At 39.6% G+C, this 500,883-nt stretch overlaps 2 protein-coding genes and 1 long non-coding RNA gene across 5 annotated transcripts; all 3 read left to right on the forward strand.

Annotated features, from left to right (window-relative positions):
* The first annotated feature begins 36,192 nt into the window (after positions 1-36,192).
* LOC149142308 (chromatin modification-related protein EAF1 B-like) lies at positions 36,193-221,545 on the forward strand. 2 transcript variants are annotated; one of them, XM_089448635.1, is made up of 22 exons: positions 36,193-36,441; positions 75,644-76,157; positions 76,256-76,310; positions 76,431-76,528; positions 76,708-78,151; positions 78,293-78,415; positions 78,579-78,866; positions 85,379-85,567; positions 85,802-85,885; positions 86,049-86,777; positions 86,895-86,948; positions 130,826-130,892; positions 130,995-131,233; positions 131,517-131,570; positions 131,705-131,785; positions 131,971-132,105; positions 187,585-187,701; positions 217,225-217,325; positions 217,452-217,682; positions 217,773-218,184; positions 218,934-220,841; positions 221,043-221,545. In XM_089448635.1, the coding sequence occupies exons 2-22, from the start codon at positions 76,069-76,071 to the stop codon at positions 221,223-221,225; spliced, it is 6,681 nt and encodes a 2,226-aa protein (XP_089304761.1). In that variant the 5' UTR covers positions 36,193-36,441; positions 75,644-76,068; the 3' UTR covers positions 221,226-221,545. The 2 variants fall into 2 exon arrangements, with proteins under 2 accessions (XP_089304761.1, XP_089304762.1); XM_089448636.1 differs by having other exon boundaries at positions 75,983-76,157.
* A 1,010-nt stretch (positions 221,546-222,555) lies between these two features.
* Positions 222,556-462,313, forward strand: LOC149142309 (uncharacterized). Of its 2 annotated transcripts, XR_016264604.1 has the most exons (6): positions 222,556-222,746; positions 456,179-457,193; positions 457,356-457,486; positions 457,705-457,785; positions 458,086-458,401; positions 461,653-462,313. It is a non-coding gene; the product is annotated as an uncharacterized LOC149142309 (long non-coding RNA). The 2 variants fall into 2 exon arrangements; XR_016264603.1 differs by lacking the exons at positions 222,556-222,746; positions 456,179-457,193; positions 457,356-457,486 and having other exon boundaries at positions 457,558-457,785; positions 461,653-462,296.
* On the forward strand, positions 354,254-356,473 carry LOC149142310 (uncharacterized). The gene is made up of 2 exons (XM_089447505.1): positions 354,254-356,046; positions 356,171-356,473. Exons 1-2 carry the CDS (start codon positions 354,271-354,273, stop codon positions 356,363-356,365), a joined length of 1,971 nt encoding a protein of 656 aa, XP_089303631.1. The 5' UTR covers positions 354,254-354,270; the 3' UTR covers positions 356,366-356,473.
* Positions 462,314-500,883: the final 38,570 nt, after the last annotated feature.

Below are 500,883 nucleotides of genomic sequence, written 5' to 3' on the forward strand. Positions count from 1 at the left end.
TAATGTTTACATTTATGCAAATAGGATTAACATTTACATTCATGCAAAGTAGAATAGTCTTTCCTTTCTGCAAAAGTAACTAGGATTTCCTCTTTGCAAAAGTAGTTAAGTTTCCTTTCTGCAAATAGAGTAACATTTCCATTTCTGCAATTAGTTTAGGCTTGGATTTCATGGAATTCACTTCATTGCATAAGATCAACGAAAGAAGGACACATTGCATGTTGCACATATAGTGCCGACACCTCTTAAGTTTGTATGAACCTCGGGTTGATAACTTAATTTTGTAGCCTTGGGAGTTGCAACATTCTTGTTGCAATATTGAGGCTCATCACTTAGGATGGTGATTGATGATGATGTGGGGGGAGGTGAAAATGTTGTGATTGAATAATTGTTTCTGAAACATGTACTAGAAAAAGCTTCCTAGAGAATATGTAGATACAATGGATGGACACAATGTTTATGTTTTGCAAGTACAAGATGAAAATTGAAGAAGATTCACGATGGCGAATGAAGAAAACCAAAGATGTGTAAGAGATAAAATGATGAAAACAAAATACTAATGGATGAAGATCATGGAAGATAGAAATGAAGACAAAGAGCATCAAAGGTAAGAAGCATAGAAGATGAAGAAGAAAAAGGGAATAATTCAAAATAGATTTGAAGAGGTCGAGGATGGTGTTAAGTATTGAGACTAGTAGTACTAGTTAAGGGGGAAGCATGAAGGATTATATCCTACTCTTGAATAAATAATAATCTCTAAATTGTATGATGAATTATGTAGAAGTCTAGGATTTATTTTTATTTTTATTTTTAAACCATGACAAGAAATTTATATTTATAAAAATATGCATTGTGGATGCAACAATTACAACAAAGGAGGGGCCATTCTGACATGCCAAATAACACATATGTTGTCCTTGGAATGCCCACCGAATAAAAAATTATGGCTTCTTTGATATGTAAACTATTATGTATATATGTGTGAATACGCCAAAAGGCTTGCAAAATTTGACAAAATTTACAACACATACTCATTGATAAGAGGCGGGATTACATCTTTGACCCCTCTACATAAAATAATACAAAAGCATAGCAGAATCAAGAATTAGTCAAAAGGAAACCCTAATAAACCAAAGGAGTTTAGATTTTGCCAGGGGTTGGAATTTCTTTCTTTTTTATCTTCCCACCTCTTGTCAAAGGAGGGGAGGGACGTGACTTTTTCATTAACACTTATTGAAAGGATGGAGAGGAGGGGGCTCGATCACCTTCAACCATTTTTGTAAGTGCAATATCACCTTCCTTCTCTTTCTCCTTTTTTGCAGGTGTGTTTTCTTTTTTTATCATCAAGGCCTTGTCTTAAGAAGTTACTAGAGAACCTTGAATGGGAATTGTATCAACTTTTCAAGAATTCTCTCTAATTGGACATGAACTACTGATGGCTCGAGATCATGATCATCTTCAACTTCCTCTTGAGACTGTAGAGCTTCCAATCTATTATTCGGGTGAGATTATAGCTTATAGGGAGGCTGAAGCTTGAAGGTACACCAATACCCCCTTGGAACCTGATTCTTTATTTTTTTAAACTTGCTTAAAGCCTTGCTCATCCTTATTTTGGGGACTTGGATTCGTCTTATAAACTTTTGAAAAATATTTGATGATTGGACAAATTTTTTCAAAGTGCCCATACTCATGGCAAGAGTTACATTTAAAAGGAACTTGCTCGTAATCAAGAGATTGAATATGGCTCCATCCCTCCATATCAAGCTAAATCACCTCAAGCAATTCATTGTCATAATTTAGTTCCATGCATGCTCTAACATAAGTGAAAATATTGCCTTTAAGCTTTGTATGGGTTACATAGCGACCTAGGTTGTTTCTGATCGTTGTGAAGATATCCTTACCCCATAATAAAATGGGGAGAGTTGGAAGTCTAAGCTAGTTGAATATATTTCCATGTTCGGATTGAAATCAAGGGTCCAATGTGATAGGAACATTCCCTTGGAGCCCATGAAGTAAGGGCCATGCTTGAATATCATATCCCTAGCTTCTACATTGTCAAAAATAAAAGTAAGAAAATCTTTCCAACAATAAAACATTGCAACAAGATTAAGATCACCCCAATTCATGGTAGTCCATTCAAAAATAGTTTTGGGATGGGGCCAAAGCCTTGTAAATTTACCTACTAACCTTATCTTCTTTAAAATATTGATATTGCAAGGTGCCACATAAGACCCTAAGTCCAGCTTGGGAATTGCATTTGACCATTTGGCACATCTATTATTTTCAGAGATGGGATTGCCCCTAAAAAAGGGATGCCCATTGTGGACTCACAAAAATAATAGAGAAAAACTTTAAATCTATAGTAAGAGACCGAGCAAGAGAAACCTCAAAACATCACCTACGATCTGTGAGATGGCATTGCTTGAGCCTCACATATGTCACAGTGAGATGACGACAGACTATTGCTCTAAACATAAACTAGCAAAAAAAAACATCTTAGGGCATCTTCCAATGGTAGTAACTAGGGCACAACTATAAACCAACATCAAATCATTAACCTCACTAGGATTCAAGCACAAAGGGAGACAATTATGGAATCATTAGTAGTTGAGGGAGCTCATTGAGATTTATCAATTTAACACACTATGTCTTAATATTGTGAAGTATTGATAGATTTAATTTTGACATACTTCAAGAGGAAAAACATGAATAAAGGCTAGAGTTCTTGCCATGAAGTCTACATAAGACTTATATATGAAGAGAAGTGAGATATACAAGAGATGGAAATCACATGAGATATTCATGGGGTGATTATTATGGAGATAATTATATACTTGGTTGATCCGAACTTAAACATGAACACAATAAATTACAAATATAACCATAAATACAGAGATGCAGCATAAGTAATACGTCATTTCATTACTATCAAATACTGAAATATGCTTACAAACATAAATGGAAATAAACTAACTCGGTCAATCATAGCTTATCTCTGAGAAGAGATGTGGCGGTTACATGCCTCTAAACTGTGTTACAATGAGGCTCGAAGGCCTATTTATTATTGAGAAACAATGGAAAACTCTAAACATCTAAAAATATAACCCTAGGAGATGAAGCGCCAAAACAGTGGGCCCTGTTTGGGTAAATTGGTACATCAACTTCTGGGGGTCGTAACTTTGGCATACGATCTTTGTTTGACGTGAAAAATACCTCATTAGAAAGATCTATCTAAGGAATATAACTTTCGAGCGACCAAAACTAGTTAAGGACCATTGTTGGCCCAGGTTTTCCCAAAAAACATTGTTTAGGGCCTCAAAACGACTCCAGAAGTCACGACCCGAAAAACTGCCAAAAATAGAAAATTGTGCTACAATTAAGGAAACTGGAAAATTGAAAGAGATAGTGGTGGGGATCCCAGTGGAATAGGTGGGAGGCCACTAGCATCCACCTAGATCAATCCTCCCTCCTTAGGAAGCAATGGTCCCCATTGCATTGAGTGCCTCCATGAGATGGGGAAACTTCTGTTGAACTTGGTCCTTGGTGAGCCACTTTCCTTAGTGCAGAAGTTGGCCAGCTTTAACAACCCCATATATTTGGATCTTCTGTTGGCGAGTGTTCTTGACCTCTATGTCCATAATTCCGATGAGCTGTGGCTTGTTTCATGCAGTCTGGGTTTAAATTTGTTGGTGTGAGTTATTCTACAATGTTTGGTGTGTCCAACAATGGTGGGAAGTATGGTCGAAGGTGGTCCACATTGAACACTGGGTGTAGGCCAAGGAATGGGGGAATGCTAAGCTCAAAAAAATTGTCTCCCACAACCTTGGTAATGGTGTAAGGACCATAGCAGAGTGGTATGAGCATCTGATGGGCTTTGGTAAGGCATTATTTCTGCAAATGCAACCAAACTTTGTTGCCCACCTGAAACTTGTGTGGCACTCGATGTTGATCATGTAATTGTTTGTACTTGGTATTTTGCATAATAGGGCAGTGATATATCAGCCCATTGGGTTGAGGTGCTCTGAGAGTCAGATCGAACGAATGCTTGACCTAACAGTGCAAGGGTACCCCTATGGGTGAGGAGAAGATGTCCCTGTATTCTTCCATAACCGTATCCACTTGCTTCTGCTGCGTGGAGGAACCCTTCCCGGGGGCCATGGATGTGGCTACGCTCTTCCCCTTACTTTGTGAGCGAATTAGAAAGAAAGAAAATTTCCTAGTCTAAGAGATGATCTTATTGCATTTCTTAGGAGAGATCAAAAAGATGGCGATAAGCAGAGCTACCTCCGATATCATGTATAACGTAGTACCCAAAGAAATAATAACAAAGTGAGGTATCAACTTATATACAATATGTCGCTTCCATAAGTATGGTTATCCTAATAATACATCACAAATGTCAAGAGGAGAAACATCACACAATACCTCATCTGTGAAGGGCTTGATGTTGTAGTTAAGGTAGCACTGTTGGCTGACTCAGAGATATCGTCCTTGGTGATGCCACCCAATGTTGTACGGCTATGGGCGTCGTGTGGTCGATAGGCCCAGCCATTTCACGACCTCTGCTGAAATACAGTTCTTTTGGCTCCCATTGTTGATAATGAATCGCAGCATCAAACCCTTCACCCACATTTGTGAGTGGAATAGATGCTCCCCCTCCTCTGGATCTTCAGGCTCATTCTTCTCGATCTTGGTGGTGGCAACAGTGGCGTTGGGTCCGCATCAATAATCTGCTTCCCTTTATCATTCCTCTTTTTGTGTTTTGACTCAGAGTTGGAACATGCATATAATTCTAAAGCCTTCAACTCAGCCACCAACGACTGCTTGGTCTGACACTCACTTGTGTTGTGAGTGGGGCTCTTATGGAACTCACACCACTTTCCTGTGTCCTTCTTTACTTTGTGGTGTTCTTCTTTTCTTGTGGCTTTGATGGGTTGTCTTAGGTCACCCCGCCTTGGCTTTGTCCTTTATTCTCCGGTTTGGGGGCACCTTTCCCTTGCTTCGGGTTTGCAAATCCAAAGTATCGTTTCTTTCATTTAAACTTCTGCTCAGAAAGTAGGTAATTGTGGTCTTTGAGTACCAAATGCTGCTCATAATCATTGATACCCCGCTTCATACGAAGGGTATTAAAAATATTGGTAAACTCTAGCATGTTTTGGTCCCTTCCCTGCCACAATGTGGTCCACTTTATGTATTTATCTTCATAATCCCCAGCAGGGTAGTACTACTCCTTGATGGCATCCCAGAATGAATTCCAAGTGGGTGCGGTTGAAAATAGTGAGGGTGTACTTTCGTCCTTCTTCTCACAGTAGGTTTCCCACCAGTCCTTGACATGGGGGGTGACTTTGAGAAGTACAAAAGTAATCTTTTCCCAGTTGGAAAAATCATGAACAAAAAAATACCATTCTAGCAGATTTAACCATTTATCTACGATGTCTACATCTATTTGATCCTCAAATATGGGGATGTCAAAGTTAACTTGTACCTTAAAGGGTGTAGCACTTGCAGAGTAGCTGTTGGAAGGAGATGCATCGCCCTTGGGAAAATTTGTCCATTATCGCGTTCCTCTGTTGCTCGAGGACTTCTTCGAGCAAGATTTTGAAAGGATCTCCTGCCCCCTCATCTTTCTTCTCTTCCGCCATGGGAGGCCATCGGGATTTGCGATGTTGGTCTTGCAAAGGTTCGACCAGTTCGAGCCCTAACTCCTTATATCCCGACCTCGTTGGGGACATGCAAAGAAAAACAGAGAAAGAGAAGATCCCTCTAATACCACTGATTTGAAATTAACACAAGAACACAATAAATTACAGAGATGAAACAAAAATAATACTTCATTTCACTATCAAATACTGAAATATGCTTACAAACATAAATGGAAATAAACTATAATAAATAGGCCTCTAAGCCTCATTGTAACACAGTTTAGAGGCATGTAGCTGCCATAACAATGGAAAACCCTAAACATCCAAAAACCTAACCCTAAGAGATGAAGCGCCAAAACTATGGCCTCGTTTGGGTAAATTGGTACATCAACTTCCCTGGGTCGTAAATTTGGCATACGATCTTCGTTTGATACGCACAATACCTCATTAGAAAGATCTATTCGAGGAATATAACCTCCGAGCAGCCAACACTAATTAGTGACTTTTATTGGCTCCAATTTTCCCAAAAACGTCGTTTAGGGCCTCAAAACGGCTCCGGAAGTTCATGTCCCGAAAATTGCCAAAAATAGTAAATTGTGCTACAATTAAGGAAACTGAAAAAACTGAAAGAGACAATGATGGGGATCCCAGTGGAATAGGCGAGTGGCCACCAACATACACTTAGATCATTGGTTCAACTAAACATCCAATTGTGACATAATTATTATGGTCTTCTATTGTTATACAAAGGGACCAACTGTACAATATAAATACACTTGGGAATGGTATGATCTAACATAATTTCCCCTCGAGGGTGTTCTTATGTGTAAATTATCAATATCCCTTGCTTAATAAACGTTTGTATCTATTTGCTACTAGTTATTGAAGCCAAACTATGTCATGTTGATGGGTTGAAATAGGGTTAATAAACCATTATCAACAACAAAATGCCACACAAGGAATTGATGTCCATTAACAACTAGGGTGAGATGGAAGGTGTTGTCCTCTGAGATGATTATAGGTTAGTTAATCATGCCAAAGCATCTAAAACCTTTTGTTTGTTTTTAAAGTTTTTGGATGACGGATGTTATGAACAGTTTGAAAACAGGTGCTTAAACGTTAACAATTGCCAAATAAGTTGAAAGGGTTGTCTATTTGTCTAAAATAGTTAATTGATTTAAAGTGGGTGAATATTAGAGTCTTGATAAAATATAACTTACTAAATATTCAGACAGAATATTTGATTGATTATAAGAAAAGAATACAGGTAAACAATGTTTTTCTGTACAACAAAATATATTTAATCTAATGCAGATGGGTGTGACAATTAATTGATATAGAGGAGTTTATAATAACAGATAGTTTTATAGACTATTCCCTAATTAGTGTTTATAACCTCACAGGGGATTTAAGATTGAATAATACTTAGTATGATCTTACCCAGATTTCTACATAAAGGCTTAAATACATGAAGAAAGACATAATGAAATAAGCACATAAGAAAAAATTACGAGACAAACTATAGGAGGTAAATTCAGAATCCTTTCATTGACTTGAAGCAAATATCCAGCTTGATTAAAACTATGCTTTGAAAGCTCATCCAAGGGTTCAACCCTTAATAACTCGAAGGAGGAGTTATTTATACAAAAATAAAAGTTCTTCTAGATACTTTTAAACAAAAATACAAAAATAGTACAAAACTATAGGAATCTTAAAACTGCTAAGTGCTGGCACTATCTTTCAGGAATTTGTTGATGATCTGGTCCCCAAAAAGTGTTGCCCAGTTATTTTTCAGTTGATGATGAAAGTTACTCGATAGTTTCACATAAGTGATACCATCTGTCTTCAGTTGGTATAGAAAGATTTACCAATTTCTTGTAAACTTTATCAACCTCGGTGTATTTTTAAAAAGTGGGTTTATTTACAAAAATGTGTTTAATCTCATGCTTAATTGTAAAATCAAAAGCTAAAGCCTCTAACATTTGTTTCCCTATGAGATGACCCTTTATACCTGCAAAACTAGCTTTATCAGTTGCAATTGAATATATATTTTGACAATATTCCTCCAAACTAATCAACTTGTCATCTGGTGCCACTAATCCTGGTAGTTCCCTTTGGTTGAGTAAGTTGAACTTGAAATTAAACCTTTGGACAATAGTTTTCAAGGCTTGGCACTTGGTCTCCAACTGAGTCATGAGATTCTTTTTCTACATAACCTTCTTAATATCCAAAATAGTTTCAGTCTTGTCCACAATCTGTATCTACTCCAACTCGACCATGATTTTTGAATTTAAAACTTTAATAATGATTGTGGCTTCACTTGGTTTATCCTTAGGAAGTTATCTAACTTCTTCTATAGTTGTTTGGCACCTAACTATCAACTCTTCCTATTAAAAAATAATCTATATGGAGGGCCAAAATTCAGTTATAGCCCGACTGATATCAACCCAAATACTTTCCTTGGCTTGGGCCAAGGTCTAAGCCATTAATGACTCACTTTCCAACTCTTCTATTATTTTTGTCAATTTATGGGTCTTCCGCATCTCTTCAACATAAAGACTGCCATTTTTAATCTTCTAAGTCTCCAAATTCTTAAATTTCTTATGAAGCCTTTCATTCTCTTGTTTCTGGTGAGTCAGATCATGTAAGACTTTGTTTAAATCTCCTACTATTGATGTAGATTCTGTTGTTGCTAATGTTGATTCCCCTACTATTCTTCACACTGTAATAGGTATAGTTGTAATGGGAGCTATAACTAGTTGAGCAGATTGCTCTTTTTCTTTAAGCAATTTCTCAATTTGCTCTTCCATGGTCTTTATCTGTATATTCTACTCAATGATCAACTTGAGCATTTCTTCCTTGTGTTGTCCACTTAATGCTATCTCCTTAGTTTGTGGATCTATAGAAGATAGTTTGAGCCGCTTCCTTAATGATGTTATGTTTGCATTCTTCCTTTTGATAATTTCCTCTTCAGCTTTAACGTCAGTGGGGTCATACCCAATTTTAATCACCAAATCTTCTAATGATTTGACTCTGTTATCCTTTTCCAAAGAGGATATCTTTTCTATCTTTAATTGTGACTAGAGATTTGAAAGAGTAGTTTTGAGTTTTGATATGCCATAACAGTGTTGGTCATGGTAGAGAAAAGCATCTCATCGAACTGCCTAAGCATATCCATCTTCTTATAATATGAAGAAGCCTTTGGAAAAGGCAATTGGGCTTGAAGGAATCCCATTTGCATCCTGCCTTTCTCACTGTCAAAAGCTGCCAATAACCTGTGTTTCGAAGCTAATGTCTATTTCCAAAACTGAGCATATACATTTGCCTTTAAATATTTATTCTTATGTTTAATCTCAAGGAAATTAGTGAAGACGTTTGGTTCCTCTTGCTGACTTTCTCCTATAGACTGGGTGATCTCCAACAAATTTCGTGAAACTTAAGAGGAAGTTGGAGGAGTGATTACAATTTCTTCTATCCCTGTAGAAACCTGTGAATCATCCAAATTGATGATTATAGGCTCCTTTTGACATTGAGTAGTAGTAGTTCCTTTGGAGCCAGTCCTTGATCTCTTCTGATAATGAATGAATTTTTTTCACCTTTTGTTGGTGATGAAGATTGTTCTCTAGGTCTCTTGTACTTGCCTGCTTTGAGAAGTGGGTGTCTAGAGAGTAGAAGGAGGTAAAATTTGTTCTTCTACTTCTTGAAGTGTATTCTCATCCCACTATTCTTGATTTATGTACTTCTCAATCTCTAGTCTTGGAGCATGAATGTAAGGTGTGGTTTTGAGTTCCACCCTTAAGTTGGAAATAATACTAAATGGGTCATAAGACCAGGTGAAACTTGGCTGGAATCCCATCTGTTTAAGGATTGCATATGCTTCAATACCTGTTGATCTGGTATTACAAATGAATGATCCTACCTGTGACTTGATTTTGAATTGAGACTTCCTCTTCCCTGAAATGAAATGAAGTTCATCCATATTAATCATTTTCCTAATATATTCCAGAGAGAAAATTCTCATTGGAACATATTTGGGCAATTTATATGGAGCCAATTCGCAACCATATGCTCTAATCTTTGTATAATTCTGGTAGAGATACCAGTCTCCTATTCTAGCTTGATCATTGAGGTGCATGATCCTTTTAATTTCTGGACTGATCTTGGGCTCACTCTCGTTGTTGAGAAGTTGTGCAACTGGATGAATAAAACAGTCAATGAAGTCAGAAAAATTGAACTCAGTTGAGTTCCTTCTGATCAATGAAGTCCACTGTGTGACTGCTTGATTCACTTGCTGATCATTCTGCTTGTGTAGAGCTATAGGTAACCTGTCTCCCTGTTGAAAAATAATCATATGCACTAACACAAAGGAATATTTAAACACTCCTTCAATAGTTATTTTCATCAGTTGATCATGCATACTTTCAACCAAAAATTCACTGTAATTATACATGAAAGCAAGTTTGCTTTCTTTAGATAAAATGGATGGATAACCTAGGATAGATTCATCTACCCATTGATTTGTTTGGTAGCCTAACAATAAATAAACTAGGGAAATGATGTGTTTAGCTCTCTTAGGGAACATGGATGCTAGATTGGGAGGATTCTTTTAAGGAAGTTCAACATCTTCTGGGAGAAAGATCTCAAAGATCTGAGCTCTTTGAGGGAAAGTAAGCTTATGACATAGGTCCATCAAAAAACAGTGGAGAAAAAGCTAAGGGAATTATTTTAAGGGATCAAAAGCATCTTATTGATCATTTTTGGAGTGATGGATATCAGAATGTCTCCATTCTGAGCTATCACAGTTCTCTGCAAAGGGTTATACTTAGCTTGGAACCACATTATTAGATCAGGAAAAGAATGGGTTTGAGGAAACCTCTACGGGGGCAAAATGGATTCCCATAGATTGATATCATCTTCAGAGTCAATATAGGTCTGTTTTAGCCAATTGTACAATTCGAACATGTGGAATTCACACTCTGTGTGTGATTTTGAAGAACTGGTCAGCCAATGGAATGTGATCAAGGTCTAAGGCATAAGAGGCTTTTGAGTTTTCCTGTGATGAAGATGAGCTAGCAGATGGTTGATCTTTTCTCTTTGGAACCATAATTTACAAATTTAGGATGAAAGGATACAAAAAATGGGGAGAAAAATACCTCAAGGTGGTGCGTTATGGTGGTAAGTTCAGCGGTGGCCAAGAATAGAAACATGAAGTATCACATGTATCAAACAGTGAATCAAGATATAAGAGAAATTAGGGGAAAATGCGTAACAAAGGTGAGGGAATTATTTATAACCAGGATAAATTTATCGTTACGGGAAGCCCATTGTTGAACAGAAAGATATTCATTAATGGCAGAGGAAGAACAATAGCGGCAAGAAACGGATTACGGATCAGCGACAACGGATAGGGACACGCAGCATATCATAATTAGGAATGGAGGGCGCCATAAGGATATTACCGTCGGCGCGGTATTAGAAGGTGCAGGAAAGGATATGTGGATTTCAAAGGGGGGGTAGTGGTAAGCAGTAATGAGTGAGGGGGTGTAAAGTGCGGAGGAGATGACACGTAGCGAGGGGCCCGCGCGTATGAAACTGATTTTTGGACCCCCCTGCCGTTATCGAATAACGTAGCGAGGGGGTGCGAAATGGCTTCCCCGTCGTTGATTTGGGTGGGGAAGTGGATCACCGTTAAGATTTGTTTGAGATTTAGCGCTTCAGGACAAAACAAATTTGTCGTTTTATGACTTTGACTTAAACTTTGCAATGTTTATTTGCACAAAAATTAATCACTGATTAAAGGTAATTAAATCCTAATCTAATCTTAATCTAACTTTTTGGCGAATTTGGACTAGTAGCTATTATTTTACCTAATTTACTTGTAATCCAAATCTAATACACATTTGGCCAAATTTTGAGCATATTAGGCCATATTTATTCTATCATATCCTATCTAATAATGTTCTACCAAGATTAAATAATTTGGTGAACTTCTTCTCTAATCTAAAACATAAATTTAAATGATTTGATCATGATTAAATTGTATGATTCAAATCAGAAGAAAAGGTTGTGGCATTTAAACAAGCTACACACAAAATCTTGATTTATTACAATGCAATTTATTTATATGAAGTGGCATTTAAACAAGCACACTTATAAAAATTTCCATTTTCTTTGGATGGGGTTTTATTTTATCCCTTTTTTTATCTCTAAAGCTCTAAATGCATAACCCCATTATAAAGGGAGGGTTTTCCCATGTCTCTCTCATATGGGATTTCCTTTGACCTAGCAAACAACATGTGTTATAGACATATTTGGGCACTGCAACCCCAATCACATATGTCCATAAACCAAGGGCTTCTAAACCCCTAAAAGTGTTTTTTCATACCATAAAGGAAGAAGGTCAGCTGATTACATCATTTCCCAAAAATTCTCCCTGAAAAACTACTCAGAACTAGTCAAAACTGAACCATACAGACTGCTCCATGTTGAGGGTGCGATGCATCTCACCTGTTACACATGACAGGTGCGATGCATACTGAAAAGCCCTTCTGTAGGGTGCGATGAGCGAGAGCAAACAAATGGCAGAAGCAGTTTGCTAGGTGGAAACTCAAAGAATCTTCTAGAAACTGCTCATATGACACTTGCCTCTCTGAATTCGCCCAGGGATGAGTAAGAGATCATGAAATATCCAAGTGGAACCAAGAACTATCAGTGAAATGACACTAATCAAAATCCCAGAAGCTGACTCACTCTCCTGCAAACATCTATATATGGATCCCTCATCCTAGAGATCCAAAGGCTGGAATTTTGTAATTTGTAAGGAAGTGTTGTTGATTTCTCCTTGAAAACATTGTATTGTTGGGTGATCTTGCTTTGTATGAGGTGAAGAGGGCTTTCATGCTGGGAGGATGATGCTGGATCAAACAGCTTGGTTGTAATCCTCTCTTCTACTACTTCTATCAATAAAGCTATTTGAGTTTTCCTCCATATATTTGTATATCTCTGAATCTTGTATTTGTATATGCATTTGTATGGTTAATATACATTTGATCCTATATTGTTTATGGTTATAGATGTCTATGCTTTGATGGTATTTTGTTGCCTTGACTCTACAAGTGTTCTTTGAAGCGGGACAAGTGAGAAAGGACTGGCGAAAGCTCTATCAAGGGAGAGAGGAAACAAGCAAGGAGACCAGCGAAAGACTGAGGTTGGTACTCTCTGCTTCTCTCTCATCTATCTCTCATAAAGGAAAAAACAAGTAACTTTAGTTTGTTTGTTTCTAAGATAGCTACCCGTCTTAGTGGAGCGAATAGTTTTTTTGTTTTGTTACTGTTGTTTGCTTTATAAACCACAGACGGAGCCTGAAGTTAAGCCAACTAGCCTTCAAACTGCTTTTGCTATGCAACTGCAAAGTAGATCAACACTGCTTCAGTCAATCTCCAGGTTAGTTTATGAACTGAACATCTGACTTGCAAACATCCTAAATGCCCTGGTGGTAGCTCAAATAACCTCATTAGATCAGCCCCTATACTTTGTGTTTACTGACAATCATTAGCTCAGCCTAAATCCCTGAACTTAGCTGCAAACTGTGAGTGAAAACCAAGCTCAGTCTCGTCCCTGGACCATCGCACTGTCTCTCATTGGCAACCTGGATGCATCGCACCTCCCGTGTGTTGCAGGTGAGATGCATCCCTGTTTCCCTGTGTTACAGGTGCGATGATTGAGTAAGACTGTTTCTGCCTCCAGATTTTGGTTTTTTCCTCATTGTCTTCAGCTTTATTCAGTAGTTTTGTTGTCTATGATCAGTACATCACTGTTGAAACCTTCTTCCTTTGCATTATTCAGCCTCCATTGATAAAGAATTGTCAATGTTTTTTTTTTTTTTTAATGTATTTTTCATCATTTACAGTTCTCCTTTGCAAATTGTAGCTTAATCGAACTGTCGTCTTTTGATTTGAAAGTGTCACAAGTGTTGTTTTCAGTCAAGAAAAAGGGTGTCATAAAGTCTTCCTCTTTTAGATAGTTGATTACACTTTTGCCATTGTATTTGATTTGAATTACTAGTATTTCAAGTGTCGAAAGCAGTTTTAAATTTGAAATCACAAAGTGTCGCCTTAGTCTTCCTTTCGTTTTTTGAAGAGAAAATTGTTAGTACTTTCGCTTTGAAAGAAGATAGTTCAAATATGTACTTAGTTTTATTTTTGTCATTCTCACATTAAGGAAACTGAAAAACAAATACATGCATGTGCATTCGCATTTAGACTACATGCGGTAATTGATTTAGGAAAAATGCATCTAGTGTGTGCTCTCTGCTCTATGTTGAAAGAATTTCATTTCTCTTTCCTTAGTAGCTAGGATTTTCATTGCTAAAAGAAAGTAAACTATTGTTTATCATCTTAGATTGCACATTTAGGAATTGTATATCTACATCATGTGGTGAACCTTAAAGGCAAACTTCTTAAGAAAGATCAACTATAAAATAAACTTCAATGAACATAAAAACGCTTTGGAACCTAACACACAACATCTAGAATTCTAGGCTAGAGACATATTATGGTGTCGTAGAGCCTAGTAACTATCGTTTTCATTGTACGTTGGGTGATTCCTCCTCTTCGATACAACAAGTGCCAGTACGGACTTGTGCTCCCATGTACCGTCAAGTATATATTGGGAGACCACAATAGGCTATATCCTTTATCCTTAGGAAGCCGTGTCTATCACCCTATCGATCGCAATGCACTGAAAACAGCATTCGAGAAGATTGATTGCATACCTTAAAAAGTATTCTGCAGTTTTACGATTGGTTTGGTAATCCCTCTGCCTAGATTTCCAGAGTAGTCACTTTCGTTCCTTTTCAGACTCCTTAAAAGAAAAGGTCCATCTAAGCACTTGTCACTTCAGGCTCATTAAAAACCGAAGGCGACTAGAGTCATCTTTAGCTTTTTCTCGACTCTTAAAAATTGAAAAAGCAAGTTGTGTCAAAGCGTCATAAAATTCATTTAATTTAGAATAACATTTTCCCTTTTTATTTTGAGTTGATCAAGTAATCCGCAATCGTGGAAGAAAGTCAATCAAAACCCCATCGTTCACGGAGACTAGAGGGTCAACCGTCTTTAACCCAGGAAACGAAACCATCCCGGGCAAAGCATTCTCATTTAACTGAGTCCAATTCAACTGATTTATTTGAAACCTGCGTTTCAATATCGTTAGAGACTACAGTTACTCCAATTATCTCTGGTACATCTGCCTTTACAGAAGAAGTTCCGAAGATACGAGAGGACATTAGAACTGATCCTAGTGTAACGGTAGACACCTCTATTCCTGAAGTAGTTCCACCTAAGACTAATCAAGAAACTGAAGTTCACTTACCTGAACATCTAGAAATTGAATTCCAAAATTCGGAAGGTGTCAACCCTCCAGTATCGATTACTGCAGAAGCTACACTTTCTTCGGCCCCAGAAATATTTTACGGACCTGACAGTATAACTCTTCCACTTGGATTGATTGCTATAGAAGTGATAGTGGAGGATCTTCCACGCAGTACTCCGACGCATTTTGGAACTGGGATCCACTTACATACTTCTACTACAGAAGTTAGTTCTTTTTCATCACAAGTTCCTGTCGAATCGCTAGGAAATCTTTTGGATATACTAAACATGTCTGAACAACCATCAACATCTAGGACTTTGTCGACCGACATAGCTACGGCAGAGCTTCCTGCTGCCATTCCTACAATGTTTGCTGGTATACCATCTGTCCCGGCAAGTTATCAACAACAAGCCGGAGTCTAATCAGGGACTGTTTCGACAACATGGTCAGTTCCTATTTCTTCATCCAGATTCTCATATGGTATTTCTTATGTTGAAACTCAACAAGTCGATCCAATATGTCTTCAAAGGCCAGTGTACCCTTTAAGTACCGGATTGCTACCATATGGGGGGCAGTATGCCTTTTCATTGTTCCCTCCAGGAGAACAACATATGAGAGTTTACAACAAGGTTCAGGTCAAACTGGAATTACATATAGTGGTTGGGTACCAATACTGCCTCAACAACCAAGGCTTGTATATTCAATGCAACCAGTCCATATTGGGTCAAATATTCCCACTACACCTGCTATTGTGACTGTATCGCAAGTACAAGCAATACCTATTGTATGTCAACCTCAAGTTTCTCAGGTTGCAATACAACAGCCTCTCGTCTCAGCAATTCAATCACAACCTCAGGATAGTGCCTCCTTATCTGGAGCGACTCGGGCTCAAATAGGTACTATGACTCCTCAACTTGGTCAATCATCCAGTATTGGGCAACAACTGTTATAGATCTAACCCAGAAATATATGATAATATAAATAAACCCAAGAATAACAAGATCAAAATAGATAAAAATGATTCACTTTATTGATTAAACCCTTAAGGTAGGGCAATGCCATACATTCACTCCTTAAGGAAGGAGAACACTCCACAAGCCATATGCTTGTTCATACAATAATCCTTGACACCTATCCATGCGGAGTCTCTAGCCTCTATATAGGCTTCATACATACAATACCATGGGTCATTACCATGGTTCCCTCATACCATCGAACTAATACCATGGGCCCATTACCTTATTACTAACTACTTGTGGTCCCTTACATGATACAGGTTAACCACCTTATTTATTACTATGGCCCATCCCATTATTACATTATTCCCTTGGGTACCTCCCTTTGTACCCCATATTATCCCCCCCTAGGTATATAACATTCCACCCCCCTTAGCATGTTTTGTCCCTGAAACATGGGAAGAACATAAACAATAAGATCTACTCAAAAGAGTAGTCCATTGGTACCATGCACGTGTATCTAGCCATCCAAGAGAAAGGTGAACCCTCGATCTCGCTCGCTTGAGATGGAAGTTGACCGTGGTAGCTCTTCTGTGTTGATGTGTAGTAGGTGGATCTTCGCTCCGCTCTATTTGTCATGCGGGGGTTGTTGTCCTTGTGGCTAATTGGTTGCCATCTTGTTGGTTGTTGTCTTGCGAGGTGATGTGGGTGATGATATGTTGAAGTTTTAACCCACGGTGTCTTTTTCTTTAATTCACCCTTTACTAGAGCCTGATTGTTATCTGGTGCATGTTGGGGTGCTTGCTATGGTGTCTTATCTTCCAATATTACTTCAATCACTGAGCCCTCATTTGATGGATCAACACCTGTAACCTTTTCTGCTTCAGCCTCTGTTTGTGTTTGATTGTCAATCATCACTGGCTCATCATCTGATATGTCAGTCCCTGGAACATCTTCTGCTTTAGCCTCCATGTACTCTACCTGTTTATTGATGGAAATATCCTGTAATGTAATTTTCTTCTTTTTATACTAGAGCTTCAGGAATTTCTTCTGCACATTAATATTGATAGTACCCACATATTTCATCCAAGGATATCCCAAAACAACATCCATATTATCCATCTCTGAAGTATAAAAATCACCATGCAACACATACTTATCCATAGAAACCTTCAAATCCTTATACACTTGAACATCCTCATCATCTACCTGTGTGTTTTCAAAGTGTTTTGCTGGAACTTGCAATTTTTTTGCCAAATTAACATTGATAAAATTATGCTTGCAACTAGGATTTATAGAAACAATGATCTTCTCCTTTTGAATCAATCCATGAACCTGTAATAAGGATATACCAGTAGGAAATAACCCCACATGTTTCCCCTTATCTTGTTTTCTAGCCTAAGACCATTTGTCCATAAGGAGTTTTTCCAATTCTTCATTCAAAAATTTGGACAAGTCTTTGACGCCAAGTGAATTCCACCATATGGCGGCCTCTTCTTTCAAACCAATTGGTACTATAGACTTCCAAAATACCCCATATATGCTCTTTAGTTTTTTTATGAATTCTTCAATAGTAGGGCTATCATATTTTCCTGTAAAATTTTCCATGAAGAGGGTTTGAGAAAAATTCACTTACTTGGAGAAAATTTGAAATGGCCACAATTCCGTCAATATTGCTCAGAATCTCTATTATGACCTATTTTCGGAAATGGAACAACCATTCTGCATTTGCCCATGTGATAGAAATCTTGAGCCAGGCATTAGAATTTCATATCTGCGCTGCAACTCTCTCGTTGTCACCAAAATTTCTAAAAAAAGAGTTGATTTTAAATCAGTGATATCTCCCTCATCTGGACTCTGATTCAACTGTTTTTTTTTTTTTAAATCATGTATTTTTTCACAAAGAATTCAGATCTGCAATTAAATTTTGTATATTTTGCCCCAAAATGTTTAGATCTGCGCTACAAACTCGCTGCCCCGAAAAAATGTTTGCAACACCACTGATTTTTAGGTCCGGACTCCGATTCGGGCGATTTTTTTTTTGAAATCGGGTATTTTTTCGCAAAGAATCTAGATCTGCAATTAGATTTTATAGATTTTGCCCCAAAATGTACAGATTTGATCTGCAAACTCGCCACCCCAAAAATCCTGCAAAAAAAATATAAAATAATAAAATAAAAACAAAAAATAAAAAAATAAAAATAAAAAATAAAAAAAATCTCCACTTTTGCCCAAGAAAGTGCTCTGATACCACTTGTTATAGATCTAACCCAGAAATATATGATAATATAAATAAACCCAAGAATAACAAGATCAAAATAGATAAAAATGATTCACTTTATTGATTAAACCCTTAAGGTAGGGCAACACCATACATTCACTCCTTAAGGAAGGAGAACACTCACAAGCCATATGCCTGTTCATACAATAATCCTTGACACCTCTCCATGTGGAGTCTCTAGCCTCTATATAGGCCTCATACATACAATACCATGGGTCATTACCATGGTTCCCTCATACCATCGAACTAATACCATGGGCCCATTACCTTATTACTAACTACTTGTGATCCCTTACATGATACGGGTTAACCACCTTATTTATTACTATGGCCCATCTCATTATTACATTATTCCCTTGGGTACCTCCCTTTGTACCCCATATTATCCCCCCTAGGTATATAACAACAACAAATGGTCCAGCAACCATGGTTGGTTCAATATCAACAACCGCAATTCAAGCAATCATATCAAGGACCTAAGCAACAAGTCTTTGTAAGTAATGGGCAACCGCATTTCCAAAGCAGTTATCAACAACCATACTATAATGGTTATGCCCATCAACCTTATCAAAGTTACCAGCATCAAATACATTATGCTGGTATGCAAAGACCCACTGCTCAGGCGATTCCATCTTATCCTGGGTATGCTTCGCCTAACCTGAATCAACAGTTGCCCTTTGTAGCAACTCTAGAATTACCAGATCTAAACCGGCTGATGAATGATCCAATTGCTTACGCCCCTTGGTGGCCTGCGATTCCTCATAAACTTCCCTCTGATATTCCTAAATTCAATGGAAATCCAGGTGAAGATCCATCGAATCATGTGATGACATTCCATTTGTGGTGTTCATCCAACACCTTGAATGATGATTCGATCAGGCTTCGCTTTTTTCAGCGAACTTTAACAAGTCTGGCAGCTAAATGGTATATAGAATTGCCTAGAGCTTCGTTTGATAACTTCAGCACCCTTGCCACTACCTTTTTAACCCATTTACAGTTATCCATAAGGTACGAAATAGGGACAAAACTCCTTACCAACTTTAAACAAACGACATCCACTCAGATATCTAATCATATTCATGAGTGGTGGCACCATCGAAGAATGGTAAAGATGTATGTTCCTGATCAACTTTTAGCTGAATGGTTTATGAAGTCATTGTTACCCTCTATTATGGAGGATGTGGCTAAAGGAGGAGTTGTCACCGAAAATCAAGTCATTGTTCATGCGCAATATTTAGATCTGATCTATACTCAGTCTGGCACACTCTATGACAAAATTCCTGACGCTCCTAGACCAGAATTTTCTGTTCCTCCTCCTCCTAAATCAAACAAAGATTCTCATGCCGGCGATGGCGTGATAGGTACGACAAGCACGAAAATCTCAAAGGTTACATCTAAGAAAGCCCGTACGGTTTCTAGTAAAAAAGCAGATGAAGAACCTCTCGCCTCAGAGGTCAATGTCGTGTCAACTGACAAGGGCAAAAATCCAAAGCAACCAGGGGGCAAGAAGAAAGGGAAAAATAATAAGAAGAAACAGGAAAATTCACCTCCTGAAAAATCTTCTGAAAACCCTATTGGGCAAAAGAAACCTCGTTATCCATGTTACATATGCGACAATGAGCATTTCATGAAAGATTGTCCACATAAAGCTAAGGTTATGAAATTTTTAAAAACTTCAAATACCCCAGCGGTGTTGACTAATCCATTTCCGAACCTAGAAATAAACCTGGTTGCTAGTGATCGTGCTTCCCCATCCCAACTGCTTATGTTATCCATCTCAAAATAACAAAATGATGCTTTGATATCAACAAGGAATAAATATTATGGAAATCCACAGTCGTCGAACGGCAAGGCTACAGATCAACCCGGTAGTTTGACAACAACTTCGCCAGAAGTTGTTCCACCAATCATTCCTGAATTAACAATAAAACCACCTAAGGGAGTAGTACATAAATCGATGTTTAATTCTCATGCTTGAGTAGCACAGAATTATAATATAGTGGAGGATCTGGCCCAATTGCCATCCACTATGTCGACACTTGAAGTACTGCAGAATTGCCCCTCCCAAAAGCAGGCTTTGTTATCAGCGATAGGTGGGATTGATCCAGCGGATTCCAATCTAGTGGCCTTTAATCATAAAGGATACGAACCTCAGTTACCGGCCCAGCTCCCTTTCCTCATACAGGTAAAAGCCCTCAACAAAACTGTTCATCGAACAATCATTGATGAGGGGGCATCTACCTGTATTATGTCAATGAGTTGTTGGAAAACTTTAGGCTCTCCACCCTTGTCACGATCATCAACGACATTAAAAATGTCCGATGGAAGAACATACACACCGTATGGGATATTAAGTAACTTGCAAGTCAAACTGGGGGGCAAGACAATAGAAATTGAAGTCGAGGTCATTGATGGAAACCTTGACTACAATATCCTACTAGGTAGGCCCTGGATTTATGCTATGGCTGTTGTTGTGTCAACATATTTTAGAAAGATTGCATTTCTCTTCCAAGGTAAAATTACAATAGTTGACCAACTAACCTTTTTCCCCAATAGTTCACAAGTTACTGGAAGCATTCCATTGATCCATGGAAGTTCTCAATCACTTCAAAATATTGGAGTAGGTCTCCTAAAAGACCCTTCCTTAATGGGTACTTTTACCCTCCCTCCTCCAAGTAATATGGCAGAAGTGGCCACGGTGGAAACCTATCACATGATATCTTCTACATCAACAAAGATGAAGAAGAACTCTGACCATTTTGATAGTGTGGATCATAGTGAGGTATTGCCCCCAAGCCCTACCATACCTACATCATCTGACGATCAATTTAGTGATGTTGTACATTATGTACTGGGGGCATTGGAACCAGATCTTTCCTTCATGACCCCTTATGAGTTGTGATCAAAGGTCGACAGAGGATAGTTCATTGACTGGTGTCAACCTCGTTAAAAAATGAAACCAAGGATCTGAGCAGAATTCCTTGTCTTGTGTCAAGCTCGTTAAAAATGAAACAAGGCTGAGCAAAGTTCCAAGTTAAGTCTTTCACTTGATCTCGTAAAGGAACCTTCATTCCATCCACCTAATTACCGTGAGTAGGTTGGTGAATGTAACGAAGCTTAGGGGGGCATGCACCCTTGTCTATTTTGCGGACAAACCCAGCTGTAGAAATAAGTTTCCCTGTAAGTTATGTGATCGGTTCGAGTGACCTTTCACCTTTGTCTATTTGGCGAACAAAGTGCAGGAAGTGTTTTGTCTAAGTATTGACAGAAAATCTTCCTGCTTAACCACAGTAAGTTTCCATATGGTTACTGAAGTCTTTTTATGCTGGGGACATGCAAACCTTTTTTATACAAGCAAAAACGACCAATTTCATTTTTAGCTTTTTAGCGTTTTAAGCTTTTTAGCTTTATAGTTTGGTTGTTCCTAGCTTACATAAAAAAGGAAACCACGAGCAGTTTTACACGAAGTTCAAGCTCGTTAAAAAATAAACCTAGCGATGAGCACATGTTCCCCCAGAGTTCAAGCTCATTAAAAAATGAACCCACCTTCGATAAATAACCATTGTGATCACATATTTATCAGCATTTGAACCTTGGTCATGTTCTTACCATCACCTCCACTCTTTTTTTGCCGATCATACGCCTCCATTTGATTGTTTACCCTTTTGAGGAACAACTGCGACAAGTGATTCTATTAGCCACCTTCTTTACACCGTCGTGATTGAAAAGTTCCAAAACTTACCTGGAACCAGTTGCTATCCAAAAACATCACTCGTTCCTCAAAAAACGAGTCTCCTTTAAACTCTTTTCATCTAACTCGTAAAATATGAAAAGATTGTCGAGCAATTGGCCTCTCCAACTCGTTAAAGCGATCGGAAGTGCCATCCCTCCTCTAGATTTTAATCTTTTTGGACCTGAGGGACCATTACACAAAAAGATCGAGTGTTTGTCTTGTTCGGCTCGTTAAAACTATCGAAAAGTCATCCCTTTCGTATTATTTTATACTTTTTTGGGCTTAAGGGATTATATTAAAAAAAAGGACTACTAGAGTTGCCTTTCCATCTCTTTTTAGACTCTCTAAAATTGAAAAGGACCAAGTTATCTTTGTCGTTAAACTCGTTAAAACAATAGCGACAAACTTGTCCATGCAGACAAGAACGAGTTTCACTGTCACTAGGCTCATTAAAACATAGCGACGGGTTTCCCCGAAGGGCAAATTATAGAACAAGCATATGTTATCCTCCTCAAGCTTGACAAAAATAAAGAGGTACTAGTCAACAATGACTGGGGAAAAAGGGAAGAAAACTTGAATAACTTCATTGGTAGCAGGTCGCTCTTGAACATAACACTTTCACTCCACCATGATTGAGTCAGGTTGGGTATTCCATTCACTGGTCATATCACCATTGATCCTTCGTACCATCCATCTTAGGGTTAACGCTACCAATCCATTTCAGTGTCACCAATATGTTCAAGAGAAGTCACTCAGAGAATTCACCAACCTAACTAACGCCTCATCCACTGCAATACCTTATCGCTCCATTCTTTCATGACTACCACCCTGAACCTTGTATCATCAAATCAATTTCACCTCCACAAAATCATTTGCTCCGTTTCGTGTCGTAGATGTGGGAATCATTAAGGCCCTCCTACGACGGGTCACTTCTTGTCGACATCAGCTCGTTATCCAAGAAGTTGACCTAGGAACAACCCTTTCAGTACTTTGAAGCTTGCATGCCTCAATGGCAAGTTTCTCACTTCTGGCGACAGGTTTACATCAATGGCCTTCAACCGAAAGATTTTGCGTGGTGTTCGACATCGACTCATGTATTCGCACCACATGAATTGTACTGCAGTACCTTGAGGGTCATTATCATTATTGGTGATTCCTCTCGTGCCTGTTAACAACTTACATCATTGGCTGGTAATCAGGCGATGTCTTTCCATGTTCGACATTAGAACATCTTTTCACATGGATTGACTTGTACTTCGGGCGAAGATTGAACGAGTTTGAAGACCTCGGATCTAGTTTCATCCATCTGGGCTACGATATATTCAGGAAAATAAAGACATCAAATGTACATCATTGCTGCACAGATAATCATCCAAGCTAAGGGACGATGGCTCTACCAGAATCATCAGTCTGCCACACAGACGGTTGTTTGTCCTATGTACATGAAAATGAATTTATAAAGCTGAGCATGGGAATGTCTTCCCTAGTTAGATCATGAAAATGAATTTATAAAGCTGAGCATGGGAATGTCTTCCCTAGTTAGATCATGAAAATATTATGAAGATAATGTATTGTATTGTATCTTATTATAGGCCACCTTCCAGTTCGAAAAACCTCGGATCCTCATGATAAAGCATTTCACCCGACATCAAAAGATTTACGACCTCATGCTTTAGGGGGCAACTGTTAGAGACATATTTGGGCACTGCAACCCCAATCACATATGTCCATAAACCAAGGGCTTCTAAACCCCTAAAAGTGTTGTTTCATACCATAAAGGAACAAGGTTAGTTGAATAATCATTTCCCATAAGTTCTCCCTGAAAAACTACTCAGAACTGGTCAAAACTGAACCATACAGACTGCTCCATGCTAAGGGTGTGATGCATCTCACCTGTTACACACAGGGGGTGCGATGCATATTGAAAAGCCCTTCTGTAGGGTGCTATGAGCGAGAGCAGACAAATGGCAGAAGCAGTTTGCTAGGTGGAAACTCAAAGAATCTTCTAGAAAATGCTCATATGACACTTCCCTCTCTGAATTTGCCCAGGGATGAGTAAGAGATCATGAAATCTCCAAGTGGAACCAAGAATTATCAGTGAAATGACACTAATCAAAATCCCAAAAGCTGACTCACTCTCCTGCAAACATCTATAATGGATCCCTCATCCTAGAGATCCAAAGGCTGGAATTTTGTAATTTGTAAGGAAGTGTTGTTGGTTTCTCTTTGAAGACATTGTATTGTTGGGTGATCTTGCTTTGTATGAGGTGAAGAGAACTTTCATGTTGGGAGGATGATGCTGGATCAGACAGCTTGGTTATAATCCTCTCTTCTACTAATTCTATCAATAAATCTATTTGAGTTTTCCTCCATATATTGTATATCTTTGAATCTTGTATTTGTATATGCATTTGTATGGTTAAAATACATTTGATCCTATATTGTTTATGGTTATAGATCTCTATGCTTTGATGGTATTTTGCTACCTTGACTCTACAGGTGTTCTTTGAACCGGGACAAGTGAGAAAGGAGTGGCAAAAACTCTATCAAGGGAGAGAGGAAATAAGCAAGGAGACCAGCGAAAGACTGATGTTGGTACTCTCTGCTTCTCTCTCATCTATCTCTCATAAAGGAAAACACAAGTAACTTTAGTTTGCTTGTTTCTAAGATAGCTATCCGTCTTAGTGGGACTAGCAGCTCTGAATGGACACTAGTTTTCCGAATAACAACATGTAGCAAATCACATCATATGCAATGATGATGAATCTCTAGGTCTCATCAAGAAATAAGTTGTTGTATTATTGTCCCTCTATGGATACCCAAATGTGGTAACTCTTCATGTGTAGATAATTTATAATTTGGGTTGAACCAAAGAAAACTTTCTGGCCATGGAGAGTCATGATAAGGCTCTCATCAAGTTCTTAGGAGTAGAGGCATAACCTACATCAAGGGGAAACAATTTATCTTATTCTGTGATGTTTTCAATATCATCTACATGATGCATCACCCATTGTCCCTAGTTGCACATAGGCCTATTTGTTAAATTATGGTATGTTCTATGCTTAGAGCAATTTACTTATCTTTCTTATTATTATCCACATATTAGCAATCACATGTACATAAGTAAAGTGCAGATATAACATTAAACGATCAACAGAAAATAAGCCAAGACAAGAGATACAAGATGTGGCGGCTAGCTAGGGACAAACCCCGATATGGGGAAACCCTTTGATCAAATCTTCTTTTATCTTCAATAATTCAGCAGAGAGAAATAGTACAAAATTCTAATTTATATCAGCAGTAACGAACCCTAGATCAATGGCATCGACATCAGCGGCATCAGCGGCATTAGCATCATCGGCATAAGCGACATCAACATCATCGGCATCAGCGGCATTAGCATCATCAACATCAGCATCATCGACATCAAAATCATCAGCATCAACATCATTGGCATCAGCTACTGCAGCTAGGAAATCATCTACTTATCCCAGCGTACTCTTAGTGTCTCTCTCCTTCACCAAAAGCCCAAAGACGTGGAGAGGAGGAGATCACATGAAGAGTGTATGTCCAAAATGACTTCAAGTCCTCTCCTATTTATACTAAAATGTAGATGATGAATAGACATGACTATTGGGCTTCTGAGCCTACACAAGTTGCTGGCCGACTTGACAATTTGTCTTATAGCACAAATAAATTCATAACTCCATGAATACTTGACGGAATCGGATGATCTTTAGATCAATCCTACACCTCTCGATGAGAGGAATCTAGATAAAATATTATCAACCATGAATAAGGTGATCCTCATGGAGTTTAGCCCTATTTTCCAATTTTAACACTCCCTCTCAACTAGGGAGAACTCCATCTGCAATTCATCTGACTGTCGCTACTATTCATCCATCAAATGCACTGCCCTGAATAGCTTGACCCCTGCTCTGCTCTGCTCTATTCTGCTCTGCTCGAACTATGAAGAAGAAGAATAAGTGATCGAGGATGTATCATACCATCCTCCACTGACCCGAAGTCAGTCTCAGAGTGTGTACCACTGATCCCAGACCAGTCCTCTACTGACCCAAAGTCAGTGTCGTAGTGGGTACCACTCTCACTGGTCCCAGACCAGTATCATTGATCCCAGATCAATGACGGTCATCCCAGCATAGGGAGTACGGTAGATATAACGATGTGTCCATCGGTACTACTATGGTCCCTATCCTCATTTCCCTGCTCATTAATAAGATGAGAGGTACTTCCCATGAGTCCCAGACTGCATGGGTAGGATGCCTCGACAGGAGAACTAATCATCCCGTCCACAGGAGAGTGAATCATCTTGTCCCACAAGTGAGCGAATCATCTTGTCCATAGGAGAGCGAATCATCCTGTACATAGGAGAGTGAATCATCCTATTCCACAAGAGAGCAAATCATCTTGTCCACAAGAGAGCGAATCATCCTATCCACAGGAGAGCGAATCATCCTGCCCACAGGAGAGTGAATCATCCTGTCCACAGGAGAGCAAATCATCCTATCCACAAGACAACGAATCATCTTGTCCCACAGGAGAGCGAATCATCCTGTCCACAGGAGAGCGAAACATCTTGTCCACAGGAGAGCGAATAATCCTGTCCCACAAGAGAGCGAATCATCTTGTCCACAAGAGAGTGAATCATCTTGTCCACAGGAGAACTAATCATCCTGTTCCATAGTCGCCATGGAGAACGAATCATTCTGGCCCACAGGAGAACTAATCATCCTATTCCATAGTTGCCAAGAGGTGTTACAGGGGAAGGTTGAACCTTTTACCCTGTACAAAGTGCACCAACAGGGGATGGTGAGTCACCCTGTGGTCATATGTCGCTCTAAGAAGTACCCTGCGCCCCCCTGGAGCTCCCAGAGCTTAGTACATCATACTTGACCCTCATTAGGGAGTCTTTGAACGACACCAAGTCGTTTTTGGAAAGTTAGGAATTTGACCTTTCCTAGGGGCTTTGTCAGAATCTGGTCGACCTATTCATCTGTACCGATATGTTGGAGCCTTATCGCTGCACCATATCTCGAATATAGTGGTACCTGATATCGATATGCTTGGAAAGATCATGAAATACATGATTTTTTGATAAACGGATCCTACTCTGGTTGTCACATAGAATCATGGTGGTATCCAATGTAAATCCAAATAGCTCATTGAAGAGCTTTTGCAACCAGACTGCCTCACAGGAGGCCATGCTAGCAACAATATACTCTGCCTCGGTAGTGCTCAAAGCCACCGACTTCTGCGTCCTGATCATCTAGGATATCTAAGCAGATCCCAAAGAGAAACAACGCCCAGAAGTGCTCTTTCGGTCCACCACACTGCCTGCCCAATTAGCATCAGTATACCCAAGTAGTCTCACATCTTCGACAGTGTATCTTAACCCATAAGTAATTGTGCCACGAAGATATCTCAACTGATTCTTGGCACCAATCCAATGTATGTGGTGAGTTTCAACCATATGTTGACTCAACTTGTTGACTGCAAAGCATATATCTGGATGGGTGTTCAATAAGAACATTAATGTTCCGATGAGTTGACGATACTCAATGGCATTTTGTAAAACAGGTCTAGCAACACTACCGCTTAACTTTTTGAAGTCAAGCTCCATCGGGGTAGTTATAGGCTTGCAATCCACCATACCGAATATTTCTAATATCTTCACCACATATTTTCCTTGAGATAGGAAAATTTCCCCTGGCTTCTGCCCAACTTCAAGTCCTAGGAAATAGTGTATCAGTCCTAGGTCCTTCATTTCAAATTCAGAAGCCAACTCCCTCTTACATTTGTGAATGAGAAGGTCTGCACCTGTTACAAAGAGGTCGTCAACATACAACACCAGTATGAGAGGTTGGTCTTCTTCAACCTTAAAGTAAAGGTTGGGATCGGCTTCACTCCTAGTGAATCCTAGCTTCATCAAGTAGCTAACGATCCTCTCATACCATGCTTGGGGTGCTTGCTTCAGCCCATAGAGGGCCTTCTTCAACCTGCACACATGAGATTTTCGATCATAAATCTCAAATCCTTTGGGTTGCTCCACATAGAACTCTTCTTTGGTCGAACCACGCAAGAACACGGTCTTGACATCCATCTGATGTAGTTTCCATCCTTGTGAAGCCGCAAGGGCTATGATCAAGCGGATATTGGTATATCTGGCAATAGGTGCAAATATCTCGTCATGGTTTATACCTTCCTTCTGGGAGAAGCCACGAGCAACAAAACGAGCCTTATACTTTTCCGTACTTCCATCATCAAGTGTCCCCCTAAGCCATGAAGGTCTCTTCCTAGAGGAGGAAGGCTCAGGTGGAGGAGGATCAATAGGATCCATGGGTTCTTCCACATCGGGCATTGTTTCATCATCTTTTCCTTTTGGTTCCTTGGTGTCAGCTTCTTGAGAGCTCCTCATAGTAGGAAGACTATTCACCTTGCTGAGAGCCATATCTTCGTCAAAGGTGAGATCATGACTAATCACGAATTCCATTTGACCGACTACATAAATTCTATAGCCCTTAGTATTTTCATTATAGCCCACGAAGATTCCTTTCTTTCGAGATGCAACCAATTTATTCCTTTTCTCTTTCGGCACATGAAAATATACAGGGCTTCCAAAAATTCTAAACTGAGATACATCAGGTTTCTTACTGGTAAACATTTCTTCAGGAGTTTTGGAACCCAATGCTTGATGGGGGCATCGGTTTTATACATATACATCGGTGTTTGCAGCTTCAGCCCATAGAAACTTCGGAAGTCTTTAAGCATGAAGCATAGCACAAACAACTTCCATAATCGTATGGTTCTTCCTTTCCGCCACACCATTCTATTCAGGAGTGTATGGTGTAGTAGTCTCCCTCTTAATGCTAGCCTCTTTACAAAAGTCATGAAACTCATTAGATTCATATTCAGTCCCATTATCAGTCCTTAAGATCTTGATCTTCTTTTAGGTTTGATTCTCGATCAAGGCTTTGAAGTGTCGAAACCAAGAGAACACTTCATCCTTCTTTTTCAAGAAGTATATCCAAGTCTTGCGAGAATATTCATTTGTAAGAGTGAGGTAATATGAATATCCTCCCAAGGAGTTCACAGGGATCATACCAGATATGTCCGAGTGAACTAATTGCAATGTATCGGAGGTCTTGCTTTGGCTTGAGGGGAGTGGTCTCCTTTTCAGCTTTCCTTCGGCACATCTGGGACATACACCTTCTTGCTCAATTCTAAACTCGGGCATCCCGGTCACCATTTTTCTTACATCAGGTAGAGCTTTTATAATGAAGGTGAGAAAACCTTCGATGCCATAGTTCGGATTGAAGAGATGTGTCACAAGACATGACACCTAGCGGACTTCCTCCAACCTGCTATAATGAATCAACTCGAAACCCAAGAGTGAAGGCATCTTTAATATTGGTTTTTTCATACACATACCTTGCCATCGCTGAAAGCCACCTTGTAGCCTTTGTCTTCCATTGCCAAAATGGACACCAGGTTCTTTTTGAGATCAGGTACATATAATACATCCAGTCTATCGTAGATTTCCTTGGAGGTGTTTAGTTCAGAAACATAGGCCACCAAACGCTTGTTGATAGAGTCCCAGATGATCTTCTTTGCTTTGAATTCTCTGGATTTCCATTTGTTCCTAGTAGCAACGGATGCATTTGATGGAGGCTCAACAATATTGCCTCTCACATGGTCCAACAACAGTTTACTTATCTTTCTTATTATTATCCACAGATTAGCAATCACATGTACATAAGTAGAGTGCAAATAGAACATTAAACGATTAACAGAAAACAAGCCAAGACAAGAGACACAAGATGTGGCGGCTAGCTAGGGACAAACCCCAATATGGGGAAACCCTTTGATCAAATCTTCTTTTATCTTCAATAATTCAGCAGAGAGAAACAATACAAAATTCTGATTTATATCAGCAGCAGCAAACCCTAGATCAGCGGCATCAGCATCAGCGACATCAGCATCATCGACATCAGCAACATCAATATCTTCAGCATCAACGACATCAACATCATCGGAATCAGCATCATCGACATCAGCGGCATCAACTACTGTGGCTAGGGCATCATCTACTTATCCCAACATACTCTTAGTGTCTCTCTCCTTCGCCAAAAACCTAAAGACGTGGAGAGGAGGAGATCATATGAAGAGTGCGTGTCCAAAATGACTGCAAGTCCTCTCCTATTTATACTAAAACGTAGATGATGAATAGACATGACTATTGGGCTTTTGAGCCTACACAAGTTGCTGGCCGACTTGACAATTTGTCTTATAACACAAATAAATTCATAACTCCATGAATACTTGATGGAATCGGATGATCTTTAGATCAATCCTACACCTCTCAACGAAATATTATTAGCCATGAATAAGGTGATCCTCATGGAGTTTGGCCCTAGTTGCCAATTTTAACACTATTCAAAGAGAGGTATTGGATAATCTCACTGATGAGGATAATGTGCTTTGAGAGGAGGATTTGAAAAATCTCAAATTGCCACTAGCCAAATATCATGGTTGTAGAATATGCTCACTAAGTCTATGAAGAAATATTTGATGCAAAGTGTTTTGCATGATTATCAATTGCATCTAGCTTGTAATTACGAGGAGTGTTATCTTCCCCACCCAAATTCAATTATTATAAGTGACATGTTGAGCTCATAACAAGTAATTATTTATTTATTTATTTTTAACTAGGATGAGCCTAGGTCGGGGCTAGCTTGCTTATTGGTTGGAAGATGATCGATCCACCCACTATGGGATGCTTAACACCAAGATTGTATGTGGATTTGGTCAAGCCTAGACGCCCCTTAGGAAGTTTAATTCCCCCACAATGGCTTCCATTCCTTAGCCCCTCCCCATGAGGTTTGAACTTGTCACCTAGCAGGGACTAAACATCGCGCAAACCAACTTGTCTACGCCTCATCGCTTTTCACGAGTATATTATTATAATGTCCTTAAGCCCCTATCAACATAGCCTCAGGCTTCTATAGAATATAATTTACCTTGGATACCATCTTCACAGTGATGAAAAATGTCCAATGGTTTTTTCAAGTTATGTATTTCATGGAAAATAGAAAGAGAAAACATTTGGCACAATTTCAATATGAGGTAACATTAGGTTATTGTGCATATAGTCCCTATAATTTGATGATGGATGTAATTTTTTAATGAAATGTTTAAATATTAGTTATTCGAAGAAATGCCTACTCATTAAGCAAGGTTTCATGATGATGATGATGATGGTTAACGTCCACTGAGACCAAATTGGTCTATCAGACCTACAATTTTCTTAATTTTTACTTGTCTGGCTCCTCGTCTTTCTTGGCGAGATTGGCGTTGTAGCTTTCTTTCTTTTCTCTACGGTCTTCCAACTTCCTTTGTCTTGCATCTCCTTCATCTCTTCTGGTTCTTGGGACATTGGTGTCTTAGCTTCGCGATCTATTGTGTTCGTTCTTTTGAAAATAGTCGGAGAAGAAGTTTGGTTTAGGAGATCTGCTTTGCTGTTAAATGAAGATTTATTTTCTGCGGTATTCAAATCCTCATAACTGTTGATTTGTTGGGGCAGGCTTTCTCCTTGCTTGTTTTGAGAGTTGTTTCCTTCTTCCTTGATTTCTTGTGACTCAGAGTTTTCTCTAGAATATTCTTCTTTGATGACAGTGTAGTGTTCTTTTTGTGCTCCTTCCCACCATGTAGATCTGTGGTGGTTTTTTCTAGCAAAATTTTTCTCAGAGGCTTTTGGGCAATTTTTAGCTAGATGCCCCATCTCAAAGCACGATCGACATCTGAAGAGGACACTTTCATAATCAAGCTTCTGGTTCCATACATAGTCTTTACTTGTTAGGTTTATTTCAGCTGGGAATCCGGCGCTGAAATCCATTTCCACACAGATGCGTGCATAGGTGGTTCTGGGATATTCCTCTGTTTCTGGGCACCTGCAGTAAAATTTCCCAATTGCATTTCCGATGGCTTTTAGCGAGGAGAGATTCCAGAGATGCAAGGGTAGGCTTGGCAATCTCACCCAAAATGGTGCTGAGGTTATCACTGCTATAGAGGGATCGAATGATGGGTTCCATGGCTTCATGAATAGGCCTGATTTTTCCCAAAACCAAGGGCCGGAATCTAGAATACATTGCCTGCTTTCAGGATTTTCAAAATCTACTATAAAGAAACCTCTAGCACAGGGGTAGATATTAATTTCATCAGAAATGATAGGCTTCCATACCTCCGAGATCCAATTGTGGAGTGCTATCAGTCGCGGCCAAAAACCATTGAACCGACAAATTAGGGCACTTTCAGAGAACTTCAAAGCTTCATCGAGTGAGTCCTGGACCACTTGGATAGTGGGAGCTGGGGCTTCACTCACGATATGGGCAGGAGATTGCCCTCCAGAGGCCGATGAGCCACTAATTATTTTTGCGAAGCTCGGAGCCATATCGCAGATCTGCACCAGATCTATACCGCAGATTCAATTCAATACCGCAGATCTATACCGAAAGCTAAAGAAAGATCTCTTCCCAATCGTGGAGATCTGAAGATACCCTTAGCGAACTACATGCCCGGAACCGCGTATAACTATTTTTGGAACCATAGATCTGAAGAGATACGAAGAGATACCCAACCGCAGATCTGAAGAGATACGAAGAGATACCCAACCGCAGATCTGAAGAGAACCCAACCGCGTCTCTGAACCCAACCGCAGATCTCCGGAACTGTATTTTGGAACCGCGTACAACTATTTTTGGAACCATAGATCTGAAGAGATCTGAAGAGATACCCAACCGCAGATCTGAAGAGATACTCGGTTACCCAACCGCAGATCTGAAGAGAACCCAACCGCGTCTCTGAACCCAACCGCAGATCTCCGGAACTGTATTTTGGAACCGCGTATAACTATTTTGGAACCGCAGATCTGAAGAGATCTGAAGAGATACGAAGAGATACTCGGTTACCCAACCGCAGATTTGAAGAGAACCCAACCGCTACGAAGACACTCTTATCTGCTGTTTTATGGTATGTTTTTAATCAAACATAAATAGGTTAAGTCAATCACATGGAAAACCTTGTTTTTTTTTGTCAAGTTTGGCAATGGTGAGGCTACATTGTGGTCACGTCCAAGAATAACACTCGAAAAGGGCGGGGAATTTAACTGGTGACTTAACATCTAGGAGTGCCTTAATAGCGCACTCAATCACTGTCTATCCAAGGCCTCGTGGACCACATAGAAAACCTTGTTATTGTGGGTTGGACATGAAGCTTCAATTATTTGAAGGAATGCGTACTCATCAAGTAAGGTTTCAAATTAAGGTCAAAGTAATCACCAATATAGATCCATTTGAAGCACGAATATAACATGAGCCGAGAGGGATCAAATTTCTTCAGGTGCAAACTTCTTTTAGCATGCAAAGTACAATGTGCAATTTCTCATTATTTAAATTGTATTTTTGAATGCTATATAAAGTACATAACTTAAATTTGTAAGTCCATAATTTTTTTTAACGTTTTTATTTTTTATTTTTCTATATATAGATATATATGAAGTTGATATCCATATTAGTTAGTTAATACTGATCTTCAAATAGTTTATTTAAACCCTGTGTTGAAATACTTTTGAAAAGTATAAGGTTTAAACATCTTACTCACACATTTTTTTTACTTCTAATTACTATATAGGGAACTATATCACATCATGTGGACCACTAAATAGACATGCATAACATATTTATTTTTGTTTTTTGCTATTATTATTATTATAGCCGACATTGCTTTTTTTTATTTAGAGAATATTTTACTTTTATTTTAAGAGGGACACATGTCAACTCCTTGTTCAACACGAACAAAATTACACATCGCTCTCAAACTGGCTTGTAGAATGAGCCTATCGGCTCAACAAGGAAAACAATGTTACTATAAGTGAGATTAGGGGTTTCTGTGGTAAATATAAAGCTTAAAATGTAGCACATGCAATAGATCCTTGTAGGTTAGTAGTGGCTTTTATTTGTAGGGAAACAAATTGACTACCACTGTAAAGACAACATTTCACATGTAAGGAGATGTAAGGTTTCACATATCTTTACAACCTTATACTTGCGTAGAGGAGTATTGGGCAAAGGGGTGCACTTTCATAAGCTAAGCTCGTTTCTTTCAAGGGTGCAGGAAAGAATAAACCACCCCCTTTAGCTATTATGATCCTCCCCATGCGTAGTGCATATATCATGGATAGATCATAATAGTTGATAAGTTTTGAGGTCTTAGAGTAGGAGCTCACAAATCTCCATTCATTATATGAATCCTTTGCATTTTATATAGATTTAATGAGTATTGGCCTCCTACATCAAATTTATATAATTGGATCCTCTCAACTTGGACATAACATTATGACATATATCTATGTTCTGAAAGTTTTTTTATTGTCATGTTTATAAACCTCATAGATTTAGCTTGAATTCACCTCCAAATTTGCTATTAAATTTTTGAAATAAATTAATTTTTGAAGATACTAAAAATACCTTGTATAGTTTTATAAAAACAAATATTGAAAAGATGAAATTAAATTATGTACACATATTTAAATTTATGTTCTCAATTTTTTAAAAATAAACTCAAGTTTTAAATTATAATAACAACATTTTGATATCTATTCTATAAACAAACATAATATCTTTAAAATACTTGTCCTATTATACAAACTCGTTCCCACACAAAAAATAATCAAAACAAATACAAAATTATAATAAAAACAAAAAAAATAAATAAAACTAATATTTTTTTTATGCAGTTGTCTATAACGCGATTTTTTGAAAGCTTTTTCGGCGGGTTTTTCCAGTCGAAATCCGGCATGAATTTATTGGAATCGCAAGTTTTATAGCTAGTTTGTGCACAATGAAAGCGTCCCAGATGTTTTCGAGGGTGCTGAATCCAAATATGCAGTTAAAAAACCATTTTAACTGCAACAAATCAAGATTTAACCTCAATTTCTTCTGCCAAATTCCGTCAGGGGAATCTCCAAAAAATCACATTATAAACAACTCCTTTTTTTACTATAAAAAATAATAATAATCAAAATGACAAAAAAATTATATAAATACTTTTTAATAATATATATTTTTAATATAAAATATAATAAGCACCTAAAAAAATACAATTCGTTTATTTATACTAATATAAAACGTTAATTTAAAAAAAAAAACATAATACAACACACCACCACGCCTACTCTTTAAAAAACCATTTTATAGTAAATAACAATTAGCCCAATAACAATTAGCCCACCATTAAAACATATTGTAAAAAGAATAGTTACCAACTTTTGTAAAGAAGGCGCACAGTCACTGATTGTCATCCAAGTGCAATAATGGTGTAGTTTTGGAATAGTGGCCAATAACCGAGGTACAATGTCAGCGTCCTTGCTTCAGGGACTCGTCACTTTTTAAACTCAAATATTTACCTATGAAAATTTAATTAGATTTTTTTTTACATATGTGAAAATTTATCATAATTTAGTTGTCAAATTAGCTATGAGGATAATCATTTTTGACTGTTAAAGTGAATGCTGGTTGATTTATCACTATTATTCAAGAAAAACTACGCCACCTAGAATACCCTGTTGGTAGTGAGTAAAGGAACAGGGTTTTACAGGAACGAGATCATCCTGCAAAATGCTTTTAGATCTTCGGTCATTACTTTATTTCCTTGAATCGAAAAAAAAATACTCTTACCCCAACAAAAACAATTTTAAAACATACTTCAATCGGACAAAAAATTAATTTTATTTATACTACCGATAAAACAAATTTGAACAACTATATCTCTAAAACAAATTAATTTAATTTGTATTAGCTATTAAACAATTTTAAGACATACTCTGATGTAATAGAAATTTAATTTAATTTATATTACCTATGGAAAAGAATTTGGACAACTAAATTTCTGAAAATGGAAGCTTAAACATAAAATATTTTGCTCCTCGTTGGCCCTGAAAATCCAACCAGCATAATAATAATAAGAGTTAACGTGGACAAGCAGTGCGAATAACTAAGAGGTAACGTGGACAAACAAGGCTCCAAGGTGGACGGACATCCCAACGAGCATATGATGGGAATCGAGGCTAAGAAAATCCCCCACGATCATATGGTAGAAAGCGACGCTGTGAAAATTCCTCACTTCGAGGACTAACTCGACTTTGTATTTCCTTCTTTCACACGGACAAGAGTATAGTTAAGCTTGCCCAACCTAGGTTTACATACTCGGATTTTCGTTCGCGCGTCCCAAATCCACGCAGAGTATTCGGATTTTTGCTGTGCAGGATCAATTGGCATGGTGAAAGTCGCAGCCGTGGAAGAATTGGGAGCTGCAATCGATTATTAACTTACATTCGAGCTCACATCCAAATGGTTTTTTCGCGTATTCCGGATGACTCCACGTAAGGTATGTCCCTAATGTCCTCAATTGTTCTTTTGTTTTTGTTTTTGGGGGGGTCAAAGCTGTCAGCATAGCTTACTCTTCGCCACTAATTATACTTTCACTCAATAAGGCCACTGCTAGGTTTTATTAGGGGCACTGCCAATCTTCACTAGCTAGCTACCTTAATTTAGGGCAATTTATCGCTCTTTCGATAGTGGTACTGTAGCTATGAGCCTATATGTTTACGTTTCTGCCTTCCATTCGATGGAGCTCCGGGGTGTTCGATCTACATGGTCTTCATGGGCGCCTGCTTACATTAACCAACTCTGCATGGTATGCATTTTCGAATAGCACACAAGCAACGTTGGTATTGCTGAGAATTTTTTTTGCGTGAGTGAACATCATTGGAAATGTTATCAGCTTGCTAGTACAATTCAGAATCACGAATAAAAGGGAAGCGGATAGGCGTAGCTCATTGGGTGAAAAATGCGTTTAATTGTTCGATTCGAATTCTGCATTCTGGTGTATGAGAACCATGAATACGAGCAATTGGTGTTTACAGAGCTTTCTCTAAACTAGAAGAACTAGGCCAATCGCTCTCGTTATTGTCCTGTTTAATGAGTTCGTCTGTTCAAAGATTTGATGTGGAGCAATGACAAATGTTTTACATGCTAATGCCCCTTATGTCTTATTTTTTCAATGTTTCTTTGTCAGGTTTGAAATGTTCCAAACTTCCAGTATTTTCCTCTTCCAGTTCCATGAGTGCTTTCCTTAAATGAATGTTATACTTCTTGGGAACACTTGGAACGCATGTGAAACTTGTTCAAATTGTAGGATTTCCTGTGGGTGCATCCATAACAAAATAATAGACTAACATAAACGGAGAGATTAAAAATGGTCACATATGTGAATGGTGTTGCATCAAGTACATCGAAGGGAGTTTGACATAGATAGACTATTTATAATACATGTGCCACTTGTGTACCGTTCCATATGTTAATACATCATCATGTGGTACCTTAAGTTGGCTATAGTGATTTTTAACGGCCCAACTTCTAACCACATTTTTTACTTTTTTGGTAAATTAGGTACACATCTATTCCTATTCACAGTGAAAATACTAGTCGATTGGGCACAGGGCTGCACAGAGGAAAGAAAGCCTGCCACCCAGTATTCGAAATATATTTATATGTCTTGAGTTACCCAGTGTTTAAGCGGACTTTCTGATTCAGCTAAGTGTCTAAGGTCTTGCATTAACTGAAGTCTAAGTTTGTTAAACCTTAACATAAACAGAGACCCATAAAGGCCACAATTAAAATAGCTATAAAAAACAAATATAACAAGTGCATCATAACAGCATATGTTTGAGGATCCATGCTCGGGTTCTATGCCATATCAACTGGGATTGCTGGAGTGCTTGTCACCTCGTTGGCCTTGGCATCTCCATCTGTTGCTATAGCTTCAACTCCCTCTGCCTTTGCATCACACTCACTTTCTAGTTCATCGAGCTTTTGTAGAACATCATCTCAAGTTTCTCTAGCTTCAATTCTGCATGCAATAAGTTCCTTGATGTGTCAACAGAGATCCATCTTTTGGTATATTTCAATTCTCTACTTCTGGAATAGGCAGTGTCAGGGATAAGTTGCCCTGGTGTTTGCTGCATTTCTTCTTTTTGAGCCTTACCCTGTTCTCCATGGCATCCACTTCTCTTCTCACAACCTCTGATTGATGGATCTAGTAGGAGGAAGTTGGCCTGTGCTGCAGTTACCTTATCGTGTTGATATGACGACCCTTCTACAGCTTGCCTTCTGCCCAGACCCTATTGTGGTCTGCCTTTCCACTTGGCACCAACCGCTCCACTTTTCTCCATATTGGGGGCTTCATATGCCAGTTAAGATTTACTATATTTCATGGTTCTGACCAGAGCCCTTGCTACTTCATTGTAGACCACTAGCACCCCCAATCATCTAGTAGAATGCTAACCGCTAACACATCCAATCTCATATTCATTCTCCATAGACTCATTACATTGAACTAGTTATCATAGTCTCTCTCGCACATCATCGAGGTGAGTGATGGTGTATGTTGGAGGTCTTTCTCCATGGTCTTAGTGATTGTAGGAGTATGTTTTGATTGAACGGATTGTAGAGGATGTAGACGAACATGAAAGATGAATCATACATAACCTAAAACTTCCAGTGTCTCCTTACTATGGTGCATCCTTGTCTTGTCAAGGGGTGTCCACATATCCTCTTGCTTAGGCGGTTGTCGTCACTGTTCTCTCCCCTAACACCCCATTTAGGCGAACTCCTGAGTCCTAACCTATGTGTTACATCGGTCATATGTCACTTATAATGCAACCATATCACACTTGCATATATTTTCTTGTCACAATCTAGCTTTAATTTTTAATGGCTTCTATTTATCTAGGATGTTTTAGATGCTCTTATCAATTTGGAACCTTAATTTTTTTCTTACATGTATCATTTATCTTCTAAGATATAAATGATTAATAACTTTGCAATTTAGTCCCTTGTGTGATTGGATGCATAATTTGGAGATATGCTGTTTATGAGCAATTGATTTCAATGCCCTTTGCCCCCTCTGATTATGTTTTGTATGATTTAGCTATTCAACACACATGCATAGAGGGAGCAACATTGTTTTTGCATATCATAAAATCTGAAGGGGATTTGGATTTAAATATAGCATTTAAGAAGTGTATCTATGTGTGCAAGGGAAAATTTAAGGAGCAATGTTTTTCTTGTAATTGTAGAAATCTTGGCAAAGCTCTATAATCCTAAAAATGTTATATCTATCTACTTATCTATATATGTATATTACTTCCTAGAACAAATAAATACATCATGGAATGGAGAGAATCACAACAAATTAACAACAGGGGTGCTGAAAAATCTTACCTTAAAAAGGCCAAAAAAGCAAGCATATGAACATGCACACTAAGATGAAGGGACTTGATATCTCAATGGAAGAAACTAAGTTGATTCTCACAAGCAAAGCCAAATCCTACTTAAATATTGACAATTCCCTTAAGCGGAAAGGGAGATGGGTCCTCATGAAAGGTGAAGGACTTTTCAATGAGAGTAAGGCAATGAAGGAAGTGAAATTTGGCCAGAAAATATTGGCCAATGGACATCTCCAAAAAACATACTTCATTGTTCGTCCTTGCCACAATGGCATAAGCAACATTTTCTACGCCAACTCTGTGAATTGTGCATTTTGTGATTTCTAAATACGACACCTCCCCAACCAATGTGCTAGAGATCCCTTAATCCCCACCTTTTGTTCAAGCAGGGGACAATGTTAAGTGAGTGCCTTACCAGATCATAAAGGTTCTTTACCACATAAATGTAAAGGGCTTCCCACTTCTCTGCCTCCAATGCCTTTAGAATGAAACTAACCTTTGCTGCTATGTTTTATAAAGACAACCTTCCATAATTGCATGTCACAGGCCTTCTAAAACTGTTAGTGATAATGTGTAGTGCAAGTGAACCTAATGGTAAGAACGTGTGTTTTCTCCTTGGAGGTCATAGGTTTGAATTCAAATGGGGGTAGTCCATGCAACGTTGATAATATCGCCGATATATTGGCGATATTTGAAAATATCGTGATATTTTTGGCAAAACGATATATCGTTGAGTAAATATCGCGATATTTTTGGCAAAACGATATATCGTTGAGTAAATATCGCGATATTTTTCGTTTTGAAAATATTGCGATATTTTCAAAATAACGGCAAAATATCTAAATATCAACTAAATATTGCCATATTTTGAAAATATCAACTATGTTTAAAAATCTGAAAAAAATTTATTTTTTATGTTTGCCAATATTTTCCGATATTTTCGCCGATATTGCCGATAAGATGCTTATAGGACCTTCACTGATATTTTGCCAATACCGATATTTGCAACACTGAGTCCATGTATACCTTTATGTTAGTTTTTGTAGCATCAGATGTGTTCTAACCACGAAATTTTGTGGAGAGGCTAGAATACATGAGATCTCCAAAACCCATAAATCGTTTATGGAAATTCCGCCTAGAAATGACTTAATTAGATTATTAACCAATTTTTAAATATTTCCTAAGTCTAAACTTAGGGAATATGGTTAATTAAGCATAATTAATTAAGTCAAGGCGTGAATGATCTAGAAACTCCAAGATGATCCTAGCCATCGATTATGTTTTAATCTCGGTTGTTAGTGCTCCAACAAAGGATTCTAAGAGGAGGTTGATGTGGTGATGGAGAACACAGTTGAGAGGTTCGATTTCATGAGCAGATCGATTTCCTGAGTAGCAATAGTCAATTACTGGAGAGAGAGCTAGTGAGATCAAAGCAATGAGAGGGGTAGAGACAGTGAAGTCGGAGGAAGGTTTCCAGATCCGGTGAGTGCATTTGCAGAGAGGCAAGAGAGCCACAGAGAGGTTGACGTTGGGGTAACACAGTAGCCTCTAGAGGCAAAGTCGATTTGCTGGGAGAGATTGATGTTTTCAGTTATAGAGGTTGGGAAGGAGCCCCAGAGTGACAGAGAAGCGCCTTTCCAGTCAGCAGAAGGCAAAACGACATCATCAGAATCTAGTCCGAGGCTAGAGGTCCAGCCAGCTACGCAGAGTAGCGCAGAGGTTGATGCAGAGGCTCAGAGGGCCGAAATTTTGAAGGCAAGTGGTGCCGGGAGATTGCCTATGGGATGAGGAAAATTCCTCTCCAGATTTTTGCCATTATTTTTCTGTAGGATTGCCAGCATTCGACATTCAGTTGTACTCGAATTATTTCACTGTTGCTTAATAATAAAATCCTCAGTTGTTGCACTGATTTTCCCAAGTTGGGTTTTTTTGGGGATTTTTGTCCAAGTTATTTTTGTGTGTGCTAGCATTTCTTCTAGCGTTTATTCTTCCACATTCTTTCTTGTGTAGGTTGCAGTGTGATTTATTCAATATTTGCTGTAGCAAACAATAAATAAATTGTTAAATTAAATTAATAATTAGGAGAATAATTTCCAGTTGCTGCAATAGGTTTCTGGTTTGTGGAATTTATCAGAGCGTATTTGATTAGTCGGAGAGCTCAGAAGAGAAAAGAAAGAATTTCGCTGCTCAGTTTGGGTAGCAGGTTGAAATTCCCAAGGGGCAACGGAGTCTTTTTGCCAGGAGGCCGAAGTGCTTGAGGAAGACCGAATTTTCTGAGAGGGGTAGAAAAATTCGATCTCTCCAGATTGGGTGATTCCAGAGGCAGAGGGAGCAACTCAGTGTTTTCATGGAGCAGATCTCTAGCTGGACGCAGTAGTTTTACAACAGTTTGCTAGAGCAGAGCCAACGTCGAGTGGAAGGAAGAAGAGCACACACTGAGGGAAAATTTTCCTTAGGAAACTTCTAGTCTCAAGAAGTTTGATTTTTCCTTGTAGATCAGCGGTCGTTGTCAGCAGACTTCTCACTCTAGAAGGGAGTGCGAATAATTGAGCAACAACTAAGCAGAAGGAAAGAGGAGTTTTTCGACATTTTGTTGAGATGGCCATAGTTGGGTTGAGAGATTAGGATAGGTTGAATGGCTCCTCCAACTATGTCATTTGGAAGGCCAGGATGTTCTTTCCGTTGGATGAATATGGCATGAAGCTCTATATGGACAGCGTTGTGGCAATTCCCCAAGATGTGGATCAGCTGAAAGAGTACAGAAAGGAGATGGCACGGGTGAAGTGGTTGATCCTAGATGGAGTTCGGGACCATATAGTCTCACACATAACTGGCAAGGATACTACCAAAGAGATGTGGGATGCTCTTGCCATGCTATATCAGGGCACTTTCGAGCAGCGAAAGATGTACGTGGAGGAGAAACTTTGATGCATCAAGATGCAGAAGGGGGAAGGCATAGACCCCTTCCTCACCAGGATTCAGGAGGTTTGAGACCAGTTGTCAACTGTTGGGGTAGCGCCTCAACCTATAGAGCTTGTGAGATTGGCACTAAACATTGTCTCTGAGGAGTGGCAAGTTTTTGTCCAAAGTATATTGGGCAAAGACAAGCTGCCAGACTGGGACAGGATGTTGACTGACTTGCAGCAGGAGGAATTGAGGCGAGCTCTTCTAAAGAGCTCCATCAGTGACGACAGCTGCGGATCGAAGCAGGTGAAGGAGGAGGAGAATGTGGCCCTCACATTAAAGGGTCCCAGCCAAGGACATGGGAAGCGAAGGAAGAAAAGGACCTGTCAAAGGTCAAGTGCTTCAGGTGTGGTGAGCTTGGTCACTACAATACCCAGTGTCCTCTTAGGAAGAAGGATAAGGAGAAGCAGGACCAACAGGTAACATCAAAAAAGATTGATAGGCTCTCCTCCAGGCTGGAGGAAGACTTCGCCATGTTTGTTGATATACTTCCAGGAGTGAGGTGAGGAGATTTGGTGCTGTAGCCCAGAGCGCTACAAATGGGCAGGATCCTTGAGGAGTCCACCTCTTGGATCAATTCCTTGCTACGGGGGCCCACAGTATTCAGTAGCAGGATGGATTAGTGACAGTTGATGCAATCAGATGCCAGAGTGGCAGTTGCAGAGACTAGTAGGAGTCAAATGCTGGGGAGCGCAGTGCAGAGTTGGCAGCAGTATGATTGGCACAGTGCAGAGTCAGTAGCAACGCAAATTCTTTAGTGACAATGCAGATACTAGCAGCAGTCAGAGACTCAGGTGACAGATGCATTATACTGATCACAATTGATTTAGTATTTTGGATGTTTTTCAGTTGCAGATGTTGTAATTGCAACAACAACAGATGAGAGGGAGTTGCAATGCAGATGGAGTGTTGGCAACAATAGAACAGAGTCAACAGCAACACAAATGCAACGTATATAAGAGTTGCGCAGTGGTTGGTGGGCAGCAACAACTAGAAATTAGCAACGTGATAGGAGATGTTGCAGAGATAGGGTGTGCAATAGCGCTAGAACACATTCCTCGCTAAGAGGGAGTGTTAGTTTTTGTAGCATCGGATGTGTTCTAGCCACAAAATTTTGTGGAGGGGCTAGAATACTTGAGAGCTCCAAAACCCATAAATTGTTTCTGGAAATTTTGCCTAGAAATGACTGAATTAGATTATTAAGCAGTTTTAAATATTTCTTAAGTTTAAATTTAGGGAATATGGTTAATTAATCAGAATTAATTAAGTGAAGGCGTGAATGATCTAGAAACTCACATAGATCGGCTCCAAGATGATCCTAGCCATCAATTATGTTTTAATCTTGTCTATTGGTTCTCCAATAGAGGATTATAAGAGGAGGTCGATGTGGTGATGGAGAACACACTCGAGAGGTTCGATTTCATGAGTAGATCAATTTCCTGAGTAGCAGCAGTTAGTTGCCGGAGAGAGAGCTAGTGAGATCGAAGTAGTGAGAGAGGGGCAGAGACAGTGAAGCCAGAGGAAGGTTTCCATATCTGGTGAGTGCATTTGTAGAGAGGCAAGAGAGCCACAAAGAGGTTGATGCTGGGGCAACACAGTAGCCTCTAGAGGCAAATTCGATTTGCTTGGAGAGATTGACGTTTTTAGTTACAGAGGCTGGGAAGGAGTCCCAAAGTGCTAGAGAAGTGCCTTTCAAGTCAGTAGAAGGCAAAACGACTTCATTAGAATCCAGTCTGAGGCTAGACGTCCAGCCAGCTATGCAGAGCAGCACAGAGGGCCAAAATTTTGAAGGCAAGTGGTACTAGGAGATGGCCCGTGGGATGAGGAAAATTCCTCTCTAGATTTTTTGCCAGTATTTCTCTGTAAGATTGCCAACATTCGACATCCAATTGTACTCAGATTATTTCACTGCTGCTTAATAATAAAACCCTCTGCGTCTGCACCGATTTTCCGAAGTTGGGTTTTTCAGGGGACTTTTGTGTGCTAGCATTTCTTCCAACGTTTATTCTTCCGCAATCTTATTTGTGTAGGTTACAGTGTGATTTATTTAGTATTTGTTGTAGCAAAGAGTAAATAAATTATTAAATTAAATTAACAATTAGGAGAATAATTTCCAATTGCTGCAATAGGATTCCAATTTGTGGAATTTTCACACTCTATAGTAGTCAAATCATTTCTCAGAGGGGTCCCTTGTCCATAAACAAGGAGGTCGTATATGTCAATTTGGCATCTAGCTTGGATTTGACCTAAAAATAGATTATCTTTTTTTGTTGGTCTAACCCACGGGGATTTGAACTTTGAATCTCATGCTTTACATATTACTTCATAACAAGGCGATCACCAATTGAGCTACACCACGTGGGCTCCAACTACCTTAAAATAGATTATTATTATTATTATTATAATTCCTAATTATTTTGTAATCTTGTCTTGGGATATTGTGTTTCATTTAGTCCTATTTGTTAAAGAAAGAACACAACTTTTTTTCAATAGTTAAGACGAAATTCTATTCTTGTGTCAAGTTCTCATAAGATCCTAAATTTGTGGATTTTGTCAAGTCTCATTTAAGGGGAAGTTGAGAGATTCCCTCCAGATGGTTGGGTTGTTCTATTATTACAATCAGAGAGCTCCTATATAATAAAGTCCTTTTGGATAGAGTCTAGCACAAGAATAAAGCCCCAATTATTGACATTGGATATCTCCTCTACTTGTAGAGGTTTTACTACGATAGATATAGTATTGTTATTTTTGTGTGGTGTGTGAGGACTCTCTACTTTCCTAGGTGTTACCTTGTGCTTGTAATTTCATTGTGGTATCAAAGCTTATGTTATGAGTCTGTTTGCCTGTTGCTCATGCTTTTTCTTTCTATGGAGGTTAAATTAGTTTCTTGAATCTATAAAGGATGTGAAACTCTTATGATCCCTTGAGGATTGGTCCAGAACAATAAGGTCTTGAATTTGACCTTGGTACTAACAAATCTAGCTAGTTACCTATTTATTTATTTTCTAGAAATTATGATATTTATGTATACTTATGTTGTTTCAAAAAATAATTGAAAAAAAGAGATTTACCTCTCCAACACTTTTTTTTTGGTAAATATGATATATTTTTTCTAAATTTCAGTCGGGCACACACATGCACATTTTAAATTTTGATTCTTTATGGAAAATGTCTTTTAGGAAATCTTCTAGGTGCTTACTCTCAATTTGTGAATAACGTCAAATGTAAATGTTGCTAGAACATAACATGTACTCCTCATGTAGATGGACTCTATCGGACTTGAACCCATGACTTCCAATGATCTCTGCCTTCAAAATGTTTGGTTCAAACCATTCGAGCTAATCTCTGCATGCATGATTTGTCATTTTAAATAACATAGAGAAATTGTTTTTTGCATACACTAGAAATTTGTAACAACAACCCTACAAGTAGAAATTTAGATTTGTAGGCAAGAGGCTTTGATCCTTTAGTGGTATGCCTCCATCTCCTTTTCTTAGTATCATAAGTGTGGGTCTTCTCAACAATAGTCCTTCGTGGGTCCAATGTTGTCATCCAACAATGAATCACATGTATTCTAGCAAGGGAGGTAAAGGAGGTTGCTCTTTATAGTTCAACATGCTATGGGATGAGTCTTGATGCCATGAGTTTGGGTTTTATAGTACCATGGGCTTGCTTCTCATTGTCTTGAGAATGCCTTGAGTATGACCTTGCATAGCCCACATCTCCTTCTTGGGTGTGGTCCCTATGTGTTAATGAGGTCGTCTTTAGTTCATGTATGTGTGTGCTCCAATAGCCATCTTACAAAACAATGACCTCCACGATTTTCTTGTTGAATGCTACCTCCCTTAGTATTCTCTCTAACCACCTAGCGATTCCTTGCTTGTAGAAGCCTCGAATATTAAGAATAAATAAGAATATATTCACTCCCTACATGACGTTTTTGAACATTAAATCAAGACTTAAATCAAATTTTGGACACAAGTAGCTTAGTGGAGTGGCAAACTCCCCTAATTACCATTGTTGAGGAGGTTGTGCAAGCCAAACTTAATAAAGAGTGCACAAGGAGAGCCAGTGAGTTGAATTTGAAGGCGAGGGGATTCCTTTCATCCTCAGTATTGCATCTCAATCCCATGCAGACTAGATTCTCCTTCCCTTAGGAGACGTTGGAACTCCCTATTATTAGCACAAACTGAGTTTGTTTTGGTTGAATTTCTACTTTTCTAATCCAATTTATATCATCGAGAGGTCGTCAATGTGTCCTTTAGTAAAATGACAACTTTTCTCCCTTTCTCATAGAATTTCTTAGACAAGGATCTCGCATGATCTCATGTCGCAAAGGTTGAGGGAGCTAGGGAACAAGTGCTAATAGCATGATAGGTGGGGAAAAGGGTAGTCATTTGAGATCTCGAGGTAGTCATGAGGTAGACCTATCCGGGATTCTTGATATGACAAGTTCCCTATGGGAGGGGGAAGGGGGCTTTGGCGATTAGAGTCACATGTTGAAATTGTAATAGGGTCTTTTGGTCTCTTCTCAAAGTAGTTTATGATGCACCCAAACCTTTGGATATTCTCTTCTTTATTGAGACCAATGCAAGCCTTGTTAGGCCTATCTTGGATTTCCTAGGGTACATTGTGAAAATTCCTTGAATTGCAACAATTGAGTATTATTCTCATAATTTTAACAGTGTATTTGTCTTTTGTTAAATTATTAACGACAAATAGCGAATAAACCATATTGCATTTTTTCACAAAAAATTATGCTGCAGAAATAAAATATGTGGAACTAAGAAATAGGTGCACACACAATAAAAATGACACTATTGTTTTTGGACGATAGTCCTCGAAAAAACCCTGAAGGGAAACCGGTGCAACAGATGAGGGTTTTTTTTATTATACAACAATTTGAGAAGATAATTACAACTGGTTGCCTAACTGGAACACCTCCAACAATACACGGGCAAAATATACTAGAGACAACCTTGTCTCCTTTGCAATTAATCTGGCCTCTCATTGGGCAACTCGCACCCCTGTTTGGAATTCGTACTCCCTTTAGAAATGCACACTACTACTCAGAATAATTTCACACTGCCCCGAAACTGTGTTTAACTGAGATGTCTTGCCTTCCTTTGCCTCTGGAATGAATTCGCTCTGCCTTCCGGACACTGATCCGGTGTCTGGCAACTGAATTGATCCTCTTTTGGCAACTCGCACTAGGGTTTTTGGCTATTCACAATAACTATAGCGACCCTCTTTGTAGATAATTCAACCTCCCTTCTCTTGTCTCTCGAACACCGAAAATCACTGGGAATCTCTTCGGAATCTTGCTCTTCCCAAATTTCTCTTGCTTCCTCTCTTTGATGCGCTTTCCCTGGCTCGAATTGCACCCTCATTGAAAACTGCGAACTAGTGGAATTCGATCTGCCTTGCTCACAACTTGTAAATTGTGTCTCCTCCAAGCCCCTTAGACTTGCTCTTATAATCTTTTGTTGGAGCATAAACAACTAAGATCTAATCATGATCAATGGCTCAGATCATCTTAAACTCTTTCAAATCACTTTTCCATAAGTCTCTAGAGCAAAATCAGTTTCCTCAATTAATACCCATTAATTAATCAATTTTCCTAAGTTAGACTTAGACATTTTTAATTATTGATCAATTAATTTAATTGAGGGGTTTCTAAGTGTTTTCTCTCAAAACCTTTTTTGGTTTTGGAGTCCTTGTTTTCCTTAGCCTCTTTGACACTTTAGAGACTACAACACTTGTTTGATGTTACTATATCCATAAAAAACTAATACTCCCTCTTTGTGAGGAAGGTGTTCTCCACTATACCCATCTGTTTCGATGAACAACCTGTAGCTAGACTCACACATTGCTAAAGTCTGACATCTGTTATGCCTCCTTTCTTCACATCTTAATTGATTTGACTCCCTGTCACTGGAAATCACTGTGAAGAAGTCAATATGGTAAACACTATCCATCAACTACTGTGTATACTTTGATTCACCTGAATCGACTGTAGCTAAATCAATTTGATCTCACACTGTTGGTATCCCTGCATTGCTGTAATTGCATTGCCTCTGCGCTGTTGCTACCACTGCAATTGTGTGATCGGACCGCCTTAGAAGCTGGATATCGAGCTTCCATAGGGTTGCTCCCTTTGAAGCTAGACTCCCTCTGAGTCTCAACTCACTTTGATCTACTATGTCACCACAACTGGTTTTACAACTGTCCTTTGAGTCTTTGACTACAACTAGCTCTGCATTGTCCACTGAGCACCTAACTGCGCCCAACTGGCTTTGCAACTGCTTCTCACGTATCTGATTGCAACTAACTTTGCACTGTCCCTCAAGATCTAAGTGCGCCCTGCTAACATCTCAATCCTTCTGCTACTTTGAATGTGGGCTCTTGTAGCAAAGGTATTGATCCATGTGAATAACAACTTGTTCTCATCTAGACTTCTTGTTGCTCTCCCATGGATCCTTCCCATCCTGGTAATCTGAAGCATCATGCTCCTCCTCCATTTGGAGGTATTATTGCTATCAGTGTGAATTCCTTTAATTTGGAGGTTAACTCATTGATTCCTGCTGAAGTTGCTGTGGCTACCCCTTCTTGTCCTTCTTCCTCTTTGGACATTGGGTGATGTAGTAGCCAAACTCACCACATCCGAAGCACTTGACCTTCACCAGGTCATTCTTCTTCTTTTCTTCCTTTGAGTGTTGTCCCTAGGTGGGACCCTTCTTCTCCTTTCCCTTTTTTGCAAGGACTATGTTTTCTTCTTCCTTCTCTACCTTCGATCCCTTGCCATTGTTGCTACGGTACAGTTAGTGAGGCTAAGCCTTAACTACTCTTGAGTGAAGTCACTCCATAGGTGCTCCCAATTTGGTAGCTTATCTCGTCCAGAGATCCCCTGAACGAAGGTTTGCCACTCCTTGGTAAACCCATTTAGAGCTGTGCGCACCAACTCATCATCTGCTAGTTTCTCTCCAACAAATGCAAGTTCATCTCGAACGCTCTGAATTTGTGAGATAGGAAGTTACGCTCTCACCCTTCTGCATCTTTGTTGTCCTCAACTTCTCCTTGAGAATCATTTTACGATTCTCAAATGAATCCTAGTACAACTTTACAACGACATCACACATGTCCTTTGCTGTTCTCTTCTCTGCAATATGTGGGACGATGTGATCCCGAACACCATCTAAGACCATCCTTTTAGCTTTGGCCATCTCCTTCTTTAAGGTTGCCAACTGTAATGCATTTGTTGGCTCTGCCATGACATTTGTCACAAACTCCTTCAAGCCATGCTCGTCCAGCAGGAATTGCATTTTGGCTTTCCAGACGCCAAAATTAGAGGCTTTGTCAAGTCTATCATGGTCTATTAGTCCTGTTGTGGCCATCTTTGCCAAAGTGAGATAAATTGGAGAACAATATGCCAGAAATCTCCTCCTTCCAACAATCTACCTTGGCCACTCAATTGCACTCGCACTCCTTGCTAGAATGCGCAGATCTCCCTCTGTACTTGCCTCTGGTGTCCTTCTTGGAACTCGCATTGTCTGCTGTTCCTCCTCTGGGCAACTCGCTCTACCTTCCAGATGTCATTCTTCGGATTTGACACACTCATTGTTGACCTTGAAATTCACATTGTCTAGATTGGCAAGTCTGCTACGACTTTTTGTTGCTAGAAATTATGGCCTCCTTCCGTCTAGAAGACTGGAAACCCTCTGAGAATAAATTTGGAAATTCCCTCTTGGTGTGCTTTTCTCTTCCTTCCCTGCGCTAATATGCAATTGCAAAACCGTTGTCGCAAAACTATTGCGCTAGATTTGCTCACTACTGCCTGCTACTACAGATCTGAGGCAAATCAAACTTTTCCTTCACTCAATCACCTTGAACTGGAAATCGATTTCTGCCTCTCTATTACTCGCACTGCCTGGCTGGCCTGCATAGATCTGAAAATTCAAAATAGTGCTTTAGATCTCCCTTAGAAACTGCACAATCTCGTTTCCTTCGCTTTTGAGCCTCTAATCTGATTAACTATGCTCTGATCCCGTGTGAAAATTCCTTGAATTGCAACAAATGAGTATTATTTTCCTAACTTCAATAGTTTATTTGTCTTCTGTTAAATTATTAATGACAAATAGCAAATAAACCACACTGCAATTGTTCACAAAAAAATTACACTGCAGAAATAAAATATGCGGAATTGAGAAATAGATGCACACACATTAAAAATGGCACCATTGTTTTGGGACAATAGTCCCTAGAAAAACCCAAAGGGAAAATCGGTGCAACAAATGAGGGTTTATTTTATTATGTAGCAATTTGAGAAAATAATTACAACTGGTTGTCCAATTGGAAAACCCCTAGCAATAAACTGGCAAAATATAATGGAGACAACCTTGTCTCCTTTGCAATTGATCTAGCCTCCCACTAGGCAACTCGCACCCCTGTTTGGAATTCGCGCTCCCTCCATAAATGCTCATTGTTGCTCAAAATAATTTCGCACAACCCTGAAACTACCTCTAACTGAGACGTTTTATCTCCCTCTGCCTTTGGAATGAATTCACTCTACCTTCACTGATCCGGTCTCCGACTACTGAATCAAACCTCTTCCAGCAACTCGCACTAGCTGTAGCGACCCTCTCTGCAAATATTTCAACCTCCCTTCTCCTATCTCCGACACTGGGAAATCACCTGGAATCTCTTCGAAATCTTTCTCTTCCTAAATCTCTGTTGCTTCCTCTCTTTGATGCTCTTTCCTTAGCTCAAACTATGCCTTCACTGAAATTTGCGAACTGGGGAATTTGATTTGCCTTGCTCACAACCAGTAAATTGTGTCTCCTCTGAGCCCCTTCGATTTGCTGTTGTAATCTCTCACTAGAGCATCAACTGCCAAGATCTAATCATGATCGATGGCTTAGATCATCTTAGACTCCATCAAATCACTTTTACGGAAGTCTCTAGAGCAAAATCGATTTCCTCAACTAGTACCCATTAATTAATCAAAATTTTTAAGTTAGACTTACGCATTTTTTAATTATTGATCAATTAATTTAATTGAGGGGTTTCTAAGTGTTTTCTCTTGAAACCTTTTATGGGTTTTGGAGTCCTTGTTTTCCTTAGCCTCTCTGACACCTTAGAGACTAGAACACTTGTCTGATGCTACCATATGGATAAAAAACTAACTTACATTTACTTATCTTTCTATGAATAAGAGACTTGGGGTTTCAGAGGCGTCTGAGGATCTAGATGTTGTGGTTTGCCTTTACTGGGACCTCCTATAGGGTAAAGTTTCAATGATCAACTTAAATAAGTCTACGACTTTCATGTGGGTTCAAGTTAGTGACATGTAGCATATTTCTTGGGACATATATTTTGTGGTTTGTTATATCCCACCCAATTCTTTAGATTTTATGCTTGATAAAGATTTTGATGTGGATCTATTCTAAACATTTATGTTGGCATCATGTAGTACCCAACTGTAGGGGAGGTTATTATTCAGGGAGATTTAAATTCCTATACCAGGACTCTATAAATTCCCCTACAAGATAGACCAGAGGATGTTCTTTGCATTTAGGAGATTGAGCCAGTTGCTAGACTTACTTAGTTTACACATGTTTTTAGATGATGCCATGGCCCATGAGACCCCTCTTAGCTTATGGTAGACACCTCCATCTCGATGAATTACACAACTTTTTGATCTTGAATGATATCCCTTGTTTCTCTAGACTCCATTATATCCAACCCAGATATGCATTGCCCCATCCCCAAAACTTCGTTACTCACATCCTTATTGTCAACCGTTCCCTCCTCTTCGTTTCCCTTTGTGCCAACCCTTGCCACTTCTATGCCCACACCCCCAAGTCCATACAGACTGCCACTCTCTTTGAGGAGGGAATTGGAAGACCTACACTACCTCCGTTAATGAGCTACTTCCAATCTTAATGATTTCTCATCCTTGAATTTTGCTACCTCCAAATATGATTGTCTTAAGTGCGATTTGAGAACTCTTACCCTTACACCACTAAACCTTCTTGCCACCCCTCAAAAACCAAATTTAGTCCCATGAAAAAGTGTTATGATGATGAGTGTAAAGCTTATAAAAAACATCATTATGTCCTGTCATAAACCCACCTCCCACTTGTTGATGCAAAAATCTTATCAATAGTGTCTTTGTTGCAAGGAACACCTCTTCATCTCACAAAGGAGGTGTGTTGTGTGCCCCACTCCACCATTCTCCTAAAATGATTCAATTTGGATATTTTTCCTCCATCTCTCTATTCTGCTTGTCGATCTCGATATGTGGTGAAAGCTTACCCATACTAATGCAATTTACCATGTCCTTGGACATCCACCCATCCTAGTTATCTCCCCTAACCTCCTTGTCACATGTTCCTCTATACACATGTTAGGTAGACAAATTAGGAGATGAACATGAGCAAAGCCACAAATGATGAGGGGTTCCAAACAAAGCTCTTCTAGCATGGTATACATTCAATAGTACATCACTTCCTTCACTTATTTAATCATGTTGTATGCTTATGGCTTCCACTGGCCTAGTCCCACAATATTATGCACTCATTTCTTAAATTGGGTCCTGGTACTAATTGAAACAATTATAGAACTATTATGGTGGCACAAACTTTCTCAAGGATCTATGCTATGACCCTTCACTTGTTATTTGAGGAGTTGAAGAGGAGAGACCTATGGGGTTACAGGCAAGGGATAGACATGCGTTAGATATAGGAATCAAACTACGGACCATATCCTCACCTTGTGAGCAATTATTTAAGAGGCGAGGGATTGTTCTTTGAAAGTTTTTTGCTACTTTGTAGACTTTTAGAAAGCTTTTGCTTGGTCTCGAGGGAGGTCCTCTTAGTGAGGCAATGCTTTTAACATTGTTTCCCAAACATTTCATCCAAATTGGACCTCATGGATTCCATCACTAGACCCATGGTTTTGTATGGTTTAGGGGTGTGGTGTTTTATTTTTATTGAGTCAGATTGGACTCGGGCTAATAGAGACTAGACCCTCTTGCTTCATTGCATCATCGAATGCAAGAGGATGGTTCCTTAGCACATCATTTAAGTAGTGTTGAATAGAGACCATTTTTCAGTTTAGTTGAGTTGTTGCACCACCTCCAAAGTTTTGTGGCCTCAATTGTCGAAGGGCACAATATCCATATCTTATCCTTAATTTTTTGGAGGTTATCTCTAGATTCACACCCCATTGAGGAGAGTATATTGTTGATTTTAAGATCTTTCATTTTTCCTTCAATCAGTCGTCATATCAATGGATTACCTTCTCTTGTTTAGGTGCACTCCTTAGATGCCCTTGGTCACCTCTTATCTACGAGGTAGGATATCCCCAAGATTATCAAGGAGGATATCTATAGGTGATATATTCAAGTCACTTGGATTACATCCATAAGGATGTTGAAGCCCAATATGGCCTTTTATGCAAAGCACTTCATGGAGATAAGGGTCAACCTCATTGTTAGCTCCCTCCTTATATGTTCTAAAATTGGATGCACAACTTAGCATCCCCTTAATCAAGTTCTACGTGGGTTCTCATTAGCATTGGGTGGAAGTTGAACACCAAATTCTAAGGGAAGCAATCCATGTCTTCTTTGCCCTATACAAGAGTTTGAGATCGAGGAGCATTTTGGATGTAGACGTCCTGGTTCTATGAGGTACGTAGGCGGTTCTTTTGTTTGTTCGTAGTTGCACAACTCCCTCTTTGTAGTCTTCCAGTACTGATAACAAAGGTGCTTGGCCTTAGATATGGGAGAGGCCCAAATACTTACATCTCTCATTCTTTAGTCACGCCCTAGGTTGGATACTAACCAAAGGATCATATCTTTGTTTCCATTGCTCCTAGTTGATATGGGCACCAAGAGGTAGTAATAGAGTAGTGACATTCTAGCTCCTAGATTTGTTAGACCTTGAGGGGATATTTCACACTTGCTATCTAAACCCCTTTCAACTTAGATTTCGTCACAGTTCATGCTAGACAAATAGTTAGTCCACTCCCTCTTGATCCCAGTAGTGTGCCATCTCCTCTAGATAGAGGGGCAATTCTTAGATTGGTTCTTGCTCGTTTAGCCAATCATCTTTTCAGATTTTCTTCATTGTGGCTTCATATGGTAGGAAAGTTGCTTCAAAGGTGGACAACCTCCCCTCTCCTTCTCTAGGTGACATGTAGTTGGAGCCTCGAGGCTCTTTTATCTTGTGCCCTCTCTTTCCTCTTTGGTTTGAAGCCATTATAGTTAAATATTACATATTAGCTTTACTTTTGCTTTTATAGCAGTGTCCTTAGTACTCTTGCTTTGTATCGATACTATTGTATTGTGGTCCCACTGATCTAGTTTTGGTCATCATTGGACATTACTAAACTTATCTTATCTAGCACTGATAATATCAATCCTTGAAACAAGGACAGTCTTACTTGAGGCATGTTGCCATGGCATTGGATAAGGTGAGAATACTACAAAACAAGTTTGTCATGTTGCGGTACAATTCTTTCCATTCACATTCCAAATACATTCAACTAACATTAATCTCTTGCACAATATCTATAACAATAAGGACATATCCATTCATTAATCATAAGCATCATCCGAATACATGACAAATTGTAAGATACTCCTAATAGGTGTGTTTCCACTAAGCTCAATAACAACCACTACATACATAATTTCCCATACATAATACTAGCTGCAACATAAACAAATCTCTACTAATAAGCAACACCCTAAGTTGCATGAAACGGGGAAACGGGTACGAGTTTCCGAAACGGGAAGCGATACGAAACGCGACCTCCCCAAATTTTGGAAACGGGGAAACGCGAATATATATATATATATATTAGGACATTTAAGAAATATGTGCAATCATAAAGCATATATGATACATTCTAATTTATTACATTATGATAAAATTGTCAATTGTCAATGCATAAACTATAAGTCTCTAAATTTACATCACATTTACTCATGAATGATCACATAATGAAAATAGAAATATCCAAAATCAACCATGAGAAATTTCTAATTTCTTGTCTCGTGCTTGATTGGGAGTCTCCTCCTACATAGTCAAATGACCTTAGTGCTCTTGATTAAATACAAGTTTCATACCCTAGTACCCTACATGCTCTTCATTATTGGGAGTCTCCCCTGCATAGAGGGCTTGGTTCTCTTGATTAAATACAAGTTCCATACCCTAGTACATGATAAAATCCAGTGGAAACATTGCAATCCCCCTAATCCTGAAATCCTGAAAAACAAATAAGTCTGCTGGATTTTGAGTGAGATCTAAAATTCTACTTTCTCCATATGAAATCCAATGAGGGCGAAACCACTCTCAAACATCCTGAGTCATTTCATGGTAATGTTAAAAATTTAAGTAAAATGATGAAAATGAAAAATAAAAGAGAATATCACTTTTACTTTAAGAATTTAACATTACCATGAATTGCATATCAACACTAGGGCAAAAGTTCACTTTTATAACTTTAGACAGGCATCTAGAAGCAACTAGAAGTCACTAGGATAACCTAAAAATAAATTAGAAAACAAACTAAATTTAAAACAAAAAAAAACACAAGTAAAACGCTGAAACGTGAGTCCTACGGCCCTGAAACGCGTTTCAAGGCCGCACCAAACGCGTTTCAGCGTTTCGTACCCGTTTTCGTACGGAAATGCCCCCCTGCCCTACGTTTCCTGCAACATAGGCAACACCTAATCAACCCTTTCTCCTAGCCCATATAATGATATTTATACAATTGCAGTGTTTAGGCAACTTGAGATGGTCAAAAACCTTTGCAAACTCAAATGATTACATAAATAGAATTCATAATGTTCAAGCATTGCTTAGTCATGGTTGTTCTGAAAGCTGCAGATTCCATCCTAGGTATCTGTTGCTTCTATAGGTTGACTAGTGCAATTGCTTATCATGCATGGCACCACATTGATTATGCACTTATTGTGTTGGTGACACATTAACAAGTGATCAAACAACAAGAACGAATGTGCCAAAAAGCCTTGACCACTCTGGTTGACTCATTGAGGCGACTTTGATCCATCCCTTGCTCTAGTTCTCTCTTCTTGGCACTTGGCCTTGCATCTTGTAGTTTTTCTTCAAATGAAGACACCATCTTGTGAACAACTTATAACAATTTTAGCTTTGAAATATTGAAATGCGTTGAGCTCTTGCAACCATGTTAAATTTTGAGATAACATGTTCTTTTCTTAGGACAACTAAGTCAATATTCCATATACGCCCATTCATTAATCCATTAGCAAACTCAAGAATTATTATCATATTGACAATAACTGAAGAAAGAACATATACCACAAATGCAGAAGACAAGTCAAGGTAAGAGGACACAATGATATGGCTCAAGCCAGGGAAAAACCCCAAGATGGGGAAATCCCTTGATCAATTCTTCTTATTATCGATATTAAATGTTCAGCAGAGGGAGAATACAATATATAAAAGTCAAAATGACTTGCCAGTGAGAAGATCCCGAGTCACTGTCCTTAGATACATTGCTGTTCCCAAAAGGCAGTTCTGAAAAGGGAAAACACTGATGGTGGAGCTTGTGCGATCTGATGTTCTAGTGAGGGTTTGATAGCAAACTGTTATAACCCCTTTTCATAGCTCCTGGATCCCTTTCTTGATTGTGGCCTTCCTTACCTGAGCTGATTTATACACATACGAGCATCCTCAAGAGCTGGTACAAGAATGATCACTGGTTAGGGATGATGGCAAACCTCCCACACCTCTTTCTGAGCAGCGGCCTCTCTCCAAACGTCTCTGTCCTAATTTGCAGCTGGACTGAGCCACAAAATGAATGACATAGTTTCTCGTCCAAGAGGTCAAAGCCTCCTGGCAGACTTTCGGCTCTCTGCCCAAGGATGTCAAGATTTTCAGTTTGCTTGGTGCACACAGCTAGGGCTGCAGCTTGTTGTAGGAGAGATAGAAACTTGATCGTAATGAGCCTAGACATCATACAAACTCCCTCTTAAGTGCAATTTCTCCTCTGCTGCAATTCGACCCTAGTGGAGACACAAAATTACCCACAAAACAAACCCAACAAATTCGTCCTCCTCTTCTCAAGCTCGGCTATCTCAGAGTCAAATTTCATTGAGATGAATGCTCTTGGATATCAAATGAGATTGCAGGGCACTTCCTTTTATAGGAGATGGAGAGGGGTTTAACTTGGTTAGTTAACCCTAGGCCGACTTTGATGAGTTACCCATGGATGTTTTATAAATTCAAAAACACATTTCTCCTTATCCAAATAAGAGGTTACCAAAGGCAGAGAGAGACGCAGTGTTTTTCCTTGCAAGAGCAGATCTTCAGTTGGGACGCAACTATTTTGCAGCAGTTTGCTAGTGCAAAATAATGTTAGGAGGAAGGAAGAACGCACACTGAGGGAATTCTTTCCTCAGGGGACTTCTAGCCAAGAAGTTCGAATTTTCCTAGCAGAGCAGCAGTAGCTGTGAGCAAATTTGACCACGGCAGTTGGGAGTGCGAAAAGCCAGTCAGCGGTTGCGCAGAGGAGGAATTCAACATTTTTGTAGAGATGGCATCAGCAGGGCTGAGAGATCAGGATCGGTTGCACGAAACCTCCAACTACGTGATCTGGAAGGCAAGAATTTCCTGTCTTCTGGATGAGTACGATCTCAAAGCTTATATCAATGGAGTGGTAGCTGTATCTGCAGATGCAGATCCGCTTAAAGTCTACAAGAAGGAGATGGCGAAGGCAAAGAGGCTGATTCTCGATGGGGTTCGAGATCACGTGGTATCTCACATAGCTAGCAAAGATATTGCCCGACAGATATGGGAAGCACTTGCTACGCTATACGAGGGATCATCGAGCAGTGGAAGATGTATCTTGAGGAGAAGCTGAGATGCACGAGGATGCAAAAATGGGAGCACATAGACCCATTCCTTACTAAGCTTCATGATATCCCAGATCAACTGTCTGCAGTAGGGTCAGCGCCTCAGCCTACTGAGTTGGTGCAATTTGCTCTAAACAATGTTTTTGAAGAGTGGCAAGTCTTCGTCCAAAGTATTCTGGGCAGAGAAAAGTTGCCAGATTGGGATCGTATGTGGGTTGATCTGCAGCAGGAAGAGATGAGGCGAGATTTGGTGAAGACCACCATCACTGGCAAGAGTAGCAGCAGTAGGGCGAAGCAAGTAAAGGAAGAGGAGGATGTGGCCCTTGCATCAAAGGGGCAACAAGAGCAGCGTAGGAGGAAGAAGGACATCTCCAAGGTGAAATGCTTCCGATGTGGTGAGCTTGGCCACTATAACACTCAATGTCCTCTCCGAAAGAAGGACAAGGAGGAGAAGCAAGACCAACAGGCTGCATCCGCGAAGATTGACAGGCTGTACTCCAGATTGGAGGAAGAGTTTGCCATGATCACCGAGATACCTCCAGGAGTGAGGTGGGGTGATTTGGTTTTGTAACCCTAGAGAGCTACAGGTTGGGAAGGATTCTTAAGGACGTCCACCTCATGAATCAATACCTTGCTACGAGAGCCCATAACATGCAGTAATAGGATGGATCAGTGGCAGTTGATGCAGTCAAGTGCCAGAGTGACAGATGCAATAACTAGTAGCAGGTCAGATACTAGGCAACGCATTGCAGAGTTGGTAGCAGTGCAGAGTCAGCAGCAGCACAAAGGCTTCAGTGACAGCGCAAAGTCTAGCAGCAGTCACGACTCAAGTGACAAATACATCATAATGATCATAGTTGATTCAGTATTTTGGATGCTTTTCAGTTGCAGTTGCAGCAGTAGCAAATGGAGAGGGAGTTGCAATGTAGATGTAGTGTTGGCAGTAGTTCAACAGCAACATAGATGCAACGTATATCAGAGTTGCGCAGTAGTTGGTGGGCAACAACAGTCAGACATCGACAGCTTGACAGTTGCTAATGTAGAGACAGGGTGTTGCTTCAGTGGGTTGCAACACTACAACACATTCCTCGCTAAGAGGGAGTGCTAGTTTTTGTACCATCGAATGTGTTCTAGCCACGAAATATGGTGGAGAGGCTAGAATACATGTATTCTCCAAAAGCCAGAATCAATTTTGGAAATTCCACCTAGAGACGACTTAATTAAAATAATTAATCTTTTTTTTAATGGTCTTGTTAGGACTCTGGACACCACATATCTCCACAATGGTATGATATTGTCCACTTTGGGCCTAAGCCCTCATGGATTTGTTTTTGGGCTTTACCCCAAAAGGCCTCATACCAATGGAGATATTTGTCCATCCTTATATATCCATGATCCTCCCCACTTCTAGTCAATGTGGGACTTTGGTCGTATACCCAACAATCCTCCCCTCGAACAAAGGACCATCGAGCCTCCCCTCAAACGATTATCCATCCGTCCACTCTCTACAACCCAGGATTGTCCGCTCCAATGCGTTGGAAGCACACGCCTTACATGGAAGCACCACCTGCCTCGAGAGCTTGCTCTATCCCAGGTCAACTCCTCTTCACCACCGCCTGTCTAACCGAGCTCATCCACGGATCCCATCGTGATATTACCGGGGCCCACCACCTTCATTCAGCATTCCGAGGATTCATCCACTTGGCTAACTTCGGGGCATGGCTCTGATACCACTTGTTAGGACTCTGGACACCACATATCTCCACAATGGTATGATATTGTCCACTTTGGGCCTAAGCCCTCATGGATTTGTTTTTGGGCTTTACCCCAAAAGGCCTCATACCAATGGAGATATTTGTCCATCCTTATATATCCATGATCCTCCCCACTTCTAGTCAATGTGGGACTTTGGTCGTATACCCAACAAATGGTTCCTAAGTCTAAACTTAGGAAAATTGATTAATTAAAGGGTATTAATTAAGTCATGGTGAGAATCTTCTAGAAGAAGACATGGATCGAGTTCTAGATAATCTTAGCGATCGATTATGTTTTAATCTTGGTTGTTGATGTCTCAACGAGAGATTATAAGAATAAATTCGATGGGGGTTGGAGAACACACTTGGAACCTCCAGATATTCAATGTTGCAGGGAAATTGATTTCCAGAGTAGCAACTGTGTGTTGCCGGAAGTGATTCAGTGAAATCAAAGCAGTGAGAGAGGGACAGGGATAGTAAGACTGGAAGGAAGTTTCTCCAGTCCAGTGAGTTCATAGCAGAAAGGCAATGAGTGCCACAGAGAGGTAGCTCGAGTGGGAGCTCGAAATTCAGTGCCAGAAGCCGGAATGGGAGCTCGACGGCCAGGATGATCAATTTTCCAGGGAGTCGCTGATGAGTTAGCGAGAGAGACGCTGGTCTGAGCTCGGTGACACAGATCTGCGTAGGCTGATGCAGAAGTAACAAGGGGCAACTCATCTTGAGCCAAGGTCAGTGTTGGATCATCGATGGGAGTGAGATTTTTCTCACTAGATCTCCTGTCAGTTATTTCTCTGTATGGAAAGCTAGATTTGAGCTTCCATAGATTCGTTCTCAGATTTACTACTCTATAATAATAAAACCTTCAGCTGCTGCACTGATTTTCCCAAGTTGGGTTTTTCTGGGGACGTCCAAAAATAACGGTGTATTATTGTGTGTGCATCTATTCTTGCAGTATTTATTTTGTGAAGGCTGCAGTGTATTAGTTTCAATATTCGCTGTAGAATGCAGTAAATAATTTGTTCAGTTAATTTAACAAATAGAAGAAACTTAATCAGTTGCTGCAGTAGGATTTGGGGTTTTCGAATTTTCACACCACTGACAAAAGTCAGTCCACATAATCAAGACTTGATCCCAAGTGATCAAGTTGAAGAAACATCATTCATCCTAGACATAGGAAGTAAGGTAGTAGATGATGTGTTCATTGGTAGTGCTATGGTTCCTATCCACTTTTTCCAACTCATTGGCTAGATGAGAGGTACTTCTCATGTGTCCCAAACTACATAGGTAGGATGATGCAAGAACATCAACAGGGAAAGAGTATATCACATTCTGCTCACAAAGGAGAAACCACATCCTACAAACACGTCATAAGCACATGTAGGGAAAGGATGAACCACATCCTACAAACACATATCACAATCATTGTAGGGAAAGGACAAAACCACATCCTACGCGCATGCAAATCACCGAGTGATCTAGGTCCGAGTGTGAAGAAGGACCCTTCCAAGACCTTTTACTTTCGTGATATGTTAAATTGCATTTGAAAAGAACATTAATGAATACATCTGCATGTGGAAAAGAAGAGGAACATAACAATCATCAACACATGAAAACATAAGCCGTTGATAACGGAGTTCGTCCAGGAGGGACTGTCTCCGAGCCTCGATTTCAAGATGGTGTAGGCCGCTGCATTAAGTGCTGTCAATAATGGTGATGTACACAAGAGATGATGTTGCGATCATACAAGGAAAAATGCCCTCACGCAGGAGTGGCTCTAAGAGATGTTCCACAACTAGAACTCTCGATCAAAAGACTCCTATCAATATGACACAAAAACATGCATGATGAACATCCTGTCAACATGGCATAAAAGGGATTTCAAAACAAAACATGCATGACGACAACAAGAGTATCCCAACAACATACAACAAGGGATCTCAAAGCATAACATGAAGAGTTATGACAACAAGTACATCATATAGAAGATTCCGCATCAAAACAAGCAAGGAATCATGACAATATATCATAAATAAGATCTTGCCTCAATATCAATCAAGGATCCATGCAGCATAATGTACAAAGAAGAAATAAATGAACAAATCATATACTTCACACCACGGGCCATCTGAAGAAGTGGATGTTCATATCTTTAGCGAAAACCATCCATGGTGAATACATTGTTCACAATTTCGATGCGCAGGCAGGGGTCATTACCAATCTGGACTTCGACTCCCCTTGCATCGATCATTTTCTGGCTTATCACAATTCGGGCATCTGAAACAGCTGCTGTCAAAGCGCTGAAGCTTGCGGAACCATCAATCTCACATTATCGATCGCAAGAAGAAGACTACTTTAGTCTCTCTGTAACATAGCTCTCTGGCTAGTCAGTTCTGTAGCGCCTTTGGCTATGCCACTGCAGCTCTGTGGCTTTGCCTGGCCTTCTGGTTCTTTGGTCCACCTTCTCGCCCTGCCATCGATCACGCTCTGTGGCTCTGCGGCGCTCTGGCTGTCAAGTGCTCTGAGTAACTCGCGGGCATTGTCTAAACATCTCTGTCTTAGTCTGGCCCTCTCGTTCTGCGGCTCTCCGTCGGGCACAGCCTCCTCATTGGGATGATTTTGGCATTCAGGTTCTTTGTCCTCTCTAGCACAGGCTGTCGGGCTCTCGGGCACTCTCTGGCACGTAGGCTCTCGGGCACTCTCTAGCACGTAGGCTCTGGGGCTCTCTCCCCCTCGACTCTCTGCAAAACACGTTTGGGACAAGGCCGCTTAGAAATCGGAGGTCTGTTGTTTAGGAAAAGAAGCCGTTTGAACGGAAGGTTTGGCCGGCGCAACAAAACCATAGAAATGCCTTTTTTCTGTTAAAACAGACAAATACATGCGGAAACACAAAATACACAGAAAACATTGAAAAATATGAGAATAGCTATAAAGCTGGACTTCAAAATATATTAAATCGGGTCCATAAACCCATTGGGTCCGCGCTATATCGCAATCACATATCGCTGATGTCAATGGCCCTGTATATTGGGGGATCGCTGATACATCGATCCGCCGATTGCCGATACGCTGCTCCGCTGACTGCCGATACACCGATTAGATCTGGACCGTTGATATGTTCCTTGATTGGACAGTCCAGATTGCATCGCGTCGCTGATCGTTATCACATATCGCATCATTGTGGCTCGGGGTTCTTCGCCGATCGACGATGCCGATCCGATCACTCCTTTGATCGTTGATACCGATCGCCGATATTGCAATCGCAAGTCGGCGCTACTCAGGTCTCGATATCGCGTGCCTGTCTATCTCCGACCCGATATATCGGAGATCGCCGGTCGGGGGTTCTAAAGGCGCGATATCGCACATCGCATGCCCCCGACTTCGATTAATCGAAGATCACTAATCGAGGGTTCTAAAGTCCCAGCCTTAAGTCCGCCCTTTGAACTCCTTCCAATGCGATTTGCCATATAAGGCTTTAAACCCATTTTTACGAGAAAAAGTCTCATTTTTTCAAAGGAACCAAGGCAACTATTTTTGCGATAACTTCATCATCCAGACTCGGATTGAAGTGTTGTACGCACCTCCATGATCAGGACGACGAGATCTACGCTCTGGTCCTGGTTCGAAGTCATTCTCAATCCTCTGTCTTGTGTGTCTTTTTGGAGCCACCTGGATCAATCCTCCCCAACTAAGGAGCTTTTGGTCCTCCAAAAGCATGAAAAATAATCTGCACTCTCTCTGTACCCTGTTCGTATCACGAGTGTCTTGAAAAGGTCTCGCTTCCATCTCCTTTACCTTTGTTCTTCTGAGCCTTAAGCGACGAGCCAACACCTGCTACTTTTTCAACCTGTAGTACATTATTTGCAAATTACATGCTTGAATGACATGACCAACTAAGACCCAAACGTCCCACATTTGCCACGAGTTTATAACATATACTCGGTGGTCAAGTTTACAACAAAATGGACGTAATATCCCAGTTATGACAACAAGGCCAACCTATCATGGTTGCTTCAAAAAGTGATGGAAAACTCGTCATCACTGCAACACATGACTTACATACATAAGGCCATGTGTCGACAAGTGATGGAAACATAACATCACTTTCAGAGTGTAAAATACGACTCAAAACATTACCAGACATCATTGTTGCTGACCAAGTGATGGAAACACATCATCATGTTTACATTTTAAAATGCAACAAGTGATTTACAAAAGAATGACCATGAAACAACAACATGTCTAGAAACCATTTCTCACTTATCAATGTGAATGGGTCGCCTCCTTGTGGCGATTTTGCTTGTCGAACAATTGCTTTACCTGGTTCACACACCGGCGCTTTGTCTTAAGGTGCTGTTCTGGATGGAGCCTCCAACAAGTGGCTCTTTGATGGCCATTTCTGTCGCAATGACTGTAGTAGGTTTTCTTCCTCCATATCTGCTTAACCTGTTTCTTTTCATGCTGTTGAGAGGGTCTTTCACGCCTCATGAGTGCTGCCATTCTTTTCCAACACTTAGAAAAGGTATGGTTAGGTAAACCACAAAAGGTACATGTTTTTCGATGCTTGGATCTTCGTTCATTATTAACAACATGATCATAATCAAAATGAACATTCGAAGATCGAAAATGGTTATACCTTCCCTTGCTGTTTCTGATGTCAGTATGGCGATGAGAGCTTGCCTCAGCTCTCTCCCTGCAATGGAAACTGCCATGGGATGATGGGGATGTTTTCCCATCATTCTCTTTCCTCGATGATGTCTCGAACGAATCTAACACCTTCGAGCACTCTCCTTTAGTGTATCTCGAGCCTGCAAATGGATGTTCGTGCACAACCTCCAAAGGTGGAGTTATGCCTTGGTTATTAACACCAATTTCTTCTTTCTCCTCGTGTCTCATCCTTGTAAGGAGTCTCATGTTTGTCCTTGTAATCGGGGTCTCCAAATCTCCAACAGACATCACACTATGAGAAGATGAAATCGTAAGGAAATCAACATCTTTTACCTCTTTTTTTGATTTGGAAAGAACTGATGAGGGCTGCTCATCATCCATTGTTGGTGGTTCACTAACTGTCTCAACGCATTCCCTAACTTCTTTTCTGACATACATAAGTCCTGCTTGACGGGGTAATTCTTCTACTTTGATGGGGTTGACAATGCCTTGGCCATTAACGCCCAAGCCTTTTCCTTCATACCCAATCTCTTCAACAATTTGGAGCCAATTCCCATGGTGTGATTTTTCAAACACAACGAAATCATCATCAGGAAACATACATGAAGATGGAGAACTATTTTTTACCTCACATGGGTCACGCTGCAGCTTTTCCAAGGCCTTGTACTTTGCTTGCAGCTGTTGTAACAAACTTTGTTTTTCCTCTTTCTCTCCATGTAGGCGCATCTTCAATTTATCATTTTCTGTTTGAAGATTATGTCTGTTATGCTTCAATTCCTCCATGGCCACTTTTGTGGCTTTCAACTGAAGCTGTAATCGCTCCTTTTTCTCTGTCTCTTTCTTTAGAGTTTCATACACAATTTCCACTTTCTTGGAAATGTTGAGCATGGTCTCGTACATTGCTTTTTCATCCTCTGTCATTGTTCACACTGCAATTCACATCAACGCAAAGATCACTCCAATACCACTGCATCCAGGTCTGGGTGTGAAGAAGGACCCTTCCAAGACCTTTTAGTTTCGTGATGTGTTAAATTGCATTTTAAAAGAACATTAATGAATACATCTGCATGCGGAAAATAAGAGGAACATAACAATCATCAGCACATGAAAACATAAGCCATTGATAACGGAGTTTGTCCAGGAGGGACTACGTCTCTAGGCTCCGATGTCAAGATGGTGTAGGCCGTTGCATTAAGTGTTGTCAATAATGGTGATATACACAAGAGATGATGTCGCGATCATACAAGGAAAAATGCCCTCATGCAGGTCTGGCTCGAAGAGATGTTCCATAACTAGAACTCTCAATCAAAAGATTCCTATTAATACGACACAAAAACATGCATGATGAACATCCCGCCAACATGGCATAAAAGGGATTTCAAAACAAAACATGCATGGCGACAACAAGAGTATCCCAACAACATACAACAAGGGATCTCAAAGCATAACATGAAGAGTTATGACAACAAGTACATCATATAGAAGATTCCGCATCAAAACAAGCAAGGAATCATGACAACATATCATAAATAAGATCCTGCCTCAATATCAATCAAGGATCTGTGCAACATAATGTATAAAGAATAAATACATGAACGAATCATATACCTCACACCATGGGCCATCTGAAGAAGTGGATGTTCATATCTTTAGCGAAAACCATCCACGATGAATACATTGTTCACATTGTCGATGCGTAGGCAGGGGTCATTACCAATCTTGACTTCGGCTCCCCTTGCATTGATCGTTTTCTGGCTTATCACAATTCGGGCATCTGAAACAACTGCTGTCCAAGCGCTGAAGCTTGCGGAACCATCGATCTCACAGTATCGATCGCAAGAAGAAGACTGCTCTGGTCTCTCTGCAACGTAGCTCTCTGGCTAGCTGGTTCTGTAGCGCTTTGGCTACTTTGCGGCTCTGCCTGGCCTTCTGGTACTTTGGTCCACCTTCTCGCGCTGCCATCGATCATGCTCTGTGGCTCTGCGACGCTCTAGGTGTCAATCGCTCTGAGTAACTCGCGGGCATTGTCTAAACATCTCTGTCTTAGTCTGGCCCTCTTGTTCTGCAGCCCTCCGTCGGGCACAACCTCCTCATTTGGATGATTTTGGCATTCAGGCTCTCCGTCCTCTCTAGCACAGGATCTCAGGCTCTCGGGCACTCTTTGGCATGCAGGCTCTTAGGCTCTCGGGCACTCTTTGGCATGCAGGCTCTTAGGCTCTCGGGCACTCTCTGGCATGCAGGCTCTCGGGCTCTCTCCTCTTCAGCTCTCTGCACCCATCGTGTTTTATAACACGTTTGGGACAAGGCCGCTTAAAAATTGGAGGTCTGTTGTTTAGGAAGAGAAGCCGTTTGAATGGAAGGTTCGACCAACGCAACAAAACCACAAAATGCCTTGTTGTTGTTGTTGTTGTTTGTTTTTTTTTTTGTTTTTTTGTTTTGTTTTTAATTGTGTGGTTTTTGTTTATTTCTTCTTCTGCTAAAACAGACAAATACACGCGGAAACACAAAATACACAGAAAACATTGAAAAATTTGAGAATAGCTGTAAAGCCGGACTTCAAAATATATTAAATCGAGTCCATAAACCCATAGGGTTTGCGCTATATCGCAATCGCATATAACTGATGTCAATGGCCCTGTATATCGGGTGATCGCCGATCCGCCGATTAGATCTGGACCATTAATCTGTTCCTTGATCAGACAGTCCAGATTGCATCGCGTCGCTGATCGCTATTGCATATCACATAGCTGCGGCTCGGGGTTCTTCGCCGATCACCGATGCCGATCCAATCGCTCCTTCAATTGCTGATACCGATCGCCGATATCGCAATCGCAAGTCGGCGCTACCCGGGTCCCGATATCGCACTCTTGTCTTCCTTTGACCCGATATATTGCGCGCCTGTCTTTCTCCGACCCGATATATCAGAGATCACCGATCGGGGGTTCTAAAGGCCCGATATTGCACATCGCATGCCCCTGACTCCGATTAATCGGAGATTGCTGATCGGGGGTTCTAAAGTCCCCGCCTTAAGTCCGCCCTTTGGACTCCTTCTGATGTGATTTGCCTTATAAGTCTTTAAACCCATTTTTATGAGAAAAAGCCTCATTTTTTCAAAGGAACCAAGGCAACTCTTTTCCTGATAACTTCATCATCCGGACTCGGATTGAAGTGTCGTTCGCGCCTCCACGATCAGGACGACGAGATCTACGCTCTGGTCCTAGTTCGAAGTCATTCTGAGCACTTTGATTTTTTGAGCGTTCATAAATCCTCTGTCCTGTGTGTCTTTCTAGAGCCACCTGGATCACCGAGAGTAGGGAAAGGATGAACCACTTCCTACATGCATGCTAACCAATCAGTTGTAGGAAGGATTCTACTTGTGGGGAAAGGATGAACCGCGTCCCACCGACATGTCAACCATCGATCAAAGGGAATGAGCATCCTACATGTGGGGAAAGGATGTACCATGTCCCACCGACATGTCAACAGATGCCTATATTCATCTCTCACTGGGGTACCCGCAGTAGAAGGTGAACCACTCATCCTGCTCATATGCCATAGGAGAAGGTGAACCACTCATATTATGCATATGTCATCAATAGTAGGGGAAGGTGAACCACTCACCCTACACAAATGTGTCATCAATCGTAAGGGAAGGTGAAGCACTCACCCTACACACATGTCATCCGTCATAAGGGAAGGTGAACCACTCACCCTGTACACTGTGCACCTATAGGGGAAGGTGAACAACTCACCCTGTGGTCACTCATAGCTCAAGAGGTACCCCAACCCCCCAGGGGCTCCCAGAGCTCAAGGCTCAATCTTAACGAAAGATCCCTTCATATAGGGAATTGTGCCAAGCTGTTTTCTGAAAATCAAGACTAGATCAACAGCATATAGATGTATTCACAGCAGAGATCATAGCAGCACTTAGCAATCCTCTGCTTTGATCTTATTCTCAAACCTAAACTTGTCTTTCCAGAGTGCAAAGTGTCCATCAAGCAACCTGTTCATCATGAGATCCATCCACTTAAACACGACATCAGGAATGTCCTTTGCTGTACCATATAAAGTGGTATTTGGTGTCAACATGTGAAACACTGGATTCTCAGAATCCTATTCTGCAATATACAACAATGGTGAATACCAGCATGAGCACAAATAGCTGTTAAAAGAGATTCCATAGATGGCTTCATAACAAGTCATATTGCAGTTTTATACATTCTGCTTTATTGAAACTTTCAGAGCAACTGACTTCAATCTTTGATTTAAGAAATAATGGTGGTCCTCAAGAGATACAGAACATAGATGTGCTTGGACCAGCAACTCAGTTATATACTCAGGTCTATATTATTTGACTGAATAGGTCTGCTCACATTATATCAGATTCTGATGAATATTGATGACACAGCAGATTCAACAATAGGTAAAAGTTTAAAACCCTAGCAATACAATTCAAATCGAGGTTCAATATGTTGGAATAAGGTACTGTAATCCTGGCAAACTGAAGCCCATACATCATCAAGATGTATCCTGACTGTCATACATAATCATAACGGATTCTGACTTCCCAGGATAAAATATCCCTGTCAAATAAACTGCTTTAATATTGGAAGCTCTGCTTAATCTATCAAGCAAGTCCTTGAACAAGTCGCCCATCTTTAACTTTCGGCCACATGCATCAGCTGTACAGAATTTTGGCAAATCCTGTTCAAGGTCAAACCCTAGGAAGTGCCAAGTATCTCGGTTCTCAACTTGTTATGCATTCTACTATCCTGCAGTCATCGTTAGTAGTACTGGTTCTTGTACAGTGATACATCTCAATGTCACGACTCAGTAAAACACCTTTATTTCAATGAATTGTCAATAGAATATCTGGAGATGTAATTAATGTGATCTTTCGAGCTATTGCAACCAGAGACAGTGACTTGATATTCCAACCTTCAGAAGGGATATAGCAAGTAAGTTACTGATAATAATGGATGACCAATTGAACAAGGTAACCATCACATTGTTAAAAAAAAAACTGTTGTCAAACTTTTCTTAGCTTATATTCTTCACCCCAGAGATATTTCAACTAATAAGAAAAGTTGTTATAACTTATAACACCTCTGTCATTTATCTTCATTCTCAGAATGGTGCCATTTAATCATATATCGGCAGCTGCAGGGTTTACTGTGCTAGAGACTCAACCTTGTCAACAATACTTTTATGCAAGGTGCTGGACAACTTACAACCCAGGTGTATGAGATATATAACTGCTACAGATTTTAAGTCACTGTGATAAGGTCGTATTACAGGAGATAGCTGCCCCTGGCTAGAGTATATCTGCTTCATGAGTCTGCCATATAGGACTATAAAAACTAAGATCACTAGGAACCCAAATCAGAAAGTCATATGAGATCATGCTGATGTGAAAATCTAGACAATTATGATCTGAGATCCGAGCTCACCATAATAACAGGTCTGAACTTGTTTAGCTCTAAGTCACTGATATCTGCGATGTGTTATACCATGAGGTTACAACAATACATATTGGACAAAGTGATATCTCTCGTTCATCATAACATGGTTGATATAGGTCACTGGGATGAAGACCATATAACTTGAGGTACAGAACATTGCCATTCATTTTAGATAAGGCATAGCTTTAATTTGTACCATAAAGAGTGTGAGTCTCCAGGACAGCAAAAGGATCGAATCATGGAGATTGTGTAGACATAATGAGTGAATGTCACGCCATTAGAGTGAACCATGATGATAATAGTATCATGTTACCGTGGACTGGAGGATAACAAGGCATTAAAGAAATATAGCGTTGACTGAAGCTAGATATTTATAGACAGAGATGCAATACCCATAATCATACTCAGATTCATGTTGCGGGAAAAAGGTCTAGATATACTGATGCTGTAGTGTCAAGAGCGGAACATGAATGTATATATATATATATATATATGTTGAGCATCAATTTTCCTGCAGGGGTGAGCGATATCATGTGGCATATCATAGAACCCTAAGACAGATTGAAAATGAACTGCAGCATGAAGCGATACTGAAGTCAACGTCCTGTAGCCAGTTTAAATGCAAATCATAGAAACAGTGCAAGACAAGGATCTTAGGGGGGCAGAAATACTTTGTAATGTTGTGCCGAGACTATTTGATGAGTCATAACTATTATGGAACATGAACTTCGAGAAACTATATTTATGGTGAGGAGATGAAGCAATATACCAGAATCACTGTATATATGATGCTGAGATTGCCCATATATAATAGAGCCAGAATTATACTTGCCAAGATGAAGCCTTATAGAGACCATAATTCTATAACACAGATATCCGAGACAGAGAATGGTCCTGAAAGTAGTCCATACATGTTTGGATCACGCTGAGATTTGCTAGGAGTTGCAAAATCGAGCCATCATCTTAGAGCGAGATGTGCCTCAAGGCCTCTTTAAATCAAACCTTTTTCTTCCAGGGAATGCGTTTTCTGATGCAGGTGCGAGATCTCATCCAATGTGAGACCCATATCTGAGAGCAAGAGTATGGTCATAAGAACGAGAGATTCCTAAAGCGAGAGACTTGTAGCCAATAGCAAGTAGTATATATCTGGAACAGATTGACGAAGATCTCAGGAAATGCGAAGTCACAGAGAGAGGTCCAAGTCATCGTGCCACAGAGCAAGATCGTATCTTTGTGATGATCTTTTACGGAAATCCCATCTGATCTGCGAACCACAGAACCATTACCACAGGCCATAGAAGAGCCATAGAATGACATTATATGCATCGTCCTGAAGCGAGAGGGTAATGTTGAGTGAGAGTACTGAAGTGTCAGAGTCTCGAATCATAAAGTACGAGCTCCAGGAGGAATGCCACAAAACTACTCCAAAATAGATGCAAACGACCTTAGAGGAATACGAGCCAAAACAAAACCACAGAGCTTGATCTTTTTCGTAGTGATCCCCACTTTTCTTTGCAAGGGCCAACAGGAAGAAGGCCACACAAAATGTCAATAAAACCCTTTTGAGATTGCCCTTTTACTCTTTCTTGAGCTTGACTTCTCCAGAGCTCTGATACCATGTTAAAAAATGAGATAACATGTTCTTTGCTTAGGACGGCTACTTCAATATTCCATATAAACCCATTCATTAATCCATTAGCAAACTAAAGAATTATTATCATATTGACAGTAACTGGTTACTGAAGAAAGAACATATACAACAAATGCAGAAGAGAAGTCAAGATAAGAGGACACAATGATATAGCTCAAGCCAGGGAGAAACCCCAAGATGGGGAAAACCCTTGATCAATTCTTCTTATTATGAATATCAAATGTTCAGCAGAGGGAGAATGCAATATATAAAAATCAAAATGACTTGTCAATGAGAAGATCCCTAGTCACTGTCCTTAGATACATTGCTGTTCCAAAAAGGCAGTTCTGAAAAGGGCAAATACTGATGGTGGAGCTTGTGCCATCTGATGTTCTGGTGAGAGTTTGATAGCAAACTGTTACAGCCCCTTTTTCTTGACTGCGGCCTTCCTTACCCGAGCTGATTTATACACATACGAGCATCCTCAAGAGCTGGTGCAAGAATGTCCACTGGTTAGGGCTGATGGAAAACTTCCCACACCTCTTTCTGAGCAGCGGCCTCTCTCCAAACATATCTGTCCTAATTTGCAGCTGACTGAGCCACAAAATGAATCACAGTTTCTTGTCCAAGAGGTCAAACTTCAAAGCTTCCTGCCAGACTTGCAGCTCTATGTCCAAGGATGTCAAGGCCTGTGGTTTGCTTGGTGCACACAGCTAGGGCTGCAGCCTGTTGTAGGAGAGATAGAAACTTGATCATAATGAGCCCAGACATCATACAAACTCCCTCTTAAGTGCAGCTTCTCCTCTGCTGCTATTCGGCCCTAATGGAGACACAAAACTACCCACAAAACAGACCCAAACAAATTCGTCCACTTCTTCTCAAGCTCGGCTATCTCAGAGTCAAATTTCATATGAGATGAATGCTCTTGGATATCAAATGAGATTGGCAGGGCACTTCCTTTTATAGGAGATGGAGAGGGGTTTAACTTGGTTAGTTAACCCCAGGCCAACCTTGATGAGTTACCCATGGATGTTTTATAAATTCAAAAACACATTTCTCCTTATCCAAATTTGATGATCTATGAGTCGATTTTGGTCCTCTCGAAAAGAGGAATTTAATGCAATCATTATCTCCATCAAATGCGCTGACTCAAGGTGGAATATGGCCCTAGTTGCCAATTTTAACAAACCACTTAAACAGAATTGTGAACTTTGCAATAAAAAATTGATCTTGCCACTTGGTGTGCATGAGGGGCTGAAGGTCACATATCTAAGGTTGCTTGCCATTTAGTGTTTGCTAATAAGTAAATCTATAAGCAGCGAGCTTGCATTGGAGGTCGCGACTCGCAACCCATGTAACACAACTTTATCTACCAAAAAAGTCATATGTGGTGCATCTAATTCATCATCGTCTTGTTTGATCTCTTCAAGTTTGACTTGTCGTTGGATAAGATTAATCAGAGTATGGGCTTTCACTGACATCTCTGGAGTTCAAACACTCAACTCCCCAGTGGGCATGGGAAAGGACCTGGTGGAGTATGAACAACCTCCCTCTCACTAAGATGGACTTTTACAGACGGTGCACTGTAGAGATTCCTAGCCTACCTTGGCCTTAGTCAGTACTTATATTTGCTAAGTTAAGGATGTTGTTTGTGTCTGGAACTGAGCCAGTTTTGGTGTAAAGCTAAATGCAATTGTGGGAGTGTGACCATGGTATGCTGTGATTAATTCAATTGAAAACGATGATCAAATCTTGAAATCTAGGAAAGGAGTCTTACTACCAGTTTCCACTAGGGAGTGGACAAGAAAACCTTGGTATTCTAGTGAAGTTCAGTGGAGAATACCTCGCCGCCAACCTATTTGATTTTTCCATTGGCCCATGTGATCAGATCCCTCAAATTGGAGTTCCAATAAGAGACTTAGAATCTTCTCCATACGTATGCCTTCTCTTTCATAATGTATCCTGCCATACACCACATGCAGCAAGAGCTAATTGCACTCGACGAACAGGGCTTCGCTTCCCAGCAATGGCACCAAAAATGTTATCACCCAGAATGGTTCCTTAAGGAAATCGGGTCTGAGAACATCTAGATTTGCTGTCCCTCTTGTCGATAACAAATTTCTCTCTTTGGAGATGGTGCATGCTAATCCCAGCGTGGCATCTCTAGTCAAATTCTTCAAATCTGCAAACAGATATATCGAATCAACTGTTCAAAACTGTCAAAAAGGTTTATCAATTACACGTCAGTGACCAGTGCAAACACAAATTGGGGGATGGATAAAATTGAATAGCCAAAGAGCCAGAAGGAAATTCGAAATTTGATCTTGCTAATTGAAAGATCCCAACTCTGGACTCTGTATGATTAAAGCATAGAAAACATTATGCTTTGAATGAATTCTTAATGATCAAACATCTACATAAACAGGGTAAACTTTCTTCCATTAATCAGAGATGTCAAAGTATATATATTTGATACAATTTCAAATCAAGTTTACCCCAAGGAAACAAAGGGGACTTAGTTGAAGTTTCTCAGCTCCAGACAGATCCAGACTAGGGCAACTCCTGCCTGTCAGACTACATACCAGTGCCCTAGGAGCAGCCAGGGATCCATCCGGAGTTTTTTTCTTTGGACCTTGGGTGCTAGGAGTATCCCTGGCTCATACATTCCCCCCAGGATCATACTGCCGGACCCCCCTGCTTGCTCCGGAGGACTCTGACAGGAAGCCACTGCCCAGGTCATTCTCATTGCCTTCGGCCATCAGACTCAGGTGACCTTGATGCCTTTGGCTTTGTTGTTAGATCTCTCTCTGTTACTCTCTCTATCTGGACTGGCCCTTGAGTTGTCCACTTTTCCAGTCTTGGACAAACTCACTTAGTATTTTGTATCACTGTACCCATCTCATGGTTTTATACATGTGTTCTGAGGCTGCATCAATATAGGTTTCTTTCTTTATATTATTTTCAGCATTTTCCAGGAGATGCACTTGCTCTCCCACATTGTGCTCTTACTGGCTGTATTATTCAGTCTTATTGACCTACTTTTGTGGTCATTTGTTGGATATTAATAAAATTATCTTATCTTATCTACTCAAAACTTTGCTGACCTATGAGGATGCTTAACAATGGCCTTAGGCTCAGAAATTCAATGCAGAAAGAAGATAAGAGAAAGCTTGAGGAAGATGTAGGACATTGAGCACTAATAGATTGAACTGCTTCCTTGCTCTTCTTTCTATCCAAAGTTTGTTTTGCTTCAAATATGATATTCTTTTAAAAAAAATAGATGACTTTTTTTTTCCAAAATATCAGCATCTAAAAAAATCAGTGCTTTGCTTTTCTAACCATATAAATCTTCATTCAATAATAGTTTTCTTCAAAATATCCAAAATGCTTTTCTGAAAATAGGAAGCTTGCTTTAGAAAAAGAGCAAAAACACCCTCTCCAAAATTAGCAGCATGTTTTTTTAAATATAGCACCCTCCATATGTAGCACCATTCTAGTGCAAAATAGCACACAATAAACATTAAAAAGCTTTCAGATTGGTGTTCCCTCCTTAGCTAAGAATAGCAAAAGATACCCATGAAAATAGTTGTCACGTGAGTTGCCCTTTCTTAGTGAAGAATAGCAGAAGATACTCATTGAAATAGTTCTCACATAAGTGCTTCCTCCTGTTGGTTAAACTTAACATGAAATTAGATGAAAATCAACCTGCCATTGAGAGAAAACTTCTCCAAAATAGTGCCCTTATTCTGGTTTGTTTGTTTTACTCTATTTTGAATATCATGTTGTTGCATTCAGGAAAAGGTATTTCCTTTATTTTTCTTGATTGATTGGTCTATAATGCTCATTTCTCTTTCTGATTTGCTTATGTAAATAGAGTTACATTTCATGACTTTAAGGTGATCACTTTCTGTGTTTTCACAGGTTATAGAGTTAGGAAATTAAATAGTGCATGGATTAGAAAGTCAGTGCACCTGTACAAATATCATATTTGGCTGGTAGAGTCCAGACCTCTCTTTGAATATGAAAAGCTGCTATAGTGCCCCTTTTACTAAAATGTCAACAATATGGTGGACTGGTGGGATGCAAGGGAAGTAATATTCCATATATTAAATTTGATAGGTTCCCTTTGTGGTAACCCTTCTTTTGAAGCTACAATATTCGATCGTTTATTAAGGTGATGAAATTTAGTTGTACTTATTTGATGGTTATTATGGTCTCTGACTGGTGGTCTAGTTTGCCGATACAATTATGTCTTTCAAGGCCACAGGAATCTAAAGTGTACTAGAAAGGAACGCCCTGGACTTGACCCAGGGTTTAATTTCTCAGTCAATGCAGAGCAAGGTTCCATGGGCAGAGGTGTGAATGCTGGAGTGGTTATTGACAAGGAACCTTCTCCACGCCGTGCAGCCATTGAAAAAGCCCAAGCTGAGCTCAGGTAGCAATCATTTGATTCCTGCACTATTCTTAGAACTTAGAATGTTTTGGTAAGAATTTGGTGATCTTGTTTCTAATCTGGGGGAGTTATTAACTCAGGCAGGAAGTTGTTGTCCGTGAAGATCGGAGAAGGGAGCTGGAATTTCTGGAGAAGGTAATAAAGAGAAGTATTTAATAGTGTTGCCTCTACAATGCATCCACAGGTACCAAAATCATTTCAATAATTATGACATTTATTGATTCTACAATGGATTATTTTTATTTACCCATGCAGGGTGGCAATCCCTTAGATTTTACACTTGGTGACACTTCTGCTATTGGTATTCATTTTCTCTCACCAACGGATCCATTGGCTGAGCATATTTTTACAAGGTTTAAATCCATGATTACAATCATAGTTTTTTTATTTATTTATTTTTTCATGTGTTATTCTTTTGTACAGTTATTTGAATGCTCTTTACTAGTTATTATAGGAGATCTCTCTCTCCAAAGTTCCAAACATGTGTTGATGATCCCAAAGGTTGAGAGTCTGTTTAATGATGCCTTGATAGTGAAGCTAAAGGCAGGATTGGTACAACTGCCTTGCCAAATGGAAAATCTGGAGATGATTGTGGAAGGGTTGGGTCTTTTTTGGGCAGGGGATCAAACTCAGGAGGTAGTCTGCTACTTGTGGCAGGGGATACTGAAACTTTGGGGAGTGAATGCAGTCAAATGGGACAGGCACCGCAGGTGGATGGAAATCAGGTTGACCCTCATAGAATATCAGAGGACTCCAATGTTGTTCGTATAGGAATGAAAAATCAAGCTTATGCGAGAAGAAACAGGTCAAGATCAACACATATCAATGCACAAACATCTTTAAGAGAGACAGATAAATTTGGAACTGTGGATGGATCTTCAACTGTTTCTACAGGTATGAAGGGGCTGGTAGATGTCAAAGAGGCAGAGTCAGTTACTCTTGCTGATAGGAATCACAATATTTCATTGATAACCATTGCAAAAGCCATATCCCTTTATAGAACTGGAATGCCAAAAGCATCTTCATGCAAAGAACATTTGGCATCTGATTCTGTTGAGTTGCACAGGCAGGTTGGCTTTCAAGATTTGGGGAAGACCAATGCTGAAGAAAACTTCTCTTTCATCAAGGATGATGTAAAATATGAGCAAACTCAAAAAAAAGAATGTCATGCAGAGGACCCTGTTGTGACTCCAAGGATTTTAGAAGCAGCAGTGGGAACTGGGAATGTGGACAATCAAGCTCTGGGCCTGGTTGATGGTAGTGTGGCTACAGATAAATCTAAAGGGACCACTGACCATGATCTGAATGAAGGGTATTCTGGTGGCAGAAATGAAGGTGAGAAATCGTCACTGGTTGACACCAAAGGCAGTAACCCAAGTTCTAATAATACAAGAGATTCTGTTGGCAATTTAATTGTTTCAAATGCTAATTCGGCTGATGTGAAGGGCAGACATGGCATGGATGAAAGTTTTAACATTATGAGGAAATCACTCTCTGACCAAACTCCAGGAAGCACAAAATTGGATGGTAAGAAAGAAATAACACCGACGAGCAGTGCTCATTTGAATGGTTGCAGGAGGGCAGATTCAATTCCCAAAGACAATAGCTTGGGGGCCACCGATGTCAAGGTCAAGATTGAACACGTTTTTCCTGGAAAAGGAGTGGCTATGCAATCTGAAGGAGAAATGATTACTAGTGCCCATGATGCGAGAGTAAAGGATGTGTCAGCTTCAACTCAGGAACAAATGATTGACAGTCAATCAGGTGGAATTAATACTGCACAGAAGGGAGCTGCACTCTCGGCAGTTAGACTTTTCAACTCATTTGGTGCTCCAAGTAGTAAAACTTCAGGAGTTAGTATTCCTTTGGAGAAAGATACAGTTGTTGTTGAGGCTGAAAAACACAGGGCAGATCTGTCAGCAGCTGCAAAGAAGGCTCATGAGGATATCATTCTGGAAGAGGCTGAAGCAAAGAAGGTGGGTATGGAGGCATATGAAGAAGTTGTTCAACTTCACTTCTTTACTATTTCATCTTCGTGGGGCAAGTATTGCCATTATAACTTGATTGTCTGTCTACCAGTTATTCTGATTAAGCTGTACTTTGTTGACAACATGCAGGCTGTACTGAAGCGATATGCAGAGTTGGCTAGGAGGCGGCCTTTTCTGGAGCCACCACGGAGGAAATCTCATTGGGATTTTGTCCTTGAGGAAATGGCTTGGATGGCAAATGATTTCATGCAGGTATGTATTTTGTAATATACCTTTTATGTATCCTGTATTTGCTTGTATCTCATTTATCTTCAGCCTTTTTTTGCTTCTATTGGCAATTAGCTAATGGTAAAGCTTGTAAATAGTTTCTATCAAACTGTCATCTCAATTTGATTTCTTTCGGATACTTGAACAGGAGCGGTTATGGAAGACGACAGCTGCTGCACAGTTATGCCGTTGGGTAGCTCAGGAGATTGGACAGCCAGATTTTCAGGTAAAGGAGCTGCAGCAAAAGCAAAAAAGGGTTTCCCACATGTTATCGATAGCTGTCATGAAGTTTTGGCAGTCTGTAGAAGAACTTATTTGCAGGGATAAGCATGTAGCCGATTTACAGCCAGAGAGTAGCATACCATCCAGAGCAGAGAAGAACCGAAGTGACAGTGAAGCAGTTCCGATGGAGATTGATCAATCCATAATCATAGAGGTGTTTAACACTTTAAAGTTTAATATTTAGTATAAGGAATTTCTCTTTATTGCTTCTTTGGTATTAACATTTCATTACATTGCGTAAAACATACTAGTGTGTGTCACTGGCAACCAAATATGGTTCAGAGAAACATTATACATAAGTACTTGGAAAACTTCTCATCAATACTTGTTGCTTCAGAGACAGAATTATGCTTGGGATTTTGAATGACAGTCTAGCTCCTTTATCCTTAATTTTACTGGAAGATTGGCACTGTTGATTGGGAGTTGTTGAAATAGAAGCCATTTGTCATAATTGACCAAATGTATACCATTTTAGAGGATTTAAGTTTCAAAACCACTGACCAATGTCATATTCAAGTTTATCATTTATTTATTATAAAATCTGATTTTGCATACCAATAAAAAACTGTTATCTAAATGTCACCAGATGATAGCTAGAGAATAGTGACCTGGAAAGAAACGGTTCCTTCTTTTGATACAAAAGCGTAGGATAGGCTACACTCCAGCATTTACAACTTTTATACCATAGATATGGCATATTTTCAACCTTCATAATGCCACCTGAATTTAGCATGTGTCTGTGTTGATTTGGTCCTACTGGCAATAATGGTTGTATGCCACTTAACAGTCATTGGTGGCTGTTTAAAGATTTTGCAGAGGAAGCAAGCATAAGGAAATTAATATATAGACCTGCTTAAAAATGGTTGAAGGTTCTAAGCACAAACATGTTTCCAGGGACAACTGACACAGCAATAATCGGGTAACCTGTCTCTTGAGTTTTGCCAGGGCTACCTTGTCCATGAGTTTAGCATTAGTTAACCTCTGTCAGTATGTATTGAAATTGACAACAAACAGCAGCACTGTTTTACTAAGTAGTTACACTGCTCAAGAATATGGTGTAAATGGTTTTGGTCCTAAGTTACCAGGATTCGGATCCGGATCCGGATCCGGATGCGGATACGGATCCGGATCCGTCAGATTTTTTAAAAGCCAGGATCCGGATACGGCGGGGAAACGACATGTATATTATATAATATGGAAAAGGCTACAATATTCATGGTTACTGGTCTAACCTCTGTTGATACAATCTGAATATCTCAGCATGCAGCTACATCATTATGTGTAGACAAAATTGGCCATCTAAAATTAACTTGTATGTGGTATGTAATAGGGGCAACTTCCACCCTCACAAGATACTTTTAGGCCTTGAGCCATTAATATGTTTCCTTACTTTCAAAGAAGATAAACATTAGCAATTATAATTTGTAAAAATACAAAATTTTAAATATATAATTATATTTTATGCGATATTTAATAATAAATATATATTTTCAATATATGATATAATAAACTAATATATTTGATTTAATAGATATATATAAATTTTAATATTTCTATTTATAGTGCAATATATAAAATATAATATAAATATAGAACTTAATTCTAAATTATAATTTATTTAAAATCTAAGTTTGAATCTTATATATATAATTTTAATTTAGAAATTAAAATATAAATATAAAACTTAACTTTAAAATACCAAATTTTAAAATTTAATTAATATATATGAGCTTACAATATTATAAATTTTAATTTGTATAATATATCTGTATTATTATTATTATATGTTATAAATTACATAGTTGTTAATATTAATAAGTTATAAGCTGAGTTCATTAATATATGAGCTTACAATATTCTAAATTTAAATTTTTATAGTATTATCTCTATTATTATTATTATAATATGTTATAAATTATATAGTTATTAATCTTAATAAGTTACTAGTTGAGCTCCGACATCTGAACGTGAATAATCTCTAGAACATTAATAAATTTTCCGTAAGTGTCTCCAAATGTCCCCATGTTCCAACGAATGGTTAGCCCTTGGTTTCCGATACCATAGTATTTCTAACATCACTGATATGTTCCACTGGTGATGGGATGACCCAGGGAGGGTGCCCGCCATGGTGGCTACAAGCAACCCACCGAATGCATTTTGCTAGCCAGGTATTAAGCTAAGTATTATTTGGGAAATAACCTTTTCCGTGAGCAAATAGACCCGAAGCTAGGTATTTATTCAGTGAATATTAATAGTGTGTTAATTCAACAAATATTAATAGAGTATTGATTCAGCGAATATGAACTTCTCCCGTTAACAGAGTATTAATTCAACAAATATTAATAGAGTATTAATTCAGCGAACATGAACTTCTCCCGTGACCAAAGGGACCCAAAGTTAGGAATTAATTCAACGAATATTAACAGAAAATTAATTCAGTGAATATAGGTATTTTTGTGTTGTAAAAATCCCAAATTGCAGGAACGCAGTTTGAATTTCGGGGTGCACATTATCGTGAAGAAAACATTTTCATATGGGTCCCTAGGTGGATCCAAGCGAATCTGGATCAGATCCGGGGATCCGCGAATCCATCCCCCATGGCTGACGGATCCGGTAACATAGTTTTGGTCCATCTCTCTCTAGAAGTCTTTTCTGTTTTTATCTTTATCCCTTAAAATGATATTTTGCAGCAAGAGAAGTTAGGTGCATTCTACAGCCAATTATGGATGAGATGTGCGATTTCTGTATTACTACTTATATATCAAATCGAAAAGATACAACCTTTGATTCATATGTCCATCAAGTTGATGGGATTATAGGGGTGAAAGAAAACAAAATAGATCTAGATTCTAGATATTATTGTACAGTTCACTGTTCTGACTCTTGATGGTTGTATCAGGCCCATTAGTAGTAGATAGAGCTTTGGATGGATCAGAGATCTATGCAAAATATCCTTTCACTCTTTGAGTTAATCCGTAATATAAAAAAGAATAAAGAATTTTTTTTTTAACTTTGGATGTCTTAAGCACTGAGAGGCTTGAACTTTGATTTGCTTTTGATCCTTCTCGGTGCTTAATAGATCTGGAATTTAGATGGATCCATGCTGGGGTTAATTAGCTTCTGTGCATGCCTTGTTGCCTCAAAATCTAGAGGTGACTGAGGACTTGCATCTGACCTCCTGCCATTTTAACATGAATTTGGGTGGGGTAGACCACAGCGAGAATGGAACCCTGGTGGATGGGTTAACAATCCTTCAACCTCACCACTGAAGCAAGCACTGTTGGTGATTTGACTTATATTTTTAATTCCCAGAATATATATTTTTTTGCTATATGTTTTGTACCTCAAGTTTCCATCTGTTATCCTGGAAATTTACAGTCAGTATATCACCTGAAACTTGTATGACCATTACATATAGTGAAAATCAAGTTTGTAATCTACTCCCTACTTTTACTTTCTTCTTTCAAATGCTCATGTGATGACTTTAAGTATCAACTATTTATTTGTGCCATGTGCTAAGTGATGATGCAAACTATGACAATATTAATCCACCAGTCATTTTGGCTACCACCTCTCTTATGGTGATTCCTTTACTATCTGCATGGACTAAGTGGTTGAATATTGCTATTTGATTAGTATTTGTAGTGATCTCGCGCCTTGCTATTTCTTTGTTGACATATTCCTGTGCACAGTGCCCAACTGGTTGCTGTTAACTTCTGAGGACGCGACAAACTCTTGTTGAATTTCTAGTGTGTCTCTATTACACAACACGAATATTTGTCATGGCTTCTTGTTATTCCAATTCATTCACCAGCTCCTCTATGTTCGTTCTTATCGTTTTCATTTTTATGCGTTAAAATTGGCAACTAGGACCAACTTCCACCTTAGGACAGCTCATATGATGGAGATGATTATTGCATTGGATTCCTCTTTTCGAGAGGTACAATTTTGATATAAAGATCATCTCATTCTGACAAGCAGAAATAGAATTTTGAATTTATTCTTTCTCATGGTCAAATTGTCAAGGTCGGCCTCAGTCAAATGTAGGCTCATGAAGCCCAATGGATGTGTCTCCTCACCCTCAACAAAGTGTATAAATAGGAGTGACCTCTCTCTCATTCGGACATCATCTCACATCATCACATAGTCTTCTCTCTTCCCTTTTGATTGGTTCGTACACCTTGGAGGCTTCTCTACTTCGCACGTGTGGAAGAGGACGAATTTCTGGACTGGTTTTAGAGGCTGAAAATTTCAAAGATTAGGGCAGTGTTGACCAGCGTTGACTTGGACTGTTTGACCATGCTTTGACTTCGATCTGGAGGGCAGAATTCTGATTTCTGGAGGCCGCATTGTTTGACACGACTTTCGAGGTGTTTGGGGACTGTTTGACCATGTTGATTTTCTGGTTTGACCGCAGAAATTACAGCAGACTTTGACTGGGTTGACCGAGCTGTTTTTGGGTTGACTTTGACTACTTTGGCCGGCCGAATTCTGCTGCTGCTGACTGAGCTGCTTGGAGGGCATGTTGAGGCTGCTTTGACCACTGTTGACTTTTTGGCTATGTTACCGGATCCGGCACAGGGAGGTGGAGTATTGCCGGATCCACGGATCTGAACCGGATCCGGATCCGGATACTCCAAAATACGGTCAAAAATACGTATTTTTTAAAAACGCAGTTTTTGGAAACGGCTAGCTTTCACAGGATACGGATCCCGTCGGTGGCTGCCGGAAGCGGTGATCGGTGGCAGAAAAAAGTTAAAAAGGCAGATATTTTTTAGGTTTTCGGTTTAGATATTTTGTGGTCCCGACTCCCGCATATATTATAACCTTTTCTTTTGTCGCCATTCCAACAGTCAACCCCTCCTGCACACATTGATTCGATCTGGGCTCACAGCCGGCCCCTCCTGCACACGAATTTTTGGTTGCGGGCTTACCGCCGGCCCCACTGCACGCAGCGTCGTTCACTTTGGTCAGGCCGCCGGTTCCCCTGCACGCAGCACGCAGTCTTAACACAGACGGGCAGCATTATTCACGCCGAGGGTTTAAGCGTTAACCAGGTAATTAAATTTAAATACATTACTGTTATCAGTTATAAACAACGGTTAGCGTAGCACACGGTTAGCATTACATTACTGTTAGCGTAGCACACGGTTAATATATGTATTATATTAATGTTTATTGTTTAACATATATATGTATTATATTAATGTTTATTGTTTAACGGTTAATATATGTATTATATTATTGTTTATTGTTTATTGTATTATGTTTAATGTTTATTGTTTATATATTACACGATTCGTATATATATTTTATATAACATAATAAACAGTTATTTTAATATTTATTTGCTGTTCGCTGTTTAATATAGTTATGTTATATAACTGTTATGTTATGTTATATAACGTTCAGATATAATTATGTTATATTAATATAACTGTTATTTTCTGTTTGCTGTTCGCTGTTTATTATAATTTTAATATTTATTTGCTGTTCGCTGTTTAATATAGTTATGTTATATAACTGTTATGTTATGTTATATAACGTTCATATATAGTTATGTTATATAACTGTTATTTGCTGTTTGTTGTTTAATATATTAATGTTTAATAACAGTGATAATATATATTAATATAACAGTTATATATATTATATTCGTGTATTTATTATTTAATATTTATATATATATATGTTATATAACATAATAATAACAGTTATATTAATATTTGATATATGTTATTTAAGTCATCATGTTATTTAAATTTTTAAAATGTATTTAAAATTTAAATTTAATTTTTTTTAATGTATTTACAATTTAATTTTTAATTGTTTATGGATAATATTAATTATATTATATTTTGATTGTACATGACGTATCCTTGCCGTATCCGGATCTTAGATTTTCAAAAAACTAGCGGATCCGGATCCGGATCCGTATCCGTATCCGTATCCGTATCCGAATCCTGGTAACTTAGCAGTTTCTGGTTAGGGCTATATTCACTGCTGTTGACTGCTGATTTAGCAGGACTGTTTTGGGCATGTAATTCTGATATTTGTACTCTCTCTCTCTCTGTCTCTGCTGAACTATTAAAGAATAATAAGAAAATTTGAACAAAGGGTTTTCCCACATTGGGGTTTGTCCCTGGCATCCACCACATCTTGTGTCCTCTTGTCTTGGCTTGTCTTCTGCACTTGTTTTTATGTTCCATCTGTATTTATTATCAATGTGTTTAAATTAATGTGATTGCTACTGGATATAATTGGAAATTGTCATTGGGCTGTTAAAGGAACATTGAAGTAAATTACTAAATTGTACTAAAACATAGAACATACCATTGTTATCTAAAATTAACATTACGTCTGTTATTTTTCAGGTTCCCTGTTAGTTGATTTTCTTACTTCATGAAACAATTTGTTTATTTTTTGTTTGAACATAGAAGAGTGGATGTTGTTGCAAGCAGCAAAGATTGTCCCCAAGAATTTATCTTTTCACTTTTAGATGCTCAAGCTCAAATATCAATAATATTTAGTATATCGTCATGTTCATTGCTTTCTTGCGAATGTTGATGAGATTTGTGTCAGCTTCTGAGGTTGACATGATACAAAGTGATGTCTCTTCTTTACCTCCGGAAATGCATAATGGAAACAAGTTAACAACTTATACAGGTGCACAAAAAGGGACCATTGGCTGATAACATGGCTAGTTCAAGGCATAGACCTATACAGGAATATGCCATTCGTTTTTTAATGCACACAAATGAGAGCAGTGGGTCAATTCAACCTGAAGCTGCTTCAGCTGCCAAAAGAGTGTTGGATAGTGAATTGTCATCGGTATGGGAAGATAAATTTCCAGAGGTATTATTTTTATTCTTATCATTAATATAATTTATGCACATATGAGAGTTTGAATAAGTTGGAATGGTCTTAAATGCTGGTTAAATGGATAGCACTGTTTTGTTTGCATTACATATATACAAAGTTCACTTGCCAATGCTTTTATCTGAAAATATTATTGCCATAAATGTTCGAACTTATTTTTTTGGTTTTTAGATATCAGATTCATAGCCTTATCTATTTTTTTTTCTACAGGAAAGCCTATTCTATTTAGTTCCTGATGGTGCCATGGAGGCATATAGGATTTCAGTGGAATCAGATTGGGCATCAGCTGAAAATGTATGATTGCTTTCTTCATTCTCATAATATATTTACTATCTAGAATAGTCTTTCATTTGTACTGGGTATGATATTGTCTGTCAGTTGGACATTCTAAAGAATTATATCTTCTGACATTCAATATGCGTCTACTATTTTTATGGAACCATGAATGGATTTTCAGAGAGAGCATACACCAGCCATGGTTGACATAGGTGCTCAAGTTTGCAGTGAAGGCAGTGATGAAGCACGAGGACTTCTGGAATACAGAATGCCTGGCTTTGTGGAATACCCCTGCGGCGAACTTTCTCCTAAAGGGAGAGGCTTATATGGAAATGAAGATAACATGAGAATGCAGTATTTCCCAGGTGCTTTTGAGGGTCGTAAAGGTGCCATATTTCCTCGTAAGGAAAGGAAAAACATACTGAAGGCATATCTGCCCAAGAATTTTGACAGAACTTCACAAGCAATAAGCCATCGGTTTTCTGTGGGAAACAATCCTGAAAATGATTCAGTTAGCCTATCACCTCCAGTGCCTGGGAAGAGATCTTCTGGCAATTTGAATGTTGGTGTCATTCCAACAAAGCGCATCCGTAGTTCCACTGTTGCGGCAAGACGTCCTGTAGGAGTTCCCAATGCAGGGACAGTTGTTGCTTCAGGAATTGGAAATAATACAGAGGCCTCAAGTGGAGATACCAGTTCACAGCAAGAGGCCTTCAGCACATCAGGAGTTGTATCTCAGCTCCGGAAAACTACAGAGGTTGATTCGGCAGGTGCTTGTGGAAGCCATCTGATTTATGATGTCACAGATACATCGTTCAAGTTAAAAAAGAAGAAAAAGTCCAAACCATTTGGTGCAGTGATTTCTTCTATCACCAGAGATGCTGGAGGGATTTCTGGCCCACCTGGAAAAGTATGGAGCTCTATATCAAATTGCTTCTTGATAGTACACTTGATCAGCATTTGAAATCTCATTATCTTTATTGTAAATATACTCAATATTAATAAGTTGGGGGTTGGGGGCATACAGGGTTCAGAACCCGGACAGATATGGCGTCAAGATGCTATTTCGCAGCAAGAGCAGGTATTATTTCCCTTTACATTGATCAGAATGGCAGTGCCGCCTTCTTAATTTCTCATTATTAATATGCTTTCATTTAAATGAAAAGCATTATACCTACGCTAAGAAAGAAATGGTTTCCCAAAATGTTCATTGATTATTTTCGAACTGAGAAGTACTAAATTGTGGGAGAAACATAATAAAGAATAACAATATTTACACCTTATAGTCATAATTCATTGACTGGTATCTGTATTTGTCAATAGATTTATTACATCAGGGTGATACTATGCGAGAATAAACCTGCAAATTCTGTGATAGCACCTACTTACATAGTCTGGCATGCTGAAAACAATTCCAGCTGACAAGTATGGGTGATTCCCAGCTGTCTTTTGGAAGGTATTATTTCATAAATTGGGCATAACTTAAACATATTATGAGCTGTCTTCGACAAACAGATTCAGTGAAAAGCGTGTACAAGAAAGTGTAGGTGTTAACAAAGAATAAACCAATTGGAAGAATATCTTGTTGAATTTCAAAAAAGAGTGAGAGGATCAAACAGAACCAACACAATGTCTATTTCCACAATAAAGAGAAAAATAACAAGGATTAGGGAAACAAAATACTTGAAGAGATATCACTAAAGAGAAATGGGAGCCTAGAAAGAAAAAATAACCCAAAAACAAGTGCGCTGGATAGAGAAAGAATCCAAGCATGAGAGAGAGTGATAGGTGCCCTTTGGCAAATCACTTTTATTAAGAATGAATGAATCACTTGAATGTGAAATAGAAATGACAATGGGTGTATAAATACTCAACTTAAAGGTTAACTCGAATGCAGGGCTCATTTCCCAATAAGATTTTGTGCCTTTATGTACAATGATGACCTTAACCAAACCTACAAATATAATTATGACACAATATAAGGTTGGCCATGGTCGATATTGAAGAGTGCACCTCTATTTTTTAATACTTCCCCTTAAATTGAATAGGGGACAAGAGAGAGACTACATTACACACCCCCCACGCCACATGAACCGCTGCCTCCACTCCATTAATGAAGAACAAGGGCAGCGTGGAGAAGTCATTACATATCATTCCTGTTGAATGCCATGTCTCTCATTCCAATATCCAAAGGGATATTTGGTGGCATTGATCATGTAGCAGGTTGTTTGTGGTGGATGGAGCTTCAATTCAATGACATATCATCAACCTTGGTGAGAAGGGTCCATGGTGGTATGTGGAGGAAGTCTTCTTCATCATCATTGGATTGCACAACTACTAGAGAAGTGTCAGATGAAGCATTTAATGTAAGAGAAGAGACTTCCACATATTTGAGCTGGAGGAAGTCTCATGACTAAGTTTGTCGTCACCATCATTTGTTGTTGTCGTCAATGATTCACTATAGGAAGACTGCTTCAGGAAACACTTGTAGGTTAAGGGGAGGATCAACATTATGGTGGGAAGGAGAAAGATCCATTGAAAGATGTTGGGAATCATCTATAGGAGAATCATTTGTAAGAAGGCACGAGCAAGATCCTAGTGGACCACGATTGGGTACTTCATTGGAGATATGATCGCTATGCTCAATCATCTTGTAAGTGGAAGGACCACATAGATAATATGCCTTGGAAAATTTGATGTAGCCCACTAGAGCATAGCATTGGTTTTAGGTTTTGATTTGTTTTGCCTTTTACCATGAATATGGGCCCATGCACTATGAAATTTCCTTGAAGTTGCAGCAACTGGAATTTATTCTCCTAACTAATTAGCAGTTTAATTGTTTATGACAATTAATGAATAAATCACATTGCAATTCTTCACAAAATAAATGTGTTGTGAAAGTAAAAATCAAGAACTAAGAAATAGATGCACACATAAAAATCGACACAATTATTTTTGACTAAAAGTCCCTGGAAAAACCCCAAAGGAAAAACTGGTGCAGCAAATGAGGGCTTATTTTATTATTATGTATTGAATTTGGAGAGTACAATAATCTAGATGCTTATCTGGCAATCCTCCAACAAATATACTGGCAAAATACTTGGGAGATAATTTTCTTCCTCCGCAATCCAACTCTGCCTCCACTGGCCCGCTCACACTTCTCACTGGAAACTCAGCCTTTACCAGAAAAGCGCACCGCTAACCTGGAATCACATGTACTTCCAACAAACTAGCTCCAAGTGAGCCATACTACCTCCCTTTGCCATTGGAAGTGACTCGCATTGCCTCCGAGATGATCTTTCACTGTTCGGTAACTGAAACAACTCGTTTCCGACAACTCGCATTGGGGTTTCTCGTTGCTCGCACTAGTTGCATGACCTCTCTGCAGATGAATTTTGGCCTCCCTTATCTTGTTGCTCTGCCACTAGAAAACTGCTGGGAAAATCTATGGAATTCTTCTAAAAAATAATCTGTTGCTCCCTCGATCTCTGATGCTCTCCCTCTGGCTCGAATTCTTCCCTTGCTGAATTACCGTGCACTGGCAAATTCGCATTGCCTTGTTCTCACTATAAACTGTGTCTCTCTCCATCCCATCGACTTGCTTTTATAATCTCTCACTAGAGCATCAATGACCAAGATCTAATCGTGATCAATGGTTAAAATCATCTTAGACTTGATCCAAGTCATTTTCTGGAAGTCTCCAGAGCATAAGATGATCTCCTTAATTAATTCCTTTTAATTAACCACTTTTCCTAAGGTAGACTTAGGAGATAATTAAATGATGGCGAATTAATTTAATTAAGGCATTTCACAAGCTTATATTGCGAAACCTTTTCTAGGTTTTGGAGATCTCGTGTTCCTTAACCTTTTAGACACAAATCGAGACTATAACACCTATCCGATGCTACCAAAACAATCCATAAATTAACACTCCCTATCAGCGAGGAAGGTGTTCTCTCCCCAACATCTCTCTCCTCTGCAACCTGTAGCTGGAATAATCACACTGCTGATGATTGAAAACTGTGATACAACTAGCTCTCACTATCCACCATGCCACTGCGCAAACTCTGATCCATCTCACACCGTTGCTGCAACAACCGCTATAGTGAGTCTGATCTCCCTCTGAAATAGAATTGGGAAATCTTTGCTAGATGGAAACTCTTATATAGAGTCTCTCTCTCGCTGGAACTGCTCCCGCAACCTGCGACTGGGCAATTCGCAATGCCTCCTCCAATCACACGAACTTCCTGCAACTACTACTGGAAGCTCAATTTTTGATCTTCTGTCCCCTCGCATTTGATTCTGCATCTGTCCCATGAGTCCTTTAACTACAACTAGCTCTGCACTAGTCTATTTAGCATCTGACTTCACCCAACTGTCTTCGTGCCTCTCTAGTATCTGACTGCAACTAGCTTTGCACTGTTCCTCAAGATTTGACCGCGCTTGCTGACACTGGTCTTGCTACTGAATACAATGGGCCCTTGTAGCAAGGGTGATTATCCATGTGATGAGTATGCCGCAACTATTGTCGCTCATCTATAGACCTTGCCCTATCTTGCAACTCTGAAGCATCATGCACCTCCTCCTTTTGGAGGTATCACTGCTATCAGTTTAAATTCATCCAACCTGGAGGTCAATTCATCTATCTCTGCCAAAATTGTTCTCTGCTCTTGCCCCTTCTTGTCCTTTTTCCTCTTTGGACATTGGGTGACATAGTGGCCAAATTCACCACACCCAAAGCATTTGACCTTTGACAGATCCTTTTTCTTCTTCTCGCCTCCTTTTGTGTTTTGTCCTTGATTGGGACCCTTTTTCATCTTCCCTTTACTTGCAAGGGAAACACTTTCCTCTTCCACATTGTCAACTTTCGGTCCTTTGCTGCTTTTAGTGCCTTCGACTAAGCTGAGCCTTAGCTCCTCTTCTGTGAAATCACTCCACAAACGTTCCTAATTTGGAAACGGATCGTGTCTAGTGATCTCCTGAACAAAGGTTTGCCATTCCTTGGTAAACCCATTTAGAGGCTAGAGCTATTCACACAAGCTCTTTGTCTTCAGGTTTCACCCTACAGCGGCTAGCTCATCATAGACATTGAATTCTGGTGAGATAGGAAGTCATGCTCTCACCCTTTTGCATCTTTGTTGTACTCAACTTCTCCTTGAGAATCATTTTGCGATTTCTTGACGGTTTCTCTTACAACTTTACGACGACATCCCACATGTCCTTCGTCGTAGTCTTTTTTGCAATATGCGGGACAATGTGATCCCAAACCCTGTCGAGGACCATCTTCTTAGTCTTGGCCATATCTTTCTTAAAGTTTGCCAACTACTGTGCATTTGTTGGTTCTGCCATGACATTGGTCACGAACTCTTTCAAGCCATGCTCATCTAATAGAAATTACATTATGGCTTTCCACACACCAAAATTCAAGGCTCTGTTAAGTCTATCCTGATCCCTGAGTCCTACTGAAGCTATCTCTGCGAAACTCAAATAAACTAGAGACGAGATCTGGAAATATCCTTCTCTTTCCTGCTCGACCTTCTTGCTGCTACTCGCACTCCCTTAGGAATTCACGGATCTGCCTCTGGGAATCCTTCTTCGGCTAATGTACTGCCTTTAGCTACTCACTGAGACTACTCGCTTTGCCTTCTGGATGTCCTCCTTGGGGAATTGATGTTAGTTTTTGGTAGCATTGGATGTGCTCTAGCCATGAAAATTGGTGGAGAGGCTAAGCACATGAGTTCTAAAGAACCCATAAATCATTTGTTGAAATTCCACCCGGATTGTATTCATGTATTTGATGGGGCTCCTAAGTCTAAACTTAGGAAAATTAAAGTATTAATGGGTATTAATCAAAATATGGGTGAGAATGTTCTAGAAAGTGGATCAAGTCAAGTTTTAATCTTAGCTGTTGATTAGAGACTTAATCTCGGCCGTTGAAGTCTCAAAGAGAAAAGTATAAGAAGGAGGCCTGGGATTCATTTAGAAACACATACAGAGAGGACAAATTGATCTAGAGTTCGAATTCTAGTGCTAGGAAGTTGAGAATTTCAAACTAAGTGGTCATTTTGTAGCATAGGGGCAGGGATAGTTCGAGAATACTGGGCAGAGAGGAGGAGAGCCACTAGCGGAGGCAACACAACATCTAGAGGGATTGACGCTGGGTCAGTTTGGGCCCACAGTGTTGACGTAGAGCCAGAAGGGCCAACGCAAAAGCGAGGCTGCCCTCACGCAGAAACTTGAAACTGCCAGAATATCTGGGAGAGGTTGGCGTAAAGCTCCAGGAGGTAGAAGAGACAACACAGGGCCTATGCCTGCCGGATCAGTCGAAATTTGCGGGGTGAAGTGAGGTAATCTCACTCAGTTTTTCACCATTATATTTTTCTCTGTAACTGGATTGCCGGGAGGGCATCCAACATTGTATTCAAAACCACTGCTTAATAATATAAAACCCTCAGAGTTGCTGCACCAGTTTTCTCGCATTAGGTTTTTCCGGGTACTATTTTTTCCAAAAATAATGGTGTCCTATGTATCTTGTTCTTTGCTCAGTTTCTTGTTTCATGTAATCAAATTAAATTGGTGTAGGCTACAGAAGTAATTTACTCGAGTATTTTTTAGAAAATAACTTGATAATATATATTAAAATCAAGTAGGAGAAGTAAATTCAGTTTTGCTACAGTAGGGGTTCCTTGAGTGTAGGAATTTTCACATGGTATTAGAGCATTGATTTTGAAACAGGAAGAGCAGATCCAACGCTGAGCAGAGAGGCCAATAGCTGCATTTGGCAACGATTCGAATCCCCTTGAAGGGATTGCGCAGTCCTTGCAGGAAGCAGAGATTCCGAGGAAATCTCTCTCTGAGAGAGTCGACAGAAAGGTGCCATTTTTGGTTCATGAGCTTGTAGAGGCAGAGGGAGTGACCTAGAGCCTCAGTGCAGTGCTTGAAGGATGCAGTTTCTGTCGGGGCAGAAATCTGTCGGAAAAGAGCGAAGACACATAGTAAGGGGAATTTTATCCTCAGAGGACCTTTCTCACCAAAAGTTCGAATTTTTCACTTGCCGGGTAGCAGCCTAGTGCTGAACAATGACTAGAGGAGTCAATTCGGCAGTTTGGGTGAGATGGCATCACATGGGCCCAGAGATAAGACATGTTGGAAGGAGCTTCCAACTATGTCATATGGAAGACCAGAATCCTAGCTGTTTTGGAGGAGTACGATCTCAAAGCCTATGTCAAAAGTGTTGTGGTTGTTCCCGCGGACAATGATCAGAAGAAGAAGTACAAGGCCGAGCAAGGGAAGGCGAAGAGGTTCATCCTAGATGGAGTTCGAGATCATGTGGTCTCACACTTGTAGGGCAAAGATACAACCCGAGAAATGTGGGAAGCTTTGTTTTCACTATATGAAGGCTCTTTGGAACAATGAAAGATGTACTTGGAACAAAAGTTGCAGCGAACATTGATGCAGAAGGGAGAAGGAGTCAAATCCTATCTTGAACGTATTCAGGACACCAGAGACTAGCTTCTTGCAGTGGGTCTACTCCTCAGTCTACTGCGATGGTAAGGACGACCCTGAATGGAGTCTTAGATGAATGGCAAGTTTTCGTCCAAAGTATATTGGGCTGGGAAAGACTACCTCCGTGGGAGGAGATGTGGGCAACCCTTCAATAGGAAGAATTAAGGAGGGATCTGGTTAAGGTCAACCTCAATGGTAGTAGTGGGAGTGGCACAAAGACCAAGGAGGAGGAGAACATCGCTCTAGTATCAAAGGGACAATAGATGCCGAAGCGGAAGAATGACATTTCGAAGGTGAAATGTTTCAGATGTGGCGAGACGGGCCATTTTGCATCCCAATGTCCTTTGAAGCAAAAGGATAAGGATGAGAAACATGATCTTAAGGCTGCTCCAACAAAAATTGACGAAGATGAGTTTGCCATGACTGCCCACGCATCTCCAGGAGGGAAATGTGGCGATATAGAACTGTAGTCGGGAGGACTACATGTGAGCAGGATCCTTGAGGAGTCCACCTCTTGGATCGATTCCTTGCTACGGGAGCCCGAGATTTAGCAGTAGTGAGATGGACTTAGTGTCAGATGATGCAATGGGTTTGTTGGAGAGACAGATGCAGTAGCCTGAGACCAGAGACTGATCAGCGTAGAGCAAGGTTGGCAGCAGTGCAGTGCAGAAGTCAGCAACAACACAGAAGCTTCAGAGGGTCAGAGACTTGTAGTAGTCAAATTCCAACATTCACATGGTATTATGCTGAACATAGTTCAGAAATTTCGGATGCTTTTCCATTGCTGAGCAGCGACAATTGGAAAATGACGCAGTGCAGAGCTAGCAGTGGCAGTGTTAGCAACAGATGCAGGAGCTGTACTACAAATGCAGCAGTGGCAGTGACAGTGTCATGGGCAACAATATAGTAGCAACAACAACATAGTGTTGGTGGCAACAACAATGCATAAAGGAGATGCTTTAGAGACAGAGTAGCCTGTAGTTGGTAATTGTTGCGGGAGCACATTCCTCGTTAGGATGGAGTGTTAGTTTTTGGTAGCATTGGATGTGCTCTAGCCATGAAAATTGGTGGAGAGGCTAAGGCACATGAGTTCTAAAGAACCTAGAAATCGTTTGCTGAAATTCTACCCAGTTTGTATTTTATCAAAATAATTAATATTTTTAATGGGGTTCCTAAGTCTAAACTTAGGAAAATTAAAGTATTAATGGGTATTAATCAAAATATGGGTGAGAATGTTTTAGAAAGCGGATCAAGTCAAGTTTTAATCTTAGCCGTTGATTAGAGACTTAATCTCGACTTTTGAAGTCTCAACGAGAAAAGTATAAGGAGGCTTGGGGTTCATTTAGAAACACATATAGAGAGGACGAATTGATCTAGAGTTCGAATTCTAGGGCTAGGAAGTTGAGAATTTCGAACTAAGTGGTCATTATGCAGCAGAGGGGCAGGGATAGTTTGGGAATGCTAGGCAGAGAGGCGGAGAGCCACTAGTGGAGGCAGTGTAGCATTTAGAGGGACTGATGCTGGGCTAGTTTGGGCCCACGCAGTCTTGATGCAGAGCCAGAAGGGCCAGTGCAGAAGTGAGGCTGACCTCATGTAGAAATTCAAAACTGCTGGAACAACCGGGAGAGGTTGACGCAGAAGCTCTAGGAGGCAGAAGAGACAACGCAGGGCTGACATAGAACTTGTAAGGCTGATGCAGGGCCTACACAGGGCCAGCACAGAGATAGCCCGGGTTAGCCAGTTCTGCTGCCAGATCAACCGAAATCTGCCAGGTGAAGTGAGGTAATCTCACTCAGTGTTCCGCTATTATATTTTTCTTTGTAACTGGATTGCCAAGAGGGCATCCATCATTTTATTCAGAATTACTACTTAATAATATAAAACCCTCAGATTTGCTACATCAGTTTTCTCGCATTGGGTTTTTCTGGGGACTATTTTATCCAAAAATAACAGTGTCCTATGTATCTTGTTCTTTTCTCAGTTTCTTGTTTCATGTAATCAGATTAAATTGGTGTAGGCTGCAAAAGTAATTTAGTTCAGTATTTTTCAGAAAATAACTTGATAATGTATATTAAAATCAAGTAGGAGAAGTAAATTCAATTTTGCTGCAGTAGGGGTTCCTTGAGTCTAGGAATTTTCACAATTGATATGCAAATTTCAACCTCTACAACTTGAATTGGCTATTTGGCAAACTCGCACTAGCAAATTAATTTTCCTGCTTCAGCCTGTTGCAACTGGAAATCTCAGATCTCCTCTTGGAAACTAGAAATTAGAAACCTTTTGAGATAATCTAGAAATCTCCTCTGTGTTCTTTTCTCTTCTTGCCTAGTGCAGATCTGCAATTGCAACTTGTGGGAAAAGTAACTAGGTTCGGTCTTCATAATTATCTTTGTACTTATATCAAAAGCAAAAAGAAGATTTTTTTTTTATACTATTATTATTTCTTTAGTCAAGGATGTTCTTCATGCTTCTAGGTTTTGTTGAGTCAAAGAATTAAATTTTAGTCAAAGTCCATTTGGACTCTTTGTAAGAAAAGAAAAAGAATTTTTGATAAGTCAAAAAGAGTCAAATTGACCTCCATAAGACCAAGTCGGCCCTCTAGATGGTCAAATCGGCTTGCTCAACAGATGTGACCCTTCACATTGACAAACGACTATATATTGGCGTGAATCCTCCACCAAAAAGAAAGAAGTTTGTTGATGTTCTGAGATAAGATATGCGAGTCTTTGTGGCAGGGGATATGCGAGTTTCTTTGAAGGCATAGATGCGAGTTTCTTCTGTGGTGATAGATGTGAAAATAATGTGAACTTTCTGTGATAAGTGACCTGAAAAGAATGCAAATCCTTGAATAGAAATGAAAGCTATTTAGACTATTCCTGTGATGACATGCGAGCTCTAGAAGCACTATTATGACTGTGTTATGCGAGCTATAGAAGGACTGTTATGACTATGTTATGCGAGATATAGAAGGATTATGAGGTCTGTGGAGTACAAACCACAAGGAGGATGAATTTCTTTGTGAGACAAGGCATCTAAAGGGCAGGTTGGTGACAAATCAAGGATAAATCATGACAGTGAATGGAGGGCTGATTTGTGGATCTTGTGGAGGTATTTGTCTTGGTCTTGGGTCTTGGATATCTCACTTTGATATGAATCTATAAGAAGACGATTGATTGGATTTTCCCCTTTGTGGGGTTTATCCTTGACATGGAACCTACATCTTGTGTTCCAGTTGTTTATTTGTGATCTTCATGTACATTTTGGTAATTGGTTGATGAATAAAAACATAATAAGACTAATAAGAAGCCAATAAAATTCACAAGCAATTATCATGAAAGAGAAATCCACCCTAATATACAAGCAACTTAATTTCTCAACACAACCCTTGCTGCAAATCTTCGGCCCCTAGATTTGCTCAACGAATTAATTGATCCGCTCACCGGAACTGCTCTCGACAATCACATTGCATGCTAGAACTCTGCTATGGGCAAAACGAACTTTTCCTAGACTTTGCCTCTAGAAATTGATTTTCCTGCCCAACAATTCGCACTACCTGGATTGGCATGCACAAATTTGAACTCTGTGCTTCAGATCTCCCTCTGAATCTGCATGATTTGCCGATCTTTCGCTTCTGAGCCTCCAATCTGATCAATAATGCTCTGATACCATGTGAAATTTCCTTGAAATTGCAACAACTTGAACTGATTCTCGTAACTGATTAGCAGTTTAATTGTTTATGAAAATTAACGAATAAATCACACTGTAATTCTTCACAAAATAAATATGATGCGGAAGTAAAAATCAAGAATTAAGAAATAGATGCACACACATAAAAATTGACACAATTATTTTGGACTAAAAGTCCATAGAGAAACCCCAAAGGGAAAACCGATGCATCAAATGAGGGTTTATTTTATTATTGTGCAACAAATTTGGAGAGTACAATAATCTGGATGCTTATCTGGCAATCCTATGACAAATATATTGGCGAAATATCTGGGAGATAATTTTCCCCATTTAATCCAACTCGGCTCCACTAGCTTGCTCGCACTCATTTGAAACTTGGTCTCTGCCAGAAATGCGCACTGTTGGCTTGGAATCAAACGCACTCCCTACAAACTAGCTCCAAGTGAGCCGTCTTGCCTCCCTCTGCCTTTAATGTGTATATTAATTTTGCCCTAAATTTCTTCAGACGTTAAGGGTTTTATCAACCCTTGTTTCATTCATTTACTCTCCTCAAAGTATTCTTTTGTACTTAGCATTTCTCAATAATGCTAACAATTGATTAAAGTGCACATAACAATGAAGGCATTCCAAAAATATTAATTTCGTCATTTTTTTTAAACAACGACCCCGCAACGAATAACCACAGGTATATCTAATTCAACCAAAGCATTAACCAACGTTATCTCAACCAAAACTTTAATTGTTATCAAATTCCATAAGATTCGCAGACCCACAGTGGTCGCAAATGTCAATAGATAAACAAGGTATTACCCAAATTAGCGGTTCCACAAGTCGCAATTCGTTCACAGATCAATGGAGCCCCCTAACTAGACAATTGACCATAATCTAATTAATCTAGCTAGACAGCTGACCATAGTCAGGATTTCCTCTGCAATATTTGATTTCGCCGGATCCGGTAGTCCTTGTCCTGTCAGAGTCTCCCTATGGCAAGATCTCAAGCTTCGAGGAGTGGTTCACACTACAAGAAACATTTCTGCCAATGCTTTCGATGTACACAACAATGATTCTGTTATTAATTGAGGTTAGGTCTGGCACATGAAGCGAGGAGAATTAATAACCGACATGCCAGACCTGACCTCAATTCCCACAATTAAATGTTCAACGCTTTATTGGATTCCTGCTCGGGCTATCCCTCCCACAATTCTTAATTCAATGCCAACATGATCGAGCCAATGGTTTAGTCAGACAACAATTATTGTGATGTTAAGACAAAGCCAATCAAGAATTCTGCAATCTTTCCAAAAGGTGTTCCAAATACTAGACGATGATTCCCAAAATTGTCCAAGTGATTTGCTACTGTCTCAAGATTTCCCTGTGCCAGAACAAATTGGAAATAGATTGGTGTCAATTAGGGAGGAATCTTTCACCACCGAAATTGACAATAGAAATGGGTCTCAAGACCTCAGAGCTAATGCTCAAGAGAAACATATAAGATGATCCACAATGATGCTCCAAAATGAATCCAAGTCTCCTTTATTTATAGACTCCCTTGAGGGGGTTCACTGTCTTAAGTGGTTGAGTGTGTCTTACTCAAAACCCTAGATTTGGGTTTTTCGCCCAGCTTACCCTAAAACTCGCCCACAATGGGGGTTTTATCCCCCTTTTTGAAGGACTATAGCCTACAGGGACAAATATGCTACTAAGTCCATTGGTCCTCAATTCATTGAGGACATCCTAGCCCCCCCTGCCCAAAATTGCTTGCCCTCAAGCAATTGCAAATTCGGTTGCTGTAGAATCCATTATCCTTCCCATATTGCGTCCTCCTTCAGTAAATTCTTCCATCTTATGAGGTACTCCAGAATTACCCTTCCTCTTAACTTCTTTTTTCGAACAACCATGATCGTTTTTGGAATTAATTCCAATTGCCCTTCCTCATCTAATGGTGGCAGCTCAACAGAAGTGGTGACCTATTGGTCTATAGCCTTCTTGAGGCATGATACATGAAATACATTGTGGATTCTGCTATCACTCGACAGCTCCAACTTATACGCCACTTCACCCACTCTTTTGAGAATTTTGTAAGGCCAATAAAACCTTGGCTCCAGCTTCTCTGCCTCACTCTTCTTGAGTGTATACTGTCGATAAGGCTGCAATCATAGGAAAACAAGATCCCTTACCTCAAAACTGCGTTCTGTCCAATGCTAGTTTGCATACATCTTTTGCCGATTCTGAGCAACCTGAATATTCTCCTTGAGTACCCTAAGAATGTCTCGACTCTCCTGTATCCAATCCTTGGCAAGAGGTGCCTTGCTGTCTCTGAAGATTCTATCGATGAAGGAGGGTGCATAATACCCATACAGAACCTTGAACAATGTCATTCCAATGGATAAGTGGTAGGTGATGTTGTAGCAATGCTCCCGAAGGTACAACCACTTGATCCATGCCTTCCGTTGACCTGCCACATAGTTGCAAATACCCCTTAATCCATTTATTTACAATTTCCTTTTGGCCGTTAGTTTGCAGGTGATAATTGGTGCTAGGGGTTAATTTAGTTCCAACTAGTCTAAAAAGTTCTTACCAGAATGCGCCCATGAATATGCTATAACGGTCCCTGACTATGTTCTTCAGCAACCCATGTAATCTGAAGACTTCTTTGAAGAAGAGTTCTGCCACTTGCTTGGCTGAGTAATCTGCTGAGATAGTGAAGAAGTGTGCGAATTTAGTTAATCTGTCCACTACGTTGTATATGCAATCGTTTCCTTGTGCTTTGGGTAATCTTGTGATAAAATCCATTGATATGCTTTCCCATTTATGTTCTGGAATGGGTAGAGGTTGAAGAAGACCTGCGGAAGGTGTATGCTCAACCTTATTTTGTTGACATGTCATGCATTCCCTGACGTATTTCATCACATCTTCCTTGAGTCCCTTCCACGAGAATTGCTCTTGGATCTGTCGGTATGTCTTGAAGAACCCCTGGTCTGATCGAAGGAATATCATGTGTAACTTTCATAATTTTCTCTTGAAGTGCAAATTCAAGGACCATATATATCCTGTCTTTATAGTAAATGATGTCATCACCTATTTTGTACCTATCATCCTAGATAATCATATTGAAAAGCGTGCAAGCAAACTGGTTCTTGGTATATTTGACAGAGAGGTGCGCCTTCCAATCTTCTGTGAGCTTTATGAGGGTGCGGGCTGTTAGTTTCCTGGAGAGTGCATCAATCACCATGTTTTTCTTCCCTTTCACATATTCAATGTCAAAATCGTAAGCTTGAATTTTGCTTACCCATTTCTGATGTCGTTCATTCAGGTCCCTTTGTCCCAATAAATGTCGTAATCTATTGTGGTCTGTCATGACTATGAACCTATTACCCACCAGACACTATCTGAACTTTGCCAATGTGTGCATGATGGCCAACATTTCTTTGTCATAAATGGAATACAATCTTCCTGTATCTTCTAGCTTCCGACTTGCGAATGCAATCGGATGACCTTTTTTGCATTATGATGACTCCTATTCCTTTTCCAAATGCATCACATTCTAATATAAATGGTTGGCCAAAGTCAGGAAGGGCTAGTACTGGACATGAGTTCATTATTTCTTTGAGCTTGTTGAATGCCTTGTTAGCTGCTTCCATCCACCCGAATGCCCCCTTTTTTGTCAAATCTATTAGGGATGTAGTTAGTTGGGAGAACCCCTTAACAAAAGGTCGATAATAGCTGCAGAGCCCAAGAAACCCTCGTAACCCTGTTAGTGTATTAGGTGTAGGCCAATCCACTATTTTCTAAATCTTTTCTTGGTGGACCTGTACCCCTTGTGTGCTGATCATATGCCCTAAATAAAGAATCTTTGTCAACCGAAAATCACATTTGGATGCTTTGGCATAAAGGGACTATTCCTGCATGATGCTCAAAATCTGATCTAGGTGTCTAAAATGATTGTCCCATGTCTTACTGTAGATGAGGAGGTCATCAAAGAATACCAACAAAAATTTTCTTAGCTGCCTCTTGAGAATGATATTCATGCATGATTGGCAAGTGGCAGGGGCGTTGGTTAGCCCAAATGGCGTGAAAAAAAATTCAAAGTGTCCATAGTGGCAACAAAATGTTATTTTAGGCATGTCTTTCTCCCGAATGCGAATTTGGTTGTACTAGGGCCATAGGTTGTTCTTCGAGAAATATGCTGCCCATGTAGCTCATCTAGTAATTCATCAATTCGAGGAATGGGGTACTTGTTGTTGATGGTCTTTTTATTAAGTGCTTGGTAGTCGATGCACATTCTCCATGTGCCTTCCTTTTTCTTCACCAAAACCATAGATGACGTAAATGGGCTTGAGCTGGGTCAGATATGTCCCATAGCTAACAATTCTTGGATAGTTTTTTCTATCTCGTCTTTGAACTTGTTTGGATGCCGGTACGGTGTGGTGATCATAGGCTTAGCTCCTTCTAGCTGAATAGTATGCTCAAATTTAGGAGGCAATCTTGGAGGAATGCCATCAAACACTGGAGCATGCTTGCCTAGTACTTGCTGAATATGAACCTTGTATTGTGGTTTATCATTGCCGAGAGTCTTTTGGGTCATAACCTTACATTCTGCTGCGTATGGTATATCCCTGTGCCTAAAAAGGGCTTCCATCCTTCCGGTTGAAAAGACTTGTGGCCCGCCATTTGACATGCCTCTTAATACAACCTTACTGCCATTTGGTGCTCTAAATTCCATTTCCAACGCTTGGTAATCCATTGTGCGTTTGCCTAATGAATATAACCATTGAACTCCCAGTACCATGTTGAAGTCTGCAAGATCTATTACATAGAAATCACTGATAAAAGTATAGTTACCAAGAGTTACACTCAAACCTGGCATCATTTGTGTGCAATCCAAGTTGTACCCGTCCACAACTATCACATCCAAGCCCTTGAACTCTTCGGTGGGAAGTCCCCTTTTTGCTACTAGTGCTGCATCAATGAAGTTGTGCATGGCTCCTCCATCAATTAGTGTTGTGATGTGCTGTCCCTTGGCGACTCCCCTGACCTTGAAGGTCTAATACTTGGGCGTGCCTAAAAGAGTTGCACTCTTGACCTGTGGCCATGTCTTATTTTCTTCGCTGAGGCTTTCTTCTCGTGGCGGTCCTTCTTTGGAGCTGTCAAGGTTTTCTTCATCCCTTGCTTCCTTCTGTGGTGGCTCTTCATCGGTACTTGGAGTGGCCTCTTCTTCTTCATCGTTGTCAGAGAGTACTTCGATGTAGTGAATCTTCCCCTTTCCTAAACAATGATGACCAGGGTCCCATGGTTCCCTACAAGTGAAACATAACTTTTTCCTCCTCAGTTCACTTCGAGTTTCCTCATCTACTCTGTCTCTTTTGGGCCTATCACGTTGGAAAGACTTCTTTTCCTTATCTTCTTGAGGGATGAAAGGCTTGGGCAAAGCCTTAGCTTTAACGATTGCATTACCCAACTCGACTCTTCTTGATGGCTTCTTGAAGAGTGGTGGGATTGAAGGCTTTGACCCATTCTTGTAGGGGCTCAGCTAATGCTTCAGCGAAAAGCATAACTGATCGCTCTTCATATATTTGTTACCGTAACTGCAATGCGTTCAAATTCTGCAATAAACTCCTCATGTGATCCTGTTTGCTTGAGTAGTGCTAATTCTCTAAAGTGGATTTCTGGGTTCTTTTGGTCGAATCTTTCTATTAGTCTCTGTGTAAAATCTTCATAAGAAGTGATATTAGCATGTCCCAAAGTTACTAGACCATGATACCACCACTCTTGTGCTTCCCCTTCTAAGTGTAATGTGGCAAATTGAATTGCGTCTGCCTCAACCATAGGATTGAGCTTGAAGTAGGTGTCTAATTTTTCCACCCAAGCCCTTGCTGTACATGTAGATGATCCATCAACTGAGGGTAAAGGAAGTTTACTTAGTTATGTGCTAATTATCCATTAGGCTGACCTCTAGCTCTATTCTGGTAGCGAAAGTTAATGTACTCATTGAAAGACATAACTGCTTGAGTATTTTCTTCCAGTCGTGCATAATCTTGAGCATAAGTGTTTAGGAGTTGATTTGGATCAACTGCTTCTTGGCTTGCTGGCACCTGATTGTCTGTAAATTGAGGTAGAAGTGGCCAACTATGCTCCTTGCTGTTGGTTTGATTGATAGGTGGGACGGGATTATGATTCCCACTTTCTTTAGTTGTAGTCCTATTGGTGGAAACGACATATGGCTGGCTAGTGAGGTGAGTGATTAGCACTGGAATTTGTTGTTGTCCTTGGGTCAAGGTTTGAGCTATCTGCTATTGCCCTTGCTGGTGCAACTACTGATTCATCTGTTGTTGCCCCTGTAATAGCTCCTATAGTAAGATACTAGGGTCACACTCTGTCCCCCATAATGGAATGATGGTTATTCCTCCTCCTTACAGTGACGTTGCTGGTGTCTTCAGGAAGCATAAACTACCATTGACCACAAGCTGGCAGGATGTTTGTGCTCTGATGCCACTTTAATGTGCTATATTAATTTTGCCCTAAATTTCTTCAGACGTTAGGATTTTTATCAACCCTTGTTTCATTCATTTACTCTCCTCAAAGTATTATTTTGTACTTAGCATTTCTCAATAATGCTAACAATTGATTAAAGTGCACATAACAACGAAGGCATTCCACAAATATTAATTTCGTCAATTTTTTTTTTTAAACAACGGACCCACAACGAATAACCACAGGTTTATCTAATTCAACGAAAGCATTAACCAACATTATCTCAACCAAACATTAATTGTTATCAAATTCCATAAGGTTGGCGGACCCATAGTTGTCACAAATGTCAACAGATACGCAAGGTATTACCCAAATTAGCGGTTCCACAAGTTGCAATTCGTTCATAGATCAATAGAGTCCCCTAACTAGACAATTGACCATAATCTAACTAATCGCTAGACAACTGACCATAGTCGGGATTTCCTCTGCAATATTTAATTTCGTCGGAGACGGTAGTTTTTGTCCTGTTAGAGTCTCCTTGTGGCAAGATTGCAAGCTTCGGCGAGGGTCCAGAAAATATCTTATCGGCAATATCGGCGAAAATATCGGCAAATATCGGCAAGCATAAAAAATGCATAATATATTCATTTTTTTCAGATTTCTAAACATATAAAGCAATAACAACATGAACTAAACACATTGGCACATAAATATGAAGAAGGCATTGATATATATGATGTCAAATAGAAATGATACATCAAACTTCAAAGGCGATACCAAATCCTGCTGATCCCTGATAATTGTCCAATCAAGGACTCAAACAAAATAACATCACATATCCTGCTGATCCCTGATAGTGATAAATTGATAATTGTCCAATCAAGGACTCAAACAAAATAACATCACATATCCTGTTGATCCCTGATAGTGATAATTGTCCAATCAAGGACTCAAACAAAACAACATCACATATATAAAACTTTAAAAGTATTTCATCATCATGAGTTATAAACTTATATGTAGCAAAAGTTGCAAAACAAATAAAACTAGCAGCTATCTATCTGAGACCATTGGCCTCTCCCTAGCAGCTTTCTTTCTGTCTTGTTTAGCAATTGCTTCACGAGCTTTTTGTATAACCTCTGCACTAGAAACCATACAAGGCATCACGTCTGCATCATATGCAAAGAGTTTAGCCAAATGGTATTTCAATCGTGTAATCCCTCCTGACATCTTGGTCCCACACAAGTTGCATGATATATATGCCTGATTTGCCCCACCAACAGCCTCCCCATACTCCCAAAATGGGTCCAAGGCTTTTGGCATATTTGACATTTGTACTATGTAGTGAACTAATTCAAACCTAAGGCACAAAAAAAACAAAAAATTGGCATTAAACCCCCCAACACAAAATGAAAAAATAATAAGTAATAACAACCTCATTCAAAAAAAATTACTACATTATTTGCATTTTGCAATGTGAATGAAAAATGGCAATAAGAGGGTGCATAAGAAAGTTGAAAAAAAAAACAGTTTTAACTTTTTTTGCTACATTATTTGCAATTTTGCAATGGGCATGAAAAAAAGAGCAGACTTAAAAGTTAAGAGGGCAGTGAGCTTGTATCATGCAATAATTGCCACTTTAACCAAAGATGCCAAGCAATGAAAGAGCCTAACAATGCAAATGATATGCCAAGGAAATGAGGTGACTGTATATCACTGTTACGTAATTAATAATTATAGTTATACCACTGATGTAGGTGCATTATTAGACCTCGGTATTCAACCTCCTAGCAGTGACCTCTTGTGCAGTTCGGTGAAGTTGCACCAGATTTATTGAAAGATTATAACGTGCCACATTTGTTTCAAGAAGACCTGTTTGATGTTTTGGATAATTCCAAACGGCCCCCATTTAGATGGTTAGTTATTAACTTATTATGAACCTGATGATGACTTGACAATGATACAGGCCTGATATAGATGTGACACATCACAGTGAGCTTGACTCTCCTGAGTCCTGACAACAATGATCCTCTAAGTAACTCGATGATGATGTATGGCCATAATAGTGGCATGGAGAGTTTCTTAACAGTGGTAATAATTTGACACTAACAGTGATCTATGATGGCAGCAATGAAAACATAGTGACAAACCTTGATGACTTGTGCAATCTTTTGAAACAGATGTAGCAATTAATGTTTGAACTTTGGAATATATGTTTGTTCTGAGCAGTGAGAATCACTATGTTTTGCAAAGAGTTTCAATGCATCTCTCTCCTACACAGTGCACACTATGGTGATAAATTTAAAACCCTTGCATTTTGAAATGGAAAACAAAAACAAGCAAAATGATTGTAGGGAAGAATGAGATGTCTCACTGTTCTTGGCACTTGCAGCTTAGAGAAATCTTCGTTCTTGGTGGCAAATTGGCAATAATGGCTATGGAATGTTCAAACCCTCCTTGGCAGCGACCACATTCCTTCTCCAGCGCTCAGAAAAACAAAATGACATGAAAAAAACCAAAAATCGAATTTTATAGGCCGCACGGAAAGATTTCACAGTCACTGGGCGATATTTTACGTCGTTGCGCGATATTTTCCAAAATATCGGCGATATATCGGAAATCGCGCGATATTTTCAAAACCATAAAATATCGCGATATTCGGTCGGCGATATTTCGGCTCGCCGAAAATATCGCGATATTTCCGAATATCGCCGATATCTCGGCGATATTATCACACCGTGTTCAACGTCCCAAATTGAGATGATGTTGTGTCCTCCTTGCTTCCTGTGCCAAACCTGACCTTGATTCCCACAATTAAATGTTCAACGCTGTATTGAATTCTTGCTCGACCTAGCCCTCCCACAGTTCTTAATCTTATGCCAAGGTGGCCGAGCCAGTGGTTTAGTCAGACAAAAGTTCTTGTGACGTTAAGACAAAGCCAATCAATAATTCTGCTATCTTTCCAAAAGGTGTTCCAAATACCAGATGATGATTCCCAAAATTGTGCAAGTGATTTGCTACCGTCTCAAGATTTCCCTGTGCTAGAACAAATTGGAAATAGATTGGTGTCAATTAGGGAGGAATCTTATGCCACCGAAATTGACAATAGAAATGGGTCTTAAGACCTTAGAGTAATTCTCAAGAGAAAACATATAATATGATCCACCATGATGCTCTAAAATGAATCCAAGTCTCCTTTATTTATAAACTTCCTTGAGGGGTTTCACTTTCTCAAGTGGTTGAGTGTGTCTTACTCAAAGCCCCAAATTTGGGTTTACACCAAACTTACCCAAAACGTGCCCACAATGGGGGTTTTGGGGCTTTATCCACCTTTTTGAAGGACTATAGCCTACAGGGACAAATAGGCTACTAAGTCCATTGGTCCTCAATTCGTTGAGGACATCACACTGCCACTAGAGGTGACTCACTCTGCCTCCTGGATGATCTTTTGATGTCCGGAAACTAAAACAACCCCTTTTCAGCTACTCACATTGGGGTTTCTGGCTACTCGTACTGGGGTTTCTGGATGCTCACTCTTTGTAGATGAATTTCGGCGTCCCTTTTCTTGCTGCTTTGGCACTGGAAAATTGTTGGGAAACTCTCCAGAACTCTTCTCACAAATTATTTGCTGCTACCTCTGGCTCAAATTCTTCCCTTGTTGAATCATTGTGTACTGGGAAATTCGCATTGCCTTGCTCTCACTGTAAAATGTGTCTCTATCCATCCCATCGACTTGCTGTTATAATATCTCCCTGGAGCATCAATTGCCAATATCTAATCGTGATCATTGGTTAAGATGATATTAGACTTGATCCAAGTGATTTTCTGGAAGTCTCTAGAGCATAAATCGATCTCCTTAATTAATTCCCTCTAATTAACCACTTTTCCTAAGTTTGGAAATAATCAAATGATGGCTAATTAATTTAATTAAGGCATTTCAAAATCTTATCTCGTGAAACCTTTTCTGGGTTTTGGAGATCTCGTGTTCCTTAGCATCTTAGACACAAATCGAGACTAGAACACTTGTCTGATGCTACCAAAACAATCCATAAACTAACATGCACTTGATCCCAATTTTTTGAAATGCAATACTGGGGTTTGTTTCCATACCATTCTCATATTGAATCATACCTTGAATAACACGAGCAAGACTTTGTTTGTTGATGTGGGCTGGCATAGTGAACCACTGCTCCACAAAATTTAAGCCCCATTTGCTTGAAGTGATGCATGCATTGAACCATCTTCATAATATCTCTATTCCTCCATTAAGTTATTCCATTCTATTGTGAAGTGTAAGGAACAATTTTTTTCCAAGAGATGCCATGGGAAATGACAAATGTTTTGAAATTGTTGGTGGTATATTCTCCTCAACCATTAGGCTGAATACACTTGGTCCTTTTTGTTGCTTTGATTTTATGCCAATGATTTAAATTCTTTGAATTATCCCAAAGCTTCAACCTTAGATTCAAGAGTGTATATCCAAGGAAGTGGGAATAATCATTACTAAAGGCATTGAACTACTTGGCTCTCTTAAGAGAACGAGTGGCCATACGGTGACAAATATCACTATGAACCAGCTCAAGCACTTGAAAAGCTCACCTCGATTTGTACTTAGAAAAGAACTCTTGACGGTGTTTCCCCAACACGCAATCTTCATAGATACCACTAGGTGGTTCAATTCATTGAAGATCATCAACCATGTGTAGATCACTGATAGTTACAAGGACTTGAAATTTGTGTTCCCAAATGTTGATGCCATTGCATGTTAGTGTCATCGACATCGGCTATCATAACAACAAATCTTTTCCATTCCGAGGAAGATGTCTTCCACAATTTGTACATATGATCAAAGGCATTACAATATCCTAAGTTAACCACTTTAAAACCATTGTTCTTGTCCTTTACAACTCGTTGATCTTGCCAACTTTCCACCCTTTTGTTGGTGTGTGTGATGTACTGAATAAAATGAATATTTGCTACAATTTGTGGAACAAGGACATCTCCAAACTGGGTATTGTTGACATTTCGTGGTTGCCCTTGTATCCTAGTCCCGTGGGATCTCCTTTACTGATCATTTGGCTTTGGGTTGGCATGACATGGGAATCTCGATTTTGGTTGCATGGTCCCGCTTCCCAATACCACCTACATCACTCCCGTTCCAATCATTTTAGCCCCATTCATCTATTTTCCCATTCGGGTCCACATGTGTCCACTAGGTCCACATAGTGTTAGCCTCCCCCTCCCCTTGTCCACACCTTGGGTCGAGCCTGGAACAATGCCTTGGAGATTGATGTAGCAAAAAAGAAAAGAAAAAGTATAATTTGGCCACTTTTAACAGGAAATGTACCACAAAATGCAAAAGATGGCTGGGACATACAAATTTAGTGTGTGGGAAAAAGCCAAACATGAGTTCTACCCCTTATCCATGGCCATCACCTTGGTTCCTATGGGCCCTAGATGAACCCCCTCTATCATTAAGGAACCCATGATTGTCCCAACCCTTGGTGGGCGATGAACCGTCCCACCTTAAGGGGGTATCTACTGCTACATATTACACATCATGCTCTTATCCCCTGGAGCCCCGAGCTTCTATGAAGAAAAATCAATAAAAGGCAAAAGGCATATGAAAAATGGTGAAAAAACAAAGGCCGGGGTAACTCATGTACCACAATTTGCTCCCTCCTACACTCACATACCCAAGTGTGGGCTTCCCTTATTATAGCTACCCATGAACCTTGACATGTGGTCTGGATGATTCCCCTGATCCCCACTCCATTCCATTATTATATCATTTGCCACCTACCACTTAAAAGATGTACCATGGACATGTCACCCCCTTTAGAGGTTGAAATCACCTAATAGGGTCCTTTGTTAACCCTCTATTGAGCTTGGAGACACGTGTACATGCCAAAACCCACTATGGAAGGACATGCCACCAAGAAGTGCCCCATTGATCCCATGACTTGTAAGCTTTATTACTTGAGTATTCTAATGACTTGTTGTATTGGAGGACAAGGGGACGCATTAGATCTTATGCAGGATTGCAGGCGGGTCTTCATTGGGGCTTGGTCTCCTTATACGGGTTCCTAGCCTTCTAGAGGGCCACATTGGCACTTGAAGTTGTGAGCGTTGAGAGCCATGGGCCTCCACCATAGCAGATATTACTTCGTTGATCCCCAACACTGATCATTGATTGCTCGTGTTCCACCTTTTGGATATGGATGATGCACCTGGTTCACCATGCCCAACTTGCTCCACACTTGCACCATACACTTGGCAGATGTTCTAAGGTCTAGAGGATGTCTCCCACTGCAGAGGGAGGGCTTACATCACCATCCCACCCTTACAGATGGTCGACATGCATTTTCGATCCACTTGGAGAGCCATGAGGATGTCCTTGTGCCCCCACACCCACTTGTGAGCACCACAAGTTCTTGCTTAGAAAACAAGGGTCCAACCCCTTGTTCACTATTTTTGGAGTCCATTTTTACATCTTGGCACCCTTTGGACGTCATTAGGCCTCCTTAAAGGCCCAACGACTCACTTTGTTGATCATTTGGCCCTCTTGAGATGCTTATTCATGTATTATTGAACTATTTGGTGGGCTTGTCACCAAGAGTATTGTTATTATGCACATTATTTTATTTTAGGGGCTCAATTAGGCCAATTTAGCTAAATCGAATTCATGAGTGTGTATAAATAGAAGTGAGATGATTCATTTTGATTATCATCACTTGGATTGGGTTATCTTCTCTTGAGAGCTTTTCGCTATCCTTCTTGGAGGATGAGTTTGGATGAATGGATGAATTTTGATGTTTGGATCTCTTTCTTTTTTGTCTTGGAGCTTCACTATTGGCATATGCTGATGATTGGATATACTCTTTCTTACATGTAACACTCTTTTAATGTTATACTTGTTATTTTCTTTTGTCACATGCATGTTGGTGGGATTTTCGCCATACTAGGCTGAAATTCACTGCTTTTCTAATGCGAAATTGTGTAAATTTAATCTTTTATAACGTTGCATCATGTCATGGGCCATGTATGAATGAGTGAATATTCCTAGAGATATTTTGTGTCAAAATTTTATCTTGACAAATCATCAAATATTGAAAATCAAAGTATAAAGACCTTGAAGTAGCTGTTGTTTTGCCCTATTGCCATGCGAAGTTGTCTCTAAGGCCTCCTTGACTAAGTGAATTCATTCAAATTATCAAAATCTCCTTGACTCCTTCTCCTCCAAAGGACAATGCACTAATCCTCCATAGTTGATCACTCATAAGCGTATTTTTCTCACTGCTCTCTCTTTCTTTCTAGGCCTAGCATCGATAGGTGACCTAGGGCATCGATTTTCTCATGATTCAACCATCCAAAAAGTTCGATCTCTTGCCCACTACTGCACTGTTGCGTCTTCTAGAGGCCCTCCAAATTTGAAGCAATTTCGATGGTGGGATCTTGAGATATTTCAAGCCCTAACTCCGAGATCGATTCTTGCCCCTGGTTTCCCTTGGCTAGTGACTTCATTGGGATCATTTCATCAAAATTATCGAAAATTTCCCCTTTGATCCCCTTCTCCCCCTCAATTAGGTCAAGCACACCCTTGGTTGATCAATTCCATTCCCTTGACCTAATTTTGGGTCCACTTGGTCCCGTGTTGTTCGACAACTTATTGAAGATAATTTCACAAAGACCACTTGGAAACCAAATTTTCACAAAAAATTCTAGGACTAGGTATCTTCCTTACAAGTCTTATCCTCGATCCCTAGCCCTTGAAATCCCCTTGGCCCTTCTTAGGGAGCCTTATACCTTGCTTCTCAAGCAAGCAAACCCTACAATTGAGTCTCTCTTGTGAATATGCCATTAGGAATCACTCTTCATCCTTTTATTGACTCATTCATCTAGTGATTCTCTTTATACCGGGTCTCCTCCCATCGGTGAAAGTCCGTAAAGAGCAGGGAGCCTTAGTTGAGGTGACAGTGGGCTATTGCTGCATTGTTGTCCTTGACCTAACAACTGCCTTTTTAGGATCCCCTCCTAAGACCCCTACTAGTTTGAGTGGTGACAGGTCCTGCTGCATATAACATGATTGAAGCTGGAAATGTAGCTAATTTGTGAAGTTGGTTGCTGATATTTGCTTATTTGAGAAGCCACTTATTCTCTGCTGGATTCGACTATGGCACACTTTTCTGTTGATGAGCAGGTTGCTGATATTTGCTTCTGTGAGAAGCCCTAGCTGAAGCTAAATGAATAGTTGGATGTTGTTTGCTGAAATGTTTGATAAAATGTTGAAATCCACCATGGCTACTTTTTTGCTGTTGCGCTGGCTGTTGATATTTATGTGAGAAGATTGGTATGGTTGAGAATCCCTTTGGAGAGGGAGCATTGATTGATAGCATCATGAATCCTCCTTAGGTTGTGACTGTGAGACCTATGGATTAGTCGGGAAGATTGTCACTCCCTTAGGCTGTGGGTCGAGAGACCAGTGAGTTTGGTCGGGGAGATTGGTTTTGAGGCACAAAATGATCCCTTAAGTCATGATGACTGTGAGATCAGTTTGGTTAGGGACATTGATTTTGTGATCTCTCCCTTGGGCTGTGTGTTGAGAGACCTATGGATTGGTCGGGGAGATTGATCTCTAGTTCTCTCCCTTAGGTTATGGTCAAGAGACCTTGTTTGTGGTCTGGGTTTGAGATAGTGATTCCTCCATTAGGCTATGGGCCGAGAGACCCTGTTTATGGTCAAGGAGATATACCCTTTGCATATGATTGGTTTGGCCTCATCGATTGATACCACTTGTTGTGGTGGATGCAATGTATCTTTCCTTATGATAAGACTGATGATCTCTCCGTAAGGCTGTGTGCCAGGAAACCTATGGATTGGGCAGGTAGATTGATCTTGACTAGAGAGAGAATGAAAAGTACCTCCCAGGCTAAGAGCGAGTGTTGGCAGTATAGTAGCCATGGTTGATATTTTCATCATAAAAGAAATTGGAAAATATGAAATTATAATTTGCCTCCAAAATTTGCTCAAGTCAGCCTTATCTTGTTTAAGTCGGCTAGGCCCCTTTGAGGCACCTATTCGACCCCCTATTGAAGGCTATATAAATGTAAGCCCTCCTCATTTGGGTATCGAACTTTCTCACATATAGCTCTGTTCTACGAGGATTATTGAAGGAAAGTAGGCCAAATTCTGTGGAAGAAAAAGGAGGGCTTGGCACTTATCTTATGTTTTGGTTGGATGCTATTTTGATGTTCTGTTTCTGGATATATTGATGGACATTGAACTGTCTTTCTCATAAGGAAATATTTCTGGGTTTTCCCCTTGTGGGTTTTGCCCTGGCCATAGGCCTAAATCTTTGTGTCTCTTATTTATTGTCTCATTGTTGTTTCTACTGCTCCTTCATGTTTATTAGTTGAAATTTTATTTTGTATAACTGCTTAATGATATTGAATGTTATGTGGAATTAATGTTAGCTAATCATTGGAAGTAGTAATCTGTTGAAGGAAATTGTTCTAGCTTGTGCCCCAGAAAGCTCAACAAATCTGATTGTAAAGTACACATGTAAGAATAACTTAAGATTTTCTTTAGTTTGATTATCATTCCAAGAAAATGAGACTTATAGGAGGTACTTGAAAGAAACCATTTCAAGCTAAACAAAAGCAAAAGAGATGAAATTGTTTAGCATAAAATGTTTGTGCTAATGTAATTTTAGGTGCCGATCAATTATATGCTCAACTATGGACAAGGTTTTGGCTGTCCTAGACTTTCAAATCTGTTTTATTAACGGTTTAATGCAGAATTCCAGATTTAAAAAAAGAAAGAAACTAATCCAAGAGGATTATTTTAGCTTTTAAGCAAGACATCTTGGATGTTTTAGCTAGGGATTTAAGATATGCAACAAATAGCAACCTAAATCAATTAGAATCAAACTCACAATAGATATATCAACGAGATTAAGCAAGGACTTGAAATGAAAGGAAAAGTTCCCCTTGGGTATATCAATGGTAGCTCTAGAATTTATCAAGATAATCTCCAATGAAAGATATGCAGTTAACATCAAATTAGAGATGAATGTCACTATTGGAAGAAGATAATAAACTTGAAACAATTTTCTAGTAAATGAAATAGATGCTAGGTCAAGTTATTAATGTTCTTTTGGGGCATAAAACCTAGCCTTACAGTTTCAGTAAATATGTTTTTTTCCTCTTTTTAAGCAATTTCCAAATTTGTATAAGCCTCAAAATCAACCCAAAGCAAGATAGATAAACCTTCAAAGCACACAATTTATGGGTCAATTTGTCTCATTATGGTTTCAAGAAATTAAGCTCAAACTTTAACTCTTGTAGTCTAGAGGTGAAATGGACATTCAACTTTATGCTAAACTAGGAAATTAATCTGACTAATGATTTACTTTGATCTTCCTTAAATTTCTTTTGAAAAAGAAATAAAAGAAATGATTTAGGTTTTGTAGTTCTAGTTTGTTGTTGGGAGAAGACAAGTGCCTTATTCCAACTAGAGCTTATGCAGTCAAGACGAATGCCCCTTCTCAAATTTGGTGTAGTAATCCTTAAGGATTAAGATTAGGAGACCAACACCCAAAGGAAAGAGTATATTTGTACTATTTGTACTATCTCTCTCTCTGCTGAATTATTGAAGAAGAGTATAAAATTACAGAATTGTATATTTGTACTATCTCTCTCTTTGCTGAATTATTGAGGAATATAAGAAGAATTGATCAAGGGTTTCCCCACATTGGGGTTTGTCCTTGGCTAGTGCCACATCTTGTGTCCTCTTGTCTTGACTTGTTTTCTACTGTTAGAAATTTTCACATGGTATCAGAGCAAAGATTTGGCGACAGGAAGGGAAAATCAATTATGGGTCAAGAGCATGATGCAGACGCATCCACTCAAGGAGGCTCGTGCAGATTTTCAGAAGAATGCACAAGAGACAAAAATTATGATTATTCTATCTTGGCTTCTAGATTGGAAGAAAAAGTTGCTTGCGTAGCAAGCTCTGCCTCCTTAGAGGTTTGGTCTATAGATAGTGGAGCTTCCTGGCATATGACAAAAATCCGAGAGTGTTTTTTAGACTATCAGGAAGAAAGAATGAATTTTCAGATCACCATGGGGAATAAGGCAAAGTGTGCTCCAGTAGGGAAAGGTACTACAGTTTTTCAAACTTAAACATGAGAGTAGTTTCGAGCTATCAATGTGCTGCATGTGCCAGGACTGGGGATGAACTTACTTTCCGTATCTCAACTTCAAAACAAGGGCTATGACGTTTTCTTCATTAAGGAGAAAGTATACGTCAAACATCCGAGTTGGAAAAAGAAGGTCCAGATCGGAATCAAGAGCAACAGGTTGTACAGATTGCAGCTAGAATCACCAATGGCATTGATAGGCAATGATGGAGACAAGGATTTGAATGAACTATGGCACAGAAGGATGGGACATTTGCACCATGGGGCTCTGAGAATTCTAAGAAAAACTGTAACAGGAGTTCCAGATCTTAGTACTGAACGAGATGATGTCTGCAGAGGGTGTGCTCTGGGCAAGCATGCCAAAGTAGCGTTTCCAAGAAGTAACAATAGGGCCAAGGGTATACTAGGATTGATACACTCAGACATCTGCGGACCAATGTCCACAAAAGCTCTCAATGGTGCCGAATACTTTGTGACCTTCATCGATGACCATTCCAGGAAGACTTGGATCTACTTTCTAAAAACCAAAGATGAGGTTTTCGGTCGAATCAAAGAGTTCAATGCTCTAGTGGAGAATCTGACAGGGAAGAAGATAAAAGTGTTGCGCTCAGACAATGGTGGTGAGTATGTTGACAAGGACTTCATCGTTTTTTACGCTAGGGAGGGCATCAAAAGAGAGTGGACAACTCCCTGCAATCCAGAGTAGAATGGAGTAGTAGAAAGGAAGAACAGAACTATTGTGGAAGCAGCTAGGGCTATGATTTATGATCAGGTTATGCCAAAATTCCTATGGGCAAAAGCATGCAACACGATAGTCTATGTCCAGAATAGAACTCGTCATAGGGCATTGGGCAAGATTACTCCAGAGAAGGTCTTCACCAGGAAGACACCTGAAGTTAGTCATTTCAGGATATTTGAGAGTTTAGCATATTGCCGTATACTTGAGGAGAAGAGGAAGAAGTTAGATCATACTGCAGAGAAATGATATTTTGTGGGATATAGTGAGAATGCTAAGGCATATAGAGTCTATCTTCGAGGGATCAGGAAGGTAGTAGTTTGGTGAGATGTAAAGTTAATGGAGGATAGAGCTTTCAGAAAATCTCGAGAAATGCTTTCGGAGGAGCAGTCAAAAGATGAGCCATTGGTCAAGCCACTTCAACCAGTAGAAGCTACTACTAGAAATTCTCCTTCAGAATAGGAGGAATCATAGGAAGAGTAAGAGCTGACAGATGTGCCTACTACCAAAGGAAGAATGAGTTGGGAACTCCGGCAGATTCTACGGGATGTAGAAGAATTCATTGGTGCACCCATAAACAGTAAAAGGGAACAAAGACAACTAGGCAGATACCAGGCCTTAGTAGCTCAAGTTGGGGAACCCTCCAGTTTTTAGGAGGCAGTTCAGCATCAAGTATGGGTGGATGCGATGGTGGAGTAATACAACTTTATGATGGTGAATGATGTCTGGGAAGTGGTGCCTAGGCCTCAGGACAGATCAGCGGTAGGTTCGAGATGGATCTACAAGATCAAATATGCTGCAGAGGGCAGTGTGGAGAAATACAAAGCCAGGTTTGTGGGTAAGGGGTATGCTCAGAAGGAAGGAATAGGCTACGAAGAGACCTTTGCCCCAGTAGCCAGGTATACATCTATGAGAACCGTATACATTGAACAACCAGAAGGCTTTGAGACACATGAGAAGAAATCTCATGTATGCAGATTAAAGAAAGCCTTGTATGGGCTTAAACATGCACCTAGAGCATGGTATGGTCGAATTGATGGCTATTTACAGAAGATGGGGCTCGTCAAGAGTGATGCAGATCCCAATCTCTACTATCTGGTTGTAGAGAATGAGCCTCTAGTCCTAGTATTATATGTGGATGATCTCTTCCTGACAGGATCATCCAGGCTCATCCAGGACTACAAGAAGAATCTAGCCACAAAATTCGACATGAAGGATTTGGGATAGATTCATTATTTCTTGGGGTTGGAAGTTTGGCAACAGAAGGGTGAGATCTTGCTTGGACAAGGGAGATACGCTATAGAAATCCTGAAGAGATTCATGATGCAGGACTGTAGGCGTATGGCTACTCCAATGATCCCAAACTGGAAGAAAATTGATGCATCAGAAGACGAAGATGTTGATCCCACCTTGTACAGGCAACTCATAGGATTCTTGATGTATTTGGTCAATACCAGGCTAGACATTTGTTATGTTGTCCACACCCTTAGTCAGTTCATGGTGGAACCTAAGAGGGCGCATTGGGTAGTAGCTAAACTTGTTCTCAGGTATATACAAGGAACAATCGATCATGGACTATTGTACACCAGAGGCAATGACATCAGGTTGAGTGGGTTCACTGATGCAGATTGGGCTGGAAGTTCAGTGGATTGGAAAAGTACCACTGGGTACCGTTTAAACATTGGATCGGGGATGACTTCCTTGTGCAGTAGGAAACAAAAATTTGTAGCTATGAGCTCAACAGAAGTAGAATATATGGTCGCTAGCACAGTTTCGTGCAAAGTCATATGGCATAGAAAATCTCTTGTGAACCTATTTGGTAGAAGGATGGAAGCGACTGGGATCATGTGTGATAATCAGAGTTGCATCAAGCTCTTTGAGAATCCAGTATTTCATGATCAGTCGAAGTAGATTGATATCAGGTGTCACTTTGTTAGAGACTGTGTCCAACGAGGAGCAGTACAGTCGAGCTACACTCCTACAAGAGAACAAGTGGCAGACATCCTCACCAAAGCTCTAGGAAGAACAAATTTTGTTCATTTTAGGGAGAAGACGGGGATGGTAAAGAATCCATTTCAATAATGGATAAGTATCAGAAGTTGCAGTGTAGAAGTTTGCAGTGGCAATGCTATGGGCAACATGGTGCAACAGATTGAGAGGGAGTTGCAGTACAAATGTAGCAGTGTCATGGGCAGCAGTACAGGGAACAACAATGCAGATGATGTAAGGCAACGGGGCAAGCATCAACACAAGTACCGGTGCAGAGGATTAGTGTGATGTTTCAGTGATGGAGCATTACGGGAGCACATTCCTCGCTAAGAGGGAGTGTTGATTTGTGGTAGCATCGGATGTGCTCTAGCCTTGAAATTTGGAGGAGAGGCTAAGGCACATGAGATCTCCAAGACCTAGAAATCATTTTGAGAAATTCCATTCGGATGAGGAGTTATTAAAATAATTAATATTTTTAATGGGTTCCTAAGTCTAAATTTAGGAAAATAAAAATATTAATGGGTATTAATAAAGATAGGGATGAGAAGCTTCTAAGAGACGAGGATCAAGTCTATTTTAATCTTAGCCATTGATTCATCAACAGGAAAAGTATAAGAGAAGATTTGAGGGCCATTTGGAGACACTAGCAGATACTCAGTATCCCAAGGAAAATCGATTCTCAGAGAAAAGGAGATCGATTTTAGAGGGAGAGTTGCAGGGTGGTGGAAGAGGGGGAATTAGCAGCGATTAGGGAGCTCAAAAGGAGTGATGCAGGGACTCTGTGAGACATCGCAAAGGGAGACGCAAATCAGAGAGACACAGGGATGACGCAGAGAGGGACTAGAGTTGCACAGAGGCACGCAGAATGATGCAGGGCTGATGTAGTAGACAAAGGAAGCTCTCCAAGGTGTTAGAAAGTCTCGAAGAAAAGTCTCAGGTGTTTTCTCCCAGTGTCTATGTAAATTTTTTTATAAAAGCGATTGTTGCTGAAGATTAATAAAACCCTCCTCTGCTTCACTGATCTTCCTGCATTGGGTTTTTCGGGGACAATTGTCCAAAAATAATTGTGTTGATGTGATTGATTCTTGTGCATATATTTGTTTTTGTATAATGGTGTGATATCTGCAGTAGAATTTATTTTAATATTTACTAAAGGGATTTCATAAATAACTTATTGGAAATAATAAGTAGGTGCAATAAAGAAGTTGCAATAATAGAATTTCTGTTTAGAAATTTTCACAGATGTCACCTTTGACGAAGGTATGGCTCTTAGCAACGTTGACAATCTTCCTATTCCAAGGATAAAGAAGCTGACACCAGGAAACCAGATGAAAAGGAAGATGGAACGATGCCTGATGTTGAAGAAACTATGGACCTATTGATCCTCCTCCTCTAGGAAGAGGCCCTCATGGCTTGGGGGGACTCTTGAAGATGCCGAGAGACATATTGCACCTAGAGGGACTTTTCGTGAAAGAAAGAAGCCAACCAGGTATCAGGGATACTTGACCATTATGAGCACCATCATTCAAAACGAGCCTTCATCATTCGAAGAAGCTGTGAAGCATCAAGTATGGAAGGATGCTATGAATGAAGAATACGAGTCCATCATGAAGAATGATGTCTGGGATGTGGTCCCCAGACCCCAAGACAAATCAGTTGTCACCTCAAAATGGCTTTACAAAATCAAGCATGGAGCTGATGGGAGTGCTGAAAAGTACAAGGCTCGCTTTGTTGCTCGAGGCTTCTCTCAAAAGGAAGGTGTGGATTATGATGAGATATTTGCACCTGTTGCCCGATACACCACCATCCGCTCGATCATAGCCCTTGCTGCTTTGCAAGGATGGAACCTACATCAGAGGGATGTCAAGACCACTTTCTTGCATGGTTCGATTAAAGAGGAAGTGTATGTGGAACAACCCGATGGGTTTGAGATTCATAATCAGGAATTTCATGTATGCAGGTTGAAGAAAGCTCTCTATGGGCTGAAGCAAGCACCCTGAGCTTGGTATGAGAGGATCGATAGCTATTTCATGAAGCTGAGATTCGCTAGGAGTGAAGCCAATCCGAACCTTTACTTTAAGGTTGAAGATGATAAGTCTCTCATTTTGGTGTTGTATGTTGATGACCTCTTTCTGACTGGTGCAGACCCTCTCATTCACAAATGTAAGAGGGAGTTGGGTTCCGAATTTGAGATGAAGGACCTAGGACTGATGCACTACTTCCTAGGATTGGAGGTCTGGCAAAAGCCAGGAGAAATTTTCCTATCTCAAGGAAAATACATGGTGAAGATATTGGAAAGATTTGGGATGGTGGACTGCAAGCCCGTGACTACCCTGATGGAGCTTAACTTCAAGAAGTTACGTGGTAGTGCTGCCAGACCTGTATTGGGAAATGCTTTTGAGTATTGTCAACTCATTAGAGCACTGATGTTCTTGGTGAACTCGCGTCTGGATATATGTTTTACAGTCAACACGTTGAACCAATATATCGTTGACCCTCATCACTCACATTGGATTGGTGCCAAGAATATTTTGAGATATCTTCGAGGCATAATCACTCATGGATTGAGATACACTATCAAAGATGTGAGGCTGCATGGTTATTTCGATGCTCATTGGGTAGGCAGTGTGGTGGATCACAAGAACACTTCTGGGTGCTGTTTCTCTTCGGGTTTTGCTTTGATATCTTGGATGAGTAGGAAGCAGAAGTCGGTCGCTTTGGGCATTGCTAAGGCCGAATACATTGTTGCGAGTATGGCCTCTTGTGAAGCTGTCTGGTTGAGGAAGCTCTTCAGTGAGCTGTTTGGACATACTCTATCCTCTGCGACAACCAGAGTGGGATTCGTTTATCAGAGAATCCCGTATTTCATGATCGCTCTAAGCACATCAATATCAGGGACCACTTTATCTGGGATATGGTACAACGAGGAGCAATAAGGCTCCATCATATTTGGACTGATGAGCAGGTCGCCAACATTTTGACGAAGCCCTTGGAAAAGGTCAAATTCTTGAATTTTTGAGAATGACTAGGAGTCGTGGAGAGACCCTCTTATGAGGGTCCTGTATGATATGTACATTGAGCTCTGGGAGCTCCGGGGGGCTTGGGGTACTTCTTGGAGCGATGAGCAACCATAGGGTGAGTGGTTCAGCCTTCCCCTAGTGGTTTGCTATGTACAGGGTGAGTGGTTCAGCCTTCCCCTGTGATACCCCATGGCGACATGTAGGCAGGATGAGTGGTTCATCCTTCTCCTGCTGAGACATCCTACCCATGCAGTCTGGGACTCATGGGAAGTATCTCTTATTTGGCCAATGAGTAGGGAAATGAGGATAGGGACCATAATACAACTGATGGATGCATCGTGTACTACCATACTCCCTATGCTAGGATGATATTGATTTGGGATCAATTGGAACTGACTTCGGGTCAGTAAGAGTGGTATGAGATACTCTCTTTATTTGGAACTGATTTCGGGTAAGTAAGAGTGGTATGACATTGGGACTGACTTCGGGTCAGGAAGAGTGGTATTAGATACTCTCTTTTATTTGGGACACTTTGGGTCAGTAGAGAATGGTATGATACATTCTCAATCACTTCTTCTTCTTCATAGTTCAGCAGAGCGGAGCAGTGCATTGATGGCAACGATAGTACCGACAGATAGATGGATTAGCAGATGGAGTTCTCCCTAATTGGGAGGGAGTGTTAAAATTGGCAACTAGGGCCAAACTCCATATGGGTCACCTCATTTATGGCAGTTGATATTTTTCTTGGATTCCTCTTTCTGAGAGGTATGATTGATCTAACGATCATCTGATTTCGACATGTATTCATGGAGATATGAATTTATTTGTATTCTTGACAATTTGTCAAGGTCGGCCAACAAGCAAAACAATCATTTTCACCCCCAGCTTATCCTCAACGTTGCATATAAAAGGAGGAGACCTTGTGGCATAATTTCACTCATCTCATCTCACATTCTTCTCTCTCTCCTAGCTTGATTGGGTACGCATTAGAGGAGCAGATCTCACACATGTGTGAAGAAGGAGGACGCAGATTCTGGTTAGGGCAGCGTTGACTAGGGTTGACCGAGCTGCAGGTGGGCAAAATTGATAGCGTTGACTGATTCTTGCATGTGGATTGGGTTAGGCTGCCTCTCCTTGGCAGGCCACATTTCTGGACAGCACCTTTGACCTGTTTTGACTATGTGTTGACCAACGTTGACTGTCATGAGGGCTGACCGCAGGTTTGACCAACGTTGACTGAGTTTGACTGTGATTTTTGGACTGTTTTGGGCTGCGTCTTGCTATTGGAGGCTGAGTTGACTGAGCATTGACTAAGATTGTTTGGAGGTCAAATTTGACCTGTTTGACTAGCTTTGACTTTGCTGGTCAGGGTTTTGCTATTGCTGTCATAAAATTACAGAATTGTATATTTGTACTATCTCTCTCTCTGCTGAATTATTGAAGAATATAAGAATAATTGATCAAGGGTTTCCCCACATTGGGGTTTGTCCTTGGCTGGTGCCATATCTTATGTCCCCTTGTCTTCTATTGTTTATATTTATGTTCTATCTGCATTTTACTATCATGCTGATGTGATTGCTATTCTGGAAATTGATATTGGGCTAATAAGAAAATTTGAAGTAAATTGCTCTTAAGCATAGAGCATACCAAAATTAACAACTATTAATTAATATGAACATTGAATACTATTAATATTATTATTTATTGATATAGTTATGTTCATAGCAAGGTCATCCCAATATGGAGGTCCTACTAGGGTCCAAGAGTGACCAAAGTCTCTCTCAAATGCCAGGGGATGCCCTTAAAGCATGTCAAGGGACCTCTCCCATGATGAATAGTCAACATGAGTGCCAATGTCTATGCTCAAAGAGTGGAAAGTCCACATATGTTGCATCAATGATGTCAAAAAGTAGGGACAACTCGCCAAAAATAAGGTCCGACAACTAGATGGAAGGTCTCCAAGCTATGAACTCCACAATTCATGAAACCATGTACTCAAGTCAAGGAGGTCCACACGTGCGACATAAGAGACCAAATGGCTAGGAAATGTATCCTCCAAGGCAGTCAACTCATTAAACCATATGAGCTATGACAAATGCCTCCAAATGTGCGAACAAGTTGAGTGCTCCAAGATCCGAGATGTGGCGTAGCATGAGATTTCCAATGCATGAAGAAAATACCCAAACTGCCTAGGACATTGTGACCATTGCCTAGGGTGTTGTGTTCTACCTTAGGAATTGTGAAAGTACTTCTGTCTCTATAGAGAATCTGTAGTATGGTCTCATAAGATGGATATATGCCAAGAGTCCATGGCTAAAATGTGACAAGTACGTAAGGGGATCTATGTTGAGGCATAACATAAGTGTAAAGTGAAAAAACACTAGCAACACTTTTACATATGGGTAAAGTGAAAAAACCTACGGGATCCCTAAGTCATGTGTCCTAGTAGATCAACTCTAGGGCTCCCACATACAAATCTTGGCCATAAATGTCTTGTAAGGGATAGTTAATAGATCCTTAAGAGCAAGAACCGTCTTGAATTGGGGACTAAGAGGATGGACCATGACAAATCATAACGGGTCTATAGCAGTGTTATGGGAACTAGTGGAATTGACCGGTCCGACTAGTTTGGGGTCAAACAGGTTCGGTTCCAGGCTTGGAATTGGAAATCGCTGGTTCGGTACCGAACTGGCAAGTTTTGTACCGAATCAGCCGGTTATGTAATGGAATTGGTTGGTTTACTGAATCGGCTGGTTCCCTACATTTGATCAAAGATGTGCCAAATGCAATTTAAAAGAAAAAACAAGAATATTTGAGTTTGGTGGCCTAATATTCAAACCTATGGCCAATAGACTTAACAGTTTTTCATGATTTCAGGATTGGGGGGATTGCAACATTTCCATTGGATTTTGTAATGCACGAGTGTATGGAACTAGTATTTAATCAAAAGCTCCAAGCCCTCTATGTACCTTGATGTTAGTGGCATTGGTTGTCAAACTGTTAAATTATGATATGTTCTATGCTTAGAGCAGTTTACTTCTTTTGTTGTTATTAGCCACAGATTAGCAATCACATATACATTAAGTAAAGTGCGGATAGAACATTAAACGATCAACAGAAAACAAGCCAAGACAAGAGACACAAGATGTGGCGGCTAGCCAGGGACAAACCCCAATGCGGGGAAACCCTTTGATCAAATCATCTTTTATCTTCAATAGTTCAGCAGAGAGAAATAGTACAATATTAGAATTCTGTAATTTTATATCAGCAGTAGCAAACCCTAGATTAGTAATGTCAAACTTGGTCGAACGAGTTGAAATTGACCTCCAATATGCTTGGTCAATTTCCGGTCAACTAGCTCTCCAACAACCTGAAGAAACAACCTTTGAACAGCCCCAAAAACACAGTGAAACTGCTGTTGACTGAAGTCAACCTGCTGCCCAAAATTAGGGTAGCCAACGCTGGTCAAAACTGTGATGGATTGCCTCGATTTTTGTGCCAAAATCTGTGGCCTGCCTAGGAGAGGCAGCCACACCAAAACCGCACCCTTGATGAGTCAACGCTTGGTCAATGTAGGTCAAAGAGACCTTCAACAGCTTTTGCGTCCTCCTTGCCCTAATGCCTCCTTCTTCCCACGTGTGAGCTGCTCCTTGTATAACCCAAAGCTAAGGAGAGAGAGAGAAGAATGAGTGAGATGAGATGATGAGAAAATGAATCAACCTCTCTTGTATTTATATGATTCACTGGGCATGTGTGCCACACATTTAACTGTTGGCTGACCTTGACAATTTGTCAAGTAAATACTAATAAATTCATACCTCCATAAATACTTGTCGGAATCGGATGATCTTTAGATCAATCCTACACCTCTCGACAAGAGGAATCTAGAAAAAATATCAGCTGCCATAAATGAGGTGACCCACATGGAGTTTGGACCTAGTTGCCAATTTTAACACAAACCCTCTATCATGACCCTAATAAAAATGTACACATCCCTCAAACAAAATCTTGGCTTGAAATGCTACATTTTTTCTATCTTATTTTAATGCTTAGAGGGCAATATTGATGACGAAGATCCCAATATAGGCAATGATTTTGATGATATGTAGGTATTTGTTGTAGCATGATTTTTGTTGGATGCTAGAGGCCATTTAGAGCCTGTTTGTTGATATATTTTCGGTTCAGAGATGGATTGCACTCGATGCTATTTTGGTTATGTGCACCCTTACATGCTATATAAATGAGAACTTTTGTTTATTTGTGTATAAATGGTTTGGATTCATATCGATGCACATGAATATATATTTGAATATTTTGTGTGTTTTTGGTCGACTTCTTTTTTGGTCTGGTTTTTGACCGGTTTCGGTCTGATTCCAACTGGATCCCGGTTCAAAGGGTTTTCCAGTTCGATTACTGGTTCAGTTCCGATAACATTTGTCTAGAGAAACCACCCAGATGAGAGAAACCCTTTACATGGATCATATAAGCATGGTCTGATACAATACATGGAGTACAAAATTGTCACACTTTTGGTTGATCATGATCCAATAGTGCAAAGAGTCGTGGTGGCACATTTGATTGTGGTACTCTGATCTTTGATATCATCAAAAGGGGCACAAGATCTGCTCATATGATGGTGTTATGTAAAAAATTAGTTAGTATTTAATTGTAGTTTAATTAGACAAAAGGGCACGATCATAAGATCATGCCCTTTCCCCAGAGGGTGCCCATGGTGATATATAAGCCATGAACCCCCACTGTAAACAATCATCTTCGGTCAATTAATCATTAACATATATATATATATATATATATATATATATATATATATATATATATATATCTCTGCGTATCAAGAAGTATTCACTTCATTAGTATTAGAGGGGTTCGGTTCTTAGGCTGTCCATTCCCTGACTTCGCTGTCCGCTCAGTCCAACTGCATCCCAAACCTTGCGTCCCGATTTTTCCGTCCATCTCCATTTCGTTTGTCCCAACCCACGCTGCTGTCAACCTACGCTGCTATTCCAACCCTGCGTCACTGCTCCTGTCCAATTGCTATTTGCAAACCCTCGCTCATCGTTGAAAAACAATTCCTCTGCAACGCATCGTGCCATTGCTGAAAAACGACACCAACTAGTCTAAAACCTTTGCTCCCTCGACGTTGTCTGTAATCGGGTAGGCGGACACCTTCCAACAGGGATTCTTGTTACGCCTGCTTCTTTTTTGTCGTGGGTCAATCGAAGCATCGGCCAAATTTCGAACGTGACTTTTCAAACGAGGACATGGATGTCCGTATAATCTATATATATATATATTATACGTTATATTTTATATATATATATATATCTATATATAATAATAATAATAATAACTTTAATTTAATCATAAATTATATATAATGTTAATTTAATTAATTAATTAAAATTTAAGCTGGCAGATAAATACACGCCCCCACAAACTCGCTCAATGTCGACAATGACAATGGCTGATTTCCAAAAAAATTGGTTGACGCGGAGCATAAGATAAATAACAACAACGATGAGGTCAATAAAAGATTATATGATTCCCAGATCAAGCTTAAGGGGTAGGCTGACGATATCAAAAGTCTTCAGGGTACGACAAATCGAATAGAAATAAAGATGGAAAATCACTGTGTCCAATTAGAAATGGATCACGAAGAGACCTTAACATTGCTGAAACTTCTGTGTAAAAAGATGAATTATACACCGACACAACTACTACAAGAAGATGAAGAAAATCAAGAGCACAACTCATCAGATTCAACGAAATCAACAGACTCTCAAGAAAAAGCTGAATCCTCAAAAGGATCAGTGACACCCCACCAAGAAATGAGTAACACGACTCTTACAAACAAGCAACTCTGGGATACCTTTACCAATCAACACCCCTTTTTTGCTCAACCATTAGCGACATACCAGCGAAGGGCAAAAGTCGAGATGCCTAAATTCGATAGAAATGAAAAAAACAATGTTGCATGGATAAATAAAGCAGAAGAATACTTTGAGATATATGACATCAATGATGATGACGAAAAGCTCAGGCACGCATCCATGAAAATGGAAGGGGAAGCATATAATTGGTATATGTGGTGGAAAAAGACAACACACGTCATTAGTTGGAGAAAATTTAAGGATGCATTCTTTAAAATATTCCAAGGTGTAAAGGAAGAAGAGTTCTTTTCAAAACTCATCAAATTACGACAAAAAGGAAGTGTGGACGAATACACTCAAGAATGGGAGACCTTAGTAACACGAGTACCTGGGTTATCAGAATCTCGTCTAATTCAATCATACGTCTCAGGACTCAAAACCCATTTACGTGTAGAACTTGAGATGCATGACATTACATCAATAGAAGTAGCAGGACGAAAAGTAAAAACAGCCGAAAAGAAATTCGAACAATATTTTGGTCAAAATCAGAGAAAACATATTCAAGACGAAGAATCCCCCAGTATGTGGACTCAAATAATACACGATATGTTTCACCACATCGTCGTGAAGATGAAAAATCTAATGTGGAAATGCAAAGGATAAAAGAGGGTAAATGCAAACGCTGTGGTGAGAAGTGGGACCCCAAACATAGATGTGCTGAAGGAAAAGAACCAAAGAACCTATATAATTGTGAAGCAACCAATGATTCAAACAGTGAAGATTCTGACATAGAAGAAACAGAAGATGCCCCAGAATTCTCACCAGAATTAGATGACGGAAGTATTCTGCAAGTGTCATTATCAGCTATGACATGTATATCACAACTTCAGACCTTAAAGTTAAAAGGACACATAAAGAAGAACAACGTAGTGGTTCTCATCGACTCTGGTAGCACACACAATTTTTTAGATGCAACTATGGGAAAGAGACTTAATATTTTTTCATTTCCCTTACCAAACATGAAAGTGATGGTAGCTGATGGTAAGAAGATTGAAAAGGTGGGGAAATGCCATAAGGTCAAATTGCAGATTCAAGACTTTAATTTAGAGCCTCCGTTCTTCACGGTACCGTTAGGAGGAGTAGATGTAGTCTTAGGTATCCAATGGCTACGAACTTTAGGTACTTATGCCGCCAACCATCAAATACAATTTATAAATTCAAATGGGGAGGTCAGAAGTACAAATTACATGGATTCCAATCACCAGAGAATCAAATTGTATCATCATCTCAGATGATGAAGATGAGTCGAAAAGGAGCAACCGCTTATGTAGTACAATGTCACCAATTAGAAATGTTATTTGCAAATATGACTAGTGAAGAGTCACCAGAGATACAAGATCTAATTCAGAAGCATGAAAAAGTATATCAAGACCTACCTATGAAAATGCCACCTAATAGGGAAATTGAGCATACAATAGAAGTCAAGGCAGGGTCATATCCCGTCAACATCAAGCCATACCAATATCCACATCACCAAAAAACGGAAATTGAGAAATTAATCCAAGACCTTTTAAAGTGTGGGACCTTGATCATCTTGGAATATCTGATCAAGTGGAAGGACTTACCCGAAGAAGACGCTTCTTGGGAGAATGAAGCATTTTGTCAACAACATCCGTCGTTACGTATGCTTTGAGGACAAAGCATTCTTTTGAGAGGAAGGCAATGTTATGTAAAAAATTAGTTAGTATTTAATTTTAGGTTTATTATTTAATTTTAGGTTAATTAGACGAAAGGGCATGATCATAAGATCATGCCCTTTCCCCAAAGGGTGCCCATGGCGATATATAAGCCAAGAACCCCCACTGTAAACAATCATCTTCGGTCAATTAATCATTAATATATATATATATATATATATATTTCTCTGCGTATCAAGAAGTATTCACTTCAGATGGATCCAATATGGCATAGAAAATGAGGTACATGGAAGTGACACTGAGTGGCAAAAAGCCTCATTGTGATAAGAAGAAGCCAATTTCAAAAAAATAAATTTCATTTTTTATGTGCCATGTATGATCTGTGCTGTAGATTTGCAATTTTTGAACACTTAGAATAATTAAATTGATTCTTTTTCTTTCTGCACTGTTATCTGAATGTTTTTGGTGTTCTTACTAATGTGATCATCTTTGAAACTTTATTCTGTGTTTTGTGCTAAGGATTATTTTCTTTGTTTGGAAAATTTGTTCTTTCACCACTAAAAATTGTATAACGGATTGCATACTTATGAAAACATTGCAGATATAACATGGCCCACTATAAGGACACATTTACTTCTTCTGCTTGTATGTTGAGAATGTCATTTCTAAGGCATGGTAGTAAATTTGCAAACATAATTAGTAAATTTCTTAATTTGAACTGTGCAATATGTTAGCATGGTAATGAATTTTCGATAGCAAGTATAGTAATTGTATCCCGTGGACACCATATGAGCTTTGCTCTAATTGACCACAACTGGTATTTCGCAATACAAATGCTGATATTTTGACGAGAACGGCTGCTCTTGTAGGAGAAATTTGCTCCTGTAAAGTTTTACTGATTAATAACTTCAATTTTAGTGTGTGGCATAACACTGCCTATTAGAAGATTGAATCCATCCACTTCTTCTTGTGTCTCTGGTTACATATGGGCGGGGAGCAGATACTTCCATCTGGTTTCTGTGAAAACTGTTATGCCATTGCTATCTGGTCTGGTCTAGATCTCCTTTCTTTGACAGAATTTTGTACAAAATCTTGATTTCAGATAAAGCCTTTGAATCTCTTAATTAATCAATTTTTTCTCTAAAGAAAAACTCGTTATATTAAAAAAGTGAATATACATGTTATGACCCATGAGAGGGCTGCCCAGGCCAAAAAATGCCTTCCAAAAACTGTTTTCCCCATTGCAAGCCTGAAATAGTCTTTTCTTTTAAACTTTGAAAATCTATTCGGGTTCAAGTTTCTTACTTTTTAATCATTCTCACACAGCCTAGAGGTTGATATATGGATGTTGTCCTGCACTTGATATGAAACTTTAATTTAGTGGGGAGGTGTATTGAAATATTTAACTAGGTTCGGTCTTCATAATGACGTGTAATCATGATTTTATGTAATTGATGTAAAGAAGAAAATAAAATTATTTTTGTAATGCTTGAGTCATGGGTTTCATGTTCAAGGAATTTTATTTTATAGTTAAGGCTCCCATTGTGAGCCTTTAGGGTTGGTCATCATGTCATAAAGTCTATTAAGTCAATGTCAAAGATTGAAGACCCATCTTGGGCATGTTACATGCTATAAAAATAAATTTTCTTTGAGTCAAAAAGGTGTAAAAGAACCCTCCAAGACCACATCTAAACACAAACATCAAGTCGGCCTACAAAACTGTGATAAGTCGGCCCAGAAACATTTTCATGTCGGCCCACAAGCTATAACATGAAGGCTATATATTGAAGACTCAACTTCATTTGTGTATCATCATTCAGTTCGTGTTACATAGTACAGAAGCTTGATAAAACCAAGCGAAGGAGATGAACAGAAATTGGAAGGACTGTCCTTTGGGTTATCTATCTCACTTGTACAAGTCTAGTTGGGGTTCCTTCCCGTGGCAACGAAAATCGAAGTTACAGTCAGCCCAGAAAGCTGAGAAATTTAAGTGTCAAAATCTGCTAATGAAGCCGAGTTGTTAGGGAAAGAAGATCTCCCATAACAAAGAAGTGAAGTCTAGAAAATATGGCATATCCAGTCCATATATGAAGAATTTCAGAGATCACAGGTAGACCGAAAACACAGACCTATGATAGGTACCCGAATGATGAAGAAGAGCCGAAGTCTGTAGCAGTATACGCAGTTTGACCTTGTAGAAAAAGTGAAGAAGTGTTGTGACGTGGTCTTGGGGGGTTCATTTGGTCAAGGGTCTAGGTCTAGAAATTCGTCAATTGAAGATTCTATAAGAAGAAGAGTTCTTGCGGGTTTTCCTCTCAGTTTGGAGAGGTTTTGACCCTGGCTGATTGCCTATATCTTGTGTCCTCTTGTCTCTTTGTCCATTATGTTTTGGTAATTGTTTGATGAAAAGAACACTAATAATCAAGTTGAAGAAGAATCTAAATAAAAGAAGTAAAAAGTAATCACAAGTAATTACCATTAAAGAGAAATCACTCATTCTGCTGCCCCTAGATTTCTCAACAAGGTGACAGTTTAAGCTATTGGAAATTTGGAGTCATGTTAATTCATATTCTGTAATGAACATTTTTATCTTGTTTAATACCTGCTATGATTCTGTTAATATCTTTGGTGTTAGTTTACCAACATTAAACCTTTTTGCAATAAAATATTAATCTTGTGTAGCCAGCTGCAGTTCCATATCTTAGCTATTATTTTCTTATCATATCTTCTCTGTATTGACGAGTAATGGTATCTTTTACAGAGAGAGCAAACAAAATGGAAAGTGGATTCAAACAATCGCATATGTGATACAAGCCTAGGGGCCTTAGGTAAGCGTAAGATTTCATTTTGCTATTTTCAATTTATTGCATATGGAAGTTGGACGTTTTGAAATTTAACAATACCATGTTTTGTTATTTGTCGTATAACAGAGGCTGCATCAGAACAACAATTGTCCAGTTCATATGGAGCTATAGGGCAGTATGCTTCTAAGAAACCCAAACTTTCAATTTCAAAGCATCTGTCAGATACTTCTCCTGAAGCTGCTACACCTGCAACTAATGCCACATTGTCCCCAGGGGCATCTCAATTGAGTACCATGTCCAATGCTACTAAACTTACAAGACAGTTTGCTAGTCGAGACAGGAGTAGGAAAAATAAAACAGTTAAAGTGAGTATCAAAGTAATATAATCACTTTTGGGAGCAACCAATCAATTTTACATTGGCTGCATAAAATAGTATCATGCGTTTTCCTCTGTCTAGAACCATGCACTGATAAAATTCTAACCTTCTACGGGACTATAACTCACACTTAAGATGTGTAGGATATAGATCTCATAAAAATATAACATTTACAGTCTGTGAATCAAAATATCAATATTCAGTTAGGCATAACTGAATAAGGAAAATGATTGAAGTGAGTTGCTTAATTAAATATTAATTGGTTCTGTAGGCAGCTTCAAGTCACATGGGAACAGGCATTCCATGGTCAACAATTGAAGATCAGGTTAGGTTATCCTTTAGGGCTGCTTCTCTCTCTCTCTCTCTCTATATATATATATTTATTTGTTTGATTATTTATTCTTCTCTGATGTTTATATATGATAATGGTATTGCTTTCTAATACTTGGTCACTTTCAGGCACTCGTTGTTCTTGTGCATGATGTGGGTACTAATTGGGAGCTTGTTAGTGATATTATCAATTCAAGCTTGCAATTAAAGGTGACATTATTTTTCTGCCTTGCGATATGCTTACATCACAATATACCATTATATGACACCATGTTCTACAAGGACTAGCCGAAGATAACTAAAAAGGTTCCAGTGAAAGTTCTGTTTTATAGATATATTGTAGAGTGTGGCTAGTTGCATGGTTAAATGTTGCTCAGACAACTTGATGTTCTCAGGGTATTTTTCGAAAACCTATAGATTGCAAAGAGCGGCATAAGTGTCTCATGGAGAGGACAGCTGGAGATGGCTGTGATAGTCCGGAGGATTCTGGCTCTTCACAACCTTTTCCTGCTTTACATGGTGTTAGGAAGGTATGCCATCTAGAGTCCTTGGAAGCTATTGGTTTTTCTTATCGATGTAAGCTGTTATTTTTAACTGGATGCCTATGCATGATCTAACCTATGTTGAATGTGGATTTCACCTGAAGTTCTGGGGTTTAAATATGATAAGATAGTTCTCTTTGTCCACAAATGAGCACAGAAATTGGTCAATAGGACAAGAGCATAAACATGCTCGAGTCACAAGCATATTGTTGCTGAGAAATCTAGGGCATAGAGATTAAGTGATTTCTCTTTTATTAGTAACTGCTTGTGAGTGATTTTTACTTCTTTAGATTAGGATCTTCTTTTACTTAGGTTATTAGTGTTGTTCTTCATCAAACAACTACCAATGCATAAACCATAAAGAGACAAGAGACAGAATATAGGCTATCAGCCAGGGCCAAAACCTCTTACTCTTTTAGAGGAAAACCCGAACAAATTTTTCTTATAGAGATTCCAATTGACGAATACCAAGACCAAGACCCTTGACCTATTTGCCACTACAAGACCAAGACACAAAGCTTTCTTGATGAAGTCCTTCTTCCTTGAGTCAACCTTCTGCTTCTTCCTTCTTCTCGGCTTCTCTTCAACTTCGGCTGCTTCAGACCATCACTAGTTTTGGCCTCCTTGAATTAGACCTTCCTTGCTTGACGAATACCTCTTACTCTTTCAGAGGAAAACCCGAACAAATTCTTCTTATAGAGATTCCAATTGACGAATACCAAGACCAAGGCCCTTGACCTATTTGCCATTACAAGACCAAGACACAAAGCTTTCTTGATAAAATCCTACTTCCTTGAGTCAACCTTCTGCTTCTTCCTTCTCGGCTTCTCTTCAACTTCGGCTGCTTCAGACCATCACCGGTTTTGGCCTCCTTGAATTAGACCTTCCTTGCTTGGTGATTCCTTCTAGTTTACCATGGCTTCCTCTTAACCTTGCCCTACTTCCAACTCGGCTGCTCAATAGGATTGTAATTCTTTTAGGTTCCTTTTGCTGCAACAGAACTCTTACTTCCTCACACGTGCAGAGGAAGAACAACTCAAAACAGACTTGAAAAGGAGCTTGGTTGATACTCTTTTTCCTTCGCTGAAATGACCTTTTTCTGTTGCAGACCTTCGCTGAAATGACCTGCTGTACCTTGCACTTTTTAACCGCAGACCCCTACCGAAGATGCTTCTCTGAAATTCTGCATTGAAAATGGAATCCGAGCTAGCTATTTATAGTTGTTTGCCACTGTTTATGAGCCGACATGAGTGCAAGTGAGCCGTTGTGACTGTTGGGGAGACAATTAATTTTATTTTGAAGCCAACTTGAGGTTAATGCTTGTGCTCGGTCTTGGAGGGCTACTAGACATTTCTAATGACTCATACACAAGTGTAATATGCGCAAGAAGGGTCCTTCATACATGACATAGACTCAATTTGACTTTTATGACTAGATGACTTAATCTTAAAGGCTCACAATGGGAGCCATTACTAAAATAAAATTCCTTGCTCATGAAACCCATGAGACAAGCATAAAAATAATTTTATTTTTCTTTCTTTTCATCAATTACACAAAATCACAATTACACATGTCATTATAAAGACTGAACGTAGTTACTTTTCAACACTCGCTCTTAACTAGGGAGGTATTCATAATGGTACATGGCCATTCTCAATCAGAAGAATTTCTCAAAAGAAGAATCGGATTGGTAACCCATCTGTATAGTATCATATCAACCAACATTGTCACATAGCAAGACCTTGACTAACAACTCTATATCTCCACGAGATTTGAGCACAATGCTGGCGAGACCAATGATGTATAGACACCCTCATCATTGTCTCTCTCGGAACATACCCCACCCGGGTTCTCAGGGTGTGTTCCACCAGGACTATTCTTATCTTGGATTCCCAGTCCTCATATCTTGGATTTCCAGTCCTCAAAGAATATCGGTCCTATATGACTACTCTTATTTTGGATGCCCTAATACATCCTCAAAGAGCATCAGATGCCAGATGTTTACCCAATCCTCCATTCTGCCTTCCCATGTGAAGACTAGAATGATGTGTCTATCTTTCCCTCTTAATTAGGGAGGACATATCTATTCCGATAAAGGAATGAACTCATTCCTACGAAAGGAATGTACCTAATCTCCCTCTTGGCTTAGGAATTTCCAAGTTTTTTCCAAGCAAGAAACTTGTTTCCAGGCTCCCTCTTAATTAGGGACCTATAGCAGAGCCTTAGGTGGAGATGGTGGGACAATTAGCTGCTTGAAGAAGTCCTCCTCACGATGTCATGAACTTCTTTTCGTTATCTAGGTGTCTTCATGTTTGAGACTTCTACATAGGGCACCGACCATCCACCACTTTCATCCATGTCATCATCATAAAATGATCCGTTAGTCCATATCTGGCCTTCCTTCATGCCATGCTACTTTCTTCATGCCATGTTTACTTAAGGATCTTTCATCCTACTACATGTGCATCAGTGGTGGAAGACATCCATAGATCTTCCCCTGGCAGCCCTGCATAAGCCCATCCGGATATAAAAATAAAGGAATGAACATTACCTTTGTGATGGTCTTTCATCATGACATCTTTTAGTTTGCATCAATATCTTGCATACATATCGACACATCTCCCAAAGATACATATTGTCAAGGGTCTCTTTTCCTTTCAGACTTCATCAAAGTCTTCATATCTTCCATGAAGATATCCTAGTCAAATCTTCTTGGTCTTTCGGATGTTGATTTTCTTTACCATGGTTGCATATTCCATGATCTCTTCCTTCCTTTATTCACACATTACATTCCCAGGAGCTTCCAATGAGAGTTCCTTAATTGTAGTCAACCACCTCATACTTCATATGAGGACTTTTTATGTTGATTTCATCTAGTGAATATGTGACCCATGCATTCCTGCATTCCTTTGAGGGAGGAGATCCTTACTTCTGATCATGCTCTTCAAGATAGAGCATTGATCCATGTTACATGCAACCATATGACATGACTTTCACAATATCAAATGTAAGCATACATACATACTTTTGATTGAAAGAGCTTCAATCCCTTGAACTGCTTCACTTTTATGTCATCATACCATCATCCCATGAATTCCACAAGCTTGGAATTCTTGATGAACAACTTTCTTTTCCTCATGATCGGTGAACCTTCCAATGAAGATTCCATCAGAGAATATTGAGGATTTGAAGTATCCCTATCAATAGATGTTTCCTTTTGACAAATGTATGATGAACCTTGTACTAGATGACCTTGCCACTTATGTTCCCAATGAGATTCCCAAGAGCTATATCCTTGACTTCCATAGATTCTAACCATCTTTCATGCTTTTCTATGATTATGTCCCAAGATTTTGCTTTCAATGCTTCTATGATGCCTTGATGCATCCCATTTTGTGAATCATGATAGCCATATCTTACAACAGAAGGCTTAGGAACTTGAAAAGAACTTAGGTAAGGAAGACTATCTGAATAGTGGAGATCTATTACTTCCTCCTTCCTGGGTTTCTTCTTTTCAACTTCCTCCACTTCCTCCACTTCCTTGGTGACATGGGCTTCTTCTCTTCGTCTTTTGTTATTGTCCTTCTTGAGCTTATGACAAATTCTTGACACCCATAGCATTAGATTTTGGCCATGTTCTTTTTCTTTTTTCTGAGGACCAAACTTTCGAAATTGTCCCTTTCTTGTCATTGCAGCATAAGCTTGATTTTGCTCACCTGTTCCCACATCAGATTTGGCCTTCAGTCTAGATTCTTCAATCTTGGATAGTGACCATAGATCCTGGAATGGAGTAGCTTCTTTCTTCCCATAAATACTTGAAGTAAAGTTACCCCACTCTCCGGTAGTGCATATAATACCACTGTAGCCATTTGACTATCAGAGATGACTTTTCCCTGTTCTTGTAGTTGATCTCGGATCTTAGATATCCTCATAAAGTATGAGGCTATTCCATCTTCCTTAGACATCTTCAGCTTGTAGAGTTCTTGCCTTAATGATATGACTTCTCTAGCAGTGCTTACGGAATACAACTCTACTAGTTTGTCATAGATTTCCTTTAAAGTTGCAAGTTTAGATACATATGGGATGAGGGGATCCTTGATGGATTCTATGAGAATCCTTTGAGCCCTAACTTCCCCTTTCATAGACTTGGCAAGAGCTTGAGCATCTTCCTCTCTTGGTTTTGCGTTAGATCCTTTGACATGATCCATGACCTCAATTTCAATGAGATTTAGAACTGTCCTCTTCTTCCATGCAAGATTGTTTGAAGCCCCAACCAATTTGTTGCTCTCCTTGCAAAAAGACATTTTGATAGATTCAAATAAGGTCATATACTTACTTGATAGGATGCTTTTTTCTCCTTGTTGCTTCTTTGATGTTGATGATGATATAGAGAATAGAAAACTTCTCTTTGTTGAAGATAGTTTTCTTCAATAATGATCCTTGATCTCATAGAGAGGGAGATCCCTTTTGATGGTTAAGTCTTGTTGATGAAGATCAGTGATGAATTCTTGGTGATGTCTTTAATGGTAAGGAACTTGTTTCAACGAGAGAGAATCTTGATGACACCGCCTTTTGATCTAGCTTCCTTTGGATGAATAGTCTTCAAAACACTTTAACTTGATTTGTTGATCTCTTCAATTTGAGTAGATGTAGGGTTATGGCCTTCTTGTCTTGATGATGATCCCAATACTTCTTTGTAGACATTTTTGATTTAGGGTTATGATGCTTCCTTTGACTTCAAGATGATCTTTGCTTTGATGCCTTCCTTGAAATTTGATCCTTGTGTGTCTCTTGATAAGATGCCCTTCCTTGACTTAGTTATCTTAGCTCTGATACCATGTTGAGAAATCTAGGGCACAAAGATTAAGTGATTTCTCTTTTATTAGTAACTGCTTGTGAGCGATTTTTACTTCTTTAGATTAGGATCTTCTTTTACTTAGGTTATTAGTGTTCTTCATCAAACAACTACCAATGCATAAACCATAAAGGGACAAGAGATACCAGATATAGGCTATCAGCCAGGGCCAAAGCCTCTCACTCTTTGAGAGGAAAACCCGAACAAATTATTCTTATAGAGATTCCAATTGACGAACAACACTCTTACTTTGTCACACGTGCAGAGGAAGAACAACTCAAAACAGACTTGAAAATGAGCTTGGTTGATACTCTTTTTCCTTCACTGAAATGACCTTTTTCTGTTGCAGACCTTCGCTGAAATGACAAGCTGTACCTTGCACTTTTTAACTTCAGACCCCTATTAAAGATGCTTCTCCGAAATTCCGCGTTGAAAATGGAATCCAAGCTAGCTATTTATAGTTGTTTTCCACTGTTTATGAGTTGATATGAGTGCAATTGAGCCGACGTGACTGTTGGGGAGACAATTAATTTTATTTTGAAGCGGACTTGAGGTTAATGCTTATGCTCGGTCTTGGAGGGCTACTAGTCATTTCTAATGACGCATACACAAGTGTAATATGCCCAAGAAGGGTCCTTCATACATGACATACACTCAATTCGACTTTTATGACTAGATGACCTAATCCTAAAGGCTCACAATGGGAACCATTACTAAAATAAAATTCCTTGCTCATGAAACCCATGAGACAAGCATAATAATAATTTTATTTTTCTTTCTTTTCATCAATTACATAAAATCACAATTACACATGTCATTATGAAGAACGAACCTAGTTACTTGTCAACAATTGTGGCAGTTCCAAGGCTACTCCTGTGCATGATCTAACCTATGTTGAATGTGGATTTCACTCTAAATTCCGGGGTTTAAATATGATAAGATAATTGTATTTGTGCACAAATGAGCAAAAAAACGGTCAATTGGACTAGAGCATAAGCATGCTCGAGTCACAAGCATATTGTGGCAGTTCCAAGACCACTCCTGCAAGCTAAAAGATTAAGAGACACAAGGAAAATATAATAGAGAATAATAAATGATAACACGAGGATAAACCCTTGAAAAGAAAGAGGGCCACTATATTGTGTTAGATAGGGAAGTCAATATAGAATAGGAAGCAAAAAAATCTCCATATGCTTCGATCACTATGAGAAAAGAAACAATGCGTGGAAAAAGTGAAGCAAAATTCGTGAGAACATAGAAATTGAAATGTTATTCATCTCCACAAATGACCAAAATAGGTCCTTTAGCTTCACAAATGGAAAATGTCATTAATCTCTTATTCAACTCATTGCATATTTACATATATACACATGATAAATGGAGATGGAGATGTGATATGCAGTGCACAATGATATTACCTCCAATAGTGATGATAGATCATTTCAAGATGGGTTGGTGAGTGCCCTTTATACATAGAGGTCCATGCACACAATAGGTGGTAGTGCAGTATTATATACCATAAAGACACAATTGTGTACATGGACCTCACAAAGACACCCTGTTGACATTAACAAGCAAGATGATATGTTGCTTGGCTGTCTTGTTTATGTGAGTCCTCAAAATTTTCCTTCTCTAAGGCCAAAGTCTTGTCTTATTCAAGGACTTTGTAATTGGTTCAGAATCTCGGATCATTTACCCATTTGCATTGTTGTGTTTATTGGAGGGACTTGTATCTTTATGTTTACCTTGTCTTATAAGTTGAATGCTTCATTGTAGAGACTAAGGAGTGTATTCAAGTAGTTTCATGTGTGTAGCATCTTGTACCTAGGTAGAAGTGTTGGGAATACTGAGGGGGGCGGAGAGGTGAATCAGTGTTTTGTAATTTCCACAATTCAAGTATTGAAACAATTAACCAATAATGTCAATATCAAATGAACACAAGATATATATATATATATATATATATATATATATATATATACAAGGGAAGCTACAATTGGAAGGTCTACAACCCCAAGATTTACTAGCTCCCATTGGAAGGAGGCAGCAACTTTCTGAAGGAAGCTACAACTTTCTTCCCTAACACCACCTTGCCACCCTATAGAATAAAAGATAGAATAAAAAGTCTCTTGGGCTCCAGTACCAAGGACAATGACCCAAATACAACAATATTCAAACAACTTTAGTACTACCCCTTTGCCATGTCCAATATGCAATCAATACAATTCATACCTCAGATCATTAATACAATAGGTGCTCTTACTCTGTCCTCCATAGCTTGTTGAGAAACCAAGCGTAGTGTAGATTAGGCTTGATTCCTCTTAACTTGATAATTACTTGTGAATGTTTAATGTCTTCTTATTACTTCTTAAGTGTTCTTCATCGAGAAATTATGCAAATGTTCAGTCTTTCAAGAAAAACAAAGAGGCAAGAGACACAAAAATTAGGCTCCAAGCCAAGACAAAAACCCCACAAGGGAGAAAACCCAACAACAGTACTCTCTTATAGAATCAAATCAAATGAGATATCCAAGACTTAGACCAAGACCAGAACTGCCACCAAAAATGCCAAGTCAAACTCTCCTTCAAGTCACCTCCAATGTCAAAGTTAATAACTATCAAACTGTTCCAAATCTGGTCAATTCCTAAAATGTCTGTCCCTGGAATTTCGGGCTCACAGTAGAACAGAGAAAATCGCCCTGTTCACATGTGCAAGCCGTGGATGTCTAAAATTTGGTCAAACAAAAATATTCTTCTCTCCTTTGACTTCTCTTTTCTCCTTTGATTTTGGCTCCTTATTCTTCTTTATTTTGTTCAAAAGATGCTCCTTATTGTATATGTGAATTTTCTGCCATATAGGTTGAACTGCCTTCTATATATATCTGTCCAAGAGGTCGAATAGGTGGCCCTTTGGAGGACTGGGTTGACTTGTACATTTTGTGGACTTTTTGACTCAATCTAAAAATCAAATTTCTTTTCTTACAAAAGTCCAAATGGGAGATGACTCAAATACATTTTTCTTTGACTCATAATAAATTCTTTTTGACTCTAGAACCATGAAGAACATGATTTGACTAAAAATAAATATAATGAATACATTAATGATAGTTTTACATTACATTATGAAGACCAACACTAGTTACAATTTCAGCACTCCCTCTTAATGATGGAGATATTCATAACGACTCAACAAGGTATTCTCAAGTTGAAATATTCATATAAGAAAGGATTAGGATTGATAAGAATTAATGATGATTACATCATCATAACCAACATTGTCAAACTAGGAAGGCCTTGACAAGTAAGCTTTATCTCTCCAGTAGATCAGAGCACAATGCTGGGAGGCATAAATTTGGGCACCACCGCCTCTCAAGGCACATACCCCAACTGGTGTTCACTAAGATATGTCTTCATAGGACCATTTCCTAATCCATTGGCACAATACTTTGACACCAGGAATGTCGGTCCTTAGGACCATTCTTATCTTAGATCAATCTACTTGATTTACAACTATTAGTCCTGGTCATAATATAGATCTTCAAAGAATGTCGGTACCTGATGCTTATCCAATTCGTCATTCTCCCTATTAATGTTCATGCACTGGGCTTATGAATTTTCGTCTTGGCCATAGTACGTGACACATGGAGAACATGATGGCCACCCTCACTCCCTCTTAACCAGGGAGGAGATCCTCACTCCTTCTCAACCAGGGAGGAGATAGCCACAAGCCTAAGCTAGTCTCAAAAATACCCATCCTTTTTCATGAAAAGGAACTTCATCTATGCTTCGACTACTTGTTCGTCTTGTGGAGATCCATCGTAGCTTCTCGGATCCTATCTGCATCACATCATAACGAACATTGACCTTCCTAGTTTTCTAACAATCTTCATATCGAATCCAATGCGTCATCAAATAGTCCATCATGACATTTTACAGAGACAAACTGCTTCATAACTAATTGTATAAACTTCCATGTTCTATTCATTCATAGTGCGACATAATTTTTCTTCATGCTCTGTCAAGAAATCATCCCAAGTTTTGAGTAGATTCAACCATCGATAGTATCTGTACTCGTCATTATCATTGGCAACTCAATTGATGTGTCCTTGAATCGAATCCAATAAGCTCAAGTAATGACATATCCATCCAAGATCTTGTAGATCTCTCTTTCCAGCTGAGGTAAGTGAACTTCTTTATTAAGTCTTGCTTTCATGCTGCATCAAATCGACTTCTTTGATGCATACTTCAAACTGCTTTCTCCTTGTCTATTGAGATTCAAAAAAATCTTCATGTTTTGCTACGTTCTTTCAATTCTTCCATCTGCTAGTAAAGCTTAGATAGTTCTTGTTTTGACTGGCAAAATTTAGAAGACTATGAAAGAACAAACTGCAAAGTGCATAGACAAAATAACAATGGTTAGTAATCAAAGAAAGGACCTTGTCACTAACCTTGATGCTCTGCCTCTTCTTTTTTTATCTCGTCTTTCTTCTTGATCTCGAACTACTCTCCTCGGCTCTTTCTAGAGAATCTCGGTCTCTCTACTTTATACTGCTTCCCTAGAGAATCTCGGTCTCTAGTCTTCACACTAATCTTCTTGGCTACCTCTAGAGAATCTCGGTCTCTAGATCATAAACCCTAGTTTGGATACCCTCGATTCTCCTCCTAGACTAATACCTAGAAGGAACATTTCTTTCGTCGATCCTAGAAGAATCTCTACTTCGCACTACCCAGAAGACTCTCAACTTCACACTGCCCAGAAGAAACTTCCTTCACACTGCCCAAAAGAAACATGTTTCTCTTTTTCGCACTCTTCTTTGTAGCCTCCTTTCTTCACACTTCTTCTAGCCCTTCTTTGCACTTCTGTTTACCCTTCTTGTTCGCACTTCTGCTTGTCAAAGTCAAGTCGAGTTTCATGCTCAAAGTGGAGGATGAGTGTATTAGAATATTCCTAATTAGTATTTAATACTCATTCTTTTAGCTGTTGCTATTTTTTCGTTTAAGCAGTTTCTTAGATGAAACTTAGTGTTTCCATATTCTGCATAGAAACTTGATGTTTCTATTATTGTAAATATCTCTGTATTATCATTGAGCTTCTTGCTCATTCTGAATTAATTCATTCGACATTCTTTTATGGTATCAGAGCGAGGTTAAGAGATTTCTTGAACAGTTATTCTCTCTGCATTCTAATCTCTTGAGTTCTTTCTTTCAATCCTTTCTAAGGTCGAGCCCTCTGTAAGCCAGGTAGCCTTCACTGAGTCTTAGCCTCGGCTTTGCTCACTGTGATAAAAGCTTACAGTCGTCTATCTCGATACAGAAATGGATTCTTCTCCTGCATTATCATTTCTCTGAGGAATTAAAAGTTGAAGAAACTCTTGGATCTGATTTAGAACAAAATTCCCTTGCTGGTATACCGATTCTGTTTGGATACTCGCTACAGTTCTTTGTGGCGGTGACCGTCTAGTGGGCGCGGGATTCACTGCATCTTCCTCACATTTCCAACGCAGCATCACCAGTTTGCATCACAACCCCAGGAGCTGGATCGTGGTGTTATGAGCAGCAGTCTATTTGTCGTTTGAAGCCTTGTGTCGTTGGACGTGAAAATTTGAGACGACGGCATTCTCCGACAGTGGAACCACAAAACAACGACAGCGTGGATTTATCGAAAACGACAGCTCACGTGACGGCATTCTCCGACCGAAAAGGTTTTGGCCCTTCGTTGATATGATACAATCGTGGACGGCTCACGTGGTTTCATTTTTTAAGTCTACGTATTTATTTGGCAACTGACCGCAACGAGCTGGAATTTAATCGTCGCATCAAGGTTTCGGGACCCTATGCCCTCTCATTTGCGTCAGAAATTACCATTTTTTTTTTAGTTCAATTTTGGACGAGATCCAAGATCGCGTCGGAGCTTCAGCTGAAGGGGCGTGAACAGCCGTTCGGAAGAACGGATTTGAGAGGTTTCGAAACCTGGAATTTGTTGGAGTCGAAATCCCCTTCTTAGATTCGGAGTCACTGGTGCGTAAATTATCAGGGGGCAGCTGCCACGTCGGTCTGACATTTGCACATAATCTTTCAAGGCAGAATTTGTTAAAGTTCTGTGTCTCATACAGTCATCTTGATATTTTCTTGGAATTTATTTGCGGTTTCTTCATTTGAAAAGGCATCACCTGAAACTTGATCTCTGAAGTTTGGCATTTGTTTGCTCAAGGCTGCCTGTGGAGAATTTGTTCTGCAGCCTTTGTTAAATCAGCAGCTGTATAATCAATACAATCACTTCAAGCAGACTTGTGAAAGAAGGGTACAACTACAGCAGTGGAATCTGCTCTATTGCTATTTTTTTTTAGACTGTGGAGATATATTTTTGCTGGACTTCTGTATTGTCTTTGGGAAAATGGCCACGCTCACCAATCTGATGTTAGAAGGAAATCAACGCTTTAATGGCAGCAACTATAACATTTGGAAACAAAGAATGTTGACCATTTTTGAATACAGGGGTTTTGATCAGCTCATTTTGGGCAAAGAGCTTCGTCCCGGTATATCTGGTACCGATCAAGATAAATTTGATGATCGAAATCGAGAGGCTGTTATGCTTCTCAAGCTCTCTGTCGCTGATGATCAGTTACCACAGATTCCTTCTGGCAAGACAGCTGCCGAAATCTGGCAACAGTTGAAAGAACTGCACGAGACATCTGACAAAAGCAGAGCCTTTTTTCTCAAAAATCAGTTGTTCTCCATCATGATGGACGAACATATGTCTTTACAGGAACATCTCAACAAAATTAAAGACATTCGAGATCAGCTCGAAGCCATTGGTTGGACCATGGAGGAAGAAGATATGGTAGTCATTACTTTGAAAAGTCTACCGAAATCCTATGAACACTTCATAGAAACACTCAACATTACCACCACAAATGTTGATCTGAAGTTTCAAGAGTTATGTACCAAACTTCTGCAGCAAGATCGGTGGAAACAGCAGTTTGGTAGTAGTGCTTCATCAGTATCCTCTGTTGGCATTTTGGCTCAGGAATGGCGCTATGATACAGGTGTTGTCCTTGATGGCAACTCTCTTTGATGACAGATCTCCGTTCAATCTACAGAATGAAGCGAAATCTCATATACGCAGGTTAATTAAGTCCAAGTTGCGTATACACGCTGGTGATATGCATACTAAGTCGCGTATACGCAGGAGAGCTACATAATAAGGCGCGTATACACGCAGATGCATGAACAGAAAAGTGCGTATATGTCGGGAAGTTTCCTTTTGGTCCATGGTAGTTAGTCCTCGGTACTTGTGCCCATGTCTTTGGACCAAAGTACCTCGACAGTCGTGTAGATCTCTAGTTTTGAAGTTGATGGTTTTGGATTTCTATGGTTTTGGCTCTTGGTATTGAGCAAGGCCTAAGGCTATATAAGGAGAAGAAGATCATTAGGCAAAATCATCTTTCGAAAAGGCTTGAATATCTGAAAAAGAAAGAGATCTGATATGCAGGTTCTGGGTTGCTTGATCTAAGCCAAGGAGAGATCACATCGGTTGATGGAAGACTAGATCTAAGGATAGATCGGGATCTAATGGTTTGAAATGCACTATCATGATATGGTTGATTATGCGTATTTCTAGATCTGCATACTGTCGCAATGTTATGTTCTGGGTCTAACTGATGTCTGGTACAGCTGCAAATTGAGAGAGTTTATTTTTAGATCTGTACGCAGGTTGGCTTCGGTAAAAGTGCGTGTATACGCGGGTTTTGCTCATTGAAGTAGCGTATATCTTTTGAAGCTTGATTTTGGGTTTACAGTTGGGTCTGACTGTTATTGCAAAGTTCTGTAGTCTGCTCTGTGTTCTGGTAACTGGTGATTGACAGGGTTCAGTGGTTCAGTGATTCAAAGTTTGGTTGTTTTATGCTTCAATGATCTGTTGTGAAAGGTGAATGAATTGTGGTCTTCAGATTGTAATGTTGTGCTTCAGGAATATCCAGTCTGAAAATGTATGAAAGGTGGTACCTGAAAGAAAGAAGATTGTAGGTCAGCAGCTACGTACTAGTATCTTGGCTAGTACAAGAGCAAAGGGGGTTGGAGCTCCCTTCCAAGGAAGTTTGGAGAACGAGAGAAGGTTGTAGCCTTCTGCAGGTTGTAGCCTGCGTACTGGTATAAGGCTGCACCAGTACAAAAGATTGTAAACTGAAGTTTCATATTAAGAAAGATAGAGACAACTTGCAGCAGGTGGTTTTCACCCACATTGGGTTTCCACCTTATATCTTGGTGTTCATGTGTGTGGCTTTTGATCTGTTCTGTTATACTGCACCTGTTTACTGTTAATGTGGTGAATAATGTCCTGATGCACTTAACTGAAGAATAAGCTAACTAAATTATGAGTTTTCTTCTTATACGCTGTTTTATTTAGTCACAGTAGCGTGTACACGCTGGTTCACTTAACTGAAGTAGCGTATATGTTTCTGAGCATTGAAAAAGTTTGATTGATCTGATAATACTGATTCACCCCCCCCTCTCAGTATTATTTCCAACAATTGGTATCAGAGCAGGTCCTTCAGAGAAGCTTGATCGCTTGAAGGTAGATCATTCATCATGAGCAACTACGAGAAAGAAGCATCAATCAGGCCACCGATTTTTGATGGGACAAATTTCAATTATTGGAAGGTAAGAGTTACTGCATATCTTCAATCTCTTGGTACAGAAGTTTGGAACATTGTAGAAACCGGCTATGCTTTTCCTTCAGCTACTCCTACAGATCCAGCTGAGAAAAAGACGTATGAAACAAATGCAAAAGCTGTCAGTACTCTATTAGGAAGTATATCCCAAACAGAATTCATGAAGGTCATGCACTTCAAATCAGCAAAAGAGATATGGGACAAAATGATCACTAGCTATGAAGGAGATGAACAGGTAAAGCAAGCTAAACTTCAAACTCTCAGGATTCAATATGAGACTCTCAAGATGTATAATGATGAAAGTGTGGCTAATTATTTTCTTCGGGTAGATGAGATTGTTAATTGTATGAAAAATTTGGGTGAAGAAATAAAAGAGACTATAGAAGTTCGAAAGATTCTAAGATCATTATCCCCCAAGTTTGAATCTAAAGTATCTGCAATAGAAGAAAAGGAAAATCTCCGTGTTCTCACTATGTCTCAGCTACATGGAATTCTAACTGCTTATGAAATGAGAAAGGGAGGTCCATCAGACAGAAGGGAAGCTGCTTTTAAGGCATCTGGAAAAGAAGATTACTATGAAGCAAGCCATGTTCCAGAAGAAGAGGAAGAAGAATCAAATTTTGTCAGAAATCTTCAAAGGGGTTCTGGAAGGTTCAGAGGTAAGCTACCTTTCAAATGCTTTGCTTGTGGAAGAGTAGGTCATTATGCTGCAAAATGTCCTTATAAGGATAAAGGAAAAGAACCTGCTAGATGGAACAAGAAACAAAGTGCAAATAAGAAAAGCTACTACACCCATGAAGATAGTGATGGCTTATCAAACAGTGATGAAGATGAACAAGGTAATAAATATAAGCTGTTAATGGCATTTGAAGATGATGATTATGAGGATGCTGTAGATGTGGATAATCTCTATGATGAAATTATTAGACTCAAGAGATGCATAGAAGAAAAGAATGTGATCATTGATACTTTGCAATTTCAAATTGATGAAAAGGAAAAACATCTTGAAAAACTAGAAGGTGAAATTGTTGGTCTCAGAAAAGAAATTGAGAAAACAAAAGCTATTAATCTTAAGTTTGTCAAAGGATCTGAAACTTTGGATGAGATTATCAATGTGCAGCGGTCTCCTCTAAACAAGACAGGTTTGGGCTATAATGGAGAGACCTCTCAAGCATCCACCTCAAAAAGTTATCTTGATGCAACAAGAAGAAATGAGCAGAAGAACAATGAAGATAATCAGGTAAAGCAGGGACGAATTACAAACAGAAACTATCAGGGACAATCCATCTTAAGGGTGAACAAAAGCTACAACCAGCCACAGGTAAAATCTTCTCAGTTTGGTTCAAGAATAGATGAAAATAGAAATTACAATCAGTTGGCTGGTAGATTCAATAACCGCAGAAGCTTCTTCAATGGACAATGCTTTTCTTGCCATAACTTTGGTCACAAAGCAGCTCAATGTGTTGCATATAAAACAATCATGACTAGGGAAGCTCAAAAACAAAGAAGTATGACAGGGATTACAAAAAGGACCTATAACAACTTTTCGGTTCTTGAAAATGAAGTTGAATGTTCTATTTGCAATAATTTTGGTCATGAAGACTCTGAATGCAGGAGCAGGTTTCAGGAGAAAAAGGAACAAGCCACAAGCACCAAAACATGGAGAATAAAGGAACCTCAAACAGAAAGATGTGGGATAGCATTTTATGCAGAAGGACAGGAAAATCTATGGTACATTGACAGTGGATGTTCGAAACATATGACAGGTGATAAAGAAAAACTTGAATCTTATTCTACTTTAGAAAAGGGAAAGAAAGTTTCTTTTGGAAATGATACTCCTGCAACTATAAAAGGAAAAGGTATTGCTCCTTTGAAAGAAAAGGTCAAGGCTGGAAATGTTTTGTATGTTGATGGATTGAAGCATAATCTACTAAGTGTCAGCCAGATGTGTGATAAAAAAACCGAGGTTATTTTCAGATCGAATGGATGTCTTGTTCGTGATCTTGATACAGGTAAAACAGTTCTCAAAGGCAAAAGAACTCCAAATAATCTGTACATATTTGAAGAAGGACAACAACAATGCTATCTTAGCAAGGATGAAGAGCACTGGTTATGGCATCGAAGGTTGGGACATCTAAGCTTCTCACAAATAAGGAAAGCATGCAAATATCAGGCAGTTCGCGATCTTCCAGATATCAAAATTCCAGACAACACCATATGCAAATCTTGTCAGTTTGGAAAGCAAACCAGAACTAACTTTCCAGAGAAGGAAGGATCAGCTAGCTTGCCTCTTGAGCTAGTCCATACAGATGTATGTGGTCCATTTAGGAAAAGGACACCTCGAGGAGAAGAATATCTGATATTATTCATTGATGATTTCTCAAGGTTTGTTTGGTTAGGGCTTATGAAGCACAAAGATGAAGCATTCGAAAAATTCAAATCCTTCAAAGCATTGGTTGAAAATGAATCAGGACACAAAATTAAGTGCCTCAGATCTGACAGAGGTGGGGAGTTCACCTCAAATGAATTTTTCGATTTCTGTGACGAACATGGGATAAGAAGAGAATTCTCTACAGCTAGAACTCCTCAGCAAAATGGGGTTGTGGAAAGAATGAACAGAACTATCCAACAAATGGCTCGTGCTATGCTCGATGAATCAGGTACTCCTGCAACCTTCTGGGGTGAAGCTGCACATGCTGCTGTTATTATTCTTAACAAAACAAATGTCCGAGTAAACAGCACTCAAACACCTCATGAGCTTTGGAGTGGTAAAACTCCTTCCGTGAAGCACTTCAAAATCTTTGGGAGCAAATGTTATATTAAGAATACTGATGAGCAACTTGGCAAACTTGAACCAAGAGCAGATGAGGGCATTCTTCTTGGTTATTCTCCACATAGCAAAGCATACAAGTGCTACAATAAAAGACTTGGCAGAATTGTTGACAGTATTGATGTAGTGGTTGATGAGAAGGGATATATTCCTAGGCAAGTTCATCATGAAGACATTGAAGAAGATGAAGGCTACTCTCAAAGGCGGAATGATGAAGAAGAAGAACCTCAAGAAGAAGAAGAATCTCAAGAAGAACCAGAGGAGCAGACAAGAATAGAAGAGAAGACTCCATCCAGATATGTTCAAAAGAATCATCCAGAAACTCAGATTGTGGGGCAGAAAGAAGCAGGGGTACAAACAAGAAGGACACTTGCAGAAGCTTCAAGCTACTTGGCATTACTCTCCTCCACTGAACCACAAAATGTGAAAGAGGCATGCAAAGATGAATGTTGGGTCAAAGCAATGGATGAAGAACTTGAGCAAATCGAAAAGAACAACACTTGGGAATTAGTTCCTAGACCAAAAGATAAGAATGTAATAGGAACAAAATGGGTCTTCAAGAATAAATTAAATGAAAATGGAGAAGTAATTAGAAACAAGGCCAGACTTGTTTGTAAAGGGTATGCACAGCAAGAAGGAATAGATTTTGAAGAGACCTTTGCTCCTGTGGCAAGACTTGAGGCCATCCGAATGTTCCTTGCTCTCTCAAGCTTTCAAAACTTCAAGGTATTTCAAATGGACGTGAAATCAGCTTTCCTGAATGGAGACTTAGAAGAAGAAGTATATATTGAGCAGCCAGATGGCTTCATTCTTGGGAATGATCCAAACCTTGTATGCAGATTGAAAAAGGCACTCTATGGACTCAAACAAGCTCCAAGGGCTTGGTACTATCGGTTGGACAAATATCTTCACCAACAAGGCTTTTCAAAAGGATCAGCAGATAGCAATCTCTATATAAAAGTTGAAAATAACAAATTGCTAATTCTTGTTGTTTATGTAGATGATATTATTTTTGGCAGCAATGAAGAGACTATGAGTCAAAACTTTGCCTTGGTTATGCAGAAAGAATTCGAAATGTCACTTCTTGGAGAATTGACATATTTTCTTGGATTGCAAATCCAACAAAATGAAGGAGGTATCTTCTTGTCTCAAACCAAATACCTCAAGCAGATCTTGAAGAAGTATGGCATGGAAGAGTCAAAGCCAGTATGTACACCCATGGTTACAGGATGCAGCCTCAGTGCAAATGATGAATCAGCAGCAGTTCACCAACCCACTTATAGATCCATGATTGGGAGTTTGCTTTATTTGACAGGTACTCGACCAGATATTACACATGCAGTAGGAATGGTTGGAAGATTTCAAGCCAACCCAAAGGAAACTCATCTTCAGGCAGTCAAAAGAATCTTCAAATATCTTCAAGGGACCCAAAACTATGGCTTATGGTATCCTAGAAATACAGATCTCACTCTTCATGCTTACACAGATGCAGATTGGGCTGGAAGTGTGGATGATAGGAAAAGCACAAGTGGTGGTGCTTTCTTCATGGGTTCCAGACTAGTATCTTGGTTCAGCAAGAAACAGAGTTCGATTGCCTTATCTACAGCTGAAGCAGAATATGTGGCTGCAGCATCTTGTTGCACACAACTTCTTTGGATGATGCAGACCTTGCAGGACTTTCAAATCACTTGCACTCCACCCGTCTCTATCTTATGTGATAATACAAGTGCAATCAGCATTTCAAAGAATCCAGTCATGCACTCAAAGACCAAGCACATACCAATCAAGTACCATTTTCTTCGGGAACAAGTGCTTGAGCAGAAGGTTAAGTTGGAGTATGTTCCTTCTAAGGAACAAGTTGCTGATATTCTCACAAAACCACTGCCCAGGGAAACTTTTGAATATCTCAGACAAAAGCTGGGAGTAGTTGATGCTTCATCCTACTGTTGAAGTTTGTTTATTCTACAGAAAAGTTGGTATACGCAGGTTACGGAAGGGATATCAGCGTATATACGCTGATTTATGCGGAGTAAGTCGCGTGTATGTTGGACGCTTGTTGCCGAAAGTATATCCGCGTACATACGCAGTTTCATACAGGATAAATCGCGTATATGAAGTTCTGAACAGCAAGGGCAAACTCTGGAGTTCTGAACAGCAATGGGTATGTCAGAATTCTTCAGGCACAGTTTTCAGGGGGTGCAGCAGGCACAGGTTCAGGGGGAGCAGCTTAAAAGTCTCATAAAGCATTGTTGGCATTCAGATGTTTTGGTTGTTGATTTCAGGAGAAGGAGCTCAGAAAGAAATCCTGGTTGCTGATCTAAAAAGATGTTTATCAGATGCTGCTGGTGACTTTCATAAGTCTTGGTCTAGATCTATTGTCTCTATGTCATGTATCTCTCTTGTGATATCTCTTTTATGGTGTCAAGGTCATGTAACGGCCTATGTTGGTTTCCCCACTATGCCTGGGATGAATGATGTAATATAATTGATTGTCTCTGATGTGTCCCCTCTTGGTAGGGAGTATGGATGTATGTATTGAGTCTTTTGGTGATAGGAAGGTCCCTTATGGTGTATAAGTCTTGGTTCCTGTTGAAGAACATCTTTTGCAGATCTTGCCTACAGTCAGGGGGAGCATGTTTCAGCACAGCCAAGCTGAGGTATCAGCATGTTCTCAGGGGGCGCTCAGCCCTTTGCCCTTGATGACAAAGGGGGAGAATGATTCTAAGGATCTGAAGGTTGCCATCAAGTCCAAAGGGGGAGATTGTTGGCATTTTGGCTCAGGAATGGCGCTATGATACAGGTGTTGTCCTTGATGGCAACTCTCTTTGATGACAGATCTCCGTTCAGTCTACAGAATGAAGCGAAATCTCATATACGCAGGTTAATTAAGTCCAAGTTGCGTATACACGCTGGTGATATGCATACTAAGTCGCGTATACGCAGGAGAGCTACATAATAAGGCGCGTATACACGCAGATGCATGAACAGAAAAGTGCGTATATGTCGGGAAGTTTCCTTTTGGTCCATGGTAGTTAGTCCTCGGTACTTGTGCCCATGTCTTTGGACCAAAGTACCTCGACAGTCGTGTAGATCTCTAGTTTTGAAGTTGATGGTTTTGGATTTCTATGGTTTTGGCTCTTGGTATTGAGCAAGGCCTAAGGCTATATAAGGAGAAGAAGATCATTAGGCAAAATCATCTTTCGAAAAGGCTTGAATATCTGAAAAAGAAAGAGATCTGATATGCAGGTTCTGGGTTGCTTGATCTAAGCCAAGGAGAGATCACATCGGTTGATGGAAGACTAGATCTAAGGATAGATCGGGATCTAATGGTTTGAAATGCACTATCATGATATGGTTGATTATGCGTATTTCTAGATCTGCATACTGTCGCAATGTTATGTTCTGGGTCTAACTGATGTCTGGTACAGCTGCAAATTGAGAGAGTTTATTTTTAGATCTGTACGCAGGTTGGCTTCGGTAAAAGCGTGTGTATACGCGGGTTTTGCTCATTGAAGTAGCGTATATCTTTTGAAGCTTGATTTTGGGTTTACAGTTGGGTCTGACTGTTATTGCAGAGTTCTGTAGTCTGCTCTGTGTTCTGGTAACTGGTGATTGACAGGGTTCAGTGATTCAAAGTTTGGTTGTTTTATGCTTCAATGATCTGTTGTGAAAGGTGAATGAATTGTGGTCTTCAGATTGTAATGTTGTGCTTCAGGAATATCCAGTCTGAAAATGTATGAAAGGTGGTACCTGAAAGAAAGAAGATTGTAGGTCAGCAGCTACGTACTAGTATCTTGGCTAGTACAAGAGCAAAGGGGGTTGGAGCTCCCTTCCAAGGAAGTTTGGAGAACGAGAGAAGGTTGTAGCCTTCTGCAGGTTGTAGCCTGCGTACTGGTATAAGGCTGCACCAGTACAAAAGATTGTAAACTGAAGTTTCATATTAAGAAAGATAGAGACAACTTGCAGCAGGTGGTTTTCACCCACATTGGGTTTCCACCTTATATCTTGGTGTTCATGTGTGTGGCTTTTGATCTGTTCTGTTATACTGCACCTGTTTACTGTTAATGTGGTGAATAATGTCCTGATGCACTTAACTGAAGAATAAGCTAACTAAATTATGAGTTTTCTTCTTATACGCTGTTTTATTTAGTCACAGTAGCGTGTACACGCTGGTTCACTTAACTGAAGTAGCGTATATGTTTCTGAGCATTGAAAAAGTTTGATTGATCTGATAATACTGATTCACCCCCCCCTCTCAGTATTATTTCCAACATCCTCGGAAAATGCATTTGCTGCAAAATATCAGTCCTCTCAGTTCTTTCAGCAGAAAGGCTCTTCTCAGCCTTTTGATCCTGCTAGGAAGAAAAGTGTGCAATGTAATTACTATCACAGGTTCGGTCACATGAAGAAAGATTGCCGACAGAGGATTGCTTCTGAACAGAAGAAACAGGGAGGGCCACATCAGACAGCAAATGTTGCAGAACATTCCGAGTAGACAGATTCTGCCTTTTACGCCTTTATGGCTAAAAGGTCTTCAGATCATGTTCCTTCTTCTGCATGGTACATTGATTCTGGTGCATCACGCCATTTCTCTCACAGGCGTGACTGGTTTATTGACTTCTCACCTTTCAGTGATTCCGTGGTATTTGGCGGAGGTGACAAGTACACAGTAGCTGGCAGAGGTACAGTTCAAATTCAGTCTGGTGGGCGCACACTCATATTTCTGAATGTATACTATGTCCCTAGTATGGAAATTAATCTGCTATCTGTCAGCTAGATTATGAGGAATTCTCCTCAGCTTGATGTTGTGTTCAGTGCACACAAGTGCTCCATTATTGACAGGGAGACTAGTCTAACAGTTGCTGTTGGCCTAGAGGACCATGGTCTATACAGGCTACTTGACACCGGTGACTCTCCAGAAGTGGCTCTAGCAGCACGTGTCTCTCCCATCAGCACTCTATGGCATCAGCGATATGGGCATCTAAATATGCAGTATCTCTCTCAGCTCTCTCGGGAGGGACTTGTGTCAGGATTACCTGATATTCAGACTCAGCAGTTGGGGGTATGCAGCGCCTGTCAAGCGGGAAAGCAACATCGGTCTTCATTCAAAGATGGAGAATCTTGGCACGCATCCAAGGTACTTCAGTTACTTCATGCTGATATTTGTGGTCCTATGAATACAGCTTCTATCACTGCTTGCAAATATTTTTTACTTATTGTAGATGATTTCAGTAGAAAGATGTGGGTGTATTTTCTAAAAAATAAATCTGATGCTCTTAGTACCTTTCAGAAATTTAAAACCTTAGTTGAAAAAGAATCTGGTTGTAACATCATGACCCTTAGGACCGACAATGGGGGGGAATTTTGTTCCTCAGCTTTTGCCAACTTCTGTGATATTCATGGCATCAAACGTCAATTAACCACTCCTTACACTCCTCAGCAGAACAGTGTTGTCGAGCGTCGAAACCGCACGGTTGTTGAAATGGCTCGTTCCATGTTACAACACAGGAGTGTTCCAAACAAATTTTGGGCTGAAGCAGTATTTACTGCTGTTTATCTTCTTAACCGATCACCTACTCAGGCTGTTAAAGGGAAGACTCCTGAAGAGGTTTGGTCTGGCCGTAAGCCTAAGATCAGTCACCTCAAAGTATTTGGCTCAGTTGCATATGTTTGGATTCCACCTGCTAAGCGCTCTAAGTTGGATTCCAAAAGCCAGAAACTCATGATGACAGGTTACAGTGATCATCACAAGGCCTATAGGCTGATAGATATAGCCACTGGTCGTCTTAGCTTCAGTCGGGATGTAGTATTTGATGAAGACAGAGGATTCTTTCAGTCTTCTTCTTCTGAGCAGTGTTCTGAGGATCAGCCTCACAGTGTTCTTCTTCCGGTCGGTCCACCTGATGGGAGGGATGATATAGCATCAGTATTTGATAATACTCTATCTGAGCTTCCTCCAGAAAACAACCCTCCTCTTGATGCCCCTATTGCTCTGGAGTCTTCTTCACCTCCTCCTGATATTGGTTCCTCTACTCTTCGGCCTAAATGGTGGGCTAAAACCATTGGTGATCTCCGAGATGATGAGCTTCTTGAAGGTAGAACTTCTAGACATAAGAACAAACAATAGTCTACAGTCAATTTTTCTCTTATGGCTAACCTTCACAGTATTTTTGAGCCTCAAACCTATTCAGAGGCTAAGGGTACATCTGAGTGGGAACAGGCTATGGAAGCCGAATTCCAGAGTCTTCAGAAGAATCACACCTGGACACTTTCTGATCTTCCTGCAGGGAAAAAGCCCATAGGCTGCAAATGGGTGTATAAAGTGAAATACAAAGCTGATGGAACCATAGACAAGTATAAAGCTCGTCTTGTGGCTCGAGGGTTCTCACAGAAGGAAGGCATCGACTATGAAGAGACTTTTGCTCCTACAGCCAAGATGAGTACCATAAGGCTTGTTCTTGCCCTAGCAACTCAGTTCAATTGGAAAGTTCATCAGATGGATGTAAAGAGTGCTTTCCTAAATGGTGATCTCCAAGAAGAAGTCTACATGACGCAGCCTTCAGGATTCAAGGTTGCTGGTCAAGAACAGAAAGTGTGTCGATTAGCTAAAGCCATTTATGGATTGAAGCAAGCTCCTCGGGCTTGGTACATGAAAGTTGATCAGTACCTGACAGATCAGGGTTTTCAGCGGAGCCCATCTAATGCAAACCTGTATATCAAGCATACTGCTGATGATATCTTGCTTGTGGTTGTCTATGTGGATGACCTTATCATTACTAGCAGCTCTGCACATTTGATCCATGGGATCAAACAAGATTTATGCAGAACTTTTGAGATGACAGACTTGGGACTTCTTCATTACTGTCTGGGGATTGAAGTTTGGCAGACTGAAAATCATATTTTTCTCTCTCAGTCCAAGTATGCAAAAAATCTTGTGGACAGGTTCAGAATGCAGGATTGCAAACCAGCCACGACTCCTATGGAACCAGGGCTCAAACTTTCATCGCAGTCATCCTCTCCCCTTGTGGATGAAACTTTATTCAGGCAACTAGTGGGCAGTCTCATCTATCTTACTGCCACCAGACCTGACATCAGTTTTGCAGTAAGCTATATCTCCCGCTTTATGTCAGCTCCTAAAGCTGATCATTGGATAGCAGCAAAGCGTGTGCTACGATATGTGCGTGGTACTTCTGATTATGGCCTCTTATATACTCGCAGTTCCAATCCTATTCTCAGTGGCTACACTGACTCTGACTGGGCCGGTTCGATTGATGACCGTAAATCTACAGCTGGGTATGTGTTTAGTCTAGGATCTGGTGCTGTTACTTGGACTAGTAAGAAGCAACAGGCAGTGGCTCTCTCCTCAATAGAAGCAGAGTATCGGGGAGCAGTTAAGGCATCCTGTGAGGCAGTTTGGCTTCGACGTATGCTTGCAGATATGCATGTTTCCCAGACCGAGCCTACTTCTTTGTTTTGTGATAATCAGGGAGTTCTCAAACTTGCCAAAAATCCAGTCTTTCATGAAAGAACAAAGCATGTGGAAACTCATTGCCACTACATTCGCCAGCTTGTTGAAGATGGCTCAGTTCAGTTGCAATATGTTCCCACAACAGAGCAGCTCGCCGACATCTTCACCAAGCCTCTTGGTCCTGATAAATTTGTAAAATTCAGAGGGTCTATTGGTGTTGTAAATAGATTGAGTATTAAGGGAGGGTATTAGAATATTCCTAATTAGTATTTAATACTCATTCTTTTAGCTGTTGCTATTTTTTTGTTTAAGCAGTTTCTTAGATGAAACTAAGTGTTTCCATATTCTACATAGAAACTTGATGTTTCTATTATTGTAAATATCTCTGTATTATCATTGAGCTTCTTGCTCATTCTGAATTAATTCATGCTCAAAGTGGAGGATGAGTGTGTCTATATATACACCTCACCACATGTCCTTTAGGCCGACATGACATCTGGAGGTAGGCTGACTTCTTCTAGAGAGTTCCTTCATCGTTGTAGGTCGACTTGAAGAGGATATATGACAAGTTCTTGGAGGATACTTTACGTAGACAAGATTGACCTTTTACAAAGTGTAACATGACTTCATTACATGACAACGACTCTAACATTTTATAACTAGATGACAAATACATCCTAAAGACTCTCAATGGGAGTCTTGACTCAAAAACAAAATCCCTTGCTCATGAAAGCTACCTCTAGAGAATCTCGGTCTCTAGATCAGAAACCCTAGTTTGGATACCCTCGATTCTCCTCCTAGACAAATACCCAGAAGGAACATTTCTTTCGTCGATCCTAGAAGAATCTCTACTTCGCACTACCCAAAAGACTCTCAACTTCACACTGCCCAGAAGAAACTTCCTTCACACTGCCCAAAAGAAACATGTTTCTCTTTTTCGCACTCTTCTTTGTAGCCTCCTTTCTTCACACTTCTTCTAGCCCTTCTTTGCACTTCTGTTTACCCTTCTTGTTTGCATTTCTGCTTGTCAAAGTCAAGTCGAGTTTCATGCTCAAAGTGGAGGATGAGTGTGTCTATATATACACCTCACCACATGTCCTTTAGGCCGACATGACATCTGGAGGTAGGCTGACTTCTTCTAGAGAGTTCCTTCATCGTTGTAGGTCGACTTGAAAAGGATATATGACAAGTTATTGGAGGATACTTTACGTAGACAAGATTGACCTTTTACAAAGTGTAACATGACTTCATTACATGACAACGACTCTAACATTGTATGACTAGATGACAAATACATCCTAAAGACTCTCAATGGGAGTCTTGACTCAAAAACAAAATCCCTTGCTCATGAAACCGATGAAGCAAGTCAATATAATAATTTTTTCTTTTTTACATCTTATTACATAAAATCATATTTACATGTCATTATGAAGACCGAACCTAGTTATACTTTTCAACAGCTTCGATGTCATTTCACCACCAATTTGATCTCTCATCAAGAAGATCGATCTGAAGCAAGCAGCATCAAGGAAGCAAGTGCGAAGGTCTAGAAGGCAAGAAGAACTCAATAAGAAAGAATAAATTCTGTTTTTGGGCCTTATTCTCTCACTTGTGCGAAGGTTAGGGTTTTATCGCTTCAAGGAAGGCCGAAAATTGCAGGAGGATGAATTGCAGATCTAGTTTGCAGGAGGGCTGTATACTCTGATTTGGTCTAGTTGGAATTTGGAGACCTTGGCTTGTTTGGAGGAAGAATTCTTGAGGAATTGACATGTGCCATAATTAGGGTTTTTGCAGCTGCTACAGGGTTGAAGTTGCAGGTCGAAGCTGGGGGCCAAAGTTGAAGCTAGAAGCTGGTTGAAGCCGAACTGATCATTGTCGATTTGGCTGGAAGGGCTTTTTTGAGGGCTGACGTGTTGCTTGGAGGAGGACTTGGTCTAAGGCTTTGGGTCATTTGAAGCCTAACACTTGTGTTCATTTTCTTTAACATTTTCGTTCTTGATAATTGTTTCATGAAAAGATCTAACAAAGAAACACAAGAAGATAAATAAAGTTTACAAGCAATTATTAAGGTTAAGGAGAAATTGAATTAATCGCTGCACTACTGCATTCTCCTGCACTATGCATGAGATTTCATTCCTTGATCATAGAAACCTAGTCTTCAAATGCAAGGAGAGACTTTGAATGCTAACATGTCAATGATCTCTAATATGTCTACAGACCCTTTTTATAAAACAATACTATTTTTCAAGAGAGCACTATCATTGTCAATCGTAAAAATTATATGTACCTCTTTTAACCTTACCAGTCCATCCTCACAGTCTATCTATCACAGGGACCCCGTCCAGAGATTATTTGACTTTATATCATCTTCCTTCAACATAGGTGCCTGAAACCCTTCAAGCATATGATCCACAGAGATTTCTTTGCGCTGTTAGCAATTTCCTTTGTCTTGGTTCACAGAATTCACACATTCATTGTTTATAGAGGAAGATCAGCCTTTGTATATTCTTCAGATCCCTTTGATATCAGACAGGCCGGCTTCATGGGGCAGTTCATCCTTCTTTTATGTATAGAAAAAGAGTTTCGGTATCATGGCTTGTGCTAATGAGATGGGCTTGGTGGCTACAGATTTTATATATCTTTGGATTTCATATGAGTAGGATTATAGTCCTTCTTACAAAGAGGTATGCCATTTTTTTCTTAGTAAAGATCTTCAAACTTGATAATAATTCGGCTCTTTTACCACAAAGTCTTGGTTTCTAGAGAAGATTCACAGGTTGTCGGCCCCTTCCAAGTTCGACAGAAATTTGATCCTTTTTGCACAGAGGTATAGAGGAGCACGATCTTTCAAAGCGATATGTCGCAGATAACTGGTTTCATAGAAATATAATGCCTCAGGCATAGATGCATTTTCCTTGGAGATATTGCTTCAGATTTTACTGTCTTTTCTTCATCTTCAGATTTCCTATATTTCAGTCCCAAACTTTAGCCTCTCACATTTCCTTATTTTCTATTGTTATGAGAGATGATGGGTTCTAATTGAAGGACGTGAGTGACTGTAAGTAGTCTTTTTCCATAAGCGAATGGATGCCTTTTCATATGGTTCCAAAGGGATAAAACTAGTTGGTTCAAATGTCAAGAAGTTCGAAAGTCTTGTTTGGACTTTGTTTTGAGATGACACAAACCTCTTCACAGGATTTCACAGAGATAATCTTTCTTTTCCGAATCTGTCACAGAGGTATTATAAGTTCAGACTTATGCTCAGATTAGTTCCATAACTTGTACAGTGTCACAAATATTTGGTCTGGATATTTTGAAGTGGTTCATGTTTACAAATTTCCATGTAGACTGAGTGTCATAGGTGGTTCGCATGAACCTCAGAGAAGTGTCACAGGACCTGGTCCAAGTTGTAGAATATAAAGCCACAGGTACACACTGTAGAGCTATTACTTAAGAGCTAAATCAACTCCACCAATCAACAGTTGTTCATTGTTCACATGAATTTTGTCTCAGGCTTATCTTCAAGATGCCATAGAAAAGTTCTTCACGAAACTTCGCATAGTGTAGAAGTACACTGCTACAGTCTCACAAAAAGTTCACATACTATATTTCCAAAGAGGCTTTGCATTCCATAGTGCCTTATAGACTTTTTATATCATAGTGCTTTAAAGACTTCGCATAGAGTAACATCCTTTTGGTCCTTGTATATATAACTTTGGCCTAGAGATGAATTTCGGATGGCAATAAAGGTACAGACCTCCTGAAGTAGCCTTAACTTTGGACTAGGAGCAGAGCAGAGTAATTCGAATATGGCTTCTCAAAGATATCCACAGGTAGGATCTTCGAATCACAGAGGATCTTCAAATGCCACTACAATTCTTTTCTAGCTCTGATACCATGTTGAGAAACCAAGCGTAGGGTAGATTGGGCTTGATTCCTCTTAACTTGATAATTACTTCTGAATGTTTAATGTCTTCTTATTACTTCTTAAGTGTTCTTCATCAAGCAATTATACAAATGTTCAGTGTTTCAAGAAAAACAAAGAGACAAGAGACAAAAATTAGGCTCCAAGCCAGGGAAAAACCCCACAAGTGGGAAAACCCAACAACAATTCTTCTCTTTTAGAATCAGATCAAAATGAGATATCCAAGACCTAGACCAAGACCAGAAGTGCCACCAAAAATGCCAAGTCAAACCCTCCTTCAAGTCACCTCCATGATGGTCAAACTGTCACAAATTTGGTCAACTCCTGAAATTTCGGCCCCTGAAATTTCGGGCCTACAGTAGCACAGAGAAATTTGCTGCGTTCACACATGTGAGCTGTGGATGTCTGAAATTCGGTCAAACAGAAATATTCTTCTCTCCTTTGAATTCTCTTTTCTCCTTTGATTTCAGCTCCTTGTTCTTCTTTATTTTGTTCAGAAGATGCTCCTTAGTGTGTATGTGAATTTTCTGCCAAATAGGTCGAACTGTCTTCTATATATATCTGTCCAGGAGGTCGAATAGGTGGCTTTTTGGAGGACTGGGCTGACTTGTTCCAAGGAGGGATGACTTGTACATTTTGTGGACTTTTTGTCTCAATATAAAAATCAAATCTCTTTTGTTACAGAAGTCCAAATGGGACTTGACTCAATTACATTTTTTTTTAACTCATAATAAATTCTTTTTGACTCTATAAGCACGAAGAACTTGCTTTGACCAAAAATAAATATAATAATGAATATAATAAATACGTTAATGATAGTTTACCATTACATTATGAAGACTGACATTAGTTACAATTTCAACAAAACTTACTTCAACAAAGACTTCTTCCTTCTTCAAGACTCAATATCAGATGTCTGCTACAAATCAAAGTTTGCTTCAGAATGTCTGAGATCTGCTACAAATCAAAGTCTGCTCCAGAATGTGAGAGATCTGATACAAATCCAAGTCTGCTATAGAGTGTCAAAGATCTGCTACAAATCCAAGTCTACTCTAGAATATCAAGGGGCTGCTATAGATCAAGGTCTTCTCTAGAACATCAAGGGGTTGACACTTCAACTCAAATACTTCAACAAACTTCAAGGTCGGCTAACACTTCAACTCAGATACTTCAGCAAACTTTATTAACTTCATACTCAGGCAACCTTAATCACCTTTTTAAACTGCATCAGTCTTGTCATTAATCAATCTGAACTGTGCCTTAAGAGTTCAGATTAGAGATCAGTCTTGAAAGGAGGCCACAAATATCCTTATGTTTGGAGCTGTAAATGGTAGCTTCGGTTGGTATTTTCCAGTGTTGCAAAAATTGTGATTTTTTGCCTGAAACAATTAAATCGGCCGATTAAATTGGCAACTTTTTCATTTTGAAAAAATCGTGATTTAATCCCGATTTTTTCCCAAAAAATCTTGAATTTTGTATTTATTTTTTTTGCTGATTTTTTTGTTGATTTTTACCAATTTTATCCCGATGTTTATGATATTTTCCGATTTGGGACCCTCGCCGATTTAATCCCGATTTCGATGTTCACAACATTGGTATTTTCATCTATAAAATCAAAAGAGAAAAATTGAATTTATATTTACCCCGTAAGTGTTCATGTCAGCCCCTCCAAGATCAAGTCAGCGTGCCAAAGGGACACACCCCTTCGCATGGATGAATCACTATAAATAGGGCCTATTCGCTCTCCTCCAAGGCACTTCCGATCACTCATCCATCTCTATTCAAGTGAAGCGACAAGAAGTATTTGAAGGACGAAAAGCAGAGGGAGAAGGATCGTTATGTAGCCCTTTCTCTAGTGACTAAGGGAGGTTGAGTTCTGGATGGTTTCTGAGGTATATCTTTGTTGAACAGTGTGGATCTGAGGCACATAGATATCTGTGCAACAATACAGGTCTGAGACTCGTATCTCTGTGACATATTGAAGGTCTGAGGTTTGTTGCTCTGTGGATATGCGAAGGTCTGAGACTCATATCTCTGTGAGATATGCGCGGGTCTGAGGTTCGGTTGCTCTATGGATATGCGAAGTTTGAGACTTGTATCTCTGTGACATATGCAAAGGTCTGAGGTTCGTTACTCTGGATATGCAAAGGTTTGAGGCTCGTATCTCTGTGACATATATGAAAATCTGAGGCTCATTTATGTATGATATGTTGACTATGGAAGAGGCCGATTTTTGGATTCCTTGTGATCTGATGTTGATCTAGTTGCAAACCTTCTTGGAGGGCAGATTTGTGACATCTTGTGTTGGATCTTGGAGGGTTGACTTGGCACTTGTGGGATGTCATCATGCTAGTCAGTTCTTTTCTATATGTCTTATCAAAGATATGCTGTTATAACGAATGTACAAATTGGATTGAATTAGACATTCTCTCATAAGGAAAGGTTGCTGGGTTTTTCCTCTTGGAGTGGGGTTTTCTTAGGGTAATCTTGCTGTCTCTTGTTTTATTGCCTCACTGTTATTTCTACTGATCTATTGTATTTAATGGTTGAAAATTTTCTTATGTATAACTGCTTGATGATTTGAATGCTTTAAGAAGTCAAAATGTATCATTGGACGTAGTTATCTGGAAGAGAATTGTTCTAGTTTATCTAGCTACTAGAAAAATCAATACTTGTCACAGAGAGCCCTAAGTTTGGTCTACCTCAGGTGACCTTTGTCTCAGATCAGATGCTTAGAAAAATTTCAGACCAGTCTCAGGATGACTACCTTAGATAAATGAGTTATCTTTCAAGAATCCGTCTTTAAATAGGTCTGTTTCATGTTCAGAAAACGCCACAAATGATCTTGGTTAGGGCCTGTATTTTTCCACCAGATAGGTCGAAATGATGTCACAGAAATTCTACCTTAGAGAGGCCGCAGGACTGCCTCAGGGAGGTCGTAGATCTGCTTCAGGGAGGCTGCAGGTTTGCCTCACGAAGGTCGCAGATCTGCCTTGGGACTAGTCAATGCTCCGCGGAGAAGGCCATTTTTGGACGCAAGCCATTGGGAGGATTGGTCCATGTAGTCTGAATGTATCATCTGTAAATATCTTCCTTAATGATTTTATTCAGTGCTTGCTAATTGGGAAGGAGGTGGCCTGGAGCATTCAAAGAGTACTGAAAAGTAGGGAGATGGTCAATCTGGATTCCTGAAGCCTCCAAAAGCTCTGTCACACCGGTGTACCAATATTTGGATCGGCCTGTGTGCATACGGGTGATGTTCTCCGAGCAGCAATATGCTAAATATGGGTATCTGTCACGAACCTTCCTCGCGTTTGCCAGGCCTCGGAGCTTGTGCAGGAGCGACACTAACTGGAATATCACCTCTAGGCGGAAGGGTTGAGCCCCGAACTATGCTAGAATGATGTGCTGAGGAATTGTTTGTTTGCACCTAATGAACGACGCAAAAGGAGGGTCTGGACCCGCTTCGCTGAAGCCCAATTTGACTCTAGGAGAGAGGGACCCCAAATCTCTCAGCCGTAAAGCACAGTGGGGCGAATCAGAGTGTCCATGATGCTCATTTTGGACGAGATGTCTTGGAAATGGTGCTGGAAACACTGCCTCTCCAGAAGGGCCAGGTAGCCATACCCTTTGTTGATCCGATGCTGAAGGGCTGACCACAGGCTGAAGCGAGGACCTGAAAACTGAACTCCCAAATATGTATAGGTGCTAACAATCTCGATCTCTTCTCCTTTAAGTAGGAAATGGAAGTTCGAGGTTTTCTTGACTCCATTGAAGATAATCACTTTGGTTTTACCAAAGTTCACAGTTAGATGCCTCCAGTCACAAAAAGCTGTGAGAGCATCCAGCTGTCTCTGAAGGCCTTCTTGGGAGGAGGCAATAAGGGCAATATCGTCTGCAAAGAGGAGGATGGAAATCAGGACCTGGTGAAGAAGACACCCATCTGTATCCTGGATATGCTCCTGGAGGAAGGACTGAAGCTCATCGATATAGATCCCAAATAAAGTAGGAGAAAGGGGGCATCCTTGCTTGACTCCAACTATGCGGAGATGGCCAAGGACGACCTCATAGAGGCGCATGATAGCTGTCAGGAGAGTCGAGGAAATGCCAATCTCTCTTAGCCTCTGGAAAAGATCTTCCCTAGGGACTGAGTCAAAGGCCTTCTAGAAGTCTACAAAGCAGCAATACACTTTAGAGGATCGATGCCTTAGCCTTCTCGATCACCGCATGAAGAGTAAGGATGTGGTCGATCATCTGGTGGTTTGGGCGGAATCTTGCTTGGCCCTTCGCCCTGAGTTGTCTCTGCTCAAGGAAATGGGAGAGTGTCCTGTGGAGTGCTGTAGCATATAGCTTGGAGAATGTGTGCCCAACCATGATTGTTGTTGGGGTCGGAAGTAGGCCCTGACTTGTGGATCGGGTAGATAATGTGGTGTGACCAACCATCCGGAAATCCATCCCGAACCACCTGGTTGAAAAGGTTCACTAGATATCCTACTAGGGGGCGAAGTCCATGCTTGAAGAATTCTGCCTGGAAGCCTTCTTCGTTGGCTGCCCTTCTGCTATTCATTGCCCATATTGCCTCTCTGATATCTTGGTCAGAGAAAAGGTGGCAGGAGGTGGGGCGGGGGGGGGGGGGGGGCAGTAACCTGAATCAGAGGCTGCCCAGGAATGTCATACAGCTGGGAGGTGTGAGAGAACATTGAGGCAGGATCAAGGTCGACTAGGGTAGGCGAGTGTTGGGAAAGGATGGTCCCCTAGAAATCTTTAGGGGAGCGAAGGAGGAGAGTAGAAAGGACCTGTCTCCTATGGGCATTGAAAAAGCGCTTCTTGCGGCGAAGGAGGCGACAGTAGGCTAAACAGAGGTCTGGGTATGTTAGGAGTTCCGGAATGCGTGTCGGAAGTCCTGATGCATAGACTTGCATTCTTGGTCATACCATTTATTCATAGGGCAATTTCTCGGTTTGCAGGAGGTGGTGGCGGTATGGGTAGAATGGGGAAAAGATTGGAGCGCAGCTTCCCAGATTGCATATGAGAGGCACTGGTATTTGTCCTTGGCGAAGTTGAGAGAGGCGAACTGGTACTCCGATGGGAGTGTCTGTTTGAGGATAGAGGAGAAGAGATCCGGGTCACCCTCAAATCGGAAGGTGGTCTTGGGAGGGCTGCGGGGAAGAGTAGGAGATGGATTCGGGAGGTCAAACTACAGAGAGAGTGAGAGAAGTGCATGATCTGCGAGAGAGATGGGGGTGATTGAGAAATTTTTGATGTAAGGGAGGAGATCTGGGTTTGCAATAACGTAGTCAACCACACTTGCCCCACCTCCAAATGGTCTGCAGGTAAAGAAGTGCAAGGATGTGAAACATGGTAGGCCATTCAGAATTACCAGCTCATGAGATTCTCCCAACTGTAGCAGATATCTCCCATAGGTTTTGGTGGGACCCAAGTGATCCTCGGAGGTCCGGTGCATGCCGATCGTGGTCGGGTCAATCCTTCGAGTGCAAAATATATCCTCTGTTCGGTCGTGCATAGGAGTCTGGAGGTCTTTGGTCTGGGCATTGAAGTCCCCCGTGAGAATGACGTCCCCTACAACCGAAAACCTGGTGATGTCCGAGTACAGGTCTGTAAAAGGGTCTCCGTCTGAGATATTGTGAATAGCGTAGGAAGACGAGATAGGTGGGAAGTAACAGACAACGACATAAATGTCTCTCGGAGGTGATGTTCTGGCTCTGGTCGGAATCCACATGAATCTGGCATACTCATTGGTTGCGACCACCGATACTCTGCTCCTGAGGCTATCACGGACGAGATAAGCAACACCCCCTGATCCCCTGACACCTCCTGATCTCTGTGTCTCCTGTCTACAAATTGCGGTCCACTAGTATCCTGTAATGTCGGGGAGAGGTCGGACTGGGCTTGCATGAGTCTCGGTAACCAAGAGGATGTCTGCTGAGCTAAGGGCTTCATGAAGTAGGCCTGGTGAAGACCAGAAGGAGCCATAGAGAGAAAACTGTTGTAATTTGTGGTCAACTTGCAATTTCGGTATGTGTTCAAAGTGCTTAGAAAACCTTGGTTTCTTTGCGACAAGGTGCGGCTTGCTGAGAGAGAAATATCTCCAACATATTGAAGTCAAATGGTGCCCAAAAGGTGTTGGTCAACGTTGGTCAAACTACAGTTAACTCTATAATTTCACCCCTATAGTTCAGCTTTTGAAATTTGTCCTTCTTGATCCACACGTGTGAGAGAGAAGAATGCCCAATGTAGTACGAACCAATGAGAGAAGGAGAGAGAATGTGTGCATGATGAAGATGCCAAATGCGGTGAGAGGTCACCTGTATTTATACACTCCGTTGTGGGTGAAGAGTCATGTGCATTGGGCTCCATGACCCTAGTAGCCAAATTTAACATAAATTAACCTCTCAACAAATAGCGTGACTAATCTGTGCTTTGATACAATGGTCACCATGACTGCTAATCTTTAAAATTTAGAAATGTATGCATTGGGCTTACTTGTTTGCATGAGCTGTGCTAGCTCACTGAAATGCAACCTAGGATTCTTCTTATCAAACTGATCAATCAACCCATGTGTGAACTCCAAATAAGTGGAGATTCTAGAATGCCCCATTGTAACTAGCCCATGGTACCACCACTCATGAGCTTCTCCCTCTAGATGAAATTCTGCAAACTTAATGGCTTCAATCTCTGTCATAGGGTTGAGTTGGAGGTAAGTGTGCAATTTTTGTACCCATGCCCTGTTGGTGCAACGAGATGATCCATCAAAAGAGGGAATGGATAGCTTCCCCAAATTCTTTGGAAGTTCGTAATTTCTGGCTCTTGTTGAATTCTCTAGGTTTGTTCCCGTATTTTATAGTGCAAAGATCTTGCAAGGGCATAGTCGCATGAAATTCCTTCCCTAGCGCCTGACGCTCCCTTAGAAAAACATTTATGTAGCCCTTGTTGCCCTTTGTTTTCTGCTGGTTGTTCTTCTAAAAATTTTGTTAATAAGGATACTTTGCTTGATGTCTGAGGAATATTTTGAATTGGAATATGGGTGTGGCTTCCCTTAGCATGATTCCCATGGTGACCGTTCGACCCTCCTGCACCACTGGTGTTGGCATTATGTATGTTCCCTTGAATGTTTTCGATGAATTGAGTAATAACCTGCACCAACTCTTGTCGCCCTCTTACCAAGTCATTTAAGGCATTCTGGATGCTTCCAAGTTGGCGTTAATTATTGTCACCCATTTCTTCTCCTTTTGATTCTGAATGAGGGAGGTCTTTTCCTTTCCTCTTGTGAGTGACATACGCTATATTCACTAGTTTCATCAAAGTAGCATAGACTCATAGGTTGGTAGGAAAACCAATTTTGATACCTTTGTAATACCCCTCTACTAATGTTATTGATTTAACTTGCGAAAATTTTAAACTTTCTTTCAAGTGTTTTATCAAACACTTTGCGAGCAATAATTTATTAGAATACTTTGCATGTGAATAATGAGAATCAATGCACAATAAAAGTGAGAAACCTTTGCAATCATTTTTACACAATAAGTTCACCATAGTGACACCAAATGCTTCAGCTAAATTTTATTAAACCAAATCAAGGGTTTACATGCAAAATTATTATTTTATGGAACTTGGAAGCTGTGTCAGCGATAACTCGATTTGGCTACAAGAATTGGATGGAGAAATAAGCTGCCCACAAAGAATACGACCACAGATTGTAATTCCGTCCTCCTCAATAAACTCGGCCCCCAAGGAAAATGTCGCTGGCTCAGCAAGAGAAATTCAACTACCTTCAGTAAATTCGGCCTGTACAGAGAATTTCGACCTCCACAAAAATGACCTTGCTACCACAGATAGAATTCGGCCAACCAATGGATACAACCTCCACATTTAATTCAACTTCGTCAAGTTGTATTCATCCGGCCTAGACAAAAAACTCGAAACTGCTGCAATGGGTAAATCGTCTTTGTCTCCAAGCTCCACATTCTTCGGAAAAATCAACTGCCTTATTCACGATAAATACCTATGGATTACTTGAGTGATTCTTCCCTTGGATCAACTAGGGTGGATAATCTCACCACCTAAACCAATCTTAACCATTGAAGAATGTAACTAGCTTTGGTCTTCATAATTGTACTTATAAAAAAATTTATTATTAAAGAAAATGACTTATTAAAGCATGGCTTTCATGGTTGGGTCAATGTTTTCTAGGTCAAAGCCTCCATTGAAGGCTTCTAGGTTTTGTCTTAAGTCATTAGTCATTATCATTTTTATTAGACCCTTCTTGGGCTTTTGTATCATGTAAAAATAATTATTTTTAAATCAAAAAGGTAATTTGTCACCTCCACACCAAGTTGGCCGAGTCCCTAAGAAGTCGGCCTACATGAGGGCAATTCAACCCAACAAAAAGGCTATATAAGGAGAGGCAATTCGATCTATTTGTCACATTCACTCAACAAGTTTGATCTTCAAGCAAGAGAGGCAGAAAAAGAGTGCGAAGTAGTTGGAAGAGGACGAAGTTTGTTGGGAAAACCTAAGACGAGTTTTGGGCTATCTTTCTCTCACACGTGCGAAGTTTTCTGGGCAATTGCTGGGGCCGAAAATCTGTTTCTACTACAGGTTTGAAATTCTGAAGCTGGGGGTCGAAGTTCTGTTGCTGGGAGGCTGAAATTCTAGATTGAAACTGCTCCTTGGAAGCTGTCACTTGGAGTATTTTGTCAAGATCATCTGTTGCAGGGAAGGGTTGACTTGGTGGTTGGAGGAGGTCTTTGTCTAGGTCTAAGAAGTCTGGAAGTGTCTCATCTTGATTTGAATCTACTGAAGGAAGAGTTCTTGAACTAGTTTTCCCCCTATAGGGGTTTTGCCCTCGCTGAGTGCCTACATCTTGTGTCTCTTGTTCCTGTGATCTTCATACACATATAATTTACTAATTGCTTGATGAAAGATAAACTAATTAAGAAGTAAAGGAAGGCAACATAATTCACAATTAATTATCAAGAAAGAGGAACCAAACTGTAAATCCTACCAGCATTGATTTCTCAACATGGTATCAAAGCTAAGGTCGAATAAGGTTGAAGATCACTTTGTTGGCTTGGAAGAAAAGGTTACTCCCTCTATGGCATGTTACTTGAAGATGTGATTCAATATCATAAGAATTGCAGGAAGCTATATTAGAAGGATCATCTACAATCTATCTAGGAAAGTCAAAAGTGAAGGATTCTTGGCTGCACTTATAGGTACACTTGATGACAACAATGCATGGATCATTGATAGTGGAGCATCAAGACATGACAGGAGAAAATGAAAAACTTCATACTCTATCAAAGGAACAATCATCTCATGCAGTGGAGCTAGGAGACAACAACAACTATGGATCAAGGGCCTTGGATCTACATCATTGAAGCTGGAAAATGGAGCAAAGCTACACCTCAACAATATACTCTATGTTCTAGGTTTGAAAAAAAATTTACTTTCAATTTCTTATTTAGAAGATAAAGGAGATAGGGTTTCCTTTGTAGATGGTAAAGTGTTGGCTTGGGGAAATGATTCAAGCATTGATAAGGCAAATGTTATTGAAGTTCTTGAAGGAAGGTTATATAAAGTCATAACACCTTCTCCTCAAGCCCTAGTTCACACGGAGATCAATCCTTTCGAATTATGACATAGAAGATATGGGCATATTCATTACAAGATAATACCCTCTCTCAATCAAATGGTAAATGGCATCCCCAACATCAAGGAAGATCTCGAACGAGTATGTAAGGGATGTGCTTTGGGAAACAATACAAGGAACCTTTTACAAGTAGCGATACAAGGTCTAAGGAAATATGAGACCTCATTCATTCCGATGTGTGTGGGCCAATGTCTAACAAATCTCTTGGAGGCCATCTTTACTATGTGACCTTCATTGATGATCATTCTAAAAAAACATGGCTCTACCTTCTCAAGACAAAGGACGAAGTATTTGAAAAGTTTAAGGAGTTTAGATCTGAAGTGGAGACCTTAATCGAAAGAAAGATAAAGACTTTGAGATCCGACAATGGTAGGAAACACAGTTCAAAAGAAGCTAATTGCATATTGTAAAGAAGTAGGTATTATGAGGGAGCTCATTGTTCCTTACAATCCTAGGACCCGAATAGAATGGAGTTGCAGAAATGAAAAATACAACAATTGAAGAATGTATACGAACTATGATATTTGGTCAAGATCTACCAAATTTTCTATGGGGAGAATCAACAATGACAACAATATATATACAAAATAGAAGTCCTCATAGAATCCTTGAGAATATGACACTTGATGAAGCATTCACAGGGAGAAGCCATGTGTGGATTGTTATCACTCCTTCGGATCTCCAAGGTTGAGGAAGAGTCCATCTGAGGTAACCATAGACCAATCTTTTGACTTGGTAGCTAGCCCTACCAAGCCAGAGAAGGCTCTCTCCAAAGGATGACAGTCAAGAGGGCTGGATAGATTAGGGTTTTAGGCTAGATATAGTAGCTCAGGGTTTGTTTGATTTGATTTGGCTAGGGTAGTCACTGGTTGAGTGAATTAGGTCAGAGAGTGAACTAGGTCAGGGCAAAAGAGAATCAGAATTGCAGACATTTAATGGGGCAAGGTAGGCAAGTTACTTTAACACTTGGTAGTATAGTGATGAGATGGTTTAGACTAGTGAGGTGCTAAAAAGAGCATGAAGATCATGAATTCTTTTTAAACTGAAGAAATTAAACAAATTATGATGATTTTCCCAAAACAGATAATAGGAGATGTATTCTGCTTATCACACCTTGAAAATCAAACATATTTAGAAGTGAAATGGATCATGGAAGATACAAAACATTCACACACATGTAACTGATGAAGAACCAATATCAAAATACCATGCCATAGGAATCCCACCAAAATAGTTGCAACTCATCCAATATATTCCATGCCAAAGTCTGAAACACTAGTTCAACATCCAATGTAGTCCAACTTGTAGAATGATTGAAAAAGTACATGATATAGGCCTCAAACAAACTCCTCCCAGCCTCAGGGGTCGAATCTATGAGAGGAGGAGCAATTCCACCAAAAGCTAAACTGATAGCTAGAGTGTAGGGTGGTCAAAGTGACTCATCCCTCACTTTTTGGAAATTTATTCATTACATCACAAAAGAGCTTTCACCTAATGTATTTACCCTAGGTAACAGTAAAAACATCATTATTACATCTACATACATAAATTACATGGGTAAAAATATGATATGTCAAGGTGAAACTTTCAAAACTGAGAAAATTTACAAAATGAAGAAACTCAGAAAATTTGTGTCAAAAGCGCAGCGCCAACTTCAGCTCCACTTTTGAGGCGGTTCCCAATGTCCAAATCGAGCGCAGGATAGTGCATTGGAAAGCATGTCCTGTCTTGTCTCCAGATCTACCCTTAGTTTCCAAAATGGTCAAATTTTGACCCTCCAAAAGTTGATTCTCCCAAGACTGGTCAAAAGCGCAGTCTAACCTCCAAAACAGGGTAGAAACATGATTTTTTTGGGTGTTTTTTGACCTTTTGACTGCCCCGTTGACCCAAAAAAGCTTAGAAAAGTGGTTTCCCTGACTGTATTTAGCCTTTTGAATCCAATGGTGGTGGCCATTTTTCATTTGGAGGTCCTTAGGAAAAGCGTAGTGCCTAGCTCAGAAGCACAGCGCTTGTGTCAAAAAAGGTAGCGACCACACAACGCTTCCCTCCTAAGTGCAACACGAACTTCAACTCCACTTTTGAGGGGGTTCCCGGTGTCCAAATTGAGCTCATGATAGCTCGTTGGAAAGATCTCTCTCATGGCTACACAATGGACCTATCAAGCACCAAGTATAGCCCCTCAAAATTCAACTCTCCCAAGACTGGTCAAAATGTGCAGAATGGGTGTGCAAAATTGCAACGTGGTTTTGCAAGCAACTTTTGGAGGTCTTCTTCAACTCCAAATTGAGCTCCTGATAACTTATTGGAAAGATCTTCCAGTCTAGTTGTCATTTGACTCATCAAGCAATTCATCTGGACTCCAGATAGGGGAAAAATGATTTTCCCAAGGTCACTCCAGAAGTGCAAAAACCTCTTGTAGCACCTATATGTTTTACATTTATTCAAGACCATAACACCTGTGTAAAAAATGAAGGAGGTTTTTGTTCCTTGGCCTATTATGGACAAAAAACTCTCTCACTTTTGTAAAATTCATCTCTGTTTGGTTGGAAACATACTTTGAAGCAAAACTGGCCCTATGTGTGGCAAATGATTTTGTCCCTTGGAATGACTTTTTTGAAAAATGATGGAGACATGATGCTTATGAGTTGGAGTGGCCTCATACTTGCTGATATGACCTCCCTTATGCCTCCTCTGCTTAGATGTCTCTGATTCCATAGAAAACCCTAGCTCAATGGGAGAGGAAATTAGGGTTTAGTGTAGGCAAAATAGGGGATTTGGGAAATTTATAGGAATGAAGGGAAATAAAGGGGATAGGGGGCTTCTAAATTCTTAGGAAAATTTTGGGAGGTAGGGAGGGATGTTAGGAAGTAGGGGAAACTAGAATTTCAAGGATTGAGTGAGGGGAAGGGGTCCAAAAGGGCAAAACATAGGCCTAGTCTAGAAAAGTGTCAAAAGCATAGCAATAGGCTAGGGTTTGTAGAAAAATGATGATTTTGAGGGATAGGAGTGATGGGAAGTGTTTAGGAAGGTATATTAAGGATAGGGGAAGGTGTAAGAGCATCAGGATACAAGTTTTGTTGATGATTTAACCATGGAGGTCATGAAACCAAGAAAAATGCCCTCAAAACCCTAGGAGAGGGAAATGAGAGGAATGGGCATGGGAAAAGGTCAAGGGAGGTAGATGGAGTGTAGGTGAGTGAGGTTTTTGACTAGGGCTACCATCAGTGAGTAAATTTTTGAATGAGGACCTAGGTGGAATGACAAAAATTTCTGAGCGAGACCCTAATATGAATATGAAAAGAGGAGTTTTGATCACTGATGGTATTATGCAAAATCTGACACTAACATGTACCATCTCCGAATCTTTGGGTGTTCCGCATACATCCATTTTCCAATGGACAAGCGAAAGAAATTAGATTCTACAAGCATTAAAGGGATATTCATTGGCTACAGACTTTTGACAAAATCATATAGAATCTACATCAAGGAAGGAAGACAAATTGAAGTGAGCAGGGATGTTATATTCGATGGGAATCACACCTACAAAAGATCCAAGGATATTCTGATCGATTCTGATGACATATACCACTATTTGAAGAAGAACATCATGATAAAACAACTACAAACCAAGAAGCAGAAGAAGGACCAAGTGAGCCTATTCAACCTGTGATCATTCCCAAAACAAGTAAAATGCCAAATTGGTTAAAAGCTACACTTGAAGATGACGAAGGACATGGAGCTACTAAAGGAACCTTTAGAGAAAGAAAAAGACCAAAGATATATTCAGGATATGAAGCTGAACCAATTACATTTGAAGAAGCTGCTCATCAAGAAGAATAGAAGAAGACGATGCAAGAGGAATATCAATCCATCATGAAAAATGGGGTTTGAGAAATCTTTCTTGGACCAAGTGACAAATCGGTTGTCACTTCAAAATGGATTTTCAAAATCAAATATGTGATTGATGGAAGCACAGACAAATACAAAGCGAGATTCGTTGCAAGGGGTTTCTCACAAAAGGAAGGCATATACTATGAAGAAACCTTCGCTCCTACTGCTAGGTATACTAATATAATATGTTTGGTTTCACTAGTTGCTACTGTGGGATGGAATATCCATCAAATGGATGTCAAAACAACGTTTATAAATGGAACCATTGATGAAGAAGTGTACATTGAACAACCAGAAGCTAAGTCACCTGACACGGGGACACAGGACACGATAATTCGAGTGTCCGACATGGGCACATTGACCCCCGGAACAAGACACGTTATATATATATATATATATATATATATATATATATATATATATATAAAAATTAGATATTTCTTACACAAATTCTCATTCACGATACAAATTCATTGATTCAAACATAGATCTTCATCTAGATGTAAGTTTTACAAAGTAACATTATGCATACAAATCAGTGAAACATGAATCTCTGATCACTCGCGATTAATCACGAGTCAAACTCTGTTATTCCCTCAAATGATCCGATTCAACTATGGGCGAGTCAAACTCACATTGACCGTGTTTGACTTGTGGTCAATGCGAGTTTGACTCTTGACTCACTGATTAATTGCGATTTAAGAGACTGAGGCGATTTTCAGCCCTTGACTTTGTGAGCATGGGTTTTAACTTTTAGGGTTGTTGCATTGTTAGTCACGTGGTTTAGTTGAGTTAAAAATTAAACGTCAGTTCATAACTCACTGCTCACTGCTCAGGCCGACAACTCATATGCCGAGAAGGTAATAGAGGCACGGTTTCAGTTTCAGTGTACTTCGCATAACAAAGGTGTAGTTTGCAGTGTGCTCCAGTGTTAGCTTCAGTGTGTGCTCTATCAAATATTTCAGTAGCAAACCAATAGCGTATCATTTCAGCAACAATCAAGAGATTTCGGGTACTGTGTTTTTACTGATTAGTATGCAGTGTTTTATAAACTTTTAGAAGAAGATGCTTTTGGTTTTATGTAGTCATTGGTTAGGAGACAGGACTCATTACTTTCGATCGTGTTTGAACTCATAACATATATGAGATACTTATTCATTCATGATATTTTGGACATGTATTGATATTATGCATTGTTTGGACATGGATTTATTGATTATCAATGAAAAATGTTTTTTTTTAATTCAATAAACGTGTATATCTTTATTTATTGAATTCACCGATTTTTCCCGATTTTTCCGAATCCGATTAAAACTCTTCGCTCTTTTTCCTGTCTGATTTATTGCCGATTCTGAGTCTGGTAACATTGATACAAATACAATTGTGACATATTCATGAATGATCCAATAGGAGAAAGACAAGATACCATAGTTTTCTCATTAAGTCATCAAAATCAAAATGTGTTACATAGGTAGTAGCAATGCCAATGACAAATAGAAATAGAAAATACAAAACAACTACAAGCCTCAGGGAAGTAGGTAGCTCTTGAGTCATCAATCATCGTCGTCAAAATCAGCATCACTGTTGTCGTCATGGTCACCACTGCTCTCCTCTGCTGAATCCTCCTCCTCCATATCCAATGTCATCTCCACATTTGTTAGTGTGGAGGATGACCCCTCTACAGTATCACCATCATCAAAAGTGATAGGCTCTAGTATTGGCTCATTAAGATCCAAGTTGACCAATGCCTACTCAGCACTACTGTCCAAACCCATATCATCAGGAAAGACATCCCACATCTTTGTGTTTCCCTTCAACCACTCATCCCTCTGCCTGTAAATAAGATAGAGGTTGGTGTGCACATACACTATTGTCTCTGCCCTGGACTGCTCAAGCCTGCTATTCTTGACACTATGGAAATTCCCATATGTGCTCTAATTCCTCTCGCAACAAGAGGATGAAGTCACCTGAGAGACGAGCCTCATGGCTAACTGCTGTAGAGGAGGGATTGTTGCCCCATGAGTTGCCCACCAAGAATAGGGTTTCTTAGCTCCCCCGTCTCTAATCACATCATATCTTGCAAATCGACCAGTGCCAATGGAAAACTCTGCAAAGGCATCCTCCACCTCTTCAAGGGATGCTCTATCATGAAAAATCTGCGTCAATGCATCCTTCCTCCCCTGTGAAATTTCAACATCCATGTGAGGAGGGAATTTGCGGGAAGGTCCATCATTCATCCACTCATGGCTGTAGTATTTTGGGTTCAATAAGTGAGCCAAACAATGCAAAGGTGCGCAATTCTTGTCCCCTCTGTTGACAAGAATATCTTGTATGGTGGTGAAGATGGCCTCTGATGATGTCTCATACTCGGGGTACTCACTCTGTAAAATAATGCTCCTTACATACTCAATCATGGAATCCCATCCCTCATAAACCTCTCTTAGGATGGGTTGGTTTGTATCTGCAAATCGTAGCAAAGAAATGATAGGATCCATGATCTTAATAAGTAGATCTACCCTCTCCCACCAAGCATCATCTAACACTGTGTCCTTCACTCTTTTTGAGGCTGCTTGATTTGTCTTTCTCCAAAAAGACCAAAACTCTGAAATAACCATGGACCCAAGAGTGGTCTTGACCTCCCTCAACCTCTTTAACATGATGAATGAATAGGAAAACTGTGTATCTGCCATCTTCAACAATGATAAATTGGTGTACTTCTTGTAGATTGAGGGCATTGGTATGATTTTGTACAAAGTTGCGGATATGCTGTGCATCCTCAATAATACTTACAATCCAAAGCACATCAAAAGCAATAGATTTAAGTGCTAAATTCAGTGAATGGACAATGTAAGGTGTCCAAAATACTTGTGGATATTTAGCTTCCACAATCATGCTAGCAACCTTGCAAACAGGTGCAATAACTGTAATGATTTGCACACAAGAATCAACACCTACATCGTCAATAACTTTAATGAACAACTCACCCATATATTGTGCATCCCTGTATTGTCCAAGTGCATCCACTGATTTCAAGAAAACTTGACCATTCAAGGAAGAGACCATGAAGTTGATGAGTGGGTGGCGTTGTGGATCTGTCCATCCATCAGAAACAATACTGACCCCAGATGTTAGCCATGCTGATTTAATAGGCGTAAGCATTTTGTCCACCTCTTTCTTTGCCTTAGTCAACAATGTGGTTCTAACCTTCTCTGTCCCAGGAGGCACATACCCCGATGGAGCCCCTTGAGTTAGAGCTTGACACATCTCAATAAATAAAGGTGAGTGTGCAACATTAAAGTATATGAAGTTCTGATAAAAAAATAATGCAATGGTGAGATCAAGCCCTTCCTGTTTTTCTTTCTAAAAAATCTTGCCCATTGGACCAAGTGCGACTGCGTTTCTTTTCACTGCTTGTCCCCCACCAAAACTCTTAAATTGAAATTTGTTGTTGCTTTTCCTCAAGAATGGAAAGGGATCATCATTCTTGGTTTTTTTAGATGTTGCTGCCACCTTTGCCATACCAACATTGGCCGCTTTTTCCATTTCTTTACTCTTAGCTAAAGACACTTGTGTACATGCTGCAATTCCACAACTTGGTAAAGCCAACAAATGAGATTTCACATGGTAATATGTGCTCATGAAATGATTGTTGCAATAGTTATATTTCCAAGCAACATTGTCTCCAACCTTCTACTTGTTGCCTAGCCCTTGTTCTCTTGTGACATACTTCCACAAGGGATATTTGTTATCTTGAGCATACTGCCTTCCCTCAACATTTGAAGTTGTTGTTGCAGCCCCACTTCCAATAGAGGGAACACTTGCAGACCCTGATGAAATTGGAAGAGAGGGGAATCTCCAACGGGGACATTCTTCCCCTTCCTTTGCCCCATCCCTGCTGCCCTTGATTGAGCTATGAATGCTGTAAAAAAATAAAGAAAAAATGCATAAAGTTGTAAAAAAAATGCACATGCAAACTGCTGTGATAAGAATGCAAAAAAATAGAAACAAAATGCACTTGCCTGTTGCTTGAATCGCCTCCAAAATGCTCTCAAACCCTTTGCTATTCGCTCCCACACACTCATAACAAGATAAACACTCAAAAATGAGGGTGAAATGGCCCAAAAACGCCCGTTATGGGCCGCGCGACATGCTATTCAAGGGGACACGTGTCCCAGAATCAGGACACGACGAACCTGATCAGGACACGATTGAAGGACACGTGTCCCACCGAATCGTGTCTGATTCGCCTGATTCGGGACAAGCAGGGGGTAAGGGTCGAATCTGGTTTCTTAGCCCAAAGGGTTTCAAAATAAATAGCCGTGATACACATGTTTGCAGACTCAAGAAAGCCCTATATGGCTTGATGCAAGCTCCTAGGGCATGATATGCAAGAATGGATGCATATCTTTCAAGAATTAGGTTCGTCAAAAGTTCTGCAAACGCAAATCTCTACATAAAGGTGGTGAAGAATGAACTAGTCATTATACTACTATATGTGGATGATTTGTTTATTACAGGTGTGGAGCACAGAATACAAGAATGCAAGAAAAAACTGGCAACAGAATTTGAAATGAAATATCTGGGACTTATGCACTATTACTTAGGCTTGGAAGTCTGGCAGAAACTCGAAGAGATATATCTAGGTCAAGGGAAATACACAGTTTTCCACAGGGACTCGCCCCCACCCCTTTAAGTGTCCAGTTTCCTAGCTCCCTCGCACTCCGAGGACTTGGGGACGAGAAGGGGTCATTTCTCCACGCTCCCAAAAAGCAGGGTATGCAGGGGGACGTGACAGGGGGTCGTTTCCTTGTGCTGAAGGGTCGTTTCCGAAAAGGGGGTCGTGGGAGTCGTGGGGGGTTGAGGGGGCGGGGTCGAGGGGGGATGTGGGGGGTTTAGGGGGGTCGAGGGGGCAGGGTCGAGGCGAGATGTGGGGGGTCGAGGGGCCCAATTTTTTTTAATTAACTTTTGTTTATAATTAAAATTTAACATTAGTTTTAATACTTTAGGGTTTCAATTCATTTTTTTATAAATTTAATTCATTATTTGCCCTGGCCCTCACTCCATTCACAAGACGTTCCTAGTTCCTCTGCAACAGAGAGGAATTGGTACACATATAGCTTCATCCACTCTATCAAGAGGAACAAGCTTACCTCTAAAAGAGCGGAGAAGTTAGTTGTTGTGCACAGTGCCCTACGTCTTGAGCATAGGAAGACACTTGAGTATTTGAAGGGACCAACAACACGATGGGATGTTGATCCAGAGGATGATGCACAGGTAGATATGGAAGAGAGACTTGATGAGAGATAGATGGGGTTGGTTGGTGTGCCACTTAGCATGTTTTAGAATGCTAGTGATTCATATTCAGATGGCGATATGGTTGATCCTGATTTATTCATGCAGTAGCTGGATGAAGAGACTAGCGAGACATTACCTTGAGGCTTGAGCAAAATTATGCTCATTTATCTGTTAATATGTTGATGTTCTTATGTTATTCTGACTCTATAAAATTTTGACTCTTGATGTACGATGTATCAGACCTGACCCTTATAATTTTATGTCAATATTCACTGTTCAGTATTCAATCTTCATAGTAGGAAGTGGAACATCAATATGGTTTAAACTTTAATCATAATGTATAATGTATGATTATCAATTAGAATTTTAAATTTATATGATATTAGATAATGATATTCATATCAATGATCATGCTTTGCAGCTTTTCAATTCAAACCCAATTGTGATAGTGGACTCAATTTATAAATTATATTTTATATTTATAAGTTTTTAAGACCCTAACGTCCCCCCACGTTTCCTAAAAATTGGTGGGGAGCTTTTGCATAGGCCGCTCCCGCGTATCCTTGCTCCCTCGCCCCCTCGTCCCGGAACCTTGGTGGAACATTGGAAATACATAATTGAGATATTGCAGAGATTCAGTATGATGGATTCCAAGCCTATGTTTACTCCCATGATTATTAATATCAACAAGTTGAGAAGCTCCAACTCTAATCTTGTTTATCCTATTAGCTATCATAAGTTAGTGGGCTCCCTAATATACCTGGTAAATATGAGACCTGATATATGTTTTGCCGTAAATGTTTGTAGTCAATTTCAGTTGGAGCCTTGTCATGACCATTGGATAGTTGGCAAGCATATTTTGAGATATCTACGGGCCCCGGGGCAGTATACATCACTGCCTAAAATATGATGGAAAGGAAGTTAAGTTAACAGGTTTTACAAATTCCAATTGAGGTGGAAGTGAGACTGATGGAAGAAGCACTACCGGTGGATGTTTCAATTTGGGATTTGTGATGATTTCATGGATGAGTAGAAAACAAGGTCTTGTTGCGTTAAGCAGTGCTGAAGCAAAATATGTTGTTGCATATGAAGTAGGAAAGGAAGTTTTTTGGTTGAGAAAACTTTTGTCAGGCTTGTTTGGAAAGCCTTTGGATTCTACAGTGATAAATTGTGATAATTAAAGCAGCATCAAGATGTCTGAAGACCTTGTATTACATGCAAGGACGAAGCATATCAACAACAAGTACCACTACATTAGGAGCTTGGTACAAGATGGGGTCGTGAAACTACAGTATATTCCCACAGATGAACAAGTAGTTGATGTACTAACGAAATCTCTTCCGAATAAGAAGTTTGAGTATTTTAGAAGAATGCTTGGGTTAGTTGATATTACAGATTTGGTTGATAAGAAGAGATGAAGTATCTAATGGTGGATGCTTGGGAGGACATCTGGTCGCCCTGTGCGTTGATGTCTAGATCCTAAAGAGGGAGGGTGACGTTGTTCATGGAGCTCTGACCTTGGATACGCACCTAGATCCTTGGGTTGATGGTTAACAAGTAAGCCTGATGGTACCTAGAGTGGCTAAAAGCTTGATTCCATCTTAGTCTGACTTAGATAGATTACCCTGGTCAGGTATCTAGTCCAAAGCACTGAGGGTGCTAGAACTCTTCATAGTTCATTTCATTTTGAAATCTTCCATGTACTCTCATATGTATGTAATTATGAATACCTCCCTAGTTAAGAGGGACTGTTGAAGAATGGAAGTAGCTTCGCTCTTCATAATTGTACTTGTAAAAAAAAGATTACTTATTAAAGCATGTGTTTCATGCTTGGGTCAATGCTTTCTAAGTCGAAGCCTCCATTGAAGGCTTCTAGGTTTTGTCTTGAGTCATTAGAGTCATTATCATTTTTATTAGACCCTTCTTGGGCTTTTGTAACATGTAAAATGAATTATTTTTAAGTCAAAAAGGTAATTTGTCACCTCCACACCAAGTCAACCCTATCCCCAAGAAGTCGGCCTACATGAAGGCAATTCGAGCCAACATAAAGGCTATATAAGGAGAGGCAATTCGACCTATTTGTCACATTCACTCAACAAGTTCGATCTTCAAGCAAGAGAGGCAGAAAAGGAGTGTGAAGTAGTTGGAAGAGTACAAAGTTTGCTGGGAAAACCTAAGATGAGTTTTGGGCTATATTTCTCTCACACATGCGAAGTTTTCTAGGTAGTTGCTGGGGCTGAAAATCTGTCTCTATTGCAGGTCTGAAATTCTGAAGCTAGGGGTTGAAGTTCTGCCGTTGGGAGGCCAAAATTTTGGATTGAAGCTGCTAGCTAGGAAGCTGTCACTTGGAGTATTCTGTCAAGATCATCTGTTGTAGGGAAGGGCTAACTTGGTGGTTGGAGGAGGCCTTGATCTAGGTCTAAGAAGTTTGGAAGTGTCTCATCTTGATTTGAATCTACTTAAGGAAGAGTTCTTGACTAGGTTTTCCCCTTTTAGGGGGTTTTCCCTGGCTGAGTGCCTACATCTTGTGTCTTTTGTTCTTGTGATCTTCATGCACATATAATTTGGTAATTTCTTGATGAAAGATAAATTAATTAAGAAGTAAAGGAAGCCAACATAATTCACAAGTAATTATCAAGAAATATGAATCAAACCCCAAATCCTACTAGAATTGATTTCTCAACACTAGGGTGGATTAGTCTCACCACCGAAACTGATTACTCACGAGGGTTTCACCTTTGCACATCAACCTACAAGAGCTCTCAAATTAAATTTCACCAATAATCAGATCATACCCTTAGTGAGCTCTAATTTTCTTTTTATAATTTTTTATCATTGGAATAGCATGGGTCATCGAAATACCAGGGTCATAAAATAATATCCCCTTTTTAATTTAATTACTCAACATCACCTTAGAAACGACATTAAATAATTAAATTAATTGATCCCCTTCTTCTAACTGTAGCCTACGGGAATCAGATAGGATACAATGTCGACCTCTTACAACCATTACTTTAAAAGGGACATTACAACCAACTAGACTAGGATCTACTTTTTGTTAAACCCTATTCCAAGTGATGATGCCAAAATGTTGGATTTGAATTTTGCTAGAAGTTGCAGGCTAGAGTAATGATAATGAAGTAAAGTGAAAGGATATTTGTGCACATGACTTAAATAAATAGGAGAGAAAGAGGAATCGCAACTTCTTTCATAAAAGGGCCAAGGATGCAATTAAGCTTTTGTTGAACTCTTAGTATTTTCACACATATCTGCATGATCAATTGAGATAGAGGTTATGAGGCTCAATGCATGATGCCATTATGATACCTCGATTCAAAATGGCAACGTATATTTATACCCATAGATGTCCATATACATGATTGGGAACACAACCATTTACCCAATTTTTCATTGTTCAAGTTTGCTAATAGCCTAATACATTTTCTGTTTCCATCACATCATCAATGACTAGGGGTTATGTCTTCTTTTGATTTGTTACAGTCTATACAAAATGCCATCACATTGAACTTCTTGACCCTCTTGTCTTGCCCAAACTTGCTCTTTGGCATGTGAATGACTTTGTCGCGTTGAGAAAGGCAAAAAGAAATAACAATTTACGGTCAAAATGTTATCATTGTACATTGAATGTTTCACATGTTCTCCAACCATGTCTGATGTCTCTTAATCTTGTTGAAGGCATGCATACATAGTCTTGGCCGAGGTGACTAGACATCTTGTCATTCCACTTGATTCACTTCCTTAGTTTGAAGAGCCATCAATTGATTAATTCCATGCCTTTACTCGTTATGTACTCTTTTTTGATTTGGTCATCCTCACGAACGAGGGTAGGATCCTCTCTTGTTGAACTCTACTCCAAGCAATGATATTGATAATGAAGCATAGTAAAGTGAAAAGATGTGTTTGCACATGAATTAAATAAATAGGAGAAAAGAATGACAGCTTATCTCATAAAAGGTAAAGGATGTGATGAGCTCTTGTTAAACTTAGTCCACACATATCCATGTGTCCAGCTGAGATAAAAGTTACAAGGCCCAATGCATGATGATATCACCCCTACTCCTATGCCGTGATAACTTTTGAGGAACTTATTTCAAAATGGCGGGGTATCTTTATAACCAGAAATGCCCATGTACATGTAACCCGACATGCCCATTTACATGCTTGGTAGTGTCCACACACAGCTGTTTATGCAGATACTCTTCCTTGTTCTGTCTGCTGCAACCAACCTGACTGGGACAATGCTTCCAAAATGGTGAATGTGGATTTCATTGCAGGTTGCAACTACAAGTTTAGAGTAATGACGATGAAATAGAGTAAATTAAGAAGGATTTGTATGAAGTTGAATTAAACAAATATGAGAGAAAAATACAATCATATCCACATTTATGAGGATGCAGAGGATGCCATTAAGCTCTTGTTAATTTCTTATTTACATATATCCATGTGATCAACTAAGATAGAGGTATGAAGCACAAGTACACAATGATATTGTCTCTACTTGTGATGATAACTCCATTCAAAATGGCAGGGCCTTGTTATACACATAGAAGTCCATACACATGATGTTTCTGTTAGTTTGTGGTACTTTTAAAAGGGTATCCAATCCCTGGGCATACATGTGCAGAAGAAGTTACAGGTACACATAAAGAACAGTTTAGCAAAGGAGCATCTGGAACAGATCCATACTACAGTAGAAGGTATAGGAAGTACTGCAGGTTCGTACAGACAGATGATGACAGTCTCAGCAGATACATAGAGCATTGATTTCTGCGCAGCATGATAGTCTGTAATTAAAGGTGCAGTAGACTAGAGGGTACGTCAATACTTTTGTAGGATTCCAACATTGAGGGTGCATGCATTCATGCAAAGGGATAATGTTATGCTCAACAGTTTGCATGCATAGGGTAGTTTGCATGTCACTTCTCATCTAAGTAAAAATGGGTGTGTGCTGGTGCATGTATTAACATCATGTTTATTAAGCAGTTTTTCAACTTTTAGCTTAAGTATAAGCTCAGTTAGGTGCATGCAGTTTAGTAGGTTGGGTGCATGCTTGCATACCTTGGATCATTTTCAGTTGAGCGCTGAAGCGAACAAAGTTCCTTCTACAAATTAATTACTCCAAAAGACTTTGAATATAAAGATATCCATGAGGATACAAATATTATATATTAGATGTGTGAATAATGATAAGAATGAATTTACAAGTGAGAACGAGAGGCTTGCTTATATATCAGGCAAGTGTCTCTTCATGAAGAGTCATGTCTCATTTAGGCATGCCTCTTCAGCCTAATTACTAGTTAACTAATAGTTATTTATGCTTATTATTGTTTACATTATTTATATATATTTTATTCGTTACATTGCCTCCTTTCTCAAAAAGCTTTGTCCTCAAAGCTTGTCGATGAAAAAGGCTAGATCTCTTTTTCGGCTTCAAAAGTCTTTCTGTCTCGGATTAGTCATATTCGTCAATACAAGCAGATATGATCTTAATTATTTATTCTTATTATTGTTTACATTATTTTACATTATTTATATATATTTTATTCGTTACATTGCCTCCTTTCTCAAAAAGCTTTGTCCTCAAAGCTTGTCGATGAAAAAGGCTAGATCTCTTTTTCGGCTTCGAAAGTCTTTCTGTCTCGGATTAGTCATATTCGTCAATACAAGCTGATATGATCTTCTAAGTGACAAACAAAATTGTTGTACTGAGAAGGAATCAGACCATCCCAGATTAATCTTCTGTATAATATTCTGATCACTAGAATTTTGTAATGCCTTGTTAGCATAAGACTGGATTGAGATTACATCACTATTATCTGGAACATCAGTTTGTTGTTTCTGGTCTGAATGGTTATGATATGTAGCTTGGTTGATTTGTCTACTCTCGTGATTCGGATGCCGATATAGGACTTTACTTTCCCTTATTGGGCTTGTGGCAATTTTTAGATTTTCTTCTGGCGAAGATGTTGTTGAGTTGGTTATGGAACATTCACTGGGGATTTTCATTGTTTGAATTGCAACATCTAAGTGTGTCGTTTCTTCAATTGACTTGTCTTCTTGAGTCGTCATATTGATTGGATCGGTATTCGTTCCCTTACTTTCAACTTGAATTGTTGCGACTATAGATTTTGATACTTCTTCTTGAGGGAATTGTTCTAACTTATTTTTTAATGCCTTCTTACCATCTTTAAGTTTCTTAATTTGAGTGAGTAGACTTTGATTATGGTTTTTCAGATGTAAAAGTTCTTTGGTTTTTGATTCATCAACCTTATTTTCAGTGTTTTGAATTTTAAGATTTTCATCTTTTAGATCTTTGATTTGTTCTAATAAATTTTTATTAAGGTTCTTTAAACGCAAAGTTTCATCTTCTTGTTCTGATAAGTGCTTCTTGAGTTCTTTCTTTGTGACTTTAGTCTTCTTCACTTGTGCCAGTAATTTTTCGAGGTGGTCCTTGAGACGAGAAATTTCTTCGTCTTTTTCCATTATTTCTTTGTAATGCATATCCACAAGATTTTTATGTTCGTATTTTAACACTTTCTTGTTTTGCTAAAGTTTAGCTATTTTCCCATGCTCTTGATATTTTTGCTGCAATTTCTTGGTACATTGGATTATATTGTTTGGTAGAAGCGATGATGGGCTTTCAACTTGCAATGTGGATTCTGTTTTCTTCATTTGCTTATATCTTGCCATTAATTCTTTATCTGCATCACTTAGAAGTTCGACTAAGGTAAAAGTTTTGTAACATTTTGTGCAAACAACATTTTGATTTCTGAATGATTCTTGACAATTAGGGTATCCTTCTGAACAAATAGGACATAGTGCAAAGAAACCGTTGTTTTTTGTGGACATCTTTTTTTTTTTAATATATATATATATATATATTTTTATTTTTTTTATTTTTATTTTTTTTTATTTTTAAATTTTATATATTCTCTTAATCTATAAAATATATTTCCATTTCTCTGTTATATATAAATATATAATATATATATATATATATATATATATATATATATATCTATATATATATATATTTCAAATATTCTCTTCTTCTTTTTTTGTTCACTCTTTTAATAATTTTTTTTAATATATAATTATAAATTATATATATTATATAATTTTAATCTATATATATTATAAAATTATAATTATATAAAATTTATATATACTTTTTTGAGACCCACTTTTCCTTTTATATGTAACTAAATAAGGCTTATGTAGTATCCTTTTTTATAATGATAATAATATTTTTTTCTCAGAAAATTTGGATGAGACGTGACTCTTGGTATGGTCACAATCTTTAGATTTGAACGATTAAAATTATTTAGATCACGCCTTTTTTCTCCAATGTTATCAAAATATCTTTTATTTTTAAAATACCATGGGCAATTACCATGGGTTGTTTCTAAAACCTCGGTTAATGTTCTCTACGTAAAATGTAAAACTTACCATTGGTTTCTAAAACCACGGGCAATTACCATTGGTTTCTACGTAAGAAGTTTTAAATATACTTAAAAAGGTTCCCGCTTATCTTTATTATGCACTTTTTATCAATAATGTAAGACCTTCTTTTATATATATATATAAATGTTCTCCTTCAAAATTTAATTATTTATTTTTAAATCTTTATATGTATTTTTTTTTCTTTCTTTATTTATTTATTTTATTTTTTATTTTTTTTAATTTGATTTTTTTCTATATATATATATATTTTTTGAATGGCCAAATGGTTGATAGTGAAATGGAGAAACTCCAAATTCTTGTAGCGAAACGCTTCAACGACAACAATGTTAATGAATTTGATGGTCAAGGACCTGGATTGGAGAACGAGCTCTGTGCACTGGTTAAGCAACCTAGAGGACCGAACTGCTCTGATACCAAATGAAGCGAGCAAAGTTCCTTCTACAAATTAATTACTCCAAAATACTTGGAATATAAAGATATCCATGAGGGATACAAATATTATATATTAAATGTGTGAATAATGATAAGAATGAATTTACAAATGAGAACAAGAGGCTTGCTTATGTATCAGGAAGTGTCTCTTCATGAAGAGTCATGTCTCATTTAGACATGCCTCTTCAGCCTAATTATTAGTTAACTAATAGTTATTTATGCTTATTATTGTTTACATTATTTTACATTATTTATATATATTTTATTCATTACAAGTGCTGTTGTGCATCTGTCCAGATTCATGGTACACTGTCTTCTTTTTAAGTATATAGAAAAGAAGGCAGGGGCATAGGTTTATTCATTAAGTTTCTAGTTTAGCAGTTAGTAGTTGGCTGTTTTCCTGCAGCAGATCTCCATTTTCATTAGTTAAAAGTAGGATCGGGTTTTGACAGTCTATTTACTTTGTTTCCATTATATATTTTTTCCATTATGTGTTTACAGATTCTAGCATTGATTACAGAGTGCAGCTTTGAGTAGCTATAAGCTTTCTGCTGTTTAGTTTCCTGTAGGAATTCTTTTAGAGCGCAGAATCTGTTTACCATGGTTTAGATAATCCAACAGGTTTGGCACACACGTTCACTCAACTATTTGGGACATCCTGATGATGCCTTAATATGGTTCCCTCGTGACTTAAGTCCTGATCCACTCATAAATACATTACATTATGCACACATAATAATCATTGACTGATGACACGCAGAAGTTATTTACAAGAGGAATACATGTTAGTGACTAATTTGCTGCCAACTACCTATAGTCTTTATATCAAAGGATCAGGAATTTGTTGAAGTAGGAAGGTAACTTTATAGTCAAAGGAGTAAGTTTCTGAATTCTCTTTCGGTCCTGTAGTTAATCATTTATACTTTTTCTGTTTGGACAATGCAGGGTAGTGCTAGAATGCTACTTCAACGTTTACGGGGTCCAATGGAAGAGGATACACTCAAAAATCATTTTGAGAAAATTGTGCAGGTTGTACAGCAGCATCGCAGCCAAGGGATTCAGGTTTGTTGTTTTGCTGGAGAGTTTTACATTTACATCAATAGATATAAATAATTGAGGCATATCATATATTACAATAATTTTTGATGTATATTTGGTGGCCGAATATGTTGCAGCATTTAAAATTGGAATTGCTATTTTCCTTGTTTTTTTCTTTCTTTCTTAATTTGTTTAAAGGCATAACATACAGACCCAATATAATTTGAGAGAAGACTGCTTTGATAGCTCGAGTATGTTGTGTGTTACACTATTATAGTATTATCTATGAACTTTAATGTAGTTGCATATAAAGTGTATTCTCAGAACTTCATAGAAGTAAACAGTGATAGACTTGGATCTGGGCTTAATTGTGTTGGAGATTGATTTGCTGTTACAGACTCTTACTTCAGTACCCAGGTGCCACATTGAGGATGAACACATGTGTGCAAAACTGCAATGTATTTACTACATTTTAGCTATCTTAAATAGGACTTGATTCAATTTTTCATATAGTTGAAGAATGTAACTAGTGTCGGTCTTCGTAATTGTATTTGAGTCATGATGTAATGTATTTGTCAAAAGAAAGAAAAATAATTTTTATTGTAAAAAAAATTGACTTATTAATGCATGAGTTTCATGCTTGGTTCAATGGTTTTTAGGTCAAAGCCTCCATTGTAGGCTTCTTGGGTTTATGTCAAAAGTCCTAGTCTTTGTCATCATGTAAGAGACCCTTCTTGGGCTTCATCTATCAAGAAATAAATTTATTTTAATGTAAAATAGGTCTTTTAGGTCTGCTCCACCAAGTTGGCCTCAAAAAGGACAAGTCAGTCTCATCAAGGGAATTCGACCTCATAGAGTCACTATATAAAGGCAACAACTCAACCTCATTTGGAACACATCCAAAACAAGTTTGATCTGTAGTTGCTGGAGGTAGAAAAGGATGCGAAATTCAGGGAAGAGGAAGGAAACCCCAGCGAAGGAGAAGAAAGTATTTGAAGCTGAAATTTTCTCTTTTTGTCTCTCATGCGTGCGAAGTTGCTGGGTTGTTGGAAGGGCTGAAATTATAGTACTGTAGCTAGGTTGAAATTCTGGAGTAGCTGGGCCGAAATTCTGGAGTTGTCAATGTTGAGAAATCTAGGGGCAGTAATATAAGTGATTTCTCTAACAATGATAACTGCTTGTGATGTAATTTTACTTAACTTGATTAGCTTCTTTCTTCCACTTGATTCTATTAATGTTTTCTATCATCAAACAACTACCAAATCATAAATAATCATGAGACAAAGGACACAAAATGTAGGTGATCAGCCAGGGCCAAAACCTCTCCAACTTGAGAGGAAAACCCAAACGAATTCTTCTTCTTATAAAATCTCCAATTGATGAATTCCAAGACCAAGGGCCAAAACCTCTCCAACTTGAGAGGAAAACCCAAACAGATTCTTCTTCTTATAAATATCCAATTGATGAATTCCAAGACCAAGACCCTTAACCTAACAACCTCTCCAAGACCAAGTCAAACCTTGCTCAAGTCACAACAATTTCTTCTTGATGCTACTGCAATTTCTTCCTTTTTCTTTAGCCCTCGGTCTTGCCACCCTTGCCTGAAATCTCTGGCCTCTCTTCCTGCATCTCTCGACCTCCTGAAGTTGACTGTAATTTTTCACGTGTGATAGAATTAGGGCAACTTTAGCTCTATTCCTTCTCCAATTGGCTTGTGCTAGACTATTTGTGACGTCGGCCTGCAAAATAGACTATTTCCTTGATAATAGATATGTCTCGCCCTCCTTGAGAAGACTGTTCCTTGGATTTGCTGCTGTGGTAAAAACCTTAGAATCCTCACACTTGTGAACAAAATTAGCCCAAAACAATTCAAAAATTACTTCTCTCTTGCTTCTTCTCTGTATTCTACGTCTTCGCTTGATGTGAGACCTCTTCTTTTGTCCTTGTGCTCGAATTCCTTATGTGTCTAGAATGAAGTGGAGTGCTCCTTTATATAGTGATCTGCTATATAAATAAGCTGACTTGATTGGATCCTAGGCCGACATGTCATCTTGGTGTAGGTTCGTTGCTCTATTTTATGGCCAACTTGCTAGAAGAGCTTGAGCTTGGTCTTGGAGGGTCTTTGACTCTTACAATGACTCAAATACATATGTAACATGCCCAAGAAGGGTCTTTCATACATGACGTTGACTTAATTGACTTTATGACTTAATGACCAAACCTAATAGCTCACATTGGGAGCTTCATCTATAAAATAAAATTTCTTGAGCGTGAAACCCACATCTCAAGCATAAAATAAATTTATTTTTCTTCTATACATTAATTACATAAAATCATGATTACACATGTCATTATGAAGACCAAACCTAATTACATATTTCAACACTCCCTCTTAACTAGGGAGGTATTCATAATCCATACAAGGTACTTGGACATTCTCAATTTGAAGAATTCTCATAAGAAGAGTTGAATTGGTAACCCATCTGTATAGCATCATATCATCTAGCATTGTCACATAGCAAGGCCTTGACTAACAACTCTATCTTTCCACAAGATTAGAGCACAATGCTGGTGAGATCAATGATTTATAGAAACCCTCATCATTATCTCTCTCGGTGTTGGAAAATGTAAATAGGTTCGGTCTTCATTATTTTACTTGAGTCAAATGTAATATTTTTGTCAAAAGAAAAGCAAAAAAAAAAATTATTATTATTTTATTTGACTTATTAAAGAATGGGTTTCATGCTCGGGTCAATGGTTATAGGTCAAGCCTCCAGTGTATGCTTTAGGATTGAGTCAAAGTAAATTTATTGTTTGGACTCCTCCGCCAAGTTATCCTCTCCAACAAAGTCTTCAAGTCAGCCTCAAATAAATTATCTTCAAGTCGGTTCCCTCAATATAGTCTTGTTGGCCTACATTTAATTGGAGATGCAACTGTTCGAATAACACATGTTGACCCATTTATATGGGACAACCACTATATATACCAAGCTGGGTTCTTCGCAATTTATAAAATCAGAAGTTTGGATTTCAGAGATCGAAGTTTGGTACAAAAACTCGCATTTCATAAGGAATAGAGGCTCGGATTTCAGAGAGAAAAAATCGGTTATCTCTGTGGAGAATTTCAGTGATACACAACTGTTTGGATATGCATTTCAGAAGCATATATTTCGGGGTCACTACAGTATCACAACAAAGTATGATTTTAGTTCAGTGCATCTACAATGATATTACAGTGATGATGCTAACACAATAAGAAGATCTAAGTGATATTACAGTGATGAAGCTAACACAGTGAAAGGAGGGGGGGTGACTTGATGGAGGGAGTCTACTCTAGTTTGTAAAGGTCTTGGTCGTCTCATGTTGAATCTAGTGAAGGAAGAATTTATGACTGGGTTTTCCCCTTGAGGGGGTTTTGCCCTGGCAGAGTGCCAATATCCTGTGTCCTCTTCTTTTGTTGCTTGGCATTAATTTTGATGATAAGAAAATATAATTAAGAGATCTAATACTAATAACAAAAACATCACAAGTTAATGTCATAACAAGGAAATCGTTTTAACTGCCATCTCTATTGATTTTCCAAAATTTGGAACATATCCAACCCAAGTTTTATGTAATGTTCCTTAGTAGGCATACGATTGATATTTAAACAAATAAATAGTGCAGCAACATAAAATTAAAAACATGCATTAGACATCCATGAAAACGCTGTAAATATGGAACTACTGAGCCATATATTATAAAATCAGAGAGCTAGGTACAATATAAAATGGAATGGTGCACCTAGGCTTGTCCCAAGGACAAGCTTGACAAAACCCAGGTGAGAAATAGCTAAGTTGAAGGCTGCCCAGTTGCTGCACCACCCTGCACTGCGCTGTAAATCGCTGCCTTGCTAAACTTTGACTTGCTGGAATGTGCCCAAAAACTGCCTAGAAAATTATATCCTTTCAGCCTCGGACTCTTTGGAAAAAACCCAGAAAAACTCAGAAGGGAATTTCGCTGTTTTTGACTTTGGATTTTCAGCCTCCTTGGAGCCTCTCCCCAGCTACTGCTACCAAATTCAACTTGTAGGAAACAACGTGCAAATCCCTTTGAAAACTCCACTGGAATGATGGATTCACCTGTGCTAGCTAACTCCTTGCTCCCCCGATGGTTCTTGGCCAAGATGACTGCTCTCCCAATCACCACGACATTGCTGCGAGAGGCCTCTGCGTAATCCCTCTGCCCAGAAATTTGTACTGCTGATACATCGGTCTCGCTGGCTGCAAAACCCAGCGAAAATGCCCTCAACAAACAACCTCCGCATCTCCCGGAACTCCCAGCAAGCGATAAACCTCTCTGCTGGCTCTAACTCCTCCTGCGTGTTTCTGGCTGCCTAGGAAATACGCAGTCCCCTGCTCTACGTTGCTAGTTGAAGTGTGTCACTGTGCTGAACTCTCCGAAATCCCTATGGAACAACCTCCCTAGGGCAAGCACGGATGGTCCCCCGAAGAAGAGGTTGAATCTCCCGCTTGAGAGATTCGTGGCTAAACAATCGGTAGACTCGCTAAGCAGCTGAGTGTACTCAGTGTGTTTGTTTGCAAATGCTCAAGATCGTCAAAAATGAAAGCTCCTTCTCCTTTTATCACCTTGGGCCCCCTTAGCCTCATGTGGGCCCCTCCGTACACTAATTCGATTCCCTCCAAGCTCATTGGATGGCCAAGTTCAAATTACTCATGTGGTGGCCCTCACATTCCACTAGTTGCAAAAATAAAGTCGAATTCCCCTATAGTTCCTAAGTCTACATGTGGGGTCGTCCTCCTAAGCCAAAAATGATGCCAAAAATGTGTAGCTGCACCCTGTGACTAATGTGTTTGAGAAGGGACATGACATTTTCTCTGAGTATGTTCCACTAGGACTATTCTTATCTTAGATTCCCAGTCCTCAAAGAATATCAATCATTTGCGACTACTCATCTTGGATGCCCCATCACATCCTCAAAGAGTATTAGATGCTAGATGCTTACCCAATCCTCCATTCTATCTTCCCAAGTGAAGACAATAATGATGTGTCTATCTCTCCCTCTTAACTAGGGAGGATATACCCATTCCAATGAAGGAATGTACCCATTTCTATAAAAGGAATGTAGCCAAGCTCCCTCTTAATCAGGGACTTGACCAAGCTCTCTCTTGACCATGGACTTGCTTGTAGTAGCTCTTTAGGTGGAGATCATGGGATAAACAGTTGCTTGTAGGACTCCTTTCGATGTCATGAGTTTCTTCTTTGATATGGAGCCTACACCTTTTTGGGACTTCTTGTACGCTACAAAGCATCCATCACTTTCATTTAGGAATTATGTCAGTCATGTCATCCTTCTTTTCATCGGAAAGTGATCCATTAGTCCATATCTGACTGTCCTTCATGCCTTGCTACCTACTTTATGTCATGTTTCCTTTAGGATCTTTCATCCTACCACATGAATATCAGTTGTAGATGACATCTACAACTCTTTCCTTGGCAACCCTACATTAGCCCATCCAGATATTTGTTCAAAAATAGAAAATGAATCATTAAATCAAGATTACCTTTGTGATGGTCTTTTGTTATGACATCTTTCTGTTTGCATCAACATCTTGCATATATATTGACACATCTCCAACAAATATATAATGTCAAGGGTCTCTTTGTTTTTCTGGACTTTATCAGAATCTTCATATCTTTCTCATGTAGATATCATAGTCAAATCTTGCAGTCCTTGGATGTTGATTGCCTTCTCCATAGTTGCATTTTTTATGATCTCTTCCTTTCTTTATTCACACATTTCCTCCCGGGAACTTCCAATCATAGTTCCTTCAACTTTGCCAACCACCTCATATTTCATACGAGGACATATTATGTTGATTTCATCTAGTCAATGTGTGAACCATGCCTTCATGCATCATTTCAGAGGAGGAGATCCTTTCTGTTGATCATGCTCTTAAGGTAGAGTGCTCATTCATGATATCCGCAACCATATGACATGACTCTATTTTATCAAGTACAAGCATACATACCTCATCTCTTTCTTTTGGTCATCTAGTCTTCCTTTGGCAACTTCCTTGATTGAAAGAACTTCAATCCCTTGACTTTGTTCACTTCTTTTGTCATCATACCATCATCCCATGAATCCCATACAAGTTGGAATTCCCAGCGAGACACTTGCTTCTTCCAGTAGGTGAACCTTCCAATGAAGAGTCCAACAGAGGATCTTGATTATCCTCATCTTGCAAATGCTCCTTTTGAATGATGTGTGATGAACTCTATATTCTTGATTCTTTGATGCCCTTGATATCCTTTTCAGAACCTTGATCTTTGAGAGCCTGAGTGTTGGGTCCCTATAATACTAGTGATTACCCCATTACTATTATAGTTATACCCCTTATTTATATTGTTGTGCCCCTATTACCCCGATATTGTTATTTCTGTGCCCCATAGAATCCCTCTATTGTTATTTTTGTGGCTTTATATTATTATTGTTAGGTCGGCTGGATTATATTGTGACTCCTATATATAGAAAGGAGGTTTTGTCATTTGAATCATCAAACAATTGTTCATTTATGTAATGTAAAGGAGGTTGCCCCCTCGAAGAGGCTGAATTCTAAGGTGTTGATCTATCTTTTCTATCTTTTCTTGAGCTGGTTTCATAACATTTGGTATCAGAGCTTTGGATTCTAGGATTTCGCTGCTCCAAACAGGTCATCGTGGCATTTTCGCTATAACTTTTTTTCTGTGACGTTTCAGAAGTCGCAAAAAAAACCCATTTGAGAAGAAATCGCGCTGAACCTTGGGTCCGAATTTCAGAACTTTTCGCGCGATATTTTCGGAGATATGATCTGAGGAAGTTGGTCTTTTTGCAGACTCCTGAATTACATTCAAAACAGGTGACCTGGGGAAAATTGTCATAACTTTCTCTCTGGGAATCAGATTGAAATTTCGTAAGAAGGTACAGAAAGAGAACGGACTGTAGTTTCTTGTATATCTTTTTCAGAACCAAATATCGAAAATTGTACACGTGGCACTTCATACAACTTCGCTCTTCTGGAAAGGTCTATAATCAGGTCATCGTGGGAGAATGTGCATAACTCTTTCTTGGAGAATCCAATTTGGATCAGATTGGTGGCATTGGAAAGAGGACACAGAGAGCTACTACAGGTCACAAATTCAGAACCAGATGGTTGGAAAATACAGAGATACATCAGAGGCAATATCGAGCTCCTACAAAGTGAAAAAAGGTGTGTAGATTTTTTTTAAATTTTTGCTTAAGCTTGGTTTGAAAATTTATTTTGAAGGAATTCAAAGGGCATAGTAGAGCATTATTATCGGTAACTGATGCCTCGAGGAAAGAAAATGCAAACACCTAGTAAGGAACCTGAAAGCTCTAGCATGACTCATGAAGAAGAGGAAGAAATGCTACATGATATATCAAAATTACAAGAACAAGTGCAACAAATGTCACGCTCACAAAAGTTAACAGATGCTAAGATAAATGGCGTGGAAGCTAAGTTGGACAATTTGAAGATAGATTTGAACACAAATTTGAAGACATGCATGGCAGATTTGAAGACAGATTTGACAAATTTTCTACAAGAAATACTTACTAATGGTGAAAAGGTAGTAAAGGAAACTCATGATGAGAACAAAAGAAATGTTAATCATGATTCCATAGACGCTAATGTTGGATCGAAGAATCACCATATTCCAAAAATCGATATGAGGAAGTTTGATGGCAAGGATCCCACCACATGGATATTACAGATGGAGCAATTCTTCGATCTCAATAATGTGCATAACGCACAAAAGGTACGTATGGCAACAATATATTTGGCACCAAATCAGTTTGTATGGTATCAATGGCTTTGTTCTCGTAAACAATTTATCACTTGGACAATTTTTACGGAAGAATTGATAGCACATTATGAGGATACAAAAAACAACACCTTTTTTAGCCAATTGATAAGTCTCAAACAAAAGGGTTCAATAATGGAGCACATTGAGGAGTTCCAAAAATTGAACATAAGGGTAAAAGATATTCCAAAGGAGCATAGGATTGATGTGTTCATAGGGTCTTTAAAGGATAATATCCAACATGATGTTCGCATTTGGGAATCTGATTCATTAGAGAAGACATTCAGGTTAGCAAGAAAAATGGAAAGCAAAATTATGGCAACTAGGAAGCATAACACTCACCACTATAAAGACGGAAGTGTTGTTGCCCCTAATCTTCCACAACCTACAAGGTTGACATCACAACAATTGGAAGAAAAAAGAGCAAAAGGGCTTTGTTACAATTGTGATAACAAATACACAAAAGGTCATAAGTGTGCTGAGAAGAAATTATTCTACATAGATTGTGAAGAGGAAGAAGAAAAGGAGCAAGAAAGGTCAAAAGAAGAGGATATATTCCAAGAACAAAGCCTAGATGAAGAACAAATAAATCCAACCATATCTTGTAATGCATTGGCGGGAATTACCACTCCTCAAACCATCAAGATAGAAGGACAAATCAAGAAGAAAAAGGTAATAGTGTTGATTGATTCAGGAAGCACCCACAATTTTATTCATTGTAGGGTAGCAAAAGAATTGAATTGCTTCCTATATCCAGCACCAGAGTGTCAAGTGATGATTGCAAATGGAGGAACAATAAATTGCTCTGGAAAGTGCCATAATATCAAGCTATCCATGGGAGAATATGTATTGACTAGCTCAATGCTTTCCATTCCAATGGGAGGTGCTGATGTTGTACTAGGAGTCCAATGGCTACAATCCTTGGGTACAATAGCGTTTAATTTTCAAGAACTTTTCATCAAATTTTCTACGGAAGGAAAGGAAGTTGAATTAAGGGGTATTGCAGGGAAACCAGGGAAGATAATCAGCTCTAATGGCATGACTAAGCTTTTAAAAAAAGAGCAAAGAGGTGTAATTGCACAATTATGTTCGCTAGATGTTTCCACATTGGAATCATCTATTTCTCCAGATCTCCAAAAAGTCCTGGACAATCATTCCAAGGTATTTGAGACTCCCAAAGGTCTCCCACCTATGCGTGATCATGATCATGCTATTCATCTGATTCCAGGAAGTGTTCCTCCAAACATCAGGCCATACAGATATCCCTATGTCCAAAAAAGTGAAATTGAACGTATGGTTGCAGAAATGCTAGAGGCTGGTATAATTCAACCGAGTCAAAGTTCTTTCTCAGCTCCAGTAGTATTGGTACACAAGAAGGATGGATCATGGCGCATGTGTCCGGATTATAGGGAGCTCAACAAGCTCACTATTAAAGATAAGTTCCCCATTCCTGTCATTGATGAATTACTGGATGAATTGCATGGATTAATTTACTTCACCAAGTTGGATCTTCGTTCGGGATATCATCAAATTAGAATGAAGATTGAAGACATTCCGAAAATAGCATTTAGAACTCATGAGGGTCATTATGAATTTTTGGTCATGCCTTTTGGCCTTACCAATGCACCTTCAACATTTCAAGGTTTGATGAATTCAATTTTCAAACCATTCCTTAGAAAATTTGTGTTAGTATTTTTTGATGATATACTAATCTACAGCAAGTCTTGGAAGGATCATGTTGAACATGTTGACAGGGTGCTACAACTATTGGAGGAGAAACAATTATATGCAAAAAGATCTAAATGTTTCTTTGGAGTCCAGGAGGTGGAATATTTGGGTCATATTGTATCTCATGAAGGAGTTAAGGTAGACCCTAGCAAAATTAAAGCCATTAAAGAATGGAAAATCCCCACATCCATAAAGCATCTGCGAGGATTTCTTGGGTTGACAGGGTATTATCGCAAGTTTGTTAAGAATTATGGGAGAATAGCAGCACCTCTAACAACATTATTGAAGAAAGATTCATCTTCATGGACTCCGGAAGCAACAAAGGCCTTTGAACATCTTAAAGAGGCAATGTGCCAAGCACCGGTCTTAGCTACACCGGACTTCACAAAATCCTTTATTGTGGAATGTGATGCTTCAGGAAATGGAATTGGTGCTGTTCTAATGCTAGATGAAAGACCCATTGCTTTTGAAAGTCGTCCAATCAAGGGAAAGTTTTTAAGCAAAGCTATTTATGAGAAGGAAATGTTGGCAATACTCCATGCACTTAAGAAATGGCGACCCTACCTAATGGGAAGACACTTCAAGGTAAAAACAGATAATGATAGCCTTAAATACTTTTTAGAACAAAGATTATCCTCTGAAGAGCAACAAAAGTGGGTCACAAAGATGTTGGATTATGACTTTGAAATCATCTACAAAAAAGGGAAGCAAAATGTGGTGGGAGATGCACTCTCAAGAAAGGATGAGGATGTGGAAGCATTGTTGTGTGCCATTTCTATTATCCAACCAGATTGGATAAACGAAGCAAGGGAGGAATGGAAGAATGACGAAGAAGTGTGGGCACTTATTCGAAAGCTACAACAAGATTCCAGTACTTCTGATACATTTAACTGACAAAATGATTCGTTACGGTACAAAGATCGCTTATACCTCTGTAAGAATTCCCAGCTAAAACAAAAGATTCTTATGGAATTGCACACTTCTCCCTTAGGAGGGCACTCAAGATTTTTAAAAACTTACCACAGGGTTAAGAAGGAATTTTTTTGGGATGGCCTTAAATCAGATATTCAAAAGTTTATGGCGGAATGTCTGGTTTGCCAATAAAATAAAGTTGAAACAATTAAGACACCGGGTCTATTACAACCTTTATCCATTCCAAGCCAACGTTGGGAGGAGGTTTCAATGGATTTTATCATAGGTTTACCCAAGTCTGAGGGAAAGAGTGTCATCATGGTGGTAGTTGACAGACTTACCAAGTATGCACACTTTTGTGCATTATCACACCCATTTAAAGCCAGTACAGTTTCTACTGCATTTATGGAAACAGTTCAAAAGCTACATGGAAACCCAAAGATTATTGTAAGTGACAGAGATCCCATTTTCACTGGAAATTTTTGGACAGAATTATTTTCTTGTCTTGGTACTCAGTGAGCTCATAGCTCATCTTATCATCCTCAATTTGATGGGCAAACTGAGATAGTAAACAAATGTTTGGAAGGATATCTTCGTTGCTTTGTATCTGATAAACAGACACAATGGGTCAATGGTTGCCTCTAGCTGAATGGTGGTATAACACTTCCTTCCATACAACAACAAAAATGATCCCATTTATGGCACTTTATGGGTATCAACCACCATCCATCACATCATATTTAAGAGAAAATTCTAAGGTTCAGGCAGTGGAACATCACATCGAACATCAACAACAAGTCCTCCAACTCTTAAAGGATAACCTCGTGTTGGCACAAAATAGAATGAAACAACAGGCAAATCAACATCGCAGTGAAAGAAGTTTTGATGTAGGTGATTGGGTATTCCTACGGCTACAACCATATAAGCAAATGTCCCTAAAGCAAGCTAAGAAGGATAATAAACTATCACCAAAGTATTATGGTCCGTACAAGGTGTTGCAAAAGATTGGTACTATGGCATACAAATTGGAGCTTCCTGCAGCCTCTCGATTGCACCCAGTTTTCCATGTTTCATGTTTAAAGAAGGTTATAGGCAACAAACTCCCAATTCAAACAATATTGCTAGAACTTGATGAGGAAGGAAAAATTATATTGGAACCGGAAGCAGTCACAGAAACAAGAACTCGACAGCTACGAAATCGATCAATTTCAGAGTATCTTATCAAGTGGAAGAACTTATCCGCTGAAGATTCCACATGGGAGGATGAGAATTTTATGCAGAAGTATCCAGAATTACTCAAGCGTTGAGGACAACACTTTTTTGAAGGAGAGGGGTATGTTGGGTCCCTATAATACTAGTGATTACCCCATTACTATTATAGTTATACCCCTTATTTATATTGTTGTGCCCCTATTACCCCGATATTGTTATTTCTGTGCCCCATAGAATCCCTCTATTGTTATTTTTGTGGCTTTATATTATTATTGTTAGGTCGACTGGATTATACTGTGACTCCTTAGACTCCTATATATAGAAAGGAGGTTTTGTCATTTGAATCATCAAAAAATTGTTCATTTATGTAATGTAAAGGAGGTTGCCCCCTCGAAGAGGCTGAATTCTAAGGTGTTGATCTATCTTTTCTATCTTTTCTTGAGCTGGTTTCATAACACTGAGTGTCCCTTGTCTAGCTGCCCTTCGTTGAGTTGTTACCTTAGCTCTAATACCATGTTGAGAAATCTAGGGGCAATAACATAAGTGATTTCTCTAACAACGATAACTGTTTGTGATATAATTTTACTTAACTTAATTAGCTTCTTTCTTCCACTTGATTTTATTGATGTTTTCTATCATCAAACAACTACCAAATCATAAATAATCGTGAGACAAAGGAAACAAAGTGTAGGTGATCAGCCAGGGCCAAAACCTCTCCAACTTGAGAGGAAAACCCAAACGAATTCTTCTTCTTATAGAATCTCCAGTTGATGAATTCCAAGATCAAGACCTTTGACCTAACAACCACTCCAAGACCAAGTCAAACCTTGCTTCAAGTCACAACAATTTCTTCTTGATGCTACCTCAATTTATTCCTTCTTCTTTAACCCTCGGTCCCACAACCCTTGCCTGAAATCTTCGGCCTCTCTTCGTGCAACTTTCGGCCTCTTGAAGTTGATTGTAATTCTACATGTGTGATAGAATTAGCGCAACTTTAGCCCTATTCCTTCTTTGCTTGGCTTGTGCTAGACTAGTTGTGACTTTGGCCTGCAAGATAGATAATTTCCTTGATATGTCTTGGCCTCCTTGAGAAGACTATTCCTTGGATTTTCTAAAGTGGGATAAACCCTAGCCTCCTCGCACGTGTGAACAGAATTAGCCCAAAACAGTTCAAAAATTACTTCGCTCTTCCTTCTTCTTTGTCTTCTACGTCTTTGCTTGATGTGAGACCTCTTCTTTTGTCCTTGTGCTCAAATTCCTTGTGTGATGGTATTGTGTGTCTAGAATGAAGTCCAATGCTTCTTTATATAGTGAGCTGCCCATATAAATAAGCCGACTTGACTAGATCCTAGGCCGACATGTCATCTTGGTGTAGGCTCATTGCTTTATTTTAAGGCCGATTCGCTAGAAGAGCTTGAACTTGGTCTTGGAGGGTCTTTTGACTCTTACAATGACTCAAATACATATGTAACATGCCCAAGAAGGGCCTTTTATACATGACATTGACTTAATTGACTTTATGACTTAATGACCAAACCTAAAAGCTCACAATGGGAGCTTCATCTATAAAATAAAATTTCTTGAGCATGAAACCCACGTCTCAAGCATAAAATAAATTTATTTTTCTTCTTTACATTAATTACATAAAATCATGATTACACATGTCATTATGAAGATTGAACCTAGTTACATATTTCAACAGTCGGGGGCTGAAATTCTGGGTTGTTGTTGGGCTATAACTGCTGGACAAGAAGAGACTACTAAAGTTTGCTGAATCATATTGGAAGGTTGACTTGGTGGAAGAGGAAGCTCTTTTGGTCAGGTCTAAGGTCTTGGTCTATCTCAATTTGATTAGCGGAAGAGTTTGATTGGGTTTTCCCCTAGAGAGGGGCTTTAGCCCTGGCTGAGTGCCTACATCTGGGGTTGTTGATCTTCATGTTTTTGTTTTGATGATTGCTTGATGAAAAGAAGATAAAAGAACATAAAGAAGATAATAAGAATACAAGAATAGCACAAATAATTATCAACATAAGAAAATCTCCAGATATTATCGACATATAAGTATTGCCACATATTGTGCTCCAAATTCATGAAGCATAAAACTTAAGATATATGCAGAAATTTATATATAAATATTTATTAAAAGGATGAATTATAGATGATGCTATTACAATTGCGTGTGCCTGGCTTATATACCGCCATGGACACCCTTTGGGAAAGGGCATGATCTTATGATCGTGCCCTTTCGTCTAATTAAAATTAAAATTAAATAATAAATCTAAGTTAACTAATTTTTTACATAACATTGCCTTCCTCTCGAAAGAATGCTTTGTCCTCAAAGCATAAGTAACGACGGATGTTGTTGAAGAATGATTCATTCTCCCAGAAAGCGTCTTCTTCGGGTAAGTCCTTCCACTTGATCAGATATTCTAAGATGATCAAGGTCGCACACTTTAAAAGGTCTTGGATTAATCTCTCAAGTTCCGTTTTTTGGTGATGTGGATATCGGTATGGCTTGATGTTGACAGGGTCTGACCCTGCCTTGACTTCTATTGTATGCTCAATTTCCCTATTAGGTGGCATCTTCATAGGTAGGTCTTGAAATGCTTTTTCATGCTTCCGAATCAAATCTTGTATCTCTGGTGACTCTTCTTTGGTTATATTTGCAGATAACATCTCTAATTGGTGACATTGTACTACATAAGCGGGTGCTTCTTTTCGACTTAGTTTCATCATATGAGATGATGATACAACTTGATTTTCTGGTGCTTGGAATCCGTGTAGCTTGTACTTCTGACCTCCCCATTTGAATTTTATAAATTGTACTTGATGGTTGGCGGCATAAGTACCTAAAGTTCGTAACCATTGGATACTTAAGACTACATCTACTCCTCCTAACAGTACCGTGAAGAATGGAGACTCTAGATTAAAGTCTTGAATCTGCAAATTGACCTTATGGCATTTCCCTACCTTTTCAATCTTCTTACCATTAGCTACCATCACTTTCATGTTTGGTAAGGGAAATGAAAAGATATTGAGTCTCTTTGCCACGGTTGCATCTAAAAAATTGTGTGTGCTTCCAGAGTCGACGAGAACCACTACGTTGTTCTTCTTTATGTGTCCTTTTAACTTTAAAGTCTGAGGTTGTGATATACCTGTCATAGCTGATAATGATACTTGTGGAATACTTCCATTATCTAGTTCTAGTGAGAATTCTGGGGCGTCTTCTGTGTCTTCTATGTCATAATCTTCACTATTTGAATCATTGGTTGCTTCACAATTATATAGGTTCTTTGGTTCTTTTCCTTTAGCACATCTATGTTTGGGGTCCCACTTCTCACGACAGCGTTTACATTTACCCTCTTTTATTCTTTGCATTTCCACATTAGATTTTTCATCTTCACGACGATGTGGTGGAACATATCTTGTATTATTTGAGTCCACATACTGGGGTATCCTTCGTCTTGCATAAGCTTTTTCCGCTGTTGACCAAAATATTGGTTCGGATTTCTTTTCGGTTGTTTTTGCTTTTCGTCTTGCTACTTCTATAGATGTAATGTCATGCATCTCAAGTTCTGCTTGTAAATGGGTTTTGAGTCCCGAGATGTATGATTGAATTAGACGAGATTCTGATAACCCAGGTACTCGTGTTACTAAGGTCTCCCATTCTTGAGTGTATTCATCCACACTTCCTTTTTGTCGTAATTTTATGAGTTTTGAAAACAATTCTTCTTCCTTTACACCTTGGAATCTTTTGAAGAATGCATCTTTAAATTTTCTCCAGCTAATGACGTGTGTTGTCTTTTTCCACCACATATACCAATTATATGCTTCTCCTTCCATTTTCATGGATGCATGCCTGAGCTTTTCGTCATCGTCATTGATGTCATATATCTCAAAGTATTCTTCTGCTTTATTTATCCATGCAACATTGTTTTTTTCGTTTCCATCGAATTTAAGCATCTCGACCTTTGCCCTTCGCTGGTATGTTGCTACTGGTTGAGCGAAAAAAGGGTGTTGATTGGTAAAGTTATCCCAGAGTTGCTTGTTTGTAAAGGCTGTGTTACTCGCTTCTTGGTGGGGTGTCGCTGATTTTTTTGGGGATTCAACTTTGTCATGAGAGTCTGTGGACTTAGTTGAATCTGACGAGATGTGTTCTTGATTCTCTTCACCTTCTTTTAGTAGTTGTTCGGGTGTACAATTCGACCTTTTACACAGACTTTTCAGCATTGTTAAGACCTCTCTGATCCCTGCTTCTGTCTGGACATGGTAATTTTCCATCTTTATTTCTATTCGATTTGTCGTATCGTGAAGATTTTTGATTTCATCAGCTTGCTCCCCAAGCTTGATCTGGAATTCATTTAATCTTTTATTGACCTCATCGTGGTTGCTATTTATCTTATGCTCTGCATCCAACAATTTTTTTTGGAAATCCGCCATTGTCATTGTCGACATTGAGCGGGTTTGCGGGGGCGTGTATTTATTTGCCAGCGAAAATATTTTTCCTTTTTTTATTTATTTTTCCTTTTTTAATCTAAAATAAATTTTATACATATAAATTTTAATTAATTAAATTTATTTCTATATATATAAAACTTTTTAATTAATTAAATTAACTTTTATATATATATATAACTTTTTAATTAATTAAAATAAATTTAATTAGTTAAATTATATATATTATATATAATATATAATATAATTAAATAAAGTTATGTAATATATATATATTACATATATATGAATTAATGATATAACTATATTATATATATTATATATTACCACCGAACAGTCAGGTTCGCTGACGGCACCCGTTAACTATTTAGAAAATCGAACTATATTATTATATATTATATATTACATAACAATTCACATGTCACAAACTTGAATTTTATTCCACAGATGAAGTCCGAATTGCTTTCCAAATGGTCGAGAATAGATGCCAATATATAGTTGTTTCCATGTTCGAAAAGGTGCCTCTAAAGGTTGAGCCAAATTGTCATCAGGAGGACCGACTTGGAGGTTAGGATTTGACCAAAAGATACATACAAATTTAATTTTTCTTTTCTTTTAAATGTCCAAATGGGACATGACAAAAGTAATTTTGACTCTTTACAACATCATACATTATGAAGACCGAACCTTTATACAATTCCAACACTTCCTCTTTACTATGGAGGTATTCATAATTACTCATTGGGATATTTTCAAGTTTAAGACTTCTGTAAGATGTTTTTCCATGATTCTGGTGTCTAGGATAGAATCTTAAATCACTGACACTACCAAGCCAAGAATCACAACGAAGCTACTTTGCACAACAAAACAATATACAACAATAAATCTACTAGTGCACAAAATGTACACAAATTTTTACACGATTTTGTACAATAACCCAGTGTTCATTATATTAATCAAACTAAATAATACAACAGTCTAGGGCTCCTGTACCAGGGATAATAGCCCTCAAATATCCACAAGTACAAGAATACAAAATACAAGATAATCTGACGGTCTAGCTAATGTAGTCGACAATCACAACTTCTTTGTCATATCCTATACACATGCGGGTCTTTCGCTTCCATTCTACAACACTTGCCTCTATCAATGCTCCAAGTCCATCAGGCCACTGAATCTTGGCTATCCAATCTACTCTCTCATTGATCGTTAGTCCATCAACACATCAACATATCGACACTCCTGTCGAATTGTTCACAACTCTGCTTGTGAACAACTCACAATTGCCCACTGCTACTCCTCAGCTACTCAGGGACTTCTTCCCTCTATAGTCTTCCTACGGTTTCCCAATGAAGACTAACATAGGGTAGTAGGGTTGCCACCTATCACCATCAGATGTCACTTCTCCAATGATGAACAAATGCTCCAACAATTTGCTCCTTTGGCTAGCCAAACCTTGAGCTCCAACTTGCCTCCTCTGGTAGCTTCCTTAGTCCATCAAGGAGCTAATTTGGCTACCAAAACTTCACCCAACTCACAGTTGTGTAAAGTCCTTCTTGTCAATTGCTGTAGGGCTGCTTTGGACACCTACTTGTTGCCCTCCACCAACCACAAGATGCCCAATACCTTAAGCTCTAATCTGCCTCCTCTAGTAGCCTCCTTAGTCCATCAAGGAGCTACTTAGGCTACCAAAACGTCACCCAACTCACAATTGTCCAAAATCCTTCTTGTCAACTGCTCTAGGGCTACTTTGGACATCCACTTGTTGCCCTTCACCAACGACAAGATTCCCAATAGCTTTGTGCAAACATGGACCACCATCCAACTAGCAATCAACTCTAGAAAAATACATCAAAACACATACCTCTGCAAGACCTTAAGGGATGATGTCTTCCTTTGTAATTCTGGTCATTGGTTAGGGCTTGTTAGTAGGCTGCTACAACCCCTCTCCTTCACTCCCAAACATGTTGAAGAAAGTAACTAGTGTCGGTCTTCATAATTGTATTTGAGTCATATTGTAATGTATTTGTCAAAAGAAAGAAAAATAAATTTTATTGTAAAAGAAATTGACTTATTAAAGCATGGGTTTTATGCTTGGGTCAATAGTTAATAGGTCAAAGGCTCCATTGTAGGCTTCTAGGGTTTATGTCAAGAGTCCTTGTCATTGTCATAATGTAATAGACCCTTTCTTGGGCTTTGTTTATCATGAAAAAAAAATTATCTTTATGTAATTTAGGTCATAAAGGCCTCCTCCAACAAGTCGACCTCAAAGAAGGAAAAGTCGGCCTAAATGCGAGCCAAAATCCACTATATAAAGGCAACAACTCAACCTCATTTGGAGAATAAGACAAGCAAGTTCGATTTGCAGTTGCTGGAGAAGAAAAAGGAGAGGAAATATCTAAGGAGAAGGAGAAAACCTTAGTGAAGAAGGAGACACTTGTCTAGCAAAAGAAGTCAAATTTCTCTTTCTTCTGCCACATGTGCGAATTTTTGGGTTGTTGCTGGAGGGCCGAAATTTCAGATCTGTAGTAGGGTCGAAATTCTAGAAGCTGGGGGTCGAAATTCTAGAAGCTGGGGGCCGAAATTCTGTGTTGTAGTTGGGTTGAAGCTGATAGACAAGAAGAGACTACTGAAGTTTGCATAATCATCTTGGAAGGTGACTTGGTGGAGTGAGGAAGGTATTTTGGTCTAGTCAAAGGTCTTGGTTTGTCTCAATTTGATTTGAATCTACTAGTGGAAGAGTTTGATTGGGTTTTCCCCTTCATAGGGGTTTTAGCCTTGGCTGAGTGCCTACTTCTGGTGTCATTGATCTTCATGTTTTGATTTGATGATTGCTTGATGAGAAGAAGATAAAGAAGAACATAAAGAAAACTAATAAGAATAAAAGAATATCACAAGTAATTGTCAATATAAGAAAATCTTTCTGCCTTTTTGATTTTCTAACATGGTATCAGAGCTAAGGTGAAGGAAGGAAGAAAAAGGCAACTTGAAGGTTTATTGAAGGAAGGAAGGAAGGATCAAAGAAAATGTTCAAGACAAGATCATAAGTAAAAGGATTATTAAAGGGAATAATCTACATCTAGAAAATCTATGGAAACTTCAATGAAGACAAAAAATAAGCTAGAAGGGGCCACCAACTATAGAGCATGGAAGAAGAGGATGGATCTCATCCTTGCAAAACACAAAGTATTGGATTTTGTTCAAGGAAAGGTGAAGGAACCCACAGATGATGCAGGAAAAGAAAAATACAAGGAGACAAACATCTTAGCTATGAATTTTATTGTAGATGGAGTAAAGGACAACCAAATTCCCTATATATCCAATATAGACACTGCAAAAGGGATGTATGAAGCTCTTTCCAAACTATTCACCATCAAGAACATTGCACAAGTTGCTAGCATGAAGAATGAACTAAGAACAATGAAGATGACAAAAGATGACACAATATCTTCATATTTTGGGAGGATCTCCCGAATAAGAGATGAGCTCCAAGCTATTGATGAAATCATACCAGCTAAAGAACTTGTGATTGCTGCTCTACTAGGTCTACCAAAAGGGAAGAAGGAGAAGAGTGAAGCCTTTAGGGACTGTTTTTGGGCCAATTACCTCACACATGTGACTGCAGCTAGTGTTTTTGGCATCTGCAATGAGGAATTGCAGATCTTGAAGGAGCCAAGTTATAGCATAAGGAAAGATCATTTTGCTAGCCGAAATCACAAGAAGAAGAGTTCAAGACAAGCAAAGGAGTGAAAGTACTGAAATTTGCATTCATCATATCACACGTGCTGCTAGGGTTTCCGAAGCAAGGGCCGAAATAGAAGGAAGATAGGTTGAAGTTGCAGTCAAGGTACTAGAAGACTAAATTTGAAGACAAGGAAGGAGTAGATATTTAGACTTGGCAAAAGAAGCAAGGTTGACTTGGTCTTGGAGGAGTTTTTGGTCTGGAGTCTAGGTCTTGGAATTCGTCAATTGAAGATTCTATAAGAAGAAGAATTCTTGTGGGTTTTCCTCTTAGATTGGAGAGGTTTTGGCCCTGGCTGATCGCCTATATCTTGTGTCCTTTGTCTTTTTGTTCTTTATGGTTTGGTAGCCGTTTGATGAAGAAAACACCAATAAAAATCATATTAAAAAAGAAGATAATCAAGATAAGTAAAAATACTCCACAATCAGTTATCAAATAAGAGAAATCATCCTACATTGCTACCCCTGTATTTCTTAAAATGGTATCAGAGCTAAGGTGACAAGTCAAGAAAGGGAAACTAAATAAAGGACCGAAACACTAGAAGATCATCAAGGACATCAATCATGAAGAAGGACCATTCATTTCTAAAAGAAATACAAGGACATGGATCACATCATCATCTTGAAGGAAGTCTCTAAAGAAGTCTTCAAAATCCTAACTCGCTCCATCATCATCTCAAGAAGAAGGGAGGCCGAAGAGATCAAGATTAATTTTCTAAGCTATAATTCCTCTCACTTGTGGAGAAATTAGGGCATCCACCATAAAAGTAACACTGAATTACAATCAAACTCTAGAGCCAAAATCTAGAGTCAGATTAAGTTAAGTTGCAGGCCGAGATCTTGAAGAAAAGAAGTCTACCATCAAGATCTTTTGAAGACCAAAATTCATTGCAAGGAGGAGCAAAAGTTTGGATTATTTGCATAGTTGCATGAAGTCAAACCTACAAACAACCACATATCCGAGATTCTGAGGTAAATATAATTATCTTGAAGTCTCCATTCAAGAGCTAAGATTTTGCAAACATTTGATAAAGGAAACTCCAAAAGGAAGCATCAATCCAAATCCATTATGGATACAAAAACTTGCTAAAAGTTTGAAGCATAGATCTCTCTATCCCCATGATAGCATAAATCTCATCTTCAAAGATGTGTCCTTGTGACACTGCTACTCTACTCTACTTACAAGTTCAAATCTTGTGGTGACTGAGTTAATATGGCACAAAAATGCAGTCACCAATATCATATATATTCTCTGAAAAATATCCTTTCGCTATAAATAGGTTTGAAAGATCTAAGGAAGCAAGCCTGAAACAAGCTAGTCATCAATCAAATGTCAAAATGGTATCATCACTAGAGAGAAACATTGATATGCTTATAATTGTCAGTTTTGCATGAAAGACCTAAGGACAATAATCCAAGGTCAGTGACAATCATATACTTGAAAGAAGCAACAAAAGAGTACAATGAAGAATATCTCACCCCATAACAGATCAAAGAATATGACATCTGGAATTGTAGTGATCGTAAGAAAGGTAAGTAACCATAAGGTATGTATGGTATATTTTAAGATGTTTAGGGTTGAAGATATGATCCTATGGTTCTTTAGTATTCTAGGGAAAGGGATGAACCCTAGCATGACATAAAGAAGGAAAAGAATATGATATAGTGTTTGAACTTACGAAGCCCTAGGATGACCTCATGAGTACATGAAAACCCTAGAAATAAATCTTGATATCATGTTTTGGTATTGTATACTTTGCTTGGGGTGCCTGTTAATAAATATTGCAGGTACAAGAACTGAAGTTGGATGGCTTGAGCCTTTGCTTTAGGAAACATGATGAAAGAAGGAAATTGTATGACTATGAATGTCTGGAGAGAAGGGTGGAAAAGGCCTCCATGGCAATCAAACATTAATATGGGATGCCTCATTTTAGGAGATGGCATCATGATACATACAATTGAAGAAAGAGCTCTTGACATCATTATAGAATCTTGAAAGACAGCTGAAGTAAAAATCTATAACAGTCATCGTGAGTAACTCATGGTAACCTCATTAAAAAGCATAAGTAATGCCTATGAATTGAAGAAAGTCATCTAGCATAGAAAGAGCTCATCATATATCATCATCATAAGTAAGGAGCATTTGCAGAATGAGGATAATGCAGATCCTCCACTAGAATCTTCACTAGAAGGTTCACCTCTCTTGAAAGAAGCAAGTGTCTCATTGAGAGTTGCATCTTGTATGGATTCATGGGATGATGGTATGATAACAAAGAAGTAAAGCAGGTCAAGATGCTTGAAGAACTTACAATCAAGGAAGCTGCCGAAGGAAGTCTAGATGACCAAAAATAAGAAATGAGTTGTTTATGCATGTATTTGATAAAATTGAGTCATGTCATATAATTGCAGATAACATGGATAAATGTTATACCTCATAAGCATGATAAAAAAAAGGGATTTCCTCCTTTGGAAGAATGCATGAAGGCATGATTCACACATTGACTAGATAAAATCAACATAATAAATCCTCATATGGAATATGAGGTAGTTGACAAAGTGAAGGAACTATGGATGGAAGTTCATGAGGAGCAATATGTGAAGAAAGTAAGGAGAGATCATGAAAGATGCAACTATGCTCACATGGAGAAGGAAGTCAACATCCGATAACTGGAAGATTTGACCATGACATCTCCATGGAAAAGGTATGAAGACTTTGATGGAGTCTGGAAAAGAAGGAGACCCTTGACATTGTATATCTTGGAGATGTGTCAATATGTATGCAAGATGTTGATGTTGCAACAAGCACAGGTCATGATGTAAGCCCATCACAAAGGTAATGTTAATTTGATGTTCGTTTTTTAATTTTTGAACAATATCTGGATGGGCTAATGCAAGGCTACTGAAGGAGGAGTTGTGGATGTCACCCACAATTGGTACTTATGTGCTAGGATGAAAGATCTTGAATAAAACATGATGTGAAGAAGGTAGCTGTATGAAGGAAAACTCGATATGGATTAATGAATCACTTTCCAATTAAAGAAAGGATGACATGACTGAAATGATTCATGGATGAAAGTGATGGATAATCAATGCCCTACAAAGAAGTCCCAAAAGATGAAGGCTCCATACTGATAAAAATGAAATTCATGACATCGAAAGGAGGAACTCTTCAAGCAGTTGAAGGTACCATGATCTCCACCGAAGAACAAATGAGCTACTGAAAGAAAGTCCCTAGTTAGAGGGAGCTTGGGTACATTCCTTTTATGGAATGGGTTGGTCATCCCTGGTTAAGAGGGAGTGACAAATATAGTTGTCTACTTCATGTGTCATGCACTAGACCGAGACTAATATTTGTAAGTCTTAGTGAAGGCCATGAGGAGAGATGGACGCATCATTCTTGTCTTCACTTTGGAAGAAAGAATGGAGGATTGGGTAAGGATATGGCATCCGATACTCTTTGAGGATGTGGTAGGGTATCCAAGATAAGAGTAGTTGTGGACGACTGATATTCTTTGAGGATTGGGAATCCAAGATAAGAATAGTCCTAGAAGGACATACCCTAAGAGAACCTCGGTGGGGTATGTTCCTTGAAAGACAATGATGGATGTGGTAGGGTATCCAAGATAAGAGTAGTTGTGGACGACCGATATTCTTTGAGGATTGGGAATCCAAGATAAGAATAGTCCTAGAAGGACATACCCTAAGAGAACCTCGGTGGGGTATGTTCCTTGAAAGACAATGATGAATGTGTCTATAAATCATTTGGTCTTGCCATCATTGAGCTCTGATCTTGTGGAGAGATAGAGTTGTTAGTAAAGGCCTTGCTATGTAACACTGATGGATGATATGATGCTAAACAAATGGGTTACCAATTTGACTATTCTTATGATACTTCATCAGATTGAGAATGTCCAAGTACCTTGCATGGATTATGAATACCTCTCTAGTTAAGAGGGAGTGTTGAAATATGTAACTATGTCCAGTCTTCATAATGACATGTAATCATGATTTTATGTATTTGATGTAATGAGAAAAATAAATTTATTATTATTGATCTTGAGGCATGGGTTTCATGCTCAAGGAATTTTTTTTTTAGGTCAAACTCCCATTGACAACTTCTAGGGCTTGTCATTGAGTCTACAAGTCTAGGGAATCATTGTCATGTATAAAAGACCCTTCTTGGGCATGTTACATATTGTAAAGAAATTTATTTGAGTCAAAGATAGAGTCAAAAGACCCTCCAAGATCGTGTCTTAGTGCTTCAAGTAAGTTGGCCTTTAAAAGGAGCAGTCAACCTACATAAGATGACATGTTGAAGTTGTGGTATTTAATATGAGAGTGGATGGAATTCTCATGAGTGGTGGATAAGATATATGATATATTGTAAAGTGAAGGTTTTGAAAAAGAAAAGAAAAAGAGGGTTTGGTATATTATTTATATGTTATGAGTTATATGCATTGAATTCATTTCTTGAAGACCGTGCTGGTGTATATGTGAAGATGGGCATAATATTGAAATCTTATATATATTGAAGCCATGATGCATGCTTTGTGTTGCGAATATGTGCATTGAGTTCTCCTTATGAGAACCATAAAATCATTCACAAGAGAGTTTGAATAGTTGGACGAAGGACTCAACATTATTTCTTGAACAAAATTAAGTGCCTCCACAAAAGTTCAGTTCACTAGGAGGTTTGTGCAACATTGTGAAGTCAGCCAAGAAGGCCCATCTAGTGATTTAGTGCACCCCGTCATTGTTGCTATATTGCTGGGGCACTGTGAACATGTTTTGTTTACCCTCATTCCAGTCAGCTTATTTAAACAAGTCTTCTATCTAAAAATGGTGAACATTGAAAAATTATTAGAGTTATTGAAGATATTGATACATTCTACTATTCATAATACACTAAAAATAAGCAAAACCACTCTTGCTGATATTCAAATATGCCTACAAGATGCACATGAAAAGATTGAATTTTTGTAGCTAGAATCTTAGTTCCAACGAGATGAATTAAAACATAAGAGTTGTCATTTTGAACTGTTTTTTTGTTCAGAAACGACAATAGAGGACACATAAATTAGGCTTCAAGCTAGGGCAAAACCCCTCCAAGGGGAAAACCCAGAAAATCTTCTCTTCTTAGAATCTGCTTCATTTAAGACACAAAGACCCAAACCCTAGACCAATCCCTTCTCCAAGTACCAAGTCAGCCCCTCAAATAAGTCCTTCCTTGAACTTGCATCAACCAACTACAACCTGCAACTATTACCTCGGTGCTGCCCCTTGTTCTGCAATTTCAGCCAATGCACTCGGTTTTGTAGCTTTAGTTTGTTCCGCACCCAGTTATGCACCTTTGTCCTGTTCCGCACTCGGTTCTGTACCTTCAACTTGTTTTGCACCTGGTCTTGTACTGTCGCCCTGTTCTGTACCCAGTTCTGTGCCTTCGGCCTATCCTGCACCCTGTTTTGTACCTTTCGCCTCTTCCACACCTGATTCTGCACCTTCGACCCGTTCTGCACTCGGTTCTGTACCTTCGGCCTATTTCATACTTGGTTATGTACCTTTGACATGTTCTGCACCTAGTTTTGTATCTTCGACCTGTTCCGCACACAGTTTTGTACCTACGACCTGTTCCGCACACGGATTTGTACCTACAACATGTTCAATACCTTTCAAGAGAGATCGAGCTTCTTGAGTGAGTGAGTGCCAAATGAGGTCGAACTGCTCCCTTTATATAGCCTTCTCAAGGAGTTGCATTCAATCCTTTGGGTCGACTTGTAACTACCATGGCCAACTTGTAGTTTTCGAGTTTCCTAGACTTTCTAGACTAAAAAATAATTCTTTTTACATTTACAAATTGTTAGTTTTTGGTAGCATCGGATGTGCTCTAGCCATCAAAATTGGTGGAGAGGCTAAGGCACATGATTTCTAAAGAACCCAGAAGTTGTTTAGTGAAATTCCACCTGGATTGTATCTTATTAAAATAATTAATATTTTTAATGGGGTTCCTAAATCTAAGCTTAGGAAAATTAAAGTATTAATGGGTAGTAATCAAAATATGGGTGAGAATGTTCTAGAAAGTGGATCAAGTCAAATTTTAATCTTAGCCTTTGATTAGAGACTTAATCTCGACTGTTGAAGTCTCAACGAAAAAAGTATAAGGAGGCTTGGGGTTCATTTAGAAACACACAGTGAGAATGAATTGATCTAGAGTTTAAATTTTCTGGGGATAGGATGCTGAGAAGTTCGAACGAAGTGATCATTCTGCAACAGAGGGGCAGGGATAGTTCGAGAATAGTGGAGGCAGCGCAGCACCTGGAGGGACTGACGTTGGGCCAGTCTGGGCCCACGCAGGCTTGACGCTTAACTAGGGAGAGCCAACGTAGAGGAGAAGTTGCCTTCACGCAGAAATCTAGAATTGTGCAACAACCGGGAGAGGTTGATGCAGGGCTTACGTAGGGCCAGTGCAGAGATAGCCGGGGGTTTGCCAATTTTGCTGCCGGATCAATCGGAAACTATCGGGTGAAGTGAGGTAATCTCACTCATTTTTCCGCCATTATATTTTTCTCTGTAACTGGATTGTCGGGAGGGCATCTAGCATTGTATTCAGAACCACTGCTTAATAATATAAAACCCTCAGAGCTGTTGCACCAGTTTTCCCGCATTGGGTTTTTCTGGGGACTATTTTGTCCAAAAATAACGGTGTCCTATGTATCTTGTTCTTTGCTCAGTTTCTTGTTTCATGTAATCAAATTAAATTGGTGTAGGCTGCAGAAGTAATTTACTTCAGTATTTTTCAGAAAATAACTTGATAATGTATATTAAAATCAAGTAGGAGAAGTAAATTCAGTTTTACTGCAGTAGGGGTTCCTTGAGTGTAGGAATTTTCACACAAATTGCCCAGAAGGGTATTATAAACATGGTGTTGACTCCTTTGACTCATGACAATAAATCCTAAGACCTAACAAACACTAGAAGCACGAAGAACATGCTTTTACCTAGAAGTCCATCAATAATGAACATGAAACCCATGCTTTATAATATCATTTTTTTCTTTTCTTCTTTTGTTTGTTACATAGGATACATATTGAAATGAGTACGAGAATTATGAAGACCAAAACTAGTTATACATTTTTCAACATTCCATACTCCTAGGTAATAAGGGACTGATCTATTTGGTTGGTGATCAAATCAAAATTTAACTAGGTTATCTCTCTCTAATTCGACCCTTTGAAGGCCAAGCTAGAAAATTAGGGCTTGGTATGAATCCCTAGGCAAGAGGAATTTTGGTGGTTGGAGAGCCTAAATATCAAGAGGATAATATTTGTCACAAAATATATCCTTTTGGTGGGCATTCGCTTCAATTTCATCCATAAATTTCCTTTTTGTATTTGTTTTTGTGAGAGGGAAACCTTTAGTTCTCCTTCCTTCAACTTAAGGGCTTCTTTGAAGGTTTCATGAGCTGTGGCATTGCTAATATACATTGTAAGAAACCTTTTCTCTTAACCTTAACCTTGAGTTACTCCAACACTCATCAAATTTACCAAACCCTAGGTCTTGTGCCCTTATTTCTAGGCCCCTTTATTGAAAGCAAATTGCTTCCTTGTGAAGCATTGGGCATAGAATGTGTCTTTCTTGAAGAGTTCCTAGCGAGATTGTTAAAATTGGCAACTAGGGCCAAACTCCATGTGTGTCACCTCATTTATGGCAGCTAATATTTTTCCTAGGTTCCTCTTGTCGAGAGGTTTAGTATTGATCTAAAGATCATCCGATTACGACAAGTATTTATGGAGATATGAATTTATTTGTGTTTACTTGACAAATTGTCAAGGTCAGCCAGCAGTTAAATGTGTGGTACACATGCCCAGTGTTGATATAATTACAAGAGAGGTTGATTCATTTTCTCATCATCTCATCTCTTCTCTCTCCTAGTCTCTTGGGTATGCATAGGAGGAAGAAGACTCTCACTTGGGAAGAAGAAAGAGGATGCAGTTAGGGCAGCAAACTGTGATGTGGAAGGAGGAGGACGCAGAAAGGTACAGCAACACGTTTTGGGTGCTAGAGGACTGCGTTGACCAGCGTATAGGCTCCCTTGACTGCGGATTTGTGTGGGGAGTCTCTCTCTTGCTAGCCACAGTTCAGATCAGCCTTGTTGACCTCTGTTTGACCACTGTTTTGGGGCAGCGTTGACTGGTTAGGGCTGACTGCAGGAGCTGATATATTGACTGCTGTTTTGACCATGTTTTGAGGACTGTTTTGGGCTGCTACTTATTGCTGTTGAAGACTGAGTTCTTCAATTTGACTAGAAGTCAATCCGGGGCTGTTTGACCAAGTTTGACTTTGCTGATCTAGGGTTTGCTGCTGCTGATATAAAATTACAGAATTCTGATTTTGTACTATTTCTCTCTGCTGAACTATTGAAGATAAAAGAAGATTTGATCAAAGGGTTTCCCCGCATTGGGGTTTGTCCCTGCCTAGCTGCCACATCTTGTGTTTCTTGTCTTGGCTTGTTTTCTGTCAATCGTTTAATGTTCTATCTGCACTTTATTTAATGTATATATGATTGCTAATATCTGGTTAATAAGAAGAAAAGAAGTAAATTGCTCTAAGCATAGAACATACCATAATTTAACAATACCATATGAAACTAATGTTTAATTGATCATTAAAGTAGTTATCTGTTGAAGAGAAACTTAATTCTAGCATGTGCCGTAGAAAATCAACACTTTCTAAGATGTAGGTTGCATAAAACATGAAAACGCATGAGTTTATGGAAACATGACCCCCAAATTTTGGAAACATTGAAACAATATTTAAAAATATAGAAAAATATATAAAGTTCTCTGTGGTTATTTTATGAATTATAAAGTTATATTTTAATTTTTTTATACCTGCAATTTTCCAGCAGTGCTTGTATCAGTGTTCAAAACATCATGTCAGTGAAAATATCGCCGAACGTCCAGGAAATAATATCGGCAGCATTGGAAAATTATCGTAAAATATCGGCAAAATAAGAAAATACAAAAATATGAAAAAATGTCAAAAAATTACTTTTATACGACTCTGCTCATGGCCTGGTTATATTTTTGATTGTCACATGTTAATATTGCGATATTTATTAAAAAATCACAGTATCTTCTTCAAAGAAAATATCGTGTAAACATCGCCCGATAATATCTTTTCCTCAAAAATGTTGCGGAATCTTGCGATCTCATCGATATTTTCATGATGTTTGCAACACTGGAACTTTGAATTCTGACTTGTGAAATATCTGGTGGACCTGTATCTGGATATGGATGCTGGTAATGTAGGACGAATTAATTTATTAAAGACAGCTACATGTACTTTGCTTTGGATGTAACAGCAATACTCCCAAAAGTACATGAGTATGTCTTGGTTACCTTATTACATTTATTACACATCTTAATGACTTTATTACATGAGCCTTATTGCCCAGTTATCTGATCAATAAGTTAACAATGGTCATTACTATCTATCAGGACCAAATCCCATTGTAGCTTCTTGGACACTCTAGTTGCAGTTTTGATAGTTTGTTTATAAGGATGATATCACAAATGAATTCTTAATATACACCTGTGGATATTTACATTATCTTTTGTTGCCATTGTTGCTTTGCAGAATGATTCGAAAGAGCAGAAGCATTGTGCACAGGTCCATCCTTCACAGATCATTTCCATTTCCCACAAGAGTTCAAATAGCTCCAGTGGGGGAGTTTTGACGTAAGTTGACATCTTTTGATCAACAATGAAAATATGTTTTGATATTCTCAACATGCTTTTCATCCCTTTGTTAGCTGGTCTCTGAACATACTCATGTTATAATTGCATGGCTTCCTTTGGATGAAGGCCTTTGGATCTATGTGATGATACCCCATCAAATTCAGAGATATTTACCAATCCTTATCAGTTACATTCTCCACATGCTAGTGGCCTGGCAATGGCCAACATTCTAGGAGCATCTTCAGGGATACAGCCTATGTCAGCTGGACTTACTCTGTTGCAGGGGACGAACAGTGTGCAGTTGGGTTCTGGTTTGGTAGCTTCATCGGTAGGTCTGAATGTTGGAGCCACTGCAAGGTAATGTATCATTATGTGCCTAATATGACTAGATTTAATTGCTTTCATACATTCTGGATGCACACTTATTTTTGCTTTGTTTTGTGGCAGGGATGTGCAGAGATTTGCTTCAGGAAGGTCCCTCTCTGTCTCCATTGATGAGCAACAACAACGGTTGCAACATTATAATCGACTGGTGGCAGGAAGAAGCCTGCAGCCATCTGCTGTCACTGTTTCTGCTGGTTTTCCAATTATTGGCTTACCCAATTCAAATGATTGTGCAGTGCCAACCGCAGGAAATGGCACTGGAATGATGTGTGGACTTGGCAGAGGAATGGCATTGCCAAGGCCAGGATTTCCAGGATTAGGATCAGCAGGAATTCCTGGGATGGTTTCTTCAGGAATTAGTAACATGCTTTCTTCTAATGGTCTTGGGTTGCCTGTCAGTGGTCCAGCTCCTTCTGGAACCATGCATGTTCCAGGAAGTATGATTCGGAGGCCAAGAGATGTGCAGATGTTGCAGGTAACCTCCTATATTTCACCAGTCTTACCTTGACCAAAAAATCTTTATAATGTTTTCTCAGCCCTGTAACATATTGTCTACCATCATGAGCATGCTGGAGAATAATGCTACTGTAATTTTAATGGAGACTGGGTACTTGAGTTCCTTGCTCAGCTGTTATGTGGTAATCTTTCTGTATTGCCCAGAAGAAACAAAATAATGATTATTGCAGTTCTGAACTTGAAGCCATGGAAAGATAAATAGAGAGGAAATTTAGACAAATGTAAGTTGAGACACTAGGAAGGAATTCCGTTTGAAACTTTGATGTTATAAAGGGTTAGAAACTTTTCTGTAGGCTTCCTTTATATTCTGTGATGTCTGACACGTATTGCTGCTTCCTGATGAAAAATCTGAGTAATGTACAATAAAAAGAGTGATGATATTTTCTTGGATAGTCATGGTAATCAACAGTTTGCAGGGATTTTTTTTGCCTAGGAATGAAAGCATTCCATCTATGATGCTTTATCCTTTTGCTTAGTGTTCCTTAAATCAGTTCCCACTACATAACTACAATTTCTGATGGGCACAATGTTGTTACCATTTAGCTGTAACTTAAGCAGATAATACCTTTAAAGTTAAAGTGGAATCTGTAAGTGCTGCTCTCTTTGATATCTCTAGAACTTGCCTTCCATTTCTGTAGGTTGAAGTTTAATATTGTAGGCAGACTTGTGATAATTCACAATTGTTTTTGTGTATGCTTGGGTTTACAGACCAGTCAAGAGCAGCGGCAGATGCTTATGCAAGAGCTTCCACTTCAGGCCAGCCAGAATAATGGTCAGACAGCCTCTTCATTCAATGGCGTGAACACTGCCTACTCTAATCAGATGGTTTCTTCAACAAATCAGAGTTTTTCTGGTCAACATCATCTTCAGAAGCCTCAGCAGCAGCAAGGGCATAGTAACCAGCAGTATCCTCAACCTCAAAGTCAAAACCATAATCAAGCCTATGTGCATGTAGTTCGCCAACTGCATCAGCAGCACCACCAACAGCATCAACAGCAGCAACAGCAACAGAACCGGTATCTTCAATCACAACAGCAATTTCCTGCAAGCAGTTCTCAGTTATCTCCATTGACACAGTCACAGCCATATCCTCTTTCTCATATGCAGCATGCTATTTCATCTCAGCCACATGTTCTCTCACAGGAGCATCAACAACAACCTGTTTTGTCACAGCATGTGCTTCATCAACAGACAGCATCTCAACAGCAGTCATTGTCACCTCCACCTCCAACGTTGGCACTTCAGCAGTGTGGTGCTTCACCTGTAAATCCACCTTTGCAAAGTCCTCCACAGCAGCAACTAAACCTTGCTCAGGCACCTGGACAAAGTTTACAGGTTGCTGGCCAGTCAAAGTCACAACCCCAAAGTCAGATACAGAAACAGCAGCAGCAACAGGCTAAAGTGTCCAAAAGCTTGGGAAGGGATGGCATTCTATCACAGAACACATCTCCACAGCCTGCTCAAGCTAATGGCCTTAGCTCAGTGCCTGGAAATGCTCTCCCGATACAACTGCAAGCACAACAGGTAATGCATCCTGTTTCTGGACCAAGGACATTGTCTGGTTCAGGTTTTCTTCAGTTGGGAAAGCAAATGCCACAATCGGCAGCAAAACAAGGTCAGTTGCACAGTCAGGGATTTTCACAGCAATCATTGTCAAAGCAACAAACTTCTCAAGTGGTTCCTCAGCAACAAATACCTTCTGTGTCAGGAACAAACCATCAAGTTCTAATATCTTCTCCATCCTCTCTCCAGCAGCAGCAGTTGCCAACATCTGAACAACAAACATCATCTGGCTCCACGTTGTTAGCTTCATCATCACAGCAACAACAGAGGTCAGTTCAACCTCAACAGACTGCTCAACGAAGACTACTGCAACGACAAACAGGGTCTAATGTAGGATTACAGGTTTCCTCACACCTTGGTAAAGAATCTATGCAACAGCAAAGTCTGGCCATTTCTCAACCAGGAAATGCGACATTTCAGCCTGTGTCTAATGCGAGCTGTCCAAGTATGGTGTCCAGTAGTCCTGTTGTATCACTTTCATCTAATCTTAGTTCAAGTACAACTACTGCCCATTCTTCAGTGTGGAAGGCAGGGCAGAGCATTCCTCAGACATCAGGTGGTCTTTATAATTTGTCAAGAAATGGTGCTGCTTCAACCTCTCAGATATTACCTACATCAAGTTCGTTGGGAACGCCTTTGAACTTAGCAAATGGCAATGTGGCAGCATCAATGACCACAAACACCAGTTTGGTGTCTCATGGATTAGAAATAACAGGGCTTTCTCAGCAACAGTCTGCAAATCCTGTTGGACCTGTTCATGAACAAAAGGTCGGAACCACTCCAGCGATAGCCACAAGAGCAGTGCAACAGATGGTTGGCAAACATTCCCCTCAGCAGCCGCAATTACAACATCAACAGCAAATCACATCAAATGATACACAATGTTCCATTGCAGATGGTCTGGGAAGCTCACATTCAAGACCTGCGACTTCTGGATCATTGCCATTGACAATGGGAACAAGTGCTGGCATACGGTCTCCATATCAAGGGGCTACATCATCTATGCCAGGACTTTCAGCCTCTGGCCCAACACCTATGTATAATAGTGTGCAGGTAAATGTCTCTTTGGAGCTCCCTGAGAAAACACCAAGCTATAACTTAGGAACAAAGTTGTAATTGTGTTTAAGGTTTTCATCATGTTCTCTGTGGTAGAAATGCAAATATGATTTTTATTTGGAGTTGGCTTCAGTGAGAAGGGGTATAACACCCAATTCTTTTACTAAAGGATCTTTATTTGTTGCTTTTTTAATACAGTTGAGGCAGGTGCATGCTGGACATTCTTATGCACAAAGTTCTACTTCCAATTCACCCATCAGTCCATCTATTCCAAATTTGAGTTCTTCAGATGCTGTGGGAACTAGCTCTGGATTGGATAGTGTTCCAGCGATCACTCCTGCTGCTACAGTTACCACACCATGTACATCTTCACAACAGTGAAATTGGTGTCTTTCAGTCATCGTCTGTATCTTATGTTATAACAAAAATCTGGGCACATTATAATTTTGTAAGAGAAATCCTGTGCTGCATATAGATCTGGATTCAGCCAAGTTATAGGTAGAATCATTTCGATTTGCTGAAGGATTCTGTCGCTCCTGTCTGATTTATTTTTTGCAATATCATCACCTGTCAAGCTAGATTGTAAATCTGCCCCAAAAGAAATCTTAATTGACAGCAAGATCGAATATTTTCTTTGGGCCTTTCCATTGTAACAAAGCTTCATGTAAGAGAAATATTTGGGATATTGTCTCAATTGCTTACCTTTAACTATATCAAGAGAGCTGTGGAGGAATCATTGCTTGTTGTTTTTATAATCTCTATGGAAATTTAAGATCTCCATGTTGCTAAGTTATACGTTTTTGTTTTTCTCATGGGTCAAAATTCTGTTTCTCTATATGCATGGACTAAAGGTGTTACAACAAAATCACAGATTAACTATGATTGTAACTAATAGCTGTGTTTTCCTTTGCAAAGCATTAATGAGTGTAGGTGAGAAAATGGGCCAGTTACAAATTTGCATATTTGAAGTAAGTTTATTAAGCTCAGTACAATAGAGCCTTTTGATAGGGATCTTTGAGTTATTATTTTCTTGTAAGTTTTCTTGATGGGATACATGTTTCCTTCTATTGTTAAGGAATTTCTATTTTCTTACTAATTTCCTTTTGTCTCCATGCCATTTTGTCTGTACACGATATGTATTTCTTTGTCACTGTTCTTGCATTTTTAGGCTTAGAGTTGACTATGCCTTTATGTTTCAGTTGACATTTTCTAATTCTCTATGTTTAGCTATTGTAAGTTGCATATCATCATGTACCTGATTTGTATGCAAATAGTTACGTTACATGCATCTGTGTTCCCTTGAAATATGTATCCTCATTACAGCTATAGATTGAATATACTCCTTTATGTGAAGTGATTCACGAATTGCTGAATTTAATTTAATCTGACTTTATATGTTAAATAAATATATTATTTTTTCATGTTGCTTCACAAGGTCACTTAAGGTAAATTAATATCTAATGAAGCTCATGTATGAGCTTGTGACTTTATTGCTATGCTATTTAGGGCATCACTGTATGGAACCACGTTCACAGATGACATATTGAGGGCATGCAAGTGAGGCTTCAAGATTTGGTCAAGCAAACTTTCAGGTATCACTTGGCCATTGTTCATGGTTACTTTTCTTTTACTCCTCTAATGCTGGTTTGGTGGCCTTCATCCTGAAGATTTGCAATTGATGAATGCTAATATAGTAGAAGGGTTGTCAGATTTTGCAGGCATAACATAAAATATGGGGTTGCTGCAGACAAAATTTTTGTCTGAGGATTTTTTTTTCCCTTACATTCCACAAAAGCGATCAACTTTAATGGTTAGGTGAAGAATGTAGAGAGGGAGACAGCCTTGAGAACAAAACCATTCAGGGTCTGGAGACAGATTACAACTCGGTTAGTAAAAGGCTAGGTAAGTGCCGTATTTATACATGGGATATGTTAAATTGAACATGTAATTGTTGAAAGTGAGGAATTTAAAAACAATATGGTGACTGGTCTTTTTGTGTGATATCATTTCTGTAATGAAAGATGGAAAGAAAAGTGAGTGCGGTTAGAGAATGTTGGGTATCTTCCTGAAGGAATAATATTGTTTCTGTTTGAAGATGACTTTTAAGAACAAAAAAAATTTGAAACAGAATCTCTGCACTGTGATAGAACAATATGGTATAAATTTGGATCCCTGAGTTTCTCAAGGACAGTATATCTGCTCTCTTTGTCCGGTAGGAATCCATATTGAAAATTTATTTAAAATTGTGGAAACTTTCTCAGAAAACATTTGAACAGCTGGGAAAATTTGAAGCGTTACATTATAATAAATCTGTTGATGCTCTAGAAATTTCTTCCGATTGTCATTGCTGTGTTGAAAACTTTTGTTGCATCAAAGCAGTTGGGTAAATTTGCTGGTCTTGCAGATAAGAAATACAAGTCTTTATAGTTATGGATATGGCAAAGATCGAAACTGCTGACATAGAGGACAAAACTGGAGATGATTTTGTTTTGTAGGTTCCCTGGTGTATTTAAATTCATTACCAATTGCAGGGACAGAGAATTCAAAACTGCCCTATATTACAAAGAAGACTTTTCATAATCCTCCTTTTGCAAGAAATGATTAACTTATAATACGGAGTATTGAAATTAACAGAGAGCTTGAAAACTAATTGACATCGTTGGTTACTTCTATTTCTGCTTCTTCTGTTTTGAAAGTGCTTCTTTTAAACAAGAAGAGAATATAACTGGCCCAAAGAGCCCAGGCACTAGAAGAGGTGTGGTTGTGCAACATTTTGGAATGGTTATGAAGGAGTGAACAACGAACCAATTATCAGAAGCACTTCTTTTCGGCTTATATATTGTGATACGGTACTATCTTATGAGATTCACCAAAGGCATGCACTTGGGCCGAACCGCTGTGAAAATTCCTAAACCGGAATCCCTATTGCCGCAACTGATGATATTTTTCCTACTTGTTAGATTTACATGAACAAGTCATTTGCAGTTTCCTACAGCAAATATTGAAATACATACACTGCAACCTTCACTTAATTAATTTATATGCGGAAACAAGAGACTAAGAAAGAAAGAAAATACAACACAATAACACCGTTATTTTTGGACAAATGTCCCCTGAAAAACCCAATGTGGGAAAACTGGTGCAGTAGATCTAAAGGTTTAATTATTATGCAGTAAATCTGCGTACAATTCTTGGATGCTCAACTAGCAATCCGATATAGAGAGAAACTAGACAGAATGTATGGTGAAGTGCTCTCACCCTGTCACTGGGAGAATTTGAGCCTGATCACGCTGAACTGGAGTGTCACTCCCACGCAGTTCCTGCATCACCCCTGCCGGGTATCATGCTGCTCCTTCTTTGGACCCTCTGCTGGCTGGAAAATTCAAATCTCTGCCTCTTAGTCTCACACCTCGGCTCCTGGCTACTGAAACTCGATTTCCTCAGTAGGAATTGATTTCCTTCTAAGGCCTGCACTACCACTGCATTAGCTCTGCTTGGGCCAGTGCTTGCCTCTCTCTGGACGTTGTTCTGCCCTCTCTCTGCCTCATACTCTCCAGCCCAGGAAAACTTCCTTCTTCCGGATACTCACTACCCCACCGCAAGAAATCTACTTGATCAGAATTTCCTCATGAGAACTTCTCACTTCAGAAATTCGATCTTTTGAACTCTCGGTGTGTTTTCCAAATGACCCTCAAGCTTCTGTAAATAATCTTCTCGTTGGCATTCAATGACCCAGATTAAAAGCTAATCAATGGCTAAGATCATTTTAGCTTGATTCTCGTCTTCTTCTACAAGTTACACCCACAATTAGATTAATACCCATTAATATTTTTAATTTCCTAAGTTTTTTTTTTTTTTTTTGGTTCTGAATTTGTCTACTCCTATATTGATACAAAATAATTTTACAAAGAGGCCACTGCCTCGAGAAGTCTAGCCTAGAAATGCGGTATGCTCACATTGCAAAGCTGAACACTTTCCAAAAATACCTGCTGAGGATCGACCTGAATGACTTCTAGGAACATAACCATGACTAGTACATAGGAACAGAAAGACACCATTATTGTACTTGGAACTAAAGAATGAACAGAGGTAATTCAGCAACCAAAACAAGATAACTAGGCCTAGGCAAGAAAACAGAGAAGCGCTGCCCAATACAAAACTGTGGTCAGACCTCAAAACCAGCTGTGCCCGAAATCGGGACCAAAAAACACAGTCTAGAGGAATGTCGCCCACGTAGGGGAAACCGACAATTAGATTTTGGAACAAAGGACTGAGCATGGGAACTGGTAAGCATATCATGGCAGTAAAATAGGTGAAAATTGAGCACCCTCGAGCCACAATGAAACCAAAAAACCATTGGACGCAGACCTGATTAAGCTTCATGAGAGGTGGAGGGTTGCTCTTCGATGATGCGGCACCCATAATTGTAGTCATCTTCGTCCTCAGAGGGATGGCCCTCTTTGCTTGAATAACCGCCTCCAGTAGGGATGCTCAGACCAGCCTGATTATCCATGACCTGGGTTGCAATGCACTTACTTGGACCCGGTGCCTAACTCTGCTTGTGATCCATCTGAGTGGTACCATGCTTATCTTCTGCCTTCGTTTCTGGAATCACCGCAGGGGTAACAACTACCTGACAAGAAGTAACCTCGCGAAGCTCAATGGAGACCGAGGCTATGAAGGAGAAATTACCGTGAGTACAACGGAATTGGAGCCGAGCTGTATTAGTAGGAGAATTGAGAGAGCTCGTTGCCATATTAAGCTGCCCACGACCCCGACCACGTCCATGCTTGGTAGCAAGATAGCTGTCCGAGTAGAAGTTCGAGCAAAAAGTCGAGGAGTCCGTCGTGGAGGAGGAGGCTTGGCAGACAGCTTGCCCCCGGGAGCTTCCCCTCCTGCTACTCATTCTCTGGCGAGGTCTGGGCATAGTGGGAGTAACAGGAGGTTCAGAACGGGCTGCAGAACTGAGGAGGCCGAAAGGGACAAAAATTAGCTTGGCTTCAGCACACAGATGGGCAGTGGGAAGGACAGAGGACAAGCAGCTAATGAGATTGCAGAAAGGGCAGAGAGACGCCTGAAGCCCTGGCCAAAAAACCACCCAGCGATCCAGAGCCCAACTTATCCAAGGGTTGGTTCGAGAGCGAATCTTTGCAACAACAAAGGAGTGATGCAAGCGCAGAGGAGGAGCGTAAATGAAATGAGCTGAGGGCGCCATGATAAGAAAAAGAATAGGTCAGAGGAGGGACAGGCTGCATTAATGCAGCATTGAAGTTGATATCAAAGGAATTAAAGACCTACTTTGCGCGAGGCCGAGTGGCGGTGGTGATAAGCCACGTGCCCACCCACTTGGCTGCCCACGTACCTGTTAGACATTTAAACACCCGGATCTGGGATTAATTTCCTAAGTTTAGACTTAGGGGCCGATTAAAAAATATTAATTATTTTAATAAAATTGTTTCTTGGTGGAATTTCCCAAAACACTTTCTGGGTTCTTTGGAATACACGTGCCCAAGCCTGCCTGCAAAATTTGAGGCCTAGAGCACAGTCGATACTACCCCAAATCAACACTCCCTCTTAGCAAGGAATGTGCTCTAGCAATATATGCTGCCGCATACTACTCTGACTTTGAAGCATCGTCCTCTGCGCTGTTGATGTCTGACATGCTGGCCACCAACTATTGTGCTCCTGCTGCAACTGTACTGCTGTTGACACTGCCACTGTCAACACTGCATCCATACTACAACTCCCTCTCAAGTGCTGCATTTGTGCTGCTGCTAGCACTGCCACTGCGAACTGCCACTGCACTGCACACTGTTGCTGCTACAACATTCACGTGGTATCATACTGTTGCACAAGGAATAGTGAGTCACTATAGGATCGTTCATCCGGTTGCTAATTAGCCGAAATATGTGTCTCCAGATAGAGGTATTGCTGCCAAGGATATTCTCTGAAGGGTGAGCTATTTCTGGCACCCTAGTTGTATTCCAAAATCTGTCTAATAATAAAACCCTCATATATGCTACACGGATTTTCCCGCATTGGGTTTTTCTGGGGACGTTTGTAAAAAAATAACGGTGTCCCTTGTGTTGTCTCAGTTTATTTCAGTTGTTGATCTGTATATTTGTGAAGGCTGCAATTGTGTTTATTTCGATCTGTATATTATTAAATAATTTGTTAATGTAAAGAACAAGTAGGAGATAATAAACCAGATATTGCAATAGGGGTTTCTGATGTGTTAGATTAAGAAATTTTCACATGCTTCTAGTTTCTGCACTGACCCTCTGAATCTACTGCGCTATTATTGACCTCTGCTATGTTCCATTTGCACTACTGCTAACTTTGCGCTATGCTGTTTAGTCTCTATTGCTCCTAGCTACTACAACTGTCTCCTCGACACTCCTTGGCACCATCCAACACGTCCATGATGCTACTTCTGATCTGGGCTTCCATAGCAAGGAAATGATCCTCGAGGTGGACTCCTAAAGGATCTTGCCCATTTGTAGCTCTTTCGAACTACAACTCCAAATGCGCCCACCTCCCTCTTGGAGGTATCTCAACTGTCATGGAGAACTCCTCTTCAATCTTCGCGGGCAACCTTCAAATCGTGCCTCTCATCTTTCTCATTCATCTTGAGAGGACACTGAGTACCGTAGTGACCCATCTCACCACACCTAAAACACTTGATCTTCGAGACGTCCTTCTTATGTCTCCACTGCTCTTGCTGTCCCTTCGATGCAAGCACTGCATTATCCTCCTCCTCCTTGGGCTTTTACCCACTGTTGCTGCTTCCGTCAAGCTCGCACTTGACCAAGTCTCTCCTCAGCTCCTCTTGTTTGAGACCTGCCCACATCTCATCCCAATTCGGCAAAGTCGCCGTGCTCAGGACACTCTGGACAAAGACTTTCCACTCATTTGAGACAGAATTTAGGGCCAATCTAACCAACTCTGAGTCTTGAGGTGTAGATCCCATCGCGGATAACTCATCACGGGTCTCCTGAAGCTTCGTAAGGAATGGATCCACATGCTCCCCCTACTGCATCTGAGAAAATCTCAGCTTCTGCGCCAAGTACATCTTTTGCTACTCGGAAGATCCTTGATATAATGTAGACAAAGCGTCCCACATCTCCTTAGCAGGCCCTCTGCTAGCGATGTGACAAACCACATGATCCTTTACCTCGTCAAGGATTATTCTTTTCGCCTTCGCCATTTCAGCTCGGTACTTCTTCAACGGATTTACATTTGCAGGCACAACCACCACGTTGTCGACATATGTCTTGAGGGCATCCTCATCTAGAAGGAATGGCATTCTAGTCTTCTAGATGACATTGTTGGATGCTCCGTCCAACCTGTCCTGATCCCTCAAGCCACTGGTTGCCATTTCTGCCACAAATAGAAAGTCGAATGACCTCCTCTCTCCTCTGTGCTGCTGCTGGGCTAGCCTATGCACTCCCTGCTGGAGCTAGTAAAACTGTTGCCCCTTGCTGCTGCTTAGCTCTAGAGAATTCGAATTCCTTGGCTAGGAATTCTCTGAGGAAGAAATTCCCTCAACCGTGCTTCTCCTCTCTCTTCTGACGATTTTCTGCCTAGCAAACTACCTGCAGAAAAATCTGTGTCCTACCAGCTCTCCTCACACTGAGGCTTTTGTGCTGCTCCCTTTGCCCCAACAAAAATCGATCTGGACGCCCTTCTCTCCATCGACTCACTTGGAGAGAGACTGCGTCGAAATTTCAGTCCTCCGGCTAAGAACTGCGCAAACCCTCTAGGGTTTCGAATTGCTACCTCCTATAACTTTTCGATCTCCCTCTTCTGCTCAACGTTGGGTTCTTTGGCATTGCTCTTCTTGTTCCACCTACAACTTTGATACCATGTGAAAATTCCTAAACCGGAATCCCTACTGCAACAATTGATGATATTTCTCCTACTTGTTAGATTTACATGAACAAGTTATTTGCAGTTTCCTACGACAAATATTGAAATACATACACTGCAACCTTCACTTAATTAATTTATATGTGGAAACAAGAGACTGAGCAAGAAAGAAAATACAACACAATAACACCGTTATTTTTGGACAAATGTCCTTGGAAAAACCCAATGTGGGAAAATCGGTGTAGCAAATCTGAGGGTTTTATTATTATGCAGTAAATCTGAGTACAATTCTTGGATGCTCAATTAGCAATCCGATACAGAGAGAAACTGGACAGAACGTATGGTGAAGTGCTCTCACTCTATCACTGGGAGAATCTGAGTTTGATCACGCTGAACTGGAGCCTTTGCGCAGAACTGTGTCACTCCACGCAGTTCCTGCATCACCCCTGCTGGGTATCACGTTGCTCCTTCTCTGGACTCTTTGTTGGCTGGAAAATTCAAATCTCTCCCTCCCAGTCTCACACCTCGACTCCCAGCTACTGAAACTCGATTTCCCTCTAAGGCCTGCGCTGCTACTGTGTCAGCTCTGCATGGGCCAACATCTGCCTCTCTCTGGATGTTGTTATGCCCTCTCTCTGCCTCGTACTCTCCAGCCCAGGAAAACTTTATTCTTTCGGATATCCACTGCCCCTCATTGCAAGAAATCTACTCGATCAGAATTTCCTTCTGAGAACTTCTCACTTCAGAAATTTGATCTCTTGATCTCTCAGTGTAATTTCCAAATGACCCACAAGCTTCCTTAAATAATCTTCTCGTTGACATTCAACGACCCAGATTAAAAGCTAATCAATGACTAAGATCATTTTAGCTTGATCCTCGTCTTCTTCTAGAAGTTACACCCACAATTAGATTAATACCCATTAATATTTTTAATTTCCTAAGTTTAGAATTGGAGGCCTATTAAAAAATATTAATTATTTTAATAAAATTGTTTTTGGGTGGAATTTTCCAAAACACTTTCTGGGTTCTTTGGAATATATGTGCCCAAGCCTCCCTGCAAAATTTGAGGCTTAGAGCACATCCGATGCTACTCCAAATCAACAACCACATGTCTGCGTCTCTCAAAGAATATAACTTTGGTAGGTAGATGCTGCTGTCTTCTCTACTGAACAACAACTGCCAGTACCACTGGTTATTTTTAGAAACTTCTAAACTCAAATTTTTCGAAGATATCAACTTTATTTCTCTTGTTGAAGCTAAAGTTTAACTACATGAAATCCTCTAGCCTGCATGCCATTGTGAGATGCCAAAATTGATAATTATGCTGGATAAAAAACCTTAAAAATCATCTAATGATGCCTTTCAGAGTGACATAGTTATTGATGTTCACAGTGAAAAGAGAAGTGAGATTGCATTGCAAATAGGTTTGATGATTGGTATGAGGCTATGAGCTTTAAATGTATACTATATTGTGTTAGGATAAATATAAATTATGCTAGAAGGTTCAAGAGCTTAAATCAAAATTAACATTTAGAATGAAGATGAAACTATGGGTGTATACTGTCTGATTTGCTTCAAGATTAAGGTGATTTGACAGAAGGCAGTGAATGTTTTGAAATATATTTGGGGGCATGCATTGTTGTATGTATTTGTCATGTGTAAGTTAGAATGAGTTTGCTGTTCTAGCTGATCTTTACTATTATGAAGGAGAGTTTCGGTGAACAACTGTGCCTGTAATAGATTGGTGAGAAGGAAGTGAAATGAGAGAAGTTATATTTATGCCTTAAACTATTATGATTTATGTTACTAGAAACAGCCTTAGTGTGCTGTTCTCCTGCAGGGACATCTTTGAATGTTGCCAATCAAAAACAAAATGCCAGGGAAATGCTTCCCGGGAGCTGGATGTTTTGTGATATAGGCCATGTTTCCTTTTAATTCTTGATTTTTTGCAATGACGGGTTCCACTGTCAATTTCTCTTTTAAAAACATAATGCTAAAATGTATCTCAAGTTTTAACTTTTCTAAGACATTTTTTTCCTTAAGAATAAATACAGCCCTACGTCCCAGGTGTTACTGCTTGGAACTTTTGATGTGCAAATTTGTAGAACACCCTTGTTGGAATAAGTGAAAAAGCAACATGACATGCTCAAAGACTGCTTCATCAGCATTGTGCCTGCAAAAAGAGGTAAAAAGTGACCTCATGGAGGAGTGCCCAAGCAAGGAGGCATCCAAATACACTTTGAAACAAGAATTTGGGTGCTGTATTAAATGATGATGAGGTTGGCCCTGTTACGGATTTTTCTTGCCCTTAAATTCCAAGGTCCACAGAGCAGATGCATGCCTAAAGGTAACTAAAGAGGGTTATTACTGTCACATCAATAACTCCTCTTCCCGCTTAAGACTGGCTCTTCCCTGGCACAAATGAGGTGTCCCTAGGGTTAGGAACTTAGGATTGATAAAGGTTAGGTAAATGAGGGTTTGGGTGAAGTGAAGAGTTACTTTGGTAAAACAATTTTTTATCGAGTTTATTAGGTTTATTTTAAAGGTGATTGATGGAGAAAGACTAGTGCCACATATCCCAAAGGGCATATGGAGCTATGAAGCAATAAAGAGAACTGGTTATGGATGATAAATGGGAGAAATAATTGTTGTTATAACATGCAGAAATTAGTAATGGCTGCAGATTTAATATGGTTGGAAATTAAAGAGTAAAAGGCCCTTCCGAAGATGTGCTTGTATGAACTTGAAATATCATTAAGACGAGTTCCTACTTTAGGCCGAAAATCAATAACATATCTTGCAATGAAATGACATGTAATATATAAGATCTGTTAACCACTAAGTAAAAGCAGCAAAAGCCTTAGATACAATGCACCCCATCCAAAGCCTTTTTCCAAGTGACAAGCAGCTTTAAACATGAATCCCGTGTCATGTCCCCATTTTTATTCTTCTTCATAGTACAACCAGGATGGATTTCCAGGACAGGGGATGGCTAGATCAGTGGAATAGGTTTATGTCATCAGGGGTCCCGATGGAGTTTTGAGGAGTTTTTATGTGATTTGATGGGATTCACTTGGCATATTCCATTATCAGCACAATTTGCCTTTCGTTCCGTTGCATTCCGACAACTTTCAAAAATTAGCATTATTATTGGGCATAACTTAATTAATTATGCTCGAGGTGGCATTCTGGGGAGATTAATTGATGGAACACCTCAGTCACCAGTGTAATAGCTCGTTGGAACTGGAGCGAGAAGATCTACATGATGGGACTTTTGGATGGGAGTTTCAGTGATCTGAGGAGATATGGTGGCCAATTTACCCTTTTCCTGCATCAAAAAGGATATTTTAATTAAAATAAAAGAGGGAAAAGTGCTTCCATGATTAAAATAATAATAAAATAGAAGATTCTAGAGGGGTCCATTAGATCTATAAAAGAGGAGGAGGAGGTCATTGGAGGACATCTTGGATTTTTATATTGTTTCATGTATGAGAGGTTGAGAACCCGGTTCTCTACTCCATTTGGTAGCCCCAGGATGGAAACCCTCGAGTGATTGGGCGAGTACCCATCTCCCCTTGGTGAGTTCTTCCAGAATTCACAGGAGAGCTTAGCAGTGATAATTTGGTTCAGTTTCGGTGGAGGGCCCATGCAACGTTGGAGCAGATCCTTGAGGCCAGTTCTATCTTAGTTATCTCAGCTATTTTTTGTTATTCCAGCATGTAAAACCTCAGTTTATACGGTATAATAAAAGCTGAGATTATTTCTGCTCGTTGTATGATTGATTTGCATGCATTCTCTTGTTCTATTTTACATGGCAATCTTCTGTTTATGGATGGAAAATTTATCTGAAGTATTTGAGTTAAAATTTTGAGAAAACCCCAAATTGTTCCATTTGGGACACTACATCCCAGGAATATAAGTCAACAAGAGATGGAAGATGGAATGCCACACATAGGATGAAACTTTGCGGATCATATTGCCATTCAAAGATCTTCATTACAAGCCAAAACCAAGATAATATTGTTTCCTCAAACCATCAATGGTTAATACAATAGGAGGGGTTGATATTATATAGATTTGGAGCCCAAACCCTCAAATAAAATAATAATATTCATCTCTAAGATCATAAATCTCTCCTAGAGATGCATAAACATTAATATCCTCTAGCTAAAGCTTGACAAGTCAAAACCTCCAGAGCAACAAAATAACCACGTGAAATGATTGAAAGGGTAGGGATGCCATTTGTCCTCATCACATGCAAAATACTTCCTGCTACCCTTCACTTATAATGGCACTCTCGGTGAAAATTTTCACTATTGCTTGGTATTGTACTGAACTTTGAACAATGAGGAACTTATTTGGTTTGACATGATGGGATTTAAGGTGAATCATAAAGTGCCATGCGGTGTTTGTCACATGAAATTGGTTTGAAGCATAATGTTAAGGGTTATTCTTGCAAATAGACCAGTTGGAGCAAGAGGATCTCTAGACTGTCCACATAGTTGCAGTTAAGTCATGAAGTTCTTATAACTGGATGTTGCTGGACTTGCAGACAATATATAATACACAAGTGCTTGGTTGCAAGGTCTTATACAATCAATATTGTGTTAGGTGAGAGACCTGAAGATTATCTGGTTATTACATAAAGTTGCAACCTCTATTTTGGCTTCTTCTTCAACAGTGCATAACTGGAGTGAATGGCACAAAAGCCCTTCTTGTGTTTTCTGTTAACATTTCAATGTGCCAAAGGATCTGAGGTCACGTGACAATCAGATTTCATGCAAGTAGAGGAGGTCTTGTCATCACCCTTATAATAATTCAGAGAAAAAACTCTTAAACAGTAGCTCAGAGGATGAAAAGGATCAAGCGGGTGGAGTGAAGAGAAAGTTAAACTGTTGGATATTTGAGCTCTCGAATGACTAAACTGAAAGTTTTTAAGGAGTTGCTCAGTGAGGAGGTTGGAGCTGTTGTGGCAAAATACTATGTGAATGTGGAAGAGCTGATGGATTATGAAGGTTTTCTAATTCTACGCATGTATCTTAATTCGTGGACATTGGCAAATACAAAATTAGGCTGTTCCAAAAACAATCTGCATATCTGAAGACTGCCACAATCACCTTGCTTCGCTCAATTGGTGAATCTGAGAAGGTGGCATTCATTTGCTCATATAGATAGCTACCTCAGAGATGATCCAGTGATGAAAATATAACTTCCAATTGATCCAATGACAAATGGTCTCTTTGATATAGTGAAAGATGCCATTCTTCTATAAGTCTATCAGTGTGGCTGTTCCTGGCACCATTGATGATCAAGCAATAAATATGAAACCAAAGCCTAATCCATGGGAAATAAATGAAAAGCATACAATGCCTCAATTCTTCAAAGGCCATTGGATGCACAGTTGTCAAAATTGCAACACAAGACTTAGTTGAAGGGTAGCCTTATCTTGTCCTTTGAAGAAAACACCAGTGCTTGTAGATCTAGTTGATAACAGTAAAAATGTGGAGGAGCTCACTAATCGATAAGTTTTGCTGAGACGGGTGAACTTTCAAAGGCAGGTTACAAGAGAAACATTTCAAATTCCTTTTCGGATATGAAGGATGGAGAGGCATGTGCTGTCCTGTTAAGTGTCTTTGCACTAGAGTATTGTTGTCTGGCCACTATATGGATACAGAGAACCCTATGGATCACTGTTGATAATATCGGCGATATTCGAAAATATCGTGATATTTTCGGCAAAACGATATATCGCTGAAAAAATATTGCGATTTTTTCTGTTTTGAAAATATCGCGATATTTTCAAAATATCGGCAAATATCGGAAAATATCGGCAAAATATCGGGAAAATATCGGCTATGTTTAAAAATTTGAAAAAAGTATTTTTTATGCGTGCTGATATTTGCTGATATTTTTGCCGATATTGCCGATAAGATATTTTCTTGACCCTCGCCGATATTTTTCTGATACCGATATTTTCAACACTGCTATGGATCAATCAGCAGAGTGACTGAAGCAAGCTGGTAGGATTCCTCAGGAAACAGTCCGTACTCATGAGCTTTGGAGTATCTATGAGGGCTTTAATTATGAGGAAAACAGACATGAATTCACCAGGATGGTGCATAGGGAAGAGAATCGAAGATACAACTTATAATGTTCTTGATGAACAAGTTGAACTAGCAGAACTTACACACACACACACACCTGTGCAACAGATTTTGATTGGGCCAATAAATGCATGTATGTCTCAAAGCTGACCTCTGTAGGCCTAAATGATAATTTTATTTGAAGGGCACTTTGGAATTAAGTTTGACCATGACTTAGAAGCCACCTTGATAGAAGAGTTGGGCCATATTATAGCAAAATCTAGCACCTTGTGCAAAGCCTCACTGTTGATTTTTCATGATTTCCTAGAATGACATTACTTCCAATGATTTCTTCATTAATTTGTCTTGTGCCACGTTCATCATTATGCAATTATACACAGGAAATCTTCAACAGTAAAACAATAATGACAATAGGATCATGAAGAGAGCCAAACAATAGAGACAAAATTTATCCTGAGAAAACCCTAACTAGGGAAAAGCCCGACAACCTCTTCTTAGAGAAATTTTCCAATTCAACAAGAGATACAATCTGATTTCCCAGTAAAAAACAAAGTTAAATTGATCACAAACATACCCAGGTCAAACCTGGTCAACCATAGACAAATTCAGTCTCCAGAAAATTTGGCCTCCAGTACTTTCCTCAGAAATTTCGGTCTGCTGCCTCAGAAATTGGCCTTCTAATTCTGCCTCAGATTCGTCCTTCTGGTCGCCTCAGATTCGTTCTTTTTCTGCCTCAGATGGTGATCTGAATTGGTGCCAATGGAGGAGGACGAATGGAGTGTATATAGTGGATTAGAGTGCCCCAATGGGCACGTCCCTTGGGCTGGGCCGACTTAAGTAGTTAGAGTTGACCTTACATTTTGGAGGTAGAATTCAAAATTCAAAATTCAAATTTTCCTTCTCTTGAAGCCGACTTGAAGTATACAATTGTAATTATCATTTCTTTCATATGAAAATTGACCGTAGCTACAAAAATTCAACACTCCCTCTTAGCTAGGGAAGTATTCATAATGACTTTCCCAGATGTTCTCTTGTTGAATAAAAATTTCTCTATCCTAAGAAAAGGTTGAATGAACTCAACTATGTTGATGAATCCATCCACTGCATGTGGAAAGCATCCTGCATTAGGATCAATTAGAGGAACTAGTCACCCACTAGTCCTAGGGTCACCAATCTACCAAGTCATCACTTGGAGTCATGTTAGGTACCCCACTTGTCCCATGGTGAAACCCTTGGGTCACCAATCTACCAAGTTGTCACTTGGAGTCTTGTTAGGAGCCCACCTGACCCATGGCGAAACCTAGGGCCCATTTACCATTGCCACATGTCGTCAATGTGATTGAATGGTAAAAATACTTGCTTGATGCTATAAGGCACTCGTTCAACCCACTAGCCAATCCCCATGGCAATATGGTTAGAACCCACTGACTAGGGGAGCACTTGGAGGCCTCGATGCTAATTGGGACAATCTCCTCAATCGTATTACATGGTTTCCTGGTCAATACCCATGACCTAAAGGAGATAATCTACAAACATCAACACTCCCTTCAACTAAGGGAAGCATTCTCAATTGTTGAAAAGTGTAACTAGGTTCGGTCCTCATAATGACATGTGTAATCATGATTTTATGTAATTGATGTAAAGAAGAAAATAAAATTATTTTTGTAATGCTTGAGTCATGGGTTTCATGATCAAGGAATTTTATTTTATAGTTAAGGCTCCCATTGTGAGCCTTTAGGGTTTGATCATCATGTCATAAAGTCTAATGAGTCAATGTCAAAGATTGAAGACCTATTTGGGCATATTATACACTGTAAAAAGAGAAATTATTTGAGTCATTAACCCTCCAAGACCATGTCATAAACTCTCCTTCAAGTCGGCCTACAAAAGGGAATTAAGATGATTCCAGAAGGCCATGTCGGCCTAGGCACCAGTTCAAGTCGGACTACAAAAGGGAATTAAGATGATTCCAGAAGGCCATGTTGGCGTAGGCACTAGTTCAAGTTGTCCTACAAAAGGGAATTAAGATGATTCCAGAAGGCCATGTCGGCCTGGGCACCAGTTCAAGTCGGCTTATTTTGATGAACAAACCACTATGTATAGGGAAGCTCGACCTCACCTAGGAGAGAATTCGGTCAAGCTTCCAAGACAATATAAGAAGCACGAAAATCACAAGAAGAACAAACTCCTAACCAGCGAGAAGGAAAAGAAGAAGAGCGAAGATCTTTGGCATTGTTTTGGGTTAATCTCCTTGCACGTGTGGCAGAAATTAGGGTTTTTGCAGTAGTAACATACTAGTGCTTAAGCAAGTCATCAAAAGGGTCTCCATTCTAGCTCCCTTGCTAGCTGAGATCACCAAGAGAAGTCTTCAAGTAAAGTGAAAGTGGAAAGCATCCCTAAAGTCTCTCCCTCACATCTCACTTGCGAAATTGCAGAGGTACAAATTGTAGGTCTGTGGAAAGGAATCGAAATTTCAGGGTAGCCGACAATTGCAGTGCATGAAGGCAGTTTGACTTGTGTTGACTTGGGTAAGAAGAAGAAGCAGTGAAGAAGGATCTTGTGACTCGGTCTTAGAGAGGTTGTTGTGTTAAGAGTCTTGGTCGTATTCATCCATAGAAGTATCTATAAGAAGAAGAATTCGTTTTTGGGTTTTCCTCTCAAGTTGGAGTGGTTTTGGCCTTGGCTGATTGCCTACATTTTGTGTCTCTTGTCTCTTCTTTATTGTTTATGCTTTGGTAGCTATTTGATGAAGAAGAATACTATAATAATCTAACTAAAGAAAAAATTGTAATCTAAAGAAGTAAAAAGAATTTACAAACAATTATCATCAAAGAGAAATCTCCTAATCATAATGCCCTAGATTTCTCAACATCAATCTCCCCAAACTCCCAGAAGTATGCCAACATCATCCAGGGACAAAGGCTTTGTGAGAATCTCAACAACCAGCTTGATTATAAAAATACATAGGTGTAATGTCCCCAAATTAAGGATTACCCGATGAGGTGGTTAGGAAGGATCCCCATAATTTGTGTTAGCCTGGTCATAGGAGCGAGATTACTCAATTGGTGGGCATGGGGGGTTTTAGAGGAGTTATATGGGTCCGATTGGGATCACTTACCATATTTCATCATTAGGATCAATTCTGCATGGTTTGCTCTTAGTTCTGTTGCATTCCGACGATTTCTGTAAAACGAAGTAATTAATAGGCTTATTTTAATTAATTGCGCTTAAGCTGTTGTTTCAGGTTGATTACTTCGAGAAACACCTTAGTGTAATAGCTCATTGGAATCGGGGCGAAAAGATCTACAGGGCAGGATGATGAAAAGGGGCTTTGGGTGGCTAGTATGACCACAAAGGCAAGTTAAACATTTTTTGACATTAAAAGTGACTTTAATTAGTTTATACTTTATAGAAGTCACTTTATTAAATAAAGAAAGGAAAAACACTTTTCAAACTTAATTGGAGGGAAAAAAGGTAAGTGAGTTATAAAAAGGGAAATGAGGGGGGGGGGGGTCTCTGTGTTGAAGAAAGTATAACTAGGTTTGGTATTTACAAATATAATTTTGATCTTTGTACTTATCAAGAAAAAAAAATATTATTATTTTTGTAAACTATAAGAATGAGTTTCTTGCTCATTCCATAGGTCTAGGAATGTCAAAGAGTCAAAGAAATGTAAAGAGCATATATGTAAATGTATACTAGTCTAAAAGGCCCTCCAAGACAAGCACAATCCTCCAAGACGAGCACAAAAGAAGTCTGCAAGCAAAGCAAGTTAAAAAGACAGTTATGTCGCCCTAAAAGAATTAAATTCACTTATGTCGGCTCAAAGAAATAGTTACAACACTTCATGGATACACGTCGGCTTAATACAAGGGACTAACTACTATAAATAGGCTTGGAAAGTATCCGCGTTACAGGCAGACAGAACCTCAGATATGTCTGAAGTTTTCGGTGGTGATTACAGTAACTAATCACAGGCCTAAGATCTCGCAAAACTCGGAAATCACTGTTCTTCGAATGGGTATTATCAAGATGAATGTACTCGGTCTCCTCCCTGTCTCGACGATCACAGAAGCAACGTCACAGTCTTAACATACATATGGAAAGGACACTTTTTGTCTCAGCCTCCTCACACTCACTGCCTCAGTTTTCAGTCATAGTCTCGGAATATATGAAGGATCTCAGTCACACTCTGTTTCAGCATATACATTACTTGATGATCACTGTCTCACAAGTCTTGGTGATGATATCGGTAGTAGTGCAGCAAAGATGTCACAACAATGATGACATAATAGAGATAATCTCACAAGGAAGAAGCGGCGATGGTGCAGCAACAATGATTTCATCATTATGATGAAGTTCTCCATGAAGGTCCAACAATGATGTTATAGCAATGAAGATCTTGATAGTGCAACAGTGATGGGGCAATAATGATGATCTCAGCAGCGACATAAAGGAGGATTGGTGTCTTGGTCTTGGAGGAGCATATTAGGTCAAGGGTCAAGCTCTTGGTATTCGTCAATTGGAATCTATATAAGAAGAATTTAGTGTCGGTTTTGGACCTGGCAGAATGCCAAATATCTTGTGTTTTTGTCTCTTCGTTTTGATAAGCTATTTGTTAAACTAACGAAAACACACTCTAATAATGTCAAAGAGAAGATTGTGCTATAAGAAAAATGATAAACACCTCACAAATAGCTATCATGATAAGAATAATCACTCTAACTCCAATTTGCCCTAGATTCTTCAACATGGTATCAGAGCTATGGTTAAGGAAGGGCAGGAAAAAGACATTCAAAGATCTGTCTTCGAGGACATCAAAACAAGTTGGAAGGTTTGAAGGAGCAAGTCTACAACAGTACATGAAGTATCAACTTCAGTGATTGTAGTCATGCACTCAACTCATGTTCAGTTTCAGGAATATATCAGTACCATTTCTGGGATCCTCATTTCTTGATCATTGAATCTTCCCTATGAAATAAATTACAGTCTTGGCATATATGGCAGAATTGATCCAAGGAGTGCCTCTCACAATCCATATTATACCATTGTCTCAATATAGTCACTGCAAGAAGGCAGTTTCGGTGATAAGACAGTCTCTCTATTCAGTGCCTGTCTACACAAAGACATCACTGTCTCGGTACAGTATCATAAATACTTCACAGTCTCGGTGCTTCCAATGATGAATGGATTAATGTAACAACAAATGATACTTCACAATAATGCTACATGATCTCAGTACACAGGGATGCTTTATGTCTCGGGCTCACAGTGATATTCTACACTACTTCATGATTTAGGGATGCCACTACTGCAAGAACAATAATAGTCTCGGATCTCCTTAAGAAGAATTCAAATCGGTGGCATTATAATCTCGCTTCGTGGTGTCAAGATCACAAAATACAAATGTCTCACGCAGCTCAGCTTCTCATACTTACAATATATCTTGGTTTTGTAGCATGCAGTCCTGGTGACATCACAGTGCGCTGAGTATTGCATACTACCTTGGTAAAGTCACATTTTGGAGATAATGTTGCTAAGCAAAACTAGGATAAATTTAGTTGGGCTAAAGAAGTGTTAGCTCCTCTATTCTGGGCAAGCAATTTTAAGTGCCATAAAGAGATGATCAGTGTCTACACACTGCTGCTAATACTCCACAGTCTATTTATGTGTCAGCAATACAGTACCATATATCAATAACCATAAAGACCTGATAAGGAGTCAAAGTGCCTTAGAAGTTAAGATGATGACGCAGTGTCGAACATCATAATAACATATAAGCTGGAGCAGTCTTTGTCATGCTTGGTGCTGGACAGTGCAAGGAGTCTTGAGGTTTTCAATAATGCTCTAGCAAAGAATCTCATTCAAAGAAGCATCAAGGTAAGGATCTCCTCTTCATGTGCCAAGTAAGTATCTTTCATGGTTATGATCTATCTTTGATTTAAATGACTTTGTTTTACAAATCGATATGCTGGTCCTTGCATAAGGAGGATAGTCTCAGTCCTTATAGATAGGTGAAGTCATTGAAATAGGTCTCCTTTGAATTCATGAGAAGAAACTTTTAATGTTCTCTCACATAGATAATATTGGAGACTTAAAAGAAGATGGAAGAAGAAAAGATTGTCCTTAAAGGACAATATTAAATTGAGGAGATAAAGAAAATTCTTGCTACTAGTTAGGATGGAAGGAGTTGAATGGATTCCATGATAAAAGGGAGTAGAATTCTTTAAGTTAGCCACTCTCTATAAGTCTCTTTCTAGGCTCCTAGATCCTGCATAGAATAAGACTACAATATGTTATAGGATGTGGTGTAACATTATGGAAGTATTAGAAACAATGTCTCATGACATCATCACGCGGGTGACTATGATCACGAGGATAAGTAAGATGCCTCTGTCAACAACTTAGGGTTTCTATGAAAGAAGGCAAGTTGTAAGCAACAACTTTGTAGAACTCAAACATTTGAAGAATGCTCATCATGCAACAAAAGGGAAACATCTGTTGGATAGGTATCTTTAATATCCTCAACATTCTCTGATGGAATCTTCCCTAGAACATTCACCGATCCAAAGGTGAAGCATGTGTTTCAATAGAAACTCCAACCTATGGAGTTCATGAATGATGATATGATGATGTGAGAGTAGTCAAGGAGTTGAAGATCTTTCAATCAAGGAATATGTTGAAAGAAGCCTGGACAACGTAAAGTTAAAATGAGATATGCATACTTGTATTTAAGTTTTATAATGTCATGTTGTATGGTTGTAGATCAATACTTATATCTCGAGAAGGATGATCGAAGGAAAAGGATCTCCTCCTCTGAAAGGATGCAGAAAGACATAAGTCACACCAGATGAAATCAACATAATATGTCCTCATATGAAATATGAGGTGGTTGCCTACAATTACATAACTCTGATTAGAAAACTCTAAACAGACACCTGGGAATGGAATGTGTAAGGAAGGAAGAGATCGTGAGATATGAAACCCTGATGAAGACAATCAACATCCAAAAAGATCAAGAAGACTTGACTAGAAAATCTCCCGGAAGAATATGAAGACTCTGATGGAAAAGATGTAGACCCTTAACAATGGATATCTTTGGGAGGTGTATCAACATGAATGCAGGATGCTGATACCTACAAAATGTTGTCATGATGAAGAGCCATCCCATAAGGTATGATTTAATTTAATATGATGTTTTGATTTCTTGAATAATATCTGGATGAGTTCTTGCAGGGCTACTAGAACAAGACTTGTAAGTACAAGTACAACCAACATTGATGCGGTGGGTGGAAACTCCTGAAAGAAGCATGGAGAGAAAATAAGTGGCGATATGAAGAAGGTTCCAGATATGTACCAAGAAGGCCACCTTCCATGAAGAAAGGAATGACATGACAAAATAAGAAGGAAAGTGATCGATGGTTGTTGCCCTACAAGGAAGAAGCTCAACTAAATTTTATGACATCAAGGAGAGAAGTTGATCGAGAAGTTGAAGGACCCACGAAGAAGAAGTTGCTAATGTATAGAAGAATCCCTAGCGAAGAGGGAGCTCTGACAAGTCCCTGATTAAGAGGGAGCTTGGATTGGATCACCCCCGAACAAAAGGAGTGACAAATGAGTTTTTCTATTTCACGTGTCATGCACTAGACCAGGACTAACAACCGTAAGTCTAGGTGATGGCCATGAAGAGAAATGAAGACGCATGAAATCCTCCCTAGTTGAGAGGGAGAGATAGACACAACATTCTTGTCTTCACTTTGGAAGAAAGAATGGAGGATTGGGTAATCAGCTGGCATCCGATGCTCTTTGAGGATGTGTAGGGCATCCAAGACAAGAGTAGGCAAGAGGATTGATATTCTTTGAGGGTTGGGAACCCAAGATAAGAATAGTCCTAGAAGGTCATACTCAGTGAACACTAAGGTGGGTATGTACCTTGAGAGACAATGATTAAGGTGTCTATAATCATTGGTATCACCAACATTGTGCTCTGATCTAATGAGGGATAGAGCTGTTAGTCAAGGCCTTGCTGTGGAAACAATGTTGGTTACAATGATGCTATACAGATGGGTTACCAATCTGATTCTTCTTATGAGAAGTTCTTCAGATTGAGAATGACAAAGTACTATTATAAATACCTCGCTAGTTAAGAGAGAGTGTTGAAGAAAGTATAACTAGGTTCGGTATTTACAAATGTAATTTTGATCTTTGTACTCGTCAAGAAAAAGAAATATTATTATTTTTGTAAATTATAAGAATGAGTTTCTTGCTCATTCCATAGGTCTAGGAAAGCCAAAGAGTCAAAGTAATGTAAAGAGCATATATGTAAATGTATACTAGTCTAAAAGACCCTCCAACACAAGCACAATCGTCCAAGACGAGCACAAAAGAAGTCTGCAAGCAAAGAAAGTTAAAAAGACAGTCATGTCAGCCTAAAAGAATTAAATTCACTTATGTCGGCTCAAAGAAATAGTCACGACACTTCATGGGTACACATCGACTTAATATAAGGGATTAACTACTGTAAATAGGCGTGGGAAGTATCCGCATTACAGGCAGACAGAACCTCAGATATGTCTGAAGTTTTTGGTGGTGATTACAATAAGTAATCACAGTTCTAAGATCTCGCAAAACTCAGAAATCACTGTTCTTCGAATGGGTATTATCAAGATGAATGTACTCGGTCTCCTCCCTGTCTCGTTGATCACAGAAGCAACGTTATAGTCTTAACATACATATGGAAAGAAGGACACTCTTTGTCTCAGCCTCCTTACACTCACTGCCTCAGTTTTCAGTCATAGTCTCGACATACATGAAGGATCTCAGGCACACTCTGTTTCAGCGTATACATTACTTGATGATCACTGTCTCACAAGTCTCGGTGATGATATCAGTAGTAGTGCAGCAAGGTGTAAGAAAGATGTCACAACAATGATGACATAATAGAGATAATCTCACAAGGAAGGAGCAACGATGGCGCAGCAACAATGATTTCATCATTATGGTGAAGTTCTCCATGAAGGTCCAACAATGATGTTATAGCAATGAAGATCTTGATAGTGCAACAGTGATGGAGCAATAATGATGATCTCAACAACGACACAAAGGAGGATTGGTGTCTTGGTCTTGGAGGAGCATATTAAGTCAAGGGTCAAGGTCTTGGTATTCATCAATTGGAATCTCTATAATAAGAATTTAGTGCAGGTTTTCCTCTCCAACAGGGAGAGGTTTTGGCCCTGGCAGAATGCCAAATATCCTGTGTGTGAAAATTTCTAACCCGAAATTCTACTGCAGCAACTGATTTATTTCACCTATTTATTCTTCACAATAAGTTATTGACGAAATCCCTTCTACAAACATTAAAATAAATTCTATTTCAGTTATCACATAATTACATAGAGAAAAATACAACCACAAGAGCCAATCACATCAACACAGTCGTTTTTGGACAATTGTCCCTGGAAAAACCCAATGTGGGAAAACCAGTGCAACAGATGAGGGTTTTATTAATCTTCAACAACAATTGCTTTACAAGGAATGGTTTTACAAAGAAATTGAGAGAAAACATGTGAGACTTTCCCCTGGAAACTTTCAAACACCCTAGAGACCCTTCTCCCACTTTAGCGTCACCTTTGCGTCACTCGTGCGTGGTTCTGCGTGAGAGCTGCGTCTTCCTTGGACTGCATCTCCCTCTGCACTGTATCTCAATACCCCTGCGTCACCTCCTCCTCAGTCATTGACTGGTGTTGATGCCCTCCTCTTCCTCCACCTTGCAACTCTCCCTCTAAAATCGATCTCCTTCTCTTTGAGAATCAATTCTCCTTGGGATATTAAGTATCTGCTACCATGTCTCCAAATGATCTTCAAGTCTTCTCTTATACTTTTCCCGTTGATGAATCAATGACCGAGATTAAGTCTCTAATCAACGGCTAAGATTAAAACAGACTTGATCCTCGTCTCTTAGAAGCTTCTCACCCTTATCTTTATTAATACCCATTAATATTTTTAATATCCTAAGTTTAGACTTAGGAACCTGTTGACCACTACGTGTCAACTACCCATAGCAATACACCCCCTTTTTTTCCGCAACAGGGATAATGCCTAATCGATGTGTTCCTGCCATTCTACTATCATCATCAGCTTGATCATGTTATATTGTAAACCCTTTCTGCATGTGTAAATTGTAAATAATCTCAACAGATCCGTGTCGTGTATGTAATTGCCTAGGTAAACCTAATTTTTTGATGACGATCTACATTCCAGAAGGTTTTTTGTCTCACCGATCCATGATTGGTAGAGTTTTCCTTCAACCTTACCCCAAAGCCAGAATGGATTTTGTCATTAGAATGTTAAGGGAGTCCTAGTGTGCTAGATCGAGTCTATGCAAAAGTAATTTGGGAATAATCCTAACTATTTGGTTAGGTTTTCTTATTACAAATTGCTTGATTTGCTAGATTATGTTTGTGTCAAAGAATTGGGTAGTCTATGAGGGTCTATATCAAATGGGTTTTCCCCCTTGAGATGTAAAAATGTAAAAATCATAATGTAAAAGGTCTTGAGGGTTAGAAAAATAATTTATTCCCTCATAAGTCCTAGGTCTTACGTAATTTTAAATTTTTCAAAGGTTAAATTCGAAGGTCCTTTAAAAATTAAATTTTAAAAGGTCCAGGGACTAAGGTTAATTGATTATTTTGCTAGATTTTATGCCCTTGGTCCCTAAGGTTAAGTCAAAGTCAAAATTTTGAGGAAATTAATTCAAAAATTTAATTTTTGAATTAATTAAAATGCAATTAATTGATAATTTCGAATTTCCTCAATATTTAAAATTTCGACGGATGAGATTAAAAGAAGTTTTGATCTTCATCAACAGTCGAGATTGCTTTGACAAGGATCACTCGAACTAGCCGTTGGAAGATTTGTCTTTAAATAGGAGGTTAGTTGTCAGTTGAGATCATTCGATCTTTGAGTCGTGTGCTAAGGAAAGCTCTCTTGTAATCGTTTTTCATGTGCAATAAAGAAAGACTTTGGAGTTGATTTCTGTTGGTGTTACTCTTCGTGGAAATGCTGTAAGATGTTTTATTTTCATGCATAGATTTAATTTCAGCCATTGATGGTAGCTTTATGAAGAGTGATTTAAACGCAGGTAGCTTGTTTGGTCACTGGGGTTTGAATGGTAGTTTAAATTATGAATATAATGGCAGGTATCTCCATTAGATCTGAATTTTATTGTCGTTTTATCTCTCTATGTTAATGGTTGAATTAAGTTGCGTAAGAAATTCTTTATTTTAAGATCATCGGGCATTCGGGGAAGTTTTCAGTTGGACCAGCGAACTCCTGAGTAGCATTTTTTGAAGAGCCCAGCTGGTTTTGATCCTGGGCTTATCATTAGAACTTCTGTTGTGGATGCATGAAGGGTTTTCTTAAGCACCTCATCTTAAATTTAAAATTTTAAAAATATGTGTGGCATAATGACAGATCTAGTTGTTTAGAGCCTTTAACTTGTGGATATTGTAATTATTTAGCTAGTTTTGGGGTTTTTAGTTTCATCCTTGCATATATTGTTTCTAGGCGTTTTGTTTTGCCATTACAGGTAGCAAATCTGAGGAAAAATTCTTGTTTGAAACCAGATCTAGGCCCTGGAGGGTAAGATCTGGCCTCAGGATCAGCTCTTGCATGGGGTTTTTGAAAAAATTCGAGGGTTTGTTCAGGCTATCTGTCTGCTATTGCCTGGGGTTTCATTTTGTTATAGGAGAATTTTTGAAATTTTTAAGCAGGTTGTGGGATCGATGTCTCACCATTCTCTCCACACCTCACTCTCTTAGCCTCCTGCGTGAAAACCTTCTAACCCTCCTCGCTGTTTTCAATCCCTTACACGCATCTCTCGCTGTTGCTCCTCCTTACGTGGCTCCTTCCTAATTGATTCGATTTACTTTACAAAATTTGCGTGAGACCCTTCCTATCTGCTGTTGATTTCTCCACGTGAGGTGCCGATCTTTCCTGCCATCTATCACTGCAAACCTGCAAAGAATTTACGCTCCTACATTCTGTCAAATCTTCTCTGCATTCCTTCTGCTCCTTGACTTGCAGCGTAGAGCTCTCAATCTGCTCTTCACCATTTTCTATAAACCCGTAGCTACAGCCTTGAACCCTCACACTTTCCCTCTTCCACCTGTGTATTCATCTCCCTCCTTTGTCGAGCTAGCCATCATGCCGCTGCCAGCATACCTTCCTGCGTGATACCCTTTTCTCTCACCATCGCTGTCCATTGTAAATCAGCTGCCCATTTCATCGAAAAGCCTTGCACCTCCGTCTATCTGCAACCCTTCATGCAGACATCACCGCCATTCTCTCTATGCATTGCCTCCTTCCTTGCGCGTCCAACCTCATACCTCTGCAAGCGCGTTGCTCTCCCACGCAACTCTTCTATCCAACCATCCCTTCCGTAGCCCTTCCATTACCTATCGCTCTTCCTCCTCCGGTCGACGCTTCGTCCAGCAAACCTCTGCCTTGCTCGATTTTTTTTTGCTGCCGTCTCTGCTCTCTCACCTGCATACACTAAACACAAGCAGCAATTCGATTTCCCTTTTTATGTTACTTCGCATAGTTTAGTTTTAGATTTATTTTTTTATTTATTCGATTTTCATTTGACTAAGCGTTGGTCCATTTTATGATTAGGACTAAGATAGAAATATTTCTCATATCGATTTTCATTTTTGTTTTCTTTTTAGTTAAGTTTGATTTTTTTTAGGTTTATGAATTTAGCTTAGGTTTTGGTCTTAGAATTAGATATATTTAAGTTTTGTTTTGTTTTATTTTTTGATTTTAAAATTAAATCAAAAATTAAAAAAAAAAAAAATATTTTTTTGAGCAAATTGGATGTGTCTGGTTGCTTTAAAATTTGAAAATCTTTTGTTGATCATTTATTGCATTAAATCATGCTTAGTAAATTGAGAAAAGGATTTTCTAAGTTTGTGGATTTAAGGTTTCCTTGTGTTAAAGATTTTTATGTTATTCATAGTTAAATGTGCCTAGATTCTTATATCTAAGGATTAACTATTCGAAAGTGGTGAATCATTTTTTGAAATTGGTTAGCATTTGAATTTCATGGTTGAGTAGTGAATTCATATCTTTAGAAATTTAATTGTTGGAGCATTGCTGTGTCATTTAAATTGATCGTCTTTGCTTGAATATTCTTCTGATATTCGTTACATGTTAAATGATTGGCAAATATTCTCAGGTAATCGTTAATCATTTCCTAAGTAACAGTTGATAATCATTGACTCCTTAAGGCACTGGTCTTAAGCATTTAAAATCTAATCAAATTTTTTGATCAAGTGCTTGATTTCCTCGCTGTGTCTCCCAAGCCAGCTGATTCCTAGTTGGTCCTCCTTTATCTCATAGGGTCTACCCCCCTTGGCCTAGGGAGACGGGTTAAATGGAGAGATCGAGGATCAGGGTGACAGCCCCCAGTCTGAACGTTGTCGCAGTGCCTAGACACTCTGTGCAACAATATTTTTTGGCGCCGCTGCCAGGGATAGAATTTTTTCTGTCCTTGGTTTATTCAACATTCATCATTCATCTTTCATATTTCTCATCTCTCATTTGAGCCGGCAAAGTCAACATTTTTTGGCACATCTCATCTTTTCCGCCATTCATTAGCTTGTCAAGCGGCCAACTTTTCCTGGCTTCATTTGATCTTTTCATCACGGTATCTTTCGTCATCTCGTTTATTAGCACCTAGACATCTCATTTCGTTTCTTGTTTGGGTGGCGACTCCATTGCTTTTCATTTATTTTTTCTCAAACAAGAAGCCCCCCCTATATCCGGTGGTTTGTTGCCTGTCGGATCCTAGAGTTAGATTCATATTCAAGTGGCGACTCCACTTCTTTGATTTCTACAAGAATTTCTACTCGAAGCTCACTTCTTGTGGATCTCTTGATTTTCTTGAGCAGAGGTCTCTCTCTATCATCCATTTGGTCCCTCATTATTAATCATGGATTGTTCGCTTACCCTGTGTCATTTTACTGATGTTCTCCATGATATTCCGGAAGTGGCCATTTCTAAATTGTCTTTGTTCTCGGGTGGTGATTCAGTCACTGTTAGAAAGCATCTATGCAGGTTTTCTCGTATAATGCTCATATATTGTAGTTCTCCTCAGTATGATCACGAAGATGTCAAAATGCGTTTATTTGTTTTTTCTTTAGAGGGTGATGCTTTGAATTGGTTTAATAATTGTCCTAAAGATTCTTTCACTTCTTTACAAGACATCGTTCATGCTTTTAAAGATAGATATTGTTATCAAGATAGCTCGCCTTGTGCTCCTAAAATTATGCAACAGGATGAAAGTGATCTTGTGAAGGGTCTAGTTGTCGATGAAAGATTTCAAGACAATTCTCCATATCAGAATGTACCATCCACTTGCACCGTTACAAATCAAATCCATGACAGTGGAAAAACAGGAGCAAATTGTCAAATTAGTGTCGACAATGAAATGGAAAATCAGAAGCAAATTATAGAAGAACTAATGCGGCTGGTAAAAAATATGGAGATTAATCAAGAAAAGTTTGTAATTGATTATGTCAATGATATGAGAACTTTATACACCCACCTGGAAAAGCGAGATAAGGAGATGGAAACCATGAAAGCTAATCATGATAGGGAAATTAATTCTATGCAAAACAAGTTATTAACTATGGATGAAGAAATGACTATCATGACATTTGATTATAATAATCAGTTGGCTACCATGCAAGCAAATCATAAGAAAGAGATAAACTCTATACAACATTGCTTGATGACCATAAAGGCAAAAAATGACAAAGTAATAAAAGATAGGGAAGCTAATCAGATATGTCTTGGGAATAAGTTATTGAGCATGGAGGAAGACCATGCCAGGGAAATCAGTGCTATGAAGGTTGAACACTCTAGCCAGATGGATGCCATTACAATACAGGTACAAAAATTTCAACAATGGTCAGAGGATGAAAGAAACAAGGAGACGTCGATAGATCATAAGGCTCCTTATCTGCTGCAGCAAGCTCCATCTTATTATGAGGAGGTCATTTGTTCCATTGAAAAGTGGTTAATTGAAGATGACCCCGACAAAATTGAAAATGATAAAAAATCAAATGCAAAATGAAGAAAGACATGTCACGCATATCTTACATACTTCATCGGAGAGTTTTGAAGCAAAATGTTCCACAAAGAAAAAACGCAAGAGAAAGAGAACGAGAAAGCGATTTGATGCATGAGATAGCCGTAAGCAGCTTGATTTTTGGATAGGAAAAAGTCCTACCTTATGCAAAATTGGACATGGCACATCTGAGAAACAACTGACGGAATTGCCTGAAAGCAGACAAATGCTCAATATGCACTATATTGAACGCATCTGATGCCATGGGGCATCTTTGTATTGTATTTCTAACCTTATGCCCTGTTATTTCAGTGTTTCATTTTGTAGTTAGATTTGGTTTTTCATGTTGTTAGACTAGTCAATAAATGAAGAGCTTATATCTTTCCTGTGCTTAACGTTATATGATGATTTTGGGATGGACGCTACTTATATTATGTTGTGTGTTGCGCGGATGCAGATTCTGGATTCTCACATTCCTCCAGTGCAACAATGTGTCCCCAAGTAGACCCAGATGTTGACCACTACGTGTCAACTACCCATAGCAATACACTTCCCTTTTTCACAAAAGGGATAGCGCCTAATCAATGTGTTCCTGCCATTCGACTATCATCATCAGCCTGATCATGTTATATTGTAAAATATTTCTGCATGTGTAAATTGTAAATAATCTCAGCAAATCCGTGTCGTGTATGTAATTGCCTAAGTAAACCTAATTTTTTGATGACGATCTACATTCCGGAAGGTTTTTTGTCTCACCGATCCATGATCGACAGAGTTTTCCTTCAGCCTTACCCCAAAGCCGGAATGGATTTTGTCATTAGAATGTTAAGGGAGTCCTAGTGTGCTAGATCGAGTCTATGTAAAGGTAATTTGGGAATAATCCTAACTATTTGGTTAGGTTATTTTATTACAAATTGCTTGATTTGCTAGATTATGTTTGTGTCGCAGAACTGGGTAGTCTATGAGGGTCTATATCAAATGGGATTTCCTCCTTGAGATGTAAAAATGTAAAAATCATGATGTAAAAGGTCTTGAGGGTTAGAAAAATAATTTATCCCCTCATAAGTCCTAGGTCCTAGGTAATTTTAAATTTTCCAAAGGCTAAATTCGAGGGTCCTTTAGAAATTAAATTTTAAAAGGTCCAGGGACTAAGGTTAATTGATTATTTTGCTAAATTTTATGCCCTTGGTCCCTAAGGTTAAGTCAAAGTCAAAATTTTGAGGAAATTAATTCAAAAATTTAATTTTTGAATTAATTAAAATGCATTTAATTGATAATTTCGAATTTCCTCAATATTTAAAATTTTGACGGATGAACTTAAAAGAAGTTTTGATCCTTATCAACGGTTGAGATCGCTTTGACAAGGATCACTCGAACTAGCCGTTGGAAGATTTGTTTTTAAATAGGAGGTCAGTGGCCAGTTGAGATTATTCGATCTTTGAGTCGCATGCTAAGGAAAACTCTCTTGTAATCGTTTTTCATGTGCAATAAGGAAGGACTTTGGGGTTAATTTCTACTGGTGTTACTCTTCATGGAAATGTTGTAAGATGTTTTATTTTCATGCATAGGTTTAATTTCAGCCATTAATGATAGCTTTATGAAGAGTGATTTAAACATAGGTATCTTGTTTGGTCATTGGGGTTTGAATGGTAGTTTAAATTCTGAATATAATGGCAAGTATCTCCATTAGATCTGAATTTTATTGTCGTTTTCTCTCTCTATGTTAATGGTTGAATTAAGTTGTGCAGGAAATTCTTGATTTTAAGATCATCGGGCGTTCGGGGAAGTTTTCAGTTGGACCAACCAACTCTTGAATAACATTTTCTGAAGAGCCCAGCTGGTTTTGATCCCGGGCTTATCATTAGAACTTCTGTTGTGGATGCATGAAGGGTTTTCTGAAGCACCTCATCTTAAATTTAAAATTTTAAAAATATATGTGTGGCATAATGACAGATCTGGCTGCTTAGAGCCTTTAACTTGTGGATATTGTAATTATTTAGCTATTTTTGGGGTTTTTAGTTTCATCCTTGCATATATTGTTTCTAGGCATTTTGTTTTGCCATTACAAGTAGTAGATCTGAGGAAAAAATCTTGTTTGAAACTAGATCTAGGGCTTGGAGGGTAAGATCTGGCCTCAGGATCAGCTCTTGCGGGGGTTTCTAAAAAAATTTGAGGGTTTGTTCAGGCTAACTGTCTTCTGTTGCTTGGGGTTTCATTGTGTTACAGGAAAATTTTCGAAATTTTTAAACAGGTTGTGGGATTGCTGTCTCACCATTGTCTCCACACCTCACTCGCTCAGCCTCCTGCGTGAAAACCTTCTAACCCTCCTCGCTGTTTTCAATCCCTCTCACACATCTCTCGTTGCTGCTACTCCTTATGTGGCTCCTTCCTAACTGATTCGATTTAGTTTACAAAATTTGCGTGAGACCCTTCCTGTGTGCTGTCGATTTCTCCACGTGAGGTGTCGATCTTTCCTACCATCTATCACTGCAAACCTGCAAAGAATTTACGCTCCTCCATTCTGTCAAATCTTCCATTGCATTCCTTCCGCTCCTTGACTTGCAGCGTAGAGCTCTTCAATCTGCTCTTCACTGTTTTCTATAAGCCTATAGCTACAACCTTGAACCCTCACGCTTTCCCTCTTCCACTTGTGTATTCATCTCCCTCCTCTATCGAGCCAGCCAACATGCTGCTGCTAGCATACCTTCTTGCGTGATACCCTTTTCTCTCATCATCACTGTCCATTGTAAATCCGTTGCCCATTTCATCGAAAAGCCTTGCACCTCCGTCTATTAGCAGCCCTTCACGCAGACGTCACCGCCATTCTCCTTGTGCGTTGCCTCCTTCCCTATGCGTCCAACCTCATACCTCTGCAAGCGTGTTGCTCTCCCACGTAACTCTTATATCCAACCATTCCTTTGGTAGCCCTTCCATTACCTATCGCTCTTCCTCCTCCCATCGACACCTCGTCCAGCGAACCTCTTCCTTGCTCGATTTTTTCCGCCGCCGTCTCTGCTCTCTCACTTGCATACACTAAACAAAAGCAGCAATTCGATTTCCCTTTTTATGTTACTTTGCATAGTTTAGGTTTAGATTTATTTTATTTATTTATTCGATTTTCATTTGACTAGGCGTTGGTCCATTTTATGATTAGGACTAAGAAATATTTCTCATATCAATTTTCATTTTTGTTTTCTTTTTAGTTAAGTTTTATTTTTTTAGGTTTATGAATTTAGCTTAGGTTTTGGTCTTAGAATTAGATATATTTAAGTTTTGTTTTGTTTTATTTTTTTATTTTAAAATTAAATAAAAATAAATATATATATATATATATATATATATATATATATTTTTTTTTTTTTTTTTGAGCAAATTGGATGTGTCTGGTCACTTTAAAATTTGAAAATCTTTTGCTGATCATTTATTGCATTAAACTGTGCTTAGCAAATTGAGAAAAGGATTTTCTAAGTTTGTGGATTTAAGGTTTCCTTGTGCTAAAGATTTTTATGGTATTCACAGTTAAATGTGCCTAGAATCTTATATCTAAAGATTAACTATTCGAAAGTGGTGAATCATTTTTTGAAATTGGTTAGCATTTGAATTTCATGGCTGAGTAGTGAATTCATATCTTTAGAAATTTAATTGCTGGAGCATTGCTATGTCATTTAAATTGATCGTCTTTGCTTGAATATTCTGATGTTCGTTACATGTTAGATGATTGGCAAATATTCTCAGGCAATCGTTAATCATGTCCTAAGCAACAGTTGATAATCATTGACTCTTTAAGGCACTGGTCTTAAGCATTTAAGATCTAATCAAATTTTTCGATCAAGTGCTTGATTTCCTCGCTGTGTCTCCCAAGCCAGCTGATTCCTAGTTGGTCCTCCTTTATCTCATAGGGTCTACCCCCCTTGGCCTAGGGAGATGGCTTAAATGGAGAGATCAGGGATCAGGGTGACGGCCCCCGGTCTGAGCGTTGTCGCGGTGCCTAGACACTTTGTGCGACCATAGAACCTATTAAAAATATTAATTATTTTAATAACTCATCTGGGTGGAATTTCTCCAAATGATTCTGGGTCTTGGAGATCTCATGTGCCTTAGCCTTTTCTGGGTCTTGGAGATCTCATGTGCCTTAGCCTTTTCTGGGTCTTGGAGATCTCATGTGCCTTAGCCTTTTCTGGGTCTTGCAGATCTCATGTGCCTTAGCCTCTCCACCAAATTTCAAGGCTACAACACATCCGATGCTACCCAAAATCAACACTCCCTCTTAGCGAGGAATGTGCTCTAGTAATGCTTCACCATAGAAGCATCACATTGATCCTCCACATCGGTCCTCTGTGTCGATCCTTGGTCTGCTGCCCCATATCCACTGCATTGTTGCTTCCTTGTACTGCTGCCCATGACACTGCTACTACGACTACTACATATGTACTGCAACTCCCTCTCAACATGCTGCCCCTAGCACTACCACTGCTAACTGCGGCACTGCAACTCTCGACACTTATCCATTTATGCTACTGAAATGGATTCTTCACCATCCCCATCTTCTCCATGAAATAAACAAACTTTGTTCTTTCTAGAGTCTTGGTGAGGATGTCTCCCACCTATTCTCCTTTAGGAGTGTACCTCAACTGTATGGCCCCTTGTTGTACACAATCTCTGACAAAGTGACACCTGAGATCAATGTGCTTCGACCGATCATGAAATACTGGATTCTCAGAGAGCTTGATGCAACTCTGATTATCACACAAAATCCTAGTTGCTTCCATCCTTCTCTTGAATAGATTCACAAGCAATTTCCTAAGCCATATGGCTTCGCACAAAGCTGTGCTAGCTGCCATATATTCTGCTTCCGCTGAGCTCAGAGCCACAGATTTATGTTTCCTACTACACCAGGAGGTCATTCCTGATCCATTGTTGAAACATTACCTAGTTGTACTTTTCTGATCTACTGAACTTCCAACCCAATCTGTGTCAGTGAACCCTCTCAGCTTGATGTCGTTGCCTCGGGTGCACAATAGTCCATGCTCGATTGTTCCTGGTTTATACCTGAGAACATGTTTGGCTGCTGCCCAGTGCACCCTCTTGGGTTCCACCATGAATTGACTGATGGTGTTGACAGCGTAACAAATGTCTGGCCTGGTATTGACTAGATACATCAGGGACCCTGTAAGTTGCCTGTACAAGTTGGGATCAACGTCTTTATCTTCTGAAGCATCAATCTTCTTCCAGTTGGTGATCATTGGAGTAGCCATAGGTCTACACTCTTGCATCCTGAATCTCTTCAAGATCTTTGTAGCATATCTCCCTTGTCCAAGGAAGATCTCACCCTTTTGCTGCCAAACTTCCAACCCTAGGAAATAATGCATTTGTCCCAAATCCTTCATGTCGAATTCTTTGTCTAGGTTCTTCTTGCACTCTTTGATGAGCCTGGATGATCCTGTCAGGAAAAGATCATCCACACATAACACTAGGATTAGCAGCTCATTATCTACCAAAGGATACTAGAGATTAGGATCTGCGTCACTCTTGACGAACCCCATCTTCTGCAAGTAGCCATCAATTCGACTATACCATGCTATAGGTGCCTGTTTAAGCTCATACAAGGCTTTCTTTAATTTGCATACATGAGATTTTTTCTCATGTGTCTCAAAACCCTCTGGCTGTTCAATGTATACTTCTTCTTCTATCACCCTGTTCAAGAATGTCGTCTTGACATCCATTTGGTGAATCTCCCACCCCATCTGCGCTACAAGGGATATCGGGGTTGTAATAGAAGTATACCTAGCTACTCGGGTGAAGGTTTCTTCGTAGTCTAACCCTTCCTTCTGAGCATACCCCTTAGCCACAAACCTGCCTTTGTATTTCTCCACACTGCCGTCTGCAACATATTTGACTTTGTAGATCCATCTCGAACCTACCATTGACCTGTCCTAAGGCCTAGGTACCACTTCCCAGACATCATTGACCATTATAGAACTGTATTCCTCCACCATAACATCTATCCATACTTGATTCTGAACAGCCTCCTGAAAACTAGAGGGTTCCCCAACCTAAGCTACTAGGGCCTGGTATCTGTTTGGCTGTCTTCACTCCCTTTTATCATTCTTGGGAGCACTAATGAAGTCCTCTGCATCCTGTAGAATTTGTCGGAGTTCCTGGCTCGTTCTTCCACTAGTAGTGGGTACATCTATGATCTCTTCCTCTTCCTGAGTTTCCTCATGTTATGAAGCTTTGCCTTTAGGAGAATTGCTAGTACTAGTTTCTGCTGCTCGAAGTGGTTGGACTAACGGGTCGTCTTTTGATTGCTTCTCGGAAGGCATTTTTCGGGATTTCCTGAAAGCTTTGTCCTCCATGAACTTTACATCCCGCCGAACTACTACCTTCCTACTCCATGGAAGATAGACTCTATATGCCTTAGCATTCTTGTTATATCCCACAAGATATCCTTTCTCAGCAGTTTGATCTAATTTCTCTCTTTTCTTTGGGTATACGACAATACGCCAAACTCCCAAATATCCTGAAATGACTGACTTCAAGTGTCTTCTCGGTGAAGACCCTTTCCTGAGTGATTTTGCCCAATGACTTGCGAGGAGTCTTGTTCTGGACATAAACTGTCGTGTTGCATGCTTCTGCCCACAAGAATTTGGGCATATCCTGATCATACAACATTTTCCCTAGCTACTTCCGCAATAGTCCTATTTTTTCTTTCTGCTACTCCATTCTACTTCAGATTGTAGGGACCGGTCCACTCTCTTTTAATGCCTTCCCTAGCGCAAAAATTGGTGAAGTCCTTGTCAATGTACTCTCCCCCATTGTCTGAGCGCAACACTTTTATCTTCTTTCCTGTCAGATTCTCTACTAGAGCCTTGAATTCTTTGATCTAAGTTGCAGGAAACGTTGGAGAAGGGTCTGTTTCTGGCCAAAAACGAAACGGAAACGAGGAAACTCATACCGTACGGCCTGGAAACTCATTTCTGGCCGTACTGGCCCATTTACGACAGGAAACGACGGAGTTTCCTCTTCTAACTTGACTTTTTCTTGTATTTATTTTTTATTTTTTATCTTCTAATTTTTTATTGGGCGACTAAAGTAACTTCTAGCTGCTCTAGAATCTAGATGCCTCTCTCAAGTTATAAAAGTGACCCTCCCCTCATTCTCTTATCACACAATTGAGCAAGTCGTTTCTCTTGGAGACTGACGATTTTAGTAAAGGAGAAGAGAGGAAGAGAGCAGTGGTTTCAGCTAGGGCGTTTTCAACAGTGAGAAAAGGAGATTTCAGCAGCAAGAGAAAGAGATTTCAGCAGCAAATTTGAAGTGTAGAGTTTCCGGCTACGACATTCTTGGCTTTTGGCTAAGCTACAACCATATTTCTCGTCTTTTCTGGCATTTTGGGGTAGCTTCAGCGACAAAAAATTACTTTGGGTAAGCAACATTAATTTTCTTAGTTTTATCCTACTATTTCTTCAATTTTTCGAGGGTTTACGCTGCCCAAAATATGAAAAACTTCTTTTTTTTTCAAATTTGTTTTTTTATTTTTATTTTGCAGCAATGGCTTCCAACCAAAGTGCAGCTGCAAGTTCAGGCCCCAAGGCCAACCCAAGGGCTGAATATTATCCTCTTTGGAGGCATGTTTAGAAGCTTAAAAAATGTGCAGGTGGTGGCTCATGGGAATGGCGATGTAATCTTTGCAATAATTCGTACAAGGGCTCCTACCCAAGAGTGAAGGCACATCTTTTGCATGGAGGAGGATAGGGATTGTAGGTCGCACAAAAAAAACAGACCCATTGGCAAAGAGGGCATGTCAAAGAGAAGAAGATGAGGCAGATGTTATTAAGAGAAGACATGATGAGCTTAGTCAAGCTACTACTCAAGGTCCATCTAACATTGAGCCAAGGATTGTAGTTGAAGTAAGAAAGAGGAGAGCCAGTGCCACTCAACAACATGAACAACCAACACCCAAAAATACTAGAGGGGCATCCCCTTTAGTTCAAGATAGCAGAATTGCTAAATTGGTGAATGTGCAAGCGAGAGAAGAAACTGATTCCAGAGTGGCTAGGTGCATTTATGCATGTGGTATCCCATTCAATGTTGTTCGCTCTCCTTACTGGCAAGATATGATAAGGGCAATTAACAAAGCTCCTCAAGGGTACAAGGGGCCCAACCATGAGAAAGTCAGAACTCAACTTCTCAAAAATGAGAAGGAGTTTGTGGAGGATATTTTATCACCAATTCGTTCTTCTTGGATTAGCTTTGGGGTTACCATAGTCTCAGATGGATGGGCAGATACAAGGTGCAGACAATTGATAAATATCATTGCCACTTCCCCCAGAGAAGCAATGTTTATCAAGGTGGAAGATTGCTCAGGAGAGGTAAAAGATGCACAGTTCATTGTTGATGTTATTATAAAAGCTATTGAACAAATAGGGCCTAACAAGGTGGTGCAAGTTATCATGGATAATGCACCAATTTGCAAAGCTGTAGGTTTAATTATTGAGGGGAGGTATGACCACATCTTTTGGACACCATGCATTGTCCATAATCTGAATCTGATCTTAGAGGAGATCGACAACAAAGTTCCATGGATAAAGGAAATCACAGGGTAAGCAAGGGAGATTGTTAAATTCATCACCAACCACCACCAATCTCAGGCAATATTTTGAGAGTACTCCAAATTGGAGTTGTTAAAAGTCACTGAGACAAGATATGCGTCAAACTTCTTGATGTTGCGTCGCCTTGTTGAGGTTAAGCATGCATTAGTTTCTATGGTGGTGAGTCAACTTTGGATTGAGTGGAGACAAGCAGATTTAGAGTGGGGATATATGGTGCGTAGGTTGTGCCTTGATGAGGATTGGTGGAGCAAGATAGATTTCTTGCTAAAGTTCACAACCCTTGCATTTGAGCTTCTTCGGAATGCTGACATTGACCAACCTTTCTTAGGATAGGTATATGATGGCATGCATTCCGTGGTTGAGAAAACTATGGAAATCATTTCGCAAGAGTCTCCACAACTTTTGTTTGTTGATGATCATTTTGCTGATTTAGTCAAGAAAATCATTGTTGATAGGTGGAACAATTTCAACACTTCATTGCACACTTTAGCACATGCCTTGAACCCCAAATTTTATGATGAGGAGCTTATTGCTCAAAGTGATGGGAAGAGGAAGACACCCCATAAGGATAGAGAGGTGGCTAATGGGGTGAAAAAAGCCCTTACGAGAATGTTTCCTGCTCATCTACACATGGAGGTAAAGGAAGAATTTTCCAGTTTTGCTGCAGGAATAGATGATTATGCAGATATATCAGTTTTGGAGGAGAGAAGCACCATGAATCCAGTTAGGTGGTGGATTTGTCTTGGAGAAAATGGTGTACATTTGCAAAACCTTGCCATTTGTATTCTTTCACAAGTGGCAAGCTCTTCATCAGCAGAAAGGAATTGGAGCACCTATGGTTTTATTCATTCTATGAAGCGCAATAGGTTGGGCTCACAAAAGGCAGAGGATCTTGTTTATGTGCACTCAACCTTCGCCTTGCATCTCGTAGGGCTCCAAAATACAACAGTGGTCCTTCTAAAGAACGGGATGTGATGCAGAAAGTCCTGATTTGGATCTCTCTCTCGCTGCCCTGAATATTGAGGTCCAGCTTGGAAGTGGAATTGGTCCATTATCTTCTTCAGCATCACCATCCACTGTTGAGCATGCTTCTGCTTCTATTTTTGATGACGATTATGATGATGAGGATTAGTCTTTTGTCTTTATAGTTCTTGCAGCCTTATAGTCTTAATTGTACTTGCAGCTTCATATATATAATAAAGGCTGATTTTGGATATTTCGATATTGTTATTTTCATTATGTGATAATTCATGAGTAAATGTGATGTAAATTTAATCATAATGTTGAAATATTAAATGTAATAAATTATAATGTATCATGTATGCTTTATGATTGCACATAACATTTCTTAAATGTCCTAAATTCTAATATATATATATATATATTCATGTTTCCCTGTTTCCAAAATTTGGGGGGGTTGCGTTTCGTACATGTGCACGTTTCGGAAACTCATACTCGTTTCCCCGTTTTGTGCAAGTTAGCTTTGAATCGACCAAAGACCTCATCCTTGGTTTTCAGAAAGTAGATCCAAGTCTTCCTAGAATGGTCATTGATGAAGGTGATGAAGTATTCGACACCACTAAGAGCTTTTGTGGACATAGGTTCGCAGATGTCTGAGTGTATTAATCCTAGAACACTCTGAGCTCTATTGTTACTTCTGGAAAACGCTGCTTTGGCATACTTGCCTAGAGCGCACCCTCTGTATACATCTTCTCGTTCGATACTTAATTCTGGAACTCCTGGTACTGCTTTCCTGAGAATTCTCAGAGCCCCATGGTGTAAGTGTCCCATCCTCCTGTGCCATAGTTCATTCAAATCTTTATCTCCATTGCTGCATATTAGTGCCATTGGAGATTCTGGCTTTAATCTATACAACCTGTTACTTCTGATTGCAATCTGGGCCTTCCTTTTCCAACTCGGGTGTTTGACATATACTTTCACCTTAATGAAGAAAACGTCATAGCCCTTGTTTTGAAGTTGAGATACGGAGAGTAAGTTCATTCCCAATCCTGGCACATGTAGCACATTAGTTGCTCGAAGCCGCTCTCCTGCTTCGGTTTGAAAGACTACAGTACCTCTTCCTACAGGGGTACACTTTGCCTTATTTCCCATGGTGATTTGAAAATTCATTCTTTCCTCCTGATAACCTGAAAAACATTCTCAAATTCCTATCACATTCCAGGAAGCTCCACTATCTATATATCAAACCTTAGAGGAGGTAGAGCTTGCTAGGCAAGCGAATTCTTCTTCCAGTCTGGAAGCTAACATAGAATAATCGGGATCCATGTCCCTCGTGCTTTCTTCTGGAAATCTGCGTGAGTCCCTTTGAGTTGATGCCTCTGCATCATGCTCTTGACCCATAGCCGATTCTTCTCTCTTGTTGTCAGATCTCTCCCCTGATACCATGTGAAGATTTCTAACCCGAAATTCTACTGCAACAACTTATTTATTTCACCTACTTATTCTTCACAATAAGTTATTTACGAAATCCCTTCAACAAACATTAAAATAAATTCTATTGCAGTTATCACGTAATTACACAGAGAAAAGTACATGCACAAGAACCAATCACATCAACACAGTTGGTTTTGGACAATTGTCCCCAGAAAAACCCAATGTGGGAAAACCAGTGCAAGAGATGAGGATTTTATTAATCTTCAACAATAATTGCTTTACAAGGAATGATTTTACAAAGAAACTGAGAGAAAACCCCTGAGACTTTCCACTGGAAACTTTCTGACACCCTCGAGACCCTTCCCCCACTTCAGCGTCACCTCTGCATGGTTGTGCGTCTCTCTGCATCAACGTGTGTGAGAGCTGCGTCTTCCCTGGACTGCGTCTCCCTCTGCGCTGTCTCTCAATACCCCTGCGACGCCTCCTCCTCAGTCACTGAATGCTACTGATGCCCTCCTCTTCCTCCACCCTGTTACTCTCCCTCTGAAATCGATCTCCTTCTCCTTGAGAATCGATTTTTCTTGGGACATTGAGTATCTACCAGTGTTTCTCCAAATGATACTCAAGTCTTCTCTTATACTTTTCCTGTTGATGAATCAACGGCCGAGATTAAGTCTCTAATCAACGACTAAGATTAAAACATATTTGATCCTCGTCTCTTAGAAGCTTCTCACCCTTATATTTATTAATACCCATTAATATTTTTATTTTCTTAAGTTTAGACTTGAGAACCTATTAAAAATATTAATTATTTTAATAACTCCTCATCCAGGTGGAATTTCTCCAAATGATTTCTGGATCTTGGAGATCTCATGTGCCTTAGCCTCTCCACCAAATTTTAAGGCTAGAGCACATCCGATGCTACCCAAAATCAACATTGTGTTCTTGTCTCGTTGTTTTGATAAGCTATTTGATAAACTGATGAAAACACACTCTAGTAATGTCAAAGAGAAGATTGTGCTAGAAGAAAAATGAAAAACCCCTCACAAATAGCTATCATGATAAGAAGAATCACTCTAATTCCAATTTGCCCTATATTCTTTAACACTGCTAATTTTTCATTAATTTGTTCTATGCTGCAACTGTTACTTCAACAATATCCGATAACATCCAATTTAACAGTTTTACTTCATCAATTATCCAATGACAATAGAGCAATAGAAGATAGAACAGTTAGACAAATGCATAATAAAAGACAACCAAGAGACAAGAGACACAATTTTTGGTTAATGACCAGGGAAAAAGCCCATTAGGGGGAAAAACCTTGCAAATCTTCTTCTATTAGATTGTCTTCAAATGTTCAGCAGAGAGAGTACATCATCCAATATCAATTTCAAAATCCAATATCCAATCAACTATCCAAAAAAGAGATGAAAGAGAGAGAGTCAACAACAATCAACTCAAGTGTAGATCTGTCCCAGTCAACAGCGACAGTCAATGCCCTAACTAGTCAACAGTTCATGGTCAAATCAGCCCTTCAGCAGCTCGGTCTAGGACAGTCAAATTCAGCCTTTAAAGCTGGTCAAAGATTAGTCAAAACAGTCCCAAAATAGATGGTCAAACTCGGTCAAAGTCTGCTCTTTTGCCTGCGGTCAGCCTTGGTCAAAGTGCCCAAAACTTCTCGGTTTTGGTGCCAAAAGATGCAGCCTGCAAAAATCAAAATTTTGGTGGAAAAATCACAGTCAAATGATAGGTCAAAGTGCTTGGTCAACGCCCCACAATTTCTCTGTAATTCGACCTGTAACAACTTTGTAATTCGGCCCAAAAAAAATCCCTTGTCCTCCACATGTGTGAGAAAATCCTTTCTTCTCTAAGTTGTAAGAACCAATAGGAAGATGAGAGATAAGATATGTGTGTGATGATGAAGTGCCAAATGAGGATGAAGGTCACTTATATTTATATGAATTAATGAGAGTGAAAGACATGTCGATTGGGCTTTATGAGCCTACATGATGGTGTAGTCAAACTTGCCAATTTGCACATGAGTGGGCTTTAATTTAAAAATGTGAAAATTCGGAAACCAAAATCCTATTGCAATAACTGGAAATAATTCTCCTAATTGTTAAATTAATTTTAACAATTTATTTATTGTTTGCTACAACAAATATTGAATCAATCACACTACAACCTACACAAATAAACTGCAGGAAAAATAAATGCTGGAAGAAATACTAGCACAGATAAAACGACAGTTATTTTTGGACCAATGTCCCTGGAGAAACCCAACTTGGGAAACCGGTGCAACAGCTGAGGGTTTTATTATTATGCATTAGTGAAATAATCTGAGTACAACTAGACTCTGAAACTGGCAATCCTACAGAGAAAAAATGGCAAGAAAAATCTAGTGAGGAATTTCCTCACTCCACAGGCAAATTCGGTCTCTGACCTTAGCTCAAATTGGGTCGTCCAAACTGGTTTTGTGCAGCTACTACATCACCCTAGTGCAGTCACCTTTTCACTTATCTCGAACTAGCTTCTCCTCAAGCTGTCTGGTCTACTGTTGTTTGGGAAAATGTCTCTCCCGGCCTCCAGAACCTCTGCCCGTTTTCTAGCACCGAAACTCTGCTTTTCCCCAGATGATTTGAAATTACCTCTAGAGGCTACTGCACTGCTCTGCATCAGCCTCACTGTGGCTCACTTGCTTCTCTGCAAATGCACTCACTGAAATTGGAAACCTTCTTCCAACCTCACTATCGCTGCCCCTCTCTCACTGCTTCAATCTCACTGGCTCTCTATCCGGCAATTGATTGCTGCTACTCTAGAAATCGATCTGCTCATGAAATTGAACTGCTGAAGTGATTTCTCCAAGCCCCATCAACTTCTTCTTATAATCCCCTGTTGAGACTTCAACGACCAAGATTAGATCTTAATCGATGGATAGGATTAACTTGAAGTCAATCCGTGTGAGTTTCTAGAACATTCTGTTGACCACCACGTGTCAATGACTCATAGCAGTACACCCCCTCTTTCGCAAAAGGGTTAGCGCCTAATCGATGTGTTCCTACCATCCAGCTATCATCATCAGCTTGAGGATCATCTTATAATGTAAACCTAGTCTGCATGTGTATAATGTAAATAATCTTAGCAGATCCGTGCTGTGTATGTAATCACCTAGGGAAACCTACTTTTCTGGTGACGATCTACATTCCGAGAGGTTTTTTGTCTCACTGATCCATTCTCGGATGGTCCGCAGAGTTTTCCTTCAGCCTTACCCCAAAGTTGGAATGGATTTTGTCGCTGGGATCTTAGGGGAGTCTTAGTGTTCTAGATTGAGTTTATGTAAAAGTGATTTGGGAATAATCCTAACTATTTGGTTAGGTTATTTTATTACAAATTGCTTGATTTGCTAGATTATATTTGTGTCGCAGAACTGGGTAGTCTGTGAGGGTTTTTTGTACATGGGTTTTTCCCCTTGAGATATAAAAAATGTAAAAAAATCATGATGTAAAGTGTCTTGAGGGTTAGAAAAATAATTTATCCCCTCATAGGTTAATTAATTAAATTTTCTGCCCAAAAATAATTAAATTCCTAAGCCAAGAATTTGATTAATTCTAGGTCTTAAGTGAATTTAAATTTTCCAAAAGCAAAATTCGTGGGTCCTTTAAAAAATTAAATTTTAAGAGGTTCAGGGACTAATATCAATTGATTATTTTTCTAAATTTTATGCCTTTGGTACCTGGGGTTAAGTCAAAGTCAAAATTTTGAGGAAATTAATTCAAAAATTTAATTTTTGAATTAATTAAAATGTATTTAATTGAAAAATTCGAAATTTCCTCAATATTTAAAATTTCGACGGATGAGATTAAAAGAAATTTTGATCCTCATCAACGGTCGAGATTGCTTTGACAAGGATCACTCGAACTAGTTGTTGGAGGATTTATCTTTAAAGTTTAAATAGGAGGTCATTTGTCAGTCAGTATGATCCGATCTCTGGATCGTGTACTAAGCGAAAAGCTCTCTTGTAATCTTTTTATGAGCAATAAAGAAAGACTTTGGGGTTCATTTCTGTTAGTGTTACTCTTCATGGAAATAGTGTAAGATGTGTCATTTTCATGCATAGATTCCTTTTAGCCATTGATGATAGCGTTATGAAGAGTGATTTCAGTACAGGTATCTTGCTCAGTCGCTGGGGTTTGAATGATAATTTAAGTTTTGAATATAATAGCAGGTATCTCTATTTATCTGAATTTTATTATCGTTTTCTCGCTCTATGTTGATGGTTAAATTGTTTTGTAGGAAATCCTTGTTTATTAGATCATCGGGCGTTCAGGGAAGTTCTTGGCTGAACCAGCCAATTCCCAATCCATGTTTTCTGAAGAGCCCAACTTAAATTTGATCTCGGGCTTATCATACGATATTTTTATGGGTGATGCATAGAGGGTTTTGAGCTCAGTACCTCCTCTAAAATTCAAAAAATTTAATATTTCTGTGCTAAATCGTTAGATCTGGCTGTTGAGAGCCTGAAATCATCAAATCTGGGAGTGGAGTTGGACTCACACTCCCTAGATCTGATAGATCTGCTATTTATGTACATAGATCTGTAATTTTCTTCAGCTTTCTAACTTGGGTTTTAGTTTTTTTTAGGTCATTGTATACATCGTTTGGGTGTTTCTTGTTGTCCTGTAGCTGCAGATCTGAAGCTGAAAGCTGTGCAGAGTCCAGATCTAGGCCGTGGAGGGTAAGATCTGGATCTCTGGAAGTCCATCAACATCATTTTTCACAGGGATTCTGTCCAAAGATTTTGCAATCCAAGAGTTTTAATTTAATTTAATTTTTAATTTTTAATTTTAATTTTAATTTTTTTATTTTTTAAATCTGGAGAAATTTTCAGGGGTTTCATTGATAAATCTGAGCCATAAAAATATATTCATAGGGGTTTGATTGTCTCTGGGTTCGATTTGGGTTTTTTGAGAATTGTTGTTGACTACGTGGCATCGTTGTCTGCGTTTTTTCCTTCTTGCTGAAAATTTAAATTTTTTTAAGGAAGGCCCTGCAGCCCTTACTGCTCTCAAAACCTCTGCCATCGTTGCCCATTTCCATAGATCTCTCCTTCCACTGTCTCGTTTCAGCTGCTAACCCTTCCTCATTGCTCCACTATCGCATCTTTTTTTGCTGCGTTGTCCCTGCATCTCCGAGCAAGCCCCGTCAAGTTGTACACTACTGCCATTGAGCTTCCCTTTTCTCCCTCTCTTCCTTTACGTAGAGCTGCAGCTTGCATCCTCCATCTCCGTGAAGAAGACCCTTCCTCCCGTGGCACCCTCACATAGCGCCTATCCGCAGTACCCCTCTCCTCGCAGTGTTCTCCATATTTCTCCTCCTATCTGCACTGCCTTGCTCCCTGCAGATCCGCGTGCTATCCCTTCTCCCCTCCGTCCAGCTCTCAACAGCTCCGTCGAAGCACCTGTATCCCTCAAATCCTCCGCGGCTCCTCCTCGCTATACTAATCACCTCTGTCCAGCCCTGTCCGCGTCCCTGCAGTCTTCTTCCCCGCTCCTCGTTGCCTTCAAAGCCTACCCTCGGTCTTCCTTTCCGCCGTTGGGCTGACCTGCACCAACAACAAATGCATTACACATGATTTTTGTGTATACGCTTGTGCATTAGGTCAGATAGGTAATTTTAGGTTTGGCATATCTATGATTTAGATTAGTTTTAATTTTTATTTTTTTAAAAAAGCTTAGAGTTAGCTTCATTAAATTTTAATTCAGTTTTGGTTTCTTTAGATAGGTAGCATTAAAAAAATTAAAAAAAAAGAAGAAATTATGAAGTATGTTTTTGTTTTGATTTAATTGAAAATTTCAAAATTCGATTTTTGTTTTCATTTAGATTTTCTTTTTTGTTTTATTTTGACTTTGATAAAAATAAAAATAAATCATTAAAAATATCTAAAAAATTAAAAAATTTAAAAAATCCTAAAATATTTCAAAAAAAAACTTTTAAAATCCTAAACATTTAAATTAAAAAAAAAAAAAAATATATTTTTAAAATTTTCTAAAAAATTTTAAATTTGTGACTAAGGATTTAAAATGAAATAAATTAAGGGGTTTTTCGCTTAAACATTAAAAATTTTAATGTGGCCTATGGCCCATTAAAATTTCGATTTTTAAACCCATTGATTTGTTTTACTTCATTAATATTTATTGCTTAAATTAAAGTGCTTTGGTGTTTCTGATCAAATGCATTTTCATGATTTTTCTATGTTCATGTGCGACAAATGTTTTAAATCATATTTGGCTGTTGACGAAAGTTAATTAAATCTAGATCTAGGCAGGTAATGAAAATCATTTTAAATCTGGAATCTCTTGCATGATAGAGTTTAGGGTGTTTATATTGATTATTCATGATTGTCATTATTCGTCACATATTGAAAATTGTTCTGGATAACTTGTTTTATTTAGTTGATGGTTAATTCAAATATTAAAGGCACTGGTCTATAATTATTTATATCTTGTGGTTGTGTCTTCGTTATATTAGCGCTTGATCTAATCAACTAAGTCAATCGAGATTCGATTAAATTCATCAAGTTGTCCAGCATTAAAATTTCCTAGAGCCTGTTTTTCACAGGTTATGTCATCCATTTACCTAGGGATTACCCCTCTTGACTTGTCTAGGAGAGAGTCTAAACAGAGTGAGTAAGGATTTAAGAGTGACAACCTTTATTCTGAGCGTTGTCGCGGTGCCTAGACACTTTGTGCGACAACACATTCACACCTTAATTAATTCTGATTAATTAGTCATATTACCTAAGTTTAGACTTAGGAAATATTAAAAAATTGACTAATAAGCTAACTAAGTCATTTCTAGGCGGAATTTCATGAAACGATTTCTGGGTTGTGGAGATCTCATGCATTCCAGCCTCTCCACAAATTTTCAACGCTAGAACACATCCGATGCTACAAAAACTAACAAAAAACACACTTATCCTTATCCGATATGAGTGATATTTAGGTCGATTTTGGTCCTCTTGAAAAGAGGAATTTAATGCAATAATGATCTCCATCAAATGAGCTGTCCAAAAATGGAATTCGACCCTAGTTGCATAATCTAACACTCCCTCTCAACTAGGGAGAATTCCACCTGTCAATATTTGTCCATTGATCATCATGTCATCGTGTCATCATGTACCACCTCATCGTGTCACTGCTCATCTCATGTTGAACATTCTCAAATCTAAAGAAGAAGAAATGCTGCAGGGGAGCTCCAACTACCACGTTGCCTCTATCACCATTGGGGAGACTCTGCTATCACCCAAAATCATCATCATCAAGGAGCCATAGCTACCACCTGGATCCAAAGACAATGGGCGAGACCAACCTACCCCAAGCGTAGGGATCACACTCTATTCCAAAATCCCTAACAATAGGTGAAATCAACTTACTGGAGGTAAGGATCACACTCTACCCTATTGTCCCTGATCATCCATCCTAAAGAGTCAGATGGTAGAACACATGCATCCACCAACTTGGGCGAGATCCACTTATTGCAAGGGGTAGGAATCACACTCTGTCCCAAGTCCCTTAACCCATTGGCCAGATGGGAGAGGTTATCACACAGAGTGGGCAGGACACTAATCGGGGCATACTCTAACTAGGGGAAATCCCAGGTCTCAACATCCTATCGTTCAAAGGTCTCTCATCCCTAGGAGCCCTATAGCTCCATTCCACACTCTTGAAGCTCAACCAGGGGGGGAGAACACTTCTTAGTGTTCTTGATCAGCTCAGACCTTTATTCCAAAGGGTCATCTCAATTAGTCCAAGTTGCTCTCTGAAGACCAAGGACATGCCTTTCGACAAAGCCTTGGTGAGGATGTCAGCTATCTGCTCATCTGTTGAAATGTGGAGTCGTCTCACGGCTCCTCTCTTCTACCATGTCAGTGTCTTGGATATAATGATATCTGATCTCGATATTCTTGGACTTGTCGTGAAACACAAGATTCTCTGACAAACAAATCCCACTCTTGTTGTCACAATAAATGATTGTCGTGTCTAGAGCCTGCTCAAATAGTTCTCCAAAGAGCTTCCTCAACCAAACTACTTCACAACTCGCAAGGCTAGTTGCAATATGCTCAGACTCAACAGTGCTAAGGGCTATGATTTCTGCTTCCTGCTCATCCATGATATCATGACAAATCCTAGACTAAAACAACCTTCAGAAGTACTCTTCCTGTCGACAACATTGCCAACCCAATCTGCATCTATATATCCATGTAGTCTAACATCTCCAGTGACATATCTCAGTCCAAGGTTAATAGTCCCATGTAGATATCTCAATACGTGCTACCCAATGTACATTGTGAGGCTCGGTCATGAACTAACTCAAGATGTTAATTGCAAAACATACGTCGGGGTGAGTATTCACGAGAAACATTAGAGCACCAACCAATTGTCTATACTCAAAGGGTTTGCTAGGTGCGGTCATGCGACTTCTCCACACAACTTCTTGAAATTCATTTCCATAGGTGTAGGCAAGGACTTGAAATCAACCATTCCGAATCTCTCTAGAAGTTTCACAACATATTTTCCTTGTGAATCTTGCTCAATTTTTGCCATACTTCTAATCCCAGGAAACAGTGCTAAACCAAGGTCTTTCATGTCGAATTTGGAAGCCAACTTCCTCTTACATTCTAGAATGAGAGGGTCTACACCTGTCATGAATAAGTCATCAACATATAATACCAAAATGAGAGGCGTACCTTGGACCGTTTTGAAATACAAATTTGGATCAACATTGCTCCTTGTGAATCCCATCTTTATCAAGTAACTATCGATACGAGCATACCAAGCACGGGGTGCTTGCTTCAATCCATAGAGAGCTTTCTTTAATCGACATACATGGGTCTTCCTGTCATGAACTTCAAATCATGGAGGTTGCTCAACGTACATTTATTCTTGAAGCAAACCATGTCAGAAGGTGGTCTTCACATCCATTTGATGGAGAGTCCATCACTAACTTGTAGCAAGGGCTACTATTGAATGGATGGTTGTATATTGGGCCACAGGAGCAAATAATTCATCGTAATCTTCTCCCTCTGTTTGAGAGAATCCGTGGGCTACAAACCTTGCCTTGTATTTTTCGATGCTTCCATCAGCCCCATGCTTGATCTTATAGAGCCATTTGGAGGTTACCATAGATCTTCCCTTCAGTCTTGAAACAATATCCCATACATCGTTCTTCATGATTGACTCGTATTCCTCAGCCATGACATCCTTCCAGACTTGTTCCTTCATGACGTCTTCAAAGGTGCTAGGCTCAACTTGAATCATATTGTTCATAGCCATAACATATGCTTGGTACCTACATGGGTTCTTGCTTTCCTTGAAAGTTCCACGAGCAACAACATGTTTCTCGACACCTTGTAGTGAGATCCTCCTACTAGGAAAAGACCACTTTGTTCTCTCAACATGATGGAGTATGCCCTGGGTGTGCAAGTGGAAAGAAGACAAGGGGACCATTCTCCTCTAGCGAAAACAAGACGAAAGAAATTCTTCATCTCATTCATTCTGATATATGTGGTACAATGCTTTGCATTCTCTTGGGGGTCATCTTTATTACATCACCTTCATCGAGGATTTCTCAAGGAAGGCATGGATATATTACTTAAAGCACAAGGACGAGGCATTCAAAATGTTCAAAGAATTCAAGGCTTTGGTTGAAAACCAATGATGTCCTTCTCATATTCAGGCACGAAAGGACCTTCTAGAATATCCATATCATCACTCTTGTCTTTAGGAGGAGGCGACGAGGGAGGTCTCTTGCTTTTCTAAGGGCAGCATCTTCATCGAAGTTACATCCCTGCTAATTTCAACCTTCCTTTCACCAGAAATATATATCCTAAATGCTTTGGATTCTTCACTATATCCGATAAACATACCTTTCCTTCTTGTAGGTTCTAGCTTGTTTCTTTTGTCCTTCAGAACATGGAAGTATATGGGGCAACCAAAAATCTGGAAATGACTAATATCATGTTTAACACCTGTGAATTCTTCCTCGGGAATCTTGTTGTATAGAGCTTGATGAGGCAACCTGTTTTGAACATATACCACTGTGATTATTGCTTCAGCCCAAAGGAATTTTGACAGCTTTGGATCATGGACCATGGCTTGGGCAACTTCTACAATGGACCTGTTCTTTCTCTCAGACACTCCATTTTTTCCAGGGTGTAGGGCACAGTGGTCTCCTTAATTCATTCCTTCTTGCAAAAGTCTATAAATTCATTTGATATGTATTCTCCGCCATTGTTGGACCTAAAGATTTTTATTTTCTTCCTTGTATGATTTTCAACCAAAGCCTTGAATTCTGTGAACATTTCGAATGCCTCGTCCTTGTGCTTTGAGTAATATATCCATGCCTTCCTCGAGAAATTGTCAATGAAGGTGATATAATAAAGATGACCCCCGAGAGAATGCACGGGCATTGGACCACATATATCAAAATGAATGAGATGAAGAATTTCTTCCGTCTTGTTTTCGCTAGAGGGGAATGGTCCCCTTGTCTTCTTTCCACTTGCACACCCAGTGCATACTCCATCATGTTGAGCTTGAACATTAGGGATCCCAAAGACTAACTTCCTCAATTTTGGAAGTGCATCATAGTGCAGATGGGCCACAACTCGCTTTGATGATTTGTATTATGAACCATAGCTAGAAGGGGCCTTTCAATGACTCTATAAAGTCCTTCAAACCTAGATTCCAATGAGAAGGCATTTCTCATATAGGAATGCAGAAATAAGAATATATTCGGATTGATTAGTAGCATTTCCTTCATACTTGGAGTTTCTTGACCTCTTTGGAAGACGATAGCTATCACTGCAATCATCGGGGGAGTTTCTTCTTCTTTCATTCCTTCTTCCATTTCTTCTATCATCTCTTCTTTCATATGACCTGTTGTTGTTGAAGCCACAATTATTATTGTAGGACCTTGAAGAGTTCCTTCTTGGAGCATTTCTCTTTTCGGGACAATCTTGAGCATAGTGACCATTTCAATGACAATTGTAGCACCCAACATCTCTATATCACCTTCTTGAATCATTGGAATCTTGATTAGATTGAGGAGGTCTTCTAGATTTAGATGGCTTTCCCTTTCCTTTCTTTGCATTCTTTTTCTTTCCTTGAGCAACGTAGCCAGAGGGCTCTCCTTCATTTGATCCTTGAATTCCTCCTCTAGATATCATCCTTGATTCTTCTTGAGTGAGCTTTCCAACAAGTTCATCAAATGACGAGAAGCTATTGTTGTTACTTATAGTAGTAATTAAGGTTTCCCAAATGGGAGGGAGACCTCTAAGGGTTATAATCACCAATTCTCTATCAGGTGTGGTTACCTCAATTCTTTTGCAATTGATCTCTAAGACAAGATATCCTCATAATATATGATTGCACAGATTCTCCTTTGTTCATGTTCATGTCTTTGAGTTGATCTTTCAAAGAGATGATTTCATTCAAATTGTTGACTTCATACATACCAGTTATCTTATCATACATGTCCTTAGCCCTTCTCAAATTTCCAACATATGCAAGTAGATTATCTTGTAAACCACTAGCTATAATTTTCAATTTTGCTTTGCTTTTAACTAACCTTTCTTATGCTTGTTTTTGACAGCAATGAAAGCATTTTCCGGAGGCTTAGGTACCCTTCCTTGAATGAAGTCCAAAACATTATTGTTGTTATCTATGAGTGGCAACTTGACTTTCCATGCAACAAAGTTAGATGAGTCACCCAACTTCTCATGTTCCTTGAAGAAAGTGGAAGACATTTTTACCAAAAGATTATCCCCTTCCTTGATCAACTGCTAGAAAATGGATGCTCTTGCTATATGTCTCTTGGGCTTGTTTCACCTCTGCTTTGATACCATGTTAATTTTTCATTAATTTGTTCTATTTTGCAACTATTACTTAAAAAATATCCAATAACATCCAATTTAACAGTTTCACGCCTTCAATTATCCAATGATAGTAGAGCAATAGAAGATAGAACAATTAGACAAATACACAATGAAAGACAACCAAGAGACAAGAGACACAATGTTTGGTCAATGACCAGGGAAAAACCCCACTATGGTGAAAACCCTTGCAGATATTCTTCTATTAGATTGTCTTCAAGTGCTCAGCAAAGAGAGTACATCATCCAATATCAATTTCAAAATCCAATATCTAATTAGCTGGCCAAACCAGAGATGAAAGAGAGACAGTCAACAACAATCAACTCAAGTGCAAATCTGTCCCGGTCAACAGCAGTGGTCAATGCCCTAACTAGTGAACAGTTCATGGTCAAATCAACCCTTCAGCAGCTCAGTCTAGGACAGTTAATTTCAGTCTTTAAAGCTGGTCAAAGATTAGACAAAACAGTCCCCAAACAGATGGTCAAACTCGGTCAAAGTATGCTCTTTTGCCTGTGGTCAAATCTACGGTCAGCCCTATAGTCAGCCTTGCCTAAAACTTCTCAGTTATGGTGCCAAAAGACATGGCTTGCAAAAATCGAAATTTTGGTGGAAAAATTGCAGTCAAATGATAGGTCAAAGTGTCTTGTCAACGCCTTGCAACTGCTCCATAATTTGACCTGTAACTACTCTGTAATTTGGCCCCAAAAATAGTCCCTTGTCCTTCACACATATGAGAAAATCCTTTCTTCTCTGAGTTGTACGAAAAAGTAGGAAGAGGAGAGATAAGATATGTGTGTAATGGTGAAGTGCCAAATGAGGATGAAGGTCACTTATATTTATATGAATCAATGAGGGTGAAAAGACATGTCGATGGGGCTTTACGAGCCTACATGATGGTGTAGCCGACCTTGCCAATTTGCACATGAGTTGGCTTTAATTTAAAAACACACTTCTCCTTGTCTGATTTGAGTGATATTTAGCTCGATTTTGGTCATCTCAAAAAGTGGAATTTAATGCAATAATGATCTCCATCAAATGAGCTGTCCAAAAATGGAATTTGACCTTAGTTGCATAATTTAACAGTCTCTCCTCATTCTTTCACTTGCATTTTTGAGAAAAGAAGCTCTTGGAGAGTTTTGGAGAAGAAGCTTAGGGTTTGAGAACCCCTAGCCACCATAACTAACTTCGGTGTTGAAACTAGACACACTAGTTGGTTCAAGAGAATGAGGTCACTCAGAGTTCACCATTGGAATTCAATGTAGAAGAAGATTTTCAAGAGATAAGGAGGTAACGAGACACTAGCAGTTGATTTCATCTCCTAACACTTGGTTTTCCCTCATATCTAATGCAGGATGAGTTATTGAAAAAGAAGGACCAAATCTGAAGTTTCTCTTAAGCACCAAGACACTATCATGTTGATTTTTTGTAGCATCGGATGTGCTCTAGCCATGAAAATTATTGGAGAGGCTAAGGCACATGAGATTTCCAAGACCCATAAATCATTTGGAGAAATTCCACCTGGATGAAGATATATTAAAATAATTAATATATTTAATGAGACCTTAAGTCTAAACTTAGGAAAATTAAAATTTAAATGTGTATTAATATAAAACGGGTGAGAAAGTTCTAAATAACGAGGATCAAGCCAGACCTAATCTTAGCTGTTGATTAGGGACTTAATCTTGGTCGTTGAATCATCAACAGGAAAAGTATAAGAAAAGGCTTGAGGGTCAGTTGGAGATACACTAAGACACCGAGAGAGATGAGTCAGTTTGATTTTTGGGGGCGAGGTTTGCTGAGGAAATCGAACCAGTGATCAGTTGTAGTGAGGGGCAGTTCAACAGGAGGCCGAAGAATACATATCAGAGAGGCAGCAAAACATCGGAAGAGGCAGCGTAGAGCCTTAGAGGGTTGACGCAGAGGCAGCAAGGGTTGATGCAGAGGACACGGAGGGGCCAAGAGGCTGACGTAGAAGCCGTAGATGCTGACACAATGGACGCATACAACTTCAGAGGCTGCGCAAAGGTGATCCAGTGGGACAGACTGAGAGCTGATTGGCTGACACAGAGCCAAAAAGGGTGACACAGTCCCTAAGAGGGTGACGTAGTTCCAGAGTGTGTGGAGCAGCTTTCGCTGTCCAGCACAAGGAATAGCCGGAGTCACTGTGGGATCGTTCATCTGGTTGCTGATTTGCCAGAATATCTGTCTCTGGATAGAGGTATTGCTGCCAAGGAAATTCTATGAAGGGTGAGCCATTTTTGGCACCCTAGTTGTATTCAGAATTTGCTTAATAATAAAACCCTCTATATGTTGCACCGCTTTTCTTGCATTGCATTTTTTTGGGGACGATTGTCCAAAAATAACGGTGTCCCTTGTGTTGTCTCAGTTTATTTCAGTTGCTGATCTGTTTATTTGTGAAGGTTGCAAATGTGTTTATTTCGATGTTTATGTATTTAAATAACTTGTTAATACAAAGAACAAATAGGAGATAATAAACCAAATATTGCAGTAGGGGTTTTGGATGTGTTAGATTCAGAAATTTTCACATGGTATTAGAGGGATTGCAGATCACAAGAGGACTGAAGACGCCAGCAAAAGAAATCTGAAAATTTGCAGTAGAAGCAGCTTTCCTGAGAGATAGCGCTGTTCTAGAGCTAAAGCGGGAAGAGAAGAGGTGATGCACTTCTTAGAGGCTGATGCAGAGGCTCACGTAGAGCTTGCGTCAGCATTTCGAGCCAAGGGAAGGGCTAGCGCAGAGGTAGAGAGAGGCAGAAGAGGCTCATACAGAGCCACGTCATCCTTCTCAGCCAAGTAGGATTGATGCAGTTGGCTGGAGGAGCAGATTCAGCCTTCGCCGTGATTGCGCAGAGCCTGAAGGGCTCAGATTCTTCAGTTGCCAAGGCTAAGGGAGCTGTGCAGATTATGATTTGAGGAGCTGGTGGGACACTGTTTCTATCGGTGCAGAACAGTGTCTAAGGGGACAGAACCAAGGTAGAGGGAATCACTACCTTGATGGATTTCTAGCCAAGGAATCCAGATCCGAGTTGCAGTTGCAAAGGAGGATTGGAGAGGAGCGGTTCGACAGTTGGCCAGAGGATTTCTAGGAGGAAACTTAGGACTCAGAGGGAGTCCAAAAGAGGAGCAGATATGGCAGTGAACGGATTGAGGGATCGGGACAGATTGGACGGGGCTTCCAATTTTGTCATCTGGAAGGCCAAGATCCTGGCAATCCTGGATAAACATCGCATCAAGGACCATACTTTGAAAACCATAGCTATCCCAGTTGACCCTAATGCTAATGAGAAGTATGAGGAGGCCGAGGTGAAGGCAAAATGCATGATAGTAGATGGAGTCAAAGATCATGGCATACCACATATTGCTGAGAAGAGCACAACAAGGGAGATGTGGGAGGCGCTGACCAACTTATACTAGGGCTTTTCCATGCAGCGGAGGATGTTGTTGGAAAATCAGCTGAGGTCATATCAGATGCAGAATGGAGAGGAGATAGATCACTTCCTTCTCAAGGTTGCAAGGAATTCACGACCAACTTACTTCCTTGGGGTCTGTTAGTGTCAGTCTTTACAGCCTTCCTCCAGTGATCAAATGTGCTCTTACATAGTGATTTTGAAGTGTCAAGGTCAAATTTTGTCATTTCAGTGAGTCTTCAAGCAAAATTTGGTCACTAGGCATTAGGCCTAGGGTTTGCCCAAATGTCAGTCCATGTCATCATTCAGCTGAGCCTATCATCATTCAGAGGTTTTTCATCGTCATGTCAGTGTCTAATGGGTCATTTTACACCATGTTCATGCTTCAGTTGTGCCTAGGCAAGCTCATTTCCCTCTCCTAGGGTTTTGAAAGCCAATTTCTCTTGGGCGGCCAAATCATCGGCAAAACTTGTTTCCTGATGTTAATACACCTTCCCCTATCCTTCATGTACCTTATCAAACACTTCCCATCCCTTAGATCCGCCAAATTCCTCATTTTTGCACAAACCCTAGTTTCTAGCTACAACTTGGCAATTTTCTAGGTTTGGCCTGTGTTTTGCCCTTTTGGACCCCTTCCCCTCGCTCAATCTCTGAGATTCCACTTTCCCCTGCTTCCTAACATCCCTCCCCATTCCCAAAAATTTCCCCAAGAATTTAGAAGCCCTCTGTCCCCTTCATTCCGCTTCATTTCGACAAAATTCCTTGTTTCACACATCGGAACAAGTTTCACTCAAAAGCTGTTTCTGAGCAATCAAAGATGAATTTTTCAAAACTGAGAGAGGTTTTTGTCCACAACATGCCAAGGAAGAAAAACCTCCTTCATTTTTTACACAGGTGTCATGGTTTGAGAGAAATGTCAAGAATACCGTTGCCTCAGGAGAATCAAAGGCACCTCTAAAGTGACCTTGGGAAAATCAAGTTTTCTCCTAGATTTGTTGGCCAAATGACTTGCTTGATGGGTAAATTGATAACTAGACATGAAGAGCTTTCCAATGAGCTATCCTGCGCTCAATTTGGGGTTGAGGAAGGCATTCAAAAGTTGACTGCAACAGCACTCTTCCTTGAGGCAGCCTCATTGGACACTTTTTGACCAGTCTTGGGAGATTTGCTTTTTGATAGGTCAAATCAACTCCAAATTGAAAAATTCCGGTTGGCTTGGAAAGTAGACTCAAATACCTTTCCAACGAGCCATCCTGCGCCTGATTCCAATGCCGGGAAGGCCCTCAAACAAGGCTGTGAACGTGCGCGACCAAACGCAGGTGCGCGACCAAAAACAGGCCAACGCACTGTGTTAAATTACACAGGCGCGACCAAACGGAGGTGCGCGACCAAAAACTCTGTCTGCCGTAAAACTCACCTAAACTTCAATTTTCTTTCAAATTTGCTCGGATTTCTTCAAGGTATGCTTCCCTTATGATGTTTATAATCATGCCATGGATGAATAAGGAGGGTTATGGTAATTTTATCATGCAAGAAATTAATGAAAAATAGGTTAAGTGACTTGATGTCTTTGCAAGCTTATGTTAGGTTGTATTGTTTGTTTTTCAAGGTAATTTTTCCTTTATTCCCTTCCATTAGTTTCCCATTATAAATTCACATGTGTTAGAGTGTCATTTTCATTGATCTCATTTGCAAATTAATGCTAGACCCCATCCCAATTTCCTAAAAACCCTAACCCCTCCTAAACCCTATTTCAAATCCTAATTTCTCCCATGCATCCTACTCAAACCCTAACACTTTGTCACACAGCAAAATGAAAAAGAAACATTGTGAAAAGAAAAAGGAATATGATGGCAAATGCATGCATATGAATATCACAAAAAACAAAGTAATATCACTATGCATAGCCTAGACAAGACAAGAGCAAAAGAGACATATTGCTGTGTAAAAATCAGAGGCAAGGTAACTAGGTGGCTGTCATGACAAAGTTAACAATATACAGCTGTACATGTTGTCAAAATGAACATTTTGCTGTGGTAAGGTTTGCATAAGAACATGGTATATCTCCCTAACCTCAAACTCTGTTTTCCTACCCTTCCCTTCATTAAAACCCTAATTCAATTGCTTATCCTTTCCCTAAAATCCCTATGCAATTGATACCCTTCCCTTTTGACAAAGTATGTAATTGAAGACCCTAATTCACATATGACAAAAGTATGAAAGCTGCCAGCATTGTAAAGGACTGCTGTTATGAAATATGGTTGGCAGCATTGTTGATGGGTTCCTACTCCCTAACCCTAATTCCCATATCCCTCCATCTCCCTAATTCCCTTGATACAGTCCCTTTCCCATTTCCTTTTCAAATTGTCATAAAAACCCTTCTCTTCCCCTTGTAATCAAAATAACAAAATCCCTGTTTCCCAAAAGCATCAATGACCATTTCAAAAGCTATAAAAAAACAGAGTATGCTCTTAATAGACATTCAAAGACAAAATGAAATGAGCAGCCTGTTAAATGTTGATAGTTGATGCTGCCTTATCCCCCTATGCCCATGACATCCTTCCCTCCATCATGATGAAAATCTATATTGTCCTTTCCCTTGGTGATCATAACACATATTTCCCTAATACAGTATTTATTTGCAAATGATGAAAGATGAGATGGCATGTTTAACATTATGTGATGTTTTCCTTCAGAATTCCCTGCTTATCTATATATTTTTTCCCTTTCCTATATGTAAATTCCCTCCCCTAACATTTCCCTCATGATTTTTCCCCTTGAAAACAACATACTTCTCAGCATTTTGCAGGCAGGGCAGCAGTCATCTTTGCCTATTTGTTCCACCTCGCTCAATAACATCATGTCAACCAATGAGACTAATGAGCAAGGTGATGACCGGTCTTCTTCCACGGAGGTTGAGACACAACAGAGGCTTTTAGAGAAGGCAAATCATGACAAAGAGCTGCTACGCAACATGAAAACACATTATTGGGCCAGAATGCATGTTTACAAAGCAAGGATGAAGATCCTTCAATGGCGGTTGAACGAGGCTCTCATGAGGAAAAAGAAAAGGACAAATCCCCGTATCTTGGCTGAGGCCTCCCTCACTCATCATGGTACTGATCAGCCTTGATCTAGCATCAAAATGTGAAAATTTTGAGAATTTTGGAGCATTTTGCAAATTTTTGGTAAAATTACAGGTTTTGCCCACGGTTTGGTCTCACCCCGGGTGAGACCATTTTGAAGGGCTGCTCGGAATTTTGAAAACTTGGCATTTTTGGAAAGGGCATTCAAAAATAAAAATTACCAATACTTGGGAGAAGCCTGATTTTGAGTTTTGAGCCTCCAAAAGCTCAAAATACACCTAAAAAATGACTTTCTGCCCACTTTTTGAGTTGCAGAAAGTGACCTTGGGAGAAATGGTTTTTTTAGGGGTCAAATCAACACCAAATTCAGAAATTCCACTTGGAATGGAAAGTAGACAGGCCAAGCTTTCCAATGAGCCATCTTGCACCTGATTTGGACCAGTGGAACCCACTCAAAAACAGCTGTGAAGGGGCGCGACCAGAACTTCCAGGGGCGCGACCAGAACTTCCAGATTTGCCAGAATTGCCATTTTCGGTCAAAAAACACTGTTTTGACTATGGTTGACCATTTTTACTTGTAGATGATGGATGAATGTAATATTTTCATGGCACTTTGATAGGTTTTATCTTTCTTTACTCTTCTAGAAGCTTCTTTGATGTAAATAGTGAAAAATTAATGCATGGATGAGTTAGCTAAGTAATAGAGGCAAGTTGTTGGGCTGCCTATTTTCTAGTTCTTAGTTTAGAATTAGTTCAAACTGCTCCTAGGAAGCTGAGCTCGACCCCTAGAGGTGGGGAAAGGAGTTAGATGGTCTAGGAGGTCTATATTATGCTCTCTCCTTCTCATTTTCATGGTTGGACTCTTGTGTAAGGAAGCTTTATTGTATATTGTGCATCTATTTCTGCAATTGAAGGCAAGGAAAGCCAGGGTTTTACAGACATCTTTGAGGATTCTTGTGGATCTGATTGTTGATGGTGTGTTCTCTACATGTTCTTGTAAGTTTGTTTATGTGTTTCACATCTCTCTTATGCTTCTAAATTGGACAGATGAAGTGGTAAAGTTTGAACTCATGTTTTGACATGCTCAGCTTTTTAGTTTGTTCAATTTTAATGTTTTCTACTGTCTAGAGAGGATTCGAATTGTGTGTTTGCCCTCTTTAGCTTCTCCTCTATCATCTCTGATCATCCATCTCAGATTAAGGCATCAGCACTCATTCCTACCTTGCCCCTTAGATCCCCCTGTGAAAACTGTGCTCAATCCCCGCACCTTGAATTGCACTTCCACCAATTGCCACCAAAAACCCCAAAAATCATTAAATCAACCCCCTTATCAATTTACTAGCCTAAAATCTTTATTATTAATTGGTCAGCCTAATCATATTGAAAGATCTATCGAATCTGACCCGAGAGAGCCTTCTCATACCTCGTAGGGCTAGCTACGAGGTGAAATGGTTTGATGTAGCCTTGAGAGTTTGTCTATCTCAGCCTAGGTGAATTCCAAGCGCTAACATATTGGCGACCATACTGGGGAGAACATATTAATCGTTTGCTCATTGACGTGTTATTTCATAAGTCTTAGACGGAGCCTGAAGTTACGCCAGAAGCCTTCGAAAACGCTCTTGTTTTACATCAGCGTTAGTAGATAAACGCTGCTTCAGTCAATCTTCGTGAGCTTGTGAACGTAGCGCTTCATTGACTCTTTACCCCAGTACATGTATCAAGTTCAGATCTGATTGTTGATAGTGGACAACGATCAGACACTTGAAAGGCTGAAATTATTCACTGGCGACTCCTTCACTGAAAAATCCAGCAACCTGTGCTTCATGGTGACTTCACTGCAGAGAGATCAGTAGATTTGAGATTTCTCAAGATGGATCAGATTGCAAGAAGATATGTTCCCTTGAGCCGAGATCACATTCCAGGTTTTCCGAATAAGATGCCCAAGGTAGATTGGTCAAGGAATCTGCCCACATTTAACGCTGATGGTAAGAAGGATGCTGCTTTACATTTGATTAGATTTCATATGCATGTTCGCAAGTTAAAGATCAATTTTCCTGAGGACTGTTTGATGAAAATGTTTATGGCTACTCTGGAAGATGAAGCCCGATTCTGGTATGAAAGTTTGCCATCTGCTTCAATTTATTGTTTAAGGGATTTTCATACCGTGTTCTTTGAAAAGTATAAAGAATCATATCCATCTTTGATTTTAGTTCAGAACTGTTGTAGCCATGTACATAATTTTATTGAAAGCCTTGAGAAGTATTATGAAGATGATAATTTTATGGATGAAGAGATCATGGAGGCTTTGTATGAGAATCCATTTCAGCAACATGAAGAGAACCTAGAGGATTCCCATAGAGACGATCATGAAAATTTGCAGCAGGACCAAGATCTTAGTATGATGGAAAATGAAAAAATTTCGCCTCTTGACAATCAACAGAAATTGCATGAAATGGATCAGCATTATGAGGAAAATATGTATACTCCTTCACTTGAAATCAATGAAGACAATCACTGTTTGAGCAGAAGAAAACAAAAGGCATTATCTCCTTTATCTGAAGATGAGATAGATCTACTTTTGAGAGGTCTTGTTCCAGCTCAAGTTAACGTAGAAATGCAGTGTGCACATGGTCAAGAAGATGATGGTGGACCTTCTTCCTCTTCTGAAAAAGAAGGTTTTGTTGTTGAGACCATAGACAAAGCTTTTGATCCAAATGTTCTCATGCCATCAGAACAGGGCCTGCATGAGGAGGTAATTCAGTCAAGTCATGAAAATCAAGATGACATCTTCATTCAAGTAAGTGAAACAGTTCCTTTGGATGAATTTATGATAGATGATAGAACTGTCATTTTTGCACCTCAAGAATCAGCTGAAGTTTCTTTCCTTATGATTGAAGAATGTAATGAGAATCCGGTTGTCATATCATATGAAAATCACCTACCATATTATCTGACTACCGAAGATCATAGCATACAAGATTACCTTTCAGATTCTTCATATGTTTCATGTGCTGAAATGCCTTTCCAAGAAGAGATATGCCCATCCATTTGTTCAGAATTTTTTGAAGCCCATGAGCATACTTTCACCAAAGCACATGAGGAAGGCAGATCAGAATTTGAAGCAAAGGAAACTTTGTTCTTTCAGCAGGAGGTGGCAGTGGCAAATCTTCATGTTTTTCATGATCCTCTAGCAAGTTTGTTGCAGCCAGCAGTGATAGTGTTTATTGCAGTGTTCAGTGATGAAGGAGATCATGGTCAGCTATGTTTTTGGATGCTCAGTTATAGGTTTGTACTGTTGACCAGAAGATCTGATAAGAAGAATCAATCAAGAAGGCATCTGCTTGATTGGTTGCATTGGCATTTTGATATAGTTTGATGTATATTGTCTTGTAAGAAACACAGGTGGTTGTCATCATGATTTCAAATCTTGATGGACTGCTGCCCTTCTCTTGTTTTAGTTAAGTCAGTCATGAGTCATTTGTGTTTGGTCTATTGAGTGAGTTTTTTCAAGTTATTTCAGTTTGTCATCGAGTCGGTTTGAGTCAAGTTTCAGTCAGCTTTCAGTCAAGTTTTCAGTCAATAAATGAGTCAAAGTCTTGTGTTGTTTGCCGAAATATTGACTCCATCGCCCAATGGTTGAAGGCACTGGTCTGCTCTCCCAGAGGTCTGAGGTTCTTGGCACCTCCAAGGAGCTACCATCCCCATTGGAGCCAATGTTAGTGTCAGTCTTTACAGCCTTCCTCCAGTGATCAAATGTGCTCTTACATAGTGATTTTGAAGTGTCAAGGTCAAATTTTGTCATTTCAGTGAGTCTTCAAGCAAAATTTGGTCACTAGGCATTAGGCCTAGGGTTTGCCCAAATGTCAGTCCATGTCATCATTCAGCTGAGCCTATCATCATTCAGAGGTTTTTCATCGTCATGTCAGTGTCTAATGGGTCATTTTACACCATGTTCATGCTTCAGTTGTGCCTAGGCAAGCTCATTTCCCTCTCCTAGGGTTTTGAAAGCCAATTTCTCTTGGGCGGCCAAATCATCGGCAAAACTTGTTTCCTGATGTTAATACACCTTCCCCTATCCTTCATGTACCTTATCAAACACTTCCCATCCCTTAGATCTGCCAAATTCCTCATTTTTGCACAAACCCTAGTTTCTAGCTACAACTTGGCAATTTTCTAGGTTTGGCCTGTGTTTTGCCCTTTTGGACCCCTTCCCCTCGCTCAATCTCTGAGATTCCACTTTCCCCTGCTTCCTAACATCCCTCCCCATTCCCAAAAATTTCCCCAAGAATTTAGAAGCCCTCTGTCCCCTTCATTCCGCTTCATTTCGACAAAATTCCTTGTTTCACACATCGGAACAAGTTTCACTCAAAAGCTGTTTCTGAGCAATCAAAGATGAATTTTTCAAAACTGAGAGAGGTTTTTGTCCACAACATGCCAAGGAAGAAAAACCTCCTTCATTTTTTACACAGGTGTCATGGTTTGAGAGAAATGTCAAGAATACCGTTGCCTCAGGAGAATCAAAGGCACCTCTAAAGTGACCTTGGGAAAATCAAGTTTTCTCCTAGATTTGTTGGCCAAATGACTTGCTTGATGGGTAAATTGATAACTAGACATGAAGAGCTTTCCAATGAGCTATCCTGCGCTCAATTTGGGGTTGAGGAAGGCATTCAAAAGTTGACTGCAACAGCACTCTTCCTTGAGGCAGCCTCATTGGACACTTTTTGACCAGTCTTGGGAGATTTGCTTTTTGATAGGTCAAATCAACTCCAAATTGAAAAATTCCGGTTGGCTTGGAAAGTAGACTCAAATACCTTTCCAACGAGCCATCCTGCGCCTGATTCCAATGCCGGGAAGGCCCTCAAACAAGGCTGTGAACGTGCGCGACCAAACGCAGGTGCGCGACCAAAAACAGGCCAACGCACTGTGTTAAATTACACAGGCGCGACCAAACGGAGGTGCGCGACCAAAAACTCTGTCTGCCGTAAAACTCACCTAAACTTCAATTTTCTTTCAAATTTGCTCGGATTTCTTCAAGGTATGCTTCCCTTATGATGTTTATAATCATGCCATGGATGAATAAGGAGGGTTATGGTAATTTTATCATGCAAGAAATTAATGAAAAATAGGTTAAGTGACTTGATGTCTTTGCAAGCTTATGTTAGGTTGTATTGTTTGTTTTTCAAGGTAATTTTTCCTTTATTCCCTTCCATTAGTTTCCCATTATAAATTCACATGTGTTAGAGTGTCATTTTCATTGATCTCATTTGCAAATTAATGCTAGACCCCATCCCAATTTCCTAAAAACCCTAACCCCTCCTAAACCCTATTTCAAATCCTAATTTCTCCCATGCATCCTACTCAAACCCTAACACTTTGTCACACAGCAAAATGAAAAAGAAACATTGTGAAAAGAAAAAGGAATATGATGGCAAATGCATGCATATGAATATCACAAAAAACAAAGTAATATCACTATGCATAGCCTAGACAAGACAAGAGCAAAAGAGACATATTGCTGTGTAAAAATCAGAGGCAAGGTAACTAGGTGGCTGTCATGACAAAGTTAACAATATACAGCTGTACATGTTGTCAAAATGAACATTTTGCTGTGGTAAGGTTTGCATAAGAACATGGTATATCTCCCTAACCTCAAACTCTGTTTTCCTACCCTTCCCTTCATTAAAACCCTAATTCAATTGCTTATCCTTTCCCTAAAATCCCTATGCAATTGATACCCTTCCCTTTTGACAAAGTATGTAATTGAAGACCCTAATTCACATATGACAAAAGTATGAAAGCTGCCAGCATTGTAAAGGACTGCTGTTATGAAATATGGTTGGCAGCATTGTTGATGGGTTCCTACTCCCTAACCCTAATTCCCATATCCCTCCATCTCCCTAATTCCCTTGATACAGTCCCTTTCCCATTTCCTTTTCAAATTGTCATAAAAACCCTTCTCTTCCCCTTGTAATCAAAATAACAAAATCCCTGTTTCCCAAAAGCATCAATGACCATTTCAAAAGCTATAAAAAAACAGAGTATGCTCTTAATAGACATTCAAAGACAAAATGAAATGAGCAGCCTGTTAAATGTTGATAGTTGATGCTGCCTTATCCCCCTATGCCCATGACATCCTTCCCTCCATCATGATGAAAATCTATATTGTCCTTTCCCTTGGTGATCATAACACATATTTCCCTAATACAGTATTTATTTGCAAATGATGAAAGATGAGATGGCATGTTTAACATTATGTGATGTTTTCCTTCAGAATTCCCTGCTTATCTATATATTTTTTCCCTTTCCTATATGTAAATTCCCTCCCCTAACATTTCCCTCATGATTTTTCCCCTTGAAAACAACATACTTCTCAGCATTTTGCAGGCAGGGCAGCAGTCATCTTTGCCTATTTGTTCCACCTCGCTCAATAACATCATGTCAACCAATGAGACTAATGAGCAAGGTGATGACCGGTCTTCTTCCACGGAGGTTGAGACACAACAGAGGCTTTTAGAGAAGGCAAATCATGACAAAGAGCTGCTACGCAACATGAAAACACATTATTGGGCCAGAATGCATGTTTACAAAGCAAGGATGAAGATCCTTCAATGGCGGTTGAACGAGGCTCTCATGAGGAAAAAGAAAAGGACAAATCCCCGTATCTTGGCTGAGGCCTCCCTCACTCATCATGGTACTGATCAGCCTTGATCTAGCATCAAAATGTGAAAATTTTGAGAATTTTGGAGCATTTTGCAAATTTTTGGTAAAATTACAGGTTTTGCCCACGGTTTGGTCTCACCCCGGGTGAGACCATTTTGAAGGGCTGCTCGGAATTTTGAAAACTTGGCATTTTTGGAAAGGGCATTCAAAAATAAAAATTACCAATACTTGGGAGAAGCCTGATTTTGAGTTTTGAGCCTCCAAAAGCTCAAAATACACCTAAAAAATGACTTTCTGCCCACTTTTTGAGTTGCAGAAAGTGACCTTGGGAGAAATGGTTTTTTTAGGGGTCAAATCAACACCAAATTCAGAAATTCCACTTGGAATGGAAAGTAGACAGGCCAAGCTTTCCAATGAGCCATCTTGCACCTGATTTGGACCAGTGGAACCCACTCAAAAACAGCTGTGAAGGGGCGCGACCAGAACTTCCAGGGGCGCGACCAGAACTTCCAGATTTGCCAGAATTGCCATTTTCGGTCAAAAAACACTGTTTTGACTATGGTTGACCATTTTTACTTGTAGATGATGGATGAATGTAATATTTTCATGGCACTTTGATAGGTTTTATCTTTCTTTACTCTTCTAGAAGCTTCTTTGATGTAAATAGTGAAAAATTAATGCATGGATGAGTTAGCTAAGTAATAGAGGCAAGTTGTTGGGCTGCCTATTTTCTAGTTCTTAGTTTAGAATTAGTTCAAACTGCTCCTAGGAAGCTGAGCTCGACCCCTAGAGGTGGGGAAAGGAGTTAGATGGTCTAGGAGGTCTATATTATGCTCTCTCCTTCTCATTTTCATGGTTGGACTCTTGTGTAAGGAAGCTTTATTGTATATTGTGCATCTATTTCTGCAATTGAAGGCAAGGAAAGCCAGGGTTTTACAGACATCTTTGAGGATTCTTGTGGATCTGATTGTTGATGGTGTGTTCTCTACATGTTCTTGTAAGTTTGTTTATGTGTTTCACATCTCTCTTATGCTTCTAAATTGGACAGATGAAGTGGTAAAGTTTGAACTCATGTTTTGACATGCTCAGCTTTTTAGTTTGTTCAATTTTAATGTTTTCTACTGTCTAGAGAGGATTCGAATTGTGTGTTTGCCCTCTTTAGCTTCTCCTCTATCATCTCTGATCATCCATCTCAGATTAAGGCATCAGCACTCATTCCTACCTTGCCCCTTAGATCCCCCTGTGAAAACTGTGCTCAATCCCCGCACCTTGAATTGCACTTCCACCAATTGCCACCAAAAACCCCAAAAATCATTAAATCAACCCCCTTATCAATTTACTAGCCTAAAATCTTTATTATTAATTGGTCAGCCTAATCATATTGAAAGATCTATCGAATCTGACCCGAGAGAGCCTTCTCATACCTCGTAGGGCTAGCTACGAGGTGAAATGGTTTGATGTAGCCTTGAGAGTTTGTCTATCTCAGCCTAGGTGAATTCCAAGCGCTAACATATTGGCGACCATACTGGGGAGAACATATTAATCGTTTGCTCATTGACGTGTTATTTCATAAGTCTTAGACGGAGCCTGAAGTTACGCCAGAAGCCTTCGAAAACGCTCTTGTTTTACATCAGCGTTAGTAGATAAACGCTGCTTCAGTCAATCTTCGTGAGCTTGTGAACGTAGCGCTTCATTGACTCTTTACCCCAGTACATGTATCAAGTTCAGATCTGATTGTTGATAGTGGACAACGATCAGACACTTGAAAGGCTGAAATTATTCACTGGCGACTCCTTCACTGAAAAATCCAGCAACCTGTGCTTCATGGTGACTTCACTGTAGAGAGATCAGTAGATTTGAGATTTCTCAAGATGGATCAGATTGCAAGAAGATATGTTCCCTTGAGCCGAGATCACATTCCAGGTTTTCCGAATAAGATGCCCAAGGTAGATTGGTCAAGGAATCTGCCCACATTTAACGCTGATGGTAAGAAGGATGCTGCTTTACATTTGATTAGATTTCATATGCATGTTCGCAAGTTAAAGATCAATTTTCCTGAGGACTGTTTGATGAAAATGTTTATGGCTACTCTGGAAGATGAAGCCCGATTCTGGTATGAAAGTTTGCCATCTGCTTCAATTTATTGTTTAAGGGATTTTCATACCGTGTTCTTTGAAAAGTATAAAGAATCATATCCATCTTTGATTTTAGTTCAGAACTGTTGTAGCCATGTACATAATTTTATTGAAAGCCTTGAGAAGTATTATGAAGATGATAATTTTATGGATGAAGAGATCATGGAGGCTTTGTATGAGAATCCATTTCAGCAACATGAAGAGAACCTAGAGGATTCCCATAGAGACGATCATGAAAATTTGCAGCAGGACCAAGATCTTAGTATGATGGAAAATGAAAAAATTTCGCCTCTTGACAATCAACAGAAATTGCATGAAATGGATCAGCATTATGAGGAAAATATGTATACTCCTTCACTTGAAATCAATGAAGACAATCACTGTTTGAGCAGAAGAAAACAAAAGGCATTATCTCCTTTATCTGAAGATGAGATAGATCTACTTTTGAGAGGTCTTGTTCCAGCTCAAGTTAACGTAGAAATGCAGTGTGCACATGGTCAAGAAGATGATGGTGGACCTTCTTCCTCTTCTGAAAAAGAAGGTTTTGTTGTTGAGACCATAGACAAAGCTTTTGATCCAAATGTTCTCATGCCATCAGAACAGGGCCTGCATGAGGAGGTAATTCAGTCAAGTCATGAAAATCAAGATGACATCTTCATTCAAGTAAGTGAAACAGTTCCTTTGGATGAATTTATGATAGATGATAGAACTGTCATTTTTGCACCTCAAGAATCAGCTGAAGTTTCTTTCCTTATGATTGAAGAATGTAATGAGAATCCGGTTGTCATATCATATGAAAATCACCTACCATATTATCTGACTACCGAAGATCATAGCATACAAGATTACCTTTCAGATTCTTCATATGTTTCATGTGCTGAAATGCCTTTCCAAGAAGAGATATGCCCATCCATTTGTTCAGAATTTTTTGAAGCCCATGAGCATACTTTCACCAAAGCACATGAGGAAGGCAGATCAGAATTTGAAGCAAAGGAAACTTTGTTCTTTCAGCAGGAGGTGGCAGTGGCAAATCTTCATGTTTTTCATGATCCTCTAGCAAGTTTGTTGCAGCCAGCAGTGATAGTGTTTATTGCAGTGTTCAGTGATGAAGGAGATCATGGTCAGCTATGTTTTTGGATGCTCAGTTATAGGTTTGTACTGTTGACCAGAAGATCTGATAAGAAGAATCAATCAAGAAGGCATCTGCTTGATTGGTTGCATTGGCATTTTGATATAGTTTGATGTATATTGTCTTGTAAGAAACACAGGTGGTTGTCATCATGATTTCAAATCTTGATGGACTGCTGCCCTTCTCTTGTTTTAGTTAAGTCAGTCATGAGTCATTTGTGTTTGGTCTATTGAGTGAGTTTTTTCAAGTTATTTCAGTTTGTCATCGAGTCGGTTTGAGTCAAGTTTCAGTCAGTTTTCAGTCAAGTTTTCAGTCAATAAATGAGTCAAAGTCTTGTGTTGTTTGCCGAAATATTGACTCCATCGCCCAATGGTTGAAGGCACTGGTCTGCTCTCCCAGAGGTCTGAGGTTCTTGGCACCTCCAAGGAGCTACCATCCCCATTGGAGCCAATGTTAGTGTCAGTCTTTACAGCCTTCCTCCAGTGATCAAATGTGCTCTTACATAGTGATTTTGAAGTGTCAAGGTCAAATTTTGTCATTTCAGTGAGTCTTCAAGCAAAATTTGGTCACTAGGCATTAGGCCTAGGGTTTGCCCAAATGTCAGTCCATGTCATCATTCAGCTGAGCCTATCATCATTCAGAGGTTTTTCATCGTCATGTCAGTGTCTAATGGGTCATTTTACACCATGTTCATGCTTCAGTTGTGCCTAGGCAAGCTCATTTCCCTCTCCTAGGGTTTTGAAAGCCAATTTCTCTTGGGCGGCCAAATCATCGGCAAAACTTGTTTCCTGATGTTAATACACCTTCCCCTATCCTTCATGTACCTTATCAAACACTTCCCATCCCTTAGATCCGCCAAATTCCTCATTTTTGCACAAACCCTAGTTTCTAGCTACAACTTGGCAATTTTCTAGGTTTGGCCTGTGTTTTGCCCTTTTGGACCCCTTCCCCTCGCTCAATCTCTGAGATTCCACTTTCCCCTGCTTCCTAACATCCCTCCCCATTCCCAAAAATTTCCCCAAGAATTTAGAAGCCCTCTGTCCCCTTCATTCCGCTTCATTTCGACAAAATTCCTTGTTTCACACATCGGAACAAGTTTCACTCAAAAGCTGTTTCTGAGCAATCAAAGATGAATTTTTCAAAACTGAGAGAGGTTTTTGTCCACAACATGCCAAGGAAGAAAAACCTCCTTCATTTTTTACACAGGTGTCATGGTTTGAGAGAAATGTCAAGAATACCGTTGCCTCAGGAGAATCAAAGGCACCTCTAAAGTGACCTTGGGAAAATCAAGTTTTCTCCTAGATTTGTTGGCCAAATGACTTGCTTGATGGGTAAATTGATAACTAGACATGAAGAGCTTTCCAATGAGCTATCCTGCGCTCAATTTGGGGTTGAGGAAGGCATTCAAAAGTTGACTGCAACAACACTCTTCCTTGAGGCAGCCTCATTGGACACTTTTTGACCAGTCTTGGGAGATTTGCTTTTTGATAGGTCAAATCAACTCCAAATTGAAAAATTCCGGTTGGCTTGGAAAGTAGACTCAAATACCTTTCCAACGAGCCATCCTGCGCCTGATTCCAATGCCGGGAAGGCCCTCAAACAAGGCTGTGAACGTGCGCGACCAAACGCAGGTGCGCGACCAAAAACAGGCCAACGCACTGTGTTAAATTACACAGGCGCGACCAAACGGAGGTGCGCGACCAAAAACTCTGTCTGCCGTAAAACTCACCTAAACTTCAATTTTCTTTCAAATTTGCTCGGATTTCTTCAAGGTATGCTTCCCTTATGATGTTTATAATCATGCCATGGATGAATAAGGAGGGTTATGGTAATTTTATCATGCAAGAAATTAATGAAAAATAGGTTAAGTGACTTGATGTCTTTGCAAGCTTATGTTAGGTTGTATTGTTTGTTTTTCAAGGTAATTTTTCCTTTATTCCCTTCCATTAGTTTCCCATTATAAATTCACATGTGTTAGAGTGTCATTTTCATTGATCTCATTTGCAAATTAATGCTAGACCCCATCCCAATTTCCTAAAAACCCTAACCCCTCCTAAACCCTATTTCAAATCCTAATTTCTCCCATGCATCCTACTCAAACCCTAACACTTTGTCACACAGCAAAATGAAAAAGAAACATTGTGAAAAGAAAAAGGAATATGATGGCAAATGCATGCATATGAATATCACAAAAAACAAAGTAATATCACTATGCATAGCCTAGACAAGACAAGAGCAAAAGAGACATATTGCTGTGTAAAAATCAGAGGCAAGGTAACTAGGTGGCTGTCATGACAAAGTTAACAATATACAGCTGTACATGTTGTCAAAATGAACATTTTGCTGTGGTAAGGTTTGCATAAGAACATGGTATATCTCCCTAACCTCAAACTCTGTTTTCCTACCCTTCCCTTCATTAAAACCCTAATTCAATTGCTTATCCTTTCCCTAAAATCCCTATGCAATTGATACCCTTCCCTTTTGACAAAGTATGTAATTGAAGACCCTAATTCACATATGACAAAAGTATGAAAGCTGCCAGCATTGTAAAGGACTGCTGTTATGAAATATGGTTGGCAGCATTGTTGATGGGTTCCTACTCCCTAACCCTAATTCCCATATCCCTCCATCTCCCTAATTCCCTTGATACAGTCCCTTTCCCATTTCCTTTTCAAATTGTCATAAAAACCCTTCTCTTCCCCTTGTAATCAAAATAACAAAATCCCTGTTTCCCAAAAGCATCAATGACCATTTCAAAAGCTATAAAAAAACAGAGTATGCTCTTAATAGACATTCAAAGACAAAATGAAATGAGCAGCCTGTTAAATGTTGATAGTTGATGCTGCCTTATCCCCCTATGCCCATGACATCCTTCCCTCCATCATGATGAAAATCTATATTGTCCTTTCCCTTGGTGATCATAACACATATTTCCCTAATACAGTATTTATTTGCAAATGATGAAAGATGAGATGGCATGTTTAACATTATGTGATGTTTTCCTTCAGAATTCCCTGCTTATCTATATATTTTTTCCCTTTCCTATATGTAAATTCCCTCCCCTAACATTTCCCTCATGATTTTTCCCCTTGAAAACAACATACTTCTCAGCATTTTGCAGGCAGGGCAGCAGTCATCTTTGCCTATTTGTTCCACCTCGCTCAATAACATCATGTCAACCAATGAGACTAATGAGCAAGGTGATGACCGGTCTTCTTCCACGGAGGTTGAGACACAACAGAGGCTTTTAGAGAAGGCAAATCATGACAAAGAGCTGCTACGCAACATGAAAACACATTATTGGGCCAGAATGCATGTTTACAAAGCAAGGATGAAGATCCTTCAATGGCGGTTGAACGAGGCTCTCATGAGGAAAAAGAAAAGGACAAATCCCCGTATCTTGGCTGAGGCCTCCCTCACTCATCATGGTACTGATCAGCCTTGATCTAGCATCAAAATGTGAAAATTTTGAGAATTTTGGAGCATTTTGCAAATTTTTGGTAAAATTACAGGTTTTGCCCACGGTTTGGTCTCACCCCGGGTGAGACCATTTTGAAGGGCTGCTCGGAATTTTGAAAACTTGGCATTTTTGGAAAGGGCATTCAAAAATAAAAATTACCAATACTTGGGAGAAGCCTGATTTTGAGTTTTGAGCCTCCAAAAGCTCAAAATACACCTAAAAAATGACTTTCTGCCCACTTTTTGAGTTGCAGAAAGTGACCTTGGGAGAAATGGTTTTTTTAGGGGTCAAATCAACACCAAATTCAGAAATTCCACTTGGAATGGAAAGTAGACAGGCCAAGCTTTCCAATGAGCCATCTTGCACCTGATTTGGACCAGTGGAACCCACTCAAAAACAGCTGTGAAGGGGCGCGACCAGAACTTCCAGGGGCGCGACCAGAACTTCCAGATTTGCCAGAATTGCCATTTTCGGTCAAAAAACACTGTTTTGACTATGGTTGACCATTTTTACTTGTAGATGATGGATGAATGTAATATTTTCATGGCACTTTGATAGGTTTTATCTTTCTTTACTCTTCTAGAAGCTTCTTTGATGTAAATAGTGAAAAATTAATGCATGGATGAGTTAGCTAAGTAATAGAGGCAAGTTGTTGGGCTGCCTATTTTCTAGTTCTTAGTTTAGAATTAGTTCAAACTGCTCCTAGGAAGCTGAGCTCGACCCCTAGAGGTGGGGAAAGGAGTTAGATGGTCTAGGAGGTCTATATTATGCTCTCTCCTTCTCATTTTCATGGTTGGACTCTTGTGTAAGGAAGCTTTATTGTATATTGTGCATCTATTTCTGCAATTGAAGGCAAGGAAAGCCAGGGTTTTACAGACATCTTTGAGGATTCTTGTGGATCTGATTGTTGATGGTGTGTTCTCTACATGTTCTTGTAAGTTTGTTTATGTGTTTCACATCTCTCTTATGCTTCTAAATTGGACAGATGAAGTGGTAAAGTTTGAACTCATGTTTTGACATGCTCAGCTTTTTAGTTTGTTCAATTTTAATGTTTTCTACTGTCTAGAGAGGATTCGAATTGTGTGTTTGCCCTCTTTAGCTTCTCCTCTATCATCTCTGATCATCCATCTCAGATTAAGGCATCAGCACTCATTCCTACCTTGCCCCTTAGATCCCCCTGTGAAAACTGTGCTCAATCCCCGCACCTTGAATTGCACTTCCACCAATTGCCACCAAAAACCCCAAAAATCATTAAATCAACCCCCTTATCAATTTACTAGCCTAAAATCTTTATTATTAATTGGTCAGCCTAATCATATTGAAAGATCTATCGAATCTGACCCGAGAGAGCCTTCTCATACCTCGTAGGGCTAGCTACGAGGTGAAATGGTTTGATGTAGCCTTGAGAGTTTGTCTATCTCAGCCTAGGTGAATTCCAAGCGCTAACATATTGGCGACCATACTGGGGAGAACATATTAATCGTTTGCTCATTGACGTGTTATTTCATAAGTCTTAGACGGAGCCTGAAGTTACGCCAGAAGCCTTCGAAAACGCTCTTGTTTTACATCAGCGTTAGTAGATAAACGCTGCTTCAGTCAATCTTCGTGAGCTTGTGAACGTAGCGCTTCATTGACTCTTTACCCCAGTACATGTATCAAGTTCAGATCTGATTGTTGATAGTGGACAACGATCAGACACTTGAAAGGCTGAAATTATTCACTGGCGACTCCTTCACTGAAAAATCCAGCAACCTGTGCTTCATGGTGACTTCACTGTAGAGAGATCAGTAGATTTGAGATTTCTCAAGATGGATCAGATTGCAAGAAGATATGTTCCCTTGAGCCGAGATCACATTCCAGGTTTTCCGAATAAGATGCCCAAGGTAGATTGGTCAAGGAATCTGCCCACATTTAACGCTGATGGTAAGAAGGATGCTGCTTTACATTTGATTAGATTTCATATGCATGTTCGCAAGTTAAAGATCAATTTTCCTGAGGACTGTTTGATGAAAATGTTTATGGCTACTCTGGAAGATGAAGCCCGATTCTGGTATGAAAGTTTGCCATCTGCTTCAATTTATTGTTTAAGGGATTTTCATACCGTGTTCTTTGAAAAGTATAAAGAATCATATCCATCTTTGATTTTAGTTCAGAACTGTTGTAGCCATGTACATAATTTTATTGAAAGCCTTGAGAAGTATTATGAAGATGATAATTTTATGGATGAAGAGATCATGGAGGCTTTGTATGAGAATCCATTTCAGCAACATGAAGAGAACCTAGAGGATTCCCATAGAGACGATCATGAAAATTTGCAGCAGGACCAAGATCTTAGTATGATGGAAAATGAAAAAATTTCGCCTCTTGACAATCAACAGAAATTGCATGAAATGGATCAGCATTATGAGGAAAATATGTATACTCCTTCACTTGAAATCAATGAAGACAATCACTGTTTGAGCAGAAGAAAACAAAAGGCATTATCTCCTTTATCTGAAGATGAGATAGATCTACTTTTGAGAGGTCTTGTTCCAGCTCAAGTTAACGTAGAAATGCAGTGTGCACATGGTCAAGAAGATGATGGTGGACCTTCTTCCTCTTCTGAAAAAGAAGGTTTTGTTGTTGAGACCATAGACAAAGCTTTTGATCCAAATGTTCTCATGCCATCAGAACAGGGCCTGCATGAGGAGGTAATTCAGTCAAGTCATGAAAATCAAGATGACATCTTCATTCAAGTAAGTGAAACAGTTCCTTTGGATGAATTTATGATAGATGATAGAACTGTCATTTTTGCACCTCAAGAATCAGCTGAAGTTTCTTTCCTTATGATTGAAGAATGTAATGAGAATCCGGTTGTCATATCATATGAAAATCACCTACCATATTATCTGACTACCGAAGATCATAGCATACAAGATTACCTTTCAGATTCTTCATATGTTTCATGTGCTGAAATGCCTTTCCAAGAAGAGATATGCCCATCCATTTGTTCAGAATTTTTTGAAGCCCATGAGCATACTTTCACCAAAGCACATGAGGAAGGCAGATCAGAATTTGAAGCAAAGGAAACTTTGTTCTTTCAGCAGGAGGTGGCAGTGGCAAATCTTCATGTTTTTCATGATCCTCTAGCAAGTTTGTTGCAGCCAGCAGTGATAGTGTTTATTGCAGTGTTCAGTGATGAAGGAGATCATGGTCAGCTATGTTTTTGGATGCTCAGTTATAGGTTTGTACTGTTGACCAGAAGATCTGATAAGAAGAATCAATCAAGAAGGCATCTGCTTGATTGGTTGCATTGGCATTTTGATATAGTTTGATGTATATTGTCTTGTAAGAAACACAGGTGGTTGTCATCATGATTTCAAATCTTGATGGACTGCTGCCCTTCTCTTGTTTTAGTTAAGTCAGTCATGAGTCATTTGTGTTTGGTCTATTGAGTGAGTTTTTTCAAGTTATTTCAGTTTGTCATCGAGTCGGTTTGAGTCAAGTTTCAGTCAGTTTTCAGTCAAGTTTTCAGTCAATAAATGAGTCAAAGTCTTGTGTTGTTTGCCGAAATATTGACTCCATCGCCCAATGGTTGAAGGCACTGGTCTGCTCTCCCAGAGGTCTGAGGTTCTTGGCACCTCCAAGGAGCTACCATCCCCATTGGAGCCAATGTTAGTGTCAGTCTTTACAGCCTTCCTCCAGTGATCAAATGTGCTCTTACATAGTGATTTTGAAGTGTCAAGGTCAAATTTTGTCATTTCAGTGAGTCTTCAAGCAAAATTTGGTCACTAGGCATTAGGCCTAGGGTTTGCCCAAATGTCAGTCCATGTCATCATTCAGCTGAGCCTATCATCATTCAGAGGTTTTTCATCGTCATGTCAGTGTCTAATGGGTCATTTTACACCATGTTCATGCTTCAGTTGTGCCTAGGCAAGCTCATTTCCCTCTCCTAGGGTTTTGAAAGCCAATTTCTCTTGGGCGGCCAAATCATCGGCAAAACTTGTTTCCTGATGTTAATACACCTTCCCCTATCCTTCATGTACCTTATCAAACACTTCCCATCCCTTAGATCCGCCAAATTCCTCATTTTTGCACAAACCCTAGTTTCTAGCTACAACTTGGCAATTTTCTAGGTTTGGCCTGTGTTTTGCCCTTTTGGACCCCTTCCCCTCGCTCAATCTCTGAGATTCCACTTTCCCCTGCTTCCTAACATCCCTCCCCATTCCCAAAAATTTCCCCAAGAATTTAGAAGCCCTCTGTCCCCTTCATTCCGCTTCATTTCGACAAAATTCCTTGTTTCACACATCGGAACAAGTTTCACTCAAAAGCTGTTTCTGAGCAATCAAAGATGAATTTTTCAAAACTGAGAGAGGTTTTTGTCCACAACATGCCAAGGAAGAAAAACCTCCTTCATTTTTTACACAGGTGTCATGGTTTGAGAGAAATGTCAAGAATACCGTTGCCTCAGGAGAATCAAAGGCACCTCTAAAGTGACCTTGGGAAAATCAAGTTTTCTCCTAGATTTGTTGGCCAAATGACTTGCTTGATGGGTAAATTGATAACTAGACATGAAGAGCTTTCCAATGAGCTATCCTGCGCTCAATTTGGGGTTGAGGAAGGCATTCAAAAGTTGACTGCAACAACACTCTTCCTTGAGGCAGCCTCATTGGACACTTTTTGACCAGTCTTGGGAGATTTGCTTTTTGATAGGTCAAATCAACTCCAAATTGAAAAATTCCGGTTGGCTTGGAAAGTAGACTCAAATACCTTTCCAACGAGCCATCCTGCGCCTGATTCCAATGCCGGGAAGGCCCTCAAACAAGGCTGTGAACGTGCGCGACCAAACGCAGGTGCGCGACCAAAAACAGGCCAACGCACTGTGTTAAATTACACAGGCGCGACCAAACGGAGGTGCGCGACCAAAAACTCTGTCTGCCGTAAAACTCACCTAAACTTCAATTTTCTTTCAAATTTGCTCGGATTTCTTCAAGGTATGCTTCCCTTATGATGTTTATAATCATGCCATGGATGAATAAGGAGGGTTATGGTAATTTTATCATGCAAGAAATTAATGAAAAATAGGTTAAGTGACTTGATGTCTTTGCAAGCTTATGTTAGGTTGTATTGTTTGTTTTTCAAGGTAATTTTTCCTTTATTCCCTTCCATTAGTTTCCCATTATAAATTCACATGTGTTAGAGTGTCATTTTCATTGATCTCATTTGCAAATTAATGCTAGACCCCATCCCAATTTCCTAAAAACCCTAACCCCTCCTAAACCCTATTTCAAATCCTAATTTCTCCCATGCATCCTACTCAAACCCTAACACTTTGTCACACAGCAAAATGAAAAAGAAACATTGTGAAAAGAAAAAGGAATATGATGGCAAATGCATGCATATGAATATCACAAAAAACAAAGTAATATCACTATGCATAGCCTAGACAAGACAAGAGCAAAAGAGACATATTGCTGTGTAAAAATCAGAGGCAAGGTAACTAGGTGGCTGTCATGACAAAGTTAACAATATACAGCTGTACATGTTGTCAAAATGAACATTTTGCTGTGGTAAGGTTTGCATAAGAACATGGTATATCTCCCTAACCTCAAACTCTGTTTTCCTACCCTTCCCTTCATTAAAACCCTAATTCAATTGCTTATCCTTTCCCTAAAATCCCTATGCAATTGATACCCTTCCCTTTTGACAAAGTATGTAATTGAAGACCCTAATTCACATATGACAAAAGTATGAAAGCTGCCAGCATTGTAAAGGACTGCTGTTATGAAATATGGTTGGCAGCATTGTTGATGGGTTCCTACTCCCTAACCCTAATTCCCATATCCCTCCATCTCCCTAATTCCCTTGATACAGTCCCTTTCCCATTTCCTTTTCAAATTGTCATAAAAACCCTTCTCTTCCCTTGTAATCAAAATAACAAAATCCCTGTTTCCCAAAAGCATCAATGACCATTTCAAAAGCTATAAAAAAACAGAGTATGCTCTTAATAGACATTCAAAGACAAAATGAAATGAGCAGCCTGTTAAATGTTGATAGTTGATGCTGCCTTATCCCCCTATGCCCATGACATCCTTCCCTCCATCATGATGAAAATCTATATTGTCCTTTCCCTTGGTGATCATAACACATATTTCCCTAATACAGTATTTATTTGCAAATGATGAAAGATGAGATGGCATGTTTAACATTATGTGATGTTTTCCTTCAGAATTCCCTGCTTATCTATATATTTTTTCCCTTTCCTATATGTAAATTCCCTCCCCTAACATTTCCCTCATGATTTTTCCCCTTGAAAACAACATACTTCTCAGCATTTTGCAGGCAGGGCAGCAGTCATCTTTGCCTATTTGTTCCACCTCGCTCGATAACATCATGTCAACCAATGAGACTAATGAGCAAGGTGATGACCGGTCTTCTTCCACGGAGGTTGAGACACAACAGAGGCTTTTAGAGAAGGCAAATCATGACAAAGAGCTGCTACGCAACATGAAAACACATTATTGGGCCAGAATGCATGTTTACAAAGCAAGGATGAAGATCCTTCAATGGCGGTTGAACGAGGCTCTCATGAGGAAAAAGAAAAGGACAAATCCCCGTATCTTGGCTGAGGCCTCCCTCACTCATCATGGTACTGATCAGCCTTGATCTAGCATCAAAATGTGAAAATTTTGAGAATTTTGGAGCATTTTGCAAATTTTTGGTAAAATTACAGGTTTTGCCCACGGTTTGGTCTCACCCCGGGTGAGACCATTTTGAAGGGCTGCTCGGAATTTTGAAAACTTGGCATTTTTGGAAAGGGCATTCAAAAATAAAAATTACCAATACTTGGGAGAAGCCTGATTTTGAGTTTTGAGCCTCCAAAAGCTCAAAATACACCTAAAAAATGACTTTCTGCCCACTTTTTGAGTTGCAGAAAGTGACCTTGGGAGAAATGGTTTTTTTAGGGGTCAAATCAACACCAAATTCAGAAATTCCACTTGGAATGGAAAGTAGACAGGCCAAGCTTTCCAATGAGCCATCTTGCACCTGATTTGGACCAGTGGAACCCACTCAAAAACAGCTGTGAAGGGGCGCGACCAGAACTTCCAGGGGCGCGACCAGAACTTCCAGATTTGCCAGAATTGCCATTTTCGGTCAAAAAACACTGTTTTGACTATGGTTGACCATTTTTACTTGTAGATGATGGATGAATGTAATATTTTCATGGCACTTTGATAGGTTTTATCTTTCTTTACTCTTCTAGAAGCTTCTTTGATGTAAATAGTGAAAAATTAATGCATGGATGAGTTAGCTAAGTAATAGAAGCAAGTTGTTGGGCTGCCTATTTTCTAGTTCTTAGTTTAGAATTAGTTCAAACTGCTCCTAGGAAGCTGAGCTCGACCCCTAGAGGTGGGGAAAGGAGTTAGATGGTCTAGGAGGTCTATATTATGCTCTCTCCTTCTCATTTTCATGGTTGGACTCTTGTGTAAGGAAGCTTTATTGTATATTGTGCATCTATTTCTGCAATTGAAGGCAAGGAAAGCCAGGGTTTTACAGACATCTTTGAGGATTCTTGTGGATCTGATTGTTGATGGTGTGTTCTCTACATGTTCTTGTAAGTTTGTTTATGTGTTTCACATCTCTCTTATGCTTCTAAATTGGACAGATGAAGTGGTAAAGTTTGAACTCATGTTTTGACATGCTCAGCTTTTTAGTTTGTTCAATTTTAATGTTTTCTACTGTCTAGAGAGGATTCGAATTGTGTGTTTGCCCTCTTTAGCTTCTCCTCTATCATCTCTGATCATCCATCTCAGATTAAGGCATCAGCACTCATTCCTACCTTGCCCCTTAGATCCCCCTGTGAAAACTGTGCTCAATCCCCGCACCTTGAATTGCACTTCCACCAATTGCCACCAAAAACCCCAAAAATCATTAAATCAACCCCCTTATCAATTTACTAGCCTAAAATCTTTATTATTAATTGGTCAGCCTAATCATATTGAAAGATCTATCGAATCTGACCCGAGAGAGCCTTCTCATACCTCGTAGGGCTAGCTACGAGGTGAAATGGTTTGATGTAGCCTTGAGAGTTTGTCTATCTCAGCCTAGGTGAATTCCAAGCGCTAACAGGGTCTACACTGGATCCAAAGTTTATGGTAAGGACTGCTTTGAATGCAGCCTTCGAGGACTGGGAGACATTTTTCCAAAGCATTTTGGGCAAAGCTACTCTCCCCAGTTGGGAGGAGATGTGGGAAACTCTTTGACAGGAAGAAATCATGAGGTTGACTAAGGCGGGGAGTTGTGGTAAGGGAGTTCGAGTCAAGAAAGAGGAGGAGGAGGATGCGGCTCTAGCATCTGCGGGACAATAGGGGGTTCAGAAGATGAAGAATAAGGACATCTTAAAGGTCAAGTGCTTCAATTGTGGGGAGTTGGGACATTATTCATCTCAGTGCCCCAGGAAAAAAGGCAAGGGAGAAACTTCCGATTCAAAGGCAACTCTAGCTAAGGCGGAGAAGGATGTCGAGACTGATGACGATTGTGCCATGAGTGCGCATGCGCCTCTAGAGAAGAGGTGGGGAGACATCGAGTTCTAGCCAAGAGGACTACAGCTAGGGGTAGGATCCTTGAGGTTCCCTAACTCTTGGATCACATTGGCTATGGGAGCCCTTAACGTCAGTAGCATGATGACAGGTGTTGGGTGGAGCAAGGTGTGATGGAGCGGCAAGGCAGTGCTAGAGTGCAAAAGTCTGTAGTAGGCTAGTAGTGCAGTGGAGGTTGTAGTAGGGCGAGATGCACAAAGGTGTTTGCAGTAGCGCAGTGGCCGTAGAGGGAGAACAAGATAGCAACAGAGGTAGCTTCAACATCACGAGGTTTCCAAACTAACCTCGATGTCAGTGTTTGGGTGAAGTCAGTTACTTCTCGTAACTGAGTTGTCGTGCAACAATTAGCAGTTAGCAATCACAGTGCTATGGGCAACATGATGCAATATGTTGAGAGGGAGCTGCAGTACAGATGTAGTAGTGGCAGTGGCAGTGTCATGGGCAGCAGTACAGGAAGCAACAGTGCAGGGGATGTGAGGCAGCAGGCCAAGCATCAGTACAGGTACCAATGCAGAAGATTAGTGTGATGTTTCTACGGTGAAACATTACTAGAGCACATTCCTCACTAAGAGGGAGTGTTGATTTTTGGTAGCATCGGATGTGCTCTAGCTATGAAAATTGGTGGAGAGGGTAAGGCATATGAGATCTCCAAGGCCCATAAATCATTTGGAGAAATTCCACCCGGATGAAGAGATATTAAAATAATTAATATTTTCAATGAGACCTTAAGTCTAAACTTAGGAAAATTAAAATATTAATGTGTATTAATATAAAATGGGTGAGAAAGTTCTAAATAATGAGGATCAAGCCATATCTAATCTTAGCTGTTGATTAGGGACTTAATCTCGATCGTTGAATCATCAACAGGAAAAGTATAAGAAGAGGCTTGAGGGTCATTTGGAGATACACCAAGATACCAAGAGAGATCAATCAGTTCGATTTTTTGGGGCGAGGTTTGCTGAGGAAATTGAACTAGTGATTTGTTGCAGCGAGGGGCAATTCGGCAGAAGGCCAAAGAATACATATCAGAGAGGCAATAGAATACCAAAAGAGGTAGCGCAGAGCCTTGGAGCGCTGACATAGAGGCAACAATGATTGACACAGAGGTTAAGGAGGCAAGCGTAGAGGACGTAGAGGGCCAAGAGGCTGACGCAGAGAGCTTCAGATGCTGTGCAAAGTTGATCCAGTGGGACAGACTGAGAGCTGATTGGCTGATGCAGAGTTAGAGAGGGTGACACAGTCCCTAAGAGGGTGACCGTTCTAGAGAGTGCGTGGAGCAACTTTCGCTGTCCAGCACAAGGAATAGCCGGAGTCATTGTGGGATCGTTCGTCTGGTTGTTGATCAACTGGAATATCTGTCTCCGGATAGAAGTATTGCTGCCAAGGAAATTCTCTGAAGGGTGAGCCATTTATAGCACCTTAGTTGTATTCAAAATCTGCTTAATAATAAAACCCTCTATATGCTGCACCGGTTTTTCCACATTGGGTTTTTCTGGGGACGATTGTCCAAAAATAACGGTGTCCCTTGTGTTGTCATAGTTTATTTCGGTTGTTGATCTGTATATTTGTGAAGGCTGCAATTGTGTTTATTTCGATGTTTATGTATTTAAATAACTTGTTAATACAAAGAACAAGTAGGAGATAATGAACCAGATATTGCAGTAGGGGTTTGTGATGTGTTAGATTCAGAAATTTTCACATATCAAAGACCTAGGTCGAGTTCTTGGAAGAAGGTATTGAGTTAAGCATTGAAAAAGGGGCCAAGTTTTAGCCATCATAAAGAACGAGTTTGCTGGAAACCCAAGGACGAGTTTCATCAAGTGTAACAGCTGAGGGACGTATTATCACTTCTGGAAGGGCCATGCTTACCAAGGTGAAGCGGCCGCTTTATATCAGTCTATTGTGTTGAATTTCTCTCTGCAAGAAGGGAGCAAGCTTCTGTCTAGTTGCTGGCCGTACCCATTTCTTCATTTCTGGCGTATTCTTTCCTTGCTGTTGGGGACATATATCAGATCGAAATTCCTTATTGTGGGTTCTGCGAGTTGCTCTATTTATTATCCAGTGGAGTACCAGCTGTACAGAACCTATAGTCGCCTCAAAGACCACATATTTTCCCTTGCTGGACTGATTATTGTTGGTAACTTACTGCTGTACCTATATATTAAATAACTGGGCAGTTCTATATGTTGGAAAGCGAGAAATACAAATGCTGGAAGGTGTCCTACACTGCTGATGTTATTATTCACAATCTGAAAGTGACTTCTACAGACAGCCACATGTTCTTCTTCTTTCTTGTATCTCTCATATTGTTCCTCATTTATTGGTGGGACTTGCATTATCAGTGGTATGTGCGACTTTGAATTTTATACAAGCAAATACTATCTGCTCAAGCTTGTAATTATATATGTGTAGAATGTCCATACTATGTTGAAGTTCACTTTGGCAATATGTATTCACTTGTATGTGCTCATTCGGAAATTAACATCCCAAAAAGTCACCTACAGTAATTGGTATACAAACTGTTTGTAAAAACCCGTCAGTGAACCAGACTACATATACTCAAAAACTTTCTGGGTTTCCCAAGACATTTAGAAGTGAACATTTTTGGCAGAGTTTTTGAAGAAAGTTTCCTGAAGTTTAAGTCAAAATTATTTTCAGGATATTAGTGTTATCAGAGCATTTTCTTGGACAACTGTTGGGTTTAAAGGACAGATTTTAACAAGGGAAAAATGCTTCCAAGTCAAGAAAAAATGTTTGCCCAAAAAATTGAAGATTATGACAAAGCCTTTGCAAAGATGATAAAGCACATGGAAGTATGGGTGTCATCAAAGGCAGCAAATAAAAAAAGGAATAGCAGATCCAAAGATGAAAAGGTAGCTAATGACCAGGTAGCAAGGATTGTAGGGAGCGAAGTTGAATCATTAAGACAAACCAAACCGAGAGCCTTTTCATTTCTTTCAGTCAACATTTCAGCCAATCCTTGATGTTTGACGGGCTTGGTCTAATTTCCAAGTCATATTCTTGAATCTTGGTAACCCACCCAGCACGAGTCCCTAAGCAATCAGTTTGAGTTAATATATCTTTAATAGAAAAATATGGTACAAAGGCAATAGCTTTGGAATAACCCACATAAGTCCTAAAGTGCTTAAGAGACTTGACCAAGGCATATGCTTGCTTTTCCATGGTAGTATAATTTAACTCAGAGTTTTGAAGCGCTCTCCTCATGAAAGAAATAGGTTGCTTGTGACCTTCCTTATTCTTTGTAACACGACACCAACAATTGTATCCTCTAAAGCAAAAGAAAAAACCATGAACTCTCTTGAATAAGCGGGGCTGACTAGAACAATAGCTTTTGTGATACTCCTGAAAAGCCCTTTTACTATCTTCTTTCCATAAAAATTTAGCATCTTTCTTCAGAGGACTTTGAATAGGCTTGGCTATCTCTACATAATTTGGAATAAATCTTCTATTAAAGTTTATCTTTCCAAGGAAATATTGAAGGTATTTAAGATTATGAGGAAGATGAATCTTTTGGATTCCCTCAACCCTTTCAGAGTCAATCTTGATCCCATCTTTGGAAATGACGTGACCAAGCAACTTCCCTTCAGTTACTTCAAATATGGATTTAGCAGGATTCTAGGAGATTCCAAACTTTTTACACCTATCAAAAACTTTCCAAAGATGATCTATATGACTGATACCATCTTTAGAAAAACCTATGAGATCATCTTGATATATTTCAATAATTTTACCAATTAAACCCTTAAAGGCATAGTCTGTAGCCCTTTGAAAGGTAGCTCCAGCGTTAGTTAATCCAAACGGCATTATGATGTATTCGAATGTTCTCCATGGTGTGGTGAAAGTAGTTTTGTGTCAATCCTCTTTCTTAATCCATTCTTTATTATATCTAGAAAAAACCATCTAACAATGAAATCATTCCTAAACCCGTTACTCTTTGCAACATGGTCTCCATGTTTGGCAAAGGGTAATTATCCTTTTTACATGCTAGATTAAGGTTTCTAAAATCGACACAAAGTCTGATCGTTCCATTCTTTTTTCTAACAATCACCAAGTTAGAACACCATGTTGAATGCCTAGTTTGCGCAATAATACTGGCTGCAAGCATCTTTGAAAGTTCTTTTTGAACTAAGGGGGCCAACTTAGGATTTATTTGCCTAAGTTTTTGATGAAAGGGTTTAGCATTTTCATATTTCAAAGGGATAGTGTGTTCCATGACATCTTCCCTATAACCTTTTAACTCATCATAACAAAATGCTAAAACATCCGTATATTCATGAATTAAATCAGTTAACTTTTTCCTTTCTTCATCACTAATACCTTTACCAATTTTCACAATTTTTGGGTCACTAGAGGTACCAATATTCACTTCAATGAATTCCCTTGGATCCATCTTATTTTCTTCTTTCTTCTTTGTGGCATCATGCCTATCAAAGAGTCGCTCCAAAGCAACATGACCCTTGGGAGTAGGGTTTGCTACACCATTATTCATATTATCATTATAACCAAATTCAAAATCCTCAAATTCTTCTAACTTATTAAGAAATTGAGCAATTTGACTATCATCATTGAATACCTACCAATGCTCAATATTATTGGGAATTGGAGGCCTAAAAATGAATTCCATTTTGATTTTATCCTTAATCCTTAATCAACTCATCAAATAACTACAAAGTAGATGCTGCAACAACAAGCTCATCTGCAAGGCTATTCTTTTCTCTTGGGATAGTCTCAAGGTGAAGAGCATCAAAACATTCCATAGTATCCCACACAACATTTCTATACCTTTTAAGTTTGTCATTTTTACATGTGAATTTATTCTTAATCTGCATGATAACCAAATCATAGTCTCCAATACTAAGCAACTTAATCTTCAAATCCTTTGCCATTTCAAGACTTAACAATAAGACTTCATACTTAGCAACATTGTTAGTCAATTTAATTTCCAGTCTATAGGCAAATTTGAAAATGTGACCAAGGGGAGACTTAAATGCTATTGCAATACCTTTATTGTGTTTGTAAGATGCACCATCGAAATGCATATACCATACTTTATTCTTCAAATCATAAATCGTTTCATGAATTTTAACATCCGAGGGAACTATGGAGTTAGAAAGAATAACATAATTTCCAAGGTTAGGCTTGTCCATTATAATCTCATTGTGGGGGATCTTGGGGTCTTCAACATGGAATCTTCTTTCAGGATCTCTGTTAAGTTTAACAAATCCAAAACCCCTAGGAGAAGGAATCGTAGCATATGACCAATTCATCTGGATACTTCCTCCTAGATTAGAGGCCCATTTTCAAGACAACAACATACCCCAAGCATTTGGCATATCAACGACAACAATGTCCATTACAATTATTATATTAGGGTAAACAAACAAATGGACTTGGAAATATTTAATTAACCCATGAACCTCAATAATCTTTGAGTCCATAGCACATACGTTGTAGTATGGTCTAGAGATCTTCAAGTTAAGCTACTCCATGACTCTCTTGGTCATGACACAAGATGAAGCACTTGAATCCAACATGTAGTTATACAATCTGAAACCATTAACAAACAAAGTAATAAAGAAAGGTTGATGATCTTTTTTATCCGGATCCATATTTTGCAAATACATAGGAGCATCCTGATAGACAACTTCAGGAGTCCTTTCTTGATAAACATCAATATGAGGAGCTTCAATGGCCTTCAATAACTTATTCTTTTGAGGGATCTTCAATATCTAGGTAACAAGAACCCATATTTTTGCATTATTTAACTAACCTCCCAAATCAATATTCAATCCAGAATTAGAACTTAAACTAGGGTTAGAACTTCGAGGGGTAATTTGATTATCACTTTGTTCCTTATTCTTTCATTGATAAGTTAATCGTTTATCTTTTGCAATTCCCAAGACTTTCTCTGGAGAAGGCTTTTCACCAAATAGTTCAGACATCAAATCCTTTTTGTCACTAAAGTTGTTGACACTTTAAGAGGATGTAAGTCTTAACTATTGAGAATTCAATAGGGCAATGAATATATTAATTCTCTTCAACTTGATAACTGTTTGTGTTACCTTTTTAACTTATTAGCTTTATTCCTTATTATTATAATGTGAGAAACATCAAACAACTACCAAAACAATAAGAACGGTGACACAATATATAGGCTGCAAGACGGGGCCAAAACCGCTCCTCTTGAGGGAAAACCCTTAAATATCCTCTTCTTATAGATCTTTCAATTGACGAATACCAAGACCTTATGACTCAGACCAATACCCTCCAAGATCAAGATCAACCACTTGAGATAATGTGCAAACCTTGTACTAGCCAAACCCAGTTAAATCTCTTCCAATTGCATCAACTCGGCCTCCTACAGCAAGAACTTCGACCTCCTACTCCAGATCTGAAATTTCGACTTCCCTACAATTGCTGCTACCACATGTGGGAAATTCGATATTCTTCCTAGAGCCTTCTTCTGTGCTTTGCTTGCCTTTCCTTATGACTGAGAGCTTGAGAGATAACCTTAGTAGACTCCGCTTGACTTCTCTCCTTCCTTCCAAGATCGAACTAGATGAAATCCTTGCGTAGAAACCCTAGCTTTCTCTAGCACGTGAGAGAGAGAGAATTAGCCCAAAATACTTCGTCCTTTTTCGACCTCCTCTTGTCGTTCTTTTTGTCCTCTTCTTCGCATAGAATGAGAGGTGAGTGAGTGTCTCTTTGGAGGATGAGTTCCTCTCCTTATATAGGCTTCTTCAAGGGGTAGACGTGGCTCTTTAATTAGGTCGATTTGACAACTTCTAGGCCGACTTGATCTTGGAGGGTATTCAAACTCTTTAAAGACAAAAATAATTTTCCTTTACAACTTACAATGTGCCCATTGGGGTCTTCAATATATGACAATGACTCTTTTGACTTCTAGACCTAGGACAAACGCTAGAAGCACTCAATGGGTGCTTGACCTATAAAATAAAAGAACTTGAGCATGAAACCAGTGTTGTGAAAATCATGATAAAATCGCGATTTTTTTGATATGCCGATTTTATCGCGATTATTATACGAAATTATCGCGGAATTTTTTTTTAGCTGATTTTTATGAAAGTGAGGTTTTATAATGTTTTTTGGTTTTTTTATGAGTTTATTTCGACAATCATGCGCAGAGGGCAGAGGAGAGCTGGGAGACCAAGCTGGAGAGGGTTTGAAGCTAATTCCAAGTGCTTAGAGGAGAAAATCAAGAGGAGACCACCTATTTCTCCATAGAAACGGTATGTGGATTAATTTTTTTTTGTTTTCATTGTTTAAAAACATTGTTTTTGTATTTTTTTCATTGTTTTTGGTTGGGTAACTTGGTATGGGCACCATTTTTTTTGTTTTCATTGTTTTTAAAGATTGTTTTTGTATTTCTTCATTGTTTTTGGTTGGGTAACTTGGTATGACTATGGGAACCAATTTTTTTTTTTTTTCATTGTTTTTAAACATTGTTTATGTTTTTTTCATTGTTTTTGCCATTTGGTTGGGTAACTTGGGTTTGGAATGGTTGGGTAACTTGTGTTTAAACTTTGGAATGGTTGTTTTAGGTTGGGTAACTTGGGTTTTCATTGTACAATGTAAAAATTAAAAATTAAAATACTAAATTGTAAATTTGTAACTTGTAATTTTGTAAATACTAAATTGTAATCGTTATTTTCCCATAGGTTCACAACTGCACCGAAACACCATTCAAGACTTCAAGTTTGCAACTTCAAAGTTCAAAAACAAACAAGCTAAGGAAATTGGATCCTTTTTGGGAATATGGTGAACCTGATGCTCCCAATGATAGACTAAACTTGAGTTGCAAGTTGTGTTGACACCCTATGTCCGGGGGGGTGTACAGGTTGAAGCTTCACCTTGCACAAATCCTGGAAAAGATGTGGGGCCTTGTACAAATACAAATCCTGAACTCATCCAAAGAGCCATGGGAGCATTGGAAAATTTAGAGCAGACTAGAGAGGCCAAAGAAGAAATCAAAAGGCAACTAAAAAGGTCAGCTGAAGCAAGTGGCACTGGTTCTACTACAGCATCAACCAATCCGATAGCTGCCACATCATTTTTTGTTCCTCAAACCACATTTGGTTCACAGCGATCTATCAGTTCAATGCTAAAAAGAACTGAGAAAGAACAAGCTGACAAGTTGTTGGAAAAATTTCTCCTCTGGAGTGATATTCTTTTCAGAATTGTAAGGAATAATCCATTTTTCCAATCTGCTGTTGATGCTATTGCCAGTGTTGGCCCAGGGTACAAAATCCCTTCTTATCATGATTTCAGAGGCTGGATTCTTCAAAATGAAAAGCGTGATTGCACGCAAAGACTGGAGGATTTTAGGGCATCGTGGGCTCAAACATGATGCACTGTTATGGCAGATGGTTGGACTGACCAAAAGGGGAGAACCATTATAAACTTCTTGGTTAGTTGTCCCAATGGGACTATGTTTATCAAATCTGTTGATGCATCTGCACAAATCAAAGATTCATGAACTTTATGTGATTTGCTAGATGCGTTTATTTTGGAGGTAGGTGCAGAAAATGTTGTCCAAGTCATAACGGACAATGCTGCAAATTATGTTGCTGCTTGCAGGATGCTTATGGATAGACATCCTACTTTATTTTGGACACTTTGTGCTGCACACTGTATTGATTTGATGTTGGAGGACAGAGAGAAAATTCCCTTTGTCAAAGATATTGTTGATTCATGCAAAAGCATTACAAAATTTATATATAACCATACATCTGTGCTTAGCTTGATGAGAAGATTTACCAACAACAAAGAGTTGGTGCGCCCCGCCATTACACGGTTTGCCACCAGTTTCATATCTCTTCAATCCCTCTTGAATTCTGTGTGGGATGTGAAGAGAATGTTTCTTTCAGAGGAGTTGCGTGCTTTGCCAATGAGCCGCAAACCAGAGGGAGAGGCCGTATGCAGACTAGTTTCATACCAGGAAGACTTCTGGGCGGGAATGTAGGAGGTGTGCGCCGTTACTGAACCTTTGGTAAAGGTTCTTCGGTTGGTTGATGGTGAGAAGCCCGCAATGGTCTATTTGTATGAGGCCATGGACAGGGCCAAAGAAGCCATTCGGGCCTAATATGATGGTAAGGGAGATGATGGGTTTCAGAGACAACTCCTATGGGGAGTGATTGATGAGTGATAGAACAACACACTCCATCGTCCCATTCATGCTGCTGGGCTTTTCCTGAACCCTGCATTTTCTTACACGTGGGTTTGATTTTGTCGCTGAGATCATGGATGGATTCTTATCCTGTGTCCAGAAGATGGTGCGATCTCCAGAACAACGCATAGAGATCTCTAAACAAATTGAGACATATAGGATGGCAGGTGGCACATTTGGCTTTGACATGGCTGTCACTGATAGGACGATTAAAATGCCAGGTATTTTTTAGTTTGTAACTTTGTTTCAAATTTCATTGTCTCTTCAAATTCCATTTTTTTCTTATGTTTATTTAAAATTTTGTTTGTAATTTTGTTGTAGATGCATGGTGGAAAATGTATGGTGGCAGGGTACCCCTTCTGTAAAAGCTTGCCATTCGCATCCTCAGCCAAACATGTAGCTCCTCAGGATGTGAGCACAACTGGAGTGTATTTGAAAAAATACACAACAAGAAGCGCAACAGGTTAACACTTAAACATTTAAAATATTGCAAATTTCCAAATAAATTTTTGAATTCATTAAACAATATTTTTTTTTATAATTATTAATTATTATTTCATGGTCTTTGTACAGGTTGGAGTCCCAACGCCTTAATGACATGGTCTATGTCTACTACAATCTTCGATTGTGGGTGAGGCAACTTGAGAAGACACCTGATGTGGAGGCCATCTCATTGGATGGGATTGACACCACTGTTGCATGGAGGGTTGAGGCTGAGAGGCCTCTCATGGAGTCTGCTGATGATTGGTTAGTGCAGGATGTAGTGGAGGGGGAGGAGGAGTAGGAGCAAGAGGAGGAGCAGAAAGGAGGAGGAGGAGGAGGAACAGGAGGAGGAGGTGACACCACCTGCTCGGGCTACCAATGCCACCAGTAGAGGACGTGGTCTACCTCCTATGGCTCCTACTTCTAGTTCTTCAGCTTCTAGAGCACATCAGACTCCACTGCCATCTCCACCAGCACAGGCACCAACATCTATGCCATCTACATCTAGAGGGAAAGGGAAAGCTATGGCATTCTCTCGCAAGAGGGGTAGAGGAAATCAATAGGATTAGACTTTAGTTATTTTCTTCATTTTATTGTATATGACATTATGACATGATGAGATACATTATCATATTTTTTGTTGATATTTTGAGGCTGAGTTGGGACTCAGGAGTCAGGACTTACTATTGAGGACATGATTCAATGTTATGTGTGATTTTAGCACTAGAAATGATATTAAACATCTTATATATTAGTTCTTTTATCATATTTATGTGTCAATGTATTTACTTTATGTTGTAGATGGTTTAGATATTAAAAAAATTGAAAAAAAATGAATATTTTTGTACCAAACGATTATTTCCCGATTATTTTCCGATAATTACTATTTTTTCCGATTTTTTCCTCGCGCCAATATTATCCTGATAACAATTAATGCAACATTGCATGAAACCCATGCTCCAATAAATAATAATAATTTATTTTCATTTTATAATTTACAAAAAATACATTTCACACTTATGAAGACCGAACCTAGTTACACATTTTTCAACACTCCCTCTTAACTAGGGAGGTAGTCATAAGAGGTACACAGTCATTCTCAATCTAAAGAGATCTCATAAAAAGAGCCAGATTGGTAACCCATCTATCTAGCATCATGTTAACTAGCATTGTCACATAGCAAGGCCTTGACTAATAACTCTATCTCTCCACAAGATCAGAGCACAATGCTGGCGAGATCAATGATTTATAGACACCATCATCATTGTCTCTCAAGGTACATACTCCACCCGGGGGTTCACCGAGTATGACCTTTTTTGGACTATTCTTATCTTGGATAGCCAGTCCCCAAAGAATATCGGTCCACAACTACTCTTGTCTTGGATGCCCCACCAGATCCTCAAAGAGTATCGGATTCCAGGTGGTCACCCAATTCTCCATTCTTTCTTCCCAAGTGAAGAAAAGAATGTAGTGTCTATCTCCCCCTCTCAATTAGGGAGGATACATCAACCAAGCCAAGGTTGTCTCTCAAGTACACAAGCTTCTTGTTTGGAAGAGATTTTGTTAATATGTCAGCTACTTGCTCATCAATGGAGATATACTGTAGTTGCAACACACCATTTTGTACAACCTCTCGAATATAGTGATACTTGTTGTTTATATGATTTGTCTTTCCATGGAATACCGGGTCTTCAGACAAACATATACAATTGGTGTTATAAAAAAGTATCACTGTGTTGATTTGGGGTAGCATCAGATGTGCTCTAGCCTCGAAATTTGGTGGAGAGGCTAAGCACATGAGATCTCCAATACTCAGAAATGGTTTGGGAAGATTCTAAACAATTTGAGAGATATTAAAATAATTAATATTTTTAATGGAGTCCTTAAGTCTAAACTTAGGGAAAATAAAATATTAATGTGAATTAATATAACACTGTGTTAGAAGGGTCCAAAAGTCATGGATCAAGCCAAAGTTAATCTTAGCCGTTGATTAGGGACTTAATCTCGGCCATTGAATTGTCAACGAGAAGAGTATAAAAGGAGGCTTGAGGATCACTTGGAGAACACACCGAGTTGATCAAGATTTTGATTTTCTGGGGTAGGGTTTGCTGAGGAAGTTGAAAGAGTGATCAGAGTTGCAACTGAGGGGCAATGAATACAGAAGTCAAGAGGCAGAGATAGTACTAGGAGGATCAGCATAGAAGCCGAGAGAGAGGGATGCAGAGCCAGCCAGAGGTTCATGCAGAGTCAACCAAGGCTCACACAGAGGCAACCAGGAGTTGCGCAGTGTCAAAGAGCTAGTGTGGGTGACGCAGAGACTCTAAGGGCTGACACAGTGCCTTGGAGGTTGATGCAGGGAGAGCTAGTGTGACGCTGGGCCAGAAAGGGCTGACGCAGTCCCTAGAGGTTGACGCTGGGGTTTTCGTGGGGCAGATTGGGGCTGGGAGCTATCAGAGTGTTTATCCGGGGCTTCAACTGGAACATATGTCTCCGACTGAGAGGTACTACTGTTGAGATTATTCTCTGTTGGGTGAGCTGGTTTTGGCACCTAGATTATATTCTAAAATTGCTTAATAATTAAAACCCTCAGATAGTTGCTGATTTTCCTGCATTGGGTTTTTTTGGGGACATTGGTCCAAAAACAATGGTGTCACTTGTGTGCTTGTTTTGTTTCCTTCAGTTGATGATTTGTAATGTGTTGAGCATGTACTTATATTTATTTTTAGTATTTACATGGTAAATAACTTGTTAGTTAATCAGAACAAGTAGGCAAAAATAAATCAGAAAAGTACATGAAGGGTTTCTAACAGAGACTTAGAAATTCCAACACACTGTAGAGTTCATCGGTCCTTCAAATAGGTCAGATAGCAGCTTCATCAACCAGATCGCTTCTCTACTTACTTCGTAGGCTGCAACATATTTAGCCTCAACACTACTCAACACAACTGTGACTTATTTCTTGCTCATCCATGAGATCATGGAGGATCCTAAACTAAAACAGCCTCCAGCAGTGCTCCTTCCATCTTGTTCACAGCCTCCCTAATCGGAATCTTGTATATCCTATCAAGTGGACATTATTTCTTCTGCCATACTTCAGGCAATAATGAATGGTTCCTCATAGATATCTCATAATATGCTTTTCTGTTATCCAATGATCATGCCTTGGCTCCACTTGGAATTGACTGAGAATATTTACTGCAAAACATATGTTTGGTCGAGTATTCACTAGGTACATTAGTGAGCCAATTAGTTCACTATACTTGGAAGGATCCACAGGGCTTGACTCAGAATTCCTTCGTGTTTTCCAATTGGTGATCATTGGAGTTGTCATTGGTTTGGAATCTAACATGTCAAACCTTTTCAACATCTTGATCACATACTTCCCTTGTCCAAGATAAATCTCATCAAGTCCTTGCCAGATTTCTAAATCCAAAATAATAATGCATCAACCCAAGATCCTTCATGTCAAATTCTGCTACTAGTTGTTTCGTACGTTCTTCAATTTGACCTTCTATACTTGTTAAGAGATGATCATCTATATACAGGAGAATGATCACCGGTTCTCCCCTTACAACCGTGATATAAAGGTTTGGATCATCAAAACTTTTAGAGAAGCCTAGTCTTTGAAGGTATGCATCCATCCTAGCATACCATGCCCTTGGGGCTTGCTTAAGGCCATATATTGCTTTCTTTAATCTGCAGACATATGCCTTCCCATCTTTAACTTCAAATCCCGAGGGTTGCTCAATATAGACTTCTTCATCGATTGTACCATTAAAAAATGAAGTCTTGACATCCATTTGATGGATGTTCATCCCTTCGATGCTGCCAGAAAGACTAACGAACGAATCGTCATATATCTTGCAGTCAGAGCAAATGTCTCAACGTAGTTGATGCCTTCTAGTTGGGAGAAACCCCTAGTCACAAATCTTGCTTTATATTTGTCTATACTTCCATCTACCGCATGTTGGATCTTGTAGATCCATTTTGAAGTTACCACATATTTATTCTCGGGCCGAGGCATGATCTCCCAGACTCCATTCTTCATCATGGATTGATATTCTTCATTCATGGCATCCTTCCATTCTTGATGGCTGACAACCTCTTCACAAGTGGATGGTTCTGCTTCTATCAATTTAGTCATGCATGCCGCATATCCAGATTATCGTTTGGATTTCTTGCTTTCTCTGAAAGTGCCTTGAGTTGCTCCATGACCTTCTACATATAGTAGTGTGGAATTCAACCAATTAGGTCTTTTCCTTGTTTTTGGGATGACCACAAGTTGAATAGGTTCACTAGGACCTTCTTCTTCATGGTGAGATTCTTCTTCTTCCCTATCAACTTCTTCCTCAAATATCGAAAGTTCTTCATCATCAGAGTCTATGGGAAGTTCCTTTGATTTCTTGAATGCTATACTTTTATCAAATATGACATCTCGACTGACTTCTATGTGATGTCCTTCTTTTATGTAGATCCTATAGGCCTTCGAAGAGTTACTGTACCCAACAAACGTTCCCCTCATCCTTGATGGATCCAACTTCTTTCTTTTGTCCTTTGGTATATGGATATATACAGGAAAACCAAAGATTCAAAGATGATCTACAGATCGCTTCTTTCCAGTGAACACCTCCTTCAGAGTTTTATTGTCCAGGGACTTGTGGGGACTTCAATTTTGAATGTAAACCACTGTTTTTGTGGCTTCTCCCCACAGAAAATTTGGTAGATTCTGATCGTGTAACATTGCTTTTACACCTTTTTCAATGGATCTATTCTTTCGTTCTGCAACTCCATTTTGTTCTCCATTATATGGGACTATCAACTCCCTCTTAATCCTTGATTCCTTACAGAATGCTATAATTTCCGTAGATGTATACTTCTCCTCCATTATCTGACCTGAGTATCTTGATTCTTCTTTCTGTAAGGTTCTCCACTTCAGCTTTGAATTCTTGAAATTTTGTAAATACTTCATCCTTGGTTTTCATTAAGTAAACTCAGGTCTTTCTTGAATGATCATCTATAAATGTGACATAATAAAGATGTCCTCCAAGAGATTTAGGAGTCATACGACTGCATACATCAGAGTGAATAAGATCCAAGATTTCTTTTGACCGCGAAGCACTACTTCCAAATGGTCTTTTGGTATTATTTCCTAATGCACATCCCTTGTATACTCCTTCGTGATCTTCTTTTAATTCAGGGATTCCATCTACTATTGAGCTTAGAGATGGAAAAATTTTGAAATGAAGAGGACCAAATCTTCTATGCCAAAGTTCACATGGGCTAATTTCAATGTGGACTAGGGCTTGGGCTAAAGGAGACATCAGCCTATAAAGTCTTCCTTCTCGAATGCCAATGACTTTAGATTTTTCTATGCTCAAGTCTTTACTCCATACAACAACCTTTCCATCAATGAAAGCTACTCTATCTCCCTTATCTTCTAAGCTTGAAATGGAAAGTAAGTTCTTATGCAAACCTGGAACAAATATAATGTTGTTGAGGTGGATGTTGCTTCCATTCTCTAACTCTATAGAGGTCAATCCAATACCTCTTACGGGATAGCTCTTGTTATCTCCAAGTTCCACTGAACAAATGGATTTTCCTTTTGATAAGGTCTTCAATTCTTTGGGATGGCCAATCTTGTGTCTTGATGCACCGCTATCAATTACCCAAATATTTTCATCTTGGAATGTGCTAGAGAGAGCTGAGAAGAGACCTTCATCCTTTTCCTTGATTGATGCCTTCTTTGAAGAAAATAAGAGACTCCAAGCTTTCTTGATACCTTTCTTGAAATGGCTTGCTATGTTGGAACACTTCTTGATGAACTTCTTCAATGTAGTGGAGATCTTCATGATGCCCTTAGCTAACCTTAGCTCTGATACCATGTTGAGAATTCAGTAGGGCAGTGAATATGTTAATTCTCTTCAACTTGATAACTGTTTGTGTTACCTTTTTTTACTTGTTAGCTTTGTTCCTTATTATTATAATGTGAGAAACATCAAATAGCTACCAAAACAATAAGAATGGTGAAACAATATATAGGCTACAAGCCAGGGCCAAAACCCCTCCTCTTGAGGGGAAAACCTTTTAGTCTCTTCTCTTCTTGTAGACCTTTCAATTGACAAATACCAAGCCCTTATGACTCAGACCAATGTTGCACGAAGCGGGAGCGAAGCGGAAGTGTCATTTTCCAAAAATCTAGGAAGCGAAGCGTCCGCTATATATATATATATATATATATTTTTTTTTTTGCATTTATACTCAAAACAAACATCCCAAATAGCAAATTAATTGTAGAAGACATGAAAACATGCATATTTTTGCATAAATCAAGATAGATATGACATCCATGATTCCATTGTAGTTACGAGTATGTACAACAATCATCTATATTCTAGCTATTACAAACATACATCAAATTTTTAAGCATATTATAAAACATAAAACATTTAAGCATATTATAAAACATAAAACATAGAGCATATTATGATTTATCTAGCAAGTGAGCAGCTGTCAACATTTGTCATGTCCAAAATTCAAATAATAATGTTTAGAAAATATGTCACTTGGTCACCGCCAAGACAAAAAAGGTTCAAAATTCAAATTCACAAGCCTACAAGTCTAATGAGTAATCTATGACAAAAAGTAGTCGACTGTGAATATATCTACTAATCTCTCCTCCTTCCACCACGAACAGAACGTGTCGGCGCGCGGGGGCCTCCACGTGGTGGCAATGAAGAAGATGGTGTCGGTGGAAGTTGTGGAAGTGGCACTGAAACTGATGAAGAAGAACCCCCTGCTGTTGGTGTTGAACCATGGAACCTAGGAACCAAGGGACGAGATGGGGGTGGGGGTGGCATATCAACACGATCATCATCATCCTGGAATCGCTCAAAAAATTCATGCAAAAAAAAACACTAGTTAACAAAAAATTTAAAAACATGAATTAGAGAAATGCTTTATAAGGAAAAATTGGAAAATTCATACCACAATGGACATACCTGGATAAGAGCATCCTCTAATTGCTCTAATTGCAACACTCCATCCTCCAAATTGGGCTCCTCTGGATTCTTGTTCCAAAGCAACAGCGCTTTATTAGACTTTGCATCTTCACAGTAATGGGACAACAATCGCAAGTTGTAATGAACATAAACCAAGCTCTCTGCCCGGTCTAAACTCAACCTATTCCTTTTAACACTCTGGATGAAAGAATAAGAGCTCCAACACCTCTCTGCAGAAGAAGTGTTTACCACCTGTGATAGCACCCGCAATGCCAAAGCCTGTAGAAGTGGAGTACCCCCTCCATGCATGTTCCACCACTCGAGAGAAGAAAAAGTCTCTCGATCTTTAATTGCATGCATGCTCCCAAATGGACCAGTGTTAAGTGTATGGTTTCTCACTTGTCTCCGTACCAATGCAGCCTCCTCCTCATCAGGGATTAATTTACTCAATGCAGCCATATATTTTTTGTGAACCTCTTGATCTTGGTGTGGTTTTCTCCTGCTTCCCCCCCCCCCCCCGAGTGCTGGTGTTGAAAGCCATGATGGATGATAGTATTTAGGTGTCAAAACATATGCTAATGCATGCAATGGAACATTTAGCATTTCCCATCGTTTTGCACCTCTACACGAATATAATTGTACAAGGTGGTGTCTCTAGGCTCAACAATGTCTTTAATCTGCCCCAACATGCTATCCATTTGCTCATACACCTCCCCAATTACTGGTCGATCTGAATCTTCAAACTTGATCATATAATAAATTGGTTTGGTGAATTGCAAAACATATTTAACTTGTGACCAAAAGTAACTGTCAAGAACAGTGTCCTTGACTGCATTAGCACCATCTATGTTAGTGTTAATTTCATCCCATGTTTCAACACACACCAGATTAGTTAAAGCTTGTCTCATCTTCACTAGCCGCCTAAAGGTGAGGTAATAACTAGCAAATCTTGTCTTTGCAATTTTAAGCAACTGCAACTTGGAGTAAGTGCCATAGAAGTAGTTTACCCTTGTATGCCCTGTGATGAATTTAATGAGCTGCTTCCCTCTCCTGTAAAGCTCAGTAATCCACCCACATTCTTTGTGCTTCACAATATCATGCATCAAAAGGTTCAATGTGTGAACCAGGCACCTAGACCAAAAGATGTGTGGATGAGTACGCTCAATAATTTTTCCTGCTGCCTTACAATTTGCTGCATTATCTGTGATCACTTGAACCACATTATTCGGACCAACATCTTTGATTGATTTCAATAGGATATCTGCAATGTTTTGTGCAGATGCAGTGATGGAGGAGTCATGACATGTAATAAATACTGCACCACTAGAAGAAACACCAAGAACATTTATCAAATGTTGGTTTCTAATATTTGTCCACCCATTTGATACAATGGATACCCCAGAATCTACCCACTCATTTGTAAAACGTGTCAAAGCTCTTTGAACCTTAGCTTTTTCTCTTTTTAGTAACACTATTCTAACTTTCTCATAGTTGGGGGCCTTGTATCCTTTTGGGGCTTCATTGATGGCCTTTACCATTTCATGCCAATAGAGAGAGCGAAGCACATTGAATGGTACACCGCAAGCACAAAGAAAACGGACTATCTCTCCATCCACATCATCCCTCCCAGCAACATTAAGGAAATCCCCTATTGTTCTTCTACCTCCAGAGCTTGCAGAAGTGCCATGAGGAGATGAGCAACTACCAAATTTAGAGGTTGCACTTGATTCATAATGAGTTCTTTGTTTCTTGTTTTTTTGTTGTGTAGCCATCTCTATTTGGATGTATTTTCTTCTTTCTTCAGCTGAAATGTTTGGGCAAATTTGTACCCCCACAGGACCCTTTCTTTCATCACTGTCCAGCACTCCACAAAGATGCCTCCTCAAACGGGTATATGAACCACAATATGGTTTTCCTTCATGACAACCATGAGGGCACACAAATTTGTAAGATCCACCACCCTTTCCCCCATCAAGTTTGGTCACATAGTTCCACAAGGGTGTTGATGTAGCTTTCCCATCTTGTGTTTCAGTGTCCTCTTCAGGTTCATCCCCTTCCTCTTCAAACCCTTCCTCCTCATCATACATTGGGTCACTCATATTGGGACCACTGTCCTCTTGTATTTCATCCCTTCTATTTCTATTCTCCCTTGCCATCATTAAAACCAAGAGTGGAATGATACATAGAATCCAAAAGAACACCATCTTGGAATATGGATATAGGTGGTGGACAACCCGTAAGTAAAGGAGCAAGTAGAAACAATGGGAAAGAGTAGGAGAGGGAGGAGAAAAATACAAAAAAATTGTCAAAAAAATAAGGGAGTTTGGGGTTTGAACTTACCTCTTTAGCTCTTGTAGATGAAGTCCTCCAAGCTCTTGCTCCAAGCTCCTCCTCCTTCTCCTAGCTCCTCCTTCACTCCTCCAAGCTCTCCTCTCTTCTCCTCTCCTTTCCTCTCTTCTCTTTTCCTCTCCTCTCTTCTCTTCTCCAACTCTCATAAACTCAAAATGAGAAAATGAGGAATGAATGGGGGCTTTATTATTTTCATTCCTCACCTTAATCTCACTCTAACCTCACCCTAACCCATCCCCTTTATGTTAAGTTAACATAAATTAAAAATAAAATAAAAAAAAAATCTTTTTTTTCCTTGCACGGACTCCTTTACGAAGCGTACGCTTCCTCCTCTGAAGCGCCACGCTTCTGAGGCCTGAAGCGCCGTACGAACCGCGCTTTGGAGGTCTGGAAGCGATGCTTCTGTACCGCGCTTCCAAAATTCCAGGAAGCGGCGCTTTCGAATTCGGAAGCGCCGCTTCGGGCCACGCTTCCTAGGCGCTTCCATACGGGACGCGCTTCGGGGCTTGGATCGCCGAGGGGGGGGTGCTTCGTGCAACATTGACTTAGACCAATACCCTCCAAGATCAAGATCAAACACTTGAGATAATGTGCAAACCTTGTACTAGCCAAACCTAGTTAAATCTCTTCCAATTGCACCAACTTGGCCTCCTGCTGTAAGAACTTCGACCTCCTACTACAGATCTGAAATTTCGACTTCCCTGCAACTGCTGTTGCCACACGTGGGAACTTCGATCTTCTTCCTAGAGCCTTCTTCTGTCCTTCGCTTGCCTTTCCTTGTGAATTAGGGCTTGAGAGATACCCTTAGTAGCCTTCGCTTGCCTTCTTTCCTTACTTCCTTCCAAGATTGAACTAGATGAAATCCGTGCGCAGAAACCCTAGCTTTCTATAGCACTTGAGAGAGAGAGGATTAGCCCAAAACACTTCGTCCTTCTTCGACCTCCTCTTCGTCATTCTTTTTGTCCTCTTCTTCGCATAGAATGAGAGATGAGTGGGTTTCTCTTTGGAGGATGAGTTTCTCTCGTTATATAGGCTTCTTCAAGGGGTAGACGTGGCTCTTCAATTAGGCCAACTTGAAAACTTCTAGGCTGACTTGATCTTGGAGGGTATTCCAACTCTTTAAAGACAAAAGTATTTTTCCTTTATAAGTTACAATGTGCCCATTGGGGTCTTCAATATATGACAATGACTCTTTTGACTTCTAGACCTAGGATAAACCCTAGAAGCACTTAATGGGTGCTTGACCTATAAAATAAAAGAACTTGAGCATGAAACCCATGCTCCAATTAATAATAATAATAATTTCTTTTCATATTAGAATTTACAAAAAGTACATTTCATACTTATGAAGACCGAACCTAGTTACACATTTTTCAACATTAACATCACGACTATTTTCCTTAGTTTCCATCCAATCCTCCATAGATAAATGATATTCTTCACCAACAATATTTATCTGATTACTTGTCCCCATCAGTCCACTATCCATGATTCTCTTCATAGTGGGCCAAGTAGCCTCTTCATGAAGGGCATCACAAGCTCTACAATAAGGAGAAGCCTAGCCTCATCCACATGATTGGCAGACTCAAGTGGGTTTGGCAGTCTTTGCTCGTTAGATGGACTTTTCTGTTGCCTTGAATTATTACTTCTATTATTATTCCTAGGTTGGAAATTCCGTGCTTGATTTCTCTCCATTTGAACCAACCTAGTTCGTAGGGCATTTATTTCCTTATCATGATTTCATATTAACTTCGCTTGATTAAGCTCCATATTTTCAAGTTTCTGCTTCAATTTTTGCACAGGGTCATTATCAACTTCTTTAATCTCTTTTCCCTCAGATTCTTCGATTTCCTTGGACCCCTATCAAAACATGGAATTTCGGACTTCCCAGATGCTTTTTCATCGTTTCAAGTTCCTCAACTAAAGCCTGGGTGACCTTTGTTTTAGCATCCCTTAACTCATAAGCAGTATTAGTGTGAAATGCATCGATGTAATATTCCAAAGGAGACTTGTTGGTAGGTTTATAATCTTGAGGTAGATCTTTGACAATACCATTAAACTTTTTATTGAATTCCTCAACAGTGTCATTTTCATTTTTCTTTATGGTGCTAATAGCTCTAAGTAAATGCATTTCTTCCCTCTTATCTCCATACTTATCCGTAAAGGCAGTAATAATCAATTGCAATGAATCAAAAGAATTATCAGGCTTTTTTGTAAACCAATCCAAAGCATCTTCTTCCAAAGAAAGAACAAAGAGGCTCATCTTCACATCATGATTATAGTTTTACCCATCCTAGAGCTAAAAGCTTTGCTGCAAGAACTTCAACCTCCTACTGCCCTGGAAATAAGGAAACTTGTCAAGGCCACTGTCAGGAAGGTCATGTGGATAACCTTGAATGTTAGTGAAGTTACAAGGGGCGAACAAGTCCATGATGTCTTGTTCAACAGGGTCAGGAAAACGCAAATAAATATCAGGGAGAGCTTCCTGTCCAAGATTATCAAGAAGTCTACGAGGAATTTTTTTTGTGTAATCGAACACTAAAAGCCCTTTCGGGTTCCAAAGTAGGATTATACAAAAGACTAGGATTCCTTCTAGTAGAGATCCTTTTAGAAAATGAAACAAGTGGAGCCGCCACTTGAACATGAACCTAATTCTAAAAATCCAAGATGCTAGAACTAAAAGTTAGTAAAGGGAACCAAGGACAAGAAACTTATCCTGGTGAGGGATGTCAAAAAACAGGAACAAAAAAACTCTTCCCCGGCAACGACGCCAAAAAATATTTTCACCTAAAGTGTACACCCAAGGTGCAACGCTTAGAGTAGGGGTTGTCACTCTGATCCCTACTCTCTCTGTTTAGACTCTCTCCTAGCTAAGTCAAGGGTGGTAGTCCATAAAGGTGATAATGAGGGGGGCAACTTGTTGGGACAACAAGTCCTAGGAGATTAAGGGCAAGATCACTAGCTCTCTAGACAACTTGGAGTCAGATAGATTTAGCAAGTGAAGTTATTAATGAGCAATGTTTGTGTATTAAATGATAGATTTAATTTAAGACCAATATGGCAATAATAAGATTAACAGATTAGAGATCAGTGCCTTGATAACAATGCTCAGATATAAATACTGGCACAAGATAATATTCCCTAGTTACCAGAAAGACAGTGTTGCAAGGAAAGCGTTAGTAGTTAGTACAAGGAAATGGCACAATATTAAAGTATGAGTAGATAAATGCAACTTGCAAGAATGAAAGAAACTTGTACTTCAAAGTAAATGCTCAAGTTAAATATGACGATGTAGATATATAGTGAGCAAGATAATCAAAGACAAGTACAAGGATTACAATCTACTACTGCAAGCAAAATGAAATTCTCACAATGATAGTTATGCCATAAGAGAGGAAGATTTAGAAGGATGAAATGCAAAACTAAGCTAGGTGGAGTGCAAAATCTTGGTTACTTTTAGTTAAATGCCTAGTCTAGATGAACTAGTGTGGAAAAAGCCGACAAAAAGTTGGGATTAAATCCCAAAAATCCGATTTTTCATCAAAACGATTAAATCGACTGACTTTTTCACTGACAAAAAAATCGGGAATAAAGCGAATTAATTCTGATTTTTTTGGGAGTTGACCGAAAAAGTCATCCATCTTTCCCAGGCCGCAGATAAGAGGCCGAAAGTGGGAACACACATTTTTTTGTTGTTTTTGCTCCCATTCGTCCATGTGGAGAGAGTAGTTGTTTGCCATTGCCCAAGAGGAGGAGATTTGCTAGTTTCGTTGGGGGGGATTTGGAGATTTGTCCACTGCTCAATGTGAGAGATTCAAAGTGCCGAATTGTCACTGCCAAGTATGTATTTTAATTTCTCTCTTAGTCTTTGTTACACAAATGGCTTCTTAAATCTTTCTTTAATTCTATTAGTTTGACTTTGTTTTAACTTTTTATCTTATATTTATCTAGAATTTTGAATCAAAACATTGTTTAGAATCTAGATTGAAGCAAAACTTCAAATTTCAAGAATCAAATGACAAAAATTCAAACCCTTGTTTATTGAATCTGAGTGTGTTCAAGTCAGTGAGAAGAGGCATTTAAAATTTAAAATCAACAATTGCATTTGTGTTTGCTTCTTATGTGATGGGAAATTTTTAATTTTTTTCAATTATTTTTTGTGCCCGGGTTCAAATTCAAGTTCAAAGTTTAAAACAAAATGCCAAGGCTTTTGGACGCTATGTGGGAATGTGGAGAACCTGATATTATACCCGAATCAGGGTGGATCAATAGAATGTATTTGACTTGCAAGTTGTGTGGCAAGCATATGTTAGGAGGTATCAATAGATTAAAATTCCATTTGGGGCAATTTCCGGGGCAAAATGTAGACCTTTGCTCAAATCCATCTCCAGAAATCATCCGAAAGGTCATTCAATCGTTGATGGATAAAGAGGAGGGCAAAGACACCAGGGCAACACTAAAAATCCATCTTGTAGGGGCCTCAAGGGTGGGGGGAATTAGAAGTGAGAGTGCTTCTTCAGCATCACCTTCCACACCCATATGTTCCAACCCCTCAACTTTCTCATCTTTTTTTGTTCCTAGAACCACACCTGGTTCACAACCTGGCATCAAATCGACACTTAAGAAAAAGGAAAACGTAGAAGCTAACAGATTGGTCAATAAGTGTCTTCTATGGAGTGATATTCCTTTCAACATTGCCAAGACAAACCATTCTACCAACCTATGTTTGATGCTGTCGCTGTCGTTGGCTCGGGGTACAAAGCCCCCACCTTTGCAGAATTGAGAGGGCCTCTTCTTCAAAATGAAAAGACTAATTGCACTTCTAGATTGGAGGAGTTTAGGGAATCATGGGAGTCATGTGAGATGGTTGGACTGACCAGAAGGGTAGGACCCTTCTTAACTTCTTGGTTAGTTGTCCCAAGAGGACAATGTTTATGTAATCTGTTGATGCATCTGCACACATTGAAGATGCATGTTTATTATGTTAGTTGTTGGACATCTTCATTCAGGAAGTAGGCCCAAGCAATGTTGTCCAAGTCATAACGGACAACGCTGCAAATTATGTTGCAGCTGGCAAGTTGCTTATGGAGAGGTATTCTAACTTGTTTTGGACATTTTGTGCTTCTCATTGCATTGACTTGATGTTGGAGGATATAGGTAAGATTCCTATTGTGAGGGATGTCATTGAATCATCCAGGAGCATAACAAAATTTATATATAATCATGCATCTGTGCTTTTAGCTTGATGAGAAGATTCACCAACAACAAAGAGTTGGTGTGTCCAGCCATTACATGATTTGCCACTACTTTCATATCTCTTCAGTCTCTGTTGAATTCTATGGGATTTGAAGAGCATGTTTCTTTCACCGGATTGGCATGCTTTATCTATTAACCGCAAACTAGAGGGAGAGGGCATATGCAGACTAGTTTCATATGATCAGAGCTTTTGGGCAGGAGTAGAGGAGATGTGTGCCATTTCAAAACCTTTGGTAAGGGTTCTTTGTTTGGTTGACGGAGACAAGCCCGCAATGGGATACTTGTATGAGGCCATGGATAGGGCCTGTTGTCGCACAGAATGTCTAAGCACTGTGACAACGCTCAGATTGGGGGCTGTCACCCTAATCCCCAATCTCCCCGTTTAAGTTGTCTCCCTACAACAGGCTAAGGGGGGTAGACCCTATGGAAAAATGGAATAAAGAAGAGCTAGTCGGGAATTGACCAGTTCGGGAGACACAGTGAGGCGATCAAGTACTTGATTACGGTTCAGCAAGACCTAAGATTTGATTAGATTTTAAATGGTCAATACCAGTGCTTTATGTAGTCAATGATCTTGCTAGGTAAATTAAAACCAAGTAATTGATTAGCTATTGTTGCTTAGGAAAATGAAATCTGTTTGTAATTCCACAATAAAAATATTTAACAATCGCTTGAAAATATTTGCAAAATGTCTAGCATGTAATGAGCATTAAATAATCCAAGCAATAATTATCAATTTCACTAGATGCGCAATGTTTTAGCAATTAAATTTCAAGAGATACAAATACTTTAAACAACCACGAAATTTAAATGCTAACCAGTGTCAATCCCAAATCTAGGAAATTCACCACTTTCAAATAGCTAATCTTTAGATAAACATTTAAGCACATTTAACTATAGAGAAATGACAAGTACTGATACCACAACAGTGTTTAGATTTTTTTATTTTTTTTTCACCCTTAGCACCAAAAGGAATTTTAAATTGATAATTTAATCAATCTTTTAGGAAGATTTGTTCAATGTGCTAAGTTATAATTAATATGGTTAGTGATTAATCAAATCGAATTGACTTAATAATATTTTTTTTTTTTTAATTTTTAATGGGCCAGAGGCCACATAAAAAATTTAAAAATCTTTAATTATTTTTGATTTATTTCCTAGCCACATAAAATAAACCTTTTAGGCTTTTCTAGGATTCTTTTAGATTTTGATTAGAAACTTTAATTTTTTTTATGATTTTTAATGATTTTTTTTTTAATCAAAATTGAAAATTACACAACTAAAATCATAAACCCAAAGTACGTATCTGACCAAAGCCCCAAACAAATCAAAATTAAAAAAAAAAAAAAAAAAAACACAACCTAGAAACCTAACATTAGACAATCAAAAGAAATCGTTTGGCTATTGTGCGTGCAGGTGAGGTCGATGGCAAGGAGCTAAGAGTTTGTTTGTAGGTTTGCGAGTAGATGGAAAAAATAGGAAGATACGCAAAGATGGATCGAAGCAGCAATAGGAGATCGAGGGTATAGTGAATGGCAACGGGGCTATGGCAGTGTGGAAGAGTAGGGAATGAAGACTGCGTGATAGAGAAGGGCAACACATTTGGCAGAAAATGCGTAGAAAGGTTTAATGCTTGGACAAAGGTTGGATAGCAGTGTAGATGGGGCTGCGTGAGGATGTTGGAGGTAATACGCAAGGGAGGAAGGGTTATCACTGCGGGTAGAGAAGGATGTGAAACGGCGGGTAGCGAAGGGTGAAGGAGACCGCACGGAAGAAGAGGACTGCAAGGGAGAGAATATGGAACTACGTGAGGGTTAAGGAGAGGGAATAGCAAAAGGAAGGAAAGAGATCACGTAGACAGGTAGAAAAGCTGCAACAAATTATATGCAAGTTGAAAGGCAACGATGGAAGGGGTTTCAATGCTTAATCCAGAGATCTGGGAGCTGGAGCAACCATAGACAAGCCCGCCCAGAAATTTCGAAAGAATTTTGGGAGCTCAAAAACAAACCCCGGGCAGCAGAGAAGAGAAACTGGTAGCCAAATAACCCAACAAAATTTTCCAGAATTCTCTGATTAAAACATTGTACTTCTGCTTAAGATTCACTAGTCAAGCCCTTTAAAAAATTTTAACATTTTTCCAGATTTAATAAAAAAAAATTTAAGAAACCCTTGGACTGCAAAAATAATGCCTTGCAGAAACTGGGTTTGAGGCCAGATATTACCTTCGAGGGCCTAGATCTGGCTTCAAGATCAAACTCCGCCTTCAAATCTGCAACTTATTCCTGAAACGCAAACACCCAGAACCCAAATAGAAATGAAACCCCAGCAAAACCTAGTCAGAAAAATAAAAAAAAAAATTACAGATCTATGCATAGGGATAGCAAATCTATCAGATTTGGTGAGTGTGAGTCCAACTCCGCTCCCAGATCTGAAAATCTAAGGCTCTTAAAAGCAGGATTTATCAATTCAGCACAGAATTTTTTTTAAAATTTTAATTTAAATGGAGGTGCTTAGCCCAAAACCCCTCATGCATCAACAATAAAATTTCTTATGATAAGCTTGGGATCCAATCAAGCTGGGCTCTTCAGAAAATACGAATCGGGAGTTGGCTGGTCCAACTAAAAACTTCCCCGAACGCCCGATGATCTTAAAATCAAGAATTTCCTGCACAACTCAATTCAACCATTATCATAGAGTGAAAAACGATAATAAAATTAAGATTTAATAGAGATACCTACTATTATATTCAAAACTTAAATTACCATTTAAACCCCAGTGATTTAGCAAGATACATGTGCTCAAATCATTCTTCAGAAAGCTATCATCAATGGCTAAAAGGAAATCTATGCATAAAAATAACACATCTTACAACATTTCCATGAAGAGTAACACCAGCAGAAATTAACCCCAAAGTCTTTCTTTATTGCTCTTAAAAAAGATTACAAAAGAGCTTTCACTTAGCACACGACTCAAAGATCGAATGATCTAAATTGACAACTGACCTCCTATTTAAAGATAAATCTCCCAACGGCTAGTTTGTGTGATCCTTGTCAAAGTGATCTCGACTGTTGATGAGGATCAAAATTTCTTTTAATCTCATCCGTTGAAATTTTAAATATGGAGGGAATTTCGAATTTTTCAATTAAATGCATTTTAATAAATTCAAAAATTAAAATTTTGCATTAATTTCCTCAAAATTTTGACTTTGACTTAACCCTAGTCAACATCTGGCTCTACTTGGGGACACGTTGCTGCACTGTAGGAATGTGAGAATCCAGAGTCTACATCCATGCAACACACAAAATAACGTAAGTAGCGTCCATTCAAAATCATCATATAACAGGAAAGATATAAGCTCTTCATTTATTAACTATCGAGTAACATGAAAAGTAAATCTAATCCTAAAACATAAATGAAAAGCTGAAATAACAAGGTGTAGGGTTAGAAATACAATACAGATGATGCCCCATGGCATCAGATGTGATCTTTGAAGAATAGATTGAGCATTTGGCCATTCACAGGTAAGTCAAGTGGTTCGCCATCCATTATGCTCAAGTGGAATGAATTTGGCCCAGCAATGTCTCGGATAATGTATGGTCCTAGCCACAAACTATCAAATTTCTTATGTTTTCCCGGTTTTTTATTTTTGCGATCCCAACGAAGTACCATATCTCCAACCTGCAAAGATCTAGTTCGAGATGATTTATCAAAGCTTTTTTTAATGTTAGTTTGACTTTTACATATATTATCAAAAGTCGTGCTACGAGTTTCATCCAACTCTACAATCTGATCAATTCTATTTTGAACAACATCTTTATTAGTGGAAAAATGCTGAAGGAGTTGATAAGTTGGCAATTTCAGGTGCACAGGTAAGGTTACATCCAAGCCATAAACTAATTCAAAGGGACTTTTACCAGTAGCTTTTTTTTTAGTAATCCTATCTGCCCATAAAGCATACTTGATTTTGCTATCCCAAGATCGCTTATTATCTCCTACTATCTTCTTGATAATGGTTATGAGATTTTTATTACTTGATTCAGCAAGTCCATTATCCTGAGAATAGTAATTTGGTGAATGAGATAAAACAATGCCATACTTGAAACAAAAAGATGAAAATTATGAAGAACTAAAAGCCTTGGCATCATCAATAGTGATCTTAGCAGGGACACCAAATCTAGTAATGATATTATTTTCAATGAAATCCATAATGACCTTTTCAGTGGCATTCTTAGCAGGGATGGATTCAACCCATTTAGTGAAATAATCGGTAGCAGTCAACATCCATGAGTAGCCATTGCTAGAATTTTCATGAAACTTCCCAATGAAGTCTAGACCCCAATGTTGAAGAGGTGCCTCCACAACCACAGGTTGTAAGGGCAAGGCAACAAGCTTCTGTTTCCCAGTAAACAGTTGGCAGGCTTGACAACTTCTAACAAACTTATGCACATCAGAAAAATCCGAAGGCCAATAATAACCAACTCTTAGAATTTTGTGGGGCAGTAGTTCTAGCAGCATAATGACCACCACAAAACCCCGAATGAAACTCAGAAACTAACTTCTTGGACTCAATTTCGTCAACAGACCTAAGTACGATGCCCTCAGGATTTCTCCATCCAAGACCATCCTTCATGAGGCAATACTTAGTGGATTTTAATCTAAGAGCCCTTCTCTTATGAGCGACTAAATGGTTAGGACATGTAAGATTTAACAAGTAATAAATAATGTCCTTGTACCACTCATGCTCTCCTAATCTCTGCAGCTTAGGTGAAGATGAATCCTTGAGACAAATCAAACCAAGAGCTTTCTCATTATCTTCGGTCATCATTTGAGCCAAGCCTTGGCCTTTAACTAACTTGGTGGGTTTAATCTCTATGTCATATTCTTGTATTTTAGTAACCCACCTAGCATGAGTCCCTAAGAAATCAGTTTGAGTTAATATATCCTTAACTACAGAATGTGGGACAAAGGCAATGATTTTGGAATAATCCACATAAGTCTTGAAATGCTTAAGAGATTTGACTAAGGCATAGGCTTTCTTTTCCATGGTATTGTATTTTAATTCAGAATTTTGAAGCGCTCTACTCATGAAAGCAATAGGCTGCTCGTGACCATCCTTATTTTTCTGCAATAAGACACCAACAATTGTATCTTCATAAGCAAAAGAGAAAATCATGAAATCCTTAGAGTAATCAGGACTAACTAAAATAAGGGCTTTTGCAATAGCACCTTTGATTACCTGAAAATCCCTTTTGCCATCTTCTTGCCAAACAAAGTTTACATCTTTTTTCAAAAGACTTTAAATAGGCTTTAGCTACTTTCGCGTAATTTGGAATAAATCTTCTAAGAAAATTTGTTTTTCCAAGAAAAGACTAAAGGGATTTAAGATTATGGGGAAGAGGAATCTTTTGGATTTCCTCAACTCTTTCATGATCAATCTTGATTCCATATTTAGAAATGATGTGACCAAGTAATTTCCCTTCAGTTACTCCAAAAACAGACTTAGCCAGATTTAAAGAAATCTCGTACTCTCTACATTTATCAAAAACTTGCCTAAGATGACTTATATGACTAATACCATCCTTAGAAAAAACAGTAAGATCATCCTGATAAATTTCAATAAATTTCCCAATTAAACCTTTGAAGGCATAATCCATAGCCCTTTGAAATGTAGCCCCAACATTGGTTAATCCAAACGACATTCTAATATATTCGAAAGTACCCCATGGTGTGGTGAATGTAGTTTTGTGACGATCCTCCTTCTTAACCCATACCTGATTATATCCAGAAAAACCATCTAGCAATGACATCATTCCAGAACCAGTTACTCTTTGCAACATAGTCTCCATGTTTGGCAAAGAGTAATTAACTTTCTTACATGCTAGATTAAGGTTTTGAAAATCAACACAAGGTCTTATTGTACCATTCTTTTTCCTAACAATCACCAGGTTGGAACACCATGTTGAATGCCTCGTTTGAGCAATAATTCCTGCTGCAAGCATCTTTGAAAGCTCCTTTTGAACCAAAGGGGCTAACTTAGGATTTATCTGCCTAAGCTTTTGACGAAAGGGTTTAGCATTTTCATCTTTCAAAGGGATAGTGTGTTCCATGACATCTTCCCTATAACCTTTTAATTCATCATAAGAAAATGCTAAAACGTCCCGATATTCATGAAGTAAATTGGTTAACTTCTTTCTTTCTTCAAAATTAGTACCCTTACCAATTTTAATAATCTTTGGATCCCTAGAAGTACCAATGTTTACCTCAATGTATTTGCCTGGATCCATTTTATTTTCCTCTTTCATCTTTGTGGCATCATGCCGATCAAAGTGCTGTTCTAAAGAAACCACATTCCTAGGAGTAGGATTTATGATATCTTCATGATCATCAGATCCATCCTCCTTAGTGTCTATCCAAAAATTTTCAAACTCATCCAAATTATCAAGAAAACGAATCACTTGTCTCATGTCATCAAAAACTTGCCAATGCTCTGAGTTATCTGGAACAGAAGACCTAAATATAACTTCTATTTTTATCTTATCCTTAATCAACCCATCAGATAACAACAAAGTAGAAGCAGCTATAGCAAGCTCATCTGCCGAACTATTCTGCTCTCTTGGGATAGCCTCAAAGTCAAGGGCATCAAAGTATTCCATAGTATCCCACACAACATTTCGATAATTCTTTAACCTTTGATTTTTAGATGTAAATTTATTTTTAATTTGCATGATAATTAAGTCAGAACCCCCCTTGATGCTAAGCAACTTAAATCTTAAAGCCTTTGCCAACTCAAGACCCAACAACAAAGCTTCATATTCAACAACATTGTTGGTTGCTTCAAACTCCAGCCGATAGGCAAATTTGAAAATATGACCAAGGGGAGATTTTAATACTATTCGTGCACCTTTACCATGCCTAGACGATGCCCCATCAAAATACATGTACCAAACTTTATCCTTGAGACCCCCAATGTTTTTATCAACCTTATCATCTGGAAGAATTATAGAATTAGACAGGATAGCATAATTCCCAATGTCAGATTGTTCTTTAATTATTTCATTATGAGGTCTCTTAGGATCTTCAACATGGAATCTTCTCTTGGGTTCTCTATTAAGTCTCACAAAACCATCACCTCTAAGAGAAGGAATCATAGCATAGGACCAATTCATTTGAATACTCCCTCCTAGATCAGAGCCCCATTTTCTAGATAAAAGCATACCCCAAGCATTAGGCACATCAACAACAACAATGTCCATAACAATCATAATGTCAGGGTAAACTGATAAATGAACTTGTAAATCCTTGATCAGACCGTGAACTGCAATCGTCTTAGAATCCATGGCACATATATTGTAGTAAGGCCTAGAAAATCTTAAATTAAGTTGTTCCATGACCCTCTTGGTCATGACACAAGCCGACGCAGTAGAATCTAGCATGCAATTATTTAATTTTTACCCATTAAGCATCAAAGTAATAAAGAATAGCTGATGATCCTTGTTATCTGAATCTAAACTTTGCAAATATGTAGGAGCATCCTAATAATCAACCTCAGGTGCCTTCTGTTGAGAAACATTCAGTTGAGGAGCTTCAATAGCTTTTAGTAACTTAGCCCTTTGGGAAGGAATCTTCGCAATCTCGGAGATAAGAACTTAGATTTTTGCATTATTAAACCAACTTCCCAGATCGACATTTAATCTAGAGTTTGAACCCAGGTTAAAAATTTGAGGGGGAATTTGATTCCCGGTTTGATCATTATCCCTTCTTTGATAAGTTAAACCCTTATCTTTAGCAATTTCCATGATTCGCTCTGGAGAAGGCTTCCCACCATATAATTTAACCATCATATCATCTTCATTCTCAAAATTATTTATACTAAACACTGATGTGGGAGGCATAACATCTCGACTGTTTTCCTTAACTTCCATCCAGTCTTTCATAGAAAAAGAAAACTCTTTACCCACACAATTTATTTGATTACCTGCCCCAAACATTCCATTATCCAAAATCCTTCTAACTATGGGGCAAGTTGCCTTCTCATGAAGAGCATCACAAGCCCGACAATAAGGCGGAGCGTCATCGACCAAATTAGTATGTTCAAGCAGATTAGGTGGTCTTTGCTCACTAGATTGACCTTTCTTCTGCCAATTACTATTTCGAATATTATTATTATTTCTAGGCTGGAAATTTTGCGTTTGAGCTCTTTCCATTTGGACCAACCTATTCTGCAAAGTAGTTATTTCCTTAGCATGGTTAGAGGTTAATTTCGCTTGGTTAATCTCGATGCTTTCAATTTTTTGCAGTAATTTTTGAACGAGGTCATTATCAGATTCTTGAACCTCTTTTCCTTTAGGTTCTTTTAATTTCGTTGAAGCCCTATCAAAACCTAGGATTTCAAACTTCTCAGATGTTGCCTTATCTTTTTCAAGCTCTACTATTAAAGCTTGACAATCCCTATAATCAAGAAGTTTAGCACGTCTTAACTCATAAGAAGGCTCAAGGCTAAAGGCATCGATATAAAAGTCCCACAGAGATTTATTAGTAGGTTTATAATCTTGAGGTAATTCCTTAATAATATCATTGAACCTCTTGTTAAATTTTTATGTGGTCTCATTTTCTCTCTTTTTAATGATATTGATAACTTTTATGTGATGCCTTCCTTCTCTCTTATCTCCATACTTTTCCTTAAAGGCATTAACAATCGATTGCAAAGAATCAAATGAATTTTGAGGCTTTTCCGTAAACCAATCTAAAGCATCCCCCTCCAAGGTAAGAACAAAAAGGGTCATTTTTACATCTTCATGATTAAAATCAGCAGCCCTTGCATACTTACCCAGCCATGAACTAAAAGATTTTAGATGAGAGTTAGCACTAATTGCATTATTGCCCTGAAAGATAGGCAATTTATCCATCCCATGCTTTGGAATATCATTGGGATAACCTTGAATGTTAGCAAAGTCACAAGGGGCAAATATGTCCATGATGTCGTGCTCGACCAGGTTAGTAAAAAGCAAACGGATATTAGAGAGGGCTTCTTGTCCGAGATTAACAAGAAGGGTACGAGAAGAGAGTTTGTGTAATCGTACTTTGAGAGCCCTTTCAGGATCAGGAGCAGGATTAACCAAACTACTTGGATGTCTTCTAATATACACTCTTGCAAAAGATAGATGAAGGGGAGTCGCCACCCGGACAAAGAGTCTAACTCAGAATAACCCGAAAGCAAGGAAACAAGAACAAGGAACTTACCCCGGCAAGAGACGAAAGGAATGAGATGAATGTCGAAGAAACCAAGGACTGAAAAAATTCTATCCCTTGCAGCGGCGCCAAAAAATGTTGTCGCACAAAATGTCTAGGCACCGCGGCAACGCTCAGATTAGGGGTTGTCACCTTGCTCCCCAATCTCTCCGTTTAAGCTGTCTCCCTACAATAGGCTAAGGGGGGGGGGTAGACCCTATGGAAAAATGGAATAAAGAAGAGCTAGTTGAGAACTGACCAGTTTAGGAGACACAGTGAGGCGATCAAGTACTTGATTATGGTTCAGAAAGAACTAAGATTTGCTTAGATTTTAAATGGTCAATACCAGTGTCTTATGGAGTCAATGATCTTGCTGGGTAAATGAAAACCAAGTAATTGATTAGCTACTATTGCTTAGGAAAATGAAATCTATTTGTAATTCCACAATAAAAATCTTTAACAATCTCTTGAAAATATTTTCAATTTCACTAGATGCGCAATGTCTTAGCAATTAAATTTCAAGAGATACAAATACTTTAAACAACCACAAAATTTAAATGCTAACCAGTTTCAATCCCAAATCTAGGAAATTCACCACTTTCAAATAGTTAATCTTTAGATAAACATTTAAGCACATTTAACTATAGAGAAATGACATGTATTGATACCACAACAGTCTTTAGATTTTTTTTTTTTTTTTTGCCCTTAGCACCAAAAGGAATTTTAAATTGATAATTTAATTAATCTTTTAGGAAGATTTGTTCAATGTGCTAAGTTAGACTTAATATGGTAAGTGATTAATCAAATCGAATTGACTTAATAATTTATTTTTTTAATTTTTAATGGGCCAGAGGCCACATAAAAAACTCAAAAATCTTTAATTATTTTTGATTTATTTCCTAGCCACATAAAATAAACCTTTTAGGCTTTTCTAGGATTTTTTTAGATTTTGATTAGAATTTTTTTTTTTTTTTTTTTTTTTTTTTTTATGATTTTTAATGATTTTTTTTTTTAATCAAAATTGAAAATTACCCAACTAAAATCATAAACCCAAAGTACGTATCTGACCAAAGCCCCAAACAAATCAGAATTAAAAAAAAGAAAAGACAACCTAGAAACCTAACATTAGACAATCAAAAGAAATCGTTTCGCTGTTGTGCGTGCAGGTGAGGTCGACGACAAGGAGCTGAGAGTTTGTTTGTAGTTTTGCGAGCAGATGGAAATGCCGAAGGAAGACACGCAAAGATGGATCGAAGCAGCAGTAGGAGATCGAGGGTAAGGAACAGTGAATGGCAGCGGAGCTATGGCAGTGTGGAAGAGTAGGGAATGGAGACTGCATGACAGAGAAGGGCAGCACGTTTGGCAGAAAATGCGTAGAAGGGTTTAACGCTTGGACGGAGGTTGGATAGTAGCGTAGATGGGGCTGCGTGAGGATGCTGGAGGTAATATGCAAGGGAGGAAGGGTTATCACTGTGGGCAGAGAAGGACGTGAAATGATGGGCAGCGAAGGGTGAAGGAGACCGCAGGGAAGAAGAGGACTGCGAGGGAGAGAATATGGAACTGCGTGGGGGTTAAGAAGAGGGGATAGCAACGGGAAGGAAAGAGATCACGCAGATAGGTAGAAAAGCTGCAATAAATTATATGCAAGTTGAAAGGAAGCGATGGAAGGGGTTTCAACGCTTAAACCAGAGACTTGGGAGCTAGAGCAACCACAAACAAGCCTGCCCAGAAATTTCGAAAGAATTTTGGGAGCACAAAAACAAACCCTGGGCAGCAGACATGAGAAAATGGTAGCCAAATAACGCAACAAAATTTTCCAGAATTCTCTGATTAAAATGCTATACTTTTTCTTTAGATTCACCAGTCAAGCCCTTTAAAAAATTTTAAAATTTTCCAGATTCAATAATTTTTTTTTTAAGAAACCCTTGGACTGCAAAAATAATGACCCTACAGAAATTAGTTTTGAGGCCAGATCTTACCTTCCAGGGCCTAGATCTTGCTTCAAAATCAAACTTCGCCTTCAAATCTGCAACTTATTCCTGAAAACACAAACACTTAGAACCCAAATATAAATGAAACCCCAGGAAACCTAGTCAGAAAAATAAAAAAAATTACAGATCTATGCACAGGGATAGTAGATTTATCAGATCTGGCGAATGTGAGTCCAACTCTGCTCCTAGATCTGAAAATCTAAGGCTCTTAAAAGCTGGATTTATCAATTCAACACAATTTTTTTTTTAAATTTTAATTTAAATGGAGGTGCTTCATCCAAAACCCCTCATGCATCATCAATAAAATTTCTTATGATAAGCTCAGGATCCAATCACGCTGGGCTCTTTAGAAAATACGAATCGGGAGTTGGCTGGTCCAACTGAAAATTTCCCCGAACGCTTGATGATCTCAAAATCAAGAATTTCCTACACAACTCAATTCAACCATTAACGTAGAGCCAAAAATGATAATAAAATTCAGATTTAATAGAGATACGTGCTATTATATTCAAAATTGAAATTACCATTTAAACCCCAGCGATTTAGCAAGATACCTGTGCTCAAATCACTCTTCAGAAAGCTATCATCAATGGCTGAAAGGAAATCTATGCATGAAAATAACACATCTTACAACATTTCCACGAAGATTAACACTAGCAAAAATTAACCCCAAAGTCTTTTTTTATTGCTCATAAAGAAGATTACAAGAGAGATTTCACTTGGCACACGACTTAAAGATCGAATGATCTCAACTGACAACTGACCTTCTATTTAAAGATAAATCTCCCAACGGCTAGTTCAAGTGATCCTTGTCAAAGTGATCTCGACCATTGATGAGGATTGAAATTTCTTTTAATCTCATCCGTCAAAATTTTAAATATGGAGGAAATTTCGAATTTTTCAATTAAATGCATTTTAATAAATTCAAAAATTAAAATTTTGCATTAATTTTCTCAAAATTTTGACTTTGATTTAACCCCAGGGACGAAAGGCCTAAGATTTAGCAAAATAATCAATTTACCTTACTCCCCGGGGCTTTTAAAATTTGAATTTTAAGGACCCACGAATTTTGCCTTTGGAAAATTTAAATTTACCTAGGACCTATAATTAATTAAATTTCTGGCTTAGGATTTTAATTAATTTTGTGCAAAAAAATTCATTAATTAACCTATGAGGGGATAAATTGTTTTTTCAACCCTCAAGACAGTTTACATCATTATTTTCATATCTTTTACATCATAAGGGGGAAAACCCATATGAAACAGACCCTCACAGACCACCCATTTCTGCGACACAAATATAATCCAACAGACTAAGCAATTTGTAACAAAATAACCTAACCAAATAGTTAGGACTATTCCCAAATCACTTTTACACAGACTCGATCTATAACACTAGGACTTGCCTAAGATTCCGGTTACAAAATTCATTCCGGCTTTGGGGTAAGGATGAAGGAAAACTCTGCTGACCATTCGAGAATGGATCGGTGAGACAAAAAATCTCTCGGAATGTAGATCGTTACCAGAAAAATAGGTTTACCTAGGCAATTACATACATGACACAGATCTGTTGAGATTATTTACATCACATATATTCATAATGGGTTTACATTATAACATGACAACCAAGCTGATGATGATAGTTGGACGAGGTGGACATATCGATCAGGTGCTATCACTTTTGTGAAAAAGGGGTGTACAACGATGGGTCGTTGACACGTAGTGGTCAACAGGGCCAAAGAAGCCATTCGTGCTTATTGTGAAGATAAGGGAGACGAGGGGTTAGATTAACAACAGGTTGTATGGAGAGTGATTGATGAGGATGGAACAATACCCTTCATCGCCCCATTCATGCTGCAGGTATCTACCTCAACCCTGCATTTGCTTATGCCTATGATTTCAGATTTGATGCCGAGGTGATGGATGGATTCTTCACTTGTGTTGAGAGGATGGTGGCATCTGAGTAAGAACATGAAGATATTTCTAAAGAAATGGAGGTATATAGGATGGGAGGTGGAACATTTGGTTTTACCATGGCTATTAAGAAAAGGACGACCAAAATTCCAGGTAAGCTTCAGTTTGTTTCAAACTTTCATGTTTAGAATTTCAATGTTTTTTTTATGTTTCTCATTTTTCTTTTAACTTGTAGATTCTTGGTGGACAAGCTATGGTGGCAGAGTACCCCATCTCCAAAAGCTTGCCGTTTGAGTGTTCAAGAAAACATGCAGTTCCTTTGGGTGTGAGCGTAACTGGAGTGTATTTGACAAAATACACAGCAAAAAGTGCAACAGATAAAAAAATTCAAATTAAATTTTCTGAATTCATTTGATTATTTTTAATATTAAAATTTTCTAAGTACTAATTTACAATCTATGACCCTAATACAGATTGGAGTCCCAAAGCCTCAATCTTCGATTGTAGGTGAGACAACTTCAGAAACCTCTTGATGTGGAAGCCATCTCATTGGACAATATTGATACCATTGTTGCATGGAGGGTCGAGACTGAGAGGCTGACCATGGACTCGATCCCGGATTGGTTAGATGTGAATCCAGAGGAGGTAACAATTGCAAGGGAGGGAGAGCCAGAGGTAGAGGAGGAGAAGCAACATCAGGGTCAGGAGGCAGAGCTGGATGAGGATGATGAGGAGAAGGTGACACCATCTAGGATGGGCAACATTAGCATAGGACAGAGGCCACCTCTTTCAGTGGCTTCTAAAGGATGACTAACTCCAATTGTATTTCCAGGCGTTGGGCCTTATTCCTCTAGAGGAAAAGGCAAATCCATTCCCTATTCCTGTAAAAGAGGCAGAGGATCTCAGTGATTTCTTACTTTATGACATGTAGATGACTCATGATATACATTTATTATATTTTTTGTTGATATTTTGACTCTTGAGAGTTGAGACTCAGAAAAGACTCAAGATTCAGGTGTTGATTCACTATTTTGATATGTGATGTAGCACTAGACTTCATATACATATTATATATTAGATGTCTTTACATGTTTATGTGGAAATGCATTTATTTGATGTTGTGGATACTCTAGATGCTAAAAAAATTAAAAAAATGAATATTTTTGTGTTTTTTAAAATTTTGCGGATTTTTTAAAAAAACTCCCGACTTTAACGAGTTTTTTAACTTTTGGACCCTTGCTAAGTTAATCCCGAATTCGACTTTTTCCACATTGAGATGAATCCTCCTTCTCAGTTGTTTTGAAGTTAGTCACAAACACAAGTTGTAGAGAGAAGGTCCGGGGAAGAAAGCTAGGGATTTATTAACAATACCTCTCCTTGCTTCTAACTACCCAAGTGTCCTCCTTCCTACAAGGGATTGCCCATAAGAGAACTGCATGGTCACCTCTGTTAACTGTGAATGGGGGTCTAACTTCTCAAATTGGAAAGTGAAGAAGGTGTCCCTATCTTTTTTACAACCAAGCTTATTCTTGGAGGTAAATTTTAAGATGCAAATTGGAGACTAAGATGCGAATGCAAATGCTTGTTCAAGATGCAATTCAATTGCTTCAATATATTTCAATATCAAGATCACTTATAACCAATGTTGTCCAAACATCCCTACAAAAGTACAGGATCTCAATGGTATAGTATAGCTTCAAGATGTCAATATACTTGAACCACAATGGAGTAGATTACTTTAAACACAAGAGTGCAAGTAAATCGTGATATTCCAATGAAACTCAATGAAACAATTAGATGAAAAATAAGTAATCAGATGTTAGAGCAAATCACGAAGCCTTTAGATGTTTAGTGTGCTTATTAGATTTTCTCACTTATTTGGGCAGTTGAACAATTAAGAAATTTATAGAGATGACACACTTATACAATGAAAGATGAGACTGCTAAAAAATAAAATGAAACAACTACTTAGATCTAGTAGTTCAATTAAAACGAGACAAGACATATCCAATAACACCTAGATCAAAGTAGAAATGCAAGTTAGAAATTGATTTAAAGATTTAGGATGCAATGCAATGGAGTTAGAATGCAAATGCAAAGGAGCAAGTTAGCAAGCAGAAGTGAGTTAGTATGTCAGTGTTTCTCCCTTTTTAAATAAGGTGAAAGGATACCTTGGAATGAGATTCCAAGCTCCCTCAAAACAACAAATGGTCCTTTTATTATTGAGAGGTTACAAGTGAAAGAGGCCCTTCAGGATAGAAATGAAGGTCTCTATTTCAACTCAAAGAGCTTATAATGATAAGAAAGATTAATAGCAACTCTCCTCAAGTGACAGTGCTGATCCAACTTTGATTTCAGTTTGAAAGCAACTTAAAAAAGTATATATCAGATCCTTTTTGTTCACTGCCTCTAAAAAGAAATGACTTGATGGTCAATTCGGCTAACTGTTTATAAGATAAGATTCTCTAAAATTTTTTAATTTCAAGCTCAAAATGACTTTTCAAGATCTGTTGGTGTCTTTCCCGCAAACAAAAAACAATTAGTCCTCCAAACAATTACATCAGATAGTGAGAATGCTCTCGGCTATTAAGGAATAGACTGAAAAAATATTTCTATGGTAGATTGACATATTTTCTAGGTCTTGTATATTTCACACTTGGATAAAGAACCTCAAGTTAATTTCACCTCAAATCAAAGGTGTATTTGACCTCCTTCAGAATTCTGCCAAAACAAACCAAATTAAAGCTAGCAAGTGTTACTGAAAGAGAAATCCTTTTATCAATGATTGATAACCTTATGAATTTATATCTTCAAGATGCCAAGACAGACCAAACTAGATCCACAAAAAGGAAACCTTAAAAGAGCTAATCCAAGCCTCAACGACTCACGTCCTAGCTAGAAGAAAGGCTTGAAAATTTTATACATTTTATATGAAAAATTATGTGTGATTTCAAGCTTTAAACACTTCAAAATTGATGGAAAAAAGCCTCACAAATGACTTGGCTTTAGATCTGAAAGAAAATATGCAGTCACAAATTGCTCACGAACTTAGTGAAAGAAGGCCTTCCAGGTATCAAGGCTAGGCCAGAATTCATTACATATTTAATTTAAAATTTTTATGCAGTAGGCTCTGTTGACCACTGGAGTGGCACCTGATGATTATATGAAGACTCCATGCCCAAGGATGTACCAATGGACACTTGTACCATCAGATATCATCAGTCAACAGAGTTTTTAAACTCTACTTCTGTCTTCTCATCATCTTTCTTGTACCCAGATTCCACACCCCACGGGAAATTGTAATAAGTTGTTAAACACACATGGATAGCTCAAACATATGAAAGATAAAACATTCAGTACATTTTTTATTACCATAAGATATACATTTATAGTACAACATATGACTCTTGGGTTTCAGATCCCAAGGTCTCTTGGACTCCTTTTGTCCATTCGACTTCCACACTAACCCTTTAGGATTAGGTGTCCAACATTCCCCCCCTTAATCCGAAGGGTTATGTATGAGTCCAAGAAGAGAGCTGTAATACAAAATGTGCAAAAAATGCATGGCAGCACTAGGCTGAATGTGCTCTATGAAATGTTGGTAAAAAAGGGGTGGTTTAAGGATGACCACCAACACTGGAACGCTTAGTGCAGTTCCCGGAACTCTTCCAAAACTGGCAAGAAACTGAAGTTTTCTGCTAGAGGAAGTGTTCTCAATCTGTGATGGTTTAAGGATGACCAACAACTCTGGAATGCTTAATGCAATTCCTGGAACTCTTCCAAAACTGGCAAGAAGCTGGAGTCTTCTGCTAGAGGAAGTGTTCTTAATCTGTGATGGTTTAAGGATGACCGACAACTCTGTGATTCCTGGAACTCTTCCAAAACTGGCAAGAAGATGGAGTCTTCTGCTAGAGGAAGTATCCCAGATTGCCAACTGAAGGCATGTTCAGGGGCATCTTTGTCTCTGGCTACAACTCTGAAACTGGTGTGGCAGGTTGTGGCTCAGGCTCGCTTGATGTGACTTTGAAGCTTGTAGATGACCATCATTTCCCCCCCTGTCAGATACAAGGTGAGATGATGGAGGAAACTCAACTGCAAGACTGTTCAATATTCTGGAACAAGTTCTGATATGTGTTTGGAATATCTTCTTGGTTGTTGATGCCCATTGCCAAGAAGCGATCCATCCAAGATGAATCTTTGTTCTTGCAGGACGTTTGTTTTTGAAGCATCTGTGTGAAGAATGGCTGGTTTTATGACAGTGCTCACATGGATGAAGATCAAAACAGTGATCTTTCAGATGGCCAACTCGATCACAGTGTTGGAATTTCACAATCTGTTGTTTTTGTTGTTGTTGTTGTTGCTGTAGAAGAGGGGCAGAGTCTGGAACAACTGAAGCTGAACTGTCATGAGAAGCAGGTGAACTGTCATCAATGAATCCAGCACTCTGAAACTGAATGGGCTTGGCATAGTCTAGAATATGAAAGGACAATTCCTTGTCATATCCAAGACCAGTTCTGTGCTTGTTGTGGACAAGTTGTTCCCAAAGTCTGATAATGGGCTTGGGAAGTGCAGACTGAGTTTCTGCATCTGCATATACAACTGCTGCTTTATTTGAATGAATTGTACCATTATTAACATGCTGCTGATGGGTGGTTGTCTCAATGTTCTGAACAAAAACAGGTTCAGAATGGTGACTCCACTGCTGTAATTCTTCCTGCTGCAGTTTTGATTCAAGCTGCAAAAACTCTATCTTTTCTTGTGCATATTGCAGACATGTTTGAATGTCTGAAAGAGAGACTTTGTTAATTTTGACTGTGCTGTTAGCAGTGGACATGATTAGAGTTCTCAATAACTCTAATGTTCTTTCAAGCTTAGCCATTTTTCTACACCTTAAAAATCCTCCAAATCCCACAGAAAAAAATGTAAGCTGCTAAATATCTTCAAGTTGCACAAGAAAACCCTATAGCTTAAAGAGAAAAATCAACCAGAGATTATTTGAAACTCTATATTCCTTCTGGAAGCTTCGGAATGCAAAAAGAATAAAAAATCCACGAATACCAGCAATGGAGACACGGCTCAAACTCCACGAATATACATAAGGGTAGCTTGACCTCTTCCTTCAATAATAAATCCAAGAATAATAAACAGCAAGAATGAGAGGCTCAAAGTCCTTCCGACACAGATACAATAGATATGTTCCTCCTTTCCTTCAATCCAAAACAATATGTACACCTCGATTACGCTGTAAAATCACTATGCAGATTGAGTCCTTGTGAAACAAACCAGGAATCTTAGCAAATGAAAGCAACAGTCATCTTCGCTGCGGTAGGGACGAACAAACTAGAGGATTTCTTGAGCTCTGCAATAAGATTTATCGAAGTTTTATTGAGGTTTGCCCAGAGGATTTATTGACATCTGCCTAGACTGCGAACAAGAGGATTTTTAGCCATCTTTATATTGAATGATTTCCATGTACATGCTAGTCACATTGAGGCATTACAAACTTCAGAGATTGAACGCCATCTATTTTCATTAAGAGGTAAGAATGAAGCAGTTTGTTTAAAGCGCATGCATATCTATGTATCCTTATTAAAGCAGATGCAACCTGAGCACCTATTGGCAACTTCAGCTAAGCTCTGAATACATTCCGAGTGCTTGAATGGCGGCAGCAGAGGTGAGCTTGATCATGAATCTTCGTTGCAGCAGCCCGCTGTTCTACCTATTATAGTTGTCACCGCCTCAGCCAAAAGTCGGTGGCTGAACAATCAAACCGTGCAGACTGTAACTTTGTATAGTCTGGTTATGGGCCTTGTCATCCCTCTGTAAAGAGTGCGATATATTCTATAGATAGATAAATATCCATGTTGCTGATATTCTTCTTCTCGGCTCAGTGAGCCGAACCGTGTCCCAATGCTCTGTAGATTCGTAAAGGGAACTGTCCTAAGGTTCTGAGCTTCACAGATTTCACCGGGTCTTTCTGCGCATCACACAACAGGTTCTGGGTTCTTTTGATGCGCTCTGCCACAAAATGTCCAAATACACATACGGCATAAACAACACCTCTTCCACCTAATAACAGACGAGGAACACACTAACTGGTTTTGTCGGTCTTTGCAGCAGCTGATGCAGCTTGTCCACGTAAACGACCAGTTCTTCTTGCAGCAATAAGACCAAAGATATACACGTCGCTTGCGGCTTTGGTGGAAGGGCCAGAAAGATGCAGCTATCAACTAGTTTGTAGGCAGAGATTCAATGCTGGTTTAGGGAGAAACGCAAGGAGCGACAAAATTCTTGTAATAAGAACACGGACTACACAGCAGCGGACTACAAACTCTCCTGAGAAGTATCTCCTCCATCACAACGGGTTTCTACAGACGACGCAGCCTCCGAGCTCTAAGGCAGTCAATACAACCACCACTGGCATTGTTGCAAAGGCCCAGATGGAGTTACCCAATCGGAATGCAAACTGCAAAACCCGGGGCTGCACTCAGAGGCAGAGAGTTGCTGACTGCATGTTGCTCGCGCGTAGGCAACGTTGGGTTGGTATTGCGCCTCCAGTACATGGGTCTACAGAACCATCCTTCCGGCGTGGAGGCACCAGCACCAAATGAGATGACGGCCCCAACTGTCTTGAGCACCCGTTTGAAGTTGAGTTTCAGAAGTGACGGCCCCAACCGTTACTGTCCACGAGCACCGTTTGGTAAGAGAGCTCCACAGCTCTTTTATACAGTCCTCTTACACCAAAAAACGCAGACACAAGAAAACGCAGTCACCATATCATCAAACACAAGATAATCTCCCAAAGAAAAGCGAATTCTTACTAGACCAGATTCTACCTCCCATGGAACTGAAGCTCTGAAAAAAGCAGAGACTACATACGAACAAGCAGGATCACTGATAAAAGTCCGCCCAATTTCGGCACCCAAATGTGAAAATCTCGTTATCGTTCTGCGTTCCAGCACCACTGTACTCGAGCACAGACCTATATGTTCATTTCTTCACAATGATCGTGAGCATGATAAAAATTAATAGCAGGGTGGTGGCGTAGATAAATTGTTCTCCTCTTCGATTCTCTTACCTTCCTCCAAAAACTCCGATAAGCACCCACGATAGAAACGGTATCAGAAATGACCAAGATCAACAGTATAATGTTACCCGCCAGAGAGGATTTAATAGAAATCCACAGTTCGTCACTGATGAAGACTGTGGGAAGGCTTTATTTGCTCACAATGGGGTGCCCATCTCACAGAAGAAGGTAGCGAGACGAGCCAAGAATGTGTACAAGTCCAGAACTTATGTCTCTGCACACATCATGCTCCCAGCTAAAGAATTTTGTTCTCTCGTGGCTGATGGTGGTAGTTTCCGTAGACAAGCGTTAGACAAGCGTTACAAATTTTGGGGCGTTTCTCTGTGGGAGCATTGCAGTCAGAGAAGAATATGAAACCGACATAAAAACGCATTAAACACAGTTCTAACAAATGCAGTCATATGGCAGAAATGAGCAGCGCATCATTAAACACAGTTTTGTCAGGGAATAATGATAAATCCCAAGTGGTGTAGCGCTTTTACATGGTGTGTATATGGACAGAGAACGCAGGTCTCATAACGGCTTGGACAGATGCGTTATATGGCAGAGGCAGAGGCAGCATGTCAGGAGCGCTGGAAAAGAATATGGCAGAGGGCCAGGACTGACATGCACATAACAGGCCACAGAAAAACAAGTGGCTCTGATACCATGTTAAACACACATGGATAGATCAAACATATGAAAGATAAAACATTCAGTACATTTTTTATTACCATAAGATATACATTTATAGTACAACATATGACTCTTGGGTTTCAGATCCCAAGGTCTCTTGGACTCCTTATGTCCATTCGACTTCCACACTAACCCTTTAGGATTAGGTGTCCAACATAAGTGATACTAGTAATGATGTTTTTTTGAGTGTGTAACAGGCCTAGGATGTTGGGACTTGAGCAATAAACGTGTACACCTTGGATTGTTTGTTTTATCTGGTTAATTATCCCTCCGTTTTCAGAGACAGATAATTTTCTAGGTCTTTTCACTCATGTTTTACACCAAAGCCAGGGTGACGGTTTGAAGGTTGAGTCCCTAACATATCTTAGTGTCTATAGTCGATGTATATTACCATACTATATCACACAAAAAATTTCGTGGAATTTGGTTAGGTCTAGGTAGTTATTTTTTATTTTTTTAGATTTTCTGCACTACGAAAATTGCTAATAAAATTATACTTGTAATGTAATAAGTGATGTCTAGAGAAGTTGTATGGGGTATGCACCTCTCACCCTCAACTTTCTATTATGACGCACTTTGATGGGTTAAAAATGCGTTTTGCACCCTCAAAACCCACTTTTCCTAAGTTTAGTGGGAAATCTGGCAATTAATTAAGCCATAAATTAAATAAATGGAGAAAAATAAATATCCACACATGCTAAATGTTGTGGAAATGAGGTGGAAAATTATGGGGGAGTTAAAGTGAAGTCCCAAGGTGATGTGGACTCCTAAAATCAAGGAAAGCACATGTGCTCAAATAAAATCGAATTTTTGGCATTAAATAAGAAAGTTGTTTACTTGGAAATTCGAATATGTGAAGTTAATGCACATTTGGGAGGATTTGGGAGAATATTTGGTGGAGATTTTTATGGGAAATTGTCCCCACATGGGTTACCACCCATATACACTTATCATTCCATCATAAAATTCGAATTTGGCACATAAGGGAAGAAGAAAATGATGTCCACTTGCCAGAATTCGATTTTTACACTTGGCATTGGAGCTCCATTCAACAAATTCGAATCTCTTTGGGATTTTCACCTTATGCCACTTGTTTAATTGCTTCTACATTGGTATTGGCTCCCATAGTTCTATATAATAGAGTCTTGAGCTCTCATTTGTAGAGATTGTTACTAGCTATTGTGCTTGCAGAAGCGTTGCTACCTTGTACATTTTCAGAAATATCAATAAAGAATTTGGGATTTCATTCATGAGGTGTTCTTCCTTTGGGAGTGTGATGAATTGTTGATCATTGTATAATTCCTTTTTCTTATGCTTTGATCTAATTTGTTTCCATATGCTCTTGTAGATTTGTTAATGTAGAGCTATCTTGCATTGACATTTGATTTAGAAGTATGTTCTAGGTATAGAATACTCTAGTTGGTTTTAAATCAATCTCTAGAATTTCTTATCATTGTTTATTGCTAAATCTATATGCAACTAATTCTTGATTGAAGTTTTGTAGAGGGAACATTTTGTTGGGATCACAGAATCAAGCGTGAGGGGAAGTCTTTGGAGAGACCAACCCACTCTTGATACATTCTTAAAGGAGCTCTCATTTATTCTTTGAGGCTTCATAGTCTTATTATCTTACAAAGTGGTTTTGCAGGGGTTTCGGCACATAACTTGTACACAAGCCGAACAGTTCTAAATTTAAATCTCTTTTATAAAAACATTGTACTTCATTTCTTTCATTTGCTATCTAAGAGTTTGAAGATGGCTAAGCAAAGTCGAGAGTTTACTATCACTCTTTAGCTTAGCCTTTTGTAAATTATAATTGTATATATACATTTTATCTTGTTGATTTTTTCACTAATACTTAACTTATTTTGTATTCATTGTTTGGATTGTTTGCCAACTCTTGTGTGGCAGATTTTGAAGAGCAACCTCCCGCAACATCTAACAAGTGTTTGCAGGGCTTTTGGTAAATGTTGGGGGTTCGATTTCCAAGGATTCCGTGAGCCCTTATGAAGCTTATTTTGGCCAAGATGAGTTCACTAGAGGGTGTCCCATTTTCCTCTCTAAACCATGGGCATTTGGAGGAAACTCACATCTTGTTTCCCTTACATAAGTTCTGTGAGATCTTGTCACTACCTTCTCAAGAAAGGAGGTGTAGTGTCCAAGTTTCAAGCAATTATTGTGAGGACTCTCCTTGAAGTTTAATTGAGGACTTTGAAGGGCCCTCTTCTCATTGTAATATTAATAAAAGATCTAATTTGCTTGTGGGAGCTTGGGATTTCTCCCATGGTATCCTATCTCCCATTTAGAGGGAGGCTTCTCTTGGGTGGATTGACATTTGCATGGTTTAAGCTCTCATACTTCATTCACTTACATGCATGCTTTAATTGGGAATTAACACAACCTCACTATCACATTTCATTAAGTTAAAGTTTGTTACAATTTCATTTGAGCTTTGCATTCTCTATCTCATTGTTTCTTGAATCTACAAGCTTACACTTTACTTTGGGCAATTCATCCTTTACATGCAAGCATTTTATATTTGTAACAAACTTTCATTCGTTTCCATTTACCTTGGTAAATTGTTTCATGAACACTTGAATACATGCTTCATTTTTATGCTACATTGTTATCTTGAATATTGGAGCAATATATTGTCATTGTCCATTTGAAACAAATTTTACTTTCGAGCAAATTACTTGTATTATTTTAATTCATTGGTGAGACACATGAAATACTTGTAATCTAATTTTATTCCTCTAATTGAAGTTATAATTGCAACTTACATTAAACACTTTCATTTTCAAACATTGCAAATCAATCTGTTTGAAGCATTTGCATGTAGGATTATTTTATTTTGGGGAAAAAACTTACATGCATTTCATCTTAAGCATTTTAGTATAGGAAGAGCTCAAGCCTCATTGAAATTTTACCTCCAACATAAGTTGGTTGAAGTAGACATCTTAGGGACCCTCTACTTCTCTATTGACTCCTCACTGTGAGATCCATATCTTTGGGCGAGGGTGAGGTCTGGGGATTGAAGAGTTGAATTGTAATCTTGTTGTAGAAATAATTAATAAAATTAACCAAGAGCACTTTCCATTACATTTACTTTACTTGTCTCTTGATGGTTTGAGTTTTCATATGCAAAGTCTATTCCAAAAGCAAGTATTGTAATCATTTCAAACAAGTGCTTTCTTTTCATGCTTCAAGTCTAGTTGCATATTGATGTCTTGGTTTAACACTTCCTTTCTTTTACATTTCCAAGTTAATTACTAATTTTTGGGTTTTGGCAAAATGTGTTTCACATGTTTTGATTTATAAAGAGTATTATCTCAAAAACATTTTGTATCTTACATATCTTGCGCTAACAACTTTTGTTTACATTTTAGGGTTACTTTGCTTTATCTTTTGAGAGCATTGTATTTTACTTTGAGCAAATATATTTTTAGATTGTTGAACAATTTCCTTATAAGGCACTGGTTTTATGGTTTTTGTCATATTAATGATTGGCATTGTTATTTCAAGTTTCTCACTTCATATTTGCTCATAAATCCTTAAAAGTAATCCCTTTTCACTATAACACTCTCCTAGAAACTCACATCTTTTAATTTAACTTTTCATTAGGGACCACCCCCCTTAGCTAACCTAGGAGATAGCTCAAATGGAGAGAGTTGGGATTAGTGTGACAATCCCTTCTTTGATTTCCCTGCCATCAACCACACCTTGTGGGGTTGAAGGATTTTCTCACTAACTTGTAGGTAGGTATAGGCGAGAGGGGACAACATATTTGGCGCTGCTGCTAGGGACAGGTCTTCTTGTACTTGAGAAATCGACTAACTTTTGGTTTTTGCATGTTGGATTTTAGAGTTAGATTCCCGTTCAAGTGGCGACTCCACTTATTTCATTTTCTGCAAGGATTTCTGCTTGGAGCTTGCTTCTTGTAGATTTCTTGTTAATCTTGGACAAGAGCCTCTCTCTGGTATCCATTTTCTCTTTTAGGGTCAAGTGAGCATAACATCATGAATGATTTGTTTGCCCCTTGTGATTTTACTAACATTTCAGGCTATCTGATTTTACTAAGAGTTGCCTAGTTTTCTAGGTAAGAATGCCATCAGTATTGAAACTCACCTTAGTAATTTCCACCTTTGTGTGAGCAAATGGTGCCATGATATTAACCATGAGGATGTTAAACTGAGACTTTTCATATTTTCGTTAGATGGCAATGCTATGGATTGGTTCATGGACTTGCTAATAATTTTGATTCTCTAGAATCAATCATTGATGCCTTTGAAGAAAAATATGGAGATGAAAGAAATATCAAAACTCAAGCAAATGAGAATGATAAGGATCTCATCAAGGGGTTGACTCAAATGATTAAGGATATGCAACTCAACCAAGTTCAACTCATTAAGACCATGGAGGAAAATCATGCACAAGCAATAAAAGCCATGGAAGTCAATCATTCTAATCAAATGGCCAATTTTCAAAATAGTTTGCTCACAATGGAAGAAAAACAAGTACAAATAATCAACACCATAGAAACAAATCATGCCAAGGAAATAAGTGTTAAGAAAGCTAATCAAGTCACTTTTCAGAATAGGTTGGATGAAATGGAAAGATTATAGGTACAAAAATTCCAACTTAGGTTAAATGACGAATGGAAAGAGAACAAAGAAAAAAATCATAAGCCTCCCAATCCACTGAAGCAATCTTCATCTCATTATGAAGAGGTCATTTACTCCATTGAAAAGTGGCTAATTGATAGAGACTTGGATAGCAAGGAAACTGAGGGGAATCAAGTTTATACTTATGAGATTGATCCATCACCCATGTTAGAGCAGAAGCAAAATGGACAAAGGCAAGTCAAAGAAGTCTTGGATACTTTGAATTTTCCATCAGAGCATCTTCAAAATTGGGCAGAAAGGTCTAGTTTGATCACCTCAATATCAACATCACAATCTATTAAGAAGAAAGGAAAAATGTGGAAAGGATTTGGTAAATCTGATGACCATGTACAACACAATGTTGGGACAAACCAAAGTCCTAAGACATTCAGAATTGGCCAGGGCACATCAGAAAAACAACCCATGGATTTGCCCGAAAGTAAGTAGGTTCTCAACATGAACTTCATTGAGGACATTTGATGCTATGGGGCATCTTTTTGTATCATATTTCTAACCTTATCCCTTGTCATTTTTGTTTAATTAGTTTTATTTCGTGAATAAATTGTCATTTATGCTCTTAGAATAAATTTTCATTTCTTCATTTCTGTACTTGATTTCATTTGATGATATTTAGAATGGATACTGTTGATATATGTCTTTTGTCGATGGATGCAGATTTCAGGTTCTTGCACACTATCACTTCATATCTAGCATGCATCCCCATATGGAGACAAATGTTGACCACTGGAGTGACACCTGATGATTATATGAAGACTCCATGCCTAAGTATGTACCAATGGACACTTGTCCTATCAGATATCATCAGTCAACAGGGTTTATAAACTCTACTTCTATCTTCTCATCATCTTTCTTGTACCTAGATTCCACACCCTGCGGGGAATTGTAATAAGTGATACTAGTAATGATGAGTTTTTGAGTCTGTAACAAGCCTAGGATGTTGGGACTTGATCAACAAATGGGTACACCTTGGAGTGTTTTTTTTATTTGGTTATCCCTTATTTTTCAGAGGCGGATAATTTTCTAAGTCTTTTCACTCACGTTTTACCCCAAAGCCGGGGTGACGGTTTGAAGGTTGAGCCCCTAACACATATTAGTGTCTAGAGTTGATGCATATTACCATACTATATCACACAAAAAATTTCGTAAAATTTGGTTAGGTCTAGGTAGTTATTTTTTAATTTTTTAGATTTTCCACACTACGGAAATTGTTAATAAAATTATACTTGTAATGTAATAAGTGATGTCTAAAGAAGTTGTATGTGGTATAAGTAATGAAATTTGCACCTCACCCTCAAATTTCTTTTATGACACACTTTGATGGGTTAAAAATGTGTTTTGAACCCTCAAAACCCACTTTCCTAAGTTTAGTGGGAAATCTAGCAATTAATTAAGCCATAAATTAAATAAATGGAGAAAAATAAATTTCCACACATGCTAAATGTTGTTGAAATGAGGTGGAAAATTATGGGAGAGTTAAAGTGAAGTCCTAAGGTGATGTGGACTCCTAAAATCAAGGAAAGTACATGTGCTCAAATAAAATCGAATTTCTGGCATTAAATGAGAAAACTGTTTACTTGGAAATTCGAATTTGTGAGGTTAATGCACATTTGGGAGGATTTGGGAGAATATTTTGTGGAGGTTTTTGTGGGAAATTGTCTCCACATGGGTTACCACCCATATACACTTGTTATTCCATCATAAAATTCGAATTTGGCATATAAGGGAAGAAGAAAATGATGTCCACTTGCCAGAATTCGATTTTTACACTTGGTATTGGAGCTCCATTCAACAAATCCAAATTTCTCTTTGGGATTGTTAGCTCATGCCACTTGTTTAATCACTTCTACATTGGGATTGGCTCCCATAGTTCTATACAGGGTTGCAGGAATCGCCCCCCCCCGCCGGATCCAAACCCGGAACCGCGGATCGGAGCGAACCGTCCCGGAATCCACCCTGGAAGCGCGGATCGGATTTGGCGGTTGCGCGGATCCGTTAAAAAAAAACGATTCCTGCCTTTTTGGGTTGCGGCCGCCCGGAACAGCGGATCGGAGGGCGGTTCGGGCACGGGGTGGCGCCACGCTTCCGGCCCGGAACCGCACGCCACCCGCACGCCACCCAGGCGCTTCCGGAAGCAACCCCGCGGCCAGCGGATTTTTAATTTATTTTTTTTAAATTTGTTTTAACATGTGACTTAACTAGCATGAGGGGGTGGGTTAGGTTAGTTTAGGGTGAGTCTAGGGTGACTTTAGAAAAGAATAAAGCCCCCATTCTCTTCTCATTTTCTCACTTTGAGTTTATGAGAGTTGGAGAAGAGAAGAGAGGAGAGGAGAAGAGAAGAGAGGAAAGGAGAGGAGAAGAGAGGAGAGCTTGGAGGAGTGAAGAAGGAGGAGCTAGGAGAAGGAGGAGGAGCTAGGAGAAGGAGGAGGAGCTTGGAGCAAGAGCTTGGAGGACTTCATCTACAAGAGCTAAAGAGGTAAGTTCAAACCCCAAACTCCCTTGTTTTTTTGAAAAAAAAATTGTATTTTTCTCCTCCCTCTCCTACTCTTTCCCATTGTTTCTACTTGCTCCTTTATTTACAGGTTGTCCACCACCTATATCCATATTCCAAGATGGTGTTCTTTTGGCTTCTATGTATCATTCCACTCTTGGTTTTAATGATGGCAAGGGTGAGGAATAGAGGGGAAGAGGAAGGGGATGAACTTGGTCCTAATAGTAGTGACCCAATGTATGATGAGGAGGAAGGGTTTGAAGAGGAAGGGGATGAACTTGAAGAGGACACTGAAGCACAAGATGGGAAAGGTACATCAAATCCCTTGTGGAACTATGTGACCAAACTTGAAGGGGGAAAGGGTGGTGGATCTTACAAATGGATGTGCCCTCATGATTGTCATGGAGGAAAACCATATACGGGTTCATATACCCGTCTGAGGAGGCATCTTTGTGGGGTGCTAGAGAGTGATGAAAAAAAGGGTTCTGTGGGGGTAGCCATTTGCCCAAAAATTTCAAGTGAACAACGACAAAAATACATCAAAATAGAGATGGCTGCACAACAAAAAAACAAGAAACAAAAAACTCATTCAGAATCAAGTGCAAACTCTAAATTTGGTAGTTGCCCATCTCCTCATGGTACTTCTGCAACCTCTGGAGGTAGAAAAACAATAGGGGATTTCCTTAATGTTTCTGGGAGGGATGATGTGGATGGAAAGGTAGTCCGTTTTCTTTGTGCTTGCGGTGTACCATTCAATGTGCTTCGCTCTCCCTATTGGCATGACATGGTAAAGGCCATCAATGAAGCCCCAAAAGGATACAAGGCCCCCAACTATGAGAAAGCTAGAACAGTGTTATTAGAAAGAGAAAAAGCTAAGGTTCAAAGAGCTTTGACACGTTTTACACATGAGTGGGTGGATTATGGGGTATCCATTGTATCAGATGGGTGGACAAATATTAGAAACCAACATTTGATAAATGTTCTTGGTGTTTCTTCTAAGGGTGCAGTATTTATTGCATGTCATGACTCCTCCTCCATCAGTGCAACTGCACAAAACATTGCAGATCTCCTATTGAAATCAATCAAAGATGTTGGTCCGAATAATGTGGTTCAAGTGATCACAGATAATGCAGCAAATTGTAAGGCAGCAGGAAAAATTATTGAGCGTACTCATCCACACATCTTTTGGTCTGGGTGCCTGGTTCACACATTGAACCTTTTGATGCATGATATTGTGAAACACAAAGAATGTGGGTGGATTGCTGAGGTTTACAGGAAAGGGAAGCAGCTCATTAAATTCATCACAGGGCATACAAGGGTAAACTACTTCTATGGCACTTACTCCAAGTTGCAATTGCTTAAAATTGCAAAGACAAGATTTGCTAGTTATTACCTCACCTTTAGGCGGCTAGTGAAGGTGAGACAAGCTTTAACTAATCTGGTGTGTGCTGAAACATGGGATGAAATTAACCAGTGTACAGATGGTGCTACTGCTAATGTAGTCAAGGACACTGTTCTTGACACTTACTTTTGGTCACAGGTTAAATATGTTTTGCAATTCACCAAACCAATTTATTACATGATCAAGTTTGCAGATTCAGATCGACCAGTAATTGGGGAGGTGTATGAGCAAATGGATAGCATGTTGGGGCAGATTAAAGACATTGTTGAGCCTAGAGATACCACCTTGTACAATTATATTCGTGAAGAGGTGGAAAAGCGATGGGATATGCTAAATGTTCCATTGCATGCATTAGCATATGTTTTGACACCTAGGTACTATCATCCATCATGGCTTTCAAAACCAGCACCTGGGGGGGGAAGCAGGAAAAAACCACACCAAGATAAAGAGGTTCACGAAAAATATATGGCTGCATTGAGTAGATTAATCCCTGATAATGAGGAGGCTGCATTGGTACGGAGACAGGTGAGCAACTATACGCTCAACACTGGTCCATTTGGGAGCATGCATTCAATTGAAGATCGAGAGCATTTTTCTGCTCTTGAGTGGTGGAACATGCATGGAGGGCCTACTCCACTTCTACAGAGTTTGGCATTGCGGGTGCTATCACAGGTGGTAAACACTTCTTCTGCAGAGAGGTGTTGGAGCTCTTATTCTTTCATCCACAGTGTTAAAAGGAACAGGTTGAGTTTAGACCGGGCAGAGAGCTTGGTTTATGTTCATTACAACTTGCGATTGTTGTCCCATTACTGTGAAGATGCAAAGTCTAATAAAGACTTGTTGACTTGGGACAAGCATCCAGAGGAGCCCAATTTGGAGGATGGAGTGTTGCAACTAGAGCAATTAGAGGATGCTCTTATCCAGGTATGTCCATTGTGGTATGAATTTTCCAATTTTCCCTTATAAAGCATTTCTCTAATTCATGTTTTTAATTTTTTTGTTAACTAGTGTTTTTTTTTTTTTGCATGAATTTTTTGAGCGATTCTAGGATGATGATGACCGTGTTGATATGCCACCACCCCCACCCCCATCTGGTCCTAGGTTCCATGGTTCAACACCAACAGCAGGGGGTTCTTCTTCATCAGTTCCAGTGCCACGACTTACACAGGGACCATTTTCTTCATTGCCACCACGTGGAGGCACGCCATCACGTTCTATTCGTGGTGGAAGGAGGAGAGATTAGTAGATATATTCACAATCTACTTCTTTTTGTCATAGTCTATAGATTACTCATTAGACTTGTAGACTTGTGAATTTGAATTTTGAACCTTTTTGGCTTGGCGGTGACCAAGTGACATATTTTGTAAACATTATTATTTGAATTTTGGACATGACAAATGTTGACAGTTGCTCACTTGCTAGATAAATCATAATATGCTCTATGTTTTATGTTTTATAATATGCTTAAATGTTTTATGTTTTATAATATGCTTAAAAATTTGATGTATGTTTGTAATAGCTAGAATATAGATGATTGTTGTACATACTAGTAACTACAATGGAATCATGGATGCCATATCTATCTTGATTTATGCAAAAATATGCATGTTTTCATGTCTTCTACAATTAATTTGGTATTTGGGATGTTTGTTTTGAGTATAAATGCAAAAAAATATATAAAAATATATATATATATATAGCAGACGCTTCCGCGGACGCTTCGCTCCCTAGATTTTTGGAAAATGACGCTTCCGCGCTTCGCGCTTCCGCTTCGCTCCCGCTTCGTGCAACATTGGTTCTATATAATAGAGCCTTGAGCTTTCATTTGTAGAGATTGTTCCTAGCTATTGTGCTTGCAGAAGCGTTGTTACCTTGTATGCTTTCAGAAATATCAATGAAGACTTTGGAGTTTCATTCATGAGGTGTTCCTCCTTTGGGAGTGTGATGAATTGTTGATCATTGTATAATTCCTTTTACTCATGCGTTGATCTAATTTGTTTCCATATGCTCTTGTATATTTGTTAATGTAGAGCTATCTTGCATTAACATTTGATTTAGAAGTATGCTCTAGTTGGTTTTAAATAAATCTCTAGAGTTTCGTATCATTGTTTATTTCTAAATCTATATGGAACTAATTCTTGATTGAAGTTTTGTAGAGGGAACATCTTGTTGGGATCACAAAATCAAGCGTGAGGGGAAGTCTTTGGAGAGACCAACTCACTCTTGATACATTCTTAAAGGAGCTCTCATTTGTTCGTTGAGCCTTTATAGTCTTATCTTACAAAGTGGTTTTGCAGGGGTTTTGGCACATAGCTTGTACACAAGCCGAACAGTTCTAAATTTAAATCTCTTTTAAAAAACATTGTACTTCATTTCTTTCATTTGTTATCTAAGAGCTTGATGATGTCTAAGCAAAGACGAGAGTTTACTTTCATTCTTTAGCTTAGCCTTTTCTAAAATTATAATTGTACATATACATTTTATCTTATTGATTTTTTCACTAAACTTATTTTGCAGTCATTGTTTGGATTGTTTGCTAACTCTTATGTGACAGATTTTGAAGAGCAACCTCTCGCAACATATAACAAGTGTTTGTAGGGCCTTTGGTAAATGTTGGGGGTTTGATTTCCAAGGATTCTGTGAGCCCTTTTGAAGCTTATTTTGGCCAAGTCGAGTTCACTAGAGGGCTGCCCATTTTCCTCTCTAAACTGTGGGCATTTGGAGGAAACTCACACCTTGTTTCCCTTACATAAGTTCTGTGAGATTTTGTCACTACCTTCTCAAGAAAGGAGGTGTAGTGTCCAAGTTTCAAGCAATTATTGTGAGGACTCTCCTTGAAGTTTAATTGAGGACTTTGAAGGGCCCTCTTCTCATTGTAATATTAATAAAAGATCTAATTTTCTTGTGGGAGCTTGGGATTTCTCCCATGGTATCCTATCTCCCCATTTAGAGGGAGGCTTATCTTGGGTGGATTGACATTTGCATGGTTTAAGCTTTCATACTTCATTCACTTACATGCATGCTTTAATTGGGAATTAACACAACCTCACTATCACATTTCATTAAGTTAAAGTTTGTTACAATTTCATTTGAGCTTTGCATTCTCTATTTCATTATTGCTTGAAGCTACAAGCTTACACTTTACTTTGGACAATTCAACCTCTACATGCAAACATTTTATATTCTTAACAAACTTTGATTCGTTTCCATTTACCTTGGTAAATTGTTTCATGAGCACTGGAATACATGCTTCAATTTTATGCTACATTGTTATCTTGAATGATGGAGCAATTTATTGTCATTGTCCATTTGAAACAAATTTTACTCTCAAGCAAATTGCTTGTATCATTTTAATTCATTGATGAGACACATGCAATACTCGTAAGCTAATTTTATTCCTCCAATTGAAGTTATAATTGCAACTTATGTTGAACACTAATTCATTTTCAAGCATTGCAAATCAATTTCTTTGAAGCATTTGCATGTAGCATTATTTTATTTTTTGGAAAAAACTTACATGCATTTCATTAGGCTTTTTAATATAGGAAGACCCCAAACCTCATTAAAATTTTACCTCCAACATAAATTGGTTGAAGTAGACATCTTAGGGACCCTCTACTTCTCTATTGACTCCTCATTATGAGATCCATATCTTTGGGCGAGGGTGAGGTTTGAGGATTGAAGAGTTAAATTGTAATCTTGTTGTAAAGATAATTAATAAAATTAACCAAGAGCACTTTCCATTACATTTACTTTACTTGTCTCTTGATGCTTTGAGTTTTCATATGCAAAGCCTATTCCAAAAGCATGTAATTTTTTCAAACAAGTGTTTTCTTTTCATGCTTCAAGTCTAATTGCATATTGATGTCTTGGTTTAACACTTCCTTTCTTTTACATTTCCAAGTTAATTACTAATTTTTGGATTTTGGCAAGACATGTTTCACATGTTTTGATTTATAGAGTATTATCTCAAAAACATTTTGTATCTTACATATCTTGCAGTAACAATTTTTGTTTACATTTTAAGTTTGCTTTCTCTTTTGAGAGCATTGCATTTTACTTTGAGCAAATATATCTTTAAACTGTTGAACAAATTCCTTATAAGGCATTGGTTTTATGGTTTTTGTCATATTAATGATTGGCATTGTTATTTCAAGTTACTCACTTGATATTTGTTCATAAATCCTTAAAAGTAATCCATTTTCACTATAACACTCTCCTAGAAACTCACATCTTTTCACTTAACTCTTCATTAGGGACCACCCCCCGTAGCTAACTTAGGAGTTAGCTCAAACAGAGAGAGTCGGGATTAGTGTGACAACCCCTTCTCTGAGTTCCTTGCCACCAACCACACCTTGTGGGGTTGAAGACTTTTCTCATGACTTGTAGGTAAGTGTAGGTGGCAAGGTCAACAGGCTCGAAGGGGTTTCAAAATATCTCTTTGGACGCTCCCCAATATCTTCTTTGCACCAAAGAGAGGAGGATCCTCTAGGAACCCTTGGCTTTGAGGAATTTAATCACAAATGCATTCGACTTCCTTCTTCAGGATGGGTAGATGGCACTGGGCCTTAAACCATAAATTTTTGCTACAAAGTTTAAAGAACAAGTGCCAATGTTTTTTGATTTATTACTGCAAAACAAGGGTTAGTGCATCTAACATTAAATGGCAAAGGAATGAGGCTTAAAACCCTTACAACCTAGCAAAAATAGGACAAATATGCCTGCATCTCCCTTGAAAATATAGTAATAAAATTTTTGAACCACAAAATATGTGCCAAACAACTACCAAATGGTGAGAATAGGCCTTCCAAGCTAGCGGCCTCTTAAAAGATAAATTGTTGAGTTGCAAAAGAGTCAAATCCAAGTTGAATCGCCTTAAAAAGATGTAGAAAATTTTTCAGAACATTAACCCTTTGAAAAATTTCAAAATTTGCAAAGGAAATAGCTTCCAAAACCCTTGAGAAACCCCTGCAGCTTATTCAAAATTGTTGAACACATACATGGCAGCAACAAAATATTAAAGATAAATAGGAGAATATATTTATTATTAACAAATGATATACATTTGTAGTACATTCATATGACCTTTGGTTTCGTATTCCAAGGTCTCTTGGACTTCCATAGTCTATTCGGCTTCCACACTAACCCATAGAGGATTAGGTGTCCAACATTCCTCCCCTTAATCCGAAGGGTTATGTATGAGTCCAAGAAGAGCGCTGTAATACAAAATGTGCAAAAATGCATGGCAGCACTAGGCTGAATGTGCTCTCTGAGATGTTGGTATAAAGGGTGGTGGTTTAAGGATGACCACCAACATTGGAACGCTTAGTGCAGTTCCCAAAACTCTTCCAAGTCTGGCATGAAGCTCAAGTCTTCTGTTGGAGGAAGTGCTCCTGATGTTTTGAAGAGGGAAACCTTCAACCATGAAAGGGAGGCCTCACCCCACATAAAAGGGATAACTTCAACGTGAAAAGGGAAGTCTCAACCTGTGATGGTTTAAGAATGACCAACAACTCTAGAATGCTTAATGCAATTCCTGGAACTCTTCCAAAACTGGCAAGAAGCTAAAGTCTTCTACTAGAGGAAGTGTCCCCAATTCTTTAAAGAGGTGTCACAAACTGAAGGCATGCTCAGGGGCATCTTTGTCTCTGGCTACAACTCTGAATCTGGTATGGCAAGTTATGGCTCAGGTTCGCTTGATGTAGCTTTGAAGTTTGTAGATGACCATCATTTCCCCCCTATCAGATACAAGGTGAGATGATGGAGAAAACTCAACTGCAAGACTGTTCAATACTCTAGAACAAGCTCGGACATATGACTGAAATATCTTCTTGGCTGTTGATGCCCATTGCCAAGAAGTGATCCATCCAAGATGAATGTTTTTTCTTGCAGGAGGTTTGTTTTCGAAGCATCTGTTTGAAGAATGACTGGTTTTATGACAATGCTTACATGGATGAAGATCAGAACAATGATCTTTCAGATGGCCAACTCGGTCACAGTGTTGGCATTTCACAATCTGTTGCTGTGGAAGAGGGGCAGAATCTAGAACAACTGAAGGTGAACTGTCATGAAGAAATCCAACACTCTGAAACTGGATGGGCTTTGAGTAATCTGGAATATGAAAGGAAACCTCCTTGTCATATCCAAGACCTATTTTGTGCTTGTTGTGGACAAGTTCTTCCCAAGGTCTGATGATGGGCTTGGGAAATGCAGATTGAATTTCTGCATCTGCATGTAACCTTGCTGCTTTATTGGGCACTGTATCTGAATCAACTTGCTTCTTATGGGAGTCTGTTTCATTGTTCTGAATAGAAACAGGTTTAGAATGATGACTCCTCTGTTTTAATTCTTCTTGCTGTAGCTGAGATTCAAGCTCCAAAAATTCTATCTTTTCTTGTGTATACTGCAGATAGGTTTTAATATCACAGAGAGTGTTCTTGCTGATTTTCATTGTATCATGAATTGTGGAGTGTATTACAATATTTAACAACTCTAATACTTCACCAATTTTATCCATTTTCCAAACAATCAGACCAAAAATGCACTTGTAGAAATAATAATGGTTTTAGAAAATTAAATTGCCAACTTTTCAACACAAATTAATTTGCACTAATGTCTGCTCATGTTCTCACTTCACAATGTCTTGTGCGGCGTGCCTCAATTTCTACACGAAAAGCCTGATATTGTTTCCTTAACAGAATGTCCATCTTGACAGGTTTGTAGCCCACAGGCTCTTTTCGCCTATTCTCCAGGCTCTGCACATTCCCCGAGATTACCTTTATCGTAATCGCTCATCGTAGTCCGCCTTGGTCACACCACATATCACCCCTTCTGCATCCGATATGCGACTATCGGAAGTGTTTAAATAATGCTTAAGGCTTTAAACTAGAGTCACTCAATCTTTAATGCATTTGCCTTTAAAACCCGGGACACACCACTTTATCACAATACATAGAAGTAAACTGGAAAGCAAAGGAAAACCCTGCTTCAGCAGCATAAGTCGGACTTCAAAATTCATACACTCGCTTCTATAAATATCGTCGGGTCCGTCTCTCGAAGCCTTTTCACTGCACCGCTTCCCTCGAACTCCGATCTCCGATCTGCGCTTATCGCTATCGGCTATCGGCTATCGCACCGTCCTTCACACCTGGCCTCTTCCACTTAAAAGTTCCGATCTGACATGACTTACGGACTCGATGGGTTCTAGGTTGCAGTATATAATTCGTCGATTCTGCTCCTAAACCGCATGTCGCATATCACACTTAGCTCAAGACTAATGTCTCCCTTTGATGTATTGCGATGCGATATTACTTGTTCCACTCTCGCGATTTAATCCTGACCGTTGACCTTCAGATCCAACGGTTGTTGTGCATCAACTCTTCACCTCTTCGCTCTTCTCTTTGTTTATGTTTTACACTATTTCTTCAACATTTCACTGTGCACTCCCTGCTGAGCTTGGACTTTGATCCTTCTAATGGATTCAACGATCCATTATGATCCTCCTCTTCATGTATCTCTATCTGCGTAATCGCCGAACTTCACCTGCACACATCTGGAGCAGCCTTCTTTGCAACTAGCTTCTTTGCTGGGGCAACTGGTGTAGCAGCCTTGTCTGGCTTGGCAGCAGGAGCCTTCGTAGACTTGATGGATGGAGCAGCGTTCAATGGAAACCAAAAGTTTGAAGCAGAGACCACAGAAACGTTTTAATTCCCAAAGAACTTGGTCAATCAACAAATAGAGGAATACACGTAAACTCACATTTTCACCAATCCGTGGCTTTTGCACAGTTCCCGAGGTTTAACTTTATCGGTTTCATTATCCATCGTAGATTTCAATCCCACGATCTGACGGTTGATATCCTTTTCACGATTGATTAAACTTGCACGACCATCCTTCGTCGTAGATCTGCACTCACAGGATCCGACGGTCTTCGGCGATTTCGGAAGGAAAACTTGCGTGACAATTACCTGTTGGAAACGGGCGGTTTTTCTCTGTCCTCTAGTGGCTACGTGTCGAACAGTGAGTGGAATCGGGCGGACTCATGAGATTACCACTTACCACTTTTTATGCCCCCAAAATACTGTTTCCTGTGTGAAGACCACCTTTTTTCGCTGGCTATCTTTTGCGTGCCTTTTCCAAGCGATGACTGTTAGATCTGTCGATCTATCGATCAGACAGCTGTTGCTCCCCTTCAGTTTTTGACTCAAAATTGTCGGGTTTTCCTCTGTTTCGCTATAAATTTAACACTTCCGCCAGTTTATATTGGAGCCGTGGTATGGAGGAGCTCCGATACCGGAGTGTGAACCGAAGTGGTAGGGACCGGAGTGTGAACGAGGTAATACCACAGAGGAGCGAGCAATGATATAATCAGGCCCAACAGACAACACCACAAGTCAAGTCTGACACACAACACCAAATCACATTTTAGACAAGTGGTTTGGACAGCCACAAATGGCGGTTCGCTTCAATGGAGCTAACAATGCATAGTCTGAGGATGACTGTCGTTGGTTCAAACAAACGCCCTTCTTGCACAACACCTCCAGGGAGCGACTTGATGTTCGAGTTGGGGCTATGGTCAATGTGTCAACACAAACATTCAATACAATGTGTAGAGAATAAAATTCTCAGTCGAATTTGAATGGAATGACCTTCAAACACACAACAATGATGTACTAGAGTTTCTTCTTATAATGCATGGCTAGTGATTCATGTCTGCCATTGGAATTGGAATTGGAATGAATCGAAATATAATAGAACAATGAACTAGACAAGTATTCAAGACTTTGAAGATGCCTTTTCCAGCGTAGGTACACTTCCGTATTCAAAAGGAATGCTTGCCATTACTAGAGGAAAAATTCAAGGCTGCCTTAGAGGTAATAGACAGATAGGCTTAGATGGCAGAGCCCTAAATTTGATGAGACCACAAGTCAATTCCAAACCAAACTCAAATTGGAGCAGCTATGAACCAGATGATATAGCCTTACAATAATCTCAACGGATATATAAATACAAACAAAATTTACTATAGGAGTAACACTATAACTCAACATTTAAACTTTGAACTTCAATTAACGCACAAAAAAGAGCGTATATACCAGGATTTCATGGGGCAGAGAGCCAAATTTACGTCTTGCATTCCAATCGGATGCAAATAGATTCTGGAAAGCGTATTAAGGCGGTTCACGAAATTCATGGTATGGTATAACGTTTAACTCTTGACCAACTCAATCGACAACAGAGATTTTACAGAGATGGTAGTCTAGAACAAAGGTACAAGACTGACATGTATAGAAAGGCCACAGAACAACAAGCTCACATAAACAAGTGGCTCATAGTTGACAAGGTCAGGAGATTGCTAGCTCTGATACCATGTTGAACACACACATGGCAGCAATAGAATATTAAAGATAAACAGGAGAGTATATTTATTATTAACAAATGATATACATTTATAGTACATTCATATGACCTTTGGTTTCATATTCCAAGGTCTCTTGGACTTCCTTAGTCTATTCGGCTTCCACAATAATCCATAAAGGATTAGGTGTCCAACAAAAATTTTGTTTTAAAAGATGACCCAAAATTAATGCGATTTGCTAAATTTTTTTATCAAATCCCTTTAAGTATTTCGTATTCAGAGATCAATGGTTTGAGAGCCTAAGAAAGCCCATGGCCCTCCTAAAATCAACTTTCCAAAGCCTGCAATTTAAATTGGTTCAGAGAAAAGGCATCAAAAAAATTATTTCAATTACTAAGATAGCCTTGTAGGCTTGCGGCTGAGATAGATGCTTCATTTAGGGCCTGCAGCTAGCCAAATTTGTGCAACAAATCGCTGCAAAACCCAGGGCTAGTGCATATTTAAACCACAATGGAAATGAGCCCAAAAAGTCCTTGAAACCCTTGGAGAATCCTGCAAGCAAAAGATATTAATTTTTCCAAGCAAGTCAGGGCTAAATCAATGTGAAAATAGGCCTATAATGCTAGCAGCTGCCTTGAACCTTTAGCAAAAAAATCTGTATGTGCCACAAAGTGTAAGCTAAGTGCAATTTAATTGATATATGTGGCTAGAATGGCTCTAGAAGCTTGCGACCCTAGTGGATCAGCTAGACGACCCTTAGAAAGTAAAAAAAGAATAAGCCCAAACCCTAGCCGCAGGGCTGGGTGAGGGCTAAGACCCTCAAAAAAGTTTCGATCTCCCCTTTGGTATATATCAAATCCGCTGCAAAACAAAATAAAATAAAAAAAAGAAAAAGAAAAGGAAAAACCAAACACCTATATACAACGGACAAGGAATTATTTACAATGTAGAAATAACTCGAAAGTTGCAGCTGCTAAAGAATTCAACTGAAAACAGTAGACACAAATTTCTTTTACTCAATCCATGGAAGGGAAAACATACAATAGAAACACATGCAATCATTCAATCACAATGAAGACAGTTTTTTCTGGGGAACCTAATTGGGAAAAACAACTCCTCTGTTTGTATTATATCAGATGAGAACAATGATCTATTACAATGACAACTTCAATTCTTGAAGCTCAAACTGCATTGTGATATGTGTCTCCTCCTAAGTCTGCTCTGGCCAATACTTAACCAAAATAGACCTCCTGTTTCCTCCTATTTCCTTGCGCAAATCCCAAGAGAAACGGCTCACCTGCTACATGAAAACACTGTACACTCACTAGTATACGATAATGATTACAATTATGCCTTTTTCCTCCGCTTCACTAGGCAATTCGAATTGCATGCATGACTATGGATATTTTTAGTAAATTAACTAGTTCACTAAGAGATCAATGAGTTAACAACAGTTACAACTACTCAACTGAATTCATACTAGCTCTATTCTAGATTAGAGTTCAAATTAACTGACTTTCACTAAAGATAACACTTCTAGATAGCTAAATCTTAGCCACCAACTTTCACACAACTCTACTTCTAGCCCTTAAACTTGAATTGATTAACTTAACTGAGTGATTTGGCCATGTCACTCCTACTAACTTCCTGGCAACTTGTAATGTTCCAATTGAAATAAATCTGGAACAAGCAAAAATTTTCCAACTTAAAATTTTTTCTGATAAAAATTCTATTCATAAACAGAGGATTGCCATGTAAAATAAAACAAATAGAGCACTGCAATCCCACAACACAACGAACAAGAAATTCTCAGCTTTATTATATTAGAAGAACTGAGGTTTACATGCACATACAACCCATATAGCCGAGATAAAATGGCCTCAAACAGATCTACAATAATGCCTCAATCGGCCTCCCAAACAAACTGAAAAACAATAACTGCAACTTGTGAACCCTGGATGGATTCGCCAAGGGAAGAGATGGGTGCTCGCCCACTCTCACTGAATCACCCGAGGGTTTCCATCCTGGGGCTACTGCTAGAGTAGAGAACCGGGTTCTCAACCTCTCATACAACAAACAATATCAAATCCAAGATGTCCCCAAATGACCTTCTCCTATTTTATAGATCTCATGGATAGATCTCCAAGCCTCTAGAAGCATCTTATTTTATTATTTTATTATTATTCTAGAGGCTCCTCTATTGACTTTATCAAGTGACCTTTTAATTTGATTTTATTTCACTTAAGTCGCTTTTGGCCCTTTTTCTCCAATTAATTATTTTTCCTTAATTAAATGACCAATTAAAGTAATTTTTAATTAAGGAAAATGGAAAATCGCCCACCATACTCTCTTTGGCAACTGGAAATTTCTTTTTATCATACCATCTTGTAGATCTTCTCGTTTCAGTTCCAACAAGTTATTACACTGAGGTGTTCCATCAATTAATCTCCTCGGAATGCCACCTCGAGAATAAATGATTAAGTTATGCCCAATAATAACGCTAATTTTTGAAAGTTGTCGGAATGCGACGAAACAAAATTCAAATCGTGCGAATGATGGAATATGCCAAGCGGATGCCATCAAATCCGATAAAAACTCGTCAACACTCCATCAGGATCCCTGATGACATAAACCTGCTCAATTGACTTGGCCATCCCTTGCCCTGGAAATCTACCCTGGTTGTACTACGAAGAAGAATATAAATGGGGACATGACACAACTCATCTTGCTGAAGTGGAAATTCGAATTCTTCCATTTGACTAAGGCACACGTCAAATGAAGCCTTTTTCTTGCTACAATTTAACACTCCCTCTTAGCAAGAGAAGGGTTTTGAACAACCCCAATCATGCTCTTGTGGAACTCAAACTTGCCTCTTGACAAAGCCTTTGTCAAAATATTTGCATCTTGCTCCTCTGTAGGAATGTACTGTAACATAACAATCCTCCTATGCACACATTCTCTCAGGGAATGGTGCTTGATGTCTAGACTCTATATGCTTGGATCTATCACGAAACACTGGATTTTCAGAGTTTTATACAACTCTGATTGTCACAATGGATCAATGTAGGCTCCATCCCCTGACTGAAGAGACCAACCAAGATCTTCCTCATCCAAACAACCTTAAATGCTGCTTGACTAGCAGAGATATACTCAACCTTTGCTGAGCTGAGTGCTACAAATCTCTGTTTCCTGCTATACCAAGAAATTGTTGCTGACCCAATACTGAAAACTGCTCCCAATGTGCTTTTCCTATTTGAGGGACTCCCTACCCAATTTGCATCTGTGAAGCCTTGGAGCTTCACTCCATCAGTCTTCCTGTACCATAAACCAAAGTCTATTGTGCCTTTGAGGTATCTAAGAACATGTTTTGTTGCTTTCCAGTGAAGCTTGGTAGGCTCCACCATAAACTAACTAAGCTTGTTCACTGCAAAACAAATATCGGGCCTTGTGTTCACCAAGTACATCAAGGACCCCACCAATTGTTTGTAGATAGTGCCATCTATTGCCTCACCTGTATAAGCATCCTCTTTCCTCCGGTTAGTACCTAGAGGAGTGTCCATGGGTTTGCAATCCGGCATGTGGAATCTCTGAAGGATTTCAGAGGTGTACTACCCTTGTCCAAAACAAATATCTTTCCATCTCAAGTTTTAGTTTTTGTAGCATCGGATGTGTTCTAGCCTTGAAATTTTGTGGAGATTCTAGAATTCATGAGATCTCCAAAACCTAGAAATCGTTTCTAGAAATTCTGCCTAGAAATGACTTAATTAGATTATAAACCAGTTTTTAAATATTTCCTAAGTCTAAACTTAGGGAATATGGTTAATTAATCAATATTAATTAAGTCAAGGCTAGAATCATCTAGAAACTCACACGGATTGATCCAGAGATAATCCCGACCATCGATTATGTTTTAATCTTGGCCGTTGGTACTCCAACAAAGGATTATAAGAGGAGGTTGATGTGGTGATGGAGAAGACACTTCAACAATTCGATTTCTTAGCAGATCGATTTCTAGAGTAGTAGTAGTTAGTTGCTGAAGAGAGAGTCAGAGATCGAAGCAGTGAGAGAGGGGCAAAGATAGTGAGGCTAGAGGAGGCATTCCAGGAGGCATTCCAAATTCAGCGAGTGCATTTGCAGAGAGGCAGAAGAGCCGCAGAGAGGCTGACGTTGGGGTAGCGCAGTAGTCTCTAGAGGCAAGATCAATTTGCTGAGAGGGAGAAATGTCTTCAGTTCCAGATGCTAGGAAGGAGTCCCAAAGTGTCGGAGAAGCATCTTTCAAACCAGCAGAAGGCAAAACGACTTCATCAGAGATTAGTTAGAGGCTTGATGTCCAGTAGGCTACGCAGAGACTGACATAAAGGGTCAGAGGGCCGAATTTCTGAAGGCAAGTTGAGCAGGGAGTGTTGTCTATGGGGTGAGGAACACTGCTCACTAGATTTTTGCCAGTATTTTTCTCTGTAGGATTGCCAAATTTCGACATCTAGTTGTACTTAGAATTTCTCACTGTTGCATAATAATAAAACCCTCAGCTGCTACATCGATTTTCCCAAGTTTGGCTTTTCCGAGGACATTTGTCCAAAAATAATTGTGTTATTTTTATGTGTGTGCTAGCATTTCTCAGTTTCCAGTGCATTATTTTTCCGCAGTTTTATTTGTGAAGGTTGCAGTGTATTTATTTCGATATTTTCCATAGCAAATAAGTTGTTAATTAATTAACAATAACGAGAAATAATATCAGTTGCTGCAATAGGGTTTCAGTATTTTGGAATTTTCACATCAAGGTTACTTGGAAGCGAAAGTAGGGAGCAACATTTTCAAAAGCTCTCGGGTCGGGAGCGAATTTTTATATATTTTGATGCGTATATGTCAACAAAAGCATGTAGAATGATGAATTAGATATAAAAAGCAGAAAAACATGATTTAAACCATATAACATCAATCATCTAGAAGTTATAATCTTCATCTATCATGTCCACAAGTTACAAGTTCTCATTCATATATCATATAAGGGTGCAGATAACCAAAATAGCATCGAGTGCAATCCATCTCTGAACCGAAAATACATCAACAAATAGGCTCTAGATGGCCTCTAGCACAAAAAAAATCATACTACAAAAAATAGCTACATATCATCAAAATCATTGCCTATCTTGGGATATTTGTCACTAATATAACCCTCTAAGCAGTTAACATATGATAGAAAAAATGTAGCATGTCAAATCAAGATTTTGTTTGATTGATGGGTACATTTTTAGTAGGGTCATGATAGAGGAGTTCGAAAACTAATGTCACCAACATCAAGGTACATAGAGGGCTTGGTTCTCTTGATTAAATACGAGTCCCATATCCTAGTACATGAAAAATCCAATGGAAACATTGCAATCCCCCCAATCGTAAAATCCTGAAAAACTAATAAGTCTACTGGTTATTGAGTGAGATCTAAAATTCTACTGTTTCCATATGAAATCCAATGAGGTCGGAACCACTTTCAAACATCCTAAGTCATTTCATGGTAATGTTAAAAATTTAAGTAAAAGGATGAAAATGAGATATTGCCATGAATTGGATATCAATACTCGGGACATAAGCTTGAATATTACGCTGGCCTACTCAAAAACTCATGTTTCCTTAAAAAAAGAACATCTTTGTGACAATTTTTTGTGAAAAAACCAGGGAGTGATTTTTTTGCGGGAGTGTGCTCCGGGAGCGATTCGAAGGGGGGGAGCCACTCCCCCGCAACCTTGCTCCATATCTTTGCCACACCTCCAAGCCAAGGAAGTAGTGCATCAAACCCATATCCTTCATCTCGAACTCTCTTGCAAGGTCCTCCTTGCAAGACTGGATCACCCTGTCACCTCCTGTCAATATCAAATCATCCACATAGAGAACTAAGATGAGCAGATTTCCATCTACCATAATGTTGTAGAGATTAGCATTTGCTTCACTCTTAGTGTTGAAAAGTGTAGCTAGGTTCAGTCTTCATAATGACATGTAATTTTGATTTTTGTAAATGATGAAAAGAAGAAAATAAAATTATTTTTGTGATGTTTGCTTCATGGGTTTCATGAGAAAGAGTTTTTATTTAGATGGCTCCCATTGAGAGCCTTAGGATTTATCATTAAAGTCAGAGAGTCAATGTCATGTATGAAGAACCCTTCTTGGGGACATAACAATGTATATGAGTCTAGAATAGTGTCTAGAAGCCCTCCAACGATAAGCACATGGTTCTCCTATTCAAGTTGGCCTCCAGATGAATTAAATAGCACATGTCAGCTCACCTATTAAGACACATCCCTTCGTTGAAGACATGTCGGCTTATATATATGGAGAAACCACTATATATAGGCATGAAGGTTATTCACATCTACACAGAGAAGTATTCAGACATCTCTCTGTAGTTCGGATAGGGAGACAAACAGAAGTTCAAACATCTCCATCACTTCGGGAGGACAATTAGAGTGAACAGTTCGGATACTATTGCAGTCAAGGGAATATGGATCCCTTTGAAATTTGGGTATCAAAGTATAGTGATAAGTTTGGATCCCTGTGTAATTCGATAAGTGACTACAGTGATGCATACAGTTTGGTGTCATGATTTCGGAAAAAATATAGAAGCTACAGTTTCAGAAGAAGTCAAGTTTGGTGTCATGATTTCGGAAAAAATATAGAAGCTACAGTTTCAAGAAGAAGTCATAGTTTGGTGCGATAACAAAGACCGTTGTTCAATGCTATGAAGGAACTGCATATCACAGTGACTTTGTGGGTAAGAGGAAAGATATTAGTGCTATCCCAAGAGAAATGGCTCGGTGCTACCTTAAGAGGAAAGATATTAGTGCTATCCCAATAGAAATGGCTTGATTCCATCACAAAAGTAAGGTCTAGATAATATGACTACAAGGAGGTCTCACTATAAAGGAGATCTCGACATGAAGACAGTGAGACGATCTTGGTGGTGATGTTAAGAAAATCGAAATCGAAGAAGAGTCAAGAAGGTTGACTGTCCGAGAACATGTGTCTTGGTCTTGGAGTGGCAAATAAGTCAAGGGTCTTGGTCTTGGTATTCGTCAATTGGAATCTCTATAAGAAAAATTTGTGTGGGTTTTCCTCTCAAGGAGTGAGAGGTTTTGGCCCTAGATGATAGCCTAAATTTTGTGTTTCTTGTCTATTTATGTTCATGCATTGGTAGTTGATTGATGAAGAAGAACATTAATAACATAATGAAGAAGATCATAATCTAAAGTTGTAAAAAGCCCCGAGAAGCAGTTACCAATCAAAGAGAAATCTCCTAACTGATGATGCCCTAGATTTGTCAACATGGTATCAGAGCTAAGGTGTCAAAGTCAAGAAAAGGGCATGTAATCAAAGAGACACTCAAGGATCAAGTTTCAAGAAAGGCATCAAAGCATGTTGAAGGATATCAAAGAGAAAGTTCAATATCTACATTGAAGATCATATACTAGTTCGAAGAAGCAGTCTACACCAACAAAAGTTTTGGATCCTCTAAGTCATCATTAAAAGACCACAAAGACCCTCATCAAGTCGAAGAGATCTACAATGCAAGGTAGCCCAAAGTATAGACATCCAAGAGAAGGACTTCAAGGACTAATATCACATCATGTTAGAAGAAGTTGAAGTATCTTGAAGGTTAGTTATCCAAAGAAGGCTAAAAGGCATTGTTGTCATCTTCAAAATATTCCAAGGCAGTCTCCCCTCAATGAAGCAATGATCTCCTTAAAGAAGATCATCTGAGGAAGCATCAAGAGATTCTCATCAAATCAACATCATCAAAGGACAGCTAGATCAAAAGCATTGTCATCGTAAAAAGGGGCAATCTCCTTTTATTGAATAAAGGATCTCATTTGAAAGGAGATCATTCAAAACGGGCACTAATACATCTTCATCAATCATCATCAACAAAGAAATCAAGTTGAAGACTTCATATTCACCTATCAAGTATCTTTATTCTATAATCAAAATCTGGTAAAATGAATTCGTTTTTCAAGGAGATCTACAAGCTGGTTAGGTCATCGAAATTCCTTGCATGGAAAAGGAGGATAGACATAGTCCTCGAAGAAATTGAAGTCATATCAATGGAAAAGTCTCCACACCATCCGAAGGTCAAACATTATCTGAATACATGGAAAGGGATAAAGGGGTTAAAGAGATTTTGATAAAATCAGTCAAAGGTCCCCTCATTCCCTATATAGCAGGATTGGAGACATCAAAGAGATATGTGATAAACTGGTAGAACTATTCTTTGAATACGCAATAAAGGTCACATCACTTAAATCTGCTCTACACAAATTGAAGGTATCAAAGGATAAAGGGTTATCTTCATAAGATCTCAATTGCAAGATTTGGGATGAGATAATCTTCATTGTTCTAAATACACTAACTGATGAACAAGGTAACAAATGTCTATGACGATAAGAAGGCTATCCCATTCAACAACTTGTGGTTTCTATGCAAGAGAGAAGAAGATAGGTTGAGGGCAAAAAGTATTTAGACATTTGTCGAAAAGAGAGAAGATCATAGATGCTATGAGCATTACAGGAAGGATTGTCCTAAGTTCAAAAGGGGCAATAGAGAAGAAGTCCATTTCACCGAAGAAGTGGAGGAAGCTGTAAGAGGAAAAGAATTAGAAGCATGAGCTCATGATAGGACAACTGGAACAAAATTCTATGGCAGTCAACTATGAAGGACATAACTCTTGGTGACCTCATTTAAAGCTCAAATAGAATGGGAAGAAGTCATCCAAGACAAGGCTCATCATACATCTGCTGGTTTAGGATATGAAAGATCCTCAAGATTCTCTGATAGAATCCTCATCAAAGGGTTCACCAATCTAGAAAGGAAGCAAGTGTTTCATCAGGAACTCCAACTTGTGGAATTCATGGGATGATGGTATGATGATATAAGAGATGAAGCAGATCAAAGGGATTGAAGCTCTTTTTTTTCAATAAAGGAAGCTGCTGAAAGAAGCCTAAATGACCTAATGGTAAATGAGGTATGTATGCTTGTATTCAATATTATAAAGTCATGTCGTTTTGGTTGTAGGTAACATGGATCATTGCTCTATCTTGAGAAGCATGATCAAAAGGAAAGGAATATCCTCCTATGAAAGGTTGTTGGAAGGCACGGGTCACACTAGATGATCATGAAATCAACATAATATGTCCTCATATGAAGTGTGAGATGGCTGACTATAATTGAGGAACTCTGGTTGGAAGCTCCTGAGAATGAAATGTGTGAAGAAAGAAAGCAAGAGATTGTGAGATATGCAACCATGGTAAAGGCAATCAACATTCGAAAGACGAAGAAGATTTGACTAGGAAATTCCCCAGAAAGTATGAAAACTCTGATGGAAGTTTGAAAAAGATGGATACCCTTGACAATGGATATCTTTGGGAGATATGTCAACATGTATGCAGGATGCTGATGCAGACTGGAAAATGTCATGATAATTTTGATTTAAGTGTGTCATGTCCCTTCTCAAACACATTAGTAACAAGGTGTTGCTACACAATTTTGAACATTTTTTACTAAGGAAGAGGGCCCCACACTTTCAACTTAGAGACTTAGGGGCCAAATCGACTTTATTTAGCTGTTAGTGGAATGTGGGGGCCACCCACATAGGAGTTCGAATTAGCCATTCGATATGCTTGGAGGGAAAATTGAAAGGGTGGATGGAGGGGCCCACATGAGGATAAGGGGGCCCAAGGAGTTATAAAGAGAGATCAACTCTCATTTTGTTTTCATCTTTGACATTTGCAAACAAACACACATTTGTTCACTTTGTTGTTTAGCGAGTCTATTGGTTGTTTAGCCACGAGTCTCTCATGCGGGAGATTCAACCTCTACTTCGTGGGAACATCCGTGCCCGCCCTAGGGAGGCTGTTCTATAGGAGTTTCCAGGAGTTCCGGGGTAGTGACACACATCAGCAACAACGCAAAGGAAGGGTGTGCGTATTTCTGGGCAGCCAAGAATCATGCAGAGGGAGTTTGAGACTAGCAGGGATCACACAGCTTACCGAGAGGTGAGGGAGCTAAAGTAGCAGTGTTGGACAAGCGTTTTCGTTGGTTCTTTCAACCAATGGAGCAAACATTCCAACAATTCTCATCTCTAGGCTGAGAGATAGCGCAGAGGTCACACAACAGAATTTCGTGGTGCTTGGAGAGCAGTTGGGTCGGGCCAAGAGTTCATTCGAGGAGTTAGGAGTTGGATAGCAAGGGTAAACCCAACATTTTGGAGGAGTTTGCAGGTGGATTTGCAGCGAGTTTCTAGCAGGTCGAATTTGGCAGCCATACCTGGGGTGAGGCTCCAAAGGGGTTGAAAAACCGAAGTCAAAACCAACGAAAATTCCTTCTGGGGTTTTCTGGGTTTTGGCCAAGGAGTCTGAGATTAAAAGGATATAATTTTTTGGGCAGTTTTAGTACCCATTCGAACTTCAACAGAGCAATAATTTTCTAGGCAGCGCAATGCAGAGTGGTACAACAACTGGGAAGCCTTCAGCTTATCCCTTTTCCTACCTGGGTTTGGTCTTGCTTGTCCATTGAGAAAATCGTAGGTGCACCATTCCACCATCTATTGTATTTGGCTTGCAAAAAATTAATAAAATGGCTCAGAAGTTCTCCATTTACAGTTTTTATATGGGTGTCTGTTGAACATTTTGTTTTTGTATTTTGCTGCGTAGAATATTTGTTGTTATCACTTGTATTTCCTATTTAGGATCATTACAGTGGTATCAGAGCATGATCTTGGCCCAACTGTGGGTAACCAGTAAGATCATGGGAGATTTGGGCATGTATGCACAGTGACGAGTTACATCGTACACTACCCATGGCTCAAGGGAGATTCAGTATGCAGGAATTCTAGGGTGGAATCCGCTAGAGCGATGAGAGGTTGGCTCAGTTGAGGAAGGTGTCAGACTAGATCCATCCTTGTCCTTACAACATAGACACTAGAGGTGCACAAGCTGTGGGAGTACAACCATCTACACTATGTGGGGAAAGCCTATAGAACCAGGGCACTAGATCTCCTGAAAAGGATCAGGCAGGCCAAAGACAGTTAGAGGATGAGTCAAGGAGACAATTTTGCTGGTGGAGACCTAGTCTTAGACATCGGGGGCCTGAGGAGGAGATTGAACATGAGGGAGAGGACACACGGAAGTGTGAGGATCACATTGGTATACCCAGTGTAGCACAAGAGTCACCATTGTTGGAGGCCTCTTTGATAGCACCAGTTGACATGTTGGGGGAGAAAGTAGAGCATACACCCATAGGAACATCCATTGATGAGGTGCCAGGAGACACAGACATGTCCACCGTTGAGAAGGTGACATCTGTTGTTGAGATATCTAGGATCGTGGCCGAGTTTTCAGGTGATAGCAGCGCATGACAAGATGATGAGGTGTCGAGAGACATCACCACCCTAGATGAGGAGCCGATAGGTACAAAGGCACCCAGATCAACGATAGAGTTGCGGGATGACAACCACCTACAACAACATGGAGAGCACATAGAGGGCGTGAGCTAGTCATGGAAGGGAAGTTTGTGGCTCATGTTGAGCGCATGGTGGAGGACAAGCAATCTACTTTGGGGCCCACCACTGACTTAGAGCTGTTAGATGCACATACTGTCAACAGAGTTGTAGTACTTCCATATAATAGCTCTCTCTGGGCTTATATAGATGGGGCTTGCAACATTGCTAGACTACCTTTGCACCACGGAGAGAGAGATGCAGAGACTCACTGACAAATTTTATGTGTTGACTAGGATGGTGAGTTGAGGCGACATGAGCTACGCAAGGTGCAACACTCGCAGGATGGAGGGCTTGTTCTATGTGCTAGAGTTTGTGCATTCCATCCCTCTCTTGGGGTTGGATGGTGAGAGATTCTGAGTTGGTACCCAGTGGAGTGGGCTAGAATCATGGAGATGGTTATAGTCCAGAGTAAAGATCAGTGGGAGCTCTCAGACATTGAGGCTGCTGGAGGGTCAGGTTGGCATTGGGATCCAAGTGGGAATTCCTATCCGATATCAAACAGGCGGGATGGCTATGGCATGGATGAGGTAGTCAACCCTGTGCCTAAGTGCATGCATTCCTTAGGGGAGTTCTAGTTGATGCTAGTGGCCAGGTGGTTTGTGAGCATACTCATTGGTTGTTTTGGCATGTTGGTTGTGCATGGGGGCGTAGGATGATTAGCATTCTCTGGCAAGAGCTGGTTGGAGGAGGTGGCATGGGTATGCCACCAGACCGAATATTGTATGGAGACGATGTTCTCCCATTGAGGTTTAGGACTCAGGGGTCATAGAGGATCGACACAACAGAGATATCACCCCTAGTAGGGGTGGAGTTAGGGTGCTTAGGTCTACCAGGATGGACGAGGGGACATGATGGGTGTCATGGTGGGGTCACTATCAGAGTGGCAGACACTTTGGCACATGCGGGATACCATATGTTACAGGGTGGTATGATAGTAGAAGTAGTACACAAGACTGCGTAGAGTCAGGGTGTAGCGTCCAGTTTTATATAGAGGGATGTGGCTTGATGCATACAGACCCAATTCTAGGCCATAGCACCCAATGGTGTGCAGGGATATGCAATGAGGAGTAGTGGCATGCAGAGGAGCATGGGGATACATGGTGGTATACCATAGTATGCCGGTTGGCACTGTGGGGTAGGAGGAGTGACTTGCATCGCATTGAGGACGTGTAGGGGGTGAAAAGTGCAGTGACACAGGCAGAAAACAGGTCGATATAGGATGGTATGGCTGTAGATGGGGGTATTCCATGGTGTACAGAGATAGGTTGTAGTATACAGTGGCCTGTCAATGAGTGCGCTGATACTGGGTGGTATGCAGTGGCAGATGATGTAGTGCAGAGGGCGCTTGGAGCATTACCTCCAAGGAGACTTATGGATAGGGGCACTAGGTGTACGATTGGATGCATCTCACCTAGGATCGATGAGGACATGGTTGAGCATCTGGTGACACCATGTTTAGCGAAGATAGGGCCTCGAGGGGGTTGTCAGGAGATCCAAGGCAGAGTTAGGGACGTCCGTAGGATTACTCTTAAGCATTCTGATAGACTCTTAATCATACCCTTCGGGACATACCCAACCATCCTCCTTCGGTGTTGCTTACAGTCACATAGTGTTTGGTTGTTGCCCCTTGACACTCTCCATTTAGGCAGCAGGGCATGGGAGGCTCACCTTAGGCAGTTGGATGAGATATCGCGTGTCATGGGCTGGGAGGAGACTTTGTAGTTGAGACACTTGGTAGGGGCATGAGTTGACAGATATAGGCTTAGGGATAGTATGGTTGATTGTCGAGGTAGCATATGTTCCACCCCTAGGCTCACACTTAGAGAGGTGACCGAGAGGGGCTTGTATGGTGCTTTTCCAGCTTGACAACTTGAGACATTAGGTGAGCATGAGGTGCGAGAGATGGTAGCCCTTGTTGGCAAGATGATGCCTAGGCTTCCAGTAGGACTAGGGCACATCATTAGTTGGGATAGTAGATCTTGCTGTGTGATTTGGCAGGTGCGAAGCAGTGGTTTATTCACAACACAGGGTCTTGATGCTCGGTGCCTACCTTTTGGATACCTATAAGAGTCAAAGACGGGGCACGGAGGAGTCCCAACAACTGGCAGCGTATCACAGCGACATGCAAAGAGGATTGGGGGTTGTGGACCTCTAGTATGGTTATGGGATCCAAGGATCTAGTGTATTGGTGGGATACTCCACTCCTCAGTGAGCCTAGGCAGGATAACATGCGAATTGATTCATTCACAGGCAGACACATGGGGAATCACTAAAGCCCTCACCATAGGGCGAGGTAGATTATTGCTCAAGATTGGGGCCAACCATGGAGGGATAGGCGCTGACACTATTTGGTCGCTTTGGTAGGTTGGGCCTAACCTCGATCATCACATAGATTGTGGTCGAGACCTATGCGAGAGGAGGCTTTGGTATGAGCATGTTAGACAGCTAGTGATGACCAAGGTGTCACGGGGTCAGCAGGACAGTTTCTTGTTGCGTTGGGAATGGGACGCTGGCGGCATAGTACTTAGCAATTCAGATACCCATAGGGGCAAGTTGGTTTCTATAGGGGAGGGTCATCAAGATTCTCAATTGGGTTTTAGTGATTCGCTAAGGGCATGGGAGACTTCATCAACATGGCAGGATGGCCAGCAAGAGGATTTCAAGAGGAGCTCATGCAGGAGAGGCTTCATTCGCATAGGGAATGAGTTGTATCTTCAAGGGCCCACAATCAGAGTGCATGGGGTGGACTATTCGGTAGAGTAGCTTCATGAGGATTTGGGCAGAGTTTTACATCGTCAGGATGCTCTACTTATTGGTGATAGACACAGGGGTTCTAATGCCCATATCTGGCAGGATAGTGAGTGGAGCAAGGGGGGCTTCACGTTGATCAGGTTGGCTTGGGATCTTGGTATTGAGGGACTCCTTCACTATAGGATAGTACAACGATCAGGGACGATCCAATGGCACATTTGGGACCCTGGTGAAGTTTGCAGTGATAGTGGGGGTCCATAGTCAGAGAGGGTGTTTGTTCAGGCATTGCTTGAGGACAAGCGATGTTTGGTGCATTGGAAGAACTTGCCAGATGAGGATGCCACTTGGGAGGGTGAGCATATTTTGGAGCACCCAACTTTGAGGTTGCTTGAGGGCAAGCAACATTTGGGAGGGGAGGACTGTTATGTCCCTTCTCAAACACATTAGTAACAGGGTGATGCTACATAATCTTGAACATTTTTTAACAAGGAAGAGGCACCACACTTTCGACTTAGGGACTTAGGAGCCAAATTGACTTTATTTAGCTGCTAGTGGAATGTGGGGGCCACCCACATAGGAGTTCAAATTAGCCATTCGATATGCTTGAAGGGAAAATCGAATTGGTGGATGGAAGGGGCCCACATGAGGATAAGGGGGCCAAGGAGTTATAAAGAGAGATCAACTCTCATTTTGTTTTCATCTTTGACATTTGCAAACAAACACACATTTGTTCACTTTGCTGTTTAGCGAGTCTACTGGTTGTTTATCCACGAGTCTCTCACGCGGGAGATTCAACCTCTACTTCGGGGGACCATCCGTGCCCGCCCTAGGGAGGATGTTCTATAGGAGTTTTCAGGAGTTCCGGGGTAGTGACACACACTAGCAACAACGCAGAGGAAGGGAGTGCATATTTCTGGGCAGCCAGGAATCATGCAGAGGGAGTTTGAGACCAGCAGGGATCATACAGCTTGCCGAGAGGTGAGGGAGCTAAGGTAGCAGCGTTGGATAGACATTTTCACTGGAGCTTTCAGCTAGTTGAGCCAACATTCCAGCAATTCGAATCTTTGGGTTGAGAGACAGTGCAGAGGCCATACAACAGAATTTCATGGTGCTTGGAGAGCAGCGGGGTTGGGCCAAGAGTTCATTCGGGGAGTTAGGAGTTGGATAGCAAGGGTAAACCCAGTGTTTTGGAGGAGTTTGTAGGTGGATCTGCAGCCAGTTTCCAGCAGGTCGAATTTGGTAGCCATTGCTAGGGTGAGGCCCCAAGGGGGTTGAAAAGCCAAAATCAAAACCAGCTAAAATTCCTTCTGAGTTTTTGTGGGTTTTGACCAAGGAGTTCGCGGTTAAAAGGATATAATTTTCTGGGCAGTTTTAGTACCCATTCCAGGCATTCGAACTTCAACAGAGCAATTGTTTTCTAGGCAGCGCAGTGCAGAGTGGTGCAGCAGGTGGGAAGCCTTCAGCTTAGCCCTTTTCCTACCTAGGTTTGGTCTTTCTTGTCCATTGAGACAATCGTAGGTGCACCATTCCATCATCTATTGTATTTGGCTTGCAAAAAATTAATAAAATCGCTCAAAAGTTCTCCATTTACAGTTTTTATATCGGTGTCTGTTGAACATTTCGTTTTTGTATTTTGCTGCGTAGAATATTTGTTGTTATCACTTGTATTTCCTATTTAGGATCATTACAAAGTGTTCATTCCTTATTGAACAAATATATGGATAGGTTTATGTAGGTCTCCCAAAGGAAGTAACATGGCATGAAGCAAGGCCAAATGGAGACTAATGGATCACTTTCTAATGACATGACTGACCCATGGATGAAAGTGATAGATGGATTGTGCCCTATGTAAGAAGTCCCCAAAAGAAGACTCCTTGACAAAGAAAATACATGACATCGAAGGAAGGAGTTCTTCTAGCAACTGTGAAAATTCCTAAATCTAACACATCAGAAACCCCTACTGTAATTTCTGGTTTACTATCTCCTACTTGTTCTTTATATTAACAAGTTATTTAATTGCATAAACATCGAAGTAAACACAAATGCAGCCTTCATAGATATACAGATCTTGCACTGAAGTAAACAAAAATAACAACACAAGGGACACCATTATTTTTGGATAATCGTCCCCCGAAAAACCCAATGCGAGAAAACCAGTGCAGCATATATGAGGGTTTTATCATTAAGCAGATTTCATGAATACAACTAGGGTGCCAGAATTGGCTCACCCAATAGAGAATGTCCTCGGCAGTAGTACCTCTATCTGAAGACAAATATTTTGGCAAATCAACAACTGGATGATCAACCCCATAGTGACTTTGACTGTTCCTTGTGTTGGACAATGAAAGCTGCTCCAAGCACTGCTCTGGAACTGCATCACCCTCTCCTGGCTGATTTGCTCTTAGTCTGCCCCACAGAATATCCCCAGAGTTGCCTCTGAAACCTAATGTCAGACTCTACGTTCTTCTGCGTCAGCCTCTACGGCCTTCTGCGTCCTCTGAGTAACCCCTTCTAGGCCTACGTTGCCTCTCTGGCACTACGCTGCCTCTTTTCTATGTATTCTTCAGCCTCGGATGGAAATCCCTTGCTGAACTGCCCCTCACTGTAACTGATCACTAACTCGATTTCTTCAGCAAACCTTGCCCTAGAAAATTGAATTCTTGATCTCTCTTGGTGTGTCTCCAACTGACCCTCAAGCCTCCTCTTATACTTTTCCTATTGACTAATCAACGACAGAGATTAAGTCCCTAATCAACGACTAAGATTAGAACTAGCTTGATCCTTGTCACTTAGAACTTTCTCACCCATATTTTATTAATAAACATTAATCTTTTCATTTTCCTAAGTTTAGACTTAGGAACCCATTAAAAATATTAACTATTTTAATAACTCCTCATCCAGGTGGAATTTCTCCAAACGATTTCCGGGTCTTGGAGATCTCATATACCTTAGCCTCTCCACCAATTTTCAAGGCTAGAGCACTTCCGATGCTACCAAAAATCAACACTCCCTCTTAGCGAGGAATGTGCTCTAGCAATGCTTCACCATAGAAGCATCACACTGATCCTTTGCATCAGTCGTCTGTGCTGATGCTTGGCCTGCTGCCCTACATCCACTGCACTGCAGCTCCCTCTCAACATGTTGCATCATGCTGCCCATAGCACTACCACTGCTAACCGCTGCACAGCAACTCAGTTACCGAGAGGTAAGTAATTGACTTCACCCAAACACTCCTGGTCAGTCTAAAAGCCTCGTGATGCTGAAGGTACCTTTGCTGCTATCCTGTTCTCCCTCCGCTACCATTGCATTGTTGCAACCTCTTTTGTGCCTTTTGCACTGCTGCAACCTCCACTGTGCTGCTACAGACTTCTACACTCTAGCACTGCCTTGCCGCTCCATCACACCTTTCTCCACCGACACTTGTCATCATGCTACTGTCATTAAGGGCTCCCGTAGCCAGATGTGATCCAAAAGTTTGGGCACCTCAAGGATCCTGCTCCTTCATCTGTAGTCCTCTCGGCTACAGCTCAGTGTCTCCCCGCCTCTTTTCTAGAGGCGCATGAGCACTCATGGCACAATCGTCATCAGTCTCGACATCCTTCTCCACCTTTGCTGGAGCAGTCTTTGAGTCGGAAGCTTCTCCCTTGCCTTTCTTCCTGGGGCACTGAGAGGCATAATGTCCCAGCTCCCCACAGTTGAAGTACCTGACCTTGAAGATATCTTTCTTCTTCCTCTTTTGAACCCCTTGTTGTCCCGCAGATGCTAGAGATGCATCCTCCTCCTCCTCTTTATTGATTCGAACACCCTTACTGCTACTTCTCGCCTTGGTCAATCTTATGATCTCTTCCTGTCGAAGAGTTGCCCATATCTCCTCCCAACTGGGGAGAGTCACTCTGCCCAAAATGCTTTGGACAAACGTCTCCCAGTTCTCGGAGACTGCATTCAGAGCAATCTTGACCATGAACTCTAGATCCGGTGTAGACCCCACGGAAGTAAGCTAGTCTCAAATTCCTTGCAATCTGAGAAGGAACAAATCTATCTTCTCTCCTTTCTGCATCTGATATGAGCTCAGCTGATTTTCCAATAACATCTTCCGCTACATCGACAGTTGGTCAGCGCTTACCACATCTTCCTTGCTGTGTTCTTCTCAACAATATGTGGTATGACATGATCCTTGACCTCATCTAGAATCATGCATTTCGCTTTCGCCTTGACCTCCTCATACTTCTCATTTGCATTAGGGTCAACTGGGACAGCTACTGTTTTCAAGGCATAGTCCTTGATGCAATGTTTATCCAGGATTGCTAGGATCCTGGCCTTCCAGATGACAAAATTAGAAGCCTCATCCAATCTGTCCTGATCCCTCAATCCGTTTACTGACATCTCTGCTCCTCTTCTTTAGACTCCCTCTGAGTCCTAATTTCCCTCTCGGATATCCTCCGAAGAACTGTCGAATCACTCCTCTCTAATCCTACTTTGCCACTACAACCCGGATCTAGATTTCTTGGCTAGAAATCTGCCGAGGTAGTGCTTCCCTCTACCTTGGTTCAGTCTCCTTAGAAATTGTTCTGCACTCACAGAAACAACGTCCCACCAGCTCCAGAAATCAAAATCTGCTCAGCTCCCTTAGCCTTGGCAATTGAAGAATTTGAGCCCTTCTGGCCCTGCGCAATCACAGTGAGAGCTGGATCAACTCCTCTTGGCCACTACGTCAATCCTTCCTGACTCCGAAAGATGACTTGGCATTGCGTAAGCCTGATCTACCTCCCTTTGCCTCTGCGCTGGCCTGGACAACTGACGCAATACTTCGTGGGCTCCTCCCAGCTACGACGTCTTTCTGTCGTGACTCAGAATTCCGACGCAGGGACTGCGTGAGCTTCTGTGTCACACTCTTTGCACTGCGTCACTCCTCTCGCCTCTTCAGCTCTGGAACAATGTTGTCTCTCGGGACCACTGAGTCTTTGCTGCAAGTTCTCAGATTTTCTTGGCTAGTGTCTTCAATCGCCTCTGATCTGCAATCCCTCTGATATCATGTGAAAATTCCTGAATCTAACACTTCGAAAACCCCTACTGCAATTTCTGGTTTACTATCTCCTACTTGTTCTTTATATTAACAAGTTATTTAATTGCATAAACATCGAAGTAAACACAAATGCAGCCTTCATAGATGTACAAATCATGCAATGAAGTAAACAGAAACAATAACACAAGGGACACTGTTATTTTTGGACAATTGTCCCTGGAAAAACCCAATGCGGGAAAACCGGTGCAAAATAGATGAGGGTTTCATCTTTAAGTAGATTTTGTGAATGCAACTAGGGTGCCAAAATTGGTTTACCCAACAGAGAAGGTCCTCGGTAGTAGTACCTCTATCTGGAGACATATATTCCAGCAAATCAGCAACCAGATGATCAACCCCACAGTGACTCTGACTGTTCCTTGTGCTGGACAGCGAGCTGCTCCAAGCACTGCTCTGGAACTGCGTGACCCTTTAGGAACTGCTTCACCCTCTCTTGGCTGATCTTCTCTTAGTCTGCCCCACAAAATCTCCCCAGCGCTACCTCTGAAATCCAGCGTCAGACTCTACGACCCTTTACACTGCTTGCGTTAGCCTCTGCGACCTTCTGCGTCCTCTACATCAGCTCTTGCTGCATCTGTGTCAGCCCTTCTAGGGTCTGCGCTGTCTCTTCGGCACTACGCTGCCTCTCTGCTATGTATTCTTCAGTCGCGGATGGAAATCCCTTGTTGAACTGCCCCTCACTGCAACTTATCACCAACTCGATTTCCTCAGCAAACCTCACCCCAGAAAACCGAATTCTTGATCTCTCTTGGTGTCTCCAACTGACCTTTAAGCCTCCTCTTATACTTTTCCCGTTCAAGAATCAACGACCAAGATTAAGTCCCTAATTAATGACTAATATTAGAACTGGCTTGATCCTCGTCACTTAGAACTTTCTCACCCATATTCATTTAATACACATTAATTTTTTTATCTTTCTAAGTTTAGACTCAGGAACCCATTAAAAATATTAATTATTTTAATAACTCCTCATCCGAGTGGAATTTTTCCAAACGATTTTTGGGTCTTGGAGATATCATGTGCCTTAGCCTCTCCACCAATTTTCAAGGCTAGAGCACTTCCGATGCTACCGAAAATCAACACTGACTGCCCCATCGTCTCCACCTGAGGACTTGTTGTAGGTCCCTAATCAAGAGGGAGCCTGGAAACAATTTTCTTACTTGGAAGCAACTTGGAAATTCCTAAGCCAAGAAGGAGCTGAGGTATGAGTAAATTTGTCCTCCCTAATTGAGAGGGGGAGATAGACACATTATACTTGTCTTCACTTGGGAAGACAAAATAGAGGATTCGGTAATCATTTGGCATCCGATACTCTTTGACGATGTGATAGGGCATCTAAAATAAGAGGAGTCGTGGAGGACCGATATTCTTTGAGGGTTGGGGAGCCCAATATAAGAATAGTACTCATGGAGCACACCCTAAGTACCCGGGTGGGGTATGTTCCGAGAGAGATAATGATGAGGATGTCTATAACTCACAGGTCTTGCCAGCATTGAGCTCAGATCTTGTGGAGAGATAGAGCTGTTAGTTAAGACCTTGCTATATAACAATGCTGGTTAATATGATGCTAAACAAATGGGTTACCAATCCAATTCTTCTTATGAGAAATTCTTCAGATTGAGAATGACCAAGTACCATTATGAATAGCTCCTTAGTTAAGAGGGAGTGTTGAAAAGTGTAACTAGGTTCGGTCTTCATAATGACATGTAATTGTGATTTTTGTAAATGATGAAAAGAAGAAATAAAATTATTTTTGTGATGCTTGCTTCATGGGTTTCATGAGCAAGAGTTTTGATTTAGATGGCTCCCATTGAGAGCCATAGGATTTATCATTAAAGTCAAAGAGTCAATGTCATGTATGAAGAGCCCTTCTTGGGGATATAACAATGTATATGAGTCTATAACAGTGTCTAGAAGCCCTCCAATGACAAGCACATGGTTCTCCTAGTCAAGTCGGCCTCCAGATGAATTAAATAGCACAAAGCAGCTCACCTATTAAGACACATTCCTTCGTTGAAGATATGTCAGCTTATATATATGGACAAACCACTATATATAGGCATGAAGGGTATTCACATTTCCAAAGAGAAGTATTTAGACATCTCTTTGTAGTTCGGATAAGGTGATAGACAAAAGTTCAAACATCTCCATGACTTCGGGTGGCCAGTTAGAGTGAATAGTTCAGATACTATTGCAGTCAAGGGAATATGGATCCCTTTGAAATTCAGGTATGAAAGCACAGTGATAAGTTTGGGTCCCTATCTAATTCGATAGGTGACTACAATGATGCATATAGTTCGGTGTCATGATTTTGGAAAGAATATAGAAGCTACAGTTTCAAGAAGAAGTCACAGTTTGGTGCCATAACAAAGACCGTTGTTCAGTGCTATGAAGGAACTGCATATCACAGTGATTCTGTGGGATCTCAATATAGGGCACGGTGCTACCTTAAGAGGAAAGTTATCAGTGCTATCCCAAGAGAAATGGCTCGATGCCATCATAGAAGTAAGGTCTAGATAATATGACAACAAGGAGGTCTCATTGTAAAGGAGATCTCTATATGAAGATAGTGAGAAGATCTCGGTGGTGATGCTAAGAAGGTCGAAATCGAAGAAGAGTCAAGAAGAAGGTTGACTGTCCAGAGAACATGCGTCTTGGTCTTGGAGTGGAAAATAGGTCAAGTGTTTTGTTCTTGGTATTCGTCAATTGGAATCTCTATAAGAAGAATTTGTGTAGGTTTCCCACTCAAAGAGTGAGAGGTTTTGGCCCTGGCTGATAGCCTACATTCTATGACTCTTGTCTATTTATGTTCATGCATTGGTAGCTGTTTGATGAAGAAGAACCTGAATAACATAATGAAGAAGATTGTAATCTAAAGTTGTAAAAAACACTCACAAGCAGTTACCAATCAAAGAGAAATCTCCTAACTAATGATGCCCTAGATTTATCAACACTTAGTGAAGCCCAATCCATTGAGATAAGAATCTATGTGAGTGTACCAAGCACAAGGTGCCTGCTTGAGACCATAGAGGGCTCTCTTGAGCCTACACACATGCATCTCCCTGCTAAAAATCTCGAACCACTCAGGCTGCTTAATGTAGATCTCTTCCTCAACCACTCAGGCTACTCAATATAGATCTCTTCGTCAACCACTCAATTGAGGAAGGCAGTCTTAACATCCATTTGGTGGATCCTCCACCACATTTGTGCTGCCAATGCAAGTATGGTCTTGATAGATGAGTATCTTGCCACAGGGGTAAATGTCTCATAATCAATCCCCTCCAGTTGTGAGAAGCCTTTGGCCACAAATTTGGCCTTGTACTCCTCAACACTGCCATCAACTACATGTTTCACTTGATACACCCACCTAGAGCCAATAACAGATTTTCCCTCAGGTCTAGGCACAACCTCCCAAGCATCATTCTTCATGATGGATTCATGCTCCTCCATTATGGCATCTACCCACACCTGCTAGGAAACAACCTCTTCAAAAGAATATGGTTCAGAATCAGTCAACTCTAACATGATTGCCACATATGCTATATATTTGTCTGGTGATCTCCTTTGTTTGTGCAAGGAGCTAGGAGCTACAACCTGTTCTTGAGCTTCCTGCATCAATTTGTCAACCATCCTGGACCTCTTCCTCCTTGATCGGAAGGCTCTGTGTGAGTGGGTGCCTCCACTCGGTCTGCTCTCTTCTCCTCCACATGTGGCTGCTCCACATCATCCTCTTGGAATGTCCTCTTGCCTTTGAGCAAGATCTGACTATGGATTTGACCGAGGCTCCTCATTTAGAGCTAGAAGCTCCTCCTTTGATGGTATGCTCAACTCTCGCTCTAGAGAGCTCCTCATGGCTTTCTCCTCATCAAATCTCACATCCCTCCTCATCACAGTCATCCCAAGTGAGGGCTTGTACATTTGGTAAATATGAGGTGTCTTTGTGTATCTTACAAAGATCCCCCTCTCTGTAGTGGGCTCCAACCTTTTCTTGCTATCTTTGGAGACATCAAAATAGATTATGGGTCCTGTTACCCCCCACTATGTGGGTGATATCCCTAGGAGAATTTTTTTCTCCATGATGGTCCTCAACCGGCAGCCAACAGCCTCTTGCAGCCACCAACTCATTGTGCCATTTCTCCACCACCTGAGTCAACCATGTGGTCCCTCACCCATCTGTCATGATCGTATGTTTGAAGTTGGGCCTCCCAAACCTAAAGGTATGCCTTGTCATTTGGTGATTGAGTATTCTAGTTTACTTATCATGGAAATTTTTAGGCATGGATTAGTGGGGGGATTCGGCGGAAAGAGTGGACTAGGTTGGTGCTCTTGTCCCCAATGTCTCTTTTGGATGTTAACCTTGGACCCTAGTCCCATGGTGTCTCTTTTACTGACCTTTGGGCTTTAGAGATGGTACTACATGGGAAACCCCGATTTTGGTTGCGTGGTCCCTCTCCTTGATCCACATATATCACTCCCCTTATGCTCATTATAATCCCATTCATCACTCCTCTCACCTGGGTCCACATTCTTCCACTGGGTCCACAAAGGGTTAGTCACCCCCTTCCCTTTGCCCACACCTTGGGTAAGGCCTGGAACGATGCCCAGAGGTTGATGCCTGGAACGATGCCCAGAGGTTGATGCAAAAGAAAAGAAAAGAAAAAGCATAATTGGCCACATTCAACAAGAAATTGTATCACAATGCAAAAGATGGTTGCGACAAACACATTTAGCATATGGGAAAGAGCCAATACATGAGCTCTTCCCCCTTCCATGGCCATCACCTTGGTTCGTATAGGCCCTAGATGAGCCTCCTCTATCATTTAGGAACCCATGATTGTTCCAACCCCTGGTGGGCAATGAACCACCCCACCTTAAAGGGGGTATCCATTGATATACTTTACACATCATGCTCTCATTCCCTTGAGCCCCAAGCAATGAACCAAAGAAAAATCATAAAAGGAAAAAGGCATATGAAGAAGGGTGGAAAAATCAAGGCCAGGGTAACTCATGTACCACGATTTCTCTCTCCTACACATCATTTACCCAAGCATGGGCTTCCCTTCTGTTAGCTACCCGTGTACCATAGCATGTGATCCAGGTTTTCCCCTTCATCCCCTACTTCGTTCCATCATGTTATCACATCCAACACCAATTGAAGAATGAACCATTGACATACTAGCCCCTTTAGAAGCAGAAACTGCCTAATAGGGTGCTTGGTTAAACCCCCCTTTGAGCTTGGAGACATTTGCACATGCCAAGGCCCACTATGGAAGGGCGTGTCATTATGAAGTGCCCTCCTATTTTCCACGGTTTGTAAACACTTTTGCTTGATTTCTTTAATGTCTTGGTGTACTGGAGGGCAAAGGAACGCATTGGATCTTATGTTGATCACTGATGGTCTCCATTTTGTGTTTGGTCTCCCTATATGGGGTCCTAACCCTCCAGAGGGCTACATTGGCACATGTAGGGTGTGTGTAGAGAGCCATGGGCCTCTAAAGCAACAAACAACATTCCATGGATCCCCATAATCATTCAGAGATTGCTCATGGTTCACCTATTGGACAAAGAAGATGCACCTGGTTCACCATGCCCAACCGACTCCACATTGGCACCATACACTTTGGCAGATGGTCCAGGATCATTATGATGACGTGGCATCACTTATATAATCATCCTAGCCCTTGCAGATGGTCTACAAGCATTCTTCAATCTGTTTGGAGACCCATGAGGACGTTTGTGTGCCCACAAAATCCATTTGGGAGCACCACAGGTTTATTACTTGGAGAACAAGGGGCCAACCCCTTGTCCACTATTTTTGGAGACCTATTTCACATTATGGCATCTATGGACTATTGAATTTCCACAACCTTGGGTCTAGGTTAGAGTCTTAAAATCACCGATGCTACCAAACCAAGAATCTCAAACATAAACTACTTTGCACCACAGAAATATAAAGCAATGAATTAATACGCACAAGGATACATAGTTTTAAACAAAATTGTACAATAATGTACAATCACCAATATTCGTTATATTAATCCAAATATGATAAATACAACAGTCTATGGTTACAAGATGCAATAACAAACTTGGTCGTAACACTTCTATGTCGTATCTTGTCCTGCCAGTCCGTCGCACCTGTACTGCTCACTAGTAGTTCCTTAGTCCATCAAGGCCACTACACATCGAGACTCCAAGAGGACTGCCTCCTATCACTGCTGCAAGTCACGTCTGCTACAATGAACACGGGCTCATCAAACTGCACTCTGGATAGGCTTAATTCCTGAGCTCCAATCTGTCAATCTAGCTATCACTTTCGTCCATCAAAGTGTTGCACATAACGCTGCAATCCTTCACCCAATCATGCACCACCAACGTCTTTCTTGTTTGCTGCTCTAGGGATACTTTGGGTAGCCAACTTGCTGCCCTCCAACCAGCTCTATGACACCCAATACTTCACTGTTGAATTTGCTCCTAAGAAAGGCTTCTAACTCTCCAAGTCAACCTTTCTAATTGGCTCCCATAGGCTACAATGTCACGATCCAAAACTGACCCAAAAACGTGCATCCAACACATTCAATGTTGTTGCTATACTGCTGTCCTGGTTAGTGCAAGTGCATGCTACAACAACCCTTCAAAAGTCACCCTAACAACTTCCTTTTTGCTGCGGCCTAGGAAAGGTGAGATGGCCTCCTTGTGGGCTGTTGTTCTTTGCTAATGGCAGCCCTTAACACTCTGTTAACAACTACGTGTCAACGACCCATAGCAATACACCCCCTTTTTTTGCAAAAAGGATAGCACTTGATCGATGTGTCCGTGCCGTCCAGCTATCATCATCAACTTGACTTCCAAGATGTGATTTAAACCCTTTCTGCATATGTATAATGTAAATAATATCAGCAGATTCGTGTCATGTATGTAACGACTTAGGTAAACCTATTTTTCTAGTGATGATCTCCATTCTAAGGGGTTTTTTGTCTCAGCGATCCATTCTCAGATGGTCGACAGTGTTTTCCTCCAGTTTTACCCAAAAGCTGGAATGGATTTTGTCGCTAGCATCTTAGGCGAGTCCTAGTGTTCTAGATCGAGTCTATGTAAAAGTGATTTGGGAATAATCCTAACTATTTGGTTAGGTTATTTTATTACAAATTGCTTGGTCTGCTGGATTATATTTGTGTCGCAGAAATGGGTAGTCTGTGAGGGTATATTACAAATGGGTTTCCCTCCTTATCATGTAAAAAAATATGAAAATCATGATGTAGAGAGCCTTCAGGGTTTGAAAAATAATTTATCCCCTCATAGGTTAATTAATTAAATTTTCTGGCAAAAAATTAATTAAAATCCTAAGCCAAAAATTTAACTAATTCTAGGTCCTAGGTAAATTTAAATTCTCCAAAGGCAAAATATGTCGGTCCTTAAAAATTAAATTTTAAAAGGTCTGGGGACTAAGGTAAATTAATTATTTTGCTAAATTTTAAATCTTTGATCCTTGGGGGTTAAGTCAAAGTCAAATTTTTGGGGAAATTAACTCAAAAAAATTATTTTTGAGTTAATTTAAATGCATTTAATTAAAAATTTGGAATTTCCCCAAATATTTAAATATTTTGACGGATGAGATTAAAAGATATTTTAATCTTAATCAATGGTCGAGATTTTCTTTGACGAGGATCACTCGAACTAGCCGTTGGAGGATTTATTTTTAAATAGAAAGTCATTTGTCAGTCGATACATCCGACCTTTGAGTCGTGTGCTTAGTAAGAAGCTTTTGTGTAATCTTTTTCTGGATAATAAAGAAAGACTTTAGGGTTAAGTTCTGCTAGTGTTATTTTTCATGAGAATACTGTAAGATGTGTTGTTTTCATGCATAATTTTTTCTAAAGCCATTGATGATAACTTCTAAAGAGTGATTTGAATACAATTATCTTGCTTAGTTGTTGGGGTTTGAATAATAATCTCAATTTTGAACGTAATAGCAGGTATCTCTATTTGTCTGAGTTTTATTATTATATTCTCGCTCTATTTTTAATGGCTGGATCGTGTTTTGTAGGGAAATCTTGATTTTAGATCCTTGGGCATTATGAGAAGTTTTCAGTTGGGCCAGCCAACTCCCGATCTGTGTTTTCCGAAGAGCTCGACAAAATTAATCCTGGGTTTATCATAAGATTTTTTGCTTTATTGATGCATGAGGGTTTCGAGTTAGCACTTTTAAAATTTAAAAATCTTTTAATTTATGTGCAACATAATGGTAGATCTGGTTGATTAGAGCCTGCAGTTTGTAAATTTTGTAATTATTTTTCTAACATGGGTTTTTCTGGGTTTTAGTTTTTATCATTGTATATATCGTTTGGGTGTTTTCTTGTTGTCGTGCAGCTACAAATTTGAGGAATAAATTTGTGTAGAGTCCAAATCTAGGCCCTGGAGGGTAAGATCTGGATCTCTAGGGTTTATCAACATAATTTTCCAGGGATATTATTCATTTTTTTTTGCAGTCCAAGGGTTTAAAATTTCTTGGATCTGGAAACTTTCATAAGGGTTTCAGGGATAAATTTGAAGCAAAAGGATTTAACACTTTAATCAGAATTTCTGGAAATGTTTTAAAGGGTTTCATGACTACCATTTATCTAAGTTTTTCGATTTGCTAGCTGGGTTTTCGGTTCGCTGCAAAAGTTCGAATTTTTTTATAGAGAAAACCCTTTCCTTTTCTTCCCTTTGCTGCTGCCTACACTTTCCATCTGCTACCCAAGCTCCCTGCTCTTCTACGCCCCTCAAACCCTGCTCACAGCCCTACCACCTGCTCGCAGCTCCAACGCTGTAACTCCATCCCTTGTCGCAGCCTTACCCTTCCTCCTTCGGACTGCTCGAAGACCTGCGTCCATATCCCTTCCATCTGTCATTGTTGCTACCTGAGGTCCTGCTGCCGTCGAGTTGGCTATTGCCCCCCCCATGCAAACCTCCTTGCGGCTCCCTCATCCAACCTGCAAGAAAAACTGCGGCCATCATCTGTGTATTCCCTATGCCTCTCCCGTTGAGCTCCTCCACAGATCCTTTTCCCTGCGTATCCCTACTCACGACTTCTACTGCTCCCTCTCTTGTTCGCAACTTCCATCCCTTCGCTGTTATCCCTTACTCGTTGCAACTCCAACCTCCATCTCACAGCTCCAAACGCTGCCGCCGCCGTCGAGCTCCTTTGAACCCAAGCCCTCCTCTTCCTTGCTGCCATTGTCCTCCTTCCAAACGCCGCTTGTCCTGTGTTTTCCTTCGCCGCCTCCAACCTACAAACAAGCCCTCGACTTTTCCTCTCTTAGCTTCTTTTCGACTTAGCCCTTTTTTAAAATTTTATCTTTTGTTTATTCATTAGGGTTAGATTAGGCTTCATTTTATTTTATTTTATTTTGTTTTACATTTTATTTTTTTGTTTTATAACTTTGACTTAGATTTGTCTTTTAATTTTCAAATTCGATTTCTTGGTAGGTAAGCACCCACGGGGGATTTGAACCAGTGACCTATCGCAAGGAGTGCCTTAACAATGCACCCATTCACCGTCAATCCAAAGCCCCATGGGCTGATTTTCAAATTTGATTTCATTTTTACTTTTTATTTTTATTTAGTTTTGTTTTGAATCCTAGGTTTGTTTTATTTTGATTTTAATTTTTTATCTTTTTGGTGTTGTTTTACTTTTTTTATTATTTTGATTTCATTTAAAACATTTAAAAGGCATTAAAATATTTAAAAATTATAACATTTCATTTATGTGACTTTAAAGTTCCTAAAAACATTAAATCAAAAGAGGATTTGCGCTTTCACAGCAAAAATTTTAATGTTGCCTATGGCCCATTAAAATTTCAATTTATTAACCCTTTTGATTTGTTTTACTTTTGTCATATTAAAAATTTAATTTCTTCATTTACCATATTAAATTAACTGCCCAAGGGATAATTAACATTCAAATTTAAAGTTCCTTGGTGTCATTGGTGTTAAGTGTAAATTTTAATTTTTGTGGTATTGATTTCTTTATTGGCAAGTGCGATTAATGTTTTAAAAATTATATTGCCTATAGGAGAAATATAAACTCTTCTAAGATTTGGGATTTAATTTCTAGAAACTCTTGCATAATAAATTTTTGGGCATTGACACTTAGTTGTTCATGATCGTTGTTTTCATCACATTTATAAATTGCTCTGGATAACTTGTTTTTGTTTAGTCTATGGTTAATTGAATATCAAGGCATTGATCTAATCTTGTGGTTGTGTTTTATTTTAATTTATCCATTTCAATTGACTAAGACTTGTTTTAAATTCGTCAAGCTGTCCATCTTTAAGTCTCCTAGTGCTTGTGTTTCATAGGCTATTCTCATTCATTCACCTTAGGGACTACCCCCCTTGACTTGTTGAGGAGAGAGTCTAAATGGAGTGGGTAAGGATTAGAGTGACAAACCTTACTTTAAGAGTTGTCGCAGTGCCTAGACACTTTGTGCAATAACACACCCCAACGCTGGCCTCTTTTGGAGAGGCTAGGCCTGCAGCCTACCTCGGTTTCTGTGGCACCCTAACAACCCTCCAAAACAATCACTTCTCACCTCTTTTTTGCCCTCAAATAGGTCCGCAAACATCCTCAACAGTCTCGGCCTTGCAGCTCTTCTCCTCAGCTTCCTCTAGCACTTTGGTCCCCTCAAACAGTGTTAGAAACAATGCCTGCCCTTCGTTGTTCCTTCCCTTTAGTTGCTGCAACTTCACAGAGATATCTGAACTCTTCTTCCTTGTGTGTGTTGCACTTGTTTGATGATTCAAATAACACTCACATCACCTTATGTTTATACCAAATACAAGGGCTCCAAAACGTCATATTTGAAGGAACACATCCATTGGATTCTTCAAGTCGACCTACTTGACAACTAATAATAATTATGTCAACTTCAAAAATTCATTTCACCCAAACAACAACTCGGATTTGGATGATTTTCATTGCATTGGAATCATTTTTCCAAGCATTATCATCCTCATCCATCGCATGCCATGAATCCATCATGGTTTCCCCCAAAACACAATGGGTGCGAAAACCCCATACTTGGGTTCCAAGCCCACACGCTGCCCTTGTGGCGCTTTGTCCTTCAAACCCTGAACCCTGGGGCTTGGAGTACCTCCCAAGCTACACAAATCAACACTCCCTCTTAGCGAGGGAGGTACTTCCAAGACTAGGAAGTATCTCGTCATCGTCATCATTGCTTGTAACATTTGCCCAACTCTTGGTACTCACAATTGCAGCAATCCCTGTACGGTGAATTATGCCCTTCTTGGAAGTGTCGCTATCACCGCTGGAAGCAACCTGCTTCTTCTTCTTATCCTGTAACGTCTTCCAGTATTTCCGTGATTCCTTCTTGGCAGTTGTAGGAACACCCTTGCTCACCACTGACCACGCGCTCTTCTTGGGTTGTAGAGTCTCCCTCTAAATCTGCAAGCTCCCTCTCGAACTAGACTCCCTCTGAGTCTCTGGAACTTGGACATTCTCGGGAACGTGTACCTTCTTCTCTGGAACTTGTACCTTCTCCTCTGAAGCATGTATCTGCACCTGCACCTGCACCTACTCTTGCTTCTCTGGAACTTGTACCTACTTCTTTCCATGATCCACATGCTTGCCCGTCAACCTGTAGAGACCATGCTCTCTAACTCCGAGTACAATCCCATAGAGCCTCTAGGCCTGAATCTTGCCTTTCCATCCTGGAACAAGACCTCAAACCCCTTCTTCTCCATCATCGAGACGAAGAGCAGATTATATCTGAGTCCTGGTACAAACAGTACATCCTGGACCCGCATCATGCATCTTGTCTCCATCCTGAATGGCACAATGTTGATTTGGGGTAGCATCGGATGTGCTTTAGCCTTGAAAACTGGTGGAGAGGCTAAAGCACATGAGATCTCCAAGATGCAGAAATGGTTTGGGCAGAGTCTAACCAATTTGGGAGATATTAAAATAATTAATATTTTTTTGAGTTCCTAAGTCTAAACTTAGGAAAAATAAACTATTAATGTGAATTAATATAAAATTGGGTTAGAATGGTTCAAAAGTCATGGATTAAGCCAAATCTAATCTTAGCCATTGATTAGAGATTTAATCTCGGCCGTTGATGGACCAACGAGAAAAGTATAAGAGGCTTGAGGGTCAGTTGGAGAACACATTGAGCGAGATCAAGAACTCGATTTTCTGGGGCAGGGTTTGTTGAGGAAATTGAGTAAAGTGATCTGAATTGCAGCTGAGAGGTAGTGAATACATAGGAGAGAGGCAGAGTTAGTACTGAGAGGATATGCGCAGAAGCCGAGAGAGGGTGACGTAGAGCCAGCTAAAGGCCATGTAGGGCAGCCAGAGGCCACGCAGAGGCATCCAGGAGCTGCGTAGAGCCAGAGAAGGCCAGCGTGTGACACAAAGAGGATCTAGAGGTTGACGCAGAGCACCGAGAGGTTGACGCTGGGCCAAATAGGCTGACCCTGGGCTAACGCTGGGTCAGAGAGGCTGACACAGGCCTTAGAGGCAGCACTGGGAGATTTTCGTGGGACAGATTGGAACTGGAGAGCTGGATAGGGTGACGCAGTCCATATCAGGGTGACACAGAGTAGCAAAAGTTGTATTGCTGCTGTGAGATCGTTCATCCAGTGATTTAGCCGGAATATCTGTCTCCGATTGAGAGGTACTACTGTCGAGGGCATTCTCTGTTGGGTGAGCCATTTCTAGCACCTAGGTTGTATTCTGAAACTGCATAATAATAAAACCCTCTAAATAGCTGCTCTGGTTTTCTCGCATTGGGATTTTTCGGGGACATTAGTCCAAAAACATGTCACTTGTGTGCTTGTTTCTTTCAGTTGATGATATGTCTATGTTGATACTATACTTGTATTTATTTTCAACATTTACATGGTAAATAACTTGTTAAGCAACTGAACAATTAGGAAGAAATAAATCAAATAGTATAGGAAGAATTTCTAATGGCTAGACTTAGAAATTCCAACATGGTATCAGAGCGAGGTTGTAGATCACAAGATAACTGAAGGCATCAGCCGAGTAGAGCAATAGCATCAGAAACAACAGCACCGAGTGACAAAAGTTGTTCCTAGCAGAAAGCAGCAAGGAAGAGGTGAAGCAGAGAACCTGCGTCACTAGTTCGAGCCAGGAGGAGGATCAACGCTAAGGCAGAGAGGAGCAGAGCTGACCTACGCACTTCCCGGTCATCTTTCTTAGTCAGGAAGGATCGACACTGTGGCCAAGAGGTGCATATTGTGTCGGTGCAGAGATTGCGCAGAGCCTAGAAGCTCTAACCTTCAAATTGTTGGGGCATAGGAGGCTGTGGGTAAGTTTTGGAGCGAAGTTGGTGGGGTACTGTGGTCAGAACAATACCTAACAGGGCAAGACCAAGGAGGAGGGAGTTGCTGCCGAGGATTTCTAGCTAAGAAATTCTAATTAGTGGTGCAGCTACACAAACAATTGGGGTGGGCATCTCGACATTGGCAGAGGGATTTCCAGAAGGGAAATCAAGGCTCAGAGGGAGTCAAACCGAGAACTTCTAGACGGGAAGTTGAGAGACTCGAAAGAGGAGCAACGAAATGGCACTGAATGGGCTTAAGAGATCAGGATAGACTAGACGGAGCTTCGAACTTCGTAGTCTGGAAGGCTAGGATCTTGTCCATTCTAGACAGGTATTGCATCAAACACTTGTTGAAAAAGATAGCAATCCCAGTTGACCCGTCTGCAAGGAGGCAATGGCCAAGGCGAAGTGCATCATTCTTGACGGGGTCAAGGATCATGTGTACCACATATTGCTGAGAAGGGCATGACAAATGAGATGTTGGATGCCTTGAAGAAGTTGTATCAGCATACTTCCGTGCAGAGGAAGATGCTTCTAGAAAATCAATTGCGGTCATACCAGATGCAGAGGGGAGAGCAGATAGATATCTTCCTCAAGCGATTGACAAAGATACGAGACCAAATGACTACCATAAGGACTATGCTGGATGAGGACATGTTGGTGAGGACCACACTGAACGCAGTCTCATTGAACCCAATGTGGGAAAATGGGTGCAGCTATTTGAGGGTTTTCTTATTAAGCAATATTAGAGTACAATCTGGGTGCTGAAACTGGCCTACCCAACAGAGAATTTCCTTGGCAGTAATACCTCTCAGTTTCTAACAAATCTCCTGGCTGAAACCTCAGAGAATTCTTCTGGTAGCTACTCAGCACAAATCTGCCCCAGAAACCCTAGCGTCAACCTCTCTCTGGACAGCGTCAGCCCCTCTCTACCTCACGCTGGCTCTGCGTCACCCCGGATGGGTTTGCGTCAACCCCGAGAGCCCCTGCGTCAGCCCTATGGCCCTCTGCGTCAGCGATGTTGGCCTCTTTGAGGCTCTGTGCAGCGCCCGGTTGCCTCTGTGAGGCCTTGTGTGATCCTTGGTTGGCTTTGCGTCACTCTCCCCGGCTTACTGCGCTGCTCTCCCTGCACTATCTGTGCCTCTCTGTCTCTTTGTACTCAAATTCCCCTCAGTTGCATCTCCTAATCACTAATTCTACTCTTAGCAAACCCCACTCTAGAGAATAGAATGACTGATCACTCTGGTGTGTTCTCCAAGTGACCCTCGAGCCTCCTCTTATACTTTTTCTGTTGACATATCAACGGCTGAGATTAAGTCCCTAATCAATGACTAAGATTAGATTTGGCTTGATCCATGTCTTTTGAACCATTCTAACACAGTTTCATATTAATACTCATTAATATTTTATTTTCCCTAAGTTTAGACTTAGGGACTCCATTAAAAATATTAATTATTTTAATATCTCTTAAACTGTTTAAAACTTGCCCAAACCCTTTCTGGGTATTGGAGATCTCATGTGCCCTAACCTCTTCACCAAATTTCGTGGCTAGAGCACATTCGATGCTACACCAAATCAACACTCCCTCTTAGCGAGGACTGTGCTCTAGCAATACTCCTCACTGAGTATTACTCTAATCATCCGATATCGGTACCTGTGCTAATGCTAGGCCTTCATGCCCAACATCCTCTGCACTGGTGCATCCTGTACTGCTGCCCATGGTTCTGCCACTGCCACTGCTACATCTGTACGACAGCTCTCTCTACATCCGTGCTGCTGCTGGTCCTTTCTCCTAGCATTGCATCCGCACTGCACCTCCTCTCATCATGTTGCATCGTGTTGCCCACTGCTGCACTCCAACTCAATTACTAAGAAGTAAGTCATTGATCTCCCAATCTGACCTCCCTGGCTAGCTAGAGACACCCACTGATGCTGAAGCTCCCTCTGTCGCTGACAAGTGTTCCCTCTCTGACCTCTGCGCTGTTGCAACAACTCCCTGCATCTCGCACCGTTGCACAACTCTCTGTGCCATCCTACATTGGTGCAACACTCTTGTGCCTCTCACACTGTTGCAGCCTGCTAGCCTCTCGCTGTCTCGGGACTCCTACTCTGTAGCTCTCTCGGCCGCTCCATCCGCATTCGTCTATACCCACATCAACTAGTCATGTTACTCCTCTTTGGGATTCCCGTAGAAAGGTCTAATCCAAGAGGCTGGGTACCTCAAGGATCCTGCCCCTCATCGCCTGTAGTCCGCCTGACTACAACTCAATGTCTCTCCACTTTCGCTCAAGTGGTGCGTTTGCACTCATGGCATAGTGATCGTTTGTCAAAAATTCCTTCTCAGCCCATGTTGGCGCTGCCTTAGTCTCAGAAGACTCTCCCTTACTTTTCTTCCTTGGACACTGGGTCGCATAATGACCCAGCTCCCCATTGTGGAAGCACTTGATCTTGGAGAGATCCTTCTTCTTCCGCTTCTCTTTCTTTCCCTCAGATGCTAGGGCAACATCTTCCTCCTGCTGCTTGACTTTGATCCCCTTGTTGCTACTACCTGTCTTTGACTGCCGTCTGATCTCTTCTTGGTGAAGAGCAACCCACATCTCGTCCCAAGGTGGAAGTGTCCTTCTGCCCAGTATACTCTGGACAAATACCTCCCAGTCTTCTGAGACTTCACTTAGGGTCGTCCTCACCATCAATTCCTGATTCGGTGTGGCTTCTATAGCAGTCAACTGATCTCGGATCTCGTTCAGTCTTCCGAGGAAGGTGTCAATCGGTTCTCCCTTCGTCATCTGATACAACCTCAACTGATTCTCTAGTAACATTATTCTCTGCACAGAAGTATGCTGGTACAATTTCTTGAGGGCTTCCCACATCTCATACACTGTTTCCTTCTCGACAATGTGTGGTACTACATGGTCCTTGACTCGTGAAGGATGATGCTTTTGGCCCTCGCCATTGCCTCCTCATACTTGTTATTATCATTGGGGTCGACTAGGATAGCTATAACCTTTAAGGCAAAGTTCTTGACACGATTCCTGTCAAGTACGGATAAGATTTTGGCCTTCCAGACTACGAAGTTCGATGCTCCATCCAACTTGTCCTGGTCTCTTACTCCGTGTAGTGCCATGATGCTCTTCTCTTCCCTCCTGGAAGTTCTTTGTTCGACTCCTCCAAGTTTCTATTTCCCGTCTGGATGTTCTCTTCTACTCTGATTGTCGATTTTCCTCCTAGAAATCTTTCTACCGCTACCGAGATGCCCCCTACTCTGATCGTCTTGTGCAACTGCACCACTGATCTGGGTTCGTCGGCTAGAAACCCTCGGTAGTAACTCCCTCCTCTTGGCCTTCCTCTGTCAGGTACTGTTCTGACTACAATACCTCACCAGTTCCACTCTGCAATATTCCCACAACCTTCTAAACCCCAACAACCTGAAGGTGAGAGCTCCTAGGCTCTGTGCAATCCCGACACCAGCGACCCGACCTCCTCAGCCAACTACGTCAGCCCTCCCAGCTTTTGCATGGCTCTGTGTGAGGCTCCCTTTGCCTTCCGTAGCCTCTGCGCTGCCTCTTCCCGACTCACCCTTGATGACGCAGGCACTGCGTCACCCTTCTTTGTTGTTGTTATGCTAGAAATAACTTGTCACCTTGGGACAACTGTTTTCTGCTACTATTGCTCCGCTCGGCTGATGTCCTTAGTCCTCTTGTGATCTGCAATCACCCTTTGATATCTTGTTGAAGTTTCTAAGTCTACTTAGTTAGAAACCCTCCATGTACTTTATCTAATTTATTCCTACCTACTTGTTATTTTACTTAACAAGTTATTTACAATGTAAATACTGAAAATAAACACTAGTGCATGCTCAACATATTACAGATCAACAACTAAAGGAAATAGAAACAATCATACCATATGACATCATTATTTTTGGACCAATGTCTCCGGAAAAACCCAATGTGAGAAAACTGGTGCAGCTATCTGAGGGTTGTCTTATTAAGCAATATCAGAGTGCAATCTGGGTGCCGAAACTGACCTACCTAACAGAGAATTTCCTTGGCAGTAATACCTCTCAGTTTTTAACAAATCTCTTGGCTGAAACCTCAAATAATCCTTCTGGCAGCTACTCAGCACAAATCTGCCCCAGAAACCCCAGCGTCAGCCTTTCTCTAGACCGCATCAGCCCCTCTTTTCCTCACACTAGCTTTGCGTCACCCTGGATGGGTCTGCGTTAGCCCTGGGAGGCCTTGCGTCAGCCATCTGGACCTCTGCGTCAGCAACGCTGGCCTCTCTGAGGCTCTGCGTAGCTCATGGCTGCCTCTGTGTGGCCCTTCGTGATCCCTGACTAGCTCTGCGTCACTCTCCTCGCTTACTCCGCTGCTCTCCCGGCATTATCTCTGCCTCTATGCCTCTCTGTACTCAAATGCCCTTCAGCTGCATCTCCCGATCACTAATTCTATCTCTCTTAGCAAACCCCGCTCTAGAGAATAGAATCACTGATCACTAGTGTATTCTCCAAGTGACCCTCAAGCCTCCTCTTATACTTTTTTGGTTGACGTATCAACGACCAAGATTAAGTCCCTAATCAACTACTAAGATTAGATTTGGCTTGATCCATGTCTTTTGGACCATTCTAAGATAGTTTCATATTAATACTCATTAATATTTTATTTTCCCTAAGTTTAGACTCAGGGACTCCACTAAAAATATTAATTATTTTAATATTTCTTGAACTGTTTAGAATCTGCGCAAACCCTTTCTGCGTATTGGAGATCTCATATGCCACAACCTCTCCACCAAATTTCGTGGCTAGATCACATCCGATGTTACCCCAAATCAACATGCTCTAGCATTTGTGGGAAGCAGTAGAAATGGAAGATGAAGGACCTCCCCGAGGTCAAGTGCTTCCACTGTGGGAAACTGGGTCACTATGCAAACCAGTGTCTAAGGAAGAAGAGCAAGGGGGAGGCTTCTGAGACCAAGGCAACGCCAACGAGGATGGAGAAAGAAGTGGAGACAAATGACGACTGTGCCATGAGTGCTCATACACCACTTGAGAGGAAGTGGGGAGACATCGAGCTGTAGTCAGATAGATTATAGGCGATGAGGGGCAAGATCCTCGAGGTACCCAGCATCTTGGATTATACCTTTCTACAGGAGCCCCGAAGAGGAGTAGCAGGACTGGTAGATGTCGGTAGAGATGGATGCGGATGGAGCAACAAAGAGTGCTACAGTGCAGGAGTCTTGTGACAGCGTGAGGCAGTAGTGCGAGATGCATGGAGTTGTTGCAGCAGCGCAGAGGTCAGTAGAGGGAGCACTTGTCAGCGACAGGGAGCTTTAGCATTGAGAGTGTTTCTCGCCTGACAGAGATGTCAGAATTGGGAGGCTTTTTACTTACTTTTAAGTAACTGAGTTGCAGTGCAGCAGTTAGCAGTGACAGTGCTATGGGCAGCACGATGCAACATGGTGAGAGGGTATGCAGTGCAAATGCAGCAGTGGCAATGGTAGGGCCATGAGTAGCAACACTGATATAGAGGGAGCTGCGGTACGGATGCAACAGTGGCAGTGGCAGGGCCATGGGTAGCAATACATGATGCAGCAGTGCAGAGGATGTTGGGCGGGGAGGCCTAGCATCAACACAAGGACCAATGCTGGGTGACGAGGGTGATTCTTAATGAGGAGTATTACTAGAGCAGAGTCCTCGCTAAGAGGGAGTGTTGATTTGGGGTAGCATCGGATGTGCTCTAGCCTTGAAAATTGCTAGAGAGGCTAAAGCACATGAGATTTTGAAGACCTAGAAATGGTTTGGGTGGAATTTAACCAGTTTGGAAGATATTAAAATAATTAATATTTTTTGGAGTTCCTATGTCTAAACTTAGGAAAAATAAAATATTAATGTGAATTAATATAAAATTGGGTTAGATGGTCCAAAAGTTATGTATCAAGCCAAATCTAATTTTAGCCGTTGATTAGAGATTTAATCTCGGCCGTTGATTGACCAATAAGAAAAGTATAAGAGGAGGTTTGAGGGTCAGTTGGAGAACACATTGAGAGAGATCAAGAACTCGATTTTTTTTGTTGATTTGGGGTAGCATCAAATGTGCTCTAGCCAGGAAAATTGGTGGAAAGGCTAAAGCACATGAGATCTCTAATACCCAGAAATGGTTTGGGCAGATTCTAAATAGTTTGGGAGATATTAAAATAATTGTTAAGTTATGGTATGTTCTATGCTTATAACAGTTTACTTCTTTTTCTTATTATATTCCACCGATTAGCAATCACATGTACATAAAGTAAAGTGCAGATAGAACATTAAACGATCGACATAAAACAAGCCAAGACAAGAGACACAAGATGTGGCGGCTAGCCAGGCACAAACCCCACAATGTGTGGGGAAACCCTTTGATCAAATCTTCTTTTATCTTCAATAATTCAGTAGAGAGAAATAGTACAATAAATCTGATTCATATCAGCAGTAGCAAACCCTAGATTAGTAGCATCAGCATTAGCGGCTTCATTATCAAACTAGGGCAGACCATATCTCACAAACCGACAGTCAGATTGACTTCATTCCACCACCAAAAGTTTCAGCTTCCAGAGGAGGTTCAGATGAACCTACAGCGCAGTTCAGATGAGGAGATCTTCTAGGCCACGCAAGTCAATCTTTACTTCTGTAGTTGCAGCTTCAGTTTCAGCAGTTTCTGGCTTCAAACTAGGGCAGTCGATATCTTGCAAACCGTTTGTCGGATTGACTTCATTCCACCACCAAAAGTTGCGGCTTTCAAAGGAGGTTCAAATGAACCTACAGCGCAGTTCCAAAGAGGAGATCTTCTAGGCCACGCAAGTCAATCTTTACTTCTGTAGTTGCAGCTTCAAATTCAACAGCTTCCGGCTTCACATGTGTGAGAGAGAGAGAGACCCATTTCAGTGCAGTAGAGAAGAGACTCATATCTGCGCAGTAGAGAGAGAGATGTGATGAGATGAGTGAGTCTAAATGAGGAAAAGTTCTCTTATATTTATACAGAACGTTGGTGGGTGAATAGATGAGACTGTTGGGCTTCTGAGCCTACATGAGTTGTAGGTCGGCTTGATAATAATTCCATAATCAAAATAAATTCATATCTCCATGAATACTTATCGGAATTGGATGATCTTTATATCAATCCTACACCTCTCGACGAGAGGAATCTAATAAAAATATTATTAGCCATGAATAAGATGACCCACATGAAGTTTTGCCCTGGTTGCCAATTTTAACACTCCCTCTCAACCATGGAGAACTTCATCTGCAATCTTTTTATCAGTCGTTACTATTCATCCATCAAATGCACTGCCTTGTACAGCCTGACCCTTGCCCTGCTCTGCTCTATTTTGCCTGTTTTGCTTTGTCTTGTTTTGCCCTGCACTGATCTGTACTGTTTTGTTCTGTTCTGCTCTGCTCGCATTGTTCTGTTCTACTCTGCTTTTGTCCGAATTATGAAGAAGAAGAAGAAATGATCGAGGATGTATCATACTGACTCAAAGTCAGTCTCAGAGTATGTACCACTGGTCCCAGACCAGTCTCAACCAACCCAATGTCAGCGTCATAGTGAGTACAACTCCAATGGTCCCAGACCAATATCATCCTCCACTGACTCAAAGTTAGTCTCAGAGTATGTACCATTGATCCCAGACCAGTCTCAACCGACCCGAAGTCAGCGTCATAGTATGGTACAACTCCTACCACTGGTCCCAGACCAGTGTCATTGATCCCAGATCAATGGAGGTCATCCTAGCGTAGGGAGTACGGTAGTTACAACGATGCGTCCATTGGTACTACTATGGTCCCTAACTTCATTTCCCTGCTCATTGATCAGATGAGAGGTAGTTCCCTTGAGTCCCAGACTGCATGGGTAGGATGCCTCGACAGGAGAACTAATCAATCCTCTCCTCACAGGAGAACACATCAATCCTGCTACAATTGCCATGGAGAACACATCAATCCAGGCCTCATAGGAGAACACATCAATCCTGCTACAATTGCCATGGAGAACACATCAATCCAGGCCGCCATGGAGAACACATCAATCCAGGCCTCACAGGAGAACACATCAATCCTGCTACAATCGCCATGGAGAACACATCAATCCAGGCCTCACAGGAGAACTAATCATCCTGCTACACAGGAGAGCGAATCATCCTGTTCCACAAGAGAGCGAATCATCTTGTCCCACAAGAGAGCGAATCATCTTGTTCCAGTGTGCACCACCAGGGGAGGGTGAGTCACCCTGTGGTCGTATGTTGCTCCAGTAATAACCGCAAGCCCTCAGAGCTCCCAGAGCTCAATGTATGCAACATGCAGGATCCTTGTACAAGGGTTTCTTACCGACTCCAAGTCGTTTGGGAAAATCACAGATTAGATCTTTCCTCGGGGCTTTGACAAGGTGTGTCAACCTGTACATCATCTTAATGCGATAGAGCCTCCTTGCTCATCAACTTACCATATCCAAGATGATGTCTATCTGCTGGAGCAATCGACGAATACGGGATTCCTCAATAATCGAATCCCACCTCTGGTTGTTATAGAGAATCACAGTGGTATCCAATGTAAATCCAAACAGCTCACTGAAGAGCTTTCGCAACCAAACTACCTCACACGAGGTTATGCTAGCAACAATATATCCTGCTTCGGCGGTGCTCAAAGCCACCGACTTCTGCTTCTTGCTCATCTAGGATATCGAAGCAGATCCCAAGGTGAAACAACACCTGGAAGTGCTCTTACGGTCCACCACACTGCCTGCCCAATCAACATCAGTATATCCAAGTAGTCTTACATCTCCGGCAGTGTATCTTAATCCATGAGAGATTGTGTCCTGAAGACATCTCAGAAGATTCTTGGCATCAATCCAGTGAGGCTCAACCAAATATGAGCTCACAATGCTAACTGCAAAAAATATGTTTAGACGGAGGTTCACCAAGAACATCAATGCAAATGAGTTTATGAAACTCAGAGGCATTTCCCAAATCTGGTCCGACATCACTACCATATAACTTCTAAAAGTTAAGATCCTCGAGGTAGTCACAGGCTTGCAGTCCATCATACCAAATCTTTCCAATATCTTTACCACATATTTCCCTTGAGATAGGAAAATTTCCCTTGGCTTCTGCCATACTTCAAGTCCTAGGAAGTAGTGCATCAGTCCTAGGTCTTTCATTTCAAATTCAGAGGCCAGCTCCCTCTTACATTTGTGAATGAGAGGCTTTGCACCTGTTAGAAAGAGGTCATCCACATACAATACCAGTATGAGAGGCTTGTCATCTTCAACCTTAAAGTAAAGGTTAGGATCGGCTTCACTCCTAGTGAATCCCAGCTTCATCAAGTAGCTATCGATCCTCTCATACCATGCTCGGGGTGCTTGCTTCAGCCCATAGTGAGCTTTCTTCAACCTGTATACATGAGATTTTCGATCATAAATCTCAAATCTTTCGGGTTGCTCCACGTAGACCTCTTCTTTGATCGAGCCATGCAAGAACGCAGTCTTGACATCCATCTGATGTAGGTTCCATCCGTGTGAAGCGGCAAGGGCTATGATCGAGCGGATGGTCGTATATCTGGCAACAGGTGCAAATATCTCATCATAGTCTATACCTTCCTTTTGGGAGAAACCTCGAGCAACAAAACGAGCCTTATACTTTTCCGTGCTTCCATCTGCTGCATGCTTTATCTTGTAAAGCCATTTTGAAGTAACAATTGTCTTGTCCAGGGTCTGGGAACTACTTCCCAGACATCATTCTCCATAATAGACTCATATTCTACGGTCATAGCATCCTTCCATACTTGATGCTTGACGGCATCTGAGAATGACGAAGGCTCATTTTGTATGATCGTGCTCATGATGGTCAGGTATCCTTGATACCTATTAAGTTTCTTACTTTGACGGAAGGTTCCTCAGGGTGCAGCATGTCCTTCAGCATCATCAAGTAACCCCTTAAGCCATGAAGGCCTCTTCCTAGAAGAGGAAGGCTCATATGGAGGAGGATCAATCGGATCCATGGGTTCTTCTACATCAGGCATTGATTCATCATCCTTTTCTTTCGGTTCCTTGGTGTCAGCTTCTTGAGAGCTCCTCAAAGTCGGAAGATTGATCACCTTGCTGAGAGCCATATCTTCGTCAAAGGTGACATCATGACTAATTATGACTTCCCTTTGACCGGCTACATAGATTCTATAGCCTTTAGTATTTTCACCATAGCCCACGAAAATTCCCTTCTTTCCAGATGTTCCCAATTTATTTCTTTTCTCTTTCGGCACATGAAAGTATACAGGGCTTCCAAAAACTTTAAAATGAGAAACATCATGTTTCTTACCAGTGAATTTTTCTTCAGGAGTCTTGGAACCCAATGCTTGATGAGGGCATCAATTTTGTACATATACGACGGTGATTGTAGTTTCAGCCCATAGAAACATCAGAAGTCTTTGATCATGTAGCATGGCCCAGACAGCTTCCATCATCGTGCGGTTCTTCCTTCCCACCACACCATTCTGCTCAGGAGTATGTGGTGTAGTAGTCTCCCTCTTAATGCCAACCTCAGGTATTCCTGAGTGAACCAATTGTAATATATCAGAGGTCTTGCTTTGGCTTGAGGGGAATGGTCCCCTTTTGAGCTTTCCTTCAGCACATCCTGGACATACACCTTCATTCTCTATTCAGAATTCGGGCATCCCTATCACCATTTGTCTTACACCGAGTATAGCTTTATAATGAAGGTGGGCAAACCTCCGATGCCAAAGTTCGGACTGAAGAGATGTGTCATAAGACATGACACCTAGCAGACTTCCATCAACCTGATACAATGAATCAACACTAAACCCAAGAGTAAAGGCATCTTTAACATTATTTTTCCATATACATACCTTGCCATCGCTGAAGGTTACCTTGTAGCCTTTGTCTTCCGTTCCCGAGATGGACACTAGGTTCTTTTTGAGGTCAGGTGCATTTAATACATTCTGGAATTTCTGGCCTTCTTGAATGCTTGTCCTCTTTCTTGATTCCCAGCTCTCCTCTTACCTTTGCTGTTGAATTTGTCATTCCTTTGATTGCCATCAGAGGGATTTTGATCATCATCCTAGAGAGTCCTTTCTATCAGGGCACTCCCTTGCATAGTGACTTGCTTTATCGCAAATGTAACATCGTCATTTTCTTCTAGCCTTAGGTCCAGCCTTTCCTTTTGATTTAGTCCCGAAATTATTTCTTTTCTTTGCATGAAAAGAAAACGCAGCAGGAGGACCTTTAGGCATGGGCATTTATTACACTTCTTCCCTTGTTTCTTCTTGAATGCATCTAGCCATTAATTCCTCGAAACCAGGAATTACATTATAGTTCAGAAGAGTAGTCCTGGACACATACCATTCAGATGGTAATCCTTCAAGAGTTGTGAGTGCCATTTCTCTGTCAGTAATAGTTTCCCCAATAGATAGGAGATCGTTCTTGATCTCGGTGATTCTTAAGAAGTATGCTTGCATACTTTCATCTTTACCCTTCTTGATTTCCCTCAGCTTATTCCGAAAAAACAAAACTTGATTTGCATCATTAACTTTAAATAAACTCACCAGTCTGTCGTAGATTTCCTTGGAGGTGTCTAGATCAGAGATGTAGGCCACCAAGCGCTTGTCGATAGAGTCCCGGATGATCTTCTTTGTTTTGACTTCTCCATTTTTTCATTTGTTCTAGGCAGCAGCGGATGCATTTGATGGAGGCTCAAAAATATTGCCTCTTACATGGTCCAGCACTCCTTGATCTTCAAGGGTTAGATCGATAGACATCTTCCATCCGTGATAGTCAGCTTCTCACGGAGCTTGTCTTCGACAGGAAAGAGTGTTGAGGACCCCATAGTTCTTTTAGGATAGCCTTGCCAATCTTCTCTTCAATGATTGCTCTTGCTCTTGCTCGGGCTTTGTCTTCACCTCAGCTCTGATACCATGTTAAGTTATGGTATGTTCTATGCTTATAACAGTTTACTTCTTTTTCGTATTATATTCCACCGATTAACAATCACATGTACATAAAGTAAAGTGCAGATAGAACATTAAACGATCGACAGAAAACAAGCCAAGACAAGAGACACAAGATGTGGCGGCTAGCCAGGGACAAACCCCACAATGTGTGGGGAAACCCTTTGATCAAATATTCTTTTATCTTCAATAATTCAACAGAGAGAAATAGTACAATAAATCTGATTCATATCAGCAGTAGCAAACCCTAGATCAGTAGCATCAGCATTAGCGGCTTCATTATCAAACTAAGGCAGACCATATCTCACAAACCGACAGTCAAATTGACTTCATTCCACCACCAAAAGTTTCGGCTTCCAGAGGAGGTTCAGATGAACCCACAGCGCAGTTCAGATGAGGAGATCTTCTAGGCCACGCAACTCAATCTTTACTTCTGCAGTTGCAGCTTCAGTTTCAGCAGTTTCTGGCTTCAAACTAGGGCAGTCGATATCTTGCAAACCGTTTGTCGGATTGACTTCATTCCACCACCAAAAGTTGCGGCTTTCAAAGGAGGTTCAGATGAACCTACAGCGCAGTTCCAAAGAGGAGATCTTCTAGGCCACGCAAGTCAATCTTTAGTTCTGCAGTTGCAACTTCAAATTCAACAGCTTCCGGCTTCACATGTGTGAGAGAGAGAGAGACCCATTTCAGCGCAGTAGAGAAGAGACTCATATCTGCGCAGTAGAGAGAGAGAGATGTGATGAGATGAGTGAGTCTAAATGAGGAAATGTCCTCTTATATTTATACACAACGTTGGTGGGTGAATAGATGCGACTGTTGGGCTTCTGAGCCTACATGAGTTGTAGGTCGGCTTGATAATAATTCCATAATCAAAATAAATTCATATCTCCATGAATACTTATCGGAATTGGATGATCTTTATATCAATCCTACACCTCTCGACGAGAGGAATCTAATAAAAATATTATAAGCCATGAATAAGATGACCCACATGAAGTTTTTCCCTGGTTGCCAATTTTAACAATAATTAATATTTTTAATGAAGTCCCTAAGTCTAAACTTAGGGAAAATAAAATATTAATGTGAATTAATCGGAAAATAAAATATTAATGTGAATTAATATAAAACTGTGTTAGAAGGGTCCAAAAGTCATGGATCAAGCCAGAGTTAATCTTAGCCATTGATTAGGGACTTAATCTCGGTCGTTGATTTGTCAACGAGAAAAGTATAAGAGGAGGCTTGAGGGTCACTTGGAGGACACACTGAGGGAGACCAGTCAGTTCAATTTTTGGAGTGGGGTTAGCTAAGAAATTCGAACTAGTGGTCTGGTGAGCAGTCAGGAGGCAACGAGTACGGAACAGAGAGAAGGGATCAGCCACTGGAGATCAGCGCTGAGGTAGGAGAGGCAGACGCAGGGCATTTCAGGCAGACACAGACGTAGCAGGAGACTGTGCAATCACTAGAGGGCCTACGTGGATGACGCAAAGAGGCCCAGGGTTGATGCAGTCAAGCAGGGGCTGACACAGAGTGTCTGGGAGCCACGTAGAGGTCAGCCAAGCTGACGCTGGGACTAGGAGAAGTGCTAGAGATTTTTTCTCTCTGTGGGCAAGCCAGTTTGGCACCCTGTTGTACTGAAGAATTGTTGAATAAAAAATCCTCCTTGCTGCACCGATTTTCCCACATTGGGTTTTTCTGGGAAGTATTGTCCAAAATATCTGTTGATTCTTATACATGTGTTTGTTTTTGTATTACGGTCTGATATTCGCAGCAGGATTTATTTTAATGTTTATTGAAGGAATTTCATATTTAACTTATTGAAGAATAAGTAGGAAAAGTAAATCAGATGTTGCAAGGATAGAATTTTCACATGGTATTAGAGCGAGTAATCAAAGACAAGAAGGGAAAATCAGTTATGGGTCGAGAGCACGATGCAGAGGCATCCACGTCAGGGGACTCGCACAGATTTTCAGAAGATTGCACAAGAGAAAGAGACTTCGATTTCTCTATGTTGGCTTCCAGGCTTGAAGAAGAAGTGGCTTGTATGACTAGTTTTGCATCATCAGAGGTGTGGTATATAGATAGTGGAGCCTCGTGGCATATGACGAGAATTAGGGAATATTTCTCAGAATATCGAGAAGAGAAGATGAACTTTCAGATCACCATGGGGAACAAGGCAAAGTGTACTCCAGTAGGGAAGGGTGCTATAGTTTTTCAAACAGAATTGGGAGAACGGTTTCGTGCTACAAATGTGCTGCATGTACCAAGATTGGGGATGAACTTACTTTCCGTGTCGCAACTTCAAGGCAAGGGCTATGACGTCTACTTCATTAAGGAGAAGGTATGTGTCAAACACCTGAGCTGGAAAAAGAAGGCGCACATCGGGATCAAATGTAACAGGTTGTATAGATTACAACTAGAATCACCAATGGCACTAATAGGCAGTCATGGAGACAAGGACTTGAATGAACTATGGCATAGAAGAATGGGTCATTTGCACCATGGAGCTCTGAGAATTCTGAGGAGCATTGTAATAGGAGTTCCGGATTTGAGTACAGAACGAGATGATGTATGCAGAGGATGCGCTCTAGGAAAGTATGCCAAGGCAACATTTCCTAGGAGCAAACATAGGGCCAAGAGTGTACTAGGATTGATACACTCAGATATCTGCGGACTTATGTTCATCAACGCTCTTAGTGGTGCCAAGTATTTCCTTACCTTTATTGATGACCACTCAAGGAAAACTTGGATTTATTTTCTAAAAACCAAGGACGAAGTTTTCTGTCGATTCAAAGAGTTCAAGGCTTTGGTGGAGAATCTGACTAGGAAGAAAATAAAAGTTTTGCGCTTAGATAATGGCGGAGAGTATGTCGATAAGGACTTCACTGATTTTTGCGCTAAGGAGGGCATCAGAAGAGAGTGGACAACTCCCTACAATCCGGAGCAGAATGGAGTAGCAGAAAGAAAGAACAAGACTATTTTAGAAGCAATTAGGGCCATGATGTATGATCAGGATATGCCGAAATTCTTGTGGGCGGAATCATGCAACACAACAGTCTATGTTTAGAACAAGACTCCTCATCGGGCATTGGGCAAGATGACTCCAAAGAAAGTTTTCACAGGGAAGACACCTGAAGTCATTCATTTTAGGATATTTGGGAGTTTAGCATATTGCCACATACCAGAGGAAAAGAGGAAGAAGCTGGATCAAACTATGGAATAGTGATATCTGGTGGGATATAGAGAGAATGCTAAGGCATACAGAATCTACCTTCCAGGAAGCAGGACAGGGCTTTCAGAAAATCTGGTGAGATGCCTTTCGAGGAGCAGCCAAAAGAGGAGCCAATGGTTAAGCCTATTCAACCAACGGAAGTAAAAAATTCTTCCTCGGGTCAGGAAGATTCACAGGATGAGGGGGAGCTAACAGAAGCTCCTGCTGGTAGAGGAAGAACTAGCAGGGAACTTTGTCAGATTCTGCGAGATGCAGAGGACTTCATTGATGCGCCAAGAAACAATAAGAGGGAGCGAAAACAGCCAGATAGATATCAGGCATTAGTAGCTTAGGATGGGGAGGTTGTCAGTTTCAAGGAGGCAGCTCAACATCAGGTTTGGCTAGACGTAATGGTAGAGGAGTACAACTCCATAATGGTGAATGATGTCTAAGAGGTAGTGCCAAGGCCTCGAGACAGATCAATGGTAGGTTCGAGATGGATCTGCAAGATCAAATATGCTGCAAACAACAGTGTTGAGAAATACAAGGCCAGGTTTGTGGCTAAGGGGTATGCTCAATAGGAAGGAATTGACTACGAGGAGACCTTTGCCCTGGTAGCCAGGTACGTCTATTATGACCGTGATATCTCTTGCAGCTCAGATGGAATGGGAGATTCATCATATGGATGTCAAAATGGCTTTTCTGAATGGGGTAATAGAAGAAGAGGTATAGATTGAACAACCAGAGGGTTTTGAGACACAGGAGAAGAAGTCTCATATATGCAGGTTGAAGAAAGCCTTGTATGGGCTAAAACAGGTACCTAGAGCATGGTATGGGCGAATCGATGGCTACTTGCAGAAGATGGGATTTGTCAAGAATGAGGAAATCCAAATGTCTAATATCTAGTTGTAGAGAATGATCCGCTAATCTTATTATTGTATATAGATGATCTCTTTTTGACAAGATCATCCAAGCTTATCGGGGATTGCAAGAAGAATCTAGCCACAAAATTCGATATGAAGGATTTGAGATGAATGCATTATTTCCTAGGGTTGGAAGTTTGGCAGCAAAAGGGAGAGATCTTCCTTGGGCAAGGGAGATATGCTACAAAAATCTTGAAGAGATTCAGGATGGAGGACTGTAGACCCATGGCTACTCCAATGATCACCAACTGGAAGAAGATTGATGCATCAAAAGACAAGGATGTTGATCCCACCTTATACAAGCAGCTCATAGGGTCCCTAATGTATCTGGTCAATACCAGGCTAGACATTTGCTACACTGTCAACACCCTCAGTCAGTTCATGGTGGAACCAAAGAGGGCGCATTGGGAAACAACCAAACATGTTCTCAAGTATTTACAAGGAATAGTCGATAATGGACTCTTGTACACTAGGAGTAAGGATATCAGATTGAGTGGATTTACTGATGCAGATTGGGTAGGAAGTTCAGTGGATCGGAAAAGCACCTCTGGGTACTGTTTCAACATTGGATCAGGAATGACCTCCTGATGTAGTAGGAAACAGAAGTCTGTGGCTCTGAGCTCATCTGAGGCAAAATATATGGCGGCAAGCACAACTTCGTGTGAGGCCATATGGTTTAGAAAACTGTTTGTGAACCTATTCAGAAGGAATATGGAGGTGACCAGGATCATCTACGATAATCAAAGTTGCATCAAGCTCTCTGAGAATCCACTGTTTCATGATAGGTGGAAGCATATTGGTATCTGGTGTCACTTTGTCAGGGACTGTGGCCAACGAGGAGCTATATAGTTGAGCTACTCTCCTACAGGAGAACAGGTGGTAGCCATCCTCACCAAGGCCCTTGGAACGACAAAGTTTGACTACTTAAGGGAAAAGATGGGGATGGTAAACAACCCATTTCAGGAGCAGAAATGGGAGTGATAACAACACGGATGTAGAGGGAGCTGCAGTGTGGATGCAGTGTTGGGAGAAAGGACGAGCAACAACACGGATGCAGAGGGAGTTGTCGTACAGATGCAGCAGTGGCAGTGTGAGTAGCAGTGCAGAGGATGTTGGGTGGGGAGGCTTAGCATCAGCATAGGGACCGATGCTGGATGATCAGGGTGATACTCAGTGAGGAGTATTACTAGAGCATAATCCTCGCTAAGAGGGAGTGTTGATTTGGGGTAGCATCAAATGTGCTCTAGCCACGAAAATTGGTGGAAAGGCTAAAGCACATGAGATCTCTAATACCCAGAAATGGTTTGAGCAGATTCTAAACAGTTTGGGAGATATTAAAATAATTAATATTTTTAATGAAGTCCCTAAGTCTAAACTTAGGGAAAATAAAATATTAATGTGAATTAATATAAAATTGTGTTAGAAGGGTCCAAAAGTCATGGATCTAGGGACTATTGTCCAAAATATCTGTTGATTCTTGTACATGTGTTTGTTTCTGTATTACGGTATGATATCTGCAGCATAATTTATTTTAATGTTTATTGAAGGAATTTCATAAATAACTTATTGAAGAATAAGTAGGAAAAGTAAATTAGATGTTGCAGTGATAGAATTTTCACATTTCTGGGGCAGGGTTTGCTGAGGAAATTGAGTGAAGTGATCTGAGTTGCAGCTGAGGGGCAGTGAATACATAGCAGAGAGGCAAAGTTAGTACCAAGAGGATTAGTGCAGAAGCTAGGAGAGGGTGACGCAGAGCCAACTAGAGGCCACACAGAGGCAACCAGAGGCCATGCAGAGGCAGCCAGGAGTTGCGCAGAGCCAGAGAATGCCAGTGTGTGAGACACAGAGGCTCCAGAGGTTGACGCAGAGCCCTGAGAGGCTGACACTGGGCTAGATAGGCTGACGCTGAGCCAGAGAAGCTGACGCAGGCCTTAGAGGTAGTGTTGGGAGATTTTCGTGGGACAGATTGGAATTGGAGAGTTGGATAGGTGATGTAGTCCCTATTAGGGTGACACATAGTAGCAGAAGCTGTATTGTTGTTGTGGGATCGTTCATCCGGTGATTTAGCCGGAATATCTGTCTTCGACTAAGAGGTACTACTGCTAAGGGAATTCTTTGTTGGGTGAGCCATTTTTGGCACCCAGGTTGTATTCTGAAACTGCATAACAATAAAACCCTCTAAATAGCTGCACCGATTTTCCCGCATTGGTTTTTCCGGAGACATTAGTCCGAAAACAACGTGTCACTTGTGTGCTTGTTTCTTTCAGTTGATGATCTGTATGTGTTGATATTGTACTTGTATTTGTTTTCAGTATTTACATGGTAAATAACTTGTTAAGTAACTAAACAAGTAGGAAGAAATAAATCAGATAGTACAGAAAGAATTTCTAACGATTAGACTTAGAAATTCCAACACACAATTCCCAATCCTTGAATCTCCAACTGACTCTTATCGCCAAACACCATGTGCAACTTTGAGTCCCATCCAGCTAGAGTCTCAAAAACATCCTGTGACCTTGTCATATGCTTCGTCGCACCACTATCCATGTACCATCCATCCTCAGTGATAGTACTCTGCGAGAAATGAGAATTCACAACAAAGTCCTCTTCCAATCTCTTGGAGAGATCGTCCATCTCTGCTGAAGTGACAACACCAAAGGCCTGCTTTCCTTTCTTCTTATTCATCGGAAATCTCGACGAAAAATGACCCATCTCGCCACAGTTGAAACACTTGACTTTACTCAAGTCCTTCTTTTACTTACCCTTCATTCGTGATGCAAGTGCCACGTCATCATTTGAAGCTTTCTGCTTTGGCTAAAGATCCTCGTCTCGCAACTCTTCCTGAATGAATTCATCCCACAACCTATCCCTGTCTGGTAGCTTCTCCTTGGCAACGATTCCTTTGATGAAAGGCTTCCATTCCTCTGTGAAACCTTTCAAGGCAATCCTTACCATATCTCTATTTGAGACAATCACATCGATGGCGGCAAGCTCATCTTTGACCTGAGACAATCTCGTCAGGTACGAGGTCACGCTTTCACCCTTTGACATCTTGATGGACTTCAACTTATCCTCCAATACCAATACCCGGTTCTCGTTCTTATTCTGGAACTAATTCTAAAGAGACACCAACATCTCATGTGCGGTGTTCTTCCCAGACAAATGAGGTATTAGGGCATCCCTCACACCATCAAGGATGATCAATCTCGCCCTCCCATCCAAATCTTCCCATATTTCCAGCTCCTGAGGGTTGGTTGGCTTGATTTATTTCTTGACAAAATCCAGATCCTATTGACTTGCAAGATCAACTTGATCCTTTCCTTCCATGGACTATAGTTGGACAACCCCTCCACCCTGTCCTCATATCGGTTACTTGCCCGCAACTTCGACATTGTAGTGAACCCTTCACTCACAACGTGACCAACTCCCCTCTAATGTTGTACTTTGCTGCAGACAACTCTAATTTACTCACTTTCAAAGTAGCTCAGACACACTTCGATACAATGTTGAATTTCCATGACCTTGGGTCTAGGTTAGAGTCTTAAAATCACTGACCCTACCAAACCAAGAATCTCAACAATAAACTACTTTGCACAGTGAAAATATAAAACAGTAAATCAATACGCACAATGATACACAATTTTAAACAAAATTGTACAATAATGTACAATCACCAATCTTCATTATATTAATCCAAATCTGATAAATACAACAGTCTATGGTTACAAGATACAATGACAAACTTGGCTGCAACACTTCTATGTCGTATCTTGTCCTGCAAGTCCCTCGCACCTGTATTGCTGACTAGTAGTGCCTTGTCCATCAAGGCCACTACACAACAAGACTCCGATAGGGCTGCCTCCTATCACTGCTGCAAGTCACGTCTGCTACAATGAACACAGGCTCATCAAATTGCTCTCTGGGTAGGCCTAATTCCCAAGCTCCAATCTGCCAATCTAGTAGTCACTTTCGTCCATCAAAGTGCTGCACATAAGGTTGCAATCATATTGATTTTTGGATAGCATCAGATGTGCTTTAGCTCCGAAATTTTGTGGAAGGGCTAGAACACATGAGATCTCCAAGACCCAGAAATCGTTTGGTGAAATTCCACTTGGATTGTATTTTATTAAAATAATTAATATTTTTAATGGGGTTCCTAAGTCTAAACTTAGGAAAATTAAAATATTAATGACTATTAATGAAAATATGGGTGAGAAACTTCTAAGAGATGAGGATCAAGTCTAATTTAATCTTAGCTGTTGATTAGAGAGTAGATCACGGCCGTTGATATCTCAATAGGAAAAGTATAAAGAAAGACTTGAGAGTCATTTGGAGACACATCGGGCAAATACTCAGTAACCTGAGGGAAATCGATTTTCAAGGAGTAATAGTTCGATTTCAGAGGGAGAGTTGCAAGGTGAAGGAAGAGGAGGGTATCAGCATCAGTCAGAGACTGAGGAGGAGGGGACGCAGTGCATCAGTGGTGTTGATTTGGGGTAGCATCGGATGTGCTCTAGCCATGAAAATTGGCGGAGAGGCTAAAGCACATAAGATCTCCAAGATCCAGAAATGGTTTGGGTAGATTCTACCCAGTTAAGGATATATTAAAATAATTAATATTTTTAATGGAGTTTCTAAGTTTAAACATAGGAAAAATAAAATATTAATGGGTATTAATATAAAACTGGGTTAAAAAGTTCTAAATGACATGGATCAAGCCAAATCTAATCTTAGCCATTGATTAGAGATGTAATCTCAGCCATTGAAGGACCAACAGGAAAAGTATAAGAAGAGGCTTGAGGGTCAGTTGGAGAACACACCAGAGTGATCAGTCATTCGATTTTCTAGAGCGGGGTTTGCTAAGAGAAATTGAATCAGTGATCAGTTTGCAGCGAGGGGCAATGAGTACGAGGCGAAGAGGCAGAAATAGTGTCGAAAGTCCAACGCAAAGGCAAAGTGGCAGATGTTAAGCTAGAGGGAGTCATGCAGAGGCAAAAGAGACTACGCAGAGGCTAGAAGGGCCTGCGTCATCCAGGCAGAGGCTACAAGAGTGACACAGAGGGCAGTAGAGGCTGTAGAGTGCCTTGGAGGGCTAACGCAGAGGGTTTCGAGCTGACGCAGAGGTCAGGAAGGTTGACACTGAGCTTCAGATTGTCCTAGAGAGGGTTTCGTGGGACAAACTTTCTGAATATCTGCGTCCGAATAGAGAGGTATTATTGCCGGATTATTTTCTCTTTCAGGTGAGCAAGTTTGGCATCCAATTGTACTCAGAAAGACTGCATAATAATATAACCCTCAGAATTGTTGCACCGGTTTTCCCAACTTGGGTTTTTTCGGGGACGATTGTCCAAAAATAACGGTGTCGCTTGTGTGTTTGTTTATTTCTTTCAACTGTTGATTTGTAGATAGTTGAGACTGTATTGTGTTTATTTCAGTATTTATATGGTTAAATAACTTGTTCGTAATTAATAAGTAGGAGAAATAAACTAGAGAATACAGATAAAATTTCTAACGAGTAATACTTAGAAATTTCAACAAGAGGGGCAACTCAGAGAGGTAGCGCAACAAGGGATGCAATCCTCACGCAGAGATGACGCAATGGAGGCTGGAGGGTCTCTTGGGTGTCAGAATTTCTCTAAATGGTGGAGGAAAATTATCTTAGGTGTTTTCTCAGAGGTTTCTCTATGTTCTGCAAATCATTCCTTGTAAAGAGATTGTTGCTGAAGAATAATAAATAAACCCTCATTTGTTGCACTGGTTTTTTCGCATTGGGTTTTTCAGGGGACTATTGTCCAAAAATAACTGTGTTGATGTGATTGATTCTTGTTTTTGTATTTCACTGTTCTTTTCTCTATGCTATTATGTGATAACTGCAGTAGAATTTACTTTGATGTTTACTAAAGGGTTTTGTAAATAACTTATTGTGGAAAATAAGTAGGAGAAATAAATTAGTTACTGTAGTAGAATTTCTTGTTATAAATTTTCACATGGTATCAGAGCAGAGATCTGGCAGCAAGATTAGAGAATCTGCTATGAGTTTTGAACATGATGTTGAAGCAGCAACTCAAAAGGACTCACGCAGTTCTCTTGGGAAAGAGGAAATCACGAAGAATGTTAGGTCCCTATAATACTAGTGATGCCCCCATAAAAATTGTAGTTGTATCCATTATTAATATTGTTGTGCCCCTATTGTTCCCATATTGTTATTACTGTGCCCCATAGAATCCCTCTATTGTTATTTTTGTGCCCTTATATTATTATTGTTAGGTCGGTTTGGTTGTATTGTGACCCCTTAGACTCCTATATATAGAAAGGAGGTTTTGTCATTTGAATCATCCAAGAATTGTTCATTTATGTAATGTAAAGGAGGTTGCCCCTTCGAAGAAGTTGAATTCTAAGGTGTTGATCTATCTTTTCTATCTTTTTATGCGCTGGTTTTATAACATTTGGTATCAGAGCTTTGGATTCTAGGGTTTTGCTGCTCCAAAGAGGTCATTGTGGCATTTTTGCTATAACTTTTTTTTTTTTTGCGACATTTCAGAAGCGAAAGAAAACCCATTTGAGACAAAATTGCACTGAACCTCAGGTCTAAATTTCAGAGCCTTTCGCGCTATATTTGCGGAGATATGATCTGAGGAAGTTGGTCTTTTTGCAGACTCCTGAATTACATTCCAAACAAGTGACCTGGGGAAAATCGTTATAATTTCCTCTCTGAGCATCGGATTGAAATTTTGTAAGAAGGTACAAAAAGAGGATGAACTGTAGTTTCTTGTATATATTTTTTAGAGCCAAAGGTCGAAACAGTGACACGTGGCACTTCATACAAGTTCGCTCTTCTAGAAAGGTCTATAATCAGGTCATCTTGGGAGATTGTGCATAACTCTTCCTTGGAGAATCCAATTTGGATCAGACTGGTGGCATTGGAAAGAAGATGTAGAGGGCTACTACAGGTCACAATTTTAGAACTGGATAATCCGAAATTACAGACATACATCAGATTCAATATCAAGCTCCTACAAAGTGAAAAAAGGTGTGTAGTTTTTTTTTAATTTTTGCATAAGCTTGGTTTGAAAAATTAGTTTGAAGGGATTCAAAGGGCATAGTAAAGCATTATTATCAGTAATTGATGCTTCGAGAAAAGAAAATGCAAACACCTAGTAAGCAACCTGAAAGTTCTAGCATGACTCATGAAGAAGATGAAGAAATGCAACATGATATATCAAAATTACGAGACCAAGTGCAACAAGTGTCATTTGCACAAAAAGTAACAGAATCTAAGATCGATGGTTTAAAGAAAGATGTAGAAGCTAAGATGGATGGTTTAAAGAAAGGTGTAGAAGTTAAGATGGATTGTTTAAAAAAAGGTGTAGAAGCTAAGATGGATGGCATGGAAGCTAAAATGAATGGCATGAACGCTAAAATAGATGGCATGGATGATAAGATGGAAGAATTGAAGATAAATATGAATAAGTTGCTACAAGAAATGGTCACTAATGGTGAAAGGGTAGTAAAGGAAACTCATGATGCAAACAAAAGAAATGTTAATCATGATTCCATAGACTCTAATGTTGGATCGAAGACTCAACATATTCCAAAAATCGATATGAGGAAGTTTGATGGGAAAAATCCCGCAACATGGATATTACAGATTGAGCAATTTTTCGATCTCAATAATGTGCAAAACACACAAAAGGTACGTATTGCAACTTTATATTTGGAACCAAATCAGTTTGTATGGTATCAATGACTTTGCTCTTGTAAACAAATTATCACTTGGGCAATTTTTATGGAAGAATTGATAGCACATTATGAGGATACAAAAAACAACACTTTTTTTAGCCAATTGATAAGTCTCAAACAAAAAGGTTCAATAATGGAGCACATTGAGGAGTTCCAAAAATTGAACATAAGGGTAAAAAATATTCCAGAGGAGCATAGGATTGATGTGTTCATAAGGACTTTAAAGGATAATATCCAACATGATGTTCGCCTTTGGGAATCTGATTCATTAGAGAAGGCATTCAGGTTAGCAAGGAAAATGGAAAGCAAAATTATGGCAACCAGGAAGCATACCACTCACAACTATAAAGATGGAAGTGTTGTTGCCTCTAGCCTTCCACAACCTATAAGGTTGACACCACAACAATTGGAAGAAAAAGAGCAAAGGGGCTTTGTTACAGTTGTGATAGCAAATACATTAAGGGTCATAAGTGTGCTGAGAAGAAATTATTCTACATAGATTGTAAAGAGGAATAAGAAAAGGAGCAAGAAAGGTCAAAAGAAGAGGATATACTCCAGGAACAAAGCCTAGATAAAGAAGAAATGAATCCGACCATATCTTGTAATGCATTGGCTGGAATTACCACTCCCCAAACCATCAAGATAGAAGGACAAATCAAAAAGAAAAAGGTAATAGTGTTGATTGATTCAGGAAGTACCCACAATTTTATTCATTGTAAGATAGCAAAAGAATTGAATTGCTTCCTATATTCAGCACCAGAGTGTCAAGTGATGGTTGCAAATGGAGGAACGATAAATTGCTCTAGAAAGTGCCATAATATCAAGCTATCCATGGGAGAATATGTATTGAAAATCCCAATGCTTTCCATTCCAATGGGAGTTGCTGATGTTGTACTAGGAGTCTAATGGCTACAATCCTTGGGTACAATAGCTTTTAACTTTCAAGAACTTTTCATGAAATTTTATGCGAAAGGAAAGGAAGTTGAATTAAGGGGTATTGCAGGGAAACCAAGAAAGATAATAAGCTCTAACGGTATGACAAAGCTTCTAAAAAAGGAACAATGAGGTGTAACTGCATAATTATGTTCACTAGATGTTTCCATATCGAATTCATTTATTTCTCCAGATCTCCAAAAAGTCTCGGACAATCATTCCAAGGTATTTGAGACTCCCAAAGGTCTCCCACTTATTCGTGATCATGATCATGTTATTCATTTGATTCCAAGAAGTGTTCCTCCAAACATCAGTGCGTACAGATAACCTTATGCCCAAAAGAGTGAAATTGAACGTATGGTTGCAGAAATGCTTGAGGCTGGTATAATTCAACCTAGCCAAAGATCTTTCTCTGCTCCAGTGGTATTTGTGCACAAGAAGGATGGATCATGGCACATGTGTTCGGATTATAGGGAGCTCAACAAGCTCACTATTAAAGATAAGTTTCCCATTCCCGTCATTGATGAATTATTGGATGAATTGCATGGATCAATTTACTTCACCAAGTTAGATCTTCGTTTAGGATGTCATCAAATTAGAATGAAGACTCAAGACATTCCGAAAACATCATTTAGTCATGAGGGTCACTATGAGTTTTTGGTCATGTCTTTTGGCCTTACCAATGCACCTTCTACATTTCAAGGTTTGATGAATTCCATTTTCAAACCCTTCCTTAGAAAATTTGTGTTAGTATTTTTTGATGATATACTAACTACAGCAAGTCTTGGAAGGACCATGTTGAACACGTAGACAGGGTGCTACAACTATTGGAGGAGAAACAATTATATGAAAAAAGATCCAAATGTTTCTTTGGAGTACAAGAGGTGGAATATATGGGTCATATTGTATCTCATGAAGGAGTTAAGGTAGACCCTAGCAAAATTAAAGCCATTAAGGAATGGGAAATCCCCACATCCATAAAGCATTTGCGAGGATTTCTAGGGTTGATAGGGTATTATCGCAAGTTTGTTAAGAATTATGGGAAAATAGCAGCACCTCTAACAACATTGTTGAAGAAAGATGCATTTTCATGGACTCTAGAAAACAAAGGCCTTTGAAGATCTTAAAGAGGCAATGTGCCAAGCACCGGTCTTATCTACACCAGACTTAACAAAAACCTTTATTGTGGAATGTGATTGCTTCTGGAAATGGAATGGAGTAGCAGAGAGGAAGCACAAAACTATTGTTGAAGCAGCGAGGACAATGTTGTATGATCAGGATATGCCCAGATTTCTATGGGTAGAAGCATGAGAAGCATGCAGCACAACATTATATGTTCAGAATAGGACTTCTCATAGAGCATTAGGTAAGATTACTCTGGAGAGTGTCGTCACTGACAAGAAGCTTGAAGTGAGTCATTTTAGAATATTTGGGAGTTTGGGATACTGCCATATACCCAAAGAAAAGAGGAAGAAGTTGGATCGAATTGCAGAAAAAATGATATCTTGTGGGATATAGTGAGAATTCTAAGGCATATAGAATCTACCTTCTGGGAAATAGAAAGATCGTAGTACGACGGGATGTAAAGTTCATGGAGGATAGAGCTTTTAGGAAATCCCAAGAAATGCCTTCCGAAGACCAGTCAAAGAATGATCCATTGGTCCAGCCACTTCGACCAGCAGAAGCCAGCACCAATATTTCTCCAAAGGACAAGAATCCAGAGGCATCACAGCAGGTGGAATCTCAGGAGGAGGAGCAAATAGATCTACCCACTACCACTGGAAGAATGAGCTAGGAACTTCAACAGATACTACTGTATGCAGAGGATTTCATTGGAGCTCCTAGGAACGAGAAAAGGGAGCGTAGACAACCAGATAGATACCAAGCTTTGGTGGCTCATGTTGGAGAACCCACTAGTTTTTAGGAGGTTGTTCAAGATCAAGTATGGGTAGATGCTATGGTGGAGGAATACAATTCCATAATGATCAATGATGTCTGGGAAGTGGTACCTAGGCCTCAGGATAGATTAGTTGTAGGTTCGAGATGGATCTACAAGGTCAAATATGCTGCATATGGCAGTGTGGAAAAACACAAAGCCAGGTTCGTGGCTAAGGGGTATGCTCAAAAGGAAGGAATAGACTATGAAAAAACCTTCGCCCCAGTAGCCAGGTATACTTCTATTAGATCTGTGATATCCCTTGCAGCAGAGATGGGGTGGGAGATTCACCAGATAGACGTCAACACTGCATTCTTGAATGGGGTAATAGAAGAAGAAATATACATTGAACACATGAGAAGAAAACTCATGTATGTAGGTTGAAGAAAGCCTTGTATGGGCTTAAACAAGCGCCAAGAGCATGGTACAATTGAATTGATGGTTACTTGCAGATGGGATTCGTCAAGAGTGATGCAGATCCCAACCTCTATTATCTGATTGTAGAGAATGAGCCTCTAATTCTGGTGTTATATGTGGATGACCTTTTCTTGACAGGTTCATCTAGGCTCATCAAAGATTGCAAGGAAAACCTAGCTACAAAATTTGACATGAAGGATTTGGGACGGATGCATTATTTTATGGGGTTGGAAGTTTGGCAACAGAAGGGTGGAATTTTCCTTGGACAAGAGAGATACGCTACATACATTTCAAAAAAGGTTCAGATGTTGATTTTGGGTAGCATCGGATGTGCTCTAGCTTTGAAATTTTGTGGAGGGGCTAGAATACATAAGATCTCCAAAACCCAGAAATTGTTTGTTGAAATTCCACTCAGTTTGTGTTTTATTAAAATAATTAATAGTTTTAATGGGGTTCTTAAGTCTAAACTTCGGAAAATAAAAATATTAATGGGTATTAATAAAAATATGGGTGAGAAGCTTCTAAGAGACGAGGATAAAGTATGTTTTAATCTTAGTCGTTGATTAGGGACTTAATTTTGACTGTTGATTCATCAACATGAAAAGTATAAGAGGAGGCTTGAGGGTCAGTTGGAGACACACCAAGTTGATCAGTTAGTTCGATTTTTCTGGGGCGTCGTTTGTTGAGAAAATCGAACAAGTGACCTGAGTTGTAGTGAGAGGGGCAAAAGCAAAGATTTGGATCAGAGAGGAAGTTTAGAGCCAAAGAGTACATGGTAGAGAGGCAACTTGAGCATCAGAAATGCAACGCAGAGGTCTATGCAGCCCAGGAGGGGCTCACACATAGATGACGCAATCTAGGAGGGTCTCTTGTAGTGGAAGTGCAAAGCATTCGTAAGAAGTCTGAGATTTTGCTGGAGAAGCAAGGTTCTGAGCCAGGAGGGCTGAACAACAGTGTTCCTGCAGCAGATCGATCCAGCAAAAGGGTTGACGTAGTCTTCTGAAGGCAAGAGGCTGCCCCATGCAGGGATTGCATAGGGACTTTGCAGTATCTGCCAGGAGGAGCTTGATCGCTCATTGGATCAACTGTGAGTTGAGGAACGAGATAAAACCCTTGTATGTATTTCTTGTTGCCGTGATTTCTCTTAAAGGTTAGCCGGTGTGAGAGGCAACCTGTTGTACTCAGATTCTGCTTGCTTAATAATACAAACCCTCTATCTGCTACTTCGGTTTTCCCGCATTGGGTTTTTCCAGGCATGTGTTGTCCAAAAATAACAGTTTCCCTTGTGTGTTTGTCTCATTTATCATTTTAGTTTATGATCTGTATGTCAGTGTAGTCTGCAGTAGTGTTTTTCATCACTGTTTATAAATTAAATAACTTGATGAATGAAATAACAAGTAGGAGATGCTAAACCAATGATGACAGTAGGATTTCTGTTTGTAAAAGTTCAGAAATTTTCACATGGTATCAGAGCATTGTAGATCATAGGATACTGAAGCCATCAACTGGGAGATCTAGCAAATTTGTTACAGAGAGGCAGCTGTCCCGAGTGACAGCATTGTTCCAGAGCCAGAGCCGCAGAGGGAGAGTGAGGCAGTGCAGAAGAGGTGACACAGAAGCTCACACAGTGCGTGCGTCAGCATTATGAGCCAGGTGAGGGTGACATAGTAGTTGGGAGGAGCCCACGCAGTAACTGCGTCAGTTATCTAGGCCAGCGCAGAGGCAGAGAAGGGCAGATCAGGCTCACGTAGAGCCACGTCATCTTTCTGAGCCAGGAAGGAGTGACGCAGTGGCCAGGAGGAGCTGACGTAGCTCACACAGTGACTGCACAGAGCTTGAGGAGCTTAGATTCTTCAAGTTGCTGGGGCAGATTAGATTTGAGGTGCTCGTGGGACGTTGTTGCTGCTGGTGCAGAACAGTGTCTGAAGAGACTGAACCAAGGTAGAGGGAGTCACTGCCTTAACAGATTTCTTGCCAAAGAAATCTAGATCCGGGTTGCTGAGCAACAGCAAAGGAGGATCGGAGAGGGGTGATTCGACATTATTTTCCCGAAGGATTTCCGTGAAGGAAATCAAGACTCAGAGGGAGTCTAGAAGGAACTTGTTCGTTAGAGGATTTCTAGAGCCAAAGAAATCCAAATCCTAGTTTTGCTGGGCACCAGTGAAAGAGGGAGAAGAGAACCTGTTCGACACTCATTGAATAGAGATGGCAGTTAATGGACTAAGGGATCATGACAGCTTGGATGGAGCATCCAACTTTGTCATCTGAAAGGCCATGATCCTGGTAGTCTTGGACAATAATCACATCAAAGAATATGCCTTGAAGGTGGTTTCTGTTCCGGTCGATGTTGATCCTCTCAAGAAATATGAGGAGGCTCAAGCAAAGGCGAAGTGCATGATCTTGGACAAGGTCAAGGATCATGTGGTCCCACATATTGTTGAAAAGGACACAACAAGGGAGATGTGGGAGGCCTTGACCACCTTGTATGAGGGAACTTTCATTCAACGGAAGATGTTGCTTGAGAACCAGCGGAGTCAGTATTAGATGCAGAAGGGAGAAGAAATCGATACCTTCCTTCTTAGGTTGCAAGGGATTCGAGACCAATTGACTTCCGTGGGGTTTACACTAGATCCTGAGTTCATGGGCAGGCCTGCCCTGAATGCAGTCACTGAAGACTGGGAGACCTTTGTCCAAAGCATCTTGGGCAAGGCTTTTCTCCCCAATTGGGAGGAGATGTGAGCAGCTCTTCAACAGGAAGAGATCAAGCAGTTAACCAAGGCGGGAAATAGCGGCAAAGGAATTAGAGTCAAGAAGGAGAAAGAGGAGGATGCAACTGTTGTATCAGTGGGACAGCAAGGGAAACAAAAGAAGTGGGGCGATATTGAGTTGTAGTCAAGAGGACTACACTAGGGCAGGATCCTTGAGGTGCCCGAACTCTTGGATCACATACGGCTATGGGAGCCCTTAATGATAGTAGCAAAATGATGGGAGTTAGTTGATGTGAGGGATGATGGAGCGACAGTGGCCGAGCTAAAGTGCCAAAGTCTGAAGCAGCGTAGTAGAGTGTTGAGCAGTGCAGGGAGCACATAGCAGATACAACAATAGTGCAATAGCATCAGAGGGTCAACAAAAATTAGCAGCAGAGGTAGCTTCAGCATCACGGGGTATCCAGACTGACCAGCATGTCAACTTTTGGGTGACTTTTTTAGTTGCTTACTTCTCAGCAACTGAGTTGCAATGCAGCAGTTAGCAGTGGCAGTGCTATGGGCAGCATGATGCAGCATATTGAGAGGGAGTTGCAGTACAGATGTAGCAGTGACAGTGGCAGTGTCATGGGCAACAGTACAAGATGTAGCAGTGCAGTGGATGAAGGGCAGCAGGCCAAGCATCAGCAACACAGAGGACTGATGTCGTGGATCAGTGTGATACTTCTGTTGGGAAGTATTGTTAGAGCACATTCCTTGCTAAGAGGGAGTGTTGATTTTGGGTAGCATTGGATGTGCTCTAGCTCCGAAATTTTGTGGAGGGGCTAGAATACATAAGATCTCCAAGACCTAGAAATCATTTGTTAGAATTCCACCCGGTTTCTGTTTTATTAAAATAAATAATATTTTTAATGGGGTTCCTAAGTCTAAAGTTAGGAAAATAAAAATGTTAATGGGTATTAATAAAAATATGGGTGAGAAGCTTCTAAGAGACGAGGATCAAGTTTGTTTTAATCTTTTAGCCGTTGATTAGGGACTTAATCTCGGCCGTTAATTCATCAACGAGAAAAGTATAAGAGGAGGCTTGAGGGTCAGTTGGAGACACACCAAGTTGATCAATTAGTTCAATTTTTCTGGGGCATGGTTTGCTGAGAAAATCGAACAAGTGATCTAAGTTGTAGTGAGAGGGACAGAAGCAGAAATCGGAGAGGAAGTTCTGAGCCAAAGAGTACGTGGCATAGAGACAGCCTGAGCATCAGAAAGACATTGCAGAGGCTTACCTACAGAGAGAAAACTTCTCTAGCACTTCTCCCAATCCCAGCGTCAGCCCAGCTGACCTCTGTGTGGCTCTCAAAAACTCTGCGTCAACCCTAGGCCTCTCTTCATCACCCTCGCAGGCGCAGCTAGTGACTGTGTAGTCTCTTGCTACCTTTGCGTTTGCCTTTCTTGCCTCAGCGCTGATCTCCAGTGGCTGATCCCGTCTCTTTGTTCCATACTTGTTGCCTCTTGACTACTCATCACACCATTGGTTTAATTTCTTAGCTAATCCTGCTTCAGAAATTGAACTCATTGGTCTCCCTTAGTGTGTTCTCCAAGTGACCCTCAAGCCTCCTTTTATACTTTTCTCGTTGACATATCAATGATCGAGATTAAGTCCCTAATCAATGGCTAAGATTAGATCTGGCTTGATCCATGACTTTTGGACCCTTCTAACATAGTTTTATATTAATTCAAATTAGTATTTTATTTTCCTTAAGTTTTAGACTTAGGATCTTCATTAAAAATATTAATTATTTTAATATCTCCCAAACTATTTAGAATCTTCCCAAACCATTTCTAGGTATTGGAGATCTCATGTGCTTTAGCCTCTCCACCAATTTTCGTGGCTAGAGCACATCTGATGCTACCTCAAATCAACACAGTGGTGTACAGGGATAGGTTGCAGGGTATAATGCCAAGTCGAGGACTACAGGGATACTCGGTGGGATGCAAGGGCATATGGTGTTGCACAACGAGGTCTTGGAGGATTGCCTCCAAGGAGACTTATGGACAGAGACAACAGGCATACCTTTGGGTGTACTTCACCCAGGATCGACGGGGACGCAGATGAGCGATACTTGATGGTATCCATGGGGACTCACATGCCTGTCCCTCTTAGACATCACTTACAAGGACAGATGACTTGGTTGTTGTCCTTTGACACTCTGGGCGCGAGGAATTGGGAACATGGAGCTCATCCAAGATATTGGGATGACACTCAACGCACTAGGGGAGAGACTTCTTAGTGGTGGCACTGGGTCGGTGCACGAGTTGATAACCACAAGTTGGGGGATGAGCTGATGATCTGCAGGGGTGACATATCATTCATCAGTGAGCCTACGCCTAGGGAGTAGGTCACGAGGGAGACATGTGTCACTCTTTCCACAGGGCATGTTAGGACCATGCATGAGCAGAGGATACCGTGTACAATTGAGGAACTTTCTAGTATGTGTCTAACCTCCAGACATTGTATTAGCACATTATCGAGAGGGCGGATGGAAAACCCAGGGGAGATGGTTGGCAGGGAAGAAGGGGTCCACATACCTGTGAAAATTCCTAGTCCAAGGAACCCCTACTGCAACAAATCTGAATCTACTTCACCTACTTGATTTTTTTAATTACATTCATCAAGTTATACTTTTGAATACTGACTCAAATTACCTTTGCAGCCTGCACTATTTAAATATTTGATCTCATGAAACAAAAAACAGAGCAAAGAACACGATACATAGGACACACTTATTTTTGGACACAATAGTCCCCAGAAAAATCCCATGCAAGAAAACCAGTGCAGTAGCTCTGAGTGTTTTATTATTATGCAGGAGAAATATCTGAATACAAATCTAGGATGCTCATCTAACAATCCTTTACAGAGAAAATACTGGCAGAAAATCTGAGTGAGTTTTACCTCACTTCACCTGACAAAATTCCAGCTGATCCAGCACAAGACTGGCTAACCGCGACTATTTCTGTGTCACCTCTTCTACCCTCTGTGTTAGCTTTCCCGACTGTTCTGGCAGTTCCCTGTAGTTCCGGTTGTTCCAGTAGTTCCGGTTGTTCTCGACTTCCGCCCTCTATGTCAACTTTCCCAGTGGTTTCGGTAGTTCTGGTTATTCCCAGCAGTTTCGGTTGTTCCTGGCAGTTTCATCTTCTGCCCTCTGCGTCGTCTTTCCCGGATGTTCCGGCAGTTTCGGCTGTTCCCGACAGTTTTGGCTTCTTCCCTCTGTGTCAACTTTCCCAATTGTTTCAACAGTTCCCAATAGTCCCAGCTATTCCTAGGAGTTTCGGGTTCTACCCTCTATGTCAGCTTCCCCGGCTGTTCTGACAATTCTGACTGTTCCTTGCAGTTCCGGCTTGTGCGTGACAGACAAGTTTTTTGCTCTGCTGGCTCTCTTCGCCTCTCTATCTGTATTCTCTGGAAAGTCGTCCTCCTAGATTTTCACTGCCCCTTTGCTGCAGAATGATCACTTAATTTGAAATTCTTAGCAAAACCTGCCCTAGAAATCGAATTCTTAATCAATTCGTTCTCTCTGTGTGTGTTTCCAAATGAACCCCAAGCCTCCATTTTATACTTTTCATGTTGAGTCGTCAACAACCGAGATTAAGTCTTCAATCAACAGCTAAGATTAAAACATGACTTGATCTGCCTTCTAGATAGTTCTCACACATATTTTGATTAATACCAATTATTATTTTGATTTTCCTAAGTTTAGACTTAGGAACCCCATTAAAAGTATTAATTATTTTAATAAAAGACAATCCGGGTGGAATTTCACCAAGCGGTTTATGGGTTCTTTAGAACTCATGTGCCTTAGCATCTCCACCAATTTTCAAGGCTAGAGCACTTCCGATGCTACGAAAATTTAACACTGCCTCTTAGCAAGGAAAGTGCTCTAGTAACAATGCCCAATTGCATGTTGCTCTGCTTCTGAAGCATCTCCCTTTCCACACTGTTCTTGCCACCAACACTGTGCTATTGCTGCTACTGTACTGCTACCCATGACACTGCCACTGCTGCATTTGTACTATAGCTCCCTCTCAAACGCTGCATCTACTATGCTGCTAGCACTGCCACTGCTGACACTGCATTCGTACTGCAACTCAGTCACTGAGAGAAGCAACTGAAAAACATCCAAAATTAGTTGAATGCTACTGTACTGCTACCCATGACACTGCCACTGCTGCATCTGTACTACAGCTCCCTCTCAAACGCTGCATCTACTATGCTACTAGCACTACCACTGCTAACATTGCATTCGTACTGCAACTCAGTCGCTGAGATAAGCAACTGAAAAACATCCAAAATTAGTTGAATTTAACTGTGTTCAACATAACAATGAATGTTGGAATCTAACTGTCGCTGATTCTGACCCTCTGAATATTCTGCGTTGCTGCTAACTCCTGCACTATTGCCAACCTTGCTCTGCACTGATCAGTCTCTGGTCCCAAGCTACTGCATCTGTCTTCCAAACAATTCACTGCATCATCTGACACTAAGTCCATCATGCTACTGCTGAATCTTGGGCTCCCATAGCAAGGAATTGTTCCAAGAGGTGGACTCCTCTAGGATCTTGCCCACATGGAGTCTTCCTGACTACAACTCAGTATCGCCCCATCTCCCTCCTGGAGATGTGTGGGCACTCATGGTATACTCTTCCTCATCAATCTTCGCAACTGCAACCTTAGGATCATGCTTCTCGTCCTTATCTTTTTGCTTCAAAGGACATTGAGAGACAAAGTGACCCAACTCACCACATCTGAAACATTTCACTTTCGAAATGTCCTTTCGCTTCTACTATTGTTCTCCCTTCGATGCTAGAGTTGTGTTTTCCTCCTCTTTTGTCTTTGAGCCACTCCCACTGTTGCCAGTGAGGTTGACCTTCACTAGGTCCCTCCTTAACTCCTCCTGTTGAAGAGATGCCCACATCTCCTCCCATGAAGGTAGTTTTTCTCTGCCCAATATGCTTTGGACGAAAACTAGACATTCAGCCGAGACTCCATTCAGGGCTATTCTCACCATCGCGGTTGGCTGAGGAGTGGACCCCACTGCAGCAAGTTGGTCTCTAGTGTCGTGAAGACGCTGAAGATAGAGGTTCACCCCTTCTCCTTTCTGCATCAAAGTCTGCTACAACTTTTGTTCTAGGGACATCTTCTGTTGTTCGGAAGAGCCTTCATACAGAGAAAACAAGGCTTCCCACATCTTTCGGGTTGTATCCTTGCCCTGCAAGTGTGAGACCACATGATCTCGAACTCCATCGAGAATGAGCCTCTTTGCCTTCCCCTGCTCGACTTTGTGCTTCTTCTTTTGATCGTTGTCAGCAGGAACAACTACAACACTTTTGACGTAGGCCTCAAGATCATATTCCTCTAGAACAACTAAGATTTTGATCTTCCATATGACATAGTTGGAAACACCTTCCAACCAATCCTAATCTTTGAGCCCATGCAATGCCATCTCACCCAACTATCGAACTAACTCCTCTAGTCACTACCTAGCATTGCTCAGCTGCTTAGAAAGTGAGAAATTCGAACTTTTTTGCGGAAAAGTTCTTTAAGGAGAAAAATCCCCTTCTATGTGTTTTCGTTCTTTTCCAGCAGATTTCTACCCTGACAGAATCTGCACCCTTCAAGTACTGCGTTGAGGCTCTGCGTCACTCCCTCTGCCTCTGCAAACTCATGAACTGGAAATCGTACCTCTGTCGTCTCACTCATAGAGAGATTTCCTCGGATCTGCTTCCCAGCAAGGACTGCGCAATCCCTTCAAGGGGATTTGAATTGCTGCCAAGTGCAGCTTTCCGCCTCACTACTCAGCACTGGATCTGCTCTCCCTGTTTCAAATCAATTCTCTGATACCATGTGAAAATTCCTAGTCCAAGGAAACCTTACTATAGCAAATCTGAATCTACTTCACCTACTTGATTTTTTTTAATTACATTCATCAAGTTATTCTTCTGAATACTGAAGCAAAATACTTCTGCAGCCTATGCTAATTAAATATTTGATCTCATGAAATAGAAAACAGAGCAAATAACAAGATACATAGGACACACTTATTTTTGGACACAATGGTCCCTGGAAAAACCTTATGCGGGAAAACCGGTGTAGCAACTCTGAGGGTTTTATTATTATGCAAGAGAAATATCTGAATACAAATCTAGGATGCTCATCTAGCAATTCTTTATAGAGAAAATACTGGCGGAAAATCTAAGTGAGTTTTACCTCACTTCACCTGGCAGAATTCTAGCTGATCCGTCACAAGACTGGCTAACCTCGACTATTTCTGCATCACCTCTTTTGTCCTCTACGTTAGCTTTCCCAGCTATTTCAGCAGTTCCAGACAGTTCCAGCTGTTTCGGTAGTTCCTGGTAGTTCTGGTTGTTCCCTGCTTCTGCCCTTTGCGTCAGCATTCTCGGTTGTTCCAGTAGTTCTCGACAGTTTCGATTGTTCCCGGTAGTTTCGGTTGTTCCTTGCAGTTCCTGCTGTTCCCGGCAGTTTCGGCTTCTGCCCTCTACGTCATCTTTCCTGGCTGTTTTGGCAGTTCCGACTGTTCCCAACAGTTCCGGCTTCTTTCCTTTGTGTCATCTTTCTCGGCTGTTTTGGCAGTAGTTCCAGCGTCTGCCCTCTGTGTCAGCGTTCTCGGCTGTTCCGACAGTTCCTAGCAGTTCCGGCTTCTGCGTGACAGGCATCTTTTCTGCATTGTTGGCTCTCTTCGCTTCTCTATCTGTATTCTTCGGAAAGTCCTTCTCCCAGATTCTCACTGCCCTTCTGCTGCAGAATGATCACTTAATTCGAAATCCTTAGCAAACCCTGCCCTAGGAATCGAATTCGTAATCAATTCGTTCTTTTCGTGTGTGTTTCTAAATGAACCCCAAGCCTCCATTTTATACTTTTCATGTTGGGTCTTCAACGACCGAGATTGAGTCTCCAATCAATGGCTAAGATTAAAACATGACTTGATCCGCCTTCTAAATCATTCTCACACATATTTTGATTAATACCAATTAGTATTTTAATTTTCCTAAGTTTAGACTTAGCAACCCCATTAAAAATATTAATTATTTTAATAAAATACAATCCGGGTGGAATTTCCCCAAACAGTTTATGGGTTCTTTAACTCATGTGCCTTTGCCTCTCCACCAATTTTCAAGGCTAGAGCACTTCCAATGCTACCAAAAATTAACAATACCCTGAGTTGATCACGAGTATCGAATACCCATCTTTTGGTTGCATTCAGGGGGTAGCTCTTTGGCACACGTGGCTCCTAGCAATCATTAGTACCATACAGTGGCAGGCACAGGGCAGATTAGCATGCATTAGAATAGCCCGTGATATATGGAGCCTATATAGTGATCACATGTAGGGACTAAAGATGAGGGCCAGAGGGATTCCATCCGTTGACAAGGCTATGTCGTAGCGGCTCTAGCTATGGGATGCAGGGATTCAGTTGATCGATAGATCACTCGTGATGAGCGGATTTGTGACAGAAGGTGATATAGTTTGCTCGTGGGATGACACATGGGGGTTCACAGAGGGTTTTATCATATGGGGAGGCAGACATTCTCTATTGTTGCACAGGTTTAGAGTTAGATTTGGATGGGTAGGCCTTGGTGCCATGGAGATGCCTAGGCAGGATGTGTCTCGCCTCTTTCATTACTCCACCATCGAGTTCCAGGAGAGGAGGAAACTGACTGCGCACGATGGGGAGAATGAAATAGTCAGAGTAGCGCAGTGCCAACATGGTGGCACCACTCTGGGACTAGCAGGGAACTGGGGCATCACAGTTCTTCACAACTCAATAACCTTTAGGGATGCATCGGCTACTGCAGGGGGAGATCATACAAATCTTCCATTAGGCTTTAGCGAGTCACTGATGGAGCAGGGGACTTCCGGTACTTTCACTAGGCAGGATAGTGAATGGAGCGAGGGGAGCTACATGTCTGACAGAATTTCCTAGGACCCTGGTATTGAAGGATTCTTTTATATTAGGATAGTGCATAGGTCAGGCACGATCTAGTGGCACATCTGGGACCTTGGCACATTTTGCAGTGACAGTGGGGAGCAATAGTTAGACAAAATGCTTGCTTAGGCATTGCTCGAGGACAGGCGATTTTTGGTGCATTGGAGGAGCTTGCCGAATGAGGATGCCACCTGGGAGGGTGAGCACATTTTGGAGCACCCAGCTTTGAGGTTGCTTGAGGGCAAGTAACATTTGAGAGGGGAGGACTGTCATGTCCCTTCTCAAACACATTTGTAATAGGGTGTTTCCACACATTTTTGCACAATTTTGGCGAAGGGAAAGAACCCAACATTTTCGACTTAGGGACTTCAGAGGAAATTCAACTTAATTCGGTTGCTAGTGGAAGGTGGGGGCCACCCACGTGGGAATTCGAAATAGGCCATTCGAATGGTTTGGAGGGAATTCAAAGTGCTGGATGGAGGGGCCCACATGAGGCAAGGAAGGCTCACAAAGATAAAAGGAGAAGAGAGCTCTCATTTGGATTCATTCTTACACCTTGCAATCAAAATTACTTGACTATTCGCTCTGCTGTTTAGTTGAGTCAACCGGCTATTTAGCCACGAATCTCTCAAGCGGGAGATTTAAGGCAGTTTCATAAGTATTTCAAGGGTTCCGGGAGTGCGTACAACACTACCATTCAGCCACAACAGGGAGTGAGTATTTCTGGCTAGTTGGAGAATACGCAGGGGGAGTTTGGAGCTATCAATGATCAAACATTTGCTGGGAGAGTTAGAGGATTGGGAGAGCAACAAAGGGTCAGCCTTTCTTGTGAGTTTTGGAGCCAATAGAGCCAGGATCCCAGCAGTTCGATTTATAGTTACTCGGGGCCTGCGTAAAGAGCCACCACTAGGCTCACGTGGGAGTTGGAGGAAAGAATTCTAGAGTTGGAGCTGGCCGGGAGAAGTTGGAGATCACTTGGAGGGCCATTTGAGGAGGATCGCTGGAGTTGGGAGAGCAGAGATTGACAAGATCAATCACAACAATAGAATTCGAAATTGGAGGAGGGTCAAGCTGTTAAAGGTCAATTTTTGAAGGTTGGAACCAAGGGAAACCCTCTCTGGTTTTTTCTGGGTTTTGGGCAAGGATCACACTCTTGCTTTTATATAATTTTCTGGGTAGATCTAAGGGGTCAAATAGGGGTCCCAACTCAGACAGCAGCTAGATGGGCCAAAATTCCAAGGTCAACATTTGGTCAATTCCTTCGTGGGTTTTTTTGGGTTTAGCCCAAGGAATAAGGAGCTGAAATCTCATAATTTTCTGAGCACGGGAAGCAGTGATTCCAAAACTTCGAAGTCAGCAGACAAATTAGTTTTATGGGGCAGCGCAATTCAGTTTGGTGCAACAGTTGTAGCAACTTTCAGTTCAACATTTTCTCACCTGGGTTTTGTCAAGCTTGTCCATTAAGACAAGCCCAGTTGCACCATTCTATTTTACTATTGTATTTTGCTCTTGAAGAAGTAATAAAATAGCTCAATAGTTCTCTATTTCCAGTGTTTCCATGGGTGCTTAATGTATATTTTGTTTTTCTGATTGCTGGATTGTTTGCATGCTTTGTATATCACTTACATTCCTGTTAGGATCATTACAATGCTCTACTTATCGGTGATAGACACAGGGGTTCTAATGCCCATATCTGGCAAGATAGTGAGTGGAGCAAGGCGGGCTTCACGTTGATCAGTTTGGCTTGGGATCCTGGTATCGAGGGAATTCTTCACTATAGGATAGTACAATGATCAGGGACGATCCAATGACACATTTGGGACCCTAGTGAAGTTTGCAGTGATAGTGGGGGTCCACAGTGAAAGAGGGTGTTTGTTCAGGCATTGCTTTAGGACAAGCAATGTTTGGTGCATTGGAAGAACTTGCCAGAGGAGGATGCCACCTGGGAGGGTGATCATATTTTGGAGCACCCAAATTTGAGGTTGCTTGAGGGCAAGCAACATTTGGGAGGGGAGGACTGTCATGTCCCTTCTCAAACACATTAGTAATAGGGTGTTGCTACACAATTTTGCACATTTTTGACTAAGGAAGAGGGCCCCACACTTCCGACTTAGGGACTTAGGGGCCAAATCGACTTTATTTAGTTGCTAGTGGAATGTGGGGGCAACCCACATGGAGTTCGAGTTAGCCATTTGATATGCTTGGAGGGAAAATCAAATGGGTGGATGGAGGGACCCACATGAGGCTAAGGGGCTGAAGAAGTTATAAAGAGAGATCAACTCTCATATTGTTTTCATCTTTGACATTTGCAAACAAACACACGTTTGTTCACTCTGTTGTTTAGCGAGTCTCTCACACGGGAGATTCAACCTCTACTTCGGGGGACCATCTGTGCCCACCCTAGGGAGGCTATTCTACAGGATCTTTTAGGAGTTCTGAGGCAGTGACACACATCAACAACAACGCAGAGGAAGGGGGTGCGTATTTCTAGGCAGCTAGGAATCACGCAGAGGGAGTTTGAGACCCGCAGGGATCACACAGCTTGTCAAGAGGTGAGGGAGTTGAGGTAGCAACATTAGACAGGCATTTTTGCTTGAGCTTTCAGCCAACTGAGCCAGCATTCCTGCAATTCGCATTTATGGGCAGAGAGAGCGCAGAGGCTACACATCAGAATTTCGTGGTGCTTGGAGAGCAGTTGGGTCAGGCCAAGAGTTCATTCGGGGAGTTAGGAATTGGATAGCAAGGATAAACCCAACATTTTGGAGGAGTTTGCAGGTGGATTTGCAGCTAGTTTCTAGCAGGTCGAATTTGGCAGCCATAGCTGAAGTCAGGCTCCAAGGGGGTCGAAAAACCAAATTCAAAACCAACTAAAATCCCTTTTGGGTTTTTTTGGGTTTTGACCAAGGAGTCTGGGGTTAAAAGGATATAATTTTATGGGTGGTTTTAGTACCCATTCTAGCCATTCGAACTTCAGTAGAGTAATAATTTTCGAGGCAACACAATGCAGAGTGGTGTAGCAGCTAGGCAACCTTCAACTCAGCCCTTGTCCTACCTGGTTTCAGTCTTGCTTGTCCATTGAGACAAGCCCAGGTGCACCATTCCATCATCTATTGTATTTGGCTTACAGAAAATTAATAAAATGGCTCAGAAGTTCTCCATTTACAGTTTTTATATGGGTGTTTGCTGAACATTTCGGTTTTGTATTTTACCGCGTAGAATATTTTCTGTTATCACTTGTATTTCCTATTTAGGATCATTACACTGGGTTTGACTTTATCAAAGGAAGCACAACATCCTTCATCCGGAAGGGTTGGACTTGATCTTGGAGGGTATTGGTCTTGGTCTAGAGGTCTTGGAATTCGTCAATTGAAGAATCTATAAGAAGAGAAGAGATTTGTGGGTTTTCCTCTCAAGTGGACAGGTTTTGGCCTTAGCTTGCAACCTACATTCTGTGTTTTTGTGTACTATTGTTCTTCTTGTTTTGGTAGTTGTTTGATGATACACAAACATATTAATAAGTGAAGAAGTTAATAAGTAAGAAAAAGTAAAAAGACATCACAAGTAGTTATTAAGAAAAGAGAATTCATCCTCTCTATTGCCCTGTGGATTTCTCAACATGGTTTCAGAGCTAAGGTTGGCTAAGGGCATAATGAAGATCTCTACTACACTGAAGAAGTTCCTAAAGAAGTCTATGGAGGTGGCAAGTCAACTCGAGAAAGGAATCAAAGAAGTATGGGATCTCCTTTTTTCTTCTAATAAGGAAGTAACCAAGGCATCTACAAAGGATGAAGGATTATTCTCAACACTCACTAGCACATTTCAAGATGATATTTGGGTGATCGACAGTGGAGCATTAAGGCACATGACTAGTCAACATAAGCAATTGAAGACATTATCAAAAGGGAAGTCCTCTTACTCCGTAGAACTTGGTGACAATAAAAGCTACCCTTTGAGAGGAATTGGATCAACCTCGATTGAGCTGGAAAATGGAGACATTCATCTCAACAATATCCTATTTGTTCCAGGTTTGCGTAAGAATTTACTTTCCATTTCATGCTTAGAAGGCGAGGGTGATAGAGTTGAATTCATTGATGGAAAGGTTGTAGTATGGGGTAAAAACTCAAGCATAGAAGATGCTAGAATGATTGGGATTTGTGAAGGAAGACTTTATATATTGATAACTCCCCTTGCTCAAGCTTTGGTTCACATTGAACTTAGCGCATGTAAACTTTGGCATAGAAGATTTGGTCATCTCCACTACAAAATATTACCAACCCTAAATACCATAGTAAATGGCATCCTTGAACTGAAAGAAGATCATGAAGGAGTTTGCAAGGGATGTGCATTGGGTAAGAACACCAAGAGACCATTTGGAAGCAGTGCTTCAAGGTCAAAAGAAATGTTGGATCTTATTCATTTTGATGTTTGTGGTCCTATGACTCCAAAGTCACTAGGAGGTCATTTATATGATATTACATTTATAGATGACCACTCCAGGAAAACTTGGGTTTGCTTGATGAAATCCAAGGATGAAGTCTTTACCAAATTTCAAGAATTCAAAGCTGAAGTAGAGAACCTTACAGAGAGGAGAATCAAGATATTGAGATCTGATAACGGAGGAGAATATACTTCAAAAGAACTTGTAACTTTCTGCAAGGAGTCTGGAATTAAGAGGGAGTTGATAGTCCCATATAATCTCGAGCAAAATGGAGTTGCAGAATGAAAGAACCGATCCATTGAAGAAAGTGTGAAAGCAAGGCTACGTGATCAAGATTTACCTAAATTCCTGTAGGGAAAAGCAACAAAAACAATTGTATACATACAAAATCGAAGTCCCCACAAGTCACAAGATAACTTGACCCCTGAAGAAGTATTCACTGGAAAGAAACCAAGCGTAGATCATCTCCGAAATTTTGGTTGTCCTGTTTATATTCATATACCAAAGGACAAGAGAAAGAAGTTGGATCCATCAGGCATGAAGGGAATATTTGTTGGCTACAGTGATTCTTCGAAGGCCTATAGGATCTACATAAAAGGAGGACATCGAATAGAAGTCAGTCGAGATGTGATATTTGACGAAAGTATCGCATTCAATAAATCAAAAGATCTCCCTATGGACTCTGACGATGAAAAACTTCCAGTATTTGAAGAGGAAGTTGCTAGGGAGGAAGAAGAATCAAATCATGAAGGTGAAGGTCCTAGTGAACCTATACAACCTGTGGTAATCCCCGAGACTAGAAAGAGACCTAATTGGTTGAAATCCACCTGTTGTCGCGCGGATTGACACGACAACGCTCGGACCGGGGGCTGTCACTCTGATCCCCGATCCCTCTGTTTAAGCCTGTCTCCCACGGCTAAGGGGGGTAGACCCTGTGAGATGATGAAGGCCAACTGCCAAATAATTGGGCTGGGAGACACGAAGCACTAAAATGATTTTGCTAATTTGGTGGACCAGTGCCTTATGAGATTGAGCTTTTAAATGAATACTTGTTAGACGATGTAAGAATATAAACCATGAAAAGCAATCATCTATCCTCAGATAACTAGCACTGCTTAAATGTCCAGTAAAACCACAAAGTCCCAAAATGACCAAATCTCAATATTGATATCCAGCAGATAAGAAAATACTAATGCAATCACAAATCATTTATCAGACACCATTTTTAGGATAATCAGTCATGTACAGGTAAAACATTCATTCCGCATTTATAAATTCGAATCTTAGCCTGATAATTTCCTGGAGATAGCTGGATTTTGGCAAAAGAGAAAATTTCAATTTTTTTATATATATATATATATATATATATATATATATATATTTTTTTTTTATTTTTTTTTTTATATTTGAAAATTTAAAATTTAAAATCTAAACTATGCTAAAAGTAAACAAATTAAAATCCTAAAAAGATAAAATCAAACTAAATCTTAAAATCTAAACAATGAAATGCATTTTTTTTTTTATATATTCATTAAAACCTAAGAAATAAAACTATAAATAAAAATGAGACTATACGATTTCAAATCTAAAACCCAAACGATATAACAAAAAGAAATTACATAAAAAAAAAAAACGATTATGAAATTTTCTCTTTTGCCAAAATCCAGCTATCTCCAGGGAATTATTAGGCTAAGATTCGAATTTATAAATGCGGAATGAATGTTTTATCTGTACATGACTGATTATCCTAAAAAATGGTGTCTGATAAATGATTTGTGATTGCATTAGTATTTTCTTATCTGCTGGATATCAATATTGAGATTTGGTCATTTTGGGACTTTGTGGTTTTACTGGACATTTAAGCAGTCCTAGTTATCTGATGATAGATGATTACTTTTCATGGTTTATGTTCTTACATCATCTAGCAAGTATTCATTTAAAAGGTCAATCTCATAAGGCACTGGTCCACCAAATTAACAAAATCATTTTAGTGCATCGTGTCTCCCAGCCCAATTGTTTGGCAGTTGGCCTTCATCATCTCACAGGGTCTACCCCCCTTAGCCGTGGGAGACAGGCTTAAACAGAGGGATCGGGGATCAGAGTGACAGCCCCCGGTCTGAGCGTTGTCGTGTCAATCCGCGCGACAACATTTTTTTGGCGACTCCGCTGGGGATTTAAAACATTTTCAACCCTCAAGACACATTTCATGATGACTTTTTACAATTTACATCTCAAGGGGACAAACCCACTTACAGACCCTCACAAAACACCCAGTTCTGCGACACAACTATAATCTAGCAGATCAACACACTAGGATTCTCCTAAAGTTCTAATGACAAAATCCATCCCGGCTTTGGGGTCAGGTTTGAAGGAAAACTCTGCCGATCCATGGATCGGTGAGACGAAAAACCTTCCGGGACGTAGATTACCACTAGAAAGTTAGGTCCACCTAGGCAATACACATACACGACTCATGTCTGCTAAGATTATTTACAATTCATACATGCAGACTGGGTTTACAATCAAAATGATTAAGCTGCTGATGACTGCAGGATGGCACGGACACGTTGATCAGGTGCTGCCCCTTTTTGCAAAGAAAAGGGGGGTGTACTGCATGGGTAGTTGACCAGTAGTGGTCAACATCTGGCTCTACTTGGGGACACGTTGCTGCACTGTAGGAATGTGAGAATCCAGAATCTGCACCCATACAACACACAGATAAAAATAAGTAGCGTCCATTCCAAAATCATCATATACATTAAGCACAATAAAGATAAAAGCTCTTCATTTATTAACTATCTAAAGCAGAAACGAAAATGCGGAAAAAACAAGGAGTAGGGTTAGAAATACGATACAAAGGATGCCCTACGGCATCAGATGTGTTCAATATAGTGCATACTGAGCATTTGCCTGCTTTCAGGCAAATCTGTCGGCTGCTTGTCGGATGTACCATGTCCAATTCTGCATAAGGTAGGACTTTTTCCTATCCGAAAATCAAGCTGCTCACGGCCGTCTGATGCGTCAAATCTTCTTCTCTTTTTCTTTCTCTTACGCTTTTTCTTTCTGGCAGGTTCAATTACTGATGACCTGGAACTTTCTGTTTCAAAATTATCAGATGAAGTATGCATGATATGTCTTTCTTTAGCCCGCATCTGATCTTTATCATTCTTAAGTCTATCCGATCATTCATAGGCAAAGGAAACTTGCTCCCTACTACGTTTATTTGCTCACCTATCCCAAACATTCCATTATCTAGGAGTCTTCTGATGATGGGACAAGAGGATTCTTCGTGAAAAGCATCGCAAGCACGACAGTAAGGAGGAGCATTATCAACCAGATTAGTAAGCGGATTAGGAGGCCTCTGCTCACTAGATTGACCCTTTCTTTGCCAATTACTATTTCTGTTATTATTATTTCGAGGTTGAAAATTTTGCGATTGCGCTCTTTCCATTTGAATCAACCTATTCTGCAAAGTGTTTATCTCCTTGTTATGATTAATTTCCATGGTTTCAATTTTTTGAAGCAACTTGAGAACAAGTTCATTTTCAGGCTCTTGGGCTGCTTTTCCCTTAGGTTCCTTTAGTTTTGTAGCAGCCCTATCATAACCTGGGATTTCAGACTTCCCAGAAGCTGCCTTGTCCTTTTCAAGTTCTATAGCTAAGGCTTGGCAATCTCGATAATCACCAAGTTTAGCACGCCTTAACTCATAAGAAGGTTCAGGACCAAAGGCATCAATGTAAAAATCTTGGAGAGTTTTATCTGTAGGTTTATAGTCTTGAGGTAATTCTCTAATAATACCATTAAACCTTCTATTAAATTCTTCAACAGTTTCATCCTCTCTCTTTTTCATTAGAGTAAGAGCTCTTACAAGATGTCTTCCCTCTCTCTTATCTCCATATTTTTCTTTAAATGAATTAATGATTGATTGTAAAGAGTCAAATGAATTTGGAGGTTTTTCTGTAAACCAGTCATAAGCATCACCTCCTAGAGTCAAGATAAAAAGAGTCATCCTGACATCTTCATGATCAAAATCAGGGGATCTAGCATACTTAGCCAACCATATGTTGAAATCTCGCAAATGGGAATTAGCAGTAATAGCATTGTCTCCTTGAAAGTTAGGTAATTTGTCTATCCCAACAGATGGAATATCATTGGGGTACCCTGGGATGTTAGAAAAATCACAAGGGGCATACATACCCATGGTGCTACGCCTAACTCGACCCCTAAAGAGCAAATGAATGTCAGAAAGGGCTTCTTGTCCAAGATTTGTAAGGAGTGTACGAGAAGCGAGTTTGTGTGATCGCACCCTATAAACCTTTTCAGGATCAGGAGTGGGGTTGCACAGACTGCTTGGATGTCTTCTAGTGTACACTCTTGCAGATAATATGGGAAGTGGAGTCGCCACTTGAACAAGAAGTTAAGCACAGAAAAGCTTGAAATGAAAGAACCAAGGACAGAAAAACTCTATCCCCGGCAACGGCGCCAAAAAATAAAAATAAAAAAAAAGTTTTATTTGTAATTTTTAGGCTTAGTTTTTATATAGTTAGATCTTTTTTATCAGATTTTAAGTTTAAAATTTTAACTTAGATTTTTTTTAGGATTTGGTTTAGCTTTAGATTTCATTTTTTTTTATTAAAAAAAAAAAAAATTGGAAAGTTTTAGATCCAGTTACCTTCGGGAATTGTCATATCTTTATGCTGAGATCTAAGTTTTCAAGTCGAGATTCGAATGTGATATCTGGTTAATGACTCTTAATTTCGCTGTCGTTTAAAGCAATTTATTTCTCTTAGTTTGGTGGATATCGTTATTTGAAGAGCTTTGTGGTTTTACTGGATATTTAAAGCATTGTTCTCTTTATTTGATGATAAATGATTGCTGTCTGTGGTTCATGTTCCTATATCATCTAGCTGGTAATCATTTAAGCACCAATCTCTTAAGGCACTGATCTATCAAATTAATAAAATCATCTTAGTGCATCTCGTCTCCCAGCCCAACTGTTTGGCAGTTGGCCCCCATCGCCTCACAGGGTCTACCCCCCTTAGCCGCGAGAGACAGGCTTAAACGGAGGGATCGGGGATCAGAGTGACAGCCCCCGGTCTGAGGGTTGTCGTGCCAATCCGCGCGACAACACCACCCTATTAGATGCAAAGGGTCCTGTTGCAGTTAAAGGCACATTTAGAGAAAGCAAGAAGCCCAAAGATATTCAGGGTATGCAACATATATGACAAAGTTAATAAAAATAGAGCCATCCACTTTTGAGGAAGTTGTCAATCGTCAAGAATGGAAAGATGCTATGAACGACGAATACCAATCGATAATGAAGAATGGGTATGGGAGATAGTACCTAGGCTTGAAGACAAGTTTGTGGTAACTTCCAAGTGGTTGTACAAAATTAAACATGTGGCAGATGGAAGTATTGACAAGTATAAGGGAAGATTTGTTGCCAGAGGCAAGATTTGTGGCCCAGAAAAACCCGATGTGGAATAATCGGTGCAGCAGTTGAGGGTTTATTATTAAGCAGTAGTAATTTCTGAATACAATCTCTGGATGCCTTCCTGACAATCCATTTATAGAGAATGTCACTGACAGAAAGATAAGTGAGGTTACCTCACACTATCACTGAAAATACTGGCTCATTGAGCCACTGAATGAATTTCCCCTAGCTGCCTCTGTGCTGCCTCTGCGCAGTCACTGCATCAGCCTAGCGTCAAACCCTCTGGGGACAGCGTCACCCCTTTAGCTGATCAATCTGTTGCTCGGGTAATTCAATTTTCACCTCCTGGTCTCACACCCTGGCTTCTGGCTTCTGCAATCGATTCCTTCAGCCGATTTTCAGATTCCCTCTTGGCTTTTGCGCTGCCTTAGCTTGGTCCTGCGTTAGCTTCTCTAGCTCTGCACTGCCATTGCTGGATCTCTCTCTGCCTTCGTTGCTGAGTATTTTCCAACCGGGAAAGATGTCCCTTCAGATACTATCCCTGCCCCTCTCTGCAAAAGATCACTATCGAAAATCTCTTCGGCAGCTGCTCTGCTTTAGAAAATTGAACTTCTGATCTTCTCTCTGTGTGTGTTCTATAAGTGCCCCTCAAGCCTCTTCTTATATCTTTATGTTGGACAGCCAACGACCCAAATTAACTTCTAATCAATGGCTTAGATCGTTTTGGCTTGATCAACGTCTTCTTCTAGAAGTTACACCCACAATTTAGATTAATACCCATTAATTATTTTAATTTCCTGAGTTTAGACTTAGGGTCCCATTAAAACCAATTAATTATTTTAATAAAATTGTCTCCGAGTGCAATTTCCCAAAACGGTTTCTGGGCATTGGAGAATGCATGTGTCCAAGCCTCCCTGCAAATTTTGAGACTTAAAGCACATTCGATGCTACCAGAAATAAATAGATTGCTCATGTTATTAACAATCATTCAGTCACATAATAAACTAGAAATCTAGAAATATCATGATTGATAAAATAAAACTAGAAATTTAGAAGTAGAACTTAGATATTAAAACCATAAATTGTAGATTTTTCATTAAATCATCAAAATCAAATTGTATTACATAGATACTGAGGGAATGCTATTGGAAAATACAAAATAGATTAGATACAAAATAGGTAGGAATATCATAGCTCATCAGCAGTATTGGTCATGACTCACTAGTCACGACTCTATCAATAGTCCAGGTCCTCCTCCATGTCATAATCATCATCACTACCATTGACATCTGACTCTACTTCATCCTCCTCTATGCCAATCCAAGATCTCCTACTGCATTTGTTGGTGTGGAGGATGATCCCTCAAGAGACTCATCATCAAAAGTGATTGGCTCTAGCATTGGGTCATCTCCAGTTTGATTCAAAGTCAGTAGGGCTTGCGTAGTAAAGAAACTTCATTATAGCTTTTTATTTCTCATAAATCTCTTCCATCGATCCTCTTCCATAGACTTGCTCTTTGTCTATTCCATATGCCTAAAAATTCTTTCATAAGCTAAGGCACTAATGCTCCATTCTTCATCACTTTATATCGATTTGTAAATCATAAAAATTGTTTGGCTAGGGTTACAATCTCTTGGGAAATCTTGGATTTATGATGTTTGGGTACATTCCCTTTGAACTCCAACCTTGATTACTCTAAGAAACCAAGCACTCCACATAAACCCTAATTGAGTAGATCATTTGATTGGTGGAGTGTGAAGTAGAAGCTTTGGGGAGCTTTTGACTTTGTGTGACTGGACCATTAGTTCTCCAAATTCTACAGGGAGAACCAAGGAACCTTAGTATAGATTTTGTAAGATTATTAGCAAACTTCTAGCAAGGAACCTTAGTATAGCTTTATTCCTCTTTATCTCCAGTTTGATTCAAAGTTGCTAGGGCTTGTGTAGTAAAGAAACCTCATTGTAGCTTTTTATTTCTCACAAATCTCTTCCATCGGTCCTCTTCCATAGACTTGCTCTTTGTCTATTCCATATGCCTAGAAATTCTTTCATCAACTAAGGCACTAATGCTCCATTCTTCATCAATTCATATCAATTTGTAAATCATAAAAAATGTTTTGCTAGGGTTACAGTCTTTGGGGAAATCTTGGAGTTATGATGTTTGGGGACATTCCCCTTGAACTCCAACCTTGATTACTCTAAGAAACCATGCAATCCACCTAAACCCTAATTGATTAGATCATTTGATTGGTGGAGTGTGAAGTAGAAGCTTTGGAGAGCTTTTGACTCAGTGTGACTAGACCATTAATTTTCCAAATTCTACATGGAGAACCACCCTTGAGTTAGAGGAGAAATAGCCAGAAGCGAGAAGAGGGTTAGTGAGGTGACAATGACCCCCTCTAATGTGGAGTGGGTCTCATTCTTGAGCATTTGGACTTTATATCTAGAAATGCAAGAATTTTCTTTAACAATCTCAACATAGCGGTGACTCTGTGCAAAACATCCCCTTGAAGATGGATATGAGGGCAGCAAGAGAAAGCATTAGATAACACCTTCTCCCAATAATGTTGAATGCTACATGAAGATAGAACCTCCACAAAACACCACAATACCAATACCAACATGGTTCCACCACAAGGTAAAGGGAGTTTCTAGATGAAGTCTAAAAAGAGAGCCATTGAAGTAGGTTGTTCGCTTGAAGTAACACCAAGCGGTATAATCTATTGAAGAGATTGAAGCTATTGTTGAAAGTACATCAAAGAGAAACTACGAGAATGATCTTGCATTAGTATGTCCAAGAAGCTCAGTGACTTGGTTCAAGTTTGTGTTTAATGACCATGAGTTTTGACAAAAGTTCAGTGGTGCAAAGCTATGTGATAAAATTTGGCATTACATTTAACATTAAATTCAAGAAACTATATAATTCAAAACTATCTCTCTCTCTCTATATATATATATATTCCATGCCCTCATTAAGAATATATCATAACTGGAAACTGCATGCAAGCATTAATTATATATTTTGAAAGGAGCATATCTTGTGAAAAACTTAGGGGCTTAGCTTAGGTTTTATGAATTAGGGTTATTCCTTTTTCTTGACAAAAAAATGATTCAAATAAATTTGCCTTGAATTTTGAATTAACTTGAAGTTTGACAAATTTAGAATTACAAGCTTGAAATTATAGGTCAAGGGCATATATCACAATGTGGAAGACAAGGATCCACAAAAACAAACTGGTCCATTGAAAGAAGTGAAGAATCATCCATAGAGTCGTTAATAAATAAGAGGGGCAATCCCACAAAGTTGTGAGTGGAAATTGCATCAAAGGAGCTAAAAATGGGTCTCCTTTTGCAGAGAAGTGGCCATAGGCTTGGAAGATGCACTTTGAGTGTTAATAAATAAGAGGGGCAATCCCACAAAGTTGTGAGTGCAAATTGCATCAAAGGAGCCAAAAAGGGGTCTCCTTTTGCAAATAAGTGGCCATAGGCTTGGAAGAGGCACTTTGAGTCACTGCTAGATACTAAGGAGTAGGTCTTGCATCATCGACCATGGCAACCAATAGAAAGGCACCGACCCCTAAAATATAAAGGATATCTCCAAATAAGGTGGAGTCATTACAAGGAATATCATCTTCTGAATCTAGCATAGCTCAATTTGGAAAGTACACAGCCATATGGGCTACTGAACCATATGGGCTAGGCTGGTCACTTGAAGGAATACCAAGGGGCATAATCTATTGAAGAGATTGAAGCTGCCATTGAAAGTACATAAAGAGAAGCCAAGAGAATGATCTTGCATTAGTATGTCCAAGAAGCTCAATAAGTTGGTTCCATAGCCCATATGGAAGAAGATTTTTATAGGCTAGTGCCATTTGCCATTTGCCCTAAAAGTAACAGAGAGAAGATACGATCCACTATTTTAGAAGAGCACTGATATGCAAAAGAATCCATCAAATTTGCTGGAAAATCCAAGTCACAAAAAATGGAAGACACTAAAAGTGAAGACGGTAAAGAAACATAACAAGTGCTGTTGTCCTGAAACAGGGCTGGAAAACCCTAGTTTCAGAGCTGCACTACCTTGGAAATTGGAGAATTTGGGCTGAAAAAGGAGGAAGAAACGAGAGTGCTGCCTTAAAAAGGGCATGAATCTGAAAAAGATCTCCTTAACTCCATTGGAAAAACCAAAAACTGCCAAAGAAAAGGGCATTGGTGAAAAAGGCCCTAGAAATTTGCTGCTATCCTGGAAAAATTCTGAAAACTGTAGTTTCAGACCAGAAACAACCCTCGAAACAACTTTGGATAAGGAATGAAGTGTCACACTCCCTCTGGTACCATGTTGAAGTTGTAGATCTATGGTGACAACTTCAACAAACCCTAATCCAACCAAGTAAAACACTTTGGATTTATAACGACACTAATCAAGAGTACATCATACTAATAACAACTTGTGTGTTTCAGAGAGAGAGAGGGAGAGAACCCGTGAATAATGGAGATATGGTTTCCATAGGCTAAAGATTCAATCATAAGATGATTCACTATGAGATGGGACATTTTTCACCGTGAGGGGGTTATGGGCCCACATAAATGTTTTGGCTGACCTTCGTCACCTAGAGTAATGTAGAATAATGTTGACTATGTCAGCTCTTAAACCATAATTTCGTGATACAAATAATGGGGGTGCTTAGCCATATATGACCACAAGTAAAGATTACCATCATTTCAACACCTCCTCCTCCCTCAAAATTAGAATAATCCAAAGATAAAACTTAAAAAGTGTCCCCCTTCATGAAAATGGGAATCTCCTTATAATATCCCCTTCCTCTTTACAATAAAAGGACAAGTGGAACCCAACTTACCCAAGGGTAAGTTCATGCATGCAACAGCTAGGTGGCAAGCTCATGATAATGTATGTTTTGCACTTAAAAGAGGTTAGATGGCAAGCTCACGATATTGTATGTTTTGCACTTAAAAGAGGTTAGATTAAAAAATAAGGTTTAATTCGAAGGGGAGGATGATGATAAAGTCACTAGGAATAGTTGTACAATTCTTATATTTTCTCCCTCTTACTTTTCCCCCTGTCAATCCACGGCCTCTACTTGAGTTCCCTTTGGCCATTCCATGCTAACTTTATTGTAATATTATTATAACCACAACTACATCTGGTTCATAGGCGTTAACTTTGACGTCATTGATTGTGTATGCTACCTAGACTTTCATTAGCAGGGTTTTGGCCTTGGGCCCTTGTTAGGAATTTACATATTCTTTTATAGCTTTTCACATATCCATCAATTTACATAGCATTATGGAATGTCTTCTTGATCACTGTAATTAGTCCCTGCCCGCAGGACCGCAGGGACTATAGCAATCGGTTTCACCGATATCCGACACTCAAACTAATGCTTGTTTTCCCATTTTAAGCAAAGTTCGTTTATATTAATGAAATACTTTTTATTTTTTAAAACGAAACGAAATCAAATATTTATTTTTAACCAATCAAAGGATTCAAAAGATTCATCGTCTTATTTGGCCTCAAACCGAGGCATACAAACTCAAAAGTTAGGAAAAAGTTGGGAGAGGTACAAGTAATTAAAACAACTTGACACCTGCATGAAGTAATGCTATGTTTCCCTTAGCATTAATTTGCAACATTTAATGTTATCTTCTTTGAGTGCGGATTACGGTTGATACACTATGGTTTAAATATTATTCTTGGTGATTTGTGTTGAGCTATCTAATGCCGTCAGCTGCCAGGCGTTCACCCTTCCAGTTGCTAAGTGGTCTCTCCCACGACCGTTGATCTGAGAGGCGTGATCCAGTGGTCCACCATGGAACTATGGCTAACCACATGGTGATCTACGTTCCTCGTTTGGTCATTCTGGTCGGAGATGCCCCCCGAATATCGCTCTGCAAAACCCTAACTCCGTTGGGGTTGCATTCTGGCAATTGGACTTTGTTTCTTCAGTTCTACTTGGCAGGAAATACGTCTCTCCGACTATGTCTAGCGGTGAACCTGACCAACGCATCGAGCCCAACTGCTATTGCAGCGATATGTTCCCCATTATTACCAGATTACTGCCTTCCAGACACAGGTGAGATTTATTGTTTACAGTGAGTTAATTGAAACTACTCAGGTTAAATTTCCATGGGCCTCATACATCTAATTTGTTTACTTAACTAATTTTTGGCTTCTTACATCTGCCTGCAGGCATTGTGATTGTTGCGACATCAAATACCGAGTTTGATAGCCAGATCAAGTTATGGGACCTTGCTGCAGGTGAGTCTGCTGCGATAAATTAAAATTTCAAAAATTTATAAATTTCTGATTTTTCACTTTTGCACAGGAAAGAGCTTCAAAGGGTACAATGTTCTGAAAACTGATGCAAACAATAATGATCATCTCTGTGTTCTGGTAATGGTCATCTCTGTGTTCTGGTAAGTACGAATTACTAACTTCATTTCTGCATATAGTATTCAGTTTAACTCTGGGTAATGCATGATGTTAGCCTTGCCATTTGTTTTACCTCTCAAAACTCTTCTTGAAAAATTTGGACTGGGTTTATTCTGTTTGCTGATCTGACTTTATTTTTGTCACAGGTGGCAAGCTGCAAATAAATCTTTTTGCCAAAAATATTCTTAATTCCTTTGTCTGGCCACTTTTCTCAGCCAAACCATCGATTACTGATGGAAAGCGAGAAGTTCATGGATTGGCAGTGTGAGTTAGGCAGGGGAATATATTTCTGTTTTGGCACTATTTTTTTTAATAGAGTTTTCTGTAACGTGAATTGTAGATTTATAGTACCTGGAAAACTCATTTTCACCTGGTGCTAATTTCAAATCGAAAGTCAAGTATTTGGGGCTAGCAATAAAGATTTTATTTTCTTGGTAATGTATTAGGTTTAGTACATTGGCATATGTATCTTTCTAACATCACAAATGCTGTAGAACTTCCTATGGGGTCAGAAAGCATTTTGACAATGCAGAAGGCACCGAAGCCAGTAGCATCAAACTGACATATTGTAAAAGGTAATGAACTGACAAAACTGCTATATGTATTCCATTTCAAGCAATCGAGAATATCATCATTGAGTTAACATTTGTTTTGATCAAATTCAGTATGATCCCTTATAGGGTTTTAATAGGAAACTTCTTGTACCCTGCTGGGTACTTAAAAGTCACTAGTTAGGTTGCTCTTCTAAGTAAACAAGTTGAATTCACTTAATAACATAAAAACATGTATCAGTTAGCAATTTAGCCCTTGTTTTTCCTGTGGATGCATGTTAAACATGGTTTACGTACATGATCCTAACAATGTCTAAGTTGCAGGAATTGCAGTAATGGTGATGCGGCCAAGCCACACACCCATGAATTTTCTGAGGACACAAAAACTAATGGCACGGAGCCTATAGAATCAGTGGATGCTGAATTCTTCCCATCCAATCAAGCTAATAAAGAGAATAATTCTCTGCGACCTCGACCAAAGTCTTTTACAAAAAAGTTCAAAGAAGATAAACCTGAACAAAAAAGAGGAGGAACTGGCCATGGCAATGGCACATGGCAATGATAGACAAAGACGAAGGCAAGCTCCTAAAGCTGCTTCTGAAAAGGGCAGGGTAAATCAATGTCCAAGGACCCCAAAACGGTAAATCTCAAACCCCAAAACGGGAAATCTCAAACTTCTTCCTGGGAAAATGTCAACTTAACAATTTCTTTTAGGGCGAGCTTATTTTGTTAAACTTATGTTTCGGCTCTCCTGTGGCATGCTAGAGTATTCTATGACTTTAAATGTTAGAAATTAAAATGAACCAAAGCATTAAAATAAATATAGACTAAGAATCTTCTCTCCAAATATGAGCTTCTACAAAACTATAAGCGTGCAGATCATTTTCTTTCACAAGTTGATTGTACATTTGGTCAAGGGATATATGGTTTTATATAGGCAAACTACTTTAGTCCCCTGAACTAAAAAAAAACTATAATGTTAGGCCCTCAAAGGTTTCGTTTTTATTGAAAATTGAATCTCTTTGGGCTTCTGACGTCTCTTTATCTTCCTGAAATTGAACGATCCCAACGTTTGTTGTTAAACTTAGGTTTCTTTAAAGGTCAGAAAACTGAAATGAACCAAAACATTAAAATAAATATAGGCTAAGATTTTTCTCTTTAAATGTGAGCCTCAACAAAACTATAAATGTGCAGATCATTTTCTTCTTTGTGTCTATTTTCTTCTTTGTGTTTATTCTTCAATACTAAAATAGACTCCAAAGGGATATCGTAATTAATCCCATGTTTATAAACCCACACCAATGCATTGAGTTAAGCCTACCAATTCTACTACCTAATCAAAAGTTAAGCCTTAAAATCTGATCAACAAGAGCCTTTGCAAACACGATACTAATCTGTAATGAATAAAAAATCTAATCAACTGATCAGTGATATATCGGGTTATCACAAATCCAAAATGCTGATTATATACAAAAATATGCTGTTAGTCATGAAAAATAATTGACTACCTACCCCTAACCCTAGCCAGAGATTGAAATCACAGTTTAATAACCCCTGATAAGTGTAACGTGCTACTAGCTCCTCAAGTAGCCAATAACCACAAGAGCATTTTGATGTCCTTTATTAACCTCTCTGTCTATCATATTGGGACCCTTGCAATAGATATGGATTCATAAAAAACTTGTGCTTTTCAATTCTATATTGCCCTTCTACCGGCTGAGCTACAGAATCAGTACTACCAAGAATGATGCTAGATTTCACCTTAAATGACATTTGTATTACTATAAAATGTTGGTGATGGATTCCACTCTTGCAGATTTGCCAATTGTGTCAATAGAAAGAGAACTTTGCTGTATAAAATATACAACACAGAGCTGGCAACCTTAATTGAAGCAGCCTCTTCATAAAAATATTTTAGCAGATGCACACATATAAGCTACAAAAAAAGGAAGTTGTAGTTGGCAGGGAATTTCTGTACCAAATCTTAAGGGACTTTCATGTAAGGCTTATTGCCTTTTACATAGAAACGAAGTATTCAAGAAATGGCCTCAAACCGAGGCATACAGACTCAAAAGTTAGGAAAAAGTTGGGAGAGGTACAAGTAATTAAAACAACTTGACACCTGCATGAAGTAATGCTATGTTTCCCTTAGCATTAATTTGCAACATTTAATGTTATCTTCTTTGAGTGCGGATTACGGTTGATACACTATGGTTTAAATATTATTCTTGGTGATTTGTGTTGAGCTATCTAATGCCGTCAGCTGCCAGGCGTTCACCCTTCCAGTTGCTAAGTGGTCTCTCCCACGACCGTTGATCTGAGAGGCGTGATCCAGCGGTCCACCATGGAACTATGGCTAACCACCCGGTGACCTACGTTCCTCGTTTGGTCATTCTGCTCGGAGATGCCCCCCGAATATCGCTCTGCAAAACCCTAACTCCGTTGGGGTTGCATTCTGGCAATTGGACTTTGTTTCTTCGGTTCTACTTGGCAGGAAATACGTCTCTCCGACTATGTCTAGCAGTGAACCTGACCAACACATCGAGCCCAACTGCTATTGCAGCGATATGTTCCCCATTATTACCAGATTACTGCCTTCCAGACACAGGTGAGATTCATTGTTTACAGTGAGTTAATTGAAACTGCTCAGGTTAAATTTCCATGGGCCTCATACATCTAATTTGTTTACTTAACTAATTTTTGGCTTCTTACATCTGCCTGCAGGCATTGTGATTGTTGCGACATCAAATGCCTCTGTACTTGGATTCTGGTTTTCTCATCTTTGGTGCTGGATCGAAAAAAAATAGCGAGGTCCTAGCCAGTGAAGAGCGAAGCCCTAGCCAGTTAAGTGCGAAGCCCTATCCAGCCTGCGATTCCCACAGCTTCCGCTATGTGCGAACTCCGTCAAAGTTTGTCAATCTTGAAACCCTTAACGACAGGGTTGGCCCTGGCGATCGCTTCATGACCAGCGGTGTTTCTCGGCATATCCGCCTTCTTATGGTGGCTTGGGAGATCGGAATCCAGCCAGGAGAGAGTCATCAAGGTATAGGAAGAATCCCGCCTTCTTTTGGTGGCTTGGGAGATCGGGCTCCAGCCAGGAGAGAGTCATCAAGGTGGAACAGAGTTTTGAAAACTTGAGAAATAGTCTGGGTCATTATTTGGATGAGGATTTCTCCTTTAAAGAGACCAAAGAGACCAAAGACATGACTGTAACAAGGGTCCTTGTTAGTCTGGAACTTCGAGAGAAGTTGCATGAGACCATGAATATTGGAAAAGGGACGGTCATATTACAGGTGTTAGATTATGAAGGGATTTTGTTTAGGTGCAAAAGATGCCAAAAGTATGGTCATCTGGTTTGATATATTTGATCAAACTCTGAATAATAGTAATTATAAGAGTGCTATAGATGGGTTTAAGGCTGAAGTGTAATACTCTATGGCCAAGGGATTGACAAAGTGAGTCTCTGGAGATCTTATTCCACGAAGTCGTGAAATGTTGATTGAAATCCTCCACCTTTTCCTTCTTCTCCATCTTGATCAGGTTAACTTGCTTGAGAAGAGCAAAAGCTGATTTCCCTTCATCAAATTTTCTAAGAAAAGCCCTCTCAAAGGCATGGGTTTAAGGCTGAAGTGTAATACTCTATGGCCAAGGGATTGACAAAGTGAGTCTCTGGAGATCTTATTCTGCGAAGTCGTGAAATGTTGATTGAAATCCTCCACCTTTTCCTTCTTCTCCATCTTGATCAGGTTAAGTTGCTTGAGAAGAACAAAAGCTGATTTTCCCTCATCAAATTTTCTAAGAAAAGCCCTCTCAAAGGCATCCCAACCAGCTATTGAAGCAGCAAGTAGATTATAGTACCATGTGGATGCTTTTTTCTCAAAGGTATAAGGAAACAGCTTGCAGACCACATCCTCGTGTTGTACATTCATCAGACATAAGGATAGGTAGAAATTCTTTATGTCGTCGTCATGAGTGACAAATTTTTTAGGATCATAGTTTGCCAAGAACCTCTTCGGTCATCTCTGAAAAAAAAGGAAACTATTAGGATTTTCAGTAGTATCTTTAAGTTATTTGTATAATGCATCAGTGCCTCAGTGATGTTATGTTGAATGGCATTTCTGCTAGCACATGACCAATTGAAGTTCTTATGGCACAGAACTGCGCTGGGCTTAAAGTTAGAATATGCATGCTTCATTGTTTTATATGAAGATGTTTGTGAATTTGTTTTTTCTTTGATTCCGTGCACACTGCTGGATATTGCAGGTTTGTAATGTATACATGGGGAGTAAAGTGCATGATGACCCAGAGATAACCTCACTCCAGAATCATGAGATTCTTGCTGTTGTCCATGATGGCAGGTTGGTACCACAAATATTTCCTCTTTCAGATATGTTAACTTAATGCAAAGACCTCTCAATTTGAGGGAAGCTGTTAATATAGCATTTTTTAGAATATTTAGTATGAACTGTAAAATGACTGCTATCTTGGTCATTGAACTGTAAAATCTTTATTACACTCTGCTCTACCTACAACATGGAGAAAGCCAAGTTATCTATGGTTTACTGCTACCGACATGGATTTAGAGGTTTTGTGGCCCAAATATCAGATACCCAAGAATTGATGAACTAAACCAGTTTTTACTCGATTTCTTGAACTAATATGTCTATGTTTTTGCATTAACTAAAAAAAAGGCGAAGTCGTTGTTTTCCCAATATCCTTTTTGTTTAAATTCATACATATATTTATCTTTATAGCATCCTTCTGAGTTGCAGAGATGCCTGAAGTTGTTTCTGTATTTCCCAACAAGCTGAGAAAGCTCCATACAACACACTCTTGGGAGTTCTTGGGCATGCCAGATGACAATTCTTTCGAAACCTCAACTGACACTACTAGACTTCAAGAGGACATCATCATCGGTATCATAGGCATGTCAAGTAGGGCAAATTCAGTTGTTTTGCCATTTGGCCACCATTCCGAATGTCTCTGGGTGTTTTTAAGGAAGTTATTTAGCTTAACCAGCTATCATGGGTCAATATGAGACTCTGAATAGTATTTCGGTTTCTATTATCCTGGAAATACCGAGTTTGATAGCCAGATCAAGTTATGGGACCTTGCTGCAGGTGAGTCTGCTGTGATAAATTAAAATTTCAAAAATTTATAAATTTCTGATTTTTCACTTTTGCGCAGGAAAGAGCTTCAAAGGGTACAATGTTCTGAAAACTGATGCAAACAATAATGGTCATCTCTGTGTTCTGGTAATGGTCATCTCTGTGTTCTGGTAAGTACGAATTACTAACTTCATTTCTGCATATAGTATTCAGTTTAACTCTGGGTAATGCATGATGTTAGCCTTGCCATTTGTTTTACCTCTCAAAACTCTTCTTGAAAAATTTGGACTGGGTTTATTCTGTTTGCTGATCTGACTTTATTTTTATCACAGGTGGCAAGCTGCAAATAAATCTTTTTGCCAAAAATATTCTTAATTCCTTTGTCTGGCCACTTTTCTCAGCCAAACCATCGATTACTGATGGAAAGCGAGAAGTTCATGGATTGGTAGTGTGAGTTAGGCAGGTGAATATATTTCTGTTTTGGCACTATTTTTTTTTAATAGAGTTTTCCATAACGTGAATTGTAGATTTATAGTACCTGGAAAACTCATTTTCACCTGGTGCTAATTTCGAATCGAAAGTCAAGTATTTGGGGCTAGCAATAAAGATTTTATTTTCTTGGTAATGTATTAGGTTTAGTACATTGGCATATGTATCTTTCTAACATCACAAACGCTGCAGAACTTCCTATGGGGTCAGAAAGCATTTTGACGATGCAGAAGGCACCGAAGCCAGTAGCATCAAACTGACATATTGTAAAAGGTAATGAACTGACAAAACTGCTATATGTATTCCATTTCAAGCAACCGAGAATATCATCATTGAGTTACCATTTGTTTTGATCAAATTCAGTCTGATCCCTTATAGGGTTTTAATAGGAAACTTCTTGTACCCTGCTGGGTACTTAAAAGTCACCAGTTAGGTTGCTATTCTAAGTAAACAAGTTGAATTCACTTAATAACATAAAAACATGTATCAATTAGCAATTTAGCCCTTGTTTTTCCTGTGGATGCATGTTAAACATGGTTTACGTACATGATCCTAACAATGTCTAAGTTGCAGGAATTGCAGTAATGGTGATGCGGCCAAGCCACACACCCATGAATTTTCTGAGGACACAAAAACTAATGGCACGGAGCCTATAGAATCAGTGGATGCTGAATTCTTCCCATCCAATCAAGCTAATAAAGAGAATAATTCTCTGCAACCTCGACCAAAGTCTTTTACAAAAAAGTTCAAAGAAGATAAACCTGAACAAAAAAGAGGAGGAACTGGCCATGGCAATGGCACATGGCAATGGCAGACAAAGATGAAGGCAAGCTCCTAAAGCTGCTTCTGAAAAGGGCAGGGTAAATCAATGTCCAAGGACCCCAAAACGGTAAATCTCAAACCCCAAAACGGTAAATCTCAAACTTCTTCCTGGGAAAATGTCAACTTAACAATTACTTTTAGGGCGAGCTTATTTTGTTAAACTTATGTTTTGGCTCTCCTGTGGCATGCTAGAGTATTCTATGACTTTAAATGTTAGAAATTAAAATGAACCAAAGCATTAAAATAAATATAGACTAAGAATCTTCTCTCCAAATATGAGCTTCTACAAAACTATAAGCGTGCAGATCATTTTCTTTCACAAGTTGATTGTACATTTGGTCAAGGGATATATGGTTTTATATAGGCAAACTACTTTAGTCCCCTGAACTAAAAAAAAAACTATAATGTTAGGCCCTCAAAGGTTTCGTTTTTATTGAAAATTGAATCTCTTTGGGCTTCTGACGTCTCTTTATCTTCCTGAAATTGAACGATCCCAACGTTTGTTGTTAAACTTAGGTTTCTTTAAAGGTCAGAAAACTGAAATGAACCAAAACATTAAAATAAATATAGGCTAAGATTTTTCTCTTTAAATGTGAGCCTCAACAAAACTATAAATGTGCAGATCATTTTCTTCTTTGTGTCTATTTCTTGAGTATGATTTTCTTCTTTGTGTCCATTTCTTGAATACTTCGTTTCTATGTAAAAGGCAATAAACCTTACATGAAAGTCCCTTAAGATTTGGTACAGAAATTCCCTGCCAACTACAACTTCCTTTTTTTGTAGCTTATATGTGTGCATCTGCTAAAATATTTTTATGAAGAGGCTGCTTCAATTAAGGTTGCCAGCTCTGTGCTGTATATTTTATACAGCAAAGTTCTCTTTCTGTTGACACAATTGGCAAATCTGCAAGAGTGGAATCCATCACCAACATTTTATAGTAATACAAATGTCATTTAAGGTGAAATCTAGCATCATTTTTGGTAGTACTGATTCTGTAGCTCAGCCGGTAGAAGGGCAATATAGAATTGAAAAGCACAAGTTTTTTATGAATCCATATCTATTGCAAGGGTCCCAATATGATAGACAGAGAGGTTAATAAAGGACATCAAAATGCTCTTGTGGTTATTGGCTACTTGAGGAGTTAGTAGCACGTTACACTTATCAGGGGTTATTAAACTGTGATTTCAATCTCTGGCTAGGGTTAGGGGTAGGTAGTCAATTTTTTTTCATGACTAACAACATATTTTTGTATATAATCAGCATTTTGGATTTGTGATAACCCGATATATCACTGATCAGTTGATTAGATTTTTTATTCATTACAGATTAGTATCGTGTTTGCAAAGGCTCTTGTTGGTCAGATTTTAAGGCTTAACTTTTGATTAGGTAGTAGAATTGGTAGGCTTAACTCAGTGCATTGGTGTGGGTTTATAAACATGGGATTAATTACGATATCCCTTTGGAGTCTATTTTAGTATTGAAGAATTTCCTTCACTGTTGAAAGGCAGGAAAAGACTGGCCAATTTTGTAATCAATCCCTGAAAGGTCGGCGTGTTTAAAAATGAGGCAGCCAAAGGTAACTAGGCAATGCTGTAGTGGGGACAATTAGGAAGGAGGAGATAAGTGAATTTACCATTATGCTTTAGGAATCGGTTAGGCAACTAACTATGAAGCAAAGATTATAGTGATGCAAGGACCATCTGTAGGCTGAATGCTAGAAAGCTGTCAAGTTTGAGCGATTTTATTAATGGCTGGAAACTGTATTAAAATTGAAAGCTCCAAGATTTTCTTGAGGAAGTAGGGAGCTTGTATCACTGTTCACATAATTAAAACGGGATGATGTCAGAAGGGGCAAGATAGGTTGGCAGGTAAAATGGCAAGTGTGGGGATTAAATTAGGGCCAATTTATCTAAAATAATGACCTTTTAGTATGGGATAAACTACCAGGACTAGAGTATTAAGGTGTATTTAAAAATTATTTGTGGAATGACATGTGATTATGGGCTACATATAATGACTACGTTCTTGAGGATCATTACCTTATATATTCTCATTATAATTGAATTGAGACGTTGATGGAATGCAAACAGCTACAAGGTCTCTTTGGAAGCTTAAATTTTACTCTTTATAAAGGAATCACAATGTCACGAAAGTCATTATAGTTTTATTTGTAGAAATGAGCAAATTACAAGTATCAATCTGTCTCTTAGCTTGCCAGTGCTCAGAGAGCAGTTGCAAAAATGACCATCTGTATATTAGAAACCATGATACCTGCATAAGTAAGTAGTTCAGTCATCTGCATTAGAGTCTTATACATGGAGGCACAATAAAATAGAATATAGCTAGTATTACGTAGTGTGCTTTATAAGAAAGGGCTTTAATTATACCTGTTCTCTGAACATGTCTTTCATACACTCATTACTTGTCCTGTCTAGCCAATTGACTTGTCCTGTCTACCAATTGTTTATTAGAATAGCTTGGACCCAATCTAACACTAAGATTTCATTTGAGATCTGCCCCTGATGTCAGATACATCACCTAATTTCCCATTTACTTTTGCCGTCACATACATCATTTCATATGCCATCTGCTTCCGATGTCAGATAGATCACTTAATTGCACCGATTGCTCACTTAACGTAAGTTTTTTGTTTTATGGCGATCATTAAATACTGGCCTCTTCCAATCAATGCTCATCATATTGGATTATATCCCCTCCGATTTGATCTTCAAGTATTTCAGCTCCATTCCAAATCAATCCGTATATGTACTTACTTCTGCACGTGTCAGGAATTTATCCTGCATTCAACTCTTGCGATCTTGCATGGCTTTCCTTATTTGGTTGTACAGTAAAATATTCTCAAAACCCAGTTCCATTCACACTTAAAACCAGCTTGCAAACACATTGAACTCTTTTATAAATTGGCAAAAGCAATGCCTAATTTCTCGCTTACAAAAGAAAACCACCTTCTGCACCTAGATATTGACATACATCTCTCTACTTCACATTACATGGAATCCATTAGCATAAGCCAACTTACTCAACTGGCGGAATTGTTTCTCTTAGCAGTTGTTCTCATGACTCTTCTGATTATCGACATCGTAAAAGTAGAAACACAAAGAAAAAAGAAACCAAGAAAACAATAACATCTCGAACGAGGAGCATATGATTCTACAACAAGTACTTGGCATGATTATGGAGTATGTTTGAGTTACAGCTCACATCTTTGTGGAGAGATAGTCAAAATTCTGAATCTCACGCCTATTTTTGCATTATTTTACGCGTTGTCTTAATTCCCCGCTTCCTTGTCTGTTACAGGTCTACGACGGATGCTTCAAATATGCATTTGGATCTGCCATGGTGCTGAAACTCTCATTTTTTATGCTTTTATCGTCTCTGCTGGGATGCCGATGATTACAAAACTAGCATATCAAGCTGACAAAGGAGAGGCACTGCAGACTGCCCTGATTGGAAATAACAGCGCTCCTTGAATCTAAAGAATCTAAACTCAGGACTGATAAATGTATCATTGATGCCAGTATTCCAGTTTCGTTTTTCCTATATATATGAAAACTTTCTGAAAAGAGTATCAGTCTGCTTCATAGGCATAATGTCTTAATTGTTAGCATTCGTGCTTGTCTTGTATTCTTCACATGTTACAGTCTCTCATAAGAAATGCTTATTTTCAAGGTTTTGCATCCCATCAGATGGTGTTCTCGTCATTTCAAATTATACAAGTATTTTAATGTGCCGAAACCAGTGAGAATGATCTTCTTTTTGTCTTACGTGTACTCAGCCGGAATTGATATTGAATCACTAGTTTTAACTTGATGCAGGGACTTGCTGCCTCGCAGCTTCCCTTGTTTTACGTAGTTAATGATTGTGTTACATAGTGCTGCACGTGCAGATACACAAGATAGTGCATGCCAACATATCAATCAGAGGTATTTTTATTTTTTATTTTTAATTCGATCAACTGAAAATTTGGCCAACACTCATTATGTGGACTTCAGAAGTTTCATTAATCAAGATTCAGTTAACAACTAGGGAATCTCATGAGTCCATCATATGGATGTATAACTTTAGATGCAAGAAACATGCTGAATTTGCATATATCGAACCGTAATTTCCAGCCTTTCACGGTATTTTGACAATTCAATAAAAGAATAATCAAGGAATTTCAATGTGTATTCATGATAAATGACTTGCATATTACAATAACTACCTTGTCAAAAAATTCCTCACGGGCTCTATGTTTTAAGATCTGGCTGGTTCGGTTGATTGTCAAGGTTGGCCCTTGAACTAGATAATGCTGGTTCTGTACAGAACCAATCAAAGCAGCGGGCAAAGTTTGTTTCGGAACTGGTATGAACCCACTAGCTTGGAAAAACAAGGAAATATTGAACAAAGGCAGAATGCCCCCACTCCCTACCCTCTCCAACCCGTAAGTGAAGGTTTATAATGATGACCCCTGCTCTATTTGCCTCACACCTACCTCATTGATTAGTGTGAGCATTTGGCACTCCATGGTTATGTGTTTTGTTTCAGATGTGTATCTCAGTGTTGTTTGAACTATGTATCACACTTGGTGCCATTTTTTTTTATATTCATTCATAAGTGTTATATGGTTAATATAAATTGGTGAACTTTGCATTTCGGTGTCCAATGGTTGGGATTTACATTGATGTACATGACTAGATTTTTTTAATTAATTTTTTCATATTACATGTATTTTAACAAAACTGGTTAGCCCACTGGTCCTGGTCTACCCTATATTGGTTTCACTTTCTGTTCCAACTTCTAAAACATTGCTCTCAGCCAAACACATAACAAAAACTACTTATTGCCACATATTGCTCCCCACCTGCTTTAGCAATTGGTTGACCCTTTCTCGGTGCTTAGAAGTGTTATCTACCTTCATAGAACTTCATCCCTACAACTGAATCCGAAACGCTCTGGAACAGTTGTCTATACTTAAGATCTGCAAACACCAAAATACTGTAGGCACTATTCAAGAGTGCAGACACTGTAATTGAAAGGTTAGATCACTCCAGCAACAGAAAGATACCGGATCTAATAAAATGAAGTCTAAAATCATATCTGAAAAGTAAATCAGCTCAGTGCTGGCCTATCATCAAATATACATTACATCTGAAGACTCTGTATGCAGGTTAAATCAGCTCAATATCAGGCAGACTGTTTACTATATATCAACATAATAAATCGGCTACAACAAAAATTGAAGTTAGATCTGAAAAGTCAGATCAGCATTCCAAATTTGGAATAGTAATCTATTACTCAGAAAATAAGATTCCATTACAACAAATCAGCATTTCCCAAGCTGCCATACAAAACCAAATGGCTAGTTATAACAGCTACTCTATTTTTCACTCTACCCTTAGCAAACTAGCAAAACTAATGTACTACTGAAGTGATGCACCCTCCCTTCCTTTTATTGTTGATGTGGGTAGGTCGGAAGGTCTTCTACAATTGTTGATGTCTTAGCATGTGGAAGAGATTATTTTCCTCTTCTATGATTAATGTCTTCTTTCCTAGGTTTAACTTAGGAAAAGTACCATATTAAAGTCAATTAATTATTGTAGACTATTGGGTTATTTTCCAAGGATAAATAATTTCATTATTTAAGTGACTTGAAAATAATCTCAACTGTTAATCTTCAAGATGTTTATGGAAGGGAGATTCAAGATGCTTCTAGAGGGGGGTTTTGGGTTAGAGATTTGGACTCAATGAAGATTATAAATGGAGGCTAGCAATGGAGGTGAAGACAACAACGAAGAGCATAAGTGTCAGAGCGAGTTATCATGAGAGAGAGCGATTTTCTCTGCAGTGCAAGTGGCTCCGTGACGAATGCGTAGAGGAGGAGAAGTATGAGTGAGTTTGACAACAATAAGGTAGTAACCCACTGTAACCACAACTACTACACCCTGCTCTTTATGAATTTTCAACAATCGAAGGAGTCCCAATATGGGGGTCACCTAATAGATCTTCTAGGTTTAGAGGTTCAAGGTGACAAAATAGCCTACTTATGGATGACTCGAGTTAGGAACAAGGTTCAAACTATTAGAAGAGGCAATTCACATCCCAAGTAAAGGCCAAATTGAAGCAGCATAAGACCTAGGGTTTGATTGATATGTGTCAAAGGGGTTAGTCAACCTAGTCTACTAGCCTAGTCAAGTTGACTCAAAAGAATTGTATTGGAAGTTAGTTGACTCTCTAGTTGAGTCGATTGACCAAGTGTCGACTAGCCTAGTCGAGTTGACTCTCTAGTTGAGTCGACCGACCAAGTTGGTTTGGTACAGTCAGTTTAGACAATTAAATTGCTATAACTGTACATACAATATATATATATATATATATATATATGCTTGTACTTGACTCTATGTACTAGTTTTGATTGGATGTTGAGGATATCTAATATAAGTGTTGATTTGTGGTCCCCCACTACTTTGTGTCTCTTCTCTTTTATTTGCATTGCATATGATTATATATAGTTACTTATTATTCCTTCCTACTAGAAACCAATGCATACTCTGCTAAATTACAACATTGGTTCCATTGTTGGTAGTATTGGACCCGACTACTCATGGTATGCATGCATAAATGTTGACATTTGAAGAGATACAACGATGGTGGCAGACAAAAATTAATAATTACCTAAAGAATTACTCTAGAAGAAATAGACTTTCAGTTGCCGACGCTAGAGCGCACTTTTTCACGGAAGTGCACGAATGACTTATTGAAGCAGTCCCTGTCGAGATAAAGAAATTTCTCGACCACATTACTAATGCGCCAGACAGAACCTGATGGCTGATTGATGCTAAAATTAAGAAACATAGGTAGAAAATACTTGCACAATGTGATAATTTCATCTATCATAACCACTGAAAATTATTTTTCTAATTGTTAATTTATTTAACAATTTATTTGTTTTCTGCTATGGCAAATACCAAATAATTCACACTGTGATTTTCACAAATAAACTACAGAAGAAAATAGCACTGGAGACTGAGAAAATCTAGCACACACAGACATAAATTTTAGAAGTTAATTTTGGCCAAATGTCCTTGGAAAAACCTGTCACCCACCATTTTGTGGGTGATATCCCCTAGGGGTTTTTGTTTTTGTTTTTTTTGTTTTTGTTATTATTATTATTTTGTTATAATATTTTAATTGTTCTTGTAAATTGTTACCTCCAAGATGGTCCTTAGCTAGCAACGACCAACCACTAGCTATCTCATTGTGCCATTTCTCCACCACCTGAGCCAGCCATGTGGTCCCTCACCCATCTGTCATGATCATATGTTTGAAGATGGGCTTCCTAAACTTAAAGGTATGCCTTGCCATTTGGTAACTAGTATTGTAGTTTGCTTATCATGGACACTTCTGGGCATAGATTAATGGGGGGATTTGGTGGAAAGAATGGGTTAGGTCTGTGCGCTTGTCCCCTATACCCCTTTTGGATATTAACCTTGCATTCTAGTCCCATGGGATCTCTTTTAGTGGCCATTTGGCTCCAGGGATGGTATTTCATGGGAAAACTTGATTTTGGTTGTGTGGTCCTGCTCCCTTATCCACTTAAATTACCCCATTTCCACTCATTATCACCCCATTCATCATCTCTCCCACCTGGGTCCACATTCCTCTATTGTGTCCACATAGGATTAGCTCACCCCTTCCCCTTGCCCACACCTTGGGACATGGCCCTGAATGATGCTCGGAGGTTGATGCAACTAAAAAGAAAGATAAAAGCATATTTGGCCACATTCAATAGGAAAATGTACCACAAAATGCAAAAGATGGTCGTGACAAACACATTAACACATGGGCAAAATCCAATACATGAGCTCTACCCTATCATCATGGCCATCACCCTAGTTCCTACAGGTTCTATGAACCTCCTTCATCATAAAGGAACCCATGATTTTCCCAACCCGTAGTGGGCAATGAAATGCCCTACCTTAAAAGGGGGTATTCACTGCTATATCTTATGTGAAAAATCGGTTACCCGATTCCTACTACAACAACTGATGTTAATTCTTCTAACCGTTAATTCGATTAAGCAATTTACTTCTTGTGCGCTACGACAAATATCGAATTAAATACACTACAACCTACACAAATAAACACCGCGGAAACTAAATATAGCACAAGAGAGAAATAACCATCACACACATCTACACATTTATTTTTGGACAAATGTCTCCGGAAAAACCCAGTGTGCGAAAAGAAATGCGGCAGCTGAGGGTTTGATTATTAAGCAATAGCAAATCTAAGTACAATTCGTTGGATGCCCAACTGGCTATCCAATACAGAGAGAAACTGGGCAAAACAAACAGTGAGATGATCTCACCCTATCACTAGAAGAACCGACATTGATCTCGTTGGAAATGAGCCTTTGTGTCCCTTCTGCATCAGCCTCTGCGCAGATCTACGTCAAACCCACGCAGTCTTTGTGTCACCTTTGATGGGACTACACTACCCATCCTTCTAATCCTCTGTTGGATGGAATGTTCAGCGCTTTGGCCTCCCGGTCTCACACCCCGACATTGGCACTAGATTCTGATTGTTCCTCAGCAGAATTTTGATCTCCCTCTCAAGATCTTTGTTGCCACAACGTAGCTATGCGTGGCCCTGTGTCAGCTTCTCTGGACGTCGTTCTGCCCTCTTTGCCTTGTACTCTTCGGACCAAGAAAACTTCCCTTCAGATACTATCCCTGTCCCTCACTGCAAGAAATCTCCTCGATCGATTCTCTAGCAATTGCTACATTGCCCTCTCTAAGAAATTCAATCTCTTTATCTCTCTCCGATGTGTTTTCCAAAAGCTCCTCAAGCGTCCTCTGATCTGAACTTAAACAGGAATGTAACAACTTACAAATATAATCATAAATATAGAGATGTAGCAGAAAACACTTCATTTCATTAATAGAAAAATATTGAACTATGCTTACAAATAGAATGGAAATAAGATAGCTCGGGCGATAGTAGCTTATCTCTGAGAAGAGATGTGGCAGCTACATGCCTCTGAACTGAGTTACAATGAGACTCAAGGGCCTTTTTATTATTGAACAATAAGAGAAAACCCTAAACAACCAAAACCCTAACCCGAAGAGATGTAACACCAAGAGTTTATGGGCCCCGTTGGGGTTAGTTGGGTAGGCAACATCCTGGGGTTGTAACTTGGTCATATTATCTCCGTTTGACGCATATGATACCTTGTTGGAAAGATATCTTTGAGGACTAAAATTGTTGACACGATTGCTATAGCAATAGAAGGAATTTTGCCAAAAAACGTCGTTTAGGGCCTCAAAACGGCTCTGGAAGTTCAGGACCCGACCAAAAATAGTAAATTGTGCTACAATTAAGGAAATTGAAGAATTGAAAGAAACAATGGTGAGGGTCCAAGTGGAATAGGCGGGTGGCCACCAATATCCACTTGGATTAGTCCTCCCGCCTTAGGAAGCAACGATCCTCGTTGCATTGAGTTCCTCCATGAGATGAGGAAACTTCTGTTGAACTTGGTCCCTGGTGAGCCATTTTCTTTGGTGAAGAAGTTGGCATGCTTTGACAACTTGATATAGTTGTATCCTCTGTTGCCGAGTGTTCTTGATCTGTGTGTCCATGATCTGATCAATTGTGGCATGTTCCATGTAGTTTGGGTTGAGCTCTGTTGGTGTGAGTTGTTATGTAATGTCAGATGTGTCCAACAATGGTGGAAAGTATGGCCGAAGGTGATCTACATTGAACACTGGGTGCAGACCAAGGAACAGTGGGATGCTGAGCTCGAAGGCATTGTCACCGACGACCTTAGTGATGGTGTATGTCCCATATCGGAGAGGGCGAAGCTTGTGGTGGAGTCCAGCAAGACGCTCCTGCAAATGTAGCCAAACTTTTTCGCCCACCTGGAACTTGTGTAGCACTCGATGCTGATCATGGCATTGCTTGTACTTAGAATTAGCTCTATCCAATATATCATGGACCTGTTGGTGGATGTGTTAAATGCGCTCAATGAAGTTGTTATCCCTTTCAGCTTCGGACTGCACGTGAGCCAAATCTACCTGAGTGGTGGAAAATTGTATGGCCACATCAATGGGGCATAATGGCTGAAATCCCAGCCCTACCTGAAAAGGGTTGTGGCTTGTTGAGCTGTGGAGAGCTGTGTTGGACATAGGGGAGACTTTCATCCCATTTGCGTGGATGCTTTGAGTTGTACATGTGCAAAATGTGTACGATCATCCTGTTGTCAACCTTTGTTTGGGGATGGAAAGTCGTGGACTTCGTAATTTTGTATCCAGCATCGACCAGAGACTTGACCAAAATTCACTCAGGAATCTGCTGTCCCGATCTAAGATAATGGACTGTGGAATCCCAAAGTGTACCCACACTTGCTCAAAGAAGAGCTTAGCAGTGGCCTCTGCTGTGATACTCTTCTTGCAGGCTGCCATGATGGTCATCTTAGAGAATCTGCCGTCGACTACGAAAACACAATCGTTGTCGTGCTTAGTAGAAGGAAGGTTTGACATATAATCCATAGAGACAGTTTCCCAAGGCCGACTAGGAGTAGGTAGAGGAGTATACAAGTCTTGCTTCTTGATGGTTGGTTTGGCAATGACGCATGGCGATGCTGGATCTAATGTACTTCCCAACATCTTGACGAAGTTTCGGCTAATAAAAATACTTGTGCAATACCACCATTGTTTTCTCTACTCTAAAATGTCCAACGACCTGATTGTAGTGCGCCTCCCAAATCATCTTGGCACGCTCACTTGAAGGAACACATGTGTCCCAAGTGGCATAACAGTGCATCCTAAAGGTGAAAATTTGGAACTTGCTTCCCTTCAAGGAGTGTCTTGTATATGCTGTTGAATTATAGATTACTCTTGTAAAGATGCGGCCACCCCGATGTCTCATGCCCACAGGAGTCTAGCACAGTGATTAGCGCCAGGACCGGTGGTCGGCTGAGGCAATCAGCAACATTATTGGTGTTGCCCTTCTTATACTTAATGTTCAAATGAAATTGTTGTAGATAGGTGGACCATTTCTGATGGCGATCGTTCTGCAACTTCCCTTGTGTCTGTATGAACTGTAGAGGTTGGTGGTTTGTGTGGATGACCATTTCCTTCCCCAGAATGTAATGCTTCCATTGATGGCAGGCCTGCACAATGGAATACATTTCTTTGTCGTAAGTGGGGTACTTTCGGACTGTGTCTGAAAGTGTCTCACTATGGTAAGCCATTGGATGCCCATGTTGAGTAAGAACCACACCAATAGCATAGTTGGAGGCATCTGTCTCAATCTCAAATGGTTGTTGCAGGTCTGGTAATGTGAGCACTGGTGCAAAACAAAGGTGATTCTTCAACTTGGAGAACGTTCGTTGTTGGGTTTCCAACCAAAAGAACTTTGATTTCGCTCTGCCCTTGGTGACTTGACTTAAAGGCCAAGTGATATGAGAGAACCCCAACACGAACCTACAGTAGAAATTGGTAAGACCCAAAAAGCTGCAGAGTTCTGTTAGAGTGGTTGGACTGGCCAACCCTGAATGACTTGTATTTTGGATGGGTCCACATGTACACCCTGCTCATCAATGATGTACCCCAGATATTGAACCTGGGTTAGGCCAAGGGTGCATTTCTCCATGTTAGCACACAGCTTGTGTTGTCGAAGGGTTTGAAGGACCTGTCGAATATGGTGGAGGTGCTCTTCCCAACTCTAGCTGAAGATCAATATGCCATCTAAATACACCACCACGAATGCATTGGTGAAGGGCCGCAAGATGTCATTCATCAGTCTCATGAAGGTTGCAAGGGCATTCGTCAATCTGAACGGAATTACCAGCCATTCAAAAAGGCCCTCCTTGGATTTGAACGCAGTCTTCCACACATCGGAGGGTTCGATAGGGACCTGGTGATAACTTGACTTCAAGTCAATCTTGCTGAAATATTTGGCCCCCTTGAGCTGGTCCAAAAGATCATCAATCCGCGAGATTGGGTACCTATTCCAGACAGTGATCTTGTTCAGTGCTCGATAGTCAATACAGAGCCTCTAGGTCCCATCCTTCTTCTGTACCAATACAATCGGGCTCCCACAAGTTGATGAGCTTGGCTTGATGTGCCATTTCTGAAGTAGTTTTTGAATTTGCCTCTTGATCTCATCATTCTCTAGAACAGAACATCGATAGATCGATCCACTGGGTAGCGGTGCGCCTGGGGTCAAATTGATGGAGTGCTTAACTTGATAGTGTAGAGCTACCTCTGTGGGTGAGGCGAAAATATCCCTGTACTCCTCCACGACCTTGTCCATCTACTGTTGTTGTGCAGAGGAACCCTGCCTGGAAGTCGTGGCCACAACCTTCTTCTTTCCTTGGGGGTGAATCATAAGGAAAACAAATTTCCTGGCTAGGAAATGATCTTACTGCGTTGCTTTGCAGTGATCAAAGAGATGGCGGTAGGCGGGGCTGCTTTCGATATCCTATACAACTTATTAGCCAAAGTAATAATCACAGAGTGAGGTCTAGACTCATATACAACATGTCGCTTCCACAAGTATGGTTGTCCTAACAATACATCAGAAACTTCAAGAGGAGCAATGTCACACAGTACCTCATCCGTGAAGGGCTTGATGTTGTAGGGAAGGCGACACTGCTAGTTGACGCAAAAATCTCGTCCTTGGTGAAGCCACCCGATGGTGTACGGTTGTGGATATGTTGTAGTCTTTAGGCCTAGCCGCTTCACGAATTCTGCTGAAATGAGTTCCTTTTGGCTCTCGCTATCGACAATGAACTGTAGCAGAGAACCCTTCACCCACATCTGTGAGTGGAAGAGGTGTTCCCCCTCTTCTCGATCTTCATGCTCAACTTTTTGGATGTTTGTGGTGGCCACAGTGGCACTGGGCTCCGCATCAATGATTTGCTTCCCTTTGTTAGTTCCTTTATCGGGCTCTGATTCAGAGTCGGAACCTGCGTCTGATTCAGAAGCCTTAAGCTCGGCCACCAATGACCGCTTGGCTCGACACTCACTTGTATTATTAGTGAAGCTCTTATGGAACTCACACCATTTTCCCATGTCCTTCTTCGTCTTTGTGGTGTTGTTCTTTTCTTGCGGCTTCGACGGGATGTCCTGGGTAACCCTGCCTTGGCTGGGTCCTTTGTTCTGTGGTTTGGGGGAGCCTTTTCCTTGCTTTGGACTCACAGATCCAAAGTATCATTTCTTCCATTTAAACTTCTGCTCAATCTTTATAGCATACCAATACGCCGTGTCGAGCGAGGAAATGTCCAGGAACTCCATCTTGTGTTGGATGTACTTGTGTAGACAGCTGCTGTACTTGAGCACCAAATGCCACTCAGTATCCTTGATACCCAGCTTCGTGTGAAGGGTATGGAAAGTATTTGTGAACTCTGGCACATCTTGGTCGATTCCCTTTCATAGTGTAGTCCACTTTATGTATTTATCTTCATAGCTCCCGACAAGGTAATATTGTTCCTTGATGGTGTCCCGAAAAGAATTCCAAGTGGGTGCAATTGAAAACAACGAGGGTTCAATCTTGTCCTTTTGTTCACAGTAGGTTTCCCACCAGTCCTTAACATGTGGGGCGTCTTTGAGAAGTGCAAACATAATCTTTTCCCAATTAGAAAAGTCATGAACTGAAAAATATTCTTCCAATAGATTTAACCATTTATCTACGACGTCTACATCTATCAGGCATTCGAATATCGGAATATCGAAGTTAACTTGTACCTTAAAAGGATTGCCGCCTCCAGAATGGTTGCTGGATGAATATGCATCGCTTGTGGGTGGTCGTCGAAGGATCTGGGCAAACTTATCCATCATCGCGTCCCTCTGTCGCTCGAGGGCTTCCTCAAGCAACATTTTGAAAGGATCTCCTACCCCCTTGTCTTTCTTTTCTTCCGCCATGGGAGGTCATCGGGTTTTGCGAGGTTCACCTGTAATGGTTCAATCAAATCGAGCCCTAATTCCTTATACCTTGACCTCGTTGGGGACATGTAAAGAAAAACAGAGAAAGAGCAGACCGCTTTGATACCACTGATCCGAACTTAAACAAGAATGTAACAAATTACAGATATAATCATAAACACAGAGATGCAGTAGAAAAGCACTTCATTTCATTAATAGAAAAATATTGAACTATGCTTACAAACAGAATGGAAATAAGATAGTTTGGACGATGGTAGTTTATCTTTAAGAACGGATGTGGTGACTACATGCCTCTAAACTGAGTTATAATGAGGCTCAAGGGCCTTTTTATTATTGAACAATAAGAGAAAACCCTAAACAACCAAAACCCTAACCCAAGGAGATGTAACACCAAGAGTTTATGGGCCTTGTTGTCGCGCGGATTGACACGACAACGCTCAGACCGGGGGCTGTCACTCTGATCCCCAATCCCTCCGTTTAAGCCTGTCTCCCGCGGCTAAGGGGGGTAGTCCCTGTGAGATGATGAGACCAACTGTCGACCAGTTGGTTGGGAGACACGAGATACGATATAAAAAACACTTGATGGATTTGATTAATTTAGCAGACCAGTGCCTTAAGAGATTGTGGTTAAAACGATTACTTGTTAAATGATATGGACCATGAACAGCAATCATCTATCATCAGCTAAATCACAATGCTCTTAGAATGACCAAAACGATATCCAGCAATTGAGAATTTTCAAAAAAATAAATGCTTTAAAACACCACGAGAATTGTAAATCATTAACCAGATATCAATTTCGCATCTCGACTTGAAAATTTTTAGATCTCAGTATGAAATATGAAAATTTCCGAAAATAACTGGATCTGACGAAGAAAATTTTCCACAATTTTTTTTTTTTTTTTAAAATCTAAAAAGGGAAAAAAATTAAAACTAATCTAAACAAAATAAATCCTAAAATAAAAGAACTAAATCAAAACTAAAAAAGACTAAACTAAATGAAAATCGGCTTTTTATTATTATTATTATTATTTAATTTATAAAACTTTATTAAAACTAAAACTTAAAATCTAATTCTAACTAAAATCTAACACATTAAAATCTAGAAATAAAACTAATCTAACAAAGCCTGAGTCTTTTTTTTTTTTTTATATATTATAAAAATCAAAAAAGGGAAAAATCTAAAACTAAAATCTAACATAAATCTAAAACCTAACTAAGCCCTAAAAAAAAAATTTATAAATAAATCTTTTTATTTTTTATTAAAACTATATCAAAATCCTAATAAAATAAATAAATGAAATTTAAACTACATACAAATAAATGAAAAGAAATCTAAACGTATTCTAAAAAATCAAAAAGGTAATCTCCTAAATCTAATTCAAGATACATCCTAAATGAACGCTAAACTTAAATCTAAATAAAAGCATAATCATTAAAATCTACACTAAATAAAGAAATAACATCGAAAATTTAAATCTAAAAAAATTACGAGCTATGTAAATATAAAAAAAACTTAATGTCAAAAACTAATAAAATTTACCCAAAACCAAAAAAAAAGAACTGAGCCGTAACCCTCTCAGGACTCATTCACACTTAAAAAAAATAGATCGATACGCAATTATACCTGACCCGAGAGAGAAGGCAGCGGACGGATTGCAGTTATCACCTGAGGATTTGCTGGAAACGTGAAACCTGGAAATGCGATGGAGCTCTTGGCCGTAAAAAAGATTTCAAGCTGAGGGTGAGCGTGCTGAAAGATAGACGGAAGCGGAGCGATTCGATTGAGACTGCTTGGATCTCACCTGGCGTCCATGGGAGAAGACAGTTTATGTGATATTTGACTACGCTCACACTCTCATTGATGCCCATACACAGGTTTTTGCAAATGTCTTTCAATGAACAGAAGACAGCAACGCTGACAACGTGGGAGAAAGCCACCGCACGCACAGTCCAGATACCCTCTTACAGCAGGATCGTGGCACTCTCAACCGCTTGGATTGCTGCGTAACTGTGGTTTCCAGCTCCAGCAAGCGTAAAAATACGACAGTCAGAGACTCTCTTCATGAATAATTGCGCATTGACAATCTTATACCAGATCAAAAATACTCGTTTTCAGTGAAAATCGAAGATCGTCCTGAAGATGCTGATGACCCTTCACCCGGACGTGTTGATAGCAGATGGCGATGTTTTCAGTAAAAACGTGAATCGGCTTTCTTGAAATTTGGTTCTCTGACTCGACGTGTGTAGATCAATATGTCTTGGAGCCGCTGCTTGTTCTTGTGCAAGGAAGCTGGGTATGATTTTGCTTACTGTTGATCTCATGTAGTTGATCCCACGCAACTGAAACGAATTTTTCCTGACGTAATAGAATGCTGGGCACTTTGCAAGTTCTGGCCCGTATGTGCAGCAGCAAGGATTCTGCAGGCAACTTGACCCTCTGAGTGTGGAAAAACTGTGTTTACTGGCGAAATAGGGTACGGATGATGGCCTTGAAAATTTAATAATCCTGCAAGCCTGAAGGGAAAAGATCACCCAAAGGAAAAATATGCCTAAAACCCAGAAACTGAAAACCCTAATTGAACCTGAACAAAATTTTAAAACCCTAGAACAGAAAAAATTTGAAACCCTAAGACAGCTGATTAATTTACAAATTTGGCCCCTTAACAGCCAGATTCAGCAATAAACACGAAAATATCTTAAAGAACAGAAATTTTAGGTTTTTAGTGTGAAGAACTTCAGAAAATCTCTCATGCAAATTAGAAAAATAAACCGAATGATAGACCCAGGATCAAATCCAACTGGGCTCAACGAAAAATGCTTGCGAGAGTTGGCTGGTTCAGCCGAGAACTTCCCCGAACGCCCACAAAATTCCTTCAGAAAATACTTTCTGCACAACTCAAAACAACCGTCAATAAAGAGGGCAAAAATGCTGCTAGATCTCAAACAGTAATGGAGATACCTGCCATTACTTCAGAAACCCTAACAGCACTCATACCCTAGCAAGTGAACAAGATACCTATGCTTACAATACTCTACAAAAAGCTATTATTAATGGCTGAAAATAACATATGCAAAAAATTAAACAATCTCACAGCATTTCAAGAGAGTAACACCAGCAAGATATGGACCCCAAAGTCTTCTTTTATTAACCAGAAATAGATTTACAAGAGAGCTTCTTCAGTATCAGACTCACAGATCTAATGATCTGAAAAGACCCCTAGCACCCTATTTAAAGGAAATGATCCCAACGGCTAGTTCGAGTGATCCATGTAGAAATGATCTCGACCGTTGATGAGGATCAAGACATCTCTTGATCTCATCCGTCGATTTATTCACTTAAAATATTATTATTTTATTAGTTAGGGTTTTATTATTTTTTTAATTTTTTATTTATTTCATTTTTTTAATTTTTATTTATTTTATTATTTTTTATTATTTTTATTCATTTTTTAATTTCTTAATTCATTTTAAAATGGATCATCGAACTAAGCCTTCGGAAACATCACCTAGGACCTAGGACTTGGGACTCATGAGGGGATTTAAAACATTTTTCGACCCTCAAGACACATTACATCATGACTTTTACAATTTACATCTTAAGGGAGAAAAACCCCTTTAACATAGACCCTCACAAATCACCCAGTTCTGCGACACAACTATAATCTAGCAGATCAACACATTAGGATTCTCCTAAAATTCCAATGACAAAATCCATCCCGGCTTTGGGGTCAGGTTTGAAGGAAAACTCTGCCGATCCATGGATCGGTGAGACGAAAAACCTTCCGGGACGTAGATTACCACTAGAAAGTTAGGTCCACCTAGGCAATTCACATAAACGACTCATGTCTGCTAAGATTATTTACAATTCATACATGCAGACTGGGTTTACAATCAAAATGATTAAGCTGCTGATGACTGCAGGCTGGCACGGACACGTAGATCAGGTGCTGCCCCTTTCTGCCAAGAAAAGGGGGTGTACTGCATGGGTAGTTGACCAGTAGAGGTCAACATCTGGCTCTACTTGGGGACACGTTGCTGCTTGCAGGAATGTGAGAATCCAGAATCTGCATCCATACAACACAAGAATAAGTAGCGTCCATCCAAAAAATCAGCATATACATTAAGCACAGGAAAGAAAAAAGCTCTTCATTTATTAACTATCTAAAGCAGAAATGAAAATGCGGAAAAACAAGGAGTAGGGTTAGAAATACGATACAAAAGACGCCCCATGGCATCAGATGTGTTCAATAAAGTGCATACTGAGCATTTGCCTGCTTTCAGGCAAATTTGTCGGCTGCTTGTCGGATGTACCATGTCCAATTTTGCATATGGTAGGACTCTTTCCTATCCGAAAATCAAGCTGCTCGCGACCATCTGATGCGTCAAATTTTCTTCTCATTTTCTTTCTCTTGCGCTTTTTCTTTCTGGCTGGTTGTATGACTGATGACATGGAACTTTCTGTTTCAAAACTATCGGATGAAGTATGTAAGATATGTCTTTCTTTAGCCCGCATCTGATCTTTATCATTCTTAAGTCTATCCGGATCACCTTCAATTAACCATCTTTCAATTGAATCAATAACCTCCTCATAATAAGATGGGGCTTGTTGCAGCAAGTGAGAAGGCTCCTGATCTATTGATGTCACCTGGTTTCTTTCATCTTCTAATTGTTGAAACCTCTGAACCTGTATTCATCTTCTAATTGTTGAAACCTCTGAACCTGTATTCTAATGGCATCCATCTGACTAGAGTATTCAACCTTTATAGCATTGATTTGTCTGGCATGATGTTCTTCCATGTCTTTTATCATTTTATTGTTCTTTTCCTTTATGTCCATCAAGTAATGCTGCATGAAATTTATTTCTTCTTTATGATTCGCTTGCATGTCAGCCAACTGATTATTATGATTGAATGTCATGATATTCATTTCCTCATCCATAGTTAATAACTTATTTTGCATAGAGTCAATTTCCCTATCATGATCAGCTTTAATGGTCACCATATTTTCCTCTAAGACTGACATCTTGCTTTGCATGATTCTAATTTCTGTTTCATGATTAGTCTTCATGGCCTCAATTTCTTTAGCATGGTGACTTTGCGTGACCTCAATCTCCCTATTACGTTTTTCCAGGTGGGTGCATAAAGTTTTCACATCATTGACATAATTAGTTTGATTGATTTCCATATTTTTTACCAGCATCATTAGGTCTCGTATAATTTGCTTTTGCTCTTCTTTTTCATTATTATTTGTCCCTGATTTTCCACTATGATGATCTGCAATATTTCCGGTTGATGACACATTCTGATCTTGAAGACTTTCTTCAACCGCTGGATTTTTTACAAGATTACTTTCTTTCGTTTGCACAATTTTAGAGGTAGAAGGCAAGCTGTTTGGACTATCATATCTATCTTTAAAAGCATTGAGAATGTCTTGTAAAGAAGTGAAAAAATCATTAGGAAAATTATTAAACCAATTCAAGGCATCACCCTCTAAAGAATGGACAAATAGACGCATCTTGAAATCTTCATGATTATATTGAGGAAATCTACAATATAAGATCATTACACAAGTAAACATGTTTAAATGCTGTTTAACAGTGATCGAATCACCACCCGAGAACTTAAATAATTTAGAAATGGCCTCTTTCGGAAGATCATGGAGATTATCAGTAAAATGACATGGTTTACATGAATAATCTATGATGAACAGTAAGGGATCAAATCGATGATAGAAAGAGATTTCTGCTCAAGAAAATTAAGAGATGAAAGAAGCGGAGTCGCCACTTGAACAATGAATCTGATTCTAGGATCCAAAAAGTAACCACAAGCAGATATGCGGAAGGCTTCTTGTCTGGGAAAAATGAGAAAATGGAGTCGCCATCCAAACAAGAAACAACCCCAAGAGATGTTGCTGATATGGGATGAAAAAATGCCAAAAATATTGAATCTGCCAGCTCAACTGAGAGATGAGAGATGAGAAGATGAATGTCGATGAAACTCCAGGAACAGGAAAACTCTATTCTCGGCAACGACGCCAAAAAATGTTGGCGTTGCCGGGCCAGATGAAAAGATAACAATGAGAAGGAAGATTGTCGTTGAAATGCCGAGAATAAAATGTCCCCGGCAATGGCGCCCAAAAAATGTTGGCGTTGCCGGCTCAAACGAATGATAAACAAATGAACGATGAATGATGAAAAGATGATGAAATGCCGAGAAAACAAATTCCCCGGCAACGGCGCCAAAAAATGTTGTCGCGCGGATTGACACGACAACGCTCAGACCGGGGGCTGTCACTCTGATCCCCAATCCCTCCGTTTAAGCCTGTCTCCCGCGGCTAAGGGGGGTAGTCCCTGTGAGATGATGAGACCAACTGTCGATTAGTTGGTTGGGAGACACGAGATACGATATAAAAAACACTTGATGGATTTGATTAATTTAGCAGACCAGTGCCTTAAGAGATTGTGGTTAAAACGATTACTTGTTAAATGATATGGACCATGAACAGCAATCATCTATCATCAGCTAAATCACAATGCTCTTAGAATGACCAAAACGATATCCAGCAATTGAGAATTTTCAAAAAAATAAATGCTTTAAAACACCACGAGAATTGTAAATCATTAACCAGATATCAATTTCGCATCTCGACTTGAAAATTTTTAGATCTCAGCATGAAAGATGAAAATTTCCGAAAATAACTGGATCTGACGAAGAAAATTTTCCACAATTTTTTTTTTTTTTTTTTTTTAAATCTAAAAAAGGAAAAAAATTAAAACTAATCTAAACAAAATAAATCCTAAAATAAAAGAACTAAATCAAAACTAAAAAAGACTAAACTAAATGAAAATCGGCTTTTTATTATTATTATTATTATTTTAAATTTATAAAACTTTATTAAAACTAAAACTTAAAATTTAATTCTAACTAAAATCTAACACATTAAAATCTAGAAATAAAACTAATCTAACAAAACCTGAGTCTTTTTCTTTTTTTTTATATATTATAAAAATCAAAAAAGGGAAAAATCTAAAACTAAAATCTAACATAAATCTAAAACCTAACTAAGCCCTAAAAAAGAAAAATTTATAAATAAATCTTTTTATTTTTTATTAAAACTATATCAAAATCCTAATAAAATAAATAAATGAAATTTACACTACATACAAATAAATGAAAAGAAATCTAAACTTATTCTAAAAAATCAAAAAGGTAATCTCCTAAATCTAATTCAAGATACATCCTAAATGAACGCTAAACTTAAATCTAAATAAAAGCATAATCATTAAAATCTACACTAAATAAAGAAATAACATCGAAAATTTAAATCTAAAAAAATTACGAGGTATGTAAATATAAAAAAAAATTAATGTCAAAAACTAATAAAATTTACCCAAAACCAAAAAAAAAGAACTGAGCCGTAACCCTCTCAGGACTCATTCACACTTAAAAAAAAATAGATCGATACGCAGTTATACCTGACCCGAGAGAGAAGGCAGCGGACGGATTGCAGTTATCACCTGAGGATTTGCTGGAAACGTGAAACCTGGAAATGCGATGGAGCTCTTGGCCGTAAAAAAGATTTCAAGCTGAGGGTGAGCGTGCTGAAAGATAGACGGAAGCGGAGCGATTCGATTGACACTGCTTGGATCTCACCTGGCGTCCATGGGAGAAGACAGTTTATGTGATATTTGACTGCGCTCACACTCTCATTGATGCCCATACACAGGTTTTTGCAAATGTCTTTCAATGAACAGAAGACAGCAACCCTGACAACGTGGGAGAAAGCCACCGCACGCACAGTCCAGATACCCTCTTACAGCAGGATCGTGGCACTCTCAACCGCTTGGATTGCTGCGTAACTGTGGTTTCCAGCTCCAGCAAGCGTAAAAATATGACAGTCAGAGACTCTCTTCATGAATAATTGCGCATTGACAATCTTATACCAGATCAGAGATACTCGTTTTCAGTGAAAATCGAAGATCGTCCTGAAGATGCTGATGACCCTTCACCCGGACGTGTTGATAGCAGACGGCGGTGTTTTGAGCAAAAACGTGAATCGGCTTTCTTGAAATTTGGTTCTCTGACTCGACGTGCGTAGATCAATATGTCTTGAAGCCGCTGCTTGTTCTTGTGCAAGGAAGCTGGGTATGATTTTGCTTACTGTTGATCTCATGTAGCTGATCCCACGCAACTGAAACGAATTTTTCCTGACGTAATAGAATGCTGGGCACTTTGCAAGTTCTGGCCCGTATGTGCAGCAGCAAGGATTCTGCAGGCAACTTGATCCTCTGAGTGTGGAAAAACTGTGGCTACTGGCGAAATAGGGTACGGATGATGGCCTTGGAAATTTAATAATCCTGCAAGCCTGAAAGGAAAAGATCACCCAAAGGAAATATATGCCTAAAACCAAGAAACTGAAAACCCTAATTGAACCTGAACAAAATTTTGAAACCCTAGAACAGAAAAATTTGAAACCCTAAGATAGCTGATTAATTTACAAATTTGGCCCCTTAACAGCCAGATTCAGCAATAAACACGAAAATATCTTAAAGAACAGAAATTTTAGGTTTTCACTGTGAAGAACTTCAGAAAATCTCTCATGCAAATTAGAAAAATAAACCGAATGATAGACCCAGGATCAAATCCAACTGGGCTCAGCGAAAAATGCTTGCGGAAGTTGGCTGGTTCAGCCGAGAACTTCCCCGAACGCCCACAAAATTCCTTCAGAAAATGCTTTCTGCACAGCTCAAAACAATCGTCAATAAAGAGGGCAAAAATGCTGCTAGATCTCAAACAGTAATGGAGATACCTGCCATTACTTCAGAAACCCTAACACCACTCAAACCCTAGCAAGTGAACAAGATACTTGTGCTCACAATACTCTACAAAAAGCTATTATTAATGGCTGAAAATAACATATGCAGAAAATTAAACAATCTCACAGCATTTCAAGAGAGTAACACCAACAAGATATGGACCCCAAAGTCTTCTTTTATTAACCAGAAATAGATTTACAAGAGAGCTTCTTCAGTATCAAACTCACAGATCTAATGATCTGAAAAGACCCCTAGCACCCTATTTAAAGGAAATGATCCCAACGGCTAGTTCGAGTGATCCATGTAGAAATGATCTCGACCGTTGATGAGGATCAAGACATCTCTTGATCTCATTCGTCGATTTATTCACTTAAAATATTATTATTTTATTAGTTAGGGTTTTATTATTTTTTTAATTTTTTATTTATTTCATTTTTTTAATTTTTATTTATTTTATTAATTTTTATTATTTTTATTCATTTTTTAATTTTTTAATTCATTTTAAAATGGATCATCGAACTAAGCCTTCAGAAACATCACCTAGGACCTAGGACTTAGGACTCATGAGGGGATTTAAAACATTTTTCGACCCTCAAGACACATTACATCATGACTTTTACAATTTACATCTTAAGGGAGAAAAACCCCTTTAACATAGACCCTCACAAATCACCCAGTTCTGCGACACAACTATAATCTAGCAGATCAACACACTAGGATTCTCCTAAAATTCCAATGACAAAATCCATCCCGGCTTTGGGGTCAGGTTTGAAGGAAAACTCTGCCGATCCATGGATCGGTGAGACGAAAAACTTTCCGGGACGTAGATTACCACTAGAAAGTCAGGTCCACCTAGGCAATTCACATAAACGACTCATGTCTGCTAAGATTATTTACAATTCATACATGCAGACTGGGTTTACAATCAAAATGATTAAGCTGCTGATGACTGCAGGCTGGCACAGACACGTAGATCAGGTGCTGCCCCTTTCTGCCAAGAAAAGGGGGTGTACTGCATGGGTAGTTGACCAGTAGAGGTCAACAGGCCCTGTTGGAGTTAGTTGGGCAGCCAACTTCCCAGGTTCATAACTTGGTCATATTATCTCTGTTTGATGTGTATGATACCTCGTTGGAAAAATCTCTCTGAGGACTACAACTGTCGATACAATTGCTATAGCAATAGAAGGAATTTTGCCAAAAAAACGTTGTTTAGGGCCTCAAAACGGTTCTGGAAGTTTAGGACCCGAATAAATGCCAAAAATATTAAATTGTGCTACAACTAAGGAAACTGAAAAACTGAAGGAAACAATGGTGAGGGTCCAAGTGGAATATGTGGGTGACCACCAATATCCACCTAGATCATCCTCTTATAATCCTCTAGTTGAGAACCAATGACCCAGATTAGACTCTAATCAATGGCTCATATCATTTTGGCTTGATCCTCGTCTTCTTTTAGAAGTTTCACCCATATTTAGATTAATACCCTTTAATTATTTTAAATTCCTAAGTTTAGACTTAGGCACCCATTAAAACTAACTAATTATTTTAATAAAAATGATTCCGAGTGGAATTTCCCAAAACAATTTATGGGTATTGTGGAATACATTTGTCCAAGCCCTCCTCGAAAATTTTGAATCTTAAAGCACATTCGATGCTATCAGAAATCAACACTCCCTCTTAGCAATGAATGTGCTCTAGTAATGTAACTTGTTGAAACATCGCCCTAACTTTGTAACATCTCCCTTTGCGCTGTTGATGGGATGGCCTACGCACTCCTTGCTGGAGTTAGTAGATCTTCTCTTCTCTGTTGCTGCTCAACAATAGAGAAATTGAATTCCCTGGCTAGGAATTATCTAAGGAAGAAATTCCTTCAACATTGTCTCATTCTTCCTTCTGTTGCTTTTTTCCCTAGCAAACACTGTAGAAAAAACTACATCTCACCTGAAGACTTCTTTGTGTTGAATTTGTTGTTGCGCTACTCCCTTTGACACTGGAAAACTTTGATCTGGAAATCTTTCTCTCTTTCGGCTCACTCAAAGAGATATTTTCACACGAAAAATTTCCCTCTTGGCCTGAACTATGCAATCCCTCTGGGGATTTGATTTGTTGCCTATGCAACACTTCGACTTCCCTCCTCCTCTTTAGCGCTAGGCTCTTATGGCTCTTCTCTCCTCTTTCCCCTGCAGCTTTGATACCATGTGAAAATTTGATTACTCGAATCACCACTACAACAACTAATTAAGTTCCTTTTATCTGTTAATTACTGAACAAATTATTTATTGTTTCCTAAAATAAACACCAAAAATAATACACTGCAGTCTTCACCAATTAAATTATAAGCGGAAACAAGAAACTGAGCAAGAAAGAAATACACAACACATTACACTGTTGTTTTTGGACAAATGTCCCCGAAAAAACTTAGTGCGGGAAAATCGATGTAGTAGCTGAGGGTTTGTATTATTAAGCAGTAGTAAATTGAAATACAATTCGTTGGATGGCCAACTGGCTATTTGATACAGAGAGAAACTGGGCAAAAAAACAGTGAAATGATCTCACCCTGTCACTAGAAGAACGGACATTGATCTCGCTGGAAATGAGCCTCTGCACTAGCCTCTGCGTCAAACCCACACAGTCTCTACGTGACCTCTGCTGGGACTACACTGCCCCTCCTTCTGATCCTCTGCTGGCTGGAATCTTTAGCGCTTTGGCTTTCTCATCTCACACCCTGACTCCAGCACGGGATTTTGACTGTTCCTCAGTAGAATTTCGATCTCCCTCTCATGCTTTGCGCTGCCATAGTGTAGCTCTGCGTGGTCTTGTGTCAACCTCTTTTGACATCATTCTGCTCTCTCTGCGTTGTACTCTCTGGACCAAGGAAAACTCCCTCCGGATACTATCCTTGCCCCTCAATGCAAGAAATCTCCTCGATTGATTCTCTAGCGACTGTTGTGCTATCCTCTCTGAGAAATTTGATCTCTTGATGTCTCTCCAATGTGCTTTCCAAAAACTCCTTGAGCGTCGTCTTATAATCCTCCAATTGAGAACCAACAACCCAGATTAGACTCTAATTAATGGCTCAGATCATTTTGGCTTGATCCTTGTCTTCTTCTAGAAGTTTCACTCGCAGTTAGATTAATACCCTTTAATTATTTTAATTTTGTAAGTTTAGACTTAGGTACCCATTAAAAATAATTAATTATTTTAATAAAATTGATTTCGGGTGCAATTTCCCAAAACAAATTTTGGGTTTTGTGGAATACATATATCTAAGCGTCCTTGCAAATTTTGAGGTTTAGAGCATATCTGATCCTACCACAAATCAACATCTTATGCATCATGCTCTTGCCCCTTGAGCCCCGAGCAATTAATTAAAGAAAATCATAAAAAAGGCAAAAGGCATATAAAGAAGGGTGAAAAAATCAAGGCCGGGACACCTCATGTACCACGATTTCTCTCTCCTATACATTATAAACCCAAGTGTGGGCTTCCCTTTTATTAGCGACCCTTGTACCCCAACATGTGGCCCAGGGTTGCCCTTCTAATTGTGAAAATTTGTAGACCCAAATCCCTACTACGACAAACTGATATTACTTCTTCTACTTGTTAACTGATGCAAGTTATTTACCGTTTTAAACTGTAAATATCGAAGTAAATACGATTACAACCTTCACTGATTAAAGTATATGTGGAAACAAGAACTAAGCAAGAAGAAATAACCATACACACAATTGACACCATTGTTTTTGGACAAATGTCCTCGGAAAAACCCAATTCAAGAAAACTAGTGCAATAGTTGAGAGCTTGTATTATTATACAGTAGTTTCTGAATACAACCTTTGGATGCCTTACTATCTATCTGATATAGAGAATCTGACTAGCAAAGAAATTAGTGAAAAATACCTCGCATTATCATTGGCAAACCGACACTGATCCAGGCCTTGGATGGTTGGCCCCATACTGGCTCTGTGCAGCCTTTGCGTCAGCCTCTCTAGGGTCTGCATCACCTCTTCCACAGATCTTCTGTTGTTTGGAACTTCGTCCCTCTGGCACTTCGGTCTCACACCCTAACTTCTGGCTCTGGAACTCGACTTCCCAGCTAAATCTCGGACTCCCTTTGAATCTTTGTGCTGCCTCTGTGTGGCACTACGCTGCCTCTTCTGGATCTCTCCCTGCCTTCTCTACAATGTATCCTCGGATAAGGAAACTCTCCGACCGGAAAACTATCCCTGCCTGTCATTGCAAAAAATATCCTCGATGACTTCTCAGGCAACTGTTGCGCTACTCTCTTGAGAAATTGATCCCTTGATCTCACTCGGTGTGTCTTCCAAATGCCCATCGAAGTCTTTATAATCTTCTCTTTGAGTAATCAACGACCCATATTAAATTTTATTCAATGGCTTAGATCATATTGATTCGATCTCCATTTTTTCTAGAAGATTCACACCAGTTTTATTAATACCCTTTAATTATTTTAATTTCATAAGTTTAGACTTAGGCATCCATTAAAAATAATTAATTATTTTAATAAAACTGTCTCCGGGTGGAATTTCCCAAAACGATTTCTAGCTATTTTGGAATACATGTGTCCTATCCTCCCTGCAAATTTTGAAGCTTAGAGCACATCTGATGCTGCCAGATATCAACACTCCCTCTTAGCAAGGAATGAGTTTAGTAATGCAACCTGTTGAAGCATCACCCTGACTCTGTAACATCTCTCTCTGCGTTGTTGATGTCTGATATCACTGCCCACCAACTACTGTGCAAATGTTGCATCTGTGCTGTTGCTGACTCTACATGTTGCTGCCAACTGCAACTTTGTTGTCGTTGCAACAAAAAAACATCCAAAATACTGAATCAAAGGTGTTCAATGTGATGCATTTGTTGTCGGAGTTCTGACTGCTGCTAGTCTTTGCATTGACCCTCTGAATTCTATGCATTGTTGCTGACTCTACACTGTGCCAACTACATTGCTGCCAACTATGCTTTGTGCTGCTCAGTCTCTAGCACTCCTAGCCACTGCAAGTATCACTTCGACATTCCTCTGCACCAACTGACACTGGTCCATCCTGCTACTTCTGATATGGGCTCTTGTAGCAAGGTATTGATCCTAGAGGTGGATTCCTCAAGGATCCTTCCCATCTGCAGTTCTTTCAAACTACAGTACTAGATCACCCCACCTCTCCCCTAGAGGTATCTAGGCAATCATGGCAAACTCCTCCTCCTCGATCCTTGCGGTTGCAGTCTGTGGATCATGTTTCTCTTCCTTTTCCTTCTTCTTGAGAGGACACTATGTAGTGTAGTGACCAAATTCACCATATCGAAAACATTTGATTTTAGAGATGTCCTTCTTGTTGAAGTTTCTAAGTTTTCTTAGTTAGAAACTCTTCATGCACTTTATCTGATTTATTCCTACCTACTTGTTATGTTACTTAACACGTTATTTACAATGTAAAAATTGAAAATAAACACTAGTGCATGCTCAACATATTACAAATCAACAATTAAAAGGAATAGAAACAAACACACCATATGACACCATTATTTTTGGACTAATATCCTCAGAAAAACCCAATGTGGGAAAACCGGTGCAACTATCTGAGGGTTTTCTTATTAAGCAATATCAGAGTATAATCTGGGTGCCGAAACTGGTCTACCCAACAAAGAATTTCCTTGGTAGTAATACCTTCTCAGTTTCTGACAAATCTATTGGCTGAAATCTCGGATAATCCTTCCTGCAGTTACTCAGCACCAATCTGCCCCAGAAACCCCAGCGTCTGCCCAATCTGGACTGCATCGGCATCTCCTAGCCCAACACTGGCCCTGCATTAGTGTATCTTGGCCTGCACTAGCCTATCTTGGCCTACGTCAACCCCAGGAAGCTTTGCGCTAGCTCTATAAGCCTCTGCGTCAGCTCTCTAAGCCTCTGTGTTAGCAACACTAGCCTTTCTGGTGCTCTGTGCAGCACTTAGCTGCCGCTGCATGGCCCTGTGTGAGCATTGACTGCTCTTGCGTCTCTCTCTCTTGCTACTCTACTGCTCTTCCGACACTATCTCTGTCTCTCTGTACTCAATGCCCCTCAGCTTCTCTCTGATCACTGCTTCTATCTCTCTTAGCAAACTCCACTCTAGAGAATAGAATGACTGATCACTCTGGTGTATTCTCCAAGTGACCGTCAAGCCTCTTCTTATAATTTTCCTGTTGACATCTCAACGACCGAGATTAAGTCCTTAATCAACAATTAAGATTAGATCTGGCTTGATCTGTCTTTTGGACCATTCTAACACAGATTCATATTAATACACATTAATATTTTATTTTCCCTAAGTTTAGACTTAAAGACTCCATTAAAAATATTAATTATTTTAATATTTCCTTATCTATTTAGAATTTGCCTAAACCTTTTCTGGGTATTAGATATCTCATTTGCCCCAACCTCTCCACCAAATTTCGTGGCTAGAGCACATCCGATGCTACCCCAAATCAACACTCTGTTTTAGCGAGGATTGTGCTCTAGCAATACTCCTTACCGAGTATTACTCTGATCATTCGGCATCGGTACCTAGTTGATGCTAGGCCTTCTTGTCCAACATCCTTTGCACTGTTGTATCCTGTATTACTACCTATGGTTTTGCCACTGCCACTTGTTATGTTACTTAACAAGTTATTTACAATGTAAATACTGAAAATAAACACTAGTGCATGCTCAACATATTACAGATCAACAACTAAAAGAAACAGAAACAAACACACCATATGACCCATTATTTTTGGACTAATGTCCCCGGAAAAACCCAATGTGGGAAAACCGGTGTAGCTATCTGAGGGTTTTCTTATTAAACAATATCGGAGTACAATCTGGGTGCCAAAACTGGCCTACCCAACAGAGAATTTCTTTGGCAATAATACCTTCTCAGTTTCTGACAAATCTAATGGATGAATCCCCGGATAATCCTTCCGACAGCTACTCAGCATCAACCTGCCCAAAAAACCATAGCGTCTGCCCAATCTGGACTACGTCAGCCTCTCCTAGCCCAGTGTTGGCCCTGCATCAGTTCTCTGAGCTCTGCGTCAGCGACGTTAGCCTCTCTGGTGCTCTGCGTAGCACTTAGTTGCCTCTGCGTGGCCCTGCGTGAACACTGACTGCTCCTACGTTTTTCTTTCTAGCTGCTTTGCTGCTCGCCCAATACTATCTTTGCCTCTCTGTATCTCTGTACTTAATGCCCTTCAGCTGCTCTCCGATCACTGATTCTATCTCTCTTAGCAAACCTCGCTCTAGAGAATAGAATAACTGATCACTCTAGCATATTTTCCAAGTGACCCTCAAGCCTCTTCTTATACTCCTATTGACATCTCAACAACCGAGATTAAGTCCCTAATCAACAACTAAGATTAGATCTGGCTTGATCTATGTCTTTTGGACCCTTCTAACACAGAGTCGTATTAATACACGTTAATATTTTATTTTCCCTAAGTTTAGACTTAGGGACTCCATTAAAAATATTAATTATTTTAATATCTCCTAATATGTTTAGAATTTTCCCAAACCCTTTCTAGATATGGGAGATCTCATGTGCCCCAACCTTTCCACCAAATTTCGTGGCTAGAGCACATCCGATGATACCCCAAATCAACACTCCCTCTTAGCGAGGACTGTGCTCTAGCAATACTCCTCACCGAGTATTACTCTGATCATTCGGCATCGGTACTTGTGCTAATGCTAGGCCTCTCTGCCCAACATTCTTTGCACTACTGTATCTTGTACTGCTGCTTGTGGTTCTGCCACTACCATTGCTGCATTTGTACGAAAACTCCCTCTGCATTCGTGCTGCTGCTGGTCCTTTCTCCCAGCACAACATTTGTTGGGCCCCCAAAATGTCTTCAAAATGACATCCACTTTCACCTTTATCGCCACCATTTCACTCACATGTCGCAACTACATAACCATATAACCTTTCATTAGCCACCATTTTTATAAACATATGGGTTAGGATCCTTTTTATAAACATATGGGTTAGGATCCTTATTTACCAAAGTTATTTATTTTACGTATTTAAAGTAAATTTATGATTAAAAACTAGGAAATTAACATGGTTTCATGTATCTATATATGTGGCTTGAGTTTCATGACATGTGTAGGTTATTTGGAAGCTTTCAAGGCACCCTTATGTGGCCTCCAATGCTCAAATTCGAATTCCCTTCAAAGGAGATTTGGATGAAGGTCAAAGAAGGATATGTGTCCTATTTGGATTATAACTCTATGAGGTGTCTCATCATTTCTTATTTGGATTAGAACTCTATGAGACACCTAGGGGATATGTGTCTCATTATGAACTATTTGGTTGTAACTATATGCGATTTTAATGGATCCTCATTAAATATGGTAGCTTCTTATGTTTTTGTGTAAATAGGAGAGTCTTCTCTTTTAAAAATCATGTGTAAAGTTGGAGAAGTGCTCATGTTTTTAATAGAGAATTTGGAGCTTATACTTGGAGATTTGAAGATTTAGTTTTGTTTGAATATGGAGCTTCTTCACTTGCCATCCTCATACACCATTGGGATGGTCATCTAATGATTGTGAGATTTAATTGCTTTTATAGATTAAAGTTCATTTGTTTTTTTTAGTATTAGTTTTAGAATGATTATGTTATCTTTGTTTTTTTTAATATTTCAATAGGGAAGATTTATGTATTTTCTAATCGGATTAAGTTTGAGGCAAGGGCTCATAGTTATTTAGTTTCCTTTCACGTTCTGTTATTTACTTTCTTAGATTAAACCATCAATTCATTGTATAATTGAATAAAGGATCAGGTCAAGAAGGTGAATTCAAATTGAGTGATTGAATATTCAACCTATAATTGATATTCCTAAAGATCATTCTAAGAAATTGATTTAATCATATTTTAAGATTGAATGGTTGAATATTTGATACAAGCAATTACTGAGTTATTTTCTGCACACTTGATTTTTTAGGACATTAGAAGTTAAATTATAAATAGTCGCTTACACATCATCTCAAGAAGGTAACACTTCATAATTGAATGATGGAGTAACTAAGTATATATTAGTTGTTTTTTATTTCACAGGTTAGTTGAATTTCATTTTCATTATTTGATTTCATAGATTAGATGAATTGGTTTTCGTTATTTTGTAGTTAGATTGATCTGAATTGAAAGACAATTTCTAACACATATAGTGTATGCATGCTTCACAATTTTACGAAACCCCTAGGTTGACAAATTAAATGATAGACAATCACTTTGCCCCAACATTTTGGCGTTGTTGCCGGGAAGAGTGCATAGGAACTAACTTCCAATTTAGAGTGTATTTTATTTGCTTTTGTTTTTACTAACCATTTATGGACATAAGATCTAGAATGCAACCCAAAGACTACATTGAGGAATGGTATCAAAAAGCGGTTACGCCACAATATTCATCCATTCTTCAAGAGATCCTTGCGGCAAATCGAAAGGTCAAGTCGATTTCACATATCCTTACCAACAATCAGGTACATTTTTCAAGTTGGGATATGAGCATTTCAAAAATTTTAATCCGTAAATGGCATCATTGGAAACATGAATATACTTAAAAAAAAGCTTTTAGATAGATAGGAAAAATAAAAATAATTATTTTTTATAATTTTTAGGATAAATTTGATGTTTTATGGTGTAGTAAGAACCATCCATCTACTAACTTTTGGTAGGAAAAATTTGTAATAAAGCAAATGATTGAAAACAAAGAGTGCAAGTGAAGATCACAAACGATAATTTAAGGTATGAGATCAAGCTTTTTCATTTTATTTTTGAAAAATTACTGAGGAATCGATTGACAAAACCTTGACTATGCTAACAAAATAAATCTCTCAAGTATGCTCTCCTTCTGCACTTCGTGTGACCTGGAGGATCAGAAAAAAAAATTGTTTTGTTAGTATATCATAAAAATTATTTAGCTACTGTAAGACTTGCAAATCCATGTGCAAAAATCCTTACCTTTGTAATGCAAGAGTTAGATCTTCTCTTTTCCTTTGCTAGAAGACATCCATGTAGCCACAAGCCCAACCTTCAAAACCTGCAAATCAAAAATCATGGGAACATTTCTAGAAAATGTAGCAGCATAGACACCCGATTTTAAAACGATTTTTTTGAGCAAACCAAGACGAATCTGAAAAAATTGAGACATGGGTTTTCTTTGGAACAGAGGTAGTTAGGTAATTTGTGAATGGTTTCCTAGATTTTGCAACTGTTTAGGAGAAATCCGAAATTGATTTTTGCAGAAAATGTAATTGCCAGAAAACGTAAACTGTCTTGACACCCGATTTTAAAATGAATTTTCTGAGCAAACCAGGGTGAATCTGAAAAAAATGGGACATGGGTTTTTTCGGGAACGGGATGAATTTAATAACCCAGAAACTGTTTCCTTGGATTCCTAACCATTTGGGAGAAATTCAGGGTTCTTCAGAGCTCCATTTTGCAGATTGCGTGAGGGAAAAACGATTTGTTTTGAACTGTTTTAACATGGCAAGTTGAAAGCAAAAAAATCCAAGTGAATAACAAACTTTGCTCCACATGGCATGTGGTCTAAGAGTCCAATTAGATTTAATAAATTTGATTTTAAAAGAATCCAAGTGAATAACAAACTCTGCTCCACATGGCATGAGGTCTAAGAGTCCAATCTGATTTAATAAAGTTGATTTTAGACACGTGTCTCATAATTAAAAAAAAAACAAAAACAAAAAAAATCATTTTCTTTATTATAATTTCTTTTTGATAAAGAAAATTAATTAAAAAAAATCATTTTCTTTATTATAATTTCTTTTTGATAAAGAAAATTAAAAAAATTAATTAAAAAAATTGAAAGAGGCATTGCAATTATCACTGGATTTTGGCTCCAGTAAACCACAACATTGTTTCTTGCTCTTTGAATTCATTTTTTATTATTTACTGATTTGGGTTGTTTGTTTAGGATTTTAGCTACAGAAACTGTGCACATTCTGCAGTTGGAAAACTATTCTACAGCTATGCATTTAAGTCAATGATTTATTTGTTAAACAATGAATTCTAATCAGAAATTCATGATCAACATGCCATTTCATCTGCTTACATCATCTTTCATTGTAGCATCATGTTCCCATGCTACATTTTTCATGACAATTTTCACGGTTTCATAAAAATTTCAAAACAATCTAACTTTCTCATACAACATTAGAATTCGATGGTTCAAGTATCATTGGAAAGATCTCGACAAGATCTACAAAATGAGGAAGCTATTATCATATTTTGAAACAATTAAGAATGAAGAAACTGCTGTATAAAAAAAAAAAAAAAAAAAAAAAAAAAACAGGTTACTTGAGGCACTACTTTCGACACAAGTATAAACTCTCTTGGTTTTATTTCATGAACTTATTTAATAGTACCGATTCTTATTTTTCTTTTATGTAAATGTCATTAATAGAGAAATTGATCACCTCTCTATTTTTTATAACTTTACAATCCATTGGAGAAGAAGTACTAGTTCTTTTGCAGGTTCCAGGAGGAATAACAGATGACCATAAGCAAATAGTGTCTCTCAGAGACTACATTTATTTCACAAGAAAATTATCAGAGCAGTAACAGATATGAAACATCAATGCATGAGCACATGCTAATGCATATTAGATTCAACAGTTGCAAGCCTTTCAGACGATAGTGTTTCCATTGTATCCATACTCCTTAAGACAATAAAACCTTCATCTCATTCCCTTTGCAGTCGCATTGCATTTCACTTAGTTAGTCAATAAAATTCTCATCTCATTTTCCTTCACTGCTCATTACTTTATTCATAGAAACTATATTTTCCTGCCTTGCTTTCACTAACTCATAACCCATTTTCATAAAGACATTCAACTTGCTTACATGTTGATTTGTCCTTTTACTTTTCATTCACTTGTCATTTTCCTTTCCGTTAAATAAATCTTGATCCACTGCAAAAATTTTCATTCATAGTCCTTCAAAATCATTGTTTCATATGTGTGTTAGATGATGGAGGATTCCTTAAGGCCTTCCTTCTAACAAGCCTTGACCTATCAACATCGACACATTATTTAGATTTAGGGCTAGAGTCATCATTTGTACTTTGAGGCTTGTATGCCTTAATGACTGGCTCTCTCGCCAACAATCATGGGAATACATCAATATTCATTGATCGTTGGATCTTGCAAGTAGCTCAACATCGGCTCATTTATTCGCCCTTCGCAAGATGTACTTAGGTACTTTGGCACTTGTTGACATTGATGGTGAGTTTTCTTCGTATTGGTTAACGACATCCATCAATGGTCGGTAATCCAATGACCTCTTCATGCTCAACATCAACAAATTTATTCGCATGACTAAAGTTGTACCATTGGTTTTATAGCGATTGAAGACTATATCATTTCAACATTCTGCAACAGATACAACAGATTTAGCAACAGAAATAAAGAATCCACTTCACAACCTCATCCACCATTTATGCAACCAAGAAATAGATGAATTCTACATTTCATTCCATGATCCAGAAGCAGCCACACTCTTCAATTTCCATAACTCATGCACATTGAAGGTAAGTGAAGGTATGTGGTTTTCTAATTTTTAGTCATGCAATTCCTTAAAATACTAAAATTATAACTTTGGGAAATTCTTCACTTCTCTTTCACATTGTCATATCTTTAGTTGGGGGAAAGGACATCATTTCATATTCATATATCATACACCATCACACATTTTCATTTCATCCTAACATACTTGTCATGATCAATTATGATTGCATTATGGTTCAAAAAGTTATATGATTTGCAAATAATGCCTAAATTATAAGTACACTATATGGCTGGTTTTAAAGATGCATTCTTAAATATGTTCAATGAATATTGCCGCAACAAAAAGAAACAAGGTATTGAAACACAAGAACCAATACCAATTAGAATTTGGTTGAAACACAAGAACCAACCAAACATGTTGCAATTCAATGTATGACAATGAATACTTTGTAAAAATAAATAAAATTGTCAAATGCAAAGTTTAAGGACATATAATATAAGCCAATCTCATTCAAAAACAAAGATGTTGCCAGCAAATCAAAGGAATTAATGCAATATTTTCATGAGAACATGCAATTACTCTAGTTGGGGGGGGGGGTATGTTGGGCCTCCAAAATGTCTTCAAAATGACATCCACTTTCACCTTTATCGCCACCATCTCACTCACATGTCACAACTCCATAACCATATAACCTTTCATTAGCCACCATTTTCATAAATATATGGGTTAGGATCCTTATTTACCAAAGTTATTTATTTTTTGTGTTTAAAGTGAATTTATGAAAAAAAACAAGGAAATTAACATGGTTTCATGTATCTATATATGTAGCTTGAGTTTCATGACGTATATGTTATTTGGAAGCTTTCAAGACACCCTTATGTGGCCTCCAATGTTCAAATTCGAATTCCCTTCAAAGGAGATTTGGATAAAGGTCAAAGAAGGATATGTGTCATATTTGGATTATAACTCTATGAGGTGTTTCATCATTTCTTATTTGGATTAGAACTCTATGAGACACCTAGGGGATATGTGCTTCATTATGAGCTATTTGGTTGTAACTATATGAGATTTTAGTGGATCCTCATTAAATAGGGTAGCTTCTTATGTTTTTGTATAAATAGGAGAGCCTTCTCTTTTGAAAGGCATGTGTAAAGTTGGAGAAATGCTCATGTTTTTAATAGAGAATTTGGAGCTTATACTTGGAGATTTGAAAGTTTAGTTTTGCTTGCATATGGAACTTCTTCGCTTGCCATCCTCATACACCATTAGAATGACCATCTAATAATTACGATATTTAATTGCTTTTATAGTTTAAAATTCATTTGTTTTTTTAGTATTGGTTTTGGAATGACTGTGTAATCTTTGCTTTTCTAAAAACATTTCAATAGGGAAGATTTATGTATTTTCTAATTGGATTAAGTTTGAGGCAAAGGCTCATAGTTATTTAGTTTCCTTTCATGTTCTGTTATTTTTTTTTTAGATTAAACCATCAATTCATTATATAATTGAATAAAGGATTAGGCCAAGAAGCTGACTTCAAATCGGGTGATTGAATGTTTAAGCTATAATTAATATTCCTAAAGATCATTTTAAGAAATTAATTTAATCATATTTCAAGATTGAATGGTTGAATATTTGATACACGCAATCATTGAGTTATTTTCTGCACACTTTACTTTATTTTCTAGGACATTAGAAGTTAAAGTATAAGTAGTTGCTTACACATCATCTCAAGAAGGTAACACTTCATAATTGAATGCTGGAGTAACTAAGTATACATTAGTTGTTTTTGATTTCACAGGTTAGTTGAATTTCATTTTCGTTATTTGATTTCATAGATTAGATGAATTGATTTTCATTATTTTGTAGTTAGATTGATCTAAACTAAAAGACAATTTCTAGAACATATAGTGCATGCATGCTTCACAAGTTTATGAAACCCTCAGGTTGGCAAATTAAATGATAGGCAATCACTTTTCCCCAACAACATCCACACTGCACCTCCTCTCATGATGTTGCATCGTGCTGCCCACTGCTGCACTGCAACTCAGTTACTGAGAAGTAAGTAACTGATCTCCCAACTGACCTCCCTATTGGGCTAGAGATACCCACTGATGCTAAAGCTCCCTTTGTCGCTAACAAGTGCTCCCTCTCTGACCTCTGTGTTGCTGCAACAACTCTCTGTATCTCGCACTGTTGCACACCTCTTTGTGCCATCCTGTACTTGTGCAACACTACTGTGCCCCTCGTACTACTGCAGCCTGCTAGCCTTGCGCTATCTCGGGACTCCTGCACTGTAGCTCTCTTTGCTGCTCCATCTGAATTTGTCTCTACCCACTCAACCAGTACTGCTACTCATCGTTGGGGCTCCTGTAGCAAGGTCTAGTCCAAGAGGCTAGGTACCTCAAGGATCCTGCTCCTCATCGCCTGTAGTCCATCTGACTACAACTCTATGTCTCCCCACTTCCTCTCAAGTGGTGCATGTGCACTCATGGCACAATCATTGTTTGTCAAAACTTCTTTCTCTGCCCGTGTTGATGCTGCTTGAGTCTCGGAAGACTCTCCCTTACTCTTCTTCCTTGGACACTGGGTCGCATAATGACCCAACTCCCCACAGTGGAAGCACTTGATCGTGGAGAGATCTTCCTTCTTCTGCTTCTCCTGCATTCCCTCAGATGCTAGGGCCACATCTTCCTCCTCCTGCTTGACTTTGATCCCCTTGTTGCTACTACCCGTCTTCGATTATCGTCTGATCTCTTCCTGGCGAAGAACTGCCCACATCTTGTCCCAAGGTGGAAGTGTCTCTCTGCCCAGTATACTTTGTACAAATACTTCCCAATCTTCTGAGACAACATTCAAGGTTGTTCTCACCATTAGCTCCTGATCCAGTGTTGCCCCTATAACATTCAACTGATTGCAGATCTCATTCAGTCCTTCGAGGAAGGTGTCAATCAATTATCCCTTCTTCATTTGATACGACCTCATCTGATTCTCAAGCAACATTATTCTCTGCACAGAAGTATGCTGGTACAGCTTCTTGAGAGCCTCCCACATCTCAAATGTCGTTTTCTTCTTGGTTATGTGTGGTACTACATGATCTTTGACCCCGTCAAGGATAATGCTCTTGGCCCTTGCCATCACCTCCTTGTACCTGTCATTATCACTCGGGTCGACTGGGACAACTATTACCTTCAAGGCGAAGTTCTTGACATGATTCCTGTTAAGCATGGATAAGATTCTGGCTTTCCAGATTGCGAAGTTCGATGCTCCGTCCAGTCTATCCTGGTCTCTTAACTTGTGTGATGCAGGAAAGTGTTCCCTCTATGGACAGAGGCAACCCCTCTAGCCCTAGAGTGGGTCTAGTCACAAACAAGGACATATCAACAATGGCTTTCCTTAAACAGTCATAGTTGGAGGCCTACCTCAACCGGTGGTCGATGGAGTTCTGTTGTGTTGCTCCAGCTTCTGCTTTCTTTTCCACAACGAGTGATCAACCTGAAACAATGCAAAGGAAATACAACAAAGCACGTAACCGGAAAACAAAAATGATCTATTTACTCACAAAGTCAAGAAGTCATGAGCTATCAAGTACATTGTATACAAGACATATGAAAACATCATTGATTTTATTAATAATGAAATAAGAGTATGCTTACAATCAAAGTTTTGACGTCACAAGCCTTCTCAGAGGGATCCCGCGAGCGTATTCCTCAAGCATTCACTCTTTGAAGATGGATCTCCCAACATACAAGTCTCTCTCACTCATAAGTTTTACACAAGATTAAGGGCACTTCACAACCTTCCACAAGCTATCAACAATCCCACACTTGTCACACTCACACCAGCGATCTAGCAAACCCACAAACACTAACAACACTGCTCAACTAGCCAACTATAAAAAAACTAGCAATGCATAGCAATGGTGAGAGTTTAAATAGGAGAAGGAGTCCCCATGAAAGGTGGAAGAGTGAGCTTATCCCAAAGGAAGGTAGCACAATTGATGGAATTGCCATGCCAGAGAAAGGAGGGCGATACAAACTATGCCAACAACCAGGTCTGGAGTCATCTAGAAGGCCGACTGTTGGAACAAATTCACCCAATCTGGATCATCGCGGGGGCATAACTGAGCTATAGCACTGACATCGCTGATGAGTAACGTAGCTAGTCAGATCATCGCCAAAGATTATAAGTAACCTCGCGCTGAGACATAAAATTGGACCATCGCGGGAATCAGATGTACTTCCGCACTGGCAGTGTAGCTGGACTGTTTATAAGCGCCTTTCAGCGCGTATATTTAGTCCATAGTCGCGATGAGGCAGATAACTTAGGAAAAGTGGGTCATTTGGCAGCACAAGAGAGCATTTGAGCATGGTTGACTCAGACACATGACACAGTAGAAGGACTGGAGTGAAGACAGTGACAAATTACTGTGTAACAAATGCCCCCTAAAGTATGAAGCCCAAGAGAGTGGGAGGGTGAAATGCTTTACGAAACCGATTGAGCTGGAACACTATCTGGAAGAACCTACACGCAAGTACAACTGATATATATGATGATGAAATACATGTAGTCTAGGCATGCGCGCAGCCATCCAAAAGACATACAAAATAGGTCTGTGGTATGGACGCAGCCATCCAGCGAATGAGACCATGATAATGATAAAGGTATGGTCGCAGCCATCCATGAAGAATCAGGTATGGTCGTTGCCATCCATCAATGAGTCATGTAATCATAAACCAATCCACGCAGCCCAAACATATATAATCTGAGTTCAGGGTCTTGAACCTAACCGATCATAGTATAAATTCTAACATGCAAATAGATGTGCTGAGGTCGAGCATGATAGAAAGTCGCTTGATTACCGGTCAATGATGAAAACTATTAACAAGCGCGAGGGAAACCACTAATAATGCCAATGGTTCTCAAGGTACTAGCTAGCACAATCCACGAAGTGTGAAAAAGGAGCTGAAGTTGAACACTCGTGGAATCACCCAATCGACGACCAATGATGAGAGTCAACTGTCAGGTGCGAAGAACTTGCCATTGAGGCATGCAAGCTCTAAGGTACCAAAGGGGATCTCTAGATCAATCTCCCGGATAATAAGCTGATGTCGACAAAAGATGACCCGTCGCAGGAGGGCCATAATGTTTCCCCCATCAACGACACGAGATAAGGAACAAATGGTAGATGGCGAAACAGAGTTTTAGAGGAGGAGGCAAGGGTGTAAACTGCAGAAGGATTATAATCTTGAACATGTCGGCGACATGACTCCGGAGGGTGGCAGAATTTAGGTACCAAGGGATCAGAGGCACGATAGAAACGACGTGAATCAGATGGAATGAGGCTCAATGACAACCCAACCCCGCGGAAGGCCAAATGACGATGTATGGATGTCCCAAACCGACAAGAAGCAAAAGGTTCGATGTTCAAGAGTGACTAACTACCATAGACAATCAATGATAAACCTACTGTTGAATCCAACCTAGTAATAGTTTAACGAGCCCTAGGAAGGAGAAGCTCGAGTCTCGTCATGGTGACGAGTCCAATGTCATCAGGGTTTAACAAATCCAACAGAGGTAAAACTCGAAGTCTTTTTCATGTTTAGAGAGTTTGAAAAGGACATGGAAAAGAAAACTCCAGGAAGGTCCTTTTTCGTAGATTTGTGTCTCTCGAGCCCGAAAAAGTATAAAACAATACTCGAAAGAACCGCTCGACCATTACGATCGAGGAGTACATTTCGTGATTAGTGACCTCGACTTGAAAAAGTATAAAAGCGATCGAAATCACGTCATTTTGTAACCAGTGACGAACCGAAAACGACAAAGGCCCGACAATATTTTCGTTTTTACATGGTCGGAAAAAAGATTAAAGGCGACTGCCTCTTATTTCTTTTAACGAGTCAAGATAAACAACTTGGCTATCTTTTAATTTTTTAAATTGGAAAATAGCGTTAAAAATGACTTTATGGATCAAGTGCACACGAAGCTGTCATAACTCCATTACTTGTAGCTCTGCACGAAGCACGTCAAACGTAAACCCATTCGATGAACAATATACGTAAAAACATAGTTAAAGAACCATTCTTTAACAAACCATGTGATAAAAAATGAGAAAAAGCCCACATTTATAAAGTATAATTTTTTAATTTCCAAAAATTACTATAAAAAGGGGGTAAATCATTCATTTTTACCATTGGTACTGTTCATTTCACCTTGGAGCAATTTGGAGCACTAAAGTTAGCGAGCTGATTTCGGCCCCATTCGTCCACCATTCATCATGAAACTTCTTCCAGGTAGATAGACTTCATTCTGCGCTTCAATTCAATGTCTTTTTTATGCATTTTGACGTTAGATGTGTTAGTTTAGGCAGATTTTTTGAGTTGGGCTCCGCCGCTTAGTCATCACGGGTATATCGCTTGGGTCGGCGATGACTGAAAAAATTTACACATAACGTTCTCCGATCATCGCGGGAAAGTTATGTACTTCCGTGATGACCGCGAAAAAATAGAACTAGCAACCTCGCGTCATCGCGTCTGTTTTAAAAATAGACGCGATGGCGACGCAAAATTATGTTTTTGTGCAAATTATGAATTAAAATTTGCAAACGAAGTGATAATTCATTTTTTCTCGTCATGCAGGCCATAATGCTGTTTGTCTGGCAAGAACGAACGCATGATGATAATGATGTAGAAGCTTTTGCCGATGTGGGATGCCGAAATGCATTACAGGCATGCGGATTGCTCAAATTCTTCCTTACTCAGCACCTTCGGTCTCAACCCGATTTACTGGAGCTATTGATTCGAGCCTGTTGGAGAGGCAAATCCCCTCTACGGATAGAGGCGATCCCTACTAGCCCAGAATGGGACTAGCAACAATCAATCAATGCTACTGTGCAAGTTCCTAATTGCAATTAAACAAGAGGCAAAGAACACCTACTTGGATTCCAACGCTATTGTTTGATGAAGAGATGCCGCTCTCGCTCCTTCGCTCCAGCCGGTCACGATCTACCACGATCTCCGTGAATAGATACCTGCACACACGAAGAGACAGACAAACACAAGCGTGAAATCTAATAAAAGCAATTATACATCAGTCAGAAAAGATGTAATTCACATTAACCATTGCAAGACAAACGAGAATGGAACCATAACAGTAGTCATCTATTATTAAATCAATAACAGAGAAAGGTACAACCAATGTTCTGACGCTGAGTCCTTCTCTTGAGGGTCCA

This window comes from Pinus tabuliformis, chromosome X (genome assembly GCF_031772625.1).
Source record: "Pinus tabuliformis cultivar Carrire ecotype Pingquan chromosome X, CPIR1, whole genome shotgun sequence".
Taxonomy (NCBI): domain Eukaryota; kingdom Viridiplantae; phylum Streptophyta; class Pinopsida; order Pinales; family Pinaceae; genus Pinus; species Pinus tabuliformis.

What these genes read in the sequence shown, in the direction of transcription:
- LOC149142310 (XM_089447505.1), top strand. Translation starts at nt 354,271, where the DNA reads ATGGCTGCACAACAAAAAAACAAGAAACAAAAAACTCATTCAGAATCA. An exon ending in TAGAGGATGCTCTTATCCAG is followed by an intron (nt 356,047 to 356,170) that starts GTATGTCCATTG and finishes GAGCGATTCTAG; the next exon opens with GATGATGATGACCGTGTTGA.
- LOC149142308 (XM_089448635.1), top strand. Translation starts at nt 76,069, where the DNA reads ATGGGCAGAGGTGTGAATGCTGGAGTGGTTATTGACAAGGAACCTTCT. An exon ending in TACAAGCCTAGGGGCCTTAG is followed by an intron (nt 130,893 to 130,994) that starts GTAAGCGTAAGA and finishes GTCGTATAACAG; the next exon opens with AGGCTGCATCAGAACAACAA. An exon ending in AATGTTGGAGCCACTGCAAG is followed by an intron (nt 217,683 to 217,772) that starts GTAATGTATCAT and finishes GTTTTGTGGCAG; the next exon opens with GGATGTGCAGAGATTTGCTT.